At 41.6% G+C, this 501050-nt stretch overlaps 22 protein-coding genes and 1 long non-coding RNA gene across 43 annotated transcripts; 10 read left to right on the top strand and 13 right to left on the bottom strand.

Annotated features, from left to right (window-relative positions):
- Positions 1–1545: 1545 nt before the first annotated feature.
- Positions 1546–7958, bottom strand: pim2 (Pim-2 proto-oncogene, serine/threonine kinase). Its single transcript, XM_084916447.1, has 7 exons — positions 4706–7958; positions 4213–4313; positions 4054–4104; positions 3323–3531; positions 3054–3223; positions 2763–2939; positions 1546–2635 (listed from the first exon to the last, which is right to left on the bottom strand). The coding sequence occupies exons 1-7, from the start codon at positions 4761–4763 to the stop codon at positions 2460–2462; spliced, it is 942 nt and encodes a 313-aa protein (XP_084772573.1). The 5' UTR covers positions 4764–7958; the 3' UTR covers positions 1546–2459.
- Positions 7959–8737: 779 nt separating this feature from the next.
- On the bottom strand, positions 8738–45778 carry otud5a (OTU deubiquitinase 5a). 2 transcript variants are annotated; one of them, XM_084916446.1, is made up of 9 exons: positions 44923–45778; positions 37739–37829; positions 21238–21302; positions 20993–21149; positions 20769–20917; positions 19093–19278; positions 17354–17558; positions 17143–17214; positions 8738–10680 (listed from the first exon to the last, which is right to left on the bottom strand). In XM_084916446.1, exons 1-9 carry the CDS (start codon positions 45508–45510, stop codon positions 10547–10549), a joined length of 1647 nt encoding a protein of 548 aa, XP_084772572.1. In that variant the 5' UTR covers positions 45511–45778; the 3' UTR covers positions 8738–10546. The 2 variants fall into 2 exon arrangements, with proteins under 2 accessions (XP_084772572.1, XP_084772570.1); XM_084916444.1 differs by having other exon boundaries at positions 37739–37832; positions 44923–45777.
- Positions 45779–50209: 4431 nt separating this feature from the next.
- Positions 50210–72370, bottom strand: LOC146364982 (leucine-rich repeat neuronal protein 1). 3 transcript variants are annotated; one of them, XM_084917154.1, is made up of 14 exons: positions 72137–72370; positions 66613–66745; positions 64195–64357; positions 63957–64102; positions 62915–63016; positions 62143–62327; positions 61387–61629; positions 60845–60967; positions 60568–60690; positions 59900–60314; positions 58598–58727; positions 58326–58504; positions 57539–57697; positions 50210–57276 (listed from the first exon to the last, which is right to left on the bottom strand). In XM_084917154.1, the coding sequence occupies exons 3-14, from the start codon at positions 64274–64276 to the stop codon at positions 56728–56730; spliced, it is 2436 nt and encodes an 811-aa protein (XP_084773280.1). In that variant the 5' UTR covers positions 64277–64357; positions 66613–66745; positions 72137–72370; the 3' UTR covers positions 50210–56727. The 3 variants fall into 3 exon arrangements, with proteins under 3 accessions (XP_084773280.1, XP_084773279.1, XP_084773278.1); XM_084917153.1 differs by having other exon boundaries at positions 66613–66742; XM_084917152.1 differs by lacking the exon at positions 66613–66745.
- A 4762-nt stretch (positions 72371–77132) lies between these two features.
- Positions 77133–111501, bottom strand: elk1 (ETS transcription factor ELK1). Its single transcript, XM_084916586.1, has 11 exons — positions 110436–111501; positions 97539–97747; positions 97261–97446; positions 96991–97164; positions 95927–96073; positions 94460–94882; positions 94223–94373; positions 93927–94075; positions 91629–91712; positions 89808–89909; positions 77133–85244 (listed from the first exon to the last, which is right to left on the bottom strand). Exons 1-11 carry the CDS (start codon positions 110458–110460, stop codon positions 85146–85148), a joined length of 1749 nt encoding a protein of 582 aa, XP_084772712.1. The 5' UTR covers positions 110461–111501; the 3' UTR covers positions 77133–85145.
- A 7084-nt stretch (positions 111502–118585) lies between these two features.
- uxt (ubiquitously-expressed, prefoldin-like chaperone) lies at positions 118586–123304 on the bottom strand. The gene is made up of 6 exons (XM_084918179.1): positions 123020–123304; positions 121564–121645; positions 120418–120485; positions 120126–120233; positions 119446–119509; positions 118586–119100 (listed from the first exon to the last, which is right to left on the bottom strand). The coding sequence occupies exons 1-6, from the start codon at positions 123115–123117 to the stop codon at positions 119038–119040; spliced, it is 483 nt and encodes a 160-aa protein (XP_084774305.1). The 5' UTR covers positions 123118–123304; the 3' UTR covers positions 118586–119037.
- A 566-nt stretch (positions 123305–123870) lies between these two features.
- On the top strand, positions 123871–128832 carry cdk20 (cyclin dependent kinase 20). The gene is made up of 8 exons (XM_084917811.1): positions 123871–124542; positions 124686–124799; positions 125387–125575; positions 125804–125925; positions 126356–126418; positions 127046–127169; positions 127862–128017; positions 128227–128832. The coding sequence occupies exons 1-8, from the start codon at positions 124468–124470 to the stop codon at positions 128416–128418; spliced, it is 1035 nt and encodes a 344-aa protein (XP_084773937.1). The 5' UTR covers positions 123871–124467; the 3' UTR covers positions 128419–128832.
- Positions 128833–128927: 95 nt separating this feature from the next.
- Positions 128928–135479, top strand: LOC146364978 (erythroid transcription factor-like). Of its 3 annotated transcripts, none has more exons than XM_084917815.1 (6): positions 128928–129417; positions 129504–129594; positions 130814–131126; positions 131207–131346; positions 134662–134787; positions 134902–135479. In XM_084917815.1, the coding sequence occupies exons 2-6, from the start codon at positions 129514–129516 to the stop codon at positions 135061–135063; spliced, it is 822 nt and encodes a 273-aa protein (XP_084773941.1). In that variant the 5' UTR covers positions 128928–129417; positions 129504–129513; the 3' UTR covers positions 135064–135479. The 3 variants fall into 3 exon arrangements, with proteins under 3 accessions (XP_084773941.1, XP_084773940.1, XP_084773939.1); XM_084917814.1 differs by having other exon boundaries at positions 128928–129594; positions 134902–135080; positions 135224–135479; XM_084917813.1 differs by having other exon boundaries at positions 128928–129594.
- Positions 135480–143212: 7733 nt separating this feature from the next.
- Positions 143213–155355, top strand: LOC146364977 (NLR family CARD domain-containing protein 3-like). 2 transcript variants are annotated; one of them, XM_084918001.1, is made up of 9 exons: positions 143213–143283; positions 143638–143778; positions 144932–145063; positions 146291–146364; positions 146490–148320; positions 149221–149394; positions 149963–150139; positions 150987–151160; positions 154197–155355. In XM_084918001.1, the coding sequence occupies exons 2-9, from the start codon at positions 143663–143665 to the stop codon at positions 154285–154287; spliced, it is 2769 nt and encodes a 922-aa protein (XP_084774127.1). In that variant the 5' UTR covers positions 143213–143283; positions 143638–143662; the 3' UTR covers positions 154288–155355. The 2 variants fall into 2 exon arrangements, with proteins under 2 accessions (XP_084774127.1, XP_084774126.1); XM_084918000.1 differs by having other exon boundaries at positions 146487–148320.
- Positions 155356–156938: 1583 nt separating this feature from the next.
- LOC146364976 (protein NLRC3-like) lies at positions 156939–170717 on the top strand. 3 transcript variants are annotated; one of them, XM_084917998.1, is made up of 10 exons: positions 156939–157359; positions 158091–158210; positions 158474–158569; positions 159864–159983; positions 160765–160856; positions 160976–162761; positions 163696–163869; positions 167187–167360; positions 168802–168975; positions 169458–170717. In XM_084917998.1, exons 1-10 carry the CDS (start codon positions 157256–157258, stop codon positions 169465–169467), a joined length of 2850 nt encoding a protein of 949 aa, XP_084774124.1. In that variant the 5' UTR covers positions 156939–157255; the 3' UTR covers positions 169468–170717. The 3 variants fall into 3 exon arrangements, with proteins under 3 accessions (XP_084774124.1, XP_084774123.1, XP_084774125.1); XM_084917997.1 differs by having other exon boundaries at positions 160973–162761; XM_084917999.1 differs by lacking the exon at positions 158474–158569 and having other exon boundaries at positions 160973–162761.
- A 1624-nt stretch (positions 170718–172341) lies between these two features.
- On the bottom strand, positions 172342–233249 carry LOC146364974 (membrane-associated guanylate kinase, WW and PDZ domain-containing protein 3-like). Of its 4 annotated transcripts, none has more exons than XM_084917995.1 (21): positions 232855–233249; positions 210184–210235; positions 209856–210102; positions 208700–208816; positions 206657–206776; positions 203586–203759; positions 203328–203508; positions 202804–202874; positions 202118–202285; positions 201120–201289; positions 200480–200573; positions 199745–199916; positions 198939–199575; positions 198504–198567; positions 197895–198113; positions 197126–197410; positions 183219–183413; positions 182373–182449; positions 181857–182003; positions 180114–180252; positions 172342–177507 (listed from the first exon to the last, which is right to left on the bottom strand). In XM_084917995.1, the coding sequence occupies exons 2-21, from the start codon at positions 210223–210225 to the stop codon at positions 176738–176740; spliced, it is 4089 nt and encodes a 1362-aa protein (XP_084774121.1). In that variant the 5' UTR covers positions 210226–210235; positions 232855–233249; the 3' UTR covers positions 172342–176737. The 4 variants fall into 4 exon arrangements, with proteins under 4 accessions (XP_084774121.1, XP_084774122.1, XP_084774119.1 ...); XM_084917996.1 differs by having other exon boundaries at positions 200480–200570; positions 203328–203505; XM_084917993.1 differs by having other exon boundaries at positions 181857–182006; positions 232855–233248.
- On the top strand, positions 206763–210590 carry LOC146364975 (uncharacterized). 2 transcript variants are annotated; one of them, XR_014798996.1, is made up of 4 exons: positions 206763–206873; positions 208436–208532; positions 208689–208784; positions 209799–210590. It is a non-coding gene; the product is annotated as an uncharacterized LOC146364975 (long non-coding RNA). The 2 variants fall into 2 exon arrangements; XR_014798995.1 differs by having other exon boundaries at positions 206763–208532.
- Positions 233250–245948: 12699 nt separating the features above from the next.
- Positions 245949–291510, top strand: cacna1fb (calcium channel, voltage-dependent, L type, alpha 1F subunit). The gene is made up of 51 exons (XM_084916688.1): positions 245949–246356; positions 257386–257645; positions 257816–257916; positions 258414–258519; positions 261398–261537; positions 263743–263897; positions 263978–264130; positions 264398–264594; positions 264700–264803; positions 265169–265320; positions 266275–266349; positions 267351–267432; positions 267537–267563; positions 267653–267813; positions 267928–268153; positions 268237–268444; positions 268522–268642; positions 268873–268948; positions 269044–269092; positions 269171–269231; positions 270975–271077; positions 271397–271526; positions 273864–273923; positions 274020–274126; positions 274291–274378; positions 274559–274666; positions 275160–275212; positions 276790–276936; positions 277014–277215; positions 277882–278040; positions 278133–278243; positions 278488–278571; positions 279589–279717; positions 279954–280019; positions 280369–280460; positions 281517–281676; positions 281987–282114; positions 282643–282739; positions 282842–282944; positions 283594–283695; positions 283787–283917; positions 285012–285143; positions 285256–285310; positions 285440–285659; positions 286523–286630; positions 286733–286869; positions 286945–287057; positions 287132–287330; positions 287415–287477; positions 288184–288284; positions 288370–291510. Exons 1-51 carry the CDS (start codon positions 246335–246337, stop codon positions 288631–288633), a joined length of 6228 nt encoding a protein of 2075 aa, XP_084772814.1. The 5' UTR covers positions 245949–246334; the 3' UTR covers positions 288634–291510.
- A 10110-nt stretch (positions 291511–301620) lies between these two features.
- LOC146364972 (synaptophysin-like) lies at positions 301621–318224 on the top strand. The gene is made up of 8 exons (XM_084916432.1): positions 301621–301745; positions 307243–307308; positions 311013–311137; positions 311424–311622; positions 311695–311886; positions 314493–314708; positions 315086–315166; positions 316224–318224. The coding sequence occupies exons 1-7, from the start codon at positions 301629–301631 to the stop codon at positions 315149–315151; spliced, it is 981 nt and encodes a 326-aa protein (XP_084772558.1). The 5' UTR covers positions 301621–301628; the 3' UTR covers positions 315152–315166; positions 316224–318224.
- Positions 318225–319920: 1696 nt separating this feature from the next.
- On the top strand, positions 319921–328691 carry LOC146364971 (synaptophysin-like). 4 transcript variants are annotated; one of them, XM_084916434.1, is made up of 8 exons: positions 319921–320191; positions 322913–322978; positions 324878–325002; positions 325297–325495; positions 325568–325759; positions 326916–327131; positions 327443–327523; positions 328050–328691. In XM_084916434.1, exons 1-7 carry the CDS (start codon positions 320090–320092, stop codon positions 327506–327508), a joined length of 966 nt encoding a protein of 321 aa, XP_084772560.1. In that variant the 5' UTR covers positions 319921–320089; the 3' UTR covers positions 327509–327523; positions 328050–328691. The 4 variants fall into 4 exon arrangements, with proteins under 4 accessions (XP_084772560.1, XP_084772559.1, XP_084772562.1 ...); XM_084916433.1 differs by having other exon boundaries at positions 328032–328691; XM_084916436.1 differs by having other exon boundaries at positions 327443–327536.
- Positions 328692–330981: 2290 nt separating this feature from the next.
- On the top strand, positions 330982–340307 carry pcsk1nl (proprotein convertase subtilisin/kexin type 1 inhibitor, like). Its single transcript, XM_084916328.1, has 5 exons — positions 330982–331098; positions 336386–336641; positions 336949–337192; positions 337270–337377; positions 339336–340307. Exons 1-5 carry the CDS (start codon positions 331045–331047, stop codon positions 339736–339738), a joined length of 1065 nt encoding a protein of 354 aa, XP_084772454.1. The 5' UTR covers positions 330982–331044; the 3' UTR covers positions 339739–340307.
- Positions 340308–340900: 593 nt separating this feature from the next.
- On the bottom strand, positions 340901–347205 carry lhfpl4b (LHFPL tetraspan subfamily member 4b). Its single transcript, XM_084916329.1, has 7 exons — positions 346647–347205; positions 345348–345568; positions 344976–345180; positions 344653–344732; positions 344429–344576; positions 344308–344344; positions 340901–344230 (listed from the first exon to the last, which is right to left on the bottom strand). The coding sequence occupies exons 2-6, from the start codon at positions 345564–345566 to the stop codon at positions 344316–344318; spliced, it is 681 nt and encodes a 226-aa protein (XP_084772455.1). The 5' UTR covers positions 345567–345568; positions 346647–347205; the 3' UTR covers positions 340901–344230; positions 344308–344315.
- A 931-nt stretch (positions 347206–348136) lies between these two features.
- On the bottom strand, positions 348137–363702 carry hdac6 (histone deacetylase 6). 4 transcript variants are annotated; one of them, XM_084916326.1, is made up of 29 exons: positions 363541–363702; positions 362283–362375; positions 361516–361644; positions 360907–360992; positions 359444–359528; positions 359293–359333; positions 359107–359203; positions 358888–358985; positions 358676–358780; positions 356252–356320; positions 355574–355700; positions 354960–355025; positions 354821–354880; positions 354598–354687; positions 354272–354378; positions 354075–354142; positions 353406–353553; positions 353196–353324; positions 352951–353119; positions 352453–352658; positions 352185–352377; positions 351759–351908; positions 351499–351676; positions 350931–351067; positions 350633–350842; positions 350447–350556; positions 350181–350328; positions 349971–350099; positions 348137–349174 (listed from the first exon to the last, which is right to left on the bottom strand). In XM_084916326.1, exons 2-29 carry the CDS (start codon positions 362352–362354, stop codon positions 349106–349108), a joined length of 3276 nt encoding a protein of 1091 aa, XP_084772452.1. In that variant the 5' UTR covers positions 362355–362375; positions 363541–363702; the 3' UTR covers positions 348137–349105. The 4 variants fall into 4 exon arrangements, with proteins under 4 accessions (XP_084772452.1, XP_084772449.1, XP_084772451.1 ...); XM_084916323.1 differs by having other exon boundaries at positions 350181–350327; positions 350416–350556; positions 363541–363701; XM_084916325.1 differs by having other exon boundaries at positions 350181–350327; positions 350416–350556; positions 363563–363701.
- A 505-nt stretch (positions 363703–364207) lies between these two features.
- cxxc1a (CXXC finger protein 1a) lies at positions 364208–380664 on the bottom strand. Its single transcript, XM_084916249.1, has 14 exons — positions 380477–380664; positions 376795–376994; positions 376608–376708; positions 374643–374785; positions 374180–374335; positions 368827–369003; positions 368645–368746; positions 368357–368574; positions 367199–367406; positions 366993–367103; positions 366448–366497; positions 366270–366366; positions 365531–365683; positions 364208–365439 (listed from the first exon to the last, which is right to left on the bottom strand). Exons 1-14 carry the CDS (start codon positions 380477–380479, stop codon positions 365293–365295), a joined length of 1866 nt encoding a protein of 621 aa, XP_084772375.1. The 5' UTR covers positions 380480–380664; the 3' UTR covers positions 364208–365292.
- Positions 380665–381763: 1099 nt separating this feature from the next.
- Positions 381764–393816, top strand: LOC146364966 (uncharacterized). 3 transcript variants are annotated; one of them, XR_014798850.1, is made up of 6 exons: positions 381764–381979; positions 386008–386135; positions 388122–388256; positions 388337–388558; positions 389880–390154; positions 391422–391512. XR_014798850.1 is itself a non-coding variant. In XM_084916252.1 (5 exons), the coding sequence occupies exons 2-5, from the start codon at positions 386009–386011 to the stop codon at positions 390023–390025; spliced, it is 630 nt and encodes a 209-aa protein (XP_084772378.1). In that variant the 5' UTR covers positions 381764–381979; position 386008; the 3' UTR covers positions 390026–391521. The 3 variants fall into 3 exon arrangements, 2 of the variants coding, with proteins under 2 accessions (XP_084772378.1, XP_084772377.1); XM_084916252.1 differs by having other exon boundaries at positions 389880–391521; XM_084916251.1 differs by lacking the exon at positions 389880–390154 and having other exon boundaries at positions 381770–381979; positions 391422–393816.
- Positions 393817–394962: 1146 nt separating this feature from the next.
- On the bottom strand, positions 394963–413260 carry tfe3a (transcription factor binding to IGHM enhancer 3a). The gene is made up of 11 exons (XM_084916250.1): positions 412869–413260; positions 408039–408137; positions 407869–407928; positions 407583–407754; positions 406992–407171; positions 405286–405384; positions 401466–401586; positions 400219–400275; positions 398613–398688; positions 398136–398283; positions 394963–398032 (listed from the first exon to the last, which is right to left on the bottom strand). Exons 1-11 carry the CDS (start codon positions 413009–413011, stop codon positions 397634–397636), a joined length of 1554 nt encoding a protein of 517 aa, XP_084772376.1. The 5' UTR covers positions 413012–413260; the 3' UTR covers positions 394963–397633.
- A 1709-nt stretch (positions 413261–414969) lies between these two features.
- Positions 414970–441714, bottom strand: fgd1 (FYVE, RhoGEF and PH domain containing 1). Its single transcript, XM_084916442.1, has 18 exons — positions 441379–441714; positions 433128–433433; positions 432855–433053; positions 431978–432776; positions 430117–430206; positions 429696–429844; positions 429460–429616; positions 429139–429277; positions 426663–426721; positions 424943–425089; positions 424759–424851; positions 424319–424398; positions 424133–424163; positions 423284–423385; positions 423044–423172; positions 422484–422642; positions 422176–422322; positions 414970–421409 (listed from the first exon to the last, which is right to left on the bottom strand). Exons 1-18 carry the CDS (start codon positions 441524–441526, stop codon positions 421134–421136), a joined length of 3210 nt encoding a protein of 1069 aa, XP_084772568.1. The 5' UTR covers positions 441527–441714; the 3' UTR covers positions 414970–421133.
- Positions 441715–446266: 4552 nt separating this feature from the next.
- LOC146364963 (uncharacterized) lies at positions 446267–464048 on the bottom strand. The gene is made up of 10 exons (XM_084916443.1): positions 463322–464048; positions 462288–462461; positions 462050–462207; positions 461746–461944; positions 461570–461666; positions 461309–461480; positions 460986–461038; positions 460746–460878; positions 459236–459426; positions 446267–458800 (listed from the first exon to the last, which is right to left on the bottom strand). Exons 1-10 carry the CDS (start codon positions 463594–463596, stop codon positions 458759–458761), a joined length of 1494 nt encoding a protein of 497 aa, XP_084772569.1. The 5' UTR covers positions 463597–464048; the 3' UTR covers positions 446267–458758.
- A 3630-nt stretch (positions 464049–467678) lies between these two features.
- On the bottom strand, positions 467679–496405 carry mecp2 (methyl CpG binding protein 2). The gene is made up of 6 exons (XM_084916679.1): positions 496284–496405; positions 478936–479122; positions 478599–478807; positions 478277–478470; positions 478033–478169; positions 467679–475657 (listed from the first exon to the last, which is right to left on the bottom strand). The coding sequence occupies exons 1-6, from the start codon at positions 496313–496315 to the stop codon at positions 473192–473194; spliced, it is 3225 nt and encodes a 1074-aa protein (XP_084772805.1). The 5' UTR covers positions 496316–496405; the 3' UTR covers positions 467679–473191.
- Between the last annotated feature and the right edge of the window lie 4645 nt (positions 496406–501050).

Genomic DNA, 501050 nt, shown 5'->3' with positions numbered 1-501050 from the left:
CGCACACCCATCTCCAGGGTTTATAGAAAAGAAAATATCCAGGTGAAACGACTCGTTGATGTCAGAGGTCAGAGGGGAAAGGCCAGACTGCTTTGAGGTGAAGGCAAAAGTAGCTCAAATAACTACTTGTTACAAGCATGGTATGCAGAAGAGCATCTGTGAGAGTAGAGCATGGTGAACCTTGAAGTGCACGAGCTACAGCAGCTCTATTTTTGCTGTATTGTTTAGATGTTAGAGTCAGAATTTGGCCTAAACTGCATGAAAGCATCTATCCTGCCTTGTATCAGTGCTTCAGGCTGCTGGTGATGTAATGGTGTGTGGGATATTTTCTTGGCACTCTTTGGTCACGTAGGCCCAGCTGACCATTGTTTGCCTACCTGAGTAGTGACCACACTGTATCTGTCCTCTGATTGGTCCGTCAGGCAGGATAACACACTGTGTCATGAAGCTTATTTACATGGATTTGATTTTCTACATTAAAATGTAAAGTTTTATCTTTAATGTTAATCATTTCATTTTATTTTGGACGTTTTTGATTTGATAATTTAAAAATTTCCTTCTCACAGTTTTAATTCAGTAAATCCCAAATTTTGAATTTTCCTCTTATTAATTTAAATTTGTATTCAATAATTATATCATTAATAACTTTGTCTCAAAGGTTCTTACAGTTGCACTTGAGTTTGTTGACGCTTCTGTCACTAGTTACTAAGTGACTAAAAAAATACTTATGTTATCATTTTTATGTCATATTTGTGACGTATACCTATATTCATTGTTTTATATTTCATGTTTCTCTTTGTAAAAGTAGTTTTTCCTGCTGGATTGTTGTACAGTACATGCTTAAAGTAACGCAGTAAAGCACCTCATGTGCATTTCAGTAACTCTTCTTGATTGCATGTTGTGCAGCGAGGCAGCATTTCCAGTTTTAACAAGTCACCAATCAAGCGCTTCAAGTTTCAAACCAGTTTCTTCTGAAGCTTCACCTCGGGGCTTCTTTGGAAGGGCAAGGAAAACCACTTCACCTCCCACAGCACTCACAGACACTGATCTCTGCTCTTAGACACAAGACTAAGGTGACATAACCTCACAGTCCTCCTGAGCTAATAGGAGTGTTTAATATAAGCAACGACATTTAACTGCTTAGTTTTGGTGCAGCAGCTTATTACATGAAAAAGCAAATTAAAAGCACTGCTCAGACACAGACTCTGTGCTCACAGCCCAGCGTCGTGCAGCTTGTTTGGAGTCGACATAAGAAGAGCTACGAGGTCCAGCTCTAGGACTGCGGTGTCTTCACAGGTGAGAGCAGGTTCGCTCTGAGTACATGGCCAGAGGGGCCGATGGCGCAATATGGCAGCCTCGCTTCTGTCAGTCTGCCCCAGGGCAGCTGTGGCTACAACTGTAGCCTCCACCAGTGTGTGAATGTGAGAGTGAATGAATAGTGGAATTGTAAAGCGCTTTGAGGGCCCCGAAAAGCGCTTTATAAATGCAATCCATTATTATTATTATTATTATTATTAAATAAAGACAAAAAATAGAACAACATGATGAAATGAATGAATCTTTTATTCAAACGTTGGATCGGTTTTGTTTTGCTTTTGATCCAAACTTTCTATTTAATGTAAATAAACTGAACCACGTGACCCCGATGAGTCACTTTTTCTTCTTTTTTCTTTTCACCATAGAAAAACTGAATACATAAGTATCTACAGAGGCAGCACATCCGCAACAAAAACAGGATGTGGGAGAAAAAAAAAAAAAAATCCCCACCTTAACAATGAAACCACCTTCACATCAGAAAATGAAAAAGTATTTTTTCCATATTAAAAACAGAATTTTCATTTTACTGGTAAATCGAAGCTGAAACTGAGAGTGACTCAGTGACCTGAAGCGTGATTGAAAAAAGTCACAGCTTGCAGGTTTCAGCTTAAAAAAAATAAAAAAAATTAATATAAAGAGGCTGAATTTCTTTTGAAAACAGTGTTAAGATGAAGTGTAGTGAAGCAGTATCACCTCAAAAAACTCAGCTTCATGGTGTAAAGTAACAGCAGGTGTTTGTGTCAAATTTCTTCTGTGGCACATAAAAATAAAATAAAATAAAAATAATAAAATAAATAAAGTCAGTGTTTGTCGTCCTCGGAGTCGATTCAAACGACCCGAAAGATTATCAGAAGAGCTGCAGATCAGCAACTTCCATCACAGCAGCAGCTCCGTTGTGATTACTTATGTGACCTCCGTCCTGTAGGGGGAGCCGGTTGTCCGTCCGAACTTTTAAATTTCAGTCCCGGAACAGCTGGAACAAACCGGGGCCAAAATAAATAATCAATAAATAGGCAAACCAGCTGAGATAAATAACTTCCAGAGGAAGGTGCCGCCAGGTTTAATGTGACAAACAGGAAACTGATCAGGAACGCGCCCAAACAGCGATCCTAAAGTCTTTAACAGTCCAGAGTCCTGACACTTCAAAGGGATTGACAGGGAAGGGAGCCATGCTCCTCACGCAGGCTTTCCCTCTCCTCTTCCTCCTCTTCCTCTTTGTCATTTCCTGCCTTCATCCAGGGGTGCGACAGAATCTCCTCCAGAGTGGGACGATCCTCCGGCTGGAAGGATAGACACCAGCGAATCAGAGACTGGCATCCTGGTGGGAAAAACAAAAGAGAAAGGATGTGAAAAACTGGACCACATATTTAGGAGGGGGTCATGTGACCCTGAACCCCAGTCATTGTGAAGGAGGAAACTCCTGTTGAGAAGAACCTGATGCTCACCTGTTGACACCCGCCTGGTGAAACTGGGGCAGGCTCTGTAAATCTCCATGTCGTGCTCAAAGGGAATGTCGCCGCAGACCATGTCAAAGAGCAGAACCCCCAGAGACCAGACGGTGAGGGGGACGGCCTCGTAGCACTGCGATGCGATCCACTCGGGGGGGCTGTAGACCCGAGTTCCTAAGGACACAGGAAGTGAGACGAGGAGGGTTACAACGTGAAACTTGGAGGCACTGAGAGGGATTTTGTAGGGGGAGGGTGAGAAGAAGCTATGGGTGTAGAGTGACTGGGTACCTTGAAACTCTCTGTACGGCGTGTCCTTAAGCACCGCCCCCGACCCGAAGTCTATGATCTTGATATCCATCGTTCTCGTGTCTACCACTATGTTCTCGTCTTTGATGTCCAGGTGCACGACGCCGCGGGAGTGAATGAATCGAAGCGCTTCGACCACCTGATGGAAAATCCTATCGGGAAGAACAAAGAACCAGGACGTTAGCGAAAATGTCAGTGACCTCAGCAGAACGCAGTAGCATCATTCAAAGGTGGCGGACGGGAGCGCAAACCTGAGTGCGAGGCTTTCAGACAGCGCTCCTCTCTCCGTGATGAAGTCGAACAAATCCTGGCAGTGCGGCGGCCTCTCCATCACCAGCAGGAAGCCCCGCCCCTCCACCTCGAACCAGTCCAGCATGCGGATGACCCCAGGGTGGCCCCCGTCCTCTGACAGCTGCTGCAGCAGAGCAATCTCCATCGGAACGGGATTGACCTCATCTGGCTGAGGGGAGGAAAGAGGAAGATTGATAAATTATAAAGAAATAATCTGTTAAAGTAGATCATGTCCTAATTTTTGTTGTTTTTTTTCATTTCTAGTTTTTAAATGAGTCATAGCGGGAATCATAGTGACTGATACTAATATGCAAATTAACTGACTCTGTTTTCAGGACTTTCTGAGTCACACGTTTGGGTTTTAAAATCAGAAACTCCAGCCTGGTGTTTTTGTGCCCTAAATCCTCGCCTGCAGGTGGCTTCAGGTGGTTTTTGCATTGGTGGGGAAACCCAAATGAATTCGCAATGAATAATAATGACTAAAGAGGTGGTGGTGATAGTGGGGAAATCCTGAGGTGTCATTTACCAAACCGTGACGTTACACATTTCCCAACCACCGCCCACAGCTGCAGTTCACCTGAGCCACCGGCAGAGGGCGGAGCTAAACAATCTGAGCTTTGTTTACAGGCGTCACTCAAAACACCTCGTGCGTTTTGGTACACATTTAGTTTAAAAATAAATTATCACTCACCAGTCTGGTCCACTTTTGAACTCTGTCAACGGCAATTTGCTTAATGGCAACCTGGATGGACAAAAAAGGAGTAAAATATTAAATAAAAATCGAATTCAATAATAATGGAGAAAAGGCGCATCTCTTATAAATGAACAAACACAGGCGGGTATTATTTACCTGTAGTCCATCGGAGAGCCTCTGGCCTGAAAACACGGAGCCGAAACCTCCGCTGCCGAGCAGAGGACCGCAGCGATACTGACTGAGGAAGGGCTCCTTCACTGAGGGCCAAAACACAAGGGTCATATCAGTGCATGGCTTTTATTTATTTTTAGTTTACAACTCTGATATCTGTCTGATATTCCAGTTTCTCAAACTAAAATAACCGAAATAACCGTTTATAATGTCGGACCAATGCACTCCAACAAATCCAGCGGGACTTAATATTTAATATTTTAAAAGAGCCACCTTTAACGGTTTCCCTTTTTAAATTTAAGCGTTTTTTAAACGTTTCACAGCCCCTGAGCGGGCTGTTAAAATCGCTGTTTTTTTACATGCAGTCTGGCTGCAGCGTGCAAAAGCAGCTACTGCGTTTTGGAGGCAAATTAAACCAGTTTACACGTCCTTATTTGACATATTTAATCACACATATAACCTTTCTTGTAGTTCTCACCGTTCTTTCCTCGGACTTCTTCCTCCAAGTCGAACTCCATGGCTCTCTTATCCAGCATTTTATAAAGTGTTCCGTCTAGTTGAAGTTAATAAAAGTCCATTCTCCTGTGGGCGGAATAGCTCTTCAGATTTTAATGATGATTTTCCGTCTTTAACCGATTAAAGCGTTATGCTTTTAAAATCCCAGAAAAGTCAAAGAAAAAGTCCTTTAAAGATATTTACTCCCGGTTAATGCGGTGGAAACGCGTTCACAGAAGAGTCAAAACCCTGTTAACTAACCCGCTCCGTCTCTGTTGACCGCCTTCGCTGCTCTACTACAGTGTTTTGTTCCTTATTTAAAGCGATCTAACGCAGCCCCGCCCACTACACCCTCACTGTCCAATCAGCCGTGTCAATCAGCGGAGCCGTGTGCTCAATGTTTTGAACCGGCTACATTCAAGTCGCGCCTTCATGAATATTCAAATCCCGCGAGAAGAATTCGTAGAATTTGTTTCAACGAACTATCGGAGGAAGCGCGCGCTGATATCTTGACGGGAAAGAGCGGGGCGGTTTCCCCTCAGGGACACGCACGCGCGCACACACCGAAACCAGCGGTTCCTCAAAGAGTCGGCTTTGTTGAGCTTCTGTCAAAGTGACGAAGTTTTGTTACCTGCTGACTGGGGTCGCGCCTCATTATAAATGCGGTATTTTTAAACGGTGAAAGCGATAATTACGAGAAGGTCAAAATAAGACAAGTGAGTGCCAAGAATCCGTCCGAGAGGACCGCAGACTGCCCCTGAACCTAATGAAGCTGCTCAGTGTGAGCTTCTTACCACAGAATCAAGTAATCCCATCATTTACTGACGTCAGATTTTAAAAAAGTTTTAAACTTTCCCCCAGCACGAAGCTAAAACCTTTCTTAGACTTTAAACCATCCTGCGGGGCTTTTTACAAATTAATCTTAGCGTTTACAGGAACATACAAACTGTCACATTTAAATAAAAAACGCTGCCTGCGCCTCTTTTAAAAGCTTAAAACACATTTGCTGCTGATAGTGCTCATGCTCTTATGATTATAATAATAATAATAATAAACTTAATAAGTGCTGTGTGTTTGTCTAAGTGCTGTAAATATAGCTGATTTATTGTTTTAATCCGTTTTCTTTGGACTAAAAGAGAACAACTTTTTTATTGGTTCAATTACCTGTAAAGGGGGGGAAGTAAACACAGAAAGCTTTGAGAAGTTAGTAATTTTAAAGCAGTAGCATGCATGTTTACAACCACCAGTCAAATTTAATAAAAGCTACTGAAAGCTTTGCCTCAAATAAAAAGTTTTGCTGTTCTTCCAGATCTGACCTTTCTTTGAGTACCATCTCATTCTCTGGCTAACTGGTGAAAATGGATCATACTCAGGACTGTAAGAAGGACAAAGCAGATTTTACTCCACTGCTAATGCAGAAAAAGATTTCATCCAAGTCGTGATCTGATGAATTTGTTCACAAACCTCAGTTTCACTAGTAATACTTTGTGGCCCTCATCAGAGGATGAGTACTCAGCACTGTAGTTACATGATGGCCGAGCTCTAACACCAGTCTATGGCAGCTTGCTTCCGCCACTGATTTTATTTTTTGCCATTTATAACTTAAAATTTCGAGTTAATTTCTCAAAATGCTGACTGGCCCCCCCCCAACTTTCTCATGTTTCTGAGGTGCTAAAAAGCAAACAGAAGCAACTGCTCTTAAACATCATTTGGTAATAAAAATACTGATATTCATATTCTTACTTGAACTCATTGTTTCATTTGTAAATCAGAAAGGAACAGAGAGGTCAGAGAGAAAGCTGCATTAGTTAATCACACTAATATAGTGTTGGCTTTTTGTTGGTTTAACTTTGTGTTTGTGAAACAAGGTTAACTGTTGTTTCTCTTTTCTGAACTGACTGCTTCCTGTCATATTTCAGTCCAGAACAAAAGGACCGGGTTTGTGTCAGAAGTTAGTGAGGGTGACCTCTACCTATATGACTTAATACAGCTACAATTGGAAAAACCCAGAACTTCTTCATCAAACCACGTCTTTGTTGATATACAAGTCATGTGTCAAAACTGTAGGCAACATCATCAAGTGTCTTCTTTACAGGGTAAAGAGTAAATTTAGGTCCATCGCAGAATCATTAAACCACAACTTCTCATCTGGATTCAAACTTGTGATATCTTTCCACTCTTTCGGTATATTACCCTGTCTCTCGTTCTGGTGTTTTTATACGTATAATAGAATGACCTCCATCACTTTTGCTACGTTCACACTGCAGGTCTTAATGCTCAAATCCGATTTTTTGATCAAATCGAATTTTTTTTGTCTGCTTCGTCACACTACAAATAAAATGTGACAGCAAACGCGCTCTAGTGTGAACCCTCAAACCGGCCCGCATGCGCAAAAGAAGATGTCAAACACAACGCGCTCTGTTTAGACCCAGACCAAACAGCATTGTGTGACTGATGGCCCTTAATATAAAGACTTGTTTCGGACTTTACGTTTCCCAATTTTGCTTTAAGTTATAAAGTTATTTCGTTATTTACATATGGCCTAATAATGATCCTTATTACTGTTTTAGAGAGGAGCGGTGCTTCAAAGGATAGTTGCAGATTTCTGTCAGAATCTGCAGATTATACAGTACAAAGAAAATGTTTGCATTTCTCCAACGTTGTCTTCCCAACAGTTTCACTGGATGGCCAGGAAGTGTTCGCAATGTCTTCTCGGGCGCTTCTCCGGTGCTGATAATTGGCGTCCATCTTGTGTCGGTGACGTAAAAGACGGATTTAATGCGACATGACGGTTCAAACAGCAGTCGCTTTCTAAAACATCGGATATGTATCGGATTCAGTACCACATACGAAAGTATGGAAGCCCGTTTCCGCCACTAAATAAAAACAAAAAAGCTAGTATCCATAACTCGAAATTTCGAGAAATATAACTCAAAATTTCGAGTTACTTTTCTCAAAATTTCGAGTTAGCTCTGCCAATCAAAAATATACGTGAATGAGGTCGCTTTCTTGTTACCCGGAAGCATATGGCGCAGAGGAACGCGCACTCAAAAACGGATCCCAACAAATTGGCGCTTTCGCGAGTACGTTTGCTGATAGTAACACCATGTGATTCAGCTAATAACACAGGGATTTCATCATTTGTGAAGCCAGGCTGAAAACACTCAGCAATCTGTGCATTCACGACTGGATGTAATACCGGTAGCTTAGCTGTAGCCATTGTAGCTGAGGGCTACAGCTTCCGGGTAACAAGGAAATGACGTCATTCACGTAGATTACTGATTGGCAGCGCTAACTCGAAATTTCGAGTTACTTTTCTCAAAATTTCGAGTTAGCTCTGCCAATCAAAAATATACGTGAATGAGGTCGCTTTCTTGTTACCCGGAAGCATATGGCGCAGAGGAACGCGCACTCAAAAACGGATCCCAACAAATTGGCGCTTTCGCGAGTACGTTTGCTGATAGTAACACCATGTGATTCAGCTAATAACACAGGGATTTCATCATTTGTGAAGCCAGGCTGAAAACACTCAGCAATCTGTGCATTCACGACTGGATGTAATACCGGTAGCTTAGCTGTAGCCATTGTAGCTGAGGGCTACAGCTTCCGGGTAACAAGGAAATGACGTCATTCACGTAGATTACTGATTGGCAGCGCTAACTCGAAATTTCGAGTTACTTTTCTCAAAATTTCGAGTTAATAAATCGAAATTTCGAGTTAATATGTCGAAATTTCGAGAAAGTAACTCGAAATTTCGAGAAAATAACTCGGAATTTCGAGAAAATATGTTATGGATCCTTTTTTTTTTAGTGGCGGAAACGGGCTTCCATACGAAAGTGACCCAGATCGGATTTGAAAATATCGGATTTGTGCCGTTTACACTGTCATACCATGATCGGATATGGGTCGCATAGGGTCAAAAAAGTCGGATTTGATGCGCTTTCGCCTGCAGTGTGAACGTAGCCTTTGACTACACTTTAGTGAAAAGGAGAAGGAAAAGAAAAAAGAAACCACATTTTTTCAGAAACATTTTCCTCTTTTTATTCCAAGAAAAAAAGTTTTTTCATCCCAAACGAGAAAATAAAATAAAACAAACTTATATTATTAATAATAACAACAGTAATCAATCATTAAGAGGATAAGTATGACAATTCTCTCTATTTTTCTCTGTTTTTTTTTTGTTTTTTTTTTACGCTTTTCTCTATGATGATATTGGTCGTGGTCAATTAAACATGCAGCTAAATAAGTCCGATGATGATGATGAAGGTAGAGGAGGAAGAGGAGAAAGACAAAAAGAGGAATGGGTTGTGGGGGGATGTTACAGGCCGTGAAGCTGGGGGCGCTTTTTCTGTTTTAGAAAGTAAATGTGTCGACATAAAATGGCCGCCAGTAGCGGTGGAGGGTTGGTTTGGCTTTTTACAGCCAAGCTAAGCTTAGCTAGCATTAAAACATAATAAGACTTTTTTGTGTGATAGCTTGCTCGCTAAAGACTTTGGGTAACTTAGCCTAAACACAATGATTATGGGACTAGCAATCTTCACGCAAAACAACTGCCAGAAGGAAAAATTACTACTTTGCTACTGATTGCTAAGCTAACAGCGACTCCGTTTATTAGCAGCGCTGCTAATGACCTAGCCTTAAAACAGAGTAAGACTTCAAGTGATAGCCTGCTCACGGACGAGCATGCTAACTTAACCTTAACATTGTTAAATATTTCCAATCCTGATTAGCATGATCAAGTTTTAAAATGCAGTCATTCCCTGACGCAGAATGGCTACCAGCATGAGTAACAAAAGGGCCAAAGAAACAATTCTAACTAGCATAACGTGTGCTACGATAAGTGGGGAGGAAAAAAAGCTAACAAACACACCTTCTTTAATTAAGCTAACTGTAAATGTAGCTTGTTAGTGGTGTAAGACTTCAGGTAATTGCGTTAGCCTCCAGAACCCTGACGCACAAACAACCAACTGGCCGCCATTTTTCCCCCCACTTCTGATTAGCGTTCTTCATTCAAACCAATGATGATGTTAGCTGCAGAGCTAACGGCCTGATTTCAAAAAGTAGAAATGTACCGATTGCAAAATTCTGGGCCAATGTTTACAAGTACAATTTGTCCTACAGCTGATACTGATACCAATGTTTGTTTATTTAAGTTTTTTATTAATTATTTTATTTTATTTATGCAAAGGAACCTTCATTGTATAAAAACAACAAAAAACTCACTGAATCAAAACTTAAAGTCTTTCAGCTCTTTATATCACTACTTTTTATACATTTAGCCCGGACGAAACTGAAGTGAAACAAATGCGCAAACATCTGCCGCCGCCGTCGCTGAACGCCGTCAAACGGCAGTCAGTAAGGTCGGCAGCAGGCGATGCAGATCTCCCGCCAATATTTCAGTACATCCCTAAACACGAGGATTAAAATTCAAAGCTGCCCAGAACGATGTTTAAATGTCAAAAAGTACAAATTACAGCTGACGCCGAGTCAGCGTTAAGACCGAGCTTCGTCCGAGTGGTAACCAGGAAACGAAAAGACAGGAAAAAAAAAAGAGGCAAGGAAGAGGAAGTGAGATGGGAAGCAGGGAAGAGAGTCGACGGAGTGGAAACAGAGAGATATGAGCCGATGAGGAACCAAAAAAAAAAAAAAAAAGTGCATCATTGTTGGATGTTTTATTTTTTCCCTGGTGGAGCTCCTTCAGTGGGTCAGAGGTGAGGTGGGGGAGGGGCAGGAGAGTAATGGTGGGGGTTGGATGCTGGGGTTGAAGGGTCATTGTTGTTGTGTGTGCGCGTTTTTTTTTGTTTTGTGCGTATCGGGCCAGTTATCAGCTGCTGTCGGGTGACGGCTCTCTCTCTCGATGCATGGCGGCGCTCTGGTGCTTGATTTTGTCCAGGTACTCCTGCTGAGAGACCGCCAGCACCGACGCCAGGATCTCGTCGTCCTCCCAGTCTGTCAGGCCTGAAACACAAACACACAAAACATATGAGAACTTTTAATACACGAACCTGCTCTGCTCACGTCCACCTCTGCAGTTCAGATCAAACTCTCACACTCTGAAACAAGCCTTACTTTATTAAAAAAAAGACTCAGTTTCATTTGCTAGCTTCAGGAAGCCAGCTGAGGGGCAGTACTTTTTTGTTTGTGACAGTACTCAGAGCAGTCTGAAGCACTTTGGGGTTCTTTTAGCGCGCAAGGTTTAATTTATGACGGTGACAGTTAATATGAACACCCCAGATATTATCTGCAACATGATCTGCTCGTTAAGTCTGACGTCATTTGCCTTTTTCATGTGCAGATGCTCCTTCAGGTCCCAATGCAAACAAAGACAGAGGGAATGTTGAGAGTTAAAGACAGTCCAAATTATTTCCAGCAAAATTAACAGCGTGGCTGTTCTCCCAGGTGTTATAATAAGCTTTCATGTTTAGCCATACACGATGTTAGACTTGGTATGGGGTCAAAATGTTCTCAGTAAAAGTTGAAATGCTCATCGTGTCATTTGGTGACATGGCAGGAGGAACGCGATGAAAACTGACCAAACGTCTCTGCAGTGTGAGCCCATGGGCTGTCCTCTACATCAGCGGTCCCCAAACCCCGGGCCACAGACCGGTACCAGTCCATGCGTTGTTTGGTACCGGGCCGCGAGAGTTGTGGCTCGGGTGTGAAATTTATGGTTTTCAGTGTTTTTGTCATTAACTCTGTTTCCCTGGGTCTTTTCCCGTGTTGTAGTTGTGTGTCTTATTTTGAAAGACATTTTAGACGTTACCATAGCAACCAGAGAGCATTAAGGGGCAGAGAGGAGGATGTTACTCTCAATGTTGTTGGCGCATTTCAGGAGGACGCTGCTAATAATAAACACACTTACACAGTGAATTCGCGTTTATTATATATTTACAGAATACCACCGTTTTTGTCTTGGTCGTATCATTTTATTTTGTTGTATTTATCCGTGACACCTTAATGGCCGGTCCGTGGCGCAAAAGAGGTTGGGGACTGCTGCTCTACATCATAAGTTTGAAAAATCATATCTTAAACACCTGCTGAGCGTGAACAGTGTTAATAAAAAGGCAGAGACATTGACAACGACACCTGAATAGGTTTCGGGTGCTCGGGTCTGTTCAAGTCTCAAAACCAAAGGGACAAAGCAAGGCACCGTGTCAAAAAAGACAAGAGGCTCTTTCAAAAATAAAAAATTAAAAAGCAGATGAGGTCACGGTCAAAGAAGCTCGGGTCGTCATAAGTTTGTCAAAATTGAATTAAAGCTCAATTAACAAACAGCTGAATTAATTAACGCCTAAAGTGACAGACCTGTGGCTGCTGAGCCACAGGATTTTTCATTTCCCCACAGAGGAAATGAAAAATCCCCTCAGGTTTGGTGTGAAAGTGTCAGAAAGGAGGAGGTGATGCAGAGCAACAAACAGTGACATTAACAAAAATGCCTAAAATAATGAAGCACGATTACCTGAATGGTATCGGTTACTTTAAAGGATAAGCTGGGCACTGAGCGCTGGCCACAGATGTGAAGTCCTGCAGTGTTTTTTATGAGGAAATCAGTTTGAAGACTACATATGGACACTAAAAACAACTTAATGCTATTTACCTAAATGACTGAGCTCAACACAGTGAAAGTGTCATTTGCCCTCATTTAAAGTTGTGTTAGTCTCACAGTGTGTCTGTAGCTTCTGGTCAGATGGAGACAAAGATTGTCCAGTCAGAGTTTCTGCTTTATTTTTGGGGGAGTGGGGCTCAGTCTCTGTCTATCCACCTTTTGGTGTTAAGCTAATTATCACGTGTCAGGAAGCTTTTGATGCACAAAAGCTGAATAGTTCCCAATTAATCAAGCCGGGGTCTGGCTGTCTATCAGCTGTGAACGGTGAACGTATTGCAGTCTATTGTGAAAATTCAGGGAGAGTGATTGAATCCTGTTAGTTGTTAAACAGATTTACAGGAAATGATTATGATGCTTATACTTTGAGTAGTTTGATGCTGGTAGAAACAAACTACTCCTGCAGAGAGGGTTTCAACTTTGTCTTTTTCTTTTCTGATAATCAGAGCAAACATAATGAGGTTTTAAATATCTCCCTGAGTTTGCAGGCCGGGAACAACAGCCAACAACAATAACGAGAGTCAGCAAGTCCCGAGAGGTGATGGAAAAGCGAATACGACCGACTATGATCGGGACGTCTCGCGCCTGCAGAACGACCATCTGGTCCATCTCTGCTGGACAAATCCAGGCATGTGTTGCTTGTACTTTGCGGCGATTTGAGTGCTGCTGTTACAGAGCACTTTGTTATTTCTATCTTTGCAGCAGACTTCTTTTGCTGCGGTTGCATTAATCTGGCATTTGCTATAAACACAAACAAATATCTTTCAAATGATAATGCACACCGCTATCCATCTAGCTCCACCTGGATGTCTCAAAACTTACTTTAAAAAACAAACAAGTTCTGAACCACTGAAAAAGAAGCACCTAAAGCTGTGAACGTGTCAGGAAACCTGGAGGGGGTGACACAGAAGCACAGCAGAGGGCAGTGAGATTTTAGACAAAAACAAAGATTTACTTTATTTTTATGACTAATCGCTTGGGAATTTTATCTGACCAATTAAAGATGAGCATGTGGCAGTAAACACGTGGTCAGTGAAACCTGCTGTTGATCGGAGCTGAAGTCTCAAATGAACACAAGACACCAAAATTTGTTCATGTAATTTCACCAATTTACATGCAGCAGTTTTATTTCAGCGCAGTGAGTCCGAACTTTCTCTCCTCTGCTCTTGGTTACACTCTCAAGGAGAAACTGATCAAACGATGACAATGACTCTCAAGTGTTGATTAACTAATTTTGGAAGTGGTCCCTCGCTGCCTGGCCATCTAGTTTAAACTCATTAACATGTGTTAGGAAGCTTTTGATAAACAGAACATGCTAATAAGCATATTTAAAGCTGAACTACTCAGGGAAATACTTGCATTAATTTATCTCCCCTGCTCTCAGTTACATTGTTCATCATGTAAAGCTGAGGAGAAAATGGTCAAACAAAGACACCACTCAAGTTTCTGTCAGTTGAGCTGCTTCTGGGGGGGTCATGGTCTGCCCATCTTTAGTTTAAACTCATTAACACATGTTTGGAAGCTTGTGATGAACTTACAAATAAGCTAATGATCAACTCTAGTAAAAGACGAATAGGTCGAGTTTAATCAAGTTTAATCATTTCCCCATTAATAGCTGCTCTGCTCTCAGGTGGAGTTTGTTTTATCCAAGAACCAGAGATAAAACCACTCAAGTTTCTGCCACTTTGACTGCTTCTGGAAGGAAATTGTAAAATATGAACTTTTCTTCCTCTTTGGCTTTTGACAGCACTTATTGGCACCAGTTGAAGCTAACTGATTACATTACCATAAGTTCAATACAAGGTGAGAGGGTGACTTTCTCTGAGATTTGTTTTTGAAAAGACATCGTTCATTGAACGATCTGCCTGAGGACTCTGTCTCACATGTGTGTCTGAGCCTTACAGGAGGTGGATAACTCTGTGACCCCCCTCTCAGCCACAGCCACCAGGTCTGACAACTCTTCTGCCCGAAACTCATGCATCTTTTAGAATTAGGGGCGAGGCCACTTTAGGTGCAAAGTAGATGCTCCTTCCTAAATGCTAAAGTTTGCTTTCAATTGAAATAACTGAACTGTCACCATATTTGTGTTGCTGGTGTCTTTGAGAGCATTTTTAATGAAACTAACTGATAAAAAAATCTCATCTGCGGTGTGGTTAACTGTGCTAACATAACATCAAAGACATCTGTGCTTCAGATTAGGCGAATGGAGTTTTATTATGTTATTAGTCAGTTACATAACACTAATTAGCAGGAATCTATGTCCTTTAATTGCAGCTTGCAAGTTCGCTGATAACACTTCACCCTCTCATCTAAATGTTTCACTCATGGCTCCAAAAACCATCATGACACTAACCAAAGTGCTTCAAATAAGTAATAACAGTGTCTGCATACATGTTGACACAAACATGCTTTTGGGAACTATCGGGACCCGACTAAAAGAAACAGGAACCAGTGGCCCGTACATATATGACAGGAGATGAGGTTAATGTGTTGCACTTGTAGTAGTGTGTAGTGTGCACCATGAATGCAGTATGTTCCACTTTACAAAGGCTCAGTGACTAACATCTGAAATCGCCGCTCACCAACAGCTGAACTGTGTGTTAGGTAGATGGAGTGAATGACTCAGCAAAGCGGTCCTGATATTACTTTACGGTCTTCTTGTTTTAAACTGCTTGCGTACAGATTTCGCAGCGCTGAGTGGACGGCACTTCACCGTGATGACAGAAACGTGTCGTTGTCTTTTTAGTTTAACTAACAGTCAAAGCAGGATCAGGGGAGACTCAGATACTCCATGACACAGTTATTATAACAATACCTCACTCATGATACGATATTATTGCAATTTTTAACATTTTGCAACATTTGCAATTTCCCACCCTTTTTCAAACAACGCCCTCAAAGTTCAGTTTTGTTCATATCTGTTTTATCCCAATTAAGCTATTATTATACTGTAAAATAAGACTGAAGCATAACCAAAGCCGTCATTAAAAACTTGCCATAAATGATACGATCTGTAACTGAATGGGGTCAAATTACATGCAGTGTGTTTCTGCATGTAATTGCCAATTTGATATGAGACACACAGAGAGACATCCTGAGTTAAATATCATCTTGTACTTTGATAAACACGCCAGAATTCAGCTTTGTGCATTAAACGTGATAACACTGTTACACAGACAGCAACAACAACAAAACTGTGTGTTTTTTCATAGCAACAACAGCATGTATGTCCTCAGATAACCTCACACACACACACACACACACACACACACACACACACACACACACACACACACACACACACACACACACACACACACACACACACACACACAAGGCTCAGCTGCTTCCTGTTGAGGACTGACTGTAAACAAAGTGACTGTCAGCTACACGAGTGTATCGTTATAGCCGTCTTTCTGAGGACCAGGAGGAAATTTACACCTTGGAGGGACATCTCTGCAAAACTAGGACCACACCATTTGTAATGTGCCCCCGACTGGTGTCTACAATCTGCATTCTGAAGCCTCGACATTGATGGGTTTTTTTAACCAGAAGTGACCATATTTAGACTGGAGGGTGGAACTTAGCACGCTAATGCTACTAAGCTAACTGGGTGTCAGCATTTGACCCAGATTTGTTCTACACATGTGCAAAAAAAATGCACATGCTTCCTTTGAATGGAAGCTATGGTTAAGAGTAAATGGTAAATGGACGGCTACTTGAGTAGCACTTTTCTACTCTACCACAAAGCATCATTCACCCAGTCATACACACATTCATACAAGCACTTTTCTATGCCTCATAAATGAGGAAGCGGATTTATTTAAACACACATTACGATGCATGCATCAAGGTATCTTGCTCAAAGACACTTGACATGTAGAGTGGAGGATCTGAGGAATGAACCCCTGACTTTCTTATTAGTGGATGACCTGCTTTAAATCCTGAGTCACAGATACATACACATGACTGTCAGGCACAGGGAACTGTAGCCAGTGGCTATCTGAACTGGACGTGTTTTTTTTTTTTTTTTTTTACTGTGTTTGTACTTTTGGAGCTGTTTTAAATTAAGTTATCAAACAAATATTATGACTTACTGTAAGGAGGTCCGTGCTGATGGCTGACAACTTCATGACTACAGTAGCTGATAAATTAGTATTCCACCCTACAATCCAAATCCAACTTATGGCTCCAAAACACCAGCATGCTAATGTTAAGTCTTCAAAATGCAGATCAGTGGGTGATGTCACGGTGGCCATGTCCATCTTTATCAGACAGCTTTCTAAAGTAATATTATTTGTCAGATAATTTCCTTAAATATGCTTCATGAGGTGCCAACAGCACAAACGCATTAAAAAATTTTTAAGGTCATTAACTTCAGTTAGTGGATGTGAAGCCTAGCAGACAGCTAGCAAATCACAACCAGCGTTGACCCAAACCTTCGAGCCTTAACAAAATGATTGTGGGAGGAAGTTCTGTATAAAAATTATTGTTGCCATGGAGAAAGAAATTATACATAGAAGCCAAAACTTTGTTTTGTATGAGGTTGTAAACATGTTTATTTCTTCTGTAAAGTTAGACATATTAATATGGAAGTCTATGGGGACTGTTTGAACTTCCTCAAGTGGCCATTAGAGGAACTGCAGTTTTTGCAGTCTGATTGGGCCATTCAGAAATGACAAACAGTTTTACATGTGTGAACGTGGTGTCTGAACCTCTCTGTGGAATGGACAGGGCCGTGTGACAGACTCACGTCACAGGGACACACAGAATAAATAAGGTCCTCAAAGGTGTGAATGAGTGTGTGTGACGCTTACCAAACGCTGTAGGTGACATCTCCTGCATGATGGCTCTGTACTCCAAATGGTGACGACTCTGATTACTGGGACCTGCACAGGCCGAGATACATACAGGTACGTCAGGAAAAAACATTAGCTCACACTGTGTGGACAAAATTAAGTCCTCATAAAGCAGATTGGTACATTTTAGTGTGCAGACTTAGAGCCAAGGTACATGTGTGTGTTTTACCTGGGGCGCAGGGGGAGGGGGGTTTGCTCAGGATGAGGGCAGCTCCTGCAGGGGAAGGGGGCTTGTTGTTGGTTGATGGGGGAGTTGTGAGGTCAGAGTGGGAGGGGTCTGAGTCACGTTGCCGTGGTGACCGAGCGCTCCAGTCGTCTAGCCCGCTGGAAGCTGCCGCTGTTGCCGAGCTGCAGGTGGCACTGGCCTTACGAGGCTGAAAAAAGAGAAAAGGTTTTAGTTTTTGTTACACCAGCAAAGTTTCATCCACTTAAACTCAATTTAAGACATTTTTTTCATTATTTTTCATGCCTTTATTTGACAGGACGGTTTAAAGCAGACAGAACTGATGCTTTTTAAGTCACTGGGTCAGTAGGTCCAACTATAAATGGCTATTTCTTCTGTTTTACAGGCCCACAAATAACCAGCTGATTTACTGTATATCCTGCTAATCTATCAGAATATAGCATATTAATTTATTATTGTGGCTCCTCTTTAAACTTCCCCTGAATGCTGCAGATATCTCTGCTAGAAACAGGGAAGAAGGTTTGTGTCAGCCTGCAGTTTACAAGAAATCTTCCAGATTTAAATATCTAGCAGTTTTTCTGCATACTGCTTGCATCTTTCATTTTACATCTTCTTAATTCAGTCGTTGCTGTATATAACAAATCAGTGCTGAGCAGTTTCTTCATATTTTAACTCTGAACATTGGTGTTTTTGTTTTTTTTAAGGACCTTCATTGGTATTCCAATGTGAAAATACCGACTATAAAAAAAGAAAAACCCTACTCATTATTAAGGGGATTTGAGGCAGTTTGCTTCACAGGCGTCTCACTCTGTGGAAAACACCTCCACCTGACCATCAGTTATATTGAACCCTGACCTTTGTTTAACCAGGAAGCTCCTGCAGGAGTGGGTCGACAAAGGGAGCATTAACAAGCATGTTTTTTATGACGGGAGAAATCGATGCTCTGCTGGAAAACCGGGACAAGCACACGGAGAACATGCAAACTAAACACAGGGTGTGTCAGAGTGAATGAAATGATGGGTATGGGTAGTTGGTATCCTTGTCTTTGTATCTGACATACATGGTCGACAAAAGCAACTGTGTGGCTCACAATCCATCAAAAGTCACAGTTTATAGTTCATTTGGACGAGTACGTTTGATTCAGTTCTGATTGCTACTGCAGGAGGAACAGCGACTCTTGTAAATTACAGATGCACGGTCGAAGTGTTGTCGCCTCGCTGTTGCACGACCTCATCTGTCGTTCGGCTGAATGAGGTAAATAAATGGTTTTGGTGGCCTGATATGAACTGCTGTATAATTTTCTTTCAAAGAAAAGCACAAATTAGCCAGCTGGCTCTGTGGGGTTTTAAATGATGGCGACAAATTAAAGTGAAAAGGTTCAAAACCTTTTAACCCCGACAGTGAGTGACGGTTAGAGTCACCTATGGCAAACTGATTTTTGTTCCAGGTCCAACTGTGGGTCCTGTTTAAAATGACCATCGACTGAGTTGGTGTTTAGCTGAAAGCACGATTCATATCTGTCTGTATGGTTTGTCTGAAAACATTAAAAATGAAAGTAAATCCATCACATTCCTACATTACATAAGCAGTTACGCAAACAGGGCGGATGGTTTAAGGATTCTGCTGCTAGAACAACAGGTTTTTCTTGAAAGTGAAATAAAAGCACACAGTTCTGAGTCAAATAATTTTCAGTGAATATTCATGGCCCGGCTCCCCCGTCCCACCTGTCTGGCCTGTTTCTCCTGGTCCCGCAGCCACTGCAGGTAAGACTCCCGGGCCACCTGCTCCTCAATGGCCTCGTTGGTGGCCTCCCAGTCCGTCGCCCTCTTTTTGTCCTCCAGCATCTGCTGCTCGATCCACGACTCCTCTGACGTCTTGATGGCCGACTTCATAAGAGACTGGTCCGCATACTGCGAGGAGGAGGAAATATATTTATTATACACACACAACTCCCTGAGCTAAAATGCTAAATATCAGCTAGAACAGCGGTTTTCTTTAACCCTGGATTTGGTCAGATTTTATTAGTGACTGGGAAAAGGAGACAAAACAAGGCACAATGTGTCAAACTTAAAGCCCTTCATAAATTTTACTTCTGCCTGCAGGACGGTTAACACAGACAATTTCAGCTGAGGTGATAAAACTCAGTACGTCTTTATAAAGTGTAAAGAGGGGGGCTGAGTATCCATTTGAGACCATCTCGTATCTCTGTTGTCATTTTGAAACCACGCAGCAGCAGAGATATGGAGTCACAGACGGAAACGGCGCCTTCAAAGAGTCGCTGAACTGAAAACAGGCATGCATCTACATAAAAATAAGTTTCTGCATGACAAATCTTGAAGCGCTGGAGCTGTAGACGAATGTTTCGTAACAGCAACAGGAAAGTTTTCATCAAAAAACCCTGCCAAGTTTGAGACTTGTAGGCTTTGATCTGCCCCCTCTACTGTACATATAAACGGCATGTTTCAAGAAGTTGTTTTCAGGCCCGTTAAACAGACGGCGTGAGACCGTAACGACCCCGACACTGTGTAATCAAAAACTGAATGCAATGATTTGGAACCAGCAAACCCTTCGATTATTCACAATACAACACAGAAAACATGTCAACTGTTTAAACTGAGAGAAAAAGCTTGCAACTAATTAAGTTAACTGGCAACAGGTAAGCAACACGATTGGGTGTAAAAGGAGCGTCTTGGGGAGGCGGAGTTTCTTAAAACTAAAGATGGACAGAGGTTCACCAGTCTCCAAAAAAACTGGACTCTGCATGCTGAAGTACATCATCTTGAGAAATTTCTGGCGCAGAAAGCAAGGCTGAAAATCAATATTGGATGCCCGTGATCTTTGGACTGTCAGGCGGCACTGCATTTAAAACAGTCATGATTCTGTCATGGAAATCCGTGCATGGGCTCAGGAACACTTCCAGGAATCACGGTCTGTGAACACAGCCTGTTCTCTGTGCCGTTCAAACAACAAATGCAGGTTAAAGCTGCAAAGAAGAAACCACACGTGAACATGATCCAGAAATGCTGCCGCCATCTTTTCTGGGGCAAAGGTCATTTAGATTGAACGGAGACAAAGTGGAAAACTGTTCTGTGGTCAGACAACTTGAATTTTGTCCTGCTATGGAGGCGAGAGACCATGCAGCTCAGTTCAAAGCCTGCATCTCTGATTAGGCAGGAGTCTTCGCTCTCCCATCCAAATCGTTGAACTCGGGTGTTTCAATCACTTCATTGGCCACAGGTGTATAAAATCAAGCTTGATTTACCAATCTGTCATGCTCTAGTTTACTGAGCTTTACACTTATTTATTGTGTTACTTGTTGTGTTTTTGCAGAACTGGGATTTCCCAACTTTTAGGATAACTAAAGTCAGTCTGATGTGCTGAGCGAGTTTGGTTTTTGTACCCCAGGTTTGAAGGCGGGCAGTCCCAGTCCGACCCCGATCGTGGCCTTGTTGGGATTAACCACGGAGTTGTAGTGGATGTTGCGGTGGTAGCTCACTCTGATTGGTTCGTCGTGGTTCTGATGGATGCCGTGGAACGTGTTGATTGGTTCTGGAGGAAGAGGAGGAGGAGGTTGTTAGATGGATGCGACTGGCTGACGGCGATGAAGGTTGTTTCTCGACTCACCTGTGCTGTACTGGTAAACCTCCACTGGCCTGTTGTACATCTCCGCCATGGCCTGCATCTCGATGTGGTTGCCATGGCAGTTGTTTTTCCTCTTCCTGTTGATGTATGTGGTGAAGTCCTCTGTCACGTAGTTGGAGAAATAATCTGCGTTCTTCATCTGAACGCCAAAAGCAAAAACTTTATTAACACAGACTCGAACTGTAAGAGTAACACAGGAGGAGGAAAAAAAGGACGCGTCTACTCACCAGGTAGTCCATACAGTGTTTCCGCACCACTTCATGCATGTCCTGGTCTCCATACACCTGATCAGCTGAGACACAGACACACAGGAAGAGTCAATTCATTTGGGATTCAGTATAAATGCTGGTAATTTGCCAGAACATTAAACAGATTTAAGAGGTTTTTATCAATGCCACTCAGAATTAAACTGATAACGAATTCACAACAACCAAAAATACTGAAAAATACATTAGGGGCGCGTCGCTGTTCGCATCCACCACCAGCAAACATATGTCGACTAACTAATTTCAGTCAGTTTGAAATGCCTGCATACATGTGCAGGGTCAGTTTAACAATGATGGCTGATTTTCTCCATCTCACTGCCGGCCAGCAGACATGCTAACGATATGAGCATCCAGGCTACCAACGGATTCAGCACTTTTAAGACTTCTGAATGACTGAAGACATTTTTACTCCAATAAAAAAAATTAACTGTCCTGTTGCTGTGATACACTAGAGACCTGTCGCTGTGACAGCTCCAGCATTTAAGAAAACTGATATTTGGATGAATTCTAAAGACTTTTAAGATTTTTTTCGGGATGTGCAGGAATACTGTAGGTGATTTCCACGAGGAAGCGGATTTAATTTTCCACTAGTCACTTGAGGCTAGTGAGGTCACTTTGTGATCCTTTGACGTCACTCGTTAGCACTGGACTCGCTCAGAACAGTGAGCTTGGTTTAGGCGATCCTGAGAGAGGTTAGTTTTAATGAGAGCATCATGCACTGTTGCAGTCTGTTAATTGGAGTATGGACCCTGTTTTGTCTTTTTAAGACTACGCAAAGCTTTGTCTCTTCTTTTCAGTCCTCATTCTCGGCCTCTGCAGCTTTTTAAAAAAAACTGTTTTAATTCTTGTGCATGCATGATTGCGCAAAGTTTTTAAAGAATCCCTCTCGGGCCTCCTAATATTTCAGTGTGGAAAGTTTTACTGGAAGTTTCTGCTTGACGATGACAACTTTGCAAATGGCAGTGGATGCACAAAGGTCACGTCAACCTATGAGAACGGCTGTGTTCTGGTTTGGTTTTGGCTTGTGGTGCAGCTCTCGATTCTTTTTAAACTTTGAACAGGTCAGTGTTACCGGCATTTAGTCAATACATCACTGCAGGAGGTCAGAGATTCCTGAATCGCACAGCAGACTGCAGCAGAAAACTTTGAAAATGCCTCTATGATCACTCGGTCTCCTCTTTCAGCTCACGCTCTAGATTATGACAACTATCCTGTAGGACGTGGCTCCAAAATAGTGCGTTTTAAGCCAAGTTCAGGTGCGCTTTGTGATTTTTGTGTTCACCAAACATTACTACTCTAGCTGCAGAAAAAGACATTTCAATTTACTGTAAAAGTTACGTTTTATAGCCTCATACTATTGATGTAAGGAGCCTGAGCGTGTCATTGGCTGGAAAGACTTAGGACACCATCTTGGTGTTAGTTAAGAGACAGTTGGAAACCAAACATCCCTTCTGATAAAACCCTTGTCTGCTGTAAAAGAGCACTGATCTATAATTTATAAGCTAGTGAGGATTACTGCAAAGTAGAACAATTGCAGGCATCACGCTCAAAAGTGGTTTCATCTGACAATTCAAAATAATAATAATAATAATAATTCAGGAATGCTTGTAATCGGAGGACATAAACACTGTTTTGTGCAGATATGACAACATGTGTGCCTTAAAATTTTGATTTGACCTTTTGTGTGGAAAGGGAACAATAAGCTAAGGAGGACTGGCGAGTCCAGGGTGGCCTGAGCGCCCGCCATTGTAGTTGCACAACTGTGCATGCAAGCAAGGGACCAACGCTGCAGCCATAATTGCAGCATTAGTGTCCCCTGCACTGCCTGTCCGGCCCTTTGGAGCTGGTCCTGAGTCTGCACAGAAGCAATGCACTTTCTGCACTGGTCAAAAAAAAAGAAGCAAAAAACACTTTCAGTGCTGCAAGGATGTGACAAAACTTATGCTGCTGACAGCTGATGCATAATATTTAGTCTGTGAAGCCCGACTTCAAAGCCAAGTGTTGGATTAAAAAAAACAGCTAAAAACACTAAAAAAAATTAAATTAATTAAGTGATCAATCTGTCGCTCATTTCCCTTTGATTTCACATGTAGATCATTTTCACTGTTTATTAGCCAGTTTTTGCGTTACATGTCAAAAAAATAGAGAAGCAGAAAAAAGTCAACACAAACAAAAATAATGTCACACAAACACACTTCCTGTCTGAGATGGCGGTGGGATGTAAATGAGCCCCATTTCGGTTCAGTTTACAGAAAGTCACATGATCTGTCACCGCAGTAATTCTCAGAACCCCCCCGATGACTTCCTTTTTCTCACCAGCGGTTTGCTTCGTGTTTTTGTGCATAAACATGGCGGTATGACTGCAAAGTGACACACTCATAACACATCTGACACACACACACACACACATGGCTGAGCAGCAGCAGCAGGTGTATGTGTGTGTGTTTGTATATATATATATATCTCAGAAACATTCAAGAGGGAATCTCCCAGTAATCTCCCACTCAGAGCAGTGGCATGCACCCCGGTGCAGGATCTGGAGCGCAGCGAGGTTAACCCGCGGGTTAGTCACACATGCACAAAAACCACAGTTTACTGACCAACAAGTTCTCAGAAAAATGGTGTAAAAGAAGGGCAGCTTTTTTTTTTTTTTGCAGATAGCCACACTGACTCATACTGGGATTAAATGACTTTTAATGTGATTTTATTGATGCAGACACGTGTTTAATGCTGCAATAAAATCAGTTTTGCTAAAGTTGTGACAGTTTGGTACAAATGACAGTGCAAACTCCAAAAACTCAGTCAGTTTGATGTTTGATATCATTACACCTTTTCTTCATTGCAGCTCATCCAAAAAGACACAACTTTGACTGGCAGAGTTTGCAAAAGATCTCGTGAACTTTCACACCACTGTTGTCTTCGTCCATCTTTGCATGTTTATTCAGACTATTTTATTGCTAAGCGTCAAGGTGCATTAAACTGCATCTCTTTCACTGCAGGATCTGTTGGTCACTGGGTCAGTATTGGCCCTTGGACCACGTTTTGCCCACGTGAAGCCTTGGAAGCCAAGTTTGGCTTGGGCAGCGAGATGGTTTGTGCAGGTTCAGTGTTTTTCAGCAGCAACAGGTGCATCTGAGAGTTTGTTGAACAAAGGCATGAATAAAAAAAAAGGAGACAGGAGACAAGCACAAAAGACAAAAAACCAGGAGAGGAAGGGACACATGCAACAAGGAGAAGAGAAGGCAACAAGAGGAGAAGGGAAACATAGGAGGAGACAAACAGGAGACAGGAGACGATAGAAGACACAAGGAAATAAGGCAGAAAAAAAAAACAGAAGAGGAGACCAAAGCTAGGAGAGGAGATGCGAGACAAGGAGATGAGGCAGGACACAAGAAAATGAGGTAGGAGACATGAGAGGAGACAAGATGCAGAGGAAAAGGAAACAAAAGGGCGAATTTGAGTTGGTTGCTGAGAAATACCACACACACCACGACAGATAGACTTCTGCAGAATTAATAATAAACCACATGCACACACACCCACACACAAACACGCACACATAAACCACAGTGAGCGTTGTGATTGGTCAGCTTGGACAGCTTTCTCAGAAAGAGGTGGGCCCTTACAGAACCGTGTCCGTCTTGTTTGTTACACCACTGCTGTCGATAAAGTTTTTATCTGAAACTTGCAGTTTGACTCCACCCTGACCGCCAACACCAGCAAAGGTTTCTGGGTACTGAAGTTCAGAAGCAAGCTTTAAATTACCAGCAGCTGGACACTAACATGGACAGAAGGGTTCTAGATCCTCCTGCTGCTGATTAGATCTCATTATTATTAGTATTTGTTCATAGTGATCAATAAAAACAAGTTATTATTGATTAGAAATATCAGACATTGCAAATATTAGCAGAACCAACATTCTTGGTAGCAGTATTCATATCTCGGTAATCAAACTTCCAGCTGACCAATCAGAGAGCAGAGGGACGTCACCATCTCTTCTGCAGAACTTTATCAGCTCCGAAGCTCCGCCCCCAGCTGCCAGTGCGAGCAGCCCCTGTTTTACACATTCGGAAGCGGGCCGTGGACCACAGAGGCGCCACAGTGACGTGACGTGTGGGCCGCTGGGCCTCACGTCCTTCCTCCTTCTGCAGAATTAAGCTCATTGTCAAGCAGGAACCTCAACTTCCAGTCAGAGGTCAGCTTTAATAACATCAGGCGACCTCAAACAGAGAAGTGCGGCCACTTTGTTAGGTCCTTTAATATGTTCAAAACCTGAAGGTAAACTTACGAGTGGTTCAGATCAGCTGCAGTTAACTGACCCCAAAAACTTCTTTGTGTTTGTGAGCTGGCGCTCCACGACCTCGCTCCACAACGTCCACCTCCCTGCAGCTGTTTATCCAGCTGTTTTAACCCTCAGAGCTGTGAATCCAATCAAAATGTCAAATTCTGACACATTTTTATCTATAATTGTCTGACTAGTTTTCATATTCTTCATACAATTTGTTTTATAGTTTTCTTCTATTTTTGAAGTATTTCTTACTATGTTTCAAAAAAGCCTTCATTCTTCACTTGCAGCCTGACCTTTCTTTGATTCTGCAGAAGTTTAACTGTGTTGTTTCTTTAGACACTGAGTCACTTATTTACTCGTAAATAATGCAACATGAACTCAGAGATTCACAAGGAGATTGCAGAGAATTCAAGGGGAAAGTTAAGAGGGAATTTCCTCACAGCTCAGTGTAGGTGTCTGTATTTGTGTGTCTGTATTTGTGTGTCTGTATTTGTGTGTGTCTGTGCACTGACTCTGGGTCGGTTTTGAGTGACCAGCTCCAGCCGACCTGACACTTTGACAAGTTTAAAAGACTAAAAGACTTATTTGTCGAGCTGAGGTGACCGTGACCTGAGCAGCGGTGCTTTATAGTTATGACACACACACACACACACGCACGCACACACACACACACTCTGTACAGGTCTTTGAGTTCTTTTTAAATCCTGCAGCAGGTTTTAGACTTGTGTCAGTGAAATTGAGATGGAAACCTTAAAATCAGACTGAACTTTGTGAGTGAAACTGAGGAAACATTCCTGCAACTTTTCTATCAGGCTGCGGCACAGATGAAGAATGCTCTATTTCAAAATAAAAGCTGTGTCTATTGAAACTCGGCGGTTTCAGTGGTAAGGCTAAACTTTTATTCTGGAGAGAAACGTTCTCCATTTTCAGTTTGTGTCACACTCTTTGCAGTTTCACTGCCACTCAGCGAGTAGTTGGCAAGCGCTTGAGGACAAGTCAGCTTCTTCCACACAAACCACAGGGCATCACGGCATCCTGCTGCCGCCCCAAAGCAATCGCAAGGAGGTTATTGGTGCAACAATGTCTTTGCACCAATTTCAACCTGCAGAAACCACAGAAAACACATTATCCCTTTACAGAAAAATGTCTTTCCTATGGTTAGTTGACCACCTGGCAACCATCCTGCAGTGGCTGGCTGATGGTCACTGACCGGTCCTAAGTGAGTGATAAGCCTCTAAACATTAAACATAAATAAGTGAAACTATGACAACCGTGAGTGAAAACCTCTCCAATGAAGTATAACGTTGGACGTTTACTGACTTGTGTCGGTTTAGCGGATAACCCTTTTGTCACTTCTTGATCTAAACAGCCAGCACGATGGAGACCAAAAAACCTAGAGGCTTCCAAATGCTAAGTTCAGAGAGCAGTGGGGATGTAATGGTGGAGACAGACAGCTTTTTGAAACAGTCAATGATATAACGTTGACTTCCTTTTGGACCATTGTAGGAACTACAGTCTTTGGTGGGGAAGTATCCTCCTTCTCTTTCCTGATGCAGCTGCTCAGAATTTGTTTTATGTTAATACTTTGCACATTTTTTTCATTAGATGGGCAGAAAAAAAGATTTGCATCTTGTGTCTGTTGTCAACACTCTTCAAGGACCGAGAAGAAGATAACCGTAAGTGATCTTTCAGGAAGATGCCAAACATCACGGTCAAACAGATAAGATGGCTGTTGAGGAACAAATGCAAACCATGTTTATTGTTTTGACGTCTGGCGCACTGTCCACACACAAAAGCTCTGCCCTACTGCAGGTACACGACAATGATTTCAATCACAATGACAAAAAATGTGCGCATGAAACCACGGCAGGTGTAAACACCTGAGGATGCCCAACACACCTGAACACACACACAGTTATATAATCTCTGTAACTTTCCACAACTTTTTGTAACTCTCAGTCTCGTAACAGTCAGAATCCCAGAGAAACGAATCCAGATGGAGTCGCCTGATGCTGGAAGGGTAAATTTCCAGATGAAAACCGACGGGAAAGTTATTTTCTACACTCACTGAGATTTTTGATATTGGTCACTAAGCTTATGTTGGGGTCATCTGGGCAAACTTTGAAGATACCTGACTTCTTCCACATTTTTAGGTGCAGTCAGCAATTTTTCCTGGTTCACTGTTACTGTTACATTTTGACCATGTGACCATTAAAAATGTTTGTTAGACTTTGAATTAATGAAACTCCGAATAACATTTTTTTTAAACACCAGTGTTTTTCGGGACATTCATGTATGCAGGAAAGAGTTGGGTAGTTGCAACTTTTTTGTGGTACTAGTACAGATGTGGATTATCACAGCATAGTTGAACCATAAACATCAGCTGTGATACTTTTTTTTTTTTAAACATTGTATTTTTGCTAATTATTTGCTTTTAAACAACTAAATATGATTCTATAAAGTTATTTTATATGAATATACACTATAAATTAGCTTTTTAATTGTTAGTATTGATTTTTTTAATTTTTTTTTTTTAAATATCTCAGAATATAGATTTTTTTTCTTCACATTTTATCTGAATTTTTAAACACTGTAACACATTTTCTTTATTTTCTGAAACACGGAAGACAAACTGACTAAAATGAATAAATATATCAATTAGTCAGCCAATCTCTGTATTTGTAGCTCAGGTCCCCGTCAGTGCTGCAGGTAACTCCAGATTCAGGCAATGAAGACAGACTGTGAAAACTAATCAGGACTCAAGTTTGGAGTTTACCAGACAAACTGGAACAAACTGGAACACACGACGGGTGTCCAGTATGAACTCAAGATTGTACTCTCTGTACTCTGACACACACACACACACACACACAGACACACACACACACACACACACAGACACACACACACACACACACACAGACACACAGACAGATGTAGAAACTATGGAGATTCCACCTCATATACTCCCATGTTTACACAAACTGTCTGGACACAAACACTCAGACATTGCTCTTAAAGTAACACAAGGTCAAAGGTCACTCTGACACAAGTCCCTCTCTCTCTCTCTAACACACACTGCGTGACTCATCGGCAGCAGGAGGTCGTCAGAGTTTCCCTGTGCCCCTCAGTGAGGTTTCTTCATGAAGACACTTCCTCTGGTAAGCGGTGACCTCTGACCTCTTTCCAGTCTAGCTGCTGCGACGACCCAAACATCATCATTCAGACGGTGAGAGAGTCTAGGGCCAGAGAACGAGACTTTCATTTCAGGTGCAGGCTGACTTTGGATTGTCTGCACCTGTAGGCCCCGATCCTTCCACAGCTTCAGCAAAGAAACATCTCAACTCTTCAAGTTCAACTTTCAGGCATCCGGACTCGAGCTGAACCAACCAGCGACTGAATCTGTGTCTTCGGAGAGGGCCAAAAAACAGAAGTTGCTGCTGGCTGCAGTGAAAGAATTCCATTTATGTTTCCCGCTGTTATTATTCAGTTTAATTTTGCACAGCGGACAACGATGACATGAAGTAACACCGTGTGATTCTCATAAGGTGTGACTCATGCGTCGCTCTTTTATAACATTATGAAAAACTACAGAGGACACTTCAAAAAGAGAGCATATGTAAACTTTTGCAAGGGAATGAACAAAGAACAGTAAACACCACCAGAAAATTTCCGAGTGTGTCAATGATTCCATTTAAATGATCAGCATCAATAAGAGCTAACGGGATGTGTGCAGGTAACGGGTCACGTTTGTACAATGAAGAATGGGCACGGTGTTTATTATTATAATCAAATAACTGCAGGAGAGAACCACTCCTGATTTTCAACAGAACTTTATAAGCTGTGTTTTAATGTGTCTGTTTACGGGACGTATGCTGAGCACACGCTGCCCTTCTGGGGAATTTTAAAAAAAAATGTACGTCCTATCACAAGAAGTGAACGAGGACAAAAATGGCCACGCTTTGAAGTACACCTCGTGCATGTAGAGGGTGCAGGCATGAGACCATGGGGAAAATGATTTTTCCAGAATAAAGTTCAACAAAAATGTTATCAAACCAGAACTATAATAAAAGTGTAGACGATACTTAAAACACCAATTCAGACAAAAAAAAAATCTTAAAGCTTTACAAAAGATTAAAACTTTGAATGATGTTTACGTGCCCGAGAGCTCGTTCGGACATGTAAATTCAGCGTATTTGTTGTTCACGTGCTAAATAATGTGAACCTGCATCATTTCTGTGTTTGTTTGTGTGTAAAATCCCTGATAACAGTTTTGTCCCGCATTTGTTTGTTGGGATCTGCTCACCGTAAACACAGCCACATAAACACATGAACTCACCACAGTACAAATCATCTAAACTTGCCAAAGTGTCTCCGAGTTCAACCCACAGACTCGGTCACCTGATTGGCTGAAAGGTCGACGACTCCTGCAGCAGAACTTTTTCCATTCACGGTGCACGCTGTGACAGCTGGGACACATGACTGTCACGTCATGTGAGCAACAAACAGCTGTGTGAGCCAAAACAATGAGTCGCGACTCAAAGTGCTGAGTCAAAGAGGAGAGTGGCGACTCACAGCTGGAAAAGGCTGTCGGAGACCTGGGAGCCAAAGTGTCTCTGATCGCTGGGAGACGCTGGGATCCTATCAGCCCACCCAGTCCCCCCAGTCTGCGTGTCAACGCTACTGATGAGCTGGGAATCTTGTTAATTACCATTAACCCTGAAGTAACTCAAATGACAGAGTGGATTCAATCTTGAGCCTTTCTTTTTTATTTTTTAAATGGCTCTGTTTGAGTTTAACATCTATGCCAGACTTGATGTGCAAAAGCAACACTTTGGAGCTAAAAATCAAACCTCGTGATTCTGATCTGACTCCTGGATTAACAAGCCAAACCTGCTGGGTTATAAACCTAACTCGGTCCTGATCTCATCGCTGACAGTAAAGCGTCGAGGAAACTGCAGTAAACATGCAGTAAAACCAGCCCCGGCTGCACTACAGGCTGGGATGAGCCGCCTGTCACGAGGTGCTGCTGCTTTGAAAACTGAAATCCACCTGTGGATGCATTCAATGACACTCACTATTTTTTTTATTAAACACAGTCGGCTGATCTAAACCGACATGAAGTGAAACTGGACGCATGCGAGCTGAGCAATGAAACAAGCTCATCACACTCTGCTTTCCACTCCTCTGACTAACCACGACCAACTGCAGAGCATGCTGGGAGCATGACTGCGACCAGTCGGCCGTTGCACAACAACGTCAGACATGGGAGACGTTTCCTAATATTTGGAGAAAGAAAAAACCCACAAACATGTGGGTCTAAATTAAAAAAAAAAAAAAGCAAACGCACACACACACTCAGGGATGTGTCGTCAGTGGAAACACACACCGTGTCTCAGCTGTCTGAACTTTACTCTGCATGGTTCAGGTCCAGCTCACACGCTGGAGGCAGCTTTTTTCTGTACTGTACGGATTTTAAAGCCATTAACTTTCAGTCGACATAATAAATAAATAAATCTGACACTGTTTGAGATCAGCTGTTTGTTGCTGAGCAGCAGCTGCTGTTGGCATGCAGTCAGGTCAGGTGTGTTGGTATCAGCTGTTCCTCTGTGGTGTGTGTGTGTGTGTGTGTGTGTGTGTGTGTGTGTGTGTGTGTGTGTGTGTGTGTGTGTCAGATGTTGTTAGGCAGCAAACAACTGAGAAACACAACCAGACAAAGTAAAGTCACCACCCTGGACTGGCTGAACATGCACACGCACATGCGCACACACACACACACACTCTTTCTTTATCACATGACAAAGAAAGTTAAATCCATAACATTTGTGCACAGTGTTGTTCGGGATGTTTGATTGTTGATGTGGTTTCTGGAGAAATCACTGGTGCGACTCCTGAACCTACTGTTAGCATTTCCACACAATCACAAGAAACCCACCAATGAGAGAGTGAGAGAAGCAATCAATCGAAGTGCTGTCAGTTACAGTCTCCATGGCGATTAATTAGGGAAAAACTGCATCTGGCACTGATGTGGTTTGAAAACAAGACGTTGCTCTACAGATCTGTGCTTTGTTTGTGCTCCGAGTGTTAAACGTGGTCACAGGACTGAGATAGAGCGATCGTTTCTGCTTTCCACCTTAAATCCAATATCTACTAAAATGGAGCTCTGTGGGCAGTTAGGAGGCGCTAAGATTGTTTGAAAGAAGACAGATTTTCCAACAATCTGGTGGAAAAATAAAGCCTGTGGAGTGAAAACGGTGAGCTGAGCAGCAGGTTAGAGAGCAAACTGTCAAAGGCAAATTTCCGAGCTGGCATTCGATTCGCGGACGTGCGAGAAATGTTTCAGCGTTGTTTCTACAACAAACAGAGTCGGGACAAGATACGTGCCAAACCTTTGCAACTTTTTCTCCGTAACAACAAACTGTGGGAGTTTTCCTTTGCAACTATCCCGCCAATAAAAGAAATACCTGCATGTCTGCCATTTTTAATGACCCAGCAGGAATGTGAACTCACACCCGACTGTGTTTACAGGTCGTTCATCAGCATCAGGCGTTCCTGCATGCACAGAGGTGAAACACAAGAGATGTTTTGGCTTTTCCCCTGAAGGACATTCATCAGGATGGCAACACCTGTAACTATCTGTTTACATCAGGATTGTTTTTCAGGGCTTGTTTTAAAAGAGGAGAAAATGTGAAATATTTGGAATTTCATGCAGATAAAGTAAATGAAAATATCTGGGACACTTTGACTGCTGCAACTGAAGGCTTTATTCATTTTATTCACATCTGAAATACTACTAGGGGGCAGGACACTTTAAATGTCACCTCATAAACGTGACGGGTCATGAGATGATGAAAGAAAGAGGAATGAAAAAATGTAATTTTTTCGACATTTCTGTGAAAGTCGAGGATTTTTGTGGAGTATTTGATATGAAAAGTTACCGAGGAGTTCGCTGAACCTAAAAAGAACTCAAAAACCTTTACAGGCGACGGGGAGACAAAAACACACGCCGACTTTATCAAGTGAGTCGCACACGTCAGAAACTGATCTAATCTTATCTAATCTTATCGTGCTGTAACTTTAAGCACTCGGGTTCATTTCAGCGCTGACTTCAAATACAGGGAAAATATCAAAACAATTATATCACTGCATAAAGTATTGACATGAGTGTTGCACTAAAATCAACATTTTACTTTTCCTGTATTTTTAATACTTTAATGTAAGAATCACAAGCAGTTACTGAGACAAAAGAAGAAAACGTCTCTTCCTGCTGGATCTGGTAGGAACGCTGAGACATTTGAACATTAGTAGGAGTCAAACCTGCAATGATAAAAGATTGGAAACTGATCTAACCTGAAACCGTGTGTGGTAACTCCATCTTTAAAATGTTAAAATCTTATTTTGAAAGCAAAGTCACCTGAAATGCAAACACTTCAAGCATCACAACTCTCTGAAAACTCGGAGAAAAATCTAAATTAACGTTGGTTTTTTTCTGCCACATTGTCTTTCCTGTGAATCATCCCGTGGCACGGTCACAACCCCTCGGGCTGGGTGCCATTGATGCGAAATGTTGCCGTTTCCCCTGCAGCAACGAGGGGGGAAACTACAACTCTCACCCACCCACGCAAAAACACACCTGCCCACGCGAAACAGAAAGTGGTCTTCAAGGTGTGAAAGCAGGTTTAACACATCAAAGTGAGATCAGCTGTGTGTTTTTGTTTTTGTGTGTGCGTGAACAGTGCGAGTTTTACTCCAGAGGTGTCAAGTATGCGGTAAGACCATTATCACTATACAGGCATATAAACGGATGTAACATAAAGAGTAAAATAAATATATGTAGTTATTATTATATCGCTAAATATGACAGTGTTGTGCTTTTGTAGTGCCATTACACATTTAATAAGCAGATTTCAGGGTTTTTTCCTGCATGTTAAGGGAAGATTTTGTCCTTCCACCAAAGGAAAATCACCAAGACTCATTTCCTATATTATGTGGGCAATTCATATTTATATGGCTTTTATGTGCAGTTGCAACTTTGAGCCTGGAAAATCCCTGGATGTGGATCATTTTTTAAATATTGCCCAGGGTGTTCATCACCTCTTTTGTTGGCAGATGGATTAAATGTGAATGTTTACTTATATTTCTTTACATTAAAAGAAAAACAGGATAATAAATAACCGTTTGACTGGTCAGGCCAAATGCAGGAGTTTGACGCTGGACCATCACTGCAGCTCCAAGTATTAAAGTAAAATTTTTAAAACATGTGTTTTCATGGCGAATAACCCCCCCCGAAACCCCCCCCCAAACAAACAAACAAACAAATAAATAAGTAATAAGAAAGAGGATGTTAAGGGCAAAGGGTGGACTGTAAAATATGTCTTTTAATGGTCTCTGTTGTTCGACGCTGGCTCACCTAAACTGCAGAAAACATCCCAACACTCATAATTCTGACCATAAACTCGGGTATCCTAAACCCAGCAGCAGCGTACCAATGAGGTGTGTGCTGTTCCAGAGGCTCCTCCCTGACATAACAGCCAATGCGATACAGATTGCAACCTTTGCACATCTGGTTTTCCAGATGTTTGACCATCTGTAGTTGCTTTATTATATTAGGATCAAATATGGGTCAAAAAATAACAATAAATACGCCGTCTGTTAATCACTGAATTTTCTGTACGCGGTGATCGCGCTGACAGAGGTTCGGGTTAGTGTAAGAAGAACAAGAGACCCAGCGAAGAAGACATTCAAGTAAACGTATAGGCACCAGAGGAGGTGACTTCTGGGAAATGCATCAGAGAGAAGAAACGGCCTCTGAAACCAGACGCGAGACGAGCCACAAGTGGACTAAGAGAAAATGAAACATGACACTTTTTTTTCTTTCATCGCACGTGTCATTTTAAGGTGCACGTCCATCGCCTCACAATCGTTAACCTAAAAAAAAGAAACAAAAAAATACGCACGACCATCTCTCTGTGGCGCTCGCCCGACATCATACATCGGTTATATCGTTCCCCCCCCCCCTATCTGAAGTATGAAACAGCATAAGCTTCACTTTCTGTAAATGTGTTGCAGGTTTTCAGTGTGTCTGAGCACTGTTTGCTGATGTCTGTCATCAGTCACCTTTGGGGGGTAGACCCATTATGTGGGAATAAGTTTGGAGAGGAAGGTAACACGAATATGAAATCAAGTTCCAGTTCCGAGGTAAAAACTATTCAGGTTGTATTTGGTTACGTTCCATAAAAGAAGAAAATGATCAGAATCTGCTTTGAAATTCCCCCTTTGGTCAGGCTCCATTAACCACTGCAGCACCTGCAGCTAAAACATCCACCGTGTTTGAAAGATGGGCGTAGCCACTGTGAGATCAGTGGTAGTCAAGCCTCGAGCTGAGCTTATCACCACTGTGGTGTTTTGAAAGTGGACACAAAACGAGAAGGGTGGCTCCGACTGTGAAACCAAGAAATATTGTTTTGTTTACAAGAAAAATGTTGTTTTCTAAAAGAGTTACTAGAATGACAAGAAACTACTAAAGACTTCAATTAACTGGACTTGTTTTTGCATCGCCATCGGCCCCTGCAGGCTATTAGAAAAATCAATCTATTTTCCTGCGCTTGTCTAATTCAGGGCCTATCCCAGCTGCCACAGGGTGCGAGGTAGGGCACACCCTGCACAGGTCACCAGGGCAGCAGGGCCAACATAGACAGACGACCACTTTCACACCTACAGCCAATTTAGAATCACCAAACAACCCAACCCCACTAACTGCATGTCTTTGAACTTTGAGAGAAAGCCAGAGTACCCGAAGAGGAGAACATGTTACCACCACACAGAAAGGCCTTGGCTGGATGGTGGATTCAAACCCAGGACCTGCTTGCTGTGAGGCAACAGTGCTAACCTCTGTGTTGTTAGAAAGAAGGCTCAAAACACGTGCCTTAAACCCGCCTTCTTTTAAATGGCCAGTAGAGGGCTCCTAGGGGCTGCAAAGCAAAAACCAGTTGTTCAGAAGTTCTGAAAACAGGCCCCGGCTCCTTTTCTCTCTGCAAACACTTTCCTGCTGATGTCACAGGCTCAATCGCTAGTTTCAAATCTCATAAAACAAAGCTGATTTTGTAAGTTAGGGGGAGGGATGGTGGATATACTGGACAAAGGGTGGTGATGATGCCAGGCAGGAGGAAAAGAGGAGGACCTCAGAGCAGGTTTGTGGATGTGGTGAAGGACAACACGCAGAGGCTTGGTGTGACAGAGGACGGTAGAGACGGGGTGAGATAGGGAGACGAGCCGCTGTGGCGACCCCTAAAGGGAACAGCTGAAAGAAGATGACGATTACAGTCAGGTAGGATTATCCTGAGTGTCCTCATCAGCCAACGACTCATCACAGTCAGAGCGTCTCTTCACTTCTGGTTACAAAACACCAAGAAGGCGACAACAAAAATCAGTCATCGAGGCTTCATAACAACACTCCGTCTAACACTCTGATCCCATTGTGGTTACATCCATCCTTTATATACAGTTAATGAACTAAACAGCAACTTCAGCTTCTCTGTGCTGCATGTAAATGATCATTTTAAAACGAAAGGAAAAAGAGTGATTTTTGATGTGAGGGTTTTGTTTTTAGCATAAAGGCTCGGTGTATTTGGGTTGACAGGGTGAAACTCAGGAACAACCAGAGTTTATTATCTAACAGCAGGAAGACAGGTGTGAGTTTACAGGTACTTACAGGCAGTGCACACACACACACACACACACACACACACACACACACACACACACACACATACACACACATACACACACACACACACACACACACACACACACAGGGCTGGGGTCAGTGCGATGATATAACTGCAGCTACATAATAGCCTCTACCTGAAAGACAACCTGGACTCGACTGAAAGGACCTCTGTGTGGCTTACAGGAACACACACACAGAAACCTTCATCTTTCACAGTGTGACCCACATTTGCAACACACACACACGCTTACAAAAGAACAGTCTGTCAGCATCAGAGCGCCCCCTGTTGAAACAGAGCAGCCCCAGCAGCAGGCTTGTGTCAGTATGACCTCAGGACTGCAGAGCAGGACTGCTGGTGTGTTTTGATGGTAGCGTGTGCTACCGACATAACCTGCTCTGGAGCAGGTTACATTTCACAACCAGAGAGGAAGAAAAAAAAAAAATCACAGCATGAAGGTGAATCAGTTCTCTTCCAGTAAGAAAAGCTTTTAAAACCTTTATTTTGGGCAGAGTCAGCTCACTTTCAAACAAATATTTTTTGAAAATCTGATCTTAACTGGATATTCTGTATCTGCACTTTTTATTTCATGCTGATTGAAACAAATGTTAATTTAAACGACATTTCAAATCAAAGTGCCCAGATGTGCTTCGATGTGGCTGCTGAGTAACAGGACAAACTGGCTGGGGTCATTAACTTGAATTTAAATTAATTTTCTTTTGGACCACTTGCCAAACTCCACCTTAACACTGGCTAATGGCTGGGAAGTAGCCACGATGGCTCATGTAACACCTACGATAGAAATTATTATTCAAATCACACTCTCACCCCTGACTACACCTCTGTGTAAAACCTGATGCTTTGCAGCTGTTGGTAAGACTCCACCTTATCTACAGCGCTACAGTTACCTGGTAATTACCGCAGGGTTTTCTAAACAGCTTTTCATTAAATAACGATCACTGTGTGACCTCTTTTCTTGCTCAGCATTCTCTTTTGTTCATGGAGAGGAAGTGACACGATTGTGGGAAATTACCTGATTTATCAGATCACCCTATGATTACTGCACATAATCACCAATGACTCTGCTTCTTATGTCCTGATTGTTTCTCACACTGCTAAATCATTTTAATCGAGGTGAAATCTTTTTAAAAAATGTAAAAATGTAAAATAAAAAAACATAATATATGCAATTAATTTAGCTTAAACAAGAGCATTAACAAACAGCAAAGACCTTTTTCAACTTCGTAGCTGAAAAAGTGTTATATGTAAAATGTAAACACATCAGGGCAAACCTACTGCAACACTGACATCTGCTGTCAGCCAGAGGAAGTGCAGGGAACCAGCTCAGGAGACACCAGAACACACTGTGTGTGTGTGTGTGTGTGTGTGTGTGTGTGTGTGTGTGTGTGTGTGTGTGTGTGTGTGTGTGTGTGTGTTAATTACTCACCGACAGCTCTGAACAGACACGCGCCATCCTCCTTCATCTTCTTGATGACAAATCCTTTCTTCTCCCTCAGAGCTTTTTCAAACCAGTGCTCCTGCTGAACACACACACACAGACACACACACAGACAGAGTCAGTGAACTGTACCTGAGCAGCATTATATGTCAGGACCTAGAGGACAGTTTGCTCAGTTCCATTATTGATTCATTGCTGTGTTATTTTCTAGAATAATTAAATTCACCGTTTGGTTGCTAAAGCAGGAAAATGGTGCTCAAGTCCTCCAGGGTTAGTGGCTGGACATAACAAATGAATGAGATCTTCTGCAGGGAAAAGCAGCTCCTCCCATCCTGATCATCAGTTATCTAATGCTGATCAATAACAGTGGAGCAGACACACTGGTTTCTAACTAGGGCTGCCACGATTAGTCGACTAGTCACGATTACGTCGACTATCAGAATCGTCGACGACTGATTTAATAGTCGACGCGTCGTTTGAAGCTTTGTAAGATCACAAAAGACGCAGGACTAAGTAGTAGGATTTAAGAGTGTAATAACGGACTTAAACAGAAGATGGCAGCACTGCATGTACAAGGATGCCAGCTGCCGTTAAACCCCGAAGAAGAAGAAGTAGCTCTGTCCCAGAATTCATAGCGCAGCCCAGCTCAGTTTCCAACAATGGCGGCAGTTAGTTAGTTTTAATATTACTCTTATTATTCTTTCTGGGTCACAAAATAAACATTTAACATATTTTCAGGCGAGAATGTAGCTGTGTAAACCTCAAATATCTGCTCAGTTTATCAAGACACCACATGTTTTCAAAAGCGCTCCGACGTTTTCGGAGACGTCTGTTACCCACTAGCTCGATAGCTAGCCGGGGGCAAGGCTCACTAGAGTCCGGTGAGAACACCGGACTCCCGGCAAATCGTTTTCAAACCCACCGCTGTCTTTCGCTACTCAGGTTAAACATATATAAGTCACTTAGATAACTTAAAAATGTTATCGTTTGGCTTTTTTTTTTTAGTATTTTATTTGTTCCTGAGTAAATCGGTTTGGCTGAGATTAAAGTTATAGTTTTTACACAGCTGAATAAACCTCAAGCAGACAGCTGATTATCAGAAGTGTGAGATGCTCGAGAATATACTCCGGTGTCCCGTTATATTTTAGATAGCAAGGAGTTTATTAAATTTCACAGAAACAATCTGCAGATTTCATTAAAATTTAATAAACTGTCATCTTGTCTTTATTTTTAGTTAGCACATACCTTAAACACTTAAAGCTGTAAGCTAATGATAGTTATATAAGAGCAGATGCTGCTGGTGCAATAAGCTGTACATTACGTCCAATGGATGATGATCTGATTAGTCGACTAATCGCAAAAATAATCGGTGACTAGTCGACTATCAAAATAATCGTTTGTGGCAGCCCTATTTCTAACACTGCGGATGTTCAGGTGATCTCAGGATCCCTAAATACCTACCTACTTCTCTTTGAGACACTGCTGAACAGGATGCTTTTTATTTAAAAAAAAAGAAGAAGCAGCAAATAATCAAAACTAAAAACAGTTTATTTCCTTATCATGTGCACTTTTACACTTCTGTAATCCCAACATACCCTGATATTTCCCTCTCTGAGGATCAGTCTAAAAGTACAGAAATAAAACTTACAATCACAAACGTAACTCTGCTTTTAACCTCAGTTTTACCATATTTATCATTTTTATTGTTTATGTGTCTAAAATGTCTCACAGGTTCATTATATTCTGTATTTGTTGATGAGCTGAGGAGCTGCACTGAGGATCAGGATAAATCAAATAAGCCTTATTTTGAACTGTGAGTCATGCAAAGCTACTCTAAAATGTAGAGATGTTTTGGACTTTGGATCATTTATATAATTTATAATCCTAATTTTAATTTAAACAGGGTTTAATTAACTCAAACTTAAATACAGGTCCAAAAAAAAGCAGGAAAACAGACAAATCTGTGTCAACCGTTCGCCTCAACCTGTGTGTGTAATTATCCCTCACAGGCCCTAGAGTAGAGTCCAAGAATAAAAAACACAGCTGGAAATTAGCATAATGGCTCCTCTTTAAATAAAAAGTCACACTTGGCTCATTAGTCAAACAAAAAGTGAAACCATGAACTAAAGTCAGATGAAGAAAGGCTAAAAAAACAATAACATGTTTAACACTGGACATCTGTCATAACACAAACAGGTTATAAAAAGCACCGATACCGAAAGTGCGAGTCAGCGACGGCTTCGTGAACAGGACTGAAAACTGGCTGGATTTAACAGCAGGACACAAATGTCACAAGACGAGTTCTGAACGGATTCGTTCTGTCAGTGCTCGATCGCTGCTGTGCGAGCCGGACGGACCGCTTCAGGCAAAGAAAATGCTCCGATTTCTGAGAATAAAGCTGCAGGCTGGGAGCAGAACGAATGTAAAAGGCATGACCGCGGCGTGGCATCGGCCTCAGCTTTCACTTTAAAACAACAAAACGTCTGAAGAACAACAACAAACCAGAGACGTTATGTGAAAGAGACACAAGGAATTAAAGAAATTGCACAATTCTGTTTTATTATGCTTTGGCCTCTACAGGGCCACTTAGGGCTGTTCCATATAACGATATATATAAAAACGTCTATGTTTCATTTTACGCAAAATAAACATTTAAGGCAATATTTTTTCATCATTTTGATGGTCACTGTAGTGGCTATATTAATTTCTTAAAGTTCTCTCTTTCTCTTATATTTAATATAACCACACTACGGACGGACAAGCCTCTGTTTTTATGCGTTGTCTTTAGCAATAACGACGGTAAAACCATCACGTGTCCGCTTGTTTATTTTCCACATAAACCTTTCACAATAAAGCTCAAGATCCTGTTGAGACGTTTCAAAATAAACTGAATCACGTGAAAGAGTATGCAGAGTATTTACGGATGAGAAGCCAAAAAGAGCCGCCAGGTGCTAAAAAATAAACCTTAGACTCAAGCGTTAGAACAGGCTTTTCCCCGCAGCACGCCGTGTAATAAATACTCACAAAGAAAACGGCCGTTACAACTTATGTCTAAAAATGTATCGTTTCATGCATCGGTTAAAACACTCGACTCCAGCTACATGACGCGCAGCTGGAAACACTCCACGCAAGTCCAGCTGCCCGAGATTCACAGAATTTACAGAAAATGTTACACTTTTGGGATTTATATCGTTATCGGACGATAGATGTCTTATATCGGGATATGAGATTTTGGTCATATTGCACAGCCCTAGGGCCACTTTATTGCTGTGTTTCATTGCAGCACTTTAATGTACTTTATTTACATTTTTACACAGAGGTTTACTTGCTGAACTGCCCGGTTTTGTTTACACGTTTCCTCCGATCGAGCTTCTTTCGTCTGGGTTATTTTTAACTTTCTGTAAAGTATTATTTGTTCTATTTATCATTATCGATATGACTTGTCGATTCTCACTGGCTCCTCTTTGAGTCACCACCATCACCAAGCAGCACATCAAAGACATTACATTCATACAAATTACTTGCATGCTGTGTGGACGCAATTCCCCTCTTTGTTACGATCAGAGCCGGGGTCATCACTCAAAAAGTAATTATTACTCACATTACACAGGACACTTTTCTTACACGTGTAAAAATGCAGTACATTACTTAATTACTCCCAGAAGAAAGTAATTCATTATATAGTTCTTACATTACTTTCATGTCACTGTGTAAAATGACCTAAAACACACCGCCTGAGGTAATTTCTCATTTAACAGTTGAAACTGCAGACCTACACACCAACACAAATCCTATTGAGGACACACGTATAATCTGTCTCTTAGTATTAGACAAAGCCTCTTATAGCAGAAAACAAAGCCAACAGCAAAGATGAAAACCAGCACAAACAGACTTTAAAGTGATCGCCACGGTGAATCTACTGTAGAGACATGAACAGGTACAAACGGAAGCTGCAAACTGCTCATCAGTTTGTTACCTGTTGAAGTTCAGGGTGTGTCTGCTGGGCTGGGGTCAGTGTTCACTCAGCTTTAAGTCACTCTGGGTTCTTAGCTAGTTAGCGTTGCAGTTTACACTTTACCATTGCACTCTCTCTTTGTGCAGTAAAAATAAAACTAATGACCATATCCTGCACCACTATTTTCCTCCTCTGACACACAAACTGATCGTAGCACAAGTGCACGAACCGATAAGTGTGATCGACAGACAAGCAGACTAACAGCCCCAAGGAACTGGACTACTGGGAACTGGTTCTCTACGCAACTGGTTACCGACTCCCATCCCTAATTCAACCTGACATCCTCGTAATCAGCAAATTCTTTGGTACAGTAACTTTTCTATATTAGGAAAATGAGTTTGGCAAATGTAGGTCACAGAGAGACCTTTCATGTGCTATGATTTGTTATAAGCAGCCATCCATGTCCCACTGTGATATATGACCCTTGAGGTTTTTCTCTGGTGAAAAACTGACTTGAAATTGGTGCCGTTTTTCTACTGAAACTATGACATTTCCCATGATGCTGACGCTCAGAGCTGGTTACAGAAAAATCAATCTAAATTTCTAAATTAAAGGACATTCTGTCTGCAGACTGTGAAACAAAACTGATTTGGCTGCAGTTTTTTTAAAATGAAACTTTAAAGTGTTTTTCAGCATTTCCTGTTATGAAGTATAATGACTACAAAATGCTAACAAAATGAGGTGAATTGACTTGTGCCCTGTACTTGGAAGGCCACTAACTTGTTATCATATCTTGAAGGTAACACTTTGCAAGGTTTCATTAAATATACAAAGTTATTGCACCAAAACAAACACATAAACAAATAACAAGCAAACAAAATAGAGAACTTCTATCAGATGTGGATGATTTTATAATAGGCTGTTCCTTATCACTCCCTCCAAATAGATTTTTTTATCTGGCTCAATCTGAACTAAAAAGCAAGTTTGAGGATTTAATGAGTGGCAAAAAACAAACTGCTGTAAAGAGGTGAACTCGACTTAAAAAACAAGGAAAAAACAACAGTTTCATATACAAAATCAAAGCAAAAGAAAAAATTATTTAACCTGCACCAGAAAATACTAAAGACCGGATATAACTTAGATTTTCTCCATTTAAAGCAATGCATTACCAGGGACTGTAACATCTAGTCCTTTTTACTGAATCAGAAACACCTCCAACATCAAACTGAGTAGCACTTCAAAGTTCATTTCTGCTTGATATAGTCGGGTTATTGATCTGTAAATATCAAACATCTATTCTGCTTGAGATTCAAATTAAAAGCCTCCCTGCAGAGTGCTTCAGTTCAGGCTCAGTTTGTCATTCTGTGGATCCCCGACACTGAGTAAAGTAAAACTTCTAGTTTAATCCCGACTTTTCAGTGTTAAAAAGGCAGTTAACATCTTAAGCTTAGGTTAACCATTGCCATGGCAACTAAACTGCAGACCTAACCTGCTCCATGTTCACGATAAGAGAGCAAGAGGTATGAAATCACTGCCTAGTGACTAATCAGTTCTCCAGGAAACAGCGTCACCATTCCTGGAAGATCCTGCTGACCTCACTGCACTGCAGAAAGAGTGTTTAAAGTCTTTGTTTTCCTGATGAGCATCAGGAATAAATACAGATTGTTAAGACACAGGATAATTCCTTGATTTTTGCCTCTGGTTGACTACAGATATATTTTTTTTAAATTAACTGTTCTATGAGTGTAAGTATAATCCTAAAACAAAGAACCTATTTGTACTTGTAGACCTTTTATCAAGTCTACATGGAGACCGAGTCAGTGGATGAACCACCTCAGGATTTTTACATTTATTCTTTACTCACTCTCAGACTGTTGAACACCACCAGCAGCTGAAAGAATAACACTTTCTTACACACATATAAACAGTGATTTAACTGAACAAAAATTCTAATCAGTCAAATTCGCTCGTGTCTTAATGACAGAGCTGTGAGAAGTCTGTTTATTTACACAGTCGGCTTTCTTCTCTGGCTTCAAAGAGACTTTAACTTTATTACCATAGCAGGTCTTTTCCAGTCTTATTGACAAAAGCGCCAAAGTGCGCACACATTCATACTAACAATCTGCTGCTTTGTCTGCAGCAGCTGTGTTACTCCCAGTCTGTATTATCTGTTTAACCATATTGTTCACAGTTTTCTCTTCTTTGTAAAAATCAGGTGTTCAGCTGTCTGCAGACCTGCCTGTGTTTCTGACTTTTTGTTGTTGTTGTTTTTTTTGTATATTGATAATATCCATGTTAAGGTTACAGAACATACAGAGAGGATATCCTGCATACGCTGAACTTGTTTCATAGTACAGGCCCAGGTGTCCAACAAACGTGTTTAGAATTTCTAGCATGCAGTCAAGTATCTCGGTAAAGAGTTGTGCAAAACCTCATTGGAACAAATGCTTTGCCTTTGTGCTTCATCACATTCTTCAAGAAAAAAACAAACCCTGAACATGGGCGACTTCTGAACAAAGAAAAAAATTTAATTGAAATGAATCAATAGGTAAAATAAGCGTTTGGTGTTATTATAGTCAACAGAGAGCTGACAAAAATGGGTCCTGGAAATAGTGGCATGAAAATATTTTAATTCTTAGTTTATATTTCATATGCGTAATATTACGATTCTAAAACATGTATGTAGCAGTTATTATCCTTCCAATCTGGGAACATCTGGCTGTTTATTTTAGCCTCACCTGGATGGGCTGTGGAGACAAATGCAGCTCTCTTTAACAGTGTTTAAATGTGTGCCTAGAGTGTGTTTGTGGTTAGTTTTGGGGTAAATGTTTAACTGCCAGGTGATCAAACGTCCGTGCTGTTGCTATGGTTGCCCCTCAAACGGGTTTCTCTTAAGACCTCAGGTGAGCAGAAATGATTAACAGGTTACTTAATGAACGCCCCCCCACCACCACCAATTGTCCCCACAGCCTGCCTCTGGAGGGAAACGACTCATTGGTCTTAAGCGTAAAACTGAACAATAACAGCAATTTCTTCCCTCTTAAAGTTAACTTAAATCCTTATTTTCTGCTTCCTAGTGGCCTGTGCTGATTTTATACGTTTTGTTTTCGGTCTTTAAGTACCTGAGTTCTGGTAAAAGTGCCGGAAATCACCTGTGCAGGAGCACTAGCAGCTCCGTTAGCCTTGTTGCTAATGTTAGCTAGCGTTAGCGTCCTACCTGCTCCACAGTAGCCGGGTCCATGGACTGAAGCCGGGCGGCGTTCTCGTACTCGTCCTCGCTGTTGTTTCCGGCTCCTTCCTCCGTGTCCTGGCTGGACCCTACACCTCCCGGTCCGGTCACCCCGGGCTGGCCTCCGCCGGCCAGCGCCCCCACCACCCCACCGGAGCAGGTGCCTGCCTGCCTCCGCCTCTTGCTCAGCCCGGGCCCGGAGCAGCAGCTGCCGATGCCTCCGCCGCATCCGACGACGCCGGACGACACGACGAGCTCTCCGCGGGACCCGGCAACCATTCCGCCGCTGTTGTCCCGACCATCGCCCGGCCCCACAGGGGACACAGAGCCGACGGGCGGCGGAGAGGCCTGCTGCGGCCGGGAGCTCGCCTCAATGCTCCGCCTGTCGTCCCTGGCGGAGGGTGGAGCGGGCTGGTAGGACCAAGGCGGAGGGGAAGCCCTCGGTCGGGTTCCAGTTCGCCCTGAGTGCGGGTGAGGGTGTTGGTGAGGGTCGGAGCCGGTCCGACGATCGCTGTCATCTGCGTGGTCCGAGACGCCGACCCCGGAGCTAGGCTTCTTCTTCGGGAGAATAGTCATGGTGGAGAGTGTGGAGGAAGCAGGGAGGGGGTCAGAGGGTGACAAGTCCTCCCTTTCTAGATCAAATAAGACGGTCTACTCGCCCTCCGGCCCGGCCGTTTGGCACCAATCACCGAGCTAAGGCTCTTATCGACCCGAAATGGACACAAAAGCGACGTTTCGGCTCCTTTTCAACGGTTTAGTTGAATAAAAACAAAACGCGTCTCCCTCTTCCGTCCACAGCGCGTCCGGTCACAACATCAACACAACATGACGTCACGTCCGGGACGGCTGCCACGGCACGTTTACGGCAGGACGTCAACCAGACCTTTGTTTTTATTCCGTGTTTATTTTAAAATCCAAACTTTATAATAAATATTTTATTTATTAGAAAAAATCTTTTGTTTGTATACTACTACTACTACTACTACAACTACTAATAATAGCAGAAATATATAGTTATTATCAATAATACATTTGACATGACAAACAAATACATACACAAAATAATGAGCTTAATTTAAAAAATAAATGTAACTAAATATAGAATTGCTTTTACATATTACTTTTTGCAATTTATTGTGATACAATTAATTCATTTCAGTTAAGTATGCAAAAAGTATGTAATCAGTGTTATTATTTAGTATGTATTATTATTATATTTTGAATGTAAATGCAGAAAAAACATCCTGCAGTTATAAGTTGCCTTTTTTCTCAGTGTCTCTTTAATCTGAACTATCCGCATCTAAATGTGACATTTTCTTGCTGTGTGATATGAGAACATTTCTCAAAACAAAACTGTGTAGGTGTAATTTTGAAAGGGTTAGGATGGGATTCACGACCAAATATTTCAGGTCAGTTTGCTAACTGGAGACTTTCTGAGCTACATAAGCTCTCACACAGAAGATGGGCCCTGCAGATCTGCAGTTTATTATTAGGAACTTTCCTAATAAGTTCCTAATAAATATACAGAGATAACCCAATGAGCTGCCTGGCAGGCTCTGAATTAAAATGTTTCCATTTGATATCTGAACCAAGGAAAACCCTATTCATCTAACCATCCATCCACTGAGCCCATCCCAGTGTTGTGGGGGGATAGGTGGGGTACATCTGTAGAGGTCACCATTCTGTTGCAGAGATAATTACTAATACATATACCTTGTACTTTAAAAAGGCATATTTTCCCTCAGAGAACAGAATTAAATGAGATATGAACTGATGTGACTTTTACCAGGTTTAGATAAGACATATGTAATTTGAATGTGAGCACGAAGTTAAGCTTTAGAAAAGAAAACTGTTGAAAACTGGTACATTTATGAGAAAAGGTAAAGTGAGTTGGTTCTTGACCCAATAAAATACAGCTTTTCTCATTTTTATTTCATGAGTTTAATCTTTAATTTCGACCCTTCTGAGTTGTTTGCCTAGATTGTTTCTCTTACTGCATTTTTGTCTTCAAAAGCCGTCATTGGCTGTCGTAACTTAACCCTATTGAAAATAGTAGAACACAGATTTCTTCCTGTCAGGCAGTAAAACAGACTGACTAAAAAATACAGGAAGTAGTGTTAATTCTCCACGATTAAATCAATGAAGAAAAATAGTGTGTGTGTGTATATATATATATATATATATATATACACACATATACACATATACATATATATATATATGTATATATATGTATATATATACACACACATATACACATATACATATATATATATATATGTATATATATGTATATATATGTATATATATATAAAGGGAGAGAGAGAGAGAGAGAGCTATCTCTCTATATATAAAAGTCTAGCCATCTGTCTTTACACAGCGACATAATTCACGGCAACAACTGCTGGTTGAGACAAAAGCAGGAAAACAGCCGAACAATGATGTTTGACAACAGGTCATGTAGGTGTTGCCTAGCAACCAGAGGAGAGGAAGCAGTCAGTGATGGAGAACAAATAGACCGCTGCGTTCAGCTCGGCATCCTGAGGGAGAAGCTTCACAAACCAAAACGAACCAGAAGTTACTCCTGATCGCTTTGTTTTGTTCATTTAAAAAAGAGCTTTATGTGCAGCCCTGATGGCGCCACCGTGTGGCCGACGTGGCTATTACAGTCAGGAGAAACAGCGCTGCCGCTGTGACTGTGACCCAGTTAAGAACAAGTTCAGGATGAGATTATCTCAAAGAGCTGAGAGTGACAGGAAGCAGCCAAACAGACATATGCAATAACAAAACTATTTTTCACGCAACAAAAGAAACGTCAGGAGTGAAAACGCACAGGTTATTTTAGTGGATACTGAGTGGATTTATCCTGTGCTGTTTTCAAGGCCAGGAGGGGTGCTGGCTCATGATTTCAAAAGTTGCACACACACACACACACACACACACACACACACACACATATATATACATATATACATATATATATATATATATATATGCGCAGTATCTTAGGACTGCGCTCTTCTGGACAGAGATCTCCGATGTTGTTCCTGGGATCTGCTGGAGCCACTCACCTAGTTTGGGAGTCACCGCACCTAGTGCTCCGATTACCACGGGGACCACTGTTACCTTCACCCTCCACATCCTCTCGAGCTCTTCTCTGAGCCCTTGGTATTTCTCCAGCTTCTCGTGTTCCTTCTTCCTGATGTTGCTGTCATTCGGAACCGCTACATCGATCACTACGGCCGTCTTCTCATGTTTGTTTACCACCACATGTCCGGTTGGTTAGCCACCACCATTTTGTCCGTCTGTATCTGGAAGTCCCACAGGATCTTAGCTCGGTCATTCTCCACCACCCTTGGGGGCGTCTCCCATTTTGACCTCGGGACTTCCAGGTTATACCCGGCACAGATCTTTCTGTACACTATGCCAGCCACTTGGTTATGGCGTTCCATGTATGTCCTGCTTTCTAGCATCTTGCACCCTGCTGTTATGTGCTGGATTGTCTCAGGGGCATCTTTACACAGCCTGCACCTGGGGTCTTGCCTGGTGTGATAGACCCCAGCCTCTATGGATCTTGTGCTCAGAGCTTGTTCCTGTGCTGCCATGATTAGTGCCTCTGTGCTGTCTTTCAGTCCAGCTTTGTCCAGCCACTGGTAGGATTTCTGGATATCTGTGGTACATACCGTGCAGGGGCCTGTCCTTCTTTCCGCTTACATACAGCCTCAGGGTGCTGGACTTGGGGTGAAACCCTCCATGCATGGTTAGGAGCTTTCTTGTCTTGATGTCAGTGGCTTCTATCTCCTCCTTTGGCCAGCCTATTACCACAGCAGGGTACCTGATCACAGGCAGGGCGTAGGTGTTGATGGCCCGGATCTTGTTCTTACCGTTCAGCTGACTCCTCAGGACTTGCCTGACCCTCTGCAGGTACTTGGTGGTTGCAGCTTTTCTAGCGACCTCTTCATGGTTCCCATTTGCCTGTGGGATCCCCAGGTATTTGTAGCTGTCCTCTATGTCTGCAATGTTGCCTTCTGGTAGGTCGATCCCCTCAGTTCTGACTACCTTCCCTCTCTTTGTTATCATCCGACTACACTTCTCCAGCCCGAACGACATTCCGATGTCATTGCTGTATATCCTGGTAGTGTGGATCAGTGAATCGATGCCTCGTTCAATCTTGGCATACAGCTTGATGTCATCCATGTACAGGAGGTGGCTGACAACTGCTCCATTCCGTAGTCGGTATCCGTAGCCAGTCTTGTCAATGATCTCACTGAGGGGATTCAGGCCTATGCAGAACAGCAGTGGGGACAGAGCATCTCCTTGGTAGATCACACACTTGATGGTGACTTGTACTATGGGCTTGAGGTTGGCCTCTAGTGTTGTACGCCACATCCCCATTGACTTCCTGATGAAGACTCTTAGGGTCCTGTTGATCTTGTACAATTCTAGGCATTCCAGTATCCAGCTGTGGGGCATTGAGTCATAGGCCTTCTTGTAATCAATCCAGGCAGTGCACAGGTTGGTCAGTCTGGTCTTGCGGTCTCGGCTGATTGTTCGGTCTACCAGTAGCTGGTGTTTTGCGCCTCTGGTATTCTTGCCCATCCCTTTCTGTGCCCCGCTAATGTATTGACCCATGTGCCTGTTCATCTTAGCCGCTATGATGCCTGACAGGAGCTTCCACGTGGTGCTGAGGCAGGTTATTGGTCAGTAGTTGGAGGAGACCGGTCCCTTCTGGGGGTTATTGAGGATCAGGACTGTCCGGCCTTCGGTTAGCCATTCTGGGTGTCTCTTGTCAACTAGCAGCTGGTTCATTTGTGCTGCCAGACGCTCGTGGAGTGCAGTCAGCTTCTTCAGCCAGTAGGTGTGAACCATGTCGGGGCCTGGTGCTGAAAATGTACAAAAAGTTTTAGTATGGACAGTGTGTGAGGACATTTGTGTTCCATTCTGTGTGTGAAGATTTATATATACACACACACACACACACACACACACACACACACACACACACACACACACACACACACATATATATATATTCATACTTATATTATAAATATTATAAATCAATATTTTACACTTGACAAATGGAAATGTTTAAAATCTATGTAAAATCTATGACAATACATGTGAGGTCTTTGAATCCTTCTTCTTCAGTTGTTTAATTGTGCAGAATTAACACCACTTCCTGTTTATGTATGTATCATAACCAGGATCATTCATCAAACAGATGCTTAAATGTCATCATGAAGTGTATAAACAATAAAGAGGCAGCAGGCTGTGAGGTGACAAAGTGTATTTATATAATTTCCCCTCCCACACACACTCTCACACACATATCTTTAGTTACAGTTGGTGCTCAGTGTTGAGTAAATAATAATAATAACAATAACAATAATAATATAAGCAATTCTTGAAATATAGAGTGATGCACTTTATACAAAATACCCTGGATATAAGTGTGGAGGTTAATGAGAACAGCTGTGTGACGAGTCGCTGGTTCTGCTTGTTGTTTGCTGTGATGGACACCAGAGGGCGCCCCCAACAACTCTATCAGGTGTGAAGGTTCAGATTTCTGTTCACGTTTACAAAACCAAAACATATTCGGATTCTTTGATTTTCAAAAGCCAGCAGGAGCCACATGTCCACAGTTATTGGGCTTTATTTTATGCGCATGTTTAACAAAGGAAAGAATTCAGAGACAAGGAGATGTTAAACTAGGAGATAACTAACCATCTGAATTTAAAAAAATAACTGCAACAGCCACGAGGTGTATTTCATTTTCATTAAACTGGGCTTAGACAAAAAAGTAGAAAGACCCATCAAATCCATCACTCCATCCATTTACTTAACCATGTATCTAATCCAGGGTCACAGGGGGGTTGAGCCCTTCCCAGCTGTCACTGGTCAGAAGGTGGGGTACACCTGGACAGGTGACCAATCCATCACAGAGTAAAGTGCAGGAGTTGTTTGACAGAAATAGAAAAACATTTGTCAGGAAGCTGAGATTAGCTCGTGAAGAAAACACACATCCTTGACATTCCTACTTCTGATGGGAAAACATAACAGGGACGTCAAATGGAGCAAGCTCCTGTTTCTTCGCGGTGAGCGACCTGAGCTGCATGCAAAAATCAAAACAAACAAACAAACAAACATTTTGGTTTTGTAAATATGAACAGAAGGTTATTGTGAGCTGCTTCTTGTTTCTGCTGTTTCAAACATCAAGGAGGTTACACAGTTGCCCTGGTTTGTCTGTTTGTTTGTTGGATTGCTTAAAAAACCAATCAATGGATCTGCATTTAAACTTTACTGACAGTTCAGCTTTTGGATAACTTTTGGAGTTGATCCAGATCCGGAGCCAGGAATTTTTGGTGTTCTTTACCACTGGGACAATGGACAAAACTGCACATTTCACATCATCCATCAAAGGAGAATTTGGGAGGTAACAGCTTGATGCTCTCAAGGAAATTTCACAAAGTAACCAGAGCCAGAGCCAGATGTCCTACTGGGTCCAGAGGTTCAAATCATGGATAAAGGAGGGCATGTTTAGCCTTGGCGGTGGTGCACAGTGTTGGGCTGCTGTTTTTGCTTCGGTTGGTATTTTGGTGATTAAATCGTCTGTTTTAAAGATTGTTAAAAAACAGCAGTAAATTACATTTGTGTCTGAGAGACTCAGAGTGAGGTTCACTGAGTAAGGTTTGCATTTTGCAGTTTCCAAGAAAAAAAGCTTGAAAGTCAAAGAGAAAAATGTTCAGCGATCACTTTGCATGTTGGAGACAAATCTGAAACCAGGAATGTGCAGAAATGTTGAGTTTGTGGTTAAAATCTTAGATTTTAGTTTAGAGTTTATCTCAGTCTGGCTTCAGTTTAAAGCAGAACATCATCACAGTGCAGAACCAGAGAGACACCTTTAAAACAGCATGTGATGTTTGTATATACAGTTCATACTCTTTGAAATGCCCAGAGCATCCTTTGGGTGTTTGTTCCTGAAGTGTTTTGGTTGACAGACAGCTGAGGGAATATTTGGCTGAAAGTCTGAACAACAAAACCTGCAAACTGAGGATCTGTAGGAGGATCAACACACGAGGTGAACCTGTCCCACTGCTGTTTCAGGTGTAAAAGTGAGAGAATTTATTTTTTGCCTCTCAATAAAAGTTTACAAATTTAAATCACATTTGTTCGAGTATTCGAGAAGATCAAACCCCAAAATCTGAGCATCATAAGTCATCTTAAAGATCGGGAACATCAGGGAATCAGCTCTGTCTGAAAGCAAACCAATCAAACTGTGATCCACTGACATGACGGCCATCACAGCAGCTCAACTTTCTTGAATTTTGAGGTCTGGTCTTGGTCCATCAGTTATCAGATATTACAAAGTTTATTTGGGATTATGGATTTATTAAATCAGGAAAGAAATTCATTTTTTTATGGCACAAACAGCCATCGTGTTCACGTCTGAGTGAAGGCAAACTCTGCATTCACCAAAGAAAACCAAACTTGGAGACAGATTGAAGAAATTCTGTAATTCTCGTTACCGCTTAAAAAATATTAATCCTACTTTGACTCTAACAAGAAACGTCGAGGTTGGGAAAAAATGAAATTAAAAAAAAAAACAAAACTGGCCGATCAAAACGATTGATCAATTTTCTGCCCCCTGATTTATTTGTCCGGCTACTCAAACTAGATGAATGAAACTAAATTTTAAGCTCTGTATATTAGAATTAAAAGATCTCATAATTACCTCTGTATAGTTTTACATTATTGCTTCACAGTTATGAGATCAGAGACTTAAAAAAAAACCCAAAACAATCTCTCTTGTAGTTATGAGAAGAAAATCCCAAGATCTGCCTCTCCTGTTTCTGGACGTCACCACAGTGGATTTAAAATCACACAATCGAGACGTGACTGAAGAGCAAACTTTCAGCTTTAATTCAAAGGTTTCACGAACGGAACAAAGGAAGGAAACACAGCATTATTCCTAGACTTCCTAATTTTTCAAATATGAAAAAGAATTCTTATATTAAAAATTGCTACTTTGTCAAATTACTGTATGAATGTAATTTTGTTCTGAAAGCTCTTGAATTTAAGCACAAAGTCTGCATTTCAGTCACTTTTGGTGAAAGCAGAGTGTTTGTGGTCAGAGTCGGAGCGTAACGCTGGATCCTCGCTCCTCCAGCAGTTTGCAGGCTGTCACACAGACATGGTTTTATACAAACAGTCCTAAACACGAGTGCAAAGGCATGCAGCAGTACCCACCTCCCGGTGCGGCGTCACCCACAAACCCAGAGGACATCACATGATAGAAAAGAGATTACAGCTCTGCATTAGCGAACAAACAGCAGAAGAACACGGTCACCGTTAGTGTTCGTGCGCAGAGCGCTGCTCCCGATGCAGTCAAATATATAAAGGTTATGCATTCATGCTGCTGATGAAGACAAGTGTGTCCGGCGACGGGTTTCAGGAGGATTAAAGGTCCTGTATTCAGACAGGAAGTGGAGTCTTGTGTTTGGTTTGAAGCTGACCTGAAAGAGGATGGACATCAAGTTCTAAAAGTACAGCTGGAAAACATAAATATTGTTTATATTTATATAAACAATATCAGACAAGATCGCACTATGCTTCAGTATGTAAGAAGCTGTTTGAGACGCAGTATGTTGCCACTCAGCATCCACCCAGAAACACCTCGGGCATCTTTTGGGGCAGTTTTCCTGAAGTATTATCTAAAGAAACGCAATCTTTAATGGTCACCATGGCATAAAAGCTGCATGTAAAGAATCACCAGTAAAATCTGATGAATAACACTTAAAGGTTTGCTGACTTTACACGGAAACAAGGTTTTAGAAAAGTAGATAACTTAAACTTCTTCCACCATCTTTGCTGTTACAATTCCTCTCACAGGTTCAGGATCCGCTCTTCTAAAACCTCCACACTCAGTGGGAGTGCCTTTAGCTGAACATTGAATACAGAAATAGCAGACAAGCTGATGCACTGAAACAAGATTAGATACTGTAACTAAAGTAGATTACTTTCGTTAGAGTAATCTTAGAGTTTTGGTTGAGTGTGGAGGTGAACCTGCTCTTGACTTCCTCGTTTTATTCATTTAAACAAGCCTCTGAACTCAATTAAAAGGAGGCAGAAAGCCGGTTATTGGAATTTTATACTCTATTTGATTGCTCATGGTGCTTTCTTACTACTATCCTCAATCACACCAGAGGCCTATAACCTAACAGTTACACACTCACACTCTAATGGATGTATTGAGGGCGACTGTTGTGCCCAAGGATACTTCAAGGACCTCCAGCCTTCCAGTTAGCAGCTGACCCGCTCTACCTCCTGAGCCCCAGCCGCCCCAAATCAAACCATTTCTCACCTGCTCAGAGGTCATCTAAGGTCGGGTCATTTCTAGTATGAAAACCTATTGCAGGTTGTTCACAGCACTCGGTTTGCTGGCGTATTTACCTTCCAAATGTTGTTTTCCTATCATCTTTATCTCTGGCTGTGACCTGCAGTCCTGTTTTTGGTTTTATTCATTTAGTTTATTCAATAAGTTTTTTAAAATTTATGACTTTTCAGGTGTTTTTGGAGTGAATTCGAGAGAATCTGTTCATTAATTACCCGCTGTTAATTCAAACACTGATAGATCGCCACCCGCTGAGGTCACAACACCAGCAGACCCAGCCAGCATCAACAGAGTTATGTCCTGTACCTTTTTTAGCATGAAACCAAAACAGAACATGAAACAGGGTGTGAGGTGTCTGAGTTCAGTGACTGACGCTCTGACAGCTTTCATGGACGCTGCTGTTGGGAAGTTCTGAGGAAATGTTTAAAATAAGCTGACTCAACAGGTTTTTAGTCTGTTGTTGTGTTAAATCTTTTTTTAAGTCTTTGAGAAATCTCATCTGCCAGCATCAGTCAACTGAGCCGATAACAGACGGATATATCAGTGCGTCTCTGAAAGTGTTTTCTTCTCCCTGATGAACTTCTGAGCATCGCTGTCACACTCGGAAAGCTACAAATGAGATAATTTTAACAAAACCCTAAATCTGTTTCATTGCTGTGAAAGAGGTTTGTGTGAAGTTCAGCACCAGACTCTAAAACGCCTGTGAGCTCGTTTTCGTCAGGCTGACGTGTGAACCTGAATACGGGACCTTTAACCGTCTCTGAAGATATTTAAAGTGAGATCTTGCACACTGTGCTGAGTGTTAGTGCTGCATTTGTGTTCATCAGATGAACTAAATTACAATAATCCGTTTTTTTTAACAGTAGAGCTACTGTCAGTGTGCTTGACAGAGACGAGACAGGGAGAAAAAGAAGGGAGGGGGCAGAGGTGAAACTATCCGGACTCACTGGGCTCTCCTCAGAAGAAATGCCCAGTTTAAACCAGCTGCCGGCCCAACAACAGGACCCCGACACACCGTTTGAGAAGCCGATCTGAGGAGAAACAAATCCAGCGACTTCCTGTTAATGTGTCTGTGTTAAATCTGTCCCACAGACTGTTCAGCTGCTCCGGTTTGACAGAAGAAGAAGGATGCTTTGAGAAAAGAAAACCCCCCCAAAACTGAAACTTTCATCCTCTTTTCATGCTTCAGCCCACGAAACACAAACCAGACGTCCACTTTTATCCTCGCACAGATCCCAGCACGCACAGCCAGTCGAAGTGTGTGTCCCTAATCCTGTCAGATCCTGTTTAAAGGAGTTTTTTCTCCCCGCTCTCTCCGAGTCCTGGCTGATATTAAAAACAGCGTAATACTAAGATTCGTCAAACTCAATAAAATATAAAACTTTAAACATTCAGCCTGCCTGAAGTGCACTCGATAGTATTTCATATTATTTTAGTTCTGGTATTCAGATCATTCCTTTAATCGAAAAGTTAACTCTTTATTTAATTACCTCTGGGCTGAACCACTGCAGTTAACTGTTGCTGGGCTCCTGACTGGTTCTAGTGGTCATTACACATGTCAACGTCACTGGATGACTTTTATCATTATTTAAAAAGCAGATTTGAGAGAAAAAATGCAGACGGAATTTTTTTTTATCCCACATAAAATAAATTTGTGATTAAAATTGGACTCCACATTTTTTTCCTTTGGTTTTGAAAGTGTTTAGATTAATAGACACCAAGTGGCTCCAGCTTCTGTATTAGGACACTTGTCAAAGCAGTCATGACCCTAATTTTAAGGGCTTAAAATCATCCAGATGAAGGAGTTTTTAAAAAAGAACCTCTGTATGGTTCTATTGAAGGGGGAAACTATCCATACAGGTCAAAACTGTTTTTTGTGGCAGGCAGTAAACATGTTTATTTCTGCTCTAAAAGTAGACATTTTAACATGGGAGTCTATGGGGACGGACTCACCGGTGGAGCCGGCCTCAAGTGGCCACTAGAGGAACTGCAGTTTTTCATAACTTGGGTTTTGTCGCTTGATGATTTGAGAAAAACTCAATTTAAACTGCATAAATGAACTGACTTTAAAGGCACCTATACAGCTGAGTCTACCTGGAATGCAAGTGGTGACCTGGAAGAAAGGAAATCGATCAGATTGACGGCTGATGATGGGAGGTGATTAGCGGGAGTGAGCTGGTTTGGAATAGATGGACTGAAGCATGAAAAAAAGTCCCTTAAGAAAGCTGAGATGGGTGTCCTGCTGCTTTAATCAGTTCACACACCTGACCTCGCCGTCATCTCTTTGACTGTCAGGCTCCTCGCTGAGTCACATGACCCTTTTCATCCATACAGCTTCACTTCTGTGGTCCTCTTGCCCCCCGAGTGTCTGTCAAACCTCCCCCTCCACCCTCCTTCAGCTACCACATGTACGTCTTTGTGGTGTCGATCTGACTCCCCCCTGCCTCCTCACCCCTCGCTCCCCCCTCCCTGTCTTCCTCCTCCTTGTCGTCTTTGTCCTTCTCGGTCTCGCTCTCCCACAGCGTGATGAGCGGCGGGTAAAGCTCATTCAGAGGGATGGATGTGGCGTGCTGCATGTACTTCTTCAGTGAGTGGCCGCAGGACTTGTGCTGCTGCATGCGCCGGCCCATGTACACCACCAGCAGCGCCATGATTGACAAAGCGAACATGGAGCCCATGACGGCCGCCAGTGCCACGCTGCTGCGCCGCGATGCCACCAGCTCCACTGAGAAACCCGCCTCTTTAGTGGTGATGTTCAGACAGGAGGTGTGGACGGGACCAGAGGGGAGGGAGGAGGAGGAGGAAGGAGAAATAGGGGTAGGGGAGGTTCTAGGAGAGGAAGAAGGAGAGGTGGGGTGAGGAGGAGAGGAGGAGACAGTGAGGCAGACGTGGTACTCAGTGGCAGGAAGGAGATGGGTCAGGTTGTACTCCTGCACGTCGACTGGAACCTGGAGAGGGAGGGGGAGGCAGAGAGGAAAATGTAATTAGCCCATCGAGTGCCTCCTGCTGGGTGTAAACCAAGTGTGATAAGATAGGGTGTTGGTGACAGAGCCCGAACAGGTTGAGCGATTGATATCAAGTTTATATTTTTCGTGTTTCCCACACCACGCGTCAAACTTAGTTAAAGCTGAGTCAAAATAATCTGTAAATGCAAACTCCTGTGATGGCTTCACGACTTCCAGCAGTAATGTCATTGGGTGATATGTTCACCTTGGCTGTGTAGCTGATCTGAGGGTTGTCAATGTGCACGGTTGCACTGGTCCACCGGGGAAGAGGGACGGGGATGTCATGATGGTTTGAACCCACAGCTGAAGCTCCTCCGCTGGGATATAACTTCCACTCCAACACCACAGACTGGGCGTGAACCACCTGCACATGAAACAAGAAACAGTGAATCACCAGATTCATGGAGGACAAACTGTCTGGAGCATTAGATAGTTTAATAGCAGAAAAATAGAAGGAGGCACTAGAAGAATAAAATATAACCAGAAGAAGTAAAGAAGAAAAACTAGATGAAGTAGAAGCTGAAGAACTAGAAAAAGAATAAATTATAGAAGAAGAAAGGACCAGAAGAAGACCTGAAGAAGAATAACGTAACAAACTGGCAGAAGTAGAAAAAAAATAAGAAGTAAGTTTGATGTAAAACTAGACAAATAATTAAAGGAACTAGAAGAACAACTTCAAGAACAAATAGCTAGAAGAAGAACTTATAATAAAAGAACAAGAATAACAAGAAACCAAAGAGGAGTAACTACTCGATGGCAAACATGAAGAAGAGGAAGAAGAACTTCATGAAAATATGGATAAAAATCACACGCTAGAAGACGAACAAAAGAGAAGAAGATGAAGAACTTGAAAAAGGCAAGAATAATAAGAAGGAGAAGATGCAGAAGATATAGATGAATTAGTGCAAGAACTAGAAAAAGATTAAGAGCTCACAGCATATTTCTAATAACACCTAAACCTGTTCGTATAGCACATGAAGTACAAAACGTACCTTAGCGAGCACCACCAGAGACCCTGCACCACTGGATGAGTTCCCCAACCAGGTCCTTTCTCTGCTGGGGTCATTCCCCCCACCAGACCAAGAGCCGGCATATCCCTGAGAGTCTACGAACACCGAGACACTCTTGGTGTCTGCTCCTTCGATGTTCCAAGCCACACAGGTGTACACACCTGTAAGAGAAGAGCAGCTTTTATGCAACTGAAGGTCCAAATTAAAAATCCACTTTAAACTGAACTGGATTTGAGCCTGCAGCTCAGACTGACCTGCGTCTGATGGCTCTGCGTGTTCGATCACCAGCGCACCAGGATCTGACATCCGATGCTTCTTCTTCCTCCTGCTCAGGCCACGCCCCTCCTCTGATATGATTGGTGAAGCCACCGCCTCTGAGCTCACCTGAGCAGATTCATAATGTCACTCTTTGGTGTCTCTTTACAGGATCATGCACTTTTTTAGTTCTCACTCATTGCATGAATTTATTTTACTAATTAGTTTTTTTAGGTTAAATATGGTATACATCAGGTAGTTAAGGAATGGGCACATTCAGTTTTTATTAAATGTACGTTCAGTTTATGCCAGGGCTTTTTTTTCTTAATGATAAATTGTTTGGATAAATAAACCTTTAATTCTATTTCAGATGCCATTGCTCAAAATTATTGCTTCATGTCATGTGAAGATACTTGTTTTGGGTTAAGAAAAGATTTTAGCTGGGGTACACGTACACACAACAGCAGACGTAGACTGTGACAATAGGACATGAAACACATGACGGACCGGGGAGACAGGATGAAACACAAGTAGAGGAACACGGGAACAGTCAAGGGGGCAAAACGCAGAGAGCGAGAGGGGAACAAGTAGCCTAGAGAATGAGGAGAGCACAAGAGGGACATGACAGGCTGGGGAAACGTGGGATAAACAGGATAGAGGGGGGAACGTGAAATGGAAGACAAGGGAAACAAGACACAAGGACACACAAACCCAGACACACAGAGGACAAAGACTCAGGGGAACCTAATAACCAGGGAGCTAAACAGGACAACCTAGGCAATAAAGAATAAACTCAAGACTAACAAAATAAACCATAATACAAAAATGACATCAACATACAAGAAAACTCAAAACGGGTCAAATGACCCAGGACGATGACAGTAAGTGACTCCCACGATCCATCAGGGCACAGATGTCAAAGCTGTAAATGTACATGTCAGGAGATTGAGTCGCTGTGGTGATTTAAACCCATTTCCAGGTTGTCTCATGCTCTCACACTGAAGCTGTGTCTGCTGGAGTGAGTCATTTAGTACAATTTAATGTTGCACTTGATTAATGTAGCGCTGTTATCCTGCTATTACGCTAATCGCTAATTATACAGTGGAACAGACAGAACAGTGGAGATGCAGAGGGAACGACACGCTGGGGAGTTTATTCACCACGTCCAGCATGAAGAGGAAGTAACGTGTAATAATCACTGTCTGTTGTGATAACTGATTAACTGAAATCAATGAAGTGAAAATGCTCAAAGCTTTGTGTTTCTCTCTGGGACTTGGACACACACAAAAGTTTCTGCCCACCTTGTCACCATTTGGCGTCACCCAATAGAACTGAGGGGCGGGGTCAGCGTCTGCCCAGCACTCCAGCGTAATTGGCTGCCCTGCGCTGACATTTATGGCCGGGGGGAAGGAGTGAGGAGTTATGTGAGGCAGGCAGCTGTTGGTACCTCCTCCGCCCCATCCAACCGCCACCACCTCCTGCAGCTCCTGACCGATCAGGTGAGGCGGGGAGGAGCAGATGGTGATGGAGGAATCCAGCAGCTTGAGGTGTGATTGGTTGCCAAGGTGAGGCCCCCAGGAGGAGAGGCAGTCGCACCGAAGAGGGTTCGAGTGAAGAGAAACCTCCTCAAGAGAATGGAGGGAGGAGAGGAGGTCTCCAGAGAGGAGGCTGAGCTGGTTATTATGGAGGAGGAGAGTCCGGAGGGAGGGCAGGTTACTGAGGGCAGAAGACCGAAAACAAAAGACATTGAATGAGGAAAAAGAAACGAAGAATATGGACAGATAGAAAAGAAAGAAGAGATGAAGAACTAGGAGAATGTGAAGAAGAAGATGAGGAGACAACAGCTGAAGGAGTTACAAATGTACAAAATCTAAAAAAAAAAATCCCTTTTACTCATGAAAAACATAACATATGTAAAAATAAAACATAACATCAGTGTGGGGTGGCTCAGAGACCGTTAGACACTCACCTGAAGGCCTGTGGGTCCATGTAAGAGAGGCGTGGGTTGTTGCAGAGCTCCAATTTGGCAAGTTCTGGAAGGTTTTGAAAAGCTGCTCGCTCCACCATCAGCAGGTCCTCCATGTTGTTCAGACTGAAGCCAAACACAACACAGCATTTACTACAACGTGCAACTGGCACAAACTGCACATGATGCACAGGTGGCAGCATCCTAAGGTGAAAAACAAAGCCAGAAAACTCCAACAGCTTGGAACAACGTGATCTCTACTTTGTGTTTTCCAGCCAACCTGAGTTCCTCCAGGTGCTCAAGGTTCTGGAAATCTCCCTGCTGGACTCGGCTAATCGGGTTCCTGTTCAGGTCTAGGAACTTCAGGTTTGGGAGCACGCTCAGAGCATCGCGAGGAACAGACCTGCCATGAGAATGAAATTCAGCCATGGCTCCAGTGGCAGAAGGTTATGGAACTGAGACCTTGTTCCTGCAGGACGTTATTTAATCATTGTACATCGCCTTGAAGCTAAAAGTGTGTTACTAGTGGACATTCAAGGCTCTGACTGCTGAGAACCCTTTAAAACAACTTTCCCCCCACCCTGTTACATCAACAGTATCCTTCACTACCACTCGTATCAATCACATCACCATTTTCCTTTGATAATGGCTATTTCATCTGTCAACAACTACAAGTTGCCATTTTCGATGCTCCCTGGTCACCACATTGCTACTATTCTTGCACTTCATGCATTTAAGACAGGAAAATCTACTTAATAACAGGATTATAGCTAGGTCTAACAGGCTAAGAGAAAGTAAACTAGGGGTCCTGTGCTGACGAACCTGAGCCGGTTGTCGTAGAAAGAGAGGCTCTCCAGGTAGTCAAGGCCCAAGAAAGCAGCAGAGGGAACAGAGGCCAGTCCCATTCCTGCCAGGACCAGGCTGTGGAGGCGAGACAGAGGCAAGAAGTTCTTCTCCTCAAGACCCAGGATAGGGTTTTCCCCAATCATCAGAATCTCCAGGGATGGCAGAGACTCGAACCAGCGACTGTCGATAGCCACCAGATGGTTGGAGTTCAGGTGGAGCCTAGGAGAAACATCAGAGAATAGAGAACTAATTCAGATGAAGCTGAATGGTAGCAACATGACAGGTTTTTGAAAGTTTTGGGGTGGATGTAGTCCGTGAGAGTGACCTAGTGAACCTTTAGGAAGTTTCAAGATCTGATTATATTGGTCTTTGGTGTTTTTTTAAATTGCTTTTAATCTTATTTATCTTGCTTCTACCGGTATAGTGAATTTGACATGAACAACGACCAACTTCACATTTGCTGGGCCCAGATCTTCGACAGTCAACATCAGAGATGGATGACTCCTAGATCCAGCCTTCAGATTTTGTCTGCTATGATTCTGTTCTCAGAGAAACCCCCACGTTCTACCTCCTGAGTCCTCACTGAGAAAGGTGTACTGGCTTTAGCTGGCTCTGGTGGTCTTTTTAAGGTTCTATTAATCTCATATGCAGTTCTGATGGTCATCTGCAAGATTCTGGGATACGTTAACAGTCAAAATGAGGTTTGATAGAAGAAGTGGTGGTGGCGATTACCGCAGCAAGTTGGTGAGGCCGGCAAAGGCTTTGGGTCCGATGGAAGAGATGTGGTTATGGTTGATGTAGAGCTCTTCCAGACTGGAGAGGTTCCTCAGACAGAAGTCCTCCAGCTCCTCAATGTGGTTCTCCTCCAGGTACAGAGTCACCAGGCGGCCAAGAGAGGACAGGCCCATGGAGCCCACCTGAACAGACAAGAAGAGAAATTATTTTGGTATGAAGCTGACTTAGAGCGGATTATCAAGTTGGACCAGGATGGAGATAAATGTAAACCACATTTTTTTCACTTCAGTTACAAGTTGTAAGCAAAATCCGTCATCTGGTGTAAAGATTTGATCTCAAATCAAACATGCAGAGCTACCCACTGCGCCGAACCCCGTGTGAATATGTAGCAGCTGAAAGTAGCTTTCATCCAGCTGTTACTGACATCTGTATCCTGCTGTTCAACAAGACTGTGGATAGCGCAGTCCAAAGATTGTAGCGGTCCCAGATCAGATGTACACACTGGAACTCTTTCCCATGTTTCTTGTCTGTGTTTATTGTGCTATGGTGTGTTGATATCTGTGCATTCCTGTATTATCCTTTTGTGTTACACATTTCGATGTTTTTTTTTTCCTCGCTACCTAGCCTGACCTGTCTCTCCAATGTGATGTTTGTGTATTGTATGTACGGTCGGCAAGGTCTGTCATCTCGGTTGTGGGCAAAAGACCTGCAACTGACAAATAAAGGCTATCTCATCTCATCTAAATATTGAGAATCGAGAAGCGCATACCTGTGTGAAGTGGTTCTGAGACAGGTCGAGCTCTGTCAGGTTGGTCAGACTCTGCAGTTCAGTAGTTATAGAGGAGATGTTGTTACTCTGCAGCAGCAGCACCTGAAAGGAATGATGAAAAATCACATTCAGAATATATTAACAACATAATGACTGGTCAGTCTTTCAACTGGCTCATTAGAGTCAGGTCAGAGTCAGAACCCCAGTTTATGTTAATGTTTGCAGGGTCTCATTAGTCAAGAACATCCAGAAAATACTCTCCTTTTGATTCAATCCCAAAGCGATGCTCTCTGCAGGCATGAACTGAGAAAGACGCTACCTTGTTCTTTGGGTTCATGAACTAGAGCAGATGTAACAATCAAATTTCACAATAAATCTCTGTCATCTTTGCAAGTAGTTCGGTGTTGTCTGATCCTTGTGTGCCTGCAGACACCCCTGAGGGTCAAAAGAGCACAACCATACACTATATATAGTGATGGGTTTGAAAGGTATGTAGGCCAGAAAAGTGAATCAAGTGCATGAATGCATTAAACCTGCTAACAGCCAGCAAGGAGGGTGGGGGGTGGGGTTCCTCTGGTTGCCATTGAAAAATTGATAGAAGTCTGGGAAATGAGCCTATTGCTCCCCTGCTCTGTTACCACTGTAAAAATGTTCCTGATGAGTTTATGGTCTGACTTGCTCAAAGTCTCATGCTTTATTTTGGGTAAATGATGGTCCCGAATAGAGCCAAAAAAGGATAGAGCAACGTTTGCTTTGGGTTTGCATCCCGTGACTGACAGCCACTTCTCACATTGTTTAGCCCATGACTCAAGAAGGAATCTGAGTGTGTTATTAATATTTCTCAGCAATAAGTAAACCAATCTGCTTCACACTTAAGCCTAAAAGTTGTTTTTTGTTACATTTTGTTCCATTTTTACGACACTGTTGTATGAGCAGGCTTTTAAATTGAAAGCAAGCTAGAGACATAATACATAATAAGAAATGTATTGTAAAATCTTATTTTTAGGCCCTGCATGGAGGTTCATCCATGCAGGGCTGTTACCTGCGTATCAGCAGAGATGTTGGCTGGTACTCTCTGCAGATGGAGTTCATTGCAGTCGACTGTCCTGGCCTGGTGATGCACAGACTGTGGGGTGTACCACGGTCGCGTCTCACATACACACTGCAGAGGGCACAGCACAGCGCCACCTGGAGGAAACACACACATGCACCAGGGCTCTCTTTAAACAACATCTGCGGATCATTAAATGTTCATTTGCATCCTTTATGCTAATCTTTACCTTGGCTGGTCCCGCTCATTTCAGCACACGCTGATGCTATAACCAGGGAGAGGAGGAGAACGGAGAGAACTTCAGATCCCATGATGCACTGGGCTGTGGCGCAGGATAAATAGTGATGACACGTGCCTCCAGAAGGCTGGTCGGAGTTTCATCTACACAAATACTGAAAAAGTAAAGGATAGAATATTTTTTTAAAAAGAATTTACTCTGTTTAAGTTGCTGCTAGCAGATACAGTTAGTCATTAGTTAGCCTAGCTTAGCATTTAATTAAATGTCTCTAAAGAAGTTGAGTAAGTGGAAACACCTGGATTGATTATGTTGTAACAGCAGAAATGTGGAACTGTCACAGACCAAGCATGAAAAACTAAACTTTAAAGTGACAACGCTGCAGTTCCTTTAGTGGCCACTTGAAAATCAGAATCCTTTATTAATGCCTGAGGAAAGCACGTGGTCACAGAGACAGTAAGAACATTAACTGACTAGCCTAAATTAAACAATACAATATATTACAAAGTTACAAAATACAACAAAACAGCTCAGAAATATATAAATTATAAATAAATTAAAAATATATGGTTGAAACTGAGGTGCCCCTCTTATCAAACTGCAAAACTTTATTTTCTCTGTAGAGGATGTGTAAATATAAAGGGTGTAAAGCTATTACAGTGTGTACTGTGCTTTAGATGGAGGAGTTGTACAGGAATGATTTCCTGTGTCGTTCAGTGGTGCATTATGGGTAATCTCAGTCTCTTTGAGTGATTTGTAGTTGCATTTATTAAAATGTATCTGTACAGTTTATGCACAGGTACATTTGTCACTAGTAAACCAAACTTACTAGTGGCAGATGATAACTTATATGATGATAACTCTCTACCCTACCACGTTCCTAAAAAATAGGAACGTGGTTTATTCAAGCATCAGCTAAAACTGATGCTTGAATAAACCAGTCGGCGGCATCATGTTGGCTAAGCCAGTGTTTTGTTTACAGCTTGTGACACACATTCGCAAACAAACATAAATATTTCATTAGCAGGAACTGTGTCAAACTCATGTTGCAGCATCCATCAACACACAGCAGCAATTAATCTGACAACGCAGAGGAGAGGAGGGGGCAGCGGCCTGGTGACACATAGGATCAAATCAAAGTGTATCTGCAGCCGACCAGCCAATCCCAAAACACACACTCGCTCCTGTTTCCAACACTTCTGAGGACATTAAACTCTCTCACGCTCATTCACTGGGGCCACAACTTTAAAGTACTCTTTGTTTTACTCTATAATTTTATTGCACAAGTTTCAGCTCTGGTCTTCATTATTTTTCTCTATTATATTTTATACATTTGTTTGCAAAGAAACCACTGAGGTTGTTTTTGCGTGTTTTTATGCAAAGTAGCTGCTCTGACATTGCACTGACATGAACAGAATAGGATAAAAGAGCCATCAATATATCGGTCTAATTTAAAATGAAACTAAAATCAGGTCTTCAAATTAAAATGTCCTCAATGTGAAGAAGTTGAGTCCCCACAACATGAGTTATACAAGAACACACACACACACACACACACACACACACACACACACACACACACACACACACACACACAGCCTCTGTTAATGTAACCAGACAGCCGTGCTGCTGTTGATGTTGTTGTTGCGCACACACACACACACACACACACACACACACACAGCGGGATAGGAAATGGGGACACCTTGCCTCTGGTGCCATGGCAACCAGCCAGGAAGTGACATAGCAGGACAAAGGGGAGGGATTGACCTCAGTGCCGCCCCCTGATTGGTCCAGTTGGTTTTCACTGTGTCCCAAATCCACACTGAATACAATCACATGCACTTTATGTGTGTAACATAGACTAATGTTTGTATTTATCATATATGAAACCTTCAATTCTCTAGTTATTTATTTATTTGCTCAACTGGAATGATTTTGTAAACTTGGAAAACTGCACTAAAATAAAAATACAGAGAAAATGTCCTTAGTTGTAGCATTTCTTAGTTTGGTAAAAAAAATGTATTCCAACTTGCCTGATGAGGCCATGATGGACATGTTTATTGAGACTGCAAGACTGTGAGTCAACGGCTATCGGGAAGTTGTGTTTTTACTGTAATTGCTGTCCTGATTTTCCTAAATCTTCCATCTTATATATGCCATCCATACTATAATAATTAAAAGACTAAAATTAATACTGAAACTAATTAAAACAAAACATTTTCAAAAAGCAAAAACAAAACTGAATTAAAAATAAGATGTTAAAATGGCATTAAAATAAAACAAAGTTAAAAATTCAAATTTTTTCTCCCATCGAGTCCTATAATACTGAACGCCTTTTCAGCTGCCTGCTAGCTTTTAGGAAAAAAACGCACGATTATCACACTTCCATGTAGGCCTCAGTTTTCATACCTGGAAGCTACTTCAATTTTCACATACAGCCCATCATTCAGTTGTACTGAAATCATTCTAAGAAGTCATCTTATTTTCAAGTTCAGCTCATACTCCCCAGTTCTTCGCTCCTTTCCCAATGTGGTCGCGCCTGCTTAAAAACAAACAAACAGGACAAAAAGGAAAAACTCGAGTCTTTAAAACAGTGGCTTCAAACAGTGCGTGTGTTTCTGTGGCAGGCTGATATGACGCACGGCTGGTAGGTTGGACACAAAATAATCCTCTACCTGCTGTCCTCCCCTGAGGCTGCATGCACATCATTTAAAAAAAAATAAATAAATAAATCATCAGAGAGATGAATGAACACAGAAAATCAGGTTGAACATCATGGGAAATACTACAAGGGGCTCTGGTTAGTTCACTATATCAAAGAACTTTGGGTCCTATAGAGCTGTAGACCAAAAATACACATTTTGGGAAGAGTAAACATTTATTTCTGGTAACTTCCTTCATGCTGTGGACTGATTTAATTGTGCTTCTGTGAATAAATTGAAGTTATTGTGCCAACATTTTCAACATTCTTGATTAACCAATAAGTATGAATTAGCAGGACACTATTATTTTATGGATAATATGAGCTTTCCTGTGAGAAAAACAGAAGAAAATGCCATTTTATTTCTCTTTGGTCATGTTATTGATACCATGTTCTTTCTTGATAATGTATTTCATAGTCTAAAAGCTGGTGTAAACAATTAATTTAGCAATTTAGCTTAGTTTTGTGCCACTCTATGTGCCCTGGGCTGAATATCAGCCAATAAATGTGCAATAGTATTATCAGTAAAAGGAAAGGATTCTCTAATAACAGCTGGGCAGTCTAGCATCTGTGGTTAGTTCATGTCTGTACTAAGCTTTCAGGTTGTTTTTGCAGTAATTCTCATAAAACCCCAAATAAATGCTGACTTTGGAAGTCAGTTGTGTTTTCAGTCCGCTGCTGGTTCATAATAATACACTCCAAACAGTAATGATTGTCTGTGGCTTTCTGCCTTTTAATAAGCTTTTTGTGAGGATATAATGTGCAGTGAGTCAGACAGCATAGCTACTGGGACAAAAGGTGCACAGGGGGGTGGGGCAGATTTGCCACTAGTTCGTTAGCATATTATTAAATATCGCTCATTAAGTTTAAAGGTTTGTTGATGAATTTGCGATGAACGCATCAAACCTGAACACAGCACGGTAAGAACATGTCAGCATTTGTCTGACAGATCGTTCAAATGTCTGAACCTCCTCCTTCTGGTTAGTGACAGACCAGAGGAGGTTCGTCTCTCTGCTCCAACATCTGAACACCCCCCCACCCCTTTGCTGTTGAGCAGATGGAATATTGATGAGATGATATTAATTATTTAAGCGGCTGTGAGTGCCTCATTTACTGTCCTTCTCTACAGGCTGTGATTGGAGGAAAGCAGGAGATGCTGGTTAATTAACTGTGACACACACACACGCACACGTTTGTATGTCTGCCTTTGTAAGGACCATCACAAACATAATGCCAATCTGGGACCCTCTGCCTGATTTTAGCTAGACAAATGTTTAAACACTCAGATAGGATTTAAAAGGTCTGACTCTTGTTCTAATGTTCCAACAAATGTCCAATTTAAAAAAAATGTCCTCACTTTTCACAGATGTTATTATTTTGTGAACATCTATTAACTTTTATAAGAAAATGTCCTCATTTTGTGTAAAGTTTCTCACTTTTTACAAATGTGCTAAATGCTGTTGGGGTTGAACTCAAAAAAGTAGTAAATAATACATTACCTTACTTAATTACTCCATAAATTAACTACTTTGTTGCAGTACCTCTTACATTGCTTTGTAACATGTCCTGAGATATATTACACTACAGCTACCATTTAACAATAAAAATGTTGTGCAACATTCCTGCACGCTGATATAACTTCCTATCCTAATGACGACACACGAGATCTTTCTTGTCGTGTTTAAGTATGAACCCAAAGCTTAAAATCAGCCTGAAGAGCATTTCACAGAAATTAAGGTTACAATGCTTCATTGCTGACTGTGCATCACTGCTTTTATTACCTGTGTGAAAAAGTGATTGCCCCCTAAACCTAATAACTGGTTGGGTCACGCTTAGCAGCAACAACTGATGATTAAGCATTGAAGATAACTGGCAATAATTCTTTCACAGTGCTGTGGAGGAATGTTGGCCCACTCATCTCTGCATGATTGTTGTAATGAATTTTATAAAGAACTCCAACCCATTCAGGAATGCACTGTTAATGACTTGACTGGTTAAGTAAGGGTTAATGTGAGATTTAAAACAGATTTAAAAAGTAAAAACCTTTTAGTCCTCTTCCCCTCAATCCCTAGCCACAGCAGACTGATGCCCCCCCTTCACTGTGGATCTTGCAGGGGTTTCTTCCTGTTAGAAAGATTTTTTTCTTTCCCACTGTTGCCAGATGCTAACTCTTATAATGCAGCAAGATGACTGGCATTGTGATTTTGGACTAAAGAAAATAATATGAATAAATTTTAATTGAATTGCTTAAATAAAGCTTGTAAATGTACTAATCCTCCAAAAAAAAAAAAATCAAATAATGGGCTAATCAGCTGTCATTTGAGCTCTAGAGTGGATATCATTGAATACTACTTGTCTACTTTTACATTTAACTACTATAACAATAAACTATTACCAAAATTTGCCATTTTGTCTCTCTGTTGGTCATCGTGGCTTGAGCTGAAGTAAACCTGCCACGGCCTGTTAAGGCCTGAGTTTGAGCTCTTAGGAAGTCCTCAAAGCCATAGATTTGTCATAATAGTCAACCTAATTTTGAAGTGCCTTAAACCTGCATTCTTTTTAACAGCCAGTAGGAGGCAGCATATCTGGTTGCATCAAAGTTTATGGACACTCGGCTCCTTCAACCAGTGACCTCACGGATCAGTCAGGTTGTTCTGATTAAATTATAAAGTTCAGTTTATAATTGAAACTGAAATTGAATTGAAAACTCACGTTTTAAAATTTTGGTCATTCTCCAGATTAAGAAAGCAGGATTATTTAGAGCAGGGGTGTTGAACTCCAGGCCTCGAGGGCCGGTGTCCTGCAGGTTTTAGATCTCACCCTGAATCAACACACCTGAATCAAATGATTAGTTCATTACCAGGCCTCAGGAGAACTTCAAAACATGTTGAGGAGGTCATTTAGCCATTTAAATCAGCTGTGCTGGATCAAGGACACATCTAAAACCTGCAGGACACCGGCCCTCGAGGCCTGGAGTTCGACACCTGTGATTTAGAGTATGAATATTAGCTGATGGTGTTTCACTCAGAAATTGTTACATAACGAGTGTGTGAGCTGGTCTCAGAGTCAGACCCACCCCCTTGCTCACAATGTCTCATCCCAAACTCCAAGACGGTGATGCTTCACTAACCGAGGAAAGGAGGAAGGAGGCGCAGCTGATTTATAACACGGGACACAGCAGGAGCACTTTGTGAAAAGGGATGCATCAGAGTAATTGCTTTAACACAATTATCTAGTTTTCATAATCACAGGAAGTCATAACTGTAACTGAATACGCATTTTGATTAATTCTTCTGCACTGCTGCAGGGACTTTTCAGTGTCTCTCGGTTAAATTCATCTGCTCTACAACCACAAAGAGACACAAAACAACCACAAAGGGACGGATTAACCTGTCTGAATCACTGCGAGCGTGTTGCTGCAGTCGTTCTGTGGAAAATAAACCTGAGGGTTAACTGAGAGTCGAAGAGGTAAGAGGTGATTACATAAAGCTGAGTCGGTGTTGCTGTGGAAACCTTGTGGATGTGAAACCAAGTCGACTGAAGTGCAGAAACTCTCTGACCTACTTTCATTCAGAAAAATCTATTATGCAACAATAAGTCAAGTCATCCTCCTTTCTGTCTGAATCTGCATCAAGATGCCAGAGGTTCACGTCTCCCGAGGAAGATGAGACGAGGGAGCTTCGTTTTAGACGGATGATGACGACTATATAGATGGATTTTGATTAAAAGCTGCACAAAAAGCCAGAAAGTAGTTGCTGCTGGCCCGACACGGAAACGCCAGTCTGACTAAAGAAAAGAAGAGTTGCCACTGACGGGTAAAACATTTACACGAGATATCTATAATAAACTTAAATAGCTCGAAAAAATTAGTGTTTTGTTTCATCTTTAGGGAATTAATTAGACTGAAAATACACATGCAAGGAGATGGAGTGAGACTCAAAATTACTGTTGATGACATAAAATCTACATTATAAACCCAGTAAATATTTTTACTTTAAGTGGTGCAACAACCTTACCCACAACACAATAAATTATACAAACCTAATTAAAACAAAAGAATGACTAAAGTCTTAAAGCAGCACCACAAAAACTGCACACCTGGCCCACACTCAAACTGCTACCCTGAAACTGAACCCACGAGCCTGAACGCCAATAAAACACTGGGGGCGGAGTCAAAAGAACCCCAAGAAACACAAAATCCAACAAACAAAACTCAAATCTAATAAAAAGGAACCGGAGGAAAGAGGAATAGCAAGCTACACATACAGGTGAGACACAGGTGGAAACAAACAGGTGATACTAATAAAAGGTGTGGAAGATGATAAAAAGCAGGAAAAAGAACAACTGTAAAAACAAACACAACAACAATACCAGGGACCATGACACCAAGTCTTAAAACTTTGTCAATCAGCCCATAAAAAGTGAAGACGGATCAAAACAGCAAACACAGTTTATTAATACATCTGCAAGAACATCTGGAATAATAATGTTGATAAAAATGTGGAGGCACTGCAGACCGAGCGTCAACCTCACGGGCTGAAAGACGAAACTGCGGCTAAATAAAATCACTGAACCAGGCCTCTCAACCATGTTTGTACTGCTGGAACATTTTTTAAATGAGAAGGCCTGACAATTTCCATCTTTTATATACAGTCTTTGGATAGCCAGGGACAGGGTTTCTTCAAAAACACTCTTTCTACTCATTTTATAGCAAAGACTACAGTTCCCATGATCCCTGAATAAACTGGACTTTTGCTTCGAAGCCCAAACTTCATAAAATGATTGTGTAGCACAATCAAGAGACAACAAGAATAACACACCTGTATAAACTTTAAAAAGACACCACGTGAGATCCGATTTTTTTGTAAGTAGTTTTGATTTCATGTTTTATATCTAAAACTCTTAAAGTTAAAAATTAACAATGCCTGAAGACTGAAGTTGACTTTTCCTGCACAGTGCAGTAAACACGGAGACTGATTACAGTCCCGTTCGTCTTTCCTCTCTTTATCACTCAGTGTCATCAGCATCGAGCTGCATTTCGGCTCATTTAGGAACAAAGCTCGTGTTTCGCAGCAGCGACTCTTTTTCTTTGTGAAAATAAAGAAATGATAAACTTTGAGGTGAGTACCCGGGATTAAACCCCGGGTTTGATTCATGATTCGTCCCTCCGTCTCACTGTGGTGTCCCCGCAGAGCTCCGTGCTCCAGTGAGGACAGACGCCCATGTTCTCACCTTGCTCCTCCGCCTGCTGCTTCTCCTGCTCCCAGCCGCAGCTGCAGACACAGCCCGGGGCAGAGCCTCACAGAGCCGGGCAGAGCCTCACAGAGCCCGGGCGGAATGAGTCCGGTAGAAGCGGGCGGTTCTCCGGTCCGCTGATGGTTTGGTGATCCAGATGAGGGCGGGCCGAGTCCTGCTGCTGCTGGCGCTTTTATCTGAAGGATCCCTCCCTCTCTCCCTCCTGTCCTCTGTCAGGTCCGCGGCAGCTGACTTCCCATCAGCCAATGGGATTTATAGGCCACTGGACGAGGGACCAATCAGGGAGCTCGGATGCTGCACAGAAGCGCTGGAGGAGGAGGAGGGTGAACGATGATGATGAGGAGGAAGGGGAGGGTGGGTGTCTTCTGACATGACGTAATGCTCCAGATTCACCTAATGACTGAGAGTCTGCGCTCCCCTTGTTATCTCTCTCTACTTCGCTTCTTCTTCTTCTGTGGTGTCTCCGTGGTGCTGTCTGATCTGAGGCACGAACCAGCTGAAAGTTTAAACAGGAAGTTTGAAACTTCACAAGTCAAAATGTCTTCAGTAACACATCAGAAGCAAAGAGTTTACTGTTAAACAGAGAGTATCTAAGCATGATGTCAGTGCTTTATAGCTTACATCGCACTTCATCTCTTTTTTATTGGGACATTTCATGGAAATTCAATCAGTGCCTATAAATATAAATGAAATACACTAAAATTAAAAGGTTTTAGTTTTTAGTTTTAGTGAACAACAATGTAACAACATATTGCTTCATTTTCTCCATAAAACAAAACAATTTGGGGGCTTTGTTTGTATTTATTTTTATTTAGTATAAAAAAAATAACCAAACAAACAAACAATGATGATAACGAATCAAACAACAAACAGGAAACAGACAACAAACAAAACAGAAAAGTTTGATAAGTTCTAAAATTATGATTGATCACATGTAGCAAATGTGTTCATGATAAAACGGAATAAATGAATTAATATTATCATTATCGCCTTCATAATACCAGCAACAATTATAGGATTGTAACGCAATAAGTAAATAAGAAATTGTTAGTATTAAAAAAGCCACAGAGATTTGTGAGGAGCCACTGCTCTACATCAGAAGGAGCCAACTGAGGATTTTTTGCAATCCAGCCAGAAGGCGATCCCTCGACAGACCCAGAGCTTATTTCTGGGAACGCCTCGATATTCCCCCAGAAAAGATGCAGACAGAAAGGTGAGAACATGAAGAAATCAAAAATGGAAAAAGGATCAAATATAAACACGCAGAAGCATCCACAATTATCTTTTAGTTACTGCATTTTTATTTAATTTCCACTGCGAGTCCCAGCGAGGTTCTCTGATCTCTGCGGACGTCCAGCGCTCAACACTGAGAGGTAACCAAAGTAATGCGAGACACCTGCTGACATCATGAGTGATCTCATATTGATCCAGTAAATCCTCAGGGTGAGTCAGCGTTACTGTACATGGAGCGAAGGCGAGGATGAGGACATCGAGGTGACGATGGCTCACTTTAAAAATGACAGGACAGAGAGGAGGAAGATGATGAAGACGTTTAAACGGTGGTGAAAAGGAAAAAGAAAACAAGATGCTGAAGAATAAAAGAAGATTGATCGTCATTCTGATCACAGATATGAACCAAACTCCACACAAATATCTGCTAATTTAATATCAGTCAGGAGTTGTCACAGATTAGAGCAGTAAAAAATAAATCCACACCAAACAGTTCTCATCATATCAGACCTTAAATCTTTAAAACACTGACAAAGCAGTGTTTCAGCAGGACTTTTAAATATCTTTATTTTTTTAAATCCGATTCTGATGGACATTATAAAGTCTTAAGACTTTGATCCAGTCAGGTTTCTGATGTCAGAAAAGTTACTGATAAAAGCCTTTTACAGCAGGTTCAAGTTCAGAGTGGTTCAGTTGGATTAAGTCCCCTCACTTCCTGTCATGGTCCGTGGGAGTTTTCCATCTGTGGCTGTGGGTCCTCCCCTTTTGGGTGGGGCCAGCGCCTCACCTGTATTCCATCTGCAAGCAATCAGCGGGAGAGCTACTTAAACCTGTGCAACCTGCCTTTCCTCACCAGTTTGTTAAGCTCACTACTGTGGTAACTAGAACTAGACTGACCCTCTGAGACTCATGCTAGTTGCTTCTTCCTTGTGTAACTCTGTTTTCCCTGTGTTGGGAGGTGTTGCATTCCCTGGTTCAATCTCACCTGGATATTCTCCATCTCTTTGCCCTCTGACCTTCTCGTTTAACCTCAGGACTCTCAAGGAAACTTCCACGGACCTCCCTTTCTCAGTGTTTACCAACTTGGACCTGTAAAGTAAGGAGAATCATTCACCTGCTCATGATTGTGAAGTTCCTGCCTCTCCGTCTGTTACAGAATCCCTCCTGTTCCTCTGATGCCTTTTCTGTGCCCGCTCCTGCAACCTGATTTACTAGGCCACTCCCTCTCTGTCCCAGTCACCGACCCTCCGTGGTTATTATTTACTTAAGGCTTTGCCCGCTTTGTATTCTGTTATTTGTTATTTGTTTGGTGTGCATTTGGGTCCTTTCTTTGGGTGAACGTCTAGTTGATGACACTTGCTGTTTGCTATTATAACCTTTTCTCAATTTGTGGATAAAACATCATTAAAAAAAATTCCCGTTTTGTTGGAGATGAATATGAAAATGGAAGCATGACTTAAATTAAAACAAAACAAAACCCAATTGCAAATATTTAGTGTTAAAAGCACTTCCTCAAAAGAAACGCCAGCAGTCCTGTGTTCACCTTCTTAGCCAATATGGGCGAGCCGGGGTCAAACTACTGAAATAATTATTCAAACCTTTTTGTTTCAGTTTTCAGAGATGTAATATCAATAATCTTTTCTTTTTAAACATGGAAAGCTAATTTAACCATACATCAGCAGCACAGTTAAACCAGCATGTGTGTATAGGAAGTAGCTGCTGGGGGTTGAAGCTGATGCTATCATGCTTCAAATCAAAATGCCGTAAGGTGGTAATGTGAGGTCTATGAGACTCAGGGCTTTAACTGCAATTGTTCTCTTCTATCGATGATGAAAATACATTTTTGGGCTACATCTCCTCAGAGCCTCCATTAATATCTATTCATACTGGAATAAATGATTAGCGCCTCTCGTGGAACAACAAGACCAACCACTGAGAGCTCCGAGGCTCGTCCTTTCTTCTGTGTGGTTTAAGGACCCCAACAGGAGGATTTACTCCACCTGCTCTTTTCCTGACCAGAGGTGAACTCATGTTCAGAGGATCAGAGGTTTAATAAAAAATAAAGCATGGATTCATGTTTTATTAAACCTCTGAGCTGCAGCTGGATGGAAGCACTGACATCTGATTCCCTCCTCTTTCGAGTTCAACCCAAATTCTCCCACAATGCAAAGTAGGTTTTTCCTCCAACCTGTTTTATCTGTAAATGTGTGTCAGCTTGTTCCCTGAGAGTGTGTGTGTGTGTGTGTGTGTGTGTGTGTGTGTAAGAAGACGCACACACACATCACATAAACTGTCATCAGCCTTCATGTTGTAATCTGCAGGAGATTTATGACAAATCAGGTCAAAGTTCAGTGTAAACAATAAAATGGAAGACTTATCTTTGAAAATTTGGTTGAGGCGCACACACACACACACACACACACACAGCATCTTATGTGTGTGTGAGAGACTCGGTGTGAACTGAGTGAAAACAATCCTGCAGCCTCTCAAATCCAGATTAGTCTGGATTAAAACTCACTATTCCCATCAGAAAAGTGTGTGTACTTGCATTACTGATGCTATGGGGACATTTGTCTGTTATCACACTGACACGTGGGGACAAAAAGAAGTCCTGGTAAACCTTTATCTTTAACTGTGAAGACTTGGTTTAAGGTTGGGACCTGCAGCCTCCGGCTCTCTAACCTCCACTGGGAGACTCTTGATGGAGAAATGGGAGCGTGTCACATGAGCGGCAAGTGAGGTGGCCCGAGTTAGCACTACTATTAGCAGAGATTAAATCCATGGCATTAAAGCGGTGCAGTAAAAGTACCCCACATCCACATGCTTCAAACATGTGAACCTGTAGCTCTACAGACTAAAAGCTACCAACAAGATGTGTAAAAACAATCGTCGCTATTTGAGGTCCAAAACATTTTTGTAATGTGTTGAAATGCGATTGACTGAAGTACTAGAGGTTGGGTGTATTTGCATGTAATACCAGTTTGTAACACAAGAGGGTGTAGTGAGTAAATATACTGTCTGAGAGCCCCTGTGCCCCGGCCCTCCTATTTCATAAGGGGCGTTTTTAGGATAGTCCAGACTAAACAGAGCCTTGGTGGAGCTGTAGCTCAAACCATTAAAAGTGAATTAGGTAAAAGTTTCTTTCTTCATGTTTCTGAGTGACAGGGTGGAGATTTCAGTGGTAGTAAGACACCTTTCTGTGAACTATGCCAGCAGTTAACTACACTTACAATGCAACAATCAGCAAATTCCTAGTTCCCTTAAAAAACAACCCATCAATAACAACGCTGTATGTGCTAAAACATAATAAAGACAGCCTAATTACAAAATAGATCTTTAATAATTAAACATAAAGAACATTATACATGAAATAAAATCAGATCTAACACTCTGGTGTTTTTAAATTATTTTTCAGTCAGTGCTTTACTTTGAGCTGAAAAAATATGAAATCATATTGATTTTGTGCTCTGTGTGCGTGCTCATCGCATTGATGTGCCAGCAGGCATCTGGGTGATCACTGATGAGTCAGCATATTCTCTCTGAATCATCTGAAATCGCATGACTTTCTCTGAGCGAGCGTTTCCTCTCAGAAATCTTACATTTCTAAATCTGAAGTTTGTTTTTTAACTAAGGGTAACTCATCACAAGCACTCAACATGTATGCTAGAAGTTTGAACTAAACGGCTTCCCGTGCCCAGGTATGCTTAGCATTCAAAAGTCATAAATGAGACAGTACAAACTGTACAGGACAAAATAGTTTTATTACCGTCCTCCCAGTGTGTGTGCATGTGTGTTTGTAGAAAACAAGAGGAATCATCAGCATAACATGGTACACCAACAAAAACTAAAATCACGTCCATAAAAAATAGCTTTTCTTTTAAATGGTTCCAGTAAATAACATGTTAAACATGTAGAACTCTATCTCAGAAAAATAAAAGCAGGCCCCGCCACTTTACATCAATAAACTCCATGGCCAATCACAGCCGAGGAGGGGAGGGGCCACGCAGGATCTGACAGCAACGACAGGCCACAGGAACAACACGTCATTAACAACCCCCAGCCCATTGGTCAGGCCTGTTACATGGTACAGAATATATAGCATATTCATATGTTCAGATTATATTTCGCGTCTATATACAGTGAAGATTTCCACACAAACTGTGGACAGAAAACCTCTTTACAATTAGGAGGCGCGTCAGCCATCGGCTTCCAGAGCTTTCCGTCTGTCATCCTGCTTCAAAGGATCATGGGTCAGTGCTCTTTCTTTAAGGTTAAATTGCTAGTTTTGCCCTCAAAACTAGCTATTTAAACTGTGCAATTAAGGCTCAATAACCAAAGGATGAAACCACTCGACAGACGTGCAAATGTTAATTAAAAATTGCAAAATTAAAAGTAACTGAATGACAGCATTTAAAAATTGTAATTTTTGAATAATGTTAAACTTTTCTAGCAAGAAAGATTTTAAGCTTAAATTCTAGTTATTTTCCACAAACCTTTGACATAAGGAGGCAGTTGTTGTTATAACAAGAAGCTCTTTCCTGTAACGGAGGCCGGTGAAAACAAGAACTGTCATCATTTAATTTCTTGTTTTACGCCTTTTTTAACTTTTATTCTATCTTTGTCATTATAACAAGAAGCTGCTCATACTTCCCAGCATGAATGACCTATTTCATATTTAAATTACTAAAAAGTAAAGCAGATACATACATATAACAGGAAGCAGATTATAAATATTAGTTATAAAAAGAAATCACTGTCTTAAAAGAGGCGTGAATATTTATTCATTTTTCATGTTATGTTTTGTCATTGAACAAGTCATATATTAGATGTATTACCATATCAAAGTTACTATAATTCTAAACAGTGTTACAGTAAGACAAAGATTCATTAAGTTGCACTGAGCTGGTTTGCACACGAACAGTTTCTGAAGTGCAGCTGGACGGTACGCTCAAATGCAGAATGACCGGCAGCAAAGTCTGTCCAGGTTTTGGACGTCAACGTGAAAAACCCAAACAACTTTTGGTTTATGAGATGAAAACCACTGAGAAAACTCCAGGCCTCAAGTGAACAGACAGAAAGCTCAGGAACAACAGATGTTCCTCACTGGATTTAAGGAACGGCTTCCTTTATAAATGTCAAGAAACCAGAGCAGAAAATCTAACTGATGATGTTTATGAAGTGAAACTCATCACCAAATCCTGAGTACATGTCCACAGACCGCTTCTGACTGCAGGAACCAGCCGGCTGTTTTGGCTTTCAATCTTCGCATGTTCAGATCTCAGGAACCAACCCTACAGAAACCCTTTTCGGGGTAGGAACCGCTGAGCGGCTTCGATTCTGATTCTTTAAACCTGGAGAAAGCGCCCAAGAACTTTGTTAAGGCCGATACCTTTACAACACTTTGCCCCTACAGTGAAAAGATGCCTTATGCAACTGGAGGCAGGGGTTTGCTTTGCCTCTTCCATAACGTGCTTCCCTATCAGTGATTCACATTCGAGAGAGACAGTTTAAGACTTCTGTGAATTAAAGACGTCTGAAAATATTGTTTTAAGACTTAAAGGCCTGCAGGTGAAGTATTTCCTCAAATGTCACTTTGCAAGCATCTTTCATCTGCATACAGGCAGCGTTTGCAAAGCAGACCCCTCGTCAAGTTCGCTCAGATGGTGATGAGTTTCAAAAACAGAAATCTGGACATTACCCAGAATGCAAAGCAGTTTCTAATCAATATAAAGACATTCGTCATGTTCTGCTGGTGAGAGAAAGGTTAGCTTGAAGTTAAACATGTCGGACTCAAACCCTGCGTCCAAAACTCGATACACAAAGTTCAGCTTTTCTCGATAAATGGCTTATTTTTCATCATCATGCTCTGAAAGAAAGATACACAACAGGTAGTATCTTTTTTTTTTTTTTTTTTTAAATGAGGATGCATCTTTCTTCTGCTGCAGCTGAAATCTTTAAGGCTTCGTCGCTCTTTAAATCTTACACGCAATATAAACACGTCATCTCTGATAGAAAAATAGAGTCATGCTGTAAAGAGAGAACAGTCGAACACGATGGCTTGGTGCTGCGTTTACGTCGCCGCAAAGGCTGGGAAATCCCGCCGTCAGGGACCGATCTGAGGCTGAATTCAGAGGAGCTGATGAAGGATGGTTCCAGCTAGGATCAGGTAGAGAAAACTAGAACCTCTATCCTGAATCAGATTTTTTGTTCCTTTTTAAACTTCACATTGTAAGAAAAATTAAGTAGTAAAGAAAGATTTTGTTTTGCAGGATGTTTCAGGTATTTAACGAGTTGCAGAATAACCTCAGTGAAGGTGGAAACACTGAATACGAGCTTCACTCAGTCCCTGACGCTCCAGCTGTGTGTGTGTGTGTGTGTGTGTGTGTGCTTGCACAGCTATCTTTGTGGGAACCAAACAGAGGGTCAACCTTGTGAGGACCCACCTTTGAAAGGTTGGGTAGTCGGGCTTTTCCTCTCATCTATGAACCATCTGTCCAAATCCAGAGCGCCCCTGTCCTCAGCCTGAACCTCACTGCAGACACTGCACTGCTCTTAGCTCAACCAACCTTGAACCTAAAAGCTTAGATTACTTGATACTTGCTGCCATTACATTTGACTGTAAACAAAGACACATTTTTCCATTAAAAATAATCCAAAAGGTGCCAACAGCACACACAAGACAGGTCCAGTTCTACGACTAGCAGAGAGGAACATCTGTCAAATCAAAACAAATTACATTTTTCACAATAATATTTTGTAGAGTGCAAAGACCATTTTACCTAAGTTGGACATTTGAACACGAGAGTCAATAGCGACTGACTCACTTTGGCCATTAGTGGAAGTGCAGAGAAGTGCAGCTCCTGCTGCGCTTCAACACCTGCCTAAATTTCTCCAACTTGTCTGTAGAACTTTAAACACTGTTGGAGCAAAGCCACTTCCGCTTTCTTACCTTTTTCTGAACCGGTCCACCTTCGCCACCAAAAATCTCTTAGCTCAGTTAGTGCAGTATTTTCTTTCCCCCATCATACTTTTCAAGTAGAAACAGGTAGTTACAGATTTGGTAATGACACCATGTTGCTGGTAAAAAGCACAGCAGTGATGCTGCAGTAATTTGTGGTGTGGTCGGCACAGCACAGCAGTGCACCCTAAACTGTAATCTTAAGAGAAATGTCACTGAAATACCGAAACGTAATGTTATGAATTTGGAGAAAGGCGTAATTCAAATATGAACACAAGTTTTCGTTAACTTTTGTTTTCTTGGAGCATGTTCTGCACCTTCTGGGTATCTATGCCCGAGCTTCCTCCTCACCCTTGATGCAAACGTGGCAGATGATCTTATTTATGTGATAAAGACGTGTAAGTGCGCAACGAGCCAGAGCGCAAGATGTGCCAGCAGTAGCAACATCACAGCGAGTAACTGAGCAAAGCTTGAGTTAGCATGAACAGACCGACCCCTCCAATGAATCCTCACAAAGATTGCATTGTGTGTGTGTGTGTGTGTGTGTGTGTGTGTGTGTGTGTGTGTGTGTGTGTGTGTGTGTGTGTGTCTGCAGCCTTGGCGTCACACACAGAAGCATAGAAACACGTTAACAGCTCCAGCAGCAACAACGATAACAACAGCAATGACAACAGCAACCTGCAGGGCGGCAACAGTCGGGTCAGGTTACCGTGGCAACCACAGCTAGCATTAGAAATAACACGAACAACAACAACATCAACAGTCTGGGTTTTTTTTTTTTTTTAGAGGAACATGAGTCAGTGTCTGTCTACAATTTTGGGGGAAACAAACAAACAAAACAAAACATTTTTTTTTGTCTCTGCAGGTTTTCGATGTCGCCACAAGTTCACGTCAAACATGCTTTAAAAATCACATGTTCGTGTAAATCAAGCGAAACTCCAGGTCCTCTGAGAGAACCAAGTATCCAGTCTGATCTGCTCGGCTCGACTCTGTTTCAGTCGTTTTCTATTATAATACAACCGCATCAGTGTCCTTGGGGTTGCTGTGGCAACACCGCCAAAATTCCTGTGATGTCATTCGTATGCGCCACAACACAACAGTGGAGGATATCGAAGCGTTGGTATGCCTGCTGCCAAACCGATGCCAAGTGTCTGCACCTCATCGGTGTTGGTTTGTGTGGAGCCACTTTCCCTCACTGCCAGATTTCAAAAATGGCGGTTTGGAATTTTGTGAAGGACTTGCTCTCATGACACATCGAGGGACGCCACTGACTGGCCCATCTGCTGCATGCTGTCTGTTGACATGCAGTCACATTTTAGGACCATTCAGAACCCCAATGGAGCAGGTACCAGGTACTACCACCTAATGGGAAACCCTGAAAACCGAGCCGAGCCGATATTAGTGGAAAAAGTCTGTAAACGAAACTAAAGACTGCACAAAATCCAACTAATCATTGTTCTAATGCATGAAGCCTCCTAGTTGTTTGTAAATCATGTACAGTAAAACTCATATGCTTCATAGCCGACGCAGAGAGAACAAAACATACGACCGCATGTCTCACAACCTAAAATTATCAAACTTTACCAGCAAGGATTTAAAAAATGTTTAAAACTGGGATTATCTGATACTTTGTTCCACAGAGTTTTGATCTTTTAAAGCAGCGGTCTCCAACCTTTTTTGCGCGACGGACCGGTTCATGCCCGACAATATTTTCACGGACCGGCCTTTAAGGTGTCGCGGATAAATACAACAAAATAAAACTAGTACCGGTACCGAAAAAAAGAAGATTTATTCATAACACACGTGAAAAGACCCAGGAAAACCGAGTTAACGATAAAAACCCTGAAAACCATACATTTCACACCTGAGCCTCAACTCTCGCGGCCCGGTACCAAACGACTCACGGACCGGTACCGGTCCGAGGCCCGGGGGTTGGGGACCGCTGTTTTAAAGTTCTTAAGTGGATAAAAATCACTGCGGTGCCCTGAAGATTAGAGGATGCTCATCTTTGAATAATCTCAAATCCAACTGTAAGAACTGACGGGATAACATTTAACACAGTTATGTTTTATCATTAATCAGGTTTCAGTTCAATTTTAGTTTGTTTGAGTTTAGTTTTTAAATCACTGAAAGTATTTAGTGTTAGTTTTTAAAGGTTTCATTTCTTCCTTTTTCATTCAAATTTATTTTATTTTATTTAATTGGAATTAAATCAAAAACAGTCTACGAGGTTGAAGAGAAAACCCCAACAATCAGCTGATCCCCTGTGTGCAACACAGAGGGCAGAAAGAACTTCTTTTTTTTTTTTCCTTTTTAAACATGAAGAGATCTCCAGAAGCACCAGGCTGAGGGAGGGGCAGACGTATACGTCACCCGAGAAACAAGAAAGAAAACGTTGCGATCTGCAGCAGGGAGTGAAGAGGTGGGAGAGGAGAAGGAAGTCTCAGTGCATCATGGGAAGTCCTCCAGCAGGCTGAGCCTACAGCAGCAAAGCTAAGAGAGTCTGAAAGTCGAGATTAGCCTGAACACCGAAGGCTGTGCCTCTCACTCTAAATTTTAGAAACTCAGTAAACAGAAGTAAGCCAGCAGTCTGAGAGTAAGGTGTTGTGATGGGATTACATGGTACTACGAGGTCGTTGAGATTTGATGTGGTCAGATTATTTATGACCTTGAGGAGTTTAAGTTCAACTCTGAGAGCAAATTTTACCAAACTGACAAAGACTAAAGTTAGAGCCACTTCCTGTGTATTTGTATTTTATCTGAAAGTTTAGTTTTTATTTAAATTTCAGAGAACTAAAATTTTTTCACACACAGATAAACAGATAAATCAGCTCCTGCCATCAAGGATGTCTTCCGAGATCCAATTAAATACGCGTTTAAGCCATAAAAGGGAAAAAAAACATTTTCTTAGTCATCTTGTTCCAAGGTTGACACTAAAGACCATCTGATGCTTTTCTAATGCCTTTTTAATTTTGAAATGTTGTGCTGATGTTTGTACAAAATGAGGACGTAGACTTGGACTTGCATGTTGGAGAATTTATGTTTTTCATGGTTTTTGGTGCTTTATTAAACAAATTGATCAAATTATTTGAAATGTTTCAATCATAAGCCCCGGTATGACAGAGTGTCATTAAGCTCGGTCCTTTGTTGTTGGTTTTTGCACAGAAAAAGCTTTCAATATATTAAAGGCTGTCCTACACTCTCAATGAAAGGAGAATAAATGCAACTCTTTCAACTTGTGGCAACATGACTGCAGATTTGTTCCAAGGCTTTTGGAACAAAACATTTATTTTTCAGAGCTGCTCAAATAAAATCTCTGGAATGACTGCTGAGATTCAAACAATAAGCAGTTGTTAATAAGTAACGCAAACTCATCTATCACTGTTTTAAAAACCAAAGGAATGTGACTCTGTCCTCGGTAAAACCTTTAAATCAAGTCTGACAGACACTTCAGTTCAGTTTGGACATTAAACTCTGTGAGAAAATATACAATCTGTCACATTTAGACACTTTTATAGAGAAAGAACTTGGCTTTGAAAAACCTCAGGTCCACCGTCATCTTCATCCTTTGTGATTGGTCAGTTCGAAATGCTGCTGAGGAGTCCACTCAAAACAAAACAAACAATAAACAACCAAAAAAACCCCCCAAAAAAACAGGCCATGCAGAACCAGAGAAAGGCGTGACCTTTAAAATCGGCCAGTAAGAGCAAAGCAACAACCCTTAAATGGCTCTGAAAGTCGTTTCTGAAGAAATCCAGCAGAAGGTGAGTTTATAAAATGTCAGTGTTGGTGCTGAAATTAAATTCCAACTGGGAGAGAGTCGCCTGGTAGCTTAAAAAATGAGGGGGAAAAAAAGATGAGACCGTTTTAAAAACAGTCAAGAACCTTTAAGGAATCTGCAGAGAAAGGTGCATTGAAACAAGACAGAAATAAATAACCTCGAATTTAAAAAACAAAAGATCCCATCAGAAAAAATGTGAGATTATGAGGAACTGCAGATCCTTTTACACACAAACATGTGAACGTTCGTGAGACCCTCCTTCCAGTCCGTGATCAGTTACTCCCAGAAAACGTCAAGTCAAATCTTCTGTTTAGTAAAAACTCAAATAAGAGACGACTCCAGCTTTTCTCCGGTTTCCCCTCCGTCACACGCTGAAGAAACCGTTTGAAAACAGACATTTGTTTGCTGTCAGTTTTCAGTAAGCAGACTGGCTATAAAAGCCATCTTCAAGGTTAAGCTGTTTTACTTGACAACAGTCACGTCAGAGCACTTTTGCATCGTAAGGTAAAGACCTCACAATATTATAGAAAGAAATCCAACGACAGGTTTAAAAAACACCAGTAGAAAAAGAGAAAAACATCCCTCCGTCTTCTCGTGGCCTTTAGTTGCCATTTATGTCCTCGTGTTGGCTTCTTGTGATGAGTTCAAGTCGAGAGAAGCATCTGGTTCTCTCGAAACCCCGCTGTCATAGTGTTTGAGTACAAAGCTATGAAAGAAACAGCAAGGTGGAAGGAGGACAAAGCGCAGATTCCCACCTGTTAGAAAGTGTAAGAATCAGCGGAGGGTCTGACTGATCCTCGGCTGTGAACGCGTCCACCAGTGAAAGGCCCACACAAACCATCACACCTACCAAAAAGAGTCAGCCGATGCAGCCTAAACTTCTCATGGCGTCGGGTTTTTAGTGATGCATTTCAGAGTCAGTGCAGATCCGGCTTTTCCTCCGACCCTCCAGGAGTTGAGGAGATCATTGGGCGAGGTTGTGCCCGGTGAAGAGCTGCTTCAGGCGGGCGGGGAGCTCAGGGCTTCTGGGGCCCCGGGGAGAGGACCACGGGGGTGGAGAGGCCGTCGACGCTCAGAGCCGGGATGTGGATCTGATTACTGCCGTTAGAGGGAAACTGAGAAGAGACAGAAAGAGACACTGAAGATGAAAACTTGACGTTTTATTTTGAAGGAATGTTAAATGGTAAATGGCCTGCATTTGTATAGCGCTTTTCTAGTCCCTAAGGACCCCAAAGCGCTTCACACTACATTCAGTCATTCACCCATTCACACACTGGTGATGGCAGCTACATTGTAGCCACAGCTGCCCTGGGGCGCACTGACAGAGGCGAGGCTGCCGGACACTGGCGCCACCGGGCCCTCTGACCACCACCAGCAGGCAAACATGGGGTTAGTATCTTGCCCAATGGCATGCAGCCACGAGGCAGCCTGGGATCGAACCACCGACCTTCTGATTAGTGGTTGACCTGCTCTGACACCTGAGCTACAGCCACCCCACATCCTGCCAACTTGGTAAAAATCAGCTGTTTTTCAGCTTCACTTTCTTTCTTTTTTGTCTTTCTGTAGAACATGATGCACACTGATGAAGTTTATGAATTATTTTTCTTCCTCAGTAGCCAATTTACTGATTCTAAGACATTTAAGGCATTTTTAAGCAAACTGAACCCGTCGCTTCTGAACACTAAGGTTTGTACATTGACGGAAGAATGTGTAACTGATTCCTTTTTATGCCTGCATGCCATTTTATCTGTAAACACAAAAGTTTTGAATAAAGTTTTGATGTTAACAATCCATTAAAATTTGGTTCTGCAGTCTTTTATTTATTTATTGGTTGAAAACTGCCTCAACTTAGAAACCATGATTCCTACAAGTGTGGTGTGTGTTATCTACATGTAGAAAGTAACATATTAAAATTTAAAGTATCATGTCACATTTGACCTCTGACCTCACACATCTGGGTTTCTTTCAAGTTGACCTATAAATATTTTATATCTTTAAAATACAGTCAAGAAAATGAGAATGAGCTGCCTAGTTAGAAATAAACTGTAGCATAATGTTACATCATAAGTTGGTGTTATTTATGCTACTCTTAAACAATGTTTGCATACAAAATACAAACACTATTCCCTTAAAAGTAAATCGTGCCCAGAGACTGAGGTGTCTTGGTGGAGATTTGCGCTCTTGGAGTGTATCTCGTTTCAGTACGTTTTTCCAAGAAGAAGACATCACACAATGAATCAAATTAAACATTTTGTCTTCAGATTAAAGGTCGAACATTTCAGTCTCTGGAGAAAAGTACTTGAAATGGTTAAACTATATAAAAGCAAAACTCCCAAACAGTGTCTGTAAACTCCGTAAAGTCCCACTGGGCACGTGATGGAAGCTGAAATAATATTCTGACACTTCATTACTTAAAATACAGACATGGTCCTGAGAAACCCAGGACTCAGGGGTACTTACTATGATTTAAGACTGCCTGGTTTACCTGTTCTTTACTTACATTTTAAATGTAGTACTCATAATCTCAGGCCTCAAGGGTTCACTTCTATTTAACCTCCATCCTTGCCTCCAACTCCTGAACAAATCAAATGCATCCGTATTACGGTACCTCTGCCTGCTCTAAAACTGCACACTTTGCCCGTGTACACTGCTCTGTCTTGATAAAGAGGCAACCTGTTTAAATAACAGATATTTATTTATAGTCTCACTAGATCACTGAGGTCTGGTGAGCACATGGTGGAAAATCTTTCATATTTGAACATTTCTGCTCGGACACAGAATGCTTAAAAACTCTCCTTTTGGTTTCTTCACACTTGTAGCCACAAGTGTGAAGAAACCAAAAGGAGAGTCCTCATCTTACAATGTAAAAAACCAGCTGAACACTTTTCCCGTCACTGAAGAGTTAAAATGGGTTAAAACACAGCTTTTCTAGCAGGTCATGAAAGATGTTACCGAGGAGCTGCAGGGTTTTCACAGCCTGCAATTTTTAGCTGCACCACAAGGAGGCGACAAAGTATCACAGCGTCACAATACAAACAGCAGAGAAAACTTAACACCTTTGTTTCAGAACACAGGACGAAATGATTTAATGATACTAGTTATAGACAAATAAATGCTTAAACTACCCAACTGTGCATACAGGCATGCAAACATTAAAAATATTTAACGTTTCAAGCTTTTCCCTCTTCTTTTTATAACATTTTTTGGCCTAGATCCTCGCACCGCCCATCCTTCCTGCCTCCAACACATCAGCTCCAAGCGCTCCCTGTTCAACGGCTGTCTAATATAACCCACATCCTGACAGGTCCCATTGTAACGAGATAATGTGCAGTGTATTTTAGTGCATTATAATCATTATTACGACTCCGTCAGAGAGAAGACTCAGAATGTGCTGTTGTTTATGCACTGAGTGAACTGAACCTTTAATAACAGATAACAGACGGACTTCAAGCTGGGCCAGAAACCTGCAGACACACAAACCAGCTCTGTGTATTCTCGTTCATCTATCAATGTGGGGACTTGTGTGTATTTTAGATCATGCGAGGACGCCCCTCCTCACTTTGATTGAGACCTTCAGGTTTAAAGGTTTTACACCTGGATTTAGGATTCATGTTTAGAACTATATTCAGATTAAGGCTGACGTCAATACGAGTCCTCACATAGTATATGTGTGTGTTTGCATGTGTGTGTGTGCGCAGGGACCCTGGATCAGATTCAGGTACCCGCAGTGCACAGTATCCATGTGTGTGTGTGTGTTTGTGGTAGAGGAGCTTGTGTCCTGAAAACCAGTTTTTATACTTTGGTGATTCTGTGATGATGCTTTCCTCTTCAATGCCAAATAAGTAAAGATAAGGGCCTCCCATCTATGATGGTCATCCATAAATCGTCTTCTAATTTCACTACATAAAGCCAGTGTGGCCAGACACCATGCTACAGAGTCTCCACTGAACATATGACTGATGCTACGCTGATGCTTCATCGTGTCATTTTATCGCTCAGTAAATTGAAGGCGAGTCAGTTTTCATAAGCGAGCGACAGTTGTTGCTCCATACAGTTGACTTACTCGTTCTGAAAGTGTGTTAATGCACAGACTCGCATGTTAAAATGCACAACTTTACAGCATTAAAAGGCATGTTTACAGCCTGGTGCAAAATCCCTTTTGGGCCTCTATGAATATTTTCCACCTTCATAACAACTGAACAGGCAGTGAATGCATCACAGTGTGGGACCTGCTCAGTGCAGACGTCCATCAACACTTCCCAGAGAACCACCGGCTGCACATTGTCCTCCCTGGAGGACATCTCCAGATCTTGGTGTCTCAGCGGGGCGAGGAAAATAATTTAAGACCCTTTTCACCCTGGACATCTAACTGTTCAACCTCCTGCCCTGCAGCACAGGTGCACCAAGCGCCGGGTAAACAAACTCAGTTTTTTCCCCTGGGCTATCACAAATTTGAGCTTGTATAAATAAACAAAACAAATGATTATTTAGCAACTAATTTGAAGTTCAACAGTGAATGGTGAATCCTTAATGTGTGTGTGTCTTCTTTATAGCAGCCTTTATTCTTTACATAGTTAGTTTTATAAGCTTTCATTGTTTTTACTCATTTTTCTACTTCAATGTTTTTGCACTGTACAGAATATTTCACCAAATCTTGGATATGTCTTATGTACAATAGCGATAAAGGCTTTCTATTCTACTCTACAGTACGGCTCCTGCAAGAAGTTTGTGGTTCCGTTTTGTTGCACTAATTAGCCGGTGTCTGTGTGTGATGCACCCATACAGTCTGTAGCTGCAGCTTGCCCAAAACCAAAGGGTGACATGATGATGGCTACGTCCATCTTTTATACAGTTTATGCTTTTAACCACTCATTTCTACGCCGGGCTGTGAAAACACAGCCTTAGGGAAATAAGAGAATTTTTCTGCTTTTATGTTTATATTTGTTTAAAACTTGGCTGCAGAAAAATATTTAAGTGAAAACTTATTTAATGACAAACTCAACAGAAAACATGCACACAGAGATAAAGGAACGATAATGATGACAGACGGCCTCTAAAATGATCTTTTCAGCGCAGACTGAGACATGAATTGTTGCAGAAGGAATGAAGAGGATCACCACAGGCAGTAGGATTTCACTTCTGGTGTAAATGAGCATCTAAGTGTCTAAACTTCCCAACTAACAGCTGCTGATGTATTGAACGTGAACCAGTGTGCATGACGGCGTGCGTGAAGCGACAAGCAGAACTGCAAACTTGCTGCACAAACGTGTGAATTTTCTGTGAAACTGAAGCTGTGGTTTCATTTACCAAACCTGCATACAGACAAAGACCAAAGCATTATGTGGCTGTAAGGTAAGGTTCAGTGTGAGCTCTGCAAACCTGTGAACAACCTACAGATTATATTTTAAAAGACGAGTATCTTATTGTGAGAACCAGCTCTGAACACTTTTTTCTTTCAGTTTTCACCACAAACTTCACCTGCAGACTGATTCTTTTCTCTTTCACCAAAACAATATTGTCTTTTAGTTCCTGCACGTTTCCAGCTGATTAAAGGATTTTAGCGTGAAGGAGTTTTGGTACTGAAGTGAATTTTGTTGCACTTGTTATCGTCCATTTGTTTGTGGATTTGTGTTTCAGGATGTGGGAACTGCATGCAGTGGGCTCAGTGTATTTATTACCTGGAAGGAAAGTTTAGCTGGCGATCGAGGAGCGATGGGACTGAGCGTGCTCCAGAAGTGGATGGTGGAGGGAAGAGGGCTGGGAGTCAACAGGACCGGAGTCTGGAAGGATAAATGGACAGAAACATCCAAGAGTGTTTGACAGGAACGAACATTTCAAGAAAAAACAATTGACAAATGATTCAACTTCCTGTGTGGACGTCCCAACCAGATTCAGTTCTGTTTACATCAACAAGTCAGAGTATCTAACAGTGAAATCCGTCTTTATTGCTTTCTGTGGAAGGAATGCAGATAACTTTGGAGGCAGGTTGTTCCTATTGGCCGCTCTACAAATGCAGATGACACATTTAAAGACAGAAAATGTTAAAAAAAAAAGAAAAAAAAAGAAGAAGCTTTAATTCAAGAACTCCTGACACTGCAGAACAAATCAAAAACAGGAAGATTGACTCATCAAAACAAGCTTCAATATCAATGCAGCATTTCAGATGAAGGTTAACTGAACAATGGACTAAACCAGAGCTCAATCTGATCTCAGCCAGTTAAACTTAAAAGTCTTCATATGTGCATATACTCTAAATTTGTTTTAGAGTGAACAAGAACAAGTTCTTAATGAAAATGTTTGAATTCAATGTACCATCCTTTTAGCTGATGGACAGGCTGAGATATTGGAAGAAAAACAGATCACAGAGGATTTATAAACACATACAAGACCTTCACATGTAATTAGGGACTGAAGAACAATATTTTGATTCACTTGTATTGAAAATGACTTTGAGGTCATTAAACGTTTTTCTAAAAACAACAACAACCAAAAAGATGAAAAAAATATCATTTTATGAATAAAGTTATTTATGATTCAAGCATGTTTCCCGAGACTTTGAACTTTGGGTACATTTCTGTTCCCGTGCACTAAAATGCACGATCCATGCTGCACGTTTGGCACCTCTACACTAATTAATTTAGTTTTATTTATACAGCGCCAAATCACCACAACAGTCGCCTGAACGTGCTTTATATTGTAAGGTAGACCCTACAATAATACATATAGAGAAAAACCCAACAATCAAATGACCCCCTATGAGCAAGCACTTTGGCGACAGTGGGAAGGAAAAACTCCCTTTTAACAGGAAGAAACCTCCAGCACAACCAGGCTCAGGGAGGGGCGGGGCCATCTGCTGCGACCGGTTGGGGTAAGAGAAGGAAAACAGGATAAAGACATGCTGTGGACGAGAGACAGAGATGAATAATAACTTACGATTAAATGCAGCGAGGTGTATAAACACATAGTGAGTGAGAAAGGTGACTGAAGAAGAAACACTGAATCCATCATGGGAATCCCCGGCAGCCTACACCTATTGCAGCATAACTAAGGGAGGATTCAGGGTCACCTGGTCCAGCCCTAACTTTATGCTTATAGTGTCTGTCTCCTGAATCCAAACTGGAAGCTGGTTCCATAGAAGAGGGGCCTGAAAACTGAAGGCTCTGCCTCTTGTTCTACTTTTAAATACTCTAGGAACAACAAGTAAGCCTGCAGCGCACGAACGAAGTGCTCTACACTAAACTCTCACAGTCTGCTGTGTGTTACGTGATTTGAAATAAAGATAATTTAAACAAACAGCTATAGACAAAACAACAGATAAGTGACGTTCCAGGGAATTCAAGGTCTGTGGTGCTGTAGAGGAAAGTGTTTCGTGTCGACTTGTTGTCAGCAGCAGCGATGCAAAGAGGATAGCTGCTAGAACGACACAATCCTCCAAGTTGCGAACAGACGCCTATATGAATAAAGACACGTGTGCCACACATAGACAAGCGAGTGTTTACCAGAGCGTGGGAGGTGATGACAGTCGGGGTGAGCGTGTTGGTCGCTGATCCAGGAGCCAATAAACTGTTAACTGCTGCATTCACCTGCAGAAGGAACAGGAAGCAACACCACACGTTTACCTCTAAACACAGCACGATCATTCACTCATACACTTGCACATATACACAATATATATAAATCCCTATAATCCCATATTTTGGAGAAAATAAATAAAAATGTTAAAAGCTCTGATGTGTTTTTGGATTTTTATTTAATCTTGTGACTGCCAAGGCTCACACGGGGTTAGAGTTCAGGGTGAAAGCGCCTACACGCTGTGAGATTTCAGCAAACCTAACAGTCGATTAGAAGTGTGTCACAGAGCTAACAAACAGACTGCAGAATGATTAAACTTATGAATCATGGACTGTGGAGAAGATTTTTGTTTACGTGTCACATTCATCTTGGTGTGGTCATGATAAGGACTCGAGGACGCAGCACACAAAATATCTTCAGGGTTTTCCTGGATAAAAACATTTTTGGCAACCCCAAAACTTACACAGCTTTACTACAATATTCAAGACTTTAGAGCTCTTTAAAACGATCACCGAGGACTAAACGCTCTACTTAAATTATTTGTTTGTTAAACAACACGTTCTGGGCGTAGCAGGCCTGCTTTGTGTGGGCGTGTCCTATCGCTCCCTGACTCCTTTCCTCCTGCAGAGTCAGCGCACAGCTGACTCCACACAGCAAACGACACTCGAGTCCAAAAGCTGTGAAGAAGAGTCGGTCAGTGCCAGTGGGCAGGCTGGCAGTGTCGTTTCCTGCTGTGTGGAAAGGAGTGCATGTTCCGACTGAATCCCTCTGTTTCATACTTTGTTAACAGCATCGACATCTTTCTGCTGATGTCGCTTTGCTTTTGATAGAAATAACTGCCCAGCTGTCTCCCTATTTAAGATCCTTTTAATAAAACCTAAATCAATAAAAGATATTTAAACCGATTATATATGCAGAAGTGGAAATATCTGGGTTTTTACAGACTTAAAATGAGCCTCTGTGGGGGTGGCCACGGACTTCTGCATGACTGGCAATTAATTTTTGTTACTGTCTTAACAGTAGTCTCTGCATAGTCCTGTTATTTGTTGTCATTTGTAGTAGATCCACTGTCACTTTAAAAATATATATTACAATGTGTACAATAAAATATATATTGACTTTTACTCTTTGTTTGCAGGATATATGTTATAAATGTGTGGTTACACTTAATCTTGTTGTATTCTGAAGTTGTCTTATAGTCATTTACATTTGCAGTATGTGCTGCTGATGTTTAAAGAAAAGAAAACGAACACATTCAGAGCGGCTAAAAGCTTTAAGAGAAAAAGCTAAAAGCTTTTCATCCTGGACGTTTTATTTAAGTGCTGTGAGACTCACATCACAGACTCAAAGGATTCTGAAAACTTCAATTTATCTGATAAATGTCTAACGTTCAAGTTGTTACATAGCACACATAGTGATGTTTCTCCATTTCACAACCAAAACCTGCATTTTTCCAGTGTTAAAACATGACTATATGAGAAAATGTCTTTGACACTGAGGGATTCACAGCTAGATGATGAGCCTGGTATCAAAGCAGAGGTGAAAAGGTGACCGTTTGTAACTGTTTTGACCAGTCACTTATCCCGCCAGTTGCTATGACATTTGATTTTATGTCATAGAAACCCATAGCAGCCATAGTTGACCCAAAATGACTCTGAAGTTTCCACCAAACTGTTCAAAGATCCAGAACACCAATGCTTCCCCAAGTTCCTCTGAATCACAGGGATTAAGTTGCTGCAGTTTTGATTAGAAACTATGATATATCCCATGATAATGGTGCTACTGGTTGGTTAGAAAAAAAATGTGCTAAACAAAAATGAGATTCTGGATTTTAGATTGTAACAACTGTGATTTGGACAAAATTAAAGTGCTTAAATGTGTTTTTCAGCCCTGAAATTTGGATTTTCTGTCATTGAGTTATGAAGTTCTAACAAAGTGCAAAGTTTTAACTGAGGAGACTGAAACTAGAGAAAAAAAAATCTAAATATGCAGGTAAAGTTTGCATGCCTTCATAAAAAACAAAACAAACAAAAAAACCCTAAACTTCTTCCAAAGAAAAACTGGGGGTTCAGGTTTTGCCGTTTACGGCCCCAAACTCGGGAAACACTGACCTCAGACTTTGTCTTCCTGACTTTCTGTTTTAAATATAATTTTTTTTATGTTTGTGAAGCACATCTGAACTTTTACATGTGATGTTTAGTAAAGTGACCAGCAGTGTTGCACACCTTATCGAGGGAGAGGCCGGGGGGCAGGGAGGGAGAGGAGGGCAGCTCCAGGCCTCGTGGCTTCTTTTGTTTCGGAGGAACGGCGTCCGAGGATGAAGCTGCTGGAGAGGTCACCGGCGAGGACGTCGTCACCGGGGGGATGAGTGGATCTGAAGGAAACAAATCGCAGGAATGAAATCTAATGAATTATGGGAATAGACATAAAAAGAGGAGGCGGTCTCGGTGGGCTCCACCCAGAGAGGGAAGAAAAACCCTTTCCTCAATCAGGGAGATCATCTAAAATGCTTTCCTGTCACCTGTTAGCGTGTCCTGGCCCTCACCCTCTGTCCTCCCCTCCTCTGCTGGCTGCTGAACTCCAACCCCGGCATCAATGCAGGGCGGGGGCGGGCTTTCCACAATGGTGGGGGGAGGCTCTGGCTCTCCCGAGTCACAGATCAGCTGAGGAACCTGGATGGAAGAGCACAGGGCACCACCTTAGCACCAAGTTTCTGTTAAACTTTTATTAAAAACCCAGAATTTCCTCCTCCTCTTACCTCCTCCACCTGTTTCCCATCCAGTGTCACCATCTCCAGCAGCTCCTGCTCTGACGGCAGATTCTCCTCCTTGATGACGATGGGTGGAGGACGGGCGGTGGGAGGAAGAGCGACAGAGGGAGGAGGAGCAGCAGTAGTCATCGGCACCTGTTGCTGCTGCTGATTGGGAGGTGGGTTGATAATAACGAACACAGGGGCAGGGTGAGACTGATGAGGAGCAGCATGCGGGTGGTGAGAGGGGAAGTTGGTGGGGTTGGTAAGGCCCCCGCAATCCTCCTGCTGTGGGCCCTGTGTGCCCATTGAGACATGAGGAGGGGGGACGGGGCTCACCGTGCCCCCTCCGAGAGTGATGAGGGCGGACGGGTCCCCCATGTTGGTGAGATAAATCTGGGGAGGGTCGCTCAGCGGAGCAGCAGGAGGATTCTGGGAATGTAAACCAGAGGCGAGAACATTAATGAAGGGGATGTTATTTTCCATCATATTTATAACGTTCCAGTGGTGGATGTTCATACTGAATACTGATAAAGGTCCAAATAATGACTTCAGTAGACGTACAAGTAACCCCTGTGAGTCAAAAACAGGCTTCACACTGACCTCAATGCTTCATTTAAAGTAGTTTTTTTCTACTCTTGGATCTGTACGATGTCACTGAGAGCAGAGATATCTCATAAGGTCATCTAATGCTGGGCACACACTGTGCGATTTTTGGCTCATTTTGAGCCGATTTTTCACTCATGCGACCGTTTAGGTGATCGGCTCGAATTTCGCCTTCATCGTGTATCGTGCATCGTGTAGTATACGTGAGGTAACGAGAAGCGATAAACACCTCACGACCAGCTCCCGATCATCAATCGTTTGGTCGTAAGAAAATCAAACCTGTTTGAAATCCTGTCGGCCGTCGTGAGGGCGTCACCGCAGCCTCTCACACTGCGCACGCGCAAACACAGAAATGAAAGTGAAAAGACGGAGCAGCACGGCAGTGCAGCGTGTGATCTGGACACAAGCGATGGAGGCACAACTTGTAGAACTTTGGCAAGCTCATCTGAGCCTTTTCGATGTGGCCTCACAAAATTATCACGACTACAACAACCACGAAAATAGTTGGATTTACATTGCTGCTCAATCACAGCTGCCAATCACGTTTTTCATTAGAAATTTAGCAAAGTTAATGGTGGTGGTGCGTGTGTGTGTGAGTGAAAGACAGAGAGGGGGAGAGCGAGCGACAGATTTTCTGTTATAACCTTCATGTTATGGACGCACAGCGTGAGCATTCAGGTCGCATCAGAGCATCGGGCCGTATAGTGTGAGACCCTGCGTCGTGACCTACGAACTTCTAACCCCTGCGAGTCAATCGTGCAGTTTGAGCAGAAGCTGGATAATGCGAGTGAAAAAAAATCGCACAGTGTATGTCCAGCTTTAGGTGTTCTCGGACAAGTAACCAAGTACCAGGCGTGACTTTTTACTGACCTGTGATTGGCCATTGGAGTTGGCTGGTATCTGTGGGCTGAGAGCCGGGGTCGGACAGGGAGACGTCTGAGTGACGATCACCTGGAGAACAGAGTCCGCAGCGCTCCCCACGGACGGAGAGGATTTAGACTCCGGTAACACACACACCTGAGGAGGAGGACACGCCAAAAAAGGCCTGGAGTTAGAGCAGCTAATTGCCACAAATAGTGCATGTGCACATGCATGTGTTTGTCATATGGCACAGACATAGACATGGCACAGCAGCGCAAGGGTCAGGAAGAAAAAGTGTATTAGAGATCCATTTGAAAAATAGAAAAATAAATAAGAAAAAAAAGCGTTTAAAAAAAAAATAAATACATTAACAGGAGAAAAAGCTAAATATTGCTTTTACTCCTAATCAACTTATAATGACTACGACCCTCAAGATGGGTGAAGTTAACTATAACAAGAAGAATACACTGATTTGACAAAGACTCTAACCAAATGTCATTCAAGACACAACCAGCCCCATCTATCTATGGGGCTCAACAGTTGTGAGGCGATCGTGGCTCAAGAGTTGGCAGTTCGTCTTGTAATCGGAAGGTTGCCGGTTCGACCCCCTGCTCTCTCTGTCCTGGTCGTTGACTAAGTAAAGCGCTATACAAATACAGGCCATTTACCATCTATCTGTGCATGGACTGGCATTAGGAGCCACCAAGATTAAATTTTCACTGCTTAAATGTACAAAGATAGTGATGTGAAAACAAGTGTCTAATATTTTCCTATGAACAGCACCTCGTTTTTCTGTTCAATTTTGCTGTGATGTGACTCTAGATCAACTTCAGAAGTAGGTCACTTATTAACTGTGACTAGGTCCTCCTCTGGTAAAATAAATACGTTTGCAAAAAAGAAAGTAAATCCTTTCACAACCCACAACCCGCATAAATCACAGGAATTAAATAACAAAAAAATGTTAGCTGCACAACCTCAAGCAGTGTGAAACAAAGTCCAGCAGCTGTGCAGAATTATTATTATTATTATGAAGTGCACAAAGGGGTCAGGGGGTAACATTTAACTCTTTTTACCTCTCTCGGTGTGCGATCAACCTTGGGGACAGGCTCTTGTTGCAGGAGGAGCTCTGATTTGATTGGCCGTGGATTGGGTGAGGCCTGCAGGGATTGGATGGTGAAGGTGGAGTAGAGGCCAGACTTCATGTAGTCGTTTCTGGAGCTCTTCTGGGAGCTGCTGGGTGACGAGCGCTGGTGATCCACGCAGACAGACGCAAAGAAAGAAAAAAAAGCAATCAGCCAATTATTCATAACACCCTGTAGGAAACAAAGGAAATGTGGACGTACCTGGGGCAAGCCCTTTGTCGGACAAGTTGGTGCCACGCCCCCAAGGCTTTTTGATTGGTTGTTTGAGTCGCTGACGTCCCTCCTCTGGCCCTCCTCTATACTGCGTATCCCATCGGGGAGGGAGGGGTCAGGCTGACTTACAAACTTATAGACAAACTTCTGGCCGCTCACCTTCTTTATGATATTCTGAAAGAGGGGGGAAAAAATGGTGAGCCTGCCGACCTGGAGGTAACGTAGTACTCGTTTTGCTGCAATAACAGTAGTATTATCAGCAGTACCTTGTCGTAGTAGTATCTCAGTGCCCGGCTCAGTTTGTCGTAGTTCATGTTGTGCTTGTTCTTGCGGAGCCCCCACAGGCGGGCCACCTCCTCGGCGTCCAGCAGCTTGAACTCGCCGTCCTCACTTGTCCAGGAGATCAGGTGACGCTGCCGCTGGTCCTCCAACAGATGAAGCAGGAACTGCCACAGCGTGATGGACGGGTCCATCGCTGAGGACACGGACAGACAGTTGAGGATTGTTTCAAAAATAAAGACCATGCTTATTATAGTCATTTATGGGCAGCTGAATAACCAATATGCCACTTAAATCCAGCTATTAGTTATACTTTTGAAGAAAGGAGTTCTTTCACTGGCTGGCAGGAATACATATTTAAGATTTCAAAATATTCCAAAAACACTTCAGCAACTGTATTTGAAGGAGACGTGAGGCAAAACTTTGCTTTACATCTACTCTCCCGGGCATTCCCGGGCATTCCCGGGCATTCCCAGGCGCGCCACACGCAAGCCTACAAAAACAAACAAACAAAAAAATAAAAATAATAAAAAAGACGAGGAGCACAAGTGTCACCGTCTGCACGGCTGCTACGCAGTCTGCTGCCCCCCGAACACCTTGTTGGCTCCATCTGCATCCCGAGTGGAGGATGCAACCCACGAGTGGAGGATGCAACCCAGAAGGAAACGGCGATCAATCCTGGGAGATGTGCTTTACATTCAAAACCATCTGCTACACTGGCTTCAACTCGCTTACAGATTAGCCAGCATATCACACCGCTCCTTTCTGTGCCCAATTTTTCATTTGTCAATTTTTGAAGAAGAATCATGTTTATTAAATCAATTACTTAAGACTGACTAAAATAATGGAGACTATGGTTTCCAGTCAGAAATCCAGCATAAAGCTCAGCGTAAAACTGCTGCAGGAAACCAAACAGGTCATCAGAGTAATGAATGACAGGTGAGAGCACAGGTGGGCCAGCTCACCTGAAACAAACATCAGTTTACAGTATAAAATCACAACAGAAAAATAATCTGCCACAGTTTTACGAGGACATAATAAGTCATTTTAAAGCTGAAACTTGCTTAAAGCCTCGGAGTGTAATACTTTCTGACTGTCAGACACAATCACACAGTCAGGGGATTTAAGAGAATGAGTACTCTCCACCAGAAGGCAGAGAGAGACTCCTCTGAGAAGGTCAACATTAAACAGATTACACGGAGGGAGATGCCTGTCAGCCATGGAAATGAACCTCATTACCATTGGCTGACCTGGTACACAACTAACCTATCGAACACCTTGGAAACCATCGCCATGGTGAGACCTTTCATCAATGGTAACCAAGGGCGAGGAGAGAAAAACAGAGCAATGAGGAGGGTTCACTGCTGACATCAGCTCACCTCTGCTGCTGCTGTCCTGCTCACAGGCACTCAGTACAGCCACTGTGGTGTCAGCATGAATCTGACACATGGAGGACCAGGGATACTCGTAGGAGGATGTGAAGCCCTTATTAATGTTAATGATAACGCTGAAGATTATTATTGGTTTTTTGCAGTATTTATAGTTTGTTTACAGTTATTTGTTGTTGGCAGCAATAAAAAGCTGACCTCTATAGTGGGATGGTCACCGCTGTGAGAGAGGGATGTGATGTGGTCAGAGTGCGATAATATACATGTCCACATTTTGAAAGCAGGCGCAGTAGCTCATCTGGCCATCTTGATTCACAGGTTATTACGTGAAGTGACAAATGTGACCTTGACCTTCAGCACAATCACAGGATTCACAGAATCATCAATCAACACACAGCGTGACCTGACCCTGGACGGGATAACCCACCCAAATATATTAAATATCTTAAATTTGCAATTTTTTTCTTGGATGTGTATTTTTTTATGCATCCAAGGGGACATCACCATCCATGTTCAGCTTATCACTAGCCAATCCCCTCGCTCTTATTTTGAAAGTCCAGTTACTGCTAACTAGCTCTGACTCCTCTAGACTGGGCTCCGTCTTCCCGAGCTTGCTGCGGTGCGACACTGTGGAGCTGCACTCCAGTCCCAGAGTAAAGACTCTGCATTGCTGTCTAATTTATTCTATACTGGACTATTAAAATATTTAAAGAGCAGAACCTTTAAATGAATATTTATTTAAATAAATAATTCAAGCAAATGTACATGAAACTTATTTCACCGTGCAAGTTAAAGACACTGATCCAACTTTTCCCAGTACTGAGCCAACACCCATGATAAAATGAATGATCTGTATCAATTACTATGAGGAGGCGGCTGGGATTCATTCTTTACACATACGGAAACATGTGGCTCCACTTAAACACAGATTTCCTAACTTTGCACAATAAAATGTGACAAACAAATGCATGAAAACTGAAAAGCATCCAAATGATCATATGCTGTAAGCCTCTTCCATACTATGTGAGCCCTCCCTCCCAGCAACCCACAAACCACTGCTGGCATGCCACATAGTAAACAAAGAAGAACTGGATAAACCAGATAATCGAGTTTAGGAGCGATCATCAGATCCAAATCAAACACCGTTCCAGACTGTTACTGTTCGCTAGTGCAAGTGCACATAATTAGGTACAGTCAAACTCAATAAATCAGAACAAAAGGAATGTAAGTGAATGGGAAGAACTGCAGAGACGTCAACAGAAACAAGTTTTAACTAGCAGAGCAGAACGGTTTACTTTTTCTTTGAGAGGTTAAAAAAGGAAAAGCCTTTGCTCTTCAAACAAAGCTATAGCTGCAGACAAAAGGGAAATAAAAGCACCACAAAAGCAGTACCTGGGTAAATACACTTTATTATCTTCCACCACTGCTGCTCAGTAATGATAGAGCAGAGGCTTCAGCAGAATTCTTGGTGTGCTGTTTACCTTGTGCAGGAACAGCAGAGCAAAACCGTGAACCTGATCTCTGCAGGAAAATTCACACAAACACATGACGACGATTACGCCAGATACAAGGGCGCTGCGTGAATTAATGAATGCAGCAGCTAATCTCTGCGCGCAGGTTTCAGCGTGGCACAGAGACGAGTCAGATTGCCCTCACACTGTGAGCTGACCATAACAACCACCGCCGCAGACGGTGGGAAGCCCATTAGAAATTCTGGTTTCTGAAAAAGAAACTGCATCTGATGAGTTAAAAAAATAACAGCCGGAGCCGAGCGACTCGTGCACCTCTCTGCTGACAGTGCAGCGCATTTATTTAACCTTTATAAAAGCTTCTTCCTCCCCCCAGCTGCCTGATCTTCTGTTCCATCAATCCCTGTAAATAAATAATGTGAATGCTGTTTAAGCATTTCACGTAACTGAGATCCTCCTGCACTTTTTTGGCACTTAACTACTTCTGTATACTTTGTGCTACGGAAACCGTTCTTTTTATGAGTTTTATTTGTTAAAAATCTTCTAATCCTCTTTAAACCCACCCTACTTTGAAACGTAACTAGTTCCGCATACTTTGAGCTAGAGAAAAAAAATCTAACTTTAAACCGGTCCCAACACCATTAAGGTATTACTAGTTTTATTATATCTTTTATGGTTTTCAAAAGCCCTGCATCATGGATGGATGGTTTTCAAACAGTGACATTTTAAAATTTATAAAAGAAAAACTAGAAACTAAGGCTACGTTCACACTGCAGGCAAATGCGCATCAAATCCGATGTTTTTGACCCCATGCGACCGATATCCGATCATGGTATGACAGTGTGAACGGCACAAATCCGATATTTTCAAATCCGATCTGGGTCACTTTCGTATGTGGTACTGAATCCGATACATATCCGATGTTTTAGAAAGCGACTACTGTTTGAACGGTCATGTCGCATTAAATCCGTCTTTTACGTCACTGACACAAGACAGACGCTAATTATCAGCACCGGAGAAGTGCCCGAGAAGACATCGCGAACGCTTCCTGGCCATCCAATGAAACTGTTGGGAAGACAACATTGGAGAAATGCGAACATTTTATTTGTACTGTATAATCTGCAGATTCTGACAGAAATCTGCAACTATCCTTTGAAGCACCGCTCCTCTCTAAAACAGCAATAAGGATCATTATTAGGCCATATGTAAATAACGAAATAACTTTATAACTTAAAGCAAAATTGGGAAACGTAAAGTCCGAAACAAGTCTTTATATTAAGGGCCATCAGTCACACAATGCTGTTTGCTCTGGGTCTAAACAGAGCGCGTTGTGTGTGACGTCTTCTTTTGCGCATGAGGGCCGCTTTGAGCGTTCACACTAGAGCGCGTTTGCCGTCACATTTTATTTGTAGTGTGAAGAAGCAGACAAAAAAAAAAAAAATCAGATTTGATCAAAAAAATCGGAATTGAGCATTAAGACCTGCAGAGTGAACGTAGCCTAAGACTCAAACTCAAGTTCTCAAACCGATTACAACATCTCACTCTGTGTATTTGCACGAGTCTGAGCTTCGGTGTAGGATTTTTGCGACAGCTGCAGATCAATGCTCCAAGTTACAAAAATGAAGAGGTGACTGACTGACCAACGCGCTACAAAGATTGTCTCTCACAACACAGGATGTGATGTGAAAATCATCATGTGACACCTGAGACACAAAGGACGCAGTGAGTATAAAAATGACTTAAGGATGCAGACACAAGCTGCTCCTGAAAGGTGGATTTAAATTCAGCAGATTCAGACCAGTGACTGTATAAAAGTCACTGATTCAGACTGACTGGCATAGAAACACAGACGCAGGTGTGTGTGTGTGTGTGTCCTTATGTGCAAACATTGCTATGTGGGGACATGCACACGTGTGTGTGTGTGTGTCCACATTTGTGTCATAGGGGTGTTTACAAACTGCCACCAATCAGAAACTGCCTGCTGAGCTAATTTCTGCTCTTTTTCTCTCGTACAGCATTTATTTCAGCACTTCTTCATTTTGATGATCTTCAGCTCCAGTTCTGCTCTTTTTTTGTTTTGAAAAAGGAATTTTCAGCAATTGAAGCTCAGTTTAGCTACTTTTTTGTTTTTATTTAGTGCATTTTCAGTTTTTGGTACCCTTGCTTTTTATACTTAAGCTGGCTGATATTTTAGTAATCTTATTCTACTACAGCCAAGATACTTGAGCAACTGAAAAACGAAATGCCAGAGTCAACATCAGTTGCAGCCGTAGTTTTATAATGAACACGTTCACAAGTTCAGAAAATAAACTATTACACATCTAGATGCCAGAGTGTTCACCGGTATGACAGCTTTGCTCTGTCTTAATCCATATTCTGAATACGCAGACTTTTCTGAAGTTCCCACAGAACAAACGCTGAGAGGAAAACAGAAAAACCCAAACACAGACTGAGTCGAACCACTGGTTTGTTCCCAGAAACCACGTCCTGTTGCACTGTGGTTTCTCTGCTTCCTGACATCAGTTTGTCAGTCAGATCTCAACATACTGTTCTGGTTACAGGGGAAAGTGTCTGGTTTTACTAAAGGAAACTAGTTTTCAATCAAACTTTGTCTTTAGTTTGTGCAGCTTAAAAATATAAAAGATTAATTTGTCAATGATTTATAATATCAAAGGAAATTAAACAATATTTTGTTACCTTTTGGTCGGATAAAAGGCCTGATTGATTAATGGATTTAAAATTGAAATCACGATTTAAAACAATGCCAGTTTAAGATACATTACCGACACCTCTTTTTCTAACACTGTCGGCTTTTCTGAAAATCGTTTTGTGGCTAATTCCTCAATGCCAATTAAACAGGAATCCATTCTGACAGAGTAGCCCTGCATGACTCACAGTTCAAAACAACCTTCATAAATCTTATACTGAGCCGCGGTGCAGCCCCTCAGTTCTTCCCCTGACTGAAACAGGTCATTTTAGGTCGTCTCTCAGAGTCGAGATTCAGAGATGCCCCTGAAGTGCTTGTGGTTCGACAACCGATGAGCCAGAGGCGACAGACAGGCTGCTTTTAGGGATATTTGGACTGTGTCTGTAGCCCAGTTACTCAAATACTATATCACTGCTATTGATCTCTGTGTGGGTGAACAGTTGGCCACTTTCAGAGTTTTCACATCTCTTCTAAACCAGCCAAGTATGGCATAAAGTATGGAAACTGTGATGCCAAAAAAACAAAACAAGATAATAGAAACATGATTTAGTTTCATTAGAACATCTTAGTCGTCTGTCATAGATAAAGGAAACAGTATATATTCCTGTATGAAATGCAATGGGGTAATAAATGACACCCACTTGGTCATTTTAGTCGCCTGATGATTAAGGCCATCTTAATCTTTAGAACTAAGAGTAGAAATAAACTCTCTGAAACTGGGTGTTTGGGCAGTCTGAAGCTCTTTTGGTGCACATATATGTCCTCGTATATACGCTGCCTTCATTGTGTCGAAACTTTGACTGTGACTAATATAATACAGCATTAATGCACTTCAATACGAGCTTTGACACGATTCTATTTAAGAGGAAATGAAAAGAGTATCAGATAGCCGCTTCAAGAGCAGCAGGAAGGGGAGGAGTCAGAATATAACCTGCCAAGCAGGCAGGTTAGATTCACAGACGCTCTGAACCTGGCAAGTGGCTCACAGTTTAAAATCAGTTCTTTTCTTGAACAGATAACCCAAAGTTTCTCTTATTTCAGAGTCAACAAAGTCAAGAGGTGTCTGGAACATGGCAGTGAACATGCACTTTCCTCCAAAAACACAGACTGACACAGCAGATAAAGAACTGAAGACGAACATCCTGAAAGCTCAGAAGATACAAATCACCACTTCTGGTCAAAACTTTCAGAATAAAGTCAAAGCAAAAACAGGATGTTTGTGAGAGGGACCTTCAGCCTTGAAATGACGTGGAATCCAACCACACGATGGTCCCGATAGCACAGCTGACAGCGCTGTGACTCCTCATCAGCACACATCACACCAGAAACATGTCACATCTCACAGCATCGCTCAACACACATCAGAATGAGTCAGTGTTGCCATGGCAGCAGGTGATATTACATCACAGACCTGACACTGTCTCCATGATAACAGTAGGCATCATGTCTGTGATAGGGCTGTGTTAATGACAGTTTTTACAGTCAAATTCAAGCAGACGCCACACTTCATAAACCACACAGGCCCAGAGCGCTCGGATCTTTACTGCAGTCTGTGCCCTAAACCTGCATTCGCTCTATTGGTCAGCAGGGGGCAAAACCTATGTTTGCAACATCCACCCCCCCCAAACAAAACAAAACCTTACTTTTTACTAGAGATGAACCGATCCGATATTACGTATCGGTATCGGTCCGATACTGACCTAAATTACTGGATCGGATATCGGAGAGAAATGAAAAATGGAATCCGATCCATTAAATATCACAAAAGCACCTCACAAAACTTGCAACATGGCCTAACTCAGCTCATAACCGTAGCACGTCGGAGCAGTATGTGTCACGTGATAGAGCGGCTGTGGCGTGCGAGACCTGTCAGCGGTCTGGTTGAGTATTTGGAGCCTCGCTACCAAACCGGCATTTCATCTCCGAGGAAGTGATCCCAGAGGGAAGTAAAGCAAGTGTGTAAGTTCATCTCTGAATGTTTGTAAAGCATTCCCACGTTAAGCTTAACAACCGATATATGGAGCGACTGCCTCTCTCTCATTCCCTCTCTTGTTGCTACTTCAATCATGAAACTGATTAATGATCAGCTGATCGGCTTTTCTGTCGCGAGTCCCATCTCTTGTTTGTTTTTGGTCCGCTTTGCACCAGAAAGAGGAAACCAGCGGCTGAACAACAGCAGCAGGTTTAAGGTCGATAAGCTGTTGTTAGAATGGCTGACTGTTCTGTCTAACAGTAGCTGGTGTTTTGCACCTCTGGTATTCTTGCCAATCCCTTTCTGTGCCCCGCTCATGTATTGACCCATGTGCCTGTTCATCTTAGCCGATATGATGCCTGACAGGAGCTTCCATGTAGTACTGAGGCAGGTTATTGGTCGGTAGTTGGATGGGACCGGTCCCTTCTTGGGGTCCTTGGGGATCAGGACCGTCCGACCTTCGGTTAGCCATTACGGGTGTCTCTTGTCAACTAGCAGCTGGTTCATTGCTGCCAGACGCTCGTGGAGTGCAGTCAGCTTCTTCAGCCAGTAGGCGTGAACCATGTCGGGGCCTGGTGCTGTCCAACTCTTCATACTAGAGACCCTTGCTTGGATGTCTGCCACCGTGATGGTTACTGGACCCTGTTCAGGGAGGTTGCTATGGTCTGCCCTCAGATCCACTAGCCACTGAGCATTGCCGTTATGGGTTGCGTCCTTCTCCCATATGCTCTTCCAGTATTGCTCCGTCTCCAGCCTTGGTGGTGCTGTTCTCTTATTGTTCCCTTGCCACTGAGAGTACACCTTTACTGGTTCTGTGGAGAACAGCTGGTTTATTCTCCTGCCTTCTATCGCTCTGGTGTACCTCCTCAAGCGGCTGGATAAAAGTGACTGGTAGCAACATTACGAGCAGAGACCAAACAATGACAATGCAGGGCTCGCAAAATTTCAAAATCCCTGGTAGCCCTTCGGGCAGGGACTCTTCAGTTTTTGGTAGCCCAAAATAAATTTAAGTAGCCCGAATAAAAAAGAGAGCAATTTTTTGATTGATGTTTTGTTTCCTGTTTTGTTTCCGTTACAATATTATACATTAAAGTATAATATTGTAACGGAAACAAAACATTAATCAAAAAATTCTTTAAACACAAATTACAACATTGTATAAAAATTACAATCATCAACTCAAATACTTGGTTCTAATTGAACAGAAATTTCTATGAACTTGTAAGAACTGTGTAGGACATGAATCAGTCTGTGTCAGATCCTGAATTTGAAATTTCCACTGAAGTCACAGGAAAGAGGCAAGTGGAACCAAGATCGAGGCCATTTGCTTTTTGAAGTTTGCAAAGACTGCTAAATTTTGCCAGTGGTAGTTCACTCTTTGCAACATAGTACGCTGTTTTAAACTGATTTTCAGGTTTATTTTTAGTATGTTATTTGCAATTGGTGTTTGTTCTGGGAAAGATATTGCAGACTGAGCAATAATGCATTTCTTGCATTTCTCATGGGTTCTAATGGGGGCCTTTCTTAAAATGACTGGTCCCAGTAACAAAGGCGCTTGTCGACTCAGAAATCGAGGGAAAAGCAACAACACACCCGGCAGAACATTATGTTATTTACACGGGTGCACATAAGTGGTCCGCATGTGCGCATTCGCTGTCAAAATAAAAGACGCGCACCAGATAAGAAGTTGCAACGCGCGTTTGCGTCCATATAAAAGGCAGTGTTTTTGTCCGCTAGAGTGGGATTTTCACGGCACATTCTGCACCACATCTCTGTGCGTTCATCATTTGTTTGAAGCCAGCTCACCTCCTGCAAACACTTTTCCGAGAATACGTGCTTCTTTTGTGGTTCGGACTCCTTCTGACATTTCTTTGGATGTGGAGGAAAACCAAAGTAATAGCTTAAAGGAGCTTCTTCGACATCTTTAAGAGTTCTAAACAAATGTCTGTCCTCCTCCAGAAAATCTTATGTACGCAAACACGCGGTGCAACTTCTTATCTTGTGCGCGTTTTTTATTTTGACAGCGAATGCGCACCTGCGGACCACTTATGTGCAGCCCTGGTTATATAGCTCATCATATCGCAGCCACAGAAATTCTTTTGTCCATGAAACCATAAAGCTGCACTTTCTTTTTGCCTTATAGTCTGATTTGTCATAACTTTTCCGTTTTGTGGTAAGCTTTTCTTTGGCTGTCACTTCTTCACGCTGACCTGTCTTATTTGGCTCAGCAGAACTAAAATATATATCCTGCTGCTTTTACACACGCACTCACATAACGCTCAGCGATTCTCTGCGCGATCAACCTCTCACATGTTTAAGCTTGCTGCGGGAGATTTCACTTGTCATGTTTGCATAGTAAGCTAACGATTGATAAGACGATGTCAGAGGAATTGGTGCGCAAATTATCGTCACTCACCAATCAGTACTGTCGCTCTCTATACACAGTTCGCGCGATTGCAAAGTGAAAGCAAAAAACAAGCGCAAATTCAAACACGATTTCAATATGTCACATATTGACAGTGGCTCACCGATGCCAATGACATAATTACCCAGCTACATTTCCGAAAGAATGCAAAAGCATTGAAATATATTTTCCTATGATAGCCCGACGGGCAGGGCAGAGACAGATTTTGGTAGCCCGACTGGAAAAATCGCTAGCCCCGGGACGTCGGGCTAGCGATTTTGCGAGCCCTGCAATGACATATAGTAACTTTAGAATTTAAAAAAAAAAACTGACTAGGCAGCTAGTCTAAAAGTCTGGAAAAATTCATAAAAACTTTTTAAAATAAAGTAAAGTTCACACGTTTAATTTGCACCTCACTTGTAAGGATGTGCTGGTATTGGTCTAAGCCAATTCATTCACTTCAATTCTATGTTGCTCTGTGTTTACTTCATCATGTGACAGCAGCAGCTAGCAGCACAGATAACATGGAAGAAGCTAACAGCTGAGTGAAATCAGTTAGGAGACATTTGATGCTGCTACATCAACGGCTTCTATTAATACTTTTGCAACATTTTATGCTACAAAGTTAGCTGTTTGAATTGATCCTGACATTATGGCTACGTTCACACTGCAGGCGAAAGCGCATCAAATCTGAATTTTTTGACCCTATGCGACCCATATCCGATCATGGTATGACAGCGTGAATGGCACAAATCCGATATTTTCAAATCCGATCTGGGTCACTTTCGTATGTGGTACTGAATCCGATACATATCCGATGTTTTAGAAAGCGACTGCTGTTTGATGGTCATGTCGCATTAAATCCATCTTTTACGTCACTGACATGAGACAGATGCTAATTATCAGCGCTGGAGAAGCGCCCGAGAAGACATCGTGAACGCCTCCTGACCATCCAGAGTAGATGTCAGTGAAACTGTTGGGAAGACAACGTGAACATTTTATTTGTACTGTATAATCTGCAGATTCTGACAGAAATCTGCAACTATCCTTTGAAGCACCGCTCCTCTAAAACAGCAATAAGGATAATTATTAGGTTTGTCTCTTTTAATTCTATGTTGTTGTACTTTTTCAACATGTTCAAAATAAAGATTCAATCAAAGATCAAATCAATCAGAGATCAAAGGTTATTTACATTATTATGTAAATAACAAAATAACTTAAAGCAAAAATTGGGAAACGTAAAATCCGAAGTCTTTATATGAAGGGCCATGAGTCAAACAATACTGTTTTGTCTGGGTCTAAACAGAGCGCGTTGTGTGTGAGACGTCTACTTTTGCGCATGCGGGCCGCTTTGAGCGTTCACACTAGAGCACGTTTGCTGTCGCATTTTATTTGTAGTGTGAACAAGCAGACAAAAAAATCGGATTTGATCAAAAAATCGGAATTGAGCATTAAGACCTGCAGTGTGAACGTAGCCAAGGTTACACACGGTTTATTAATTTAATGCTGATGACAGATAGGTATGCTGTATCACACACTCACAGCCAGAAAGTTGGCATCGGATTGGAAAAATGGGTCAGATCAGACAGATGGGCCACAGCTATGTGGCAGGGCTTTTGCTCTGGCTAGTGGTCAATGAAGTTGTGTCATTTTTGAACGAATAGATACTGCCGTTGTACATTATAAAACAAAAATCATTCATTTAGCCAACAGGTATTTCTGGTGCCAACTAGCAAAAGCAGAACACATGGAAGCAATCGATAACCTCAATTGCAACCCAAAACCAATCAGTATCATCACAACGTTGTTCCATTTTGCACAGTACTTTAAAACTGTAATGCATACTGTAGTATTTTTGCTCAACCACATTGCCAAGAATCTCGCCATAGTGTGCAGCATGTCCTTGAAAAATCTAAGAAACTGGACAAGTTAAGGACAAAAGAAAAACTCGCAGATCTAAGAAACTGTTTACATCAGACAGACAGCATCTGAAAGTCACGTCCTTAAAACAAATCCAGCAAAGACCTGACACAGGACCTGAGAGATGCATCTGACACTTCACTGAAGTTTCAGCAATGATCTCAGTGGAAGGGTGGCAGTCAAGAAACCAGTGAAAGGGAACGGAAAAGGAAAGGTTGAGGTATGAAAATTACACAAGAACTCAAGTGAAAATCACTGACAAAAGGTCTAATTGAGCAATTAATCCAAATTTGACATTTCTGAGTCAAATCATCATCAGTATGTATGAAGGAGGTCAGGAGAGAGCTACAACAGTAAGTGTCTACAGCCACCTGTAAAACACTGGAGGCTCTGTCATGGTTTGGAACTGTATTTCAACCAGTGGTGTTGATCTTTTCAAAAAAGATGGAATTAAAACTGCAGAGATGTACAAACAGATTTCGATTCACTATCCAATACCATCTCAGAAGTTACTGATTGACAATGTTTTTTTAGCACGAAAATGATCCAAAATACACTTCCAATGGAATGGAACAAAAAGCAGCTAAATGTTGGCTTTCGCGCATGCATGCTGTATTTCCATTTATGGTCATATGAATTGATAAAATAAAGCAGAAACAGTCATTTTCATAAGCCGTGTATTAATCTCTGGTAGTGTGCTCAGCTCCAAATCATAAACAGGTATTAGTGCTGTAGCAACAGTAAACATATAAACATCACACACCATCCCCCCTGCAGTGACTCTCTGCCCCCCTACTGTGAATAGTTAAAGAGCATTTAGTGTGGATTTTCTCTCTCAGGCTGCAAGTTTGTACACGCCTGCAGCAGCATGAAAACAATTCAGGTCCAACCCAGCTGCAGGCCACAGCAGCTTCCACACACCTGTTGCAAAGCTGCTGCTTCTTCCCTCCAAAGTGCACAGAAACACACGCAGGACTGCGGTACACACACGCACGCAACTGTATCCTGCAGCAGTATTTCTCACCGTTAATCAGTGGGTTGGACTCCATCTTCAGCAAAACGATCCTTCTCGTTGCTGTTTTCTATCTCCCAGATGCCTCACACCACCTCCATGCTGCTGTCCTGCTGTCAGTCTGTCTGTCTGTGTTTGTGCGTCTGTCAGTCTGTTAGTGTGTGTGTGTGTGTATGCGCTGGAGGGGGGTTTACAGCTGTCAGAGCCAGGCTGAGGAGGCTGAAGAGGAGGCGACGTTCAGCAGCTTCTCTCCCGGCCTGCTGGCGTTATGTAACCGCTCCGAGCTGCCGCTGCCAGGCTCCCCTACCTCCATGATAACCACACTAACGGAAAGCAGAAGTTATCACAAAAACCGATATGACAAAACAGAAAAAAGTCCCTCTTATGTGTCAAAAAACAATCTTCATCCGCTGATACCTCAGTGATTAATTAACATCCACTGTGTTAGTTAGCGTCCAATAGCTTTTCACTGGTTAACAACGCAAATTAGATCCATTCTGCGGATGTGCATGGGGCAAACTGAGGCGATTTTCTCCCGCTCACGTCCCTCTGCCAGAGCCTGGATGTGTTCAACAGCTAACTGGCTATAAGTCCGCTGCCAGGCTAACACTTTTTAGGAAAAAAAAACTATGAAAATAATAGTGGTCTGTGTATATTTATCTCATCTGTGGAGTCCGTGGTTGTCGTTTAACCACTCCGGTGATGCTACTTCCGGTGTTGTACTCCACAAAGTTTACACAAGTTCAAGGTTTCTCCGGGCTGCAGCGCTTAGCTTAGCTTAGCCAGGCTTAGCCTAGCCTAGCCTGCTGCTATGACAGCCCCCCGCCTTCCTGCGCTTCTGCTGGTGCGTCAGCCCCCCCAAACAGCCCCTCCGACTGCGGGACAGATCTAAAAGGAGTACACCAGGAACGGTCCACAGGCCTCCGGCATGGAGAAAAAGTAGTTTGTACCATCTGCCCCAGGCTGTTAGTAGGCTGTGTCCGAGGATATCGTATTTACTGCGTGTTTTCCCAGTTTCTTCCTGTTTGGAACCACACGCCTCCTCAACTCTTCCATTCTCGTCAGATTAGCCGCAAAACAAATGGCCTCACTTCCGGTGTACCTTCAGATTAAAACTAAAATGGCTCAAGCGCCCCACGCTCTCTCTGTATGAAATGATCGTTTTTCATTCTTATTGCTACCATAGATCTTTTTAAACAAGCTTTGTAACTTTGATATTTTTAGATTACTTAAAATCGATTATTTGCCTAAACTCAGTTAGGAATGGAAGCTTGTTTCCAGCACTTTTTAATTTAAATGTAATTTTTTTTACCATTATTACTTATTTATTTTATTATTCATTTATTTAATGCTAGCCATATGCCAAAATTTAAGTTTAGTATCTCAAAATTTTGAGTTACTCACATTTTTTAAATACCTAGTAAGGTATTCACCTTTTGCAGAGCTTGACAAATATAAAGATTTTTGATCATTTAACTGGTTAAAGAACAGTTACAGTGACTTGTTTTAATATTTTTGCACTTTGTAATGCTGTAATTGTTGGTGGAGGCTTCTCTGCCTGAGAGAGTGTCATTAGAGACACTTCCTCATACTGTATATAGTATTTTATTTTATTCTATTCTGTACAGTTGTGTACTGTATTTATTCTTATTGTATCCTAATTTTTGCCTCATAACTTTTGCACTGTCCACTTCCTGCTGTGACAAAACAAATTTCCCACGTGTGGGACTAATAAGGGTTATCTTATCTTATCTTATCTTATAGAAAAAGAGTAAAAAACAAACAAACAAAAGACAGTGTAGGTAAAAGAGTGTTTAGAGGAGTCTCAAGTCTTCACTAAAGACAAACTTTTCATATTTGACTGATGAGTGCACACGTGTAATTTTCATGTCTCATTGACCACTGACATTAAGGTTAATTAACCATTAAAAGGAGGTTTCTGAGTGCAGACTTGCTTCTCAAAGTTCAGCATCAGCTCGTTGTCTGGGTTTTAGCAAAATTATTTTATATTTTGGGGTTTTTGCCCTGTTTTTAAACCTCGAATCAGTGACCGAATCAGCCAATGAATATTATCATAAATCTGTGTGGAATTACGTTTTCAAATGAAAGGTTTGCGGGTTTTATGTGCTCTTATTTTGAAGAACATCCTTTCGCGCTTTGTTTGAATTCCGGCGAGTGAAAGCACCGTTTCTGCAGCAACGGGGGGTGACGTCACGACGGCTGTGCGCTCCATGGACAGGACCGCTGAGTAACTCCGCCAAACTTTGCTAAACGAACTTAGGCTACGTTCACACTGCAGGCGAAAGCGCATCAAATCCGATTTTTTTGACCCTTTTTGACCCCTGTCATGGTCTGACAGTGTGAACGTCACAAATCCGATATTTTCAAATCCGATCTGGGTCACTTTCGTATGTGGTACTGAATCCGATACATATCCGATGTTTTAGAAAGCGACTGCTGTTTGATGGTCACTTCGCATTAAATCTGTCTTTTACGTCACTGACACAAGACAGACGCCAATTATCAGCTCTGGAGAAGACATCGTGAACGCTTCCTGACCATCCAGGGTAGATGTTAGTGAAACTGTTGGGAAGACAACGTTGGAGAAACGTGAACATTTTCTTTGTACTGTATAATCTGCAGATTCTGACAGAAATCTGCAACTATCCTTTGAAGCACCGCTCCTCTAAAACAGCAATAAGGATCATTATTAGGTTATTTACATTATTATGTAAATAACAAAATAACTTAAAGCAAAAATTGGGAAACGTGAAGTCCGAAGTCTTTATATTAAGGGCCATCAGTCAAACAATATTGTTTGCTCTGGGTCTAAACAGCGCGTTGTGTGTGACATCTTCTTTTGCGCGTGCGGGCCGCGTTTGCTGTAGCATTTTATTTGTAGTGTGAACGAGCAGACAAAAAAAATCGGATTTGATCAAAAAATCGGAATTGAGCATTAAGACCTGCAGTGTGAACGTAGCCTTAGTGAAACGTATCTTATCGATGTCAGATCTGCACTCTTATCGCACCCCTGCGGTCTTTGCAAAGATAACCGCTCGCACGGCCAATCCCATTTTGGAAACAGGGAATAGTGCTCGTATCTCAGGTACTGTGATAAAATAAGGTAAGTCTAAATTTGTTCACAGGTTTTCACAGTTAAATCTCTGCCCCTTGTTCCCAGGCTTTTCTCTCTACATGTGTTTCAGGTCTTCGGTGGGCGGGGCTCCTCGGCACACCTGAGCACACCTGGAAGGTGTGTTCCCAGACTATAAATCTGTGGCTGGGACTCCCGCGTTTCTCTCTCCCTGCCACCATGCCGTGTGCTGAATTAGTTTCTCTTTAATTTCTTAATAAACTATTTTCTTAAAGGTGTGTCCGCCTTTTTGTCATATCCTTAAGAACCGGGTTGTGACAAAATTGTATAAACTGGACGTTATTGTTGTTAAAAAGCTCATTCTCTAATAATTCAGATGAAAACCTTTTTGTTTTGAAGTTTGAAATCTGTCACTGGGAACCAGCTGTAGCCATGAGGTGACCCTGACCTATATTCATGGTAAACATCGTGTGAGCACTGCTACTGACAGTACTACTGTAATCTTTCATTTACGTTTAAGGAGGAAAGCAGTGAAAAATATTATAAAAATGCTATCAAAATATTTCTAAACAGTAAAATGAAATCAAAGCTGAAAGGAATATTGAACTAAAACTGCAAACATGTTGCAAAATTAAAATGCAGCAATAATCTCAAGCACTAATTATTCATAAATATTCACTTTATAAGAAGTATAATATTGTTTATAATATTTTTATAAAACATCAGGTATATTAAACTACAAGGTCTCTGAGAGAGCTAAAAAAAAAAAAGGTACTGAAGGAGGATTTAGGTGTTAGTATTTATGGTGTTAGCATACAGACTCAATTACATTATTACCTGTTATACATATTTATAGGACAGTGTGACATCATTAATAAGACCAAAAAAGTTTCAGTTCAACTTTTCAGTCTTCGCATTGTTTGACTTGTTGTTGGCGTCTCAGACTTCCTGGATTGTAGGAAATGTGCCGATCGTCCACACTGCTCGAATCATCACCCTAAACTGTGCTGTAAGAGGGGCCAAACAAAGCCCTCCCCCTGTTTAAATCCTTGGTGACAAAGTCTGTAATCTGTTACACTGATGAGATCAGGTTCCTTTCTCTGTTGAACTTTCACACCCAGAGGTGGAATGTCTTTGAATAATTTGTGTAATCTGGATGGAGAGAAGTGTAGTCTGTGGACGGTTTTGAATGTGAGCATTTATAGAAGTACCACCAATTTTGTCCAAAGATTTTTCCCAGACTTCATCAGCGATCTGAGTGTCCACTTCTTCATTCCAGTCTAGTCGGAATGATCCTGAGGATGGAGCTTTACAGCTCCACTGGAAGATGTCTGATTATTCAGTACACTGTGTAAAGCTGCATGAAGAGGTCTCTGTTCATACTTTGGGACGTGATTTTTAGAGTTGTTTCAAACTCTAAAAATGAAAATAAGTGCAAATGTGAAAGCTAAAATGTCTGCTGTAGCTGGCCATCAATACCTTACTCTTACCCTTCTGCTTCTAGACTTTAAAGACGAGCTCCTCCAGACCCGCTATACATGATTAAAGCATATCAGTGTGTCAGCATATAGATTTTTGTCAGTATAGTGAGCACCTGAGACCAGACTTTTAATGGGTGTTGCACTCTAGGATTGTCACTGTAAGAGTCTAACTGTTCATGAGTGATGTGAGAGACGTCTGTCTGCAGGACATGTGTTCAACCCACAGCCAAACAGCCATTTTCATCTAGGTTAGTGCCAGGAAATCAACCACGCCACAAAGATAATGTATTTATATATCAGTATAGTATAATTCAGACTGGGGGAAACCCAAGCCACCTTCCTGTTTCCTGAAAAGCTCAAAAAAGTCCAAATGTGAGCGTGAGCCTCCTGCAGAGTGTCCTCTTTGGTCTCCTCTCAGTATCAGCAGTTTACTGGAGTATAAAGACTTTTTTTTAATAACATATGGCAAACTTAAAGGCAGATCTTCTCACTTGTCACACCCAGGTGGTGTTCTAGTTCAGCAGTGTGCTGGAGATTTGTCTTTTTGTTGTGAGGAACGTTTAAATAAATTCCCAAAGCATCACAAGCAAAACTGAATATTTCTAACTGTTTTGCTGACCCGAAGAAGTCTGTGCATGAAGTCCACGCATGCAAAATTTCTTTTAAAGACCTAAAACTAAAATACTGTAGATCTGCAATACATCAATAAAAATAACAAAAATGACTAAGACTAAAAAGCTTTTGGCTCCTGAAGTTGAATCTTGAAGGTTTTACATCGATAAAAGAAGGATAGAGAGAGCAAATGTCCACAGATCCTTTCTTGCAGTGCACTGGGATGACGTCTTTCACTCAGAGTAACAGGGTTTGAATCTTGATTTCAAACTTGACGTCGTTATTTTGTTTTACAGCGACTCTCATTAAGGATTTCTTCTAAAGACGTTGGCTGAAATCACCTCCTCCTGTCTGACTGCAGCTAGAATCGACCACATGCTGGCCGAGCTCTGGCCATTCAGTCGGCATCACATCTTTCTCTTTCTTTCCCTCTGCTTCTTTACACCACTGCCTCTATTCAGCATCCAGTTTCCATGGCAACAGGTTCTTTATGGCGCTGCATCTCTAAAAAGCAGCTGAGCTAATGGCCAAGCACTGCTTCATCTTGTTTCAATAATCGTTACATATGCTGAGGGTCTGTTTGTGCGTCAGTTCGACGCACAATCGCATCTCACCGGAGGATTTCCAAAAGTATGTGGACAGTGGATCACATGTGACCCTGCTGCAGAGATTTCCACCCGTTCGGAGCAGGATGTTTCTGTTCTGGCACAACCTTTTATCTCCCAAATGAAAGATTTCTTTCTAAGATTATTCAATTATTTGTTTAATAGTAAGAACCGTGTAGAGAAGACCTCACCTGGTCTGTGAACATTAACAAGCTCAGCAGCACTTCACTTCCTGAGGTTGCTGAAGAGGAACTGTGTGCATGGCAAACTGCTGGTGGCCTTTTATTATGTGTAGAAAGCATCCCGGTGTGCTGCGTAACAGCCAGATGCTCTGCAGCAGATAAAAAGGGTAATCAGAAGGAAATAACAAACACATTACCAAAGACCGCTGGCTGCACACTCCCCTCCCTACAAGAAGCTGTTAATGCAAAATATCACCTTAAAATCACTAAATATGATTAATAATAATAATAATAATAATAATAATAATAAATTGTATTTATAAAGCGCCTTTCAAGACACCCCAGGACACTGTACAATAGATAAAAACACATAATAGAACAATGACACAATGCAGAACAATAAAAACAAAAGCACAAGATAAAATTAACAAACAGTGGGCTCACAGTGAATATGCAGATTTGAACAGATGGGTTTTGAGTTGGGATTTAAACTGGGGGAGAGAACCAGTGTTTCCTTTATCTGGGAGTAGAGAGCTCCACAGCCTGGGAGCAGAGCAGCTGAAAGCTCTGCTGCTCATGGCGGTGAGGCGGAAGGAAGGCACAGAAAGCTGGATAGAAGAAGAAGATCAAAGTGAGTGGGCAGAAAAGGTAGTGCTTAACAGGTCAGACAGGTAAGGAGGTGTGAGGTTATGAATGGCCTTGAGGGTGAGCAGAAGAAGTTTTCTCACTCTGGACTCTGCTTGACCTGTTGCCCGGTGGTTGAAGGTAAAAGTCCATCAAAACAAAGGCAAACAGTGCAGTTACTGTCTGAAATCGAATACTGTAAAGCACCGTCTATTTCATTCTTGACACCTTAATATTGATCATTATTTATCATCTTCTGCTGACTTTTTCTTTTTTCGAGACAGAACTAGCACTCGATTTTTTGTATTTTATAATGTGATAACAACAAAAGTATTCTGATTGAAATAATGGTGGAAAGACATGAGTCACAGTCGCTGTACTCATTTTTTAAATTACTCCATATAAATGTTATATTAGTAAAATATGTTTTTTTAAATCAGTAAAATGTCTGAAACATATTTATAAAAAAAAGTAGAAATAATTAAAAAGTACTAACATAGAGAAAATTGTACTACGTTTGTACTAACAATAAGAAAATAAGACAAATATGGACACATGTTCAGCGAAATAAATATTTCAAAATATTAAAATAACTGAAACCTGTTTTGGAAGCTTATTAGTCCATAAAATGAATGAACATCATTTAAAAATATTATTGAAAAAAAATTACTGACATGTAAAAAGTTTATAATGAGGAATAACGTACAAAGAAATAGTACAAAAAGCTCAAAGTGGGGAGAGCCAGAGAAGTGTGGCAGTACAGAGATCCAAATATGGCCAAAGCTGAGCGTGAAGTGGGGACAGGGAGGAGGCGGGGGGCAGAGGAGGCTGTTTGAGCAGCAGACTGCAGCAGGTGGGAGTGATGACAACAACCAGGGCTGGTCTGGGAGCCTCTTCAGCTTCCTGTCGTGACATCATCAAAGCGAAAGACGTGTTGCTCAGTCCAGGAAGAGGTGAGAACAGCAGTCGAGGAGGAAGATGGTGGGAATGAGGCAGCAGGATCAAAGAGAACATGAACTTGGACCGAACTGTGGAAACCAGAGACACATCGTGTTTGGCAAAGGGGAGTCACCAGCCCCACTCCTGGAGGATGGCTGACCGCCGTAGAAGAGGCCGGCTGTCAGCAAGCTGAATGGAGAGCAAAGTGTCTCCCAGTGGAGGCCGGATGAGGAGGTGTTGTGTCTAAAGCCTTCAACTTGTTGGGCATTAAAGAGAAGATTAAGGAGAACAGACATCTGTATTACCACTGAAACAGATGAGAAAACTTCAAGATGGCTCAAGAGAGAACCAGGAGAGTAGAGTATCCACCCGTTAATGTGGACCCATCCTGGTGTCGGATCAGCCTCAGCAGGGTTTCCAGGAGGAGGCTGGACGATGCTAAAAGTCCTGAAACACCTGAATAAACACATCATTCTCAAAGAACTTTAGAAAACAGCTAGTCAGGGAAAAAAAAAAGTGAAATCCTCAATAAAGATTCAGTAAAACATCCAAAGAATTTCTATGAAAACCCAGGAAACACCTTGAGCACAGGTCCAACAAACCGAAGGAAGGAAAGCTGTCTGGATCATTTTCACAAAACAATTTATTTCAAACTCCAAACAGTGAAACATCACTCACTTCCTGTCACATTGTTTTCAACCTATGAGATCAGGTTTGTTTGAACCTGAATTTGTCACATTGACTGAAAGTGTCTGTTTAGAGGCTGCAGGATCCTCTCTGAGCAGCCCCTTTTTCAACGTGACACTGGAGACAACAAAAAACAGGAATATTCTCTGATTTTCAACAGACGAGTTTCACAAAGACACAAAGTCACGTCGAGTGTACGCGTTTCATGACTGTGAGTTTTGACTCTGAGAAGGCTCAGGCACTAATCCTCCTCTTCAGCTCTGTGACGACTTTCAGGCTTTAGTCCTGAAGTCTTTCCTTCTCCTCGAACCGGTTTTCCCAAAACACACAGTTGACATCAGCAGCCGGCTTTCGTTAACCCGTCCTCTGCAGCTGGTCAGGCGGGAAAGTCTAAAAAACGTCTCCGCTTCTGCTCTCTGGCAGGTCGCCCAGGCCCTGCAGCTCCCTCAAACCCTGACATAAAGAAGAAAAGAGCAGCCAATCAGATTCTTTACCTGCTTCTTTAACATCTGATCATAAATCAGATAAATCTGACTATTTTAACCCTTTTGTCACCAGTAAATACTGAAAAACAGTTTTTAACTGAACATAATCAAATCTGATCTTGATTATTTTTCATCAGGTGGGTAAAACTTTTTATTTCCAGTTCAATGTTCAAACTTCACTGACTGTAAAATCCTCAGAAATGAGTAACAAGTTATTTAGTACTTAAGTATAAGCCAGAGGAAAACTCCTGCACCCAACAGAAACTATTATCATATAAAAACTGTCCTATAATACGCCTGAGAAGAAACTGACCTCCAGCACCATGCGGATGTGGGCTTTTATTTTGGCAGAGTCTTTTGTGAGCTGCTCAGTGAAGCTGTAACACAAACACAGGGTTAGCATGGCTAGCATCTCTCATTCAGAAAAAGTGACAGTGCTAGCAAAGAGCTAACATGAGCTAGCTAATAGACATTAGTATCCAACAACAAATCATAAAAAAATAATCAATCATAATAATAATAAAAAAAAAAAAAACATCTTACAAAAGATATATAAAAAAAAAAAAATAGTAATAGACAAATTAGTAATAATTAGTAAAAATTAGCAATAATTCCAATAATTCTAAATTCTAAATAAATAAAACAAATAAAAATTTATTTTTAAGTACAATAAAAACAGGAATTTGTCAGAAAAAAATACAACAAAAATATCAATGTTTTAAACTGGAAAATTTAAGTGTGAAAAAAATACTTGCGAAATATCTAAAGATAAAATTAATAATAAAATCATAGATGTTCAGAAAACCCACCAAAAATATCTAAAAACAAAATCAGGACATTTCAAAATAAATAGTTCTAACATATTTTTTTCAAATAATTTCACAACAAAGTGAAATCCTGACCTTCATTTGAAACATATCTGAAACAATTAAATTTTTATGCTTTTTTCTCCTACTTTTAATCTTAATAGTGTTACAGTGACAATGAACTCACGCTGTGAGCTGACTCGTCTTCTTCTCGATGAACCTAAGAGCCTCGTCGTGAGTCATCTCCACAAAGAAACCGTAACCGACGGCCACAAACATCCTGGATGAGTCCTCGCTGATGGAGGAGAAGAAAACGAGAACTGAGTTTAAACAGGAAGTGAATTCCTCTCGGAAACACAGAGCACGGATCCTCTGGCCTCTCTGGAGTCTCGCAGCACATTTCATTAGCCTAAATGCAGCATTTTTGCCTGTTTGAATGCAGAACAGCTGCTGATGACCTTCGTGTGTCAGCAACTCACACTTCAGCCTGAACGTAGAAGTTACAGCCAAGATCAACGTCAGTCTTCAGCTGCTGAGAGCCCGCCTCCTGCAGGAACACATAGAAGAGTGTGACTTTCATTCACTCGTGGAACAGGCGGCCCAAGCTCAGAGAAAAAAGTACTACATCTCAGCATCTACAGGCCTCAGTTAGCATGTTAGAGGTTAAAGTTCATGACATGACAGTTAGAAAAGAGACTGAATGAGTTTGGCTTGTTTGGACGGGTTTCTACAGAAAAATATATCAGTGAATATGTAAGGAGCTTGGAAAGAAAAGCGACTGAAGACGTTTCATCTGGAAAGCTTCTTCAGTTCTAAGACCAAATAGTGGAGAGTTCAAAATATTACATCACATGAGCCAAGGTGTGTGATGAGGCACACGATCAATAGTCGGTCAACGACCCTCTTATGGGACAACTCCCACTAGGACTTAAATACCTGGGACTCTCCACTGTTTGGTTTTAGAACTGAAGAAGCTTCTTGGATGAAACGTCTTCAAGAAACTTAAAGAAGTTGATTCGCTTTTCTTTCCAAGCTCCTTAGATTACCATGATCCGGATGACTGAAAACCTACACAGACATCAATGATTATGAAAATTATTTTAAAAATATCTGAAAACTAAAATTAAAACTTCTATCCTCTAAATAAAATAAAAACAAAATTATCTTTTCAAATATCTGAACAGTGGAGGTAAAATGTCTGAATGTTTTGATTTTCCAGCAGTAGTTTCAGGCTCTTTGATCCAGACGATGGAGGTTTGGGTTCACAGCTCTCGGCCTAATGAGCCACACGTATTGATCTGCTGGATAAACAGCTGCAGTGAGGCTCAGCTGTATTGATGGAGGTGCGATAAGCTCCTCCACCTTTCCTCACAGAAGAGTGTGCTGAATTACAGAAACAGCTCACACAGAGAAGCTACAGAGAGAGATGTCTGTATCAGCAGAGTTCAGTCTGCAGCTCATTAACCAGCAGACTGAAGCGTTTAACATTAACAGAGAATGACAGCCAGCACAAACACTTGGGAATCACTACAACGATCTCCAGTTTAATGTGGAAATCTCTTCTTTTCTAAACTGAAAAACCTACAGGTCTTCAAAATAACACAATACATTTTGTGTGCGTTTACCTGCAGACTCTGTATGGTGTTCTTCAGCTGCAGGTACTGAGAGATCTTCTCATAAACCTGATCCCTCTGCTCCACCACCTTCCTGCCAAACGACAGCCGTCACTTGATTTACAGAGAACATTAACGCCTTCAGATGGACCAAAATAATTCAAACAGCCTAAACACGCCAAGAAAATCTGATTCAAAGCACCAAACAGCATTTCAGACACCTGAGCTCTTTAGTCTGTGTCACCAAACGGTCAGATGCCAACCTGAAGAACCACATAAATACCTGTAAGATTAGATCTACCCTTCTTATCCATCACACATGTGTGCTTACAACAGATTCAAGCTCATTATTGTATCCTTTCTATATAACTGAGCTCCTTCTTACGTGTAGTTTTTCGATTTTTGCACCATTTTGTTCTGTAACTGTACAAAGTAACTTCTGTATTTCTTTTCTTACACCCTAATAAAATTCTCAGTGTTCACATTAAACACAACCAGTCGGGTCTGTGCATGTACAAGTAACCCATGTGAACCAAAGGCTAAGGCCTTAGATTCCTCTAAATACTTTTCCAAGTCTTGAATCTGTATGATGTCATTGAGAAGAGATATCCCCAATATAGCCCACCCACCTGCTGTCTGAGGAGCTACAGCGGTCATGTCAAAGGCAAAAAAAAATTATTTTAGTAATAATTAGTAGCTTTGCATGATTACTATGAATCATGCAAAGCTACTCTAGTGTCACAGTGTGCAAGAATAACAATATAAAGCTGTAAATTAACATAACTGGATGTGCTTTGCACTCTGTTAGCTCATGCTGAGCTCTGCTCTGCAGTACTGGCTGCAGAATGTGAAGCAGTACGGTATTTAAGATGTTTCCTCTTAGTGTGGTCAAAACGCTCCAGTTCTGTCTGGTTTGTTGACCCAGTTGTTGCAGTGCTGGCACAGCAGTGACATGTATGACAATCCCACTGTATTAAAAACACATTGCACGCAAAGGCTGTCTTGACAACGTCTACATGCCTAAATGCATTGAGTTGCTGGCATATGAATCGCTGATGAGATATTTGGGTTGAGCAGGTATTCCTAACAAAGTGACCTGTGAGTGTAAGTATTTAATAATCAGTCTGCAAGTAATTAAGGCGCGGAGGGGGACCAAAAATGACACCAGCACTATTATACAATCAGCAGCTGCGAGACTTGACATTTATTAGGCTGTTAATTAAGCTTTAAATTACTTTAATTTGTAGTCACTCCTCATTGACCTTCATATCGCCTCTACTACCTGCTCAAAGTCTGCCAGGATAAAAATCTGAGTTCATATCTATATATATCTACGCAAGTATTTTGCACTACTTTAACTACAGATTACATTTCTTTTACTTTAGTTTTTAAAGTTCTGTAACTGAATAAAGCTTTCTGTACGGACATAATAAACTGTGTTCAAACATCAGCGGTAGCGTCTTCTTACTGTAAGTCTCTCTTCAGGACTTCATTGATGAAGGTTTCATACTGCAGCACCTTCTGGTCCACGTTAGGTCTAGCTGTGGCATTGTCGGGAGCAGACATTTCTTCACTGTCTTCTCTTTAAAAGAAGCTACAAACAACAGAAAAAACATCCGGTTGAGCTGCAGATAAAGTCCAGCTGCCAACTACCCGATTTCTCTGTCGTAAACGTTAATGTTTCTGGACACCAAACTCTCCGGCTAGCATGCTTAAGACAGGACGTAAACACGCCACTCTACTCCGGATGGGAAGAAACTGTGAACAAGTACTTCCGGGTTTCCAAAGAAACCCAAAGAATAGATTTTGTGAGAACAGAAAAGACAAAATGACAGCAAAAGCTTGTCAACTAATGATAGCATAAACTCGGAAACTCAGAAAAGGCCTTACTTTATTTTTTTTAATATACTAGAATAGAAAGCCTTTTTCGTTATGTACAATACCAGTACGGAGTGAATAATTTTTATTCTTTATCGTGCTGCTGTAAAACAAAAATTTCCCAATTGGATTAAAAAAAGTCTGTCTGTCGGTCAGGGAAATTTGAAGGATTTGCCTGAGCAGATTATAAATTTTAGACACATCAAGTACATCTCTATACAGTTCAAAAGACGTGCTTTATAAACTAGGGGGAAAAAACCAAAATTGCTTTTTAATCATTAATCGAATGAAATGTTCAAGTCAAATTGTTTAGTTTGTACGTTAAAAAATGAAACAAGAACAACAACAAAAAAGAATCAAAAATAAAATAAAATAAAACATTGTTTCTGCCTAATGCTTTCTACCTGCTCTGGCTCTATGGCGGTCCTGTCTCATGACGTCACTGTAAACAAACATGGCAGACCACGGGCGGCTCTGTAGCTACTGTAACACGAAACAATTATTAAAACGTCCTAAATGAAAATGCGTATTAAAAAATTACATATCGTCGTTTTTGTAGTTTCTTTCTTAACAAGCGTGCGTGTCAATCCGGCAGCAGAAGTTAAACAGTAACAAGTTTTAAAATTTTAGCTGGATAATCGGAGCTAAGACGTTGCCAAGGCAACGTTAGCCAACAGCTAGCTGTCTCGGGATTTATTTTCTGAGAGACTTTTCTTTACAGCTGTTTGTTGTTGCATATGTAATACAAGCCGAATTTAAGTTAACGGTTTAAACTTTTACTGGGCTTAAAATAATAGTTTAATAACTGTATCTTATTGAGCAAACGTGCGCAGCATTGTGAACAGCTTAATTTTTGAGTGAAGTTCGAAGTTGGCGTTCCTCTCTCTGGTTTTCTGCTCCAAGGAGCTAATTTGTACATCATTGGGGGTTTACTTCAAACCAATTATAATTATTAATGAATTAAAAAAAAAAATCAGTGAGAGTTGTGACCAGATTAAATCCAGATTAACTGAAGCTGTTTTACACGCTCATGAAAACATGGAGCAGTACAATATTCTGGGTCGGACAGGAGAAGGAGCTCATGGCATAGTCTTCAAGGCCAAACATATTGAGGTGACGGACTGGTGCTTTTATGTCTGCATCTTACCTCATTTATTTATTTTTTTCCTTTTCTTTGTGTAATCCGATCAGCATTAAATTTGGAGTCTAACCTCAGCGGCTTAGAAATGTGACATGGAAATGTTCTTGTGTATTAGACAGGGGAGACGGTGGCTCTGAAGAAAGTGGCTCTGAGGAGGCTGGAAGACGGCATTCCGAACCAGGCTCTGAGGGAGATTAAAGCACTGCAGGAGATCAAGGACAACGAGCATGTGAGTGAATGTGCAGAGTTTTTACAGATACGAGTCATTTTAATCTTAAAATTTGATTAGTGTTTAGCGGTGCGGTGGGTAGCACTGCTGCCTCAGAGCAAAAAGGTCTTGTGTATGAGTTCGACTCCCTTCTGTGTGGAGGTTGCGTGTTCTCCCTGGGTTCTCTCCGGGTACACTGGCTTCCTCCCACAGTCCAGAAACATGCAGTTAGTGGGGTTAGGTTAATTGGTAATTCTAAATTGCGCATAGGTGTGAATGTGAGTACAAATAGTTGTCTGTCTCTATGTGTTAGCCCTGCAACAGATTGCCCACCTGTCCAAGGTGTACCCTGCCTCTCGCCCTATAGTAGCTGGGATACACTCCAGCTCCCCTGGTGGCTTGGGGGATATCACAAACAAGATATAACAGCAACCAAAAATTAGTACATAGAAAACATAGACAATCAAAGCAGAGCAGCAAGAACAGAGCCAAGCATAACAGACATGTTAATAAAAAGGAGATTAGGCTATATGAGAAAATTATAAGAAGCTGCAGAGTGTCTGGAGTCTGAAGGGATGCAGGACTTCTTTCTGTGACTTCCTCCTCAGGTGGTGAAGCTGAAGGACGTCTTTCCTCACGGCACGGGCTTCGTCCTGGTGTTCGACTTCATGCTGTCTGACCTCTCTGAGGTCATCAGGAATTCCCAGCGCCCTCTGACCCCTGCACAGGTCAAAAGTTACATGATGATGCTGCTGAAGGGCGTGGCCTTCCTGCATCACAACAATGTCATGCACCGGGTGAGCGCAGCTAACAGTTATTATCATTAATGAGTCATCTGACTGTTTTCTCAGTGAATCCTGCGTTTGTAACAAGCAACACTTAAACATACAAGGATATTTAAATACTGTTGGTTATTCATAATAAATGAAAAGCTGAAAATATGGGAAATATGTGGAGAGTTTGGGTTTCTTTTGCTTTAACAAAATAAATCAAACCATTATAAAGTGACGTTTGTGTGTTTGCAGGATCTGAAACCAGCAAACCTGCTCATCAGCTCCTCAGGCCACCTGAAGATTGCAGACTTTGGTCTGGCCCGGCTATTCAGCGAGCAGGGAGAGAGGCTGTACAGCCACCAGGTGGCCACCAGGTAAATATGATAGGATGAGATTAAATAAGAAATACTTATTACATATAAAATGCAGTATCTAAAAGGCTGAATGTAATACAGAAAATGGCTCTATAAAGTAAAGTAGCACTAACACAGCATTAGCTTTAGTGCTGCTGGGAAAAATCCATGTGGTGACATGTAAAATGCAGTCAGATGATACTTTAAATATTCACTCAGACTTGCTTTAAAGCTCGACTGGTGAACAAATGTGTCACAGAACAGATTCACATATTCAGATTTGAGGTGCTCATTACGCCAGTGAATAATAATCATGTTAAAGTCGCCATGTCATGTGACTTGCTGGTTCAGTTCATTCTAAAATAATCACCACTTTCAACTGGACATCAGTACTTTATCAGTAATGTGCAGTAAATGTGCTCAGTTACATTTGACCACTGTGTGTGTTTAGATGGTACAGAGCCCCTGAGCTGCTGTACGGAGCCCGAAAGTACGACGAGGGAGTCGACCTGTGGTAAGTACAACCCTGAAAATGCTGCTAAAAGTAGCGCCCACACTATTATTTTTTTGCTGTTGTTCGACCATTATAGCTTACATTACATTATATAGATTTACATTACATAGTACTTGTTTAACCTGGCATTCGAGGCTAATTAGTGTGATTTTTCACCTGGCTCTGCATTTATATTATGTAATTATTTTATATCTGTAATTCATATTTTATATTGTGATTTTATCTGTATCATGGTTTTACTGGAAAGCACTTTGGTTTACTTTGGACTTTAAATGTGCAATACAAATAAATTTGATTTGATTTGATTATCTACTGTGAATCCTCCGCTGTTTAGCTTTTACTCAATAAACCTGGATGCTTTTGTTGCTGTTGTGCATGCTTGTATTCTTTTCCTGTATCAGCGTATTTTATTATATATTATTCTTTAACATACTATGTAACATGGGACCATGTAACATAGAAAGAGTAAGCTTTAGCTTCAGTACACTCTAACTCTGTTAGTGTTCACAGTTCCTGCTCAGGTGTAAATGGGTCCAGTGATCAGAGATGAACAGCAGGGGGCAGCAGCAGTCTGAAGTCACAGCTTACTGTTTAGTCCGTGTGTGAGTGCTTGTGTATGTGTTTTAGGGCAGTCGGCTGTATTTTTGGGGAGCTGTTGAACTCGTCTCCTCTGTTTCCTGGAGAGAACGACATCGAGCAGCTCTGCTGTGTCCTCAGAGTGCTGGGAACCCCGACTCAGGACAGCTGGCCTGTAAGACACACACTGGTTTTTCCATCACTTCAGGGGACGTTACATTAATATACATTCATTTTCTTAGGGATATTTTTGTATTAGGTTAAACTATTAAGCTTTATATCAAAGTATCATCTCACACATTCTGCCTTTTATATAAAAGAGAAAATGTAAACACAATGAGGATGCCTAATTTCCACATGTATTCACTCAGTGGTAGTGTTTACTCTTTCATCTTTGCACATAGTGCATATAAATATCCGCCGATATCCACGTTCATTAAATTTAAATGTGCTAAAAAGACGAAATGTGTTATTTTTTAAAATAGTGTTTTTTAGTGCATAGTCTACATTATAATCATCATCAGTATATTATTATATGTGATAGGCCTGCAATCATCTGCCTGAAATATTGGTTGGTCTCCAGTTAGCTTTATTTAAAATGTTTAGTTTAAGATGAAAGGAAATCCAGTAGACTAGCAGTAAATGATGATGAATATGTAGAGAAATTAAATTGGACCTAAAATTGATCCTGTGTAATTTACTCTAAAAACCAACAACTGTTTGAAGTCTGGTGACATTTTTGTGGTCTGTGTGAGATTTTATCTGAAGGCTGAGGTAAAATAATGCAGTTTAATTTTGTCTTGTTTTTTTCTTTTATGGCTGTGAAACTGGTTAAAACATTTTAATCCCTCTCCTGTCTGTCTCCAGGAGATAGTGGAGTTGCCAGATTACAATAAAATCACCTTTAAGGAGAATCCAGCGATCCCATTGGAGGAAATCATCCCTGACACGCCCCCTCAGGCAGTGGACCTGCTCTATAAGTTCCTGGTGTATCCATCTAAACAGCGCTGCTCAGCCAGACAGGTAAGAAACCTGAAGCAGAGCTTAAGTTTAAAAACGGAGTTCCTCAGGGCTCGGTCAGAGGTCCTCTCATTTTTACATAAAGAATCATTTCTTGGGACATAGCCGTTATATTTTCCCTGATCACTGTGGTCTGTTTATCACCCATTATCACTCAGATAAAGGTTAATAACCTGATCGGTGCTCTCCCTGTCCTCTCCTCCTTACTGCAGGCTCTCCTCCATCCATATTTCTTCACTTCGCCAATTCCTGCTCACCACTCAGAGCTGCCCATCCCTGAAAGGGGAGGGCGACCCCCCCGCCAACGTTTCCAGGCTCCGCCCACTGACTTCTCAGTGGACCTACCATTGCAGAACAGTATGGTAGACCCTGCCCTAATACAGGGATACGCTTCCTGCCTCTGAACTGACCGCTGATCTTTACCATCTCTCAGCTGCTCTTATACCAGTTAATCTTGTTTTATATATTTATTTATTATCTGGTTTGCTAAATCCTCTCCTTCAGACTGAATCCTCATTGTTTTATGAACTTTAGCTCACACAGAAGATTTCTGACGGACTTTCCTGAGCCTGAACCTCTTCTGTAACCACTTATAACCGTGAGAAAATGACCTAATACAGTTAAATTTCCACACACTGAATTTATCGACTAAAAAGAATTAATGTTTAGCTCCACTGGGTCTCCATTTGGTAAAAGGATGGAATAATTTAAAAAAAACCCCACAAAATCAAGCTGATTTTCATTCTAAAAATATTTGTTTCTGTTCTGTTTATGAAACATGTTGTGAGTTTTATTTAAAGTAAAGTGTGGAGAAGTTGGGTTGGTTCCTGACCATTTTTTCCCTTTAAATATGTAATTTCTGAGAATTAATCTTGAAAATAATGATGTGTTTACAGCGTGAGCTGTGTGCCTGAGACGACCATATCAAAGAATGCACTCACTGACATCTTACAGAACCAAGAGTAAAAAAAACTGACTGAAACGGAGTGTAAGAGCAGACTGAACCTGTGGATTAGTGATTATTTGTATACACACTGACATCAGTACTGTGTGTGGCGATGTTTAACTAGAGCGTCCACAACTGGAGCAGCAGACCAGGAAAAGTAGAAGAAGAATTTTTTTCTTTTCTTTACTTTTTGATGTGTTTTTGAGGCCAGTTGTGGGCTGAACCTGGACTCCAGTGGACTGACAGTGATCTCCTATTATACCATGTTTACAGCACTAAATGATAACAGCTATGTAAAAACTCAAAATTTCAATAAAAAAAAAAAAATCCCTTTCAAAAAACCCAGGTAAGAATTTGTAGGAGGAGTCAGACACCTCCTCTTCCTCCTGGTCGCCCTCCTTCAGACCCCAGAGCAGCATTCAGAGGAAGTTAAAGCTCTCAAAGCTCTTCAGCCTCTGTGAGTACCATCAGAAAATAGAGCAGTGATCCTTTGTGTTAGAGGGGGCACTCACTCAGTCTTTAATGTTTCTTACCTCCTCTTAGAAATTCAGCGATGATGTCAAACTATTTGCCGTTAGCTTATTGGTCTTCTGCTGTGACGTCCAACAGATCTGAAACAAGCTTCAGTACGAAGGTGAGAGTCTTTTTATTATATTCCTGCTTATGGAGTCAAAATGTAATCAAGTACAAGTATAGACGTATGTAATCTGATGTTCAATAAACATATGGAGTGGGGTTTACTTTCTCAGAGCTGTAGCTCAGGTGGCAGAGCAGGTCAGCCACTAATCAGAAGGTCGGTGGTTCGATCCCAGGCTGCCTCCTGGCTGCATGCCAAATATCCTTGGGCAAGATACTAACCCCATGTTGCCTACTGGTGGTGGTCAGAGGGCCCGGTGGCGCCAGTGTCCGGCAGCCTCGCCTCTGTCAGTGCGCCCCAGGGCAACTGTGGCTACAATGTAGCTTGCCATTGCCAAATTGAGGGTGAATGACTGAATGTAGTGTAAAGCGCTTTGGGGTCCTTAGGGACTGAGTAAAGCGCTATACAAATGCAGGCCATTTACCATTCTTCTGAAAAAGTAGTTAATGTTTTTGCTTTAATGTGCTTTTACCTGTACAGATGTAAAAAGTGCCGTCCTGAAAATGTTATTTGGCGACTTTGGCTCGCCATAAATTATTTGGTGATTCTTATGCACACGTTTAGCTCTTTGAAAGAAGATTGAATTTTTTTTGAAAATGGAGAGTTTATTGAAACATCTGACAAATTAGTTGAAATTTGAATTTCCGCATATGACTTTACATTTGTATCGTATTTGCAACGTCTGGCATTTAAAAAAATGTTTAAAAAAGTATTGTGCAATTTATTTAGGCTTTTCAGGGGAAAAAAAATCACACTGATGATGTAGATGTCTCAAAAACTCCCAAAAAACGTGTGTATCAGAGATGGTACCCGGGCACTAAAGGGGTTGCAGCTTAGCTTGGTTTGATGAATGGGGCCCTGGTCTTACAAAAATTCCTGATATTCCTCAAAGAACGAGGCCTTCTGAGGCCTCGTAACTGAAAAAAAAAAACATTTTAAAAGTAATTACAGGAAATTATTTGTTTCTTCTTTTGTGACGCGTCCAGAGCGCCTGACCTTCATCAAACATAACAAAGTTTCCTCATCTGATATTTAGTTGATTTATATTGATGTATATATGATATATTTATTTATTCTTGTTACGCCTTTTCTGTTAGGTCACTGACCCCACAGCCGGGCTCCTCAGGGGTCAGGGAGCCTGCGGTAGTTTTGATATGAGCTGATCTGTTAGATGTCAGATGCAGGTTTCTCTTACATTGATATGATCTCTTTTCAGGTGGGGCCTGTCCTTTCGGACACTTTCCTCCAATCACCATGCACATCCCAAGAGGCCCCTCCCTCGCTCCTCCTCAGCCCCTGCCTCTGGCTGAATGATTCCAGCTGTCAGTCACCGAACCCTGCTTACATCCCACCTCCATCTTCTTCATCCTTGTATAGTAATCATGCTCTGATTCCATCCCCCACCCACCTCCTCTCCTCAACACCTGGATGTAACAGTTACCATGGCAACCTGTACACACCCTCCTCCCCCTCTGCAGGTGACTGGATGCTACCTGACAGTCTGTCTTGGGGGCAGGGATGTGGACCAGGTGAGTAATTACCTGCCTGTGCTAGTAGATCAGTGTGTGTGTCTTTTGTGCTGATGTGTAATTTGTCATCGTTTGCTCAGAGCAGCGCGAGTGCGTGAGCTGTGGGACGCAGAGCGCCCCCCTGTGGAGGCGAGACGCTGCAGGTCGACTCCTGTGTAACACCTGCAGCCTCGGACAGGAAGCCAACAACACACCGCTGCTGAGACCGAAGAGACGAGCTGTAAGACGACACACACGTATTTGAAAAATTGTATTAACGTTTTAATTAGAAAATCGTCTTTTATTGATAATATTGCACCAATTTAAAATGAGCATCAGAAAATTAAAATTCTACACTGTACAGCAGGTAGGACTTTTATATATAACATTTTATATGGATATATCAAGAGTTTTTTTGAAGTTTACATTATTGTTTTAATTTTATTTAAGTCCCTCACAGGCATCTGTATCTATATTAATTTATCTTTTATATAATAAAAATTTCTTGCAAAGTTGCAGTCATTGATGATTCTGGTGTCTGTTGGGGCCTTTGGCAGAAATTCACATTATAAATAGTAATATAAGTGAGAAAGTATATCACTTTCAAAGATCATTTTTTTGTTTCTGATGACTGAACTGACATGACAAACGGGAACATGACGTCCTGTCATGGGGACTCTTCAGAGCACGTTGTACATACAGTATAATCAGTTAAAAGTGGAATCCTGAATCTATAGTTAACATTTAAAGGTTGGACCAAACCCTTCTCTTTCCTGCTGGTGCCAGAAACTTAATCATTCTGAGAAAACTTAATGAAGGGATGTAGTAAATTATTTCACATTCTAAATTACCCATAGGTGCGAATGCAAGTGTGAGCGGTTGTCGTCTCTCTGTTTGCCCTGTGGTAGCTGGGATGGGTGACCCTGATGAGGATGAGCAGAAGAGAATGGATGAATGGACAATAAAGTACACACAGCACAATAATTTACACCAGTACATCAGAGTAATCAGAGTACCTTAGCATACACATCCAAATTTCTTTGCGTCTCAGTTTCATAAGTTAGCATTCACAGCTTTGGCAGTTAGCCCCGGCAGACACAGCTGTCATCAGTGAACTAGAGAAAACTGTTCAAGATGGCAGTTTTCACTCTGTTACTGGTGTCCAATAAAACAGAGAGTAAACCAGCAACTGTAGAAATGGAAGAGACCAGGTTTATTTCAGTAATGATGCCAGGACCAAGCTGGCTGGTTGTAAGATATTTATGCCATAATTACTAGTTCCTTTGGTCTACAGTGTACCGGTGGGGTCCTGACTGACTCCCTCCATACACCCTCAACTCAGTTATGTGACAGCCTGCAGAGATAAACACACCAGGCTGCTCTGCAGGCTAAGCTAACCACTGTTTAAAGCCAAAGTTTTCTCATCTTCCTCTTTTTTTCTTCTTCTCCTCTTCATTTTCATTGATCACATCAGTTATCAGGTTTGATCAAAACTCCAGCTCAGGCATTCTTAGGGAGATCAGGTCATTGTAGTTTGAAGTTACTGGCGTGGGCCCTGAACAGCTGCCTGCCTCAGTGGCTCCTCTGATTGACAGACTAATTCATAACTATTTATGATACCCAGTGACGAACAATACGAACAACACCATCTAACACTTTATAATAAAACTTCAAGTTAATTTTGGGTAATAGTTGTTTTTTTTTTTACTGTTCACGAAGAATAAAAATATAAATATTAAGAGCTAATTATTGCTTTGGAAACTAATTGATAACCATTATTTGGAGTGCTGTTGTAAATGTGTAAGTGATGGTGGTAACAGTGTAAGAAGGCAGGTGTAGTGCGCCGTTGGAGAGCTCGGTTTGTGTTTGGTTTCACTCACAGCAGACTTTTGTTTTCACTCCTTGTTTACTTCTGCTTTTGCTATTTGCTGAGGTTGAGGAAAAGATTGTGGTTGGGGTTAAAATCCTAGACTGTTTATAAAAGATGGACGTAGACGCAAAGATGCTTCGCTCCGGTTTGTGCCGTCGGGACCTTTGCATTTTTGTTTTTTACTGTTTTTATTTGGTTGGTTCGAGTTAGAAGGGAACACGTTTCAAATGCTCGCTTATTCAGCAGCTGGTGCTGCTTCATTAGCAAGCAGCATCCTTAAGCTGTACAGGTGCAGTGCACAGACACAGAGATCATTAGTTAAATGCTAGTTAACTAATTTGTGCACATAACTAGGGGTTACATTCGGTTTCAAACCAGAACGACTGCATAGATGATGGATGAGTTATTTCTGTTATACTTATTTGAAGTCTGCTTGAAGTCGGCTCAAAGGGCATTTGGGTGCACTTTATGTTTGCGTGAAAGAGTCCAAGCAGTCATTAAAAAGTTGGACGTCTGCACGGAGCTTCATGCTCACCATTTGATGACATCAGTTTTGTCAGTTGGACCCATGTGGACCCCTGCGTGCTCGCAGATTCAGAAACAAAAACATAAAATTTCAGTCACACTGCAGCACGGACTGCTCCGATGGTCTGTTCGTACAAAAACAAGGTCTAGAGGTCCATTGTAGAGACTCAGATGAGTGGAGGTGAAGCCCAGCGGACGCCCGCCTGTGCTGGGTCAGTCAAAGCAGTCATGAAACTAACAAACTCAAAAGTGAGCAGGTCACTAAAACAGCTGCGATCAGGCTGTAAACCTTTTTATTTCTGCTGACAAGACCAGTGATGGAATGTATCTCAGTACATTTACTGAAGCACAATTTTAATGTACTTTTACTTTATTGACACATTTCTACTACTTTTTACTTAGATGCTGTTATACTGTTCTTTTATCCTGTCTTCCTTTTCTCACCCCAACCGGTCGCAGCAGATGGCCCCGCCCCTCCCTGAGCCTGATTCTGCTGGAGGTTTCTTCCTGTTAAAAGGGAGTTTTTCCTTCCCAATGTCGCCAAAGTGCTTCCTCGTTGGGTGTCATATGTTTGCTGGGTTTTCTCTGTAGGGTCCATCTTACAACATAAAGCACCTTCAGGCAACTGTTGTTGTGATTTGGCGCTGTATAAATAAAACTGAATTGAAAATACAATTTTTAATGTACTTTGTACTCCATACCATTATTTAAATTTTTTTTAGCTACTTCTTCTTCTTCTTATTAAGTATTATTATATTTAACCCTGCCCATATAAGTAATGGAAAACACCTCCAGCTGAAACAATAAAGTGACACAATAACCGATCAGTAATTCTGATCCTCTAATATGATGAATGTGATTCAGCAGACTGAATACTTTTACTTTAGGTACTTCATTTATATTCTGATGGTAAAACTTCTGGTTTTGAGGCTTTTACTTAAGAAAATAATTGAACAACAGGAACAGATCTAACACCATCTGCTGGATGAGGGGCATGCACTGAAAGTCCTGCCAGTTTTCTTCCTCTTATTTATTACTGAAAAATTCAGATTTCCTGTGGGAAACTTGTTCTTGTTCCCTCTAAAACATCTTGTGTGAAAAAGAAAATTGTGTTAAATTACCTCAAAATATAATTCAAAACAGTATGGTGTGTTATTCCAGAGCAGGATTCAGAGGAAAGGAACTCAGTGTGTCAACTGTCTGACTGAGCACACGACGCTGTGGAGGAGAAACTCTGCAGGAGAAGCCGTCTGCAACGCCTGCGGACTCTACTACAGACTACACCGGGTACTACAAACTAAAATTCTGCTCTCACATGCTTGTACTTCCTCTAGTAAGAGTAAAACAGCAAAGAAAGTGTTCCTTGTACTTTGAGGCTGAGTCTTTGTTAAATGTTTGCAGGTGAATCGCCCGCTGGCCTTGAAGAAAGATGGAATCCAAACCAGAAAACGGAAAGTGGTCACTAAGAATAAGAGGAAAACTGACCAATCAGAGACCAAGCTGCCTAAGGGGGTCCAGCCCAGTGATGTCACAGCAGCTGACAGCAGCGTTGTCGGGTTTTAGGTGACCTGATGCTGCAGGTAAAACGATCTGCAGCAGTTTAGGTTTTATTGTCAGAATTCAGTCAGAGATAAACTGTAATGCAGGAAACGTGCATGTTTAGATTCTCAGGATCTCATTACCTCTGATCTCTCTCTGTTTTGAACCTTCATAAATCCACCAGAGGAAAACATCAGCTCAGGACCTTCTTCTTCATTATCAGAACAATCGAGTGAATAAATAAATCCATGAACCTCTGCAGACAGAAGCTGCTCGCACAACCTTGAAGAGAAATTTGTGAGGGTAAAGCTTTTCAGACGTGTCTGCTGTTTTTGCTTCCTGTGTGCCGTCCTCTGTGATCACCTGTGTTTTTAGATTTTTGTTAGCTGTATTTACTGTGGACCTTGTCTCCAGCCCAATAAATGACTCACTTTTTGTTATTTAACACATCTTATTTTGCCTCCTACATTTGGGTCCCCACTCCTCCACTCCCCCCTCCTTCTGACAGCAGCATTTATCGACAGCTACCAGGACGAACTCATCACTCATGTGATCCAATGCATAAACATTAACAGCCTGGGTTTAGTTTCAGCTGCCTCACACACGTAAAACTCAACGTTTTAGAAATGACTTTAAATCCAGGACCCGTTCCAGAAAACAGGTTTGAAAAAACTCAGTTTAACATAAAGTCTGATCAATTATTGATTAATTATTAATATCTGATTCATCCTTACGTGGGGAAACTCTGAGTTTTGGGATTTTACATTAAGCAGTCAATATGTGCTTGAAGTGCAGACTTTCAGCTTTAATGTAATAATAAAAAATAATAATGTTCCCTCTACATTTCTTGACAAATGAATGGTAAATGGCCTGTATTTGTATAGCGCTTTACTAGTCCCTAAGGACCCCAAAGCGCTTTACACATCCAGTCATCCACCCATTCACACACACATTCACGGCAAGCTACATTGTAGCCACAGCCACACTGGGGCGCACTGACAGAGGCGAGGCTGCCGGACACTGGCGCCACTGGGCCCTCTGACCACCACCAGTAGGCAACGGGTGAAGTGTCTTGCCCAAGGACACAACGACCGAGATATATATATTACTGTATATATTACTATACTATATTACTATTATATATATATATGTATATATATATATATATGTATATATATATATATGTATATGTATATATGTATATATATATATGTATATATATATATATATATATATCTCCTGTGTGCAAGGTACCGTACCTACACACTGCTCCCCGGGCGCCCAATGGCTGCCCACTGCTTCACAGAGTGTATGGGTTAAATGCAGAGAGGGGATCAATAAAGTACACTTTCTTCTTCTTCTTCATTTTGCCTGTTTGTATCTGGTAGTCCCACTGGATCTTTGCTCGCTTAAGAATTGTTGTTTCGTCTTCAATCTGGATTCCATTTATAATATCCACAAAGCAGAACTAAAAAGTACTATATTTGTATGTTTTCTGTATATTAATGAATGGAATAAATGTAATCTGAACTATTATTCAGTTTGTTCATGCCGTCACAGCAATGTAGTGGATGGCATAGTTAGAACTTAAACAGAAAATACTTGTCAGATTAATCAGTGCATAATATCAATCAGTGATAAAAATATAATCCAGTTTGTCGAAATACCAAAAAGCTCAATCTCCAAATGAATCACTCATTCTTCTTTTTTAACTGCCTGAGCTTTTTTAAATCACATAAGAAACTCTAACATGACCGTGAGTGACCTCTGGGTGCTGATGTCACTGTTCAGGTCAGTTATTTTATTGCCCCTTATTGGAAACAGACAGACTCTGAAACAATCATCCACAAAGAACAATATAAAAACAGTAAAACCAATGCACAACAACCACAAAAATATTAAATCACTAATACACCTAGTCATTAGACACAGTAAAGATCGCCGCCTGCAGCAGGAGCAAGCAGAGAGCCTGTTTAGTGTAAACACTGCTGACTTTGTTTTTGCTTTGCATTTTATTTTATTTTATTTTTTTTACGGTCGTCTGCTTTTGATTCACTCTGAAGCGTGTTGTTTCTGCTCCGTGTGTCTTCATGTGCTGGATTAGCAAAGCCAACAGGAAGCCGCCAAAGCAAAGTGTCTGATCACCTTCATCAATGAGAGATTTCATTTTTTGATTTTCCATCAAATCTGCTAGAAACACGCTTTGACTTGCTGATTATTGAATGTAAACTGATGGAAAAAATCTCAGTCTTTCCATGTAAAGTTACATTTAAATAAACACAAAGTTACGAATACTTTAGGGGTCACTGAATGTCACGGAGGCCCCGAAAGTCCCGCAGGTTTAATGGGACTTATCACCCAAACTCCACAGTGAGATGTCAGCAGTGCTAACAGAGGCCTCAGCCTGTCACAGAGCATCATATGCTATTATCAGACAATAATACACCATACTCCCACCCTGGCCCCCACCCACTCAGAGCCTCCTGCTGGCTGCTTGCTGAGGGCCGAAATTGTGCAACGCAGGAGGCTTCTGGTTTTCCGGAGCCAGAAAAAAAGGCTAAGAGAGGAAAAAGGAGATAAAGAGAGGGCGGTTGGTGGTCTGAGGCCGGCCAAAGATGCCTTACCTCTCTCCACCACCTTGAATGTGTGTGTGTCTGTTTGTGTGTGTGTGAGGGGTCCAGGCAATAACAGTACGGATGAACGTCATGAAACATCAGAAACCACAGCAAACCCACACTTTTTTTATAGATGTTCACAGAGGCATCCGTTAGCCGTTAGTGCTGGTTACACACACACACACACACACACACACACACACACACACACACACACACACAGTAAACGGCTGGGGAGTGAACACCTGCAGCAGATGTTGACATCTTGTTCTCTCAGCAGCCAGAAAACACTCAGAGAGTGGACTGCCACACTCAGAGGTCCTCCAGGACATGAAGTCTGAGTTTGTCCTGAAGGTGGTGACAGAGGGAGAGGTCACCAGGTCACCACAGTTGGTAGGTTACACAGGCTGTGCGTATTGTGACGAGATCCCAGAAAACTAAATGTAAAAAACAAAGAGTGTGTGTGACACAGTAGTTTGGCATTTGAAGCACATATTTTATTTGAATGAGCTTCTTGGTAATGAAAGGAGCCTCTCAGTCTGGTTCAAGTCTCATTTGGCTTTCAGTGGGGATGCATCGATCAGCTGTGAAGCTCACGTGAGAAAAACCTTTCTTACATTCATGTTCCACCAGCCAGTAAAAGTTTTCTTGTCTGCATCGTAGCTGCATTTCATTTTCACAACCTACACAGATATTTTTGGCAGTTTTTCATGTTCCACAAACATCTGAGTAGCTTGTGATTTGTAGGTTTCCACTGTGGAGAATTGCTGCGTACATGCAGACATGTTAAACTGCAGGAGGCCCGTGATGATCTTTACTGCTTTCTTCACAGTCATTCAATAAGATCCAGACTTTAGTGACAGGTCTGTCTTGCAGTGATGATTTTTGGAAACTAGAGCGTCTAGAGGGGGATAAAATCGCTGTGCAGTAAATCATAAGGAGGGATACCTGGTCACTCTGCCTAGGTCTGAGTTGTCCACTTACTGACTCATCCTCACTCGCGACCCTGAATTGGTTAAGCAAAAGAGGATGGATGCATGGATGGATTCTACCTTCAGCAGTTTATTTTTAATGTGTCTTAATTATTTACAGATATTTTCTAACTTATTTATAACTGATCTCTGTCCTCTATAGTGAGGATTTTCTGATTATTCTGCTTTGATATGTAAGATGCGAGCACAGGGCAGGACAGGGCCACCTTCATAGACTTTTGACCTGTGAGTTTTGCAGTATATGAGCAAAGTTTTTCTACTTGCTTGTAAAAAAATCACCCTGACTTTGTTTTCTTAGAAGAGATGATGAAAGAATAAATAGTTTTAAAGGTTTTTGTGGATATTTTGTTGACTCCATTTACATATAGGGCATTTTCAGATACTTCCCTGCAGAGGTATGTGCCACCTGCCTAGACCTCTTGCCCCTCCTTTGACCCCGCCCCCATGTAAAACTTTCTAGATGTGCCTCTGGATTTGATTTAAAACAGAAAAGAGCAGGACGGATTGATGCAGCTGAAGTTGCAGTGAAGGGCGCCCCCTGGTGACTGCTATGGTCTCTGCACCTTTCCCGTTAGTTTTCTCTTTGAGGTTGTCCTTATTAAATCCACAGGATGTTCTCTGGATGTTTTCAGGTCGAGTGACTGTGAAAGCTCCTGAAGTCACTGAGCCCATCTGAGCGTTTCACACCTCAGAATCGACAACAAGACGAAGTCATCCTCTTTTCATCTTCGGCTTCATGATTTTTCTCCTGTAACTTCTTCCCCTTCTAATAGTGAAATGTTCCCGTGCCCCTGGCTGCAGCGCATGCTCAGTCAATTGCCTCAGTTCTCGTTCTGTTTGACTTTATCACTAATTGGAAGCGCATCTGTAACCGGAAGGTCGCCGGTTCGATCCCTGGGCTCTCTGTCCTGGTCATTGTGTCCTTGGGCAAGACACTTTACCCTACTGCCTACTGGTGTTGGCCAGAGGGGCCGATGGCGCGATATGGCAGCCTCGCTTCTGTCAGTCTGCCCCAGGGCAGCTGTGGCTACAACCGTAGCTGCCTCCACCAGTGTGTGAATGTGAGAGTGAATGAATAGTGGCATTGTAAAGCGCTTTGGGTGCATTGAAAAGCGCTTTATGAATGCAATCCATTATTATTATTATTATAAATTACTAAATGATTGATTCCTTGCAGGACTGCGCATGCTTTGTGGCTGTGAGGAGCGCTTTATTGATGATGCCTTCAATGTATAATCGTAAACATTCCTCTCTGCGGACACAGGTCACATCCACACTGAGATTTACATTATTATTATTATTAATTTATTTTTTAAAGTTGGTGAACCTTTAAAAATAACAAGTGTAAACACTGATCAGTCCATACATCCATACAGAGCATTTAACAGCAGGACACTGGTGGGTTTCTTAACATTCACTTATATTTCTGAGAGATTAAGTTTAAGACTGACTCAGCTGTCACAAAACCATTCGTTGTTTCACAGCCATAACTCTGTCCTAGATGACTCCCTAGTGTTTCCTTGTTTTCTCTTCCCAGTGTTCCCAGTGCCATCATATTTACATTCCTCAGCCTGCATGCTTTGTGCCACCTTCCACCATGTTAACTGTGTGTAGTACAGCACCACTTGCATAAAGTTGGGACCCTGCGCTAAAGAGAACACAAGGATCTCTCATAAACCCAAATTTAATTTATAACAGAACATGGAAACGTTAAAAGAACAAAACAAAACATGCAATCAGATAATCAGATCAAAACATCTGAAATAGTACCACTTTAAGAAAAACACGAGTTCATTTAGAATGAAAGCATCTTAAAGTTAAAATGAACTGTGTTTCAGAATAATGCTCCTCAACATAAAATGTCTCATCTGCAGTACATAACATCATCACACGACAATCTGAAGAAATCTCTGAAAAAGGCTGAAAATGAATATTGGGCCTACTGTGATCTTTGGGCCCTTCAGGAGGCACAGCATTAAAAACAGGCATGATTCTGTCACGGAAATCCATGCATGGAGTCGGGAACACTTCCAGAATTCCCTGTCTGTCACAGTTCACTGTGCCATCTGAAAATGCAGGTTAAAACTTTAACATACAAACAAGAAGCCACGTGAACATGATCCAGAAAACCTCCTGCCTTCTCTGAGCCAAAGCTCATTTAAAATGGCCTGAGATAAAGTGGAAAACATGGATCCTAAGTCTTCTGGAATAAAGACGAGAGGGACCATTCTGGCTTGTTATCAGTGCTGCATCTCTGATGGTAAGGGGGTGCATTAGTGCCAATGGAATTGGGAGCTTGCACATTTGGAAAGTATCCATCAATGCTGAAAAGTATATACAGATTTTAGAGAAACATATACTGCCATCTTTTTCAGGGAAGGCTTTGCATGTTTCAGCAAGACTGCATACTGGATCTACAACAGCATCATGGCTTCATAGCAGAAGAGTTGTGGCGCTGAACTGGCCTGCCTGCAGATCAGACCTTTCACCATATGAGAGCATTTGAAGCATCATGAAATGAAAAACAACAAAGAGGATCCAGGACTGTGGACTCCCATCATTCTTATATCATATTATTTTATTTACCTGATAAATCTCCCCACCTTTAATATAAAACCTGTTGAATGCAGCTTTTGTATAAATAGTTAAAAATTGTAAATTCTATTTATGTATAAAATATATTTTTACATAATGTGTTTAAAGCTGCTAAGTTTAAGAATGTTCTGGACGAAAAGTTACACGAGCTCCATCAGAAACTTCAAAATCGTACAGACCTAGAGCCCGGTTGGTGACTCCACCACAACCACTGGGGACAAATGTTTATCCCTCGACCAGTTGGCGAGTGGCCGCTGGAAGCTGCTTTTTGTTTTTAGGTGAAACCAGTCGTCTGCTGTGCTTCACTAAAAACCTTCTTGTGATTGCTCTGGTTGCAAGCAGATTGCTGCAGTTGTTATAGTTTGCGTGGAAGATGTTGACTTGCCTACAATCGGTGCCAACTAGTCACCGAGCAGTATTGAAGCAGTGAAAAGGGCAAACAAATCAGAAACACACTACATGCATGCATGACTTTAACTTCCCAAAACATAAAACTTTTTTGAAACTCCTGTGACGAAACTCCTGGAGTTTCTTTTGTTAAGATGCTTGTCTGGAAATCCCGTGTTTATGACTCATTCAACTTCAAAATTCAGCAGCTCAGTGTTCATATATGTATTTAAACCATCTGTGGAATTTTAAAAGCATATTTCAGGCATCTTACCAAAGAGTTTTCCATGTTTATAGACTAATTCCTGCAGCACTTAGATAAACAGGATTTCTGTTGATCCTCGGTGCTCTTCAGGAGCTTTAATGTCAGAACATTTCTACCTCGATGTGTTTGGAACAGACCTGATCTCTTAGTTTGGTTCATCGTGTTTTGTTTAGATAATGCTGATTTCCTTCCTTTTTGCTCTTTCTACTCTGCAGAGCAGTTATATATTCTTCTGCAAAAACCTGAAAAACATTTGAGCTGTAAACATTTTATTTTCATTTAAAGAAGGAAGAAAGCAGGAATGTCAAAAGTGTTTGGACAGTGAATGTTCTGGTGTCAGAAAGTCCTGTTGCACCATGTAAATAAAGTTCAGTGAAGAAATATCTTTATCTGTAACAGTGAGTTTAAAGAGTTTCTGGAGAATTTGTGCTTTTAAAAACAAATGTAAAAGTTTTGATATAAAGAGTTTTATCAATGGTGCTGTATGGTGTGGTGTCATCTTCTATCTTTCAGTACGCTAGCTGCCTGTTCACAGTTTAAAAAGTTATTTACATTCACACAGAGAAACTGTTTTTCAGAATTTTGTTCTGGAGTTTAAATTAAGCTTTCATAAAAATCAAAGCCTCGAAGGATCATTAGGCAGGATGTGCTGTTATGGACAATTAATTTCACCAGGCAGGAACAAGCTAGTCCAGTGCACATGCTCAATAGGAATCTGTCCCTGTCTTTGTAAAAAGAGCAAGAATTCAAGATTTACAAGTCTTTGTAATTAATCCATCCACTTGATTTCTGTCATGTCTTATATCAGTGTCCACCATTCTTGGTTCAATCTTAACATTTCAATTGCTTATTTAAATAAATATGACTTTTAATTAATCGATGTTAAAAGAGTTTTAGGATCCAAATATACTCTAAATCTAAAGTAAGAGAATTCATGATAATAGTGGATCATCATAATAAACAACTATAAATGAATCCCACATCTGGTACTATACGTGCTCTCATCCATAGAGAGAACTTGAGGGCAGAAGAAAATTAAGCAAACATGAGTAATTAAACAAATACATTCAGTAAAGGACTCCATACCCTCCCTCTCATAGCCCTGCGATAGAGTGCAAAATTAATATTTCTTTGTTCCGTTATGTTTAACCAGTTTAATGACGTGTGGAAATCTGACAATGATTCAGGTCATTTTGATGAGAAATCTAGAAAAGTGTTGATAAACTGTCAAACCCTGCTGCAGTTGTGAAGTTGAAATGTCATCATCCTATAAGAAGGTTAAACTGTGGTCACGTGATCTCCTCAAACGTAAAGTGGTGGAGAAGCTGTAAAACAGAAAGTGAAACCAGCGGGTGTTGCGGAGGTTTGTTGAACTTAACATAAAGTCCAGGTAAAGATCACTTCTGCTGTAAGCTCTGTTTAACATGTGCGGTGCTCTCGCGTCTCTTTAACAATCATGTAATCGATGGTCTTTCCTGTGTTCGGGTGATCCACGTAATTCAATTCAATTTTATTTATATAGCGCCAAATCACAACAAAAGTCGCCTCGAGGCGCCTCATATACGTACTTGTGTACATGTTGAAACAGCCGACATAGCAAAAGTGGACAATAAGGTGAGAGTAAGAGAGAGAGTGGACTCTTACTCTTACTCTCTTACTCTGTGTGTGTGTGTGTGTGTGTGTGTACTGGTCTTGGGTGACTTTTGAACAAACCTGTCTTCATTCTCACGTTGTGCGTTCGCAGAATTGTTGTTTACAAGTGCTTGAAGATGAATAATTTGGAGGAAGAGGAGGACAGAGCACCGTCTCCTGTGTCTATGGCCAGTGACTGGTCCAAAGGTCGTCCCCCAAACTTCAGTAATGAACCGGGACCCTCAGACACAAAGTAAGAGGCTGTTTCTGCTTTACACTGACCTGAAAATGAGCCAGTCAGTGGTAGTGTCTTTAGTTGTAGAATAATGTTGTTCTTCCGGGTTTTTGTTTTGTTTTTATTGTTTTTGTTAAATACCACAACTACCTGATACCTCTGCATAGTTAGGGACTCCACCCAGGGACTAGGGTGACCAGATACCCACAAACTAAATGTAGGGTAAAGATTTAAAAAAAAAAATCTTACTAATACACTTTTTGGGTTTCAGGCATGGTAATGATGATGTGAAGGATAAACCTATAAAGAACACAGAAAAAGTAACAGTAAAATCCAACAGCAAACTGTACATATAAAGTTTATTTCCCAGCATAGAATCTATAATGCACTTAAAACAATCTTTAAATGAAAGACTCAGAGAAAACGTGTTGTGAAAGTCGGAACATAATCCGCTCCTGACAGTTTTCATTTCTGTTGTGTCAGCAGCAGACTTGGTGTTGTTTAAGGGTTTCACAGTAAAAATGAAATATAAAAACAGATTTCAAACGTAGTGTACGTACAAACTTCTTTTGAGGTCAGCGGAAAGTGTCCTGTTTCAATTTTATTTACACAGCGCCAAATCACAACAACAGTCACCTCAACGCGCTTTATATTGTAAGGTAGACCCTACAATAATACATACAGAAAAAACCCAACAGTCATATGACCCCCTATGAGCAACCACTTTGGCGACAGTAGGAAGGAAAAACTCCCTTTTAACAGGAAGAAACCTCCAGCAGAACCAGGCTCAGGGAGGGGCGGGGCCATCTGCTGCGACCGGTTGGGGTGAGAGAAGGAAGACGGGATAGAAGACATGCTGTGGAAGAGAGCCAGAGATTAATAACAAGTATGATTCAGTGCAGAGAGGTCTATTAACACATGAGTGAATGAGAAACATGACTGAAGAAGAAATACTGCATCATGGGAATCCCCCAGCAGCCTACACCTACTGCAGCATAACTAAGGGAGGATTCAGGGTATGGGGCCTGATTATTTAAGACCTTGTATGTGAGGAGCAGGATTAATTCTTATAGAACAATAATGCTGTTGTGAAAATGTTTGCTACCAACAGAAAACAAAAAATTAAAATTAAAAAAATCGATATTTGTTATGTATTGTTGATCCTCATTAGGGGAAACAATGATTTGGAGGAAGAGGAGGATGGAACATCGTCCCTTGTGCCCAGCTGTATGTCTATGGCCAGTGACTGGTCCAAAGGTCGTCCTCCAAACTTCAGTAATGAACCGGGACCCTCAGACACAAAGTAAGAGGCGGTTTCTGTTTTACACTGACCTGAAAATGAGCCAGAATCAGTGGTAGTGTCTTTAGTTGTAGAATAATGTTGATCTTCCTGTTTTTTGTTTTTGTTTTTTCCCTGCAATTCATATGTAATAATTTTATTTTTATTGTTTTTGTTAAATACCACAACTACCTGATACCTCTGCATAGTTAGGGACTCCACCCAGGGACTAGGGTGACCAGATACCCACAAACTAAATGTAGGGTAAAGACTTTTTTTTTTAAATATATCTAACTAGCACACTTTTTGGGTTTAAGGCATGGTATTGACAATGTGAAGCATAAAAATACTCATTTATTTGAGTGTAGTTTTCCAATTTACCATGCTAGCCTGTAAATTGGAAGTACCATTCGTACTCACATTCACACGTATAGGTAATAACCTAACTCCACTTACTGCATGCCTTTGGACTGTGGGAAGAAGCCAGAGTTTCTGGAGTGAACCCACACAAACACTGATAGAACATGTAAACTCCATCCCAGATAGATCAGGGAAATACAAAAACTAACTGAAAAACTTTAAACCAGGGCCGGTGTCCTGCAGGTTTTAGATCTCACCCTGGGTCAACACACCACATCAACTGATTAGTTCATTACCAGGCCTCTGGAGAACTTCAAGACATGTTGAGGAAGTAATTTAGCCATTTAAATCAGCTGTGTTGGATGAAGGATACATCCCCACCCCGCAGGCACTTGAGGCTTGGAGTTTCCCCACCACTGATTTAGACCCTCCAACTCTCCCCATAGAGGTCTGAGAGATCTTCTAGAAATGGTGATGTTAATTTCTGGTTAATCGATTGGTCAGTAGGGGATTATTTTATACCAGTTAATCTCCAATCTTGAACGTAACAGGATAGGTTACCATGGCGATTTACCTTGGTAAGAAGTGAACCACCTTCACAGCTGGACAAAATGCTGCTTGGTAGTAGAGTCCTCAGGAAGAGACTGAAAAGCAGATATCAGGAAAATACTGTCATGATAAACCCTCTTCCTTGTAAACAGATGTGTCGACAGGGTGCTGAGAGCTCGTGTTTTGGATTAATATAAGTTCTGATGGTGTAAAAGGAAATGATTATTGCTTGATAAGTAAAGAAAGAGCATTGACTTAGTAATAGACCATACTGAGACTTTCAACTTAATTAACTTCATGTTTAGCCACATGGCCAGAATAAGTTTCCCTTTCTATCCACAGAAAGAACAAGTGTGTGCAGGAGCCCGTGTCCAGTTCTGGATTTTGGACAGCCAGTAGGAGCAGCTGTGTGCAAAGTAAAATTGAGCATCTGTTTGCTGATGGAGTCATTAAAAAAACTAAGCAATGTATGTTAAATGTTAAATATATGTAAAAAACTATATATAAATTTTGTTTTATTTTCTTTATTGTCTTTCAGTAGATGATGGCCTTCAGGAAGTTTTCGATGAACATAAAATCTGTTTGAAGATGCGATGTCAATCTGTGACTGAGGGAACTGATAAAACAGGAGGTGAAACTCTCCTCAACGCAATCTACACTGAGCTCTACATCACAGAGGGACAGAGTGAGGAGGTTAATACCCAACATGAAGTGAGTCAACTTGAGACGGCTTCAAACAAGAAGACCCTCCATGATGCTCCAATTAAGTGTTGTGACATCTTTAAAGCCTTACCCGAACAACAAATGCAAATCAAAGTGGTTCTGACCTACGGTGTTGCTGGCGTTGGAAAAACCTTCTCAGTGCAGAAGTTCACTCTGGACTGGGCAGAAGGTTTGGAAAACCAAGACATCAGTGTGGTGGTTCTGCTTTCATTCAGGGAGCTGAACCTGATCAGAGATGGGCAGTATAGTCTTCTGGAGCTGCTCCAGGTTTTCCATCCAACATTACAGAAGGTCACAGCAGAGAAGCTCGCTGTCTGTAAACTTTTGTTTATATTTGATGGTCTGGATGAAAGCAGACTTTTACTGGATTTCACTAAGAGGGACGTCATGTCTGATGTCACACAGAAGTCAACAGTCACGAATCTGCTGACAAACCTCATTGAAGGCAATCTGCTTCCTTCGGCTCTCATCTGGATAACTTCCCGACCAGCAGCGGTCAATCAGATCCCTCCTACATGTGTTGACCGTGTCACTGAAGTGCGAGGTTTCACTGATGCTCAGAAAGAGGAGTACTTTAAGAAGAGATTCAGTGATGAAGAGCTGTCCAGCAAAATATTTTCCCACATAGAATCATCCAGGAGCCTCCACATCATGTGTGGAATCCCAGTCTTCTGTTGGATCACTGCTACAGTTCTGGAGCACATGTTGACTGGAGGGCAGAGAGAAGAGCTGCCCAAGACCATGACCGACATGTACTCACACTTCCTGTTGGTACAAACAAAAAGGAAGATTAAAAAGTACCATGAGGGAGAAGAAGCAAGTCCAGAAGAGCTGATGGAGGCTGACAAGAAAGGTCTTTTAAAGCTCGGGAGGCTGGCATTTGAACATTTGGAAAAAAGAAACCTCATGTTCTACCAAGAAGACCTGGAGCAGTATGGTGTGGATGTCACAGAGGCCTCGGTGAACTCAGGACTTTGTACAGAGATTTTCAAAAGAGAGTGTGTGATCTTCCAGAAACCAGTCTACTGCTTTGTTCATCTGAGCATTCAGGAGTTTCTGGCTGCCGTTTACATGTTCCACTGTTTCACCAATAAAAATACTGATGTTCTGCAGGACTTTATAAATATAAAGTATTTTCTTGAGAAACCCTCTAAAAAATCTGGAAATATTCATTGTTCCATCCCATCTCTGGATGTCTTTCTGAGCAGAGCCATGGAGAAATCTTTGCAAAGTAAAAATGGCCACCTGGACCTGTTTGTTCGCTTCCTTCATGGCCTTAGTCTGGAGTCCAACCACAGACTTTTAGGAAGCTTACTGGGTCATTTGCAAAATAGTCCACAAATCATCAAGAGAATTATAAACAACCTGAAGAAGATGAACAGCGATAAAATATCTCCCGACAGAAGCATTAACATTTTCCACTGTCTGATGGAGATGAATGACCTCTCAGTACATCAGGAGAGCGAAGAGTTCCTTAAGTCAGAGAACAAATCAGAGAAGAGACTCTATGAAATCCACTGCTCAGCTCTGGCCTACATGCTGCAAATGTCAAAAGAGGTTCTGGATGAATTGGACCTGAACAAGTACAACACATTAGAGGCAGGGCGACAGAGACTGATCCCAGCTGTGAGGAACTGCAGAAAGGCTCTGTAAGTCTAAAGGCCCTTTCACGTCTAAAGGCCCTTTCACATAGGACGCGGCATGTGCAGCGCTGTACTCCAAAACCCATTCTTTTCTATTGCACAAGACTACTTGCACATGCTATGGTCAAAGTTCAACCCAGTTGAGCTTTAACCGCTATACATGTGACATACCTTTGCACAACCAAGAGAAACGAAGCCTACAGTCACACTAACCTCAACCACACAATGAACGAGGAACTCTATGACACATGTTTACATACATATATAGGGACCTCCTGTAGCCCTTGAGTAAGTCACTCCATTCAACAGCTATGTGGAGGAAAGCACTGTTGTGGAAACGACATACTCTTCTCTAGTTGGGATACTTACAATGTTTTGCCTTTTATGAATGTTTTGAAATGACACAGAGCAGGCACATCTGGTACACATAGAGTGAGCACAAAAAAATGACATACAAGTCGAGTGCAGTAGTCAGCGCAACACAAATTTTGGGCCATTCACTCTAGCTGGCAGTCAGTGCAGCACACGCTGCCGCATCCTACTCTCATTCCTACTCTCACCTATGGTCACAAGCTCGGACTGAATGGATGATGTTGCAGATACAAGTGGTAGCAATGATTTTTCTATGAGGTGTGGCTGGGCTTTCTTTCAGAGCAGCTGTTAAATTGAAAGAGGTGCCCTGGATGATCAAAAGTCTTGACATCTCTACTCAGAATGCTTCTTGGTCTAGATATCAGCTAGCTACACTGGAAAGCCCCCAAATTGGTTGTTGTTCCCAAAAGGCTTTTCGCTGATGGGTTCCCTGATTGAACAAGATCTGCTCAACTGTTTTGATGTTAAATGCAAAAATAAATATGTAGTATCTTCTTCCATGATAATGTCTTTTGCAAATTTGTCTTTACACAGACTTTCTGACTGTGGAATTTCAAAGACTCACTGTGAAGTCTTGGCCTCAGCCCTGAAGTCCAATCCCTCCCATCTGGAAGAGTTAGATCTGACCTTCAATGAGCTGGAGGACTCGGGACTGAAACTGCTCTCTGTAGGACTGGAGAGTCCAAACTGCAGACTGAAGACCCTGAAGTCAGTACCCTGACCGTTGTTGTTGTTTTTAATACATTTACTTCATAAATTTGGATATACATTTTCAGGATTTTCCAAAACAACCAAAAAAGTACATAAAAAGTACACAAAGTAAGAAAGAACCTTAAAACCTTGCTTTGGTTAGTATCCTTTTCTGTGCTTAGAAAGTGAACAACACCATTTTGTACCATTTCAGACTAGCTAACAGACTGCTCTTAATGGGGGGGGAAATTGTTTGGAAGGATCTACCAGTGAAATTTTAGCCAAAGCTTAGTAATCATACCTGCTAGGGTTTACTGATCCTACATAGATAGGAGGAATTAAAAAATCAAAGTAATCCAATCTAATCATCACTGAATGCCTGCAAGATACAAGACCGTCATTAGAGAAATGCTAAGTCTCATTATTTCAGTTAGTGAATTTTTTTTATGATACCTTTTCCCTGAATTAGTTTTATATCTGTGTATTACATACTATAAAGTGATGTGGCACTACGTTTAAAACCTGAGCATGTCATTAGGTCAGAAATAATTGTATCTGTCTTTTTCTTTCTTCTTTTGTTATTCAGACTGTGGCACTGTGGATTGTCAGAGATTAGCTGTGCTACTCTGAGCTCAGCTCTGAAGCTCTCCAACCCCTCCCATTTGACACATCTGGATCTGAGTTACAACAAGCTGCAGGATTCTGGAGTAAAGGAGTTGTGTGGTTTTCTGGAGTGTCGATCCTGTCAACTGGAAACTCTGAGGTCAGCTGTGTTTTCATATTAAACTGTGTTCTCAGAATGTAATGATGATCTTACGGGTTCAATTCACAAAAAGTCATGTTCAAATATCTTGTTTTATCTGTCCCTAATACAAGACACAACGGATCTGCAGTTTGTTTATGCCAAATTCTGACTGCCTTTAGAATGTTGCAGCAGAAATCGAGACACATCAGACAAGGCAATTGTTTTTCAGCTCTTCTATTGTCCACTTTTGGTGGCCCCCAACCCTTTCATGTTGTTAGCTGCTACATGTGGCACCCACTGTGTTCTTCTGCTTTAAGGTTCAACATGTTGTGCATTTAGAGGCCCAAAACAGTTTGGCCATTTTCCCTCTTGCATCAATAAGAGATTTTCACTCAGAGAACTTGTTGCTTTTGTGTCTATTCTCTGTAAACCCTAAAGATGGTTTTGTGGGAAAATCAGATCAGTAGTTTCTAAAACACTCAGAACCACCTGTGTGGTTCAAATAATCCTGATATGCTCAAAATCACTTGTTGCTTGATTTGAACTTAAGTAGGTAGGTTGTCTTAACCATGCCCACATGCCTAAATGCATTGAGTTACTGCCATTAGGCATTACGCAAATCAGCGTTAACAGGCAGTTAAATGGGTGTGCATATGTTTTTTGCTGAGCACAACTGCATGTAAATGAAGTCACTGCTTGAGCTGGCAGTGTATGAGAGCTGATTTTATTATGTCTTTGTTGTGCAGCAGAAATAGCAAGATTTGATTAGTAATAATGACAGCTCTTTTTTTACTTATTATGTTTGATTATTTACATGAAATATTTAAAACAGAAACATTGTCTTTTTATTTTATTCTTTATTCAGACTAAGGGAGTGCTCTTTGTCAAAGGCCAGTTGTACTTTTCTGTGCTCAGCGCTGAAGTTAAACCCAGACCACCTGAGAGAGCTGGACCTGAGTAGAAACGGCCTGCAGGATTCAGATATGATTCAGCTGGTGAATCTTGTGAATAATTCAAATTACAGACTGGAGAATCTGTGGTAAGTAGGAAGTTGCATTGAGTCAATGTTGCTTTTAGCACTACTGTATAAAACACAGTTGGTATCGGAGCAAAGATCGAGTGTTTCCTATAAACCCTCACTGGCTGCTTTTCTCAGTAAAGCGGAAGCTGTTAACAGTCATCATTTTTTGAGAGGACGAGAAAGTCAGCCAGACAGATTAGACTGAAGACTGCGAGGGCTGCACTGTGTTAACGCGTTAGCGCCGTGCAACCCTCGCATGGGCCGAACGGGAATTTGCTGTGTTAATGCGGTTAAGGCGTTAACGTCGTATTAACGAGAATAACGCTGACAGCACTAGTAAAGACCCTAGAAAACCCCAAAAATCAGATGATCCCCTATGAGCAAACACTTCAGTGACAGTGGGAATAAAAAACTCCCCTTTAAAAGGAAGAAATCTCTGGCAGAACCAAGTTCAAGGAGGGTAGGCCTTCTGCTGCGACCGGTTGTTAGTGGAGGAAGACAGGACAAAAACACACTGTGGAAAAGAGCCATAGAGCATAACTAATGATTAAATGCAGATTGGTGCATAAGCACATAGTGAGTGAAAAGGTGAGTGAAGGTGAAACACTGGACCTATTGCAGAATAACTAACGGAGGATTCAGGGTCACCTGATCCAACCCTAACAATATGCTTTTATCAAAAACAAATGTTTTAAGCCTAATCTTAAAAGTAGAGATAGTGTCTGTCTCCTGAATCCAAACTGGGAGCTGGTTCCACAGAAGAGGGGCCTGAAAGCTGAAGGCTCTGGCTCTGATTTTATTTTTAAATGTGCTAGCAATCACAAGTAAACCAGCAGATCGAGAGAAAAGTGCTCTATTGGGAAGATACGGTACAATGAGGTCTTTAAGATAAGGTGGGGTCTGATTATTCAAGATCAGTTTTTAAGGAGAAATATGGTCTGTCTTTCTTCTGCCGGTCAGCACTCTTGCTGAAGTATTTTGGATTAACTGAAGGCCTTTCGGAATTTTCAGCATCACTCTGAGACAGGATATTTATATTTTTAGAGATGTTGTGCAAATGGAAAAAAGTAATCCTACATATTTGTTTATGTGCATTGAAGGATAAAAAGTAGATTCCTCACAGTGTTGCTGGAGGCCAAGGTAATGCCATCCAGAGTAAGAGTCTGGTTAGATACCATATTTCTAAGATTTTCAGGGGCGAATTCAATAACCTCAGTTTTATCTGAATCTAAATTTAGAAGAAATTAAAGGTCATCCAGGTCTTTATGTCTTTAAGACATTCCTGCAGTTTAACTAATTGGTGTGTGTTATCTGGCTTCATGGACAGATATAGTTGGTTGTCATCTACATAGCTGTGAAATTGTATGCTATGTCTTCTAATAATACTGCTTAACCCAGGGGTCGGCAACCTGCGGCTCCGGTCCCGCATGCGGCTCTTTAGTCCTTATACTGCGGCTCCGCGTGGTTTGGGAAAATAAATGAGAAGTATTTAGCTGAAGTGTATTTTATTTATATTAGTTCTTTTTTAACTTGTAGTTCTAAATTGGAAGATTATTGTGATATTGAAATATAAAAATATAATTATATTCTATTATTTTTTCATCGCTCAAAATAAGCGTCACACATGTGGAAGCCGGTGTACCCGCCGAAACGCCGTGCATTTATCGAGACTTTCAACCCCAGGTAGGCCAATTATGGATCTTCGGATCCACATTATGTCAGCAGCTCCACTGTGAACTATGTTAAAAACAAACACCGCTCACGCCTCACAGATGACAGCTTACAGTCCTGCGTAAAGATGAAAGTACAGCCCCGATTTGCAGACGCTGTGCGCAGAGGTTCAGGAGCAGAAGTCCCATTGTAAACATATCACGGCAGACCCGACGATGTTTCCATGAACATGCTTTTCAGCATCTCTTTATTGACCACTTTTCACACACGGTTGCTGTACGCATACTGCAGACCACGCCCCGCCACACACATTAACCAGGTAAAATACATATTTAGGCAGAATTTTGCAAATATCTATTTTTTTTTTTTTTTTTTTAGCAGCATAGTTCTTTTTTTCCCAGTTATTTTTTAAAAGTCAGGTCAAGGCTCCAAAAGCCCAATGGTGATATAAGGGTGGCGGCTCACAACAGTTTTCGTTTGCTGGATCATTTTAGTTCAGCTGGGTGTCTTTCCTTTTGTTATATTTCTTTAAGAGTTCAAAATGTGTTAATTACATAAATAAAATGTAATTTTCTCTGTAGCACTTCATGGATTTCATAAGCAACACACCTTAGTTGTTCACACAAAGCATAAAAGTAAAAAATAATATATACAGTGTTATCTTCATTTTAGATGTCAAAAAGTATTTGCGGCTCCCAGTGTTTTCTTTTGCGTGGAAACCGGGTCCAAATGGCTCTTTGGGTGTTAAAGGTTGCTGACCCCTGGCTTAAGGGAAGCGTGTATAATGTAATGTATAACAGACTCCATTTACATGAACAAATTGGAGTCTGTTAGATAGATATGATTCAAACCACTGCAGCGCAGTACCTGTAATACCTACAGCGTGCTCTAATCACGGTAATAAATCATGGTCAACAGTATCGAACACTTCACTGAGGTCTAGCAGGACAAGCACAGAGATGAGTCCACTGTCAGAGGCCATGAGAAGATCATTTGTAACCTTCACTAAAGCTGTTTCTGTGCTGTGATGAGCTCTGAAACCTGACTGAAACTCTTATAATAAGTCATTCCTCTGCAGATGATCTGTTAGCTGTTTGACAACTACTCTTTGAAGCTCCTGGCCTCCAGAGCTGTAACCATATTTGTTACAAGTATCATCATTACTAAAGGAGGCTGAGAAGTAGCTAAAATTCTGACACAGTGAGCAAGAGTTCAGGAGGAAGAGGTGAAGAGGCCCTCTGTTCATTTCTAAAGCAAGTAAAGAAGTGTTGGAGCCAAGACATTTGAAGAGATATAGATATGGATATAGATACATGGGTCTTTTTGACCAGATAGTTGTACAATCAAATTAGATTTTTTCTCTGTTATTTCTTCTCTCTACAGCCCCCACGAATTGTCGGTAACAGTGAGCTATGACGAGCTCTGCCCTGATGATCTGGAGAGTTTTAAACAGCAGCAGGAATTTGTGCATTAGCATGCCCTGACTCGGCCATGAAGTTAGAAGAAAAACTTCAACCAGCAGTGACTTCTAGAGGAATCAAAAGAAGTACAAATGACTGTTTCAGTGTGAACTGCCCTTAGAAGTGCAGACTCAATAAGAATTATTCACAGACATTATGCAAACACATATATGTGCTTAAACTGTGCATATGAGTGTTTCTCCTGCTAATCTGGGATTCTGTTCTCTTTTCCTGAGCTTGCTTGTAATGAGCAGGCATATTTAGAACTAGGACAGACTATGTGTCTATACAAAAGATGAACTGTCTTAGAAAGTATATTAAATATTTATCTGTTCAAAATGTATTTAAATTAGAGTCCACCCTTACTGGAAGTTAGTTACACTCATTTCTCGGTGATGTCCTGGTTATAGATGATGGACTGGTGGGTCCTTGTTTGGACCTGCTTACTTCTTTTCTTCTGGTTTGCTATGCTTTAACACTTTTAAATGTCAAACTTTTCTTTTAAACTTGAGCCACAGCCTTTGTCTTAGAGAATAAAACATTCATCTGTGTAAGCAATATATTATATATACTGTAAGTCAGTGAATCCTGATGAATATACCATCATCCCTGTGTTTTATAAACCTGATAGAGTATAAAAAATCATACCAGCACTGCTCCTCTGATTACTTCTTATGGTGACACAAGGTTTATAGTCATTTAGACAGCACTCAAATCAGTGTAAACTAGAGTAGGCTTTGATTTTCTGTAATTTTTCTGTGTTAGAGCGCCACACTGTGGCATAATTGAGAACTGCAGTTAATGTTTACACAGTAACTTGCTTGATTGTTAAAGACTGCTTGCATGCACAGTTTCATTACTGTCAGTGGATTAGGTTCCTGTTTAGTCTTTCAGTAATTAATATTTCTGAATGCAAAGTATTTGTTGGATGCATAAAAATGTGAAGGAATGATGTGGAAATTTAATAAACCTCTATGAGCTCACTGAACCCTTTAGAACTCACCACAGTACTGAGACTGCTCTTATTAAAATAGCTAAAGACTTAAAAAAAATAATCCTGTCCTGTTTGGCAGCGTTTGCAATCAGAATTACGACCTGAATGCAAACATATTTTTCCAAGATCAGCTCTATAAATTCTCTATAGGCTCCTCTTGTTCAGGTGTTTCTTTTATGTGTTTATTTATTCATTTCTATTCATCTTATTTCAGTTATTACATTATATATGGTATAGCAGGACAATGTCTTAAGGCAGCCCCCAAGAGTACCGAAGCCCCAAGGCCACACATCTCAGCAACATCTGCGCGCCCAACCCAGGAGGAGAAGGAAGGAGGCCCTAGATGGGGCGCCCATGGCCACAGGGTGAGAGTCCCAGAGGTGAGGGGCGGCCGACCTCCCTGGTGCAAGCCCAGTACAGGGTCCCAGGGCTCCAGGCCCACAAGTACCGCCCAGTACCCGGCAGAGCCCTCCCACCCCTGCCGACAAAGATGAGCTACAAGCCTGCGCCAGAACATCCAGCCATAAGCCCCGGAACCAGCAAGTACCCACATCCCAGGGAAGGGCAGCTGTGAGAACATATCATCCCCACCCTCGTAAATGTCCTCTTGTCAAGTCATACATTACTTACAAGATCCTCTTACAAACCCCTCAATACCCTGATCCCTCAGTATCTCTCTGATCTGCTGCAACCATACACACAGTCTTGGATGCTACGGTCCTCAGCCACGGGCCTGCTTTCTGTCCCGTGCACCAGCCTCCATACCTTTGGGAACAGAGTCGTCAGGCTGGAGGCCACCACCCTCTGCAACTCTTCCATATCAGCTTCACAACGCTCCGTCACTGGAATCCTTCAAAAAACTTCTCAAACTCACGTCTTCAACAAAACCTTCTGCTCCTCTGTAAAGCATTCTTGGGTCTTTTAAAAGGTGCTAAACTAAGTTATTACTATTATTACTATTATAAAGCACATCTGAGTGATTTTTGAATCCATGTTGAATTTACTAAAAGCATTGAACCTAAACAAAAAAAACATGTCATGTGCAAGAGCTAGACTTTTATAAATCCTTTTTAATCAGGTTTCCCAAAACCTAATAAAAAATGTGACGTAGTGGTATCATATTTCTTCCATGCTAGCTTCTTTTCATAAAATTTACAACCAACCCAAAGTGTAAAGACCTTTAAGGGTTAACCCAGTTTAGATTACTCTGATAGCAATGTTTAAGTGGCTGTTAAATTTAGGCCTGTTGTCTTTGATAGTAAGAAAAGAGATGTACAACCAAGCTGGACCAAAGGTCTCCCTGACACACACTGATGGAGCTACATTAATGTTTAACTATTAACTTCTACATGATTAGAATCAAGTTGCTACCTGCTCGCTTACTCACTATGCCACTCGACTTACCAGTTAGAAACGAAAGTATTCATTTTGGTGGTAAAACCAGAAGTCTACCATTAGGGGGCCTCAGATTATATATAAACCTTCATTGTCCATATATGTGTGTGTTTTGAGAATGTGATTGATGTGATTTGATGCTCTGAAAGTTCTTGAATCATAAATCTAGAAGCCTAATTATATGATATGTTTATGTATTCTTGTATGTCTCTCTCTCTCTCTCTCTCTCTCGCTCTCTCTCTCTCTCACACACACACACACACACTCCCAGGATGACATCATGTGATTTCCTGTAAATGGAGAAGGGAGGAGCATCTCTTCTCCATTGATCTAGGTCACTGCAAACTACGGAGCAGGAGGAAGAAATGAATGTGAGCTTTAAGCCGACATTATGTTTCGTCTGCTTTCAGTCAGCTGTCTCTGTGGACTGGAAGAAAAAACAACGATGTGCTAATTCAGGAAGTGGACTGACAACTCAGTTCACTGCTGAAGTCTCTGTGTGTGTTGTACTTCCTGTTTTGTCAGTCATGTGAGTGGTTTGTATTCTGTGCTAATGCTCAGCATTTCTGAGTTACCGGTGAGCCTGGCTGAAAATGAATGTTTTGGAGGAAGAGGAGGACAGTGCACAATCTCTCTGTTTTCCTATGAAGAGAGACCTTTCCATAAATGACAGTGAACCTGGACCTGCAGACACAAAGTAAGAGACCGTTTCTACTGTAAAGTGAAGTGAAGATGATTTATTTGTTATGAAGAAATAATGTGTGCGATCTATTTTAGTGAAGTGTTCCCCCTAAAGCCTTGATGTGGAACATCCGGAGCAAAATTTCACTGCGGATCTTAAAGATTAAAAACCTGTTTGCACAGAAATAATGCAAAATGAAACTCATGAAGGAGTTCTTACATTTGTATGCATGCAGTACTCATGTACTGCATGCAGTACTCATAAATATGTATAGGGAGGACTGCCTGAGTAATAGATAGACATTATAAACTGTTCACCAAGCTTGTGGGCCACAGACAAACTGATTCTTGTTGGAAAAATGCATATTTTATAATACACTTTTTAAAACTTCCATCCTTATCATCAAGTAAAAAACTACAAAAAGACATTGGAAAAAGGAAACAAGAGTTCAGTGCAAACTAGCATTGATATCAACTGCACTGATTAGTTCTTTTATTAGCTGCTTATACAGCTAAATTTGCTTACATTCTCACCAGTTTAGAATGACCATTTAGGATGTGGATCTTTGGAAAGGGACACAGCTGGTGAGACGGAGAGGTAAATAAACATGGAGACTGACTTCCACAGGAGATGCTGAAGACAAGAAACATTCCCAAAACCCCAAACCTTGGGTCAGTGACTCTGGGACCAAGACAGATCCCGTCAACATGAATGATGTGTTACATATTATATGTTTGTGTTCCCAGAGGTCAGCAGCCCAGGCGCAGAACAGCGTCTGCAGGATCAGAGTGTCTGTCAGTGAACAGTAACATTTCCAAAGATGATCCTCCATTCTTCAGTAATGAACCTGGACCTTCAAACACAAAGTAAGAAAATGTTTCTGCTGTAAAATGAGCTGAAGAAAATTCCCTTAGCAGGCAGAACAAACACGCTTCCATATCTGTAAGATCAGCTTATTGTGGTAGTGATATAAATAAAATCCAAACTGAGACCCTGTGACAGTGAATGTTTCTGCTTTTACTGAAAACCTCCAGAACCTCAGTCCTGTACTCATAATAAGTGACGTATTTCCAACAACATGAAGATACAAATTAACAATGTGCTAAATATTATATGTCTGTGTTCCCAGAAAAGGAACAGAGACTTCAGGATTCGACTCTCTGTCTAACGTTTCCAAAGACGAGCCTATGCACTTCAGTAATGAACCTGAAGTCTCAAACACAAAGTAAGAGACTATTTCTCCTCTAAAATGACACGAAGATGGTTTGTTAGGATGACACTAACACAGAAAATCTTCAGTGATTTTCAAAATCAGAAACCTATTTGAACAGAAAAGCTGTAACATGAAAACATGAAGGACTTCTTGTGTTTGTATGTGTCAGATATTTTAAAAACACATTATGAAATAGGCCACACTCATGATGGAGAACACAACAACATATGAGGGGATACAGAGACACGCAGGATGATGAAGGAAAAGGCAACAGGTGGGAACGCAGCAGCAGTAAACTATCATAATTACCTGGAAGGAAATTAGACACAGGATACAAAGAAGAACAGTCACCAAAATAAAACAGGAAGAGAGCCACAACTGAACAGCGAGTCAAGATTAACCTGATGCCAAGCACAAAAGAAGACCAAGTAAAGCACAGAAAGACGAAGGAGACAGGAATAAACAGAGAACCAAGGAATAAAGCACAAACTAAATCTGACATCATAACCTAAACATAACCAAAGCTACAGAACTAGAAAACCCCCAACATCACAAAATTCAAACCTGTGTCCAAGATCCAGTGACCATGACAGTATGTACCTATAGAAGGTAGAATATGTTCCTGAGTAATATGTTACATAGATAAGGTTGGAATATAGTTATTGTAGAGCAGTGACTGACCTTCCTCGTCTTTGTGTCCCAAAGCTTTCATCAAAGTCTCTCACATCCATAACTGTGGCCAAAAGACATATTAAGATTACAAACACAAATAAAACAGGCTTCAGGCCTCAACTGTGCTCGGGTGTGATGTAAAATGTAGCTAATCACCCAACGCAAACAGTTTAACCATGCTCATTTAATGATTGCAAATAGTGCCTATTCCTGTGTAGCTGACACAGGAAACCTGCAGAGTTTCAGCCCTGAACACCGAATCGTTACACAAAATTTAGGTGGTAGTGCCCAACAACATACCTGTGACCAAGTTCAAATAAGCAGTTAACGTAAATGTTGCAGAAAACTGGAGAAACACAAATAGATATGCTTCCCCACCCAAGACAAATAGTTCACCCACTCCCTTTCACTGCTGACAGCAGTCCGTACTCCTGTATGACTGGCAAAAGTCTGGAGACTCATTGTGGTAGTGATATAAATAAAATCCAAACTGAGACCCTGGGACAGTGAATGTTTCTGCTTTTACCGAAAACCTCCAGAACCTCAGTCCTGTACTCATAATAAGTGACTTATTTCCAACAACATGAAGATGCAGATGAACAATGTGCTAAATATTATATGTTTGTGTTCCCAGAGGTCAGCAGCCCAGATGCAGCCCAGCGTCTCTAGGATCAGAGTGTCTGTCTATGAGGAGTGACTCTTCCAAGATTTACCCTATATCGTTTAATAATGAACCTGGACCCTCGGACAAAAAGTAAGAAAGTATTCTGAACTGGCCGGTCTACAGAGTGAGGCGGTTCATAACTAACATGGGGCAAATGAAGTCAGAGATTTCTGCCTAAACCAGTGTCTGCCAAAGCAATGGCATCACAAAATATCATTTTAATGCAGTTGTATTTTTTCTTTTTTCTTTCTTTCTTTTTTTAAAATTTAATATCTTCTTCCATTGTAAAGTAATTTGTAGTTTTCCAAATATGTGTTGTAAACTTGCAAATTAGTCCGTGCATGATTGCCCCACTGATCATAAAGTCTGTGCATGTCTGCCTATATCGCTCATCAGGGATTGTTGGACTGACGATTGCCGGTTGGAAAATTTTTACATATTTTTTCACATATCGCCCAACCCTAGCGTTTATACACCAAAGAATATATATTTTTCTATAATTATTTGTTTGCATTAGACTATTATTTTAATGTATGTAACGTACCTGTTTGACCGAGCGTTTTCAGTTAGTTAGTGCACTTCCCCCTATATTTTACCCTTGTGTTACTTATCTTCTTACTAATCTCCCACTGAATAAATACCCCCACCTTATATTAATGAATACCCTGTAATTTTATCTTCTAAACCATGCTATAATGTTTTACTTCGTATTCTGTCTGCACCTTTGTTCTCCTTTATAGTCTTTTATCTTATGTTTTAACCTTGTTGTGAAGCACTTTGGTGTACCTTTGGTTTTAAATGTGCTATATAAATAAAGTTGTATTGTATTGTATGTGTACTGGTCAATACACATTTTCTTTTGTATGCACAGAGAGAAGACAAAGGATCCTGTTTCCCACTGTGGAGAAACAGCCACAGCCAAGTTTGGACGACATATAGCTGGTCAGAGCAACACTGTGCAAAGTAAGATTATGCTTTATAAGACATAGGGGAAGATTCCACATGATGATATACCAATATTAAAGTTTCATTAATTTTATTAATTTTATTTTATTATTACTTTCTTTTTTGTCTTCTAGCAGTTGCTGGTCTGCAGGAGCTTTTAGATGAACATAAGATCAGTCTGAGGAAGAGATGTGAAACTGTAAATGAAGGATCTGAAGAAACAGGAAGAAGAACTCTCCTGAACAGAATCTACATAAACCTTTACATCACAGAGGGACAGAGTGAAGACGTTAATACTCAACATGAAGTGAGGCAGCTGGAGACAGGTTCCAAGATGAAGACCCTCCATGAAATTCCAATTAAGTGTCATGACATCTTTAAAGCCTTATCTGACAAAGTGATCAGAGTGGTTCTGACCTACGGTGTTGCTGGCGTTGGAAAAACCTTCTCAGTGCAGAAGTTCACTCTGGACTGGGCAGAAGGTTTGGAAAACCAAGACATCAGTGTGGTGATTCTGCTTTCATTCAGGGAGCTGAACCTGATCAGAGATGGGCAGTATAGTCTCCTGGAGCTGCTCCAGGTTTTCCATCCAACATTACAGAAGGTCACAGCAGAGAAGCTGGCTGTCTGTAAACTTTTGTTTATATTTGATGGTCTGGATGAAAGCAGACTTTTACTGGATTTCACTAAGAGGGACGTCATGTCTGATGTCACACAGAAGTCAACGGTCAATGATCTGCTGACAAACCTCATTAAAGGCAATCTGCTTCCTACGGCTCTCATCTGGATAACTTCCAGACCAGCAGCAGCCAATCAGATCCCTCCTACATGTGTTGACCGTGTCACCGAAGTGCGAGGTTTCACTGATGCTCAGAAAGAGGAGTACTTTAAGAAGAGATTCAGTAATGAAGAGCTGTCCAACAAAATAATTTCCCACATCAAGTCATCCAGGAGCCTCCACATCATGTGTGGAATCCCAGTCTTCTGTTGGATCACTGCTACAGTTCTGGAGCACATGTTGACTGGAGGGCAGAGAGAAGAGCTGCCCAAGACCATGACCGACATGTACTCACACTTCCTGCTGGATCAGACCAAGAGGAAGATTCAGAAGTACCATAAGGATTCTACTCCTGAAGCTCTTCTGAAACTTGGGAGGCTGGCATTTGAACATCTGGACAAAGGAAACATCATGTTCTACCAAGAAGACTTGAAGCGCTGTGGTCTGGATGTCACAGAGGCCTCGGTGTACTCGGGACTTTGTACAGAGATTTTCAAAAAAGAGTGTGTGATCTTCCAGAAACCAGTCTACTGCTTTGTTCATCTGAGCATTCAGGAGTTTCTGGCTGCCGTTTACATGTTCCACTGTTTCACCAGTAGACAGAGCAAGATCCTGGAGGATTTCCTAATCCCTAAGTTTTCTAGGATGTCTAGGAATTTTGGAAATAAAACTACCCATGTGATATTTTTAGATGACTTTCTGAGCAAAGTTATGGAGAAATCTCTCAAAAGTAAAAATGGTCACCTGGACCTTTTTGTCCGCTTTCTTCATGGCCTTTGTCTGACGTCCAACCGGAGACTTTTAAGAGACCTGCTAGGTCGGACAGAGAGTAATCCAGATAGCATCCAGAAAGCCATCAGCAACTTGAAGGAGATAAACACCCAAAAAATATCCCCTGACAGAAGTCTCAACATTTTCCACTGTCTGATGGAGATGAATGACCTCTCAGTACATCAGGAGGTCCAAGAGTTCCAGAAGTCAGGAAAGAGATCACAGAGACTTTCTGTTATCCACTGCTCAGCTCTGGCCTACATTCTCCAAATGTCAGAAGAGGTTGTGAATGAACTGGACCTGGGTGAATATAACACCACATTGGAGGGCAAACAGAGACTCATCCCAGCTGTGAGAAATTGCAGAAAGGCTCAGTAAGTCTGCCTGTGACTAACATTATAAACTTGGTTCAGGTTAGCAGTTTCGAGCCAAAGGGAAAAATTAAGATGAGATAAGATTTCAGATTTTTCTGTGATTGAGAATTCAACAGAAAGATGAGTTGGAGTTTCTGTGAGGAAACCCTTCACATTTTGGTCAGAATGGACAGTAAACTTCCACATTTTCATTAGAAAATGATTTGAAACTTAAACTTAAAACTCCTGCTAACATATTTTAGGTTCTGTTAGGTGCAATCAGTGCAAACAAATGCTGTTGCCTTGTGTTGCTAGTTCTTGTCAGCTTCTGTTGACTCAATAAAACTTATTAGAAAATCTAAAGATTAGATGATGAAAAACAAAATAAATCTTTACTTTCATAACAATATCCCAAAAGGTTGATTCTGTTCATCTCGACATAACGTTTTCAGTGGAAGAAACGTGACAAGTGACTTCTTCAATCTCCAAGAGACGTTTCTCTCACTGAAAATGTTACCATCAGATAAACAGGGGGGCGATCGTGGCTCAAGAGTTGGGAGTTCACCTTGTAATCGGAAGGTTGCCGGTTCGAGCCCCGGCTTGGACAGTCTCGGTTGTTGTGTCCTTGGGCAAGACACTTCACCCGTTGCCTACTGGTGGTGGTCAAAGGGCCCGGTGGCGCCAGTGTCCGGCAGCCTCGCCTCTGTCAGTGCGCCCCAGGGTGGCTGTGGCTGCAACGTAGCTTGCCATCACCAGTGTGTGAATTGGGTGGATGACTGGATGTGTAAAGCGCTTTGGGGTCCTTAGGGACTAGTAAAGCACTATATAAATACAGGCCATTTACCATTTACCATAACAGAATGAACTTTCTGGGATTTCCTTACTTGGACGATTGAGCATGCATCAAGACACTTCATAACACTATGTTTTGTAAAATGTGCTTCTTTTTTTACAGACTTTCTAGCTGTGAGCTCTCAGAAGCTCACTGTGAAGTTGTGGCCTCAGCTCTGAAGTCCAACCCCTCCCATCTGACAGAGCTGAACCTGAGCTTTAACAAGCTGCAGGATTCCGAAGTGAAGCTGCTCTCTGCCGGACTAAAGAATCCAAATTGCAGACTGGAGACTCTGAGGTCAGTTTACTGAGTAATACTTGCTTTTTTCCTCTCTTCAAATCGAGCATTGTAGTTTGAAGTGTTAAGATATTTCTTTTGTTGAGCTGTGAAGTAACCCTGTTATAAACAGGCTCCATTATCAGATGATTGGATACAGCTGACAGCATAATATTGATGTTAAACTAATTTGAGGATTCAGAAGTCTGAGTCACAGAGCAAGTTGGTGTATTTGTGCTTGTACAGTGTTTCTGTGTTGAACTGTATGGTGGCCCCTAGAGACAAAGCATGTACAAACTCCAAAACACTTTCAAACTCCAAAACACGTACAAACTCCAAAACACTTGCAAAATCCAAAACACTTGCAAACTCCAAAACACTTGCAAAATCCAAAACACATGCAAATTCCAAAACACAACGGAAGTGCTCCAGGACGCTAGGGGCAGTGTTGGCTCGATTTGCAAAATAAACGGCAAGTTTGTCTGTATGGGACGGTCTAGTCTCCGTCGCGCTTCCCAGGTTGCCTAGCAACCATGATACTAACCGCTGGAAACGTGTCATACAACTTTGTTTGACAGAAATGAAGGAGAACATATTTTGTTCATTTGTTTGTTTGTTTCTACAAGAGCTTTGTGTGATTTGATACGTATCTGAGGCTGAGACCACAGGACAGTAAAACATGATTTTTGGGCTTCATTTCTGTACTGAACAGTCATTTAAGATTAGTTAGTAAATAACAATTAGCTAATGTTGTTCATGAGACTAAAGTCATATCACTTTGGTAATGTAAATATAATATGGCCAATATTATAGTTATTATATTAATCATTATTAGCTATTACAGCAGTGAACATGAACTCTGTGTCAAATACTGAGCCTCAGTACAGATTCAAGTTGCAGTTATTTATATGTCTTATCACCTTAAATCTTCACTCAAAGACAAGTATCTTTGACAGTGCATATATAGGTGTATCATATATAAGAGACAAATGTTGTTCCTTCAGTATGTTGGCATTACTAAATTTGGCTCATTGCTTACATATATTTATAAAAAGAAAATGTACAAGCTGTGATAACTGTTTCTGATAGAATGAAGAGTAGACTGATATATTGAATATTCCTTTATTGGGTGAGAAAATCAGACCATGTCATAACTGCTTTAAGTCATACAGAATAGATATCAGAGCCTTAAACAGGCTGACTTCTGCTAAATGGTTCAAACTGGGCAGAAAGTATACAAACACATAACATCCTTATAGAATATGATGTAACACTATAGATCAACTTACCTCAGAATATATAAAGGATATAAACAATTACAGCAATATGATGCAACAAACACAGCAGTACTACTAATCCAAAATACTCAAAGCTTCATAGAACTGAAACAAACATTTATTTTTAGGTCCATTCTGCTGCTGATACATACTTTAGGTTTCTGAACATTAAACTTGTTGCTGCCTTTCATAGTGTGTAACTTGAAGGCCCTGAGTACTTTCTCCCACACTGAAAACACTGGAATGATAACATTATTTGAACATTACCTAATAAGACTGATTCAGGACAGACAGTTAGTTATGTTAAACTTTCCTAGCAGTCCTTCACAAACAGGGAACAGTCTGTCTATTCTCTCCATCTGTCTGCTGCTGCTGGCTCTTCCTCCTCCTCTTCCTCACACACTGCTGAGTTTGTCCTGGTGGATCATCAGGGGTGCAAAGCCTCACAGATGATGTGCAGCAGTGGGTCCCTCAGTCTGTCCTCACGCTGGACACTTGCAGTTGTCACACATGGAAATCAAATGTGTGATAAGCTGCAGGATTCAAACACAAGTGTAACTTCTAAATGAATGTTCATACTTTTATTCCACAATCAGAGAGAAAGAAACAGAGCGAGAGAGTGAAGGACAGACAGACAGGTGACAGTCTCAGGTGTATACACTGCTACAAAACAGCACAAAAGAAGGAGGATTGTGTTATTACGAAACATGAAGAGTTCCCAGATGGTACAGTGGACACATGTGTGACTCCTGTGATTAAAGCATCTTTCTTTCAGCGTAACGAGTGAACCGTCAGCTCGTTCAAACGCACGTTAAAGTCCGTTTGGCTCGACACCACCGAACAGAGGCAGCAATATAACATAGCTAACATTAACAGTGCAGTGAATCCTGCTTGTGCCGTGATATTCAGGACTGCAAACCGAGCAGCATTCACTGACTTTCAGCTTGTTGTGTTTGTGGATATATGACTGACTTTAATTATACATAAAATCATCACATTCTCTGTAAGATTAAAGTCAACTATTGAACGGCGTATACTTTGAAGTAAAGGCTTTAAAACCAAGTTAGTACAAACATCGCTAATGTCATATAACTTTGCCGACATGTGGCCAACAGTAATGTTTTAATGTTCTTCATTATAAAAACATTCGTGCATAAATAAGTGACATAATATTCAGTACTTACTTCTGAAAGTTTACTCTTCGGCAGCTCCGCTTCCGCCGTTTTTTTCGGCAAAATTATCCACACCACCGCCGCGCTATGAAATCTGGGACATGTTGGGCCATGAAGGCTGCACCGACCCATCCTTAAAATTCAGGGAAATTAAGGATGCATTTGAGGGCCGCATTTCGAGCAGCCTTTGAATTGGGACAGCCTTAGTCGTGTCGCTGTGACGTAATCGGCCTTAAAATGCGGCCTTTAAGGCTGCAGACCCTGAATTGGGATACAGTCCAAATCCGGTCATTGGTACTTCCTGGCTTGTGTAGTTACTAGGTAACAAAAGCTCAACACTGCCCCTAGCGTCCTGGAGCACTTCCGTTGTGTTTTGGGGTTTGCATGTGTTTTGGAGTTTGCAAGTGTTTTGGAGTTTGCAAGTGTTTTGGAGTTTTTACGTGCTTTGTCTCTAGGGGCCACCGTAGGAACTGCAGTCAAAGCACAGAAAAATAAAGTTTAGTTCTCAGTACTCTGTAACTTTTGGTAGACGTGCATGATTTTTGTAAGTCTGCACATTTATGATCACCGTCAACAGCAGGAATCATATTGACAATGAGGGACTATTTAATAAAACAGCTGTAATTTCTAAACCCCCTGAATTAAAGCTGAAAGTTCACACTTCAATCACATATTGGTTGTTTGATGCACTGCGGTGGTGTACAAAGGGAAAACTACAAAAATGATGTCTTTGTTGAACAAAGCACAGGCCCAACTGTAATTTGCAATGATTTGTATATTAGTACATAATTTATAGTATAGGTACAAATTTAAAACTAAGATACATTATATTTGCTGTATTTTATAAATGACTGAATCTGAATCTGCCTTTTTTAAATTCTTTATTCAGATTGAAGGGTTGTAGGTTGTCAAAGGCCAGCTGTGCTTCTCTGGTCTCAGCTCTTAAGTCCAACCCCGTCTATCTGAGAGACTTGGACCTGAGTGCCAACACACTGCAAGATTCAGGCGTGAAGGACATGTGTGGTTATCTGGAGAGTCCAGGCTGCAGATTGGAAGTGCTCAGGTCAGGCAAAAATGTTTTGGTTGTGTGGTCATATAAATATAAAGGTTTAATGTGTAGGCTGGCAGTCTGCAGAGGATTTAATGCTAATGCTTTCTTCTTTATTGCTTCAGTCTAATAACTGCAGGATAGCAATGCTGCACAACAATGTTGAACAACACACTGAAAACCTAAAAAAACAAGTAGATTAAGCACAATCGGAAAATTTTGTTATATTAGAATTAAAACCAAGGTGACGGCTAAGTCATTAAATAATGTAATTATTTTATAAATATGCTCTAATTTAACTAGTTTAGTCTATAAAATGTTACAAACTGTGAAGCAACATTATTAAACTCACTTTCTTTGAGGTCAGCCTCAGAGTGTACGCCCCACTTTATGTGGGTTGGCTGCGGGCTGCAGTGCTATGCTAACAACCTGAAACAGATGAACAACTTTTTAATTTGTGCCTATACGAGGTCCAGCCATCTAGTGAGAAGCCCAGTCAAAGGGCAGCTAATTATATCGATTCAAAAATGGAAGCAGTTGCAGACAACTACTTTGTGACGAAGTAAGAAACGCTTGAATAATAGTAACTTTGATTTCTGGTGTGATTTTGAATCCAGCTGTCAAAGATTTGATGATTTTGTTTTTAACAAACAACATAATGTATATCAGTAAAGATTTTCAGCTTTACTATTTAAGTAATCAATCCCATTTTTAATTTAAACATGCGCTCAATTTTTTTTGAGAGGAGCAGCTAAAAACTGGAGGGATTGCTGATTTCCTTGGGTTACAGAGAGAGATCTCTGCAGGCTGGAAAGAGTCTCCACAAAGGAAAGATCGTGAAAAGAGGAATAAAAAGTCACAGGGATAACTTGCTGAGTGAGACTTTATCATGATAAGAGCAATGAACTGGTGTCAACTGGATGATTTCCTCAACCTTAAAGCAATCATGTTAACCTGTAGTTCACATGGAGAGTGGGCACAAAGGAGGACCACTCCTGACACATGTAAACAAAAAGTGAGCAAGGAAACAAGGAAACAAAGAGAATAAGAAAACAAAAGAAGAAGAGGACTGTGATGGACTCATTTTTTGGATCATTAATGACAGATGACAATCAAATATATTTTCATGTTTATTTAAATAAAAATGTTTTATAAGTATTGATCATCATTTTGTTAACATTTCCATTTTGTGGCTTGATGAACTTGGGCTGAAAGGATAAATTTTTGACTTGTCTGATGCACAGGATTTGTTTGATTGTGTCTTTATTGAATCTATCAGTTATATTAAACTACTTTTTATGAGTTTTTCTGCTGAATAAAATATCTTGTTGGTTTGAGGTGTTTGAAGTCTCTGTTTCCTAACCTTTTACATCCTATACCGTCTTTAGCTTCAGATTATTAAACAGGTTATAATTTTAAAATCTGTCTAAACTTAAATGTTTCATTCATTTCTCAGATTGAGGGGCTGCAGTGTGTCAGCGATCAGCTGTACTTTTTTGGTCTCAGCTTTAAAGACCAACCACTCCCATCTGAGGGAGCTCGATCTGAGCCAAAACAACCTACGGGATCCAGATGTGAAGCAGCTGTTGGATCTTAAGGAAAGTCCTGACTATAGACTGGAGACTCTGAGGTCAGTAAAGAGCTGGAGTCACTCTGTGTTGCATTCAGCAGTATTGTACTGCAATAGAAATAATTCCAAACAAATATACAAATATATACAGTACACATCTGAGATAACATTCAGATCTATATTTCTATATTTCATAGCTAACTTAGCCGTGTCTTTCATGGCTGCTTCCATGTTTACTAGCCAGGTGATATTACAGAAAGCTGCCACAAAGATGTTTGTGTTAAACTGAACAGCAGGAAATACATATTTAAAAAAGATGTTCGTGGATCATTTATGACTCTTCACAGTTCACGTCCACTGTGGAACAATAGACTTGATGTTCAAACGTGTAGGTTAGTGAGTGTACATGTTGACATGAAAGCTCAGAGAAGCTAAGATAGGCCACGCCTCCACTGCAGCTGTGAACAGGCTAGATGTGCTGCATCTCTGAGTGACAGCTTTTGAAGTGACTTATTTAATACACCTGTTTCTTGTCTCTACAGGTTGGAGTGATAATCTGTGTAACAATGAGAGCAAACAGGACGACGAGTGGACGAGCTGTGATCATCCACTGAGCTTGGAGCAGCAGCAGGTTGTCGGTTCCTGTAGAAAACCGGTTCCCAGTATTCCAGTTCCTTGGAATTGTTAGTCCACCTGTCTGTGTCCTTATTAGGGATTTGCACTGGTGCACGGGGCTGTAGTTAAATGGTGATTATGAGACAGAGTGTTTCAGCTATTTTACTTGTTCCCAGAGCTAATTAAGTAACATACTGCATTACTTTTACGAAAAGCATTCTGTGTATTCTGTGTAATATTAAACACTGACTACAACAACGAGGGCAAATACCTCAAATACGCACAGACGTTTGACTCCAGCATGCAATTAATTTGCATGAATGTCATTTCTTCTTGCTGCTTAGTGACGGTGGTAACTCTTAAAACGGAGCCAATGAAAATCGAATCAGAATCACAAAATTCTTATCGATTCCCATCCGTAGCGTAGATACTGTAACTCGGCTGTTTTATTGAGAACTGGATCAAGAACTGACACTGTGAGGTTTCAGGGTTTCAGTGATCTTCTTCTACTCTGCACTGAGACGTTAGCCCCAGGTTCATCTGGTCCTCCAAGTCTTTGCCATGTCTGCTGCTCTGCCGTGGGTTCAAAACGTTTGTGCTGCACACGGTGTCTTTATGTGGCGGAGATAAATGTCTCCTTTATCTCTGCCACATAAAAGGCCGTTAAATCACAAGTTTAAATACCACAAAAACCTAATGAAATGCAACTTTTTTAATGGTGATGAGATGAACACCCTGTGATATTACTTAAGTGAAGCACAAATTCACTTCATTCATTGTATAAACTGTTTTATTGTTTTGTTGTTTGGTTGAGGTTGCTGATACTGACATTACTGACACATTAAAGTCCGTCATTCACTGGCATCAACACTTATCCCTTACATCATATCCTGCCAAGCCAGAACACACACAGGAAGTTATAAAACCAGACCCTTTTCCACATCCTTTACCTCCAAACCATCGTGAGAGGAAAAATGCATCAAGACCTTTTAGGTCCTATAAGTTAAATTAACTCTCTAATTTTTATTCTAACATTTATCTATTATGATATTTTGTCAACATGTCAATTCAAAGAGTGCTGCATGATAGCTTGAATACATGTTTAATTTGGCAGATTGGATTCCTTCCATTTCTTTGTTAATAACTTGAAGACAGTGAAAATAAATAAAATGGTTTTTATCTGTTAATGTCTGTGTTCTGTTTGCGTTGTTGATCTCTCTTCATGTGTTAAAACATTACCCACCTACATAACCATCAGTAATCGTACCAAATAAATAATGTTCACGCTGCATCTGTGAGCCAGTGCAGACGTAACTGTTTTCAACCACTGAATATCATATTAGACCCAGTAAAAATAATAATAATTTAATGCTGTTTTCAAGGCCTTTGAAAACATACAGTGTGAAAGGGGTTTTCTTTTTCAGTAATGAGCTAGACTTGGTCTTAATAGATATAAAAAAAATAGTAAAACTTTCAATATTTAATGGCAATGAGAACGAGTGGAGACAATTTTTGACCCTAACAGCTTGTAATTTGGGTTTTATTCATCCGATTATCAGAAAACATCCAGAAATTTTTTCTTTCGCCATTTGTCTTGAAGACTCTACATTATTATTTGATGCTGCCAATGTTTTTGTAAAATTGAGGAAATAACTTCTTGGATGATCTTTAGCACACTGCAAGTCAGATTATTTGTGTGGGAAAAAAAACACCAACAGCACATGTTGAAAAGATCCAGATAAGTGATTAAATTACCCAGCTGCTGCAGGAGGAGGAAAGAAGAGCTGCAGCAATGCTAAATATTAACATGTTAAATTGGTGTTGCCCAACACCTTAGAGACCCAGGCTTTTTGAAAATATTGTTATAAAGTTATTATTGCATATTTTCAATATGCAAATGAACACATTTCTTTTTGCCAGTGAGCTTTGCTTGTTTGTAGGAGGAATGCTGGAATAGTCTTTACAAACACAGTTTCTGCAGTTTGAGTCAGCGTGGACGCCATCCGACCACTAAAATCACGAGCATTTTTTTTACATTGCTGTTATTAGCAGATTCCTGGACGGTGTGCTAGAGAGGCTCGTGACAGAGGATCCACCTTTGTGTCTTCATCAAGGAAACACTCCAGCTTTGGAGTGTGTGAGTGTGAGCACAAATAGTGTATTTCAAATGAACTCCGACATGTTTGCCATCTGTATAGTAAGGTCAGTAGGACACTGTGCAGGTGTGACCCACCTGGTTTGGACTATAGATGAAAAATGTGTGTCACACTTTCAAATTTCACTACTGCTCAGAGGAGAGTTAGCAAGTGTTTGAATATAAAGCTTTACTCTATGCTCATGTGAACGAGGCCTTATTTGAACAAATAATCAAATATGGATTTTTACTCATTTCTCATCTTGGTTTAATATCAGCTCTATAGTCACGGTAAAAGGCCGTACTCTTCAAAGATTGCCTTCCACCTGAAACTGATAGTTGTGGCAGACTTGTAACATGTTAGCTTCACACGTGTCTAAATACAGTTTCTATATCTACACAATGAGCCTTTGAATGGTTAAAAATCACACCTGTGCCTAGTACCCAGAAGAAAAGAAATTATGAAGTTTGTTCCAGTAACTCTTGGGGTCATAGAGGTTGCTTGTTTGCTCATGCTTATCAATACAGTGTTGCTTTAAATTTGAATGTTTTATTTGTCATGCATGCCTCAGTATCCTCAGCCTGCTATCCTGTGCTTCAGCTGTCAGGATAAGCGACTTTATCCGGCACTGACCTGAGAACAGAAAGCAAATAAAGATATTTTCCCAAATAATCAGTTCATTTCACATGAGCTTGTTTATTGAACAAGGCTGCAGACAGTTAGCTTGGCCTACCTGAGCTGATGTTGGTCCAGCTCAGAGTTTTAAAGTCAGACTGGATCTAAAGACACCGAGCGATCACTGACGGATCAGATCAGCTGCTTCAGTCACTTCTGCGTGTTTACAGCCAACTGCTGAAGATAAAAACTGCATTAAGCAAACAGCTGAGTGGCGTTCCTCCATCCTGCTGCCTGGGAGCAGGTCTGATGGTAAAACTGTTCAGTCCAGCGTGAACTTGGCTCTTCCTGGTTGTCTCTGGACCAGAACCTGAATGATCAGATCCTTTGTTAGAATCATTAGTCCAGACTCTGCGATCCTGTGATTAGGCGCTGGTCGCACCAATCAGGGAATCAGTCGCTAGGACACAGTCTTAGAAAATGCATAGAAGACAAACATCCTAATGCCCTGAAAGACAGGAGGCAGAAGGGTGGGGCTAAAGGGTAGCACAGGGGTTTGTGGTGTTTGTAGTTTAACTGCTAAGGCTGTGGATGGAACATAGAAACAGACATTAAAATGATGCAAGTGATGTAATGGATCGATGGATGAGGTGTTGGTTTATTTATTTTTGTGTGGTTTATAACTTCAAAGTATTTTTTTAGCACATCAAAGCAATAAATATTATTAAATTTACAGTCTTGATTTCAGTTGACCATATAGTTTAGGACTTGCCTCTCTCTAATGGACAGAGCCATTCTTCCTTCTGCACAGTGATGCAGTTGGATTTCTAAATCCTGCAGTTCCTATATGAAACTGCAAAACCGTGCAATTTACAACAAAGACATCTAGAAGGATGAACAGCTCAAAGGAAAGAAAATCAGTAAAACTGATTTTTGAAGTGAACTGTCCTCAGCAGAAAAAGGGACGTTCTGTCGTGACCTCAGTGAGGCTCTGAATCCTGAGTATTTGTGAACTGATGCTTAACCCCTCACAGGGCATGCATTAAAAAGACTTTTTACCATTTTTACTTCTTTCTTCTTCTTTTTTTTTTTCATTTTTACGTTGCAAATCAAGGTCAGTGAAGTCAGCATATATGTAACGTTTGCATTAGTGTTGCAAATGTGATTTCTGGCATCAGAAAGGGTTAAGTGGTTATTGTCCCCTCTATGCAGCAGCAAGCCTGTTATTTAATAGATTCAATATGAGAGCTTGCTTTGAATAGAAAATAAAGTCTGATTTGCTACTTACAAATTACTTGCCAATAATCGATGCAATGGCAATAACAGGTTAATCTGTATTTGAAGTCATATTTGAAAATATTCTTAAATTTACAGTGAGGTTAGTCATTAATAGTCCAGCTGTTTCCAGACGTGATTTAGCTTAAAAAAACAAAACAAACAGTGAAATCAGAAACACCTGTTACAGGGAAGGGTTACTGTTGATCTTTGAAACAAAACAGGTGCTTTTAAATCTGATATTTACACCCTGTTTTTTCCGCAAGCTTCATATTCCCTTTCCCTCTATAAAGCTGTGACCCTGATCAGCTCAAATATTGATCTGACATCAAGTTTAACTGTCCTGAAACACAAGCAGCTGGAGGAGGATGAAGTTTCACTACTCTGTCAAAAGAAGCTCATCCAGCTAACGGCTGTTTTTATTGTTGATTAACAACCTGCTGAAAAATGCTTTGGATTAATAGTTTTGTCTATTAAAATGAAACAACTTTCCTCGGCTCACGGTTATATTTTTAAAATATTGTTTCAACAATCCAAAGTTTGACATTTACAAAAAAAACCTTCATCTTCGGGTCTGGACAACAAATAGTTTTCATTCATTGGTCTAAAATGAGCCGTTTTACAGCTTTGTTACAGAGTGAAGCTTCTTCATCTCATAAACAGTCTTTGGATGAGTTTTGATGCACAAACTGAAAACATTACGTTAATCTGACACATCAGCATCAGCACGTACTGTAGATCGGCCCATAAATGACAACAAATAAGGTGTGAAAACACTGTTCTGCAGTTTGTCCGCAGAGAGCAGTGACCATTTTATTATTTTTACATCATATAATCTTTTATTTTAAAAACTTTACATTTCTTCGGTGTGATTCTGAAAGGAGACCTATTCTGCTCATTTCCAGCTCTTGGTCTTTATTTGGGGACTCAGCTAACGTAGCATAGCATGATTTATAGTTTTCTTTTACCGATCCTACGCTGTTCCTTTGTACAGCCACTTCCATGTGATTGGCCAATTTTATTGTGAAAACAGAAACAAAATATGTTTTATAAATAATTTTACTAATTTCTAAATATTTTTTGGCTTTCATGTTTTACTTCGACATGTTTAATACTTTGGTTTGTTACGAGACCTCAGGGAAGGCAGAATAGGTCCTCCTTAAAAGGAGCCTTACCATGTTGTTAGCGTTATTAGTTGTTTAAATAAAGTACTCTCGCGTGAATAACTCTTTAAAATAAACATTTTAAATGTGGCTTAAAAAACCTGCTACATGAACAACAAAAAGAAAAATCTAGACACTGTTTCTAGACACTGTTTCTTCTGCTATTTCGATTCAGACGTGTGCGTGATTGTTTGCACTATTCAACTTGAACTTCTAGGCTGAAATTCTCTGAACGTCATGCATGTGTCAATGCACTGACAGTCTCACATCACGTCACTGCACATCATCCTGTGGACATTAATCAGTGTTTTGGTTTTATCTGTTAATTTAATATTATTTACATCTCTGTAGTGCACACTAACCCTCAGTCCAAATGGCAAACACAGGGCTGTACTGTTGCTTCTCATTGATTTGTCTATAAAATGACAGAACTATTTCTACACTCTTAACAAATGTCTTAAGGGTGCAGATATCTGATATACCCATTTATATTTAATTTAACTTTGAGATTTTATAGATTACAGATGAGGTCTGTGTAAATTTTGTTCCTGTTGTTTTAAACAGAGCTACAAAATCAATCGATAAATTTAATTAGTTGGTAAAATGCCAGATTTTCTGAAGCCTGAAGAAAAGAAGTCAGGATTTAATGATTTCCTTTGATTCACTTGATGTAAATTAAACATCTTTCAACAAGAAAACCCATAAAAGGCCTCTGAAGATGCATTTATGGGTTGGACAAGTTACAGCACAATCTTTTGACTATTTTCTGACATCTTATAGGGGAAAAAATCAAAGATTACTCAGTAGTAAAAATAATTAGTTGCCGCCCTAATGTTGGGACCTCTGGAATTAAGGCGAAGACACATTCAGATAACATGAAGGGTCATTTTGTTTTTGTGGCACACAAACTGATTCTTAGCTCAAGTATGTCTCAATTATAAAAAGCATTAAACTCAGTATTGGCTGTTGCATGATGGGATATTTTGGTGTCTGAAAGGTCTTGGCGTTGTTTGACGTGTTGCAGGAAGTGACGGCGTGCGTCTCTGCCTGCAGCTTCTGCGAAGCGACAGTCTGCAGGACGAAGGCTGAAACAAAACGAGGCACTTGTTATGATCCAAAGCTGCAGGTCGTCCTGCTCCTCCGCGGCTGTCGCTATAGAGACAGGCCATGTTGCCATGGTGATGTTATGTTCCTCGACAGCCGACAGGACCACAGCTGGACCTGACATCTGTATGTGTGTGTGCGTGTGTATGGCTCTGTTACATCATCAGGTTATTTTCCTTTCATTTTTACAAGCAAGCAGGCAAATCAAATCATCTCTGGATCTATTTAATCTCTAATATCGTTATAATAATAATTTTGTTACACGTTTATAAAAATAAAAAAATCATTCCAGTAATATTCACATGCTCAGATTACACAGAGAGAATCACGAAACAGCGCCGTTGTTCGGTTCGGATGTTGTTTGCATACCATTTTGAAGTTGGAAGGATGCGAGTGAAGATGATCGTGATGAAGCCATGAAATGCAGACATGATGTTTCACACGGAAACATCACATCAGGTCTGCAGACCAGGAGCCTGTATCACAAAGAGTTCAGCTGTCCACAGGCAGCTCGGGTGATTTGGTGAATGTTTCAATCGCTGTAATCTAACCCTAACCCGTATTAGGATGTTACTCGAATCAAGTCGAAATAAAACAGAATCCCGAGAGGAAGATAAAATAAGTGGAGGGTTGAAATTGTCTGACAGGCGATGGCGGCCCGATATAGCTTTATGATACAGGTCTCAGGATGTACTGAGGCATGATGGGTAATATTAAAGGTGTTGGTTCGGCAGGTCTGTGTAGCTGTTATGTCACCCACCAGCCAATTACAAACAGAGTTTTCTGTGGTCATCCAGTTGGACACAGACGGAGGTGTGTCTTCTCCAGCAGGCCAATCAAAAAAGCCCTTGATAAGTAGCCAATAAAAAAAAAAATCAGCAAATAAAAGAGGAGAATGCCCTCACAGCTGGCCAATCAGAGAGAGAGCCCACTCGCTAGTCCCCGCCCACGGATCTGACTGCTCGTCAGCACCTGCGTCAGTCTCTGCGTGCTCGGCTTCAGCCAAGGGCCCGGGCCATTTCCATCTTGCAACGGCAACTCAGCTCTCCTCCAATCAGACTCCTCCCTCGAGCCAGCAGTGGCGATGCTTGCTGCTGATAGGTGCATCTCCGAAAAACTGGATGTTGATTCGCTGTCGGAAAGATGTCTGTCACTGCTGTCATCGTCCAGCGGCATGAGGAAGGAGAACGCTGCCTTCTGAGATGCAGCCGAGTTCCCAGCATGCTTTGCACGGCGGTTGGTGCTGCTGTTTCTCTCCTCTCTCCTCTCCCGCTCTCCCCCTCCTCTTCTGGACTCCTCTGACAGAGGTGAGTCCCTGAGGCGGGCATCACTCCTGGGTAAGCTCCTGCTCCTCCTCCCCTGCTCCTTGAGGTCATCCTGCTTCATCTGCCTGACAGTCTGACTTCTTCTCTTCCTCTCCTCCCTTTGCTCCTCCTCTTGCCATCTCCTCTCCAGCACCCGTGCTTCCTCCTCCACTATGTCCAGGTCCAGAGCAGGAGGCCCTAATCCTAATCCTCCTGTTCTTCTTTTGGTTTCCCTCTCTCTCCTCCTCCTCTCTCCTTCTCCCGCACCACTTCCTCGTCTCATTTCCTGGCTAAGAGAGGCAGTTGTCATGGTTATCATATCCACATCCAGCTCCTCGGTGTGTGAAGAGGAGGAGGGGGAGAGGGCTCCTTCCTCAGGGCCTTATGGACAAACAGAGAAAGAATATAATTATCTGAATATCTGCAAGTAATTATTGTGGTTATTCCTTTTATTTATTTTTTTAAAAGTACGTTTTTCTTCTGTCAAAAAAATCAGGGTCTAATATGAAAGTCTGAAGCTTTGTGTTCAGACTCTGAACCAAACCCAACCAGGACAAATGAAGCAGGAGGTTCAATCAGAAATTCATGATCATGTAGCCAAGATATGAAAATAGAAACATTTCAGATGTTGGCACTTTTGAAGATTTATATTTCTATTATATTAGAATACACATTCTCTATTGCTACAAATATGCAAACATCAGTGCTGAAAAATGAAGCTGAGGTGCCAAAGCTGCAGTTTCTCTAATGCAAAGTAGTCGAATTGTTTTGAAACTTGCTCTTTTTGAATTATTAAAGTTAGGGGCGTGGCTACTTTGGTGGACAGGTGTGCTCGTGTAACCAACGAATGATTGCTGGGCCTCACCTCTCCCATCATGAGCCACTGAACTGGAAGCCTCATTTGTGTTTGTGGTGTTGATGCCTTTTAATGAAATCAACAGCATAATAAGGCCTGCTGTGAGGTGCAAACTGTCCATGAAGTTTTTGCTCCAGTTCTGGTCACAGAAATTCAATAATTTTTTCAAATGTCTTAATCAGCAGTGATTAGGTATCTAAATCTGCTTGCTAACATTAGCTGCTAACTTGGCACCCCTCTGAATCTGGGTGTAAATGACCAACACGATGGCACTAAAGTCTAAAGTTCAGTCTGTGTCACTTCTCCGTGTCACACTGGGGATTTTCTGCATGTAAGAAATATTTTAACCACTACAACTTAAAGCCAGTCAGGGTTTTTACCGGGACCTGGTTGGCTGTAATATGTTACTACCACCAGAAGATGGTGGTAATGTACCTTTAAACAGAAACAACATAAAACTGTCAGGTTACTCACTATCAGGTACTGGACCTATATGTGTGGCGCTTTACATGCAAATAATAACACTTAAAATACTCAGTACAGTAATCTGATGGCTATTCACATGTGACTATAATGCTGCAGACTGCAGCTGATGATCAGTGAAGATGAAGGATTGATAAAGTGAAAGTGAAGAAAATGAAAGCAGATGGGAAAACACGGAGTTACCAACCGCGTGTTTTCAGTGCGTCCAATCACGTAGAAGCAGGGTTCCCCCTGTTTAGAGTTGGTCATACAGAGAGACAGGCTGGAGAGCTCCACTGAGGAGGAGGAGAAAGAGGAAAAACAAGAGGAAGGAGAGGAAAAGAGAGTCAAAGAAAGTTAAGTCAAACAGTGAGAGAGCCGAGGAGGCAGGTCAAAGGTCAGTGATGAGGGAGTACTTTACAAAAGCCTCTTCAACAGAGTATTCATGAACATCTTCTTATTTCCATCTCAATATTTATATTTTTGAACTCTAATAGAGTAGCTTTGCATAACTCTCAATTCAAAACAATCCTTATTTATCTTATAGTGGGCTGGGCTATTCAAGCTGCCTGAAACAAACTTTTTAACTCCTCCCCTTTTATGAAACCTGATGAGAGGGGCTTCTGTAGCTGAGATGACCATATTAGGATGGGTATTCTATTTTTTGATGACATCATGCAGAGCCTAAAAAGAAAAAACGCTCTGAAGCTGAGCGCTGAGAGCAATCAGACGCCTGAGCTTTTAGGAATTACACAGATTGCTTCCAAATTCACTGACCTTATTATTTTAAAGCTTTACTGTTTCTTTGAGCTATGAGAAGAGGTTCCAAGAAACTGGCTGTTTCCCCCTCCACCAAACTTTACACTTGCCACAGTGCAGTCAGACAAGTGCCGTTGCCCTGGCAACCACCAAACCCTGACTCATCCATCAGCAGGCCAGTAGGAAAAGCGTGACTCATCACTCCAGAGAACATGTCTCCATGTGCTAGAGTCCAGTGGCAGCGTGCTTTACACCAGTGCATCCAGCCCTTTGCACTGCACTCGGTGATGTAAGCCTTGGATGCAGCTGCTCGACCATAGAAACCCATTCCTGGAAGCTCTCTATGCACTGATCTTGAGCTAATCGGAAGGCCACATGAAGTTTGAAGGTCTGTAGCGATTTGTTGGCAACCCTGCTGCTAGAGACACAAAAGCGATTTTCTGCACAAATTCTGACCTTATGAGGTCAGAAATGCAAACTCTCCTGGAACAAGTTAGTTTTCAGCTGCTGTGGGCAGGCTGTGAAAGTTAGAGCTTTCCCGGCTATTTCCTCAGTCTCTTGTCTTAACAGAGCAAGTGAGTCACTAAAGAGTCCAGGCAGTTTTCAGTGCTGCTGGTTTATCTGTGTATTTGTCAGCAGGATTATTATTAATCTTGCTGATTGTAAGCTGTAGATGGATAATGAGACAGAGTGCCCCTGGACACACGCCCAGAGTGACTCAGTGATCCTCCTATGCTTTGGGGTCAAACTTCACCGTGTGCCATTTTGATTAAAAGATATAAAAGATTAAAGAATTCAGAGAGGATCAAGAAGAACTTGAAACTGAAGTCTTAGCAGAGAGAATGTCTCCCAGTTTTCTCTCAGCTGTGTCATGTGTAACAGAGCTGAAGTCCGTCCTGTGAAGTCTCACCGTAGTCGGGCACGTATCCGTTCCCCTTCTTGAGGACGAGGTGGATTCGATGTCCTCCTCTTCTGATCTGCTCAACGGCCTGACTGTGAGTCATTCCTGCTGTACTGTCTCCATTTATCTCCACCAGCTGGTCGGACACCTGCAACACACGGTGACACCTTGTTTACCATCAGGAGGAAAGTGCATAAAGCATAAAACTGAGTATATGTTCTTTCAGGCACCGACAAACATCCTCTGTCTGCAGGAGCATGTGCAATCATCAGAACTGAAAAAGTGTAGATTGTTGAGGAAGCTGACAGTATTGAAAACTAAATTCAGCTGCAAGACATCAGAGAGACAATTACAGATCAGATTATTATTATTATTTTCAGTCCATATTTCAGTCCAATATTTTACTTCTTAGATCTAAAGTGCTAAAGCTGCTTAAACTGTTTAGATATTTACTTTAATTCACTTTTGTTTATTATCCAGTTCATAATTCAGCTCTGTGGCATTTAAAAACGTTCAACTTGCAGTTGACAGACGCTGGACAAACATGACACATTCAGGTGGTTTGAGTCATCAGGATTTGAACTGTTCAGAAAGGTTGGCTATTTTGGCCTCTGGGGGGCGCTACATTTGCTGCAGAGCATTTTGTGAAGTTCTTTTTTTTGTGGAACAACTAAAAAGGAAGCAGAATGATGCGAGCAGCTGCGATGTTGAATGTTTGATGATCGGAGTCTCAGAGCTGCAGGCACAAAGTGAAGCTCTGAATATTTCAGAAGGTTTAATATCACAAAGAACGACTTGACAGAGATCCTGAGTGATGTTTGTCTCAGTGGAAACGTCTCCGCTGCATTTTCTGCTGTTTCACTGTGCCCAAAGTTCAGTTCATATAGGAAACACGTTTAGACCAGATCCAGCATCAATCACACCAACTCTGAGTCTCCATTTTTTCTCCACAAATCTGGCATCACCTTGAACCAGCCAAGAATTGGACTCTACAGACTTCTGAGCTTCCCAGTGGGACTGGACTTACCTCAGACTTGTTCTCTAAACAAGTCTGAGGTGAGTCCTCACCCCTGCAGACTTGGACTGTCCCTACCTGACACCCAACGATGTTCACTTCCCCTGGAGGTCAGTGTTTTGGCTCAGCGGTGTCGTGTGTTTTAACAGTACCAGATATGACAGATCACAGAGAGCGTTTCTGCAGACGAATCATCAGCAGATTTAATAGAGCATCTCTGAATCTCTGCACAGCACAAACGCAGTAACACTGGGGAGGCTTCTCTCCTGCAGCTCAGCAGGTAGAAGGTGTCATCTACTAATCGAACAGTTGACGGAAACTGAGAAAATCCTGGATCAGGCTCATGGTTTCACTGTCAGAGTTTATTCTACCGAGTCAGGAAAATACTTCTCATCGCATTCGTTTCATCAGGATGCTGAAATATGTCCAAATGTTTTTAATGGATGCCTGTGATCGTCTGTTCACATTAATGTTTAAGGTGTACAGATTTTATTTTCCTCTCATATAGATTCACCTGCATTAAAGTATTAATGAAGGGTTTTAATCAGTAGAAAAAACCAATAAGACTTCCTGCACCTCTTTCACAATAAAAACAAGAATTCGTTCTCCTCACTAAGACTTTTGTTGTGAAACAGCTAACGACTGACACCTTAGCCTGAACCTAAATCTAAAATGATGAACAGGATTTTGCATTTTGTACCTGTATGTGTATTTAAATAGTACGAGTACATGTGTACCTGTATCTTGTTGCTGCGCTGGGCTGGCCCCCCGTCCATCAGCCCGAGTACATACAGTCCCATGTTGTATTCACTGCCTCCCCTCAGAGAAAAACCGAAACCTGTAGGACCTCGCTCCAGGTCCACGCTGTAGAACTTTGACTCCTCCTGCTGGACACAGACAGACAATACTGCTGATACTAAACAGTACTGCCTCTTTAATGACAGTCCCACAGTACAGCTGTCTTCCAGTGTAAACTTCAGACAATTTAGATGTAAATGTAGCACACAGCAGGAAGTGGTCTGCTTCAGACACTTTTGCACAGCTGGAAACACTTTCTGATTTAGGTGGTGCTTCCTGCACATCCTGTCCTCAGTAGGATGTGCAGAAAGTGGAACATCTACACCTGGTCATTTGTGCACTCACATGCACCACATGTCAAGACAAATTCAGGGCTGCAATTCATGTGTGAAGAAGGCTTAAGATGACAGTCGCCGATCAAAGTAATACTACAACAAAACAAAAGTTAAACCGACCTTTGACCTCCCTCTGGGTCCTTTTATCATCCGACCATCTATGTCCAGATCTGCGGCTTCGGTCAGGGAAGAGGAATCTGGAAGAAGTGAAAAAGACAATGAGAAGGGAGATGAGATGACTCTATTTACCATCACAGTAGATTTAAGAATTAGGCAATCAAGACGTGAAAGATAAGTGTTATCTTTCAGTACAAAATCTGTTAATTTAAGCAGTTTAGGAAAAATATTTCATCATTCATCCACTTTCGTAACTGCTTATTCAATTCAGGATTGCAGGGGGGCTGGAGCCTCAGCTGTCATAGAGGGAGAGGCAGAGATATTAAAGGCTGAAGCAATATTATTCTAAGGAAAATATTTTAGTGTGTGACTGGAGAGACACGGCTAGTGTAGCAGCCATACAAGTATAAGCTATAATACTGTGATGTCCTTGTGTCTAACTTTAGAGCTCTCTGTAAAGTATTTGATGTCCAAGCTCCACTTTCACAGGCTTAGCAGTAATTAGAGTTCAGTTTCTTTATGCAGTGCCATTTCACAACACTGGTCCCCTCAAGGTGCTTTATATTGTAAGCTTCAGACCCTATAATATTATAAAGGAACCCCATCACACAACCGTCTTTGAGCTAGCATTTGGCGACAGTGGGAAGGAAAAACTCCCTTTTAACAGGAAGAAACCAGAACCAGCTGCACAGAAGCCCCGCCTGCTGCTCAGTTGCTTTGTTTACTTCAGGTAACCAATCAGAAGAAAGCTGGCTTAAAAGTGAAGCAAAGGAAGCTAAAAGGCTTATTTACAGTTACTGGCCTTACTGTAGGTATAAGTGTTTTTAGTGTATCTGTGTTTTTTCATACGGTGTCGAGGAGTGATGCTCAGCCTCAGTGTGTTCCCGGCTCTCCTCAGGATCTGGGCCAGGTCTCGGTGCTGTAGACCTGCGACCGGCCGACCCTCCACCGCCTCCAGCTGGTCTCCGGGCTGGATCTGCCCGCTGCGAGCCGCCGGGCTGCCACGACGCACCGTCACGAACCGGTGAGACATCAGCGATGGGGCTGGAGAAAGGAGAGAAAGAGGTCACATGGTCAAACATCACCTGGACAAATCATGATATTTTTGGTACAGACTGGGGAGTTGAAATGACAAATAAGAACACTGAAATCTCCCAAATATTTTTCCAAAAAGTACAATTAACGATTAGGACAGGATTTACTCAGAACTGTGAGACTTTAGCCGACGCTGTGTATTCTCTCCACGCTGCTGTGTAATAATACATGTGCTTCAGTTTTAATAATTGAGGCCTGTTCACTCTGCTTGGCTGAACTACCAGCTGGTGCAGCTAAATAAAGGAGCAGAAAGACCCACAGTCAAACCACATTAACACCATCTGCAGGGTGTTGGTATGACCTGTGGTGGTCACATGACTGTTGTCTATCAGCACAGAGTAGAAACAAAGAAACAAAGACTCGCACACAGCAGTGATCTGGTTTTCACTCCTGTATGACACCCAAAGGCGTCCTGTGAGGGCAGGATCGATGCCTAAACACCGTCACAGAAACGTGTTGGTGAGGTTGGACAGAGCAACGTTTGAGTATAATGTACACTTGCCTGTAATTGTAATTTTGTCTTCAAAACTACAACTACTTCAAAAAAATTAAAGTAGCCCTGCCCACCTGCCAAGACATATAAAGACTGGGACTCTGGCAACTTTAGTTCCCATTTCTAGCATGAAGAGAAAGTGATGCAGGCAGTAGCAGTGTTAGTGGGGAGGAGGGGAACCACAGCACAGTACAACGTGCACTATTTCCAAACAGAAAACTGAATCAAACTGAAAACCTTTGACACAAATTTCCTAAAGAAAGTAATCTTTGAGTTGCTTTAACCTTTGTAAAGTTGCTGCACATGTGCAATCCACTCTGCAACCCACCTCCACCCCAGGCACTCCTGCTATGGCCTTTTCTGAATTAATCCATGTCGTGTTGTTACTGACGCCTGTTCTGAGTGCTGTGCTTCTGCGCTCCTTGCCTCTGGGGTTTTCACATATGTACATGGAAGGGCAGGATAGCGTGCTCTCCCTGCGTCATGCATTTCCATGTCAGCGCAAGAAGCCATAATCGAGCCATGCTACCAAATAGGGAAGGGAATTGATAAGAATATAGTGATTCTGATTCCATTATCAATATCATTTATCGACTTGATTCCTAATCGATTCTCATTGGGTTGAGCCACCACCAAGCAGCAATAAAGAAATAATATTCATGCAAATTAATTGCATGCTGTAGTCAAATGTTTGTGCGTGTTATTTCACCTCTTTGTTATGATCAGTGTTGGAGTTGTTACTCAAAAAATCATTATTACGCATATTCCACAGAACACTTTTCTTAAAAATGGTGCAGTTATTTACTCCCGGGAACAAGTTCTCATTACACTCGTTACTTTCATGTTACTCTGTAATATGGCTGAAGCACAATGTCTCATTATCACCATTTGAAAATATAAACCTGAGGCTACAACCCCACACCAACACAAGTCCCTAATGAGGACACACACGTCCCTAAGATCTTTCTCTTTGTAGAATATAAAGCTGTCTCGGCAGATGCTTGCATCGAAGTTGTGTTAGCAAGCAGCATAATGCGGTTGTTTCTGTCCTGGATGCAGTTTTACACTTTACCATTTGTGCAATAAAAATAAATGTCCACACTCCAGACTGTGTCACTATTTTCCTCCTCTGGCACGCGAACTGACATCAGCTGATTGTAGTGCGAGTGCAGGAACCAATAAGCAGGATCGATAGGAACTGGACTACTGGGTACCGGTTTCCTACAATAGCCAGTTCTCCCATCCCTACTATCAAATTATTATTTTTATATATATATATATATATATATATATATATATATCTCACAATGGAGGCACTCTGACGTGCACCTATCTGAGCACGTTCATTAATCACTGGTGGACTTTGCACCAATACTAAATCTTGTTTAGAACCAGTTAATCTCAGCTCGATCCTGCTCTGAACTCATTTTTTTTCCTTTTTAATCACTAAACTGAGGGAAAAACATTTGTAGGAGTTTGTTTTTGTAACAGCCAAGTTCACCAATGTAGTGTTTAAAGTCATTTCTGGAGATTCACACTGGTCAGAAGTTAAGCTAACCTTAAACCAAAGATGTAGCATTAAATTATTTACCCGTTCAAGTCCCCATAGTGTGGTATCACATACAGAATTATGCCTTTGTATTATTTCTATCGTAACACGCATACTAAGTGCACATAAACTAAAGCTGAAGCTCAAAACCAAATCTAAAACCTTAAAAATCCTTTTAAATGTCTGTTTTAAAGTGAGGACAGTCCTCACAAAGACAGACACACACACACACACACACACACACACGTTGATCCAAGCCAGTGTAGTGTTGAAATCTCTGGGAGGGAGGACCATGGGGGGAAATTCTCAGAAAGATTTTCTAGCTCAGAGACACTAATCATTGAATCGCTGAGAACAAAGAAAATGGAAGACAAACAAAAAAGAAAAAAACGTTTCCGGTTGAACAGACTGCGTGGTCACATGACCAGCAAATACACAAACCGATGACCCTGAAACCACCACTGAGTCCCAACGCCTGACTGTGTACAGAGTTTCAGGTTGTAAAGTCTAGGAGATAAAACATGAAGTGACTGAAGGCCAGAGAGCTCACCTGATTACAGTAACCTGCTCACATGACCCAGTTTAACAAAGACAGCAGCTGTTAGGGGCATGTAGAACAAAAACACTGCATATTGACTGACTTATGATGCACAAAACAGCCATAAAAATGGCAAAAAAATGGGCGCAACCACTTGTAAAATGAGCAAGTGACATAAAATGACTAAAAGGAGTTTAAAAAATGATAACGGCGACAATAAGAAATGAGCATAAAGATATGCAATATGGGCAAAGATGACCAAAAAGCAACAAAAAGCAGTCAAAGAGAAATAAAATACAGTTATAAAAAGGTACAAGAATGAACAAAAGGGTTCCTATGTAGAGTATAAATTTATAAAGTTGAAAAATTACGAGCTCAAAATGAACTTTTATATACATAATATTTCTAAATCACCTGTTGGCTGGTTCAGTGCACACTATGAATGGACAGGATATAATCTGATATAAAAATATATATTGAAAATATTAAAAATGCAGCTGGCTTTTATCACTGACTCTGGCGGATTAACGTACTACTTCAAATGAAGCTGAAAGTTAATTAAACAGAGGCTGCCCCGACGTGAGAAAACCTGCATGAGAATTTTTCGTGACACACAGCCTGAACAAATAAACTGACCTGCACTCGGCAGGACTGCGATGTAAACAGGATTCGCAGAGAATGGACTGAAGCAGGACAAAAATCCCACCTGCTCCTTTAAAGTCACTTTAAGAAGCTTTAAAATATCAAAGAGGCAAAAGAGTGTGTATTTAACGCTGTTTAAACACACGGTGTAGGAGGGTGAATGCGAGCGTGTGAGCTGATAAGAAAGTGCTGAGATCACTGTGTTCAGTCAGTGGAGGAGGCAACGCGAGGCTACAGAGAGAGAAATATGCTTCAGTGAAGCAGAGGAGGAGAAGTGTGATAATATCCAGGCTGACAGCTGCAGGCAGAGAGCGATGAGAAAAACCCAAAACTGATAAAGTCACTACAAATCTTTGTGTCTTTTGTATTTCTGTGCACACATCCGTCTCCCTGCCTTTGCCTTCATGCATATCCAGTTGCTTCTTACAGGACGATAGCAGCCTGGTCTCACAGGTACTATGAGACCATAGTTTCTATACACAGTCTCACATTTTCAGAGGACAAAGCAGTTTCATGGTCAGGCCCGCTTCTTTGTTACTTGATTACAAATGAAGCAGACATCATTAATTTACTCAAAGTGCTGAATTTGTATTATAGAGCTTTTCACTGTAAAGAAGAGAGAGAGCAAGAACTTTACAAGTGGTAAAACATCAACAGTCTGGTAAAATCAATGAATGGACTGGCCTGAAGTGCATGATCACAGAATTCTTTCCATTGTTCAGAAAAACAATTTTACAACATCTAACCATGTCAAGAACACTCTCGCGGCGTGTCATTGTCACTGGTGGAACTGGGTCACTGGTGTTCATTAATCATGTGACTGCTGATAGAAGCAGCAGGATGAATTATGAAGTGTATATGGTTATACTCTCTGCTCAGATTAGGACAGATCCTTCAATGACCCAATAACAGCAGCTGCAGACAGTAAAAGCAACCCAAGAGTTTCTCAAGGTGAAGAAATGGAATTAACAGCCAGTCAGCTGATCTCAACCCAACAGGGCAGCTTTTCAGTTATTAAATAGAAAACAGAAGGCAGAGAGACCCACAAGCAGCAACTGAAGGTGACGGCAGTAAAAACCTGTAAAAATGCAGCATTTGGTCTTGTTTTCATTCAAGTATTAAAAACATTCAAAATCATTTTAACTTGTTTACTTTTAAGCCTCTAAAAACTTGGGGATGTGCATAAAAATATTCAAATATTCCCAAAAAGTTCATGCAAAGGTTTTTGTAAAACCCTTGAAATAAAGCTGAAACTCACACGTCTGCACTCACATCTTAATTGTCTGATGTAAAACCAACTGTGGTGATTTACAGATACAAAAACTGTGTCCTCTACAAATCATCCCCCCCCCCCCCATCCCAGAGGATAAAGTCTTGTGTGTCTCCTAATGACAGTGCCCCGTGTTCCCTCTTGGTCCACTGAACAATGTATTTTTTTAGGCTCTGGCAAAGTTTTGCAGTAAAAACAAAGTAGAGACTAAGTAAAGACCAACCTCCTTTTTAGCTTCACACATCACGTCGACAGTTTCACACAAGTCTCTTGTTTTTCGATGTAGGGCGGGGTAAAGTGTGGGACCGAAACTACAAGTTAAAGAACTTAAATTATTGAAGAAACTATAAAAAAACTTTAAAAATTGTGCCAAAAATCCATAAATCAAACTTCTATTCAGCCGTTTTTTCTGCTCAAACATACAACTATTTCACATGTTCTGACACGTACTTCTGGACATTTCCTTCTCCTTCCGTGTGAGGCGTCTCTGGGTCTGACTCGATGAATCATGTATGAGAACATTTGCTAGATCAGTTTCTCCAACCACAGTTCTGACTCCAGATGTGCTGCACAAAGAAAACCAATAAAATATTAACCTGTTGAGGAAAAATTCAGCTTGACATCTCAAAGTAACTAAACATTCATGATTTTCACCACAACACCACAACCAGCACCACGATCCAGACTCTTTGGTCAGGCGGCTCATCGTGTTTTTGTTTATTTACTGTCCTTGTGGTAAACTCTGATGCAGTTTTCTGTGTATGGCTCAGAAACGATGCTGTTTGGTTGTTTGGGGTTTGAATATAATACCAAAAACGATTTACTGACGTTGTTATGCTGCCAAAAGACCCTCCTGTGCCTGCACACAGAATAAATCCTCATCATAAGACCTCTTCCACATTCCTCAAACATCACACATACCTCCTGTCTGCCCACATGAACCCAGGTGCTTTTCTGCTGGTGCAGAGTCGCAAACAAGTCCGCTCTGCCTTCTTTCTAAAAGGCTAGAGGCCATGTTAACATATCAACATCAACACATAACAGCTAGCTTCATGACATTCATCACATTTTCCCTGCCATTTGATGTTTTGTTATCACCAGCTGGCATTTTATAAATGAAAAAAAAAAAAAGAAATAAACTCAGTAGTTTTCTACACACTGCTGCTTTAAATTAATTTTTACTCAAGCTCAGTTTATTTGTGTGTGGGGCTTATAAAGTCTTATTTGGTATTGATAATCCTGCACCCCTGATGTAAGTGGCTCCTGATTCTAGACCTGCTACACTGGAACTTTTTCCCCCGGATAAGAGACGCTGCTCTGACTGTTGAAACATGAATAATTGTATTTCAGATTAGGCTCTGGCTCTAAACCAGCCTTAGGTCTGCTAGAGTGAAAAACAACCCCAGGAGACACAGTTACATGCCTTTAGATGTTGGGGAAGCACACAAAGAGCTCTTGGAAAAAACAAAAACCTAAATTCATTTTGTATCTGCTGAGTTTTCTATATTCAATATGTTCCACAATTTCATATCCATCTATATCTACAGTCCACATGTCTGTAGCTCATGAGGTAGAACAGGTAATCCACTAATTGGAAGGTTGGTGGTTCAATCTCGGGGTGACTCAGGGACTCTGATGTGTTCATTGTGTAAATGTTCGATAGTGCTTCTATAAATGGGTGAATGATGCACGTTGTATAAAGCACTTAGACTGCTTCAGTAGAAAAGCGTTATTTAAGAATCAGTCCTCACAATATTGCAGTTTGAAGTCTCAAAACATAAAATATAGTACGGAAAATTTCCCAAGGCGTTCCCGAGCCAGCTGAGAGATGTAATTTCTTCAGCATGTCCTCCATCTACCCCGGGGTCTCCTCCCAGTAGGACATGCCAGAATATCCTCACCTACGAGACACCCAGAAGGTGCTGGAGTCACTTTATGTACGCCACAACCAATTATTGTTTTTTTGTCAGCATTATCGTTGCCCTGCTTACTGATTTAGTCCCACCTCTGAATGGCTTCAGAAGGCTCACCTGCACATATGCAAAGCCAGCCTACAGGTCCAGCCCTAAAGAGCAACATGCCCCCCCATCTGCAGGAGGGGCTGTCGGAGCATCCTCAAAGTCAGGTAGTTACCACATGAACAGCAGGAGCACCTATTATTACACTTTATTCCAATCATATTGAATCCAATAACTTTGATTGATAAACCTTCAACTTTGGCTAAAGTCATGCCTCTCCCACTAGTCGCCATGGGTCATCAGCCTGAACCATGAAGTGGCAAATTATAATCTGTACTTTTACACACATCACTTCACAGTTTCAGTAAACTCAGCCTCACACAGAGTCCTGAGGTTCAACACGGCGATCAGAGTGTTTTTCACTTTTGTTGTCTGATTGATTTGCTGTAACTCAAATATGTTTGTCATCACTTTTATGACAGATTATAGCAGTGTCATAGCAGAATGTTTGCAGTGATTTTATTGATGCTTCCCATTTATATACAGACTGTAGCCTCTAATTTAATATAAATACTCAAATATGACCATATGTAACCAAGTAATACCAGCACGCGTCACTGCAGCACGACATAACTGAATTCTATGTGTTTAGAAAGTCAGAGTTATGCTAATAAACAGATTTTGTCAGCAGCGCAATAAGCAGATGATGTCTGAGTATTAATATTTGGAGTTTTATGCTGTGGGACTTTTACAGGTGAATGGTTAAATACATGAGGATGTTTCTCGTTGCGAGGACGTTGAGTCTGTAGCTCACCTTGGGAGAGAGCTTCAGAAGACTGCTAGAGCACAGGTGAGAGTTCAGGTTCAGGGTAAGAAGCGCGTTAATGCATCATGTACAGGAAGTCTTCACAAGTGCTGAAAGACAAATGTGTGTGTCTGTCCAATTTCATAGTCCAATAAGCCTGAAGTCACCTGCGCTCCAGTTTGTCAAACACACACAGCCCAGCTCATAATTCTGCTGAATTATGGATTAAAGCTGCTATTAATAGAAAGTTTAACATCTCCTATTCCGAATGCTAAAGCACGAACAGATGCATTCACACTCGACACACGACCGCCTCGGGAGCACAGGCTGACGTTTTTTCAGAAATCCTTTGAGTCACGGCATTCCTCTGGGAATCATGCAGAATGGGAGTGAGCTTTGCTGCTCATAGTGTGACTGGAATGGGACAGGAAAGAAGTCAGCATGCAGGAGTTGGCTGAGCTGTATAACAACGGGTCAGTTTTTAAATAATTTGGTGTTTGTTTCCAGCCAAAGATGGATCTGGCCATAGTGATGTCACCCATTGGTTAACCCTGTAAAACCCAACCCATCAAGAAACAGCCAGAAAATTCAGATTTTTTGGAACTGGGATGTTTATTAACCCTTATAATAAAATTCACTTTTTTTTGCTATATCATGTTTATGATTTGACATTTGATACATTGGCCGTTTTTGGCAACTTTTTATTAGCAAAAATGTTAATTTTAGACAAAGAAAAGAGTTTTGTCGATAACATTTTGAAATTATGGCAAGTATTGATCATGTTGATGCGATAGAGGTGTCAGAAACTCATCTATCAAATATGATACAAAGGGCATTATAGGGTTAATGAGGCCCTCTTGCTGCTGACTGATTCTGCTATTACCATCTTTGGATGCTGAAGCCAAACAAGGGGTCACATGTGACTGAAAAACCCAGGGATGCTGCATGCTCATGGTGAAAATGTATTCATTTGTCCCTTTGACTTTAAATGGAATTATAATTTACAACTCAATGTTGTTTCTTTTCAGTAAGGCTTGAAATTAGCAACTGAGACCAGAAATTCATTAGAAAAGTGTTTACATTTTCTCAAACCTCTGTACAACATGACTTCTTTTTGATGTCAGAATGATCCAGGATATTATAAATAATCTTTTATTTAACTATCATTCATAATTAAAAACACAGAGATGGAAAATGAGAGGAATAGTTGAACTATAAGGATTAATACGGGCTACATATATATTCTCATGTTTATTTTGGGACTCCTTTAACAGTGAACCACAGCTGGAAATAGACAGCACATCTGGACACAAACAGGCCAGCAGATGAAGCTAAGCTCTGAGTGAATTTCAAAGGGTTATGTCATGAAGATTTAATATTACATAACTTACACACAGGCGCACACATTGTTTTAATATGGTCAGAAAACAGCAAAGGTAACAAAAATTAAAGAACTATTTAATTAAAAATTGAAATTTGCTACCAAGCTCATTCTTCAGCCCTGTGCATGTTTGCATTCGTGATGATGTGGGAACATAAATCTGTTTAGACCGTCGTAGTGAAGGGACTCAACTTTCTTGTGGGAATACAAAACAAGTCCTGATAATGTGAATCTTAGGGGAAAGACTCGAATCGTGTTTTGGTTAAGGTAAAATAATTTTCTTTATTCTCTATATATCTGTAAAAAAAAAAAAAAAAAAAAACAGTGTCCCTGATATTTAGGATAATATATATGGAAAAAAAAACATTTAGCTGAAACGTAATGCCAGACGACTTTGCATTTCAAACTGACAAAGAGTTCTCATCAAGAAATCTAATGTGCATATTAAACTCATGCTGAATGCATCGAGTATTTGAGCCACATAGTTTTAATTTCTTCTCTGCTCGAGAGCCCACTTTTATCCAAAAACGTTTCATTTTTGACTCTGTCATACAGAACACCATACTTCCACACCAAACAGTCATTGAAGCCTCAAATGTGGATCACTCCACTGCTGGAAATAGTCCCCAACATATTGTTATTGTCACTATTGAAAGTAGCAGTGAGCAGCTTATTAAAATAATCATCATTAATCAGTTGTTAGTTGATTTTAGTTATATACTTTGACATTAGAAACAAATGGGAATCCAAGCCATCATCGGAGGTTTAGTACACCTGGACAGGTCACCAGTCTATTGCACTGCTAACACAGAGTTTAGATTTACCAGTAAACCAAACCAGCATGTCAGTGGACTGTGGGAGGAAGTTGGAGCACCTGGAGAGACCCAACGAGGCAGAACATGTGAACTCCACACTGAAAGGCCCCGGTCGGTAAGCAGGACCTTCTTGTGAGGCACTAGTGCTAACCACTGCTCCACTGTTCCACCCAAACCAGAAGCTCCACCGACAGTAACCAAACCTTTACCCTAAATGAAGCTCACTCATCATCATTTTTAGTGAAATCTTGAACACCACTCTGTGTCAGTCATATGACACAGAGTGGGGTCACTGACAGAGCTGAGAGTCAGGGCAAACCAGCTGCTGCTGAACTGCAGGCGTGCTGACCTGTACACAACCACATCATACAGTCTGAGCCACAGTGAGGACCAGACACCTCACAAAGGTCTAAACTCAAACTGGTCCACACAAGGATAGCTTTACACACACACACACACACACACACACACACACACACACACACACACACACACACACACACACACACACACACACACACACACACACACAGTTTCAATGAGGTGAAAGTTTTTCAGACATTCCTGAGAGCTGATACAGATTGAGGAGGAGAACAAGGAGAAAGGAATAAAAGGGAGAAGGATTTAGATTAAAGAGGGAGCAAGGGAGGAAACAGATTCATAGTAGCTGGAGATAAACATGTTACCAGCTCTGACTACATTCAAGTGTTTCTTCCAGATGCTGCAGTAAGTGTGAAAGCCTGTTATTTTGTCCCGTACACTGTGGACTCTGATGCCACTGACACCCAGAAACAGAAACAATTATTGCTGCCACTGCAACTGTATTTTCACAAAACTTCACTTTTGTGTGGTGGACAAACATGAATCAGTGGACTCCTCAGTATCTAATCTGATATTAATTTTTAGTATCAACTGGGATCTGCCAATCCTCTCTCTTTGACAACCCTAAAGCTAGCTTAAGGACGTGGTAGTGACAAAATGTTAAGATGCTGGAACAAGTATTAGTAACTTTGAAAAAGCACTGATTTAGTTTCTTGACAAGACCTCAGATTTACAAATGTTGTCTTTTTCTTATTTTGAGACACTTTTACGCATCATTGTTGTTTTACTTGTTGTAATTTGTTCTTTTTTTTAAGTCTATTTAGATGAAAAACTGAAGTCAAAACATTAAGTTTAGTCTGTGTTCCATTAGCTTTCCTTGATTTTATCCTTTGTCATTATTCTTTATCTATTACATGACTCATCTTCCATCCATAATATAAGAACCCAATCTATATATCGCACATCAGAGATCCCCCACAGGAAGCTTTGAAGAATCTCACATTAGATGAGAATCATCAAACATAAAGAAGCAGCAGCATCTGGCTCTTTAGATGAGAAAGAAAACATTTAAGTTGCCCATTCATTTATTTTCTTAATAAGCTAGTGTTGGTTAGGGTTCAAATGTACTGCTTTATGTAGGTTTTCCATTATTATGCAAACCCAGGACAAAACTCATTTAAGATAACAGTGTTGAAAGGTTTCTGAAATGATTCTTCTTATGCAACCTCACCCCAACAATAAATGGTTCACAGGCGATCTGGTTAGAGCCTGTAGTCAGATGAGAAAACCCTCTTAAAAAAACTTTACTAGGGAACAAATCACAAGAGGAGCAGGCTGTGAAAACTTGTTCCACAGCAGTGCACGTACAAATTCAGGAGTACCTTTGACCCACACACAGCAGGACTCTAAAATCAATACGGCTCAGGCACAGACACGATGATGGACGGACCTCCCAGAAACCAAGTCAGCCTTGAATTTAGAAGAAAGCTTAAAAATCCAAACTAAAACTTACATTTGGAGTCCTTGACAGTTTTCAGAGCTGACTGCAGTCGCTCCAACATGATGGATAATTCAGACCTGAACCGAGCCGAGACCTCAACAATGCACTGTCCTTGTTTCTCTGTCCTCACTGTTTGTCCTTCTGTCTCTCTGTGCTGTCTGCGTGAAGCAGGTTGCGGCTCTAAAAGCAGGAGCTGGACTGAGTGAGCTGAGCTGCAGTGAGTGATAGAGGGACAGTCAGAGGGGGCGGGGCTTATGCAGAGCAGATAGCGGTGGGAGGGAAATTACTCATGTGGAGGGGGAGGAATGCTAACAGTGGAGATGATTGTTATATTTCCAAAGGAGGAGGTGCAGTGGAGTGTTGTGTATCATTGTTGCTCAGTTCTCTGTTCCTTCCAGCTGAATGCCGACCAGAGAAGCTCAGGTGCAGCTGAAATCAACCAGAGAGTCGCCACAAACCCAGCTGTGGAAAATCCCTCAGTGCTTTTGCACAGCTACTGTACTGTGTCCAGCTTCTGCTGCTTTTTGTGTCAGCTCCACCACAGTTTCAGGAGGAGGGAATATTGGACTGCATTTATGTATTACTGTGCTGCTTTTATCTGAAAGCTTTAATTCCTCCCTGTACACCCACGGCTTGTTTACACGTGAAACGAGTTGCTTATTAACCCAAACTAAACTGTGTGATATGCAAATCTAGTGCCCAGGGTTATAGTTACTTATAAGCTAAGTGCTCTTGTTTTGTAATTATTACAAGTAACTTTTATTTTATTGCAGCTGAGTGCCTTAAAATCACAGCAGACACGTATAAATATCAGTAAGGTAACTCAGTGGCCTGAGGCTGACGAAGCCATTTTTCTGAGCTTCTATTGTAGCCAGAATGTACAGATGGAACATAATGGATATCCGGTTCAAAACTTCCTGTTTCTCCTCTGGTCCTTTTAAACAAATACCGATAAATTTTATCTGCATGCACCAAAGCTTGTTCAAACAGAAACCAAAAATGTACCAGTATAAAAAGTCTTGCCCTTCCCTCCAAAATCAGATGTTTGTTTATTGAAAGTTTATTTGAATATGAACTTGAGCTCTGGATCGCTGGTGAACAGTAGGCTTGAAAAACAATTTTCAAGTTTCCATCATTTCTTTTTTTTATTTTTTTGTCATCCTATATCTTCAGAGAGATTGAAGGATTTCAATAGGTTTTATTTTTAACCCATTTCAAGTGTCAGTGGGTAACATTTCCAACTCTGTGATCCAGCCCACTGAATTCCTTTACTTTTAAATTACCCACTTCCCCTCAGGCTAAGCAGAGAGGTTGTGTTTCTTACTTATCCATCACATATATTACCAAATGAAAGTCCCTTTCAAGTCCAATAGCTCTCTCCACTAACTGACTGCCTGCTTTTTCTAACAGTTTGATTTGTCGCCATTTAGTGATCCATGGAAATAACTTGTTTGCTTTCTCTTCTTGTTTTGGATGAACAGTCAAATTTTCTTTTTGAAGAATAGCATCGCCACAATTTAACCACTAGACCATCCAAACAACATTTGCTTAATGATAAGTTGAAGCAGTTGTTTTTCTATTGTCCATTTCAGGTATATTCTTCTTGAATCCTCTGTTTCTGTTATACTTCTTTGTGCGTCAGACATAGGAATGTCAAACTAGGACGGATAAAGTGAGGAAAATAATCTACGATACTAAACAGACCAGGGGCCCAAAGGGGAGGTTAACAAGCAACACAAGCAGACTGAGGGTTTAAATAGAGGCATGATGTCATTAGGGAGAGAGAACACAGCTGGGGAAAACAAGGCACAGGTGAACAAAATCAAACTAATGAGACAAATGGGAAATAAAGCTAAATACATGGCACAAGAGACAGCACCAAAATACAGTACAAAGTAATGACACAGAAAAAGACCTAACACAAAGACTAAGCCTGGATACGAGGAAACAGGGAGCACAGGGGAGGTAAAAACAAACTGAAAACTCCAGGACTTAAATATAACCTCAAAAGATGACCTAAAATACAAAACTCAAAACCACGACCTCTGCATCCTGTCAATGAGTTTGTTGTTGATTTCTGTAGGCTGGCTCTGTCTTTGTGCTTTCTCCATATCAGCACAATAAACAAAACTTACTGTTGGACTTCTACAACAACAACCTGTTCAGTTTCAGCAGTCAGAGATAAAGTACCAGGCATCAGCTGGATCTTTGCTTTTTATACATTTAGACCTCTTTGTGTCTAAATGTATGTAGTTTGTTGTGGTCACTGCACTTTTACCTTGAACATGTGTACAGATGAAGAATTGGTTCATCTCAGGAAAACTCAATCATATAACAGGCGGTGACGCCGACAGAAGCTGGACATACGGAGGACTCTTTGCCACTCACCTCCACTCACTTCCTGAGAGGCGATAACAAATCCAAAGCCTTCTCCTTGTCGCCTCCTCAGCTCCACATCCACTGACTTTACTCCTCCTCCGCCTCCTCTTCCATCCTTAGGAACGGCTCCTAGTCCGCCCTCTCTGAGTGCAGGAGGGCCGCCGGCGCTCTCCTCCACGCCCAACAAGTCACGTGGCTCTAAGGTCAGCGTCACAGGAACTGAGTCCAGGAAGCTAGTGCTCTGGATGAGGGCCGAGGCTGGAGGTCCGTTAGGCGTCTGGGCAGGAGGGGCACCTAAGGGTTCAGTTCAGCTTTATTTGTATTCAGTCACAACATCTGTCATCTCAAGATGCTTATCGCTAAGAATTAGGCGACACTGTGGGACCCACATCATCTAAAAATAATCATTCTAAAGAAACCTGGCATTTTGGATTTGCTTGGAGAGCACAAGATTTGTTAAATGATTCCCTTAATAAATGATTTTCCTTTGCCTCTTTCTGGCTTTCTCGCTTTACAACAAAAAGTATTTTACTTAAATATTTACACAGCCCATCATAGTTAAGTAGAAATATGTAGAAGTGTAGAAATGCTGAAATATCTGCCTTTTGTTTTCCAATTTTCTGTTAAATAATAAATGCATTTATTATTTTCCTCTGCAGGAGCTGTTTCTGAGGCAGAACTGGGAAATCATGTCACTTATACACCAACAAAAACAGCTACTGGCACAGTCGCCACTCACTTAGCAGCACACCTCACTACTACTCTTGGATGCTTTTACCTTGGTGGTTCCCTGCTGCTGGTAGTTGACCCTCCTGGGGACTCTCAAGGGCCAAACCAGCCTGGCTGAGTGGGGGAATACCCCCCACCAAGGCACCCGTGGAAGGGGAAGGCATGTCGGCTGAAGTGTTGGGGTGGGAGGAGGAAGGGCCCGTCATTCCGTGTGGGATGATGAGGCGTTTGTAGATGTTGGGGGTGACGACTGGGGAGGATACGGGAGCTGATGGAGGAAAGAGTAAACCCTTAAGTTCTCATTATGTCATATAGATATGATCTAAAGTTAAGCAGTTAATCAAACCAGTTAACCAGTTAAAGTTAACCAAACAGTGAGTGACAATAGAAATTAAGTCTAAACACATTATTGGCCATTTCTGCATGCTTATTTACATTCTAGGAATTGCTGGATAACCTATGCTGTTCAATAACATTGATTAGTTTGCACCAAAAATAACCAGTGTCAAAATGCATAAACATTTATGACACAATCATTGGCTGATGAGACGAAGACATCCTGCAGCCTGAGCCCGACATACTTAGATTTGCATTGGTGTTATTAACAGTCACAGTCATCAGTGAATTAGGGTTGGGGTAACGGGCGTCAGATATCTACCTCCTCTGTAGACCAGAAGTACAACCTCTCCCTGTTTGGTGTGTTCCTGCAGCACTCTCTGCACCTGAGGAAGGAAACACACTCGTGTTTATTACTTCTGATGGAACTTCTTTAGTGTTCCCCACTCATCACGTCACATTAGACATCGGTTAGTTTTCATTAACCAATGGCTATGTCTGTCAGTAGTAACAAGGAGGGCTGAGGCAGGTAAACTACTGTGATGAGGATTTGTTTTTTAGGTTAAACAGGACCATCTCTCTTTCCTTGACACACAGAAATAAAACACCTCTAGGATATACGGGGAAATATCCACAAAACTCCCATGAGCACCCATGAGAGCTTCCCTCTTCCCAAAGACCAACTGTTCACTGCTGAGCTAACGTCAGTCGGAATATCAAGGTCGAGCGAGGTGATAAAGCCATAAAAATCTTTTACCTGGGAGAAGCTGAAGCTTTGGACGTCTGCTCCATTGATCTTCACTATAATGTCTCCTGACTGCAGCGACAGGCACTGCCTCCGATCCCAAACCCGCCTGACTACTGCCTGTTGACCCCCATTTCCTCCTGCTGTCACACTGAACCCCAGCCCCCCGCTCTCACTGCGGCTGAGAGCCACCGGCACGAGCTCCCCGCCGTGGGCTGTCCCCGGGGACCCGGCTCCAAGGGGGAGCACCAATCCCGGGTTTCCTCTGGATGCTGTGGAGGGTGCTTGGTGATTGGCCGGGCACCCGTTAAAGCCACAGGGTGGGATGTCTCTGGGTGGGGTCAGAGCGAGGGAGGTCTGAGGCATCAGTGGGCGATGCACAGGCGGACCAGGAGGTGTAGAAGAGGAGGGGGTGTTGTTTGTGCTGCTGGAGCTGGTGGAGTTTTGGAGGAGGCCCGTCTCGGGCTGAGAGAGCGGAAGTTTGGTAAGAGTGTGTGAGGATGAAGAAGTGATGGGGAGCGTGGAGGAGGATATGGGGAGCGTGGACGTGGACAGGTCACTCTCTGAGGACTTGGAGCTCTGATGTTGGAGAAGGGAAGTGGAAGAGAGGGCGGGGAGAGTGTTGCTGTTGTAGCGAATCAGAGAAGACCTGTGAGGAAGAGCAGAGTGGAACAGGCTGAGCACCATTACTTCTAAGATCACTGCTAAAGCTGCGCAGGACTTTTCCCAAAGGACAGAAGAACCTTTGAGGTTCGTTTTCACCAAAAGAATCAGGGAAGCACCACGATGTGTGAGGTACTGCTGATGCCCTCACTGACCTTCGAGTTCCTGCATTCGATAGGCCGCCATCAGAGTCACTGTGATTGGTAAGCGTCCTCTCCGCTGGGTGTGGTGGACCCAGTGGGGTATCAGAAGACGTGGGGGTGGGTGGGCCCGTGAGTCCATTTGTCATTGGCTGAGTGGCATAAGAGGGCGGGGTTTGTGCCAGGCCTGGATTATAGAGAGAAGAAGATGAATCTGTTAATTTGTGTTTTATTTTTAACAGCTGTCAGAGAAAAACAAAGTTCTTAGGTTCAACTCTGATGTGATGTGTTCTTTTACATGAGCTATAAATAAGTTCAGAGAGCAGGACAATGGGACCCTCCACGCAGACACGCCAACGGGTCCCACAGCAGGATAAGCCATTGTGGTTTGTTTATCTTATTTTGATAACTTTCTCACTTTGTAGAGACTTTTCATTGTAAACTCTCGCGCTTTTGTTCTGCCTTTGGAGGCCTTTGATCGGCTTTCCAACAAGAAATGTTAAATACCCCTGCTGGGACCCCTGAGCCTGCAGCTCATTATCCTCCCTGGCTACAAATAGCAGAAATTAGTAAAATTACAAAATAATCGTTGTGTTTTTACAATCCTTTATTATTTGTTAATGTGCCACATTATTATGCAGTGAATTAAAATAAATTATTAATGTTTCTAAATTAAATTTGTATCACACAGCTGTGATGAGAGTAGAGGACTGTAAATGTAAACCATGTGGTTTCCATGGTTGCTCTGACCTGGCGTGCTGCCGTTGGCGTCCAGAGTGCGGCTGTAGGTGAGGTGCGTCAGGCCTCGGCTCAGGTTGCTGGACTCGCTGGGGGTCTGCGGCTGCTGAAAGGTCGGATATGAGGTTAGACACTTTTCCCCTGGTTGTGTATGTCCCACGAGTGGAGCCCACCTCACAGATGAACCACTGATTTAAGGGTCTAAATATTTGCACGGCTCACTTTTAAATGGCTGAGCCAGACAGATTCAATGTGCAAGTCTTCTCATCCCCAATTATTAAAGATTGGCTGTCTGCATTTGCAAAACAAGAACAAGACACGATAACTCATTGTTTTTATCTTGGCTCTGCTTAATTTTGTCTCTGGTTGTTTGTATGAAGAGGAAATGTTAGTGTGTGCTAAAAGGCAGCTATTTCTTGTATTTTATGCCTGTTTTTACTGGCTGTGAATTCATTGATCTCTTACACAGGCCTTAACGTTTCCCACAGCAGGCAGAAGAGGAGTCATGGGGAATCTTTTAACTTGAAAGCACTGAAATGTTTCACCCTCTCTATGGGAATATATTATATTATAATATATAGATAATATTATAAATATAGATATTTAAACAGTTTTATGTAGTTAAGTAATTAAAGTAAATTTAGGGCTGTACCGTCTCCAGGCTCTGTTTGGGACAGCCGTCGGGGTTATAAAGCATCGGGTATCCTCTCCTCAGCACCACATCCACGCTTTGACCCATCGGTACCGACTTCAGCATCTCCACCACTTCTTTGTGAGAGCGACCCAGCACACAGGTGTCGTTGATGTAGACCAGGATGTCCGCTTCGAGGAAGCAAAATCTACTGGTTAGAGTCTTAATGTCTAACAGGACATGCAGGAGTGCATATGTGCAGCTGCTGCAGCTGAAATCTGTGATTACCAAAGAAATAAGTTTACAGTTAGAATCCAAAGACATGAAGAACAGATTTTTACACTCAGTTTGACTTCCTGAAGCATCTCTGTCTGTCCACAACAAGCATAATCCATCATTTGAGTGAGAATATTGATGTTTTACGTTCTCTCGCCTTTCAGTGAGCAGTAAGGTGAACAGGCACAGGTACAAAATCCAGGTGTGAACCGAGAGGACTACGAGTGTAAATGAGATTTAATGTTTTGTGTCTTCTCATTCTGGGTGACAAAGTTTCATCTATTTAAAATGAAAACCACAACACGTGAACAGGTCTTAAGCTTGTTTTTTTGTAGCTCTGTTTCATTCCTGATTCCATGCTGATCTCAGAGCATGTGAACCAACCCACAGGGAGGAGGCGTGGGTACGTGGGTCAGATTAAACTGTGTGTGAGAGCGCACGTGTGTGGATTAGTTGTAGATCATGAGATTAGTACTCAGCTCTTTATTTTTCTTAATCAACAGCACCGTAATCCTCCACAGAGAGAGAATCTCAACCTCTCTCCTCTGACCACCTGACCCACGACAACAACTGCCACTTTATGATAGTTTTTATGTGATTATGTGGTTTGGGTTTTGAAACGTCCTGCTTTTACATTTGAACACATTTTACCTGGATTTCAGAAACCTGGATCGAAAACCATGTAAAAAAAACAGATTCAGGTTTGTGACATAACTGAAGGTAAACTGTACTGTGATCAGTACCTGTGTTGAGAGCAGGCGGTCCTCCAGGTGTGACGCTGTACACCTGCAGAAACTCTCGGGGTCGACTTCCTCCAACTATGTTGAAGCCGAAACCTCGAGGACCTTTAGAGAGCCGAGTGTGGATGGAGTAGCCCTTCAGCTGACTGGGCTGGTCGGTGAACTCTGGGACTGAGAGGCGAGAGGAGACATGGGGGACAAAGAAAGGAGGCAGGCAAAGGAGGAAAAACGATGAAGAGAAGGGAAAGAGGAAACGTTAGTCCTATCCTTGAAGGATGCTTGTATAACTCCAGAGGTTCATGTGCAGGAAGGGAGGACGTGGACTCTTTCTTTCAGTGTAAAACTCACAGAGGACAGGCATGCATCTATATTGTTCCTTTTTTTTTTTTCTTTCTGATTGGTGTGACAATAAAAACAAAAAAAGTGGAGTTTGTGGGTCAGCGCTGCCCTCTGCTGGCTGCTGCTGCCAGAATGAAAGAATCCAAGGCAGTTTGTGTGGAAACGGGAAGTTTCAACACAAATACCACCTCAAATAAAAAGCATTTAACTAGAATTTAAAAACAACATATAACCATTTGAGGGTATTATGACTGTAATATTTTTAAATGTCCTTCAGAGAAGCAATTATGTGACATCATGAACAAAACAAGATGAATTGCACGTGAATGAATGATTTAAAACCGCCTTACGTTCTGTAGAAGACGTCGTCTCTTTGTTCTGAGTTCGAGGATCCAGCCAGCTGGTCGTCTTTGAATTATGGCTGATGGACAGAGGAACACACACATCCTAATTACCACCACCACCACCATCATCATCATCAACACACTGGACAATATAATCTGACAGATTGAGGATAAGTTAAAATGTAGTGCTTTTTCTGCCTGCTACTGGAAATTATTATTTTTGCAAATACAGGAAACACTCAGCAACTCAGCTCAGTTTCCTGTTTGTGGGTCTCATGTCTCAGTTTGCAAGAAAATTTAAAAAAAAAAACTGACTCACACAACAAAAACAAGCAGGACTGGTTCACAGAATAAGACATTTAAAGGATCAAATATTTTGTATGTACCAGACTTCATTGGAAAAAGGATCAATTTAAAGTTTGAACAGCATTACAGCGTCCATGGCTTTCCTCAGCATATTTTTCTGATGGCCATAATCAAACGGATTAAATCAGCTGACACCAGAAGAAGAACTGATAAGTATTTCTCACTCGATGTAATACGGCTCCCCTGAATCACTGTAGGCCAGCTCCCAGTTTTCCGGCAGCGGACCTCCCACTCCTGCTCTTCCCCTCCCTACTCCTCTTCCCCCTCCTCCATTCTCCATTCCTACCGCGGACTCCCATGACTGGCTGAGAGGCAGGGTTGTGGGCGGGGCTCCAGCTGATCCTGCTGGTAGAGAATCTCGTCAACGCGCAAACACACCTGTGCAGGTAAGACTGGGATGTGTTACATGTGAGTTTCTCTACCCGTCAGCCCGCTGTCCTCCTCACTGTTGTCCCCTTCCTCCACAGCTTTCTCCAGGTTACTCAGAGACTTGCTCCTTGTCCTGAAGTTCCTCAGCAGGTTTCGATGTTCCTGGTATGTGATTGGTGGACTCTCTGGGCCAATGTGGACGGGGCGGGGCGTCCCATAATAATTCCCTGTGATTGGATGAAACAGAACAAACTGCTGTTTGAAACAGCTCAGGTCTGATGAACTTTTATAGTCAGAGATTTACACATTTCATATCTCCCTCCAGTTCTTACTACTCCATCCTTTCCAAAGGCTCAAACAGTCAGATTTTGTTAGGAAGTTTCCCAAGTGAGTGAAGTGACCTGAAAGTAATTATGTGGTAAGAGTGCTGGTCACCAAATATATGCCCCCCTCCCACGCCACTACTAACTAAGGCGGCCATGCTAAATGATGCTAAATGTTCACCACAGCGTTCTCTTTCATTTAGGCGAGTGCTAATCAAGCTGTGTGCTGCTGAGCGGTGAGCGCAGGTCCCACTGAAAGGATGTTAGGCCCGCGTGGAGTCTGGAGACAGTTTGGTCAGAAACAAGCACATACAGTGGGTTGCAAAAGTATTCGGCCCCCTTGAACTTTTCCACATTTTGTCACATCACAGCCACAAACATGAATCAATTTTATTGGAATTCCACGTGAAAGACCAACACAAAGTGGTGTACACGTGAGAAGTGGAACAAAAATCATACATGATTCCAAACATTTTTTACAAATAAATAACTGAAAAGTGGGGTGTGCGTAATTATTCAGCCTCCTGAGTCAATACTTTGTAGAACCACCTTTTGCTGCAATTACAACTGCCAGTCTTTTAGGGTCTGTCTCTACCAGCTTTGCACATCTACAGACTGAAATCTTTGCCCATTCTTCTTTGCAAAACAGCTCCAGCTCAGTCAGATTAGATGGACAGCGTTTGTGAACAGCAGTTTTCAGATCTTGCCACAGATTCTGGATTGGATTTAGATCTGGACTTTGACTGGGCCATTCTCACACATGGATACGTTTTGTTTTAAACCATTCCATTGTTGCCCTGGCTTTATGTTTAGGGTCGTTGTCCTGCTGGAAGGTGAACCTCCGCCCCAGTCTCAAGTCTTTTGCAGACTCCAAAAGGTTTTCTTCCAAGATTGCTCTGTATTTGGCTCCATCCATCTTCCCATCGACTCTGACCAGCTTCCCTGTCCCTGCTGAAGAGAAGCACGACGGCAAACTGCAAACAGGACTTCTTATGGTTTTCTGTTAACAATGGCTTTCTTCTTGCCACTCTTCCATAAAGGCCAACTTTGTGCAGTGCACGACTAATAGTTGTCCTATGGACAGATTCCCCCACCTGAGCTGTAGATCTCTGCAGCTCGTCCAGAGTCACCATGGGCCTCTTGGCTGCATTTCTGATCAGCGCTCTCCTTGTTCGGCCTGTGAGTTTAGGTGGACGGCCTTGTCTTGGTAGGTTTACAGTTGTGCCATACTCCTTCCATCTTTTTGTAGCCTAAGCCTGCTTTAAATTTCTCAATAACTTTATCCCTGACCTGTCTGGTGTGTTCTTTGGACTTCATGGTGTTGTTGCTCCCAATATTCTCTTAGACAACCTCTGAGGCCGTCACAGAGCAGCTGTATTTGCACTGACATTAGATTACACACAGGTGCACTCTATTTAGTCATTAGCACTCATCAGGCAACGTCTATGGGCAACTGACTGCACTCAGACCAAAGGGGGCTGAATAATTGCACACACCCCACTTTTCAGGTATTTATTTGTAAAAAATGTTTGGAATCATGTATGATTTTCGTTCCACTTCTCACGTGTGCACCACTTTGATTTGGTCTTTCACCTGGAATTCCAACAAATTTGATTCATGTTTGTGGCTGTAATGTGACAAAATGTGGAAAAGTTCAAGGGGGCCGAATACTTTTGTAAGCCACTGTATGTAGCTTGCTGGAGATCGTGTTGTAGGGTCCTGGCGGTGCTCCCAATAGCCCGTATCCTGGTATCTCTTCCATACTCTTTGGCCTGTGTTTCCTTGTGACGGCACGTATTGATGTCTCATCCTAGATGAGGTGGAATACCCGTGTAACCATGATTGGTCTGCAAGTATTGTCTCGTGACACTGACAGTGACGAGGACATAAACAGAAAGCAAAATTAGAGAAAAATCAGCCCGGAGGGATGAGGAGAAATCAATGACCTGCGAAACCGTTTCCTCTTTGGAGGTCGTCGTGTTGTTGCTCTCCAGAGCGCCTGTTCTCACTTTGATTTGCACCAAAGCAGCTGAAAAGCATTCAGAGTGGTTTGTGCTTCCTGCTGATGTCCCTGAGGGTTACCTGACTTTGTGCTGGACTGTGATGATCAAGTGATCCCTTAATTTCTTTGAGCTGTCTTTCTCAGATCATCCGCTTGCCTTCCTGTATTCCCAATTTGTGTTTATGTTAGATTTTATACCTACTGTTGTATCAGCTTTTTAAAATTAAGCTTTACATCAACCAGCACAATTTCAGTTTCTTATATGAGGATTAAACAAAACAATTAATCAAATTGTATGAATACTGAATCATCTAATAATGTGAAGGCACAGCAGTCTTTTGTTTTGAAATGTTTTCAACAGGAACTGAAAATAGATAAACTGTCAAATTAAAATGTTTGGGAGCATTAGTGAGAGACGCAGAGACGCATCGTTCGGTGTGAAACAGACTCTATGTGTGAATTCTGTTTCTATTTTAGTTTCATTAATCCCATCAGATTAATACGGTGGAGTGCTGCGTGGGGGGAGGACAGAGGGGGAGGCAGGTTTCATTTCTGAGGTTTGGAGGATTAGAGACACAAAATCCTCTTTTCCTCACGCCTCCTCCAAAAAAGAAAAACAAAAAAACTAAAAGTAAACCCCAAACACAGTTTAAATTGTGATGTTTTTTTACACACTGTAAAAAACATCACACCATGATGAATAAATCACACCTTTCAGATCATTCACTGGAGTTTCATATAATCTGAGTATATTTTCATTACACTGCAGTATTCCTGAGGGTGTGTTTGTTTTCCTTACCTTTGAATTTGCCGCTCTCCAGCAGAGCTCCGGACTCCTCCAGAGAGAAAAATTCCTCGATGGAGACAAAGTTGTAGTCCACACCTGAAATCTCTCCATCTCGAGGCTGCCTGGTCGTACCTTCAGGGAGGGCAGAGTCATGTGATCACTAGGTGTACGCTGGACAGGTTTTGTGTTGTTGGAGAAAGTGAATCAGAAGATGAGGGTACAAACGAGGGTATGTTCTTCCTAGAGATGGCACGATACCACTTTTTTAAGTCCGATACCGATACCGATATCATAAATTTTGATATCTGCCGATACCGATATGAATCCAATATAGTGTGTTTTTTAATCAATAAAACTTTTTTTAATATCTTGCTGCATTTTGTATAAGTTCATACTCAAGTTTAAAAAAACAACAACGCTAAAGCTATTCTGTTATACCTGTATGTAAAAAATACAACAAAATATTTCATAATTCAGCAATACTGATCAATCTAATAAACTTAAACCTACTCCATCCTCCCTATTCTGGTATTTTAAAGAGTACTTAGCAGAAATATTAAGCAACCTAACTAATAGGGTTGCAAACTCCCAGCAAAAAAAATAGGGAACCACCCTCCACCTCATGATGCTTAATCGACGTAATCAACTTTAATTTGATGCAGTGTGGAAAAAAAATGCACAGAAATCAATTATTTTTCAAGAATAATTAAATAGATTCAACATCTTTCTTCTACAGAATTGCAGACTGCACAGATGGTACCTTCCCAAAGGAAAAAGTACTATAGCTTACTAGGGTATATTAGACTTAATAGTTACTATATACAGTAATGGACTTCTATACATTTTACACAAGATTAAAACTTTGGGTGTAAGATTCAGATAATTATTTATTAAAAGCTAGACATTTTAAATGAGAATAAGAAAGAAAAGTATGTCTTTGTGCCCCCTTTTCCCTGTTCATGCCCTATCGGCCCCCCTGGCTAAACTTTGCTAGATCCGCCCCTGCACAGTTACCAGCCGTCAGCTGCGTAGAAAAAGATCCTGGTGTAGAAAGTAATATTAAATAAATTCTAACAACAGCTTATCAAGGTTAAACCTGCTGCTGTTGTTCAGCCGCTGGTTTCCTCTTTCTGGTGCAAAGTGGGACAAAAACAAAGAAGAGAGACGGACTCGAGACAGAAAAGCCGATCAGCTGATCATTAAGCAGTTTCATGATTGAAGTAGCAACAGGAGAGGGAGGGAGAGAGAAGAGCCAGTCAGTCCGTATATCGGTTGTTAAGCTTAATGTGGGAATGCTTTAAAAACATTCAGAGATGAACTTACACACTTGCTTTACTTCTCTCTGGGATCACTTTCTCGGAGATGAAATGCTGGTTTGGTAGTGAGGCTACAAATACACACAGCCGCTCTATCACGTGAGCACACTGCTCTGACGTGCTACGGTTATGAGCCGAGTTACACCGTGTCGCAAGTTTTGTGAGGTGCTTTTCTGATATTTAATGGATCGGATTACAGTTTTTATTTCTCTCCAATATCCAATCCAGCAATTTAGGTCAGTATCAGACCGATACTGATATTACATATCGGATCGGTCCATCTCTAGTTCTTCCTATCTTGGTGGGGACCAAAATCTGAAATCTTACTGTGGGGACCACAGTCCCAATCCCCACGGGGTTGAAGGCATTTTTCACACTCAAAATGTGGTTTTAGTGTCAGGGTTACAATTGGGTTATGGTTAGGTGTAGAGATAGTTGGATTTAGTTCTCTTTTACTAAAGCTTTTAATGCACAGTCCTAGGGGTCGCTGGATCATCCGGACTCTCCTTTAAAGTTCCTGTTCCTGCTCCACTTCTCCTTCCCTCAACGGTCATCTTTGGCGTTGTACTGGGGTAAGGGTTAGGCATTAATCTTTGATGGTTAGGGTAAGTGGCTAGGGAAACCATTATGTCAATGAGATTTCCCCACGAGGATAGCAACACCAGACTGTGTGTGTGTGTGTGTGTGTGTGTGTGTGTGTGTGTGTGTGTGTGTGTGTGTGCGTGCAGGTGTGTCTTACAGGGCACGGCGCGCAGGTACAGGTTCTCCCTGATGAGCTGCTGCAGCTGACTGTCCATGGAGCCCGGCGTGAAACACTTACTGAGGTACAACCTGAGGTCTTTACACAGAGATGAACCTGGGACACACACACACACAGAAATACAGGATATGATGTCACAGTCATACAGCACGTGCCATAATGCTGAACTTGAGAACAGTTTTGAATTGCCTCTATTTCACTCCGTTGCTTATATCTTAAGCTACTCCTCACTACACTGATCTGACAACTGCAGGAAGTAGTTTCTTTTCAGAATAAAATGTTACATGAAAGTACAGTTAGCCTATTATAACCGAAAAGAACTGTCTCTTTGGCCGTGTCTCCTCGACTGAAGCTGACTAAATCTTTGTTGATAATCACAGTTTTGCTTTTTTGTCATTAATAATAATGACAAAACTACTGGCGTGCACCAATGATACCCGTCAGCCTCCCAGTAGATACATCTATGGTATCAATTTCAAAATCCTGCATCGCCTTGTTCTCAAGTTATCACATTCAAAAGAATTTAAGAAAGCTTGACCTCTGACCTTGAGGTCACCTTTTACAGCTGAGGGGTGAAAAATGATGTCAGCTAAAACCAAATCATGAGATTCAAGATTCAGAAAATGAATTAAAGAATAAAAGTAACAAAAAAGTAAATCGTTGGTTTGACTACACAAAACTCGTCTTTATTCTATTTTTCTTTTTATTTGAGGAAAAACCTTCCACGTATTTTATTCAAGAAGCATTTCAAAGGTGAACAGACCAAAACAAACGTACATAACGCAGAACTGTTAAGTTCTGCTTTCTGTTATTTTGAAAAGGCAACAAAATGTTGCATTAAAAACGACTGAAAGAGTTATTAAGCAGTGCAGATTACTCTTCTTTCAGTCAGCCAGTAATTAATTTATATTATTATATATATTTGTTTTAGCTTCATAAAAATCCCTTTGAGCATCTTAATGTGAAAATTACACGTGTCAGGTTAATGAGACATTTTATGGAGCCCGTTTCAGCCAATAAAGACAAAAAAATAAGAAGTGAAATAAGTGACCAATTTTCCTTCTTTTATGTTTTCCAGATGAACAAACTAAACATCAAACATCACCATCAGGTCATTAACAAACTTTTCTCTCACCTGGTGAGACAGTCTTGATTCTGATTGGATGAGGACAGGAGTTCAGGACTCCTCTGACATCACCGAGGGTCATTCCCAACACAGGTGTCCCTCCAATCTCCAGGATGATGTCGCCCACCGTGGGTCCGCCCCCGGGGGCGGCCGTGACGAACGGGAACTCGCCATAGTCAGCCCCGCCCCCGATGGCCAGCCCCAGCTCCCCCGAGCCACCGGTGCCGCCGCCCAGCGGGACGAAGCTCTCCTGCACCTGCAGACGACACAGAGGATGAAGTTCTCACAGGAAATGGTTCACCTCCGTTGTCACTGCAGGCGTTGCACGTTTCAGTACCTTGGAGCGCCAGTGCAGCTTCTTCACCGTCGCTTTAGACATGGCGGCTGAGCTGCAGACACAAGAACACAGGAAGTCACTGAGCGAGCTCAACAGCAGACTTCATCGGCTCATGCTGACAGGTGATCTGAACTAAACGCTGGCAGAATGACTCTGATTATTCTGTGAGCAGTTCAGCTGTAGCTGCTCCGTGAAGCAGAAGCAGATCTCCACACGTCAAGAAAAACTGATAATTTAACTTCTGCCCTGACAGCAACTCAGATTTACATTCTTGGATTAAAATTCAGATCCAGTTCTTCAGTTTTCCAATTAACTGATCCATCAATGTGTCACTGTTTTCTGCCAGAGAGGACTCGGAAAGATTGAAGCGGACGACAGTAATTTGGATAAATAGCTTTCGAATCTTACTTGAACGATAATGCAGTCTTTTTTTTAATTCTTCTTCTTGTTATTAGTTTTAAGCTACAAATGTGCTGCAGTTGACATCTCGTGACATCCACCCACTACTCAGAGCCTCAGGATTTTAAGGACCAGACCAGAAGTTGATTCTGGAAAACTCAAGTTTGCGTTTTCCTTCCAGCAGAAAAATCAGAAGTGTTGTTTCCTCATTATTGACATAGGATGCATTGGAAGCTTCCTTACCCCCTAACAAGCCTCCTACTTTGATTATTTAACTTCTTGCTATCTAACTAGGATTCATCCTAAATCTTTAATAGGACAGGAACCTTCTTTCCCCACTTCTATTCATGACTTACCTTCTTCTTTCCTTACTACAGGAAGCTTATTTTCTCCTATTTATTTGACTAGGAAACTTCTTTACCCTTACTTTCCTAGCCTCCTCACTTAAAAGGCCAAACAAGGTGTCTAAGAAACTTCTTTCCTTCTTTGTTTCCTTTAGAAGAAGATTCTGTGTCCTCATACCCTTACTAGAAGGAGAGACGTCTTTTTTGCGTCCTTGCTCAGTAAAACTTCTAAACTGCCGACCGCGAGACATTTTTGTTCTGCCGCATTTTAATTTTGACCCCGAGCGGTAGAAAAACATGTCATCGGCAGAGTTCAGCTTCCTGTTTGCGACCAGCTCCTCCACAGACTCATCGACTCGCTGCTCCAGTCTGAGGGAACAGCAGATGGTGGCAGACAGCAGGGAGCCACACACACACACACACACACAGTCACAGCGTTAAACACAATCATATACACACTCATGTATGCACAAACACAGACTCGTCACTGCCACCATTGCATTTATACACAGTTATACCCACAGGGAAACACACACACACACACACACACAGGCACATACACAGGCTACCAGACGTAGTACATTAAATATGGATGAGCATATGTGAATGTGGGAGTCAGTGAAGAAACAAACAACGTCGTCCCTGAGCAGCAATTCACAATCTGAGCCTCAAAATTTATCTGACTGACAAAAACACAAGCAAGGAAGCTTTCCTGGAAGTGAGGACATGAGGCAGCTTATTTTAGGGATTAAAGAGAGAAGGAGACGAGGAGACAGCAAGGCTTCCTGGCTTGGAAGCGTGGAAGGAGGTTTGAATGTAGGCAGCTCCACAAACCTACTCTAATGAGGTTATTACAGAAAGACCTTCAGCTAAATGTTTATATGAAACGACCCATGCAATTCAATTTTTTTACAAGGTGCGATTAAAAAGTTCCAGGGATAGTTGCATAAAATTCAAAAAGCCATGGCTGATTAAAATTTAGCCACTCACAATTCAAGGTCATCTTCGGTCCAGAGCCGACATCCTGTCCTGACCGCTCAGTTCAACAATTCACCACAGACCTCACACTTAAATGGACCTGACTGTGTCTGCAGCTACAACCGAGAAGTTTTCAGATCCACAGTTTCTACACCCAAAGGTGAGGAGTCAAGCATCTTTTATTTTGAAATTCACGCTCTAGTGCACCATCAGTGATGAGACTGACGACTTTACATTAAGTACAAACGAGCACTGAGATGCTATCTCAACGCCTGCACCTCTCAGTTCCTGTGACTTCAGCCACCTCTGGCCCAGTGGTGAAGATCCATCAAGGACCAAAAAAAGTGATGTTTTAAGCTCAATCATGTAACTTTTTTGATTACAGCTCGTTCATTAGTACAGATCAGTCTGTCTCCCGAATCCTTAGCCTGTTCCCCAGAAGAGGGGCGTGAAAGCTGAAGGCTCTGCCTCCCATTCATCTTTTAAATATCCTACAAACCCTCAGTCTGAGAGCGAAGTGTATATAACATATTGTCTGCAATAGACTGCGACCAGTCCGAGGTGTACCCCACCTTTAGCCCTGTGACAGCTGGGATATACTCCAGCTCCACCTTAACTGGATAAGCAGAAGACAATAGATGGCCACAGTCGTCTCAATAAAGCTTCATCACATAAGGTAAGGACCCTAAAACATTAGAGAGAGAAGCCCAGTGAGCAGCATGTGGTGAGCGTAGGGGAGAAAACCTCCAGCATAACCCGGCTCATGAAGCAGCAGCCATCTGCTGCGACTGACTGGAGGGAGGGAAAAGAGGATCACAGAGAAACAACTCACAAACTACCTGAACTAACTCACAACCTCTTTGGATGTGGTATTGGAGCCGGAGAAGTTAATGATGTAAAGAAGGTAATGGGAATGTAAAGAAGGAGTTAAGGAAGGAAATGAGGATGTGAATAAAGTAGCGAGGTAAAAAAAAAAAAAAGGCAGTGAGGAGCTACAAATAGTAGCAAAGAATTAAAGAAGGTAATGATGAGGTAAAGAAGGTTGTGAGGAGACATATTAGGCAGCACAGAGTTAGAGAGGTAAGAAATAAAGAGGTAAGAAATGTACCGAGGATTTAAAGAAGGCAGTAAGAAGGCAAATAGGCTAGTGAGGTGATAAATAAGACAGAAAGGAATTAAAGAATAGAGTAAGGATGTAAATAAAGTGACAAGAAAGTAAATAAGGCAGCGAGGAGAGAAGGAAAGGATGAGATAAAGAAGGCAGCGAGGTGCAAAAGAAGGTTGCAAGAAGGCAAATAAGGCAGGAGAGAATTAAAGCAGAGGATGCACAGAGCTGTGGTGAATGGATCCGGAGGCTGCGCCGTGTTTGTCAGGATGTGCGGTGACACTCGTCGCAGCGTGAGCTCGACATGTGCCGCTATTAACACATCATTAACACATGCTCGCTCGCCCCCACTCCAGTCCCCCCTCTCTCTTTCACTTCCTGGCTGTCACCTCTTTCGCTTTAGTCGTACAAAATAAAAGCCTTTTCCAACACTCCGTGGTTTGACTCGAGCGTGTGTGGCGTACCTTTACAAATCAACGCTGTGAGCTGCTGCGCGTTCAGCTGACATCTCCAACTATCTCAGCAACCGTGTTGGTGTCTCTTTCTCCTCTTAGCTCCTTGGTTTTCCTCTTTAATCCTCTTCTACTTGTGTCCCTCGCTCGTTTTCACTTCCGTGGCCTCTTTTGCTGATAAGCCTGGTCAGGGTTCACAGCGTGATGTAAGCCAGAGTGTGTTTAGGGAGTGGACTCATTGCTCGCGTTATGTACATGTGTTTACAGGAATGTGTGTGTCCTTCTAAAGAAAGCGTCGGTGAGGCAAGCAAACAGTTTTGTGACCTTCAATGAGGGGTAATAAACACTCGAGACAACCCTCACTGATCGTTTATTCACGCTAAAGCCTGAGAGAAGCTCAAATTTTCCACAGCTCACTATAACAGGCTTACACACACGTCAGTCAAAACACACCATATAAAGCAGTCATATTGCAGCTGGATATTTACTGTACTTTTATTACACATTTATTGTAGGACACTTGGGATGTATGCAAGCGAGCATTTGATATCGGTTTACTCATAGTCAGATTTTTGTCAGGTAGTTATTTTAGTCACAAAAACCAAATGTTTTGTTTGAGTTTTCTTCAGAGAATAATTCATAATTAGGAGATTATTCCTGGGTTGGAACGCTCAACTGTTTTCTAAGAAGGTAAATCAGGGTAAGACAAATCCCACATAAATGTCATATTTTTTCTTACATCTGTATGCTGATTTCCTGTAACAGCATCTTTCTGTTGTCAGTAATTAAAATATTTTTGATCCTATTTCTAATGTCTCTTATAGAATCTCTTCTCTCTGTCCTTGACCCAAGCATTGGAAATTATGGGTGGGTGGGTCATCTTATTTGGTTTATCTACTTTTTGGCTCTGTGAGCGAACTCGTCGGGCCAGGACTCTGCAGCCTATTTACACCTACAGGCCAGTGGACACTCTTTCAAGGATGAGGATGTAACATCCTGGACAGGGAGGAACGCTGGTTTGAACGCAGAGTCAAGGAGGACATTTACGTGAAAAGGGAAAGACCATCTCTGAATCGAGGAGGGGGCCTAAGGGTACATCTGTCACCATCTTACAATGCTGTGATTGCAGCCACTCCCCAACTCTCTGTGAATGGTACTCATGGCCATTGATCAGTGGGCTTTGATCAATGGCCATGACAATTTGCATATTAATGATGAAGGAACTGACCTTCCAGCCCTTTGTTCCTGTGGGCTGGTTTCAGTCATTATGCAAATGTACTGTTTATAAGATTGGAGAAACCTGCAGTCAGAGACTGAAGAAGTCACCTAGACGAGTGACGAAACGTTTCTCCCACTGAAAACGCTACGTCCAGATGAACAGAATCAACTTTTGGGATTTGATTGTAATTATTTGTTTACTACAAAACAATATCAATGAATTAACAAAGAGAAGAAAGAAAAGAGCGCATTCTGTCACGTCCTTTGGTTTCAGAGCCAGGGTTTTGAGTTTTGGGGCTCTGGGGTTTCTTTAGTTTGGTACTTTTGGTTTTCTTTGGATTAAGGTTATGTGTCTGCATTGTTGGAATTTAGTGTTGTGTTATTTCTTAGTGTTTGCGTGTCATGTTTATTGCCTGATACCTTATATAAGTGCTGTATGCTATAATTTCATGCCTTCTGTTCTGGAGATCCTTGTGTTTATTTAGTAAATTCTTCTATTCTTGACTTTTGTCTTTGTATTTCTGTCTCCCTTGTGTTCTTCGCTCAGTTGTGTCTTGCTTTATTTTGGTAATTGTTGCCATCTGTGTCTTCCCCCTGCCTCATTTTGTTTATATTTTTCAGCTCTGCACCTCACCTGTAACCTTACTCCTCATTATCTTCTGTGTTCAGTATTGTATCAGTTCAATGCAATTTTATCTATATAGCACCAAATCATAGCAACAGCTACCTCACGGTCCTAAAATAAAAATACAGGGAAAAGAAAATCGTCTGCATTAGCCATGTGTTCCCACCTCAGTATTCCCAGTGTCCAAGCCTACATAGAGCTTTCTGGTTCTGTATATTTTCATATTTATATTTAAAAATATAAGATCCGTTTCAGCTTGATTCCTGCCTCCAGTGTGCTGCATGACTCTAAATGTAGAAAAACCATCACCAGTATTCTGGTTGGACAACTGGACAAACTCTGTATGTCTGCTGTCATGCTGGCTGTATCTATACCTGTCATGTACTGTGAGTGGCAGGCAGGAATGGCGGACCCAAAGTGCAGACTAAACTCAGATTTATTGCTACACAGTAGAAAAACAGCAAACTGACTTAAACTGGAACTATTAACAAGGCTGAAACAGGACGCGCGCACACAGCATGGAACCAGGGAGATCACAACACAGACCAAGGAAAACACAGGGCTTAAATACACAGAGGGAGCAATCAGGGAATGGGAGACAGGAGGGAAACACAGCTGGGACAAATCAGAGCTAATGAGACAAAGTGGACAGGGACTATCAAAATAAGACAGGAAACACACAGACTGAACTCAAGACACGCAAGCTTAACACTAGAGACTGGAGGAATGAAACCGAGACGAGAGTCACAAAACACAAGACACGGCTAGAGGGAGGTAAACATAATTACCGACAGCAAACAACCTAACATAAACCACTCAGAGAACCTAAACTTAGAATATACCTTTAACCCTTTAGACAAAGAAAACTAGAACATAATGAAATAAACAAACTCAAAGAACCAAAAACACAAAACACCGGGTCGACGACCCAGGCACCCTAACAATAATTCTATTAAAAGTCAGCAAAAACATGACAATCAACACAAAGCACCATCCTATAAACATGAAATGAAAGCATCAGATGTGTGTGCTCTTTCTGTGTCACGCTGCCTAAAGGAGAAGAAGTTTTAAACTGGAAGTTTTTTCCACTTTATAGCAAAATAATCACAGATATTTGATTTTGTCTTCTTTTTCTCAACGGTCAAGTGTAGGTGTTGTGAGAAGGAGAGTGGGTGGCATTGGAATTGGCAATCAGCAATGAAACTAACTAATAAGCAGTCATGAATTATTAATCAGTTTGATTATTAATTTTATTGCATTTGTTCCTTCAAGTCAGTTTAATATCATGTTGATAACTGAAGCATGGTCAGAGTCATATGCCTCAGATATATGCTTAAAGCAGCTCGTGTGTCGAAAAGCCCGCTGTCTCCGTGCGAGCTGAACGAGGATGTGTGGAGGTTGGTGGTGAAGGAACTCATTTGAGAGAACAAATTACTAATTTGATCCTTAATTCCTTCTGCTGTCCTCTGCCTGCAGTTTCGGAGTGTGATGTTCTGTGTGAGTGGATTAATATTCAGCAGGTCATATGTATGTCAGTCACTCACTGAGATCCTTGAAGTGCAGGGATGTGAGGATGCTCGCTTCGCTGTGGCCTCGTTTCCTTTTCTTTGTGTCTAACTGTATGTAACCCATTTTCATCCTGTCTGTCTGTGTGTGTGTGTGTGTGTGTGCGTGCGTGCGTGTGTGCGTGCGTGCGTGTAGATGCTGACTGACATTTCAGTGTCTCTAATGAGGCTGGAGATCTTCTGGCTCTGCACTTTAAAACTAGCCATGACAGTGAAAAACAGTCCTAATATTCAAACAGGAGAAGAAATGTCTCAGAAAAAAAATCACCTCCAGTTAAAAATGTGTCAGCTCAAATAGATCCACAGCATTTGTGCAAAACGGGAAATATCTGCACACTCTTTGGCTCCAAAAATAATTGAATTCATTAAATACTGTTCTTACAAAGCCATGTTTGAATTCAGCAGGACCTTCTTCAGAGAAAAGAAAGATTCTTTTGCAGGAGCAGTCAGCAGTTCAACTCTCTCTCATCTGTCGTCAACAGGTAGAAGGAGAAAGAGACAGCACTGCTTTTCATTATCAAACTCTGAAAGTGCTTCTTTAGTTACAAACAATAGCATAGAGGTTTGTTTTGTTTTTTTAAAAAAAGCCTCCTCTATTGGTTGAAGGCCCCAAAATTGGAACATCCCTGTGAATTTATGCATAATTACACTTTAACTACAAACGAGGGCTGAATAGGCACGTGCACTGTATGAACAAAAATGTATGATAGCCTGCAGATCTCACAGATTCCCAGCAGTAAGCAGCTGTTTACAGGCTGTGAAATCTAAATTTTCCTGTGCCGGAAACAAAAACAAACCCTTAGTTCTAAAAAGCTTTAGGTCACTTTATTAAAGTGACCTTTTGACCTGTGTTAGCTGGAACAGGCCCCAAGATCTCTGTAACGCAGATATGGCGATGCAGGCCTAGAGACCAGTTGGCAACGTCCCCAACAACCATTCAGTGAATGGTTGTTATGTGAAATTAGGCACACCTCTTTGTAGTGCTGCACCAAAACACTTCTTATGATTGTTTTGGCTGCTGGCAGATTTCCAGCATCACCCACAGTCTGCATGGAAAATGTCTGACTTGTCTGAAAACCACTTGGTAACTACTTGCTGATTGGTTGTGAAACTGTGAAGTGTGCCGCAAACCAGAAATGGAGAAACTTAAGTTTAACAAGTAAAAGTTGCAACTTTTAAAATGTTTCGGTAACGCATTACCAGGTGAACATTCACCCTTTCCAGGTTGTGCTGCACTTTTTCAGGTTTCACTTTCACTTGGTGAGTAGTTGGCATTGACAGGGAGTCACAGCAGGCTCTAGGCCTGTGAGACTGAGGCCTCAGAAGTTACATAAATGGATCCAGCCCTCTAAAGCAGGGAACTCCAGGCCTCAAGGGCCGGTGTCCTGCAGGTTTTAGATCTCACCCTGGGTCAACACACCTGAATCAAATGATGAGTTCATTACCAGGCCTCTGGAGAACTTCAAGACATGCTGAGGAGGTAATTTAGCCATTTAAATGAGCTGTTGGACCAAGGACACATCTGAAACCTGCAGGACACCAGAACATGAGGCCTGGAGTTCCCCACCCCTGCTCTAAGGCCCAGGGGCTGAACTCCCAGGGTTTCCCAGAAATTCCACTTTAACCTCCTAAGACCTGAACTCGTTCATGGCATGCATTTTTTATTTTTCTTTGCTATATGGGCTGATTGGGACCTGATGAATGTAAAAACAAAGAATTACCAGATTTTTACTTTTACCTAATTTTTGTTTCTGAGAAAAATGAGATCAACATATGAGGACATTCGTTTTAAATTTTGATAGAACAGTGGCAGTATAATGTCCTCGTAAGTGGATATCAGGCCCTTGTAGAGTAAAATTAGGTATTTTGGTCAAGACAACCCAAAATATGATGTCCACATATGTGGACGCCAGGTCCTAGGAGGTTAATGCCCCTCATGTCCTGAAAAACTAGCAGTAACGGCTATGAATAGCCATTAACCTGAAAAATAAGGAAAAAGAGCAGACGTTTCTGGTGCAACCTCATCCACCTCCAAGAGGCATGGAGAACAATGTTAGTGTTTCACTATCGTAATTGTGGCCCTCATCAGAGACACCAACAGACGCTGCTGGTTTCTCACAAAAATCGAACTGTTCCAGCTCCGTGTTACTCAGACTTGGAGACTAGATGCTCCTTGACATGAAATAACTTCATGGTGGGCTTTGGAGCATTTCTTATAGTAAAACAGGGTGAGAGTTTTGGCCTTAAAAAGCAAAATTCTCCTGCCATCACTTTTGAGAGCAGCTGTGTAGGCTTCCTGTGAGTTTCACAGCGTTTTCTTCTTCTTCTCTTTGCGTCGCCTCCTCCGGCGCAGTGATGTGTCTCAGTGGGGACGACTTATCAGCAACAGACGACTCGGCTTGAGATGAAAGCCGCTTTCTCACGTCTCTCCGCTCTCATCTCAAACACATCATTCATAACTCAGAATTTTTCACTCCACTGGGAGTTGTAGTCTTTAACATCAAAGCTCTGTAGTTCTTCTAGGAAACGGGTTGGAGTTATAGAAGCACTGAATGAGACTCTTCTTCAAAGGGCAGAGCGAGCAGTTAGTCAGCAGACTCAGAGTTAAAGTCGCTGGGCTGCTGGAACAAGCTCTGCTCGTATTTCCCTCCTCTCGCTGGTGTTTTTATGTAGCCTGACTAAATAAATCCACATTCTGCTCCCAGATTTGCGGAGAATTAGAAAACAGCTGTTATTACTGTCATTTTATATCAGCCTGTGAGCTTCAGATAAGTTAATCATCTCATTATCTCAGCTGTTTTCTGATAATTGGAATCAACCAGACAAAAAACACACGTTGTTCTCACAACAAATAGGGAAAATTAGCCCATTATCCCACAATAACAGGATGAAATGAAGTTCTAAAATTATTGCAGCTGCTTTTTTTCAATGCAAATTCAAAATCCCAAACCATAATTAACATTATTGTTCCCTTCTTATCTCATTTAAACTTGCAATAATAATGGCATTAAATTGTATCAGTTCACTAATTAACCCTTTAGTTCTTAGTGTCACCTGGTGTTTTCACATAAGTTCATCAGGGAAAAAAACAGTTTTCTAAAGATACAATTTCCTCATAACAAAGCTAAAGATCCTAAACCCCACCTTTGCTCACGAGTGGTGAATGGTGACCACAAGAATGAGACTGCAGTTAAAAGCATTGGAAATGAGCATCCTTCCTCCAACAGGGTGGATGGTGTAAGATATGGGGAGTAAGTCACAGCAGGATACCTACTGGGCGTGAGGTGTTTGAGGAATGTCCAACTGGGCGGAGAGAACAAGCGGTGGACTCGGGACACGCTGGAGAGATTATACCTCTCGGCTGGCTTGGATTTGCCTCGGAGTCCTGCCAGTAGAGCTGGACATGTTGGAAAGGGATGGGGAGGTCTGGGCTGCTGTCCCCAAATAAAAAGTAAAAAATGGATGGATAGATGGATGTTCAGCAGTCTGTAAGCCGTAAAGCACCATCCATCCATCCTTTTCTCCATTTTGTTAACAGTTTATCCAACTCAGAGTCACAGGGTAGACTAACATGTCTAATAGAAAGAGACCCTGCCACCTTCACCCACACCCACGACTAATTTACAATTACCAGTTGACCTAAACAAGTTATTTGGACCATGAGAGAAAACTCAGAAACGTCACACGCACAAACTCTGGTTTGACCTCAGTAGGACTCAAGCTTTTCTTATTGCATCACGTGTTGGAGAACAAAAGCTCTGCTATGCAGTGTTTCTGATAATGGCCACTTCTCAAATATAGGGAGAGAAAATAAAATCCACTTTCTGTTCATGAGCTGTGTCTGTGTAACCATGGTAACATGCAAGCACATCAGCTTCACCAGCAGCTCTCTGCTGTGCTTATGTCAGTCCTAAAGGGGACCGATTCTGCTGCTTTCCAGCTCTGTGTTTTTAGTCCAGGGCTCTTCTCGAGTTGTTCTGCATGATTCACAGTTCAAATTCTCATTCATCTTAAACTGGACCCTTTCAGTTCACCCGATGTCCCTAACAGCTGTTTAAGCTCCTGCCCCTTTAATGGCACCAACTGTAAATAAAGGGCAGGTGAGGATTGAGGACAGGTGTTGCAGTCAATCTGACCACAAACTGTGGCTAAAACGGCTGCAATGCAGTTCCTGTCACACCCAGCAGAGAGCACAGCATTCAGGAAGAAAAGAGAAAAACAAGCAAGAACCAATTAACCTAACAGCATGTCTGTCTGAGAACATACAAACTCAAAAGCCACCAACTGACCAACAAGTCTGAACCCAGAACCCTTCTGCAGTAAGGACACACAACTGAACCCTACACCATGTGGCTCTGCGGTGCATTGGTTAATACAACAAAACATGAAAATAGTATTCAGGCCATCCCGAACAAAGGAAAACCTTTCATTTTGACAGATTTTAAGAAATGCAGTGTTCCTGTTCATGTATGAGAATAGTTTGTAGTGGCCTGGGGGCGTTTGGACCTCTGACAAACTGACAGCTACACTGTCTCATCAGATTTCACAGCGTGAATCAGTTAATTAATAGCCGAGAGCAGAACAGTTTCTGTTAAAGCTGCACTGAACGCAAACATTCAGAGCGATGTGTTTCTGCATCCAGCCAGCAGGGAAGAGGTCAGAGGTCGCTGCACGCCGGGGAGCATGAATGTTTGTTAGCTCCCGCGCTGTGACGCTGAGCAGCTCTGACAGCAGCTGTCGCTCTGGATCTGTAGCTACTGATGACATCATGGAAGACAGGACGGCCTTTTGGATGATGTCATAAGAGGGCCATCGCTGTGGAGACAGCCAACGTGAATCTACCTACTCAAACACCGCCTCTCCAACAGGTTAAAGGAAGTAGCAGCTGCTCTCCACAGGATGATGACCATGAATGCTGACTAAGAGCTCTGATCGGGTAACAGCTCCTCATCCTCCCAGAAGCAAAAATTGTAAAATCTAAAACCAGAAGAAGAAACATCCATGTAATCAGCTGATTGTTCGCAGTGATCAGCTGGAGTCGGATCAGATCGGCTGAGTCAGACTGTAGAGACGCTGCTGCTGCTGAAACTCACAGCCACCTCACTGTTTCCAGAAAACACAGCTGATTATTCTGAAACAGAAACCAGCAGAGCTCAGACCTATCAATCAGAACCATCAGCTCAGACTCCAGGAAAAAGGCAGGAGCCGTGCAGAGATTAGACGGATCCCCACATTGAAGTGACGGGGACTCTGGAGAGTGCTGCTCATCTGGCAGACGCTTTGATTCAGAGATGTCTGAAAACGTGTTTGTTTTTCCTCCTTTATTAGTTTCACTGACAAAAAATGTTCAAAGAGCCACAAATACCTGATGAGAGCAGCAGTGCAGCATGCACAAATCATCACTAGCAAGGCAACACTGTTGTATGATAGGTTAAAGACTTCTGGGAGTCATTGCCTGCAAAGGATTCGCTATTTATAATTATGTTCATTTGATCAATTATATTTACGCTCATATAAAAATGTTCACAGCTCCTCAGTGGTCTCAAATTAAAGCTGAGACTCTGAAGTGTGCAGGAATTTCCAGACCTTTACTAACCTGATGTAACATGTTGTCCTTACATTGTCAATCACACTTAATTTTTACTAAAAAAAAAAAGAATAGTTAGTAGCATGTGCACTTATAGACCTATAGAGGCACGCTGCTGTTAAAACTGATGCACTGGTAATTTGAAGAAGACCCGTTCTGATCACTTACAGCTCTATATTTTTATTCTGAGACTCCACTAGAGTAGCTCAAAAAAACACCCATCCTTATTTATGTTATGCTGACTTTCACAGAGTGATCCAAACATAACAGAAGTGCTGGGAGCGCTGCAGATGACCTTAGAGGGAAGGGCAGCCAAATTTAAATCAAGTACGGCTTTTTGCTTTTTACAGGCACGGTAGCTGGCCACACCTCATACTGTGCGCTGAATTATATTCGGCATTGCTGATGGTATTTTCGTGGCATCCAAGTATAATAAATCTAGCGAAATGTATTCTATCTACATCGTGATATAAATTTCGTGAGAATTTAGCTGCTGTGTTCAACACTTGAGTTGAGTAGACTTTAGCCGATTACAGGTCTCTTGGCTGTTAACCTCCCCCGGATGGCTGGGAGCCTTTTTAATGGTGAAAAATCCAGCACCTAAAGGTGGTCTCTAAACAGTGGCAACAACTGCCCAACACTGAAAAACGTGGCAACGAAAGGATGATGGACCAAGTAGAAACCTCCAGGGAAGTGACTGCAGTTCCTCTGATGGCCACTTCAATCAATCCAGACAGATTCCTACATTAAAGCATTTTAATGCTTTTTAATTAAAACCTAAAATGCTTTTTAATGGTCGAAGAAGAAAAATGGCTCTACAGATACTTTCTCACTCATAATAGCTGTGCTGTTATATTTTTAATGTATTTCAGCCATGTGAATTCTGGTAAGGATTAAAAATAGGAGCATGGCTGCTTTGAGGTTTGCTGACACATGAACCTGTTGATCATGTTCATGATGTTGGCGTGCTTTGGAGCCATTTGAATGTAACTACCTGACAAACAATACCATTGGCGCCATCAGGCATAATCTTGTAGGTACAGATTTTTTAAGACTGTTTTGAAAATTCAGTCTTTGCAATAGTTAACAGCAGATCTTGGATCTTAGGATTTTTTTCTTTGGCTAATGTGTTTGATCTGCGCTGTGTCTGAATCATCTCATGCTGTGATCCAAACACATTTGCAGAAGGATAATTGCTGTTAAACTCATTTTCAAGTTAACATTTTGGGTGCTTAATCAGCAGTCAGGAGATGTTGGGTTTTGTTTATTTTTTCTGTACACAAGCAAACAAGAAGCTGGCAAGTCACTAAAAGCAAACAAAAACATCTTTTAATTATTTTGCTTTTCTGTAAAACAAAGAAGTCAGAGTTTGTAACGCTTCACATATCTCAGGAACGCAATGACTGACAACAGACTGAGTGGACAGTCACTGATGAACAGCTATCGTGATGCTAAGTGCAGGAATCCTGGTGGGCTACGCTTTTATTAGGGCTACATATTGTACAATGAGGTTTTATGAACATGTGACTCATCATGTGACTTTTACTTGGCTGCCATTTTGGACGTGTCCCAATCATAGTGACAATGTAAGATCAAGTGAATAAAGCCCCAGTTACACAAGCTCAGTGTCTGGCCAGTGACCATCTGGCAGCCACCTGTCGCTAAGGGAAAATGCGTATTCCCCCAATCAGCTGACAGAAACCTCTGTGGTCATAGTTTGAATAGAAATGATGGACATGTCCACAAACACTGTCCAGCTACCCTCTGAGCTGTAGTGAGCTGTGAAAAGTGAAACACAAACTGGACACAGAGACCGTTTCCTTCAAGGTAAAAGTTGTGCCTTATGAAACATGTTGGCTGTAGCCCTAAGGCACTTTTAATTTGAAGGTGAATCCTCGCCATTTCCACTTTGGGTTACACTTTTTCTTACTCCTACTCTGGTACTTGTTAAGTACTTTCAGACAAACATGGAAAAACAACAGGCAACCAAAGCAATCACTAGGAGATTTTTGGCTTCTTTGCAACTTCTTTCACCGAGCAACCTCCAGGAACCACTGCCAACCATTTGGTGAATACCCATTTTTTGCTAGCAACCAGTGGTTGTATCCACATCCAATATGGCAAACAACTTTTAAGTAATGTACACATGACATCACATGAGAAATCTCAACAGTTGTTGTGTTACAATGTTGTGTTTAGCTAGCTTATTAATCAGTTGTTTATCCATTAGCTGATAGATGGATGCATCTTGCTAACTGAGCTTTGCTAACATTAGCGGATAACCTCACTACTCTCCACCCTTGTTTCGAGTCGTGGTTCTAAAAAGATGATGTTCAAAACCACAGTGTCTGCATTCATGTTGTATACATTCTGAACAAGTATGGCAATAATATTCTCAGCATGCTGTTCTTCAGCTGGAAAGCTAAGCTGCTAACTTTACAGTAGCACTGGTAGGGATGGGTATCGAAACCCGGTTCTTGTTGAAAACCGGTTCCCACTGTTTCAATTCCTTGGAATTGTTTGCCATTTTTGCAAACAATTCCCTTATTGATTCCAGTCGCCTTGAATGACGTCATCACGTTGCGGAGCGTCATTTACCTGGCAGGAAACACGGCGCCTAAGCGGCTCAAATGCTAAAAAGTTTGGTCATACTTTACGAGAACGGATGACAACAGGGCAACTTGCAATACTTGCAAAGTAGATATTTCATTTAAGGGAGGAAACACTACGAAAATGTAAAAGCATTTGCTCACAAAACACGCGATGACCTTAAATAAATGTCGTGATTTTAATTCCGCTCCGGACTCGTGAATCTCAACCCAGCAGCAGCGGTAACGTTTGCACGTCCTCTCCCGTTAATGCGGCAGGTAAATAATCAACTAACAGTGCATATTATGTTAGCGCGATCTGCCTTATTACAAAACCTGCCATTACTGTGCATTTAGGTGATCATGATGAGAGAGACAGAGTCTGGCTCAGATGCTGGCAGTTCTCGCTGCAGTCTACCGGTAGCGTCTCCTTTCAGGCCAGGATAGACGAATGTCACCGAGCAGTGACTAAGTTTGTGGTAAAAGGCTTGCACCCATTTGCCACAGCAGATGCCCCCGATTTTTGGTAAGTGAATGTGTTTAATTGTTGGCAGGGACATTACTGGATATTCTTGTGTAATTGCTACAGAATAATTTATGTTATACTTTGTTATTGCTACAGAAGAATATTTATTTTATTATTTTACATTTACAATTTTTTTTCCTGGGGACCCTGTGACACCCCATTGAAGAGCCGTAGGCTGGATCTCTTAAGATCTCACTGCTGGGTTTGTAAGGCCATGTTACTCCTAAATTTCTATCTTGTTCAAAGAGAAGATATAAAACAAAGTTCTGAGCTAATCGATCTTAGTGTTCTCCTTTTTAAAAAGAATCGATAAGAGAATCGATAAAGAATCGAATCGTTAAACAGAATCGAAAATGGAATCGTGAAAATCTTATCAATACCCATCCCTAAGCACTGGGCTGCAGTATGCAATACATCAAACCCCTGCACTGACTCACTGGTGTTTCCAGATTTCTGCCCGCCGCAGCTTTAATCTGCACGCTGTGAAATGAAACTGTGCAGCGAAGCTTCCTCGACATTTATTATCCGTTCAGCTGTTTAGCTCTCTGGTACGATGAAAGTTTGAGCCTCAGACTCGTCGAGCCTCCGGACTCATTAGGACTGTGATGATCGTAATCGTGTTAATATTTCATCCTGTGAACACAGCCGGCACTGCTCTTCGGTCCGCTCCTCTGTTTGCTCGGTCGTTTTCTGTGTTGACTCGGCTCTGTTGTTCTGTTGCATTTCTGCTACGTTTGTTCATGAGTTCAGTAATCTGTCACCTGCTTGAGCCCTGGATAAATATTAACCCGAGGGCAACACCTTGCCTGCTCTCACCTCACACACTTCAAACACTCTTTCTCTGCTGGCTTCATAAAGCTGTTCTCTCTTAACCCCACTACCTCATTTTACATTCCTCTTTTAATACTTTTGGAGGAAAGTTTAATGACTTCAGGTGAGGCAGACACTTGAGTCATTAACATATGAATGAATGAACCTTTATTGGCATTGCACAGAGTACAATGGAATTCTGTGACTGTCCTTCATGGTGCAAGAGGGCAAAACTGAGAAACAGAGTGATGAACACGTCTGAAAAAAAATATGTAATACACATTATTTGTTGTACAAAGTTTACATAATAAGTTACATATTCTATACTTATGGGAAAGTAATAAAGAAAAGTAATAATCTGTATTTAATATTTGAAACTGCAGCAACCAAAGACTTCTGCAACTCAGTACAAGATTGAAAGTACAGCAACACCTGTGATGCGGATGACTGACGATCAATAAAATAAATAAAATACGCCGTAGAGAGCTATGCATGGGAGAAAACTGATGACATGCACAACAGAGAATTCAATTTAGTTCTGAGAGTGTTTTCCCCTTTTTATTTTATATCACTATACAGCACCAGCGCAGCGAGTCTATAGAATCATATTTCTGTGCACTAGTGCAAAGACAAGACCAGGGTAGAAAAAACACACACTAATCAAATTCAGCAGAAAAATGTCACTCAGCCTTCCTCCATGCACATCAATGCCATTATGTAACTGCAGCGTGCACACCCATAGTTAAAACTCCATCATCCAAGTCCCAAAGCAGTGTGCACATAAGACCACCAGCAACCTCTGCAACCAAACCAACCACTCAAACAGCAAAACCCAGAACTGCTGTAAACACAAATGTCATATTTCTGACAGAGCTGTGCTGAAAGATGTTTTCGGGCTTCAACGCTCACGAGAAGAGTCAATAATCAAAGCCTGTTTGAAATTTCCAACCATTCTTCATCCATACTGCCAATCTAATTCAAGGTTGCTGGAGCTGGAGCTTATCCCAGCTTTCATAGCGTGAAAGGCAGGGTACACCCTGGACACGTTGCCAGACTATCACATAGAGACAGGCAATCATTTGGGGGGAAGGAGAGGACCCACACAGACATGAAAAGAACAGAAGCTCCACACAGAAGGGTTTCGGCTGGTCGGGGGCTTCAAACCCAGCACCTCATGACCTTTTTTTAAATTTTCACTGATTGTCTTAACTGTGACAGAACCACCCATCTCATGAGTTACAGGCTGAGCTAGGGCTGAGCGATATGGCCTAAAATCCATATCGCGGTATAATTTGAAGCATGTGCGGTAACGATATAGTCTTTTCTTCTGTATACCGTATTTTCCGCACTATAAGGCACACTTAAAATCCTTTAATTTTCTCAAAAATTGACAATGCGCCTTATAATCGGATGCACCTTATGTATGAATTCTGGTTGTGCTTACTGACCTCGAACTGGTTTTATGTGGCACATGGTGCTCAAAAATCTGTCAAAAATGTTTTAGTACGACTTTGGTAAAGTACGAAGCCGCACCACTTGATGGATTGTCGGAGCATTACGGCTACCATAGTCAGGAGCCCAAAACTCCGTCCGCTTCAGGTCCCAAAGTCAAATGAACTCTGCGGCATCACTGAGAGTTAAAAACTGTCTAAATTCTTTCATCTTTAATAAAATGATCAGCGTTGCTGCTTTACCAGGTGTAACAATTAAGTTTAACATCCAGGCATCCATGAAAACAGAATTTATTAAATTTAACGGCGTTAGAAGTTAGCAGGAAGTTGGCTCGCTAGTTTACACCTAAAAATGATATAGCATGTTCTGACTGAGAGATTTCTGAAAAAAATCAAACGTACAGCTCTGCTATCACTTCCAACATAAATGAAGACAGAAAACTAAACAGCAGTGACGTTTGTAGGGTTACTGAAGTTGGACTAGCTGGTATATAATGATGTGCTACGTGATCGCTAGCAACACAGCTATGTTAGCATAACAAACATAGTGAAGCTGGAGGATGAAGCCAACTTTTTTCCACTCGATAAAAGTTAATGTGAGGGTTCCCGATGGTTAGGAACGAATGCAATCGCATGGCAGGATGCTGTAAATGGACCAAACTTCAGTCAGGAGAACAACTGAGATAATCCATCCACAATACGAGGTTAGCTATTAATATACTGCAACAACATGGGAACAGAGCAGCTGCGAGAGAATTCAACATTAATGAATCAATGGTAGGGAAGTGGAGGAAGCGCAGTTTTTGGCTTTCCTCATATTCTAAAAAATGTTTTGTCTCTTCGCTAATATTGTCGCCCGGCATAATTTGCAGATGATATTGTTTGTAGCCGCTGCGATGCTTTCGACCAAAACAGGTGCAGCATGATGACACCATCAACATGCGCTATCGTGGTAGAGCGGTATAGTCAAAATCTCTACCGTTGGCCAAATTCATATCGTTTCTGCCATATACCGTTTATACCGCCCACCCCTACGACTGAGCTGTGATTTTTGGCTGCATTTATATTTCTCTAAGAGAAATTTAGAAGCAGCAGATGGTCTCTTACATTTTATCACACTGAAGCCATGCTGCTTCTTTAAAAAATGCACAGACACAACATCGGGCTGGTTTCTGGAACATAACAATGAGTTTAGTTGACTCAGATGGCCTCAACAGTCACCAGATCTCAGTCAAACAGACCATTGCAAAAGATGCTGCGCACAAATCTGCACCAGCTGCATGATTCTGTGACGTCAACACGGAGCTAAATCTTTGAGAAATGTTTCAAGCATCTGTTTAAAATTCTGCCTCTGAGAATTTCATGCAACTGCAAAAGATTTGCCTTTCTCACCAAGTTTCTGCAGCTCCATCCTCTCAGCACAAACAAAAGAAATAGTTTTAAAAAAAAGATTGATATTGTTAAAAAGCAAGACAGGAACTCTGGAGCAAAGTCTAGAGTTGTTCCTAATTAAGTGGCATCATTAAGAGGTTCATGTCCATCAACATATTTGTGTGTGACCCGGTCGAAACCAATCAAACATTTAAACCTTGACAACAACTTCAGCTTGAATCCACAAATCCATGTTTATAATGAGCTGCACGAAAATATCTCCAGTCTTCATCCTGCTGTGACAGACAGGAAGCACGACACATGCTAGCTCAATCAATCGATCAATTTCTCATCAGATATGGTTCCCAAGTGTTTCTAAAAACAGACGAGCACTGAGGGAAACATTGAGAAAAGGTTTACTGAGGATACAGGTGTTCCTATTGAGAAGCCTCATCAGCTCCTGAAGGCTAGAAAGGAATATACCTCTGACGTACGTCACGTCTTTTACTAAAGTGCACATAAAAAGGCTGCAGAGACTTTTCAGAGCCTAAAAATCCCTGAACCAGCTCTATAAGCCATTTTCACACATGCACTGTAGCCCTGAAGTCTTCTAGACATCATCTGATGGAGGTGAAAATGAGAACAAAAAGGCCTGATGCAGTTGGATTGAACATTAAAGACTCTTTTACTTGCCAGGTCCCTATTGCACCAATGTAACAGCAGCAGGTAATAGTCCGCTGCACTGAACGAGCATCATGTCTGCTTCCTTATGTGTGATTTACACAGGCAGCTTCCTCGTTTAAACCATACACAGCATTTCCATCCGAATCAGAATAGTTCCCCCTGTTTTCTACATATTAAAAAAGATCAAATGTCGAACATTGTTCTAGAATAACACTCTGGACACGGCCATGTGACGTCATGCGTGCAAAAGACTTCAGAAACAGGCATTAATTAAACATGTGAGGCTGAGAGAATGCTTCAAGAGACACTTGAAAACCTCGGCTCTCAAACAAACAGGACAGAGATGGTCGCCAGTGTCCCCGAACGGTAGTGGAGGGTGGTGTGGGGGTGGGCGGGGGTCTATATAATCTTTATTTTTAGTAACGTTTTTCATTTTTATTTTTCAGGCTCAGCTTCATTTATTAGTCATCCATTCTCACATGCCCATTTCAAAAAACAAACATCAGATATGCATAATGCAACATAGTGCCAAAAACAAAATTACTTCCACTTCATGTAAGATATAAAAGCCGATTTCTTTGTCTCCGTGACGGCGGCTGGAGCAAAGCCATGTTGATCTGCTGGGACTATAAACCTTCCTTCATAACGGGAAAAAGTGAAACTCGCCCTGCCAGAGGTGCAAGTTGTAAAATAAAAATCACACCAGCTGTAACTGTCATCTGTACGAGTACGCTGGGTTAAGCTTGGCTGATCTGAATGGGTGAACTCCTGTTCCTCACAGATATAAGTTTATATATATATATATATATATATATATATATATATATATATATATACATATATACATATATATATATATATATATATGGGCTTTTGTTTTAACCTTTATCTTTACTATTTTGTTTTATTTTGATCTATAAAGTTTATGATCCACATGTTTGATTTGGCCTAAATATTATGCCGGATGCTCTTCCCGACACCCTGTCCATTTACCCGGGCTTGGGAGTGACATTTTCATTAGTTTCCCATATTTTTGTGTTTTTTCATTACCTTGAGCTGATCTATAATCGCATGTTTGATTAAGTGTAGGGATAAGTGATCCAACCGTATATTTGGACTGGATGTCAGTTTGATCTGTTCATTCATTCTTAACAGTTCAACACAAAACACAAACTAATCAAATTCAGTAGGAAAATGTCACTCAGCCTTCCTCTGTGCACATGAATCATGCATTATCTGATCGCAAAGACAGATAATGAGACAATCACGCATGCATGCTCACGCCTGCATCCACCTCAAACTTAACCTGAACATGCATGTCTTTGGACTGTGGGAGGGGCTGAACTGACGGGTGGATGCAGGAAGAGTAACCCTGATTAATATTGTTTCACTTTCAGTCGCATCGGGTCAGGTGTCTGTGAGGAATGAACACAGTGAAAGCAGGAAAGGGAGACACCTGAACATACAGTAAAGACTCTCACACTGAGCTGAAATCAAAGAAACGCAAATAAATTATGTCAACAACGGGAATACATCTTTAATTTTATTTTACAAAGCAAAGTTTAAATCCAGCCTAATGTTGTCTTAGTGAAACTGTTTCCTCACAATCACCGAGTTGTTTTTAGGCACTAATCCAAACCAGTGGCTGGAAGTGTATGTAAAAGCTGAGTAAAAAGTGCAAAAACACAACAGTGTCAACAGGATGAAAATTAGGCTTCAAAACCTTCAAACTGTGTCTCTCAGAAACTGTTACTGTGCGGACGGAGGCAGCAGAGCTGCCAGGACGAAGGCGACAAAAGCATCTGACCAAAAAGATGATGATCGTGGATGAAAATGCATTGGTATCTGCATCTGTGATCGATTCATTAATACCATTAACCCTACATTTAAGTCCAGTTTTGTTATTTATCCAGCACCAAACCTCAGGCCCTCCACACTGTGACCCCACAGAAAAACGCTGGAGCACACTTTTCTTCTTGGACCAGAGCGCGAGCACTGAAAATGAAAAAGAGCTGACTGATGGCAGTTTTATCCAGTGTGGAGACATTTCCATTCTGCGCTGTTTGAAACGTTTAACTGCTTCTCTGTTTAGCTGCTCCTTCAGCAGAGTGTCCTAGAGCTGGCTGCCAGATACACCCCCCACTTTACCCCCTTTTATCACTCTTCATCAGAACAGCTCAGATTAAAAGCATCCTCACAGCTCTGCAGCATCCAGCAACACTCCACGCATTACATACATAAACACACCATCACCCACAATCTGATACTACAACCAGCTCCTCCTCCCTGACAACACACCCTGTCCTCTCCACTACAATGATAACAAAACCCAAAATGTTATTTTCCCTCAGGTCTCCTCCTAATCTCTCCATCCTTGGCAGTAAATCAGCTTCAGGTTAAAACACCTTCTGCAGTGTGGAGTGCTTTACACGACAACTCCTCCTCCTCCTTAATGTACTCTTCATCACCCCACCGTACCCCTCTCCTCCTATATGTATACACCTCTTCCTCTTACTCCTGCTGCCATTCATGACAAACGGTCAGAGCAGACAAAGAGCGGCTTCTATAGCGCAGACCCAGCTGCTGGCCACCATGTAAACACACACACACACACACGGTGTCACCCGTCCACTCACACTGATCCCAAACCAGCTGTTACTTTACACTCGCAGTTCTGATTTTACACGGTGCCACACACACACACACACACACATAGAGACGTGGTGCTGATGGAGGATGTGACCGACAGCCCGCTGCCCCTGAGCCCGGACAGTAGGCTGCATGGGTCGGCTGTGGATCTGCTGACAGCGCCGTTTGTACCTGCAAGAGGAACAAAATGAAAAAAACAGAAACCGCTCCGACAAACCGGGTTTCTCGGTCAAAACGGCCGAGCGCACACATGCACGCGCGCGCCCCGGAGCCGAGCAAATAAAAGCCAAACCGGGACCCCCCTCTGCTGTTCCGTTACCTTCATAATTCCTGCCGAGTCCCCCTCCGGTTCTCCGCTCCGGTTTAAATCCTCTCCGGGCTTTTAGCGTATTGATCGCTCCCTCGGTGCTGCTGCCGCTGCTGCTGCTGCGTGCATGCGCGAGGAGCGTGCGCGCCGAGAGAGAGAGAGTGAGTGAGAGAGAGGGGGGGGGGGGCGTGTGCGCGATCTCCACTGCAGGTAAAAATGCAAAGCGCTGAAAGGTGGAAGACCACACACACACTGTTACACAGAAACAGTGAGCGCAACGTACACGTGTCTTTCTGTATGACTGAGTGTGTGTGCGTGTGTGATGCCCGCAGGTAACTGTGCAGCAGCAGCAGCAGCAGCACCAGCTTAATGGGGCTTTACTACACTGTGAAAGCAATGACAAGTTAATGTCTCTCTACCGCCCTCCCTCTCTCTCCTCACACACAGCGGAAAGAGGGTCTGATGATAATGTGTAAGGGGTGGTGGTGGGGGGGAGCTCCACCTTCAGAGGGAGGAGTCTGCGTGATGTGTGGGGGGTGTGGTTGGGGCAATAGGCTGACATCAGCGAGTGTGAGTATCTGTGTGTATTGTTAGTGTGTGTGCTCTTGTGTTAGTGATATTGTGGGGACATCAGTCGGTTTGCGTACTCACGTTGTGGGGACTCGGCTCCCTCTGGGGGACAAAACCAAAACCTCATTATGTAATTCATCACATTTCAGTACTCACACTGGGTTTGAGGTTACAGGAACATGACTGTGTGTGTGTGTGTGTGTGAGCCATAGCTATAAACTGATAGTTCTGTGCAACACTGCAGGGGCCCGACTATGCCCACAGGGTTCAAATGCTTAACAGGCAGTTTATCCTCGCCATTGTCGTCCTTGCGAACAGAGGCTCGCGCCAAAAATGACATCACAACTGCTTGTCGTGCACCTCTATTAACCTGCCACATGCAGCGCAGCATCAGCCTCTGTGTGTATTTTCAGCTATATGAGCACGGGAGGACAGAGATTCAGAGACGTTACAGAGGAAGATACAACAGCTGGAGAAAACGAAATGCACTGCTGTGAACTTTGGAAAAACTCTGTTTCCTTTTTCAAATTCTCCTTTTCCTTTTTTCTGAATTTAGTGGAAGGTTTCAGCTCTAGGAGTATAAATGGTTGTGGATTGTGTTGATGTCACATTGAATTGGTGCATCTAAGAGACAAAATAGCACAAAGTAAGATCAAAGAAACTTCAGAAGGACGACAGAAACAGATACAAAGAGATGTAAGACAACAAAAAAGACTCACAAGTTGACACAAAGTGACGCATACTTCACAAAGTTTATTCATCACAGCAATGTTAAGTAAGGACCTCAGTTCAAAGCATGGCTCTTCTGGTGTGCTTCCTGCAGGTTGCTCCTCCGCTTTTGACTGCAGAGTTCCTGATGTCCTTCAGGTCTGTAGATACGTCTTCATGCTAAAGAGAAATAAAAAAGATCCTCAAACAGAGAAACACCGGACAACACATAGTTTCAAACTCTGCCTTTAGTAAAACATACACCTTGTGTATGTTTTATCCATTCATCCATCCATCTTGTATCGCATATGAGGGTCTGGATTTATTGCTTATTATTAGAGGTGTTTTATTTTGTAATTCCTCTTCTTTTGTTCTGTTTCTTGCCGGTTTTCTTCCTCTCCTGCTCTCTAACAGTCACTTGCTCACCTGAGTGGATATGTGGTTAATTGGCTGAGTAGGTTTTACATCTGTCCATCTGTTTGTTCCTGATTAATTGTTATTTGTTTCCTGTTGTTTCTTTTTTATTTTCTAAGTACTGATTTTTGACTCAGGCCAAGGCAACATGTATTACTCCTATGCGAGTCTCTGATTGGATAATATTGTCACTGGTCATGGTCACTGTGATCCATCATCCGTGATTAAGTGCGCTCGAAACGTCACATTTACTACTAGATGCAATAAACGAGGAAACTAGATTTCTGTAGTGTGTAAATGGTTAATTCTATGTAAATGGTTAATATCATTGTCTGTATTTGTATGACCTTTGAAATGTCCTCAGACTCCTGCGTCTTGACTCCAACCGGCACCCTGGTTTATGACAATGATCAGGCCAGAGAATGGACTTAGCAGACTCAGACCTATTCAACACTCCCTCGCTCTCAGAGAGGCTCAGCTGGGTAGCTACAACACATCTCTGGACAGCTATTTCGTGTTCAGTTCTTCAGTTTCCCAGTCTGTCAGTTCTCCACCTGTCATGGTCCTCCAGTCTTCCCCTGCTGACTCCCTCTTTCTGTCGTTCTCTCCTCTTTGATGCTCTCTCTGTCCCTCTGTGTATATGAAAGCATGTATGTGAACAATTAAAACACCTTTGTGTTTCAGGGGCGGGGTCTCTTCTGGATTCCTGCACTTTGGTCCTGCACACCTGAAAGTGATGAACTCACCTGTTGGTAATCACCTGATTCTCTGGCTACGAAAGACCAAGTCAGACCTTCAGTTGATGCCTGATTGTTGAACTATCACTATCACTGCTTCCTTCAACATGTGTGTTTGCTCTGTTTCACTCCATTAACATTACTTACATTTCTTTCTCTTCTCTGCAGAAACCTGGAGGTGGATCCGAGAGAGATTGTTGTGGAGAAAGGAAACTCTGGATTAACCTGTTGGAGCTTTGAGCTTTGCTACTTGGAAACCCTTTCTGTCTCAAGCCTAGTTTCTGACTTTCTTGTAAATAAACCTATTCAACTTTTGTTCAGAGTCCTGTGTCGTGAGTCCAACACAAACCCTAGTTTATGACAGAGACACCCAGAGGACCAAAGTAAACGAACATACACCAGCTAGCACATTGACAGTTTTGCTGTCATCTCCTTACCACAGCAAACTCATCACTTCACTACTCTACTCCCACTTATGAACATGATGCTTATGAACTCCCACTTCAGTTTTCGAGTCATCCACAAGCTCAGAGAGAGCAATCTGGCTGAGACTCATGACCAATATTCCCTCTAATTTTTAATGTGTCTGAGCGAACACACAAACTCCCTGAGCGATCCCTTGGACCACTGTGAGCGACATCAGACGTGTGCACCATCTAATCCATCCAAGTTACATGGTTTATTAAAATAATCAAATTACAGCATTTACATTTATGTTAGACTACTTTTAATTAACCGCTTTAGCCCACTTACAATGAAAATTAAAAAAAATCTAGTCATTGACCTGTGCAGCATGTTAACACTATTGGAAGTAAAAATAACTTGAACTCCAATTTTGAAAACACAACACACACACACACACACATATATATATATATATATATATATATATATATATATATCTGACTTGTATAATGAGTATGAGTCTGTGGTCTGGGAGAGAGTCCTGTAACTCTCTGTCTGCAAAATACAGTAAATAATGACCAATGTTAATTATATAGTTACTTCTTCAAAAAAGTAACTCAGTTTGGCAAACAACAAAGTTTTTTGCAGTTTTTTTTTTTAAATGCAGCCAATGCGTTTTTTTAAAACAAACATTTCAATCTATTTACAGAACAATCAGCTGTTCTGCATTAAATTTGATGCCACACAAATTATTTGTGCCACTCCAAAAATAATTTCTGTCCACTATGAGATAAAGGAGAACAACAGCCTGATACCTGCAGGCCTGACAACATGAGATGTATCACTCCTGTAACACCTGTAACATTCAGCAGTCGCCTCATTGTTCTGACACACACAACAAAACTATTGACTACACTACACACTAACTACACAATATTTGCGCTAAACGTCTCAAATCTCTCACATCTCAAAACACCGCCGTCACTCCTAAAACTTCCCCCCGTTTCTTAACAACTAAATGCCATGTTGCCATATCATTTTTTTTGATTGGTCAACATGGTACTTTTTTCCACCAATAGGAAAGGGTGGGGTTTTTTGGTTTTGGTTTTGCTCACAGGCTTTCGAGCGTTTTCCTTATAAAACACAGTTTTTACCGTTTCTTCCCGCAGTAAATATAAACAACAATAGTATTCAGGAAGAAAACCAAACATTGCAGATATTTTTATCATAACTCTGGTTTTACGTGGCCGATCAACACAAAATCAAAACTGGTATAAAGTCCACACTTTTTCTGTCAGTTGTTCCGTCTGTCCTGCTCACATCTCCAATGGTTGTACACGTGGTCATTAACGTGGCTTCGCTTCACATCAGCCACGCCGCTTTGCTAGCTAAAACACCGGTGTCGGCACATAAGGATGCTGTCATAGCCTGCCAACGACGTTGATTAGCTGCGTATATACGAATGTGAATCGCATCATTGGCTGGACTATGGGATACGGTGGCATCGTTCTAATCCCATACGGGAGCAGCCAGTCACTTACTGACTAACACTGCAAAACAGAATTGTTAAAGTTTTAATTTTAATTTCAATTCAGGTTAGTTTTTTTTTTGTGCGCAACGCACATTTTCTGTGCGCAGAGACCGTGCCAGCAGTGCGCAATTGCGCACATGCGCAGCTTAGAGGGAACATTGATCATGACCTCAGACTTACAGGAGAGTGTGCTGCTCATTCTGACCAAAATAAAAGAATAAATCTGCAGTCAGATTCCTCACCGCTGCGAGCAAGTGTAAAACTATTATGTCTGCTAAACATCACATAATGTCTTTACATGTCTTTAAAAGAAGGAGACTTCAGCATTTTTAAAATAAATGAAAATGTGTAATTTAAATTAACATTGGACACATTCAAAGTAAAAATGATCATCTCTCTCTTGTGGTGGTGTTATGTGTTCTCATACTCTAAATATATAAATATGAATCGCATAAAGTTTTATTACTATTATGTTTTCAGTCTTATCGAGTGGGTGGATGGGACTCTACCCTGTCTGTGGTCTCTGTGGTGATTTACAGGTGGATACGCTAATAAATAGCTCTTTGTTTCTGCGGTATGAGCTCTCCTGGGAAACACACACACACACACACACACACACTGTTTGTATTTCAGTGTGGTGGTATGTTTGCAAGAACTACTGCAGTCCCAGGTCCTTGACCCTGAACCTGCACCTGACTCTAAATTGAATCTTAAAACTGGTCTAAATCCTCAAAATTAAGACTGTAAGCAAAGTCCCCAAAAGGTTTTAAACGTGTGCTGGTCCTCACAAAGACAGGCATACAGGCGCGTGCACACACACACACACTCTCTCTCTCTCTCTCTGGTCCATTAGTGTCTCCGTACTGTCATATGAGACCTAATGAGCACTTCATCATTTGTAGTGTGTGTTCCTGTACATTTATCTGTGTAAGGAGGAACTGAAGCTTCAGATCTTGACAGTGACGTCTGAAGACATTCTGCACAACAAATATCAAGATCCGAGTGAGGGAATATCCCATTTAGAAATAAAACTCCTACATTCAAAATCTTACACGGCTTCAAACTCAGCTTATGTTCCTTCAGCTGCTCATAGAGTCACACCTATTCAATCTGAAACTGTCGGTGCATTAATCTGCCGAAGCATAACACGCTTATATGAGAAAAACAAGTTGGCCTCTTTTTCTCCATTAATGAGCCCGTTAACTTAGATTTCCGAGAAAACTTTTCATTAAAAAACAAATCTGCTGCATTTTTCTGTTAATGAGATATTTTAAAATCCTAAACAAGTCTCACTTCAGAGCTCGATTTGCCTTCCCTGCTTACTTTAATCCATTTTTTTAAAAATAGTTTGGATCTGAAACACTGAGATACTTGCATGTTTGAGCAATAATATTGTTGGAGGGCTCAGCTAATTAGCAGCAGAAGCTGTAGGCCCTCCTCCATGCTGGACTTTGGGGTCTCATTAAGTCAGAAAAACAGCGTTTTTTTGTGTGTTCATGAAAGGGTTGCTCAGAACTTCTCCTGTTCTGTTTTATTACTTTAGATGGACTATATCTCATTATCTCAGGAAAACAAGTCTCTATGTTTTTGTTTTTTTACCCCCTCAATAAATGCGTTATGCTCCTCTACTAATTACAGTTGTGTTTTCAAGGTTGTTTCAGCCTGGTTATTGTATAAAGCAGCACCAATCCACTGATCTATGGTCCTTACTAACTTTCGGAGCCTGTCCACAGAAAATGGACATTTTCCAGGAGAGTTTTCATTTACTGGCTTTATAAGGCAGGAATTTGTCCACAAACATCACTTTTGTTTCATCACCCATCTAAATCAATAAATCCAGGTGTTCCAATCACTTCCATGACCACTGGTGTATAATCAAGCACCCAGGCATGCAGACTGCTTCTACAAACATTTGTGAAGGAACGGGTCACTCTCAGGAGCTCAATGAATTCCAGCGTGGTCCTGTGATAGGATGCCACCTGTGCAATGAGTCACTAAATATTCCACAGTCAGCTGTTAGTGATGTTATAACAAAGTGGAGGCAACTTTAAATGACAGTAACTCAGCCAGGAAGTGGTAGGACATGTAAAATCACAGAATGGGGTCAGCAGGTCTGAGCTCACAAATGCTTTCCTGGAAGAATGATCAAAATGGATTAAGAATAGGATGTCACAAAAGTTCAGATGTATGTGAGGACAGATGAGTGAATATTCAGTTTTCAATTCAAATGTATTTACACAGCACCAAATCACAACAACAGTTGCCTCAAGGTGTTTCATATTGTAAGGTAGACCCTGCAATAATACATACAGAGAAAAACCCAACAATCATATGACCCTCTGTGAGCAAGCACTTTGGCAACAATGGGAAGGAAAAACTCCTTTTTAACAGGAAGAAACCTCCAGCAGAACCAGGCTGACGGGGGGGAGGGGCCATCTGCTGTGACCGGTTGGACCAGTGGTTCCCAAAGTGGGGGGCACACACAGCCATTGCAGCAGGGGGTGGTATGAATAAAAGAAAAAGAAATAAAAAAGAATGCTTGGACACTGCTAGCATAATGGACAGGTTTCTTGACGGCGTTCCCAAACAAATGCAAAGCAGAGGTTGAAACATCGCCAAATATGCTTCCAAGCCAAAGACTAGAACATATGATGAAGCATATCTTGCCTTTGGCTTCACCTGCACAACAGCTGTCGTGCCAAGGGTAGGTCTCCCTGACAGAATTATTTCCCCCTGTACATGAAATTCATAGTCAGTTTGAACCTCTGTATGTTCTGTATGTGTGGCGTAGAGCATATAGAGGAGGTGAAGGTGAAGTTCATCAAAGAGCGCGCTGGTTTAGTGGGTAAAATGGTGACCGTAGGGCCAGGGTGCAGTAGGACCGGGTTCAAGTCTGAACTGCAGCCTCTCTGCATGTCTTCCTCTCTCTCTGCTTTACTGTCTCTATGAAAAAAGGCCCAAAATAATAATTTTTAAAAAGCACACACCTTCAAACACAGGTGTATGCACACACCTCAATGCTGTCATTGCAAAGGTTGACAGACTCCACTGGAAGACTTTTTATTTAAAACTCTCGAGAGAGGAAAACAATCACACAGAAAACCCCACGAGTCTTCTAGGATCTAACGTCGTCTTCATGCTCTGTAATTTTCCTCGCCTTCTCCTTCTCCTTTCTACTAATACCTCGTTTGTATCTCATCTGCATCTTCCTTCTCTTTTCTTTTCTCTAGACTATCTTTCATTTTCTTTCTTCTACCCTATTTTCCATCTTCTTTGTGGTCTACACTGGTTGTGACGCCGTTTTAATCCAGCAGGAGGCAGCAAAGATCAGTTTTTAATACAAAAGATGATGTCATCATCCATATGGATTATGGGGAAAAAATTGAGACAGACAGGATTTATTGTGATACTGTGATACTTAGACTGCAGATGGTTTGCCTGACTATTAATATGTTTGTTTCTGGCATTAGTTACTTTTACGACGTTGACGTTTATAACTTTTGCTTTTGGTTGTTTCTGTGTTTCATTTTTATTTTTATTGTCTTTACTTTTGTCTCTCTGCCTGTGTATGTGCCGCATCTCTGGGCTGTTTTTCAATCGCTCCCTGCAGGTCCTGCTCTGACCACTTGGTCTTGCAGAAACTTATGTGTTCAACATACATACTTATAATAAGAATAAAACAGTGTCACAACAAATGAAAGAAAAAAAAAGATAAAAGTAGAATAAAAATAATGATAAAAAGCCCCAAAGTGGATATTGGTCATTAAGGCGATGGTTTGCAGTAGGAATAGACGAAGTCTCGAATCTTTCGGTTCTCCTTACAGCTACTCTAAAACAACAGCCAGAGGGTAAAGAGTCAAACTCACTGTGGACTGGGTGGTTAAAAGTAATAACAGAATGAGCCTTTAACAGCTCATGGTTGTTAAAAGTGCCCAAAAGCCCGTCTTGCCAACATCCTGAGATTTTGCTGGCAGGTTTTACCAGAAGTCACAATCCATTTTTGTTGTTTAGAGTCCTATTACCAAACCAGGCAAAGATACAAAAGGAAAAAACTGATTCAATAAAACTTCTGTAAAATAAAGATGACTTTTCAGAAAGTTCTCATCTTCCTTAAAAATCATTCTTTGCTGAACTTTTGCATCAGCATGAGGTTTAAAATACAGAAATCCAGTTAAACCCAATGTTCTGGATGGATGAGTAACAATAAATAAATGAATAAACGACTGGACTGATGTTAAACTTTTTTCCTTTCTTTTTCTTTCTTTGTTTTTTAGACCAGGGTGTTTAGTTCTGCTATAAAGGTGCATATGGAAGCCAGCCTCAAATGGACATAAGAGGAACTGCAATCATTTTTGAAACTTCCATGTTGACTTCTTTCAGACCTCTGGAGAGTGGCACATGATTGTCACATGCTTTCTACCTGGAAACTGATCTTTAGCTCCAGCTGCTACACATTCAGTAAAGTGGTGGGTTTTATTTAAAACAGGCTGGAAACACAAAAATCTAATTTTTTTTAACACTTTTTGGTTTGACTTGGAAAAGAAGATTATGCATGAACCAAAGGATTGGTTTTAACAGTAAATATCCGAAATGCTTTCAGGATTGAGTTCAGACTGTTTTTTTATTCTATCCTTTATTTAGAGAGAAACAACAAACGAGTGAAAGGAGAGAAAGAGGTAAATCCTCTCTGAGTCCAGCAGCAGCAGCACCGAGGATTATAAGGGGCTTAATATAGAAGCTTAGGGACACACACACACAAACAAACACGCACACACGCTGCCCTGCATCCTCTCATCTCTGATCTGATGGGGACATAGCTTCCGTCCATCCATCCATCTGTAGTCTCGATCACAAGTATGTGGACGGTGCCATGTTTTTTTCTGTTTCAGCTCATCCAGGCTGAGGCAACATTAAAGTCTGAGCAGGTTTCCATTAGTGTACAAAGAATATTTGGAGACACAGACCTTGAGGTTATGGTGAAAGTGAGACATAAAGAAAGCTTATCGGACACCTTCAGTGACTCAAGTCTAAAAGGCAATTTCTCCATAAAGGCTAAACTTAAACTCGATCCTGCTTTGAACGTTTTCTTTTCAACACGTTCTCACTCCCTAAGAATTTTTAGGTGACAAATCGTCAACATTTTACGCTTTCGGGTACCCAACACGTTCCTAAATGACGACATCGGGAAAAGGAGAACACGTGAGAACCGTTTGGACTCAATCTACACATGTTCGTTCATTTTCTTAAAATCGCTTTGGAAAAACACTATTTTACATCATTTAACTGCTGGTTCAGGTTAGCAATAAGGTTAGGGTTAGGGATAAGGTTTGGTTTAGGGCTGGAATACATGGCTGGAACGTCTATTACCGCAGGACCGTCATTCCACTGGAATTCAGCCATAACCCTGCATGGACCGTAACAACACGGAAGGTCATTCTGGAGGTTATCCACTATGAAAATCTTGCCTCAGTAGGACACAGCAGAGAGTTTTCCTGTGCACTGAAAAGTCTGCTGGCATGACAGCTGCTGCACCCAAAGATTAGATTGTGTATTTACTGAATATTGTCCTGAAACTCTTTGAAAGTTTTCTAGGACTTTTTCCAGGGCTTTTGGTAGAGGCACTCTGCATCCTTCTCTGTATACTCTGAACTCATTCTCTGCCGCTGTTAGTCTCCTCTGAGGCCTTTTCCAAACCGCAGCCTCAATTCATGCTGACGCCACCTGTCGCTAAATACTGTCAAACCTAAATGAGGATGTGGTCTCAGCTAGTGCAATGTACAGTTTGCCATCTTTGTACTGTTAATGTTTGTCTCCTGAACTGAATTTAAACCACTAAAACTAATACAATGTTCATTAAAACTGCATCTTTACACAGAAATCTTACCTCCACTGTCAGCTTCTTACATGCAGCTTGTCCAAAACACCCTCTGCATCAGGGTTACTGGTGAAAACCCGGCTGATTGTTTTATAAAAGCAAAAGAAATGATTTCCTTGAAAAATGTAATCACTGCTAGTCATGAAACAAAATGCAAACGAAATGTTTCCAAAAATGTGAGAACTATTTGTAAAATGTCACTGAAAACAGAAACATTTAACTGACAGCAGAACAAATACAACATATCAGCATATCAAATCTGAAACAAAGACCACTGTTGATAAATACACAAATAAATACTCATTTTAAATTTAATGCCAGGAATAAAAAAAACAAACAAACTAACTGTATCACTTCTTCTTTTTTAAATAACTCTGTTGATTTTGTGGAAAAAAGTTTTGAAAGAAAAATGTTTCCCCATTCCTCCCCCATATAGGATCCAAGCTGCTTTATTCATTTTTATTTCATAACATTTCAAATATTTTCAGTGGGGTGAAAGGTGTGGGCTGCAGGAGGCCAGTTGTGCCTTCACAGATATGAAAGCCACCTGCGCCATGTGCACGTGGATTCTGATAATAATGTGTCTCCTCTTCATCGCAGGTTTCAGTCATTTCCAAAAATGATTTCAGTTATTTCCGATTGGCTTGTTTTCACATTAATGAATTTTTTCTTTGCATTGTATAGTTTTAATCTGCACTTGTGAATGCAGGAATGAACTGTTTGCTCACAGTGATTTTCACATCTGCTCCTGAGAACATGCAGATATTTCCAAAGCAGTCTGTTTTTAAAGATCACCAGCAGTTAATATTAGTCTGCAGTCTTGTCCCAGGTGTATAGAGATTTCTCTGAATTCTCTGAATCTTTAATGATATTATCTACGGTACATGATGAAATCTCCAGATTCTTAATTTCTTTACCTAGTGGCCCACGTAGTCATCTATAGAGCTTTAAACCTCTTCCCATCTTTAACCGTGACAGAGCCTCTCTGCCATTTTTATGCCCTTAAACCTTAAACCTGATTAAGTTTCAGGGTTTGGAAGATGCTCGGTCATGTGTTTTATTGACAGCCCTGCCCTCTCTACTTTTTGTAGAGACTTTATGCTAGCATCAAATTCAAAATGTTAACGTTAAAAATAAAAATACTCCTTTTAACATTTGATATGTTGTATTTGTGCAATTTTAGTTAAATATTGGGCTTTTTTATGTTTTACACTTTTAAGCTTTTAGAGAAATTGGATCATTTTAATTGTGAAAATGATTTTCACAATTAAAAAATCTGAGCACTCAAAGCCCAAGTAAAACTTGCCACATTCACCCATTCATACAAGCACTTCCTTCTATGGTTAAGTGCTTTATTCATTCACACTCTGAGAAACTCTGGGTTAGTATCCTGCCCAAGCATATTTCCGATGTCCTCCACCAGGGCTGGACTGGGACAAAAAATCGTCCCCGGCATTTTGACTAGAGACCGGCCCCCCAGGTATTATAGGAAAAAACCCTAAAGCCTTTGAATGAAAAGAAACGCTGTTGTGACAGTGATGTACAGTCTTGTTGGTATATGTATGATTTCTATACATTTTACATCAGATAACAACTTTGGTTGTAAGATTCAGATAATTATTTAATAAAAGCTAGATATTTTAAATGAGAATAAGAAAGAAAAGTATTTCTTTGTGCCCCCCTTTCCCTGTTAATGCCCTACCTGGCCCCCTGGCAAAACTTTGCTAGACCCGCCCCTGCACAGTTACCAGCTGTCAGCTACTTAGAAAAGGATCCTGGTGTTATTTGTCTCTCAGAAACAGTTCATAACTTCCCTTCAACTCATTCATGTCACCTAAAAGGTAAACCTGTTTCTCCATCACCTGTTCAGCTCTGATGATTCAGTAAGGACATCTCCTGGTTTCATCTTCATGTTTCCCTCTCACCACACATCCAAACCGACATCATGACCAGCAGCTTTACAGCTGTGGCTCCAGCAAACATCAGCTGATACTAGAAATTAATATTAAAGAAATTCTAACAACAGCTGATCAAGCTTAAACATGCAGCTGCTGTTTAGCGCGACATCCGCTGGTTTCCTCTTTCTGGTGCAAAGTGGGCGATAAACAAACAAGAGAGAAAAGCCGATCAGCTGATCATTGATCAGTTTCATGATTGAATGAGAGAAGAAGAGGCAGCTGACAGCATAAAGACACAGAATAAATCCACCTTTGTGTCTTTTTTTCCATTCTAGCTGAAGTCCGGCACAAACTGCCCACCTGGCGGGCCCATGGCCAGTCCAGCTATGTCCTCCACAAAATCTTCCATTTCCATTTTTTTTAGAGGACACCACTGATATAACGCTGCACTGAAACTGAAATTAAAATGTAATTGCATTCTTTTTAAGTTTCTGGTACAGGCTTGTTAAAAAGACATCGCTTCCATTTTTTTAGTGATCCATTAAATAATAATTTGATCTTGTGGTCTAAAAATAAACTTTTATTGTTCGAACCCAAAGGGACAAACAGCCACGTTAAGGGTTAATAATAACACACACCTGCGCCCCACTGCAGGATTTTTGTTTAAAGAAAGAAAAATAAATAATGTATTTATTCGTCTCCTCTTTGACTCTGTGCAGGAAAATAATCTGAAAATGTGACCTGTGATTTTAGTTCATGACTAATACTTTCTCCCAGAAAAGAAAAGGAAACAGAGGGATTACATTTGTGGTCTTGGGTTTTTACCTTCCTCAGAACATTTATCATTTTAATCAGTTCTGTGATAAAGGCTCCTGTCTCTGCGCCTTTAATTCGTCTCCATTTGCCCTCCCCTTTAACACCGATGTTTTTTCTGTTTAATCCCCAATTGGGAGAGAGAGGGAGGGAGAGAGAGGTAGAGAACCTCTGACAGACAGACAGAGAGAGAGCGATGGGCAGATAGATGAAGGGAGTCAGATTAGTGAAGCGAAGCTTAAAAAGAAGCTGAATTCACCTCCTCGATCGCTGCATGTCTGGATTTATCCTTTTTTCTTCATACTTTTTAACTTCATTTCGAGGTTGATTAATTAATTGATTGATCGATGAATCGGAAAATTTAGCTGCAGCTGCATCAGAAGAAAGGTGGATTAATTTTCAGGTGCATTTGTCAGCGAAATGCGGATAAGTTGTTGGTGACTCGGAATAAAGCAGCTGATGAGGGAACCGGCAGGAAACTGATGAAAGCTCGGATCGACTGACGATGATCATCGGTGTGTGGCGCTGAGCATCAGCGAAGATGTACGAGGAGAACCACCGAAGTAAGCGCTCAGTGAATCTGTCAGTGGATCACTTGGTTAAAGTTCAGATTTCTGTGTTTCAGCTGGAGCCAGACTGGAACAGCTGTATTTTCTGTATGAAGGTCACAGCTGCGCGATTAATCGACTGGCTTTTATTTGTTCCCCTCAGAGTTATGGGAAATGCAGAAGTGATCTGAAACTAAAACTACATTTTCTCTCCAAAGAAACTCACGAATAGAATTTTAAAATCTTCTAAATGGGCACATTTGATAACATAGAAATAAAAAGTTTGAACAAACAGCACAACAGTAAATATAGGACGTGAAAACATCTGGTCCAGTTTACCATCTGATTCCCTTCACATCACCTGAACTAATGGTTCCTATCATTATGTCCTGTTTCCCTACACGCGGTAAATCCTGTGTGTGAGTGTGTGTGATGCTGCTGCAGTGTAGAGCAGAGATTCAAACCAATACATGATCTTTGTGTTTCTTTTCTACTAACTTCAGCTTCATACAGCACATCTGTGCACACCTTGAAGATTTAGAAGCTGCTGTGATCATTTAGGTCACGTTGAAGGCACGAGGAGATCTTGAGCTTTGATATCTTCATTTTCTGGAGAACACGATCCTCACGCTAAATGTTTGTCCACTTTTTAATCTTTTGTGGTCATTTCACAATTGTCGTACTTTTACCTGTGGCCTTTATGTGCTTATTTTCAGTCTCTGTGTGCTTAATTAATTTCATTTCCTTTTATAGATTTTTCAACAGCAAGTCGTTTGCATCACAAGTTCTGGTCGCTCTGGGTCCCTGAACCTGAGTTTGTCAGTCAGGTGATGATGAAAGAAAACCAGATATACTGAATCATTTTTCAGCCTCACAGTTTCTCTCTGATGAAATGAGATGAACTTGATCTCTGATCTAAAAACCAGATTTGGAGTAGAATCAACCTGTGGGTCTGCAGCTCTTTAAGGTCTGGCCTTTGTGTTTTTTCACTGTGTCTGGTTTGTAATCCAGGCTCAGGAACCAGACAGTGTGCTTTTAATGCTTAACTTCAAAGGGGTGTTTGCTGCTTACTGTGTGAAACATCACTCATTGGGGAAACTGCACTGTCCACTGAGGTGTAAAGAATATGTCATAGATGTGCCATGTGACTCGGGGGGGGGAGGGGGGTTTGTGGAGAAGAAACTGGTCCTAGACTGCTCAAAAACTTCAAGGCAGCATAGGGTGAAAAGCACTGTGCCTGTGGCCTTCTATGGCAAGTGCCAATCAGGCTCCACGGTGCCAGGCAGCAAGCACAAGGCCCACTGAAGGATGCTGGGCCCTCAGGCCACCCTCATGAAGTCTGTTTATGATTGTGTGGTCAGAAATGTTTACACCAGTGCTATCCTGGAGGTCATTTTTGTAGTTCTGGCAGCGCTCATCCTGTTCCTCCTTGCACAAAGTAGCAGTGGCTGTGTAGCAGTAGATATTACTGTTATAAGTGCAGTGAATCATGGAGGCAGAGGACCACCTCGTCGCTGTGGCCTGATCAGCTTTACTGGATTACAGTGATCTGTTCTGCTTGGATGCAGCCGTGCAGCATCTAAAGCTGTTGGATTGTGTTTATCGTTGTGCTTTATGTTGTGTTTCTGGATATGATGCAGTTGTGCATCTGTGTGGACACACTAACAGTGGTCAAGTCTTCTTAATAAGGCAGGCCTCAGATCTCAGATATGGTGGCCCTGAAATCCAAAACATGGCAATTTAAAAAGGATGACTCTGCTTCATGTCATGTTGTGAAGTTTTATATATGCATATGTGTCACATTGAGCCCTAAAGAGTTGTCAGAGCCTCAGGTAAACATTGATCAGCTGGTCATCTCTGGAGTTATGCTGTTACCACGAAGGATGACTCTAATAGCTCTAACCTGGTGACATAATGCTCCATATAGAAAATAACACACATATATATGTGACTTGGAATCACTCATTTTCATCCAAACTGAGAACATTTAACATCCTAAAGCAGCACCTGTTTCTCTGTGCATGTGTTTCCTGCTTGTATGAGTCTGTTTCTGCTGCCTGCATTTGGAGCATGTCTCCTTTAATGTTTGGGCTTTTGCTTGTTTATGTTTTCTCCTCGGGGGCATCATATTATTAACACTCAGTAACAAACAGTCTCATTTGAGCTTGAGCTGATTTATTCACAAACATAATTTAGTTTTTGCAGGTAAACGTAAAGCAGCATAAAAACATAGCAGTGGGTCAAAGTAAATCTTTATTTTGACAGATTTTCAATCAGTGGATGCTCAGTAAAGTTACTCAGGTCTGCAATAGGATGTTCCAATAAAGTTTAAATGGTTGAGGACACATGACAGTTAACAATGATCGATATCGTGTGTTTCTGAGACTGATGTTCTCCTCGAGGACCTTTCAGATCAATAAAAAGATGTTAAAGTTGTTTTAAAAAGGTAATATCATTACCATATGAGTGCCCATTTAAGTAGCACACGAGGACTCTGCAGAGTGAGTTCCTACTAGCAAGAACAAGGCTGTAATTATGTCTCTGTAAGGACCACTTTAGTCAAAATAAGGTTTTTATATCATCTGCAGCAATTTATATTCTGATGTATGGCGGTGTTTTGGAAATCCTAAAGACAAGGACAGCAGTGGCATGAATAGAAGAGGCATTATTGACAGTGGATTCAACATGGACTATGTCAGAAGTAGTACGAATAGCCTGAAATGGAGGAAAGATTCAAAGAGATTCAAAGTTGTTTTTATTCACAAATGAACGTAGATGCAAAGAGAGCTAACATCTTCTGAGCGTCTCTCTTTATCCTTTTTGAAAGAAGAATAAAAATCCAGCAGAAGTATTGGCTTGAAGTGCTCTGCCAGCAGTGAATCGGACTGCAGGTCAATGAGTTCAAGGTGAACACCACTGGATGCATTTTCCTCTTTGCAAGTGCAAGGAATGAAATGATGTGCATTTCACTCTCAGCTGTTTTGAAGTCCTTACATTGCTTTGAAAACTTACTTGCCTCATAACATTGATGAGTACCAGCTTAGGCAGTCACCTGATGTTGTGGCTTCTTTCACTGCCCACTGTTTCATTGGTATGTGAGTGTGACTATGTTTTGGAGTTAAAGTGTGGCTGCAGCTCAGGAGGTAGACGGGTCATCTCCTGATTGGAAGGTTAGTGGTTCTATCCATGGATGTCTGCATGCCAGGTCTCCTTGGGCAACATACTAACCCCAAGTTGTTCTCTAATGCATCCGTTGGAGTATGAATGTGTGTGAATGTTAGCCATGAAGAAAGTGAATGTGGCATGTTGTATAAAGCACATTGAGTGCTCCAGGAGAGTAGAAAAGCGCTATATAAGAATGAGTCCATTTACCATGTGTAAATAGGCCTTTGCGTTGCAGTTTGCTATTTAGTCCTTTTATTAATCCAGACAGCAAATTCAAGATCTGCCTTTCTTCTCACAGAATTTTTGATTTTCTGCTTTCAGGTCCCAGACTATTTTTAGCACTTTGCCCAGGCTGAGCCACCTGTTATCTGTGTGCCTATGTCACCAGCTTCAGTCTCATCCTCCTCCAAAAGTGCAACACACTGTCTGTGATTCAGTGTTCTTACCCTCAATTTTTCAATTCAACTAAACACATCAAAGTGCTAAAGGTAAAGACCATAATAGGCAATAACAGACAGAACAATCAGATGACTCCCTACGATCAAGCACCCTGATCCAAATTTTTTCCCCTGGAGCAAAGATATCAATTTCAGTTCTGAGTTCATTTTAGCCACTTTGTCTTGGTTCCCCTTCAAAAGTCTAACATTTTAAGATATAATATTAGGACAGCCATTCACTGTAACATCTGCCAGTTTGTGAAGAGTCAGCCCCTTTCACCATACCAGCACCGCCATCAGTTTTAACCCTTAGCCTTATGGCTGATTTAGGGTAAGTGAAACCAGACAATTGAATGATATCCTGGCTATGGTGAGCTTACTTTGTAGCCCAGGGCACAGAAGGGTATCAGCATAGCTGATGTGGGCTGCTGTTGAGGTCAGCTGAGCTGTCACGATTGCTGGCTGAGCTTGGCTCTTCAAGAATTAACCGTGAGCTGTGCATGAATGGATATGGTTACTGAACTCTCCACCTGCTCTGGATCTGTTTTTTACTCCATTAATGATGTTTTCAGTGTAAACAGTTATGAAGACAGGCGGGAACTGTAAAATTCTTCATTGCTTTCTTCATAAAGTGTGCAGTCTGGATTGCCGTAGACGTTCCTGCACAATGAAAACCATTATATCTGCAGACGGAGGGATGCTACAGAACCTCAGATCTCTGTCAGGTCTGACCTCAGAGCTCAGGTGGGATGAAGTTACTGGAGGTTGTGGCTTCAATCTTTTTAAGAGGGACTCAGTTTAATCCTGATCCTGATATAGGAGGATCAGACTTTCTGCTCTCTGCTCACTGAATTAAGATGCTCTTCATGGACTTTCTGATAACGTTGTCATGGAAATTAGCCTTTCCCATGTAACTTCATCTGTTGCTGTGGCAGTAGAGTTAATCCCTCCTTTTGTTCTGAGCGCATGAAAGAAAGTTAATTTTAACACGACTTAAACCCCCAAGTAACCTTTAAGGTGAGTAGGCAGGTCCATCCTGATCCAGCTGGACTCTGAGACGCTGACAGGATTCTTTCAGTTATTTTAGTTCAGCTGATTTGTTACTGATGGCCCCTTGATGTTGACCTGAAGGATGCTATCTTTTCACATCCGCCCTTGTCTGATTTCTCAGGTGTCACTCTTTTTTTTTCATCTGAAGGCTGAGAAATCCATGTTTTAATATCTCACCCTCATGGCTTTATTTAAAAAAAGTTATTCGCAATAAATCTGTAAGTCCTTAAAAGTCTGTAACGCCCTGAAATCAGTTCCATCAAAAAGGATCCAAAAAGCTTTTCAAGCTCTGCAATTTAATCGCAACAATAGCGCTCAGACTTGCTATCATTTTTTTCCATTCCTCATTCATATAGTAGAAAGTATAGTGTATATATTATAGAACAAAAAGCCCAGAAAGACTATAACTAAGGTAATGTTTAACATACAAACACTAACATGGCTAAGAAATAATTGATAATTCAATCATTTGAATAGTCGCTTTATTTGCTGAAGATTAAAAGGTTACTATGGTCATGGTAAATCAAATGCTCAGGGTTAGCATGAAATTAACTAAATTCATTATTATTGTTATTTTTAATCTCAACAGCAGTGTGTTTTAAAATAACTAAGTGAAGTCTTTGCTTTAATGTTGCTAACAGGAGTACCGCAAAGCTCTATACTAGGTCCTCTGTTTTTCCAACTGTCATATAAACATATAAAGGAAGACATTTCAAAGCATAAAATACAAAGAAACACTGTGGAGGTTGATGTTTATAGTGCTGTTTCAAGGAAGAATACATGACCTTGCAGTTTTCATTCTTCTTTCAGTCTTAAATGTTTTACATTATATTTAGGTATAAAAACAAGCTGGTCTGCTTGCAGTTCAGGGTGGAATTTCAATTAATATTGAAAGAGATTTAAAAGCAAAATATAATTCACAGAGCACATTCTTATAGATTTTTAAAGATTTATTGTTGACAGAAGACCAGAGAGAACACCTGCGTTAGCCTTGTGGCATATGGGTCACCTGATAAATCTGGTGAGCTTTACTGGCAGTACAAATGTGAGTCTTTATTTATTACACCAAAGAGTCCTTCTGTTGGTCGAGCCGCTTATACTAGCACAAACCTAAAAACTGCATATAAAAATGCATGTAGCCATCCTGACAATACTTAAAGGTTACCTATCTACAGCATAGTTTATTTTTACTTTATTAAGAACCCCCAAAACTGACAAAGGAAGATCAGGTTACAGCATAAGTACATTGTAATTACATAACCTAGGCCATTTGGCCATTGCCATTTGCATAGGCTGGGTTCTCCATAGGTTCTGCATGGATTTGGCACAGACGTATTACTTAAACTTTAAGCCAAACATTTTGATTGTTGGGCTGTTAGTGTTTCAGTGCTGGATGTCATGAGCAAGGGAAGTGACTGAGAACCTGCAAGACAATGAGAAAATAGACATTCTAATATTAACAAATTCTTAATAACAAGCTTGTTTGCCTGAAGCATACTCTGCTTTATCATCTATTTGGCTCTAAATGGCACCATGTTTGTGGTCTGGTATAGCTCACTGGGTTGAACAGGCAGGAGAAACATATGCTATAAGGGTATTGCAAAGGCCCAAGTTCCAGTCTGCCACAGGCCATGTCTTTCCCAGCTGTCCTGTCATAATAAAAACTAAAAAAAGCTCCTGAAATAATTTAATTTACCATGATTTACAAATAAATGTATAGACTGAGTGAGCAGTAAGATAGTTTTCACATAGATTTCTATACGCGCGTTCTTCTTCTTGCTGCTAGTAGCTGCACCCTGCTGAATAAATGCATGTTTAAGGTATTTACACATTACTTATGCATGCATCTTTTAGTCCAGAGGTTCCCAAAGTGTGGTGCCCCATTGCAGGGGGGGGCGGGGGCGCGGTATGAAGAGAAGAAAAAAAAAAACGCTTGGACACTGCTAGCATAATGGACAGGTTTTTGACGGGGCGCCCACACAAACGCAAAGCAGGAGATGAAGCATATGTTTTCAAACCAACTTCCTTCCAAGCCAAAGACTAGAAAATATGGTGAAGCATGTCTTCCCTTTGGCTTCACCTGCACAAGTGCCGAGGAAGGTCTCTGCAACAGAATTAGTTTCCCCTACATCAGGAGCAGCGCTGGGCTCTCCAAATCACAGACAAACAGTATCCCACATTCTTGATTTTTAGTTCACGAACACTTCTTGTAATGACTAACTACTCCTGACATTTTGGAGATGTTAGCTCCTTATGCAGTAAAGTTACAGTGGGATACAAATAATATCAGGCTGATCCTGCCACGATTTGTTCCCCCTGTCCAAATCACGGACAAACAGTATCCCACAGTTGTTTATGTTTTTGAACCCATTTTGCACAGAGAGGCATTTTTTGAAAAATGTATTTATAGCAATGTTGAATTTTTCTTGTAAAACAAAGGGGGCCTAGCAAAAAAGTTTGGGAACCACTGTTTTAGTCTATGAATAGAATGTACATTTGTAAAAACTGAACAAAATATCTCTTCTATAACTTTTATTTTATTTGAGATAAATAGCTTTTATCTCAGTTTTGTTGATGTTGCTTATTTTGAAACATTTTAGCATAATTTCTAAGGAAATTAAACAAGAATGAATCTACTTTCACAATTAACACAGTTAAGCTTGTGTTTTGTAGGAGGAGATCTGAGCACTTGGATGATTTATCAGATAATAAACATTATAATATTGACTGGACTGACTAGAGAACTGAGTGTGGCTGCTGCTGCAGAACTGTGTTTGTGAGCAGTGAAGAAGAAAAAACTGCTCCAACATTCACTAACTGAACTGATGACCTTCCAGCTGGACCAGGCTGGAGGGTAGCGTGACACACACTAACACACACACACACACACACTGAGAATGGGCAGTGAAAAGTAGAAAGTTAACAAGGCGGATGGAGAGTTCTGTGTGAGCCATGGAATGTACCACTACACCACACACACTCACACATGTTTGCGAAGACCATCATTAAAATAATGCCAACCTGAAACTCGTTCAGTTTTTTAAGAACGATTCTTCATCTTCTCTATGAATTTATTTGGCTTTAGAAAATGTATTCACTTCTAACTAAGTGCTGCCATATTCCAAAAAAATGTCCAGAATTTCAATAAATGTCAACACTTTCCACATCATCCTTTGCCAAAAGATCCATTTAACTTTAAAAAAATGTTTTGTACTATGTGAGGTCTTTACTATAAAACCAGGTCTGAACACTCAACCTTTTAACATCTGCCTAAAAGTAAGAACTGGCTACAGCGTCCTCACAAATATAAATAAAATCGGATTGGTCCTCACAAAGACACAAGTACCTGAACACACACTCACTGTCCTCTCGATGATGCAAGCTGACTCGGGATAATTCGGGGATAATTGGATGGTTCTTGTTGTCCTGCGGGTGAAGCAGCTTCACCAGCTCTTCAATTGAGTCCTTTTATTTTCCTAAAACATAAAAACTTGTAATCATACGTTGATGCAGCTCAGAGCAGAATATGACCAAATGCATCGGTGAGAAGTTTTTCTAGTAACTACGCAGATCTGCTATAGAAATCAAAGGTCTCTACAGCGAAACTGCTTAGCAGGACTTCCTGAACTCTTGCAAAATAAAAACAAAAGCAAAGTGTAATAATACGAAGTAAACCACAATTCTGCTTTAAAATGTGTACAGCAGAAATGCTTCTTTACAGTATTGCAACCAGGATGACATCACCTGTTAATGAAATCAAAGGACTCGTACAGAAATGATCTATCCATCATAAAATAGACCCGTCTTAAACCTAACATCGTCTTTAACTCTGATGAGGACCATAATTCTCCTTTCTTCAGTGCACATTTCATATAAGGAACACTTTCCAGGTTTCCTTTACCACACATAAAGGCGTCACTGATGTAGAGATGTTACTAAGCTGGCATTTAATGAGCTTTTCAGATATTTTATAATTAGATAATGACTCTGTTAAACTATGTACAATAATACAAACAAAAACAACAACATTCAGAATCATATTTAGTGTTGTATTTCAGATCATCTCAGTAGATATTTGGGATTCAGGTATTTGTTTTAGTTTGATATTGCAAAGCATCACTTGATAGCAATAGCTGGTGCTGCTGCCTTAAAGTGCATAATAGGACTAGTGTTAGAGTTGGCGCATATAATGACTTAGACCTCAGGGGGCTCATAAATAAACAGACCTTCTGTTTTATACTTATTTTTTTAAGTTTATTAACAGGAATAAAAGCTGAGTTGAGAAACGCATTGTTTTGAAAAACTGTTTGTGTTGGGAAACTGAGTCGTATTATTTTTGCATGAAATTCTCAACACAGGTTAATTGATGGTTCTAGATGTTCTTGGTTGTGCTATGGTTGTTTGCTACCCAGCTGCCCAGTAAGCATTGGTGTAACGTTGGTTTTTGCTTGTTTTGACTTTGTTTTAAATTTGCTTTTGATCAGCGATTTTTGTAAATGTGTCCCCTTTTGTCCTCTCTACCACTCCAACCACGCTGGACAGCCTTTCTTTGTCTGGTGAGCACTGTCAATATGTCCTTTCACAGTCAATATAAATAATATATCTGTGATATATACTTACAGTATACGCTGCCTCAGTACAAATTAAAGTAAGCCTTATGAGAAAATAATAAAATTGGGACTGAGATTAGTATATGTTTTTTTCTTTTGTATAGAGGTTTTCCACCACACAGGCTCTATAAGAATAAACAACAAATAATAATATATTATTATACTATATTATACAAAACCATAATAACAAATAACAATAATAACACAAATATTCATCTTCACCCACAAAATATAAGAAACATATTTAGACAAGGCTGCACAAATAAACTGTTTGATGCTTAATACGTGTGAGGGTGTTTTTTCCCACTGACCATGAAGGCATCCATCGGTCCCACTCTGCTCTTCCCGTCTCTACCTGCGTGGTAAATAAAGGGCAGCTGGATGCAAAAGCGATGCATTCTGGGAAATACAGGAACTCTAGGAAAGGACTAAATGGAGAGAGGTAGATATAATCTGTGTGTGTGTGTCCTTGTTTTGCTATCATTGTGAGGACCTGTGGATGTTCCTACCCTTTGAGGACATTTACGTCTGCTTCAGGGTTTGACTTGGTTTCAGGGTTCAGTGTTGAGTGTTGAGGACAAACATGTCTGTGTGCGTGTGTGTGTTCAGGTACCAACACATCAATCCCAGCCTACATCTCACACACACACACACACACACACACACACACACAGATCTAGGTCGCAGCTGTTCACTATAATTTCTTTTTTTCACCTCCTCTGGATTCTATCACATCTCTCTCCTTCTCTTCCTCACGGTTCATTTTACCTAATTTCTTTTCTCCATGTCACGCTTCTCTCCTCTTTGACCTTGTAGCGAGGTCAGAAGAAAAGGAAAAATCACACATGTGTTACAGACAGACAGGTTCATGGCCACAAACACCTGGAGTTAAATACACATACATTTGACACATCCAAAGGCCCGACCTAACTCCTCTTTCAAAACATCTGTCTTCGCTGTCAAAAATGTAAACACTGGAATCCACGAAAGGGGGACCTTTGACCTTTAGGTGCAGATGTACAGCTGAGTCTTGTCCTGTCGAGTTGGTTCTTGTATATTATGCCGGAGTATATGTTATTATATTATGGAGAGGCTGTTTGATTTCTTCGATGTAAAGCTCTGAGAACTTTTCGCTGCACTCCACAGCAAACACTATGTTGCTTAACTTGTGTTTTGGAGTTTTGTTCTTGGGTTCTTTTGTCTGAGGTGTTGTTGTGATTTGAAGCTACATAAAAAGAACTAAATTGAACTGAATTAAAAGTCTTTTTTGTTTGTGCCTTAGTGCCTGCTTGATTTTGAGAACTGAAGGAGTGGGCACGAGCTCTGGGCAGTGACTGAAGATCGCTGATCGAAAAATGGTTGGGTCTTAGAGATAGGGTGAGGAGTTCAGTCATTTGAGAGGGGCTCAGAGTAGAGGCGCTACTCCTTGTCAAAAGAAGGCAGTTGAGCTGGTTCGAGCATCTGTTTAGGGCACCTCCTGAGTGCCACCTGAGTGAGTTGTTCCAGGCATGTCCTAACTGAAGGAGTTTATATCAATATCTCTCTCATATCTGTCAGTCTGGGAACGCCTCGGTGTTCCCCTGGATAAGCTAGAGGAGGTGACCTGGGAAAGGGAGGTCTGGAACTCTCTACTCAGGCTACTGCCCCTGCGATCCAGCCAGGATATATGGAAGAAAACGGATGGATGGACTTATTGACGGATTTATCGATGGATAGGCTAAAACTGGAAAAATCTTGTAGGTTTTGACTTTTGCATTTTTCTGTGCATTTCTCTGTTTCCAGGTTCTGGTCGTAATGGCTACGCCAAAGCTGTGGATGGGGAGGAAGGAGGGGGCGAAGGTGAGGAAGAGGAGGAGGGAGGAGAGGTGGATGGAAGAGGGGACAGAGAAGAAGGAGGAGGTGAGGAGAGTAATACGGAGTGGGATCAAGAGCTGGATGGAGAGGACGAAGGAGGTGTGAGGATGACAAGAACAGATACGCTTCACTCGACCACAAGTTCAACAGGAACGCAGAGAAAAAGAGGACAACACGCTAAGAAACAGGTGAGAAAACACGCTAAACACGCAGGTGGAAGGTCTGACGGCAGGTTTTCAGTTATAATATGGAGCTGCTGACCTGAACCATTTTTGGAAAGGCAAAATAAAAGACAATAAAAGAGTTACCAATGTTGATGATGCTATTGATGACATGCTTGATGTCACTTCCTCCTCAGGTGCAGGGCACTAATCAGGTCCAGCGAGCTCCCCGGGCATTATATTGTCTGAAACTCAACAACCCAATCAGACGGGCTGCGCTCCATATTGTTGAGTGGAAGTATCCTTTACTGTGACCGTAAGGAGAGGTTAATTAGTCCCAGGTTAAAAATGACTTTATTGCTTTTTTAAATGTTATTTTCTGCCATATAGTTATAATGCTGCTTAAATGTTCTTTTTTTTTTTTTTTTTTTGGATAGATTATTGTCGAGTGTCAGTTTATAATCAATAACACAAACAAAATGTATATATTAATAGATTATTTTAACTGCACAGAATTTCGGGGTATAATTGGGCTGCATAAAGGGCTAGTATATAATTATACTCATCCAAAAGTACTTTGTTAGAGTCCTAGAATTGAAATATAGAGCTGGACATCTGCAGAACAGGTCCTCCTTAATATATCTCCAGAGCCAGCAGGTGACATGAGAAAATCTCATGTAATGCCGATGATGTTACACGATTTATAGGTCTGCAAAAATGTCACGGAGTGGTTAAAATTGAGTCCTAGTGTCAAAAACAAAGCTTGTTTTTAGTTGTTTCCTGAATGTAACTCAGGCCATTTGACATCTTCATCCTGTTGGCCATCTTTGCAAACTGTGTCGCCCTGGGAGTTTCCAAACCATTTCCTGAGGATGACTCCAACTCCACCAACCATGATCTGGTGAGATAAGACACACAGTCACAAACACACTGGACTCGGGTAGTTAAAATTTCTCATGTCATGATCAACCATAGAGACCTTGTAGTCTCACATCAAACAGAAACATGGAAGTTTGGACTTGGTGATATTTATTAGTTTCCTGGAGCTGTACTGTGCTTTCCCTCTGGTTCTAGTCTTCATGCTAAGCTAAGCTAAGTTCTCCTCGGTCAGTCTCTGTGGTGGGAATGAAAGTGAAATGCATGACATGCTAAATCTAAGCTCCAAAGAAGGATTTACCATATTTGGACTACAGGGAGGACTGCTAAGTAATCAACCAATCACGCAAGCTTGGATAGAAGCAGCATCCATAAACTATATGGGTGCAATGCACAGGAATACATAACCTTCCAATGATAACACTTTTCACCAAAACTGAAATAAAACTACTTGGATGAGCTGCATATGACACAAGTACATGCGGGGTTTTTTTCATAAACACAGTTCAGAGGTCCAGTTTAGCAGATATAAGATACTAAAGTTGCTTATATCTGCACACCTGTCAGAAAATCCAAACAGATGAGTGTTAAAAACACCTGCTATATGTTTGTTATGTGTTTGCTTGGTCGTTCGCTTTAGAGGTATTTTTGCTGCAGGTTCTAAACGTATTTCTTTCCATGGCTGAATTCGGAGACTACGGACATGGACTCACTTTTAGAGACAGCCTCAAGTGGCCATTAGAAGAACTTCAGTTTTTGGCATTTGATTTAATATACGGGGAAAACAGCGTGCAAGCGCAATACACAAACAGTGCTCAGTTATTAGGTTCATGGGTGATTTACAAAAGTTGCACTGTTTTCTAAACACAGGCAGAGAATTTATCATCATCATTATTATTATTATTATTATTATTGTTGTTGTTGTTGTTGTTGTTGTTGTTATTAAGCAAAAAATTTGGGGTTTTTTTTATCAGAAATTTGCAATAAATTGTGTGTTGCAAAATTATTAAATTAGTTTGCATTATTTATTTCTCCTCCCTATATTTTGCACTTTGAGACAGGACCTACGCCCAGAAATACACATGCAACAGTGTCAGTAGAAAAAAAAGTCTCTGGGTTTCCTTACACGCAGTCCTGTCACTGTGCTCTTATGTAAATACTGACTGTACTTTTTTTGTGTTGAGTGTGTTTTTGCCCCAGAAATTGCTCCGTTTGTGCACTGATTGCAGATTCAGCTCCACTGTGTGTGTTGCTCCTGTGGTAGAAGTCATAGGTCATGGATGCTGATGCAGTAGATGACTGACAGGTTTGTGATCAGATCTGAGGAGTTTCTGCTCTGATGGTTCGGCTCCTCCTCACTCTCCTCTTTATGTCTGCGTCTCTCGATCTTCACTTACAGTTGAACTGTACTCGCTGTTCAGGCAGCCACTTTGTGCTGAAGTGACATCTCTGCCTATTTCGACAAACACAAATCACAGTAACTACATGTTTAGCCAAGCGGCATGAAAGGAGCTCAGGCTGATATTTATGGATCCACTGTGGAAACAGAGTTTAATGTTCAGTGGTCTGTGGTAGAGATAAACCTGCAGAGGATTACTGGCTGAATCTGCAACAGCGCTCTGCTGCTTTTTATTTTCAGTTTGTTGCTTAGCTGTTCAGCTACAACATTATTATTATTTATTATTGTTTTGTAGCTTCTGAAAGTGGAAATATGCTCAACCTAATGTCACAACAGAGCATGTAATAGACACCGGTCCACTGTTTTGGAGAAGCAAAGCGTGTCCACTTCACGTTTTGCCTGGGGAGATCTTCTATTTACACAAGCAGCATGAAAGGGAAAACCGCGGGAAACCCTTTAAACAGACATTATTAACAATTTACATCTATATACATTTTAGGTGCCTCAGCTTAATCGTTTCCTGCGATTAAGGACCCTGGAATATACTTCATGCGTTTTTTGCTCACTACCAACTTTGTGGCTTTAAATATATTATCTCCCCCTGCTGGTAATGCAGTTTCTGCATTCATTTCATGCTTTGGAGAGGCAAAGCCTGAAATGGACTCAGTGGTGTGCCGTGTCTATTGCACGCTTTGCTGTGGTACTGGGTTGGTTTGCTAACAACTGAAACTTACTGATGATATTTGAACGCATTTGTTAAATGCTTTCAGAACCTAGATGTGGATTTGTTATTATTTTTGTCATAAAAACTGGGTTATTTATACTGTGTCACAGATACTATCTACAACTAGTGAAGCATGAAAATGCTTCCTCTCACCTGTCGCTACAAAGTAAATAATGGGGAAAAAAGTAATACAGTCAAACATGTATTTGAGATGAAAACATTTTGTGTGTGTTTAAGAGAGATTTAGAGTTGATAACTGCCAGCAGAAAAAAAAATGAGTCCTGTACATAAGTGTGTTTGTGTTTCTTTGTGAGGACAGGTCTTAAAGTGAAGGTCGTTTGTGTGATATTGTGGCTGTCGGAGGCTCAAGAGTGTAGTGGTTTACACATCCGCTGGTGGAGAAATAAATCCTTTGGGGTTGCGTTAAAAAATCTGCCACATCAAACACGTGGATCTGCCCACTGTGGCGATGTCATGTGAATAAGGGACCAGCTGAAAGTAGCTTTTTTTGTGACTGTTGGTGGGTTAAGATTTTAAGTTTTGGGCTGAAGGTCAGGTAGGACTTGAGCTTATATCTAACAATTTGACCGATAATGCCTCCATTTGATAATGATCCTCATAAGTGTAGGAAGACCAGTGTGTGTGTGCGTGTGTGTGTGTGTGTGTGTGTGTGTGTCAGAGATGAGGACAGATTGGTAATTCTCTGAAATACTCACAAATTCACCACATCCACGTTTACCGGGTTACGCACACAGACATGGAACATATTATGTGTTTCAGGAACAAGTGGAGTATGTCTTCCTCATCATCTTCACCGTGGAGACCTTCCTAAAGATCCTGGCCTACGGTCTGGTGATGCACCCCAGCTCCTACATCCGCAACGGCTGGAACTTGCTCGACTTTGTCATCGTCATAGTTGGGTAAGCAAATCAAAAGATAGTTCTCACCGTAGGCTATTAGGATCTGTTGGTTCCCCGTGTTCTGGGATCCTTTTCTTTGTTGCTCTCTGCATGTTGCAGCAGTAGATCTGATCTGACTGCAGAAGACTTTCAGTAAATCAGGCTCAGGCCCAGCGGTGATGTCATAGTTTCACTCAGTTTGCAGGTTCTGTCTTTTGACCTCTGATTTCTACACAGTGGACTGAACTCATCCAGGAAACCTAAGCAGCCTGATGCGTTGCAGGAACACGCTGTTTAACCCTGAACCTCTGGTACTCCACAGCTGCAGAGATGGTTCTTCTTAGACATCTGAGTGATGTGTTGTCATTTTAGTTGCTGATGATTTTGCCCAGAGCTGAGGGTCCTGGGTTTGAATCCACCAGATGCACGGGCCCTGCTTTGTGGGTATCATCCAGGGTGCCACACCTCTCACACTATGATAGAGGATGGGTAGATAGATGGAAGATTTGCTGCAGATCTTGCTGTGTTGCATCATGTTGAATCAAATTTTATTGTGCAGTATCTGTAAAATCTGCAGCATATATTCTGCCTTTGCTATCTACAAGCCAAAAGAAATGGCTGATTTAGATTCATGATTTTTGAATAGTTATTATTACATATGGTAAATACAGCCCAGTAGTTTAACAGGTTGGCAGCAGCTCTGAGTCATTTCCTCCAATCAGTCGCTGACTGAGATCACACTCAGTCCTGCAGGTCCTAACCTTGGTTCTCTTTGTTATTTCGTGTCCTTGTTACAGGACGCTGATGTGACTGGATGTCCTCAGGGTGATAATGGTGATGATGATGATGATAAACCCTGTTGTCATGGTAACACAGCCTGAGGAAGCTATGTTCCACTTTACAGTCAGGATGCTATATGTGGGACACTCAGGAGTTCTTGTAGGAGTTCAGTGTTTGATTTGTGTTCTGTCTCTGAAGCTGGATTTACTTTAAAGGCAGTTTTCATTTTAAAGACATGTTCTGTAAAAAAAAAAAAAGTTGCTTCTATTGGATGTTTTATTGATAGCTGTAGAAAGATCGTGGATTTCAGCGAGTCTAAATGTGTTGAAGGATCCCAGGGGAGGTTAAGGGGGGTTATCGCAGGTTCATAGCTTTAATATTTTTTTTTACTCTGTTTACTCAGTAAGTAATTAATCTGCCTCAGCTGGAAATAAGACACATCTTGATCTAATGTGTTTGTGTGGTCAGACATTCTTATTTGGGGTTTCCTCCTGTTCCAGTTTGTGATCATTTTAATGCAGAATCACAAACTGCAGAGTCTCTCTTCCCTCCAGCTTGAGGGACCGTAGATGGAGTGGCTTTATCACACTGGGCCTCCAACAGGCACAGGTGGTGTTTTGCAGCCGTGTGTGAAGCAGCAGGATGGCACTCCCCACCTCCTGGACTGAAGGTTGGATCCAAACTTAAGCATTTTCAGTCCTTCCAGTGGAGCTTAATCGCACAGTTTCAGAAATAATCTTTGTCCGTACAGTATGTCTGCAATTGTTTATCACATGATGATTAATGGGTCACGGTTCACCCAGTCTGAGGCTTCTCTCTGCTGGAAAAAGGTGAACGTCCACCTAACTTCCTGCCACCTGATCAGCTTCTGTGACAGACGTTTGATGGACTGCATATCTTAACAACATGAACTTAGAGGCACAGTCGGTCCAGTCAGTCAGTCTTTGTTTTCTTCCTTGGTGAATTTCAGTAAAGTAAACTAAATAAAGGTGGCAGATGTGTAACCTATTTAAGCAATACGAGAACTACAGGATAGTGCTGCTGCTGTCTTGTCTATAGAGGTTACAGGTGAAAATGGACCCTGAGGTGAGCACGATAACTCCCTTTATCTGGACCTCTTTCAGTTTAAGGTTATGCTATTTGGCCTGAAAGATAGACCTGCAATGTTCAAAAGGCTGATGGGACGAGCTCTGGGGGAGTTGAAGGGTGTCATCTGGTTGGGTTTTTTTTAAAATATATATATATCTATATATATATATATAGATATATATACATGAATGACATCATTGTTTTCTGCAGCTGCTGGAAACAACACTTTTGTGATGTTCAAGGTATACTGGTCAAACTCAGATGTTTGTCTAACTGAGATCAACTGAAGCCCACATTTCAATGAGCTAGATCATAAAGGTTGATGTTCCTTTTCTTCTTCTGATGTTTTCCGCACAGCTTGTTCAGTGTTGTCCTGGAGACAATGACTCATAAGTCAAGTGGCGAGCAAGCAACAACCCATCACATGCCTGGGAAACCTGGAGGTCTGGATGTCAAAGCTCTAAGAGCCTTCAGAGTCCTGCGGCCCCTCAGACTGGTTTCTGGAGTCCCCAGTAAGTTTCCTAGACTTTGGCGTGGACTCACTGTGTGCATGGTCAATGGTTGTCCACATGTTCAGCTGTGTGTCTGTCAGGTCTGCAGATTGTGTTGAACTCCATCATGAAGGCGATGGTTCCTTTGCTTCACATTGCTCTGCTGGTTCTCTTCGTCATCATCATCTATGCCATCATCGGTCTGGAGCTCTTCATCGGACGCATGCACAGGACCTGCTACTATATAGGAACGGGTATGATCGAACACACAATGCAGGACACCTTCACACAGATCCTGCATATTTTTTGATGACTGTAGAAGCTAAAACGTTCTTCCTGTTAAAACTTAGTTCTTCTTCTCACTGTTGCCAAGTGGTTTCTCAGAAGGGGTCGATTAGATTTTTGGGCTTTCTCTCTGCTCTTGTAGGGTCTTTACCTTAAATACAAAGCGCCTTGAGGTGACGGTTCTTGTGATTTGGGGATATATAAATAAAACTGAATTTAAATGGAATATTCCTCAGATAATTATGTGGAGGATGACCCGGTGCCGTGTGCGTTTGCTGGTCATGGCCGTCAGTGCATCATAAATGGCTCAGAGTGTCGGGGAAGGTGGGATGGTCCCAATGGAGGAATCACAAATTTCGACAACTTCTTCTTCGCCATGTTGACCGTGTTCCAGTGCATCACCATGGAGGGATGGACTGACGTGCTGTACTGGGTAAAATGCATTGTGGTGTCATATTTACCAGCCTGTCCAAAAACATAAGAGGTGCTCACTTTTCATTGTGTCTTCTCTCTTTCTGCATGTTGTGTCTGTGCACAGATGAACGATGCCATTGGGTTTGAGCTGCCGTGGGTGTATTTTGTTAGCTTGGTGATTTTTGGCTCCTTCTTTGTTCTCAACCTCGTTCTGGGAGTCCTCAGCGGGTCGGTCTTCTCCAAACACAAAAGCTGTTCACATTTATATATATCTATATGTACTTAGGCAAATAAATAGACACTTTAGATGCATTTAATAGTGTAAAAACCTCATTCTTATCTGAGGCATTATTCAGGGTTAAACAGCTGAAGTTTCTGATATAGTTCAAATAAGTTTAAGCACATCTTATCTTAAATATATTTTTAGCCCCGATTATGAATACAGGCCTAACTTGTAATAGCAGTGGTAATATTTTATGTTCTCAACACTCATCATTGTTCAATATCTGCTTAAGTGAAGCATCTGAACACTTCTTCCCGTGCTGATGGTATTTGAGGAGTTTTAAATGTCTGAGTCTTTGTGGATGTTGCAGAGAGTTCAGTAAGGAGAGGGAGAAGGCAAAGGCTCGTGGTGATTTCCAGAAGTTGCGAGAGAAGCAGCAGATGGAGGAGGATCTGTGTGGGTACATGGACTGGATCACTCAGGCTGAGGACATGGATGAACTGGACGAGGACGGAAACCCACGTAAGGCTTGGGCACACTATGGTTTCTTCTTGGTGGACTGTCGTGGGTTTCTTTACTCAGATTGGCTCCTTTAGGTCTCCAGTGTGACATTTGGTCCCAAACATTAGTTGTGATCATATTATTATCTACCTCTGCTTGTCTGGAGTCAGGCGGGGAGGGGGCGGTCTCACCAAAGTAACCCAGGTGTCCCAACCAAGGCCCTCTTCCAGCAGCTCTGGGCCTCAAGCCAGAAAAGGACCTAGGATACCTTGGAACATGTGGCATCCTAATCACTATGCAGAAACTGCCTTAGCTGTCTTATTTAAATGGTCATTTTCACACAAATCATTAAAAAAACATCAGTCAGAGGCAGGAAGTTAAGCAGTTAATGGGTTTAGATGACTGAGTCCAATCAGAGGAGCTGCAGGAGCCCAAATACAGTACAGTGGCTTTAAATATGGCAGCTCCCTGTGTTTTTTAGCAGGTTGTTTCAAACCTCCACTGAGCTGTTAGATGGAAACTGTTTTCTGTATCCCTTCTCCTGCTCTCAAAACCATCAGTTTCTCTGCTTGTGTCTTTATCTCAAGCAGAACAGCAGAAACCAAACGAGCCAGAAATGTGATGTAAGGTAGATGTTTGTTAAGCCTTTTGTTTGGTTGCTTGGTTTGATTGTAAGTTTCAACATTAAATAACATTTGTGTCTGAGAAAATATCCACATTTCACCTGACTAAAACAATATAAACAGAAAATAAGCACTTAGAATATATATTTATTTCTTAACACATTACTTTGGGAATTCTTGATATTTTCTTATTTTTGCTCGCAGCAATAACTTTGAATTCATTCGATTTGGTTTGAAGTCATTGTCAAAAAGTTTAGTTTTGTGTTTGGCTTGGCTGCCACACGAGGCTGGCGCTCTCTCTGTATTTCATTTTAAGCTGCTTATTTTAATAATAAATGTTTTTCTCTCTCAGGGCCATCTCTGGGCGATCTGGCCGATAAGAAGAGAGGGAAGTTTGGATGGTTCAGTCACTCCAACGAAACTCATGGTGAGACACACATGCAGACACTGTTGTGTCTCCATCACAGAGGATTTTTAGTGCCAGAAGTGACCTTGTTAGGATAAGAAGGTGCAACGTCATGAGCTAAGGCTAGCAAGCTATGTTAGCAAGCTACATTTCTTATATTTAAGAGTGCAGAGAGAGACTGTGGAACTTCACTCACTGTTTTGATGGTTTTATCACACAGCAGCCCAAGCAGCTGTTACCTATTTCTATTAAAATTCTACAAGACACCAGCACAACAAACATGGTGGAGAGGTCCAGTTTAGTTACCTGAACTGTGTCAGCTTCAGCACACCTGTCAATGCAACGACATCCCCCTTTAACCCTCACCGATGTCCAGATGTGCGAGTCATAATAAACTGTGAAACTAGCCATACAGGCCAAACACATTTTGCACCAGAAGAGCAGATACAGTAAAATCCAACAACAGCTGGAGAAGGTATCTGTCTGACACAGGGACCTACATTATGGAGATTTATTTTTGGTTCCTATAATAAGGTGGCTGTGTTAACAGAATGATGCACCAGTATGATTAATAAAAGCACAATCACACACATAATACGTACAGTATATATGAGTTGTATTATCACAGAGACAGCTCTGTGCAGTTTGTACATCTCTCAGTCTAAATGCAAACGTCATCCTCGCTGTCCCTGTAAAATATCTGGGTCTCTTTCTGTCCTCATATTTATCTGACCCTGTTTCTGATCAGACTTACTCTCCGAGCTCGTTCAGCTGGATTCACCTCAGTATAGATTCACTGAGGAGGTCGGGAAACGTCAGCTTTCATCAAACGGAGAGGGAAAAATTTGTGAGATATACTGTATGAATAAGATATGAATATTTTATACTTTATATTTTTGTTTGCATAACAAATAAAATATATTGATAGTATAGAAATTAATAAGTGCCACATTTTTTAAGAAGTAGGATTGTTGACTTGCATTGATCATTTATTAATATTTGTCTGTTTGTGTGTGTTTCAGCGAGTCTTCCTGCCAGTGAAACGGCGTCTGAAAACACAGAGAACATCGATGAGGAGCACACCAACTGCTGCCAGGCCTGCTGGTAACACACAGACACACACTTTCAGTTCATACATCACATGATTCTTGCTTTAGTGCCCCCTTCAGGAACAACTTCACATAAAAACAAAAAATGTTATGTTTCAGTGCTCAGATGATGAAGATCGGCTGCTGGTGAGTTCACTGACCTTCAGAGGTTCAGCAGACTAAAGTCAGCACGTTAGACTCACCTTCACCTGAACGACTCTCTTTCTTTGCCTCAGTCGGACGTTACGTCGCTGGAATCGAGTCTGTCGCAGAAACTGTCGCACTGCCGTCAAATCCGTAACTTTCTATTGGCTGGTTTTGCTGCTGGTCTTCCTCAATACCTCCCTCAGCGCCTCTGAGCACTATAACCAACCAGACTGGCTGACTCAAGTCCAGGGTAACAACAGCCTCCTTCTCCTCCACAAGAGGAACGGGTCGTAGAGACACTGATATTTCAGTTTGAAATGTTGTTGAGCAAACATTTTCTGTGTCCGTGTCTCTGTTTGTGCAGACATTGCCAACAAGGTGCTGCTGTCTCTCTTTACGGTGGAGATGTTGCTGAAGATGTACAGTTTGGGTCTGGCCCATTACTTTGTGGCGTTCTTTAATCGTTTCGACTGCTTCGTGGTGTGCGGTGGCATCGTGGAGACCATCCTGGTGGAGCTGGAGATCATGCCTCCTCTGGGGATCTCTGTGCTGCGCTGCGTCCGTCTGCTGCGGATCTTCAAGGTGACACGGTGAGAAAACACACCCGAACCATCCGATGCAGGTCACACGGCTCGTCACGAGTCATCGCTGAGGTCACTCTCTGTTTGCTCAGGCATTGGACGGCTCTGTCCAACCTGGTGGCATCGCTGCTGAACTCCATGAAGTCCATCGCCTCGCTGCTGCTCCTCCTTTTCCTCTTCCTCATCATCTTCGCCCTGCTTGGCATGCAGCTGTTCGGAGGAAAATTCAACTTTGATGAAACGCAGACCAAACGCAGCACATTCGACGCTTTCCCGCAGGCGCTGCTCACCTGTTTCCAGGTAGCACTGCAACCACTTTCTCCCAGTGATGTCACGACGTGCAGGGAGCGGGCGCCTCACGATGACTGTGTGTTTAGATCCTGACAGGTGAGGACTGGAACATGGTCATGTATGACGGCATCATGGCATACGGCGGCCCCGTGTTTCCCGGGATGATCGTCTGTATTTACTTTGTCATCCTCTTCATCTGTGGTAACTGTATCCTTGAATCCTCCTGATGCACCAAAGTTCTCAAAGCTGCATTTGTGGTAATACATGTATTTGTTGTTTTAGAGGCATCTTTCAATTTCCACAATACTTAATACCCCTCCTTGAGTTTTAGTGAAACAATGATCTCCTATTGGGTGATTGTGCTCAAGGTGAAGATCATCTTTGTTGTTTTATGAGTAGTAACCTGTGAAAACATCAGCATCCTTAACGAGCATCAGACATCCTGCTGAACGTCTTCTTGGCTATCGCCGTGGACAACCTGGCAGGAGGAGACAGTGATGACAAGAAAAAAGAGTAAGTGATGGACGGAGGACAAAAGGAAAGAGGGGAGGAAGAAATAAAAGCTAGTTGTTGACTTCTGACTGCACTGTTGTATTTTGTCTCCTCAGTAAGAAGGAGGAGGGAGCAGAGGAGGAAGCTACAGAAGAAGAAGTGAAGGTGAACATCAAACTCCGACTGTAATTTTTCAGTTAACTATCAGCGATCTTTTTCTTTGAGGGCTGTTTGTCTTTTCAGGTCGATGTTGATGAAGACACTGAGTATGAAGAGGAAGAGGAGCTTCCTGAAGGAGATGAAGGTCAGTCCTCGGCTGAGCCCATCGCCACATTTCAAGTTTAGCCAAGAAGATGTGACGCTGAAGTGACAGGAAAACTAAATTCACCATTTTAATTGGATGATAACTCAGAAACGACTGTAAACAAGAAAAGTCACAAGCTTCACAGCGCAATCAAAGAACATTAGTTTACTCCACACTGAGGCTTTTTAAAGAGATCTTTAAGGAACCGTTTTAGAGAAAGTCCTATGTGAAAGACACTGGGACAACAAGATACCCATTTTTAGTGGTTCTTTGACAAATTTACAGTTTTAAATCAGATTACTGGAGGAGATTTAAGTGCTATTTAATACCAGTTTTAAAGGTAGCTGGATCCTAATGAGAAAGATAGAGGGAAGATATAGTATTGATTTATTTATCATTTATTTAAGTTGCAAGTTGTGCGAGAATACGCTGCAAAGGTGCCCAAAGAGGACCGAACACCCTCCTGCACACAGTCGGCTGTCTGTAGTGTGAGTCAACAAGCTGCTGAGACCTCTGCTGAAACATTAGGAAGGTAGATTAAAAATATGTGGGACAAGTTATAAAACTAGATCCACCAATCAGACAAAGAGGAGACGGGAGCTCCACCAATCAAACTGCCTGACTCACTCTGTCAGTTAATTAGTCCAGTCCAGGTCCCAGCATTTCCTCCAATGACATGAACTGATATTTATTTGGTGAAAAATCTATTTTCAAGGAAAACAGCTTATTTACATTTGATGTCATGTTTTTTATGTAAGCAAGTAAAAGTAAAACTAAAATTTATTTATATAGCACTTTTTAAGACAAGAAGCTATTACAGAGTGCTTCACATGGGAGTATAAAAACATATAAAATAAAACGACATATTACACACGAACATTACCCAAATGCCTGTTTAAACAAATGTGTTTTAAGCTGTTTTTTAAAAGAAGCCACAGAGTCGATGGTGCGTAGCGGGGAGGTAAACTGTTCCACAGTATTGGAGCCAGGGTTTGAAAAGCACGATCCTGCTCCGTTTTTAAACGGGTCCGTGGAACAGACAGAAGACCGCTATCAGTGGATCTAAGAGTCCGCTTTGGAGAGTAGGGTTGGAGAAGCTCAGCGATATAGGTAAAAGTGAGGATTTAAAACTTAAATCTGTACCCAACTGGAAGCCAGTGCAAGGATTTTAACATGGGAGTGATATGGGAGACTTTATTACTGTGGGTTAAAAGCCTGCAGCATTTTGGACCACTTCGAGGCGATTTAAGGAAGCCTTAGACAGACAGGAAAAGAGTGATTTACAACAGTCTAACCGGGAGGAGATAAAGGCGTGGACAAGCATCTCCAGTTCAGCATGGAGACAGTGCTGCATCATTGGTTTTTTGTATGACAATGATGCAGCTCTAGTTAAGTGCAAAACATTTGGAACTTTTTTCTGGATGAATATTGCCGTATTTTTATTTTTAGCTTTACAATAATCCCTCCAATAATCAGTAAATAAAACACGAGTGTAATATGATCAATATGACAAATGTCTGAGAATATGTTAATAAGAACAGTAACGCAGGAGCTACAAGTGATGAACCAGGAAGCTGCTATCAGAGACTTTAAAGGTGATGAAAACAGAGGCCCAATGTATGAATATTTAAATATCAGTACCATAACATTCAACTATCCAGCTCTCAATCACTGAAATGATGGGTGTTCTAAAAGCTAAAACCATCACCCTCAGATCGTTCACTTTCCTTTCTCCTTTCTCAGAGGGAGGAGTCCAGTTAAAGATGGCCGATCTTGCTCCTCCTAAAGAGAAGGTTCTCCCGATCCCAGAAGGAAGCGCCTTCTTCTGCCTCAGCAAGACAAACCCGTGAGTGTGTCGACACATGAGCGTGCATCCCGCCGTCTAACACCTCTACACACAGGATGAACAATAACAATCACACAAATATGTCTGAGTCATGTATTATTGTTGTTCCCTTTAAGTAATATTTACATAAAGTTAGATTTTCTGGCATCATTTCTAGGAGTTTTTTAGCTTGTTGATGTGGTTATTTTAGACATAATGTGTTTTGCTGTGTGGTTAATTTTACCCAGAGTCTGTGTTCCAGCTTTTGTGAATGAAATTCTAGTATCCTTCATGCTGGGACGTGAAGCCTCTAACACTGACTCTTCGTCTCCGTCTGCAGTATCCGTGTGGCCTGCCACACTCTGATCCATCACCACATCTTCACCAACCTCATCCTCGTCTTCATCATCCTCAGCAGCTGCTCATTGGCTGCCGAGGATCCAATCAGAGCCCACTCCTTCAGGAACAATGTGAGTCTATAATGTGAGCTCTGAAGTTACTCACAGAGGGCTGAGTACCTTTGGGGACACACTTTACCTCTTCATCCAAATTACTCGGAATTTCTCTTTCTCTTTTAACTCCCATCCAACCTGTGGGGCGTACACACCGACAACATCAGCATCACCTGTTTGATTTTCAGCTTCAAACTCGTGATCCTGTCTGACACCATCTTCACCTCCACAACACTGTCCTGTCTACACCGTGGTTGATCAGTTTGAATCCACCTCCGATGCTTCTGGCCTCCTGCAAATACAATTTATCTTTTCCTTCTGTGAGTCATCAGCCAGCTCTCTCCCTTTATCAATAATAGACCCTACATTTAAAGTCCCTACTCTTACTTCAACACTCCTACCTTGCTTTCTCTCTCGCTGCCTCCTAATATGCCTTCCACCTCTCCTCTTCAGTCTTCAGCCAGCAGTAGTTCAGCATCCATAGTTCTGGACCAATCTGATTCTGGATGATCCCCATTCTTGATTTGGCAAAGATTTTGTTCCCAATACCCCCTCCTGACCTAACATGCCTCCATTATCCAGGCTTGGGACCACCACTAGGATGACTAAAGCCAGCGTACTCGTAGTTCCAGGCCTTCTTGAAACTTATTTATTCTGCCTGTCTGGATGAAATAAGACAAGTCCGCAACCACCATGTTAGCCACCGCACCACTTTCACCATCACCAAGTTACCTGATAGCCAAGTAACCAATCGCAGCAGAGCACAGCATCCCTCCAGCTGATCCAATCCTGTGCCAACCCTCTGTGGTCTGCGCTGGGGGCAGGGCCTCAGCAGATTACACTGCAGAAGTGGGTCAGTGCCTAACCGGGTTAAAGAGGGAAACACATGGAAACACATGGAGGCAGAAAATCACCAGTTCACTGTCAGATCCTGAATACTCACAGTGCGTGTGTGTGTGTGTGTGTGTGTGTGTGCGCAGACACACAAACTTAAACACTCACATGCAGAGCAGCAGCTGGCTTCATGCAAGAAGTAGCAATTCACAACAGCTGAGGGAGGAAATTACTTCAAACATACAATCAGACCTGCTCATACTGAGCGTTAACCCTGTGTTTGCCTCCTCTGTTCTCCACGAAACTGTGGAAATTATACATTTTGGTTCTATCTTGAAATAATTAACGAGCCTCTCGGCTGCCGTCCTTACAAACAGTGCGCATTTCTCATTGATTGTGTTTTAACCGTCTTCAGCAAACCGAAAATGAGCTCAAGCACTTTGCTTCTGTTTCTGAGCTAAAATGAAACCATGAACCTTCTCAAGGACTTTTGAGTTCTGTGTAGATGAGCTAAGGTAGTTAAACATCTTTTTTCTTGATATGCAGACTTCTCCGCTTTAAACTCCCACCATCATAAAACCAGTGACAGGTGTTGGGCTGCATGAAGGAACTGAATAGGAAGGAAAGATGAACGTTAATGCACTGAAGGAGGAAAAATGGCAGCACAAGGGTTCAAGTGACCAAAGTGTGATGTGATGGCTGCATGGATCAGTGGTGTATCTGAAACAGCAGGTCCTGTCCAGTGGTTCATACCTACTGTACCAAAAGCAGTTTAAGATGAACAACGAGTAAAACCAGCGATGACCTCAGGAGTTTCTGATGTGAGCAGAGAGCAAAGGGCAAACTGTGCAGTTCGATCCTACAGAAGAGCCACTGTAGCACAGGCTCCACGATAGCAGCCAAACCAAGCTTAAGATGCTGAAAAACCCACAAGGCAATTAAAAGATGGATAAAGCCACCACCAACTCATGTATGAAATATGATACACTTGGCTTTACGGGGCTGAGTTGCTGAACTTTCTGCCAAATTAAATTAAAGCTTGTTCAGGACTTAGGTCTCTGCTGTGTGACTCTCTGTCGTCATCTGAGTGAAAGCTGAATGTGTCTCATTGAGCTGCTGCTTCAACTTTTTCTTGGACTTTTTTCTTGATTTATTTATTTATTTATTTTATAGAGCAGGATGTTATTATCGCAACCAGAAACTGTTTTGAAAATAATTTAATCTCACAGTTTTCTATCAATATTTTTATCTATTACTTTATTTTGGCTGCCTTTAAGCTTCTAACACAGCAGCTACTTCACCATCCACAGCCTCAGTTACATCACAAAAGCCCACATAAAAATATCTTATTTAAAAGAAAATGCTAAAATGCTAATAAATGAAAAGTAAATGTGTCAGCTGTACCTGCTTTAATCTGGACACGTTATCCTGACTCACCTGTGGAAAGTTATTTCTGGATTCTGAAGAAAAAAATTGAAATGTTGAACCTGAGTCTGGTTTGTTTTCAACCTCTGTGTTCAGATTCTGGGCTATGCAGACTACGCCTTTACCTCCATCTTCACTGTGGAGATTCTGTTAAAGGTAAATATTGCCTTCAGCTCAATGAAATAACTCACCCAGGCCCTCCTCTCCCTCTTTAGATTGTCTTGTTATGCTAATATGTTCTCTCATTCACAGATGACGGTCCACGGAGCGTTCCTCCATCAGGGCTCATTCTGCAGGAACTGGTTTAACTTGTTGGATCTCCTGGTCGTCAGCGTCTCTTTGGTCTCCTTCTTCCTGCAGTCAGTATCCAAACAACATACATTCTGACTTTCCTGTTTGTTTCAGTCTTTGTCTCATGCATGGTTTGCTGTATGTGTTTGGACTGTATTTAAGGACAGACTGTTTTGACGTAAGTGTATTTAAACAAACTGAGGTGTGTAAATGTGTGCGTGTGCCTCTGCAGCTCCAGTGCCATCTCAGTGGTGAAAATCCTCAGGGTCCTCAGGGTGCTCCGACCTCTGAGGGCCATCAACAGGGCCAAAGGACTCAAGGTAACATTACACAGTACAGTGATATGTTCACTTAATGTGGGGCGTACAAAAGCCTAGTCAAAGGGGTCAGTGGGGAGTAGCGATGGTACATATTGAGGGTTGTAGGCGAGTACCAGGCATTGTGCTGTGTTATTTTAAAAATACTCCCTGACTTTGTGTTTGTTTGTTTTTGTCGCGCAGCATGTGGTCCAGTGTGTGTTTGTGGCCATCAGGACCATCGGAAACATCATGATTGTCACGACCCTGCTGCAGTTCATGTTCGCCTGTATTGGAGTCCAGCTCTTCAAAGTGAGGCTGAGAACGTCTATTTACACACTGGACACATTTTTGGAAAAACTTCCGAGTATTCTGAGGAGTAAAAGTGTTTCATTGGGCAGAAGGGGAGAAAAAAGAGTGTGTTTTATAAATGTACACTGTTTATCGGGACAACACTGACCCTGATTCTGAATTTCCAGAGTCATCAAAGGGCCACCAAAGTAAAGAAAAACAGTCAGATATGGCAAAACAGGAAATGAAACATTTTCACATATTCGATAAACAAACAAACAACCAACAAACAGACCAGAGAAATGGATGTTAAAAAAACCTTCTAAAACATAACTTCAAACACAAAGTATTTATCACGAGTCCTATATTTACAGCGCATCGAACAATAAAGACACAGTAGCATTAATGCGTTCCGCTCCAAGTCTCTGTTCATATTTTTGAAGTCTTAAAGCTGTGACTAAACGTCAGCACAGTGTTTGTGTTTCTGGTCCAATCTGTGTGTTTTGCATTTCAGGGTAAATTTTACCGCTGCACCGATGAAGCCAAACACACCCCCGAACAGTGCAAGTGAGTTTTCATTATTTAAACTGTTCAAAACTGAAGCCAGCTTGTGTTTTAAATACTGACATTCAACTTCAACAACAATAAACAATCAAATTTTATTTCACTCCGGAGGTTATCCTCTGATTTGTATTCAATTCCAGTGATTTATAAAATCTAATTCTGTATCTTAGAGTTATACTTTGTTTCTGATGTTTAAAGTTGCCACTCAGTTTCATGCAATTTCATTTTAATTTGAGTCTGATTCTAACTATCGATGTCACAACTTGAGATAAGATTTTATGTCTTTTTTGTAAAAACAATACTTGGTTTGCAGCCGAGATGAATATCAATCGTGGCTTCCAGGTCTAAAACGTCGAGCTAGGCTTGAAATGCCTTAAAACAGGGATGTCGAACTCCAGCCTCGAGGGCCGGTGTCCTGCAGGTTTTAGATATCACCCTGGGTCAACACACCTGAATCAAATCATTAGTTCATTACCAGGCCTCTGGAGAACTTCAAGACATGTTGAGGAGGTAATTTAGCCATTTAAATCAGCTGTGATGGTTCAAGGACAGATCTAAAACCTGCAGGACACCAGCCCTCGAGGCCTGGAGTTTGACACCTGCGCCTTAAAACAGCGGTCCCCAACCTTTTTTGCACCACGGACCGGTTTATGCCCGACAATATTTTCACGGACCGGCCTTTAAGGTGTCGCAGATAAATACAACAAAATAAAACTAGTACCGGTACCGGAAAAAAGAAAATTTATTCATAACACACGTGAAAAGACCCAGGAAAACCGAGTAAACGATAAAAACGATAACAAAATAACGCTGAAAACCGATAAAAACCCTGAAAACTATACATTTTACACCTGAGCCTCAACTCTCGCAGCCCGGTACCAAACGACTCACGGACCGGTACCGGTCCGAGGCCCGGGGGTTGGGGACCGCTGCCTTAAAACATGCTTTTTTCCCCCTAATGGACAGAAGTTTGGGCTGGAGGGACTTATCTAGTTGCAGAAAGACTTCTGATTGTGTGGAAGAAAACAGCCTCGTCTCCTTTCTCTTCAGTGAACACTTTCCTGATGAGTTTGTGGGTTCAGTCACTTTTTGTGAGGTCTTATAAATAAAACATGATTTAATTTTGTACATGATAGTAAAAATAAAAATTATTCAAGATGTGTTCATTAGAAAACGACTTATCAATCACAAGTCGGTAAGAAATGAGCCTACAGTGTCCTTTGTTTCACAGTCAGATCCTCCCCTCGTACACCAACGCCATTTCAAAACGCCAAAATGGCAACAGGTCAAACATTCATAACAGGAACGTGTCAGAGTGGTTGTGTCCATCTTTTATATACAGTGTATTGTTCAGTTTCTTGTTTCCGTGACTCGGCTGGACTTGTTTACTCGTGTTGGGTGAACATAAGACCGTCACACTGTGTGGCCAAAGGTGAGTCCCCTCAATGGTTGAATGTCAGGTGAATACTCGGTTTGAGGGTTTATGGAATGTTTAGGGCGCCAAGTTCACTTCATAATTTAATATCCAGAACATGACTTTAAGTCAGCGTCTTCTGATGAAATGTGATGTGTGTGTTCAGAGGGACCTTCGTGGTGTACAAAGATGGAGACGTGAGCCATCCGATGGTCAGAGAGAGGATCTGGATGAACAGTGACTTTAACTTTGATAACGTCTTGATGGGGATGATGGCGCTCTTCACCGTGTCCACCTTTGAGGGCTGGCCTGCGTGAGTGCTCAGTTTTTTGCGGGGGGGGGGTTGTTTGTGGGGAACCAACTCTGACATTTTAACCCGTCTGTCTTCAGTCTGCTCTACAAAGCCATCGATGCCAACGGCGAGAACTCTGGTCCCATCTACAACTACCGGGTGGAGATTTCCATCTTCTTCATCGTCTATATCATCATCATCGCCTTCTTCATGATGAACATCTTTGTGGGTTTTGTCATCATCACCTTCAGAGAACAGGGAGAGCAAGAATATAAGAACTGTGAGCTGGACAAGAACCAGGTAAACCCACCTGTCAGTCTGGACGCAAACGAATCAGTGTCATAGTCATCGTATACGTTAAAAACAATAATGATCAAAGTAAGTACGTTCAAAGGTAACAGGTTGCTATAGTTGATCAATCTAAATTTTTATGTCATTAATAATTTATTTATTTATTCCTTTATTAATTTTGGTTATTTAATGTTTTTAAATATTAATTTTAGAAACTCTTAATCTTGCAAAAAAAACATTGTATTTAATTTATCATAAGAATATCAGTTATAGGGTGTTTTTGTTGTTCCATCTTCTGTTTAAAAATTATGCAAAATGTTTTGTATTTTCATGTTACTTTCACTGTAAACATAGGAGCGGGGTTTCTTATGCAGTTGTTTTAAAAATATATTTGTAATCATCAACTGATTTTGTTCACATCTTGATGAATAAAATATTCACATATTTCACACAAATCTTTACTCATTAAAATGATGGAACAACAGTGAGTTAAAATCACCAGTCGTTAAAGTCATTGAAGTGTTCCCTTAATTTTCTTTTACCAAAGTAATTTTAGTTAAAACAATTTTTTTTACAGTCCCAGCATATTTTTTATCATAATTTTGTTTTCACATTTTTTGCGTTTTGTTTAGCTGCGTTGTTGCAGTACTGTTAATGCTCTCGTGCCCTCTCCAGCGTCAGTGTGTGGAGTACGCTCTGAAGGCTCAGCCGCTGAAGCTTTACATCCCGAAGAATCCGGTTCAGTATAAGTTCTGGTCCATCATCAACTCGACAGGATTTGAATATGTCATGTTTGTCCTGATCCTTCTCAACACCGTCACTCTGGCCATTCAGGTTCGTAATATTTCAGTTTCTTCTCTGATTTTTTTCATGATGTTTCCTCTTGACTAAAACCTAATCTGTCTAACTTTCCGTGTCTCCTGCAGCACTATGAACAGTCCAAGACCTTCAGCTACATCATGGACATCCTCAACATGGTGTTCACTGGACTCTTCACTTTGGAGATGCTGCTCAAGCTGGCAGCTCTCAGAATAAGGGTGAGGAAACCAAGCGCATCTCTTCAAAGATCTCCATACATCCGCTACACACGGAAAGTCTTCCTGTTAATAACTACATATTCTTGGACATGTTTTCAAAGCTGTATTCTTTAGTGTAGATAGTTTTTTTAATAACCGTGTTATTAAACTCATATGACAATTAAGATTAAGGGTTTATATAAACAGAAATGAACCGAGATCAGGGATAATTAGTTTCACTAAATGTTGTTTTGCTTTTTTCCAGCATTACTTTGTTGATGCCTGGAACTCGTTTGATGCTCTGATTGTGGTCGGCAGTGTGGTCGACATCGTTGTCACTGAGTTCAGCGTGAGTACTTGTGATGTTTCTGTCTTGAATTGGATTTAGAACAGTTCTCTTTATTGTATCTCATTATAACTGACACAATAACACAAATAATTATGGTGCCCACTTCCTCTTGCTCTGTGATGCTGTTTCATTTACCCTGCAGCCTGTAATCCTGGTGTGCAAACACTCACCTGACCTGAGGTTAGAGGTGAGATCATGAATGTAATCCTGGTTCGATAAAATGATAACCAGAACTTTAAGCTGGGCAAGCCTTTAACTCTGAATTTATTAAATATTTGCAGCATCAGAGAGGTGACTACAGCAGCAGGGTCCATATGAGCATCCACACAGTGAAAAAGCTATGTACAATTTTGCAATAACAACATCATTTATTATATAGAACAATTAATTCTGAGAAAGCAGATCACAGTCTGTAATTTTCTCCACATCAGACATGTGAGCTGTTTTTAATTAAATCATTTGTTTTTCAGCCGCTGTCCTCAGGTTAACTCCTGAGCACTGTTGCAGCTGCTGACGCATTTTTATTTTACTGTTAGTAAAAGTCTGATCCATTTACTCAGTGATATTTATCTTTTTATTGTATCATTTATCAAATTTATCAAATTGTATTGTATCATTGCTGTGGCTGTGATTTTTCTCCCATTGTTAACAACAGGTAGCACCAAAAACATGGGTAACTGTAGCGTGACTTGCTGAATAAATCGTCCCACTTTAGACAAATTTCATTGTTTAGAAAATTTAAAATGAATTAATAAAACTACTTGGAAAAGAGTACAGCAGATTTGGGTTGAATACTTTGTGTTGGGGGACTTGACAGAAGTGTTGTATTTCCTTTCAGATGTTCAAGACTCCTCTTCCTTTGAAACTACTTTAAATGCAGGTCAAATTAACTTCACCCTTTTGTGCAGCTTTCAGCTCAGCCTGGAGGAATCCTGCAGCTCTAAAACAACAGTCGTTTTTGTGTGAGTGTATTAACACATGTTTTTATCACATCTGCAAACTTTTCTGTGTTTTCAGAGTGGAGAGGACAGCTCCAGGGTGTCTATCACCTTCTTCCGGCTGTTTCGAGTCATGCGACTGGTCAAGCTGCTGAGTAAAGGGGAGGGCATTCGTACACTCCTGTGGACTTTCATCAAATCGCTGCAGGTAAGCGAGGACGTTGTCTGGAAAGGAGATGTGGCATTTCTTAATGGCCACAAGGTCAATCTGCATCGAGTTCTGGCTGAACTCTGGCTTAATCATGGTTTAAAGCTCTTGTTTCTTTAATGTTGCCCATTGTTCAGTAGCCACAGCTCCCATCTTATATTTTATAATGCAGTGTTTTGTTGTAGTTCTGCTGCCTTGTTCAGCAAAGAGACTAATTTGTTCCTGTCTCTCTGCAGGCTTTGCCATACGTTGCTCTACTTATTGCCATGATCTTCTTCATCTACGCTGTCATCGGCATGCAGGTAAGTTTACACACAGTAAACCTGCAGGGTCATTCTGACTTAATTTATTTATATCAAACATTTTACAACACTAAAAAAGATCTTTGAACAGTTTGTTTTGCCCACTTGAATCTGATTTGGTCAACTTTAATTCTTTGTGCCTTTACTTCAGTTGTTAGTGTCTCCTTGCAAAATCTCTGTGGGTGCCAACCCCTTTAAGTTACACAGGAAAGAAATTCAAGTCAAATATTTTGTGAATTGGCTGATCATTTCAATCCAAACGGTCACCGTTAACAACACTGGAAGGCTGTCACAATAAGGACATGCTAAAGCTGCTGACTTTTTTCTTCTGCTCGTCTCCATTTGTCAGACATTTGGGAAGATAGCGATGCAGGATTACACTCAGATCAACAGAAACAACAACTTCCAGACATTTCCTCAGGCTGTTCTCCTCCTCTTCAGGTCAGATCCTCCTCCTGCTGCTTTTATGTCTGTGTAGATTCTTGAGTGCTTGTATTTTTGGCTTGTGAAGAAATTTCACCTCTCATCTAAGAGGCTTCTTCTTAAACCGCTGATGGTGAGCCCCAGCTATTTAGCCCCTTGTGCGGTTGCCATTTTGGAGCTTGTACTGAGTCTTTCACCCACTATTAATCCCACTATTACTCATGTGAGCTGTGAAGGGTCCCATGAGCCAAGGTGTGAAGCAAACTGTTGTCCAATACTGTCACACTGGCCAGGGTTTGAGTTCTCTGAGTCATTGTCTCGTCCCACTATTATGTGGGATGTTGAGGTGGGGTGACTGCATCGCCTGGGAAGGGACTGCAAGACTGTATTATAGATGGCTGATAGATGGTGCCATAAGACACCACCTCTGGTCCCACCACTGTTGCCTCACAGCAAGAAGTCCTAAGTTCAATTCCACCATCAGGCCGGGGTCTTTCTGTGTGGAGTTTGCATGTTCTTCCTGTGTTTGCGTGGGTTCTCCCCGGGTACTCTGGCTTCTTCCCACATTCCAAAGACATGCAGTTAGTGGGGTTAGGTTAACTGGTAACTCTAAATTACCACAGGTGTGAATGTGAGTGTGAATGGTTGTCTGTCACTGTGTTAGCCCTACAACAGACTGGTGACCTGGTACACCAGGGTGTACTCCGCCTCCCCCCCTAAGAGAGCTGGGATAGGGTCCGGTCCCCCCGCAACCCTGACAAGGATAAGCAGAAGAGAATGGATCAATGTTATTCTGCTTCTCCGTGGTTGGTGTCTGAGGTTCTTCACTGAATGCACAGGAAAGCCTCGTGCATAAGAGGTGAAACATCAAGAACCAAAAAGAAGTCCAGTACCTTCATTTCAAGTGCTCAAGTCTGTTTTCATTCTTTCAAAAACTCGCTAAATCACTCCTGGTGTCCCACAGGGATCTACTCTGGGTCCTTTGCTTCTTTCTGATTTTCTAAGCACCAGCAGTTCTCCCACGGCAGGACTGAGAATTTATTATTTCAAGTTTTTTTGTGTGTGTTTGTGCAGGTGTGCTACCGGTGAGGCGTGGCAGGAGATCATGTTAGCCAGTCTTCCAGGTAAACGCTGCGACCCCGAGTCAGACTACGAACCAGGGGAGGAGTTCAGCTGCGGCAGCAACTTCGCCATTGTTTATTTCATCAGCTTCTTTATGCTGTGTGCTTTCCTGGTCAGGACACACACTCACACACATTTTTTAATCACACATATCTTTAATGAAATTCTGACATAATAGTTAATCAAAAGGAAAATATAAGCAGACTGCTGATGCACATAGGAGCACAAATATTAGAGACACCTTTAACTTTGATTTAGATAATAAGTTATTTTATTCACGGCTGACATTTCTGAACACTGAACATTATTAGCTGCATGAAGACAGATGTTCAAGGTGTGCTTAATAAAGTGGCAATTGAGTGTATATGTGCATTTAAAATGTAACTACACACCTTTGAATATACTTGTTTCTTCTGCTTCAGATTATCAACCTGTTTGTTGCTGTCATTATGGACAACTTTGACTACCTGACACGTGATTGGTCGATTCTGGGGCCACATCATTTGGATGAGTTCAAGAGGATCTGGTCAGAATATGATCCAGAGGCCAAGTAAGATGATCCGTGGTCCACATATACCCAGGATAATTTAGTGTTTTTATCTTCATGTTTTTAATTTGTTTTTTATTTTTTAGTTTAGCTTTAGTTAATAATAATTCCTTTGGTGAGAATAGAAACTCCTGCTCCTGCTAAAACACCTGGTTAAATAACTAGTTGTCCAGACACACACACACAGATCCCTCTATTACACTCCATAAAATGTCTTTTTCTTAAATGCAGTATATACTCTTTCATATATTTTTCTGTATCAGACGCACAAAACATATAAAAGTTTTCATGTGATTTAAATTTCATAGCAGTCAAGCAAATTGAAACTGGAAAGATAATAAATTGAGCTGGGATTTAATCTGCAGCCATGCTCTGGGCTCACTACCCTGCATTTTCATCTAACTTTTTGATGTTGGGGAGACAAGTGGATTATTTTTTTCCAGTGTTCATTGACCTAAATCAGGAGGAAAAGTGAATAAAGTTCCAGGTGGAGAGATGATCATAAAATTCCTGATTGTTCTTTGTTCTCAGAGGTCGGATAAAACACCTGGACGTTGTTGCTATGCTGAGAAGGATTCAGCCTCCTCTGGGTTTTGGGAAGCTTTGTCCTCACAGAGTTGCCTGCAAGGTAAAATAGTCACACACTGTGTGCTGTAGCTGCTGTTCAAAAGGTTATAAGCTTGGATTCAAGAGACTTAATTTAACTGGGAGCTATTTTTAACCATCTCAGCGTCTGGTAGCGATGAACATGCCTCTGAATGCTGATGGGATGGTGACCTTCAACGCCACGTTATTTGCTCTGGTTCGCACTGCCCTTAAAATCAAGACTGAAGGTATGTGATAGGTCTTTGCAGGAGCTGCTATAAACACACAGGAGTGATTCTGGACAAATTAAAGACTTCAGGAAATCATGGCTCCTCTTTCCTTTTCTGCCACAGCATTAAAAGGCTGACATTATTCAGGAAAACCTTTAGGTTTTATAGCTTTACTATCTGGAAATCCATACTGGACAGCTACTAATGCATTTATAAACTAGCAGCAGCTAAGAGGGAGTCAGAAACGTCTCTGTAACTGATAATCAAATTTATAACATAAATCAGAGACTCATCTGCATATAAACTTACCTAAATCTTTCCGGAATGTGACAATAAACCAAACAGACACAGATCTGAATCATTGTGTCGCAGTTTAGGCATTGTGACAGCAAAACTTCATCTCTCTATTGACTAATTCAAAGTTGCAGAAGCTGTTTGCTTTGCAGACTAAATTAAATAAATGAAAGTATATCTTCATAAAGGATGCTGTTATGCAGTAATTTTAAATAGTGAAATTGATTGATTGGTCATCTTTTAGCTTCTCTGTATTATTGAGTTCTTAATCATTGAATCAATCCAAAAATAGAAATGAGTCCCTGTTAATAAGCCACAAGCCTGTAAACACAGTAGCCTAGCCATAACTTTTATCTGATTTACCTCTTGCCAGGTATCCCTGAGCAGGAGAACGAAGAGCTGAGGGTGATCATCAAGAAGATCTGGAAGAGAATGAAGCCAAAACTTTTGGACGAAGTCATACCACCACATGAAGGTACTCTTGCTGCTCACACGACGAGGTAGTACTGTTACTGCAAGTCTCAGCAGGAGTACTGCAGACTGAACTCTGTCTTCTCCATCCACAGAGGAGGAAGTAACTGTTGGGAAGTTTTATGCCACTTTCCTCATCCAAGACTACTTCAGGAAGTTCAGGAGGAGGAAAGAAAAGGGAGATCTGACCGGAGAGAACGACTCACCCAACCAGTCTGCTGTCCAGGTCTGTCTGTCTATTTACTGACAGAAGGCTGCAAAGTGGCAAGATGCAAACCAACAGTATCAGGCAATATAAGACAGGCAGCAGTAACCCAACATGTTTTTGTTCTTTTTTAATGACTGAAGAAACCAAAGCTCCAAACAACAGAGTTTAAATATCCTGGGGTCTTGTTTGTGAGTAATGTGAAGGTAAAGCATGAGATTAACCCAAGAGTTTGTGATGTTCGTTTCCTGCTGAAGAGAGCGCTGAACTGGAGGGCAAAGTTTCCAGTTTACCAGTCGATCTGCATCCCAGCACTGACCTACCATCATGAGATGTGGGTAGTTAAAAAAATAACGCTGAGGATAAAAGTGGCTGAAATGAGTTTCGTGTGTAGGGTGGGTAGGTCAACTTTAGAGATGAGGTGAGGAGCTAAGACATTCATAGGTAGCTTGGAATATAATTGCTGCTCCTTGAAATAGAAAGAACCCAGTTGAGGTGATTAGATTAGATGAAACTTTATTAATCCCTCGGGTGGGTTCCTCCGGGAAATTCAGTAAATTCAGGTGGTGCGAGTATCTGATAAAAATTCCTCTTGGACATCTTTGGAGGTTTTCCAGACATGCCCAACTTGGTGGAGACACTTGAGAAGACCCAGAGGTTGCCCGAGAGATTATATAGCTCCTCTAAGCCTGGGAGCACCTCAGGAAGATCTTGAAAATGTTGCTGGGGAAAGCACATCTGGAATACCTGTTTCGCTTGCTAACACAATTTGGAATAATTACACGATGACGGACGGATGGGAAAGCTCCTAGAGAAAATTTGAATACAGGGTTTTGAATCCATAGATGAAGCTGATTATAGGGTCTGTACCAGTCTTGTTTTTGTTTGTTTATATTTTATCCTTCATCTCTGTTCTCCCATCACCTGAGGAGTGCTCAGAGTCACTCATTAATTCGGTCGTCAGATGTGATGCTTTTGAGAAAGAGCTCTTAAACTGAATTAGAGTCCAACCAAAGCTTGAAGATGCCTTTAGCAAAGAAACTGGGATCTGTATTTGTGCATGATGCTGTTACAACAAGTACGTCTTCATGCATTTTTTTTGTGTTTCCGTGTAGCTCTGTAAAGCTGGTCTGAAGACTCTGCAGGATCTGGGTCCAGAGATGCGCCTGGCTCTGAACGAAGACCTGGAGGAGGAGGAGGAGGCCATGATGGAGGACGAGGAGATGGAGGAGAATGCTGTATATAAGGTCTTTATTCAGTTTTACATACTTAAGCGTCTGACAAACTTCTCAACTTTTTCTTTTTAGAAAATACTTGAATGGGCCTTTAAAAGAGATTAAGTTTGTATTTTTTCTGCAGGCTGAAAATGGTTATGCAGAGAAAGATCGACGTGGCTCATTACTGACACCTACTGGTAAATGACCAGTTAATTCGTTATCATCAAGCTGCATCATGTAACAACACAAAAGGATTTAAAATGTAAATGAGGAAAACAGTTGTGATTACATGACACTTAGTGTGTCCACCTCACCTTCTTGTGCAGGTCAGGGCGGTGTTGTGGGTGACGGCAGCGTCTCTAACGGAGGTCTGATACACCGGGTCGGGTCTCTCACCAAGATGGCAAATGGCAGCGATCACGACGAACATCTTCGCTGGGGAGACAGCGTGAGGTCATCCATTAATCGACATCCCTACCGCCGCTCATCCGTGAAGAACGGCCTGCTGGACCACAGCCACAAAAGACCGTCATACTCCAAACGAAGGTAGGCGGTCACACAACGGAAACCACTAAGGAAACATGGCATTTACAGGTGTGACAGCCAATTACAGTATCCCCCCCCCCTCCAGGTGGTGGCAGCCCCAGCCCCTTACAGATCAATAAGAAACCCTTTAATGAAATTGAGATCAGTTTTCCTTCAGGTGTCGTCTGTCACTGCTTGGTCACTGCTGCACTCTCAACTGGCCCATGCAAGCAAGACTACAAATTTACCATATTGGCTTTCTCCTGTGAGTTGTGACCTCCTCACCTCTCTCATCGTTTAACTTTGCACACTCCCACTGAGGTCTGCTGAGCAGATGCTCCTAACCTGACCTAAGGTCCACATTATAGCTCACAGAGGTGACGGAGTCTTTATGGCAAAAGCCCCTACATAGTGGAATAAACTGCACCTTCCCTTCAGGACCTCAACAAAACCAAAAGGTTTTAACCCATTTTTATGCCTCAGCTGTAAAAGGCTGATGGCATGTTGTCATCTCTGCGCGGGGCAGCGTGGACATCCAGCTGCGTGAACACGAGAATGAGGCGACGTAGGATTTTCAAACTGATACCATAAGTGCACTTTAAGTGTGACGTTGAGCTCAAGGTCAGAGGTCAAGTTTTCTGAAGATCTTGTGAAGGCAATAACTCAAGAAGGAGGTGAGGGGTAGTACTGGCAGCCATCAGTATCTTTATTTATTCTGGCTGCTTTGTACTTCTATGGTTTTACTCTTTTTGTGTATTTTAATATGTTGTGTTGCTCTAATGTTATCTCATTTTATTCTATGAGCTGTACAGCACTCTGGGTAAATGTTTTTAATTATGCTTCTAAATAAACTGACTTAATCTGACACTTTCTGTGACCTGTAGAAGGGACTCACGGGACAGATTGTGGAGGAACGGAGACATGGAGGCTTGTGGCGAGCAGGGTTACTACAGCAGAGAAGAAGACAATGACAGCATCACCTCCAGAGAAAGGTACACTTTAGCTTTAATGTCATCCTCAGAGGCGACTGACATTTCTGGAGGGCACACATCGACATAGCGGAGAAGGATTCATTTTCCTTTGTGTGTTTGCAGACATTATCCTGATGAGCCTCCTCTGTACAGAGACCATTACGATGGCCACGCCTCCTATACCAACAATAGCTATGGTAATGGCTACAGCGAGGGGAGGAGGACGACCAGAAGACGCCTACTTCCTGCCACACCCACAGGTGAGACGATGTCCCAGAATCCTCTCTGCAGCGTACCTGCATCATCACACCTCATATGAGTTTTTTGTTCATCAGGTCGGAAGCCGTCGTTTAACATCCAGTGCCTGAGGAGGCAGGGCAGCAGCGACGACCTGCCGATCCCCGGGACCTACCACCCGACATCGCCACCGCGTCGCACGCGCACACAGGTAAAACACACAGCAAGCACACACACACACAAATCTCTCTTCTTCAGTGAAATCAAACACTCTCCTCTCCTCAGCAAACGTTCAACAGCTTCGAGTCTCGTCACTCCTCCGTTCGCTCCACGGCGGCCTCCTCGGCATCCTGGGCGAACCCTTGCCCTCGCCGCGGTCGCCTCCTCTATGCTCCTCTAATCCTGGTGGAGGAGGAAGGAAGCCCACCCTGGGGAGGAGGAGGAGGACCTGCGGGTGAAATAAAGAAGGCAGGAGCAGGAAGAGGTGAGGACACCACAGTTTTGTTGATTTTAGCCGCACTGTAAACGTGTTCCTGTGGTTTAAAGTCGCACCTTTCTCATCCATCAGGTGTCAGCGTGACAGGTGCGGCACCCAGACCAGCCTGGTACGGCAGCCCAGCAGGGACATCAGGTAAGAGGGACGAACAACTGCACACTAAGATAGTTTTTACACACAAACTCTAGACAGTGCTGCGTCATCAGGTTGAATTTCAGAAATCAGTTGAACTTGAAAATGTATCCTCCTCCTCTTTTTTAATTAGGCAGTGAAAACTGTTATTCTGGCAGTAACCGCAGACAGCCTCTGGGAGGAAGGTGCAGTTAGCAGGTCAGCAAAGCATAAACTGACAGCAGCTCTGGCACAGTTACTGCCTCCTGTGCAGGGCCTGGATGCTAATGCTGCTGGCCCAAGTTCAGAGGACACATAGTGGTGGAGCAGCGGAGGACCAGAGTGGGCACAGAGGGAAACCGTCTGTGATATCATTTGTGGAGGGAAAAGGTGCATCAAAATTTTAAGATTATTTGACACTACACGTAGACAAAAGGAACGGCCTCTTTTTGTCATTTTTAAGGATATTAGAAATTTACCGACTTGATCAATAACGTTTCTCTAAAGAACGCTCATTCACATGTACAGCAGGTTGCACAGGTGTATCTGCTGTGCTGTAACTGCAGAGATGTAACATCCAAAGTCAGTGCTATAGTTAGATTCTTTGTGCGTTTGTGCCATCAAACTCTGTGTGCATACTCTTGGGTAGGGAGCAGGCCTCCAGGCCAGTTTGTGTCCACGGCCTGTGGTCACGCTCCGTGTCTGAATGTGTCACGTGATTGTGTTGCAGCTCCGCCCCCATACAGGGCGTACACAACCCTCAGAGTCCCCTCTCACCTTGGAGCACCGTTCACTGAGAAAAGAGGGTCAGCTGACAGTCTGGTGGAGGCGGTAAGAACTGACTGCTGATTGATCTCTGATCAGTTTCTGTGTCCAGAATCAGCGATTTATCCCGGTTGTGTTAATCTCCCCGCAGGTTCTGATCTCAGAGGGCCTCGGTCTTTACGCTCGAGATCCAAAGTTTGTGGCATTTGCGAAGAGGGAGATCGCTGATGCGTGCCACATGACAGTGGATGAGATGGAGTCGGCTGCCAGTGACCTTCTTGGCTCAGGGAGCCACAGCTTTCTCAGCAACGCTGCCAGCGACCAAGCTGCGCTCTATAGCGATGAGGAGCCAATCAGGACAGGCCATGACGAGGATGAGCTGGCTGATGAGATGACCTGTGTGACATCATTCTGAGGCTCTGGACCAATCAGGATAAAGATGGAGATGGGACATTTGCAATCAGCAGGAGCCATGTTTAGAATTTGACTTCCAGGACGCCTAACCAGTTAGAGGAAGGAGTCGGGGAGTAGTTAATTTAAAGTTTTGGTGAATGAGGAGAGATCGAGGTCACTGTTGAGGGATGGATGAAGAGGATGGAGGGATTGGGAGAAGGAACGAAATCAAGGGAGAAGGAAGAAAATAAAAAAGGATGGAAATCTGGATACAAAGGACAAATGGAAGAAGGGAAGGAAGAACAAATGTTAAGAAAGGGTTAAAAATGTCACAAGTTAGGAAAACAATGAAAGCAGGTGGGAAAATAGAGAACGAAGGATGAGACGAGAAACAAAGAGGGACATGAGGGTTTTTTTAAAAAAAGAAAATGTTGACTTGAGAGGCAACTCCTGCTAATACTCAAGTCACTGACTAGCTGAGGGGCAGGAGGGCCTAGGCAGACAGGCATGTGTTTGTGATTCAACAACACAGCAGCTTCCGGTGACTCCGGGAATTTTTTGGTGGCCTTTTCGGAGACAAAGTCTCTCTAAAGGTTTAAAAGGTTAAACAGGTTTACTCCAGTTCACTCTGCATCAATTCAGATGTGTGCCAGTGACTCAAACAACAAGGTAGAAATAAAACTTTTCACTTTTGCAACCTGTTTGTCCAAAACATCGCCGCCAGCTCAAAGTGATCCAATGCCAGCGAGCATGGAAAATATGGAAATGTATTGCTGATAAAATGTGCTGTAGTAAAATGAGAGGAAACCAAACACAAGTCCTGATATTATACTTATTACATATTGTTTCAATGACTGCAGGCAGTTTTTCACATGACAGTTTGAGTGGTGTGCGATGTAGAGCCATAGACTGTAAATGAAAGATGAACAGAGCCTCAATGACATCGTCCACTTGCCTTGAAGCAAGCCAAGCAGAGCATTAGTGACTACCCTGTTGCAATATCATTTTTTACTTTAAACCCATCAGGAAAGTATGTAATGATAATTTAAAAGAGCCATAGGGTAATAGTTCTATACCCTGGTGGACATTAGAAGGATAAAATTTGAATATGATACAATTTTAGTGACATAACACGAATACATTTTTAAAATGTTTTTTATCAGACTTAAATGCTATTTTAACTAAATTGTGAGTAAACTAGCAAAAGAGAATATAAATGAATGTTAATAATATAATTTTTACTATTATTTTATCACAAAGGTTTTAGCTATTGACAACTGCAAGGCACCTCGGCATTTTATGTTACATTTAGACACAGAAAATACACAAAAGGTTATGAGTTCAGATACATTTAATACCATCGTTAACCAGCTGATTAAGAATTAGCATTATGCTGTTGTTAGCCTAAAATGCAAACTGGAACTTCTGATAAAAAATTGGCATGTAATACTTTGTCAGACACTAAATTATACAACCACTATCATGTATACTTACTATATACTTATAAAACTCTATAATACATGTCATAATTTTAAAAAGATTAGCAAGTTGCTGGGTAGCTAAGCTAAGTGCTGACTTCTGCTAACCACTAACGGTTGCGTACAGATTTAGTTTAGGGCTAGCTAATACTCAGTAATGTTTAAAAAAAATTTTAAAGGGGACCTTTGCTTGTCTTTACTTTCTGTCTTTAGTTTATGTTATATAATGTCACAGTCAGATAAAGTTTAATCCGTGTAACTTCACGGATATCTTTAAACAACAGACACACCAAACAATTAGCGGCAGTACAGTTCACCAGCACTGGTGCTGCCCTTCTTTAGGCTTAAGGCTTAAGGCACTTAAAAATGGCCAGTATTGATAAAGCTACTCTAATGCAGTCTCTGAATAAAGCCGATGAGCTGGTAATGAGAAGGCAAGGTTTATGCAGTAACACAATAATGCTAATAAAAATAAAGCAACTGAAGCAAATAAATACGAGCTAGCTGTGTTCCCATCTTGTTAGCAGATGATTTAATCATTTGAATGATAGCAGAAAGAAGAGGTTAACATATAAACTGGATAAATCTTTTGACGTTTTGCTGAAATTGTTGATCAAAAAAGTTCTCGTGGTAGAAAAATTTCTTCTTCAGAAGATGCAGAAATAAAAACATTGTTTTCTTCCATAGCATTTATTTATTTTTCCAAGTGCTCATGTCAAAACTCCGGCTATATGTCAGTGTAATTAATAATCCATTTGTATGTTTTTGTAAACATGAATTTAAAAAAAAGAGGAATTGAAGTAAAATTATAAATATGGAACAATTAAGGGAAAAAAGTTTAAAATTTAATGTGTCAAAGTCAAAGGAGAGGTATCCTTGAACTTCCATTGCTAGGTTTGTGCAGTGAGTTAGGAAAATGTGACTGAGGCTGGGAAGGAGACGCTTGTGATGAAGAAGCATAAATAAGTGGAGCGTAAGCTGAGCTTCATTTTGTTTTCACAGTCACGTGTTTTAATGAAAGTCTTATCTACACACGAAGACCTGAAAAGACTTTGCTTTTGTTTGTTTTTTTATTTGTCAGGAGTGTGTTTGTTTGATGTATTCAGCTTTTCTTATTTCAGATGTTTGATATTTTTTATCGACTTTCACAGAAAGGACGGGATTTCCGTTTCATTCGTGCCGGCCAGCGGTCCAGTGGTGTTTATGTCTCTTCTGAACTTTTGTGTTTTCATCTTTTTCTTTTTTTTTCCATTCTTTTTTCTTTCCGACAGTTTGCACAGTTTCCCAGCAGTTAAGGGCTTTTAATTCCACACCTGGATTTTCTCCTCACAGCGCCCTCAGACATTAAACTACCATGTTCAGCTGAGAAACAGCTCTGTCTGAACCTTCATTTACCTCAAATAAAGACTGAAAACAACCTACTGCCGGACTCTTCTGTGTTAATATTCATACCCAGTGCACAATACTGTAAGACAGCACACTTAAAACAACTTGTTTTATCTTATTCGAGAGAGACTTGACCCAGTTGGCACCCATGCAACCTCACAGCATATAAAAATGCAGAACATATACAGCAGGATGTACAACAATCTATATCCAACATTTTTCTCCAAATTATTCAATGTGAAAGTATCTGGTAAGTACGGTGGCCCCTAGAGACAAAGCATGAACAAACTCCAAAACACTTACAAAATCCAAAACACATGCAAACTCCAAAACACTTACAAACTCCAAAACACAACGGAAGTGCTCCAGGACGCTAGGGGCAGTGTTGAGCTCGATTTGCAAAATAAACGGCAAGTTTGTTGCAAACACATGGGCTGTGTCCCAATTCAGGGGCTGTGTCCCAATTAAGAGACCGCACACTTGAAGTACGCGCACTACGCGTACTATGTACGGTGCATAGTACGTAGTACGAGAAGTGCGGAAGTGAGAGGCTTGTGAAATGGAACGGTCTAGCCTCCGTCCCGCTGTTCAGGTTGCCTAGCAACCATGATACTAACCGCGAGAAACGTTTCATACAGCATTGCTTGACAGAAATGAAGGAGAGAAAATGTTTTGTTGGTCATTCATTTTTTATGACATAACTTTGATTAGCTGAATATCTGAGGCTGAGACCACGGGACTGTAAAACATGATAGTTGGGCGTAATTTCTGTACTGAACAGTCATTTAAGATTAGTTAGTAAATAACAATTAGCTAATGTTGTTCATGAGACTAAAGTCATCTCACTGTGGTAATGTAAATATATTATGGCCAATATCATATGTATTGTCAGATCATTATGATATATATATATATATATATATATATATATATATATATATATATATATATATATATATATATATTAAAGGATGTATTACAGCAGTGAGCTTGAACTCTGGGTCAAAGATTCAAGTTGCATTTATTTATATTTCCTATCACCTTAAATCTTCACTCACAGACAAGTATCTTTGACAGTGTATATATATATATAGATGTATTATACATAACAGACAAATATTGTTTGTTTAATATGTTGGCATTACATTACATTTGGCTCAATGCTTACATATATGTATAAAAAGAAAATGTACAAGCTGTGATAACTGTTTCTGATAAAATGAAGAGTAGACTGATATATTAAATATTCCTTTATTGGGTGAGAAAATCAGACCATGTCATAACTGCTTTAAGTCATACAGAATAGATATCAGAGCCTTAAACAGGCTGACTTCTGCTAAATGGGTCAAACTGGCCAGAAAGTCTACAAACACATAACATCCTTATAGAATATGATGTAACACTATAGATCAACTTACCTCAGAATATATAAAGCATATAAACAGTTACAACAATATGATGCAACAAACACAGCAGTGCTACTAATCCAAAATACTCAAAGCTTCATAGAACTAAAACAAACATTTATTTTTAGCTCCATTCTGCTGCTGATACATACTTTAGGTTTCTGAACATTAAACTTGTTGCTGCCTTTCATAGTGTGTAACTTGAAGGCCCTGAGTACTTTCTCCCACACTGAAAACACTGGAATGATAAAATTATTTGAACATTACCTAATAAGACTGATTCAGGACAGACAATTAGTTATTTTAAACTTTCCTAGCAGTCCTTCACAAACAGGGAACAGTCTGTCTATTCTCTCCATCTGTCAGCTGCTGCTGGCTCTTCCTCCTCCTCTTCCTCACACACTGCTGAGTTTGTCCTGGTGGATCATCAGGGGTGCAAAGCCTCACAGATGATGTGCAGCAGTGGGTCCCTCAGTCTGTCCTCACTCTGGACACTTGCAGTTGTCACACATGGAAATCAAATGTGTGATAAGCTGCAGGATTCAAACACAAGTGTAACTTATTAATACATGTTCATACTTTTATTACACAATCAGAGAGAAAGAAACAGAGAGAGAGTGCAGGACAGACAGACAGGTGACAGTCTCAGGTGTATACACTGCTACAAAACAGCACAAGAGAAGGAGGATTTAGTGTTTGTGTTATTACGAGTGCTAAACAAGAAGAGTTCCCAGATGGTACAGTGGACACAGGTACTTCCTGGCTTGTGTAGTTACTAGGTAACAAAAGCTCACCACTGCCCCTAGCGACCTGGAGCACTTCCGTTGTGTTTCGGAGTTTGCATGTGTTTTGGGGGTTTGTATGTGTTTTGGAATTTGTAAGTGCTTTGTCTCTAGGGACCACCGTAGGTAAGAAACTACAGTTAGAGGAGTTCAGCTGGTACCAGGAAGTTTATAACTTTGTAAAAAAAAAAAAAAAAAAAGGAAACTGCTTTTGCTAGTTTTGTTCAGCCTTCAGTAAAATTTGGCCTCATATTTTAATTTCTAGTTTAAGTTAGACTCTTAAAACATTTCAACCTAAATAAAATTCTTGTGGATTCTTGACACTTTAACTAACTAGTGCACACATGGCCATGCTACAGTCCACGAATAAAGACTGTGTTAGTTGATGTGATGTAATTCTGATACTGATATCCAAAATAAGTATATTTAATATTTACCAAGATGTTTTTGTGGCGAAATGAAAACGATACCCTGCTTAAAGGTGGTATAGGTTCATAAACTACAAACAGATCAATTAAACATGTTGGTAGGTGGTTGCCAGGCAACATGATGACCTGATAATATTTGATATTAATGGGATTGCTCAACTCCTGATCATATAGGAGGAGTCTGTGGACAGATAGATTTTCTTGTATTATAATAAGATCCAGTCTGATGTCCACAGGGACGTGTGCTCTCTTCCTTATTATTTATCCTCTACACAAATGTGTGTCAGAGCATCATTAGGATAATGAGAACAGTCGTGTCCCAGTCCTGAATAATTTTCTTAAATAATGCGATGAGTCTCGTCTTCAGTCTAACTGATACAAATGATATGATCACTGATTAATAGAAAATGTCATATACAAGAGGTCACGTGTGTTAAGGGTCAGATGGTGGAATGTGTTTTGTAATCATATCTCTCTAGCAGGAGCTTTTGTGTTAATTTGGGTTCGGCTTCATATTCTGCGGCCACTCTGCCATGGGGTGTACCGCAGGGATCTATTCTTGGACCACTACTGTTTTCATTATATCTCCTTTTCTTCAGTCCCAATCGTTCCTCTGGTACACCAGATGTTGACTTTGCTGTTCTGACCCCGCGCCCTTACTAATCTTGGGGTAAAAATCGACACTGCATCTAGTTTTGATGGCCACAATGGGGTGGTCAAATCTTCATTCTATTACCTCAGACGTCTGTCAAAGGTTAAGCCTTTTTTTCCCAGGCGTGACTTGGAAACTGTCATCCATGCTTTTATAACCTCACACTTGGATTACTGCAAATCCCTTTTAACAGGGGCTGGCCAGGCCATTCTGTCACGCCTGCAACTGGTGCAGAATGCTGCGGCACAGTTTTTAACTGGTAAAAGAAAATTTTAACATATTAATCTGGTTCTGACCTCCTTACACTGGCTTCCAACTGAATATAGAATCTATTTTAAAATCTTTTTACTTGTTTTTAAGTCCTTGAATGGTCTGACACCTGTATATTTGTCCGATCAGCTGAAGCCCTCCACCCTCGTTCACTCCGGTCCCTAAATCACAGCTAAAACTTAGAGGAGCCCGAGCGTTCTCTATTGTGGCCCCGAAGCTTTGGAATGATCTTTGTCTTCACATTAGGCAACATCAGCAGTGGTTTTTAAATCCAGGTTAAAAACTCATTTTTATTCGCTGGCCTTTGACTCAGTGAGTAACTGACACAGTTATTTTATTGTTATTTATTTATTCTATTTATTATTCTTATTGTAATTTATATATTTCTGCTGTACAGGAATTTGGTCTGCCATGTGTTTTTTATAGTGCTTTCTAAATAATTTATGGCAAGACAAGGCAAGTTTATTCATAAAGCACAATTCAACAACAAGGTGATTCAAAGTGCTTTACAGAGACATTAAAAAACAAAAACAAATAAAAAGCATGATTTAAAAAATTTTAAAACAGTAGATAAAATCAGAACAGTAGATAAAATCAGTGGTTAAAATGTAAGTTTTGAAATTTAAGCTTAAAAGTGTGGATTTGGTGTTTTATTCAAATGCAGCTGAGAACAGGTGAGTCTTCAACCTGGATTTAAACAAACTGAGTGTTTCAGCTGATCTGAGGCTTTCTGGGAGTTTGTTCCAGATATATGGAGCATAAAAGCTGAATGCAGCTTCTCCGTGTCTGGTTCTGACTCTGGGAACTGATAAAAAACCGGATCCAGATGACCTGAGGGATCTGGAAGGTTCATACTGGGTCAGGAGGTCACTGATGTATTTTGGTCCAAACCATTCAGAGCTTTATAGACCAGCATCAGAACTTTAAAGTCTATCCTCTGACGGACAGGCAGCCAGTGTAAAGACCTCAGAGCTGGTCCACTTTTTTGGTCTTAGTGAGGACTCGAGCAGCAGAGTTCTGAATGAGCTGTAGATGTCTGACTGATTTTTTTAGGTAGACCTGTAAAGATGCTGTTACAGTAATCAAGCCTACTAAAGATGAATGCATGGACTAGTTTTTCCAGGTCCTGTTGTGACATCAGATCTTTTTTCCTTGAAATATTCTTGAGGTGATAGTAAGCTGATTTTGTTATTGTCTTAATGTGTTTTTCTAAGTTTAGGTCTGCATCCATCACTACACCCAAATTTCTTGCCTGGTTTGTGGTTTTTAGGTGTATAGATTGAAGTTCTCTGGTGACCTGTAATCGTTTTTCTTTGGCGCCAAAGACTATTACCTCAGTTTTGTTTTTGTTTAGCTGGAGAAAATTGTGGCACAACCAGTCATTAATTTCCTCAATGCATTTACCAAGAGCCTGTCCAGGGCCTCGGTCTCCTGGTGACATTGTGATATATATTTGTGTGTCATCTGCATAGCTGTGATAGTTTATTTTGTTGTTCTTTATAATCTGTGCCAGTGGGAGCATGTAAATGTTAAACAGAAGGGGTCCCAAGATGGAACCTTGGGGAACTCCACATGTGATACTTGTCTGCTCAGATGTGAAGTTACCTATTGATACAAAGTATTTCCTGTTTTCTAAGTATGTTTTGAACCAGTTTAGTACAGTTCCTGAGAGACCTGCCCAGTTCTCCAGTCGTTTGAGTAATATGTTGTGGTCAACTGTATCAAATGCTGCACTGAGATCCAGTAAAACTAAGACTGACATTTTTCCACTGTCTGTATTCAGACATATGTCATTAAACACTTTGGTCAGAGCGGTTTCAGTGCTGTGGTTCTGTCTAAAACCTGACTGGAAGGCATCATAGCAGTTATTGTGTTTTAAGAAGTAATTGAGCTGTTGAGAAACTGCTTTTTCAATGATCTTACTTAAAAATGGGAGATTTGAGATCGGCCTGTAGTTGTTCATTTGTGTCTTGTCCTTTTTCAGTATAGGTTTAATTACAGCAGTTTTTAGAGGTTCTGGAAACACACCTGACATTAAAGAAAAGTTGACTATCTGTAACAGGTCTGACTCCAAAGTCTTTGAGACCTTTTTGAAAAAACTTGTTGGCAGGACATCTAAACAGCAAGAGGAGGAGTTCAGTTGACCTAAGATGTCCTCCAGGTCTTTGCTGTTAATAGGGTGAAACTGTTTCATGGTGTTTAAACAGTTTTTCGGTGGACACAGTACATATCCTGGATCTGCTGTTGATGTACCAATTGCTTGTCTAATCTTTTGGATTTTTTCTGTGAAGAATTTGGCAAAGTCATTGCAGGCCATGGTCGAATGAAGTTCAGCTGCCACTGACACAGGAGGGTTTGTTAGCCTGGCAACTGTAGAAAATAAGACCCGAGCATTATGGCTGTTTTTGGTGATGATGTCAGAGAAGTAGGACCTCCTTGCACTCTTCAGTTGTGAATTATAATTGTGAAGTATCTCTTTATAGATGTCATAATGAACCTGGAGGTTTGTTTTTCTCCATCTGCGCTCAGCTTTCCTACACTCTCTTTTTTCATTTTTGACCAGTGTGGAGTTTCTCCATGGAGACTTCTTCCTTCCAGAGATAACCTTCACCTTAATGGGAGCAATAGTGTCCATAACATTTAACATTTTAGCATTGAAGCTATTGATGAGCTCATTGAACTGAACCTCTGGACAGGTCAGGTGTTAATGGGAAGACCTGGTTAAAGATCTCACTACTGTATTCAGTTATACACCGTTTTGTGATCACTGCTGTTGATATATTTGTGTGGGCTGAAATTTTAAGGTATTCTAAATATTTTGGACAATTATTCATTATTATAGTGTTTATATTCACTCTGTTTTCCTCTGTGTTTGAATGAGAAACTCTCTCATTCAAACAGGCTGATTGGTGAATCCCAGATGGACCCAGACCGGCTGGATCAATTTTACTTGTCGACTTGCAGCCTCAGCTCGCGTCATTCTTCCTTCTGGACACGGCTTCGAGTCCCAAAGTGCAGAACAGCATGGTATAAACACGGCAGCTTTCCTGCAGCAGGCCTCATTCAGAGAAAGAGACTGTGGCTTTGATCTCCTACCTGACGCTGTGTGAATTATTTATGATTATTTTACTTCTTCATTAAGTCGCATTATGCTCATCTGTTTGTTTGTTTTTGAAAACATGCATGTGAGGATAGATGGCTGTGCCTGTGGATGCTAATAAAGGAATCTGAACAATGCATCTTTGTAAATATATGATGATAAATAATATAGGTGTATGTTAATTCTCAGAGTGGCTTTGTCCACTGCTTCAAAAACATGTTGTAAAAATGAACTTAAACCAAAGGATATGTGGGACATTTTTTACTTTTAATTTCATTGATTTTATTTTCTATTTGTCACGGAAACATCATTGTCATCAGGAAAAAGATGCCTTTTAATAAATGTAGATACTGGTTCATTTTGCCTGCGGTCCATGGGCAGGTACAGACTATATTAAATGAAATCCGATGTATTTATTGTTGCAACTAAACTGCATTTTGGTCACCTCCATTATCTTGTGTTAAATGTGTTTTAGTGTGGTCACCGTATTGTTACAGGGCAAACATTTTTCTCAATGCGTGTTGATAGAATAAGGAGCTGTGTGCCTTAGAACTCCTGGAGATTTCAGTGAGTTTCCCCCTTGAATGCTTTTTGGTCCCCCACCCACTAAAATCCTGGAAGCAACCCTGGTGGTTAAACGTGGAGATGCATAAACTCACAGCTAAAATAGGGGATGCTGCAGTATAAATTTATATTTTTATTCTCATCAGAAAAGTAGCTTCCAAGTGTTGTCTTGACATCAAATGTATGGATGAAATGCAGACTGAATTTTTTCAACTGCCCAGTCTGTGTTAGAGACATGCATATTACTGAGATCCTTCAGAGTTTCCCAATCTTATCTTGAAAAAGCCCAAACTCTGTTTGAAGGTTGGGTTTGTTACAAGGGGCCAAAACCCACCACTGTAAAAGAACATTACAAAAACATGTAGCATAAAATATCACAAGGGGCCTACCTGTGAAACAAAATGTGTCACCATTGTACCTACCTGTGTGGAGTGACAAGTCTGACCCAGTCTGATGTGGTCTGAGCTCCCTCTACTGGCTGACTGAAGGATGAGCTCCGGTTGAAAGAAGGAAGGAAGGAAGGATGGATGGAAAGGATCACTCACTCAAAATCCGTCTTTCAGCCCTAACTGGAGCTCAGCTAGCTCATTTGATTCAAACAGAATTAACAGCCCATTTCCATCTGTTGCCATTTCCATGACACACACACCAAACCAGCAGACATATGTAGCCTGTTGCCATTGTTGCACAAAGGTCAGGGAAACCTGTGCCACCTGAAAGCCATGACATAATCTTTCCTCTGCCAGGGATACCACATGACCACACGTAAAACCCCACCTTCCAGGTTCCTCATTGGCAGATATGCGTGTGATTGGTTGTTTTAAATGTTTTCTACTCTTTATCTTTTTCACTTTAAACCTTCTCCTGTATTTATAAAGCCTATAAACCACCATATCTAGGAACAGTAGCTGGAGGTTTTACCTCTTTAGAGTCACTTCAGTCCAAATTATCTTGAGAAGGGGAAGGGGCGGGGAGGTCATATAAGGGCTGGGTGTGTTCTCCAACTCATTTGTCTGATCTGTGCCATCCCGACACACCTGTAAGTCTGTTTGAAATGATGCTGCTAATTGCTACGAGAATTTATTGTTTGTCCTTTGACTTAAAAACTGCCACTCTGAGATTTGGGGTCACTTTGAAAAGCCCTTGTTTTGACAGAAAGGTATGTTTGAGCTAATATGATGTTAAATTCACAGGTGATTTTTATGTAATATCTTTAGGGGAGTACGTAGTGCTTTTGTTTTTTTTGTTTGTTTGTTTGTTTGTTTGTTTTTATTCAAATCCAGTGAGTTAAAATGCTAACCAGAGATGCTTGCACACACTGATGAGTGTCTGGCACATCAGCATTTATGGGTTTAATTATGACATCATGGTCAACAGCTCCATGCAGTAAAAACTTCCCCCTCAAAATGAATACAACATACCACCTGTACACACTACTCCCTTCATGAGCAGCACCATTTGGTTCTTGCAGACTTCTTGTCTTCTTGGTCAGCACGCACCAGGTCGGGTTAAAGCCTGTGTCTTCTCTTCTGTGAAGGGAGTAGTGCACACCATAGCAGGAAATCATAAGTGGTGTCTTTAATCGGCACCACACTTTCCAGCTGTGCTAATTGTTAGAGGTTTTATTTATTGATTAAACAGTGACTTTGCATGATGAGTACTGCTGGAACACCAGGGTGACGGTTGTTTAAGATACTGTGCTGTGCAAAAGTCTTGACACACAACAATTCTTTGTGTTTTAGGGAAACGAGTGCAACAGTTTATTAAAGGAACATGGTTTTTTGCAAATGGTTGTTGTTAATGAAGATTATAAAGAGACAATTTTTTTAAATGAATCATTCCACTAAATGCAATCAATGTTACTTTAACTTAAAAATATAACTATCTTTCAAAAGCACCGACTTACTGAAGTGACCTAAATGTTTTTGAACTTCAGTCGTCTAGCTTAATGCAATCTCTCAACAAATCAACAAGTGATGATGATGTTAATCATAATGACCTCTGAGTGGCAGGGTGGGGGGTGACTGAGAGGCACAGACTGTAAGTAAAGGATAAATGTAGCATGCTGGTTTAAGTAAGGTCTTATTCGTTTTAATGACCACCAGGGGGCGACTCCAGTAAATGCAAAAATGAAAGAAGACTTCATATTTGCAGTTTCTTGGGAGACTGAGAAAAATAGATCTAGACTCTCACGGACTATGGTATGAATAAAATCAGTCCTAGCTTAAAGTACTCCTGAATACAGCACAATGTTCATTTTTGTTAACTGTGGTCATTATCAGACTCACATGACTTCTGACTGACACCAGGATGACTGCAGTATCATAAAACCAAAAATGATCAGGTGGCTAGCATCAAATAATTATTAGTAGTTATTGTTGTATCGAAACTCCATAATGCAGTCAAAGATGTTGTTTATACCTCTGCCCACATGTGGATACTGATGGGAACAGTTCCTTGTCTACTCTGAATTTCATTTTGGAAGATTTGTATAGGAGTGCTCCCACAGGCACAGAGGGACCAGGATGAATGCCACTGCAATACGAATGTCTGTCAGAAATTTGGCTTTAAACTTTGACAAAAATTGAATTAAAGCCACTGAATGATTCAGGATTAAGATCTACTTATATTTGTAACATATATTGGTACCTAAATTGTGTAAACATTAAATGTTTATTTGAGTTAACTGTTAAATCAAATTATGAGCTGAGGTTTTTGTTTTAATGTTATAAAAATACAAATCTGCGTTACAGATTATATTGGGTCACATGATCACAAGCACGTCACCACCACCTTCTACCGTGATGACGCAATCCCCCCTCCCCAAGAAATAAAAGCTAAATTTTTAATTTAATAAAATAAATCTTTTTTTTTTTTTTTTAAATCATATTTAATATTTGTTTTTTTTTAATCTGAAATGTTTCTTTGTTGTTTTTTTTATAGTAAATAAAATGATGTCGTGGACTCAGACACAGTCCCGACCCCTCCACTCAACCCCCCTCACGCCTTCCCCCTCCCAGATCTTCTCGGTCCTCTCGACACTCTGCAGGATGGACGTCGTAAATCAGGTACAAACACTCCACATCCGCCTTTTTATATATATATATTTCACCTGTCTGCTGCGGGTTGATCAGCTGTGGGTTCGGGTTGTGTTCGTGTTTCGGTTCGGAATTTGTTTGCATTTTGCCTCCCGGTAAAGCATCTCCGTGTCGGCCGCAGGAGGCGGCTCCGACAGCTGGCGGAGGATGCCCGGGAGGAGGACAGGGAGAGACGGAGGGGAGAGGCTCTCCGGACCGGGCTCGGTTCTTCATGGTGGTCCATATGTTTGTGTGTTTGTACCACTGTGTGTGTGTGTGTGGGAGGGAGGGGGATGTGAGGCGGACTGCGGGAGGTTTGGAAACAGGAGCGGCTGTCTGGGGTTTCCATCCCTGCGCCACGGTGTCTGCAGGAGGCCTGAAACAAAAACGCACAAACATGAAATTGTCAGCAGCCCCGTGCGCCCGTGATGAAATGGTGTGTGTGTGTGTGTGTGTGTGTGTGTGTGTGTGTGTGTGTCTGTGTGTGTGTCTAGGCTTGTAAAATGGCAGCCGGGGGGGGGGGGGAGGGCGTCCTCTCTGCTCGGGATGCTGATGCTGATGATGTTGCGGGTCTGCCCGGATCTGTTTTTCTCTCGCCGTTTTCCTTCTACCTGATCCGCGTTATTTAACCCGGGTCTAAGCGGGTTCACCCAGTTGATTCAGCTGCTCCTCCTCTTCCTCCCACCCCTTCTCCTCCTCTCCTTCATCAGCTACCTTTTAAGATGGAGACCGAGAGAAATGCCAGCATTGCTTCGCCGTTCGTTTCTATCACAGCCCGATATTTCATATCCAGCTGTTGTTTCACAGCCGCTTTATTTTTACTGTTTTAAACTACAGAGGAGAAAAAAAGCCCGGGAAAGCTGATGAAAGCTGTTCTGTGTCAAACATGATTTCAGTCCAAAGCTGACTTCTGTCGGCCTCTTTGATCGCTTGCATTTAATTAATGATGTCATATCTGAGTGTTCTGTGTTACGCTCCATAACAAACTCCAGAATTTTACGTCCCTCCGTTTAAACGCAGTTTTTGTAGTTTCCCTCTGCAGAATCTAACTATGTCCACCACCAGGGGGCAGCATTTTTACAAGTGTTACAGATGTTACTGCTCGTTTCGTCTTTAATATTTTTTATGAACTTGTGGTGATTAAAACGAACCAATTAAAATCAGAAAACTCTTAAATCCTCGATTTCTGTTCCCAGAATATGTTTTAATGTAAAAATATAACTGACACATTTGCTTTTCCTGACTCTGTCATGAATAAATGTTACACTCAGATTAAATATGGCCAGTTGAGCCTATGTGATGATCTCTGTGAAGGAGAAGCTCTAAAACATTTGGTGTGAGGGCTTTTTTTCTGCTCTTGGCTTGTTTGTATCATAAAGAGGGGAAATCCAGCACAGAGGCCCAACCAAATATTCTGTTTTGGTCAAAGGGGAGGCACATAAGGCTGGATTGTTTCTCATAAAAGGACCATTGTAAACTCTGGGAATCTTGCACAGTCACTCTACTAGTGTCCAACAATAAAAATATGGCGTTGGACATGAGGAACAAATGGGTCCCCTTTAATGCTTTAATATTCACACGATGCACAAAATAAAAAAAAATCAGGGGCTCAGAAATGCTTTTTATTACAGACCACAGCAGCTGTACAGATGTCCAGTTTCACACATTTCTAGCTGATGCTCCTTTTTGTTTTTTGTTTTTTTGCCGGTAAAGCTGAGCTACCTTTTGGGCCCATCACAGCGTGTGTTTGACATGATGGTGGTTTAAAAACACATTCGTACTCCCAGTGCATTAAATTTAACAGTCTAGCAGTACTCTAGTCTTTTTTTTTTTTTTTTTCAGCGTGCTGTGATGTGCTTCAGAAGAAGAATCTCTCCAGGTGAGGAAGGGTAAAGGCCGAAGGATGTGTATGTTCACCATTTTCACACTTGTTTTTGACAAAAAAGATCTTGTTTTGAGGTTGAAAAAAATAATAATAAAATAGCTTTGTGCCATGTTAACCACATCCCAGAAAGCAAACACTTTCCATCTGCAACCAGATGGCTACAAATGAGTCCAAAACCCGTGGCTATGATCCTGCGCAGTCTATTTTAGATCTCAAAGGAGTGCACTATTGTTTGTGGAGGTGGTTTTCAAGCACGTTGTCCAAAATTTCATATTTGTGGGAAATGGATTTCACATCATATCTGGAATATTTTCAGCTCTCCTCTTGATTACATGGTCAGATGACGGCACTGCAGTTTGCATGGCTGCAGTATCTGGTTATCCTCCTCTGAGCTTGTGACCTTTTTACCCCTCGGCTGTAAAAGGCTGATGGGGCATTGTCGTCTCACTGACGGGCGGGCGAGCAGCATGGAAGTTTGTGAATGCAGAATGAGCCAACATATTAGCCCATTTACTAACAACCATTCATGAGTTCGAGTCTCGGTGACCTCGACCTTAAGGTGAAAAACTTGGTGAAACTTGAGAGCAGGGCCACATAGGATTTTGAAATTGGTACCGTAGCTGTGTCTGTTAGGAGGCTGAGGGGTAGCACTGGTGGGTGCAAATATTTTACACAGATGTTGTAATGTTTGACACAAAGTCCCAAGGCCCACCCATGTGCCACAGCCTTTGGGAACCCTGATCTGTGGTCTGTGTTGGATGGGGAACATCTGTAAAATAATGAAAGAAATGTTTTTACCTGAAGGGAAGTAAAGTCGGGGAATTTTTTTATGACCTGCAGGTGTGCAAAAGGTTGGGATTCTGGTCTGGTGGGACGAACAGACTCTAGTTTGAGAAGCCATTTTATTTTAAAGTTGCTGATTAAATGGTGCTGGTGTTTCAGCAGGAACGCACAAACTGCCAAGCAAAAAAATTCACAACATGGTGGAGAGTGGCACATTGCCATGGAGACTAAATTACTGTGCTGTGCATCACTTTTTAAAATTAAATCGGCGGTTTGTCTGCTACCTCAACTGCTGTATTACAGCAGTTGATGGATAAATGTGTCCACTCTGCAGCCAATCACAGACCCACCTTCCTGATCAGTTTATTCAGCTCTGATGTCGCAGGTACGAGGTGAACAGGAATGGAGACGGCTCAGTCCCCTGTGGAGCTTCCCGTACTGCACGTCACCAATGGAGACGGAACAAATTCCCGTCTCGCACACTGAAGCGTGTCAGTCAGTTATCCATGAGATTCATGTGTTTACTGACTGTTCCTGTAGCTTCTTTTGAATGTAAACAAATACTGAAAAGGGAATACTTTTATTCGATAAAGCTCCAGTTTAACTGTGAAAGGTAACAACTGAACGATGTTCCCTCCTACTGTCAGAGTCTCTGTCAGTAACCAATCATTTCAGCTCTGCTGGCTGGTTTTATTGGATGTTAACAACAGATTCTGGCATTGCTCCTCCTGAGATGAGCCCGCTCAGGCAGACCAGTGCAAAACTCCTAGAAGTCTGAGTCGACCTCAGCGCCGTCTGAGTATTCATCAGTTTAAAATATCAGCATTTAATTAATTACTATTTGCAGTTAAGGATCTCGTGCATTTTTATTCTGCTTTAAACTGTTATCTGCAACATTTGAGTCTTTCAGTCTTCACTCTTTCATTTCTGGAATATGTCTGCATATAAAGTGAAGGCAAAAGCATTCTATAAATTCCTGTTTTTCCATTGTTGTTTATTTTTACTTCATTATATTTTCATTAGCCCTGCGTCAGATTGGCAGCCTGTCATAACCAACCTCAGAGACAGTGTTATAGACAGTGTTATCTCTTTTTTTTGGTTTTATATAAAGTAGTGCCAGTTCACCACATGTGTCTCAAGTTACTTTATAATGTAAAGTCACAATATACAATAAAATAAAAATTTACTGGAAGTACTTTGATTATTAAACAGAACCTTTTAAAGTAATAAGTGATTTTGGGTTAAAATACTGCCATTATAAAGTGAAATTAACTGTATTTGATTACAAAAATAACTTTTTGCTTGTTTTTATTCTTTTATTGAGCCATAAGTGTGTCTGCAGTTATGTTTGGTAATGAATGTAATACTATAATATCCCTAAAGCCTGTTTAATACCTTATCCTTGGCACCTTTATGCGAGTGTTGAATATCCCACGAGCCGAGCAGCAGGTTGAAATCTGAGAGGAAGAATAGATCTGTTTGTTTGAACACGGTGCATGATGCTGTCTGTTTGCAAGATGTGCTTGATGTGTATTTAAATCTGAAATGAAGTTCAATTTAAAATGAAGGATTGTGACATTGAACGCATTATAATTCATGTTTAGGTACATGTTTAACTCATTTTAAATGAAGAATAATCAAAGCAGTGACTCAGTCATTGTCAAAAAGCTGAAACATGAAAGTGTTCCCAGAAAAAGAGGTGATGATTTCAGATAATCTGGCAATGATTTTTGCAATGTTTAAAGAATTTCATGCATTTGTTCTCAAGTAATTGGATCATTATCAAAGTCTCAAAAATCATAATAAATCTGTTAAGTCATTCACATCCAATTCTGTTAATTCTGAAGATTTCTGCGTTGAATTGTTCCAAATATTTTTCAAACGATCCAAAAACATTTGCCAGTTTTTCTTCATTCCTGCGTGTAGAAAAACGTCCCTGAAACGCTCTGGAATCAGAACAAAGTTGTTGTTCTGACATTTTTAAAATTTCCCTGCACAACAAATCTTCTCCCGATCAGTGAAAATGAGTCCAGCTTTTTTTCATTAAAGCTGAAATGAAGTGGTGAGAAAATCATTTCAACATCCAGAAACACATGCAAGGATCAATAAGACTGAAGGACTATTACACAGCAAACAGCGGGTTTCCATGTGCAGTTAGATCGTCTCCTACAACATAAGAAAAACTGTTCAGATTATTGCAATAAAGAAACTACTTTGTTGTGCAGTTGTGAATAACATGCATACAAAAATATTATATACAGATAAATTCTGTTGCTTATTGCATGATGAGATTATCATGACGGTCTCCTCTCCACTCCCAGTGTCTGCATTTTAGACCTGCAGTCTGAATCATTCATTAAGTCAGCTGACTCGGTATGATGGGAATGTTTTTTTTTTTTTGTTTTTTTTTTTTGTTTTTTTTTTTAATGTTGCCAATATTCTCAGTGAATCGTTATTATTGATAACAACAGTTGAGCTCAAAGTTTCTCTTGATAGAAAGTCTAAACATGTCGTTGATGGTTAATAGAAATAAGTCCATCAAACCACGCTGACCCTCCTCTCTGCCACCTAGCATCTCTGTAGGTGTTGGTTTGCTTGTTTTTGTTTTTCTAGGATGGTTTTAAAGTACAGAAAAGTTTGGAAATATTTTGGGGAAAAAGTTTTCTTCCAAATGTGTCATTTAGCAGAAATGATGCTGCTGTTTATGATGTTCTGGCCCTGAGTGAAAGTGCTCCTGAACAGCAGGAGAACCGCGTGCTCGTCTTTCGTCAGGCTGCTCGGATGAACATAATTAACCAGTGTGTGTCTTTCTGTCTGCAGCTGGTGGCCCAGGGTCAGTTCAGGGTGCTGAAGGTTCCTCTGGGCTTCATTAAGGTCCTAGAATGGGTGAGTTCATCAGACCAACAGCTGCACCACAAAAACCTGCAACCACAGCACAGATGCACTGTATCCTCCAGAGTTTTTAAGGACGTATAACTCCCGGAGCTGAGTTCACGTTCATGTTTAAAGCTCAGAAACATCATACACCATCAGAGTTTAATGGTTCACCTTAGATGAAAGTACAATTCACACATATCCATGATCATGTATGAACGAAAAATTTTCTTCTGTTTAACAGCTGACCAGCTTTAATGTTAATATTTAAAGTACGCATTCATGACTTGTAATAAAAACATATAATAAAACATAAAAATCTTATACTGTATCAGTTTTATTCTATGTTTGTAGCCTTTAAGCTGCTAAAAGTTCACTAACTGCAGGTATGATTCAGCTCCTACTATTAACGAGCTAACCTTCTGGTTTTATTTTGAAATAAATTGTAGATGCCAGCATCCACACAGCAGGGGGCGCTGTAGGGAGATTGTTGTGGTTTAAAATGTTGTTGTTCCTCCCCCCACTGTGCTTTAGTGTATGTGTGTTGTTGTTTTTTTGTTGTTTTTTTTTTTTTTTTTCTAAACATTTAACTTGGTGGTTTCATTAATTACAACAATAGTTAAACTGTTTAATGTTGAGTGTACAGCTCCGCTCAACTCGCTCTTCTTTTGGTTTTTCGTTGTGGATAAAACCTCGTACATCAGCTCAGTCTGGAGGGTTTTTAAAAACATTTTAGGGACCTCATAACTTCATAGGTGCAGGAGATATACACATGAATTTTTCAGATGTATTAAAGTTTTCATTACAAAAAACTCAGTGTGCTTCAGCATCATGGGATGTATCATAGTTTAAACTATGTTACAGTAGCAGAAACAAGCAACGGTACTCCTGGTTGTTTGATCTGATTTATGATTGTTCACTGTGGGGGGAAAAAACAACTTAAAATGAATTTTCAGTGAAATTTCAGGAGTCATTTCATCATCTGATATAAGTATCTGCTCAAAACAACCTTTAGCATATAAAACGTCTCCTTTTATTTATGTCTGTGAAGGTTCTCAGTCATCCAGGTCATTGTAGTCTAAGGAGCTTGGAAGGAAAAACCGTCTGGACTTTAAGTTGCTTGAAGACGTTTTACCTCTCATCCAAGAAGCTTCTTCAGTTCTAGGGTCAATCCCCTCAAAGAGGGACAAAAGGACCTCCTGATGATCCTCTACCTAATCACTTGAGCCAAGGTGTGAAAACGGGTGTGGGTCACACGGGGGGGTCATTTTGTCCCTCCTTTGGGGGGATACTCCTACGTGGTTTAAATCTGGGACTCTCCACCATGTGACACTAGAACTGAAGAAGCTTCTCAGATGAGAGGTAAAACGTCTTCAAGCAACTTAAAGAAGTTCAGACGCTTTTTCTTTGCAAGCTCCTTTAGACTCCTTTTATTTACATTTTCACACCAGACTCGTCAAAAGAATCCCTGGTCGTGGTTCTTTGTTTATAATATGATCATATTTTTAGCAGCAGCGATGTTCATGTGTTGTATGTAACGGTTTCGACATCTCACATTGATAACAGAGGGTCTCAGGTACAGACTTCTGTGAAGATTGAAAACAAGCATAGACATAGGCATAGATCGGTTGTCTTAATGATTTAATTAGCAGGTAAGAGAGATCGGACACTGATAGCTTCATCAGTGATTACAGATCCTGTTGAAAGTGCTGTCTGTGGAGATCACTGTATGCTTCACCAAGAGAAATGGGGAATAAAGCATGGGAGGTCTCAGCCAGTGTGACTCAATACCTCAGATTAAATGTGAGCTTTTAGTTAGATGGACGTCCCAAAAACAAAAACTGCTAAATCTCAGTCCAGGCTGACCTTCACACACTAGCTGACAGGGCGCATGTTGACTTAACTTCATATATATGTTGTATTACATTGTCAGATCAACTCTATAAAACAAGTCTGAAAACATAAAACCTTTTCTAAACCTTCAAACAACAAGGAAATGGCTTATTCACAAATTCCACTGAGATGCCGAAGGCTGGATGGGAAGTGATGTAACAGCTTCAGCTCTCAGTACTGTATGTATGGTATTAAATATCGCACACCCACACACTGACTGAGCAGATGGTCACAGTCAGACGGCCCAATCCCTACTTGGCAACGTGGATGTGGGTTCATGCAGCCTCCTTGCAAGGACCAAGTGTGAATTTTCAGAATTGTGTGGATGTTTTATGGCAAATTTATAGGGAAATGGGGACAGTCGAAGCAGCGGTTCATCAAAGACTCGGCTGTTTGAGCCTCACTGCTGGTCCTCACATGTGTCTGAGTGTTGGCTAGAAGAGCATCACAGCTGGTGTCTACAGATGTGGCAACAGCTGTAGAAAAGCAGGGACGCTTTTTGGGACTCTAGTTGTGACACTAGTGGCAAAGCGGGAGCACTAGTGGGATCTTTTTGGCAACGATTTGTTCCAACAATGGTCTGGTATCAAGCCTGTTTCTTCTTAGATGTGCACACTTTTTTGTTTTTTGCACTTTCTTTTGCACAGTAACATATCTACCCTGGTTCAAAGTAGGTGTGCTGAGTGTCAGGTTTTTAGTTATCAGCAGGTAAAAGCAGAACAATCTCAAAATCCCTATCCCTGCCCCCAATCACAGGGCAGGGATAGCTCAGTAGGTAGAGTGGTCGCCCCATGATTGGGGACTATAAGGGGTTTGGAAATTTAAAAAAAATAAAAACTAGCAAAAACTGCAGACCTCCTTACAAACCACATCATATTATACATACAGGAGTTTAAATTTTGACTCCTGGATACAAGATGATGAAAATAAATCATCTGGATCTTCATGCATGTAAATCGCGCAAGGCTGCGAACATCTTAATGATGACCCTGGTTTCACTTTCCTCCACGTTCTGTAGCAAAAACGTCACCAAGTTCCTCCCGCTGACTCAACGTGAAGCCTGTTTTCATCAGGCCGCTGAAGTCGGTGTGCACAGCTCTGTGAGGCCGAGGCGGTTGTTGGTTCGGTTCCTGTCTGATACGCAAAGCTTTGCAATGAGTCACTAAACATAGACGTGATGATGAGTCATCATCCTGCAGGAGCCAGCGCCTCCTCTGCTTCAGCAGAACTGCATATATATGTATTTTTTTTTAAAAATGGCAGCAATTTTTAGCCACAGGAAGGTCACGTCCATGAAAAATTGTTTTTACTGAGGATGCTGTTTGCAGGTCAAAGGTCAGGTGACACAATCATGTCAGTTTCTTCATCCTAAAGCGAGTCTATAAATGCATGTAACAGTTTAGTGTTGCTAAATTCAGTGCAATATTTGAGCAATTGCAAAAACCTGCCTGCAAGTGCTGAATTTATTTATTTTATCAATAAAAAATTAATTAAGCCGTCCTAATGAACCCAAATAACTTTCTCTACAAAAACACAGCTTCTCCTCTTGGAGGCAAATAAGTCTTCAGTCTCTTTGTGATATAATCATGATTTTTTTTATTTATTTTTTTTCTAGTCTGTTGAGTCAAAAAGAGTGACCTCTGTGCAAAACCACGAATACATCAGTGTTTTGGATTTTGGTCAGACTAAAAGGAAATGGAAATTAGAACCTGGAACAACTTTAGGAGTCAGATGAAAATGCTGTGCTATGCCACATACAGGAGGATACCACTGCTGCAAGTAATGCTTGTGATGTGTTGTTGCTCCTCCTTCTTCCTCCCCAGTTCTTCGCCATCTTCGCCTTCTCCACCTGTGGCAGTTATTCCGGGATGTTCAAGATTGCAGTGGAGTGCAAGAACCGGACGCAGAGCGACCTGAAAATAGAAGTGGAGTTTGAGTATCCCTTCAGGTCAGAACACGCACAGACGCCATAAACTCTGAAGCTAAAAATTATTGAATAAAAATTAAATATTTAAACTTCTTTCAGCTCACTTTTATTTATAAATGCTCCTCAGGCAGGACCCCTGGGTCCAAAGCTTTGAGGGGTGTTTTGACCAGATGGTGTGACTGTCGGAGCTCTAAAGTTATTAACTGTGTATTAGTTCTTGTTGGTCACCAATGTCTGAACCAAATGTTGTATTTCTTGCCAACTTCACTTTATCTTCACCTTCAATAACTTTAAACTCCTCTGTCAGACTCCACCAGGAGTATTTTCATGCCCCCACCTGTAAGTCTGAGAATAAAGAACCGATTTTCCTGGTTGGCGACTACTCCTCCTCGGCCGAATTCTTTGTCACCATCGGCGTCTTCGCCTTCCTGTACTCTACAGCGGCTCTCAGCATTTACGTCTTCTTCTTTGAAAAGTACAAGGAGAACAACAAGGGCCCACTGATCGTAAGTACAGCCACCCGACTTCCCAGTTGACCTCTGAAAAACCTGCCTCACTCTGTCTTTGTGCCGTTTCAGGACCTGGGAGTCACTGGAGTGTTTGCCTTCATGTGGCTGGTGAGTTCGGCAGCCTGGGCCAAAGGTCTGTCCGACGTAAAGACTGCGACCAACCCGGATGAAGTCATCACTATGATCCCCGCCTGTAAAGAGGATGAGAACAGCTGCCGTGAAGTCCACGACCCGGTTATGTCTGGATTGAACACCTCTGTGGTAAGACTTTCACTGGGCCTGAGCACATCTGAGTCTTGCCATAGGATGGGGAAACTTTGAGAAGTTCATGGATACTACAATACTAGAATGTCAGTACTGACCTCTATAAAGGACAGAATATTACTGAGAAATGTCTGTAGGTTCTGAGTCATCCAGGGCACGAGAGTCTTAAGCACTCGAGTAAAAAGAAATTGGACTTCTTTCACATGAGCCAAGGTGTGACCCTGACGACTCGCCTGATGACAGAGTAGGTAAGAGACTCTCGGGACCATGTCCAAAGTGACGGCGCCTGTTACACACCGGCCTAGAGCCAGAGTGCAACACAAGGAAAGCAAAAGAAGATCGCAAAGAAGTCAATCACACAGCCACGGCTTTACAATGACTAGTTGTTTTATTAACTGGAGAGGTAATGAGCGTCAGGGTGGGCATGGCCAAAACAACAAACAAAACGCACTAGAAATAAAACAGAACTAACTTACCTATAGTGATAAAACCACAAAAGAAAATACAAGCCTCTTACCTGTCTTCACTAACCAAAACAGGAGAAAAAGGTTCTAAAAAGCAACGTCTTCCCACCCCTACAGCTACCATGTCCAGTTAGAGGTCTTTTTACACTATTTACACTGCAGCCTAGCTCTTCTAATCCCAGAAAACTCAGTCACACAGCACACGGGGCCAAACGCGCAGCTCGCTGGAAACAGGAAGCAGGAGGGGCTGCCGGCCTAGTCAGGTCCCAATTTGTAGCCGGCCTCATTCCATCTTCCACCGATGGTCAGCCTCCACCTGGAAACTTACATAGCACAAACATCAGAGTACAAACAACGCCCCCCTCTGGTGTGGTGAGTGACAGTACCACACGGAAACAATGACCTGGCTCATAACAGCGCCTCAAGAGGAACTCATGAGCAGTTAGAACAGAAGAAGCGGTCTTAAAAAAGGAAGTCCAGTAGTCTTCAACTCGAGCTTAAGATTAATGAGAGATTTAAAAAAAAAAAAAAAAAAAAAAAAAAAAATTCAACATGTCAAAGAAGCAAGATTTCAGATATATCAACTAAATGACATAAACTAAATAACAATGACACGTTTAGCACCGGATTATAAAGAAAACTGGTGCTGGATCAAACTCTTTCTGATGTTTATTGAAGATGGGTTTAAATTCACTTGTTTCAGGTCAGTGACATGTTTAATTCTGCCTTAAAGTAAGACAGATTTGACACCTGGCTGTTTTTGTACTGATGAAGTAACTGCTGACGGGGCACTCACACTTTGTCCTCCTTATTTTCCTCCTCTTCCTTTCTACCTTTCGCTTTAGTGGATTATCTTCCTCCATCTGACCCTATCCGTAGCATCCTCCTCCTGCTCCGCCACATCAACCCTCTGCATGTCCTCTTTCACTAGAACCATAGATCTTCTCTGAGGTCGTCCTCTTTTCCTCCTACCTAGCAGCTCCATCTTAAAAATCCAGTCGATCAGTGTACATGCCCAAACCCTCTCAGCCTTGCCTCTCTGACTTTGTGTCCAAACCGCTCGACCTGAGCCGTCCCTCTGATGGACTCATTTCTAATCTTGGTCACACCCAGCTCGACCTCCTGTCTTGCTGTCAGTGCCACTGTCTCCAAACCATACAGTATAGCAGGTGTCATTACCATCTTGTAAACCTCCCCTTTCTCTCTTGCTGCTACCCTTCTGTCACTCCTGCTCCTCTTCACTTATCTTGTGCGCTGTCGGTTGCTTTAGATGATTGATCGTGAGACAGGTGATCTTTTTCTTTTCATTTTCACTATCAACCCTGCTCCCTGTTACTGTAACCTAAATACATGAAGAAGAAAAAAACCTTTATGCCCCTAAATTTCAAGGTGCCTCCATGATTTACTTTTATTAATCGGGATGCTAACTTAAGCTAATGAATACAGTTTATTTTCAGTTATTGTTTGTACTTTGGATGGTAGAAGGCATTAAAAAAAAAAAGAAAACAAAATCAGTTCTTTATCAAATGAGGGTGGATTTGGGAACCTCTTGGAGCTGAAAGAAACTCTTAAAGCACTGAAGATTGCATTTGCTATATTTAGTAACTCAGTGAGGCCTCAACCCCAATAATGCAAAACTTAAAGCCATAATATACTTTAAATGGCCGAGTTATCCCCATTCACCTAAAACAGGTGAATTTCTGTCTTTTGTCCTGCCTGCCTCTTCTCACTCCTAAGCTGTCGCAGCCCAGCTGTCATTCTACCAGAGGATTCTTCCTGTCAAAAGGGAGTTTTTCCTTCCCACTGTTGCCAAGTGGCCAAGTGCTTGCTCATAGTAGGTCATCTGTCTTTTGGGGTTTGTTTCTAATATTGTAGGGTTTTTGCCTTGAGGTCACCTTGAGATGACTGTTGTGAATCGGTGCTATATTTAAAAAAAAAAAAAAAAAAAAAAAAAAAAAAAAAAAAATACTGATGCATTCAACTGCAAAGTTCTAAGCTATTTTAACATGGGAGTCTATTGGGATTGACTAGGTTTTGCAGAAGTGGCCATTGGAGGAAGTGCAGCTCTTGGCACTTCTATCAGAATCTGAATTTGGTAACAGAGAATGACGTGATAACCCTCACCCTCTCCTCTTGCAGGCATTTGGTTTCATTAACCTGATCCTGTGGGTTGGAAACCTCTGGTTCGTCTTTAAGGAGACGGGCATCATCGCTCCCTTCATGCGGGCTCCGCCTCCTGAGAGCAAGCCTGCCGCACCCGATGCCTACGGCCAGCAGGGAGCCTATGAGCAAGACCCGTATGCCAGCAACCAGGGAGGCTACCAACCTGACTACAGCCAGCAGGGATACAACCAGGTGAGCAGACGCACTGATGATGCTGGTAACGTCAAACCTGGAACCTCAAGGGAAGAGTTTAGCTGAAGCTTTGTGACTCGGTGATGTGATTTTGGTTGAAACATAATTTATCTCCTGATGACCTGTTTGATCAGAACAGACATCTGTAACATCTGCTATTCAGATGATGGGTCAGTTAATTACATTATATGTGATAATTAATGTATATGATAATTGTTTAAAACAGAAACACTTTGCTGCCCATGACTGTAGATTGACTTTTAGTCTTTCAGTCTGACATTTTACATACAAAATAAGTGATCATTAATCAAGAAAACTGAATAGCAGGCTGAATTCATCCTATGTATTTTTTTTATTTTTTATTTTTTGTCGTCCAGGAAGCGCAGTATGGTCAGGGCTATGGCCAGCAGGGGGCGCCCACCTCCTTCTCCAACCAGATGTGAGCTGACAGGAAGAAGGTGAGATTGTGGAGGCTTAGTGAAGTGCCTCCTTGCTGCATTTAAGTTGAAAGTTCAATTTGGAGCATCACTTTTAGTATGTTGGGCCCTCTAATTTCTGTTTCTTGGAGTCAGAAGTTTCCATATTTAAAACTGAGGTTGCAGTACGACGACATCAGCTAGGTGCAAAGCATGCACACAGATATCTTCCAATTATTAACAGACTATTAAAACACTAGAATTTCACTCACCAAAACTGAAGAGCAAACCACTCGATGGCACATCCCTCACATCGAGCCATCATATTTCTCAGTTTAGTTAAAAATACAAGAGGGTCCCAGTTCAGTTTAGCAGGTTGAGTAGGTAACCCATACACCATAAGGCTAATGCAAAGGTCCAGAGTGGAATCCACCTAAAGGCCACTTACTGTTCATCTTCGCCCTCATTTTTCTCCTAGATTTCCTGTCTGCTCTCCACTGTTCTATCACAATATCCAAAAATATATTTAATGAATGCTCAGGCTTTGTACCAGGCTCTAAACATGATTTTTATTTTATTGATGTGAAGCCAGACACTTTAACACAGCAGTCTCTGGGGATTGGCTGATTTTTGGAGTCTGCCTCAAGTGGCCATTAATGGAACTGCAGTTTTGCCAATTAACCAAACCCAAGGACCTCTATCAGAATGTTTTTTCACATCTTTAAATATGTGAGCTAATACTGTGCTCATCTGCTGTGTATTTATTGAAACAATCATGAAGGTAAAGCTTCATATTCATGCGTAGGAATGTTGTGAAATGTTTGGGGCTCTATAGGGGGACTAAGATGTCATCCTCGTTTATTTTCTCTCGCTATTTTTAGGGATTTGACTGTAAATTTTAAAGATTAAATATTGTATTTTTGTTTCTGGTTTCTCCAGGATGAGGATTAGTTTTTAGTCACTGACGCAAAACATTAAACTCGAGGTTAATGTTGCTTTTTCAAAAAGACTCGTCGGTGAATGAAGGTCATTTGAAAAAAGCCAGCAGCTTTTTTTATTTATTTAATCTGATTTTTTTCCATTTGTCTTTCCTTCACAGGACAAGTCGGAGTGAACCAACAGTGGGTCGCTTGCAACCAACCCACAATGTGACACTCCTGGCTGCAAAGTTAATGGGTGGGGTGGGGGAGGGATGAGGGGAAAGGGGGGGTTAGATGTTCACTACAATGAATTGATGTGTAAATGACTAAAAAAGAGTTATAGATAATAAATCCACAACTTGAAGAATCCACCAAGACATCGGTGACGAATAGAAACCTGAAACCAGTGACGATGTTGATAAGAGTTATTCATATTAATTAATCTGTGGAGAGAATGTATGTTTGTGTTGTATAGATATCACTATGAACAGATATATAATATAGACTGAAATGTTTCCTGTTTCCTATTGAGCTGCCCTGCCCAAAGTTTTATGCCCCGCCTCCTTACATCAGCAAACCAGATTCACACCAGCCAATCGTGAAGCTGTTGAGACTGGGTCCACACTGAGAAAAATCCAATGAAAACCCGATTTAAACCAAAATGAGAACCACATTAAACAAACTAACAGAGCGTCTGCCAACATCACCTCCCCGCTGCATGTAAATATCAAACAGGAAGTGATGTCAATCTGGGCACGTAGTAAAACCCAGTCCGGCCTACAGCATCACAGTGACGCCCGGTGGAAACTGGATCCAAAATGGCCCCTCGTCATTACAGTTTGCACAGTTTGTGTGTTTAATGGGCTCAGCCGAACTTTGATCTGCTGTGTGTTACATTCCAGCTGCAGAAACGTCCATCTGGACAATCACCGCCGCTAAAACTAAGCCAGATCTGATTCTACTGGCTTCTACTTTGGGTCTAAACTCGGCTAAGACCAATCTGATGATTTCGATGTACTGCTATGATGCAATGGAAACGCCCATCAGGAGCAGGCAGTACAGTTCACTGCCCCTCAAAGGGCTTCCAGATTTAAACCAATTAGAAAGTGAAGGTGGGCTTTTGGAGGTGGGGAGCCTAAAGAGAGACAAATGAATGGAAGACCAAGTATGGGATAATTATTTGGACTGACTTATGCAAAGCCTCTGACTTTGCTTTGTTCACAAAGATCAGAGGTTTTAAGCAACAGCTGTTTCCAGTACACGATAAATATCTTTACCTGGAAACGGTTTCTATGCGGACAGCAGCTGATGATTACATCCTGATACAAGTTGTTGTGCTATGAGTCTACATTTGTGGCATCAACAACTCAATGGCAGACCAAAATTTTAGATGACTGGTTTCTTAGAGTTTTTCCACCTTGATGGGGGTAAATTTCCCCACTTGGAAACTCACTTTTCCCATTCTAAATGGTGGCGATGTGAAAATTCAGAGCACAAAATTCAGTTAAGATTCCTCCATGACTTACATGTTGATCTCAGTTATTGGCTTAAATCTTCAGATGGATGCTTCTGTCAGCGAGCTACTTTGAAATGTTGAAATTGTTTTTTACATTTATTTTAATTTGTCTTCTGTTAGCCAATCGAGTCTTTCTGGAAAGTTCTGGGTCTATATAAAAGTGATGCTTCTTCCTCCTCTTCTTCTTGGGTTGTTTTTCTTGAAAGTGAAGCTGTTTTTAGCGTCGGTATCTTCCTCCCGCATGGTGACGTGTTTACTGCTTGTGTCGTTCAGTATCTGAAGATCAGTGTGATTCTACTTCCTGTTTCCTGTGTGTGTGTGCGTGTGTGAGACCATTACCTGTCCATACCACTTCATTGGCTCTTTTAATCCTTTCTCTCATCTTTTATGCTTTTAATTCTCCTCCATTCACTTTTCTTTCTTTCCTTGTTTTTTTTTTTTTTTTTTTTTTTTTTTACCCTCCCTCTTTATTCTTCATCATCCTCTTCTCCACCTCTGTGATGTGTCCTCTTGTGTCACAATAGTCTACTCGGCATCAGTAACCATGGCGATGGTGTTGACAGTGATGATGTGTGTGACTTGTTGCTATGGAGACATCCCCAACCCAATTCCCCCTGCTGTGTTTATTCAATGGAAAGTTTCAATAAACGACAAACTCATCTCAGTCTGATTTTGTGTCTTTATACAGTCAAGTGAGCAAATGAAGGGGAAATGAAACTGGGAAGAAAAGGACACTATATGGGAAATGCACATGCTAGACCAGGGGTGGGCAACTCCAGGCCTCGAGTGCCGGTGTCCTGCAGGTTTTAGATGTGTCCTTGATCCAACACAGCTGATTCAAATTGCTAAATGTTCTCCTCAACATGTCTTGAAGTTCTCCAGAGGCCTGGTAATGAACAATCATTTGATTCACGTGTGTTGACGCAGGGTGAGATCTAAAACCTGCAGGACACCAGCACTCGAGGCCTGGAGTTGCCCACCCCTGTGCTAGACGCTTAAATAGATACTTGGCAAATGGACAGCTACTTTTATACCAATACTTCTATATAGTGCTTTCTACTCTGACCATTCAATGTGCGAGTACCCTGTTGGACCTCCTTTTGTCTTTGGTGCTACCTTAATTCTTTGTGGCATAAATTCATCGGGGTGCAGGAAACATTGCTCAGTTTCTGATGTGTTCCAGTCACTTCCAGGACCACAGGTGTATAAAATCAAGCACCCAGGCATGCAGACTGCTTCTACAAACATTTGTGAAAGAACGACTTGCTCTGACCTTGGTGAATTCCAACGTGGTACTGTGATATGATGCCGCCTGTGCAACAAGTCTGGCCGTGAAATTTTGTTTCTACTAAATACTCCAGTCAGCTGATAGCAGTATTATATGAAAGTGAAAGTGATTTTTGAACAACACCCATGAAGTGGTAGGCTACATAAAAATCACAGAATGGGGTCAGCAGGTACTGAGGCGCACAGAGGTCACCAACTAGGTGCAGAGTCAGTCACTACAGACGTCCAAACTCCTATTTGCCCTCAGATTGGCTTAAGAAACGTCCGTATGGAAATGGCCTGTATTTGTATAGCGCTTTTGGGTTTCTATGGCTGAGCAGCTGCACCTAAGCCTTACATCAGCGGGTGAGATGCAGTGAGTAAAGCACACTGGACTCTACTGCAGTGGAGACATGTTCTCTGGAGTGACAAATCACTCTTCTCCATCTAGCAATGGACGAGTCTGGTGGTCCTGTTCCAACATGCCTCGCACCAGTGAACAGAGCAAGGTCCAGAAAGACAAGGGTGAGAGAGTTTGGTGTGGAAGAATATGACTGGCCTGCGCAGAGTCCTGACCTGGACCCACCAGAATAGCTGAAGTGGAGACTGTGAACCAGGCCTGCTCGTCCTGCATCAGTGTCTGACCTCACTAATGTTTTTCTGGAATGATTTTCAAAAATTCCCATAAACACTCCAAAACCTTGTGAAAAACCTTCCCAAAAGAGTTGAAACTGTTATAGCTGCAAAGGGTGAGCCAACATCATTTTAAAGTCTATGGATTAATAGTGGGATGCCACTCAAGTTCATCATGTGAATAAAGTTCACTGACTGAATATTTTATTATTTATTGATGAACAGGTCGAGCCTAAAGCACAGTTATATTGAATTTTTGATTTTTCGATCTAAATGTTTTTTGGATACTACAATAGTTAATCCCTCTAATTAAGTTGCTTTTTAAAGTAACACTGTAATGTGAGGTTGGTGAGACAAGGCAGAATATGTTTGAAAACGGAACCGTCCATTAATGTTATCTGCACGGCACATTATGATTGAGTGTGATCCTAGAAACGCCCCTGCTGAGCAGTATCACTGTATCATAGAAAAAATCAGAATAAAAGGAAAACTCTGATCAACGCTTGCAAAAACACAGAACTGTTTAGGGGTTTGGGGGGGGGAGCACTGGATCCAGCATCAACTCCCGAAGACGGCCACACCCACATTACATCCCGCATACTGGAGAACTACACCGACTAATGATACAGCATGGTTGCACCGAAAACCAACACCCAAGGAGTCGCTCCGAAGCCAAACCAATGGAAAACCCCATTACCCGACACCAGGGATCTGGAGAAAGCAGTGAATACGGTCAGTGTGCTCATTTATGGAAACAAAAAACTGGATTACTGGTAAAAAAAATAAAAATAAAAATAAAAAAAACTACACGACGGAAGAAAGGAGCTGCGTTCAAGACGGAAATGTGCCCACTTGGGCATGACAGGAACAAAATAAAACGATTAAAGATATAACGACCTTTTTCTGTTTGTTTTTTTTAACCTGATTTTCTTTCAAAGGCACTGATTCGAGACTTCGTGTAAACGAACAGACAAAACACGATTATATTTCTTTCTTCTAATAATCAAAAGCTTTTATCCAAATTGATCATGATAAATTATCAAGTAAAGCAAACGCGAAAAAGCTTAAGGTGTAATTTAATGATGCATTCAGGATTTTGCTGAAGCTTTCAAGGTAAACAATTGTAAGCCGGATCATTGACCGCGGTGATGCGCAATTATGCTCCCATCTTTCATGCTGTGCTTATATATATATTGTAACGTTCGCAAGCTCTCGAGCACCAGACGGTTTGTTCTCACCACGGTTTATTGAGGAGGTACAGAAAAACAGGCCGTTAATCCCGAGGATTGTCCTCCGGTACAACTCACTCTCCAGCTCCCTAACAACAACAACAAGAGCCCCCTCCCATTCCTGCACACACTCAATGACTTCCCGCAGCACAACCAAATCACGTATCTTTAAAAAAAAAAAAAGAGAGACTAAAACTGACATTGAAACAAATGAAAACAAAATTAAAACGAAACCTTTTCATACAATAAAACTAAGCTGATGTTTAAAGAAATCCAGTCTAAGAGAGGTGATTTCAGTGACTTTGAGCGTTGCATGGTTGTTGGTGTGAGCCACGTTGGTATTTCAGAAATTGCTGATCTGCTGGGACTTTGACACACGGATATTTCTAAGGTTTACAGACAACAATCTAAAAAAAGGGAGAAAACATCCAGTGAGAGGCCTTGTTGATGGCAGAGGTCAGAGGAGAATGACCAGGACGCTTTAAGCTGATAGAAAGGCGACAGGAACTCACATGACTGCTCATTACGTCCAACCAACCCGAATGTCCAAGCAGCACAGTCACAGTGACTATTAATGGAGGCCATCCTCTGCGTCACACTGGATGTTCATATTCCTGAGGTGGTAGTGTGTGTGGGCACCTTACAAGAAGTCCACTATGTGTTTAAGTCACGGTTTTCTCTTGGGGACCAAAGCCTAACATTTTTTATGCAGTACAGATGAACTGAATGAATTTCCTTATGAACTGAATTTTAGCTGCAGGTGTTTCTTCGTCATGTGACACTACGCTGGTTAAAATAGACGCTTTTCTGAACAGTTTCGATGGATGCTGGGGAGCACATTACCGGTACTTTCTGACCTCGCTCCCGGTCATTTGTGCAGAATGACCATGAACTGTTGACGTCAACTATGCAACAATTTGTTTTTGTGCTTTATAGAGAAGTTAGGAGAGAAGAGCATGTGGAGTATATGAGGTACTCATACTGTGATGTGTGTGTTTGTGATATATGTAGAAGCTGGTGGCCCCCGCCATCCAACCCATCCACCCCCACCTCCTCTTTGAGTTACACCTTTGCTTCATAGGGTTCATTGTCGCTGTGTTTGTTTTTATGACAAATATACACTTAATGATATAAAGACTGGAATTAATACTCAGTTATATCCAACCCAAAATTTTAGGTCTGGTGGCCCTGCACCTCATTTACACCATATTTAATCTATATTTACACTATATACTTTGCGTATGTGCACAAACCCTATGATTTGTGCTAAGAGTTCTTTCTGCAGCATTGAAGGTCCCAAAGAGCATAGAAGTCTACATCATCTGTATATATGAAGAAATCTGGAACCATAAGAAGAAGGACTCTCCCTCCTATGGTGTCTCTTATGAATGCCTGGCCAATTTTAGTGATCGGGGTAGAAGGACATTTATCGGGGAGGGATGGTCCCTCAAACAGAGCTCCTGCAGTGCTCTGAGGAGAGAGGAGAACCTTCCAGAAAGACAACAATTTCTGCAGCACTCCACCAATCAGCCCTGTATGGTCAAGTGGCCAGCTGGAAGCCACTCGTCAATAAAAGGCACATGACAGCCCACCTGGAGTTTGTCAAAATGCACCTGAAGGACTCTCAGACCATGAGAAACAAAACTCTTTGGTCTGATGAGATAAAGATTGAACTGTCTGGAGGAAACCAGGCACCGCTCATCACCTGGCCACTACCATCCCTTTTATTCTTTTAATTAGATCTAAAGGTGAGTCTACAGGTGCCCAGCTCTGTCAGTGCGCCCCAGGGCAGCTGTGGCTACAATGTAGCTTGCCATTGCCAGTGTGTGAATGTGTGTGTGAATGGGTGAATGACTGAATGTAGTGTAAAGCGCTTTGGGGTCCTTACGGACTGAGTAAAGCGCTATACAAATGCAGGCCATTTACCATTTTACCATTTACAGGTGCCCAGCTGGTTTATCAAGTTTATCATTTTGACCCTACATCTGGAATGTAAACAGATGCTGGGTCTTGAAAACTAGAAGAGTTTGAATGAACTAACTGAAAGCTTTCATTACAAATGTGTTTTGTTTTTGTCATTTTTGTTATTGACTCTGATGATCTGACGTCCCTGAATAAAAGTGCACGTGAACAGTGGGTCATTAGTCTTTCTGTTTTTCACCATGCTGCTAAAATGAAAATATTTTACCTGCTGTGTGTCTTTTTTTTATCTGTCTGTCTGCAGCTGGTGACCCGAGGTCGGTTTGGGGTGCTGAAGGTTCCTCTGGGCTTCATTAAGGTCCTACAATGGGTGAGTCCATCAGACCAACAGCTGCACCACAAAAACTGCAACCACAGCACGGATGCACTGTGTAACTGAGTTCACGTTGATGTTTAAAGCTCGGAAACATCATAGGCAGAATTTAATGATTCACCATACGGGAAAACACGAATATCATCATATGAAGAGTTTATGCACATCTGCATAACACAGGACTTTGGACACACACATGAAAGACACTTCTATGGTCTATATCAATATATTTTTAGTTTGTTGTAGAATTCTGAATGCCGCTTTTATGATGCAGGTTTTAATGAGCGAGCTTACTTGTTACACAGAAACTTTAGATTCCAGCACACAGCAGGGGGCGCTGTAGGGAGAGGGTGGTGGCTTTAAACGTTTTCTTACTCTTCCTCTATGGAAAAGAAAGCGGTTTACTGCAGATTCAGATAACTTTGTATAAATTTAAGGGGGCAAAACCTGACAGTATTTTAAATAATTTAACTTAATAACTTAATGGTGCGCTGATGTCTTTTTGCAGACTCTGTAGTTCTTCCTGGTACCAGTGTTTTTTAATTGGACTCTTTTTCTTCTAAACTCTTTATAAACTGCAAATGAGGAGGATTCAATTCAATTTTATTTATATAAATCACAACAACAGTCGCCTGAAGGCGCTTTATATTGTAAGGTAGACCCTACAATAATACATACAGAGAAAACCCAACAATCATATGACCCCCTATGAGCAGCACTTTGGTGACAGTGGGAAGGAAAAACTCCCTTTTAACAGGAAGAAACCTCTGAGGCGGGGCCATCTGCCACAACTGGCTGGTGTGAGAGAAGGAAGACAGGAGAAAAGGAGAAACCCAACCTACAGTACAGCCTTTATAAGCTGCATCATATTAAAGAAGTGCAGTGCTGTGCAAAAGTCTTGAGCCACCCCACATTTCTTGGAGCCAAAGTAGTTCTCCCGGCCTCTCCCGTTTTTCTTTGAACATCGCATTGTTTCCCCTTACCTGACCATTTTCAGAGGAATGTTTTTTTTGTTTTAAACTAATTAACACATAAATATGAATCATTCAAGCATACAAATGCACTCAACACAAGGGATGAACCAGTGTTGTATCTATGCGTAGCACAAAACTTTAGCAAAGAGCTCATTTTAAACTGCATCTTTAGGCAGTTTGATGCTTGCAGCTTGTTGAAAAAACACATTTGTTCCAGTTTCTTTTGTTGAATCTACAAGAAAATTCCAAAGTAAAGTTTGACTAACTAAAATTTGGATTTTTGCACCAACTGCTAAAAGGCCAATTGTCACAATAATGTCAGAGATTCTTCAGTATTCAGATTTTAATTTGTCGCATTGCCAGAGGTTTTCTTTTCCACTGTAGGAGCTGAATTAATTTGTCAAAAGTACAAAAGCCCCGGGTGACACTCTGATGCAACTTGTTGTTATGAACTGAAGACACACAATAGACAAAATGGAAAAAACAACAGGCTAAAATAAAGAAGATTTAATGGGATTGTTCCTTCAGTGAGCACGCCTACAATCCGTGCATCAGTTATTATAGTTTTGAGTGCATTTTATTTATACGTTTAGTGTCACTGTTAGTTTTAGTCTTTTTAATTATTTTTAATTTTTAATTATTATCGGAAAGTAAGTATTCCAATAAAAACACAGAACATTTTGTAGTGGGATTAAGATTATGTGTCTTTCTGCTCCTTTTTGAACATGTTATCATGATTGCTTTGTTTTTCTTATGTTTTTTCTTTCTTTGTTATATGATTTTAACATGTTTAAAATAAAGCCTTTTTAGTACAAAAGTAAAAATGAAATGCAGAGGCCTACTGCAGTTCAGGCTCACCTGAGCCCGCTCTGACTGTGAGCTGTTTCCACAGCTTGTGATGTGTTGTTGCTCTTTCTCCCAGTTCTTCGCCATCTTCGCCTTCTCCACCTGTGGCAGTTATTCCGGTATGTTCAAGATTGCGGTGGAGTGCAAGAGCTGGGTGCAGAGCGACCTGAGTATAGAGGTGGAGTTTGAGTATCCCTTCAGGTCAGAACAAAAAACTCTGTGAACTCTGAAACTAACTTTGACCTATTTAAAATTCTTTCAAATAGTGTTTAGAGGATGCAGCACTATCCTGGTTCATTTAAATGATATCAGTCAGCCCTCCTGGGTGTTTTTATGTCTCTTTAGTGATTCTTCAAAGCTTTGAGGTGTTTTGGGCTCATTTGGGCATTTCTGAACATCAAAGCTCTGAAGTTATTATCTGCGTGTTAGTTATTGTTTATCACTTTGGTGAAAGATCACCTTCACTAACAGGGAAACTTTAAACTCCTCTGTCAGACTCCACCAGGAGTATTTTGATGCCCCCACCTGTAAGTCTGAGTATAAAGAACGGGTTTTCCTGACTGGCGACTACTCCTCCTCGGCCGAATTCTTTGTCACCATCGGCGTCTTCGCCTTCCTGTACTCTATGGCAGCTCTCAGCATTTACGTCTTCTTCTTTGAAAAGTACAAGGAGAACAACAAGGGCCCACTGATCGTAAGTACAGCCACCCGACTTCCCAGCTGACCTCTGAAAAACCTGCCTCACTCCGTCTTTATGCCGTTTCAGGACCTGGGAGTCACCGGAGTGTTTGCCTTCATGTGGCTGGTGAGTTCGGCAGCCTGGGCCAAAGGTCTGTCCAACGTGAAGACTGCGACCAACCCGGATGAAGTCATCACTATGATCAACGCCTGTGAAGAGGATGAGAACAGATGCCGTGAAGTCCACGACCCGGTTATGTCTGGATTGAACACCTCTGTGGTAAGACTTTCACTGGGCCTGGGCACAGCTCTGATCGTCATCATAGGACGGGGAAACTCAGAACTTACTGGTGCCAACACTGGAGAGTCAGTACTGACCAATAAAACACAGAATATTACTGAGAAACATCCAAAACAAAGAAGCCACAATTTTCAAATGTGATTCATTAACTAAACTGCAATTATTGAACTGAAAATATCATAATGGTTAATAAATGAGGATCAAGCTTTCCTTGCACACGCTTCCCAAACCAATGTAAACTGATCAGCAGAGATCTTCTGACACACCCTCCTTACATTCTCCTGACACCACCGACAATCACAAATGAAGCTTATTGCTGACATTTACGATTTTACTTCACTATTATAAAGAGACAGAAAAAGTGAGATGGCTTAGTGTCAGGTAGACAGACCTGTAAATTACTCCATGTCCAGGGTGCATAGCAAGAAAATATGCTGACATGGCAAAACCCTTGCTACATCACTGGAGAGTAGCTGGTAATGTTGACTGTGGCATCATAAGACTAATCTCTGAAAATATGTTACATTTACTTATTTCAGCTAATGTTTGTACTAAAGAAAGGAGCTTTGAGGCTCAAATATCTGTGCATCCAAAAACATCCGAGTGTCTGTATTCACTGCATTTGATTCGAGCACACAATTTGTCTTTTAATGCGACCACACACTGAAGAACTGGTGTCCTACCTGTCACTCAGTGTGGCCTCAGTCCCGATCATTCATACTTTGAAGCCATAATATAATTTAAAACAATGATACTTCTTTTTAACTCCTCCCCAGTAACATTTATAAAAGGTGAAACTGGCTATGGAAACTAAACCCTTTTGTAAACATGATATTTTCTAATGCAAAGGTGTTTTAACATGGAAGTCTGTTGGGATTGACTAGTTTCTGGAGTGGGCTTCAAGTGGCCATTGGAGAAACTGCAACTCTAGGAACAAAAATCTGCCTAAATTTGAATTTGAGAACTTTGGAACGTTCTTCGTTAAGATGTTTCGTAATGTCCCATAATTTCATTGTGCTTGTACAATGACAATAAAGGGTTTTTCTATTCTATTCTTCTTTTCTGTGTTGATAAAGTTTTGAATCTACATCTAAACAGAGACTCCAGGGTTGACCTTCACTGTCTCCCATCTCAGGCATTTGGTTTCATTAACCTGGTCCTGTGGGCGGGAAACCTGTGGTTCATCTATAGGGAGACGGGCATCATCCCTGACTCCGTGTTGGCTCCGCCTCCTCAGGAGAAACCTGCTGCACCTGATGCCCACGTCAAGCAGGGGGCCAACGAACAAGAAACATACACCAACAAACAGGCAGGCTACCCACCTGACTGCAGCCAGGAGGGATATCCCCAGGTGAGAAGACATTTGTGAGCTAATGCTCGGGAAACAAAATGCTGCAGCAGGTAACCGCACACCTGAAGGTCTGTGACTAGATGATGTGATGCTAGTTAATCAAAGATTGATTAGCTAGCTACCTTTGACTGCTTTCTTGCCACAAGGGGTCGCTCTGCATGTTTTATTTTGGCTCCTGATGACTTGCCCGAAATCCAAACATTTCATTGTTCCAGCCTTCAGTTAAGTAAATAAACCGAACTAATGAAAATAATGATTAGTTACAGGCTGAATATGTCCTGGTTTTTGTTTTGTTTTCTTGCCTCCTCCAGGACGTGCAGTACAGTCAGGGCTCCAAACAGCAGGGGGCGCCGACTTCCTTCTCCAATCACATGTGAGCTGTGAGGAAGAGGGTGAGTCATTGAAGTATGTTTAGTATATTTTATATGTGGCACTATATAGAGTATAGCACTTTGAATTCATTTCTTCTTGATTAATCAGTAACTTGTTTCTTATTAAAAAACAAAAACAAAAAAAACACGAACTAGAGCATCCACACACCAGGGGGCGCTGTAGCACTAAAAGAATAAAACTTGATTTTAAGATTTTAGTCTTATCCTGTCTGCTATTTGGAACCAGACGTTTTCATGTTTGAACTAAAAGGTGGAGTGCAAAGGTGTCAACTAGCTAGCATAATAGGTTAGCAAGCTGCATCCAGAGACAGTTAAATATGCCTAGTATCGTGTTCGTGTGGTGTGTATTCTTGTACAAATATATGTTCATTCAAATCATGCTGATGCAAAGTATTTAATCTTTTTTTTTGCAGAATGATGCTTTTTTTAATTCCCTGACGCAAAACATTAAAACTTTTTAGGTCATGATAATTTGAGAAGTTGCTCTTATATGAGAAAATGTCTCCAGTTTGTTTCTCTGTCACAGGAAGCGTCGTAACGAGCCAACAGTGAGCCACCTGCAATCTACCCACAATGCAACACTCCATGGAGATCGATGAGGAAAAAGAGGTTTAGATGTTTACTATAACAAACTGATGTATAAATGATTAATAAAAGCTAAACACCAAGACATCCATAACAAATAGTAACCTGTAACCAGTGACAGTGCTGATAGGACTTACACACATTAATCAGTTGTATTGAATAGATATCACTTTGAACAAATATATAACACATACTGAACTACTTCTTATTTAGTACTAATCTGCCCTATCCACTGTTATATGACCTGCTATATGGTGTATATCTATATGATAATGGTGTTCTGCCTGCTTATTATCTGAATCTATCTGCAGTCTATATGGTTACTGAATCGTATATGAACATGAACTCACTGACAACCATATTAGACTTTTGCAAGAGCATTTATGCTTTGTAACCAACACTTTGCATTTGTTTTGTGCACAGTTTAAAACGTGTTTTTAAACAGTATAAGGATGGATCCAGAATCTTGAATGAGTTTTAATGGTGTAATAAAAGAAAGTTTGACACATTTAAAAACAAGCTTTTGCGCTCTCTTTGTTGAGTCGGCTGTTTGTGGAAGTTCAATAAACTGATCTGTTATGAACTCTGCTCTTCTCTGGTTGTCATTTTTGAGTTTTAAACTTCTTTTCGACAAAAGTTTAAAGAATGAATCTGAGTTTAGGGTGGCCTCTACCAGGAGGAAGTGAGAGTGGCCCAGAGGTCAATGATCCAGAGGGGATCAGAGCATCTGCCTCAGAGTGCTGGGTGGTGCGTGTTTTTCAGAAAAATGGATGAGATTTTGTTTAAAGCGGCGACAGCGATTTGGGATATTGTATGTGTTTTGTTCATATGTAGAATGATGTGGCTGTCAGCAGAAAATGTCCAAACAAAATGTTAACTATTGTGATTAAATAAGAGAAATCATTTTGAGAAGAGAATGTAGTTTGAAACCTGGCCAAACGCCATAGTGCCGCACCCACTAGAGCAGGGGTGTCAAACTCCAGGCCTCGAGGACCGGTGTCCTGCAGGTTTTAGATAACACTGGGTCAACACACCTGAATCAAATGATTAGTTCATTACCAGGCTTCTGGAGAACTTCAAGACATGTTGAGGCAGTTATTTACCTTTAAATCAGCTGTGTTGTATCAAGGACACATCTAAAACCTGCAGGACACCGGCCCTCGAGGCCTGGAGTTCGACACCCGTGCACTAGAGCGTCTGGCAAAAAGTCTTTGCCAAATCAAACGAGTCGTCAAAGCCTGTCAGACCCGGGCTGGCAACAAATGCCTTTGGTGCTGTTGGCCTACAGCAGGGGTGGGCAACTCCAGGCCTCGAGGGCCGGTGTCCCTGCAGGTTTTAGATGTGTCCTTGAACCAACACAGCTGATTTAAATGGCTAAAAAAAGCTGAAGAAGGAAGAATTTGGCGACAGTTCAGGGAAAAGACTGAGTGTTAGTGACGAGTTACTAGATAACTGAGAAAGTACAGCTGATGTGGTGAGAGAAACTACCAAGGTGTTCGGTGTATGCAAGAGGGCAGGAAGACTTGGTGGTGGAATGAGGAAGTACGGGAAAGTGATGGAGGTGTAGAGGTCGAGCTGCAAAAGGATGTGAGCCAGGTTAGAGTGGTTAAGGATAGAGATGGAAGTGAATAGAGTGAGCTGAGAGGTTGTAAGGAATACTATGATGAGCTCAAGATTGAAGAAAATGAGAGAGGAGAACTAATAGCGGAAAGTCAATGAATCTGGAATTTAGAGGATTATTAGAGGAGGACGTGAGGGCAGCTGTAAAAAGGATGAAGATTGTGCTATAAAAACCCGGAGCAGGAAGTGTTTCTGTTAAAAGCTTCCTCTGTGGCTTTCTGCCCTTTGACAGGATCTCAGTTATTGGCTATAAATCTTCAGATGGATGTTTCAGTCAGCGAGCTGTTTTGGAGTGTTGCTGCTGCTTTTCTTTTACATTTGTTTTAATTTGTCTTCCGCCAGCCAATCAAATGTTTCTGTGAAAAAAAGTGATCCTTCCTCTTCTTTTTCTTCTTCTTGGGTCAGTCTTCTCGTCTCCATCGGTGCATCTTTTGGTTCTTCTGTGTTTAGTCAGTTGTGTCCTTCTCTTCATCCTTAGCAACTTCCATATATCCTTCTCTCCTTGTTATGGAAATACATACTTCTTTGCTTTGGTTCTTATATTACCTGTTCCTTGACTCCTCGTTTATTTAATTCCTTATCTCTGTAACTACTTCTTCCACACTATTTCTTATATCTTTCCCTCGTCATGCCGCACCTTATGTCCTAATCTTAATCCTTGCCCGTTTTTGTTTTATACACTTTATATCCTTTTCTCCTCGTGTCCTTTTCCCCTTTTCCTCCCTCACCCCCTCTTTCCTTAAATTCATGAAATCCTCTCTTTTTTCCTTGTATCCTATTTTTTGCATTCCCTTATGTACTGATCTTCTTACTTGTACCATTTCTTATTACCTTCCTTATCTTATTTATTTCCACTTTTTACATTTGTTTTCTCCTCCGTTGTCCCCTTGTCTCATTTCTGAAATTTTATTCCCGTATTTTATTTCCTTGTGTCCACATCTACCTCCTTACTTCAACTCCTTCCTTATGCCCTTACAGCCAAACTTATCCCCTTTTATGAACTTATCGCTTTCTGTGTCTTCTTATCTCCTTCCTTATGTCCTTAAATTATTTTTTCTCTCACCTTATTCACTCCCATAATTCTTAGTTCTTCCATTTTTCATCACATCCTATTTCGTCCTCTGTCTTCTGTTATTATCTTATTCCATCTTAAAATCCCTCCCTGTCTCCTCCTTCTCTTTCTTTTCTCCTCTCGCCTTCTCTCCTGAGTCATCGCTCCTCCCTCTCTCTGTTCCCTCCCCCCCCTCCTCCCTTTTATCAGAGGAGTGTCTGCATCCTGCCTCAGTGTGTGTTTGTGTGTGTGCTCGGCCTGTAGCATGGCGTCTCTCGGCCTCCTGCTGCTCAGCACTGCTCTGATCCACACCACTCAGGTAAGGACGAGTCCCACTGACAGCACACACACATACAGAGAGAGAGAGAGCATGTTTACATATGTGTCGCATGTGTGTTTATCCAGCCATTCATCTCCACGGTGCTGCATCATCACAGTAACCTGACACTGATGCAAAACGATGTCACTGCTGTTTATCTTCTACCTGTCAGCACACACACACACACACACACACACACACACACACACACACACACACACACACACACACACATCTGTATGTGTGCCTGTCTTCTGTTTTCTATTTCATTGATTAGGTATTGATTAACAGGTGAGGGAAATCAGTGCAGAGAAACTGAGATGTTGTGAGGCTGCGGCATCTACGTGAAGATCAAACTGAGTTTTAGATGTTCAGAGAGAACCAGAACCAGGTCAGAACCAGGTCCAGGGTCTGCGTTTGGACCCTCAGATGCATCATTTCACCGTGGGTCCTCTCAAATATAGCAGGACAATCATGAGTCTATTTTTGTGTGTGGATGTGTGTGTGTGTGTGTGTGTGTGTGTGTGTGTGTGTGTGTGTAGCTGCTGTGTCAGGAAGAACATTTCGTTTCAGCTGCTGTCACCATAGCGACAGGAGACGGTTACCCACAGCAACACGGCCGTAGATTACACAAGATACAGCAGGTCTCCTGACACATAATGACTGCTCTGCGTGTGTGTCTGTGTGTGTGCGTGCGTGCGTGTGTGTGTGTGTGTGTGCACTGCTGTTCATTATTTGTGAGGACAGGGTTCGCTTCCCTGAGCATACAGACCTAAATGACTGAGCGATAATAGAGATGAGGTTTATTGTCTCTGAGGGAAAATTTATATTTGGTCTCACGGCGCTGTGACAATAAAGTTATGTAATCTTTATTCAGTATGTGCACAACAACACAACTGCACCTGTACTGCACACAGTGCTCACTTTGTTACCAAGGTTTAGGCACTGACATCATCATCCTGGACTTTAATTTTTAAACATGTTTTAAAGACTCACCGACAGATCCTGGCGTGGCGGTCTGTAGGTGATAAGCAGCTGTGTGCTGTCACCCGGGGGGAGTGTAAAACATGTACGGAACAGCTTACAACATGGGCTGCTCTTGTTCATGTCCATGCTTTTGGTGCTCCTTTAGCTGAGAGAACAAATGTTGTTTACAAAGAACATCCTGAGCAAACCGTCAGTTCTCTGCTTTTACCTGCCCTTTTTCAATCTGACCTTTTCATGTTTATGATAAAGTGCTGCCATTCTCTTTACTGGTCTAGTCCAACAGCGTTCGACCTGTGCATAATGTCATGCGCTGTTAACTTTTGTGGGACTTATGGTCCCATTATGGTGTCCGTTTACATACCTGTTTGGCTACACAGACATATAGGTTGTGGGACTTCAACCAGCAAGTTGATCGACATCAGTAACGTTATAGATACGTAGCTTCTATCTAACTACTACAGGGTAACGACTGAAAACAACACATACTGCTTAACCTTACTTCTGCTGAGACCCCTCACTTCCAGATAAATATGAGCGTTGTGATAATAAAGATTGATTTTGTGTAAAAATGTTAAAGAGTGGCTTATTTTGCCCATCTCCAGCATGACTCATCAGCACGATTCAGTCCAAATTAATTCTTTTTGAACCTTTTACTGGGTCTTTATGCTGCCCATTAGTTCATCCTGTCTGACACAAGATCTTTTCGCTCCTCTCCCATTAAAAGCTTCTTCCTTCTTACTGTAGCGCCACAGAAATATGAAAAATATGATGATTCTTTCAGAGCTCAGGTTTCTTGGTTGCTTCACTGTTCCAGGAGGAACAAAGTGACTTTCACAGTCATGATGAGTACCACAGACAGACAGCGCATAACTCTGAAACAAATGTATCTCATTAGAAATATGACTTTCTTTTTAAGGGTCGCGTGATCAGGTAACCAGGCAACCGAGAAACCTGAGCGCTGAAAAAACATCTAATCCTATTTTAACCCAAACCATGATCTTCTTTGTAATTCTAACCAGGTAAAGCTAACAAACCAGCAGGTTAGAATAAAAATAAACAGCAAATAAAAATGCGACCTCGGTCGGCTCACAGAGACGGTGTATTTTCTTTGGATCATTGGCTTGTGGGATTTGAACTATAGACTCTCCTGGCGCCCCTGCAGCCACCTAACATGGAATTATTTTGCTCTTTAACTTTGGAAGAACTTCACTTTTCTTTATAATCACGTTTCACCCATAGATGATTGTGGATTCAGGGTCTGAAAGATGGATGCAAGTGTCTTAAACATGCATTCTTTCCAATAGCCAGTAGGGGGAGACTCTTCAGGTCTCAAACCCCAGACTGGTTGTATTAAGTATATGTGAAATTGGACCTTTGCTTCTTTGGTTTGTGACCTCAGTAAACATTGTCCTTGTGCGTTTATGATCTCAGTTAAGGCTTATTTATTGGTGTCAAATGGGAGGATAAAGCAGGGTGTAATTTGGACACCTGCCTCGTCTTTGGGAAGTTGCGATGCTATGAGCTATCATCTTATGAAAACTGGAATATCTGAGCAGAATCCATAACACATCTGTTGGACCTGTGTTTTTCCATACGGTGCACAGTTCAGTCTGGAAAACGGTGAAAGATCATGATATGATGTGAAAATGTGGACATTTTGGCTTAATATGACTAAATTCTCCCTCCGTGCTGCACAGAAAGCAAAGAAAAGCTCGTTTTTAGGTTTTTATGCTGATGTTTTAATCTCCCAGAGTGCCGTGTCAGAGCTGCTCTAACGTTTGCAGAAAATACTGGATCCCACAGTGAGTCAGAGAGTTATTCTCCTCAGAGGGCTCATTGCCTCCTCCTCCTTCATCTCTTCATCACGCTGCTGTCTCACCATCGCACAGAGCCACAGATACAACCCTCCTCCTCTGCTGCAGGCGGAGACATATTATCATCGTAAATCAGTGTTAGTTCGAGAACTCTGACACATCTCGGCTGGAAATTACAGCTGCTGCAGCAGGATGAACCCGGATCTGTCTGCTGCGATCGCCTGGCATGGAAGATTTAATCATCTCACAGTCAAAGCGACAGCTTCTTTCATGTGAAAGAAGCTGTTGAAGCATTTTTCTCTCATGCTTCCATTAATCCTGAGCCAAGATTGCTCGCAGCCTATTCAGACTCTTCATACTGAGGAGAGGTTTTAGGTACTTTACCCATGAGTCGCTCTATATCAGCGCAGATGCACTGATGTGTAACTGTCATTTAAGCATTAAACGTCACATCTGCCAACATATCTGTCTCCCAATGACGAGGATTAACACATTTCATTCAGACACTTATGACAGAAAGAATTGCTAGATTTAAGCAGAAGAGTTTAATTAGAGGTGATCGTTTAGCTCATCATTCTCTGAAAATAAGAGATGCACAGGAACTGGGAAGTGAAAAGTAAATATCCCCTTGGAGCCTAGAGGTTGATGCCAGGGGTGGAGGAGTGGAAACACCAGGTGGTGCTGCAGAATATATCGCCAAATTTGGATGGCGTGTTCAGTACAAGCATGTTTGTGTGAGATGTAGCACAGATCTTTTTCTCGTTTTTAAAAAATAGTAGATTTAAAGAATGTTTTATTTCTTAATAAATGGTGGATATTTGTATGAAGCATGGTTAAAATTTGAAATAATGAAGCCAGAGCATGAAAAATGATCCCTGTGAGCCAAAGGCTCAGACTCCAGACTGCTCTAAATGCTCTGCCTTTTCCCCAGATGACGCCACTGATATGGGATATCTCTAATATAGCTGTCTCAGACACAGCTCTGGCTATGAGCACAGATGTTTGGGAGGGGCAGCCAATCAGAAGAAAACTGGATAAAAGCACGGGAGAAATTAACTAAAATGACTGCACCAAGCCCCAATATAAGATGAATGGTGATTATGGTGGCAAAGCTACTGTAATTGAGTATGAGAAGAAAAATATGGAGCTGTGAATCAGCAGGCTAGGTTCACCGTTATTACCACAAAGCCTTCAGCATAATTAGTTGAAAGCAGCTCAAAGAGCTTTTCACAGCAACGTGTGGTGGTAAGATCCATCTCAGTTGCACATCTAAGTGGTAACTCGAGTATTAATTGCGATGTGAATACTAAATAGAAGAACAATAATTTCTCAGTGCAATCATACAGCCAGCACTGCTGCTGAGTCACCGTAAGTGCAGCTCACTAATTAATATCACCGTGGTCTGAGAGTTTGAAATAAATGCGATCACCCCGAGGCCTCAGACAGCTCATCGATCACCCTCTCTGCTGTCTTTCATCACTGCATCAGTCCTCCTCGGTCTCACACACACTCACTTAGGAACAGAAACTGCTGCGTCACATCTGTTCTCACACCTTTCCTTGATTCTGTGAACATTTCGACACTTTGTGGAGAGGGAAAGTTAGCTTTCTATCATCCGCTCATTGGTTAAATCAAGATGAAAAGGAATTATTCTCTCTTAAGTAAGAATCTCATTGAAAGCAAATCAACCACAGGGAAATCGAACTCCTGACCTTCAGCACTAATGAATATTGAGTTAACTAACCGATTAACACTTTACGGAGACTGCTTCAAAGATTTATAATGTTGATATCCAGGCACATGGAGAGAAGTCAGTTCACAACACAAGGACATGATTACATGTATACATGCATATTTAATCATGCTAGAGTGGAAGTTTTGTGGCTCTCTGATCACAGCTAGTTCATATCAGTGGTGCTACATCAAAGGAAAAGCTCTGTTTGCAATAACCTGATCAATATTTCTTGCTTTGTAAGACACAATCTGAAAGGACCGTAACCATGGAAACAACATCAAGATCTGTGCATCCTTGGTGCAGTTTTGCAGGGGACACAACGTTAATGTTTCAACCTCGTTTGCTTGGTGGGTGCTGCACGGATCAATATCGGGCACTCTGTTTTTCAGCTTCCACGTGCTCTGCTGTATGCCGATGATGTTGACATGTTCACATATGGAGGAAAGAAGCTGAGCAATTAGCTGTTAATCTGCCACATATAATGGACAAAGTTTCAAATTAGCTCAAGTGAAAGTCAAGTATTTATGTTGGTGGTGATTAATTTGAGGGAATTCTTCTATTTTGGATGTATTTGTATTTCATACCTTATTTAATATCGTATCTACCTGCTCAGTTACTGGAAAGGGAAATTAGCTAGTCGCTAAATCTGACAGAAGGCATCTGTTCTTTCATGAGATGGATTTTATTTTTAATCCCTGAGAATAAAAATTTAAGCTTATCTAAGCTGTAACTTCTGGTCTGTCTCCCTCAGTCTCTACCTGCAGCTCGTGCTGGAGGCCACGGCCTGGATGTGTCAGTGGGTGGAGTCAGACGCCAGCGCAGAGACCTCCCTAACCTGCTGCCTTATGAAGATCAGATGATGTCATATCCTGCCATGCAGGGAGGAGGCAGGGCCAATGACCTGTACTACCAATCAGATGACTGGAGGGGGAGGGGCTTGGACCAGGCACTGCAGCGATTGGTGGAGAGAGACCAGAGGAAGGAGCAGGAAGAGGAGCAGCGAGCGGGTTAGGAAACTTTAATCCTTTAAACCTTTTTTAAACAACTTTCTTTTATGTTTTTCTTGAGATTTTCATTTTCAGGGAAACTTTGTTTACTCTTTTTTGTAGTGTTTTACATATGAACAAAAATTCTGACTTTGTTCTAGAAATGTTCATTAATTTATTGGTAAAAAACAATATTTTGTCTTTGTTTCCTCACATCACTTCAATTATTTCCATTGTAAACGTTTCTCTGTATCAGTTTATCATCAGTATACTTATTTAGGCAAAATGAAAACCAACTTCTAAGTACACCAATCAAATATGTCCACAGCCTACCTGGCAGCTCTGCTCCGCCTCCTGAGCGAGGCAGAGAGCGCAGGACTAGTCGGTCCGGGTGATGTGGAAGTGGTCGAGGAGGAGGAGGATGAGGAGGATGATCAGGGCCCCACAAGGGACTTCCAGGGCCCTGCTCCTGCAGACTACGATGAGACTGGAAGGGGGATGAGCATGGGGAGGCCCCGGGCCGCCTGGTGGGGCCTTGTGGAGCCCCAGCTTGCTCAGGCCCTGCTTGACAGGTAAATTTTAGTTTCATGCTGAGAATCTGTAGGAGACAGAAAAAGTAATCAATAATAATAAAGCATGATTTTCTCAGGATGGATCCCCGGCTTGCTCAGACGCTGCTGGAAAGAGCGAAACAGGAGAGACGTCAGCAGGCTGGACGAGTCGCATCAGGACTGAGCCGAGACCAGGAAACCCTGAGGTGAGCTCACCAATCTGTTAATGGATAAACGATGGATCAGTCCGCTCCACCTGCAGCTCTACAGAGTTCTTTTTTAAAAATCTGTGCACTGTAACTGTGAGTTTAATTATTAAATGAAAGTACTTTGAAAAGAAAGTTAAGAAATGGAGAGAAAGAATCAGAATATATTAAAACAGTGTGAACAAAGTTTTAATTTAGCATGACTAATTACAGAATGAATTAGTTTTCTCTGAATGAAAGTTTTCCACCCTAAAATATTGAAATGTTTTGATTATTTTTAAGAGACATCTATATTTGTGTCCTCCTCTATTCACATATTAACACTTTGTTGAGAACATCCAAAGGTTTACAGGGAAACAGGGTTTCAAAGTGCTTTACAGAGACATTAAAAACCCAAAACAAATAAAAAGCATGATTTAAGATGGGAAAAAAAGAAAGAAAGGAACAGTAGATAAAATCAGTAGTTAAAATGTAAGTTTTGAAATTTAAGCTTAAAAGTAAAACAGTGCTTTACAGGATTTGGTGCTTTATTCAAATGCAGCTGAGAACAGGTGAGTCTTCAACCTGGATTTAAACAAACTGAGTGTTTCAGCTGATCTGAGGCTTTCTGGGAGTTTGTTCCAGATATATGGAGCATAAAAGCTGAAGGCAGCTTCTCCGTGTCTGGTTCTGACTCTGGGAACTGATAAAAAACCGGATCCAGATGACCTGAGGGATCTGGAAGGTTCATACTGGGTCAGGTTGTCACTGATGTATTTTGGTCCTAAACCATTCAGAGCTTTATAGACCAGCATCAGAACTTTAAAGTCTATCCTCTGACGGACAGGCAGCCAGTGTAAAGACCTCAGAGCTGGACTGATGTGGTCCACTTTTTTGGTCTTAGTGAGGACTCGAGCAGCAGAGTTCTGAATGAGCTGTAGTTGTCTGACTGATTTTTTAGGTAGACCTGTAAAGATGCTGTTACAGTAATCAAGCCTACTAAAGATGAATGCATGGACTAGTTTTTCCAGGTCCTGTTGAGACATCAGATCTTTTATCCTTGAAATATTCTTGAGGTGATAGTAAGCTGATTTTGTTATTGTCTTAATGTGTTTTTCTAAGTTTAGGTCTGCATCCATCACTACACCCAAATTTCTCGCCTGGTTGGTGGTTTTTAGGTGTATAGATTGAAGTTCTCTGGTGACCTGTAATCGTTTTTCTTTGGCTCCAAAGACTATTACTTCAGTTTTGTTTTTGTTTAGCTGGAGAAAATTGTGGCACAACCAGTCATTAATTTCCTCAATGCATTTACCAAGAGCCTGTACAGGGCCTCGGGCTCCTGGTGACATTGTGATATATATTTGTGTGTCATCTGCATAGCTGTGATAGTTTATTTTGTTGTTCTTTATAATCTGTGCCAGTGGGAGCATGTAAATGTTAAACAGAAGGGGTCCCAAGATGGAACCTTGGGGAACTCCACATGTGATACTTCTCTGCTCAGATGTGAAGTTACCTATTGATACAAAGTATTTCCTGTTTTCTAAGTATGTTTTGAACCAGTTTAAATTGGTCCTAAACTGCACTGCTCGCTAAAAGACACTCTTTGAAAACTAACTTAAAACATGATGCACGTAGCGCTGAATTATGTTAATCTCTATGATATTTAGTAGATATTGTTTATTTTTATTTTTAGTACATCAGGGATCTGACTGTGACAATCCAGAGGATGTATTTAGTGTTTTTCAATCTTTTTTTTTTTTTTGACACATGTCAAAGCAAAAAGAAAAAAAATCTAAAGGCACACTTTGACTGAATTTAATGATCCAATGATGTGCCCACAGCTGCTGAACCACCGACTCTTTATTTTATGATGTCAATTAATAGTATGATTTATTAATAAATTGCTTACTTATTTTGTTTAATAATATTATCAATAATAATAATAATAAATTCAAGATGGCCATGTATCCCCTCCTTAGGCGGATGGTTGCTGGGATACTCTCCAGCATCGGTCCTAACGGTGCCTCGGTCGCCTCCGCTGGTCGCAGAGCGAAGAGAGACCTGTCAGCCAAAGCACCTGAGCCTGTTAGCTCCGCCCACAGAAGAACCCGCCGTTCTCTTGACGATCTGGCTCCCCCTTCACCTAGCAACGACCCTCCCCTCCTCAGGGTGAAGAGGCTGGAGGATTACGACGGAGAGGAGCAAGGAGAGAAGCTGCACCCCCAGGTGGTCGGGCTGCAGAGGATGAAACGCATCGACACTACGTCAACAGGTGACGCAGAGGAACTGAATCATGGGAGTCGTAGGCGCCGGAGGAGAGCTGCTCTGAACTACGACCCACAAATATTGGTGGATCAGATTCTGGAGTACATGAGGGAGTGAGGAGTAGAGAAAAGAGTATACGTTGTCATTCAGGTTTTTATTTGTGCATCTTTTTCATTTGTTCCTGCTGCTTTCGTGAACATTTATCAGGTTGTTTGTTGTAAAAATGAGGAGAAATGTCAAACAGATGGAAAAGGATAAAACGGTTGTTTGTGCGACTCTTTAAAACACTACATTTCCCATGAGCCTCAGCAGGCATTGTTCCAGCACATTCAATGAACCAAAATCTAAAAATTCACCTGAATCTAATTTGTGAAAAGAAACTTCTTTCTCAAGCTCTCCGATTGGCTGATAATCTACTGCAATGGTCTCTGGGGCTTGTAGTTAGACTCTTCATTACTGTAATGTGGTTACATTGTTACAGGTTCGCCATTAAATCGAGCTTCCTTCTGTCAAAAAAGATGGAGAGATGGTGGAAAGTGGTAATAACCTTGGCAATGGCTCATCAGCTATGTGATCAATACGTTCTCGTTGTGTTCCTGTACTTCAGCTTGTGATGATTCGTCTGTCTGTGGTGAAATTTTGATTCATGTCACACTCAGAAATAAAGTCGGTAAAGTCGACCTTCACTGCCGCCTGCTGTCTGTTTTTGTCCCCACCAAAGACGGACGAATCCTGTGGTTGTCGAAAGGGAGAACAGTGTAGGACCTGTAATTTTTCTAATGGCCAGCAGGGGGAGACTCATCTGCTTGCAAAAAAACAGTCCGGTTGTGTTGAGGTCTATGGAAAAATTACCCTACATCTTCTTTAAACTTTAACCTCACTATTCAGTCGTCTGGTGAGTTTATAGGTTGAGGTGGCAGTTTCAGATCTTACTTGATAAAAAAAAAAAAATCTTGTTCGTTTAATCAATTATGGGTCACATTGGTGTGAAAAAAATGACACTTTTATCACAGTCTTCACACCCCAAGTACTCTGAATTTAAGTTAATAAGTCAGAATGATTGTTTCATATTTAACTGTTTAAAATATATACACAAAACAGTTTGGCTATAATATAATTTAAAAACAAACAGCACATCTTTTTGATTATTCTGTTTCAGGTAAGTAAATTAACTTTCCCAACTTTGTTCATCAAACCTTTGGAGGTCCAGATCACATAATTTTCAACTTCCCATTTCTGGGAAAAGTCAAATCCAGGGTACAGAAATAACTCATTCCACTTAACAGCTTTGTTACATTTTAATAAAACATTGAAACAGAAAAACTTTTGAATCATTCCAAAAATCTGTTTTCCAATAAACACATGTCTGGTCTATGGAAAAAAAAAAAAAAGTAAAAAGTTAAACTGAATCTAATAAAGACACAGCATAATCTCATTAACAACAAAAACATTTTAAACACAGAAGGGAACACATTTATTCATGTACCTTACAGGTCAAAGGTCATGCTGACAGCAAACACTAATGCTCTCCATCAGTTTTATCTCTGTGGTTAGCTGAGCTTAGCACAAAGAACCGCGCTGCATCTGAAATCCCATACCCAACTCTAACCTACTCCCGTACACAGACTCAGTATGTGTGACAGTATGTCATTCACATGTGTGTTTATGCCTACCAAAGTGAACTCTAACAGGTTTATATACACACTCGTGTGCATGAATGTCATGGTAATTTGGGGCTTTTATTTACTTCTTTAAGCTGCTCTTTTTACAGGGTGGGATGATTGTCCAGCATACATCTTTAAAGATTAAAGAAAATGCTCTTAATTCAAAAAGTATAGATACAGGCTCAAATAGTAACAAACACTTAAAAGATTTTGTATAATCTTCATCAACCTGCTAAAAGAAACTTGAGAAGCCCTAGTCAAGGATGTTACAATGTTCAGGAACAACCCAAGAGCCTCAAGCCTGCCATGGACTAGAAACTGGTACACCAACATCACTGTCCACAGTGGAGTAAGTTTTACATTGCCGTGGACTGAGAGGCTACCTACCAAGAAAGAAACCCCCACCCAAAATCAACACTTTCAAGCTCCTCTGAAAGTTGCTGCTGATCAAACAGACAAATTTTATGGTCAGATGACACAAAGATTGATCTATATGGCAACAATGATAAGGGATATATGTCTGGAGGAGTAATAGTGAGGCTTTCACACCTAAGAACACTGTACCACCTGTGCTCTGGGGCTGTTTTGCTGCCAGTGGTACTAGAATAATGAAGAATTGCCATTTCAAAATGATTGACTTGGACACAACTGGACATTCTAGCAAACACACAACAAAACTGGCTTTGGGGTGGATAAAGCAGACTAACATTAAGGTCCTAACCAATATATATGAACTCTGTCATTTTTGTCAAGACGATTGGTCAACTATGAGCCTGTATGACTGAGATTAGGGAAAAACAATAAATAAATTCAAACTTATGTTTTAACAGTCATTAAAGACGTATGCTGTATGATCATTTGATGAAAAGAACATTTCAAAGAAATTATTACAGATGAGCGTATATAAACTTCTGACCTCGACTGCTCATTTACATTGAGACTGAAGGGTTATTGCACAAGTTGTTGGTTAGTAAATAATTTAGATTTTATCCTAATGAATAGATGATTTCAGATGCAGCACTTAAGCGTGTTAGCTAGAAAGGGAATCAAAGAGGTTTAGTTGACTAAAGAAGCTAGCTAGACATGAAGGGTAATGTATACTAACAATCCATCTAGTACTATTAATCCTGTAGGAGCACTTTATTCATTTAAACACCTTAAGCTAACACAAATCTAAATGAACTTGTAGCTAACTCAAAGCAAGCTAACCTAGCTAAAAATCAGGCTGGAAGCATAGGCTTATATCATAAAGCTAATGGTAACTTCATTCTGACTCCTAATGACAAACTGTTAGATAATATGATATAGAATGTAAATAAGACATTTATTCATGCTGAATACATTAGTGGTAGAAGCTATTGCTATCTAGGACACATTTAAGATAAATCTGGCTATGCTAGCCAACAGTCTCCCTTGCTTCTAGTGCTTGTGCTAAGCTAGGTTAACCACTTTGATTAAAACAATGTTTTACTTAATAAATGCTGAAAAATGACATAAGATGATTTTATACAACATAGGACCACTGATCTTCAGACCTAACATATTGTCACAGCAGCCCTCTCCTTTTATTCTTTAACCTTTTTAAAACCTAAATCCATCAAAGTGACCTGCCGTCACTTTTACATTTAAGTGGGTCTATTTAGCTCATTCCCATCTCCATATTTTCAAACGGTACTCCACACAAGTCCCTAAAGGTTGAGCTAAGAGAAAAATGAGTACTCTAAATAGTACAGCGAATACGCTTGGCTCATGCACACAGATTTGTGGCACTGATTTGCAAAGGACTTCATTCTTCAGCGAACAAAACATGGACACTTAACTACCAAGCAAGACCAAATTTAAGGGTAGAATAATACTGTCTAACAATTGTGCTTCTCATCAGTGCTGGGCCACACGTTCATCTTGAAATCTGCGGGGAAGTCACAGGGATTACCTTTACAACATCATGTTTAACATGAATATTCAACACCATTAGTTAGTTAATGTAGCTTAAAAGTCAAACAAAAAGCAACAGTATAACAAGTTTCATATTAACATAAAGCCAGTCTAAATGGAAAGACAGTGGCGTGGATACAGTTTCACCCCAAAATATCAGATTTAACATATCAACACTAGGCTGTTAACTGGAGTTTTAACTTTTAACTACAAAGAAGATTTTCTTTCTTTCTTCTACAACTTTTGTAAATTTTAAAAGCTGCAGAAACAGTTACTAAACTGTCTTAAACATAAGGCTTGATGGACCATAAGATAAAGCTGATACTAAGCTAAAAGGATGGCTTGACAGAACAGGAAGTCGGTAGGGAAATCTAAGACTTTCCTTCAATTTGCTGACTTAAGTTTTTTCTACAAAATATCCCAAATATATTTTTAATTTAATGCGTGGGACGAATTTGTTTCTGCTTTAAAGTTGTCCTGATTGATTGCCACACTGTGTAGAAATGTTACTATGTAGTAATCTATTAACTGTGCTCATCCAGTACCAACACTTCATTTTGCTCCCAGTGGTTAGTTTAAAAAATAAAAAATAAAAAATCACCTGCAACTCAAACGACCTGTGCTGACGGCATCTATTGGAGGTGGGTCCAGCCTGCTGACACAGGTGTTATGACGGTATCACTAATGTGAGAGTGAAGATAAAAACTGGAGGTCTAACAGGGGCTTAGTTCTCCTTTGATTTACTCCATCTCGCTCGTTTTCTCACCATTTTTCTTCAACTGAACAGCGACCGAATGTCCCGAACACCGAACTCACCACCGCAGAGCCTCTTTCCTCCTGTTGTTACATTCCTCTGCTCAACACTAAACAACTCCTCCTGGAAACATCATGCAGCAATGAACGATTGCAGCTGAAGGAGACAGTCGTGCCATGAAATGCAGAAACAGATGATGATGATGATGGAGGATGAAGAGGTCGGGCGGAGTTGAAGAAATGAAGACCGAACATCCCTAAGAGAGAGTAAAAAGAAATAAATATCTGAGGCTTTAAAGACAGAAGACTAGTAAAACATAAAGAAGATACTCACCTGCTGATTCATGCTGTCATCAGCAGACCTGTGGTCACTGCAGCAATGAAAACAGAGTCTTAGTATGAAACTGTGAAGTTAACTCGTCAGATGAGTTTACCCCCAAAACCCCCACACTCACATTCCTGGGTATCTGGTGGAAGTAGGGCGTCCTGTCTGTTGGCGAGGACGAAGGCCAGTGTGGCCAAGATGGCATAATCAAGAACTCCCAGGATGGCCAGAATGTAGGCCCAGTGAACTGAGCAGTTACCTGGAGAGAAGCTGCCCACCTGGGGACAGATTCACGATTAAGGACATCAGTGTGATAAAACACCCAGAAGCAAAACGATCAATCAGAATCCTCACCGAGTCTCCGCACAGAGCTTTCATCTCCTGACTCTCCCATGAGTCAGGAAACAGAAGACACGCCAACGCCAGACAGAAACCTGCAGAGACAAGAAAATACTGAAAAGCTGACCTCTACAGGCAGAGAGAAGAACTACAGAAACACTGTCCTCTAAAATAAAACTAGTGTCTGACCAAGCAGCAACCTCCAGCCTGGTAAATCAAGCCAAATGCAAAAATAACCATGAGCTGCAGTTCTGCTCTCTTCTAGCTGCAGAAAAACCACCACGGCAGTGACCAAAGTGTTAATGTTTGGGATTCAATGACCAATCAACATGACTAACCTGCAGTCAGCTGCAGCCAGGCGCAGATCTTGTAAACCGTTGCGGCGCTGCAGAACCTGAAGAGACAGAGACAGAGGACGCTGGTCCACACCGCCAACAGAGACACCCCCACCAACACCGCCACCGACTGCAAGGACGGCAGTGGAGACAGAGTGGACAGACCACCGTGACAGTCTGGGACCGGCCAGTCTGACTCCATGCACACCTGACAACACACAGGGATACATGAACACACATGTCATACACGTGTTCATTAAAGTGATCAGGTAAGCTATTTGATAATCCATCTGTGTGCAGGTGTAACATGTGTACATACAAATACAGAAACCCCTAAAAGATCCAGCTGTGGATTGGACAGGCACCGTTTCTCACCTCAAACAGTCCCAGTGTGCCGCTGGGTGGCTCTGGTCCCGCCTGCTGTCGGCGAACGTCTGTGGTGCAGATCCAGGACGGCTGCACCAGGATAACCACCTGGATGATGGCAAAGCAGAGAGTGCAGACGGCCCAGAGGACGCCAACGGCCCGGGCGCTCCGCACAAACTCAGTCTGGTACAGGCGGGAAAGGTCGGCAAGGCTGGGAGACACCAACATCACTGAGAAAGAGACACGTTTGACCATGATGAGAAAAATGTCTGTAGACTTTCTTAAACAACCTGCAGATTCTTTTACTGTCCTAATCCTTCCAAGGCGCTTCGTGCCAGCTCTGCTACCCTGAAACCTGGAATTTTTACCGTGGCAGGACGGTTGCACTTTAAAAAGTACAAAGTCTGTGTGATGTTAGATTATGCCAACGCGAAAAGACCTGTGAATCGTATTTATATTGTGAGGTGAAGACCATACAATAGATCCTAAAGACTGACAATCAAGCAGAGACCAATGTGAAGACAAAACTAATACAAACTGAACTACACTAGACCTTCGATTACTTTAAAAGGCTTATAATCACATTTTATTACAGCATCGTACTCGCCACTGTTTCCTTCACCGTAGGTTCAAAACATATCAGCAGATTATAGCACAAAATGGAAAATGCTCTATTAAAAAAGCCTGCATCCTTTCATAAATGATAGTCCGGTGTATTATCTGCTAAAGGCGGCAGCAGGGAGGAAGTCTTAACATAAAATCCTCCACTCCAGTCACTGTATCTGCACAACGTGAATGAGAGGTGGAGACAGGTGTAGCGGCAGGAGCTCTACCTGAGATTTTCAGCTGTGCAGGCTCAGGGAACAGCTATGATTGGCACATGCAGGCACGTGGTCAGGTGCTGATTACGGGAGCGCGTGCATTTATGGGAAGCCAAAATCGTGTTCGAGATTTAAAATTCGATTAATCGTGAAGCCCTAGATGCACAGACGGAGCATCAGTGAATCACAGAGGCACAGGGGGAGTCTCGCTCTGCATCATCTCTCTGCAACAATGAGCGCAGACACCGACGCTCAGGACAGCCTGCAGAGAAATTCTGCAAAGACCAAGTGGGGAAAAACCGGGGTTGATACCGAGAACACGAAAAGCTGCAGAATCAGAGCGACCGACAGCCAATCAGCGGCCGATAAACATCAGATCACCTACAGACCAACGTCACATCATCACCCCGTGATTTACCGAGCACAGAAACGGCACGAGCCGCAGCCGTATTCATCCGGTAAAAAGAGAAAAACGGCATCAACCAACCTGCAGCGTGAGGAGCTCCACCTGTCTGTCCGTGCACCTGTCTGTCTGCGGGAGGAGCTCCACCTGTCTGTCTGCCGGATGAGAGGATGCTGCAGCAGCAGGGAGGGGGCGGGCTCCTCTACATCCCCGGATGTGGAGCTTCCGCTGTAAACAATAATCTGCTGATCAATAAGCGGACGGAGAAACACGAACAACAGACGAGCCTCCACACTCCACACTCGGTCGTTTGTAATGAGCTGCGCCTCCTACAGGAGGACTGAGGAGCTGCAAGAGGACTGAACGTTCACTTTGATTCATCTCGCACCAATTTACAACAAGAGGGGGGAAAGATGTGAGCAGCAAATGGCTCATTTTACCTTCTTTATGCGTCTGTTAATTTGCACCAATGCATTCTATTCTGTAAAGGTGCATGACTGAATGCAAAGGTCATTCCTCTGTACTACTTAAAAGAAGTACGCAGCAGCAATAACATCCCTGACTTGACTCTTAAGGAGCCGGAAGTGACCATATCTGAATGAGAGGGAGGAGAGGGTGTGTTTAGCAATTTCCCATGAATGCATCTCTCACGTCTGCTAATCTTAAATAAAATACAGGCATGTCATCTCACTCATATAGACTTCTTGGCTGGTCTCTGCCTCACAGCAAAAGATGTCATTTGACAGATAATTTGTAATTCAGTTGCTTCAAACGGGGAAGAGAGGTCTAAATCACTGACTTCATTTAGTAGAGGTGAGCCCTGGCATAAATAAAGTGACCGTATTAGTAACCTCAGTGTGCTTTGTAGTGCAGGGCAACATCAGAGGGTGAACTCCAATGATCAGTCGATCAGGTGAACAAGAAGTTGTGAGATGGAAGAACTCATTTTGAACAGTCAGAGAACCTCCATCCGAACCAGGCTCTGGGAGGGGCAGGCATCGGCTGAGATGGGTTGGAGGTGAGAGGAAAGAGAGAGGACAAACTACAGGACAGAGGACATGTTGTAATAGTGTATAAACAGCTCATAGCAGCGTAGCTCCTCTCTAACTATGAGCTTTGTAGAAATAAATGTTTTAAACCTAATCTTAAAAGTAGAGAGAAGCTGGAAAACTGGGAGCTGGTTCCACAGAAGAGTAGCCTGAAAGCTAAAGGCTCTGCCTCCCATTCTACTTTAAATACTCCACAAGTAAGCCTGCAGTCTGAGAGCAAAGTGCTTGGCTAGGATACTAAAAGGTCTTTATGATATAACAGCACCTGAGTATTCAAGACCTTGAGGGAAAGGATTTCAAATTAAATTCTGGATTTAACTAAGAGCCAATGAGAAGCCAATATAGGAAAAAGATTCTCAGTTTTTCGCTGCAGATCTGGATTAACTGAAGGCTTTTCGGGGACATAATATAGAGCAGAGTAGAAAATAAACCAAAACAGATTTAGAGCAGTCTGGGGTCTTTAATATGAACACCCCGCACTCGAGCAGGAGACACATGATGGAAAATATGAAGCGGTCAATAAAGTTGACAGAAAATGAGAAGTTTTCTTTATTTTGTACTGCGGAAACTCAGACACTGAATATTGATCGTGGATATTGATCCAGTCTGATTTGGTGCAAACAAACAGTTTAACAGAAATAACAAGTTTACGAACAGGCAGACAAACCGAGTGTTATTGCACAGCACACAGAGCTCCTCCGATCTCACCGACAACAAAAGCAATCAGCTGTTTTTTTTAAAAGTCTATTGATCTGTTTTCTCTTTGGCTGCTTTACGTCAGAGAAAGGATTTTTTTTTATATATTATGGAACAAAACAAATCAATGAACTCAGTTATTTATCATTCTCACAGATTTATTGCTGCAACATTTCAGCTGGAAAGAAAAAAGGTTGATTTTAACTAAAATTCTTTTTTTTTTTCCTCTAAAAAATAACAGTTTCTGTTTCAGACTTTTTTTGTTTTTTAAACTCTGATGTTGATTGTTTCGGTCTGATGGACGGTCATCACGCCGTCAGTCACATTTTGGCAACACTCTCTGGAGGGGGCGTGGCCTCTTGGTGACATCATCACCACTATGACTTGAGAATGAAGTCCTCCTGAGCCAAAATTCTTCCTGTTTTTCTGAAAATGGCTGTCTTCTTCTTTTTGCTTCTTCAACTTCTTCCGCTCATGATTTTCAAAATAAAAGTGTTAACAGCATGCTGGTGCTTAATCATATTTTCGGGGAATAGAACTGACAACTTGCTGATGACGATGAAGATCATTGAGTGTCTGAAGTAAAAAATACAAATAAAAACATCTTTTGCTTTGCATGTGAGTTTTTGTGTTTTGGCAGTTGTGGGACGCCGTACAAAGCTGGTGAATTTAACAGCATTTCCCCAGGAAGCACCACTGCTGCTGGTATCCATAGCAATGCACTCAACCGTCCAATCACAGAGAAGGAAGACAGCGAGAAGAAAAGCGAGAAACAGCTGCATACATGAGGTTTTACGCTTAGCTCCAGGGGGGGATCTCCTCTCCAAACTTGGCGCAGTGAGCAGCGTTTTTAGCTTCAAACAGAATCTGAACAACAGAAGAAGAAACGTGATAATCACTGTCAGTGCATATAAACACTGGCTGTGAAAGCCAGGACATTTTTGAAACAAATGGCTTTCCATACTTTAAAAGTTTTAATCCAGTCCACATATCTTTTCAGGTTCTTTTAAAATTTGGCTTGTGTTTATAAAGTCACACCAAACAAAACAGCTGGCTACACTTTTACCTGCACAGTAACAAAGTAACTAAGCACAGAATGGAAACAAAGGAAAACTAATGCTGAAGGAACAGAGCAGAGAAATTTCTTTACTGAGCTTGAAACATTCTCAATGACGTACCGTGAAGTTTCACTTTTATGTGCGTCTAGTTTCACGACACAAAGCTTGGCTGTGTGTCTCCAGTAAACCACAATCATTTTTAATTTAATTATTATTTCCTGGTCATGTTCAGGCCTGTGAACCAGCCTTGGTAACACTTATATGTGCAAATTCAAGATCTATTATTAGTTTTTACATCAGATATATTTGGTTTAATTAAAACCTGTTAAAACCAGGCTTTTGAAACAGACTGCTCAGGGTTGGATTTATGACACTGTGAATTATTGTTGTAGCATGACATTAATATCTCTGAGTAAATGTTACAAAACATGATAACTTTGTTTACTGTTTGAGGGGTTTATGTGTCCCAACAGGTGTTCAGTTAAATTAACTGTGTATCCAATTCTTGATGTGATTTTAAGGTGTGAAGACTGAACTTGTCCCCTGGTTTATGCTTCATTTGTAATGGAGCTGCCGGCTGTGAAGCAGCCAGGTAGTAGCATCACCTGGTTGTGTACGTAGGCCTCACACAGGTAGCACCACGCAGAGAGATCGCAGAAACTGAGAACCAGGGGATGTTCAGACACGACTCCGTGATTCACCATGTGTTCGTTCACATAGCGACCACAGAACACCTGAAATACGCAGATGGCAGAGTCAGGTCAGCAGGTGAAACACGTCTTGGATGCATGTGATGCACAGGTATGACGTGTGACCTGGTAGCAAGTGAGACAGATCCAGTTCTCAGCCTCTGAGCCGCAGTCCTGACACGGCCGGAAGACGTCTATACCCGAGGAGGGGAGGGGCTTAACGGCATCCAGGTGAGGACACCAGGAGAGAGGGTCCACCACATACAGAGTTGACTGCAGAGGGAGACAGAGAGATGGACAGTCAGACACACTCGTCTGGATTTTTAACTTTATTAATGATCACAATTAAATGACGTCTGACTCCATCTGCATCGGCGCCACACATCAGTTCCAGGGACGTCTGAGGCTTTGACCAACCACACGCTCCCTCGGGCTCTGGCTCCGCCCCAGCTCCAGCCTTATCTACACCTGCGACCGACTCTGGTGTTGCCATGCCAACAGGCTATGAGAAATGAAAGTGAGGAAGTTGTCATGGTCACTTAGAGGGTGGGACATAAAAAAAAATGTTGCTGACTCACCTGACACGACATACTGTCTGCTGATTCGCTGCATGCAGGTGTACTGTCATCTGTCTTCTTCACTTCTTCACAGGTTAGCTTCTCTGAGCTCAGGGGGACCTTTGGCCTAGCTCCTCCCACTGGAGAGGATGCAGGGTTCTGATTGGCTGAGGTCTGACCGATGTCCAAACTGGCCAGTCCCTGAGTGAGCTGCTCTAGACTGCTCACCGTCTGATTGGACAAACGAAATGAGGAGCATTCTCAGTTAAAATTTGTCCTTCTTTATCAGGAGTCTCATCTCAGTTTATGGGTGTGTTACCGTAGAGTCCTCTGGTCGTGCAGGGGGCACCGGTGGTTTGTCGTTGCTGCTCTGCTCTGACTTCCTGCCTTTTCCTTTAGAACTACGTTTCCCACGATGCTTCAGGGTAGGCAGGGCTGCCCGGACAGACTCTGGAACTGAACGACAGAAAGAGACATTCAAATGAAATTAAATGGGTATAAACTGGTACATGAACAGAGTCCATGAACACAGAACCAGGTCCAGGTCTTGGATCTGGTCTCTACACACACTCCTGTCCAGTAAAAATAAAACTGATCTCTTTAATGACAGTTGTTTTAATTCATTCCATCTCCATCCAGCCAGGTTTTTTCTGACTTTCTTCTTCTCATGGCTGTGAGAAAAGCAAATCAAAACAAAGCTGGCTTAAAGGGAGAAAGCCAGATTTCTGACAGAGGATAAACTGAGAGGCCCAGTAAACGATAAATAAAGATTATTTCTAACTGCAAATCATGCAGAGCTGCTTTAGTAGAGTCAACAATAGAACCCGGAGCTGGAGATGAGCAGAACAAGTTCTGTTTAAATCTGATGAATGAGATTCTGGACTCACCGTCAATCCTCAGGGACCTCCAGTAGGGGACGTGGTATCGGATGACCTCGTTTATTGTTGCCACGGCACTGTGGTGAGGAGGAGGGAGAGGCGTCACCAAGGCAGGAGGGGGGTCTCCTAGCAACATGCTGGTGCACATCGCCATGGAGTCAGAGATGGATGACAAATTGTAACCTCCCTGAGGAGAAAGAGACGCATCAGTTCACTCAAGTGTTCTTCACTTAATCCATGTTTACTTTCATTTCACCATCCCAGGTCACCTCCAGTATGACCAGGACCCGCCCCCCAGCCAGTGACATCAGCATGTGTGTGAGGTGGGCGTATCCTTCTGGAGTCACATTGTAGCCACCCAGGGGATCCCCCCGGGCTGCGTCGAACCCGGCTGACACCAGAACCAGACTGGGGTTAAACTACAGAGAGAAGACAAATTTGTGGAAGACTTAAAGGCTAATCAACCAATCAAAGCACAGTTTCAAGTCTAAACACCCAACCAGAGGACTCAGTCACATCTAACCAACCAATCAGATGACTTGTTAAGGGCAAACTTCCCAGCAGAGAATCCATATCAAACCAGAAAATGTTGACATGTTTGCTTGAAAAGTGATTGATTATCAATCAGATTATGATCACTCTTCTCCTGATTAACTGATCAATTTCTGCTGCTCAGTGTGTGCCATAAATGTTACCTCAGTGGCGATAGGCATGACGACACGGTGAAAAGCTGCAAGATAGTCCGAGTCACCCATCCTTCCTCCGCTCCATGCCACATTGACATTAAAACCCGCCCCCTTGGCCACGCCCACCTTGTCGGGGGCAGCGTCCTCTGAAGATGGAAAGAATGCACCGTTGTCGTAGCGGTGGAGGGAGATGTAGAGGACACTGCAGACACAAAGTCCAGTTTAGCTCGTTTTCGTCACTGCAGGTAAAAACTGTTATTAAGCTCCTCCTCCTCACCTGTCATCGTCCTCGAACATGTGCTGCGTGCCGTTGCCGTGGTGAACATCCCAGTCTAAGATGAGGATTCGCATCAAGGGATCATGAGGGGCTTTCTTGGCATAGCGAGCAGCGAGAGCTGCCGTGTTGAATAAACAGAAGCCACAGGGATAGTCTCTCTCAGCGTGATGACCAGGAGGACGGACAATGGCCACGGCGTTAGTCACCTGCAGAGGAAACGGACCAATCAGCTGACCTTAGCCTGTCAGTAGTATATTATATGTATTATACACACATCACATTTAGTTAGTGTTGTGAACAGAGGACATTTTTAAGGATGGACTGTCAGAAGCTAAACGTTCAAAAATAGTGCACCAAAGAGCTGGAAGACTTTATACTGGTCAGTTATTCCCATTTAAGAGATTGCAACTCGTGTTTTTGTTGCTACGTTTGCAGATGTCAGTTATTAGTAAGATGCTAAGAAGCTTTTATGACAGAGCAGAGCCACTCACGTCGTACCTGCCCACACAGGATCTGGTCCAAGGCGTTGAGGCAGCTTCCAGCCGCCAGCTGTGCACACTGGAAGCTCTGCTGGTTGAGGTAAATGGAGACGAACTCGTCGCCCAGTTTGTGCAGCTCTCTGGGCTTCATCGCCGCCGTGGCTTTCATCTGCTCGATGTGCTGCATGCTGGACACACACATTCGTGCTGAGGACCAGGAGGTGAGGTAAAGCTGCTCAAACACAGCACTCTGCAGCTTCATACCTGTGACACAAGGACAGCTCCTCCTCTGTCGCCAAGCGAACTGGTATCCGCTGGCAGCGATCAACCAATCCCAGTTGCTGATGTTTGGAGAAGATCTTAAAGATTCGCTGAGGCTGCTCCGGGTGATGTCTGCAGTGGAGTTACATCAGCGGGATTATTACAGAATCGCAGCTTCCTGTATTCAGGTCGAACAGAGTCGAGGTAGCTCACCTGTCCCACAGGTTCGAATGCTCCATCATCCTCTCATCATAAACCAGACCTGTTGTCGTGGCAACAGAGGGGGCAAGGTTGGGCTTCATTGTATTTTTCTGATTGGTCGATGTGCTGATGGCACGTCCCTCAGCCGACGGGCTGCCTTCTGCACGGAAAGGAGGAAGAGGGAAGTTTGATGAAGAGAAGTGAAAAGGGGATTCTAGTTCCTGCAGGTTTCCTCTGCAAATCCGTCTGGAGGGTTTAAACCTGCGTTAGTTCGAACTTAAGAATTACACTCATCATCGTCTTTATAGGTCAAAGCTGTGTTTGATATGGTGGCAAGGGAAAAAAAGTTTTCTCACTCATGCAAAACAATCTATAAACTATTTTTATTGTTGTCTTAGATGCCAAAGAAGAAAATATATCCACCTAATAATATTATGAATCACCACAGATGATGACTGGTTCCATTCTGCTAATTTGGCCTTTAACTCAGAAATCGATGGAGGTTAATCTGACTGCGGTTTTAGAATTTCAGATCAATTGAATTTTATTTATATAGTGCCAAATCAACAACAAGGCGCTTCATGCTGATGTTACTTTTAAGAGCTTGTGTCTGTTGATGTGGAGCTACCTGTCCTAACATTATGATTACAGAGTGTGTGTGTTGGTGTGGTTGAGGGTTACCCAGCACTTGCAGAGAGGCCCAGTGTGGATACAGAGCTGAGATGGTCTGAGAGATGGACTGCAGAGCACTGAAAGACATGCAGGGTCTGAATGAAACAGGCTGAGAGTCCTCCGCGTGCAGATAATGCAGAATAAAAGGAAAAACACAACAGGTGACACAGCCTTTGTAATCTGCTGGATGTCAGGTGAGGTGTTACCTGTCAGACGGAGCAGTGGGTTTAGTTAGAGGAGGACATGCTCCACCCAGCAGAGCTCGAATGCAGGCTGCAGCACTCTCAGCTGACGACTCATAGTTATAACCTCCCTACAGACAAACAAAAAAAGAACAAAAACAAAATGAACAAACAGGTAGAAGCCAAACTCGTTTAAACTCTGATATCCTGGAACATAATTTCATTGCATCTCTACTTGGAGAAAGAGGGTACGTGACACACACACACACACACACGTATATTTAACATGAGTGTAAAGTGATCTCAGGGTCAGGATGAATCAGATGTCAGCGTGTAGGAGGACGTTTTACCTCGAGAGCGAGAACAAGTCGACCTTCTGCCAAACTCATCAACATGTGAGTCAGAACCTGGAAACACTGAGGACTCACACACATCTCACCCTGAACACACACACACACACACACACACACACACACACACACACACACACACACACACACACACACACACAGAATGAAACAACTGACGCATTTGATTAAAAAAAAACTGATCTCAGGTCTGTGGGCGTTTTACCTTCAGATCTCCAACTGCGGCATCGAATCCAGCAGAGACCAGAACCAGCTGAGGCTGAAACTGAAAACACACACGCCGATCGATACATGACGCCATCAATATCAAATTTTCTAAATGTGTGTATGAGTGTGTGTGTTACCTCGTAGGCGACGGGCAGCAGCACTTGTTGAAAAGCAGCGATGTAATCAGCGTCGGTCATCCCCGTCTGACAAACACATCACAACACAGGTAAGACTTGTTCAATAACACTAAAACCTGACTAGATCACGAAATGCACATCAGTACAGACGGTACTGTAAAATGAAACAATCGGGGTGGTTTGGAGACCATGACACAGGCAGAGCTGGAGGTGTTGAGATTTTCACCAGGAGCAACCAGAATGGACAGGATCAGAAATGAGCACATCAGAGGACAGCTCAGATAACATTAGAGGCTGAGGTGGTTTGGACATGTGCAGAGAAGTAACAGTGGATGTATTGGACAAATGATGTTGAAGATGCAGCTGTCAGGCAGGTCACTGAGAAGATTCATGGATGTAGTGAAGGAGGCCATGCAGAGTTCTTCAGGGAGTAAAAGCTGTGCAGGCCCAGAGGCAGCGAAGCAGCTTTAAACCATCCACCCCACCTTGCTTCACAGCTAAGGTGAGTTTTGGTGTATTTTTGCATGTTTTTCAGGGTTTGAACTGCTTGTTCTGCTTTACTGTTGCCTGCTCTGGGTAAGAGGCTGTCAGCTGGAGGATTTGGAAGAACTCACCTGGTTCCAGGGCAGGTTGATGTTTCTTCCTTCAGCTGGTCCGCTGCCAACAAAATGGCTGTCGGACTCTGGCAGGTGAGGCCAGAAAGAGCCCTGCTCATACCTGTGGACGCTGAAGTACAGAACACTACAACACACACACACAGATAAAGTTTAGACAGGAACCAGCTACAGCTTTACCCAAACCTAATCAAAGGCATTAGACATGATGGATGAAGCTCTGAGCAGAAGCAGCTGAGCAGGTTCAACATCTAAATCAGATTCTCCTGGAAGCTCAAATATTGGAGAGATTATGCACAGCTGAGCAAAAACGTGACCCCACCTGCTGATACGCTGCACTCCTTTGAGTCCATGAGCGTGCACTATTTTTATAAAGCTATGCAGACTAATGAAAAATCCTTTTCATCATAGACTTTTTTTCACATATGCAGGCCTGATTTCAACTACCACCTTTTATCAACTAATAGATCTAACTCTCTCCAAATTGCCCCTCGAGTTATTAGGCAACCAACAGTAAAGAAGAAGCGCAACATTACAGGCTGGAGAGATGAAGGTAAAACTAAACCTTCAGATGGAAAAGCTGCTTTTGTTCAAATCGCTGCCTGCTCTGTCTGCCTGTCAGCAGATTCACATGTTAATAAGATCTGATCCTGGATCAGAGGAGAAGGAGCAGTTTACCTGGGATCCTCCTGGAACCGGTACTGGATGCCCTGCCCGTGATGTACATCCCAGTCCACTATCAGCACCCTGACACACACACACACACACACAGAAACAAAATGTGAACACTGGGATTTTCAGAGTAAAACTTGAAGCTACGTTTATTTCATTCTCATTAAACCCCCTCCTGGGGTAATTGAGAAATTATACAAACAAACCAACAAAGCAGAGTGTTTTTAATACACATAATCATTATAATAAAAAGTAAAAATACATAAATAAAATATCCATCAACAAATCACACATGCCCAAATACAGATACAATTTCTTTACCAAGTTTTGCAAGTTTACGCAGTATAACAATATCCTTAGTAATAAACAACTTTGCCATCTTATAGACATTTGGGCTCAACCTAAAATACACAAGCAGATGTTTTTGTCTTTGCAACTAAAAACGACGACATTCAAATAAATAATTATACTCATCTCTGAGTTTTCCCAAGCTACAAAGTTCACATAAACGCTTAATATATTTGACTCCATCAGATCTGCCCGTTACTACGACTAACACCACATCTAAACCTTGCTAAATAAAACAGAATAATCTAAACGACAAAAATAATTTTCCAGTTGGAATTCTCACTTAAATATTCTGTAATTAATATAAAGACTATTGTTAAACATTTCTCAATTCCAATTTTGTCTCAGAATTCAATATTTTATGTTCCCATAAATTAGAAAATCCTCTATGATCAAATATTTGCTTTAACTTCAATATCCACGGCGACTTTAAAAAGGCCTTTATCATATAGATTTTTCAAAAAGCTAAACACGAGAAATGATAATTTATTCCTATTTCCGCTCAATAATCTACACCAGCAGCCAACCATCCTACATTCAATCTTCATTAAATTTAAATCCACCCAAATCTCCATATAAAACACAATTTGCTGCATTTTTATTCAACTTAAAAAGCTGCTTTAAAAATTTAACATGTAACGCCTCACACCTCTGACCCATAGAGCAATACAGGTGAGACCAACTGTTCAAACTGTAACTGAGTTTCAACAGATAATCTTAGATCTCTAGCTTTAGTTAAAAACTACAGAGAGCTTTCCAAGCCTGCCGCTTTTGTTTTTTAATAGCTATTGTCAAGTGTTTTGATGCACACTCAATCATCCAGGTAAGTAAATCCTTCACTTGGATGAGTGATAAAACGTTTCTCCCACTGAAAACGCTACGTCCAGATGAACAGAATCAACTTTTTGGACTTTTTTAAAGTGTTAGACCAAGATAAACATAATCGTTCACTCTTCATAATACACAATTTCCAAATTAGAAGTCACCTTTTGGGAAAATTCCTATTTTAGCTCTGTTTCCGATTCTGACAATATTCCAGTGTCATCTGTATACAGAAGGACAAAAAGTCTTAAACAGACCTCAACAGAAATGATAGTCCATTATAATATCTTTGTATACTCAAAATAATTTTAAAAGACTGCAAAGAGCAACTGTTCACTCTGTCGAACTCCAATATTACAATCAAACAATTTAGAATACAGATTTTGAGCCATCACATGTGATTCAGCATTTTGGTACAAATTATTCACAACTGTAAAAATGTCTTCTATATATAACTGCAGCAATTAAGTTTTGCTATAATAGGCTTCTTTCAACCAAATCAAAAGCTTTTTTGTAATCAATAAAACTCAATATGGTCATTTCTAATAATGCAGACATAAATTAATTACATTATGTAAAACAAATATATGATCAATTATTGTGTAACTCGCCCTACAGTCAGCTTGTTCATCTCCCAGAAAGCCCACTGCAGTTAAATAAGAAGTCAACGCTCATTAACTATTGACGTAAACAATTTTCCAGTACAATTAAATACAATTGTCTGTACCGGTGTTAACACATTTACCCATATACAAAGGATGTATTCCAGCTTCTTCAAACAGGCCAAAGACCTACTTTATGGTCCTGAAAACTGGGTAATAATGGACCAAAGGCAACAATATGTAATCACATCCTGAAATAAATTAATCTGCGTGACAATAAGGGCCCAACGTAATCAGTGAAACAACTTTAATCACTGATTTACAACATGAATTTTATTATTTAGCTTGTTTTCCTACAAGTCTTAAACATAATGTAAGAACATTTAACATCTGCATCAAACCCATAGGAACAACAAGACCTTTTAAGTCCTTATTTTGTTTGATTTCAGGCTTTCAATGACCCACGGGGAGTTCGGAAAGAGGAGCTCCACCATCTGATGATGGTTTAGCTTTTTATAATTGATCTGCACTTTTAAAGAAAGTCTTTGCTACACCAAAACTCCAAAAGACCTGAGATGTTAAGACACAAAGCTACATACTAGCTCCCCAGATTGTTACACGTATACACAATGAAGGAAGACGAGTGTGTGTTACACACCTGCTGATGGCGTGCCTGGTCTGAGCGTATCGAGCTGCGATCGCCACGTTGTTGAAGATAGAGTAACCGTTGCACTCGTTGGCCTGAGCGTGATGACCTGGAGGTCTGAAAGAAGCGAGAGGCACGATATCGATCTGTTATTTCAGCGCTGTGTTCAGGTGTTCAAAGGAAAACACGGCGCTGCCTCGAGCAGGACGATCTGCTTCTCTTACCTGATGATGGCGAATCCGTTCTTGAGTTCAGAGGTCATGACCCGATCGACCAGCTGAAGCACTGCACCCACAGCTGTCACAGACACCTGGAAGGACTCCTGAAACACAAAAGATATTTAGTGCAAAATACAACTAACAACATCATGCTGTCCAGTTATCGATCATAAAGAACAAAATGAGCTTATTAAGAATTAACAAGATGTGTGTGCGTGTTCTTACTGGATGGAGGTAAATGGAATCATATTTGTTGGACAGAGTTTGGAGTTCAGCCAGTGTCATCGTCTGAGTCGACTTTATCAGGTCCACATAGTGTTTCCTGCAGCAGCACAAACACATGGCAGGTTTTATGCGCAAACACATTAAAACATAAACAGAAGACGCTTTAACAGCGATCAGCAGACTCACATGTGAGCCAGCAGCAGCTCTTCCTCTGTAGCTTCTCTGGGCTAAAACACAAAAACACACGTCAGGATCGGTTATCTATAAAACTCGATGAGGATGTAAGAGTAAGACTTTTATTAATATTCATCTCTGAGGAGCTCTTATTTAGCCTAACCTCAACTCTGATACATAGAGGCAGCAGATCTTGTCTCTCCAGCTCCTTCATGATGGCTGTCACTCTGTCCGGACTCTCTGGATGGCTGAAAACAAAGTATTTCAAAGATAGATCAACAAAGACTTTATTAATCCCACACTGGGGAAATTCACTTGTTACAGTAGCACAAAAAGAAAATTGAATTATATTAATAATTATATATATATATTATATCGGATATATTAAAAAACTACAGAAATAGAAGAATAAATAAGAAAACTTTTAGAATCACCTGCACTGATAGCTAAGCTAAGCTAGTTCTTTCTCAGGATATAGTTATATTGTTACTTGTTACAGTTATTTTATATTATATTTTGCACTATCCTACTGTATATTACTGTATACTTGTATTCTATTGTACATATTGTATATCTTATTCCTCTGCTCCTCTGTCTCTCTTGCTGCATTGAGCATGTGTATGACAAAAGAATTTCCCTCGGGATAAATAAAGTTCTTCTTATCTTATCTTATAAATGATGTACACAAAAGCCAAAACTCTTAATAATTCAAAATGGATTAAATACTACACAAGAGTAATTTTTACTATCTACAAATGGTACTATATACAGAAGATACATGCAAAGCTACTCTGAGAGAGTCCAAGAATAACATCATATAGCTAGAAATGAGCAGACAGACTCCCCTGTAGCATTAGCTCCATATGAACTAAAACAGAGGAGCTGTAACAGCTGATCTCCTTCTTCTATTATGCAAATTTGATAGAAAAATGTGCAAATAAGCAGAACAGGAGCCCGCTTTGCATGAATTAAGTTAACCAAAGTCTTTAGAGGAGAAGTAAGAGGTGAAAAAAATGAAACTAACAAACAGGCTCATATTTAATTTAAATGATAAATTTTGCCCTGAAGGAAATCGCTGAGCTGCTGAATGATGGAGACCGTCTGTGAATCTGAAAAAACATCCAGCTCTTAAATATTCATCATGGATTATTCTCTGCATCATTCACTCCATTAATCAACTCGCTGTTTAGAAAACATGAGTTCCTGAGGGTGCCAAACAGAGACACAAGTCAGTGAAACTTGGACACAGGGCAAAGAAAAGGAAGCTCAGGTAATCAGTTATGAGCAAAGATGCTGATTAACTTTCTCATGAGGTCAGACTACAGCAGAAATCACAATTATTACTTATTAAACTTAATTCACTTATTGACAGCTTCAGTTTCAACAGTGTATCTGTAAACATAAACTAATGTTTCACTGAAAACAAAACAAAACAAAAACAACAAAAATTGAACTGAACGTGCTGAAGCCTGGTGTGGACTGAATTTTGAAAGGAACCGAAACAAAATATGAAACAATAATCATTTAAACTCAATTATTGTCTTTTACTGATCACTATTAGTCAAAAATGTAACTGTAATTAACATCTGATTTAACTGCACAGCTCCTGTCTGAGGTGCTGCTTACCTCGGGTCCCACTCGTTCTTATGGTGGGTGAAGATCTCCGAGTAAACGAGACCCGTTCCACTGGCTGCCGATCTGCTGGACAGATCCTACACACACACACACACACACACAGGAAAAATAATCAAATAAAACTTCATTTTTGATAAAATATGATAATGTGCTGTGTTTCAGGATGCCAGTATCAGGTATACCTCTAGCTTATGACTTGCAGAGACAGTCCTATTCACCCCCACCTATTACCACATGACAGTCTCACAGCAGGTCACACCAAACAAACAGTTTGCCTCTCACAGTTTCTGATGGAACCAGAGCAGACCCAGGACATGAGATGAAGTCTCTCAGCTGGGCTGGGAACACCGTTGTGTCTCCTCATAAGAGCTTCTGGAGGCTTATATTATTTCATTACTTATCTCTACTTTATTATGGATGTCCATCTTTAGAGTTTGGCTTAAAACCTTGAAACACATTCACAGGTGTAACTGACACTGGTGGAAAGGTCAGAGATGGTCTGAGGTCCAGCACAGACATCTCACCTCTGTTCCAAACACACTGCAGGACCTGAGCTGCATGCTAACCTTTTCAAATATTAAACAGAGTGCAAAGTCTCACCAGTGTCTTCAATTTGCCACTCAGCTCCTCTTCTCGCTCCTCTCTGGTCCTCTCCATCCTTCCTCTCCTCTTCAGCTCCTGCAGGCTGTTTCCTCCTTTGTTCTCCTGTGTTCCCTCACTGCTGCCGACCTGCAAACATAAACAGGAGCAGCTGAAGCCTACCTCTCTGCTGCAACTGAAGCAAATTGATACGCTGTAGGGTTAAAGCACAAGTGCTCCAACGTGACGCAAAGAAACAGAAGAAGAAGAGTTCAAATAACTAAAAGAGGAAAAGCTGAAGAAGAAGAAAAGAAAAGGGTGGGCTGTTTCTGCCTGGTGTTACAAAAGCAGACTGATGACAGATCCAAACACTCAGGTGTTTACATGAAACTGAGCGCAGAATCGAAGGAGAGGCACGACAATCTGAGATAAAAGTTCACCTCAGGTAAATGAATGATTGCCTCGCCCACTTTTACTCGTCAATAATTCATACTCAGCTAAAGCCAACCTGTAAACTTTAACGCATGCAGCATAAATAGTAACACTGACAAAAACAAGTTAAATCTGGAGCACGTCACCTCGAGTGTATCACTTTAATCCTAAAGAGGACCTATACTACTCATTTCTTCGTTCTGGAGTTATCGCATTCACAAACTTGAGTATCCACATTGTGCGTCCACCTGGCAGGGTGACGACAACACCCCGTCAGATTTTATGGCTGAGCGGCAAAAAGGTTTAAAAGGAGGTGAAGGTTAAAACCAGGTGTATCCCTGTGTCGGGTGACTGACCTGAGGGGACAGACGAGGAGATCTTCTAACTGGCTTCGGTCCATGTCCTGGAGGATCTGACCCCGACTGCATCACTGATCCACTCAGATCCACCTGAACCAACAATAACAAAGACACATGAAGAAGAACCTTCACACCTGCGAACCAGAACAAGCCTCGTTACAGAGGAGTCACGACTGTGTAATGTGTCAATGAGAATCCAAACTAATTAAACCCTTCAATTAACCTCAAATAGCACAGAGACAAGTACGCTGAAACTGAGAAGATTTTATGTTTACTTAAATCTCTCTGCTCACTTTGAACTTGAGACTGAAGAGTTTCATCACCTTTTTTTTCTTTAACTACACTCTGTAAACATCTTGGAACTCAGGAGGTCAGTTGCAGAAGTTTTTAAAAAAAATAATGTTTTCCAGAGCTGGTCCCTGATGTAATCCCACTCCCACCTTGAACCCATCACTGTCACGCCACCCTCACATGCTTCCCCACTACTCCTGACTTCCTCATGCAGTTGCACAGTTCCTCTCTGGGTACCATATAATAAGCTTTCTCTAGATCCATGAAGACAGTGAGGCTCCTTCTGGTTTTCTCTATACTTCTCTATCAACACTCTCAAAGCAAACATCAAATCTGTCGAGCTCTTTCTCAGAATGATCCATACTGCTGCTCCTTATCCTAACTTCAACAGCTCTTTCCCATATCTTTATTCTCACACTCGTCCACTTTGTCTCTCTGTAGTTACTCAGCTCTGCACATCACCCTTGCTCTAGAAAATCTGTACCAGTACACTTCTTCTCCAGGTGTGATTGTGTTATAAGGAAGACATTCTTTTAGCTTTTTTTCTTCCTACTTTCGCCAAGTCCTGGTCAAAGCCATTCATTGGGTTTCTCTCTGTTATTATTGTTCACTTTAAAAAAAAAAAAAAAAAAGAGTGCCCTGAAAATGACTACCGCCGTAAGTTATGGATGTGTATATAGTTGAACTGAACTATGTTTATTGTTTTTCATATTTCTTCAGCATTATTTTATTTATAATTTAATTAATTTATATATTTTTAGAGATTTTCACATCTGTTACATCTTCAGATTGATGCATAAATGCTTTTTCTAAGATCATGATCGTGGCCAACACCAGGACCGGTACACCGGGACCGGGGTCATCCTCTCTCGGTGTAAATAGTGAAGCAGCAGAAGCTGTTAGCCTCCTGCTAGCTTGTTCTTAGTATGAAACACCCAGACTGAGCGGATAAACTGGGACTCACAGTCAGCCGAAAACATCCACACCTTGAAACCGGGTCAAAATCCGTCTGAAGACCCGCTGCAGCCTCCGGAACCGGGACGACCAGGAAGTGTACTGTTTGTTTCCGAGCCGCTGAGCGCCAACCGTACACCGCTACCGTCGGAGGCGTATGACGTCACCGAGCAGCGCAGCCAAGGGTGTGGCGCGCGCCGGGACTTTTTTTAAAAATGATTTAAAACTAAAAACCGTTAGAGATCGATGTCACGAGCTTTTCTCTTAATCTCTATAGATTCATATGTGCATAAAACAAATAGCGTCTTCAAAATGTAGGTTATGTTTTACAAACATTTTTTTCCTTTTTGTTGTTTCATTTTAATAATAATCCTATTACCTTATAGGTAATAGTCTTACCTAATATAATACTGTGGCCCTTTATTCACACTAAAAATTACAATAATGTATAGGTTTTTTTCTTCTTCTGCCTAATAAAATAAAATAAAACTGAATTTAATTACAATAAATTCTGGATTACCTCAAATCTTTCTCATGAATGTTGCATATATTCAATTTTATTAGTCTATTAAAAAAACATGTTGGGTAGCCAGTTTAATGTTGTGGTGCAGTTTAAAGTAAATTAGTGCAGCACTGGCATTCACTCTGAGAACAGAAAAGCTCAAAATCAGCACAAATAATGAGATATCAAACTTTATTGAAACATTTTGAACAAACAACAACATAATGATAACACTTTGGATAAAAACAGATATAAAAAAAACGAGACATCGAGATCGAAATGAAGGGTTTCCTCTCAGAGGGAAATTAAAGTCACACAGAAAAGTTTGACTTTTATCAATATACAACCAAGAGTTCTTTATCAGGACATTTTATTTTATTTATTTAATTAATTAATTTCACTTGACTTCAGCTCTTTGTGCTTAAAATTAATTTTCCTATGCTTACCCGATTGGCTGTTTATTCACTTAGACTGAAACAAGAGCCAATCAAGTCACAGAATCTATCTTTTCTGGATAGCATTTGATTTTTTTTCCTTCTATGCTTACTGTTTTTTGATGATCCTATGGGGGAAAGTTTAAACTGATATTTACACAATTTTTATTTGAACTGCAACAGGCTCACATTGTAAAAAGAAACCAGGAGGAATGAGTTGTAACAAGATGACTTAGAGATTTATAAAATGTGTGCATCTTTAGTGAACATGTAGTGTTTCATCATCAACCTTAAGACACATTTCCAAAGCACAGCCACATTTCAGATTGGTCGGATGTGGGTAGTATAATACTTGTAGGTTAAACTGAATGAGAGCAGCTTTCCAGGACGAGGAGGACACATAAGCACCTCATGTAGACATCATGGCTCATTCAGGATCAAATGTGATCATATTTGTGTGTCCAGTCATCCCCAACTTATTAAAACTAACAGTGAGGATACAACTGCCCACAAAGCTAAGCTGAGAGCCAGCTTTCATGGCAGCGTTACCTAAGCAGAAGGTTTAGTTGAGTGTCCATCCACGGATTGTAAGAGCTCAGGTTTCCTACATTTGTAGTGTGAATATGAAATATAAAAACGGTTTGACTTCCTAAAATCAGATGAGGTCTGAGTTTGAATGAGGCTGGAGTCAGAATCAAATCTCTCTTGTTTTTTGTTCACTTGTGAATGAAACATTGCTCTGACTCACCTTCCCACAAATTTCCACAATAAAACTGCAAACGAGCGTTAAACTCATCCAGGAAAACGTCTGCATGACGTCACCTGTCTACCTGTCCTTGGCAGAGCGCAGGTCGGTGGTGATTGGGTCGTGCTGGATGGTCTGGTGCAACATCAGAGCCAATAAACCGGCTCGGTTGGTCATGGCGGTCCTCAGATTCCTCTCCTGCTCGAATAGCTCATCCAGTTTATACCACTGACAGAGACAAAGAGAGAGTTAGAAAAGTCCAGGTGTGTCTTAATGTTAATGACGAGGCACTAAATAAAGTTTGTATGAATAGAGATACCACTCGGACTCTCTCCAGGTCGACTTCGGCCCGGCGAAGTTTCTCCCAGCAGTAATGCTTGTTGCACTTTCTCTTAGACACCCGACAGAACTCGCCGGTTGGCTCAAACACATCTTTGACCAGAGGACATCCGCACACCTCGTCTGCTGGGACCTGCAACAGGGAGTCAATAACAAAGAATCAGGAAAATGTCTGCCTGACTTTGAGTCCAGAGCCAGGACCAGAGTCAGCACCAGCAAGTCCAGAGTCAGGACCAGAGTCGGGATCAGCTAGCGTAGTCAGGACCAACGAGTCCAGAGTCAGGACCAGAGTGCAGGATCAGCTAGCTCAGAGTCAGAACCAGACTCTGCCTGACTGTCTCCAGAGTCAGGAACATGTGTGCCTGACTCTGAGTCTCTGAGCCCAAAGTCAGGACCAGCTAGTCCTGACTTTGTACTCTTCTCCAGACTCTGAGTCCAGACTCAGGACCACATGCCACATTCAAACTGTGCAGCATCCAATTTCTGATGTTATGTCCTTTAAAGACTTGAGACAGTAAGTTAACCTGAACAGAGACATGTTTTAAATATCCACAGCTGACAAGTTTTGTAAGAGCACACCAACATAATATTTTAGAGCCCCACAGACATTTGCTAAAATAAAAAAAAGGTTATCCATTGAGTTTAAGAAAGGGAGGAAAAAAGCAGCGGATTAAAGCCTTGATCGAGTCATAAGTTGTTTTCTGTAGACATAAACAAACCTTTGGATCTCTGGAGTGTTCAGGACATAAAACCTGCAGCCGCTTACAGTACGTCTTACTTTGAGGGTTGTAGACATCGCAGAATAACCTGGTGGCTCTGAGAGAGACAGAGAGAGAGATGAGACACAAACAGAGGAACGGGTAAAGACACGAGGGACGGACAGGTGCACGGTCTTACCCCTCTATGCGTGTTGGATACATGGAACCAAACGATGTTTGACTCTCATACTGTCGGACAAAGAAACAGAAAGATCAGATTGAACAGTTTTCCTTTTAAATCAACTTGGTGCCTACATTACCCACAATTTACCTCAGAACAGCTGACTGTCATGCCAGGGGATGTAAAACTAGCTGTTGTGCCATAACCACCATATGCCTGCTAATATTCTGACTTCATGTGCAGACTTAGACCAATGGTGTTAAAACTGGAGGACCTCAGGGGTGCTAGGTTACATCAATAATCTTTTAGGGAGAACTTATTATCCTCATTTATTATTAAACTTCAGAAGAGTAGCTCTTTTAAACAGAAGATTTGAACAGCAGCATTGGGTGAATTTGCTAAAGGTCATTTTTCCAGCTGTCACTGAATTTCACTGGCTTATTGTGGCCTTTGTTCCCACATTGCTGTTATCAATTTCCTGTTTGATCACCTCATTAAGGCATCTGTAATTCATATCCAGTACAGACCCCAGGTGGACACACTTCCTGTTTCTTTAAGCTAACCTTAGCGTAGCATCGCTCCATATGACGCAGAGCCACCTTCGGATTGACGGGGTGACTGCAGGAAACACAGAAGATCTGAAAGTCTGTGTCGTCACCGTCACCCTCAGTCACCTGCAGAGACAAACAGAGAGAGGGATATAAGAGACTAACTAACAGCTGACCACACTAACAGCGGAGTGCACTGGGTGGCTGCGGTTGCCACAGACCTCCTCGTGCTGTTGGACTTGCTGAAGTTTGGCGTTGGCGATGATGCCTTCTAGCTCATGGAAGCGTTTCTCCATCAGCGTGAGACGCATCCTCGCCGCCTGCTGCTCTTTCCTGATCCGCTCCAGCTGTCTGCGTCCAATCTCCTCGGCAATGCAGGGACTCTGCTGCCACTGCTGGATCCTCTGAGGCAGGATCTCATAGATGCGACTGAGAGACAGAGACGAGGCGTCAAAGAACCAACAGATTTCAGAAACATGTACTGGTTCTGAGAAACCAAATTACACCAAGTTAACAGACAATGTGATGTTTGCTTTCTGCATAAGTTTGAGGTCCTGGGTGAAACCCCAGAGTACACAGTAATAAGGTGTACACGGCACCTAATACACGGCACTAGAAGTGCTGGCACAAATCACATTTTGGTGCCATCTCGGGTGGTCGTGCACAATTTTGGCGGTTTTTACCACCAATCTTTTTTACCTGCAGAAGCACAGAGTATCGGATTATACAGCAAGGAGATGCTGCAACAGCTTCATGAGACTCTGGAGAAAACCTTGGAGAAAAAAATCTTGGCAGTTTCTTCCCTTTTGGTTTAACTTCTCCTCTTCAATCAGGGATGATGCAGAGGTTTTCTCTGAATGGCAACACCTATCATTTACTACAGTGGTATCTGTGATGATATCACCACCAAAACCAAAGCGGTGAGCATAATATGCTCTCGAATAGTCAGATCTATGCTAAGCAGCTGAGCTGGATGCTGTTAGGGATTGTGTTAGAAGAATGGGAAGCCAGTCAAATTCACATTAGGCAAGTCCTCTCACCTTCTCAGAGCTGCTGCACAGCAAAGTGACTGACCAGAAAAAAAAACAATCAATGGCGGCAATGAACGTGTTTCACCTCTGGAAAGATGACCAAAGGAGTTTTGCATTTCAGAAATAACCTGCCAGTTTGTGTTTGGAACAAATAGTATGCACTTCTTTTTTCACGTGTAAAAAGGGTTAATGGACTCAACGGTCCAATTAGATATGGTAGCTGACTTGATACAAACTGTCTAAATTCAGCATAGAACTGCTGAATTTAGAAACGGCTGAATTCTCTGGCGGGCTTGCCGTGTCAGCAGTGTCGTGTTCACATGAACATTTAGATGATCTCAGACTCACTTGGCGGCGAGTTTCATGCCGCACTCCTCGGAGCAGTATTTGGAGTTGGCCCTCGCCGGCTCAATGCATCCTGGACCCAGACACTGCCTCAAAGCTCCGCCTACTTCTTTGACTCCACCCTCTCCTGCTCGCTCACTGTGCCGCACACGCTCTCTGTGACGCTGCTTCACTTTGTGGCGCCGAGGCTTTGCCTCCTCTTTAGGAACAGACACGGACTTCTGCACGAGGACGGGTGTGTTAGTGACATCATCAGTGACATCTGTGGTCAGGTGATCTAACCGCTCTCACCTTCTTCTCCGGCTTCTTCTCGTGTCTCTTCACGTGTTTCACCTTTACCGCCTTCTTCCTCAGAGAGTCGGACTGAGCATCATCCTCTTCACTGTGCCACACCTGCAACAAGAAGACGTGTCACGCACACAGAAAGTGCCTGCCTGGCAGCTGATTGGTTGGAAACACCTGCACACACTGACCAGGTCTCTGTATCCGGCAGCTTTGTATTGCTCGTACAGCTCCAGCTCACTCTCACTGAAACCCTCCTCCTCGTCATCTTCCTCCTCTTCAGTGTGATGCCCCGGCCCTTTTCTTGACAGGCTCCGCCCCCTGGCACCGCTGCGACTCATCTCCTCATCCTTGACCCGAAGCATCTTCTGCTCAGAGAACATATGCAGAGTAAACAGCATCATTAGTACAGCAATAACGGACATCTCTCGCCGATCTTTAACAATCAGAACGAGTTAGCAGTTCACCATCAATTTGAATCCCTTGTTAAAGGTGACCCATTATGCCTTTCTTGTCATATATACACCTGTATTTATAAAGTATTTTTTAATCTTACTGACTACTCAAAGCCCAGGAATCACTTGCCAACCAGTCTAAGAATACACATTTTTCCCTTGCTATGAGTGCTTGTATCAAGTCCAACATGTTGGACCACTCACAAGCATGATGTCATGCGAGAAACGTCTAAAGCTAGAACAAAAGTATGGAGCAGGAAACAACCATCCCCCACTCTAAAAAGCCCCATCACTACGGTAACCAGAGACAAAGATCCAGAACTTTAACCTCGCAGTTGTAATCGATACACTGACTGATGTCAATATGTAACTCTTTTCATCTTACTGACGAATCAAAGCGCTTTAATGTTCTACTCAAAGAATCTGAAAACTATAGGAGAACTGTGTAACAGCAAAGATGGTGGGAGAAGAATGCATTTCAGGGTCAAAGTCCGAAAACTTTTAGCAGCTTCTTTAAAATCAGGTTTGAATAATGATTTTATAGAAGCTTTTTAAAAAAAAAAAAAAAAAAAAAAAAAAAAAAAATCCAGGTTACTTGTGAAATTAAAGTTAATTTATATAATTCTTCAAGAGAACTGTTCAAATAAATGCCCAGAGGGATTTTGAGATGACTGCCAAGTGGAGAGATCTGCTCCTAGATCAGACCCGGGCATCGTATGGACCAGCAGCCACGTGTGCCATCAAAGGGAAATTGGGATTCAAATTTTAAATAATTAAATAATCATGTAGTTTGTGCCATTTAAACCACCAAACAGTCTTTGATCAACTCTCCATTAGATAATGCCTTACTGATTTTTTTTTTTTTTTTTTTTTTTTTACAGTTTTGTGGGAAACTATAACACAACTTTGGTGCTTTTATTTTGAAGGCAAAAAAAAAAGAATTTACATATGTTTGTGTATGCAAGCACATGCAGCTTTGCTGTAAATGCACTGGATGTTTATGATATACGTGAGTTTACTCTCCCTGAAAGAGTTCAACTCACATAAAAATAAATAAAGGCTCATACAGAATGTCGAGTTTTTAACGAGACATGGACGTCCAAGTATTGATTTAATAAAGTCGAAGGTTCTTATTTTGTTGAGAGCAGATTGATGAGTTAAAAGATTACAGTTTGATTCATTATTAGAAGACTAAACATGCAGAGAAATACGAGAATATGACTGATGCAGACCGGGAATAGACATCTAAATCTTTGCTAGTAAACCTTCAAAAGCAACAAGGTCTTTTTAACCAAGCTTTACACATCCAGGGACGGAGAAGTCAACACAAGCTTTGTGATTTCCTGCAGAATCACAAAAAACGCAAGGCCACACTCTGATGGGGACTTTATCAAAGAGTGATTGCTGGACTGAACAAGCAACACTAATAGAATGAGGGGAAAAAAAGCATTCAAAGCATTTGAAAATGTGCTCCTCTCCAGATGAACCATAACAACACAGATCAAGGACATCTGGAGCTTTATCTGAAAAACAAAGCGGACTATTTAGAGTTTTTTCCTCCTTGGCTCTGGGCGAGAGCTGTGATGACTGTGACACAGCCCAGTCACTCATCTTTGTCCATGGGATAAGGACAGAGTTTGAGACTACAGACGAGCTGGAAGCAATGCACTCGACCGGAACTCTGACAGGGAGTGTTTTTTCCCACACAGGTAACTACACGCTTGGATAGGCTGAAATGGAACAAACTGGAAGGTGTGGATGCAAGACAGAGTGACTGAAATTGGCATTTCTGCAGTGCAGTACACACCACCAGGTGTTGAGTAACCAGCACTAAAAATTAACCATGCTGCTGATGTGTTAACCAAAATAGTTAACTACATCAGGGCAGGCGCACTGAACCACAGACAGGCAGTTGCACTTTTAGAGCAGCATAAGGCTAAACATAGTGATATAAGCTACCGCATCGCTATCAGGTGGCTCAGCCTGGGCAAAGGGCAAAAAAAGAGTCTGGGACCTGAAAGGATAAAGGGTTTTGTGAAAAGAAAGGACACTCCAGAGCTCTCAGACACAGAACATAAGGCAGATCTTGAATTTGCTGTTGACATGTTTGCACTAATGAATGGACTAAATACAGCACTGTAAGGCAGGGGCCTGTTTACACATACAATGTACAGCCCGATGAAGGCTTTCATAAAAAGTTTCTCATCAGAGAGCAACATTCTTACTGACATGCCAACAGTGAAAGAAGCCATAGCATCAGCTTATCGCTTCAGATGGTACTCATGTATGTTAGGAGTCCTGCATGATGAGTTTTCAAGGCAATCTGAAGACTTCAAAACAGTTAAGAGTGAACTGTCTACTCAGCTGCAGTGTTGATCATGCATCCAGTGAACTCAGTGACCTGCAGTCTGATTCGCTGCTAGCAGAGCACTTCAAGTCAGTGTCACTGCTGGATTTTTATTCTTCTCTCAAAGAGGAGAACTTTGCACACATAAGGACACATACTCAGAAGATGTTAGCTCTCTTAAAGCTAAGATCCACCTTTAAATGTAAACAAACATTTTCACTGAGGAAGCTTAACAAATCCTGATACAGATGCTCTCTCAGCAACAGTCACCTGTCTGCCGTGCTTTGCATTCCCAGCTCAGACATTGAACCAAACTTTGAAATCAACTGGTCAAGCTTAAAAAGGCTAGACTTCTCTCCCCGAAGAACAGAAAAAACCTGAAAATCTGCCGATGAAATAATTAAACTACAGGAAAAACAGCAACAACTTTGCATATCTTTGAAATTTTCTGGTTTCTCATGTGGCCACTTGGGAAAATGATTTGCCCACCTGCTCCAGAATGACTCTGACAGTCACTGAATCCTCAGATCTACAGTGACTATAAGACTGCAGATTTATCACCCCTAAAGCAAAGAAGCCCAACAACAGAAAAACCAGGAAATACGAGCCATTTATATGAAATAAAAATTCTGTAATATTCATCCTCTAACTAGATGCAACATGGAAATCAAAGATGAATTCTGCTGCATCATTTCCACATTTAAAGTGAACATTTCTAGCAATTACCAAAGTACTGCAGTATACATTTCACCTGTTTGATTAACATTTTAGGAAACTACAAAACTCTGATGTGCATATTTGATTTGTTCTGTCATTGATTTAAATAACCAGCATTAACTACCTTTTGTCAGAGTTACCTGTGTGCTGCTCCAGTCCTTCCTGGTTGAACACAACAGGAAATAGCGGGTGGAGCTGGTTAAAATGCAGAGGGGTAGCAAATGGACCAAACCACTCGCTGTGACAGCACGGGGGGTGGGGGATCTGTGTACCGAGTTTAGTTATTGTCTCTGTGGTTTTTCCCCTTTGTGTTTAACAGGCGTTACTTTGCTGCGTTCAGTCCTCGCTCTTCTGGTTAGACCAGTTCTTCTTTTGTTATCTTTTTCTGAGCAGTGCTCTGTTCAGCTGACCTTCTTTATGGACACAGCTATTTGCTAACCTCGACTTTTTCCTTCCTTTGTTGTTTTAATGTGACTTTGTGATCGCCTGGGTTAAATAAACACCCAGCTTGCAGTTGAACTACCTGTGTCTGTAGTTCGACTGAAAGTCTCCAACATTTTTTGTCTTTTTCTCCCTCAAGTCTTAAAAAAAAGAACTGGATCAATTTCCTACCACAACTTGAACCTGAAAAAAAGACGCTTTAAAAGGTTCTTGAAACCATGAAATCATTTACAAGGTTTTGCAAGGCTAAAGCTTTAATAAATTTGCCCTGACTTTACAGTTTCAGTTATACAGTGTACCTTGAACTCTTGAACCTCTTTTAAATGTGTCATTCCTCTGCTACCCTGTGCTGGTCAGTGTTTATGGCCTGACTCACTCATTTACAAAAGCAAATATGAAGGATCGCTGCTGCCAAGACTGCGTGCAGCCAAAGCTCAGCAACATGACGATTCATCAGTCCCAGTCAGGCTGCAGTAATGTATTTACTATGGTGGGCCAAGAGTGCCAAAATAAATTAATCAAATACATCATTAAATAATTAATTAAATATGTCAATAATTAATGACAATTAAAGATTATTAATTAACTGATTAATTGTGACAGCAATTACTTAGATAACTAAATAATTAATTAAATATGTCTTTAATTAATTTTAATTGGAAATAAAAATCTAATAATTTATTAAATGATAAGATAAGATAGATCTTTATTGTCACTGTTACAAGAACAATGAAAGGCAGTTCAGCATCTCTCCATTAGCAGTATGTAGATTTTTTACGTTAAAATTGCTTTAGAATAAAAGATAAAAGATACATAGATATATACATGTGTATACAAGTTATATATGCTGTAAGGTGCATTACAAAGGAGCAGGTGCAATATGAGGTACAATGTAATCTTTGATAGTGCACATTGAGTAAGAGGTAGAGGCCAGAGGTAGGAATGTTGGTTGCATTATTATAATAAATTATATTAATTAGACCTGCTATTAATTATGATAAAGATGGTTCATAAATAGAATATTTAAAAGTAACAAATTAAAATTTAATGAATTATGTATATATTTACTAAATATATGACACATTTAATAAGTTAGTTAATGATGTAGTTCTTTAAGTCATTTTGGCACTTGTGGCCCTTCATAAGAAAGTAACCAGCTATGTTATTAGTATTCTGCAATTAGACAAATAAATGTAATGAAACTGTCTGCTGTGGTTTTGACTGTTAAATTTTCTCATGTATGAGCACCGGCTGTAGCGCTGTGAAGACATGACATGTGTAAGTGTAAAACAAAGCGCGCACACACACACGTACACAAATATGGAGCAGTTTAATCCTGATGTATCTATTGTTACCTGAATGAGCTTTAAAACATGACGTCTTCCCCCTGAATAGCACATTTAAACAGACACTAACAGTTCCAGATATATCACGGTCCAAGAAGATGGAACTGGGATACGACAGGAGCAGACGATCACACTGTCTGCCTCAGTTTCAGGGATTTTTATTTCCCTCCACTCGCACATTTTCACTGTAACATTTTAACAGCATTCATTATTATGACAATGAGGTTTATTCACGTACCCGGGCTCGGACCTCACACTGCCGGAGGCGGCACTTCTGTCTGATTTTGTTCGGGCCTCCAAACTTCTTCATGTCTTTACAGAAGTCGCACTGAGCGCAGTCCTCCGTCCTCAGGCAGGCGTCACACTCTCCACACATCCTCGCCGAACGCTTGATCTGGAAAAACGAACAAGGAAACCGAAGCGGTATGAACGGCATCAACACTCCAAGTCTCCCGCGAAAACCCGGATTGTGGCTGGAGCTTCATCCTAAGCACTTAAAGGACTTAAAAGTTTGAAAATTCATATGTAAGAGCAGCTAAAATTGTCAGCTGATGGATACGGAAAGAAAGAAGTTGAAGGTTAAGATACTTTAACTAGTAGCAGGTAAAAGTTAGTTTGACCCTCTGAGGTGTAAATAAGCCTAACCCCAGCCTGAGCAGTTAAAGTGCTGGCTGAACTGTGTCATGTGATCTCTTGGGTACCTGTGAGCCCCGCCTCTTGTCAGTCTTCTGTTGGGGGGTGGAGCTTCCATCTCCATCAGTTTTATCATCTCTCTCCGGCTCCGACTCTCTCTCCTCCTTCATCTTCTTCTGACGGTATTTAATCTCCAGCGATGAGTCTCTGTCTGCAGACGACACAACGCACAGATCACAGCTTTAAAACCTGAAGAGGACCAACTGTGCTCTTCAACAGCTCGAGGTTTTTATTCTGAGACTAGAGAAACATTACAGGATTTATAGTTTAAAAACCTCCTTCATGTTAAAGTGGCTCTTTTGATCAGCTTGTCTTGTACAAACCAGTTTTTCTCATCTGTGGAACATTGGCCATCTCAAATACACTGCACAAAAAAGTCATAGGAGACACAACAGATGTCAATGGGAGAAAAAATTATGGTGCTGGATATCTGATAAAACTGGGTAATGTTTAAGGAAAAAAAAGGATTGGGGGGGGGGGGGGGGGTCCTCTCAGATCTGGACTCGGACATCACTGATCTCCTGGACAGTCTGAAGTGCAACCTGGCAGATGGGCAGAAGCATGATGTCCCAGAGGTGTCCTAATGGATTTATGTCAGTCAAATATGGGGACAGTCAGTGGTATCAATTCATTCATCCTCCTGGAGCTGCCTGCATGCTCTCACCACATGAGGTTGGGCATTGTCGTGCAGTAAGAGGAACCCAGGATCCCCTGCACCACTGTAGGGTCTGACAGTGGGTCCAAGGATTTAATGGCCTGTAGAGGTCTGTGCATCCCTCCATGGATAAGACTCCACAGACCATCACTGATAAGCAGTGAGTGCAGGAGCCTCAGACATTCACACCAGTGCTCTACAGGAGGTCATTTTGTAGCTCTAACAGTGCCCATCCTGTTCCTCCGTGCACAAAGGAGCAGATACCGGAGCTGCTGATGGTTTCTAGTCCCTATCCAGCTCTCCGAGAGTCACTGTAAGTCTCCTGGAATCTCCTCCATGCTCCTGAGACTGTGCTGTGGGAGTCACAGCAAACCTTCTGGCAATGGCATGTTTTAAATGTGCAACTTCTGTAGGGTCCAGATTAGGGCTGTGCGATATGACCAAAATCTCATATCCCAATACAAGACATTTATTGTCCCGACAACGAGATTTATCACAAAAAATTTACATTTTCTGTAAATTCTGTGAACTGGGCAACTCGACTTGCGTGAAGAGTTTTCAGCTGGGCGTCGTGTGCCTGGAGTCGAGTTTTCTTTGTGAGTATTTATTACTCGTGCTGCGGGGAAAGCCTGTTCTAAGGTTTATTTTTTTTAGCACATGACGGCTCTTTTTAGCGTCTCATCTGTAAACACTCTGCATACTATTTCACATGATTCAGTTTATTTTGAAAAATCTCAACAGGATCTTCAGCTTTATTGTGAAAGGTCTATGTGGAAAATAAACAAGCGGACGGCAGAGCCATCGTTGTTGGTAACGACAACGCATAAAAACAGTCGCTTGTCCGTCTGTAGTGTGGTTATATGAAAATATAAGAGAAAGAGAGAACTTTAAGAAATTCTACAGTGACCATCAAAACGATTAAAAAATATTGCCATAAACTGTTTATTTTGGGACACCACGAAACAAACGATAGCTCCTCTAGTGCACCTGTTGTTAGTTTCATTAGTTTCTTAATTGCCCCTTGGGGATAAATAAAGTCTCTCTGATTCTGATTAACACCAGAGCAGCTGAAACTGATTCACGACCTCTTCTGCTCCTTAAGTGACCACATCAATATCCCAGAGGTTTGATGCTAAACCTCTGAGCAGTGTATATATGACACAAAATGAGAAAAACTATAATAAATCCCCTTTAAGCTAGTTTAAAGAGGATTTCTGTAAATGAATTCAGTCTTAAAGCAAATATTCAGAGGTCTATTTTTATCAGTGGACTAATACACATTATGTTTTCTTCCAGCTCAGAGAGGAGGGACACTGACTTCTGCAGGGCGGGCAGTACCACACTCTGATGGCTTTGGCTGCCTTCTCCGAAACTCCAATACAGTCTCCATGAAACCACTCCGTGCAGCTGTCGCACCCTCTGACGGACACACAGACAGACAGGTTAGGGTTAACAGCTGTGTTTGTTTGTTTATTGTTTACAGATAAATAAATAAAGTGTGTTACATCATGAAGCAGTTGATATCTGGTTTCCTGCAGACACAGTAAACCGGAGCGCTCATGGTGTCCATGGGAAATCCGCCCCGTCCTCCTCCTCCATCACCTTCTTCACCTCCCTCCACTTTTCCTCCTCTTCCTCCCCCCTCCTCCCCTTCTTCCCCCTCCTCCTCATCCGGGGCTCGCTCTGCTCCTGCAGCCTCTTCAGACTGACAAACAAACAAGAAACACACAAACCTCAAAAGAGTTCAGCATCAGAGATCTCACTCGGTTTTACTACAAAGAGGATTCGTCTTCTGTGTTCATCGCGACAGACCAGCAACAGCAGCACCAACACAAACTGGAGTAGCCCACGTTACTGGTTGGTCCACATTATTCTGACGGTGCCCCCCCTCAGAGCATCGCAGCCTGCAGAGCTGTGTGTGGCACCAGCAGACTGCTCTGTGTTGTGCTTACCTGAGCAGATTATCCAGTGTCTTTTTTGGCTTCCTGGCTTCAAACAGGCTAAACTTTATTAATATAAGATATATTCTCCAGCCTTACTGACCAAAGTACCCACATCCTTTAGCCCTTTTAATACTAAATTACAGTACAGTGCTTTTCCTGTAACACTCATACCACTGGGTTGTCTGCAGCAGCTTTCAGTCTGCACTACAAACCCTAAAAAGTGAAATGTAAATAAAAACAGAATGCAATGACTTACAAATAAACCCAGATTTTATTCACAACAGTGAATAAACTGTTTAGACTGAGACATTTTACTATTTCATCTAATATTTTGAACATTTTGCAACCAGTCAGATTTAACTGGGAACATGTCAGTAACATGTTTGGGTATAAAAAGAGCCTCGCAGAGGGGCCGCGTTTCACTCTTCAGAGTTACACTTTCAGAATAATGCTGCTCAACATAAATATTCCATCATCTGCAGTCCATAATATCATCAGATAATCTGAAGAAATCTCTGTGTGCAGTGGACAAGGCCAAAAATTGGATGCCTGTGATGTTCAGACCCACAAATAGCCATTTCCTCTGAGCAAAGCTGGACTGAGACAGTGGAAAAACTGATCTGAGGTCAGCAGTATCAACATTTTAAATTATTTCTGGAAAATATGGACACCATATCCCTCGGACTAAGGAGGAGCGGGACCATCCAACCTGTTATCAGCACTCAGTTCAAAAGCCTGCATCTCTGAGGGTACAGGAGTCCATTAGTGCCTTTGGAATTGAACACTTGCACATCTGTAACCATGAGTGCAGAAAGGTATACACAAGTTTTAGAGCATCAAATGCTCCCATCCGGGGAAGGCCTTGGATATTTCACTAAAATAATGCTAAGTAGGGCTGCCACAATTAATCGACTAGTCACGATTACATCGACTATCAAAATTGTCAACGACTAATTTAATAGTCGACTCGACGTTTGAAGCTTTGTAAGATCCTGAAAGACGCACGAATAAGCAGCAGGATTTAAGAGTGTAATAACGGACTGAAACAGAAGATGGCAGCACTGCATATACAAGGATGCCAGCTGCCGTCAAACGCTGACGAAGAAGAAATTCAGGGGCCCCATTTGTAGGCCGATTACGGTCGTGTCCAAATTCATGGGCTGCATCCTCCTGAGGATTATGTCACAGCAACGAAGGCTGTCCAAATTTGAAGACTCCTCCAAACGCGGCCGACAAATGCATCCTTCATTTCCCCAGATTTGAAGGATGGGTCGGTGTATCCATCGTGGCCCAACCTATCCCAGAATTCATAGCGTGGCCCAGCCAATTCCAGTTTCCAACAATGGCAGCAGCTACTTAGTTTTAATATTACTCTTATTACTCTGTCTGGGTCACAAAATAAACATTTAACATGTTTTCAGGCGAGAATGTAGCTGTGTAAACTTCAAATATCTGCTCGGTTTATCAAGACATCACATATTTGTAACAGCACTCCAACGTTTTTGGAGACGTCTGTTACCCACCAGCTCGATAGCAAGCCAGGGTTCAAGGCTCACTAGAGCTGGTGAGAACAGCTGGTACATGTTTTCAACCCCGCAATCTTTCCCTACTCAGGTTAAACACGATCTTTAAGTCAGTTAGACAAATTAAAAATGTTATCGTTTGGCTTTTTTCAGTCTTTTATTAGTTCCTGAGTAAATCGGTTTAGCTGAGATTAAAGTTATAGTTTTCACACAGCTCAATAAACATCACACAGAAAACTGATTAAACAGAAGTGTGAGATGGTCGAATTTACTCCAATCTCCTGTTATATATTAGATAGCAAGGAGCAGACGGCCGAGTTTCTTAAACTTCATTGAGACAATCTGCAAATTTCATTAAAAGTTTAATAACCCATCATCTTGTCTTTATTTTTAGTTAGCACATACCTTAAACACTTCAAGCTGTAAGCTAATGATAGTTATATAAGCACAGACCATGCTGGTGCATGAAGCTGTAAGTTTTATGTCCAATGGATGCATGATCTGATCAGTCGACTAATCGCAAAAATAATCGTTCATGGCAGCCTCCTGAAAACCAGAAATACAACAAAGAAGATGCGGGGGGACTGGGAATCTATCCTACCTCACAAATCATCCTACCCGTTGTTTCTGCGCATTCGCGTAACACAACTCCCAAATTTACATAATTTTTAACCCATTGTGAACATTTCTTATGGTTATGGTTTGGATTAGTCAAAAGTCGCCGTCAAATTATAATACGTGTAGGACGATTTCTCAGAACAGCGGCACTGCTGAGCAGCTAGAAACCCACTCCTCCTGAGGAACCTGGATTCAGAAGAAACGTGACAGGAAACTCCAGACCCGGTTCAGGACCTAAAAATTACTCCCCTGAGACCTGCGGATCCTGGACTAGATTACTACTGAGACTTTGGAGCGGCTTTTATTTGGAAAATATAAAAAAATCTAGATCTCATCAGACCAGTTTCAGGTCTAAGAACAGTTTTATTTAATACACTTGATCTATACTCTAACACCTGGATTAACTAAACACCCCAGAGACCAAAATCCAGACACAAAACCAGGACCCGGAGGCTCATTCGATCTGTTTATAACTCAACAATATCCACAAAATCAAGGCGTAGTCTGTTATCGCACTAAACCTGTATTACATTGGTCTACAGTGTCCACACAAATTCATTCACATCAATTAAGACATCACTGTCTGTTTAACATTAATAACTAATATTTCCCTGTCCGAGCCACCAAAGGTGTGCAGAAGCAAAGACTGCACACAACGACATCAGACTAAAAGTGTGGTGTGTTATTCATTTTTACCTCTTTATTTGCATCATGAATTGATTGTGGGAAGTAACTGCAAGGTAAAGGAAAACAGAAGCATGTGAAACTGACGAGCCTGCATTAAAACCACTAAAGTGTCCTTTAAAAAACCCGCCTGGTGACACCTGAAACCCGCCACCGTGCAGTGATTTAACAGCTGATTTCTCCACATGCAGTCTGCACGAACCACGTGACACCATCTCCAGTCCTCCCTGATCACCAGTAACAGCTTTAACCTCCTGCAGGAGCAGAGCTCTCCTCACGCCTCTGCTGCTCCGCTCCGACCAGACTCCGTTTACTTTTCTGCAGATTTTAGCCGCGTTTAGGCTGCAGGATGGAGAAAAGGGGAGCTGCTCCTCTCTTCTCCTCCATCAGTACAACGTGACAAACAAACCCGGACTCACCATGAGCTGCTAAAGCTGCTGTGAATTCACAGAAGGAGAAGGAGGAGAAGAAGAGTCGCTTCTCCGGTTGAAGCTGCAGCCTCTCGCTCGTTTTACAAGCTCACCAAAAATCTGCAAAAATCTCTTTGTGTCCGCATCATTATTGTTTTCCTCTTCTGTAGTTTTGACCGAGGAGCACAAACAAACGGCGTATGTGTGTGTCGCCACCTGCTGGAGGGGAGGATGTGACATTAGAACACGCGTTTGGGTTTTTGGAGGTAATTTTAGGTTTAAGCCTGCAGACAAGACCGTGAAGACTGAGAGGTACCAAAGTGCAGGGAGCTGCAGTGACTCAGGTCTGAAGGGTCACATGACACTTTACACGAGAATAAAACTGATTTCTGATGTTTGGACTCCAGTCTGTGAACACAGCGATAACACAGTGAACAGGTTTCTCAGGAGCAATCCTTCCTCAGGTGTACAGGAGGAAAACAGGCTGTATAAATCATGTGAATGAGCATGCACATGTGTTTGTTGTTTTTAAATGATTAACACTTGTCCCAGCTGCTACTGCGACAGGTATTAATTATTAATTATTAATTTTACGGCTCACTTGTGAGCAGCTTGTGACTGTTTTGGTCTGAAATCTTCTGATGTTGTTTAATAGAAACGATCATCATAAACTCGAGACTCGGCTCTTTGCAGCTTTCCTTTCACACCATTGGACTGTTTCATCATGAAGTGCAGTTCTCCTTGCGTCCAGCAGGTGGCAGCAGTGAAGCACATTCAAGCCTCCGCGGCAGCTCAACATCTGCTTAAACATCTGGAATTACTCCTGAGTCCTGCAGCAGCTGCAGATTTCACAAATGAAGCGATTTCTAATGGATTCCAGTTAATAAGCTTTACTTTTTTCTAAAAGTTTCTGCTTGTTTTTATTTTAATTATCAAAACATCTGCTTCGTATTGCTTTTGGTAAACACAGCAGTGCTGCTACAGCATCACTTCAGTCATTCATGGGTGTTCAGCAGAGCTTCTGGATGTTTTATATTCTTTATTTTTAAGCATTTTTATATTTTATAATGTCAATAAAAAGTTCCCAGAAAAATAAATAATTTCTTTCTAATTGTAAACATGTTTTAAATTATTATGAACACTTTAATATCTGATTAGTAATTTCATTACACCAGAAATTACAATCAAACATATATAAGTTTATATTATTCTGAACATTTTCACCAGGTCATCTGCTGATCGTGGGAGCTCTTCATTTCTACAGAGCTTCTGGAAAATAATACAGAGTTAAACAGGGGCCCAGCAGCTGACTGCTGCCCCGGTGACCCTGAAGAGGAGAAGCCGGCCCTGCTGCGTGTGTGTGTTTATGTGTGTGTGTGTGTGCTTTTAAAGGAAGCGGAGGAGGCGGTGGTCTTCACACACATGTGAACGCTGCACACAGAAAGACAGCGAAGTGTTTATTCAGACGCGGGACGACATAACTGACGAAAGAAAGAAAGAAAGAAGCTGCAGGTGAGAAACTTCTCTTTATTTGTCTGTTTTCTCTCTGCGATTAAGTAACTTCCAGGATTTGATATTTAATAGTTTTTTAAGGTGTTTTATAGACACCTGCATTTCACTGAAGTGTGTAATTATAACAAGATGGATACGTAAATTTATTTAACATCTCAAACTGAGAAGTCATTTGAAAAAATGGGAAATAAAATATCTTAAACAGCTGAGTAAAGCTGTTGTTTTCCTGATTTACATCACAAATTAAACAGCGAATGCATCATTAAGGCAAAACAGAAGCTGGCTTTGGGCTCTTTATGTGTATGAATGTTTGCAGCGTTCAGGTGACGCCTCCTGCAGACTCACCTGAAACATAATTGTACCTGAAGCTGGAGGATGAACTCATACTGACGTAATCCATGATTATTAACCTTCAGGTGATAGAGCAACTAAAGTGACTGTGGTCATCGATGTCTCCACTATATTATACAGGTATATAATTGTAAAGGCTCTTTAAAAGTGTTTCTCATGCCCGTATAAGTTCCCTTCATCTATGACAGACGCTCTGAAAAATTTCTGAAATGCTGTTTATCGCAGTTTTTCGACTCATTTCCACGAGCTGAGCTGCTTTTATCGTCACTCTGGGTCTTGGTGTGTTAGCCATGGTTCACTGCAGAACATCACAGTGTTCTGATTAGAAGTGGAAAAGTAAACTCAAAGCCTATAAGGTTTTGTTTTTTTTAACAGATTTCACATAACCTATCCTTATCCTTGCCACACGATTGGCCACATTTCTGTGAAGACATCCATAACAAGTTGTGGGAGAATTTGAATCCAGCTCTCAAAGGGTTGGTGATTTTGGTTTACACTCACCGCTGTTACGCCGTGTTGTTTAAACGATGTATGTCATCAGAGATTTTCAACTTCAGTGTTTCTTTCATTGAGCTCTGATGTGAAACTGTGAGCAGCCAGCGTGATATCATGTTGTTGTGCTTGGATGGGTGGTTCAGTGGTTGGCCTCACAGCATTAAGGTCCTGGGTTAAAAACCAGCAGCTGGGGCCTTCTTCTCATGTCTGTGTGGCTTCCTCCCTCAGACACTGGTTCTATTAACTGGTGAATCTAAACTGGCCGCAGGTTTTAATGTGAGGGGAAGGATTGTCTGTCTCTTGGTGTTAAACTGCCGTCCTGTCCAGGGTGTATACCCGCTCGCTCTGTGACAGCTGGGACAGGCTCCAGGAGGCGAAGAAAGTAGATGGGTGGATGTTTATATTACAGATATTATGATACTGTAAATAGTTGTGTGATTGTTCTCCTGGTTATCTGGTTGCAGAGTTTCCACCTCCTTACAGTCATAAGGAGTTTCACTGATATTCATTTAACCACAATAATTGTGAGGTGAGAGTCTGATGCTGTCTCCAGCCTCGTCGCTGATCATGCAGTCTTTTGATTATTAGCAGAGCGGGACTTTCTCACCATCCTCGGAGAGCCACATTCATATTCACATCATGGCTGGACTGAAGGCTTTTAAGCACCCAGTGCATGCCTGGATCACTGAGTTACAGACCACTGCACATGGATGTTTCACACACACACACACACACACACACACACACACACACACACACACACACTAGCTCAAAATCATTACAGAGAGCGCTGGAGCTCATGGGAAAATCAGAGAAAACCCACAAAAAGTCTAAAAATATCTGCTGATAAATGATGCCGCTCAAGCTTATTTAAGATGCTTTTTATAAAGTTAATATTTTGTTTAATGCTAGTGTCCTTTTCCCATCTCTCACTCTTCTCCTCCTCCTCCTCTGTCTTATCCTCGCCTCTTTTTTCTCCTTTTGTAACACAAAAAGTAAAAAACAAATTACAGGTGTAGGATTTACCTTGAAGAGAAAATTCGGCCATTGTTTCTCAAAGATTTGTTTTTTTCTGTGCAATAAAAAATAAAATAAAAGCTCATAAATAAATAGAATAGAATAGAGTTTATTTTGAACATGTAAATATAACTAAAATAACAAGAAAAACAAAGTAAAGACATCCAGTTGTCATGAATATCTCTATATCCAAACAATGTTTGTGCTCATAAAGGAGCAGGATGAAGTTTACACCTGTTTGTTTCTACCTCCTTATTTCAGATTCTATAATTTGTAAATTAATGATCAGAGTTCGACATATTTTCACAATACACATGTTTAACTACAAACAAGCCTACACTCATATACGCTACACACATAAAACTATTTAAGTTCACAAACCAAAACAACAAATGACATTTTTACGTTGCTAAACACCCTGTGATCAACACCCCAATAAATCTCTGTGCCTCGTGAAAATAACCTCTTTTATATTTGTTTTATATGGCATTGTATCTATGCGACAAATACCTTAATGAATACTCTAAACCTCGGTTACTCTCGCCTTGATCTATAACAATGAAGACGAGGCTTCAACAGAACATAGAGCAGCTGATTTACTCTTTAAGACATCCCCTCTTACAGCAGGAATCTTAATCCCTTCACATCCAACTCACTTTTTTTCTATAAAAAGACTAAAAGCTCGGCAGCATTTAGACTTTTATGGTGAAAACAGTGTTTGGAAAGCCGGAAGACATTCAAGAAGCTTGTGATGGCAGGAAAGGTCGGCTCTCCCAGTAAAGCTTTCTGTGGCAAAGTTCAAACTGCTGGGATGGTGACGCTGGTTTGAAACCAGGTACGGGATCAAATTCAAAGTACACCCGGGGAAATCAGCTGATTTTTTTAAAAAAAAAAATTGTGTATTTGTTTGTTTTTTCGCGTTTGTTGAAGGCATTCAAACTTTTACCTTCATAAAGTTGCAGCCCGAGGAGAGAGGAAACTGCAAAGACTCATGGGATGTTTCACGTTGATGTTAAAGTGTTAACTTACAGGGTCAATGCCCATATTGTGGTTATGTTGTGTTGTTGTTCATTTATGATGTGAACTGCGGTGTTTTCTTGCTTCTGGTTAGGTTGAATGTGTCTAGCGAGGGCCGCTATGACTGAGGCTGTGGCAATTAATGACCTGGTCACTTTTCCCGCTTCTTCATGTGCGTTACTGCTAACACACCTGCAATCTTGGAGGTTGAGTAGAGTAGAAAACACAGGAGTTTGAAACGCAGACTGAAATCTCTGTGTCACATTTTGTTTTTCCTGTTGAGTTCGTCACAATATTTTTTAAAAATTTGCAATATAGGCCATGAGAGGGTTTTTTTTAGCTCTCAAGATCTGTTTTTGAGCACCAGTATCATGGAACTAATCATAGTTTCACCAGAAAAACTGAACCAGTTTAATGTCTGTGACATGGAGGAACACACAACAGTTATTATAGTTTAACTGAAACTAAACTAACAACTAATATTTTCAATATTAGACCTGAAAAATGTTTGAACTAACTGAAACTTAACTAAATTAAAAATAATTAGACAAAACAATTATACTAACAAGAAATTCTACCCTGGATGTTTGATTGTTTTTTTGCTGATAATTCACTGGGGAAAATCTCTAAAAGTGCGTTCTGGGTAAATTTTAAAGGCTTGTCTCACCAAAAATAAGCCGTAGCAAATGAAACGTTTCCTTCTTCCCGACTCTTTTATGCCGGGGTCGTCCCTCATGTGCTTAAAAATGAAAGTCAACCAGGAAGAATAACACAAATTAATAAGCTTTTAAAGTTTCCCTTTCCTTACAGGTACTTTCACTCCCTGTAACTCTGAATACGTCCCTAGTATGGATGTGAACATTTCCATGACCTCAATAAATATTATTGTACAAAAAAATCGTCTAAGTGGAACTTTGGGAACTTTTCTCAGATTTTATTTATTTAAATGAAATTAATTGGCAGCAGAGTTTTAAAGGATAGAAAAGACTCAGTTGAGTCGAAATGAGGAGCAAAATCCAGTTCAAATCTGTATCTAAATGCTTCCACATTCAGTTATCTGTGTCTAAATTTCTGTTCAGTGCTGTTAATGAAATTCTCACTGATCAAATTAGTCACAATTATTCTCTATGCTTTAATTTCTCTGACAGGATGGATGTGACATCACATTCGACTGCATCTAACGCCACTGAAGGCGGCGAAAAAAAGTCGGAAAACCAATCAGAATGCATCGTGATCCAACCGACAGCCAATGGGACGCTCCCGCATCACAGCACAGGTGAGACAATGAGAAGGTCTGATGAGGTGAGACAGGATAAACTCAGGGGCAGAGACGGATGCGTAAACATTAGAAAGTCCCAGATAACTTTAGAAAAAAGAAAAAGAAAAAAACAACTGCAGCAAGACAGAAACCATTAAGAGATGCACAAACAGGAAGAGATCTGAGCGATGTGGTGAAGAGAGACCGTGGCATGTCTCAGACAAGGGCAGGAAAAATACTTTGGTGTCACGTTTCGATATTTTTTTCAATACAAAAAAATGTTCATGCCATTTTAATTTGTCATTTATTAAAATTAAAAATATATATTTTAACTCAAAAGTACAGTTTTTAAATTTAATGTTGCTGAAACAACAAATTAATTTAAAAAATAAATCTATCTGATCGAGAAATCACTCATCTTTGGAAAAGAGAGTTTATTACAGAGAAATGGCTCTTTCCAAAATAAAAGCTATACTATACGCTTCTTCTGGGCTATATTCTCAGCAGCATATTAAACATATCAGGTCCCCATAAGGAGAATCATGTGCTAACGGCTGTCTAAATGACTCGGGTAAAGTTTGTAGCATGCCTGCTTGTTGTTTTTGTCTGCTTCCACTTGTCTTTGCACTAGGATGATGTCGGCGTAAATGTGCAGTCATATTCGTTGTGTTCCCACTAGTGCTGTCAGCGTTAATCTCATTAAAATGACTTTAACGCCATAACGCCGCAAATCTCCATTAACGAGTTACCGTAGATCGCCCCGTGCGTGGGGCTGGACGGCGTCAACATGTTAACAAGCTAACTGCGCTAACGCACTAGTCCCAACCAATGTAATTGAGCATTGCGTGGCACATCCGACATACTGTTTTACTTTTGTCCATGACGCGCTTACCATCAGGGTCATACTTCACATGAAAACCAAAATAGTTCCAAACACCAGATCTGAATGAGGGTGGGGGAGGTTCAATTTTGGGTAGCGTTGAGGCAGTTTCCATGTTGTAACGAGCTTAGCTTCTGTCTTGCTAGCTTGCGCTGCGCTCAGTGGATCTGCACTCGACAGTGCAGCCTAGGCGGAGTAGTCGAACGCAGATCCACTGAGCTCTCAACACAGACAGCATCGTCAGAAAAAAAGTTGATAAAATAAATTAAAAATTTTGTATTGTTCGATACATATACGTACCGAACCGTAAGCACTGCATCGAACGGTTCAATATCGATACGAGTATTGTTGCACCCCTCACAGATACGTGTGTCTGTGCTTTGCACCTGTGCAGGCTGTAAATGCAGCTTTCTAACCAAGCCTAGTAGCATTGGCTGATAACTTAAAGCTAACATGGCAGTAGCTAACACTAACAGTGACGCCTCAAAAAAGGGGTCCAAATACCACCGAATGACATCACAGCAGCTACTTTCATCTTTCATATACAGTTTGTGCAAGCATCCAGCTGTCAGCTGTTAAATGTGTGTGACTGTGTGTGTGGGCGGGGCTTAAGTGGGTGTCTGTAACCTCAGTGCAGCAGAGAGTTTTCAGACTACCTCCATGTTTCTAATGGCATCACAGAGCCTCTTAAACTCTGACCCGAGGTCAGTTTAAGAGCTTCCGTCTGGATACGCATCCTGTCTGAGAGGACTTCCTGTTTCAGGACGCCGCTGCTCTACTTTTTGCCCTGAGATGAGACTTAGTGGCTGGGTTTCCTCCCACTCAATAAGTTTCTGACACATAAACAAACCAAAAGGTCAGTTTCCCCAAAATTCTCCAAGCAAGAAATTCCTAAAAGAGCAGCCATATGAAGGTTTTCTGGTGCTTCGGTCTGAGTGGTTTATAAACAAGAACAGATTCTTGTTAGAGACACAGCTGACTGAAGAGGTTTGCAGCAGGATCAACAAGGAGAAACACCAGGCTGAACTAATGTAAAGACTTCCTGTGAATCAAGGGTTAAGGTAAAACAGTTTGCCCTCTCACTTATACCCAGCTCACCTGGAACCGCTTGTTTCTTCCTGCAGATGAAGCTCCTCCCCCTGCCTCTCATAGGTCAGACGCTGACAGCAGTGATGACTGTTCGACAGACGGCTCCTCCACCAATGACGTCTCTCGTCTCCTGCCCGCTCAGCCCTCATCGTCACCGTGGAAACAGAAAGGTGAGTAATTGTATCTGACCGAGTGTGATGTGGCTCAGTTTCTGTGATGTCACCCGTGATGTCATGTCTCTGTTTCTCAGGTGTGGACAGCTCATCGTCAACATCCCCTCCCCCCGTCTGCACTCCTCCATCTTCCTCTATGAAATCTCCTCCTCCTCCACCTGCCTCTCGGTCGTCCACCTCTAACAGACATCATCATCATCACCACCATCAGAGCACCAAGCAGAAGCGTTTATCCTCCACTAAAAGCCAAGCCTCCTCCAAGACAGATGCCACCCACATTAAGGAGGTCGCTGGAGATGGTGAGACAATCAGCTTTATAGTTTTATCGTTGTGATATGTATCCGATAATAATTTTTTAAAAGGCTTTAAAAGAAGGCACTACCTACAGGCTGCAGAGCTCATTACAGCCAGCCTGCAGCCCTGATGGTCCTCAGACAATCAGAGCCGTAAGTCCTCTTCGTGAAAAGGGTCCTTCAGTTCATCCACTCCCTAAAACATGCTGTTTTGTGCCTCTTCCTTTTTTATCTTCTATTATCTTATCAGTACACTGCCCATGAACAGATGTAACAGTATTTATAGCACAAAAAAGCATGTTAATGTTGGGACGGTCTCCCTGGAGTGTTCGGTTTCTCTGAAGTATGGTGGTACAGATGTTCAGCCACTGGTCTGTGGACCATTTTGCAACCTTGGGTTTGGTGGTCATTGTCCTAGTTTTTATAACCAGAATTAATTGTATCTGGATGAAATTGGCAGGTGAAATGTAGCTCTCTTTTTTTAAGTTGAGCTTTTGAAAGTAGGACTTATTAGAAGGAGTGAATGTAGGTTATGGCATTAAAGCAGGGGTGGGGAACTCCAGGCCTCAAGGATCGGTGTCCTGCAGGTTTTAGATATCACCCTGGATCAATGATATGCAATGAGATGCATAGTTCGTTACCAGTTCTCTGAAAAACACAAGACATGTTGAGGAGGTAGTTTTAGCCATTTAAATCAGCTGTGTTGGATCAAGGACACATCTAAAACCTGCAGGACACCGGCCCTTGACACCTGGAGTCCTCATGCATTTCCCCCAAAAAGCCAGAAGAAGAGCATAAGCATCACAGGTATTGGCTGCCTTGGACAGTTTTTTACTGTCTGAAGTTCTTTGCCTAAAGGACCAAAATCAGATCAAAGAGTAACACATACTACTGGTTTTTCCACTGCCCTATGATGACAGTGCACAGCTGGTGGTGCAGATGTTTAAACTTTAAGCCAACAGAACCAAAGAGAAGCTTCATGGCTAACATGTTTACTCCTTCTTAATCTTCCAAATCGAGATCTTGTTTTATTTCATGATAAATTCATAAAGGTGTTTTGTTGGAATGAAAATACATTTGGCTTGATGCGTAATGAAGAATGCAATTTTTGGAACATAATTTTTATGATAGTTTTAATGAGTGGCACATTAAACTACTGTCAGATTAACAGGAAGGGCTGCTGAAGAGTCTTTGTAGGACGATAACCGTTCTAAACTGCTGCTGTGCGCCGACCTTTGCGCTCTAAATGTGATGGAACAAAAACAGATCACATATCAGAAAAATGAAAACACTCCCATCTGTGTGTTTATCAACCGTGCACCTCCAGCATGGAGGTTTGCTTATCTCTGCAGAGCACGCACGGCCGATGAACCCTCCTGCTCCTCCCAGCATCAGCCGCTCTGCTTTCTACCAACCGACTCCCCGCAGGATGACAGGGTGATAGCAGCGCCCAGTGGTCATCAGATCTGTTAGAAGCTGCTTGTTTTCTCACAAAGTTTAAATGCCAGAACGTCCTGTCTCCTGAGGCCACGTGACGAGAACTTTCTTGCTGCTTCCTGTTCATAACGGCTAAAATTCAGAGTCCTACTTCTGATTCTGACAGTAAGAAAACCCACCGCTTGTCTTTACTCTCAACTAAAAACTGTCTGCTTAGATAAAAACCCTCAGATGAAACTCAATAAACAAACACACAAAGACAATAACGTGCTGAAAAATGAAGCTACAATATTTCAAGAATAGAGTCACAATGTTGCATGAAAGAACAAAAAAAGTCATCATCTCTTAAATCTGTGAAACTAAAAATCATCTAGTTTCATTTTTTAGTTTTTCCAGAGTTTTTATGCAATAACATTGAAACAATACAATGTGAAAAAAAAGTTACATGGAGAAAAAGTTGTGTTAATGTAACATTAAGCCATTAATTAACAACATTCATTGAAAATGAATGTTGTTAAAGATGTTAAAGAACTAAAATAATTCAATTAGACTTATTTTCTGTCATATGTATACCATTACAATGTTCATTCAATGTGACAGTTATTCAAGGATATAAAGGATAAATGTGTCATGCTTGGTATAAAGGAGGTATCGAGAAAAGCCATTTAAAAAGCCAATTTAACCAGGTCAAACTACATTAAAGGCACACGGGAACAATGGTTAAATAAAGAGACGATTTAACAAAGAAAAGGGGAAAAACTACTAAATACAGAGAGGTTTGATTGGGTAATTCGACACAGGTGGAACTAATTAAGGTGCCGCAAACAATTTTGAAAGGAAGAAAAGCAGGAAATAAAACCAGAATAGGACACATGAGGAAACTAAGCTTTAAAGTGAAACAGGAAGTGAACAAAACACATAAATCTAACACAGAAACATGAAGATAGAAGGCAGCAGAAACTACAAATATCAAGGGCAACTACAAAACTAGCTAATATAGTAGGAACTGTGACAAGATAGGGATTATGTTGACTTTTGATTCAATTCAGTTCAATTCAATTCAGGTTTATTTATAGTGCCAAATAACAACAACGGTCACCTTAAGATCCTTTATATTGTAAAGACCCTGCAATACTACAGAGAAAACCCCAAAACTCAGCCCAGCCCCTATGAGCAAGCACTTGGAAATCGTGGGAAGGAAAAGCTCCCTTCTAAGAGGAGGAAACCTCGGGCAGAACCAGGATCAGGGAGAGGCGGCCATCTGGCACAGCTACTCTACTAGAATTCAAGAATGAGAATGCTGAGCACGAAAGGAGTATTAGAGGTCATTTGAAAGAAAACGTTGCAGTTTAAAAAAAAAAAAAGGTAACTGCTAACTGATCACCTCAGTGACTAGTCACCTGACTTCCTATCCAATCGGTTGTCTTTACAGACTGTTGCGCTCACTGTCTCCTCGCCTGTCTCTTCTGCGAGCTGCTGTCCATGTGTTCGGCTGTGGGGGACTGTCTGGTGTGTGGAATGGGCGGGGCCGGGTGCTGCGACGCTGCGGCTGGCGGTTGCTGCTGCTGCTGCGTGGAGGCCGCAGGGGAGGCAGCCTGCACCGAGGAGGCGTGTCAGGCAGTGTTGGATTGTGGGATAATTGAAAATTGCTGTGGCTCATCCGACTGCTTGGAGATCTGTTTAGAGTGCTGCTCCATCTGCTTCCCAACATAGAGCAGCCAATCAGAGAAGGACAACCAAAATGATGTCAAGGTGTGCTAATGATGTGGACTCCAGCACACTTCACTGACCAGGAGGCCATTACAGACTGCACTTAACTTGGCCTCAGCTGGTTTTGTCTGGTTTGGTTCTCCAAGTCTACAGGAAAAAAAGATTATTTTGAGTTTTCATCAGAATGAAAACCACAGTTTTTGATGTGCACAAAAACCTGCAATCTGAACAAATGCAGGGTTCAGATGATGGAATAAGTATTTATATAACAATCTGAGGAACTTTAATACATAGAGGCAGCAACGGTTTGTAGTTTCCACCACACAAGGTTGAATTAACTTCCTCAGGGATCTCAAATCTGCTTGTCTGCTTGCTGACATTAATACACATTCACATGTCCAAATGCTCAATTTGAGTTTAGCTCCAACAGCCTGGTCTCCCAGGTGTTACAGTCAAGGACAGGATCCAGGCACCCATTAAAGAAATGATTTAGAAGCTTGAATGGATTTAGATGTTAGCCGTAAGACAGCTATCTAGATATCTAAAGATGAAATGTCATGTTCTGGTGATCATATGTTTACTAAGTCTGTCACGACAGGTCTACACCTACTCAAAAAGGTCAAATTCTTCTAACAGCAGTAAAAGTATCAATGTTGCTGTTTTCACACATGTAAGCAATCCCTACTATTTAATATGTAGTTACCCTATCATCAGATTGCTAATATAAACAGTAGAATAAGGAATGTATGAAAAAAGTTTAGGGTTTAAGTGTCAGCCGTTATGAAAATGAATAAAAATAATAGAAAAGTAGCCTTCATATTGATGTGGCAGCACGTGGGAGTGCTCAAAGGGTGGAGGATGCCAGGATGAAGTGCCAAAAATGGCCTAAACAAAGAGAATACGAGAATAGCCAACTTATAAATTAATATATTCGTACATTGTTTGGTATCAAAAAAAGTATCTAATAGATAAAAAATATTGTCCAAAGCTTTATGCTGATACCAAAATCTTAAAGGTTTGATTTGTTTGTAGCACTCTGAAAATATTTTATGTTGAAGACGTAAGAGGTGCAGGGTGAATAAATCTTTAGACCACGTTATGCAGCACAATGAAAAGACACAAGTGCCTCTGAAAACACATGATCGCTTCAGGCATCCTACGACTCCACAGACATTCACAGATAAAATGACAGAAAAGTAATCTTCAACGATTCTGAATAATAGTTTAGGACATTTGTCTGATACCAGAATGTTAAATGGGAATATCTGACAGCTTCTCATGACAGTAAACTCCACATCCGAGCATTTTGTACTGTTGAATGACAGCCAGGTGGACTAATCGCACACCTTGATCATGATTTGTCCTGTGTTACATTGTCACAGCTCCTGGGCTTGCTTAGGTAAATGATTTCTAACCTTTATCAGAGTTACAGTAGTTTTACATTCTCTGAATTTTGTTTTCCTGCTGAGCTGTTGAACACTGCACAAATAAAACTGAGAGTTTCTAAAGCCAGTCCCATCGTTTCTCTGATTGACAGCTCAGCGGGGGGGAGCAGGGCCGGGTGGAGCAGGAAGTAACTCCTGTGGGGACAGGAAGCGGGTGTGTTTGTCAAAGCAGCGTGCCAGGACGTCCAAACAGGAAGCAGGAAATCACTGGAGAGACAATGGTACCTGACCTCTGACACCCGGGACAGGCCAACATCAAAGAGAGATACATGCACACGTTTGTCCGTTTGTCCTGGTGAGCACTGTGATCAACGTACTGCTTTCCCCGGCCCCTGAACCAGAACGTGGATCTAATATGACCCTTTAGACAGCCTCTGGAGCTCTGACCCACACTTTTCAAAGAGTGTCCCCATTTTCCAAAATGTCCTCACAGCATTTGACCCGGATCATTGTCCCCACAATGGTAGTTAAACCAGAATAAACACATGGTAACCAAAACAGCTGTGACATTTTCCCACAGACTGCTTCTAGATTCAAACATATCAGTGTTTTTTTCACTGGTAGGTTGATCCACATTTGCTGCTGTCATGTATGAAACAGATCATGTCCTGGAAAAAGGTCTTTTTTAAACTAAAACTAAACTCAAATCCACATGTTTATATAAATCAGGGCCTGGAGCCAGATTTATATAAACATGTGGATTTGAGTTTAATTAAACTCAAATAAATTTTAATGTAGGTTATAAATTAAAGGTTAACTGTTTTATCTTTACTTTTTGTTTCACCTCAAACATTCAGCATTTTTATATAAGTAGGTTTTTGGCTTTGTAATAGCCTGCTCGTAAAACTATAATAATCAAGATGCATTAGTTTGCTTGACTAAATGATTTGATGGTGAAGCAATTTTATATTCTTGTGGAAATTTGTATTTTACAATTCAATTCAATTCAATAAAACTTTATTGATCCTGAAGGTTGACCCTGAAGGAACTTGGGACATGCTTCAATATTATCCAGAGCATTTTCAGGGACAGTAAATTTAACACAAGTCATTTATTTAAATATTTAAGGCCAGTGAACAAATATTCCTGCATTTATGAATTTTTGATTGCTTCTTTATCCACATTACACTAAATCCCTACAGCCACTCTTGTGGGTGGTGGAACCACAGGAGAGCTGGCCTCAACTGGCCTCCAACCCACTCCACTGGTGTTTCCTTTATAGAGGTCTTGTGAATCACACTTCATCTGGATGAGGAGGCTGAGGCAAATCTAGGACTTGAGAGTTTATGTATCATGCCTCCTATGATTTCCTGTGAAATCATTGTGCAGGGAGAAGTTTAAGTACAATTTTACTTCCGGGACATTTTTGTAATGGATTTTTTTTTTGTTTTGTTTTTTTAACAATGCTATTATAGAAATTTTACTTCATTAAAGCTCCTGAGTACCTCTTGAATAATTCTTCCAATTTCCTGGCATATAAATGGATGTTTGTTATGGACTTACATAGACTGTAATGATGTTGTTTTGTTAATCAGCAGAATGGTTCCTCCTGCTGGACATGAACAGAGTGACTCCCGTAAGTGTTAGATGCCGTAAAGAGACTGTGTTTTTCTCTACATATTACTTTATTGTAACAATTAGCAGCTTTCAGAACACTTGCACACCTTTTGCTCAGAGTTTTCTAGATTATTTAAAATAATTATATTATTACTAAAAGTCTTTACAAAGTTATAAATGTTGTGAGATTTCTTGTACAAAAAGGACCATCAGTTACTTTTTTGCAGTAAGTGAGCAAACACAACACAGAATGAGACAAACTTCTGTTTAATGATTTATTTCTCTATAAAAGTTGGCATGTGAACCTTGATGGATCTATAAAACAAACTGTTAACTGAGAATAAACAATGACAAACTATATGGTTGTAAACAAATGATAAACATAAATGACATAAACATAGATTTAAAAAAACAGCAATCCCTTTATGCAAGAATCACCTGATCCTCATAACTGAACACCTGACTCTGCTGATCATTATTCAGGTATTAAATCTCATTTCTAGCACAGACAGGTTTTCTCTGGCTTACACCTAATGCAACATTCAGAGATAATTGGTATCACAACAATAGTTATCAACTTTCTTCGTTACATCAGCCTTTCTTTATCAAACTGTGAGCACAGTAACGCGTTTGGCGCGTCATTCAGCACCAATCAAGCGACACTGCCTTCTTCTGTGAAGAAGAACGGGTCACAGAGAGCTGTGAAGGATCTGACAAAACTTTAGAGTGGTTCTCTAAATAAAACCAGAGAGGCATGCTGTCGAATACTGCTAATCTGGTTCCTTCCTAAAGTGAATATACTGTTTATCTATCCGCCAGAAATCGCTTTGACCAAATGTAAGTGCAGTTCACTTCATTTATTAAACATTCTCTGAGATAAACACCAACAGGACTGCAAAATTAACCTGGCAGCAAATCAGGACCAAGCATAAAAACAGATATTTGTGTATTTCCTGTATCAATAACTGAATGCAAGTAGGTTCATACAGTCTGTGTTACTGTAACTTGCATTGCTAACAATACATAACAGCCCAACAGGTTTTACTGGCCACATCAAGCTCAGTGCTTTTTTCTTGTAATTAAGTTCCTCTTTCCCGTCTTCGCCCTTCCTCCATATTTTCCCTGGTATGAAGGCATGAGCCTGGTTCTGTTGCATATTTTTTTAGTTATAAAGGTAGGTTTTTTCCCTACTGCTGCCAAGTGCTGATCATAGAAAGTTGATGGCTTGTGAACTCTGTAATATACAATGTATAGTGCCCTGAGATGGCTGTAGTTATGAATATATGCTATATATTCTTGCTTTGTAGTACACGGCACAGATGACATTAGCAGGAAAAAATACTATTGTTTGGCCATGATTTAGTATCACCTGGGAAATTCAATGAATGACATCAGCCCAATAAATGGCCATTATCAACTGTAATAAGTCCCTTATACATGACTAGTCGGCACCCTCCACCACCTACTCAAAGTCTTAAAAAAGTATCATCAAATTACTGATAAATAGAAGGAAACCAAGATTCCAAAGGTGATCTATTAGATGTCAGATAAACAACAAAAACCAGCATTTTAACGTGGTTAATGTTGGTTTTGGAGCCAAAAATGTGGCAAACAGTAGTTGAAAATGAAACAAAACTAGACACAAACACAAAGATCCCACATGGCACATGAACCGCAGTCTGCAGGCTGTTGTCTGCCATATTTAAGGGAGCGATGTTGGCAGCCATTTGGGCTGATGTTGTGATCATGCAGTAATAAAGTAATAGAGATCAGCAGAGATCTCATTTATCTTGTGTCTTGGTGTCTCTGTTCCCACATCTTACTAACTTGTCTGCAGTCAGTATTATTTTTCCTAACCAGCATCACCAGCAGAGCTCCTTAAATTTCCAACAAAACCCAGATACATTTACATCGGCGACTGTAACATATGAGGAAATCGTTCCACAAACAAACATAGCTGCTAAGATGACACGATTTTAGCTAGAGCTAATTACATCAAGCACAGATAGCAGCTAGCTCTGTACAGTAGCTAACTAAACTAGCAGGTAGGAGAATATGAACAACAGTATGTAACTAGTTAGCTTTTAACGCGAGCACGTTTTAACATTAACAGCTAACTCGACAAGTTCTTGTTTGGTAACCTGTCTGTTATAAGATAGGAGGGTTCCTGAAGACAAAACACCTGCAGCTAAGAGTTAGCTTATAATTAGCCTCAAGCAATGGAAACTGTAGCTAGTTTAATTGAAGGCTAACGATTATAAACTCATCAGCAAGAATTTATTGAAGCTTAAAATGTTAATTTGGCTGCTGTATGAGAAGAGTCTCAATGCTAATAAAACATAAAACTCTAAAGATGAAACTAACTGAAATGAACAGTTTTCTTAAGGATTGGTAGCCGATTACAAAAGTTTCCCTTCTTTTTGCTCTGGACATGGTTTCAAACAGGCAGCGCATATATTAAAAATAAAACTGAATCAAAGTCCTGAAGCTATGCAGACTCCTCTGATCCAATAAAAATCTCTACTCAGTTTTCCAGCACAGTGATTATAGATTCATTTATATTTACAGGAATGAACTGAGGCACAATCAATGTCTCAGTATTTTGACTACTTTATAAAACCTCCTAAATCCACATTTAAAAAAAAAAAAAAAAATCATGATTCTTTGAGTCTCAGCAGTTCAGGTGAGTGCATGTGAGGAACCTGAACACAATTTTGACACTGGGGTTTGCAACAACAGCTGTGACAACAACACCTCAGGACAAAGGGGAGTCCCCTGGAAGACATGCTGATGGTTTCTGTTACACTGCACACCTTGGTGTGTTTTTTGCTTTGATGATGTCACAGATTGAAAAGCAGTTCCCTAAAAAAAATTAAAAATGAAGTCCCGCCTTCAGTTCTGGGCAATCAGATCCCTGTGCGCGATGGGGTCATCAAAGATCCTCATCCATGCTGAAGCTGCTCCTTCTGCTGCTGGTCTTCGAAGCTCCGCAGGACAGCAGAGGGTCGGACATCACTCCTGCCCCGCTCCCGTCCTCCATCAGGAGGCCCCCCAGGCCGTTCAGGTCAGTCAGCCCCATGTCAGACATCAGGTCTGGGGAGAAAACAGTGGCGGCTCCCTGAGGCTCATCCAGGTCCGTAAAAGTCAGAGCATCTAGACCCAGAGAGGGAGTCACCAGGGAGGAGGAGGAGGGGGAGGAGGAAGAGGAAAAGGGGTGAAGCAGTGGAGGAGAGAGCAGGGTCTGGGGGTCTAGAGAGGAGGAGGAGGACTTCGGGGGAGGTGAGTTGGAGGAAGAGGAGAGGCCATGGACGCGAGCCTGAAGCTCCAACTCCTGCAAAACAAAGAAATTAGAGTTTGTGAAGCTGCAGCTACGTCCATGTGATGGACAAGGACAGTAGCTCAGACCACCACCACACCCCGCCCCCTCTGCTCACCTGTATGCGGAGCATCAGCGAATGGTTGGTGCTCTCCAGCCTCCTCTGCCTCTCCTCCATCTCTCGGGCTCTGTGCTGTTCCTTCTGCAGCTTGCGGATGTAATCCACCGACGCCTTCAAGATGGTTCCTTTGTTCCACCTCGTCTCACTAAAACACCAATCACATTCAGTGCCTCGTTAACACACGGCAGGATAACGAGGTGCTGCTGCCAACACGTACAGACATGAGTGCTGAACTAAAAGTAAAGTCTATGTAACAATATATATCAAATTTCAATTTCAAATAAAACTTACAAAGATTATTTAAATGGAAAAAGTCAGCTGTATCACTTTAAATAAGCCAACATCTCACTGATTAATCAAGTGCAAAATCTGTGCCTTTGTCTCTGTAGTCACTTTGTGTCCCTGCTTTTGTTGTAGTACTGGTACCAGCAGGAGTGTAAGTGTACAGAGTGTGAGGGTGCAGCGTTTACTAACGGGTCAGAGGATTTAGGGATCAGAGCTCCGAGTTCTTTGATCCGGTCATTGATGTTGAAGCGCCGCCTCCTCTCGACTGTAGGAACACATCGACATTATTTTAGCGTGCAGATGTCAATGCATTCGGCAGCAGTTATACAACTCTGCACGGGAAAAATGTTGCAATAAAAGCAGCAACAGAAGCATTTTGAAACCAAAGGTGACAAAAAACAGGAATAAGAATCAGACAGTCAGCAGATCTCAGGCTTCAGTTAGGACAGATACGTGCCCTCAAATCATCAGACTGCATCAAATTTGAATTTTTACATTAAATATCAAAGTTTTCCTTTAGCAATATTGATTGTTTCATTTCCATTCTGACCCTTAAAAGTTCACTTCATGGCGTCACGCACCTCCCCCCCACCCCACCTCCGACTGGTGTTTTTTTTTTTAATGAAATGCTCCCAGTCACCAGTTTCACTTCTTCAGCTATAAGAGAACAATCAGATGAATGAGTCTTGATCGGATGTTCTCCACATCTTTTATTACAGACAGAGAAAATTCTCTGTTCCCTGCTTCAAACCGAGACGCGCTGCAGCAGAGTGGTATGTGAAGCTGCAAACTCAGGAAGCCGAACTATGCGACGCTCTCTCCTCACCTGAAGTTATCTGCTGCCAACCAGGGCGGGGCTCGAGGCTGGCTCCGAAAGTGAGCCAGTTCTCTTTAGACTTCGTATGGGGGCGGGAGGATGCTAGGACTTCCTTCTGCTAACTGGAGTCAATGAAGTGGATGCCTAAACTGTTTGTGCTTTTGGAGCATTTAAATTATACTATGTGACAAATATACGACTTACTGTGAAGTACGGATCATCCAGGAGGTTTGTGATATAGTTTTAGGGAGTCACAGTGTTTTATCAGTCTGTGCTGAGCTGATATCTCTGCCTGTGCAGGATACCTGCACACTTCATTGATGCAACTTCCTAACAAAGCTCAGTGTTCACACTGACAACAAACTGGGCTTCACTACAAACTCTGAAGCCCTCAGCAAAGACCGCTGAGGATCTTTAACATCTGCTGGATGATGCTCAGGATGTTTTATGAGTCTGCAGTGGCCACAACAGACTCAATAAACAGATCCACAGTCCAGTAACTTTGTGGATGTGGAGGTGACAGAAAGGACGTGTTAAAACATAGAACATCACACCTGTGGCCACCTCCGCCTCGTAACACTGTCATGACTTGTATTTTGTCTATACTGAACATGATATTTATGATGTGGATATTTAAACTGAATTTAAGATTTAGTAGTTTAATTTGTTTTTAATAATCTTTTATAGAGAGTTTACGTTTCTTACTGCTTTTCTTTTAAGACATGTTTTCCAGTCGGCTCTGACCGTCCAACATGCTGCGAAGTAGCCAAAGATTTCTCTCTATAGTGGAGCGTGCACGTGTGTCGGCACAAGTATGTCAGTCAGTTTTGTAAAACTGAAGCATGTCAGGAATCAGAAACACCTGAAACCTGCAGGTGTGAATCAGCTCAACATCTACCTCTGAGATCTGCTGAAAGAATGCCACACAGTAACACACAAATATTTTACTGGCTGGTGAAGTAATACTGCAGTACTCACTGAGGTTGTGATTGTCCTTCTTCTGTCTTTCTTTAATCAGAGCTTTGGACTCCACCTCTGCAACAACAACATCAAAAATCAATCGCAATCAATATTGTGAGTTCATCATGAGTGACTTTTCTCTGCTGCAGCAACAGCTGTCAGTTCTGTTTCATGTGTTTTTTAATGTTGCTTGTTTTGTAGCGTAGAAACAGCAGAATGTCAGTTTCAGCTTGGACAAAAAGTTCATGTTGACTGAACAGGAAGTTGGAACTGATGATGTGGGAAAATACGAGTGGCTGCCGTGGCCGTGTGTGCGTGTTCAGAGGAAGTCGTGATGTTGACTCATCAAAATTAAGAACACATTTTCAGCCAGGAGGAACAAGAGGGAAGCACAGAGGGAAACACAGAGCGAAGGGCCTCGCTCCCGGCACGCTGGAACGATGCAACGTGACGACAGACACGAATCGTCGTGAAGGAGCAGCCAATCACAGCAGCTCACTCCTGCAAGGAGTCTGTGTTTTACAATGCTTTTATCTGAAAAGCTTTCACGTAAACTGTGTTTGTGGTCACTGTGACGCCCCCTGCAGGTGATTTAATGCACTCGGAAGACCTCAAAGTCTAATCAGAGGCTGCATATTTATAAGTACGACTTTCTGTCTGCAGCTCGAGCTCCTGGAAATCACGTATGGTGAAAATGCTTCCTTGTCCAGCTGACAAACATCCTCTTTGATGAGAAGTCTGCAGGTTCACATCCTGACTCAGATTCCCTGAACTGATGCATAACTGCCAAGTAGCAACTCCAGGGCTGAAAACTGAAGCCAACACAGCAAAGCCCAAAATTGCTTTTCCCCTAATGACCACTTAAAGCTGGCTCCAAAAGCAAGTAAATCCCTACAGACCTCCGTGTTGAAATGTCCAACTTCAGAGCAGAAACAAACATCTTTACAGCCTGAAACAACAAATGATGTTGCTGCGAATTGCACTCGCTGAAATGGAATAATACTGTGCAGTGTGGTACTACCCTTCTAGCATTTTGTTCATCTGTTAGCGCCAATTAACAGCTCGCTAACCAAGCTTGCTAGGTTTAAAACTTAGCACTCCCTCCTCATATCCAAGTATGGTTACTTCTGGCTCCAGAAAGATAGCAACCCAACGTGATGAAGCTAAAGCACAAAATGCAGAGTCCACAAAGCCCAACTGTCCATCATCTTTCATCTACAGTCTATGGTATCTGGTAACATGTAACCTGAGTGTGTGATATTTACCAGTCAGCTCTCTCTTGACGGCATGCAGGTTGGCCGGGCAGCTGTTACTAACGGTAAGCGTAGGCATGGTGTTCCCGACGCTGCCACCATACCCGTCCAGCAAGTTCTCAGGATCAGGGAGCTGCATGGACCAATCAGAGCACAGAATCAGATGAGTGACAGGTAGATTATCCCCCCTCCTCCTGTCAACAGCGAAGTCCAGAAAACACACATTTATACACAAACACACACACGTCACTCTGGTGAGTCTGAGCAGCTAACCTGCTGTCACAGAGGTCACAGTTTCTGCAATCAGCCGCTGTTAAATAACATGGAAGTCAAACCACCACTGTGGATGGACTACTGAGCAACTGGACACTGAATCAGGAGCCTCCAGTTAAGTGTTCTGCGACAACTTTAAAACCACGCTGAACTAAAACTGTTTTTTCCTGAGCTCTGTGTAGCGGATGAACTGTGGAGCAGAAATGAAACGTCTGCTGGTTTAAGGTCTGACTTTTCTGTCAGCTCTCATCAACTAAAGTCAGAAACTGAGGAATCTGCTGATCGAACAGGAAGCTGTGCTAACAACTGGCTCGCAGATAACAGGGACAGAAACAGAAACCAGCTCCTCCCGGCCTGGACGGTCTGTTTGGGGACGAATCTCCTCTACGGGCACATTTTTAAGAGCTTCATCGACATTTTAGCTTCTTTACATTTTCATTTGAGATCAAAATACAAAAATGACAGTAAATCAGGGCCTGGCTGTGAGTTTTATTTCATGCTGTTTTTATACAAATAACCTAAAAAAATGTGACAGACTAATTGATTTATTTATTTTTTACCTTATTTTATTGTCATTTTAATTGTATTTGGTTACTCTTTGGAACTAAATCTTTACTTACTATAATTATGCTGGAAAACTGTACTGTGTCAAAGTTTACCAAGAAAAGAGATTTTATAGCGACATTTGAGGTTCAATCGTATCTGAAGTCAAAGGTTTCCAATCATCATTTCCACTTCTTGGACTCAACTAAAGTAGCTGTGACTGCTTCAGTCCAAATGATCTAATAATCCACACTTTCTTCTGACTGGCCGGCTTCCAGCAGCCTACAGAGGGGCAGCACCGAGTGCTAGCTGTACTTGGTGGCTGTGCTTTGTATTTTGTGCGTGACTGCATAAAATATATAATATAAAATAACTCGAGCAATGTGAATCTCGTTCATAATTAATATGAACATCAGGCTTTGTAACATTACATATACGACAGAAAATACTGGACGAGTGGAACAACTCCTCTTTAAACTGGGATTTACTACAAATTCAGTTCCCTACCACACAAACCCAGTTAGAGATATCATTCGTTCATGGGTACCCTCGATTTTAACTAAAAGATTTCTTAAAATATGGAATCAGAGTGCATTAAGAGCACAGCCAAAGCTAAAACAGCCTGAAAGAGGAAGAAATGCAAATCTCGTCAGACCACAATACAAACCAAAAAGTTGATCTTTATTAGAGAGGCGGGTGAAATGAAAGCTAACTGCTGACATAATTCCAGCACAGAGAAAAGTATTAATTTAGATTAATACATTTCAAATAATGTAATCAGTGTACTGTGGAGAGGAAGACTGAAACTGAGGCAAAGTAGCCGAGCACTTTCTTTTACTGCAGCGACTTAAACTGTAAGTCAGACAACAAATGAGCCGCTGAGTTTATCTTGTGTTGCAGCCTGTTGAGCAGAAACTTCAGTTGAATGAATGCTGACTGACTACCGTGCATATCGGCACAGCCCTGCAGCTCAGAGCTCCTCTTATCATCTTTCTAGGAAACGCCAGCTTTCCTTAAGAACTCAAATTTAAACAGCAGGCACTTTCAAAAGAAAAATCTGATTCTGGGCACCAAAGGGAGCAGGAAACATCTGGAGGCTACAGCCAAACTGCAGCAGATTTATAGAGAAATTACAAGAAAGGTTTCCAGAGAATGAAAAAAAAAGTTAGGATTAAACAGATAAGCCTATAAATCGTTTAAAAAGCAGCTGAGAGTGATGTGTTTAAAGTATAAAAACAATGCAAACCAGCAGACACAACATCAATCTGGATGAATAACCCAGTTTTAATCGGTTTTCTCTTTAAGGCGACTATGCCGCATTTCCTCAATAAGCAGCTGCAGTCCAGAGGTCAGAGGTCAAACTTTCCCCAAACTCAAAAAATACAAGCTGGACATTTTACCTCCGATTTAATCCTCCTCTTCTCATGGTCGGGCAGTAACACCAAAATCCTCATCTTGCTAATTGCACACAAACACACATGCAAACAAACACACACACACACACACACACAGACACACAGCGAGTCGCTGAGCTGCTGCTGATCTTCCCCTTTCTGTTCAGACGACTGTTTAAAAATGAGGAAACGTCTCTTTAAGAAAGAAAGCAAAAAAAAGAAAACTCCCAGAGAGCTTTATTATCTGCCTGACACACACACGCACCGTGTGTCTCCACCCACAAAAACGAGGAAGTCTGGAAAGCTGAACTGATACTCTCTGACAGCCTCTTCCACCTCCACTGTCACTGCAGCTTCACACATACGAAACATCTGCATTACCTCCAGGTGATGGCCAGCAGGGGGCGACAGCACCCACACAAAAAAGTCAGGCTGTATTTAGATTACCTTAATTCTGCCTTGATTTTTTGCCTCAGTAATGTTCCTGATGAGTTTTCTAATCTGACATGTTGTCAAACATGTGGCTCGGGGGCCAAAACTATCTCACCAATAGGACAAATCTGGCCCACAGCAGCTGTACAGCAGTCATTTCAGCTGTGAGGACAGGAGTGAAAATATTTGGATAATGAATTAAAACTGAAGTTAATTCATTTAAATGAGCTTTAACCATGGAGTGAAACAGTATTATTGTTTGTTAAAACTTTAAACCAGAATGAAAGCCAAGGGCTGACACTGAAATGAAACTGGGCCACTGAGCTGCTCACAACATTGCTGAGATCCTGATTATTTAATATGATAACCCACAGACTTAAAAACTTTATTAAAGACTTAATAAAATATATAGAAATATACTGAAATTTCATTAAAATAAACTAAATTAAAAACATGTGTGAACTGAATTAAACATGAGTCAGCCTGCAGGGAAGTGAAACTGGACTTTATATCCGAGTATGTAATACCAACGTGTACCACAGGAGAGGTCAGCCAGCCAGTGTATCATCCATCCAATCTGCCCTGAGCACAACATGAGAAACAAAGGAAGCAGCAGCCGTAAAGGACAGGTGTTTGAGTGAATGGCACATCAAACAGTGACTGAAGCACCTGGAAAGAACTCCTTTTCACCACCAGCACAAACTCTCAGAAAGAACCCACGCTCGGTTGCAGAGAAGAGATCAAATCTAGAGCGAAACAATAACAAAAACCGGAGTAGTTTTCCACAGCTACACTAAAAGCCTCTGATATAAAAAGCTGCCCCCTGGTGGTGAAAGCTCAAGTTACATTTTTGCAGAGGGTAATTTTAAAAAGTTCCTTGTTAACAACTGAACAAGGGAACAGGGTTGTATTTCCAAGTGTGACCTGATGGGGGCAGTGTTGCTTGAGCTCAGACACGATCATCAGAAGTGGGTTTGGTTTGTTTTATTGTTACAGTAACACGTCACAGGTCCAGCCGGTGTGGTGTTTTCCTTCATGTTGGAGGGTATTGAGGAGGCGGATGATGATGATGATGATGATGGGGAGGAGTTTGTTTCTGTTTGTCGGTTAGTCGTCACGTCGTTTAAAAGTAAAACCAGAGAATGCACTGTGTGATGTTTTCGAGTGTGTTTGTGCACGTGTTGCGTTACCGTGTTGGCGAGCTGCAGCTCCGAGTCGATCAGTGTCAGAAACTCGTCGTTCAGGCTCGAATCCAGGCTGATGATGTCATCGACGATGATGTCTTCTACCTGAATGAACCAATCACAGAGCAGATGAGCATTGTGTCACCTCGGGTAATTAGTGTGAATGCTATTTAAGCATTAACAGTATTGAGATCCTAATCTTCATTATTATACACAATTTGAGTTATTCTGGTTCAGCTTTGCTCCATTGGTCAATGTAGAGTCTGCACACCAGGCACTCTTTAATGTCTGTTGCCACTTCTTTCTTGGTTACCATGGTGACACCTCTCTACTTCTGACATTTTCGTGCTGAAAGCTGCATATTTGTGCTCAGTGTCAGGAAACATCTAAAACAAAGTCACGCCCTGGTCGCTCCTCCTGATGATGAAATCTGTTTTTGCTGAATTATGCCAGAAGTCTCAAACCCAACACCGTGCCTCAGAATAACATATTTTACTTTTCTGGCTGCAAAGAGGCTATTAAACTACTTTTTAAAAATCTGTTGATCTCTGGATAAAAAGGGAGGATTTTGTGTTTTAAGGTGACTCATGTTTTAAAACTGACTCAGATCCTCTGGAAGAGTCGACTCAGCAGACTCAGACGGGAAGGCTGCTGCTGACTGACTGAATGAATGAAAACAAGTGAAATGCTCCTTTAAACTGTCACTGCAGGTTTTCTTCTTATGTCTCTATTTTGCCCTCTCTCTTCCTTCCTGCTGCCTTTCATCCAGAGATGAATCAGGCCCGGGGGAACGATTCAGTGCTCAAAATGCATCTGGAGGAGAGAGGAAGATGCTGAAATGTCTTCTCAGACGTGACACATAAATGAGGCGTGAAACACGGCGAGTATAGAAGCTATGGTGGGAAATAGAGATACTCTTATTGTATGTTGAAGGGATTTAGATAAAGCCTTCAATGATGGATAAACAGAGAAATGAGAGTTTCAGAAGCTGTCGCTGTGTTTTTGTAGAAACCCAAAGCACATGACAGCCTGTTTACCTCATTATGTGTTTCTCACTTTCTAGGTCTGGGTGTCAAAGCACAGCAAGCTAGAAACATTTTTACATAAGACACAGGAGGCGACAGCACTGATATGCTTTGATGTTATATAAGGTGTTTCTTTAGTAAAGCTGTACCTGTGTTTGCATCTTTCCTCTCATTGCACTCTCCACGTTGCAAAGCCGGGACTCAGTTCTCCCTCAGTAACCTCAAGCTCATTCTCAGAAATCCCCTGCAGCTTTACCTTTGTAATAATCACATGTGTGCCAACAGTCAACGCATGTGTTTGCTTATGTTTTGTGGAAATCTATACAGACGAAATGGCTCCTTTTAAAGCCACCAGACTTTACTGGCGAAAACAATCATTTTACTGTGCACAGAATGGGATTTACTCGGAGTGAGTTGAGCATGTTATTTCAGATCCAGGATAGTTTGTTTCATAGCAACTGTACTGTGGGTCAATTCTTTCATAACTCATCCAACTGGATGCCAGTAAGACAAACCAACCAGTAAACCAACAGTTTTTAAACATTACTTCTGATTATTTTCACTTCATTTTTCTTACAGATGTTTTTAATAAGAGTTGCTGATACAAAAATACCAAAGTATACTTCACATAACACGATTCAGTCTAAAAATAAAGCCTGTTTGTTTGTTCACATGTTTATTTCTTACTTCCTGTTTGGGGCTCCCGTCCATTGGCTGTCCAGGGGTGGAACCCAGCTGGGGGGAGTGGCTTGCCATTGCAGCCTGCTGCTGATTGGCTGTCTTGGTGGTGGACAGGTACTGACGGACCTGCTGCCTCTGAGCCTGCTGGATGTGATACCTGGTGGGATTCTCCAGGTGAGTCTGCACCTGAGGGCCAAGAGTGAAGATTTAAAAGACTTAAAATGTTGCAAACGATAACTGTATACATATAAAGCTAGCAGGTCGCGTCCATACATAGCATTTTAGCACATTGTTGAGATTTAGCCAATAGATTTTAGGGAAAGGACTTCCAATTGCATCTGCTAATCAGTTTTCACAAAAGCAAATAAGATTTATAAGCTAATAAATCATCAGACAATAACAAACGGTTATCTGAAGGGTGTGCTATGAAGCGCTGATTAAAGGGTTAGCCAGGTGTGTTTAGCTTTAAATACTTTTTATATTTGTTTGCATATTTAAAACAATAAATGTAGTCAAAGTCGATATTTAATTTTTTTGTGCAGTACGTTCACTGGCGTCCATTTTCTGACACCTCTCGTTTCAGTTTACTCCGCGTACCTTTAGCACCTCCACGGGGACCTGAGCAGGAGGTATGCAGGAGGAGGGCACCGAGACGCAGATGGGCGAGGTAGAGTCGGAGAAGCGAAGAAGCTGCTGTTGCTTCTTCTGCGTCTCCTTATGCTCCTCCTCCAGAGCCTGCTGACGCATCAGATCCTGACGCATCAAAACCCTGCAGGAGGAGTAAGGAGGTGGAGGTTATCGACAGTGCTTGTGAGAGCGCCCTCTGGAGGACAGAGAGATGAGCGAAGACAGGAACGAAAGAAGAAGTGGGGGAGTTGTGTACCTCGATGACATCACTGATGGCAGTGAAGAAGATGAAGAGGAGGGAGCTGCTGCTGATGAACTGAAGACAGAAATGACAGCACACTTTAGTTATCATAATCAACAGGTGGTGTAGGTGGTGTTGGAGGGGTCACCTGTAGAACCCATACTTTGAGGTCAGAGGTGTGTTACCTGATGCTGATTGGCTGACTCTTGATTTCATAGAAGGTGTCGCAGTCAGATGGCAGCAGACCATCGACCTCGATGTCAGCAACGATCCCAGACTCCACTCTGAGGGGCAGAGACAAAAATCAACCAATCAGCAGCCTGAGAGACAGACACAATTATCCAATCAGCATTTAAACCAGCATTTTTCAATGTACAGGAAAGAGAGACAATACATTTGGTGCAAGAGCCATCGTCATTTCCACCTTGTTACAATGATTACATTTAAATTGTGTGTGCGCTCCTGCTTATCTGATGTTTTACCTCCAAGTTTAACAGTTCTTCATATGTTCAGTTTGGAAATAAACGAAAAAAACCTGAGACATGGCAGTAAAAAGTCCAGCCTTTCACCACAGTTATGAATACACTGCAGCGTTTGTTTGAGACTCACTTCTTAGAGTGATAGAAATATTTTTATACAGAGAAGAAGAATGTGGAGGAACAACATCTGTCAGCTGTTAGGCTTTACCACTTCCTGTGTTTGGGTGCATGAGCATGAGTGCTTGTAAGGCTCCTTTATGGGGACCCAAATCAGACTGAAGACTTGTGAGGACATGTCTGCTCTGTGGATAAGCTTTATCAAGTTGGGGCAAACTTTGACGTCTCACAAACCTTTAAAGCAAGACATTTTCAAAATGGAGACAAGTTTTGCAAAGTAGGGACATTTGTGAAAGTGAGGACATTTGGCCAGAATGGGGACGTTTTCATGAAAGTGTGAACAGCTGTGAGACATTCAGACAACTCTGGAAAATGGTGATTTTTAGTTGCAAAAATGGGGACATTTACACAAAGTGGGGACATTTTACGGAATGGGGATGTTTGCATAAAAATGCGAATCACTGTGAGACATTCAGACAATTCTGGAAAATGGCAACTTTTTGCCGCATATTTTTGAAACATGTATTTATTAATGTAAAGTGGGGACATTTGTGAATTTGGAAAGATAGAAAATTTTTAAATAACAGGATTTTAAGGGCTTGAAGGCTTCTTCGATAATGGAATGTATGGAAAACTTTTCAGTGTACATTTTGCAAACATATTAGATTCTGACAAGGTGGGGACATTACAACAGGTCCTCACTGTCTGCAACACATGATGTGACTGATGGTCCTCACAAAGACAGAGGGACAAACGAGAGTGTTTAGAGAATTTCTTCTGCTGAGTCACTTCCTGCTGTTCCATGCTTATACACAACCCCACCCCCACCATACACACATACCAAGACCCCACCCTTCTCCACTCTCCTCCCCTCAGACAGTTGGGAAACACTCCTGCTTGTTGTTACTTTTGCTTTCTCTCTCACTGCCAACATCATTCCTGTGTGTGTGTGTGTGTGTGTGTGTGTGTGTGTGTTTGTATACATGTTTAGACATCTTTGTGAGGACAGAAAAATTTGGCATGTTACTATACTTGTGGGGACCAACAGTCACTTATGGGGACATGAGTTTGAAGGCATGTTTGAGGCTCTACGTGTGGTTTTAGTATCAGGGTTACACTTAGGTTATGGTTAGGATTAAGATTAGGCATTCATGTTTTATGGTTTTGGTTAGGGTAAGCAGCTAGGGAAAGCATTATGTCAATGAGATGTGCTCACCAAGATATAAAAACAAGTGTGTGTGTGTGTGTGTGTGTGTGTGTGTGTGTGTGTGTGTGTGTGTGTGTGTGTGTGTGTGTGTGTGTGTGTATTGTGAGCTTAAGTGCTGCTTCTGTGGTAAGGGCAGGCCAAGACTGGACGTGTCATGGCACTTAAACCTTTTCCAACTTCCATCAACACAAATCAAGAGAACACCAAACTCCATTCATAACTTCAGCCATTTAAAGTTTTCCTGCACCTCAGAAAACCAATCGGAAGACAATCTTTGAATTTTTAGGGATGGCATATGACATATGTATTTAAAAATAAATATAGATTATACACAAAGGTGAATTTCACTATATGAAAAACATTGTCCTTTAATGAAAATCACTAGAAAGCATCACAGATCAAATAAGCCATGGATCACAAAGGGGATAGAAGATGCATGTAAAAAGAAAAATAATCTATATAAGAGATTCATAAAACAGAGGACAAAAGATGCTGAAATAAAGTACAAGTTATATAAAAATAGATTAGTAAATATTATAAGAACAAGTAAGAAAGAATATTACCACAAATTATTGGAGCAAAGTAGAAGTAACACACAAGAAACATGGAGGTTATTAAATAGTATAATCAAAAAGGGCTCAAAAAATAGGAATTATCCAGATTATTTTAAAAAAGATAAAGATATTGTGCTTGATAAAACTAAAGACATTGCAAATGAATTTAATGATTTCTTTGTAAATGTTGGCTTTAATTTAGCAAAAGAAATTCCAGAGTCAAGAAATAATAACAACCTAAATAAACATATTACTCAGAATGTGTCCTCCATGTTTATTGGTGCTGTAACTCATAGAGAAATAATTAACATTGTGAAGACATTTAAAAATAAAAAGTCCACTGACTGTTTTGGTATTGGCATGATATTAGTTAAAAGTATTATAGAATATATAGTGCAACCTCTCGCATACATTTGTAATCTGTCCTTTCAAACTGGTGTATTTCCCTCACAAATGAAAATAGCAAAAGTTATTCCCATCCATAAAAACGGAGAGAGATGTCAGTTTACCAATTATAGGCCAATATCACTACTCCCACTGTTCTCAAAAATTTTAGAAAAGTTATTTGTTAATAGACTTGATAAATATATTGAGAAGCATAATCTCCTAAGTGATAACCAATATGGCTTTAGAGTGAAAAGGTCCACTTCGATGGCAGTGATGGAACTTGTAGAAGGGATATCTAATGCTATAGATAATAAGGAATATACTGTTGGTGTTTTTATAGACTTAAAAAAGGCGTTTGATACAATTGATCTATATTAATGAATAAACTAGAGAGATATGGCATAAGAGGGTTAGCATACAAGTGGATGAAAAGTTACCTGGATGACAGATATCAATATGTCGAATTCAATAATGTAAAATCTAAGCAGTTGAAGGTAACTTGTGGTGTTCCTCAGGGCTCTGTGCTGGGCCCTAAATTATTTATATTATATATAAATGACATATGTAGTGTTTCCAAACTGTTAAAATGTGTATTGTTTGCTGATGATACCACTCTGTATTGCTCAGGTAAAAACCTAGAACAGCTTCTGACTACAGCGGAAAAGGAGTTAAATATATTAAAAAACTGGTTTGATGTAAATAAGTTATCATTAAATATAAAGAAAACAAAATTGATTATTTTTGGCACTAGACAAATGAAAAATGTATCTAAAATCAGGGTTAATGGAATTGAAATTGAAAGAGTGAACGAAAATAAATTTCTTGGAGTGATAATTGATGATAAGCTGAGCTGGAAGTCTCATATAAACCATGTGAAAACAAAAATGTCAAAAACCATTGCTATTCTCTATAAAACAAAGCATGTCCTGAACAAAAACTCATTATACACACTTTATTGTACTCTGTTGCTTCCATATATGACTTACTGTCTGGAGATATGGGGTAATGCATATAAAATGAACACTCTTCCTATTTTCAAGTTACAAAAAAGAGCTATAAGAATTATAAACCAATCAAACTATATAGAACCAACTAACATTTTGTTTATTAATTTGAATACCCTGAAATTTTATGATTTAGTTGAATATAAAATGGCACAGATAATGTATAAAACACAAAATAACTTGCTTTGCCCCAGTACTCAGAAGCTGTTCAAAGTCAGAGAGAGTCAATATGACTTAAGAGGAACAGATTTCTTTAAAAAAAACAAGATAAGGACAAATATAAAGCAGAGATGTGTTTCTGTTAGAGGAGTTAACCTGTGGAATAGTTATGACAGTGATTTAAAAAGGTGTAGTTCATTTTCCTTGTTTAAAAATAGAGTATTAGAAAAATATATATATCAAGAATGAAAAGAGAAAAAAAAACAAAAAAACCCAACTCTTGATTCTTTTGCTTTGATGTAGTTACTTATCTGAGGTGGAAATTTTTTTTTGTTTGTTTGTTTGTTTTGTTTTTGCTTTGTTTTATTATTTGCTTCGAGCCCTGTGTACAGGAGCTGCATGCAAAAAGATCTTTTGTTAAAAGGGTTGGCGTAATAAGCAAATGCTTCAGCCAATACCTTTTGATTAGCCTTGTCTCGTGCTTTCTTGCTTTGTGGTAGATCTTTGTTCTGTCTTCACTGAGATATTTGAATGCTAATCAATAAAATCAAAAATCAAACAAGGCCCTATCTGTGTCTCCTGGGAAAATAACAGGAGCTGCAGCAGCTCCATAGATGACTCAATAGATCAGCAAGCAAAGAGGGTCAGAGGTCGAAGGTCAGGCAGTGCAAACAACAACTTGATGATCATCATAATCCCATCACACACACTCAGCACTTTACACCTTCAGAGCTGAGGTACTCGGAGAGCACTTCACACCAAACTTCATTCATAAACTGTTAAATTTAGACTTTACCTGGCTACAAAATAATAGTGAAACGCGTTTTAAACTCTTCAAATTTTACAGTTACACCAAAATATTTCATAGGAGGCTTTTGTTTTAACAGCACCAGCCTGTAATAAACGTTAAACAGTAACTTGTTTACAGCACAGGTCATGAGTGTAAGGGGGGAAACTGCACGCCTGAACTCTCCCTGCAGTCTCTTTCACTGACATTATTCTTTTATTATGAGTTAATAACATAGATTTTAACCCAGGAGCTTCTCCCCGCGGCAGGAGTAACGGTGTAAAAAAAACAAACAAACAAAAAAAAAACTTCCTGACTCACCGGACCACGTTGAGAGTTTCCGCCGGGTCCAGAATGACAAACACGGTCTGCGGCTGCAAGACGCCGGCCTCCGGCTGCTCCGGCTCGGCTCCGCTGCGGCTCCCCTGCTCGCTCCGGACCTGCTCCGGGATAACGGCTGACATCTCTGCGGATTCCGAAGAAGAAAAGGAGAAGCTTTTTATCTCCCAGCAGCCACTGCGAGATCAAAGTCTCAGAGGGGGGAATCAGAGCAGCAGAGGGGCAGCTGAGGAACCTCGATCCGGTCCAGACCCGGTGACTCCACACGGAGGAGAAGACGAGGATGATGAAGACGAGGACGACTCAGGTTCGAGTTCTCAGTAAAGATGAAGAGACAGACTGAATCACAGACAGCTGTCAGCCCAGAAAAACACCACATAGAACAGACCCACACTTCCGAGTAAATAAAACTCCGTCGGTGCAAAACAGTCGAGTAGGTGCAGTCATTAAACAGAGCCTGCACATATGCAATCTGTCTGTCTATGCCTGTCAGCGGATTGAAGATATTTATCTCCTATAGATCATCTATTACTCCAGTAATTCGTCCATAAAAGTCAGTTTATGCTAAAACATTTTTCCCTGAAACGTATGAATATTTTTGGGTGATTTTAAACCTGGTGAAACAAACATATTTGCACATATTTTCTAGTCTGGTGCCCCATTTTTATACTGGATATTTTTTCTTATAGTATTTATTTTGTGATATTTATTTGTTTAAATTAACGAAATTAGATTACTGATGAAATTATTTTAGTTTAATTTGTTAATTAATTAGTTAAAGCCTAATTATTTGTAATATCAAATATAAAAGGTTCAGGTCCTTCTCCACAAAATTAAATTATTATGTAAATTAACAGAAAAAAAAACTAACTGTGGTTATTAAAAACAATAAACAAACCAACAAAAAATATTTAAAATTTTGCAGTAAAAATAGTATTGATAAAAAATAATTACTAAACAATAAACAATCTGATAAAATTATTTTTTTGTTGTTTTTTTTTTAATTGAAAAACGTTTTCATGTTTTTTCTACTCGTTGTATTTCTATGTTTGGATGGGGCAGGTCTGAGCGGCTGGACTGATCTCCCGCTGACCAATAAACTTCTCCGCTGCTAACCGCCAGCCAATAGAACTGCTTCTTTGCTTGCTGCCTTACCAATCAGCGGCTGCCGCTGAAGCTTGGCGCTTACAGAACAGAGGAGCAGCCGCCATTTTGTTTGTTTTTATCTCAACTGTTACGGGAAGCGGTAGTGGGGAGGGAGCAGGGGGGTAGGGAGGAAATCCCCCGGGTGACGTTAGCCTAGCACGTCTTATCAGCCGAGCTCAGAGTGGCAGGACAGTGTCCAATCAGAAGGCCGGAACGACGCGAAGCGGTCAGGCGGGGAAAGTTAAGAGTAAATGATGACTAAATGTTACATCAGCGTAGGATGACGTAAGAAAACCATTTACAGTCTCTTTAAAAAGAGACTACAGCTCACCTTAAACATAAAAGTAAATTAGACCCGAAAATTAATAAATTGAGAGAAGTCCAGATATGCTCTCTGCTGCTGGAGGTCATCTTGTTTCTAGATATGCAATCACAACAACTGATAGCGTCATCGCTGTCCTGCTGCATCTAATCAGAAGTATCGATTGGAGATTTGTTTTCTAGTTTGAAGTCAGTCTGTAATTGATTTATAGAAGCACATTTGTCTTATTAAAAGAATTTTTTTTTAAATGCACAATTTTGAAGTTTTGTCTGGAATTTTTCATCAAGTAGGATTTTCTATCCTGATTTTATGACTTTTTCAAGATTTGATTTTTACCTCGGAGTTGCTTTTTGTCATTATATGATTTATTTATTTTTATTTAAAATGTCTGATTTCCATTTACAACTCAATTTTTATTCCTTTTATTCACTTGTTGTATTCAATGTTTTCTGTTTTCAACTCCCTACGCTGTATTGCTCTTTGTCATCATTGGATGGCGCTGTTGTTTTTGCTGTTGCTTCAGCTGTAAATATTTGTCCAACATTTCAATAAAGTTTTCTGAATATGTCAGCAGTAGTAGTGACAACATATGAAAATCCAGACAGACATTTCACATCTGTTTTTATACTTTTATTTTATTTATAACACTTGTCATTTTATCTTCTTACAGAGGGGGCATGATGGGAAACAGACATCGACAGCATGGAAGGCAGTGGCCGGCCACTAACCGATAACCTGCAATCAATCAATACTCAATCAATAATAACAATATACTTCTAAGTACAACATGAAGGAGAAGAATACACGACGGTGCTGCTGTTACACCAGAGGTGTGGGAACGTAAGCCATTAACAGTCCACAGCACAAACGCCCCTGTAATCACATCAGAACTGCCCCAAAGAAAACAAAAAAAAGTAAAAAATAATAATAATAAAAAGAGCAATAAAAGCAGTAATAACACCTTTGGAATAAAATAACAAATAAATATAAAGCTGCAGACTGAAAGGCTAAATACTGACACCCATCTGAATTGGCACAAAGAAGAGTTCAGAAGCTGTAAGGCAAAAATCAGAACTAGAGGAGTTTTTACACAGAAGCCAGTTTCTCTTCTTTGGACAGTCGACTTCTGGACAGAATAACTGATCCTAGACCAGCACCAGCATTTCACTGCTCTGAAACTACAAACCGCATCAGGGGCTGAGGCGGATGCAAATATTTCTTTAAACTGCTTTAAAAACTTTATTTAAATAGTTCAAACCAAGCAGCAAGTACCCATTGTTTTTAATCTGCAGTTCCTCAACTGGCCACTTGAGGCTGCCTACAACAGTGAGTCTCCATAGACTCCCATGTTAAAATGTCTGAGTGTACAGCAGAAACAAACATGTTTACGCCCTGGTCCACAACATGGGTTTGGTCTCTGTGGCTAATTTAAACCTTTATAAAAACTGTAGTGGGGTGAACTTACTTAGTTATACTTAAGTTGTCAGTATTAGAGGCGTCCCTACTTTGATTGGCAGAAGAATCTCTACAAAGACGTTACAGCCAACAAATTCAAATCCAATGAGTGAACCAAATTGACAGTTTTCATGTAATAAAATTATCTTATACATATTATGACTTCTTTTTAAGTGAAATTGTACTACTTTAATTTGCTATTTAGCATTAATTATCCAGTATCTATGGATTCCACACAAACCAATGGCCAACTTCATGGTGGCTATGTCCATCTTTATATACTGTCGTCAGAACCAGTGAGGAACAGTTTAATCCAGTCTGCAATGATCTCTGGCAACAGAAAAGATTCAATAAAACTCAAACATAAAGAAGCAACTTAAGCGTTGACCACGCAACACATTTTTCACCACATCAAAACAGTTGATGACGATGGGAGCTATATAAGGCTGAGTTACTGGCCATTTCCTTCCATTATCACTGCTTTGCATGCCAAAAACACGCTAAAAAACACACTGTAGCAACCAGAGCCACGTGCAGACTGAGCACCAGATAGCGAGGCGGTGAGGTAGAAGCTAAAGAAAAACTTCCACATTTTGAGAGGAATTTTTGTGTAATGCAGAATCACGAAACACTTCCCAGAGATTCTGCTCTGGTTAGCATGTAGCTTAGCACAAACTGTAGAAGCAAAGGGGAACTGTTAGCTTAGCTTTTCCAACCTATTCATTTGCATTTTACATTAAGAGAAAGCAGCTGCGTGTCATTAGCTTGATAACTAACACAAGTTTCATGATTTTGACTGATTTTTGATGAGTAGCTTGGCCTTTAAACTGTGACGGTCCAGCAGAAAAGGAAAGAAAGGAGCAGGAACAAGCACATCTTTGGTATTTTAGCTTTATCAGCGACCACCAATAACTGATTAACAGTCTGTTAACGAGGCAAAGCAGCTGCATGCAGCCTGTTGCAATTACTCTTCAACTTCTTTTAACTTTCTTCACTTGTATTTCTTCCCGTCTAATTTTACAACTTCCACCATCTTAAGCAGAATTTTGATCAATTCTGACAGAAAACTTTAGAAAGCTGTCCTGGAAAAGCGTCGTCTTTTAAACTCCGCTCAAAGATAACCACCACATCGACATACTACACTCCTCTCTACCAGCAATTTTATAACAGTTTTATCCACTGCCAAACCAAAAAAAAAGTCACTATCTAGAGTTCAATAAGCAAATGGGCAAGAGCCATCCTCTGGATAATTAGTCCAGTGATTAATATGAGTAGCTTCTTATTTTTTTAAAAAACGTGTCAGAAGACGTATCCTGGATCATGGAAAACACGTTACTTTCTTACTAGAAGGTCAAATTATCGCTTCAAGCAAAGGAGATTACTGAAAATCATAGAACTGGGTTAAGAATTATCCAGAAAGTGTTGAACCATCATCTTCAAAAAAGATATGTGGTCTGAAAAATGTGTTGAACGATTGGGATCGGCTGTCACTTTCAACGTTTGGTGAACGTGTAAAAAAATCAATTTCCACACGCAGTGATTGGGACAAAACATCTGTGTCCCCTTAAGGAAAGCAATTATTGGTGAAGCTAATTGAAAAGAAGGGCTTTGATTTGTTAGGGAGTATAAAGATCAGACTCTGGAGCACTGGACAAAGGTCATGATGACTATGATCTGGGGTTTCTTCAGTTGGTCAGGTCATGGTTCAGCAATGTTACGTGACCTAGAACAGGTCAGCTGACCACGTGAATGATTGGATTTGCCAGGATGCATCAGGCTCAAATCAGATTGGCCACCACAGAGTCCAGACCATAACCGCTCTGAGAATCTTAAAGACAGGGATTTGAATCTTCAATCATCAAAGACCTTGCTGTCAATAAATGACAACAACTCTGGATGGAAATAAGTTTGTTGCGACAATGCACAAATTTAAAGGCGGTCCAAAAAACCATAAGAGTGTGTGACGTTTCTTTTTGGCCGGGCAGTATTTTCTTTTCCTTTCTACGCTAACAGGTTCCCCCTGCTTCCAGTGTTCGATCTCACAGCTACAGACGTCACTGAAACGTCAGGTTGTTCCTTTAACCTTCACCCCATCAGTCCTCGAACCGTCTGCGTGGCTCTGGCTGTGCGGAGGAACAGCAAGCGTTAACCTTTTAACCTTTACACAGTCACATGACCTGACAGGGTCACGGGAGAATAAATTATATATTTACAAAATCTTTACTTTGTTTTCTTCTTGCATCAACTTGCATCAAGCAAACATCAACACAATCCAGACTCATAAACACAGAAATATCCAACAACAAGTCGTTTCAGTTCATCGTAGTGTAACAATAATATTCATAATATCTGCTTTTTTTTTTCACTATCAAAACACTGTCCAAAATGTGTTTATAGAGACAGAGAGAGAAATACTGAACCACTGCAAGTCAAAATAAGAAAAACAACAAAAGCCTTTAGTTTTTCTTTTGATTTCTGTTCAGATCGGCTCCATCTAATCGCTGGATTAATTTCAGGAAACAAAAGACCGAATGGGTCAGACCCAGAGAGACGTGAAGGTCCGCAGTCCAGTCCAGGACCTGTTAGAGACTCTGTCCTTAAAAACATCCAAACTTTATACATCCAAAAAACGTCATCGTAAGAGTCCTTTCATTGGACGATTATTTCCATTATTACTTTTTATATCGTATAAATCTTCTGGTCAATAAAAGTCAGAAAACGTCAGTTTCTCAGAGTCCAAGTCTTCAAATGTCTGAATCAACAATCTAAAACTCCAAAATATTTATTTTACTGCCATTAAGAAACACAAAAATCAGACACTGGGAGCAGCTAGAAATTCAAAATAAATCCTTTCAGCTCCACATAAACATTTTCTTCTTCCAAATTATATGTTTGACATTTTGCATTCACAAAAGCAAAGTATTTTGGAGGTTGTAGTTTAACAGGACCACATGACTTACATACCTAATAATTATAAAAACTGAATCATATTTACACGAGAACCTCCTCGAAAGACTTTTCTTTCCTGAATGCAAAGCGTTACATTAAAATGTTGGCGTTTGTACCTCAGTCAGATTAAATAATGAAACATTAACAGAACTGTCTATTAAATTTAGGGCATTATGTCAAAATCAGAACATGTGAAGTCAAAATGTTTATTTTTAGTCATTTTAACTGAGACTGTATCTGCATCAGAAAGAGTTTCTTGGTCAAAATCAGGAGCTACAAAGTCCTTTCATACCAACCTTTGAAGATCAAGAGCAGAAAATCCTAATTTCAAAAGAAAATCTGAAAATCAATCATCAACATTTACCTCATTATTATTAATAATAATATTATTGTGCAGAAGACTGAACAGTTAATAACACCTTTTCAGTTGTTAAGCATAAATAAATACAAGAAACTTCCAGTTTGTCTGATTCAGCTTTTTTTTTTTTTAGTCGGACTGAAGAAACTGTTTGAACTCTGAGAAACAAACATCATCCTCTCAGGAAATAAATACATGAAAAAATATCTCAGACTGAGAAGTTTAAATAAAACCTTCAAACGTTGAGCGCACTTTCTGCAGGTCTGTGAGGAACAGGATCAGGGATTTATTTTTTAAACGGCAGTTCCGGACTTTACCAGCAGAGGGCAGGGAAGCTTCAGCTAAAACCTCAACAGCAGAGGCTGCTGCGGAGGAAATGCTGCTTTCCTCCAATTGGTTGAAAAGTTGAAAGCCAGAATTTCTTCACTGGGGTAAATTGGCGGTAAAAATCCAAAAGTCATTTAAGTGCATTGATGAAGGAAACATCGGTCCAATTCTTCCTTTGTGTTTTTAAAATCTGCTGTTCCCACCATCGACCTTTTTTAACACAGCTCAGCTTCTTTTTTTAACGCAGGGAGGAAACCTGCTGCTTATTCACATCCTCACCTTACACTTGGGATTCACACGTCTGACCTTTGGAGCCTGTTGTTCTCAATCAGGACCTGAGTCACACTTCCACAACCAATCAGCTTTCATCTGACTATAAGTGGGGGTTTAAGGATGCTCGCATTACTCGCTCCTGACATTTTCTCTGTTTTGTCAGATATTTGTGTTTATACAAAATAATAACTGTGTTTTGAATCTTCATATGGATTTTTTTTACTTGCAGTTTGAGGGTTCTTCCTCTGCTTTATGCTGGAGCACATTCTGCATGTTCTGTGGATGCTCAGGAGCTCATAGAGGATTAATCCAGCTGGGAGACGACATCAGGAGAAGACTAACGTGGCTCTGAAACGTTGTTTTTGCTGTTTGACTCAGACACATCACACTTATTTAAAAGTCGTTTCCATTGCAGGAACGTTTCCTGTGACGCCTGCTGAGGAGCTCAGTTCTTCTACCAGCTTTTCCACCAGATCTAAACGAGGATTTTATCCCACGCAGGGTGAAATTTCTCAACATGAGTCCCTGGAAGTAACACCTCTGATTACTTGTAGAGGAAATGTGACTTTATTTGCTCCCAGTCACCAAACCTGTTACAAACCAGCGAGAGACTCACCAGAAATCCGGTTACATGAACTTAAAGTGTGAGCGGTGGAGGACTTGCAGTGGGGTTGGTTCGATGTGCTTTATTGTTGATCAAGTCCAGGAAACGTCCAATCAGAGAGCTTCGGGGTTTGCAGCAGCTGAAAGTAATAACGCTTGTCCTTATCAATTCATGTGCGGATCGTTTTTATACTGAATTTTTATTTATTCTGTGAAGTATCAAAAAGTGGCCACAAACAAGAGGTGGCGTCTTCTGGTTTATCTGCGCGACAGCAGGGAGAAAAATGTTGAATTGTTACTATAATGACTTAAAAACCAGCGAATGAGCAGTGCACGTGCTCCTTACAGCTCTCATCGTTTCACTTTCGGGTCTTTGTGGACGAAATATTTCAAATAGGACGCGACGGTGATGTCATAACTCTGGATGAAGCTGAGGCTCATGGGAGTGCTGAAATCAAGAAAATGGTGACGCAGGACACTCGAATGAGTGTGATGTTATTGTTCAAAGGAGAGACAACTGTCAGAAGAGGCTCCGCCCACTACACCGATTCAACACTGGTTAGAAAAAGGTGAAGTGAGACAGAGAGAAAGAGTGAGAGACGCCAACTCGTGTGGACAGCCGGGAGGAATCATGCAGACGAACCACGCAACTTTAAATACATAGAGAGAGCAGAGTGTGTGTGTGTGTGTGTGTGTGTGTGTGTGTGAGAGAGATATTTTAGCTACAACAGTTTGTTTTGTTTTCTGGTTTCCAACTGATCCTCATTTAAAGGCCCCCATCTTCATCATCGCCATCATTCCTTGTCCTACAGAATCACGTGTTTTCTTCCTCTGCCACAGCTGCAAACTCCTCCCCCTCCTCCTCAAGACTCTCCACAATTGGTCGGTGGAACTGAAGCTCCTCCCCCCTCCCAGCCCTGGACAGGATGTCCATCCATCGCCGCTGCAGCTCTTCCCCGTCGGCGCTGAAGTAGAGGGTCAGGTGGCTCTGGGAGATCTTGAAGGCGTGGCGTCGCTCCAGGCGGTCACACGACTCGGGCAGAGAGACCTCGAAGCCAATCAGAGGCACGCTGCGCTGCGCCTTCACATCCTGTGGGAAAAAGAATAAATTGAGTTCATTGAGGGTGTAATTTGATTTCATCCCAACGTCAAAGACCAGACCAGTCAGAACAGAAACTGGAAGCCTCCATCATCATCATAATTTTCTGTCTGCCGTGTTCTGATTGGTTGATAATGTAAACAAAGAGTCACCAGAGTCACACAAAGTGGAGGAACCTTTAGTGTGATTTTGCTTTTCAAAGCTTCCTCTGTGACCTCACAGAAGTATGGAAGCTTTTTTTGCCACTGCAAATAAATCATCCATAAATCAAAATTATGGGATATTATCTCCAAACTTCATCTTAGTAAATCAGACTTCTGAGAAATAACTTGAAATTCTGACTTACAGATGGCAAAAAAGGTTTTCCTCAGTGGCAGGAACAGGCTTCCATACAGAAGGCACCATAGGACGAGGTGCTGATGTTCCAGCAGGACAGTGTTTGCTAATATTGTGGCTGTAATCAATAAAGAAGCCTGTAGGGGGCACTAGCAAGGTTGCAGATTGTCAATACCACCAGAGAGCTTCTAATACAATCCAGAACTCCCAGCATTTCCTGTTTTGTACAGAGCGCTCACAAGAAAAGAACAGAGGTGAAAGGAGGTGCAGCTAAAAAAATTTAACTGTATCTCCATTCCCATCCAGGGATGCAGCGACCTCTACTGGACCCCTGTATGAACTGCAGCCGGTTCCTGTTCAATTGGATTAACAGGAAAGCGCCTTCTTATATATTTTACATGAATGTAAATTTATAGCGTACCTGTGGAGCTCCATAGATGTAGAGCACCAGCGGCTCGTTCTCGGGGATGACGAACCAGGCTTTCTGCCAGCCCCGCCCTCCTCCTTTCTCCATGTGATGCAGAAAACTACAAATCACACTGTTCTCTGCTGCCAACGAGGCCTGTTTCTATAGCAACGAGAGATGGATGAGAAGAGAATCAGCTGTCTGCAACACTCGACCTGTCGAGCATCTTTGAAAAGAGAAATCCTGAAATGTGCAAACGGCTCCATGCGTGGAGATCTGACAGAGGCAAACGCCGGGTGATGTCAGAGCGTGGTCACACTCACCTCCAGGATGGAGCGTCTTCTGTGGCTGCTGCTGGTCAGCCCGGCGGGAGACGGCGACACGCCCACGAGCGTGGCGTAGCAGTCGATGCAAACGCGGTTGGCTCGGTTGTTGTCGTACGACAGGCGAGCGCGGAACTCCGAGCATTTCCCACAAACCACCTGGAGTCGACATAGACCATCACACAATTGGTAACTATGACAACGCTGTGTAAAGTCTGAAAATGTTGTTGTGCCACAAACGTCTGGCAGACACGTGCTGTAGATACTACAAATATCCAGGTGTTGGGCTACAACAGATGTTCACATCAGCTCATGTATGACATATACTGATATGCTGGGTACGATAAATGTGAGCAGCAGGTGGAGGTGTTGTGGATGCTGCACATGTCACAGACACTACAGATGTGGGCTGGTGTTGGGAACAGTCTGAATGTGGAGAGCTTTGTAACACATCACACTGGTGTTGCAGACGCTGCAAACATCAGCTGGTGTCGTCCAGTGCTGTGGATTTTAAATTGTCTGTAGGTGTTGCAGACAGATGTTATGGATGAAGAACGTACGTGTCCACAGGCTTTGCAGTGGTGGCGCCTCTTGGTAATGGAGTTGAATGGCTCCTGACACTTCATGCACAGAGTCACTTCCTTCTCTCTGATGGGAGTCGGAGCTCGTTTCCCCAGCTCAGCACAGCTCTGGGAGGCAGAGACGGGAGAATATGAGTCACAACTGAATGATTTCTGGGATTTCAAGAACTCTGCTCTTCATGTCAGGGGGTCAATGTTGTCGCTTAGTGTTTGTGTTACCGGAGAGTGAGGCGGCGTGGAGTCATCATCTCGGAGTGAACAGTTCAAGTGTCGGAAACTCTCCATCGTCTGCTCGTGCCTCTGGATGGTCGCCTGGATGGCCTGAATGTAAACAAAGTAAAGGGCGGATTTCATTAAAAAAAGAAGAAGAAAATCCTTCATTACTATCAGTCAATTATAAATTTGTCCTAAAGCAGCGGGCCACATACAGCTGGCTTTGGGCCAGAATGGTGAAAATCCTCTTCCTGTCAGTTTATCTTCACATTTAATCCCTGTAATATCTCAATATAACAGATTTAAGTGTGATTTCAGCCTCAGTCTCAGTATTTTTGCATAATAAATAAATGCTGCTGTAATTATATATAATGAAAGAAATCTGTGAGCACAACTTTTCGGGGTTAAATTGTAAAAAACATAAATGTATAAAATTACAGAAAAGTTCAGGTAGTTTGTTACCGAGACTATCCTGTAATTATATCATATATATTATATAGTTTATCTGATACTTTAGTACTTTGGTGCATTAAAGAGCAGCTGTGGGAGACATCTTTGTGAGTTGGACAAGCTGTAAAATCCATTAAAAAATTAAGTCCTCTTTTGTATTGTCCAAAGATGTCTGTTGGGCCGGATTGGAGTCTTTTGCCAGGCCGATTCTGGGCCCCAGACCTTATGTTTGACAACGCTGTCCTAGAGGCTTTAACGCCAAAACCCTGTGCCTGCTTCACAGTACTCGCCACTGCTGACTGAAAGCACACCACGAACCCATCAGGTCTGCAGCCGAACGTTCCTCCGCAGTTTCTAACGTGCTGGTATCGGATCATCTACGCCCGCTGCATCAGCACCACTTACCTGGATCCAGTCTTTCTTCTCCTCCTCTGTCCTGCAAAGCCAACAGAAAATCAGTCAAATCTTCGAGGAGCAAACCTCGACCTGAGAAACAAACTTCAGTGTGTTTTTATCCTGGGAGACAGATTCTGATTACAGTGAGTCCTCCTGCAGGAGTGAGTGTGCTTCTGTCTCTGTAGGTGTTTGTACCTGGCCTGCAGCTCCAGGGATCTCTGTTTTCCCGACACCAGGAACGTCCTGGCGACAGCGACGCTGCTCGTCTCCTTCAGCTGAGGACACAGGCGGGAAATTCACTGTTAGCTTGTTAAAAATATTCAGGCTAAATTTCAGCACGCTCATCATCATCCTCTCTGATCTCGCTTTATTATTGTTAGTTCTATTTGACAGTTAAAGCTGAGGTGGATGCATGTTTTAATACTGCGTGTCTGCGTCTCTGGAAGATAACACAAAACCCCACCAGGCCAACTTTATGAAGCTTGGACACTGAACGAGTGCTCATCTAGTTATTATTAGTCTGTAGATCACATTAATATTCTTGACTTTACTAAGCGCTTAAGGTGTTTGAAGGTTGAATGCAAAAACACTCTGAGTCTAACAGTGTCTTCAGTGAGAAAAGTCGGAGATCTCACCTCCATGCCGTCCACGTCGATTCGGGCTCGGACGCTGTACTTCTGACCAATCAGACGCAGCTTCGGGACGCAATACAGTAACCTGTCATTGAACTGCAGAGAGAGGCAGGTGTCGCTTATTACTGTTACTATGACCCTATGAACTCTGTAAAGCACTGAGAAGGAGACACAGACAGGGAAGTACCAGTATCAGGTATCTGTCCTGCGTGGTCCCGTTCTTATTGGACAGCTTGAGGATGTGTCCCTCTTTAATGAGCTCATTAGTTGGGTTAACAATGTCTTCTTCTCCTCCCAACAACTCGTACACCTTCAACAGCTTCCTCATTCGCTCCTGGCAGAGACATAAAAGAATCACTTAGCGGTTAATGTTCCTGCCGATGCTACATGATGGTTTTAGGGCATTTTACGTTCACTGGAAACCTAAATATTAGATATAAGACACAAAAGGCAAACTGTGAGATTACTAGGACAGCTGTGGAGCCTGAAGGCAAAGTTTTCGATCTACATTCTAGTGTTTCCAGCGAGTCGTCAGCGGGGAGACCTGACATCCTGAAATGAGTTTCTCTACAGGAAGTCTGGATCCCCTCTGAGGTGACTCTACAGATCAGGGTTCTAATGGAGCGCTTCCAGTTTAAGTTTTAACCCTAAAACCCTAAAACACCATGTGACACATGAGCTTTGAGACATCTACATCATCGGTGTGATTTTCTTTAAACCCTAACTCCTTTTATGTTTTTGTTTCAGATGAACAAACTGTGAGCACCAAACTGCAAAACAAAAGCCAGATGTAGCAAAAATGTTACATCTTATTTCATGGTTCAGGCTTTACAGGGTTAAAGCGCAGAGAGGGCACATACTACAAATATGTACTGGTCTGGAGTAATCTGCTATCACTGCCTGATGGAAAACACTGTAAAAATATTTGATGATTGGCTGAAAGGAAACAGCTGGAGTCTGGCAAATCACAGCAAAATGGTTGAAGGAACTGCCCTCTTCTTCTTCTTCTTTCAGCTGCTCCCTTTAGGGGTCACCACAACTCTATCCATCTTCTCTGTGGTCTTCCTCATTTCCTCCTGCCTGGCAGCTCCATCTTCAGCAGCACGTCCACCCTCCCTCCTCTGCACGTCCAAACCATCTGAGCTTTGCCTCTGACTTTGTGTCCAAACCCTCCATCTGAGCTGTACATCTCACGTTTCTAAGTTGGAGGAAATGCAGTATATGAAAAATGTAAGCATGGTAACCATGATCGGGTCTGGACCAATGTCCAGAAGTTAAGCTCTGTCTAACTGAACGCCATGAGCGGCTGTAGTGTATTCTTAGTATTAGCTTCCCTCTAAAGCTTGTTTAATGCCACTCACACGTCCTCGTCTGATTATGTCGCGTTTTCTCACTGCCTCCTGCACAAATCTCCAAAAAGCTGTCAGCTGAGTGAAACCGGCTCACATCAGCAGCAGCGGCTTTCCTTTAATCAGTCACAGCTGATTAGAGACGACGGCAAACATCCCGCTGAGAGGAGGTGGAGAGGCTCAGACCTCTGAGTCATTACAGCAAAAACCAGCCTGAACTCCATGAATCCACATTTCTGCCTCTCGTGCTCTTGTTTACATTAACCATGCTAATCACGCCATCGCTGAGAGACCTCTGCAAACCCACCTGGGTACCCGACGTTCTTCAGGCAGACTCGAACCTGAAGTATAAACCAACCTTTGAAGCAGCAGTCGTGTTTACCAGGAGCTTCGGGCAGTTAATGAGTGTAATCAGCAGAGTTTAATTAAAGATGAAATAAAAGTTGAGCTTTAATCTATCCCGGGCCACAGTTATCTGAGTGATGTGGTGTGAACTGCAGCAGACGGGGGTGATTATGGCTCACAGCTCCGGGTGTCGAATGTGTGAGAGTATCTTACCATCTTCCTGATGGCAGCGTTGGAGTGTTCGGCTGCTGTGGCGATCAGCTCCAGAGACTCTGCAGGAGAGAGAGGACAGTTACATGAGCCAGTAGCTCAGACACACAGAGACACAGGAACCAATGAGGGCGAGGCTACCAAATACTCTGGCTTCTAGCTTCTCTGTGCAGCAGCGCTCCCTGAAGCCCAAAGTTTGCTCCGTAGAACAAGAGCTGATGAACCCAAACTAAAGTCTACAGTTACACTATATTGCCAAAAGTACTTGCTTGTCTGCTTTCACACACACAAAGTCGAGTAGTGTCCCATTATTATTCCATAGAGTTTAATATAATGTTGTCCCACCCAGAGCTTCAACTCTTCTGGGAATGTTTTAGGAAGGTGTTTATCAGAATTTTTAATTGTTCTTCCAGACGAGCATTTGTGAGGTCAGACACTGATGTTGGACAAGAAGACCTGGCTCACAGTCTCTGCTCTAATTCCTCCCAGAGGTGTCCTGTTGGGTTGAGGTCAGGACGCTGTGCAGGCCAGTCAAGTTCTTCCACACCAAACTCTCTCGCCCATGTCTTTATGCACCTTGCTTTGTGCACTGGTGCGCAGTCATGTTGGAACAGGAAGGGGTCATCACTCCAGAGACCATTTCTCCATGCTCTACAGTCCAGTGGTGGCGCTGCATCTGCTGCTTTGCATCGCACCTGCTGATGTAAGCCTCAGCTGCAGCTGCTCGGCTGTAGAGGCTCATTCCATGAAGCTCTCCACGCACCGATCTTAAGCTAATCTGAAGGGCACACAGAGTTTGGAGAACTGTAGCGACTGATCTCTGGTGATCTCTGTGACCTTTCTGTGATTTTACCTGGCCTACAACTTCATGGCTGAGTTGCTATCGTTCCCAATCACTGCCACCTTGCTATAATACCACTATCAGCTGATGTAATTTAATTTGAGGAAATTCCACAACTGGACTTGTTGCACAGGTAGCATCCTATCAAGGTACCACGCTGGAGTTTAGTGAGCTCAGAGCGAGTTGTTATTTCACAAATGCTTGCAGAAGCAGTCTGCATGTCTGGGTGCTTGATTTTATACACCTGTGGTCCTGGAAGTGCTTGGAACACCTGGATTCAATGATTTGGATGGATGAGTGAATACTTTTGGCAAGATAGTGTATCAGAATTATTACATAAACTGTTTGAAGTGTGATCAAAAACATTAAAAAGCTTTACTCGATTCATATTTGCCTGATCTCATATTCAGGTTCACGCTCTGGTACAACTCTGGCCTGTTTTCAGCACAGCAGCTCTTTTAGATCTTTCATTCGAAGTCCTAAAGTGTGTGGAAACAGCGATCCTTCTACCTGAAGGTTTTATTTTATAGCCAAAAAGTTCCTGTGTTTTCATTCTGCTCTGAATCGGCATGACAGCACCACGGTTCAGATCCTCGGGCACCTCAGGACGTTACAGCTCTTAAAACCACCATAGTCATTAAAGAAAAAACGAGCACACTTTCGGTCTCACTCCTGCCTTTAGGAAACTGAAAATTTCAACTGAAAACTGATCGGTCACAGCCAAACATGCAGCTCTTATCAGTACCGGCGATCCTTCGCTCTCAGTTTGAAACAGATGCCTCTGAACATGTCTGAGATTCACGGTGAAGTCACAGTGCAAGCGCTCAGAACGGGACTTCCTCTAGGGATCTAATAATGTCCGAGAGGACGACGCTGCATGTGCAAACAGCCAAATCTAATCTAACTGGGCCTTTTGATTTTCACTGGCCTGTTCTTTAAGGTTTTTAAACACACTTGATCGCACACAAGTGTCTCTGTTTTATAATCGAAGAACATTTCAAGACTAGAGCCTGGAACAAGGTCTTAGAGACATCATACATGTCCGAGCTCTCATTTTTAGCCTAAACCACTGTTTTTAAAATATTTTGTGCTCAAAAACAAAGTTGACGTTTAAAGACACACCTGTAATCAGATACACCGTCTGGCATGTTGTCAGTTCTTTTGATTGTATCGTCTTGTGGGTTTGGCCTTTGCAGGAAGCTCCATCACATCAGTTATATCAGGCTTCCTGAAGTGTCTGTTTAGCTTGTTTTGCACCACATTAACCAAATTCCCCAGCAGATGATGCACTCAGTCAGAGAGCTGCTGACAATTGCTTTTCTTTTTTTTTTTACACTTTTGTTGAGGTGCTGCATCCTGCTCGTGGGTAGCTATGATTTCCTCCACATATTAAAGTAGTTCATTTTTCCTACTCATAAATTCAGTTATCCTTTTCATCTCATTTCTATCAGAGAATTTCTGTTTCTACAGGTTAAGGACTTTAATACATAACAGAATAATAGGCAATAATAACAGTAAACTAAAAAAATACAATATATTTTTGTCTAGATTCTATTAATAATGCACGGTTGACACTATTTGGGAACGGTGGCCTGGAGAACTCAAGGCAGTCGTGTTTTTGTGCATTTGTTTTCATACTCTGGGCGTCCCTGTAGTCCGGGGCGTCCTCTGGCAGCCTGTGGAGGTAATCTTTGAGCAGCAGCTCATAGCGAGGAATCCTCTGAACCGGCTCCAACATGTGGTGCTGCAGAGTCAGGTTCCCACAGCGCTCCTCCCTCTGCACAGAAACATCAAGCACACGTTTGTACACAACAACGTGTGATGATCTTAAACTAATGAGCCAAAACAGGACGCCCTGAGCAGCCTGGAGGCTGCAGACCTCTGAAGGTCCCTGTGGTATCTGGTGCAGAGCCGTCAGCAGCAGATCATTTATGTCCTGTAAAGATCTGGATTATGTACCTGTATCTCCTGAACGATGGTCTTGAACTGAGTCGATCTCTCCATCCAGATGTTCACCAGCTCCATGGCTCGGTCAAAGTTCTTCACGTACTCGCCGTACATCTTCAGGAAGGGGGCCAGCTTCTGTAAGATGTCACCGATCCGCGGGTTTAAGTCCCTGTGGGAACAAAGAGGAAGGGAGTGAGAGGAGCTCCTGAGGAGGAGCAGGAGAAGAGGAAGAGGAGATGGAGGCTCACCACTCCTCCATGCGTTTCTGCAGCGCCGGCAGCAGGAACTGCTGGTGGAAACAGTAGATGGAGCAGATGTTGGAGAAGATCCCCAGAACGACATCACAGGGGAAGGAGGAGCGAGACCGAGCCTCCTCCAGGAGTCTGGCACAGAAAACCTGTGGGAGGAGATGGCTTCAGTCGGGCTGATATTTCTCACAACAGGAAAGAGTTCACAACCGCCAAGCCTGCAGTGGGAATACTGTGGGGTTTCCATGGCAACAGTGACAGCTCAGTGATGTGAAAGTCGGCTAACAGACAAACTGATTCTACCAGGAGGAGACGACCTGCGAGCGACTGACAGCTAGGTAAGCTCGCAGTCTAAGCCTAGTGTGGCGGGCAGCTCCTCTTCCTATTGGCTCACAGGCTGAGGAGACCCCTCTCGACTCACCTGGTCCAGCAGGTGGAGCTTTGAGACGTAGGCAATCTCTGTGTGCAGCAGCTCATTGGCGATGTTGAAGACCCTCTGCTGGACAGACATCTGGACACAGAGACAGTTAAACGAGTGAGTGCACAGTAAATATTTTCCTCTTTTAAAGGCAAAAACGCCCAAATCTGGAGGCTGGACAGAGACCCAAGTTCAAGTCAGAGAGAGTTTTCATTCATTCGCATTATTGTTATTATCATTATTATAACATTAAACTATATAGCTAGGTTTAGGACATAGATATAATAATGATGTTGAATTATTATGGATGGCATCATACAATAATGACGGTAGCATTACTATGACTGTAATGCTCTAAATACTACTCAACGACCTTGAAACCTATAAACTACTTAGGGTACCAAGATTCATACATTCAAATATTTACTTCAAATAAAAGTACTGTTTCTTTTTCTGTGTATTTGCATATAGAAACAGTGTGACTGCCTTTGATTTCCATTCAGTTGTAAACATCCCAAATCATTTTTAACATATTTAGCACTAATTCAGCCACTTAGGCTTATGATTTATAGATCCCTGCTTACCAATAACAATTCAATTCAGTTTTATTTATGTAACACCAAATCACAACAATGGATGGATTGGATTTATATAGTTATATTGGATTTATATAGCGCTTTTCAAGGCACCCAAAGCGCTTTACAATGCCACTATTCATTCACACACTGGTGGAGGCAAGACTGACAGAAGCGAGGCTGCCATATCGCGCCATCGGCCCCTCTGGCCAACACCAGTAGGCGGTAGGGTAAAGTGTCTTGCCTAAGGACACAACAACCACGACAGAGAGCCCGGGGATCGAACCGGCGACCTTCCTGTTACAGATGCGCTTCCCAACCCCCTGAGCCACAGTCGCCCAAGTGTAATGTAAGGGAACCTACAGTATTACAGCGAAACTCAACAATCAGACAACCCCCAATAAGCAACCACTTTGGCGACAGTGGGAAGGAAAAACTCCCTTTTAACAGGAAGAAACCTCAGGCAGAACCAGGCTCAGGGAGGGGCGGCTATCTGCCGCGACCGGCTGGGGGTTGTTGTGGTAACAGAAAACACAGATATAATAATAGTTACCATAAATATTTGGTGATGATATGAGCCGAACCACATACAGGACATTGTTGTCATTACGTCTGTTCTTATGTTAAACCTTCCTATTGCGCTTCTAATTGTTCACACCGTTAGTAATTAAATTTGTTCTCGTATTTAAATATATTCTCAACTGTAACTAAACTAATGCAGGTGTGGCAAAAACCGCCCATTGGTGGGTTTTTAGTAGCGTAAGTAAGTGAGATCATAACCAGAATTGAATGCATTAGAAATACTTATTATAATAATATAATTTATTATGTTATATTTTCCCGTGTTTTTATATGTATTATATTAATACTTATATTATATTTACTATTTTTATATTTATATTATATTTTGATCCTGTACTATTACTTTAATATAGAGTCTAAATACAGATATTCAACACAAACCAGTGTTTGAAGCCTGCAGCTGCGTCGATCATGTAAAACATCTGTATGAGGACGCGGGCCTGCACATGAACCTGAAACATAGCCCCGTGTTTTCCAGATCAATCTCCTCTGTGTATTTATTGACCCCCGTCGACCTTTTTAAACTCCCACATGTTGTCCAAGATTCCTATTGGTGGAACAGTTATTTCCATGAAAAGTGAAAGCGTCTGTTCTAAAACCCATCTTTTCGTGACCGTTTTCAGTTTCATCCAAAACGAAATTACAGATGTGTAACGGGTCACGAACATCAGCCTGAGGAAACCTGGTTAGACCACCTGAATCCTCACCTCAGCAGAGTCCTGTCGGTCTGTCTTGGGAGGGGCCAGCACCAGAGTTAGCTCCGCCTCCTCCTCCTCCAGGTCGCTGTCTCCCTCCTCTGAAAACTCCCTCCTCCGCCTCGCACCTGCTCTCGGGTCCCCCTCTTCCCCCTCCCCCTCACCTCCCTCCCCAGCATACGAGGATGAGCTGGAGAGTCTGGGCAAAAGGGCGGGGCTGCACTGATAGGCCACGCCCCCATCATCCACACCCGCGAAGCAGAGCTCCTCGCTGTGTGATGGAGAGCTGATGCTGTCGATGCCGCTGTCTCGATTGGCCAGCTTGCCGTCCGTCTGCGAGGAGGGGAGGGACAGACGCTCGGAGGGCAACTCTGATTGGTCGAGCAGCGCTGGCTGCAGCTGCTGCTCCCTCATTTCCACGGCAACCACATCATCCTCTACATGTTTCTCTGAGGGGCTGTAACCCGACTCCATGGACAGACGCTTGTGATGGTGATCGTCCCGGCAAGCAGCCGCCAGCTCTTCATCATCATCGTCTTCATCGTCATCACCGTCATCGCCATTATTGTCATCTTCCTCATCAGGTAGATCACCCACTCCCCCCTCATCCTCACCCTCAGGCCCACCCTCATCCCCCTGTGTGATGTCGTCGTGGCTCGTGAGCTCACAGGACGGCTCCTCTTCAGGGAGGGGCGGGGCCAGTGATGATGCTGGTGATGAAGGTCGGGAGGATGACAGGGAGGAGGGGGGGTCGGAGAGCCGGGGACACAGCGCCCCACCGGTGATGTCAGGAACCACAATGATCTGTTCCCTGTAAACAAACAAACAATAAACAAACAGAAAAGACTCATATAATGACATCACTCCTCCTTAACCAATCAGAACTCACCGCTCAAACTTCTCGATGAGTGACAGGACACAGGTGGGGGAGGCGGTGCCGTCTGCACGAATAGGTGGAGGTCGGCCTGCCCGAGGGTCCGCTGGGAGGGGTTTGCAGGGGGGTGTAGGTGGGAGGGGCTTTTCTGGTGCTCGGGGGCGCGGCCTGGAAACCCCTGTCTGCTGCTGGAGGTGGGGGGGTTTCGGTGGCACTGTGGAAGGCGGAGTTACAGGTGAGCGATGACCTCATGGATGTGTTAAAAAAAAAAGTGAATCAAATTCTTACCCTGAGGTTTAGGTCCCGGCAGCGGCGGCCTGCTCTTGCTCGGTGGTGTAATTGTGGTAGCTGGCAGCTCCGGCGGCCCCGTGTCGTTCACCAGCAGGAGCCCATTCGCAGAGCCACGGCGTTCTGCTAGCTCTGCCCCTCCCTCCAAGGAGGCGGGACCTGATGTGGAAGAGGTTGGCCCCGGGTCAGAGCTCGGCTGCTGCGAAGAGTCGGCATCCAGCGCCCCCAGGTGGCCGCACGGTGAGCAGGACGGCTCCAGAGAGAGGCTCTTAGTCAGCAAGCTGGGACTGGAGGAGGAGGAGGGACCTGAGGAGGAGGGGACAGGTAAAAATATATAAGGGTTTGTGTTAGTTTGTTAGCTAAAAATGTTTGTAAAAAAGGGATTTTGGTTAGGCTTTCTGTCTACAGATCCTGAAGCTTCATCAAACTCTCGGCAGGTTTCCTCTAAATCCAGGAGACATTTTCTCTGCTGCTCTTTGTTTTCAGAAGCTTTTACTTCAGCTATCCTTCACACACTAACAGCCTTCGTATTCAATCAAAGCTGAAAAACTTTCTTTATTAGATTTGTTAACTTCCAAAGAAGCGAGGAGACGGGACTGACTCAGCCGAATGTGTTTGTGCGTTTCACTTATTTTGCTTTTCACTTCCTTTTTCTGGCTTTTATGTTCCACCACTGTGTCTTTGAACCTTTGATTTTCAGTTTTTTAAATGTGGTTTATATTTTTCATAGTATTGTTGGCTCTTGTTTTATAGATCCACATTCCTCAGACGGGGTGTTTTTATTGACTTTTTATATTGTTTTTTTATTCCATTAATTATTCCATAAAGAAAAGAAGTCATAAATACTGGACCGCACTCTTTATAATTTGTGAAATATGGCACTGGCCTTGGTGGCCCTGCTTGTTCCTTGATGGTTTTATTGCTGTTTTATCAAAGTGTATTTATGACTTCTCTTCTCCAGCCTTTGACGATGACTTGACCTCATGTTTCTTTGTCCTGCAGTTAATTTATTTCATTTTTAGCTTTGTGCACAAACAGATTTATTCTGTTTGTTTGTTCTTGTTTCTGTTTGCTTATTTCACGCAAATCATCTTAATGTTTCTGTGTCAGAGCCAACAGTGACTGCTGCCCTTTAGGAACAGACACATTTCCTGATGGTCAACAGTGAACTTGATTGGCGATAACAGAGGAAACCGATGGGCTATTCAGGCTTGACTCTCTCCGTGTCGCCATGGTGCCCCAGGGATGCATACAGGTGTGTCCATGCAGCTTTCTCAGGGAAGTGATGCAGTGTCACCCGGCTGTGCATAATAAACGACCAGAAGAAAAAGGAAAAGTGTGTAAAAAAGGATATCCACAGAAATCTATTTGATGTTAAATAATGAGTCCTTAGTAGAAACCAGGTCTACCCAAGGGTTAAGTCTTTTCTAAATACTTACTTTATGTTGTAAAGTAATATTTGGGATATTGAACTAATTACCTCATGCTTTATATAAATTGGTCCAGTTATCCTTACTTCCAGGTCTGAATAGTGAAGCCAGTGTGGATGTGTCTATAGGGAGGCGTATTCTCTGTCTGCAAAAACAAACCCAGTTGTGTTGCCTCTATGAGAAAACGACCCTTCTGCTCATTTGATTTACGAGCTCACTAAACGCTCTCCGGGTGACTTTACAGCCTCAATCGTGAGTTTAAAGTCTTATTGAACAGAACACAATGCTCGTTTTGTAAGTTATGGACCAGTTGAGACTGAAATAGAAGGTCAACAAGTTTTGCTTTAGGGTGGTGCTAACTTGCAATAGTGATTGATTGCAGTGTCGCTTACTTTCTCAGTCACATCCACCCCTTGCTTGTCCCTTCTAGTTTTAAAATGTCATGATGGTGAAATGGTAAAACCTCAGTGACCAGTGGCTGACAGCACAGCTGGTCATGAATTTCATAATTACAAACAGTCTTTAAATTATTCATCATCTTAAAAAACTTGTCTGGCAGGGTTTGGCAGGATGTAGTATAACATAAAGGACTTTCAGCTGCTGCCTGATTAACAAAGAGTCGCCATGGTGGGTAGCTCAGCATGTTTGATTTTGCAGATTTTTATGCCAGATGTCCTTCATGATGCGATCTCAAAAGAGTTTCATGTTTCCCACCAGGATCGGAGATCTGAGATCTTTTACTGTTTAGGCCACTGTGTAAACCTCTACATTACTATTAAACAGCTGAAATAAAAACATGTTAACAACTCAAAGAAAGCATAAAGATGGACAGCTGCCGTCACTTAAAAGTGAAGCCAGTTGTAAAGCGCCTTAAACCTGCAGTCTATTAAACAGCCACCAGGAGGCGATACCTGTGGATGGCATAGGACTTTTATTTCCTGTCCTATAAAAGTCTGCTGTTAAACAGCTCTTTGCTCTGACCTCAGTCACAAAGTCTATTTATATTAAGTCTATGTTGTACATTTTCATAACGTAAAGAGTCAGAAAGGAGGATCCTCATTGGCTAACAACCTCTGAATGAGAAGCCGTTTCATAGGTTGTTACATCCCGTTTTTGGTGAAAACACTCAGCTCAAGGCTTCATAACAGGACTTCAGAAACCGTTGGGTCACAACGGCTACATCCATCTTTTACACTGTCTATACAGCTGCCAATCACCAGACCAGTGTGGTGCACAGAGATGCTACAGTACAAACAAGAGAACCAATCAAAGACTTCTACATCTAAAAAGCCTCAAAAATAAGCAAAAACGTGGTCGAGTCGAAACACTGATGGGTACATCTAACATAAGTCATAAGTCTGCTACAACAGGGCGACTAAAGGAAAGTCCAATAGTTTCCAGCAAATATTGAACGGTATTTATGATTGAAATCCCCCCTCCCTAGAGTAAACATCCGTTCTTTATACAGCCCAAAGTCTAGACTTAGAGATTTGTATGTGGTATGACTGATGCATTCCTGCAGAGCACGTGGGTTTGTTGAGCAATTCCTCATTTTTGTTTCCTCCCGGATTAAAAAAAAAGGTCTCTAAGATCTCTAAAGTCTCTAAAGCCGAATATTTACCCAATGAATAAATAGTTTAATATTTCAGTGGAGCACGAAATTAGAGTTAGCATACAAAATTAGCCGTTTGAGTGAACAGAGTGGCCTGTGATGGAGATCTACACCCGGCCTGCGGACTTTTAAGATGACGTTACGTTTCTCAGATGAAATCTCTGAAAGCAGAGCAGCAAAATTATGAGTTGCAGGAGCTGTGAGTGTGTGCAGTACACACAGTAATTAAGTTATATACGGCAGGGAGTGTGTGTGCAGATGTGAACGTGATGGGAGGTCATGGGAAAACATCAGCAGGCTGATGTGGAGCAGATGGCGTCTCGGTTGTTTAGAAAGCACCGTTAAGAGCAGCAGTCATTAAATCAACAGACTGGAAAAGATTTACTTCAGGCTAAACTGACCACACACACCATTTCCCACAATTCCCTCCAACATCGGCAACAACTTCCTGTTTGAAACAATCCGGATGTTCCGCTCATCATTGAGGGGGTTCAACAAACCTTTTACGCGATTTTGACCTACAGTCAAAGTCCTTCTAGAAGCAAGCCTCGCCACTTGGCTGCCATTTTGAACACCTCAGGGCACCAATCTGGGCAAATATGTTGAAGCGTTAGCTCAGTTAAGTTAAACTTCAGCGCTCACCTGCACATACAAACTCCATGACCAGCCAAAAAAAGTTCATAAGATTTTCTTCTCCTTTTGAAGTTCCTTCAAAACTCTTGGAGCGCTCCGTCTAACGATGCCTCTGCTGCAGGGAATTTCTTTGACTAAGAAGGTTCCAGTTTTTGGGGATTTTTTTAAAAGCTGAACTATTTGGCACAATTTGGTCTGTAGGTGTTTCTGTCCTGGTTTCAGTCTCCGGTCGTCTAGGTAGTGGGGCAGCACCTTAGGCGTGGCCATGCCTTGGAAGTCACTCTCTGACCTCATGAATCCACAATTTCACCACAGAAATCAAACTTTGATTGGGCCCAGTCGTGGGTTTCAGGTCATACTCAACAAAACATTCAGCCTATTTTATAAATTATGGTCATTCTAAGAGTTAAAACATTATCCAGGATGCGCTAATGACTGACTGGGTAATGACTTTCAATCACCTAGTACCCTCTCTCTCTCTCAGTTAGCTCCGCCCCTTGCTCATCACATCAAGGTTTAAAACAATAAGAAGACAGAGAAGACTTCAGCTCGAGGCTTCATGAAAAGGTCCTGACTAACGGATTGGTAACATTTTGCTGTCCACCGACATTCACGCCTTGATTTTGCTCCTCACTCAGACCTGCCAACACCCTCAGTCTTCCCGGGTTTCTTCAGGCTCATTTCTGCTGCTTTTATCAAAGATATTTTTCTTTCAAGGCCATCGGTGAGTGTAGCTCGCCTTCGTCCTTACACAACCCTCTCTTCACCACAATGGACCAGCGCAGCCTTGGCATAGTCACAGTGCAGAGCTCATGCAGATACAAATATAATTGATTTTATTACTGAAATTATTTGTGAACTTTTTGGCTATGGGTCGCTACCCGTGAACATCCTCAGACTGCACTACATTTGGTAATCACAGAGTTAAATTCTCAAGGAGTTGAACCTCCAAATTAGTAAACATGCCCTCCCTCCCTCCCTTCCAGCCACCCAATCAATAAAAACAAGCATTGACAGACTCAGCCAGAAGCTGATAGCCAGTATATTGTAATCAATCTCTTTTCTTTCTCTTATCTAATCCAAGTTTGGATTGAGCGTATCCCTGCTGTCATGAGGCAAGACTCAAGATAGGAAAAGGTGTCTACCTTCTTGCATGTCTTTGGACAGTGGGAGGAACCCAGAGTACCTGGAGACAATCCATGCAGTAACGAGGAGAACACGCAAATTCCACACAGAAAGGATTCAAAACCCGGACCTTCTTGCTTTGAGGCAACAGTGCTCGCCACCACGCCACCCCCAGTTGCTTAATCCTTGTAAGGGTTTGGTCTGTGAGTTGTGTGTGCAGGTAGGTCAGCTGCTGGAGAAAAGCTTTACAGGTCAGTCTATCATCACTCACAGCTGGTCAGAGACAGGTGGGTCTGTAAGCTGATTAACGGGTTTGTAGGTCATCTTTTTTTCAGCACTGTTGATACTTTTTGACATGTGAACAGTGAGACACAAAATCCTCAGTTCCCATTTTAAATGAAGCTCACGCATCAGTCTGCCGAGTTTCATGTTCTGCTGCGGCGTTCTTTTGAGTTACTCGCGTCGTTGTTTTCATTGGTTGGATTGAACTGATGTATATTTTTACTCTTCAAGCTCCTTCATTTGACTTTGAACATTTACAAATATAGCCCACTAAAAATCCAAAGGAACATCCACCTCGCCGTGATCATAAAAATCATATCTAAATATACCCTCCCTGTCTAAAACCAAGTACACCTTTGTTTAGTAACATATTTAGGAAGAGCAGCAGTTTGTTGTCATCTACCCAAATCCTCCATATTCCAAGCCAAGCTTGACACCTTAATAAAACCTTTAACAGCAGAGATGTTTTATAATCCATGTCTGGAGTGATGGGCCGAGCATCCAAAACTGACGTTTTTTTTTTCAGGGATATGGACTCTTTAAAGCTAGATGTGACAATATGGTACGCCGAAGGTTGGCACCTAGTTGCAACACAGGCCAAGAGCGTGGTTGGAAAGCCGCTGGCAATGCCAGCCACTAGGGAAAAAACTGTTTTCCCCAACTGTCTGACAAGTGGCTGCTGGAGGTCGGTGGCTATTACTCAAAACCGGGCACAATGAGGACGATTCGCCGAAAACCTCGCTGCTTTGCTCACTAGCAAACTGTCGTGGTTGTCGGTAGTTGTCTGCCAAGCAGAGGTGAAACAGCAAAAGGTACGAAACAAACCGGAAATGGAGACCATCCTTAATTTAAAGTTTCACTATCGCTCTGTGACAAGTTGGCAACTTCAACACAAACTGCAGGGAATCTGTTAGAGCCAAAACAATCACAAAGAGGTTTTTGGTTAAAGAACTGAAAACTACTTGGTTATAGAAAATAATACCTAATGAGAAGCCAACAGTTCCTTTATAATCATTAGTTAGGACTGAGAGCCCAACGCCATCATCAGTGTAACCTGGTGCATCGCACATCAACCCCACAGGAAACCTTTTGGTTTCTCTGAGATGCCAACAGTGACAAAACTGCAGTATTTGATGTCCTGGGAATGAGAATGGTCTGAAAGCTGATTCCTGCTCATACTTTTGTGCTCGCTGGCTACTCAGCGAGAGAGCGCTGGTGGGAATTCAACAAACAAAGAGACAAGAGAGACAAACTTGGGTGAAGTCCTTCAAAAAGCCAACAGTGTGGAGCCTGACGTCAGTGAGCAACGTGTAGGTGGAGCGATGATTGTATGAAAAGTTGGAACAAGAAAGGGAACAACAGCAGGTGACTACAACGAGGAAGAAACCCATCACAAAATGGCTACAAAAGAAAGACGGTTTTCACAGTTTTAACACAGAAGTTCTTCGTCTATGTCAGACTCCTGTCTCAGAAGCAGGGCGAGCTAGAGGAGCGACAGCAGCGCAAAGATAACCTCGAGCAGCCCACGTATTTTTGGCACTGCCCCCTTCAGACAAAATGCAAATACATCATATAGAGGGCAGCCGCAAAGCTCTGCAGCGCACCTACAGACCATCGGCACACAACCAAACAGGAGCCTGGGATCGTACCACCAACCTTCTGATTAGTAGGCAACCCACACCTGAGCCAAGATGGGGGCTCTGGAGGTCAGTGTGGGTTTCAAGTCATCCCTACGAGTCTTATGGTTATTATGGAGACTGGTGAGGCTCTTTAACAGGTTTCGCTTATTGCTGGCAAGGTTTTTTAAAACAAACAAACAAACAATCCAAATGCAAAATCAAGCACATAGATCACTGAAGCTCCATGTAATTTGGGGTGTGGCATAATTTCAAACAGACTAAAGTTTCTAATCATTTAAGTCAGCGATTCATAGGGATGCTGGATGCCTTGATCACCAGGAAATCACACTCTGATTCAGTCCAGGGCAGTTCTGTCATTCCATAGGTGTTTAATTTGATCGCATCAGAGGCCCTGGGAGTTCTAATATGTGTTGGAAATTGGAATATTCATATTAAATACAAGTCTTAAGAGACTCTCTCCAAATGCCCGGACAACTCTAAAAATGTGAAGTGAACTGGGAATGATGGATTCATTATTAACTCATAGACAGACGATCAAAGACTGCTGTATTCAGGCTGGAGACCTATTGAACCACTCAGCTGTTTATTTAACTTCATTTTGGGGTAATAAAGAGAAAAAATGCATTCTGGAGACTTAACACAAGCCTTCTAAATGATATGAAATGCAAGGAACTCATAGAGCAATCATTTAAAGACTAAATGGATAACAATAATATTGGGGACGTGTCGCACAGAGCTTTAAGAACATTTAATGCTCGACCTGCCCATTCTGCAGAATTCACCTTCATCATTTTACCACTATGAGGCTCAGTGTGTGTGTGTGTGTCCGTGTGTGTGGAGGGGGTGTGTCCGCGTCTGTCTGCAGAAACAAACCAGCTCAGACAGAAACTCAGATCACACCATCTCCATCCTGCTGTGGAGCCACATCAGCCTGGGATGAACAGCCACATTTAACATCGATGGATCAGGAGCCCATCAATAAATCACACACACACACACACACTGCGAGTCTGGCTGTGATGGACTGGCTGTGATGGACTGGCTGTGATGGAGCCTCCTCATTGGTTTCTGTCTGTCTGATGTTTCTGATTCAGTGTGAGTGATGATGGAATAAAGCAGAGAATCGATCAGCTGACATGTGTCGGATATCGACACATGAATGAAGCCTGTTTCAGCTGAGCTGAGAGCAGCAGCAGCCTCACATCTGGCAGACGCAGTATCATGCAGCCATACTAGCCTACATTCACTGCAGCGAGATGTCGGTCAGTGTGTGCGCGTGCACGACAGCCGGAGTGAGCGCGCGTATGTCACCCCCAAACACCCTCCCCCACCTCCCCCATCATCGGGATTATTCTAGTGATGTAAAAAAAAATATATTTATCCGAATAAAATAAAGGCAAACTGGACGCGCCGAGCACGGCGGGGCTGCAGCCGTGCGGGTGCGCGCGAGCCCGTGCAACGCCTGTCAGCAGGTATATGGAGTGTGTGTGCACGCGGTGCAGATGTATGTGATGCTGCCGGAGACTCACCCCTGGTCAGGCTGCTTCTGTCCATGTACATCGCGCAGCAAAACACAAATCCGGTCATTAAAGAAAATGTTGGTGCGGGGAGAGAGCGGCTCTCCCGGTCCACAGCAGCCGAAGAAACCGGGTCAGAGCCACGCACACGCACGCACATACACACGGGAACCCACCGGACCGGCTCGGACTCACAGACACACCGACAGACCGACGGTCCGGACCGACCGCAGACCTGCAGGCTGCTGCTTCGGGATGGATAAGTAGGTTAGATCCGCTCGGTTTGATTCAGGGGGCTGCCCGGTGTGTGAGCGGCGGGCGGCGGCACAGCGAGGGGAGGAGGGGGGAGAGCGAGAGAGAGCTAGTGACATAAGGGGGAGGGGGGGCTCTCAATCCTCCATTTTGGTTTCCATGACAACAAATTAAGAAGATACAGAGAGGGGGAGATGGGGGTGTGATGGTGGTGGTAGTGAAATGTGTAAATACATCAGACTGATTGACAGGCAAGGCCTGATCACGTGGGTTTATGGAGCGGAGGCTACAGACAAACTGACTCAGATTAATGTGAAGTTCTCAAGAACCAGTGCAAGTTACAGGGGCAAACACCGATGTTGGTATCGGATCGATACTAGTGCGATAGGGTCGATATTTTGTCCTCCAATCGATATTTTGTTCATATATATGTATATATATGTATATATATATATATATGTATATATATGTATATATATATATATATGTATATATATATGTATATATATATGTATATATATATATATGTATATATATATATATATATATATATATAGGGATGGGTATCGAAACCCGGTTCTTGTTGAGAACCGGTTCCCACTGTTTCAATTCCTTGGAATTGTTTGACATTTTTGCAAACGATTCCCTTATCGATTCCAGTCGCCCCGAATGACGTCACCACGTTGCGGAGCGTCATTTACCTGGCAGGAAACACGACGCCTAACGCTCAAAAGTTTGTTTTTACTTTACAAGAACGGATGACAACAGGGCAACTTGCAATACTTGCAAAGTAGATATTTCATTTAAGGGAGGAAACACTACGAATATGCAAAAGCATTTGCTCACAAAACACGCGATGACCTTAAATGAATGTCGTGATTTTAATTCCGCTCCGGACTCGTGAATCTCAACCCAGCAGCAGCGGTAACGTTTGCACGTCCTCTCCCGTTAATGCGGCAGGTAAATAATCAACTAACAGTGCATATTATGTTAGCGCGATCTGCCTTATTACAAAACCTGCCATTACTGTGCATTTAAGTGACCATGATGAGGGATACAGACAGAGTCTGGCTGGCGCTCGCTGGCAGTTCTCGCTGCAGTCTACCGGTAGCGTCTCCTTTCAGGCCAGGATAGACGAATGTCACCGAGCAGTGACTAAGTTTGTGGTCAAAGGCTTGCACCCATTTGCCACAGCAGATGCCCCTGATTTTCAGTAAGTGAATGTGTTTAATTGTAGGCAGGGACATTACTGGATATTCTTGTGTAATTGCTACAGAATAATTTATGTTATACTTTGTTATTGCTACAGAAGAATATTTATTTTATTATTTTACATTTACAATTTTTTTTCCTGGGGACCCTGTGACACCCCATTGAAGAGCCGTAGGCTGTGGATCTCTTAAGATCTCACTGCTGGGTTTGTAAGGCCATGTTACTCCTAAATTTCTATCTTGTTCAAAGAGAAGATATAAAACAAAGTTCTAAGCTAATCGACCTTAGTGTTCTCCTTTTTAAAAAGAATCGATAAGAGAATCGAATCGTTAAACAGAATTGAAAATGGAATCAGAATCGTGAAAATCTTATCAATACCCATCCCTATCTATATATATATCTATATAGATATAGATATATATATGAATTTAATCCCAGATTTCTGGGATTCACTGGTCTGTTGAACCTTGTATCCCCGTAGCTCTTTGTAGATTTTACTTCATTAACTTCTTTAAACACAGATCACAGATTTATCATCAAGTGTAGAAGTTTCAGAACAGGCTATATGGAACAAAATCACACAGTGATTTCTTTTTTTGTATCTTTTCCAAATTGTAACAAAAAAAAATCTTGTATTTATATTGAATTTGGATATTTTGCTTGTATATCTTTTGTGGGGAAGACTTGTTGAGGAATCTATTTTCACAAGTTCAGGTTGGGAGGAGTGGTTTCTTTAAAAATGTGTTATTTATATTTTAATGTTATTTTTCATATCATATATACATAAAAAATAAAATATTACTGTGAAAAAGAACTAAAAACTATTTAAATTAATCATGGCTTGATACAGACAGCAGTGTGTAAAATCTGGAATACCTCAGGGTTCAAGTTTAGGTTCTTTATCATTTCTAATTTACACAATTCATCTATGTGAAGTTTAAATAATTAAACTTCACATGGATGAATTGTGTAATATATTATATTATTATTTAATATTTTGGTAGCACACGTGAAGCAGATACATAATTATTAATTCATAAGCAGAAATATAAAACGTGCTTTAAAAAAACAAAAACAGATTTGTGGCCTTCAGATCTAAACGACACAAACATTTAGTCTTTAGTCACACTGCTTCCCCTGGAGACACTAAAGCATTTATGTGGCATTTAAACATCTGCTGAGAAAACACCTGGAAATACTCAGGCGGAAAATCAGCAGAGTTCATGCTTAGGGGAAGACGGTCCTGCCGGGTCTAACTGCAGTGTAAAAAAAAGAAAACTGTGAGAAAACTCAACATTTTGTGGGGGAAAAAAAACAGTAAAACTTATGTTTGGCTAAATAACATTTTCCACACACAATTTTACATGATCACAAATTAATTATTTTTTATTTTTCTGAGAGTTCAAATTAATCGGTGAGTGGAATCCAATTAGATACTTCGGTTTACAAAAGAAATCAGATTTTTTTTCCATACATATAACATATAACATTCATCATCTTAACTTTAATTTAATGGACCAGTATGTCATCAGTGTTTAAGAATTCTGAGGAAGTCACATAATTTCACCCTTAAATGTTACATTTTGTTTTATGGAGGCATTTTCACTGCATAAATCAATTTGTGTTTACATTTTTTATTAATAACAAGCATTTCCACCACACGTAGTTTCACTGTCTGGAGAGACACCAGAGACTTTCAGAGCACCTCTAAACTTTATCTTTACATTACAACAAGATGCTAAAGTTTTAATGATTTAGATCAACAGCAGCTAGCTTAACATTTTTCAAGAGCTTCCAGAGATGTTGTGTATTAGTGGACTCTCCTCATTTGCCAATGCATTCTCATCCTGGTCCATAACACAAATACCTGCACCTAACCCTTATGTGCCCAGGTGTCCTTTGGTGGTGGTGCTCTGATGTAGCACCAACACCGTTGTGTCAATATTATTCACTGAAGGGTAAAAGTCCTGATTCGCAGACCTACAAAGTGCACATTAAGATGCTGGATGGATTGGAAAGAGTAGCTTTAAAAAAAAACAAAACCATCAATGTCTTGTGTGTGTTGCACTTTGGTGTCATCATGTATTTGCTTTTTACTTTTACTTGCAGAAAAAAACAACTTTTTTAGGTTTAGGTGGCAAAAAAAATTGTGGTTTGTGTTAAGACACACCCCTTCACGTAGTAACCAATGGAAACAGTGGTTTCTATCTGACTGCAAGTCTCTTTATGTATGTGCATCCCTTTATGCCGAGGTACGATGTAAGATATGTAGCTTTGCAAGCACAAGTACAGATCAGCTGATTGGATACATAAACAAATGATCTGTAATCTGATTGGGTAGAACACCTGGGAAATGCATCGCCCCCCAAACGACAGCAAATTTAAGTCTGCTGTCATCTCATAAACTTTGAACATAACTAGTTTAACTAAAAAGTGTAGGTTGTTTCTGGGGTTTTTTTTTTTATCCAGGTTTGTCTTTAAGAAGGAGGGGGAGGACAGGAAATGAATCACTGAGAGCTCAACTCAGTGTATGCACCCACAAGGGCTGCAGAGAGGAGAAAACAAGCTGAAATTAGCATGTTTTTGAAGTAAATTCCTCCATCCTGTTCCTCTGTCTGTTTTTGCTTAATAAAACAAGTAATCCTGACCAACAGAGTTGATCTAACTCAACCCCACAGCGAGGTCACTGGATGATAAACAAAAACAAACACACCCCTGTTATTAAGCTGTTGACACACGGACAGACAAACAGGCTGATCGAAAAGGATGTACCCCCCGGGTCTTCTGGGACTAAGCTTAAAACAGCACACCCACATCGGTGTTACATAAAACAAACACACCCTACTTACTGAGGAGGACAGAGGAGGAGAGTCACAGCTCTAGAGTAACAAATCAAACACACCCTCAGGTTAATGTGCCTTGAGACAGTTAATCTCCACCCGTCTGTGGAGGCTGAAAGACAAATGCACCCAAACACACATCAGACAGGAGAAAAAAAATATCAAACACACCCTGTTATTTTCTGGCAAGTGAAGAGATAAAGCTACAGACTGACCTCTGACCTCACACACTAACACACCTCCCCTCCCCCGCAGCAGCAGTGGACGACCCGGTGACCTACAGAGACTCCAGTTCCCTCATCCATGCCCCCAAGGACAGATGAATGGACAGAGAGCATTCAGCTGCTTTAAAGCTCAAGCAGTGGAACAGCTGACACACTTATTTATTTCTATTTTCTTTGGGGGGGGGGGGGTGCTTTTATAAAACAGCTGAAAGTAAAGAGCCAGACAGGAAGTGAGGGGGGGGGGTATATGTAACACTGGTCGATGGCGGATGTGAACTAGCATGAACCACTACAGTTTCTAAAAGTAGAAACACTTGAAATAACAGTGCAGTCAATAGAAATTGTTTAATTAAGAGTAGAGATACTAGAAAGCGGGAATAATATCACCAACAGAAAAAGTAGAAATAGTAGAAAAAACAGAAATAACAGCAAATAGTGACGGATAACATAAATAAAAGTAGAAATACTAAATCAAATGAAATGACAGCAAAATTACTAGATTTAACACGAGGCTGATATATTTAGAAATACTAGATTACAATAAATAGAAACAGTACAAATAAAAAGCAGAAATTACAACACAATAAGTAGAAACAGTATAAAATATAAGTAGAAACATTAGAAACAACAGCACAAGAAAGATAAACAGCAGGAAATATAAATAGAAACAATGTAAACAACAGCAGAAAAAAGTAACAATCAATAAAAACAGTAGAAGTAAATGTAGAAAGATTGGAAACAACAGCAAAAATAACAGCACAAGTAACAGTACAAATAGAAACAGTGTCAACAAAAAAAGCTCAAAGTAAAAATAAAAAATGACAAAAATCAATAGAAACAGCAGAAATACCAAAGCCAGAATACAAGCAGATGAAAGAATAAAGAGCAGAGGACGTTCCAGCAGCACAAGCATGAAGTAGAAACTTGAGAAACCAGAGGGGAAAAAAACAACCACAGAACTAAAAGTAGACAAAAGTAAAACTGAATAAAGACCATAAAAATGTTTTCCACACTGATAGAAATTGTAGAAACAACAGTAAGTCCCTTTTTCCCTGTTTAACTGAACAGTTTGTTTCTGCACGTCAAACTGTGTGTGATCAGCAGAAAAGTTAAAATCTGACAAAATCATTAAAGTGGAGGAACAGAAGAATCATGCAGAGGCAAAAATAACTGATGATGTTAACAGTACACTGTAAAAAAAATAGAAGTTGGCTTCACTTAAAATTTCACTTAATAAAATGCATGTAATGTCACTGCTTGAAAATTGTGGGCAATACTTGTCTAGTTCACTCTGAGTATGCAGACCTATGAACTCAATATAATATAAAAGAACTGCTTTATATGACCTGAGTTTAGCAACTTTTAGATTATATACATTTTGAAGCTGTTATGGATGCTCTAGATTTATTTTTATGAAGCTAAGAGTACTGCTGTACACAGACTGTACAACAGATAGATGTAGCTACCTTGATGTCACCCATTGCTTTCAGAAGCCTTCAGATTAGCATTTCTGTTACAGCCATGTTGAATCAGAATCAGAATCAGAATCAGAAAGGGTTTTATTGCCAAATGTTGAGCAGGTTTACAACATTAGGAAATTGCTGCGGTGCTTAGTGCAAACATACTGTCATAAATAACGCTTAAATAGACATGAGAAAAAAAAATAAGAATAAATAAGAATAAACATGAGAAAAAAAAATAAGAATAAATAAGAATAAACTGGCTAACAACTTGTGCAGTTTCATGTAATTCCACAGATAATCCCCGATTCTGAAACCTAGCATAACCAATATTTAGAAAATTAAGTTATTTATTTATTGAATAAGACCCATAAACATGTCACTGAACCCATAAACTCAACATGAAAGTGTTTACAGAGGTCAAAATTAAAAGCTGTTTTCCACTAGACTTCTATAAAGCCAGAGGTCTTTGTGCAACGACAGCCGTCGTCGTCTGGTGGCTTTCAGACAGAATCACGATGTAAGGCACTTCTGCACTGGCTTGGTTTTTTCAGCATGGAAGTTACGTCCATGTTTTATGCTGTACATGGTTTTGCACAATATGTGTTAAAGAAAGAAAGTGGCTTTATTAACATTTGAATGATCCAGGAGTCTTAGTCACTAAATCTACTACAAAACATCACATAATTTTCATGTACTGTGACAACTGAGGATGTGAAGGAAATATACTTGGACTCTTGTCTTATACATGTAGAGTTTCTAATGCTAACTGAGTGTCCTTGTACTTTAAAGCACCCACATGCTTGCAGCAGAGAAAAGAATCACTTTCTTTTTCTTTTCAGGAGAAACAGTTGTAGGCAACACTAAAAAAAAAACGAACAGAAAAACCCAAAAGAAAGTACAAACTGTCGTATCAATCTCAGTTCTACCTGCAGCTTTCAGTATTCCATTAACCAACTCTCGTTGGTTCATAAAAACGTTCGTTTTAACTGTGTGAGGACTTGCGGTGTCACGATGCATTTCCAGGAAACTGACCATGAACCTGGTTCTGTTTTCCACCCTGAATCCAGGTGTAGAGCCTCAGACAGCGTCCCAGAGTGAAGGTTAGACTCTGTGTCCCCCACAAGGTATCAACTTAACATAGGTCCCCGCAAAGTTACTTGTACCGACACACACACACGCACACACACACACACGCACGCACGCACGCACGCACGCACGCACACACGCATGCACACACAGGTTTATCATTCCCATTCACCCACAGAACTTGATGTATTTTTAACCTTCAGCTCTTCATTCATATCTGCTCATATCTGCCTGCACACGTCCTGTTGTGAGGCATGTCAGGAGGGGGGGGGGGGGGTGCTTAACATTTAAACTGTCTGCAGTGAAGCTGCAGAGGGACACTGAGATCACTGCTCTGTCTTCACTTACTAACATGCATGTGACAGATACCGACACATGTTCATCTGTCTGTGTATATAACAAGCTTTCCCCATTCAGCTGATTCAGGTCCAGCTTCAGTGTATCCATCCGTCATTAAACAAGAAATAGTTCCAGCACATGAACCACAGTCTTCAGTGTCAGTAGCAGTTCAGTGATGCTGCAGGAAGTGGACAGAACCAAGCTAGGAGTTTCTTCCTGCTCCCAGTCTTTGCACTAAGCTATGTTAAACACACACAAACTGTAATACTGACACTAACACTGTCTGCTGTGTAAAGCCTCATATCTGGAGGACCTATTCCTGTCCACGTTAAAGCCTGCAGGTAACATCAGCTGCTTCTCTTCTCCATCCGCCACTGATCCTCGTGCTGATGGAGGAAATCAGCTGCAGGGGCCTCATTCACAACCGCGGCGAAGGCACAAAGTAAGGAAGGCCTAAACGAGGCATACACTGTTTCCCACGCTAAAATTAGAGACTGTTTAAAAACAATAATTAAAAAAACCTTGAGAGGCAAATGTGTGCACTAGTAAGGAAACTCAGACCCATGCAGACAAACATTTTAGACTTTATATAGAAGACCAGACTTTACACTTCATTTGTACCTTGATGGTCCTGCTGGTTCCTGGTATTAAAAAGACCCTAAAACATTGCAGACAAGCATTTTAACTTTACTGCTATCATCATTATTTGAGCCACTAGATGGCAGCGTCATTGGAACGTACGTGCGTTTGTGGTCTGAGACACAACCATCACAGACGGTAAAAACAGTAACTTTTCTTTTCTTATGAATTATAAATCCCACATTTACAAATGTTTGAGGAACAGTTTTTGAGGAAAGTTTGTTTTATGACAGACCTTTCACAGAAAAAGCACCAGATCAGCTACACTGACCTCCTCTGTTTTCTTCGCTCCCTTTTTCATGCTTATCTGAATCCAACTTTACAGAAAAGAGAGAGGGGGGGGGTAGCGACCCTCAGCCTCTCTTTCTCTGCCACGTTGTCTGTGGTTTCCCGTCTCGCTCGCTCACGCCAAACTTCAACACTTTGACTAATGAACAGGAGTGGTGACATGAACCTCAGAGACACATGAACAAACACTTTGTTCTCCTTTTGAAGCTCATTTCTTTGCCGTGACTGGCAGATCAGGCCTGACGTATGTGATGTGTGAGCATAGACGGCAGCCTGCTCAGTCTGAACTAAAAGCCTTGAATATTCTCAGACAAGTTACAGGTTTTAATCGCCCCCCAAAACCCCCGAAATGACCCAGAGAATAAACATAAAACTCAGGAATACAGAGGACTGGACATAAACAGAAGCTTTGGCAAAAGAACGAAAGGACTATGAATACAAGAAGAAGTGTTGGGTAACAACAGGAGAAGACAATCAGGTAATCAGACACAGGAAGTAAAACCAACACGGGACATGAAAGAAAACTAACCCTGAAAAGCAGGTTAGAAGCAACTCTAAACAGCAACAAGCATAAACTAGAACTGAAGCTTGATAAAAACTTCAGAACTAACAGTAGAACAGTAAATAACTCCTGAATAATAAATAAATCTAAAATCCAACAACTGAAGCTCAAAATGAATAAAATGATAAAGTAAAATCAGGAATCAAAAACCAAACCTAACCCAACGAGCCGAAGCCTAAAGCGCTGGAAGAGCAGGAGAGCTGCACGGAAATTAAAACATAATAATAGTGAAGAGGTATACAACACTACAACACCACCACAAAAAACCCACAAAAAAACGACAACTTTGGTGGACTGCAGAGCGGAGTCACGTTGTCAGTCCATTAAATATGGCTCACATACACCAAAGTCTTCGAGCTCAACTTCATGATTTATTGGTCAGAAATGGACAAAAAGTCATAAAACTTAGAAACTATGATTGTTAAAAGTTTGTTTTGTATTGTGAACATTTAATTTCAATTCAATTTTATTTATTTATACAGCACCAAATCACAACAGTCACCTCAAGGCGCTTTATATTTTAAGGTAAACCCTACAATAATACATACAGTTAGTGACAGTACTGCATGAAGATGTAAAGTATCACATCATATTTGACCTCTGATCTCTCTGTCAAGGTCAACAGACTGGTCCGAAGATCAAAGTGATAAAAATGCTGAGAGTTATTTATTAAAACTGTTTCTTTTTTTTTCTTTTTAGAAAACTAAACACAAACTCTTTAAACATATTTATTACTACACGCGTACTATACCCACATAAAGGAAAAAAATAATAAAAAAAATCATCAAACTCAAAACTATGAATTTTTAACCCTGTAGAGCCTGAACCATTAAATAACTGCTAGAAAAAATTAAAACTGGAGACTTTATTTAACACTCTGAACACTGGAAAAATAAGTACATTTGCATAAATGAGACTTCATTTGAACCTTTGGCATTTTTGTGCAGTTTTTCAGGGTTTTTTAGTAAAAAATAAATAAATCACACTGATAACGCAGAGATCTGAAAAACTCCCAAAAGCTGATATCAAATATAATACAGTTTGCATTACAGGATTAAAATGGGTTTAAACAGAGCAAACAAAATCCGATACTTTGCACTTTTTTAAAAATAACTGCACTCCAAACTGCTTAGGTCAGCGGTCCCCAAACCCCGGGCCACGGACCGGTACCGGTCTGTTAGTCGTTTGGCCGCAAGAGTTGAGGCTCCGGTGTGAAATTTATGGTTTTCAGGGTTTTTATCATGATTTTTTTTTTATCGTATTTGTCGTTAACTCAGTTTCCCTGGTTCTTTTCCCGTGTGTTATGAATAAATCTTCTGGTTTTTTGGTACCTGTACTGGTTTTATTTTGTTGTATTTATCCGCGACATCTTTAAGGCCAGTCCGTGAAAATATTGTCTGACATATTCCGTGTTGGTTTGGGGACCGCTGGGTTAGATTACATTTAAAAAAATATAACCCTATTCCATTAAAAGTATATACTGGCGTTAGCTGCACTGGCGGAGGTTTGCGCTCTCAGACTGCTTCTGGTTTGTGATGCATTTGAGATGCGAATGATCATACAGGAAGTTGTGATGCGCAGGTCCAGAGTTTGAAGGGATAAGATGAGATGGAGATGACACTTTTCTGAAATCGTGTAATCTTTCCATGTCATCTTCAGCTGTTCCAGTGATTTCCTCACTGAGTACAGCTCCAAGTATTTTAACCGTCTCACAGTATCACTATCAGGAGGTCCATCACTGCTTCCCGTCCTCTTCTTGAAAGTTCTGCTGGGACCTAGCCGTCTTATTGCTGCCTCATACCCAGCATGCATTTCAACATTAAATAACCATCAGCTGGCGGTCTTCATTAGATACATGGTTAAAAGAATTTCATTAAAAACTTAGAGTCAGTATCTACTTGACGTACTTCTTGGATGTGTTTGTCTGTAGAAACATTTCCAGAAACAAAAACTTTGTGTTTGAGAATTCTTTCATGGTTTTCGTGACATCAAAGGAAGGTGATAGTTGTCACAGTCCACGCAACTAATTATTATTTACATGTACATCAATGTAAATGACTCGTCTGTGTACACTGTAACCAATGATCTGACAGAGATTTCTCACTTAGTAAGAGATGATTTGACCTTCTACGTGAAAACGTCAACATCATCCACGGTTCAGATTTCGCCACCACGCTGCGACCACCTTTCACAGACATAACACTGCTGTTTCAACCGCGTTTGCAGTGACACACGTAAGTTTATTTAGGAAAATAAAAGCGCAGCCACAACTCCAGATTGCAACAGCAGGTTTGTTTGATTCATGAAAGTTTCTGCAGATGTTGTGCTCTAAACATGAAGTATTCCCTCAGAGTGCAGCTGCTGCATCCCGTCACCACTGCTGGGAAAATCTCTCATGATCGTCTGACAGCAGAATGAGTCATTACTTTAGCGATGAGTTCCGCATTAGCTCTGCAACAGCTACTGCAGCAACTCTGGGACCCTAAACGGGGTTCATCAGACCGGATATGGACCTGTGGGAACCCTTAGGATACTTCCCATCTTTGTGTGGACTCTCAGTCATCCCACTAAGCCTGAACCTGGCTCTAACCCCCCAAAGTCAGGCCTGAACTCTCAGGAGAGGCCCAGATTAAGGACTGGACCCCGTGTCCTCAGAGCGATACAGAAAACAGTTGACACGCTGAGCTGCTGTGGTTCTGTTCCCCTGATTCAATTATTCTACAAACAGCACCACATGACAGCTTTCAACCACTGAAGCTAAACGTGGAGGTGTCATGTGACCTGTCTGACCTCAGCTTCACCAGAGAGCGAGCGAGCGAGCGTCACATTTAATTAGATTGAGTCTAATGTAATGAACTATGTCTCTCTGACCTTCAGCCACAAACCTCTGGAATCCCAAAGACCTGAGCACGAACCACATGCTGCTTTGGTCGGTTGTTCGTGGGCAAGTTTCATAAAGCAAACAATCAATAATACAATCAAATCAGCTCCCAGATAACGAGGCAGCAAAGCAAACACAGCCTGAGAGAGGGGGTGTCAAACATGCGGTCTGGGCACCAGAACGACCCGCCAGAGAGCGCAGATCGGCTCACTGGATATGGATCACTTTGCATAGTGTGGCAACTCTGCTGAAGTCTTTACTTACTCAAAATTCACTGCTATTCCTGACCAGCTTTACTGCACAAAAGTGTCTGCAGAACAAAGTGTGTCCGGACAAAACTGGGCGGACAACAAAGCTATTAAAAAAAAAAAGAGTAGCAACAGTCGTATTTTAACCCAAAACATGATATTTCTCTAACCTAACCACGTGGGTTTAATGCCCAACCCTAACCCAGAATATTGTTAATCAGCTCATATCAGACCGGATACATGAAGATTCGTACGCAGAAACAGATTCTGTTGTGAGACTGTCCGAAAAACTTCACATGGTGCATGACAAGGAAAACACAGATAAGAAGTATAAAATAAAAATACTGAACTATAAATGTTGCACCAGCTGCAGGACAGTATAACTGCACAGAATATAAGCTAGTTCCTGGATGCCTCCCACATGGAGGCCGGGGCAGACCCAGGACATGCTGGAGAGATTATGTCTCTCTGCTGGTTTGGGAATAACTCTGTGTCCCACCGGATGAGCTGTTAGAGGTGGCAGGGGTGAGGGAAGTCTGGGCTTCCCCATTAGACTGCTGCCCCGTACCCAGATAAATGGCAGAAAATAGATGGATGAATGGATGATCTACAACATATGATGAATATTTAATTGTGACGGCTTTCAGAGTGTGCTGCTTTATGTTTAAAAATAAAAGCAAACTGTCATACTTTTACTGCTCAGGGATTAGATTGAGCTTTTATGTTTCTGTTTGTTTAAACAGACGAGCAGAAAAATGAAAGTAGAGGCAGGACATGGAGCTGCAGAGACCAGCCGCAGTATCGCACCAATCACCACCATGACTGTAACTTTCACTGCGGGCAGCAGCTATGAAGGTTAAATAAACTCATCCTGCTTTCAGTGGCCATTCAGTGAGTCTCTACAGCCATGGCTCAAGTTTAAATGACAAAGAGACAAACACTCAGGCTTCTGACGGCAGACCTGTGTGATGTCACAGAGATGACATATACCTAATATGGTCATCTCAGGAGCAGAAGCCCCACCAAACACTAAGGACGCCGTGGTAATTTAGCGCTTTGTGAATCACCTTGTTGGTGCAAAAATATTATTTTGTGCCTCTCAGACGTGTTATCTTTGGGGTTGTTTTTTTTTTAAATAAATGTAACTAAAGAAATTCAAACAAACTGTGTTCTTGTGACAGGCAGAGAAAAATATTTTTAAAATTTGCAGAATTTGGTGTAATGTGTTGCAAAGTCAGGCATTAATGTACTGAATTCAGTTACAATTATGTCGTTACTTGCGTTACAAAGGTTCTTCAGTTATCTGCATGTCAAGAAGATTTCAGTTCACGTGCAGGGAGGAGCAAAATGCGATATGGATGTTACTCACAATGATAATGAAATTCATACTGTCTCCAGGACAGAAACGACTCATTAAACTCCTAAAAAACCTTCAACTCTTTGCCAGCAAGAACAGCATGCTAACACAAAGTTATCCAAGACCCCAGACTGACGATAAAGCTGAATGCCGACCGCCGCCCGACAGCCAGACCTTGAACTTCAACAGGTAACAAACTGATGAGGAGTCAGTCTGCAGACTCCGTTTGTACCTGTTTCTACAGGAGAATCACCATGGCGATCTCATCTAAGTTTCTTTGTGAAGGTTTTCATCTTTGCTTTGTGTTCATACCTAAATACTAAGAGGAAGCTCTTATGTGTGTCCTTATTAGGACATGTGACTGCAGCCAAAGGTTTATATTGTTAAGTGCTGATTATGACACAATTCAGGTCATTTTACGGAGAAACTGGAAAGTAATGTAACGAATTACTTTCCCCAGTGAGTAATTAAAGTACTGCATTACTTTTAAGAAAAGTAATAAGTAATGTATAATGGATTGAGTAATGATCCCAACAATGCTGATGTGTAGACACATCACTGGTTCGTCCATTGAATTGGTGACTTTTTATGCTTGAATGAGTCACAGGTCAGTGTTAAGTGGTTCCACAAACAAACAGCCTCTGAAACTGGTCAGGTACAAGGATCCGACTGCAAATAACTGAAAAAGTCCAAAGGAAAAAGTTTTAAAGACTTTCAGAAAGCCTGGAGAAGTACTGTCCAGAACCACTTTTTTTAAATTACAAGGAAGAAATTCTGGCTCACTGGAAGTAAAATGAGGCCGACGCAAGACTTCTGCACAGCACTTTAAAAATTCCAGATATTTTATCTTCTCGGAACCAGCTGCCGACACCATCCCTATAAAAATGTGTAATTTCTGCTGAGTTAAAGGCACTTTTTGTAATTACCCTCTGCAGAATGCGTCAAATAAAATTAACCTCCAGGGGGCAGCATTTTACCAGATGTGACATTTGACATTTCTTTTTACTTTTTCCTCCATTTCCTTAAGAGGCTTTGGCATTTCCCACGCTGCCACTTTAAACAATGTTTATGATGACTCACCTGTAAAGGTTACGGTGAATCGCTGCACCATCTTGTGGTACAGTCTGGCATTACAAGAAAGTACAGCCCAGCCCTAGTTTAACTTCAGTTCATTGCTCAATAACACAACATGCAGACAGAGCTGTGGTTAAATCTGGAAGCTTTCAAACATTTTAAAAACACATACATTTACAGTAAGTGCCTTTAAACAAATACACAAAAGCTGCAGTGCACTCACCTGTGCTGCAGGTGGCGCTGCGGCTGCCATGTGGCGGCGTGTTGAGGTGGTAGGAGAACCTCATGGTGCTGAACTGACTGGAGAAGGAGGGAGCAGGAGGAGCAGGGAGGCTGAGCAGAGTGCTGCGAGGTCGGTTCAGCTGCATGCCTGCACAGGTACGTCACTGCACACCTGTACGCAGGTCAGGGTTTATTCAGTTCATTCTCCACTCTCATGAGATTTTTCCTTCTCTTTTTTCTTTTTATTTTAAAATATGGGTGTTTGTTTTTGAATCAGTCACTTTCTGCTTGTCAGAGTCAGTTTTGCTCTCAGAGAAATCCACACAGGCGCACTCGGCATCGGTTATCTGCTTCACTCTTTTCTCCATTCAGGAAAATGAACTTCAGCTGCGACTCTCTGGTGGTTCGCTCTCTGGCTGAAGCCATGTGGAGGTCAAAAATGTCTCACCCTCCTTCATCCTCCCCCTCTCGCTCCCATCTTTTCCTCTTTGTCACTCTTTCAGGAATCTAAACGTTACCAGTCTCCGTGCCTCCATCTCCACGTCACGTATCCGCAGAAACGATCAGAGGAATCCGGCTGATGTGGTTTTCAGATTAAAAACCTTCCCCGGGTGTGCCGACTGAGGGTTTCTGTCAGTCCAGCTCCTCCGAGATAAAGCTGAGGAACAACTTTTGAGGATCCAGAATCCTGAAATCAAACACGTCTGTAGGAGCTTTAGAGCAGAATGTGCAGACTCAGCTCTCCTCCTGCTCGAGTGCCTCCACTTTTTCTGATTTCTGCTCCTCCTGTTGCTTCGGTTTGACTCCCTCTGAAGACTTTTTGCTCTTTCTCTTCAGCGTCAGTTTGTCCAAACAGACAGACAGACAGACTGGCTGTCGGTTGGCCGTCTCTCGGCAGCTCCAGGCTTTTGTGTGAAAGTCTGATCTGAGCTGCAGACCGACACCACAACTCCTCCTCCTCCGTCCAGACATCTGATCCCAGAGCAGCTCCCCTCCTCCCTCTCTCCTCTCCCTGTGGTCTGGTTCTCATTTTCTCTGTTTTCTGAGGCTGAAATTTGAAGCAAAAGGAAAACTTTGGAGAAAAATTCCAGCAGGATATTTTAAATTTTTCCCCTTTACCAACACCAGAGTCTGAGCTCCACTTACTCTCCACCACTCATGACCCTGCTTTTTCTCTTTCTAACAGCAGCACAGATTCAAGTTTCAGGATGATGTGAGCAGCAGCTTTCAACCACCAGGGGGCTCCAACCCTTCATTCCACATGTCCCTCCTGCGCTCGGAGCCTCAGTCTGAGATCGTAACAAAGGTCACATTTCAGTGGTTTTAAGATCCGTCCACAGACGGGAGCAGACTCCCAACATGTCAAAACATTTTCTTCAGGCAGAGCAAAGATCTGCTGCCACCTGCTGGGACATGCTGACATATTTAAATATCCTGCTTATTATTTTGCTTGATCAGCTTTCCGCAACATATGCTGCTCTGGCCTCTTTTCTCATGCTCCGTCTGAAAGCCTCTGTTTTAGCTCCCGTCACTTGAAAGGACTGAATCTGGTCTTTTTGGACTCTTAACTGGGAACTTGAAGCTTTAAGTGCTTTTTACCCATCATGCACACACATGGGTTCCATCATCAGTGTCGTGCATGTGGAGTCAAACCACTGACCATCTCCATGAAAATTGCCAGAAGAAGGTGGATCACCCTATGATGTCCATTCACTCTAAACTATGACCGGGTAATGTCAGGGGTTTTCTTGTGTGACCAACAGTAGCTGTTACTGTGTCTCTGTATGGATGCCGGTGCAGCGTGTGAATGACACACAGCCAGGACACACTGGAGAGATCATCTCTTGGCTGGTTTGGTAATGCTCGGTGTTGCCGAAAAGAATAGATATTCATCTACTACCAGATGAAAATTGCTTCTGTTTCTGCCCGTTTACCATGTTGGCTAAGGTACTGCACTCCACACCAAGTGTTTTTTTTTACTGTTATGAGTGCAGTATCACAAAGCTGTGGATTTCCCTCTCATCTACCTTAGAGACTAGATGAGGAGCTCGTTCAGGAGAGGACGAGTAGAGCTGCCAGGAGCCAGATGAGGTGGTTTGAGAATCCTCCGAGGCGCCACCCAGGTGAGGTATTCCAGACATGTCCTAATGGGGATGGGAGGGTGAGGTGTCTCCGTTGCGGACCCAGGACACGCTGAGAGATTAGATCTCTCGGCTGCCTTGTGAACACCTCACTGTCCCCTCAGACGAGCTGGAGGAGACGGCTGAGAGGAGCGAGGTCTCGACTCCTCAGCTTAGACTGTTGCTCCTGCAACTGTAGCCATACTTGACAGTTTGAATGCACTTAAGCACTCAGAGCGGTGAATACAAGTAACAAAGTATGTGATTTGGGACACAACATGTGAGTTTATCAAAACTCTGAAGTTCAACACAACCTTCGTACCAGAAACTACCTTTGCCAATTTTTTACATGCACTAAAACAAAAAACAAACAAAACACAAAACAACGTGTGTGCCGTAAACTCCAATCAGCTTCATCTCAGAAAACATTTCAAAAACAGACATTTTACATCTCATCACTTTGACATGTTTTCTTGTTTTAAATCTAAAAACATTTATTTAAATTTACAAAAACAGACAAAAACAAAAAAATAAGTAAAATTATGTTTCCAGTAGAAAAAGGAGAACATAAATGCAGTGGATGAGTCAGTGAATGTCCGACCTTCTGCTCCTCAGGCTGTAGCGAGGCTGAACATCAGGGTGGTGATGAAGAGGAGGACGGACAGGAGAAGAGACGCGAGAGCAGAGGTCAGCATCACAACCAGGAGGGAAATCATATTTCTAATGTTTACATCACACAATATTCCTAAAATGTCCAAAACAAAATGTTTTTCCAAAGAAAATGTAAAAACACTAAACATCAAAAAATGAATAAGAATAGTCAAATCAGGCCCACAGAACGTGAACAAAATATTCTGATAGTTGATGTCATGTTTAAGAGAAAATAAAACACGACATAAACTCTGGTTTCTAATCGATCAGATTCACAGCTCGTCGATATTTCCCAGTCCGTGTTTGCGTCTGTGAGTTTCCGGGTTTACAGAATCAATATTTAGCTTTGAAGAATTTTGGTTGTAACAGTTTAACCCTACAGATCAATACTCGATAATCAGCCCTCCCTACCTGTTTGTCCTCCACCAAGATGCTGTACACCAGCGGGGAGGAGGGGGGAGACCGAGGAAGGCGAGAGGATGAGCGACGAGGACGCCTGCCTGGACTCTGACGCACTAAGGCGTTGTGGGAACCGTTCCTGAGGGTGGAGTCGGCTGATGAGGCGTTCTCGGTGCTGCTGAGGATGCTGTCGCTGCTCCAACCTGCAGCACAAAAAGACGTAGAAGAAGAAACCATGTGGACAGCTGTGCCACATCTGCATCTCGCTAATTAAACTCAAACTGTTTAAGTTTGAAGCTAATTGACTAAACTAACTCTTTAATTATAGATTATTGTGATGTCACAGCTGACATACGTAACACCAAAAGCAGTTACGATAAACTCAACTTAAACTGACTCTAGGTTCACTTTCGCACAGACTTCAATACAACTTCTGAGTTATTTCGCCCCCTGCTGGTCATCAAGAAGGATGGTTTTAGGCACATCCACACCCGCGTCACTGTTTTAGACACAGAAGCTTCAACACCAAAGAGCCACAACAGCCACAGCGCAACTTCAAACAGCTAATAAATCGAGTAGGTTTGTTCTTGATATAAACAGAAGACAGAGTCAGTGGTGCAGAGACAACAACTTGCTCCTGAACACCTCCCAGGCAAAAGAGCTGATCATCGACTTCAGGATGAAATAAATCAATAATTAAGCCTTTAATAACGAGCAGGAACTCCGTGGAGAGGGTCACAGACTTCCAGTTTCTGGGAGTTTAGATCAAGGACGACCTGAGCTGGGCCATAAACACCACAGAGCTGTTTAAGAAGGCATCGCAGAGACGTTACATCTTCCAGAGGCCGAGAGATTTAAAACATACTGTTCTGTGTGTGCTTTTCCCGTGGGACAGAAAAAGGGACATCATTAACACTGGACGTCCTCTCGCTACTCTGGAGGAACCTGCGTAGTTACTGCTGCCGGAAAAACACAAATTCAAATTCAACATAATAACATCATGAAGGATCAATCTCACTGTTAGCATCAGACAGTGTTGAAGTGTCCTCATGAATGTGCTCTTTGCACTAAACGAGTTGTGTAATTTGGGAGAATGGAGAAAGAGTTTTTGTCTCCTTTGTCTTTATCTCTTATATAGTTTAATATCATTTATACACTATTTTTATTATTGTTGCGAGTGATCATTGCACTCCTGATTGCACTTAATTTCACTGTACACGTTACAGTGACACTAGAGTTATTTTATTCTTTTGTTGCATCAGTATTTGCAAACCAGAAGAATTGCCGAGGAGCTTAAATGGCACACTTTATGTGACGTCTGCCAGCTGGATGTGTATCAGCTGAGCCTGATCCAATGCTACAATGGCCAAGAACAAAGTCGGAACTTATTAACCATTTTCCTTCCTCTGTGAGTGTGCAGACTGTAAATCCAACTGCAATCAGATTCAGTCCTGACACAACACAGACAAAGACAACTTTCTTGCCCTTTGGCAGATGGATGGATGGATCAACAACTACTGACCGAAGTGCGAGAGGTTCGATGGGTCTGAGCCACCAGTGCTGGGATATAGCAAAGTGTCCTCCCTGTCTTCCTCTTCTCTTCTTTCCTCCTTCCTCCTCAGCATCTCCTCTCTTCTTCTGCTCTCTGATCTCATCTGGAAAACACGAGACAGCTGATCTGGAACCAGTGGAACGGACTCAGAGCGTAACCTCTCCTCTGTTAGCAGGCGTGTACACCTGAACTGTCTCCTGATGTTCTCACCTTCACAGGAAGCTGATCGTCCTCTGCCGTCCTCCGTCGCTCCCCTAAACTCTCTGCAGACAAAGTTTTCTCTTCAGTAAATTATCTGCGCCAATCAAACTCGCTAGAATCTATGAAAACCTCCAACCGGTTGGAGACATCCACTGTGACACCACCAACAGCTAATCGAGCACCACCATGTTGGCTTTTTTGGATCTCAACGTCCCGTTATGCATTCATAAAGAAATCACAGAAATAACCTGGGTGGCCCTCATAGTGCCTACTTCCATCTTTTGTATACAGTCTACAGTTTTCCCAAGTGTCTGCATGCTGGCTGAACTCACCTGCATGCTGCAGCGCCTCCTGCAGGCTCCTCTGAGTCTCTCTGAGCTGCTGCAGCACCTGCAGACTCTGCTGCACCGGGTCCCTGTAGCGCACACACACCACCAGCAGAACACACACTCCAACACACACCATGAATCGCCTCAACGCACTCACGTACACAGTGAGCAGCTCCTGAACGCAGGAAAGAGTGATGAATGTGTTAATGTGTGCATCAAGTCAAAGGTTAAAGCATCAGGTGAAGCTCAGGTGAGCATACTGACCATGTGTTGGTGCTCAGGATTATCAGAGCTCAGCACAAACTGGTAGATCTTTCTCTCCAGGTAGAAATTCAAACATACTAAACTCAACAACACCAACCTAAACACATACACACACGTTATCAGTTACACGTTAAAACCCAGCTCTGTGCAAAGGCGGGGAATGGAGGTGGCGTTACCTGGCTCTGGAGGAGCGTGGGGTGGAGGTGATGAGGAAGGAGGTGCAGAGGGCAGCGGCGTTGTAGCAGCAGGAGCTCAGGCTGTGAGTCTCCATCAGAAGGAAACTCTGCAAAAAGGAAACTCTGTTGAAGAGTTCGGACAGCGCCACCTGCTGCTCCCTCGAGGTGCTGCTGAGCTCTGAGAACACCGACCGCAGACCTGAGCAGGGGACAGGTGGAGAGAGGCGGAGGAAGTGAGTCTTTCAGGTGCTTGACACATTTCGAAGAGGTGACTGTGTGTCACAGGCCATCAGTGTGCGTTTACCCTGTGTTGAGTCTCTGAGTGTGACTCTGAGCTCCTCGCCATTGGACAGGATCGCCTTCTGCGCCTGCAAGGCAGCACTCTGGGCCTCGATCAGGTCCTCAGCCATCAGCCTGGTGGACTCAAGCTGCTCGGCTACACCTGCCGAGCTCTCCGTCAGCCTGACACACACGCACACACATCTGTTACACACACACATGCACTTCCTCACCTCAGCATGATGTCATCTGTGCTTACTCACCTGTAAATGGTGTTTTCTGCTTGGCGCTGCCAGGCCTCAGACTGCAGGAAGTGGCACATGGAGTGAGTGTGTGTGAAGAACTCTGTGTAGCTGTTAAACGCCACTGTGTCCATGCCAGCTGTACATCTGCTGACCTCTGACCCCTCAGGGCATGCTGGGAAATCCCTGCCTGAGCTGACAAATGGACAGACACAGGTTATGGTTAAACTGAAGTATCTGCGAGGCAGCCATGATGACAGCTGGTTTAAACCTATAAGGAAAGGTGACTCGATGCCTCCTACATTACTTCCTTTAGCAGAGGATACAATGGACTATCTTTTATCAAAGGAAAGGAGATGATGCCATCTGACAAACTAAAGCGTTCCACTTTCTGATCATTCATGAAAGACTCATCACCTGTGAAGCACTTTGATGTCTGATGTTATAGAAGATCAAAATAAAGGGGGGGGGGGGTTATACTTTTTGCAGTGGTTGTGGCCTCGTTTGGGGCACAGATGTCTCTGATTTCTTTATAAAAGGAAAAAGTAACACACCCAAGGTTTGAGCAAACTGCTGCCTCAGCTTTAAATGATAGTGGTGGTTGGGTTAGTCACTGAGGTGAGCTGATACAGGTTTAGGCTTCCACCTTAAAACAATTTGAAGTAGCGAGTGAACCCAGGAACCCCAAACTGAAGATCCAAACATATCAAAGTACATATTTACTCCCCCTTTACAGAGAAATTTAGCCTGTTGGGAAGAAATAAAAATGTAGGATATTTACAGATTTAGAATATTTACAAGCAGTTCTGGGATTTCCCTCGTTTTTTTTTTCTTCCAGCTGTACTGCAGCTCTTGAATCGGCCACATGATGGAAGTAAACGAATGAGAATAGGAGATACAAACCCAGAAAATAGCAGAGTGCTACAAACATCAGCTGGTACTTTTAAATGCAATCTAATCAAAAATATGATTTTGATCGGGATTATTTAATAAAGGCTCGCAGTGCAGGACAGCAGCGCGAGGAAACACCTGTTTTTCCAGTGGCGGGTTGTTACCTGCTCAGGTGACAGTGGGTGAACCGCAGCGCGATCGAGCTCTGGCTCTCCGACGTCAAGTCCCCGCAGCTCGCGTCCAGGTGATCCAGAGCTCGCGCCCAACACTCTCCGTACCGGGACTGAGCCGCGAGGGTGCGCACGCGCCGCAGCTCCACCCTGCCGCGCTCAGAATCCGGAGCCGAGGAGGAAGAGGAGTGTCCGGGACCGGCGGAGAGTCCGAGCAGAACCGAACCACTCAGCAGCAGCAGCACCACCATGTCAGCACGAGCTGCCATCCTCACCTGTCTGCAGGTCAACCGTCAGCCAATAAGAGAGCGGGGTTTTTACCCGCACGGAGGTTAACGGGAGGTCACGAGATGTGAGTTTTCTGATCAGTTTACCTTTTATCCATTAATCCAAACAGACGAAGCTCTTTTATTTATTTTGAGTACACTTTGTGAGAGTTTGTGTTATTGGTACACAACTTATTTAAACTTTAACAATGAGACTTTTTTACTCTGAAACTGACCCACAACACCATCACGTCATCATGGGTTAGATTTTAGCCCTCAACCTGAAAGCATTGGACTATTGTTATCACCCCTCTGGCCTGGTGGCGTGGACATCCAACTGCGTGAAGCAGAAATATTGTCCTTAAGGCAGGGGCGTATGCCGTGGGACGGGTTGGGGACCGAGAATAGGTAAACGCCGCTCCCTCCACAGGAATTCAGAATATTTGCTAAAAAAATTCCCATCTGGGAAGCAAAACTTTATCATGGTGGACAAGTTTGCAATCGTTTCTCTGTTTGGCGTCTTCCAAGGTAAACTGGTTCTGTGTGTAATTCAAAAGACCCTCTATGAAGAAAAAGCTGGACCACTTCGCCCTGCCCGGTTAAGGGTTACCGAGGACCCCCCCATTTACTGATTAATTGATGTCTATATTACTTTAATGTTGTAGCTGAAATAATAATAATAATACATTTTATTTAAAGTCACCTTTCAAAACACCCAAGGACACTGCACAGAGCAAATAAGACAGGCATAAAAACAGGAAATAAACACAATAATAAAAGAAAGTTTAAGAGCATGAAGAAGTTATATAGAGTAGGCATCTTGAACAGGTGGGTTTTGAGGGTGGACTTAAAAAGAGGGAATGAAGTGATGTTTCCAAGGTCAGGGGGCAGAGTGACTAAAAGCCCTGCCCCCCATGGTAGTAAGACGAAAAGAAGGAACAGAAAAAAGACAAGACGAGGAGGATCTGAGGCACTGGGATGGGATGGAGATCTGTACCAAATCAGAAAGGTATGGTGGGGAGAGAGAATGATTGGCCTTAAATGTATAAAGAAGTATTTTAAAATTAATGTGAAGTTTAACTGGGAGCCATAGTGGGGTAGGGGTGATGTGGTGGTAGAGGGAGTCCTAGTAATAATACGGGCAGCAGAGTTATGGACACGTTGAAGCTTATTGATGGATTTTTGTGGCAGGCCAAATAAGAGTGAGTTACATGGACGAGAATGACAGCGGCATGTTGAGTGAAGAAGGAGCGGAGGCGATTGATGTAACAGAGTTGCAAATATGCTGAGCGAGTGACATCACTGATGTGCGAGTCAAAGGATAATGTACTGTCAAGAATGACGCCAAACTTTTCACAGAGGGACAGATTGAAACTGACGAGTTATTGATAGTAACAGAAAAACAGTTGGATAGCGATAATTTGGAGTCAACCAGGAGAAGTTCTGATTTGTGACTACTTTGAGTAAAATGAAATGATTTGATTATTCACACTGCTCTGTAGCTTTATGTATAATATTACTGCACCATAGATAGAGATTATTATTATATTTTATTATCTCCAATATCTACAAAATAAAAATAAATGGTATGGCGCATGAGGAGCTGTGCTGTCGTGACAGCGTTTGCTTGGTAAGGTCTCTCAAGGTCAGTCTGATGGTGATTTAAGCAAACTTATTAAGAAAAAATCCAAGGCCTCAGCCTGGAGCCATGGGTCCCGTCCAGGTTCTGCCCAAAAGAGTCCCATTGGGACGTGACCACTGTGCCACTGACCCCATTCTGGCTACACCCCTGCTTACAGTTTGTGTTCAAACTCATGTTTTTGCTCTTGGATCTACTGGAGCAGCTTTCCATGATCCAAAGTTTTAAAAAAGGTCCTTATTTATGTTTATTTTCTGGGCTGTGATGCAGTAAATTGGTCTCCTCCCCCTTTAAGATAACTTTACTCTGTTTGGCTGCCACTCACAAACAGAAGGTCTGCACAGCAGGTGGGTGGGGCTTCTCCGATCTCTTTGACATCATCTATACAAGAATAGGAAAAGAAACTGTGTTTAGAGCAGTCTGAAGGTTACTTGTAAATACACTGATCTCGTTCTTTTAAATTTTGGTCACGAGTAATGTCGACGTCCAGCATCGCAATAATAAGAAGGAACTTGTGGAGAGAAACCTGAGAGTCATAAGTAACTGGACATGAAGTTACATGTTTATCGGGGAGCTGTGAGCTATTAGAGCTCGCACGATCTGATATCCTCGTGTTGGTGTTGTTCCCAGATCATCATACTAAATGTTGTTCCAGGATCAACATTGCAAGTGACCAATCAGAATGTTGTGACGTCATACTTTTGCGACCTCGGGAAAAACCGGCGTAAAACAAAAAACTGTACTTAAGCTGCGTGAAACCGCCTCTGTCCGCCGATCAACGGACCCTGACCCTAACCGTAACCCTTTAATAAACGGTAAGCAGAATTGATATTGTCCTTGCAACATTGGAATTTCATAAATGCACGAATGGCTTGGCGCGCAAAAGAATAACGTCACAACAATGTGATTGGTCACTTGCAATGTTGAACCTGGAACAACATTTTCATGATGGTCTGGGAACAACACCAACACGAGAATATCAGATCATCCTTAGAGCTCAATCCTCTGAGAGCGTCACTCAGTATGACGAGGACAGAAGAGGGCAATCATGACTCCGGTGACGGAGGAAGTCCCCAGATGACAAAAAGCCAGAACATCACAGAAATTAGGGAAAGTCCAAGATTGCAAAATCACTGCACATGCCCAGGCAAGCTTACTCAAAGTAGTCAGAAAATGATGTGGTTGATGCTCACTTACGCACTATTTTACTGTTTGCTGACTGAGCTGGAGACATTTAAAAACAAACAAGACAGAAAGAACGAGAGTTAAACCAGTCGCTCTAACCTCGAAATGAAAACATCTACAGTAGTTAAACTGAAATCACACCTCAGATATTTAAAGGTTAATTTTCTGTATAAGTATTAATTAAATGCTTCGGGAGTGTATAAGTAGTTTTATTCGAACCCTCGTAGTTTTATAAGCATATTTTATACTTCTTTAAAGTAACTAAAAACTTTTAATGAACTCGAATCTCGGCTGTCTTTATCTCAGGTCACTCCTATGTATGACAGTGAAGCTGTTTTTGATTTAGACAGCCCTCAATCGACACAGGTCAAAGGTCAGATGGCAGAGGAGCTCTTGCTCTTTAGGCTGAAAAAGCAAGGGCTTTTGCTCCCTGAACTTTGTCTCTCAGGTTGCACAGTGTGACATCACAGACTGTGCAAACAGCCGAATCTAACGAGGCGAGGTCAGGAGGTGGTCTGAATCCGGGCTCGCAGCTCTGCTGTGTCACTCTTACCTTCCAGGTGAAGACTGCGACGTCTCAAACATCAGAAGCTCGTCTTCACTACAAACATAGACTGCTCCACACATGGCTCCTTTTAGCTGCTGCTGTGCAGCAATAAAATTAAATGTAGGGGGGTCAAAAATACAGCCAAAGAGCCGGCTGAAGGAAGCGTTGAGTTATAGGTTGCTCCAACCCAGGACTCTGAATTATTGTTACTTTCACAGCCTTTTGTTTTGTGGTTGTCCTCATTGGGTTTTTTAATCACGTTTTGTAAATACATGGTTAATTAATTTTTAAAAACTTACTTCTTTAAACTGAAATACATAAATAAATGTTTTTTAAATAGCTTATTGAGCAGCATTATTACTAGTGTAGTGGAAGTAGTCTGGGTGCTTTGCAGCGTTATGAAGCAAACAGTACAAGAAAGGAAGTCCTTCACTGGTGAGCAGCTAAAACCCAAAATCGAGCAAGAAGATTGTTGTAAAAAGAGTTGATGCAACACAAGGTGAAAGCATCAAATTCAAAATAAGCTGTTACCAGATTTCTCAGGTTTAACATGTGATATGTCCTGTATGTGCTCTTTGGAGTGATAGGATAATCGACACTCCTGCAAGAGCCACTGTGAAGATGAGGATGTTTCAGCCATTGGCTCCTCGTCCTCTGATTCTGAGGTGTTTGTGTGAAAAAGAGAAGCTCAGGCAGTCAAAGAGACGACACAGATCAGGGGACAACAAACGCTTTTAGTTAGAAAGAAAAATAAGAAAACAGGTAAAAACTAGTTTGTCTACAGCGACAGTGTATTGGAGTTTCCACTGAATTCCAACCAGAATAAAAGCAGAATATTCATCCTCAATATTAGCAACTATGAAGTCACCACACACATCACTACTAATCTAGAAACACAACATGGCTTGGCTGACATGGTGGCTTCTGGCAAGACGCACAATATTATAGGCACTAAACTCTGGAACATGCAATATGGTGGCTGGTTACTGTAGTTTGTGCCGGGTCGAGTCCTGTGGAGTGAGTCCGATTACAGCGGGACGTTTGATTTCTGCAGCAGCGTGAAGCAAACGGGTTCGCTGCTCTGGGCAGACTGGGTGGCGCCACCTACGCAGAGGCTTCGTCACAGCGCGAAGACTTTACAGAGCGAGGCACGTTTATTTTGTCCAGGACGAAGACATTCAGATTCCCAAAGAGAAAGGGTTATGAGAGAAATTGGGCTTCCTGACGGGATGTTTCAGGACGATCTAAAAAAAGGAAGATACTTTATAATTCTCACGGTTTTAATTACTCTTTTAGTTCACATAAGTTTGTTTTCTGTACCCTTCAGCTTGTTTTATTTATATTTTCATGAATAAATTTATTTTTAGAACCAATAACAACGCACACCATCCTGTTAATGGGTTAACACCTCGATTCCGCTTTAAAGGTACTTTTTGTAGTTACCCTTTGCATAATTTAACTCAGGCTTGCACCACCAGGGGGCAGTGTTTTGACAGTGAGTGTGTTCTAAGATGCTTTTCTGTTTAACTTCTTCTAGTCTAGTAAAATTTATATTGAATTTTTAAATATAACCTGATGAATTCCAAAATAGGATTAATGGTTCTTTTTGGAGTTACCGTTTAAAAATTTTATGAAACCTTTCATCACCAGGCAGGCAGCGTCTTACAGGTGAGATGCTTTCACAACCATAGTATATTTGTTTACACATTGATCTTCTAAGCAAAAGATCCTTGGTGTGATTCGAGGAAGAGACACAAATCCCTTTGGGGTTGTGTCAGGAAGGTAAAACAGGCAGAGATAACTGCTGTGAATGAAGGAGTAGCTTATTTATGCGTTTTAACATTCAATTCTTTTTAGCCGCTCCTTTTTTTTAAGGATGCTTTGCCCTTTTCTAGGCCACCTGTGTAAAGCAAATATGTTTCAATAACTTGCGTACTTACAGGGAAAAAAAAAGGCTACATTGCTGCACAATCTTGTGACATTACTCAAAAATACCACCTGTTCTTTACTTCAGTTGGTATCTCTTCATCCAAGTATAAAAGACTTTGGAAACATTCAAAAATTAACTAAACAGTAATTTTATTCAAGTACCTTTAAACAAAGAGTACGGAGGCTTCAAACAAGCGGCAACCTCCAGGGCTAAAAAAACAGAGAAGCAAACATAGGTGAGCAAAAGTTAGCAGCTAAACTTACTGAAACGCAGTGAAGGCAACAACCTGCCAAAAAAAAATGCAGTTCTATATTTTTCTTTTCATTCAAGCCTCTCTTATTACTGTTGTTGTTTTTTAACATAATTTTGTCTCCTTTTATGTCCTGATTTTAAAGTTTTTGTTGCTTATTTTGCTGCTGTACTTTTCCTATTATATTTTCATGTCACAATTCAGAGCTGCACACTTAAAAATGAACTTCTTCCTAGTCCCCCTGGCCTTTTTTAAGTTTTGCATTCAGATTGCTTTGTTCTTTGTAATGAGTTGGAATTTTACATCTGTGAGTTTTTATATCAACATGTCCAATACCCAAAGGTCTCCGAATGGATCCAAGCATGCTCATTATTAACCTTGATCATTTGGTTATGTTTTAAGGCGAGGAGGAGACTTAAACTTCAGAGTTAAGAGAAAAATGGAAGCGTTTGTGCTGCTCCTCAGCTGCTAATGCTAAATCAACAGTCAGGTCCCGATCAGATCAAGCGTTTTACCCAAGTCTGATGTTTTGAATGCCTCCAGTAAACACAGACTGTACAAAAGAAGAGATCATAGTCAGTGCCGGTCTGCGAAGCCTTGGGTTTGGCATTGTGGTGCCAGAAGAGTCCAGATTCGGAAGAAGCTTATGTGCACTTATTTGGCGCCTTTCAACCTTAGCGGGTCTAGAAAACGGCTTACAATCTGCTTGTCATTCACACATTCACATACTCATCTACAAGGTGCTTGCCTGCCATCAAAACCAACTCTGGATTACAGTGTTTTTCCCAGGGATACGAGGCCTGGGATCAATTCACCAACCCTGAACCATGGCAGAGGGTCCAGGAAGGTGGGTGGTAGACTCGTGGCTGGTCAATGATACGGTAGCCACGAGCTAAAGCATTCCCTTCATACTATTTATTTATATGAGAGGGAAACCAATTTACACCATCATGGTATGTTGAGGAAAACTTCAAAGTTGCAACTGAGAGCATAACCTCATCAGGAAAGTGCTTACTGAGGACATCAATGAAGTGAGAAGTAGGGTCACCTTCTCACTGGCCTCTATACATTAGGACTTGGAGTTCTGGCCATTAGTAAGAACACAGATTTAAGGCACTTTCATAATGGTTCCACTTTTCAGACTGGGCAGCACCGTCCTTCTTTTATGCAGTCTGTGCTTGGAAAACGAGGCGCCTGGTTCAGTTGTGACAGTAGAAAGTAAGGATGGAAAATTTGACTTTTTTCTATACTGCTAGGATCCTTCAAAAAGACTCCAGGGTCTAAATTAGGTTCCAGAGAACTTAAAAAGTCTCTGCTCATGGTGTAGTACTTTCTGAAAGTTAAGAAACTCTGGAGTGAGGCTCAGATTGCTTAACATTTGTGGTTGGCCAACCCCTGAGGGAATGCAACCAATCAGTCTTAGTCATCTGACAGTTATCTGTCCCGCATGTAAAAATCAGCACGTTTTCTTTAAGGTGAAACTGTCGGTAACGGTTTGTTTAAACAACACTGATGCCTGGTTCAATGGGGGCATCAGAGTAGTGTTCAAGCAACGTCATAAAAAGAGGAAATAATGTATTTTTTGCTGCCAGAATCTGTGTGCGCGCCAGTAATGCAGGCTTCATCCTGCACAGTGATGGAAAAGGTTGAAAACTTTTTGATAAAGCTGTTCTTCTCTTTCACCTTGACCCCCAACCAATCACAGCTGTCCCTCCCTGAGCCTGGTTTCTGCTGGAGGTCTCCTCCTATTAAAATTTAGTTTTTCTTCTTCCACAGCTGCTCATTTGAAGGGATCATCAAATCGTTGAGGTTCTCTTCGTAACATCTGCCTTACAATATAAAGTGCCTTAAGTGTTGCTACATAAATAAAACGGAACTGAACTGAAACTGAGATGTGAACGCAGCAGGGATGTAACCTTGTCATGACTTTTTTCACAGCTGCTGCCATGTCAGCGGACTAATCTGTCTTATCTTTGCAGAAAACCAGCAGTCTGAAGCAACATTTTACTTCCTTGAAAGAAGTTTATCTGAGCCTAAACCTTGTTCATGTTTACGGATTGTGAGTGTTCATATCATCAGATGTCTGAGTATGATCCTTACTGCAGACTCAATAAACAGCAGCAGAACTCAAAGGTTAAATTACTCTAGAGAAGCTCAGACAGCCCAGCAGCTGTTTGATAAAAACAGAGTAGCTGCTTTTCAGGGACATTGATAACTCAGAATGAGGTTGTTTTACTACTGTTGGAGAGTTAGAAATATATATTTGTTCAACACTGCCTAGTGTTTGATTTTGCTATCATATCTCCTTATTAGGGCTTAGTCAGATCTATCTGAGCTTTCGGTAAAGCTGAGTTTCCCAGTTTTTCCAACATTTCTGTAAGTTGGAAACCGTTAAGTAGAGTAGCTCTGATGTGACATGCGCCCAGCATTTGGAAACATAGCCGTCTACTGATAACAAGACTGGCAGCACAAGAGTGTTAGGAAAAGAAATAAAGGAATAAATATAGAGTACCTCTGGAAATATAAGTTAAATAAATGCGGCTCTTATTTGTACCACATTTTTTCTCTTTGCTTCTGTTTTGCAAATCAAACGACCAGAGGTCATCCTGGACCTAACTTCACTAGGTTCAAGTCCCCCTAAGCGCCCTCTGAATCACTCTCAGAAATGGATTTGCAGACTTACAGCTAAGATTTCAACTCAATGAACAGCTCTGCCCATCCTCGGCACAACTAAACCCACGTGAAACTGAACCAGACCTCAGTCCAGGTTTTACTACTGTAGACGACAGTAAAACCTGGCAGGGTTGACCTCTGCGTAGGTGCGCTCCGGTTGAAGGCCTGCAGGGTCTCCGAGCGACATGCAGGCGGTTGATTGTACAAACTGGAGGAGTGCAAACTGTTCCAGATATTCAACATGAAGACACAATAAAAATAAGTAATTTCCCACTCTTTCATTAAGACTAAAAACTAAAATAAAGCTACTGTGAAAGTGGGTTTGGTTTGACATTAAAAGTGCTTCCTTTGGAAACAAAAGACTACAGAAAACAGATTCATCCTGGAAGAACAACTTGCTCTGTTGGACATACTTGGAAAAACCAACGGGGAGGCTTTTTTTCTCGCCAAGCAACTGACTCTGCTAAGAGGAATCAAGAACTCCTCACACTGTTCAGACATTTTAGACGGTATTCAGAATGACTCAAAATCATGGCCGAGTACAGTCACGAATTGGGTATAAATACTCACAGATTAGATTCACTACTTGTAGGAGGCATTCTGAAAATGGATGGAAAACATTAGTGCCCCCTCTCCGTTTATTGTTAGCTTAATGGAAAATGGGGAGGAAAACAACTGATGAGATTTCCGAGAAACCAGTTTAAGGTGCAAACCGCCGCATCACATCATCTCTGAGGCTTTCAGTCGAGGACTAGTTTCAGTAAGGGACAGTCAGTCAACAGGAGGAGTTAAGAGCAGGTTAAAAGTCAGGGACTGTCAGTCAGCAGCACAGCGATGAGTAAGGGACTGTCAGTCAATAATATCAGACTTTAAAGCTGTATAACAGAGACAAAACAATAAACTATCAAAATACTAAATAAAAAAAACAGGTTATATTCCGGAAGCAACGTTTCGTTCAGAGTAATGTGTTGTTAAGCGTTGGTTTTTAGTTCCAAACTACTCCCCCCCTCCCCCCCCCCCCATGGAGACTAGCGGGACACAACAGCTGCCTTTTGATTATATATACACACACACTTTTTATCGGTTTTTCCTTTTCCTTTGTTTTTCCTAGAAAAAAAGATACTATCCATTTTCCACTTGAGGTGTCCCTCAGCGCCAGGTTGGTTCTCTAATCCAGAACTTTACAGAGTCTCCAGACAGAATCAAACAGAGAACAAGCTGCAACAGTCCTTCCAGCTCTGTGTGACGCTTTCCTTCTATCTGTAAACGGTGTAAAAACCATTACAAGGACATCCCAGTCATACTCCTCTTCTGCCTGGTGCTGATTCAGTCCGTCAGGCTATTGGGAGACGGCAGGTTCATCAGTCCAACCAATCAGCTGACTCTTTCGCTGACAGCAGTCCGTGACTCTACGGTTTCTTCTCGGCTGGGACAGGGAACAGCAGATTGCGGGACGATGTCTCTGAGCTCCCTACCCTCACCTGCTGCCTCTGGCTCTGCCCGGAGCCTAGCCCTACCATCTGCCCCAGGCACGTGACCAGCCCCAGATACTCCAGGAGGTCCAGGAGGCATGGAGCTGGGAGGCCTCGAAGTGCTGTTTGATCCTCTGTCTCCTCCTAAAACCTCTCTGCTTTCGGATGGCATGGCTGGCTCCCCTCTCCCCTCTGTCCTAACCCCTTCCACGCTGACGTCTCGGCTCGGGATCAGGCTCCCTCTGCCAGGCCTTGTGGTGCTCAGGTCTTGTGGCTGTTCGCTCTGGTTTTGCTGAGCAGGGACGAGGTTGGTCCTAGTTAGGCTGGAAGATGGTCGGCTGGATGAGAGGTGCTGCACGTGTGGCCTGGTAAGCTGAGAGTGTGGCTGGGAGCGCAGCTGTGGTTGGATCCGCTGAAAGTGTGGTTGTGCTTGGGACTGGGGTTGGGACTGGGGCGGCCTAGGCTGGGAGAGAGATTGACTGGATTGTGGTCTGTATTGAGTCTGGAGTTGATGTTGCGATGGGGGCCTTGTCTGTGGTTGCACTTGGTGTCTGGGTTGCAGGTGAGGTTGAGGCTGGGCTGAAGTTCTAGACTGGGCTTGTGGCTGCATTTGGGTTTGAGGTCTGGGCTGGGATTGAGGCTGCATTTGGGCTAGGGTCCTGGACTGGGATTGAGGCTGCATTTGACCTTGGTTTCTGGACTGAGGTTGAGGATGAGTTTGGGTTGGGGTCCTAGTGTGGAGTGTCGACGGCATTTGGGATGGGGTCCTGGATTGGGGTGTTGACTGCGTTTGGGCAGGAGTCCTGGACTGTGGTGCTGATTGTGATTGGGCTGGAGTCCTGGATAGGGGTTGGGGTTGCAACTGGACTGGGGTTCTGGATTGGGTTTGAGGCTGCGTTTGGCCCGAGGTCCTGGGCTGCAACTGAGACTGAGGTTGGGCTGGAGGCCTGGATTGGGACTGACTCTGAGCTTGAGTTGGGGTCCTGGCCTGGGATTGAATTTGAGGCTGAAGTGACTGTCGGGGCTGGGGCTGAGATTGCTGTTTGAGCTGGGTTTGGAGTTGAGATGGGTGCCTTGACTGGGTTTGAGGTTGGGGTGCTGTGGGGGATGTAGTTTGTGGATGTGGATGCCTTGTTTGGTGCGGATGGATGTGCAGGATGGAGGGGCACTGAGGAGGATGTGACTGAGGTTGCGTATGCTGACTCTGAAGCTGGGTTCGGTGTTGGGTTGAGGAATGAACAGGTTGTGAGGGAGCTTTCTGGTTGGCAGCCTGAGGCTGACTGTGGGTTTGGGATGGGGGCTGTTGGGGCCGTGGTTGTGTCAGGCCGTGTCGGGTAGGAGAGGACTGGGGTGCTGGGTAACGACTCTGGGCTTGGGACTCATGGGGAAACTGGGGCTGGTAGCGTGGTTGCAGGGTAGGATGTCGAGGTTCGGGCAGGGACTGTGGTGCAGACTTGGACTGCGGTCTGGGAAGAGCTTGCTGGGTGTGCTGCGACTGTTGGGAGGTGAGCTGAGGCACAGTCTGAGGCTCAATGTCAGGCTTGGACTGGCTAGAAGGTGCTGGGTGTCCAGAGGGTGGAGGAGGAGGAGAAGGTTCATCCAATGTTGAGACAGTGGACTGTTGGTGGCGATGCTGATGATGGTGGTGGTGGTGGTGATGGTGGTGCTTGTGAGGTGTTCGCTCCTTCCTTTTGTGGCTTTTTGACGGACTAGTGCTACTGCTGCTACTGCTACCCCTTCCACCCAATCCCCCCTCTCCTCCCTTATCGCTTACATCTTCACCTACTTCTTCCCCTTTGGTTACACCGTCACCTGTTGCCTCTCCTGATTTGTCCTTGTGCTTCCGCCCTTTATGTGTCTTGTGTCCATGTGGTTGGCTGTCATCTGAAGCAGAAGGCTGCTTCTGTGATTGTGACTGGCTCTGCTCAGAGGGGGCGGGCTCAAGCTCTGAGCTTGGACCTCCTGCCATTGTACTGCTCTCCTCCTCGGCCGCTGTTGACTTTCCAGTCTCTGTTGTTGTAGCCATTGGAGTCTGCACACTCTCCCTTTCCTCCACTGTCTCTCTCGTTTTACGTTTTTTGATTGGCAGAGCTGTTTCCTGGACAACAGGTTTGGTGGAAGACTCCTTAGCTGCTCTCCGTTTGGCCTCAGCAGCCAAGATGGCAGCTGCAGCGTAACTTCCTGCTGTTGAGCTACCAGAGGCTGATGCAGCGGAGGTGGATGCTGTGGCGACTGATGCTGCTGTGGAGGCTGACGCTGGTTTCCTGCCCCGTTTCTTGGGGGCAGTCTGTGGTGGAGGCGGAAGTTCTTGTTCTGATTTCCTCTTTCTGCCAGGGCGGGACTTGGTCACCAAGGCAGGAGACACCACCTGCAGGGGAATTGCCAGATCAACAGGAAAAACCTGCATTAGCATTGTTGCTGGAATTATAAAAACATATTTAAGATTTTAAAGCACTGACTAGACTGCTTCCTGGATGCCTCCTAGGTGAGTTGTTTTGGAAATATCCAAATAGTAGGGACTCCAGGGTAGGCAATAAACATGCTGGAGAGATCATGTCAGTCAGCTAGCTTTGGAACACCTTGGTGTCCCCCTTGAAGAGCTGGCTGAGGAGAGAGAGATCTAGGCATATCTGTTTAGACTGCTTCCACCAAGATCCAGATCCAAATAAGCAGCAGATAATAGATGGATGAAAATACTAACCGTACTTACTGCAACCACATACTACAGTCTATCTACTTTTACTCACCATTTACCTCTGTTTGTGAGGATCTTCTCCATGTAGAGCCTTAAGTTTCGAACCATGAAAATCATAAACACTAGTGCACAGCCAAGTCCTCAGTATCCACTCTCAAGACATTCTTGGCAGGACTACTGCCAGTCAAGATAAGTTGTTTATTTTAAACTCCTAATGAAAGTCTTTTCTACCTTCCAGATGATTTGTGGATCTCTTGTGTTGATCAATTGCTTAAGACCTTATTTCAGTGTATGTTAGCTGTTTTGCCCATCTTCAGGACACAACTCTACGAAGGTAAACAAAGTCTTCCATGAATTCCCTTCCCATTCTTTTCACTGGGATATTCAGAAGGTCTTTGTAAAGATGGAACTGGAGACACACACAGGATCCTTAGCCATGTCTCTAACTTTGCTACAAATGAGGATTTACAATCTGTCATTTCCTGTAACATGATTTAACTATCTCTAAATAGTTATTTGCAGGCTAAAGTTGATCAAGGTAAAACCTTGGATTGCTTTTATTTGCTGTCACACACAAAAAGAAGAAAAAAAAATACAACCTGCCACCAGCACTACCCCTCAGATTCCAAGTAGATACACCTATGGTCTCAATTTGAAAATCCTAGATTACTTCCGTCTTGAATTATTGAACTCACAAGATTTTAAGACAACTTGACCTTGACCTTGAAGTCAAGATCACTGAGATTCAAACTTGTCCGAGGTACATGCAGCTATGGTATCAATTTCAAAATCCTATGTTGCCTTGTTCTCGAGTTATCACACTCACAAACTTTGGTGTCCATGACGCCCACCCGCCCGGCAAAATGACGGCAGTACTAGGGCTGCCACGATTAGTCGACTAGTCACGATCACCGACGTTTTCGGAGACATCTGTTACCCAGTAGCTCGATAGCTAGCCGGGGGCAAGGCTCACTAGAGCCCGTGAGAACACCGGACTCCCAGCAAATCATTTTCAAACCCACCGCCGTCTTTCGCTACTCAGGTTAAACATATATAAGTCACTTAGAGAACTTAAAAATGTTATTGTTTGGCTTTTTTTAGTATTTTATTTGTTCCTGAGTAAATCGGTTTGGCTGAGATTAAAGTTATAGTTTTTACACAGCTGAATAAACGTCAAGAAGACAACTGTTTATCAGAAGTGTGAGATGCTCGAGAATATACTCCGGTGTCCCGTTATATTTTAGATAGCAAGGAGCAGACGGCTGAGTTTATTAAACTCCACTGAAACAATCTGCAAATTTCATTAAAATTTAATAAACTATCATCTTGTCTTTATTTTTAGTTAGCACATCCCTTAAACACTTAAAGCTGTAAGCTAATGATAGTTATATAAGAGCAGATGCATGCTGGTGCAATAAGCTGTACGTTTTACGTTCAATGGATGATGATCTGATTAGTCGACTAATCGCAAAAATAATCGGTGACTAGTCGACTATCAAAATAATCGTTTGTGGTAGCCCTAGGCAGTACCCATTAGCCTTTCACAGCTGAGGGGTAAAAATTACAGGACGCCTCCAACTATTCTTGAAGGTAGTGAGCCAGAATGGCAGGACAGCATGACCCAATGTTACTGGTTGGGAGTTGGGTCTTCAGTCTTTCCTGTCTTGCCTGATATAGGTTGCTCTTTACATTACACCTGTAGGTCAAAGGGGGACCAGTTTGACTCTCAAGAGCTGCTTTGAAGGTTACTGAAAAAAACAAGTCAATCAACCTCAACAAAGTGGTGATTCATTGGATGACATTATGGTGTAGAGGTGTGATCATTTTAATCAAAATATCTTTAAATGATTATGTTTATACGTGTGGACATCAGTTTTGGAGAGATGCATATTTTCTCCTTGAAGCATATTTCTGTTAGCTTTCCTGGACAGAAGAAATGAGGAAAGTTGCTTAGGAAATGCATGTTTGAGTTATTCAGCTTACTGCGACAATCTCAACACTGTGCTTCTCGAAAATGTACGAACGACTAAACGACAGAGCAACCATACCTTTGAGGTGGTGGTCGTGGTGCCAGTGGAGGTCTCTGCTTTGCCGAAGGGCATCTTGACCAGCAGTTTGCCCGGAGTTTTCTCAACCACACGTTTCATTGCCACTCCTTCTGTAGCCTGCCTCATCTTCCCACTGCCTACAAAAACACAAATAGATACACAATTACAGAAAAAATAAATACTCAAATAGAAATACTCAGGAACAGCTTTCCAGTATAACTTCTAGAATCACATCTTTTAGTACCTTTGGGCCTCCCACGACCACGCCCCGATGGTTTCACCACCTTTGGTTTCTTGGGTGGGCGCTTCTCACGGCGGGAGGGGCTCCCACGCCCAGTAACAGTAAAGTCAAAATCATTAGGGTCGGTTGTTGTGTCACCGACCTTTTGGAAGTAGGCAATAAGCTCCACCTTGGAACGAAACGCTTTCCCCTCCGAGCTAAACAGCAAAAAAAAAAAAAAAAAAAAGCAAAAAAAAAAAGCATCACAAATGTTCATTTGGGGGTTTTACTCCTCTACATCCTGGAAAACGAGCACACTGTCAGGGTGGCTCAGGGCATGGCTTACTTGATTAGGTAGACATCAAACTTCCCAGCAGAGCGTCCAGACTTTCTCTGTTTCAGTTTGCGGGTCCAGCCTTCGGGCAGAGATGGGTCATCATACAGCGGCCCTCTGTCCCGAATGATGGAGCGCCGCTGCCTGGAAGATCCGGCAGACTCGCTACCACCTGCAGACTCTGACCCTGGCTCTGAGGGACCGGCCACTGGCTCTGACATCTGCAAGGAAAATGTGAGCAAAAACTTGTCCTTCATCCTGAACAAAATGTGTCATGATGTTCAGCAGGTGATGAAATTTGTCCCTCCATGATTCCACTGTTTCTACTAACTTCTAATGCAGTCTTTACCTGGGTCTGTTGCTCCAACCCTGTCTGTGGCTGCTGTGCTGTTGAGGTTGAAGCTGAGGCCATGGTCTCCGTCCCCCGCTCAGCATGACGACGTTCCCTGCGGGGTTTCTTGGTCTTGGACCTGTCTTTTTCCTTCCTTGGAGGCTGGGGTTCAATAGGTCCTTCATCACCTTCTTGCCCCTCCTCCCTGCACAAAAAAGAGAGAAAATCATGCTGTTGACATTATGACCACAACCTGTTAACTGCAAGAATCCAAATAACTTCATAAATATAAGTTCATCCACATAGAACACTTTCAGATCAGTGTTCATGCGTCCATTGGACGTAAAACTTACAGCTTATTGCACCAGCACGCATCTGTCAGTTCGCTGTTCTTGCCGGCTCTAGTGAGCCTTGAACCCGGGCTAGCTATCGAGCTGGTGGGTAACAGACGTCTCCGAAAACGTTGGAGCACTTTTGCAAATATGTGGTGTCTTGATAAACCGAGCAGATATTTGAAGTTTACACAGCTACATTCTCACCCGAAAATATGTTAAACAAATAGAATAATAAGAATAATATTAAAACTAAGTTGTTGGAAACTGGAATTGACTGGGCCGCGCTATGAATTCTGGGATAGGTTGGGCCACGATGGATACACCCGACCCATCCTTCAAATCTGGGGAAATGAGGAATGCATTTTTTGGCCGCGTTTGGGGGAGTCTTCAAATTTGGACAGGCGTGCCACGTCCCTGTAACGTAATTGACCTACAAATGCGGCCTCCAAAGGATGCGGCCAGCTACTTCTTCTTCTTTGGCGTTTAACGGCAGCTGGCATCCCTGGACATGCAGTGCTGTTCTTCTGTTTCAGTCCGTTATTACACTCTTAAATCCTACTATTTCAAATTCAAATTCCTGCGTCTTTCGAAATCTTACAAAGCTTCAAACGATGCATCGACTATTAAATTAGTCGTTGACAATTTTAATAGTCGACGTAATCGTGACTAGTCAACTAATCGTGGCAGCCCTACTTCACTCCCATCAAATGTTTGCAGAACATTTAACTCCAAAGATCCTTCAGACCTGATATCTGAGTTTGAACCATGTAAAAGCTGCATGAAGGCAAATTACGTGCCATTTTTCTAACCGCCAATACAAAGCTCTGACAAACTTCATAAAATTTAAAGCAGGACCTTCTTGAAGTGGATCACTGTCAGTGATTCCCACTGTATTACGTTCTTTGCATAAATGGTTAACAAGACCTGACCCTGGACCATTAATAAGCTGTTTTCCACTGCAGCAATTTTGGCTGAGCAAAAAGTAGTTTAATAAGAAGTGTTATTTGTAGTGAAAGGGAAACACTAAATTCCAGCATAAGAAACTAAACCTAATTGTGTTTGCCACATCCATGGAGGACAGGGTGTGGTGATTGATTTAGGAATGAATTCTGATTAATTCCAGCAAATTATGTATGTCAGGGCATCTGTCCACAGACTGTTCCTTAAAAGAAAATGGGTCAAGATACAACACAACACCCTAAAACTCACAAATCATTCCACCTAATAATGTTCAATGAAGACTAAAGATAATGGTTTAACAATGTCCAACATAAATGTTGTGAGAAGGCCTGTAGCGAGGAAACCAAGCAGCAATCACTGAGGCTAAAAATGAAGTGCCAAAACCTCCACTTCCTCTAATGGCCAATTGAGGCTGATTCTAAAAGTGAGACAATCATCATACACTCTAATGTTAAAAAGCTTTGGCTTCAATGGATATCTTTACCAGCAGCACCCGCTAATCCAAATATTGTCACTACTTGCTATACACACACTATAGCTGCCACACTATGGCTGCCAAAATGCTAACGCTTCATTTAATGCCTTTAAATGAAGAACCTGAAACCAATGGGTAACAAGGTGACTACGTCCATCTTTTATGTACGGTTTGTGAAATCTTACTTATATAGTACCTTGCCTGACCCTTTACTCCTAGTTCTGATTGTGTAGCACTTTGTAGACGTCCCTGTGCAGCACTTATCTCGCAGACAGCTACAAATGCTCTCTAATGCCTTTATTTGGCTACTGGTGATTTGGTCTTCTATTTGCTAAAGCTAAAGCTGGCGAGACGCTGTGACTCCCTCTCCATAATCCTTTGTCTGTTTGCTAAATCTGACTGGTGTTTGTAGATTACAAAAGCTAGCATGCGATCGCCTAAATGTTAATATAGAGTCCAACATCAGTGACACATGTCATGGTGGCTACTTCCATCAATCACTGAAAAGGAAAAAGTGGGCACCCAACATTATACATTATAACATTTTTATTACTTTTAAGACTTATTCTGTATTCATGCAGAATAAAGCAAATTCCAAAGGATTTACAAACTTTTTCCTGCAACTGTATGTAGTGAATGTTGGGATATTACACTATAAACCATGCATGTGATTGATTGGATCAATATCAGATTTCGGACCTTTCCAGAAATAAAGCCCATGTTAACAGTGGAGCTAAATGGGGTACAGACCTTTTTTTTGGTGATGGATGGATGGTAAAACTCCCTGCCTTTGTGTGTGGACCTCATAGTGAGGTTATCAGCTCAAGCAGCCTGGTGCAGCCTGGTGCCCGACTCTTTAAGTCGGACGTTATTAGCTGTGCCTGGTCCCAAACTACACTGCAGGTCCCAAAGTCAAACGAACACTGCGGTATCACTGAGAGTCGAAAAAGTGTCTAAATATGTTCACCTGTAATAAAATTATCAGTGTGGCTGCTCTACCAGGTGTAACAATTAAGTTTAACATCCAGGCATCCATGAAATTTTTTTTATAAAATTTATCAGAGTTAGAAGTTAGCAGGGAGTAAGCTCGCTAGTTTCCATCTAAATACAATACAGCATGTTGTGACTGAGGGATTTCTGAAACAAATTAAAACGTACAGCTCTGCTATCACTTTCAGCATAAATGAAGACAGAAAACTAAACAGCAGTGACGTTTGTAGGGTTACTGAAGTTGGGCTAGCTGGGATAAAATGACGTGCTACGTGATCACTAGCAACACAGCTATCTTAGCATAATATAAACAGTGAAGCTGGAGGACGAAAACTAACTTTTTCACTCGATTAAAGTTAACCTGATGGTTAGGGACAAATGCAATTAAGATAACCTGTATTATTATGTATTTGTTATTGTAATCGCATGGCAGGATGCTATAAACGGACCAAACTTCAGTCAGAAGAACAACTGAGATAATCCATCCACAATACGAGGTTAGTCATTAATACACTGTTGCATGGGCTGGGCTGTAGATACATCTTAAGGTTTTAAAAACTGAGCTTTAAAATCAATAAGGATAATAGAAACCAAGAGAGGCCGACAGTGATCACTGACTGTTTTTAGGGGCTTGTAGATTAAATAGAACAAAATGCAAAGCATTGAAACCTGTTAAAAACACAACAGCCTTATTAAACACAGAGTGGTTTGGGCCCGGAAGCAGGATTCATCACGTCATCACTTAAAGACAGGATTGTGAAGCAATTGCAGGAAGTGCTGAATTACAGTGACTGACTACCCCTGAACGCACCAACAGGAAGTCTTCAACTCACGCTATGGTTCGTCTTTAAGTAACTGTAGGTCACTGTGGTGTTTTTTACCCACTGCAGCAGCTTTGTAACAAAAAGAGATACACATCTAATGTTAGATTAGATAAGCATGAGCGGTGCATTTCCCCCTGATGCTTCTTGAACTTAACAAGTGACGATGTAGTTTGTGTCCTTTGCTCAGCTGAATACAACTACTTTATCTAAGAAAGCTTTGGATCAGCTGCAGCACACATTTTCAGTGCAGATTAATCAGTTTTTAATTCCCTCAGTACACCAAATTACTTTTTAAAGTTATATAAAACTGTGATGGTTTTTATCTTGCTTTGACCGACCATCTTTATTTGGTGCAAAACAATGTTGAATTTCCTGTTTTTCTAACGGGGAGCAGAGGCTGTTTCTCATCATAAGTCTGACAGCTGGAACAAGATTAACCTTACTAAATAAACTCTGACAGAAACCAGAAGAGACCAAAATCAGAGTCACTGGTGGAACTGACAGCAGAGGATAGATAGCTCTCTTCTGATTAAAAGACTAATCAGAATTCCTCATTAATATTTATGTGTTAAATTATTATTTCAGCAGCATGAGGGCTGAAGACGAGTCGGACCAGTGTTTACTTCACATTTCCAGTTAAATGTCACATTGAGACTGAAAATGTCAGACCCAACAGAATGCCTGTGTTTTCTTAAACTTTAAATCAGTCATTTAAAAACTTCAGTTCATAAAATGAATAAACATTGCTTCTGAATGCATGAAAACAAAAGCTCTGAGGTGGTTTTGAGACATTGAAATCTGTAATAGAAAATTCTTGTCTTAAATTGGCTGCATTCACGAGCACTTCCTCTTTTTCATATTCTCCTTCTCTTCTGCTTTAACCTGACAGATGTGTACAGATGGGTGCAATTGTTCTGTTTCTGAATGTTAATTGCTGGAACGAGATAAATCTGTGTAACACCAACTACTTTGTCTTTGCTGGCTATAAAATAAAACCTGCATGTTATAAAAACAGATTTATATATAAATAAAATATTAAAGTATCTGTGTGTTGTGTTTGGGTGCATTAGACATTCAGATTTCAATCACATTTATGTAAAAGCTTATCTGATTCATTATCTGCAGCACAGCCAAACTTATAGTTCACAAAGTCTATACATTCATGTATTAACTTATGAGGAGATGGATGTAAAATATATATACCGTATTTTCCGCACAATAAGGCACACTTAAAATCCTTTAATTTTCTTAAAAATCCACAGTGCGCCTGATAATCCGGTGCGCCTTATATATGAATTCTGGTTGTGCTTACTGACCTCCAATCGATTTTATGTGGTACACGGCGCTCAAAAATCTGTCAAAAAATGTTTTAGTACCACTTTGCTAAGCTATGAAGCCGCACCGCTTGATGGATTGTTGGATCAGGTAGTCAGGAGCCTCGCGGAGTAATCTGGGTCCAAAAACTCCGTCTGCTTCAGGTCCCAAAGTCAAACGAACACTGCAGCGTCACTGAGAGTTAAAACTGTCTAAATTCTTTCATCTTTAATAAAATGATCAGCGTTGCTGCTTTACCAGGTGTAACAATTAAGTTTAACATCCAGGCATCCGTGAAAACAGAATTTATTAAATTTAACAAAGTTGGAAGTTAGCAGGAAGTTAGCTCGCTAGTTTCCAGCTAAACATGATATAGCATGTTCTGACTGAGAGATTTCTGAAAGAATTAAGACGTTCAGCTCTGCTATCACTTTCAGCATAAATGAAGACAGAAAACTAAACAGCAGTGACGTTTGTAGGGTTACTGAAGTTGGGCTAGCTGGGATAAAATGACGTGCAATAATGACGTATAATGACGTGGGATATAGCGACACAGCTATGTTAGCATAATATAAACAGTGAAGCTGGAGGACAAAAACTAACTTTTTCCCACTTGATAAAAGTTAACGTGAGGGTTCCCGATGGTAAGGAACAAATGCAATCCCAAGGCAGGATGCTATAAACGGACCAAACGTCAGTCAGGAGAACAACTGAGATAATCCATCCACAATAGGAGGTTAGTCATTAATATACTGCAACAACATGGGAATAAAGCAGCTGCAAGAGAATTCAACATTAATGAATCAATGGTACGGAAGTAGAGGAAGCAAGAAGAATGAGTTGAGTCAAGTTTGACTTATCTTACTGTTTTGTTTCACTTAATGCGCTTTATAATCCGGTGCGCCTTATGGTCTGAAAAAATATGGTAAGGATTTGCTGGAGAGAGGAACAAAGCACAGGAAGCACAGGTAGGTAAACAACAGAACACCATCCAAAAAGGCCAAGCCAAGAAAATCCCAAAATACTGAAAGTCAAGTGAGTAAAAGTCCAACAAAAATCCACAAAGAGGAGCATGAGGAAGAAAGAAACAGACAATCTGACAAAGGGGAGGTCAACCTCAGTGTGTGGAATACAATAAAATTGAGCAACAAACAGGTAAAACTACCAGGTGAAGGCAAGTAGAAAGGAGGGAAAACAGCAAAAGTGGGAAGGAAGCCCATGAGACACCTGGGAAAAATTGACCCTTCAATATAAAACAGGAAGTAACAACATGAGCACTCACAGAGCTTAGCTCTATTAAAAGGGTGTTGTACAGCTCTTACTATCCCCTTTCATATGATATATTACTCGATATGGTTTCTTTAATTTTTTTTCCAAGGTAAACTTTGACCTGGGTCAAATACTTAGCCAAGGTACTAGGTACTCATGTTCCCCAACGCCTAGTATACTGTTGTGAAGTTTGAAGACAATCCATAAAAAAATTTAGGGTAAAATAAAGTTTTTACTCAGGCCTTGACCTGAGGCACACCAAAATAAAATCAGCTCGAGCTGTTATTGATATCTACTGTCACACAAAATTTGAAAATGATATCTTGAAAACTGGATGCTAGACTGGTAACAGACAAACAGACAGACAAATGGAACCTATTGCACAGTCCCTCCCTTCAGGGGAAGAAACATGAACAACAGAAACATGAACACTAAAGACAAACAGCAACAGTGTCTCCCTGGTCAAAAACCATAGGTTGAACAGTTGTGATAGTCACGACACTGCAATAAAGAAGTTAAAGGCATGTGTCTATTTTTAACACTACACTTGACTGACAACTAATTTGGTTACTAAAGCCACACAGTGACCTCTCATACACAGACCAGTATTATCAACACCTGTTATTTTTTTCATGTAAACAACTTTACATTAAAGGTTGTCAAGCTGTCATGTGAAAATTCTGACTCAGTTGCTGCATGGTGAACTTAACATGTGCAGGCTATCACAATGTCAGCATTTTAAAATCGGTTACTGCATAAGTAGCTAACAGTCACCTCAGTAAGATAAGAGCAAGAGGTCAAACGTTTGATATTTTTATTTGATATAAGAATAGAAAATGCACAGTGTTTATAATGGCAACTTTTCTTTTTTAGAACGTCTAGAGAGGTTGAAAAAACACTTTGGTGAAACCTTTGTTTTGGTACTGTTTCAGTGCTCAAATGCTTAGTCCTATTCTCAAAGCAACACAAACTGTAATAGCCGAGATTCAACAACCATGGACATAAATCAGTACATATTAGACCACACAAATCAATAGAAGTCAAAAGTATTTCACAAACTGTTAGGAGACTGTGTTAAAGTATTTGCTGGGTAATGAGAGAAGGTGGGGGATGTACAGGAAGAAAATAACAGCAGAAGAAAACTATAAATGAATGGATACCACGAAGACCATGATGAGGCAAGAGTAATCTTAAAACTAATCTTTTTTGGTCTTCCTGTCATTCTACCACTTCCTTTCCTCTGCTTCTTCCTTTGTCTCGCCAACCACCTGCATGTCTTCTTTCACATCAATAACCCTCCTGTTTGGCCTTCCTCATCTCCTCGTTTGCCTCATAGCTCCTCCACAGCATCCAACTCCCATTAATTCTCAATCACACTTTTCTAATTTCCAACAACAAAGAACCTATAAGCACCATCAGAAGTTTAATATTTCACATCCTAATGTGTTGAAGCTGGAAGAGTTTCTCCAAAAGCTCAGTTCAGATGTGACAGACAAGTCTGAGCAGCTGACTGATTAGTCTGATCTTCATGGGGCTTCAGGCTGCGATGTAAACACAAAAAACAAAAAGCGCTTTTGGACCAAGTAGTTCTCTAGGTCCCTTTGGGCAATCTGGGAATCCATCTGCTAGTCTGCTGACTTAACCCCTGGAGGCCAATATTTTAGGTCCCCCAGTTTAGCTGGAGGATATCCAAGCCAAGATGTCCTCTTCCATCCAACGGTTATTGTTTACAAACTCAGAAACATAAAAAACTAAATAAAAATAACCTGATAAAAAGTTAAACCGTCATCAGAAAAACCTGTTCTACCCTGTGATTGGTGAATAGCGATCACACTAGGTTTTAAAATCTGATGCCCTTTATTCTCCTTAAAGACCATTTTAAATGTTTTTGCAGTGGTTATTATGTCATGTCACTGAACTGCACTAGCCTGCATCTAGGATTACCCCTACTAACTTTATATATGTTGCTAAGACTCACATTTTACTTTAATTACTTGTATAAAAACATGAATATTTGTTTATACGAACTGTATGCTGAAAACTCTCAAATGTCTTGTTTCTATCCAAACTGTGAAACACTCTGTGATCCTTACAATTAAAATGAGTATTATCATTATTATTCTCAGTAAGGCTGTGGTACTTTTGATAGAAGCTGGAATGAATGTTGGTTAACCTCACTTACATACTGATAAATGAGTCAGCCTGTAGTGAACATAAGTAGACGGATATCACCTGAACAACAAAAGGTAAAATAAATAAATAAATAATTTTTTATATATATTTTCACTAACCCCTTCAGAGTCTTTTTAGGTTTAAAAAAGTAAAATACATTACCTAACTTAAATATTGCACTTTGTGTCGCACTGGCAGAGACTAGGCATTGGTAACTATCTTTTTCTTAGTCTATGAAAATAGGAAGATGTGAGTTTAATGACAAATTGCACCTAAATTAACAATTGCTCTTGCTGGTTAAAGCCAGTGCTCAGAAATACTAACAAAGGTAACTCTGATGTACGTCTGAGAAGTTTCTTTTTTCCTTTTAACATTAATAAACACATTCTTAAAATTGGCCAGATGCTTTTAGTTTACTTTACTGTTAATTCTGAACTGACATCAACCAAATAGTTTTAAATTTGGTTTATATTTCCATTTTAACTTCGGTCTAATGCTTAATTGAAGAAAATAATAATTTAAAAAAGTATTTTCAGGTCTGATCAAGTAGTTGCTGGATGATGGGGCTATTGAGAGTGTGACGCATGGAAGCCCTGACTGACTAGGAGGAGGTTAACAAGGCAGACACGGTTAAAAACGTATCATTTTCTGACGCAGAGCAAACCACCAGTGCAGACAGGCCACTGCCTAATGAAAAGGGAAAAAGCATGGGAAAAGCTACCCATCATACGACTTCAGCTAGACCGAGGATGTTCCTTCAGCAGTCAGTTGGTGGGAATAGTTTGTTAATGCTGACATGATGCCAACACTTCAAAACAGCACTATATCTGGACCAGAGGCAACCAGGCTGTTTGAAAGGCAATGGAGGCAAGGTGTATGGAGGTATGTGGAAATGGAGTGTCAACACGTCACATGACACCATGCTGAGTCCAGATAATGCAAATAGGCTAAAATAACAAGAGTCAAAAAAGAACCGGCTGGATGCCATATGGCAAAAGCGAAGGCCAACATGAAGTAAAAGCTGACCGGACAAGTCATGGAATGAAAGTCATCACATACAGTGTGGTTTTATTGAGCATTTAGGCTAAATAAGGTCTGGTTTTCAATATCAGTCCATTACTCTAGATTATGTTCTATTTTATTGCTAGAATTCAGAGTCGTTTTATATAGCCAGTGTTTTACCTTTTTTACGAACAACTAATATCATCCCTTGTCCAACAGTGCGCATATTTTAAAAAAAGGTAGTATTTCTTCCAAGAATCTAAAGTAGTATTACACAGCTCCTCTGAAGTCGTATGCCTGACTTTTCAACAGGCATACGAAACCAGAATCAGCCAGGTCCAAGGACATTCAGAGTAGGGGTGGGCGATGTATCGAATATACTCGGCGTATCGCGAGTTTTTTCACGTACAACGGCTAAAATGGCTTTATCGTAAACATCGAGAATAAATTGACATAGAAATATTAAGCTGTCTGCCTGTAATTCAGAGGTTTTTTCTCCTACACGCTGCAAATGCACCATTCGTCCTCCCCTCCCAACCAGAAAGTTTGCGACCCACACTGCACTGAGCATGCGTGTTTATATACTACCAGATATGGAAAAATATGGCGACAGCAGGTTTTTCAGATGAGGAAGGGAACAAGACGCGCTTTCGTTTGGATTTCACAAGGAGATTGTTGAACAAAATGCATCAATTTGCAAAACATGCCCTAAAATTATTGCTGCAAAAGATAGCAGCACCACAAATTTATTTATTGAAAAGTCATCCACTGCAAAATTAAGGATGTTTTACACTGAATGTCAACGTCCCCCCACACGCCAAAGAAAACATTAAATAAACCAGCTGTGATACCTGGTCTTGGTCAGTCGTTTCTATGGTCACTATCTAGACTTTTGTTTCTGTAATTTGAGGTCACCACATTTTTTATATTACTATTTTTATATTTTACAGTCATTTTTAGATTTACTATCACAGTATTGTCATTTGTGAAAAACCTCTGTGTGCAACTGATGGTTAAAAAATGGTTAAAATAAAACATTTCAATTTATTCAGATTTTTTGTATTCAAAGAAGAAAAAAATATTGAATGATCCTTTTGAATGAGTATAGCAGTGCAATTTTAAGCACTATATAGTTAAAAACAACATTTGTTTTTGGAGGTTATTTAAACATATCACGATATATATAGTATTGTGATATAGCCAAAAAAATATCATATTAGATTTTCCTCGTATCACCCAACCTAATTCAGCGTGTGTGATTTCACTGAGTCTACTGTCTATCGAGCCAGAACAGCAGACAGGAATCCAAATGTGAACCTGTTATCTGTTCCTGAACTTGAAGACCACCATCCACCACACGACACCAACCTACCTACAATGTCCTCTATAATGCTCAGGTTGTTGAAAGACACATTCAGAGATGAACTGTTGTTCTAATAAATGAACAGAAAATTACTGAGGAAACTTTATTGGCAAAGAAAGTTATCAAACCCTCAAAGGTCCAAATACTTTCGGATTCATTACCCTTATCACAGACAACTATCCAGCACCCGAGACGAACCTGGGGACCAAGGCTACATCTACACTAATCCAGTTAAATTTGAAAACGGCGTTTTCATCTAAAAACGCTCCATGTCCACACTATCGTTTTCAATTGTTTTCATCCACACTGAAAAGGCTGTTACTGTACTGCGCATCCGTGAAACGTAAGATGATTGACTTGCGCCACTTCTATATACCGTTTATTTACTTTCCGGCTCTTTGAAAAGTCGCAGCAAAATGCAGAGGAAAAGTGCCCAGTTTTATCTGGAGCTATATGGAGCATATACAAACTGACATTAACCTTTAATAGAGCTGTCAAAATTAGGAGCAAACAAAATGACTGCTCTACAATGTCGTCCGCCATTTTAGTTGAATTCTTCACATGACTGCATCATATGACTAAAATGCGTCATCGTTTTCGAAAGCCTCCATCTTCGCAGTCCACACAGCGATGCGAAGATGGAGGCTTTTCAAATTTATCCACTTTGGAGAGCGTCTTCAAAAAGTTCAGTTTCCCTTGACCAAAAACGCCGTCTCGGTGTGGACGACAGGCCAAAACGGAGAGAAGAGGAGGCATTTTCAAATGAAAACGTATCAGTGTGGACATGGCCTAAAACACACACACACACATATATTAATTTCAGTATATTTTGTTGAGATGATATGGTATTAGCAGCAAATTCTGAATTTGAATATTAACAGAAATTTGCTCTTTGTTTAACTGTTACATTGGATTTGATACCAGGTATCATAGCTGAGGAATATCATACTGAAGCTGAATGAAAATACGTTGGAGTTTTTTGGTTTTGCTTTTTTCCTTTTCAGGCTTTAATACTTGTGAAAACATTCATCTGATTTGAACCAATTTAAAGAACATTATGTGCCTTGTATATGAGAAGCTCTGAACTAAAATCAGTCCCCTACCTCCAAACCTGTGGTTTCCACAGGCCTCCAAATCTGCTGTCAGAGATCACATAACGAATCTTTCTACGTTAACCTGAGCTCCACTCCCGAGAGTCCATATTTATAGAGACATGTCATGACATGTCTCTATAAATATGCTATGAATATGCCATGAAACAGGTTTTTTTTTTGTTGTTTTTTGTTTTTGCTTTTGAGAAAACTAATACAGTAGGGGTTGGGAATGTTGCATAACTCCTATTAAGACATGAATATTTCCACTGGAACTTCTTCAGGAATCTCTGAGATGGTCAGGTGGGAGGCACCTGGTAAACTGACGTGGAGTGACCCACAGGTTGTGTCTGAAATTATCCACTGATTCACTCCTCTTACTCCCTGTATCAAAAGTTGCTCTGGTCATTTTAATTATGCTGTCACAACATGACAGATCAACATTAGCTAGATTAATATATATCCAGGTGTATTTCTGTCATAAATTATGTCATACTAGGGCAGGAAAATATGGCCAAAAATATTTATCAGGATATATATTTGAAAATTTGCGATAACGATATAACTGACAATATAATTGATGCGTGACAAAATACTTTACAACTCCACAACTTTATTAGTGCAAAAAAAACCCCGTTACTTTATTTTCACCTAAACAAGCAGCTGTTTATATTATTTAGTTCATTAGTTAGTTCCCCCTAGTGTTTGCTGCTTTTGTCATAAAGCTACGCCGATTGTTTGTTGAGTCAGCGTCTTGTCACCATGCTAGTTACAAACCAATTCTGGTTCATCTGTTTCACTCAACGATCCGCTTTCGCCCTTCTCATTCTCCGCTGCCGCCATGTGTTTTGTACAATGTGCGTATAAAAACAAAGGCACTGTGCATGCACGTTTTACCCATATTCTATCGTGATATTTCATTTTTTTAACATTGCCTAACATTGTACTGGTATTACCGTGAAAAGTATAATATGGCCCAGCCCTAAATCATACAGCAGTATTTTCCTTAAATTAGTAATTACACCATGAACATCTACACTGGTTGTTATTTTGAGATACTTCAAGTGCATATATAGGCTGTATAAAGAGTCACTATACATTCACACAGCACTATGAAATGGTGAACTCACCAAATATAGAGAGCTAACAGAAAAGCAGCCTGAAATCAGACAAAATTATCACCTTGTTGCACTTTCACTCTCACATTTGAAAACTACGGAGCCCCGCAGGGGACATGGGAGAAAAAAAAAATTAAGACGGACTTTTGCGAGATCTCGCAAAACTAACTCGGGATCTCGCAAAACTTTTGCGAGATCTCGCAAAACAAACTCGGGATCTGGCAAAACTTTTGCGAGCTCTCGCAAACCAAACTCGGGATCTCGCAAAACTTTTGCGAGATCTCGCAAAAGTTTTAGCAGCATTCTTCGGACGCCGGCTCGAAGCCGACCGGGAGGTTGAGGCACGATGTGCCGGGAAAGCGGTGTTCCTCCCGGCTGTAGTAGGTCTCGACCTCCTGTTAGCTTCGAGCTAATGGCTAAAACTTTTGCGAGATCTCGCAAAAGTTTTGCGAGATCCCGAGTTTGTTTTGCGAGAGCTCGCAAAAGTTTTGCGAGATCCTGAGTTTGTTTTGCGAGATCTCGCAAAAGTTTTGCGAGATCCCGAGTTTGTTTTGCGAGAGCTCGCAAATGTTTTGCGAGATCCCGAGTTTGTTTTGCGAGATCTCGCAAAACTTTTGCGAGATCCCGAGTTTGTTTTGCGAGATCTCGCAAAAGTCCGTCTTAATTTTTTTTTCTCCCATGTCCCCTCCGGGGCTCCGTAGAAAACAGTTGGACACAAAAGACAACAAAAAACATCCAAACATGTGTGCTGACTCAGCAGGGATCATAATAAATGTGAAAAGTTGAGAATAATTATTTTAAAATGCCACAGAATGTCTGATAGTTGAACTGATGTCAAGCATTCATCTGTGTTTTTCATCATAATTCGATGCAGAAAACATCAGACTGCAGGAAGTGAAGTGCATAACCTCAGAATTTCCTGGAGGGCCTTCAGACCCAGGGGTGTGTCCAGAGACGGGGCATGGGGTGGCACTGGCCCCCCTTAAGAGCTCCTTTCGAAACATTAGCTGCAGCTGTAAAATTTAAGATGTAAGTCAAATAAATAACTTAAATCCCTAAAAATCCCTAAACACTGAACACAATTCTTAAGACACATATAGTTTTGGTTGCACTACAGCTGCAACCAGTAAAATGCCATGACTGTAGTGATTCAAGTATTTATCCCGTGACTCATTCATCAAAGTACGTATTCAATATTTTAATACTTTATTTAAGACCCTTTTTTCCCTCTACTACTGTGGGTGAACATTCAAGGCGTTGTTGATCTGCGATTTATTTAAAGTTTATCTTGAATGTGAACTTTACTTTCATGCTGGTTCTTTTGTTATGGCAGTAATATAAAATCCTACAAAGCCAGTCCACATATATGGATGTCAGTAAATTATTTCATTAGCACAAGTAAGAAATACTCCCAGACTGGCATTTCTCATTATACAACTTTAACAAATGAATTCTATTTCATGCACAGATTGAAAAAGTTCTCATTATGCAAAAACAAACTGATTACATTACTGTATATTCCAATTGGCTGATTCAATTAGAGCCTATTCAAGCCCCGTTTCCTGATTGGTGAATTACAGTTCAACAGGCAGCTGATGTGACCAGAATAAGCAGAAAGAGCCAGACAACCACAGACTCTCACTACAGACATCTACAGCCAAGTCCTAAGTAAGATAGAACTTATTCAGAAGTTTGTCAGATTTTCCCAATAAAAATCCCAAGGGTGATTTTTCAAAAATAAAAACCTCCAGTTACTCACAGGAATATTGAAATAAAGCATTAAAGTGTTCAAAAAGAAAGTCTCCAGTTAATTACAGAAATTTACCAGGCCACTTTAAATGTGTCTCCAATTACTTTTGGAAATATTAAAAGTATGCATTAATGTGTGCTATTTTCAAAATAAAAGCTTCCTGGATAGTTTTAGAAAGTTATCATAGCATAGCATTAGCATAGCTCTGCTAATGTTTGACATAAAGAGCTCTCAACACAGACAGCATCGTCAGAAGAAAAGTTGATAAAAATAAATAAAAAAATTTGTATTGTTCGATACATATGCGTACCGAACTGAAATCACTGTATCGAACGATTCAAAAAATCAAGTTACGAAGGCACTTAACAGCAATATTTCTGCCCGTGTTATGGCAAAATGCCCACGTAACAAAATCTACTGGCTCTGATTGGCTGAGCCCAGAATGCCTACAATGCCCAGAATGCCTTCCGAATCATGTGACAAACCCCTTGGCTTTCGTACTTGCGCTTAGCTGTTCCGCTTGAATGACATATTGTTGTTGCAGTTAGCAATTAGCCTATAGCCTATCGTTCACTCAAAAGGCACGATGGGTGCTTCGACTTACGAAAATTTTCGACTTACGAAAGACCCTCAGGAACAAATTAATTTCATAAGTTGGGGTTCCACTGTATATACATATATATATATACACATATATATATATATATATATACATATATATATATATATATATATATATATATAAAAAAACAGGAGGAAAACAGGGGAAAGAGAAGGACACACTATTTAGTGTGTGTCCTTCTCTTTCTCCTGTTTTGTCTCAAGACAGATTCAAACTCAGGCCTCATATTAGTTACACATATTTCTTAATGATGAAAAAAACTAAACCTTTGCCTGGCTTTTTGTTTCCACTGGCAGGAATGAACTTCCATATAAATCAGTACATATGAGAACACAGTAGTGAAAAATTATTTTCAGAGACACAAAGAAATTCACATTTTTATCCACAAACACAAGTACATCGACTGCAGAGTGTGACATCTTTACAAGCTGAGTGTTTTGATTTGCACATAGACTCTCTATTTTGAAGCACGAATGTTAGCTTTTTGACTGGTACCATGGTGACTTTAGTGAGCCATTATATTATTATATTATTCTTTTATCTATTATATAGATAAAAGAGTGACAATTTATCACCCAGTGCTAATATGTGCTAATTAGTAAATGGACTGATTCTTATATAGCACTTTTATGCTCTCCCGGTGTATTCAAAGCGCTGTATACAACATGCCTCATTCACCCATTCACACCCACTCATACAAGCACTTCTAAACACAAGTGCAAACTAATCTACATTCACACCCCTTCACACTCCGATGAACGCATCGGAGGGCAACTTGGGGTTAGTATCTTGTCCAATGATATTTGACATGCAGACTGGGGAAGCCAAGGATCGACCTTCCAATCAGTAGCTGATCTGCTCTACCATCTGAGCCACACCCACTAATTTGTACTAATTAGTACAACTGACTATTAAAACAAGCCTACAGTTACTAAAAAAAAAAAAAAAAAAAATCACCCTACTCATGAGTTGTTATGACAGGAGATACTATCCATAACAGTCTACAATGTATTTTGTACCAAAGTCTAAATATGATTTTGAATGCAGTAAAGTTTGGCATTTTAACACTGGACTCTAAGGAGATGGCCTCACTTTTGGACAGCCTCAAGTGGCCATTGGAGGAACAGCAGCTTGTAGCATCTCTTCCTGGGCTTCAGTTTTGCCCTGTGAATGTTTTTGGTTTTTCTTCAAGGGGGGTGGGCATGGCACCCAACCCCCAAACTTTTAGACACACCCCTGGATGAGTAGGAAACCGATGTGTTTTTATTTTGATAAATTCTGCCATTGTACAATGTGTGTGTACATTTAGTGCATGATGGCAGTGATGCTGTTGAGAGACAAACGCTTCAGTAAGTGTTGGTGCTGCTGAAGCTGCAGGTGGAACAGGAAGTGAGCTGCTGAAGAAACTGGGACACACAAACACACGCACGCACAGGGTGATGGGTTCTACTCCCGTTCTGCAGTTATAAACATGTGCAAAAAGTGGCAGACACTTTGTGTCTATGTGGCTCAGCGGCACTAAGGCAGCTGGCCGCTAACAGGGTAATGATCTGTTTCAGCCCGCTTTGGGTAGGTGGGTGGGTGGAGGCTGCGAGTGCAGTGAGGGAGGTTAGCCCAGGTTACTGGTGAGCGGGGTTAACCCGGGTTAGTGATGAGCAGTGGAAACAGCCGGACCCTCCTCTCATGAGAACACTGTGTTTGCTAACCAGCTAGCAACCGTTAGCTCCTGCCTGTCAGACGGAGCGCGGGAGGAGGGGTGCACCGTCGCCGCTAAGCCGCGGCTGGGATATTTGTGACAACTCCCCGGCCTGACTTCCAGGAGAGTTGTGGTAAAGTCGGAGCGGCCCGGTAGTGCGCGGAGGACGGGCTAAGCTAAGGCTAAGCTCCGCTCCGCAGCTAAAGTACAGACTGAGCAGTAAGTTGGTGACGTATTCCTGTTAACCCCGCTCCGCCGCGGCAGGCCGGGGTAAAAATCAACGCACTTTCACTTCGATAAAACAAACGACAGAAATGGCTCTCAGCCGTCGGAGCCACGGTAGCGGCGGCACGGTAAGGGAGGATAAATGTAAAAAGCCACTTACAGTCTCTCCTCTCCGCTCTCCACGGCGGCCATTTTTATTTAAATAAATAATTTTATATTAAAAAAAAAGCTCCAAACATCTCTGCTCCCTCCTGCTGCACCCCGCCCCCTCCGACTCCATCTCCAACCGCCGTCAACCGCCAACATCGCGAGATTTGCTCCGACATGGGGTCAACAGCACGGTGCAGGGGCGGTGTAGTCCCGCGAGAAGACGGTCAAAGTGAGACGTTCTCGTACCGCTTTGAATATATCTGTAAAAATAACAAACGTCAAAATATCAGCGTCAGTAACGCAAAAAATATATGCAAAACCGATATAAAATTAAAACAATACATTTTAAAGTATTTAAAGTAAGTATTAAATATGTAACTGTTTACAAGATACACTGTTAAAAATGGTTCAAAACAATAAATACGCCAAATCTTAAACTTTTATAAAATGTCTCATAATGTTTTTTATTACACTTTATTTTATGTAAATATTTTCTGACACACATCTACACTTTAACTCACGCCTCCAGAAGAATTTCTATTGCAACGGAAGACAGGGAGGCATGCTTAAGGTCTCCACTTTAGAAGGAGCTTTTTTCCAGAAGTTAGGTCAGTGCCTGTTGTGTCAGAAATCTAAGGACTTTCTGGTGGATGCTGACGGTGAAAGAAGCCGTCAGGTTAAAGAAGGAGGCCTTTGGGCTTAGTTCAGCGGTCCCCAACCCCCGGGCCTCAGACCTGTACCGGTCCGTGAGTCATTTGGTACTGGGCCGCGAGAGTTGAGGCTCAGGTGTGAAATGTATGGTTTTCAGGGTTTTTATCGGTTTTCAGCGTTATTTTGTTATCGTTTTTATCGTTAACTCGGTTTTCCTGGGTCTTTTCATGTGTGTTATGAATAAATCTTCTTTTTTTCGGTACTAGTTTTATTTTGTTGTATTTATCCGCGACACCTTAAAGGCCGGTCCGTGAAAATATTGTCGGGCATAAACCGGTCCGTGGCGCAAAAAAGGTTGGGGACCGCTGGCTTAGTTGATCTGTGGGATTCCTGAAACAATGGAAAGGCACTGGAAGGCTAGAAGAGCTGAGAGTTTGGCTGGTTAATAAGCAAAAGTGTGGATGTTGGAGAAGTTTGAGACAGAAGAACCTTTGGTTAGCCTGAAGGAGCCACTCAGGAAGGAAAACAGAGAGTTCCTCAGACTGTTTGCAGCCATGGAGGATAGTTTTTGACCTGGGCTTGGGATGTTCCTCAAAGTGCACTAGAATGAGAACGCTGAAGAATCCCTGAACGGTTTGATCTACGTTCCAATATTCACCTATAGTGATGAGGTTATGACCAAAAGAATTACATCACAGATAAAAGAAGCTGAAATTAGTTTTCACCACAGAGTTCAGAGAAGGCCCCCTCAAATCACCATCAACAGCGCTGCTGTGGAGAGAGTGAACAGCTTCCGTTTCCTAGGTGTACATCTAGCAGAGGATCTCACATGGTCAGTACAGGTCAGTACACATAAACAAAACAGTGAAGAAGCAGCAGCGCCTCTTCTTTCTCAGGAGACTAAAAAAGATTTGGCATGAGCCCCCGCATCCTCAGGACCTTCTACCGCTGTGCCATTGAGAGCATCCTCACTGGATGCATCACCACCTGGTATGGCAACAGCACTGCTTACAACTGCAAAGGTCTTCAGAGAGTGGTGCAGTGTGCCGAAAGGATAATTGGATGTTAGATTCCCTCCCTCCAAGACATCTACAGGAAGCGGTGCCTGAGGAAAGCGAGGAGGATCATCAAGGACTCCAGTCACCCCAGACATAAACTGTTCAAACTACTTCCATCAGGCAGGAGGTATAGCAGTATCCGGCCCCGAACCAGCAGACTGAGAGACAGCTTTTTCCATCAGGCCATCAGACTGCTGAACACTTCATAGACACCTCACCTTCACTACTGGAACTTTGACATTATGCACTCCATATTGTACATATAGGCCATTTCTTTTGCAACTGCTAAACTCTGTATATTTTATTTTATTGTATTGTATTTTATTATATATATGTATATACACACACGCACACACACATATTTGGTATACATATTTAGTAATGTGCATGCATTCTTATATTTGTACATATATTTATTCTTATAATTCTCATATTTCTATTTTTATATTTTACTTCTTTCTTATGTTATTTTTATTTTGCATACCTCTGTTGCTTGTGAAGCTTGCACACAAGAATTTCACTCGTATGTGCTGCACTGGTGTACCAGCACATGTGGTGTGACAATAAAAACTTGATTTGATTTGATTTGAGTGTCTGGGCTTAGCCTTAGGCGTGACACCTGGTGGGAGCTTGGAGTAGAGCTGCTACCTTAAAGTTGAAAGGAGCCAGCAGAGATGGTTTGGGGATCTGATGAGGGTGCCTGTCAGACATGGGCTGGAAGTAGAACCCAGGGGACACACTCTGGAGATAATATGTCTTATCTGGGCCAACAATTGTCTTGGAATGACTCTGGAGGAACTGGAAAACTTGCTGGGGAAAAGACTGTCTTGAATACCCTGTTGCTGCCACAGTGACCTATCTTAACCCTTTATTTAAAAATGAAGTGAAACTTGTTAAGAGTAAAAGTTTTTTTGGAGGCTTGTTTAGCACACATTAAAACCAGATTACCTGCAGAAGAGCCAAACACAAACACAATGCCCCCACAATCTGGCTGCACTGTGGGTAGACCCACACAGTCCATTATTGGCAGTCCACTGTAGCAAGTACTAGCATAAAATGAGGGCACACCTGGACCCCACTGTGGGTCTGCAGCATACCCACGGTGTGGACCCAGGTGTGCCCCACATTTCAGACTGAGACCCAGTGGGCTGACTACCCGGCCACCACAATCCAGGGCACATTACCACCGCCAACTGGTATGGAGTGTGACTCTTAATTTTTCAATGAATATTTAAAAAAAGCTAATTTTAGCCGCTTCCTTATGTATAATTTATGTCCTGGAATTGTGTCAGTCTGCATACACATTTCCGTTTGAACTGAGAGGGGTTTTCACTCAGATGCGCTCCTGTGCAGTTCTCCAAAATCTCCACTATCCGTAGGCGTTGGGTCTGCCAAATCCTGATTGGTTGATAAGTGGGCTGGAAGAGGGAAGAGAGCAACAGCGGCGTTCACCAGGAACTGGAGACGCACAAAGCAAACACTGAAGCTCAAAAATAAAGCATGAAAAGCACAGACAGTGTCTGCAGTGGACACTTTTTATTATTTTTAAAACTTGATTTCATTTCAGCTCTTTGTAACTTTGCCCTTTTCCTGGGCTGGCAGACAGACCAACAACAGCTGACGAACCAACAAAGAGTGAAAGTGACCCACAGGCCAGCTGTACCACATATTTTGTGTGCTGCCTCTATCTATAACAGAGCGTGCTGTAGGTAGACGGGCCATCCTCGAGCTGCCAGCGGCCTGTGAACGCATTCCCTCTGCTGAGCCATAAATTCCACTTCATTCACATGTAGTTTGACCTATCAGCCTCGACAAAAACAAGTGATATAAAGGTATAAATCAATACAGTTCCAGCCATTAACAATTGTGAAGCTGTTTTGGAAACTACTAAACAACTTATAACCAATCCCCATCCCAAGGTCCAACCCAATATATATTATTGGCTGTGGCTACAATGTAGCTTGCCATCACCAGTGTGTGAATGGGTGGATGACTGGTTGTGTAAAGCGTTTTGGGGTCCTTAGGGACTAGTAAAGCGCTATACAAATACAGGCCATTTACCATTTACCATTTTAAAAAAAAAGATACTCAAAATTAGGCAAGTCCAGTTGTTTTCAAGGAATTAAAATAAATGATAAAAAAACTGCCACATCTGTAAAAACTTATTAGTGTTCCCTCTGAGTCTGAATTCGATTTTTTCCAGTTTTTATAAAAAAAAACCACTTAACATATTTCAGCCAAAGTGATGTAGCTGCAGGATGAAGAGCTTTCAAGGACAGCAAAATTCTACAGTGCACCAACAGTGACTGTATGTATAAATGAATGTTAACCACTTCACTGTGGATCCACTTGCCCTCAAAGGGGTGAAAAAACCCAACAACAATAAACTCAAATCCTATCAAACAAATAAGCCTGACTTGAAAATATGAAAATTGGATATTCTCTGATATCTTTTACTTCTTGCCTGTGTGGACCTACACAGGATAAACAACAGTTTTGCCTGTTGGGGTCCCTCTGTGGGTTTTCTGTGGGCAAACACACTATGGGTTGACCCACAGAAAACCGTCATGGGGGCCCTGTGGGCTAAAAACACCATGGCACCCGCACAGGATGACCACAGGGGGGCCAATGAGCGTTTTTGGTGGGCAAGCCAACTGTGCAATGTCACCCATTTATGTAGTATAACATGAAACTAGTGGTCAAGTCCATAAAGTCAATGAAATCATTCACTGAGGTCACAGAGCAGGAATCTTAGGGACATTTTTTTCACAATGTGCTTCCACTTGAGTCACCCCCTGGTGGTAATTATGAACATTGCAGATTTGGCCAATTGTCTTCAACATGGACAATATCAGAGTCAGAAAGGAGGAAAATCCAGGGTATTCTCATTGACTAATGACCCCGTGGCACGCTCACGTTCACAGTCATATCCACACCTCACACGTCATGTCCAGTTTCAAAACACTAAGATGGCAAAAACACTCTGTTTGGCTTTCAACAGTGGGTGGCGTAATGGTGGCACATTTTTTAGTCTTTTTTACCAATCTGTGAAAGAGGTAACTCAGAGA

This window comes from Perissodus microlepis, chromosome 20, assembly GCF_051167445.1.
Source record: "Perissodus microlepis isolate ML-2025 ecotype Zambia chromosome 20, ASM5116744v1, whole genome shotgun sequence".
Lineage (NCBI taxonomy): Eukaryota > Metazoa > Chordata > Actinopteri > Cichliformes > Cichlidae > Perissodus > Perissodus microlepis.
Note: the sequence above shows the minus strand (reverse complement) of the source record. Positions and strands in the feature narration are given on the sequence as shown.

Coding starts and splice junctions, on each gene's coding strand:
- pim2 (XM_084916447.1), bottom strand. CDS start 4,763: ATGCTGGATAAGAGAGCCATGGAGTTCGACTTGGAGGAAGAAGTCCGA. Junction 4,105..4,212: donor GGCTCTCCGATGGACTACAG/GTAAATAATACC, acceptor TTGTCCATCCAG/GTTGCCATTAAGCAAATTGC. Junction 3,224..3,322: donor TCTGAAAGCCTCGCACTCAG/GTTTGCGCTCCC, acceptor TCTTCCCGATAG/GATTTTCCATCAGGTGGTCG.
- otud5a (XM_084916444.1), bottom strand. CDS start 45,510: ATGACTATTCTCCCGAAGAAGAAGCCTAGCTCCGGGGTCGGCGTCTCG. Junction 37,833..44,922: donor ACCCGGCTACTGTGGAGCAG/GTAGGACGCTAA, acceptor GTGTGTGTTCAG/CAGGAGCACTGGTTTGAAAA. Junction 17,215..17,353: donor CCCCTCCCCCTGCGCCCCAG/GTAAAACACACA, acceptor CGGCCTGTGCAG/GTCCCAGTAATCAGAGTCGT.
- LOC146364982 (XM_084917154.1), bottom strand. CDS start 64,276: ATGGGATCTGAAGTTCTCTCCGTTCTCCTCCTCTCCCTGGTTATAGCA. Junction 64,103..64,194: donor AATGAGCGGGACCAGCCAAG/GTAAAGATTAGC, acceptor TGTTTCCTCCAG/GTGGCGCTGTGCTGTGCCCT. Junction 60,968..61,386: donor TTCTACGACAACCGGCTCAG/GTTCGTCAGCAC, acceptor TTCTCATGGCAG/GTCTGTTCCTCGCGATGCTC.
- elk1 (XM_084916586.1), bottom strand. CDS start 110,460: ATGGAGTCCAACCCACTGATTAACG. Junction 97,165..97,260: donor CGACAAAGGGCTTGCCCCAG/GTACGTCCACAT, acceptor GTGGATCACCAG/CGCTCGTCACCCAGCAGCTC. Junction 94,374..94,459: donor ATGGGAAACAGGTGGAGGAG/GTAAGAGGAGGA, acceptor TCTTCCATCCAG/GTTCCTCAGCTGATCTGTGA.
- uxt (XM_084918179.1), bottom strand. CDS start 123,117: ATGTCTGCTCCCGACAATGCCACAGCTAGACCTAACGTGGACCAGAAG. Junction 119,510..120,125: donor AAGACGAGTCAGCTCACAGC/GTGAGTTCATTG, acceptor TTTGTGTTACAG/CTTCACTGAGCAGCTCACAA. Junction 119,101..119,445: donor ACATCCGCATGGTGCTGGAG/GTCAGTTTCTTC, acceptor TCTTTATGTCAG/GGTTTGAGGGAGCTGCAGGG.
- cdk20 (XM_084917811.1), top strand. CDS start 124,468: ATGGAGCAGTACAATATTCTGGGTCGGACAGGAGAAGGAGCTCATGGC. Junction 125,926..126,355: donor AGCCACCAGGTGGCCACCAG/GTAAATATGATA, acceptor GTGTGTGTTTAG/ATGGTACAGAGCCCCTGAGC. Junction 127,170..127,861: donor CGACTCAGGACAGCTGGCCT/GTAAGACACACA, acceptor GTCTGTCTCCAG/GAGATAGTGGAGTTGCCAGA.
- LOC146364978 (XM_084917815.1), top strand. CDS start 129,514: ATGATGTCAAACTATTTGCCGTTAGCTTATTGGTCTTCTGCTGTGACG. Junction 131,127..131,206: donor GGGGCAGGGATGTGGACCAG/GTGAGTAATTAC, acceptor TCGTTTGCTCAG/AGCAGCGCGAGTGCGTGAGC. Junction 134,788..134,901: donor TCTACTACAGACTACACCGG/GTACTACAAACT, acceptor AAATGTTTGCAG/GTGAATCGCCCGCTGGCCTT.
- LOC146364977 (XM_084918000.1), top strand. CDS start 143,663: ATGAATAATTTGGAGGAAGAGGAGGACAGAGCACCGTCTCCTGTGTCT. Junction 148,321..149,220: donor AGGAACTGCAGAAAGGCTCT/GTAAGTCTAAAG, acceptor GTCTTTACACAG/ACTTTCTGACTGTGGAATTT. Junction 150,140..150,986: donor TGTCAACTGGAAACTCTGAG/GTCAGCTGTGTT, acceptor TTCTTTATTCAG/ACTAAGGGAGTGCTCTTTGT.
- LOC146364976 (XM_084917997.1), top strand. CDS start 157,256: ATGAATGTTTTGGAGGAAGAGGAGGACAGTGCACAATCTCTCTGTTTT. Junction 158,211..158,473: donor CCTGGACCTTCAAACACAAA/GTAAGAAAATGT, acceptor CTGTGTTCCCAG/AAAAGGAACAGAGACTTCAG. Junction 160,857..160,972: donor TCAGAGCAACACTGTGCAAA/GTAAGATTATGC, acceptor TTTGTCTTCTAG/CAGTTGCTGGTCTGCAGGAG.
- LOC146364974 (XM_084917993.1), bottom strand. CDS start 210,225: ATGTCTAAAGCGACGGTGAAGAAGCTGCACTGGCGCTCCAAG. Junction 206,777..208,699: donor GTACCTGCGCGCCGTGCCCT/GTAAGACACACC, acceptor CCCTCCCTGAAG/GTACGACCAGGCAGCCTCGA. Junction 198,568..198,938: donor AAAGCTTCAGCTTCTCCCAG/GTAAAAGATTTT, acceptor TTCCTTCCTCAG/GTGCAGAGAGTGCTGCAGGA.
- cacna1fb (XM_084916688.1), top strand. CDS start 246,335: ATGTACGAGGAGAACCACCGAA. Junction 274,379..274,558: donor ACAGGGCCAAAGGACTCAAG/GTAACATTACAC, acceptor TTTGTCGCGCAG/CATGTGGTCCAGTGTGTGTT. Junction 279,718..279,953: donor CTTTCATCAAATCGCTGCAG/GTAAGCGAGGAC, acceptor GTCTCTCTGCAG/GCTTTGCCATACGTTGCTCT.
- LOC146364972 (XM_084916432.1), top strand. CDS start 301,629: ATGATGTCGTGGACTCAGACACAGTCCCGACCCCTCCACTCAACCCCC. Junction 301,746..307,242: donor GGATGGACGTCGTAAATCAG/GTACAAACACTC, acceptor TTCTGTCTGCAG/CTGGTGGCCCAGGGTCAGTT. Junction 311,887..314,492: donor CTGGATTGAACACCTCTGTG/GTAAGACTTTCA, acceptor CTCCTCTTGCAG/GCATTTGGTTTCATTAACCT.
- LOC146364971 (XM_084916434.1), top strand. CDS start 320,090: ATGGTTGCACCGAAAACCAACACCCAAGGAGTCGCTCCGAAGCCAAAC. Junction 325,496..325,567: donor ACAACAAGGGCCCACTGATC/GTAAGTACAGCC, acceptor ATGCCGTTTCAG/GACCTGGGAGTCACCGGAGT. Junction 325,760..326,915: donor CTGGATTGAACACCTCTGTG/GTAAGACTTTCA, acceptor CTCCCATCTCAG/GCATTTGGTTTCATTAACCT.
- pcsk1nl (XM_084916328.1), top strand. CDS start 331,045: ATGGCGTCTCTCGGCCTCCTGCTGCTCAGCACTGCTCTGATCCACACC. Junction 337,193..337,269: donor GCTCAGGCCCTGCTTGACAG/GTAAATTTTAGT, acceptor TGATTTTCTCAG/GATGGATCCCCGGCTTGCTC. Junction 337,378..339,335: donor CGAGACCAGGAAACCCTGAG/GTGAGCTCACCA, acceptor TCCCCTCCTTAG/GCGGATGGTTGCTGGGATAC.
- lhfpl4b (XM_084916329.1), bottom strand. CDS start 345,566: ATGTTGGTGTCTCCCAGCCTTGCCGACCTTTCCCGCCTGTACCAGACT. Junction 344,733..344,975: donor CTGGCTGCAGCTGACTGCAG/GTTAGTCATGTT, acceptor TTGTCTCTGCAG/GTTTCTGTCTGGCGTTGGCG. Junction 344,577..344,652: donor AAGCTCTGTGCGGAGACTCG/GTGAGGATTCTG, acceptor ATCTGTCCCCAG/GTGGGCAGCTTCTCTCCAGG.
- hdac6 (XM_084916323.1), bottom strand. CDS start 362,354: ATGCAGTCGGGGTCAGATCCTCCAGGACATGGACCGAAGCCAGTTAGA. Junction 356,321..358,675: donor ACCAGGCACGCCATCAGCAG/GTGTGTAACACA, acceptor TGTGTGTGTCAG/GGTGCTGATAGTGGACTGGG. Junction 351,677..351,758: donor GGGTCCTGGTCATACTGGAG/GTGACCTGGGAT, acceptor CTTTCTCCTCAG/GGAGGTTACAATTTGTCATC.
- cxxc1a (XM_084916249.1), bottom strand. Junction 366,367..366,447: donor TATCCAACACGCATAGAGGG/GTAAGACCGTGC, acceptor TGTCTCTCTCAG/AGCCACCAGGTTATTCTGCG. Junction 365,684..366,269: donor AACACTCCAGAGATCCAAAG/GTTTGTTTATGT, acceptor TCCCTGTTGCAG/GTCCCAGCAGACGAGGTGTG.
- LOC146364966 (XM_084916251.1), top strand. CDS start 386,009: ATGGATGTGACATCACATTCGACTGCATCTAACGCCACTGAAGGCGGC. Junction 386,136..388,121: donor GCTCCCGCATCACAGCACAG/GTGAGACAATGA, acceptor TTCTTCCTGCAG/ATGAAGCTCCTCCCCCTGCC. Junction 388,257..388,336: donor GTCACCGTGGAAACAGAAAG/GTGAGTAATTGT, acceptor TCTGTTTCTCAG/GTGTGGACAGCTCATCGTCA.
- tfe3a (XM_084916250.1), bottom strand. CDS start 413,011: ATGTCAGCCGTTATCCCGGAGCAGGTCCGGAGCGAGCAGGGGAGCCGC. Junction 398,689..400,218: donor GAAGGACAATCACAACCTCA/GTGAGTACTGCA, acceptor GTGTTCCTACAG/TCGAGAGGAGGCGGCGCTTC. Junction 398,284..398,612: donor ATCCCTAAATCCTCTGACCC/GTTAGTAAACGC, acceptor TTGGTGTTTTAG/TGAGACGAGGTGGAACAAAG.
- fgd1 (XM_084916442.1), bottom strand. CDS start 441,526: ATGTGCGTGCGTGTGCGTGGCTCTGACCCGGTTTCTTCGGCTGCTGTG. Junction 429,617..429,695: donor CAGAAACGCATGGAGGAGTG/GTGAGCCTCCAT, acceptor TTGTTCCCACAG/GGACTTAAACCCGCGGATCG. Junction 424,399..424,758: donor TCGACGTGGACGGCATGGAG/GTGAGATCTCCG, acceptor CTGTGTCCTCAG/CTGAAGGAGACGAGCAGCGT.
- LOC146364963 (XM_084916443.1), bottom strand. CDS start 463,596: ATGGCAGCTCGTGCTGACATGGTGGTGCTGCTGCTGCTGAGTGGTTCG. Junction 462,462..463,321: donor ACCCACTGTCACCTGAGCAG/GTAACAACCCGC, acceptor TCCATTTGTCAG/CTCAGGCAGGGATTTCCCAG. Junction 461,945..462,049: donor ACTCAGAGACTCAACACAGG/GTAAACGCACAC, acceptor TCCCCTGCTCAG/GTCTGCGGTCGGTGTTCTCA.
- mecp2 (XM_084916679.1), bottom strand. CDS start 496,315: ATGGCCGCCGTGGAGAGCGGAGAGGAGAGACT. Junction 478,808..478,935: donor GGTTGGAGCAACAGACCCAG/GTAAAGACTGCA, acceptor TTTTCCTTGCAG/ATGTCAGAGCCAGTGGCCGG. Junction 478,471..478,598: donor TTTGATGTCTACCTAATCAA/GTAAGCCATGCC, acceptor TTTGCTGTTTAG/CTCGGAGGGGAAAGCGTTTC.